The 498754-nt window shown below is 40.2% G+C and overlaps 4 protein-coding genes and 6 long non-coding RNA genes across 38 annotated transcripts; 7 read left to right on the top strand and 3 right to left on the bottom strand.

Annotated features, from left to right (window-relative positions):
- Positions 1 to 22538: 22538 nt before the first annotated feature.
- On the bottom strand, positions 22539 to 36180 carry LOC137481970 (protein unc-13 homolog A-like). The gene is made up of 7 exons (XM_068204007.1): positions 35757 to 36180; positions 34457 to 34486; positions 31061 to 31160; positions 28278 to 28395; positions 27151 to 27297; positions 26443 to 26566; positions 22539 to 22602 (listed from the first exon to the last, which is right to left on the bottom strand). Exons 1-5 carry the CDS (start codon positions 35776 to 35778, stop codon positions 27256 to 27258), a joined length of 312 nt encoding a protein of 103 aa, XP_068060108.1. The 5' UTR covers positions 35779 to 36180; the 3' UTR covers positions 22539 to 22602; positions 26443 to 26566; positions 27151 to 27255.
- Positions 36181 to 43860: 7680 nt separating this feature from the next.
- Positions 43861 to 44976, bottom strand: LOC137481972 (uncharacterized). Of its 2 annotated transcripts, none has more exons than XR_011003813.1 (3): positions 44860 to 44976; positions 44492 to 44613; positions 43861 to 44077 (listed from the first exon to the last, which is right to left on the bottom strand). It is a non-coding gene; the product is annotated as an uncharacterized lncRNA (long non-coding RNA). The 2 variants fall into 2 exon arrangements; XR_011003812.1 differs by having other exon boundaries at positions 43861 to 44072.
- Positions 44977 to 45433: 457 nt separating this feature from the next.
- Positions 45434 to 147893, top strand: WDR72 (WD repeat domain 72). 12 transcript variants are annotated; one of them, XR_011003807.1, is made up of 22 exons: positions 45436 to 45604; positions 53701 to 53862; positions 54906 to 55012; positions 57954 to 58032; positions 60777 to 60951; positions 61433 to 61509; positions 63207 to 63326; positions 64412 to 64557; positions 64920 to 65016; positions 67399 to 67540; positions 67824 to 68069; positions 68588 to 68808; positions 70096 to 70291; positions 80981 to 81183; positions 97062 to 97879; positions 100650 to 100741; positions 102161 to 102243; positions 106107 to 106265; positions 106827 to 106938; positions 139316 to 139414; positions 145211 to 145332; positions 147338 to 147893. XR_011003807.1 is itself a non-coding variant. In XM_068203992.1 (21 exons), the coding sequence occupies exons 2-21, from the start codon at positions 53710 to 53712 to the stop codon at positions 145264 to 145266; spliced, it is 3381 nt and encodes a 1126-aa protein (XP_068060093.1). In that variant the 5' UTR covers positions 45437 to 45604; positions 53701 to 53709; the 3' UTR covers positions 145267 to 145384. The 12 variants fall into 12 exon arrangements, 9 of the variants coding, with proteins under 9 accessions (XP_068060098.1, XP_068060094.1, XP_068060096.1 ...); XR_011003808.1 differs by lacking the exon at positions 147338 to 147893 and having other exon boundaries at positions 139320 to 139414; positions 145211 to 145243; XM_068203992.1 differs by lacking the exon at positions 147338 to 147893 and having other exon boundaries at positions 45437 to 45604; positions 145211 to 145384.
- On the top strand, positions 74164 to 76893 carry LOC137481967 (uncharacterized). Its single transcript, XR_011003810.1, has 2 exons — positions 74164 to 74285; positions 75239 to 76893. It is a non-coding gene; the product is annotated as an uncharacterized lncRNA (long non-coding RNA).
- A 1431-nt stretch (positions 147894 to 149324) lies between the features above and the next one.
- Positions 149325 to 393250, top strand: LOC137481965 (uncharacterized). Of its 4 annotated transcripts, none has more exons than XR_011003805.1 (6): positions 149325 to 149660; positions 150345 to 150423; positions 153813 to 153926; positions 176474 to 176634; positions 382693 to 382823; positions 393187 to 393250. It is a non-coding gene; the product is annotated as an uncharacterized lncRNA (long non-coding RNA). The 4 variants fall into 4 exon arrangements; XR_011003804.1 differs by lacking the exon at positions 393187 to 393250 and adding an exon at positions 386493 to 386557; XR_011003803.1 differs by lacking the exon at positions 393187 to 393250 and adding an exon at positions 383332 to 384286.
- Positions 349287 to 352900, bottom strand: LOC137481577 (uncharacterized). Its single transcript, XR_011003558.1, has 3 exons — positions 352751 to 352900; positions 350287 to 350420; positions 349287 to 349942 (listed from the first exon to the last, which is right to left on the bottom strand). It is a non-coding gene; the product is annotated as an uncharacterized lncRNA (long non-coding RNA).
- Positions 393251 to 404584: 11334 nt separating the features above from the next.
- Positions 404585 to 425148, top strand: ONECUT1 (one cut homeobox 1). 3 transcript variants are annotated; one of them, XM_068203991.1, is made up of 2 exons: positions 404585 to 406092; positions 408431 to 408691. In XM_068203991.1, the coding sequence occupies exons 1-2, from the start codon at positions 405012 to 405014 to the stop codon at positions 408508 to 408510; spliced, it is 1161 nt and encodes a 386-aa protein (XP_068060092.1). In that variant the 5' UTR covers positions 404585 to 405011; the 3' UTR covers positions 408511 to 408691. The 3 variants fall into 3 exon arrangements, with proteins under 3 accessions (XP_068060092.1, XP_068060091.1, XP_068060090.1); XM_068203990.1 differs by lacking the exon at positions 408431 to 408691 and adding an exon at positions 407409 to 407584; XM_068203989.1 differs by lacking the exon at positions 408431 to 408691 and adding an exon at positions 420673 to 425148 and having other exon boundaries at positions 404592 to 406092.
- Positions 425149 to 436231: 11083 nt separating this feature from the next.
- Positions 436232 to 438614, top strand: LOC137481576 (uncharacterized). Of its 2 annotated transcripts, none has more exons than XR_011003556.1 (4): positions 436232 to 436352; positions 437261 to 437363; positions 438006 to 438135; positions 438479 to 438614. It is a non-coding gene; the product is annotated as an uncharacterized lncRNA (long non-coding RNA). The 2 variants fall into 2 exon arrangements; XR_011003557.1 differs by having other exon boundaries at positions 437261 to 437503.
- A 5027-nt stretch (positions 438615 to 443641) lies between these two features.
- Positions 443642 to 445242, top strand: LOC137481963 (uncharacterized). Its single transcript, XR_011003802.1, has 2 exons — positions 443642 to 443906; positions 444169 to 445242. It is a non-coding gene; the product is annotated as an uncharacterized lncRNA (long non-coding RNA).
- A 2881-nt stretch (positions 445243 to 448123) lies between these two features.
- Positions 448124 to 495934, top strand: ATOSA (atos homolog A). 11 transcript variants are annotated; one of them, XM_068203972.1, is made up of 12 exons: positions 448124 to 448138; positions 479036 to 479220; positions 480063 to 480265; positions 480619 to 480744; positions 481017 to 482865; positions 483517 to 483633; positions 484569 to 484642; positions 485431 to 485539; positions 486225 to 486383; positions 488227 to 488295; positions 489104 to 489303; positions 494697 to 495934. In XM_068203972.1, exons 3-12 carry the CDS (start codon positions 480096 to 480098, stop codon positions 494848 to 494850), a joined length of 3027 nt encoding a protein of 1008 aa, XP_068060073.1. In that variant the 5' UTR covers positions 448124 to 448138; positions 479036 to 479220; positions 480063 to 480095; the 3' UTR covers positions 494851 to 495934. The 11 variants fall into 11 exon arrangements, 9 of the variants coding, with proteins under 9 accessions (XP_068060073.1, XP_068060067.1, XP_068060069.1 ...); XM_068203966.1 differs by lacking the exon at positions 448124 to 448138 and adding an exon at positions 449186 to 449347; XM_068203968.1 differs by lacking the exon at positions 448124 to 448138 and adding an exon at positions 453813 to 453827.
- Positions 495935 to 498754: the final 2820 nt, after the last annotated feature.

The following is a 498754-nucleotide window of genomic DNA, read 5'->3' as shown; positions in this document are numbered from 1 at the left end:
TTCAAATGTTAACAGGTTTAGTAGTGTAAGGCCATATGCAGCCTTACACATATTGAAAATATATTTAAAACTGACACATGAAGGACTACCAAAATGCATCCACAATAAGCCTGTATAAAACCATTTTACAAAGCCACAGCCAGAGTGTAAATATTTCACAAAACATGTGTACAAGCATAAACCCACAGGTATGTGATTATCCTCTTTAATCTTGGGAGACGGTATGACTGGAATGCCATAGTGAATGTTAAGGTACGTATATTTTCTGTATAAAAATTAAACCCTCAAACTTTGGATAGTCTGTAAGAACTGACATTTGTAACAGAGAATCTTGTAATTCAGTTACTTTCTTCATATGTTGATTAAAAGGAAGCACTTAGGAGTGTTTAACAATTTCTAGTAATAGTTAAAACTTACTGGTTGTAGCTTTCACTTTCTGCAATCCTTGTATGATTAGTACTATCATCCTGGGACTCTGTTTTATATACAATTTATAAATGGAAAAGTTCTAGAATCAGATCTCTTATGTACAGTTGTAAATTAATATTTTGGATTTTTGCATATCATTATAGAGATAATTATGGACCATTATATTTATTATGTCTTGCTGACATAAATGCAACCTATAAACAGACCATTAATTAGATTTATAGTTAAGAACCAGATGAATGAATGCTTGGTTATTCAAATCTTATTGTAGTTATTAGCCTGCAGCCATTACTCAGTATTCTGTCTAAACTAAATCAAACTTATTCTTTAAAACTGCCATATTGCATGCCAACAAAAGATACAATAAAACTTTCTTGTAAGTGCACAATAGGAAATATTACACTGATATCAATACTCAGTGCTATAGTCCTAACTACACAAGATGCAATAATAAATCCTCTCAAAATCAACAGGTCTGCTTATGTATGGATGAAAAAAGGAAAACCCAAGCAGCCTAGACAAGCATGCCCACCTGTAGTAGTCACAGACTTAGAAATAAGTATCAGTTTCAGCAAGATGAAACAAATGGGTTTAAGACTACAGACAGTAAAACTAGTAAAAATTGGAACTGTTTTGGAAAAATACAAGGTTTTGTAATTTAATAAAAAAAAGTGTTTACCAATAACATTAACTCAGAATGCCTGGATTAATGTTGCCATCTTCAAGGAAGCTCCAGAGTGTTGACTGTTTATGCTCATCTATTTTGTTACAATATGCTGAATATTTCAGCTGAAAGCTGAATTTATTAAACTTATTTGATAATCCATCATAAGTAGGACATTTTACTCTACCTGATGCATTATTCAATTTATATTTCAGAACGAAATAAAAAAGCCAACATGAATCCAAAGACCTTCAGAACCCATCATGGCTTGTCTTCCCTGAAGTCAAAATTCTGTGTAGAACTTCTCCAAACCAGAAATATGGTGACTTTGTAGTGATACTGACCAATCAAGAATGAAGTTTCATGTATAAATATGTACTAATTACTTACAAGTGAAGTTACCCAAATTCACAACAAAGTTATGTTGTACCTCTGTCCACACACTTGTCACATAGATAAGAGGTTGGTCACCTTCTAGAGTAAGTCTATGAGCAGATGTTTTAATTCTGTAGAGTAGATTAAGTTCTCACAGTTTTGGAAGCCCAGATAGCTGTAAATCAGTGACTGGAATGAAACTCCTGTGCATATTGAGAAAACATCCACACCAGTTTTTGAAAAACTAACACAAAGGAGCAATTTGCGTGTGTGGGCCCTAGACATTGTAGTGGTTACTTGGCAGTAACCTGACATGTTGATGAAGCTGGCCTTGAAGAACTCTCAGGATTCACACTGATCTACTCTAACAGAACGTTAGAAGTAACGTCCCAAACAGAACGTTAAAGAAGTAACTTACACACACAGAAGGAAGAGAAGACATACATGTAAGTACATGTACATATGCAATATGCATAGAGTTGTTGCACAATTCCAGGCAAACCCTGTAGCCAAACCCTGTAGCTTCATGAAAACAACAATGAAAACTCACCCAAAGAAAACACTACCACCACCAACCCCAAACCCTAATGAACTATAAACCTGCATGAAGGAAGCAGCTATTCTTTGTGCCTATTTCCAGGATTATTGATCATGACTTTCTGAGATGATCCTTTGAATTCTTAGAAATAGAAGTCTGGAATAAATTCAGTAATTTCCATGATTTCTTCTGTGCAATAAATCCAGCATTAAATAACAACTATTTTAGATATTATTTGACTATTTCTACTGTGTAATACTTATATTGAATGGTGACAGTTGGGAACTGATAGAACGACTTTGAAGTAGTTTGTATTTCATGACGGATTTCAGCCTGAAAGTTGGAAAAGCCGTCACATAACTAAGCTATCTTTCTCCTGCACATCACCTCCCCAGTTTGCTTAAGGGATGGTTATTTCTCCCCATTTATCAAGGAAAGGCAATAACCGTCAATTCCGGAATCCAATCCGTCAATTAGAAGGCCATCTCACGGGACAGCTCGGGAATCACGCCGTTCTGGCCAGAGGAGGCGGAGCGGCCGCAGGGCCGCGCCCCGGGCCCGCCGAGCCCCGCGCCGCGCCCGGGGCTGGCCGCTCCCCGCGCGCCCCCTGCCGGCCCCAGACCCGCCCGAGCGGCGCCGCTCCCGCTTCGCTCGGGCGCCGCGCACAGGGGTTGACAGGCGCTCTTCTCCATAAAGGGTGCCGTTTTCTCTGCACTGATTATTTTTCTTTACTGTCAAGACCAAGGTTTCCTTCTAAAAAGGAGGGTTTGCAATAAGAAGGGGAAAGAGAAAATAACTGCTCTTTTATTTCATGACACACCTGTGAGCTGGTATAAGTTTTACTTCAGATGACTGTGAAAAATGCTTTGGAGATTCTGAAGATGGCTAAAGCTACTTCTTATTCCGCATTAAAACTTTTGTGGACTTTTTTTTTTTTTTTTGCTAAGTTTATAAAATTATGCAATTTGAATTCTATTAATTGAAATAAAATCACATTGAAGATTTTTTTTTTCTCTTAAAATATCAATTAACAGGGAACAGGCAACCAATGTAAAAACACAATTGCTTCTTGACAGCTGCAATTTAATCAAAATTTGGCCCTGATTTCAGACAGGATCATAAGATGGGATCATAGTGAAAACCAAATACAGGGGCAAAAGCCCAATAATAACAGAAGAATAAATCAAGAAACACCTTTTTTTTTTTTTTTTTTTAAATCCAGGAGGGAAAAACAAGCTTTCTGCCCATTCAGATTTATCAAGCACTTAAAGAAATGTATGGTATTTAAAGAGGTAACTTAAGAACAATGTATATGTTACTTCTAAAATTTAATTCCCCATTGTGTTCTTTCCTTATGACTATTTTGTTCATTGTTATTCTCTAGGAATGTGTTCATTCTAGAAACTGTTTTAGTTTTTTTGTCTAGGAAAGTAGAATCCTTGCTAAAACTTTTTTAAAATGAAGAATCTGACTCAGTTGCCACTTTTCATGTGGAGAACTGGTTTTAGGCTGCCTTTATCTCAAGCCTCAAGTTTTCTCACTCCTACCCTCTGATTCTCTGCCCCATCCCATTGGTGGAGAACAATGAGCAACTCTGTGGGATTTAGTTGCTGGCTGGGGTTAAAGCCCAATAATAGGGTAAAGCTTACTGAAACAGAAGTGACAGAGTAGAAGAGTTACAGAATCTCCATTCAATACAATGCTCAGTCATATACTTAAAATCAAGGATATATTTAACAGTGCTACTACAGGTGCTAAGTAAGAGACATCTCATGATTTGTCAAGAGTGGCAGCAGCATAGGAAGATTTAGAAAAATACATCACCAAACTTGGAAAAAAAAATATTTGGTAGTGAATTAAAACATTCAACTCTGCAAATCTGAAAACAGGTAAAAAGAGGTAGATCACAAGAAAGATGCATAGTGATGAAGTAGGAACTCTAAGGCAGATGCTGCAAGGGTTCAAGAAAATGAGTGATTGCTATAATTGTGAAGTTACATCTTCTATAATGTATCTGGAAGCAAGGCAATTTACTCTCCTGGATCTTTTTTCCCCTAGGCCTTCTCCCTCCAGGTACTGCTTGGAATCCATCAATATAATTCATTACCTTTGCAGTGTACGACCTGTCATTCTTTGTGCTAGGATTCGGAGTTCATCAGTGCTCCATTCTTGGCTGCTCTCAGCTCTCTCTCCTATCCTAGATCTCCCACTGAAATGACTGCTGGTTATCACAGTATTTTTCTCTCCTCACCCTAGGGCTTGATTCCCTTTCTTGCACTGTGAGAGGTTCTCTGCCAATCCTCATAACTAACAATCCCAATTCTCTCTAATGGAATGCATTCTTGCCTTCACAATCCTATTTATCTTCGCTACATTCCAAAAGGAAGCATTTGCCTCCACAGAATGGCACCCACGAAGAACAGCCCAGCTGATTCATACTAACTGGCTTATTTTTCCTGGTTTATGTGAAACATCCATTGTCACTTGTAAACTTTCTCTGATGAGAGCTCTGTTGAGTTTCAATCTTTTGAAGAATTTTTTAAAGCATTCCCTCAAATGCTCACAAAACACTCTATAATTCAGTTACAAATGTGCACCAGGAGCTGTATAATTCTATAACACATTGAATTAGCCACAGGTTACCAATGAAACCAGTAATAAATAATTTAACATCAGTCTAAAATCAACGTGCAAAATGCTAAAACATGGTTACTTGAAACAGCAGGAAGAGAAAAAATGTTACCATGGTGCCCTTTTGAACTGTGAAGCAAAGGAGAGAACTGAAATTTAATTGTGGAAGAGAGCACATTACATCCCTGTTTGTTGATTTTTAATAATAGTGGTCAAAAGTAAAAGCTTAGATTTCTTATCCTCTATTGTGAATCATTATATCTCACTTTTTGAAGAGAAAAGCAGTGATAATTCTTTTTCTGAGCTTGCCTAACAGAATCCTCAAACAATGATACAGCAGCTCACAAAGGTTTCTCCCAGGGTCCATAACACTTAATACTTTCAATTAATTGAAGAAGGCACTTTTCAACTTTCACATTGGTTTAAGGCAGGAAGGGCAGGGAGTAAAGCGTAGAATATCTAAACTCACAATACCATAGGAAGATCTAAGTTAAAATAAGTCTTCAAGTAAATTAACTAACTCCGGTCAGATAAAAAGACATCTGTTTTATTTTCTTCACAACTGTATCAAATTTTAAACATTTTCTCCCTGAGAAACTTTCAGAGGATGCCATTCCAGATGGAAAAGGAAAAAATATATCTAAAATGATAGGAAATAGAAGAAACAAAACCAATTTATTCAGAATTTATGTGCAACACAATCTTGAACTTCTGCCTTTATTCTTTTGTCAAAGTAAACTTGCTAAACACCACTTTTTGAAAGCCTTAAAGGCAACTATGAAGTGATCTTGGGACTGTTGATCCAATTACCCCGCACTGACCTTTCTACCTTCTTCATGTAAACTCAGAGTTCAGACACAAGATAGACAAAATTCTTTGTATTCTAGAAGTAGGACTGCTTGATATAACCAATTAGTGATTTTCTTCAGATACTATAAATATTAAAAATGTGATTTATAAAGCAAAAACATCCCAGAAAATCCTTTAACTTATCAGGTATATTTTGAGCTCCCTTATGCAAGAATTAACATTCAAATCATTGTCAAAATATCTGCAGCTTGGCAAATTTGCACTAATGATGAACTCATTTAATTGAAAAGTGCACTTCATTTCTGTTTTCCAATTGTCAGTTTATCACTTTTTGTTTAAATATTTATTCTTTGAAATATAGTCACAAAACTAAAAAAAAGCAGCTTCTTTGCTGACAGTCATTTCACCCAATCAAAATGCTGACTGCCACTTGAACGTAATAATTACTTTTTAAAATTTTTTGAATCAGGATACAAAATATCTATTAGTAATACTTAATGAAAAGGAAAGACTGGTTTGTTGCCATTTCAAGACATGTTTGCATTACTTGGAATACAAGGTTAAAATTTTTTTCAACTGAAAGATTACTTTTCATAAGAGAAAAAAATTTCTTTGGGCCTATTGATATCTTTTAAAGAGAAGTTTGGCATTAACCTCATAGCCCTGTGGCTTCTAAACAAAGAATGATTTCTGCTTTCCCAGACTCAAATTCCCACTGCTGTCATTGTGTAATATCTGCTTTAGTATTAGTCTATCAAGTTCTGTTTCTGAATAAGACAGTAAATCAATAGAGCTGACAAAATGAAGCTGCTGATAACTTCTCTATTAGTGAGCTTTCTCATACTGAACATCACCACTGCATCCATCATGTAATTCACCACAAATCACAAAGAACAGCATTACAACAATCCACAGTGAATATTTAATTCTACCTAATATTTGTTACATTTTGGAAGACACCAATATATTTAATTTATTGAATAATTAGTGATATATGGATGACTTGTGCTCATTGTGCAAAGTCAGGAATAATGTTTGTCAGGAAGATTTACCAAGGCAGATCTGTGCCACTCTCACTGCTGATCTCCAGATTATAAAACCAGTCAATATAGTGCCACTACATCACTGTTTTTTTTGTCTCCAACACTCACTATTGTCAATAAATACAGTTGTGGAATAATACAAAGGGTAACTTACATGAGTGTCCTGCTTAACATTAGCCTTAGGAAAGAATTACTATGCTTTGTATTTTATAAAAAGCATATCAATCTCAGAGAGGTGACATTTATTTATTCAAATCTATTTTGTCAGCGAAACAGTCTCTACTTCACTAAGGGTTAGTGGCTAAAGATAAAATCAAAGTGACACATACAGCTGGGGTAGGAGGGGAGAGGGGAAAACCCATTTGATTGTACTCATGGCTGACACTGAGTTACAAAAAAAAACCTCTCCAAGTGCATATTTTTGTAATTATTGTCAGTACTTCATAGCACTGATTTCAAAGCTGTTACAAAAAGAAGGCAAATTTAAAAAGCCTCACTATTCCTGGAATACAGTGAACATGAAGCTGAAACCAGACATTGGGACTGGATTATTTTAAATGAATTGTGGTTTAGATTTTTGTAATCAATTAGCAGAAGCACAGTTATAGGACCCTATCTAGTTTTGCATTCTTTTAAAAAGCTATTAATTGCTGATATCAAGTTTTACCTCAAATTCTTAATTTCTTCCCCTTCTCAAAGAGGGAAAGGATTTCCCTAAAGCTTTTATTTTAGCACTGTTAGATATTATATATTGCAGGAAGGTTTAACTATTACTATTTCAAATATGCACCAAGGCAATTTATTATCTAAAAAGAAAAATACTCCAAAACAGTTTGGCACTTTTCCTATCTAGTCAATGTTTGAGTAAATATTCATCAGCTACAATGCCTCTGGTAAACCACTGTGCTGTCATCTCATATTTGATCAGAATAGCCTAATTCAATTTCATATTTCCATAGATTATCATTAAAAGCATACACTCCAAATATTATTACTGGAACCTAAGCCACAAGTATATTTCCTATTACAGTAAGAATTCATGTTTATTTCACCTGTGAGGAAATACCTGAAGGCCATCAACCTGAGCAAATTACACTCCCTCTCCCCTGTTCCAAGCTAACCCACTTCCCTAAACCTCCAAGAATAATTAAAAAAAAAACCCCAAAAATGTTACTCCTCTGTACTTAAAAGCTCCTAGGGATTGGTTCCTTATCCAAGCCTGCTTTGATGCCTAAAAATCTCCCTCATGGTTACTATAGGTTGTTATTTATTTTTCCTGCTCCTTTCGGTTAGAGACAGTTCCCTCCATCTGGTTGTAGTATCTTACAGCAGTTACCTACATATAGAGATTGCTTTTTGTGGAAAACTACTTCAGTTATCTGTTTGCATGGCTCTATTATGAGGCTCTGTGAGTATTGTACCATCTTCAAAATATGTCAGGATTGTTTAGTTTTCTGATCTTATTGTGCTGCATAGGGTTTCTTTTGACTGATGGCCTTTTATAGCCCCAATAATACTTGCAAGTGTAAAGTTTATTTTGATTAGGCATTGGCAGAGATTCATCCTTCATGCCTCTCAGAGTTTCTGGGCACTTAATGTCACATCAATTGTGCTAAACCAATGCTGAGACAATATCAATGTACTGTTTCTGAAAACCAGTTTATCTTCAGAGAGAAAAGACAAAGCAAGAAGTCCAAGGCAACCCACAAGGTTGAAGTGTAAAGGACTAAAGACATAACTATATTTCAGGGACAATAGCTTTATCAGAAATAAAACCTTATCCAGATTAATCTGTAATGAAATAAAACTAAATAAATACTCAGGAATTAAATTAGCCTTTTAAATATTTATAGAAATTTTCCTCTTCAAAGAGTTTCACATGAGGTACATGTTTACATCTCCCATACACCTGATCCTCAAATTCTTAAAAGTCTCACAATAACTTTGCCAACATCTTTCAGCCCCATACTGCTGCTAGATTAGCTGCTGAGCAATCTGCTCTTATTTCAGTGCACCAAGATATTTTGACTACTTTGCTACAAAAAACAACTTAATAGCACAGTGACAGCTCCAGATTCTATCTCATGCATATTAACTTACTTATTTCACCGTCTTCTAATTCCTGACCTCAAAATTACTGAAGAACAGCAGTGGAAAGAAACACAATTCTAATATTGCTTTATTCAAATACTTTTTAACATCTGAACAAAATTCAGCTGGTTCATCAAGTCAAAGTTGCTGACTATGGCATTAGTTATTTGGTTTTAAACTCAGAAATAAGTTTACACCACTGTCTAGGCAATTAAGCACACAGTGAAGGAAAACTCTTCACAAAAGAATTTATCTTAAGGCTATTGCAACCTCTGTCTGCAAGAAAACTGGACTATTTGACTTATCTGACCCTTATGTTTGATTAGAGACCAGGATTCTTCCTGCCTGTCTCCTTCAGTGAGCAACCATTGGGCAGCAAAATGGAAAAGATCATAAATTACCATAAATTCAAGAGAATTCAGCAAAAAAGAAATAGGACTTGGTCCCCAAAGAGCAGGAAAAAAAAACAGCTCAAAATGAACTGATGAAGGTGTATTTTATATGGGGTTTGATTCATATTTACACTAAACAAGTTTGGCTGTGCCATAAAAGCACAGAAGTGATATTTTACAGCATCACCTGAGAATAAGCAGTGTTTCCCAAAGGCCGACACACAAATGAAACAGGAAGTCAGTGGCTCCTCAGTTTCTCATAGGTTGCTGTACACACCAAAGACAATTGCTGTGTTTCTCAGAAGTTATCAACAACAGTTTTACACTACAGTCAACGCAGGAAGACTGGGCAAAAACTAACAACATGGGAATTCCCAATGACTGATGTGAGGTAGTGGTTTGCAGTTTAACAGTAACAGTGAGAAAAAAAAAATACTTGGTCTTTTTATATGGTCAATAATGATACCAAGTGATCATATTAATTTCCCTTAATTATCACACCTAATAAAAAAATCCAAGTTGAGGCAATGGTATAATTGTAAATTATGATACCACTGTTGAGAAAGGGGTATCATAATTTACAAGATTTTTTCTAGAAAAAAATTTTCTTCAAAAATTGTTATTAAATATCAATGAAGTACTTATTTTCCTCAGCATCAAAAATTATTTAGACAGAGATGACTGATGTTATGATATCTGGATTAATATGCAACACCTGTAAGATGGCCAAACTGCAATCACTCCTCTGAAACTAAAAAAAGTCTCAATCTCATCCTTTTTCTGTTTCAGAATAAAAAAACCCCGAGGTGAGCGAGCTGCGCAGATTAAGAACCAAGGGAAGGAATTGTCTCAACTACCAGAAATTTGGTAGTCACATCCTCAGGTCCCGCTTACATGAATTGAAATTCTCCTTGACACAGAGCATTTTTTTAATTACAGTGATTCATTCGTAGTTTTAAGAATGTTCTTACCTTCTGGATAGCCCTGGCCCATCTTGCTTTTGCAAAATTTCCTCCATTACCTTGGTCTGTATTTCTCCTAAAGAAAAGGAGTGAAAAAGAAGTACTCAGAACAGAAATGTATGAAAATAAATAATTAAAAGAAATCTGATTAATCTAAGGAAGAGTGGATCAAATCCAGATCCATCACAAACTCACAATATCACCTTTGGATTACAGGGGGTTCTGTTAAAGCTAAGAGTTTACTGTTTGAAAAGACACGATCCCTGTTCCTTGTATTATCAAGAACAATCTAAAGAACATTAGCAAAGGAATACATTTCCCAGTTATAGTGGCTCATAAATCAGGATTACAAGGTCTTTAACATCAAATGGCAGGAGGAGAAGGCAGAAAACAACAACAAAATCCAAACCACCAAGACAGGGAAACAAAAGGAAACCTATGAGTTTCCTCAGTAAAGGCATATCCTTGTGAGACAGAGACACTGTCACTAAGTCTTTGCCTACTGCACTAAAGAAGTTATTGAGAAGCCACATAACATAAAACCAATACTCCCTATACCCCAAAAAGTACCACAAAATAAAAACTAACATTTACTCCAACCAATCTTTGAAATACAATCTGTTGCATATTTGGTTGCCCTCACACAGAAGTTGCACAGGCCAATTATAATTAGGGCTCATTATTCAGATATTTCACCACACCCATGAAGAATGTTGGTTTAAATTGAAAAATACTAATTCCATTAATAGCTGTTAAGCACAGGTTAAAATAATTCAGGTAGACTCCACTACTCCTGCAAGATTCTAAGTCATTCAAAAGCCACTACCTTGTACAATTCCAGTTAAGTTGCAAAATAAAAATCATAGAGTCAAATTCTACACATGAAATTTGCAAAGGAAGGCTGTTTACTAAGTGAAGTTTTTGCAGCATATTTATATTATACTTCAGTGCCATCCCTTAGTCTACACAGTACTGTTTAATTATCTTGGACTTTTGGAACAGTGCTCTTTTATTTGAGGAGAAAAATGTTCCCTCTGATACGCACAGCTGAGTGCACATGATGCAAACTAAGTATGAAGAGGCTTGTCTTCCCCTGCCCTCATCTCTGAGGCTGCATGCTTGCAGGTCCAGCCTTTTTCCTCTTCACAACTAGTACTTTGTTTTTAGGTAAATCAACCAAGTGGTATTAGTAACTGGTCCACCCCATCCTGCAGTTGTTAATTAGACTGGAAATACTGGGTAATAATTAATCCTAGGGATTACCAGGGTAATTAATCTCAAAGTCAGATGGAGACTGGGTTGTCAGTGTTGATTCAGAGGGAACAGAGAGAAACAGCTTTCTCTGCCTTGACTAAAAGTAGGGAAAAGAGTATTCTTAAGTTTTGAGGCATAATGTACAGAGGGGGACAAAAACTGGTTTAACTGGTTCACAGTACTTTTAGGAAGTCACCAATCTGTGATCAGACTGCTGAGCAGAGCAGTCAGATCAGGCAGCTGAATACACTTATGACACTCAGAAACTCAGCACAGACAGACACAGCAAGGAGCAGTTTCTACCTGTCCACTTCCTGCTGACACAGTGATGGGTCCAGTCTGGACAAGTGGTTGTTAATTCTCTATTCAGATCTAGTGAAACTAATCAGTTACCTGGCAGAAAATGCTTTATCAATACTGAACAGAGCTTCTGATGACACGTGCTTTATAGAATTCTGGGCAACAAAGCCCACCAGATACTGCTGGGAATGACCTGTCCTTCTAACTGAACTGTCACAAGGAACATATGTGCCAGGCATATGCATTACTATAATTTTTTGAAACAACATAAACAACAGCAGATTAGGGAACTTCACACAAGAGTTAAAACAGAAAACAAGGGAATCGTATCTGATAACTAGAAGAGCATAAAATTCTCAATGACTGTACAAGAAAAAATTTAAAAACAAATGAGAAATGCCTTAAGAGAGCCTGAAAATCATATTGATTCACCACCCCTACAACATAATGCCCAGCTGTAGTCTCTGATGCTGTGCAGGCCACAAGAAACAAGATGAGGAGAACTATAAGAGACACCTTAGGAGCAGTATAGCAATATTCAGATCTGCTCAGCTCAGCAAGCAGGACAAAGTTTTGATGCATCATGCATCAAACTCAGCAGGCTTTCACATCTCTTAGCCAGAATGATCAAAATAAGCAATCTTGTTGCAGTGATTTACCAACCAATGGCATGTATGTGCAAAGGAATGCACAGGCTAGACAAACACAAGAGCTCTTCAGTCTGGTTTATAAAGCTAAAGATTTTTAAAAGAAAACAAAAGTTACACTGACACTTTTATTTAATAGTTGCTTTCCCTCTTAATTTGGCTGGCCAAATACATTAAAATTGCTCTAACACTGCAGTGATGATTTGCATTTTCATGGCACCTCTTTAAAATTAATCTCACTACAGACTTCATTATAAGGCAGTTAATTTTAGAGCAGTTGCAGTGTGGCCACATACAGACAAAAAATAACATCTTCTGAATGCTTATTTGTTTGTAATAGGCAATCCTGAACATCTGCATTCATTTCTAGGTATTCATCACTAAAGTAAATTTCATCAGCTTTGAATATAACTGGAAACAAACTGGAAGAAAAACTGAAATAATTACACTCTATTATGACTTTTTTTATTTGGCAATTTCCACTCCCCACTGGCAGCAGTCAGGCTGAAATTAACATCATGTGCTTAAATCAATCTCCAATGGACATATCAGGCAGATTTATACTTGGATAGTACACTACCACAAAAATATTGGGGGTTTTTTTCCTCCTTTAAATGTGCTTTTCAGAATATTCCAGTAATGCTCATTCTTGTACAAATATGTGATAAGGCTGATGACAGTTTTGAGTTTTATTCTGCATTCTTTTATAGCTCAGGAGGGAGATAGAAAAGAATAAAGAAAGACGAATATCAGTTTCTCTGTGTATCACTTTTAGTGCTGTAACTTTTGTAACAGGCACAATTTAGCATTCATTGGAAGTAAGTCTGCAACATATCCCAAACTTTTTTGTGAGGATTTACCTACTTGTTACTCATTTCGACTGCAGCAGCACAAGTTCTTTGGGAATATCTGCTGGTGCAGTTGCTACCATGGTCATGCACATCAGGCCAAAGCCACATTAGCAATACTCCATACACCTGGGCTACAAAAGCCTGTCCTTGTTCCAGCACTGGTCATTAGCTGAAGCTGATTGCACTGAAATAGTCTCCAGCTGAAAACAAGGTGCTTTACAACACTAGCTTTCAAGTCAATTCATGCACTTGGTAGAAGGACACACTATTCTTATTGGTAAATATGTCTGCGATATGGAACTATAGAAATGGTATCCCATCAAGGATTATTAGACTATAAAACTTGAATTCAACTTAAAATTTTTCATAGGACTTAATTATACAGTATAGAAAAAAGAATAATTATAACATTAAAAATCTGTGCAATAAGTAGCAGTTCAGTAAAACACCAAGAACTGTAGGCAGTACTCGTCCATTTTCACTATAACCATATTTAAAGGAAATTAATGATGTGGTAAAATTGCAAAGGAAAATTAAGTGATCTAGGCATTCCACAGTTAACTATGCCACAGTAAGAATTACTTTTTTTAAACCTTCAATAGATTATTACAATTTAGTATCATCCAACTGCCTCATACAGCTCTTTTTGTGTGTTAGTGGCAAAAGGAAGCACAGTTTCCTCCAAGATACTTTTTCTGGTAGCACTAAATCTATGCCCCTATACAGGGTTCCTTTTACAGATGTTCAAGTTGCTCTTGAAAATTTATTTTTTAAACTAACAGCAGAGAATAAAACTTACTATAGATCAGCAACCAATCACTCATCCCTACAGTAAAATTTTAGTTTTAAATCTGAGTACATGTTTCTTTTCCTTTTGTTTTATTATTGTCTAAAATAGTAAGTTTCCATAGCTATATTATTACCTTCAATCATACATTTATATTACTGCCTTCACTTCAAATAGTTTACAGTTCTGAGTTCTTGGTGGTTTTTTAAGTTCCTAGTTTCTTTGAGACAAGGTACTACATTTTATCAATCCGTATTTTGTTAACATTACTACAGTAATGAAATAACTTTTTCTGATTTCTTAGAGATAACCTTGTTTAGGTGCCTAAAACACACAATACAGCAATAACATCTGTTTTCTAGCCATTCACATTCAAAAATTTAGTAATGCATGAACAGAAACTAAAATATGCTTACACATCTCCTTTAGTTCGATTTTTCCTCCAGCACTCTTTTACAGCTTACTTACCTAATCATTAAGAACTTATGTCTTTTCTAGGAGCTACAACTTCTAACTCACCTATAGAGGAAACTAATAAAGCCCAAAGGTATGCATTAATCCTCATAACGGGACCATCATTTTTTTCCCATTTCAAAATTTTTCCTCCAGTTCGTCACAATATTTTCATAGGCATTATTCACATTGATATTGATCCTCATGTCTTCCTCAAGAAGATGATCTGTCCCTGGCTGCTTTTAGAAATACCCGAGTCAAGTCTGCACAGCTGCTGAAGATAAGCCATCAATTAATGCAGCTTAACCACCACTCCCCTTCCTGGGCACAATTAACAATTTGGTGCAAGCAAAGTACCTTCCTCTCCCTTGTGTCTTTTGACTCCTTAGATGAGTCTGAAGTCTGATCATAGTGTGACTTATTGAAGGGATGTTGCTGTCTCTGCTAAAACTGATTCAGAAAGTCCCAGGTTTCTTTAACAATTAATTTGCAGCAATATTATTTTAGTGTTCTGACTTGCAGTATCACCCCAAAAAAAGTATTTTCCTTCACAGATAGAGAAATAGCAAACTCTTCTGTGTAGCTGAAAATGAGTACTGGGAAAAGGAACTAATAACTACTTAAACTTCTCTATGTTAGGCCATTTCAAATGTTTTGACTTAAAATTGTAGAGGTGTTTTGGATTTAACACTAGGATTTTCTTGTTATCTGATTAGCTATTATTCTCAAACATTAATATATCCCTTTCTTGAAAGGTTTGGTCTGTAAGATAGAGTGATATCCTGTTTTTAGTATGATTGGAGGAATTTATTCAATTCTATTAAACCTTCTTCTAAAAAAACACCACAGCTACAGGCCTGATGCTAAAAGGTGTGCAAATAGACATGTACAGTAATCCATACCTAAACTTTTAAAATTGCAATTCTTACCACTCAGAGCTATGAACTGGATTGTAAACTGTCATTCAGATCTATCAAAACTATAGCTTGTGATACTGATCTTGTACACTTCATACAGTGCCAGTAGATAACAGCTCCTATTTCCCCCTACATTGCCATAGACCAGCAGCTTTGAAGAAAGATTCTATTTTTTAAGGCCTGCCAAGACAGTAAATCAACATTTTACAAAGTAACTTCCAGATTTTTCTGATGGATATAAAGGTATTACGAGGCCATGCTGCTACCTGAGAAACCCCCACAAGATACATTATCTCCTCAGTGCTGCAGTAGCTACATTAGTGATTTCCAAACTGCAAGATGCTTATCTGAACAAAAGGAACATGCAATTAGGACAGAAGCTGATTGACAAGACCAAAGGCTATGGCAGGAGACAGGGGACACAGGGAAACACATGTTGGTGTGAATAAGATATTATCAAGACATTGTTCTGCTGTCCACTGAAGTTGCAGCTTTTAATCAATCTTGAATCTGTCAAAGTGTCATCTTGGATTGTTCCCAGAAAGCAAACAATGTCTATCTGACACTTAGGGAAACTTTATTAATTTCTCCAGATTTTGCCTGGATTTGGCTATGCAGCAATTTGTTAGTCTCCAATTTCTCACTTATTTCAATGCTGTATCATTAATTTTTTTTTCTTCTAATACACCCCAATAAAAAAATAAAAATGTCTGTATTTTTTCCCCATATATATATACTGGAAAGGCATATTTCTGCAGTCAACTAAACTCAATTTTCTCCTACAGAATGTCTCTATTAATAACCAATGCATAATATTTGCATTTTATTAAAAAGCCATTAAAATCAGTATTCTAAGAGTATTTGATTGAATATGCATGCAATAAACAAACAAAATAAATTGCTATGAAAGTATAGTAAAGTAATTCCAGTGACATTTACCCTACTTCTGAATATAATGGTATGTTTCAGGGTAGCAGTGCATAGATGACATACGACAAAGCAGTAGGAGCCCAATCAAACTTTTCATAAACATTTGCTGCTTTTCCCATGGCAACTCTCTTTTCTCCCGCTGTGTAGCTCTTTTATGTAGAGTTCTTATGCTCCCACCTGAAATGGCTGTTGTTTTTAGAGTTCAAGTCATACAGAGAAAGAGAATTTCTCTGCAGAAGAACTGATGCCTGACAACTATTTTAGCTTTTCTGTAAATGAAAAAGTTTTCTAGTAGTTTCAAGGGAATACTTGCACAGAGATTGAATCTTTTCAATCTTTTACACACAGCTATAAGCATTAATTAGATAAACTAGTTCCCAGAAGCCAACAAGGCTACCTTAAAAATTTACTATTATGTAAGGTCTAAGTAAAATGTGTTAACCTTTATAGCAAGTAAACCTTTGGGGAACCCAAGATAAAATAACTGCATAACAGTAATAGACTTAATAGTTACATGATATCAGAAACCTCTAAGAAGGCATAGAACTTTAATTAATCTAGGTAAATGAAGACTTCAAAAGCCTTTCCTGTTTCTTTCAAGCCTAAAGAATTTATCATGAATAATGTTACATTACACAGAATCTCAGGGAGAGTCATAATGATTTCTCATTTATTAGGAGAAGTTGTCACCATAGCAAACAATATAACACTATGAATAATAATAAGGGAGTCAATTAAAGCTCAGTTTCAGTTCATATCAGGATGCAAAACAATCATCAGAACACTCTCAATAACCACAAACAAAACAGACACTTGTGAAAAGAGTAAAGGTAAAGAAACTCATAACATATGATTACTAGGAGAAGCGAAACAGTATGGACTGGTGGGGATAGATACTGGAAGAAACCAAGAGTAATCTCTGCTATGTGACAAAGATATTTGCATTTTATTTTAATGTGTAATCTATTTCATAATTGGGTTTTGTAGGTTATTTCATATATACAGCAGGACATAAAATTTGGCTGCATCGTTTGTTCTAGACCTAGATACTATTCCTCCTTTACTGCAAGTTTTCCCAAGATTGTCTCACTCCTAGATTGGAATAGTGGCTCAAGCACAGCTCTGCCTATGTACCCACTGAGCAGGACCCCCAGTCCAGGAATCATTGCAGGCCTGAGTCTGACCCTGCTGTGCTGTTATGGCCCTGCGTGGTGCTCACTGCTGTGCCCTGCCCTGGCCCCGAGCCCAGGAGCTGCCAGTTTGGCCTCGGACCTGTTCCACCAGCACAGGCTCCTGCATTGTTGTTTGACGCTTGCTGCCATTCCCAGGCTCGCCTGGGGTGCTGGGATGGGGACTGGCTGCCCTGGCCCTGCCCTGCTGTGTTATCCTGCCTCGCTGCCCCTCTCTTGGGAGCAGCAGCTCATCCTCACTTGCCTACAGCCTTAATCCTGCACATTTCTACAAACCCAGCTAGGTATGAAGATTCTGGCTCTCAGATGTGCCACAAAGACTGGATTCATAGCTGCATACTTCACAGTCACTAAAAAATTTTAAATAGATTCTACTGAGAACTTCAGGATGTCAATTAAAGCATTTAACTTCAAAACCAGTCAAACAAAAATAACTTACCAAAAATCTATTTGGGATAACTTTAGGAAAGAAAACGTACATCAACGTGTCACATCAGCTCACCATCACTTGTTCTAAACTGCAAATTGCCTCGTAAAATAAATCTGTTTGGTTCCATATTACACTTTTTAACAATTCCATCTGTAATTAATTGGTTTTTTTTCTGACAATCTTCAATTCCCTAAATTTTTCTTAGTTATCTCAGTGTCCTTTTCCTCAATCTCTTTCAAGTAAAATATTTTCTCTCTATATTGTTAACTGCTAACTTATTTTATTTTCCATTTTATTACTTAAAAAATTAAAATATACTAATTAAATGGGTAACAACTGTAAAGTTGTCATAGTTATAAAGTAGAGACATAAAAAGCCCATAAAAATTGCTTCAACTTTAAATTCACTGTATGTATGAGACTTAGCATTCTCCATATTTGATTTTAATTTTGTCTTTTCTCTGCTGTACAGAGCTACTGTAACAGTCTTGAAAATTATTTAGAAATATTTTTTTAAAGTAGTCTTTTAAAATAGTACTTTTAATGTAAGAGTAATCAAGAGCAAGAGTTTTAGGCCAGAGAAGATCTGAATGAAACATTTGAGAAAGGCAAGAGGGTGGAACTGAAATAGGAAAGGGCAGTAGAGCAGGAAGGATCATCAATGAGCCCGTGAGTTTGAGTGACAGGTGAGAATTAAGCCTGGGGTACAGTGGAATGAACTCTCAGCACTGTGCTGGTACACAAAGGGTTTAATTTTACATAAAGATTCTTACTGAAAAGATCTGCCTTCCTGTAATTATATAAATTAATAAAAACATTTATTTACAGTTTTAAATGACTGATTTTACAAGAATAAACATCACCTCAAGCTGAATCCACCCTGCTTTCTGTAACTCAAGCAGAACAAAGTTGTCCAAGAAGCCAAAGAGCTTAGAGGAGCTCTTTAATATGTGAAAATAGCTCAGACTCAGGGAAGCCTCTTGGTTCATGGGTTTGATGTAAACAGGCCTTTGACCTTGCCTTTAGAACACACAAGTGTTACATGACTTAAACCACCTTCAGTTTACAGAACAGCCTATGAATAACAATTAAATGCAAAACCATCAATCACTTATTATGTCAACTTCTTTTTATGTTTTGAAAATAATCTGCCAGTTCTGAAAGCTGTGAACCAGAGGATGTTCATAGCCAAAAGCCTGCCAGGTGATAGACATATTTTGTTAAATGCCTCTTTCTTTTCTTCTTTTGGACCTTATTTCTTTTTGGCAGTGAGTAAGAAGCAATAACATGTTATAGAAAATCAGTTGTGCTTACCTATTCTGTAATTTAAATTTAAGGAATCTCTCAATGAATGATTGCAACAGAAAACAAATGTATATATTTAAATACTATCTATTTAAACAGATGGCTATGCATGGAAATATGGCTTTAGTTTAAGGAGTTTATAACCTGCAGCCAAGAGGTGGAAATTTTCATGGTTTAGAAATAATTTTATGCTTGTCTATAATTTTCTCTGTTATCTAGGCATGAATAATGAAACAGGTTACTGGAAAAATGGCTGTAAACTGATCACCTCAAATTAATTTAGACCTCAGCAGTTGTCGGCTTCTCTCTGTACAGAAAACCAGGAAAGATTAATTACATTTTTAAGATTTTAAGATTAATTACATTTTTAAGAGGCCTTTTAATGCTCATGATGTTTCAAGCATTAAGAAACTTCTAATGCTATCACACTGAAGCTTTCTTTTCAGTTTTCACCCCTTTGAAAATAAATATGCATTTTACTGTCACAAATCACTGTTTTAGTTAATATTAGTTTAATGATTACATAAAAATCAACTTTGCTAGTGGCTGCAGGTCATGAAGTCCAATTTTAGTAATATATGTCCTTTTAACACAGTAGTTCCAGTACCCAAACCATTAGAAAGGAGGAAGCACTATTAAAGCCAAACACTTTAGAACAAGACACTCAACCCCAAATTTGTCAATACAATCTATGTAGGTCTAGCATAGTTTTGTGGGCAGCATATCCCTTCCTGTGGAGGCATACATGACATCTATTCACATGGCCTAGGTAGGTAGGAAGAAATAAACATATATGGTTTATTATACATCTAAATAATAGATTTTAGTTGCTTTTTTTTTAATGTGACCAAACCTTTTTTCTCTTTGTTCAATGACTGTTTTACAGTTCTACAGTGAAAACAAGTATCACAGGACAAATCAATATTCTTTTAAAAAGAAAAATCCTTGTCCCTATTGCTGTACTTCCTTAGGTTTTGGGGTTAGTGGGTTGCTTTTAAAAGAAATATTTGCTCCACTTTACTTGTTTTGGAAATACCCCTGGTCAATTTTATGCCATTCACTCTAGTTTATGCTTAACAGGTATATCTGTACATGTGTGGCTATTCTGGATGTACAGCAACATTATTTCCATCTCAGTGGTACCACAGAGATTTATTCCTGCAAGTAGTAGCATTCAGCACTGGATACTAATAATGCACAAAAAGTGAAGCAACTGATTTATCCTATGGCTACTATGGAGAGGTGCAATGAAGTATACAATAAATACTTGATTGCTGATTTTTAAAAATAATTCATGGCAATTCACTCATTAAATACATTATAGAAAAAGATGATTTATGGGTTTGGGGTTTTTTTACTAGTATTTTCCCCTTCTCTGTCTTTTTGTTTTTTAAGCCTCTAGGAAAAAGAATATTGCTCCAATAAGAGATTACTTAATAATTTACCACATCCTTCAAATTTTCATTTAGTGAGCTTTTGCTTTATGGGAAAATGTTCCTCAGTTACACTTAATTAGTCATCAGTCTACACCTGAAGTCAGCAGCCATAAACACCACTTATGCAAATAACCAAAGAACTGATGAATAAATATCAGTCTAAAAAAACACTTAAGGAAGAAATTTGAAACATATTAATACTTAAATATTTGCAGGACAGTTAATTTTGGTATTTAATACAGCTATTCAAAACAAATAGTCTCATTCACATCCCGGATTTTTAGTACAAATGCAGTTATTTGGAATATGCCTATACAATATATAATGAATCTATATAAATATAGCTATTTATCTATAAATATAAATTTACCTATAAATATAGGTAAATATCTATATTTATACCTAAATAAATATAGGTATAAATACCTATATAAATAACATAATTTTTCATCTAAAAATAATAGTTCAGTGTTGACCCTCAATTTAGTACTATAAAAGCTCATTGAATTTCAATAAAATTATTTAGTACAAGGGGGTAAAGGAAAGAATTACATAGTCAGCTTGGGTTAACTTCTTTTGGTTTAGCTTAACCTGCTCAGAGGCCCAGATCTCTGTTGAAAATGACACGTCAGCACAGATGATATGCTAATGACTGGACATGTGTTTAGAACAACATAGAGAAACAGCTCTTGAGTGCTGCCACTACTGACAGCTCTCACCCTGAGGAAGCACTCGTACTTCTCTGTAAATACCCTGCAAGGACTGACTAGGAAATGTAAACGGTGGGGCTGACAGGCACCCAAGCACTGCTGTGGCACCCTGTCCATGTGCAGTCCCTAACTGCATCCCTGTGCTTGAGCTTTTGTAGACTCTTATTTCCTAATTTTGTGTAGAAGTTACATGCACCAGGACCCTGTTTTTTTTAAAGTACATGAAAAGGTGGTTTCAGGGCATCAAGATATTATTGCTTCACAGAATACATAACTTAATAACTTATTAGTTTTTATTGTATTTTCTCTCATGTTTGAGCTAATTTTCTAGTAGCACTGCTGTTAGACATGATTTAAACAGGAGCAAAACGCCTGACACACCAAATATTCTTGCTGCCTTTCCCAAGAGCCTTTTCTACCCCTCATCAAGGCAGAACACCTTTTGAAATGTCCACTGCTCACAGTGTCTTTCCTGCACTGCTATGGATAAAAGACACCATGAATGAAATGTAATACAGTCTGTGACAGCTGCTATGAAAGCCAAAATGAACAGTAGAGGGAACTTTTTTTTCCCTCACAAGTTTGCCTTTCAAAACAAGTGAAGTGATTAGTCTAACACAGAGAAAGCTCTCCCTGCTCAGAGACCACTGCTGAGTGTTCTTAGCGGCTGACTGGGCTCCCTCCTGAGCATTCAACTCCGCTCAGCAGAGGGCGATGGCAGAGAAATAATACAGTCCTCGCCACCTTAGTCCTTGCCCCTTCCACCATTATGCATCATCATTTTCCACATTCAGAGAAGCAGAAAGACAGCAATTATCTTCCCCGCTTTTTTTTCCACTGCACCCTTGTTTGATCAGAAGAAATTGACAGAAAATATTAACTTTCTTCTAGAAAACTTCCAGAAATGCAGGCAGCCTGCCTAGGTAAATACATTAGCTTTAAAAATGGAATCAAATATCTTTCCTGCTTCCCAGATGAAATAGAAAAGTTGCAATACCCAAATGATGTCAGGAGTTGCTTCCCTTCCTTTCTTAAAATTTCAGGAAGTCAATATGGAATAGCTGAACCCTATCTAGACAACAGGACAGATGCACACGTATTTGCCATAAAAGAACATAGAAAAACTAATAAACATTTGAAAAATTTTACCTAAAAATACCTAAATTTTTCTCAAATACCTAAAATTTTCTTTACAAGTTTAGTAGATGTTCATATTTCTGCTTAAAATAATTTTGTATGTATCATACTGACCTTCAGATATTTAAAAAAAAATAAAATCAACAAATGATATCACACATTTCTGATGTGACAAGGTGAAATACCTGAGTTTTCTTTCTTGTATGCTGAGCCCGCTTTCCACGGATGTCTGACTGTCATTTGTATCTTGATGTGAATGTCTTGTATGTTGGAGAGGTGTCTCTCTGTGCCAACCTCTGCAATCTAAATCTCTGTGGGTATCTGTAGAGAAGGAAAAAGCTGCTAGAAATCTTTCAGCCCATTTTACTTCTATTTTTACTTTTTTACATAAAATTAATTATCTTAATTCATTACATCTATAGTAACAGGGAATTATCAAATCAATTGCAACCATTATAATGATTAAATCACTTATTACAAGAACAGCAGAAAGAGTTCCAAGATGATCTTCTGATTGGTACTCTAAAAGCTTTGAGAGACCTAGACCAGTTACTTTCTTGTTACACAAAGTTAATTTTACAGTTTAAAAATTATCTACTGCTAGATTAGGAACAAAATTGATATCTTTAAATTTTCCAGTTCAACTTGCCATGTATTTCTTATGGATCCATGCACAGCATACTGAGATCTGATTTTTTTTGTTTGATTGGATTTTGGTTCTGTGGGGTTTTTGTGCTTTTGCCTTATGTAGGGAATCAGGCTCTACTTTAATTCTACATGCTATTGCCCTAGAACTGAGGAGGTTTTTTTTTTTTTCTCCAAGCTCTAGGCTCTTGGGAGAAATGTGACAAGTCTGCAACTGGAGGTACAAACTGATTCCCTGCAGAACATTTTGCTCTATAAATCATCCTACTAGCTTTAGTGAGAGGAAAGGGTTAATGACCCTGAATGAAGAAGTTGTCTTCCATGATTACAATAAGAATTTGTTTGCCCACCTCTTCTTTCCATTTTTAAAGTTCTGCTTACAGATTGGGAATGGTGCTTTGATTTACTTTCCATCACAGTGTTTACCAACACTAGGTAAGCTGCCAGAAATTTATGTAATATCTTTTGCGCAAAGTGAACACAACACTGTTGTGAAACATGCAAAAGATAAAGAGAACACTTTGGAAAACAAAATCTTTCAGTTTTCCTACTGCATATGTTAATGCAAACACTTATATTGTAAGTATATGTGAATTATTATACTAACTAAAGTGGTCTGTACTTAGAATCCTATACAACAATGCACGAGATTCCACACTCAGTCTATTATGATTTTTCAGGACTTTGGTTTTTGCTGATCAAAGCTGTCTCAGAACAATTAATTTTCTCATTTGCTAATCCCTTGGCATATCAGTGCATTAGCATGGTGACTAATGCAGAAACAGGGATTAAATCTCATCATTGCTACTTTGTTCTTGTTACTTCATTTGCTAATTAATGTATGTGAAGTTTGTGATAATGAGTTGAATTAAAACCAAGCCTAAGACATGAGTTCTGCATGGTATTTTCCAAAATTATTAATAAAGTAAAAGTTCTGTTGACTTTTAATAGGCTACTTGGCAAAATGACATCTTAGCTCCCAAGACACACAAATGATTTTCTAAATTACAGCTATTACCAATTACTTCAGTAAAATTATCTTTAGTTTCTTTAGCTTATACTCTTTATGTAATGTATAATAATGTTAAGAAGCAAGCTACCTATCTCTAATGCTGAACTCGAGGAAAAAAGATATGTCCATTAAATTTTCTTCTGTTATACCTTACAAGAAATGTCACAGCATATGTCACAGTTGAGACAGGCACAATACACAAAATATCATCTTACACTTTCAGCAGGCTTCAAGCATTCCCCCATACACCGTAACACCACACCACATCAGAAGGCTTCAGGCCTCTGCCCATACAGAGCAACATCACTTCAGAAGGCTGCAAGCATCTGCCCTTGTTTGTTCTCCAGCCCAGCCTTTCATACCCCTCATGCTGATGCACGGCACCTGTGTGCCCTCTGTTCCCTTTGGTGGTTGGTCAGTGCCCCTGGGCACTCCATGGCTCATTGCTGTCAATGCTGCTCACCTGCTTCTCACAGCTGTGCCCACTGGGGATGAGGCTCGGCCAGCCCCACTCCCAATTACCACAAACTGTGTGCCTACAAAGAAAGACCTAAAAAATTTGAAGGAAAATTATCTTATTTCATAAATCCCTGATTGCCCTTTAAAAAACTTGACTTTTAGATACATGAAAAATGTTTGTAATTCAACTGTAGTGTTTATCTAAATTCAGTATTTTTATTACAGTGACTTTGCTTGCAGAGCTTTAAATATAGTAGGTATTCATTTTACTTAGTAGCCTTTTAATGGAGGTCGGTCTAGCTAGCAATGGTGAAATGTCAACTTTATTGCTACCACAACAGAATGATACTTCTAGAAAAGGCACTGAACTGTTGATGAGAATACATTTCCATGTTACTTCATGCAGGATTTCGAGTCCAAATGAAGTCACACTATTAATGGGACATGGGAGGATCTTCTATTCCTGCCCATTATCTGACATTCTCAAATGAATGTCTTTCAGGAACTGTCAAAAGTAACTGCAGTCTTCTACCTTTCCAGTGTAATTTGTCATAATAAAGAGGCTGTACTGATTCCAATAGTCAAGGACAGATTCTCAGGTGCTCATAGCTGAGCTGAGTCATTCAACAGGATAAGCAATGAAAATGTACTCGTCAACCCCCAGTAGATGATAATCCTGGCTTTCTCAATAACCAAGACATAATGCTTTTGAATTCTTGCCTCTATGAAGAAAACTACAGCGTAAGAGTGACCTCTACAGGATCTTCACAGCACTCCGTGACTACAGTCCCAGGGCCTGCCTTGGGAACTTTTTCAAATATATTTGTTTGAAATCAGAATACAAGCTTCAACATACAAACCAACACTCTCTCCAGGCTGCAGCCTGAAATAACCAAAAATCTGCATTTACATCTTGTAAACACACAATTAGAGTTCCTATTCCAAATTTACACTAGGTTTCTAGATATGAGAATGATGTAAGGATATAAAACATTCTGCTAGTTCAACATATGAAAAAACCAAAGAAAACAAAAACCTGAATGCAACAAAGGCAGAGGTTATATTTTGAAATTCTTTTGGCCAAGTAGTAAAGAATAAGTAAATTTTGTTAAAAAAAAAGGAAAAAGAAAGGGGAAAAAAAAGGTGTTCTATGCTGTAGCTTATAAGAAACTAAAATATTCCACAGTCACTCTGTGAAAAGATATGTATTCCACCTGATGTATTAACAGGAATGTAGTCATGCAGACTACACCCAAAAACAATTTACCAAGGTTAATCAAAGACAATGCATTTAAAAAATAAATTAGACAATCAAAGATCACATTATTGGTATAACTTCTAGTCCTCCTTTTAATATAGTTTCTTATTCACATGAAGTGAACTTTATTCTTGCATAAATTTTAGGATTAATCTTTTCAGATGCAGTTCATTAGACTATTTAAAGAGTAAAATGTTAAGCTAAATTATGTTTGTGACCTTATTTGGAGATAGACCATGTAATATAGATGGACTGATAATCTTAGTAAAGTCAATTTCATTATATTATAAGTAATGTGTGGTGATGTATTACTTGAAGTTCAGTTTCCATTTCTACCTTCATATACACTACATTCATATATATAGAAATATAAATATTTTCCATCTTCATAGGCACTAAAAATAAAGGCAGACAACCTCTGCTGGGAAGGTAAAAAATGCTGTGAAGGCCTGGATTTTATTAAAACTTACACTGTGCATTGGTCAAAGCTGATGTGCTGCAGAGCTGTAACACACAGGCTCTAGTAACTGACCCTGAAGGAGGTACTTCCTTCTTTAGCTCTGCAATCCACATGTGGGTCACCATTAGCTATGAAACTGCTCATCCAGCTCCTTCTGGGATGTGGTTCTTACTTACCAGTAACAATTACCAATACTGATTGTGAAAATGCTCCAGTGATGAATAGGCATTTAGGATTCTATGGAAAAAATGCTATTTGTTGGCATATTTCAGGAACTTAAGAGAGAAATAGAATGGCTGGAATGCTGGACCTTAATCTGTAACTCACCAAATGGTAATGCAAAGTAGATGTCTAGTAAGATCTCATGAGAAGTTGGTGTTTTTGTGCCTTGAATCTCACTCCCATTTTTTATTACTTCAGAATGCAATCTCCACCAGGAACCTGGGCCTTCCTAGGAAAAACAGGGTATGGAAATTACCTGGGCAGCATTTATAGCATTGTCTACTTTTTACTGAATGAAGTTTCCCCTAAGTCAGTAGGAGCTCCTTTATAACACTATTTTAGAATTTTCCAGCTTTTGTTGATGTACTAGTTAGGAATTCAAGTTTTCTCAGTCATCAGATTCAAAATACAACATTTTCACAACAATATAGACAAATAGACATTAAGGTTGTCAAATGATTAAGACACAACAAATATGAATACTGAAAATTACTCTTATCAACTGAGATTTTCTAGTTCCCCTTTGAACTGGTGCCAAACAAGTACACTCCAGCAAGACTGAAACAATCCATATAAGCTAATAACCAAGCCAAAAAAGAGCTTCTAAAGCAGCACTCCCTTGTAGGTTATTTCTGAGTTATAAAGCCCAGAACAGAACTGCAGGGTTAAGACCTGGAGGACAAATAACTAGGAATGTTCCACAGGGGACTAATTATAAATGAAGGTTTAAAGGATATGAAGAAATTAAGAAACAATCTCTTATCTTGCATCTTTGTTTGTTTAAAGTTTCAGTATTTAAAAGTAAGCCACAACCTCTGTGTCAGCAAGTTGTAACTCAGCAACAGCTTGGGCAGCAGAGCAGAACAACTCGCCCTGGGGCTTGAAATGGCACTTGGAAGCTGTGATACAGAGCCTCTTCTAATTTGAGCAGGAATTACTTTCTTCCTCTGCTTCCATTTTCTGAGAAGAATCATTTAAATGGCAGTTCAGTGTACATATTAATATTTATTAGTTCCTGTAAAGAAATGGCTATAGAGTCTGATTAGAAATACTGCATGAAGTTATCCTCTGATTTTCTTACCTTTACCCTATATTCAATTGCCTTTTTTATGTTTTATAAATATTAAAGAAGGCAAAAAAATTTTATCTGAAAGGATTAAATTAATCTTCTATAATTCACAGTTACTTATTTAAAAGTGGCTTCCAGGGACTATGCATATGAAAGCATATTTATGATTGGGAGAATTGTGGATTAATAGAATAAGATACCTCTTACCTTTTCCAAATTTATAAAATTTTGCAGCAATTGCAGTTTGCTTCAGTATTTCCACACTCCCAGAAACCTTTTTTTTATTTTATAAAACAAAAACTCCCTACTGAAAGCAAGTATAGTCATTCTGGTGGCCAAGTGACTATGGTGGATACGTAACTCCTGTATTGACCCAACTTCCCACTCATCCTTTCCTATGTCCTATTAATTTCTTCTGTAGCACCACAGGGCTCATTTCAGTTTTCCTCTTTGAGACAGTGGTCAATTCCCATGAGAAAGAGAACAGTATTTTGCTCATTTTTATAGAGATTTACCCCAGGTCACAAAATGAAGAGCCAGACCATGGAACTTGATGTAAAATTCTTTCACTCTAATAATATAAATCAAACATTCCTGCCTCTCTAATTGTTCCTAAGTTCTGCTGAACTCTAACTCACCTTCTGTGTTATACCTGGCCCAGGATCTGAGCCATTTCTCCAGGGTATACGGCTGATGCGTATCAGTTGTCACTTTTTGAGAGTGACACGTACATTACGCCTTAATATTACAACTGAAGCAAAGGAATTAGAAGTACAAATTGATCACAAATGTTGTTATCTGGGGAGTCCAAGAATGGGAAATTTATTGGATTTTACTCAGTGCTTTATATTTACATAGAAAGTCAACTTACATCTGTTGCGTATTCCACAGTGGCAAGGGGAATCCATAAAACTCCTAAAATGCTATCCCAGAGCAAGCCTTTCTTCCACAGCTCTATAATGAAGCCCTTTCCATCAGCATGGATTTCACTGTAAAGAATACAGAGATCATTATAATGAAAATGTAATCTCAACTGCTCAGTAATCTATCATAGCAATTTATTATTATCTTCTTACAGCAGATACAGAAGCGGGGGGATTTTCAGTAAAATACAAACTAGCAGGATGAACACAGATGTCAGACTGAACAAGCCAAATCTCAAGTCTTATTGTTCAGGACTGCCCTTATGAAATGATGAGAAGAGTTCTGCTGGGACAACGGGAAAACATCTCTCAACTTCAAAAGCTGCAGATCCAGACTCTATTTTAGTTGTAATTACAGGATACATGCATTTTATTACTAGCTGGTTTTGACCAAAAAAATACCATACCACAACCATATTTTTCAAGAATTCAAAATCAAATTTTTACCAGGCCATATCACTCCCTCATGACATTGAATTATTATTAAGAGAGAGGTCATTTCCTCAGGGAATGTTCCCCATTACAGATCAGTTCTGTAAATATGAACAATATAATAAAGTAGGTATTGGTGTCTCTGCTGGACTCATTTTATGTAATCTCTGTTAATTTTAAGTAGTAAAACTCATCTTCAGCTTATTTGTGTGGGGTACCACAGAGCATTTCGGTGTACTTAAAGACATCAGGAAAAGAACACATGAGATCAGAGAATGGCAGGTTTCACCTCTGAGACAGCTTCTTAAATCATCACTTTGCCCTCAAAAACCATCCTGCATCAATGTCTAATTTTCTGCTGTACTTGCTTTATGCAATTGAATAGATTTATTGAATTTTTGTTTTATTCAGCTTTTCTCTTTATAAATATGCTACCAAAGACAAATTGCAAATTTTTGTCTTCTGGTATTTTTGGACCACAACCTTTAAACTGACAACTGAACACCGAAACTGCAAATTGAAAGGTTAGACAATATGCAACTTTAAAATACAAGCTGGCAATATATGCAAGTAATGGAACACAGTTTTTACTGGCAGGCATGGAGTGAGAGTCCTTAGGATAATGAACTATAATATACTTATCAAAATCTAGATAAATATATTTGTAAATGCTTGTTTATAATCCCTTTTCAAAGTCTGCTCTGTTGTATAGATGAGTAGGCAGCAGATGGAGTTACAGCAACCTTGTAATGCAATTGCTACAGAAGTGGTTTAGTATTTGGTGATTGGTACACTGCAAATGAAGAAAATAATCCTAATAAACTGGTAATTTTTAATGATGGCATGGAACACTCAATTACATATAATACTAACAAAAGTATTTAAACAAGAGAAAACCAAATGTTTTCAATAATAGTATAACACATTCCTCAGGAAAATTTAGAGGTAAGGTTACGCACACTCACTTTAAAGTATTTTTTAATTGTTTCCTGCCCAAAAGGTAACACACAGGGCTAGTGGTGAAGTTTAATTGTTCTATTTCCTGAGAGATTTTTACACTGTCATCCAATCCATGCCCAATGGCTTACAGAACTATTATATCTAAATCAGTAAAGTTCTGAAATAATCATCATAGCAGAGTATTATCATAGAGCAATGATTCCTCTACACTGAAACATGAATATCTCTTCTACAAGAGAAAGTTGCAGTATAAGAATGGTGTTTAAAAAGGTCAGCTATTGATAACAACTTTTCTTAACATTTTTAAAGCCAGATATGATCCTCCTCTGTGGATAATTGAGGCTGTGGCTCTGAACAGTCTGCTGGAGAAGCATGCTAACCAGAGTGCTGGGGTTATTCCAATCAAAATTTCAGTTTCAGCATACAATCAAAATATATTTATGCATTTTGGTAATCAGAAAGTATGGAAAAATGATGCAAAACAACTTGTTCTTTCAACAAAATATTAAAATACTTGGACTAGAAAAAACAAAACTTGTAAAAAGGACATTCTTCATAAAAATAACTAAAGCAAAAGAAATGTTTAATTCTGTGACCACATTTCAACCATCTGTAGACCTCAAGAATAAAATTTATGCTTCCAAACAAGGGTGTGATCACAGAGAAAGACTTGTGCAGGGAAAAAGGAAGGATCAAAAATGTTGGAGATGGATGTACTAACTCAGAATCGAATGGGATTATATTTATTTGGTTTAACTGCTTTGGAAGTTGAAAATTGGTTTCCGCAGAATGTCAGTCAGTGTAAAAGTGTTTGGAGTCCCCTGACCAGTGAGGTGTATACAAGGCTCTACAGAAAAGAGAACAATAACAACTGAGTAAAAAAGATGGAGAGTGAAGTGGGAAAAGATCTGTAGACAGAAGTGAGAATCAGTATAAATCAACAGTAAATTAAGTACCTATACTGGCAGTTAAGTAGATAAATTAACATATAAAATAAGAATAATTCATAATGAAATGGAGCAAACAAAAATAAATTTGCTCAAGGATTGGTTTGAGTTCTTTATTGTCTCATTCCTTGTATTCCTAAAACATTATATGAAATTAAATTTGGAGAGAAATTCTTCCCCTTGTTGACTGCTGGTCTTCTCTGCCATGTGGCTTGCAAAATTAACTTTAGTTGTGCTCCCCAGAATTAGTCTGGCATCTTTTCTTTGAGCTGGATACTTTTTCCTTGCCTTTGTGCTCTGTACATGACCTCACATGCACTAAATTGTTTTGCACTATACAAATACAGCAAAGATACAACAAAATCAATTGATAAGAATTCCCTTTTACTTACAACATGAAGTCTTGTTCCCAGCAAGGCTCCCTTCCTCTTCTATCTACTGTAGTGCTTTTTAAATTTTGGACTTTTAAAACAACATATGTTTTGGATGTGTCTGAAAAACAAATAACCAGCACACTAAATCCCACTTTAGTTCCTTCCAGAAGATGAAAACACAAGCATATGGCAGCAAGGGTTTAAGTCATACATCATACACACCTCCACTGGTGTGGGTCAAATACGTGGATGTGAACAAGGAAATTCTGATTAGTTTTATTAGGACTATTACAGGAAAATCTCTGCCCATGACAGGTGGGTGAGAACATAATCCCAAATGTGAGTATTTTAAAGATCAGCTTCCACACACAGCTTTTTACTGTTTCTCAGTCTCTCTGGCAGCTCTCACAAGAAACAAGTACACACTCCTTTTCTGCAAATTAGGATTTTTTTTTGCCTTTTAATTGATATGATAATACTGGGGACAGGCTAATGGGCTTTTATGTCCAATTAAGGCAAGGCCATAGACTTGCAACATGTAATTCAGTCTTTGTGCATTAATTGAGTTCTGTGTATAGATGCAGCAGCAAACTGGGTTTCAGATGCAGTCCCAAATGAACTCATAGATTTTTATAAAAGCCTCTGCAAAGTGTGAGAATTCATAAAATCAGACCTAACAAGCAAGAAAAATATTTTTTTTTTTAATTTCAAAGTGCTTGAAAATATCACTGACAAAAAAAGCAAAAGAACTGAGAGAAAGCTTTATCCTGTAGGGCCTCAGACAGGAATCTAAGGCTGCAAAGGCACATTCTATCATCTCAATGAACATGGCTTTTTAGTTTGCATGCATGTAACACATCCTTCACTATCCTCCAGCATCCTAGGCAAGGATTAACATTGACACATGACTAAAAAAGACTTCTTTTTTTAAAACAAGCACTGCCAAAATACATATACACAAGACATAGCCAAGAACAGAATTTCTGAACTGTCTGTATTACCAGAGGTCAATCAAACACTCGGAGCTGGAGGGAAGCTGTCAATGTCTACAACAGATTACTGAATAGGTCATATCAAATTACACTGCACTTAACAAAAGGTGTGAAGGAGAAGCATTGGCTGTGTACATCCTGGATATAGATCTTTATTAGGACCAATTATAATATTTGACCAAAGAACTAAAGATATCATGTAACGGAAATTTTTTTTTAATACAAAAAGTAAACAGTGTCCAATGTTATCTATTTATTTTCTATAACTCAGTGGACCAGTCTTCTCAAACATGACTTTGTTTTTATACTGAAAAAACGTGACAAAGTCAATATGAATTTAGGAGTCTGGTGACTTATGTGTGAGAAGTGGCATCAACAAGGCACGGCTTACACACTACCATTCTGTGTAATTGAGGCAAACAAAAAATTTGCAAAATCTTTTGTAGCTGCAAAACTTTTTTATAACTGGGAGAACTTGCAACTCAAAGTTTGAGAAATTTTCAAAAGAAATTTTCTAAATTGCTTGGCTGAAAATAGCAACCTACAATGTTTAACTTCAGCCATTTAGAGTACCCATGTAAATTAAAACTCCAGTACCCACTTCCCTCATATCTAAAAGGCTTCTCCTTTAAATGAAGCCATAAATTACAAGGTAGAAGCTTAAACCCACAATTTTTTCTGTTTCATTGTTGCATTATTTCATATTCAACTCTAATTTATTTCCCATTTGAAAGTTTCACATTACTATGTGCCACGCCAGATGATCAAACCTAATCACCTGGTATCCTTTTGCAACACCTTTTCTAGCATGAAATATAAAAATTATCTTGGACTGCCTGCATTATAGTGTTGCCTGAAACCCTGTCATCTCCTTTTTAAAACAGCTATTTCTCCAATAGTTCCTTGGCCTCTTTGGCTCTTTTCTGGATCTAAATCTTACCCTTCGGTGCTTTTTGACTAATTCACCCTCTTTAAATGTCATGAGTTACGTCAAATAAGAAAATGTAGATACTCTACCTATTAAATAACTGAGTATGTAACCTCCTTGAAGAATAACACTGTCAATGGTGAATATTATTACAATAGCCTGGCGTGGAAAGGAGCTGTCAATTTTGCTAAATGATAAGAAGTTTTTTTTCCACAAACCCATTATTGCAGCTTCCAACCCTTTACCTGTCAAAAGCTAGAGGAACATAATGCAATTTTTGTGAAAAGAAATAGGGCAGGATATCCACTTGCTCATATTTTCAGCTTTCAACCCAGAACAGGAGAGAGCAGCTTACTCAAAGGGATAAATAAACTACAGGAGAATCACAGAATTTTGAGAAATGTGTCATTTCAAGACTGCTCTCATTCACCACCTACAAAATTGTGCTGCCCAAGGAAACATGACCAATTATCAGAGGATATACCACTCAATCTTCATTGCCAGTACTTATAGCATTAACAAGACTTCAACAACATTTAAAGGAAAATTAGAGTTACTTATATTTTATCAAATTTTTTTGATAATTGTGTTCTGGAAATCATTACCTCTTGAGTAGCAACAAAATGTAACATTATAGCATTTTTCTGATTGCATAAGTATCTCAATGAAAGAGAAAAGACTTTTCAGTCTACACTTGGCATACATATTTCATAGCCTGTTGTTAGAAGAACTAGCAGTTCTACCTCTATCCATTCAGGTAACTTTTCTTTAATCCAGATAACTTTAAACAATTTTAATTCACTTACATCTATTAGCCAGACATCTAATGGCAATTTTTGCTGCACTGATTAAGTTGTATATCAGCTTTTCCTGAGAAACAGTAATTACAAGCTTCTTGAAGGCCTTAGATTCACAGTCTACTTGTGTGTGAGAAACCTCTCGCGGTGTTTGGACTTTCTTTTCCACTATGGCTAAGTCTTGGCCCTGAAGACAGACTTGTGTAGACCTGGACAGCTTGGTTTTGCTCGTATTTATTGCCTAGGGTATACACATGGTTGCTATAACTATCCATCAGTGTCTCCTGTCTGTATTTCCTCACTCGGAAAATTCCGACACCATCTCCTTCCCAGCCTGGCCAAGCTAAAGTACTTTACCCTCCTTATTTTAAAAAAGTTTCTGTATGCCAGTGACACATTTAGGTCATCAAATTATGTAAAAATTTGCTGTAGTGGAAATATATTTTAAATATCACTAGCTTGCAAGACAATAACGCTTCATAATTTAAAATTACAAATTGTCTCAGCTCAAAACTTTGGTTGATAATTTGATCTTTAAAATATATGCATAATTCTTTATGTATTTATTTTTGTACTGTACTGTTGATCCAACATGTCACAGTAGTCCCAAATTTAAATAATTCTTCAGTGTGATACAGAACCCAATGCCTAAGAAAGAAAAATGTAAAGCAGAAATTGAAGGTGGAACCAGACTTACCAGTTGTTTTATCCAACCTTCCTTTTTTCACTGCATTAAAAAAATCAAAAAAAACATATTATTAGTTTCAGGTAATACCTTAACACTGTTTTCCAACAAGTTTTATGAAAAATAAAATCTAAGGGATTTTTGTGGTATAAAAAACCAAAAAATGAAAACAATCTTAAAAAAGTATCACTGTAGGAAGATAATATGACTGTTTGGAATTCTTTGGGAAAGAAGACATGTGAAAACTCTTTGTACTTTACAGAAACTTCATAAACACAGAGGGTAGAATGAAGGTCGGGTGTCCAGGAAGAGTATTATACTTATTATTCATCACCTCATAATGCCAGTTCTTAATTCTTCCCTATAATAGTCCCGGAAGACTGTATATAATCTAAAATAATGTCTATCATTTTACAATGAAACCTTTGTTACAGTGTATTTCTTCTGCCCATTAGAAAGGACATACTTGAGTAAACTCCTTACCAAATAAAAACATTTCAAATTCTGATTTTGCTCAACAACTTAAAGTTCCACATTATGGTATCTCTTCCATTAATGAAAAATGCTCTGAAACAAGCAGGATTATGATTCAGGTAGTCATAGGTATGAAAATTTAACCTGGACATAATTTTGTATCAAGTGTCTGACTAATAAAGTTCAGTAAATTTAGTCTTTTAAACAATATTAAATATTCTTTCAATTTCCCTGCCATGTCAATACATGTACCACAGTTCAGTTTAATCTGAATGAAACATCACTGTAGTCTACAATATTTAAACCTGCTCTATGAATATATTCATGTATACATCATATACTTTATTGCTATACTTAGGACCTAGTAATTGCCAATAAAACAAAATTATGAGTCCACAAGTTTACAATGTAAATGATCCCAAGAGATTGCCATTGTTTTCCAATATCCTTTACATTTGCTTAATCACCTGTACTTCCCTATTACTTATTCTTGCTTTCATCTCTCCCTAAATATCCCCCAAGAACTCTATGGAACTGCGCCATATTTGGCACGATATCTGTCAGCCTGAAGAATTCCATCACGTCTCACGCCCAGGAAACTTTCAACACAAATGCTGAGGGGCCTAAGAGTTGCTGAGCTGCCGAGGCCAAACACTGCAACAATTCAACTGCTCTATGAGAGAGCACAATTTACATATTTCCCTTGGAGGAAGTACTGCAAGAAATAATCTTATCAATGTAAATGAGCAACACACATCTCCACTCTCTGAAGTTACTTCTTATGGCTACGTACTAAATACTTGTCACATGGATGAAGGAGCTTGATAAAAATACGTACCTTTTACAGAGAGAAGTTCCATTCCAGCAGAAAAAAATATTTTAAAGACCACACATGGAAATTCAGGGCTTTTTATAATACAAAATCAAAATAAATAGTTTGGCTTGAATTAAATTACTCTTCTGCTGCTGCTCCCTCACTGCATGTGTGTTTCACTTTTGCAGCATGCTCCTCCCATGGCTCACATGGAGGGAAGCCAACCAACTGATGGAGCAGAGATGACTAATTGCTTCTCCCTCTTTGCACACAGACATGGAAGAGGAAGGGAGAAATATTACAACTGTTTCCTTACCCTCATTTCCTCAGCTTCTATCTGCTGCATGCAGCTGTCTCTAGTCTAAACACATTTCCTAATGCCATCTTTTCCAGAAGTAACAAACTCAGTGCAACTACTTTATTAAGAATATACTCTTGGAGCTCTTAAACTTTGATTTTGATACTTGCAAAGCAACCAATTTGGAATACAGAAAGTTTAAGGCTTTTTTCTTTTATTGTAGAGCCACAGAGAACACTTTTTATGCTATAGCTAAGGCTAAGTAATTTTATAAAATAGTATAAATAAATATTGCACAAAGAATTGAATTTTATTATACTTGATGAATTTCTCATTCTGTTGCAGCACTTCATAAGATAATGAACAGTCTCATGAAATGCTAAAACATTTTACAACAATATTTAAATTATTAAACTCAACAAAACTGAAAATATTACAAAACCCACGGTGTTTATGTTTACTTGTTCACATTACATTGCCTTTTTTTTCTTTTTGGTTTCTAAATGTGGTTAACAGTATATGTATTTCCACAGACACAGAATATTTTACTTTGTAAATTTTTGAGTCTCCATCATTTTAAAGTTACAGGCTGAAGTCTTGAAATCAAGCAGGGGAGTGTCCTTGGATCAGAGGGGAGTTCAGGAGTGACTGTCTGCAGCTCAAAGAAACCGGGTCTGGAAGATGGCCCACCTCAAAATACAAGTGAGAGCTAGATTGTTTATCCAGGCTGTGAGAAAGCTTGGGGAGATGGGGTGTGTTTAATCAATGTTTATAAAAACCTGATGGGAGGTGTAAACAAGACTGATTCTTCTGATTATTATCCAATAACAGGTGAACAGGCCAGGGGCACAAACTGAAATGCACAGAAACAGAAAACTATTTTTTTTACTGTGTGAGTAGTTTAACACTAAAATAGGTTGTCCAGAAAGGCTGTGGAGGTTTTTGCCCTTGGAAATATCCAAGACATGACTGAACCCAATCCTGAGCAACCTGCTCTTGCTGACCCTGTTTTAAGCAGGGATGTTGGACTAGATGATATTGAGAGTTTCCCTGCTTGTGATTCTGTGATAGTCCACAAGGTCAAATTGTTAAGAGTGACACTGAAATAAATTCAGGAGATCATGAAAGCCTACAGTCTCTATACATAATGTGTGTAGTTTTTTCCCCTCCATAGAAGTGTCATAAGAAGTACTTACGTTGTTTCAGGGTCATGGTAATATGCCATAATGTGAAGTTGTTAACCTATTACATTTTGGTCTTGTTTTAGATTAATATATTTGCATATCTCTCTTCTGAGTTCTGTTCTGAACAAGTCTCCCACAGCAGAGTGATAATCTTAGAGACAGGTTTCCACCTTATGCAAACAATGGAGCTCTAGTGAATTTAACAAAGCTAGTCTGGTACACACAGGATAAGGCACTGATGCCAAGGCTACATTTGGATCACATGAAAAACAATATTTACTTGGGACAAAAACTTAATCACTGCTTAGTAAGGTTAGGTAAGTAGAGTTCACAGTAAGCCTTAGCACAAATCAAACTTACACAGCTGCATCTCTGTAACCATCTGGAACTGCACAAACTCGGTTCTTCTTCATTTCTTCCATGCCCATTCTCAGTTATCAGGGTCCATCATATGGAATGCAGATTTCTTCCTTGAATCCTTGGATTGCAGCTGCAGGTGTGGCCATTATTGTTCATTTACTTTACTATGATGATGCCATGATTGTTTTTTACATAAGCAATTCAGAAAATGTTATGATTTTACGGTAAGAAATAAGAAGAGAATACCTGAACATAGGCAGAAGGTCACTGTGGACTGGGAACAGGGCATATACAAGTGCTCTTTCGTCTGGAAAAAGCATTTATTATATTTAACAAAAGAATAGTGAGAAGCACTGTGCTGGAACAAGCTGTCAAGATGGTGTTTGGCTAAAGGGCATAAGAGTAGAAGCTGCTGGACAAAATCCATGCTTCAGTACCTTGAGTACTTACGCTATCACTCTGCCATGCTGTCCCCAAGGCTTTCCCCTTTCAATATTACAGTTATTATTTAATGCCTGTGTTATATATTTAATATAACACTGCAGTCCTATATGTAGACTTCAGTTAAAAGGTCCCAACATCACAGACCTATATGAAGAATCAAGAAAGTAGAAAAAAAAAGCAAAATTAATTGTTTACATTGCATTTTTTAACTAAATTATTTCAAAACTGCTTATAGTTAAGGTTCACTATTCCACAGAACAGAGTAATTAGGTATAATGCCAATATTAAGGATGTCTGTTATTAGGATGTTTCACTCTGATGATTCACCTATTTGGCATTAAAACTACATATTGTTCTTTTCAGGAAGTTTCTCCTCTACAGGATACTTGTAATGCAATAACTAAGTCATGAACTCATAGATTCTAATATGCTATTTCGCAAAAGGAGAACAGAGCACATTTGAATACTGATTGCAAAAAATGTGGAAGACAACCTCCCAACTTTCACAGGAAAATGAAAACATAGCTTATTGTTGTTTAAAGATATTTCAGTTATAGAAGAGAATATTTTAAAAAACACTGGTGAGAAAAAAAATCCAAATTTCAATTGTTACTATAAATACAGAGTGTAGGAACAGTCCCCTTGCATCCCCTACATTTTTGCCTGAGACCATCATGAAGCTCCCTTTTCTTGGCTAATTTTATGCTGACCCATGTTGGATTTTAAAGAACTTATGGCCTTGGAACACCAAAATTTTCTTTTTTCTGAAATTCTTCCCTTGAGGAAAAAGCAAATTTGCTCCTTTGCAAATTAATTCAGAGTATGAATTTTTCAGCTGACCTAAATCCATCAGAACCTCCTTAACACTTGCCCATGAAGAAATATGCCAGTCAGCTGAGAAGAGTGGGTCATGAAGTGGTTTTTCGCATTCTCCTTGAAGCCAGTTACTGGCTTAAAATAAGAACTAGTGGATTTTTGTCTAGTATGAGGAAAAAAATGACACACTCTTCTGATCAAATTCAAAGATAAATACATATATTATCATTATGTGATCCTTATGACACAGAAACTTGAAACCCATGAACAGGAATTCAACCAGCAAAGCAAGAAAAAAAAATCACTTTTCCCAGGCAGTTCATTTCTACCTTTCAGAAATATAGATTCTGCATTCCCAGGTGTATACTATAATTTTCAGTAGACTTCATAAGTGATAAAAGATAGAAATAATGAACTCTGTAACAAAATATGCTATCAAATGATACATCATCAAAGTGACAGGATAAGCAGAAAATCAATCAGTTGATTTCTGACCCTGAAATACCATGAGTAATATTGAAGACAGGAACTACAAATTAGATCAGTTTTATCCTTGCCTCCAAAAGATAGGCATGACTGTGTATTCTGGGCTTCACAAGAATCACCTTGATAAATGAGTTCAAAGCACTCCATTGACCCTTTTCCAAGAGGAAACATATGAAGGGCCCTCCTTCAAAATGTTATGTGTTATTAAACATCAAGAATATAAATTTTATTGAAGTATCTGTTATTAATCTCCAAAACTATAGTGAAATCAAGCCACAGCAATAAAAAATCCTAAAGTTTTAAAACAAACAAAAATACAAGAACTTGTCGTAGATTCATATTTCACCTGTCATATTTGTGATAGTCACAGGAGATAATAGGCTGCTAGACTAAAAATAGACTTCTCTCACAGCCTTGTAACTATATTGCAGAAAAGTGGTATTCAAACTAAAAATAAGTGTCTCAAATGTAGAATTTTGCATAATTGAATACTTAGATGCATTGAGAAGACCTTATGATTTTTATTTTGGTCCTAAACTTTAGAAATAAATAGATTATTAATTTAGTAAACTTATGGGTTTTGTGTACAAATTTTGCATGTCACTTCACATGTCTCTTTCCTTGACTTCTATTTCAAAAAGACTCAGAAAACTACCACTTATTTGTCTTTTGCAAAAAGTGCTGGAATTAGTATCTGTACGGTGGTTTTGGATCTCCTAATCAAGAATGCATTGAAAAGAAAGATAAACATTTTTAATATTTTGCATAAATAGAAACTGAATATGTACCAACCTGTAATTGTACCACTACAGTAACCAGGCAGAGGATCACCTACTCATACAGTATAGGATCATAGTCCTTAGATTTGGGGACAGCTCTGCCCCCACTGCGACCTCTGACTCTTCAATGATGCAGCCATTGGGACCACTGACCTCACATGGCCAGAAAGCATTGACTCTTTTGTGCAGCAAGACAGCTCAGAAAAAGTGACCTTAAATAATGCAAGGAAATATAAATCTTGCAAAAATAGGTGTTTTATTTTTTATAATCTACTTTATGTTAACCAAGATTTTCTGAAGTTTTTATTTTGTCGTTAGCATTGTTATTCATTGGTATGATGCATGAAAAATCGCTTGCTGTCGCACAAAAATTAAACTGTACTCGTATTAATAAAAAAAGAATAAGTTTCAAAAGAATCTTAGCTTATCAGAGGCCAAATCAAACATTTGTGCTCAGTAACTGATTGTCAGTTTGTTCCCTATTAAAGGAAATGTTTTCCAAACTCTTTCATTGCTGCTCTGTGTGCCTTTCCATAGCCTCACCTACCTTGTTGACTGCTTTTATTTTACATTTAGGGACACCTAGTGGCTTGTGTCTCATTTGTTCTGGAAAGCAGCAATGATTTTGCATTTCCAAATCAACTTTGTGGGTTTCCAAATCTTATTTATCCATTAAACCATATCATAGTAAACAGTTAACTTCACAAGAAATTAAAAAAACACAGAACTGTATTTCATATTACACATGAAAAGTTTGACACAACAACAAAAAAAAATATCCCTTTTTGCATTCTTTTTGAAATTCATACCCAGGGAGTAAACAAGTCTATTTTGTTTTAATACCATAGAAAATGTACCTTAAATATTTTTCTCCAGAAACTTCTATTTTATTCATCTTGTGTACTAGATTTATTACTTTGGCCTCGTGTCTTGTTCTAAACATCTTAAATAGATGCCATTTTTCATTGTTCCATGCATATTTGTACACACACATTCCTTTGAACTTTTGATTTAATGGAGTGCTTGAACCTAACCAGCTCTCTTGGTGTCAGTAGTATTGCTCTGTATGTGAAAAAAGGTGGCAGAACAAAGCCCCTACCGAAAAATAAGGTAAGGCTCAGTAATTCCTTCCTCTCCAATCTTAAATGAAAAAAAGTCCCTAAGCAAACCAACTGTTTGACTACGCAGATAATTAGCAAAATTTTTTCTAACCCACTTAACCCATATAATCTTAAGAGTCTACTATAGTTACGTATGCTGCAAATTTAACAAACCTTTTCTTAATGCTTTCAAAAATGCTCAATTCCTGGGACACTCATTGACTGCTTTTAATCTACATCAGCTCTGTACCCATATTTTTTAAGATTGTAATCCTCTCTGCAGCTTAAATTAAAATGTGTGTATTAAAAAGAAGTCATGAAACCATAGCAAAAAAAAAAAAAAAAAAAAAAAAAAAAAAAAAAAAAAAAAAAAAAAAAAAGAGGCTTCTTTATTTCTGTACCTGTTAAATAGATACCCAGGAAGTGTTTAAATTAATATTTTAAAGTATCCATAATAGCTCAGCATTTTCAGCCCTTTCTTTAAAAAAATTACTTTATACCCTAAAGCCACATTAAATACATACCTACAAGAAATCCATATATTTCCCATCCATTTCTGTAGAAAAACAATAGATAATCTCTTTCTCTTGGATTCTTATGTCCCACAAAAGTATTAAGCAAGGAACACTTAGAACCAAATATATGTGGTCTTACAGGATCAAGAATACTGGAAAAGGTATGTTCATCATCCTTAAAATGAGAAATTTCAAAAATTCCCTTCTATTTTTCCCCCTTTCCCCACTTTTCCTCAGAAAAGCACAAATAATGAATAACAAATCCATTTCATATATACAATAATGCAAGTCAAAAGTGTGAAGGCAGGAAGTGTAGTAAGGAAAAAGCGCTCAAAAATATTTACGAGAAGAACAAAACAAAGAGGTTACTTCTGTGAGCTCCAAATGCCGTTAAACTGCAATTTTACCATAGCAAGTCACGTTCTGCAGGCCGAGCAAAAAGAACTAATTAGGGCTTTTTCCTTCCTCCCTGTTTGCACTTTGCTCCCTCTCGTGGATAAAACTGAGTATGACAGACCTTGGTGATTACAATAAATCAACAAACCCGTATTTATTACTCTCGTTTTAAAATTAATAACGTTGTGAAGCCACCCCTTTGACGGATCTAGTGTCTACAGTTTTATAATTTTCAGAGAAAAGCTCAAACAAAAACTATAGTTTATAAATACAATAAGAAAATTATTAAGATGTTGAATTCTGTATTACCTAACACGGCCTGGCATTATTTCCACAATGTAACAAGTACAGGCTTATCTCACTCTTTTATCTGACAGCAATTTGTGAAATTACATTTATTCTCATAAAGGTTTGCTGATTTAATCAACAGCATTCTCCAGAAGTCTAGCCAATGGTGAACACACCCATAGTTTATCTTTGCAAAACAATACCTCCATTGACATGAAATGTGACATTTCTTCATCAATATTTCATCGGATTATAGATAAGATAATACAATAAATTCTTACTACCTGACAACTATCCCATAATGCAATCTAAGCTAATGCTTTTTCATATTTCAGTATGTGATATTTGTCAACAATGTTGTTAAGCACTAATTGCTCTTATTCGTCTCAGAAACATGCCATGATTGCTAATTAATGCCAGATAAATATTTCAGTTTATTGAAATTGCTTTGCCACCCATTCAGATAAAGAGAAAAATCTTTAAAAGAAGATGAAGAGAAGAAAATTAGAGAAATTAATTACTGGGTGATAATGACAATAAAAACAGAGACTGAAATTAATATATTGTCTGAATTATTAATAAAATAGTGAGTAAACATTATTTTTGTGAGAAGTATGAATGTACAGGTACCTATACAATCCCAGATCATAAGAAACAGGCCCAGTTTTTCATATTTGTATCAGATTTTTTTCAAAGTTTTGAAGTTCTTTTCATTAATAGCTGCCAAAGCTTTCCACAATGGAGGTAGATACAATGTTTTATTAAATTAGAGATGGGAAAAGTAAACCACTGATGGGCAAATGCGTAAATACTGCATAGTGTTTCCCAAGTATAAGAACACTCAAGTCTCCAGTGCAACATTGCATTTCTGAATCAAGCAGTAGTTCATCAAACCAAAATAAAACTTCTTTAACAAAAGAATCTGAAAAATACTTTTCCAAACCAAAACTTAATTTTACTCATTCTGTTACAAAGAATTATGTTTGGATAAAATGAGACGAAGTGGTGTGCAGACCAAAAATTAAGAAAGTAACTAGAATTCTTTCCTATGAGGGTGGTGAAACACTGGAAGAGGATGCCCAGAGGAGCTGTGGATGCCCCATCCCTGAAAGGATTCAAGGCTCAGTTGAAAGGGGCTCTGAGCAACCTGGTCTAGTGGAAGTCATCCTTGCCCATGACAGGACATGGAACTAGATGGTCTTTAGGGTTCCTTCCAACCCCAACCATTCTAGGATTGTACGAAATATATGTCTATGATATTAATGCGTACTACTCTTATGGAGTGAGCTGTTTTCCCAAGACAACAATTACCATGCTGAAAGACAAGATAGAAATCACATTTTTTTGACCCTGTCTGAGCATAAGATGCAATTAAGGTCTTTGATGTGACCTTCCCTTTGTGTCAAATTGTGCTAAAACCTATGTGACAATTTGTGTTATGGAAACCTCCATGTATCGATGATTAAGGAGAACCTGTCAAAATAATTTATTTAGGTTCACAGGCAGAATTCATTATTCACATGAACTGTCAAAAAGCACAAGCAATACCTAGTTTATCCATTAGGTTACTTGGTCTCATACAATTACTTACCTTTCTTGATAGCATTTTTTGACTATAAAAACTGTAGCTGAGGTTCCAGTTACCACTATTGACTTTAAAGGGCGAGTGTTCACCTTTTCTGAGAAAAATACTATTGAGGTTCCTAAAGTAAGTTGACTTGTATCATCTCATTTTGCTTTCAATATGATTGTTACTAAAATTTCCATAAGCAAGCCCAAAAAAAGAGGTACCTTTGTAAGTTTTCAACTGGCATACTATATTTCAGTGTTCAACACTTGGCCTGATGTACTTTAATGAAATATCACCTTTTACATTAAAGCTCTGTTTTCATGACTTATAACTTGTCTACATAAAATTATTCATATGGCAAAGTGATTTAAGAAGTCTCATCATCAAAGTTTTTTATTTTATTGTATTAAAAATATTTTGAAATCTAAACTCTAGAAGTGCTAGGAAAAGAGATTGCAAGAACTATGTTTCAACAAATTAAAAACTTTACCTGCTTTTGTCTTTATTTATTGCATTCACTTACCTATAAAACATAACCTATTGATGCAGACTGTAATCACAGTAGCATATTTGAGAACATAACTATTTAAGTCAAGGCAGTTATCTTGGGGAAATAATCTTGGTGTAAATCTGAATTCAATAATACTAAAATAAAAAAAAAATATTGCACACTTCAGCTACTACATTTATTATATTAAAAAAGAAAAACCATAGGCAATAAAAATAAAATCTTTTGACATCCTTCCAATTCCCTGTGGATTTTAGGCAAACAAATGTAGGAAGACATGATTTTAGAGAATAGAGTTTTTTTTATATAATGAGTCTCATGATGTTGCTTGCAGCCCTAGATGAGGCTGTGAATAAATAGTTCTGTGGTTAAGATGAACTCACCTGTGCACCGCACATCCCGCCCAGCTCTGCTCCTCACAAGAATCTCCTGCAGACCTGAGCTTCTCCAGGACTGACCTTTGAACAAAAAAGAAAAAGACTGAACACGTATCACGTTTCTCGTTCTTACAGTACTCGTTCGGTGCAGTTTATGAATTGTTTTCAAACAGAACCTCACAAGACGCATCCTGGCCTTTGCACGGCCCTCACAGCACCAGGTGCGCACGCAGGGCGCTGGGCGACGGCCCTCGAGCTCCCGCAGCTGCCGCTGGTCCCACACCTGCGGGAAATCACACCCCACCCGCCTCCTGCCAGCGGAAATGTTCTTTTCACCGTACTTAAGGCAGGGCGGGCAGAGGGGGAGTTTCCTGTGCCCCATCGCCCCGCGAGGCAGCTTTGATGGGTGGGATGGGTGCCCCTGCCCGTCCCGCGGCAGGCGGGGTGCTGCCCCGTCAGGGGAGTGCGGCGGTAGTGGCTGCAGCCCAGCTTTTCCCTACGTACTTGTTCTCCGGCCCGTGTTTCGCCCCGAGCAGCCGGGACAGGGAGCAGCCGCGGGAGGTCGCCGGGCTGAGGGCGGCGGTGCCGCTGGGGAGCACCAGCCAGCTCCGGCCCGCGCCGGCCGTGCCGGGTGTAGCCGCGCCCGAGCGGGATAAAACCGCTCCCGAGCGGGATAAAACCTGTTCCGGCTGTTTCCTCATCCCTTCAGCACCCTCGCTGCCCCGTGCGCGGTGCCTGGGAGCCGCCGGAGGTAAGGGCAGCTCCCGGCAGCTGCCCCTCATCCCCCTCCTCTTCCCCGCCGGGGCAGCAGCCCCTCATCCCCCTCCTCTTCCCCGCCGGGGCAGCAGCCCCTCATCCCCCTCCTCTTCCCCGCCGGGGCTGCAGCCCCTCATCCCCCTCCTCTTCCCCGCCGGGGCTGCAGCCCCTCATCCCCCTCCTCTTCCCCGCCGGGGCTGCAGCCCCTCATCCCCCTCCTCTTCCCCGCCGGGGCTGCAGCCCCTCATCCCCCTCCTCTTCCCCGCCGGGGCTGCAGCCCCTCATCCCCCTCCTCTTCCCCGCCGGGGCTGCAGCCCCTCATCCCCCTCCTCTTCCCCGCCGGGGCTGCAGCCCCTCATCCCCCTCCTCTTCCCCGCCGGGGCTGCAGCCCCTCATCCCCCTCCTCTTCCCCGCCGGGGCAGCAGCCCCTCATCCCCCCGGGGATGCCCTGTGCAGTGGTAAGGCTTCGCTTCCTCAGGTCGTGTTTGGAAATAGCGGGCTCCCCCGGGTTGTTTTAGTGGGTGGGAAGCCTTTTTAGCCGGTGCGGTGTTCGTTCTTTCTTACTTGGGTAAATTTCATTGGTTTCTGGGAGGTTTTGTTGGTCTTCTGCACGTGTAGCACCGGCTTTGTAAATTTCAGGTCTGGTAAGTGATGTTAGATGTCTGTTTTCAGGGGAGTTTAGTGAATTGCCTAGATTCCCTCAGTTGTCTCGGCATATATCTGTTCACTGGATTTATTGCAGAAAACTAGAACTGTGAGAACATATGGAGTGCAAAACATTTGCTCCTTGAAGTGTGAAAATGCTTTTATGCTATTTTGGTGATTCATTATTGAGTATTCCTTACTGGCGATATGCAAAGCATTAGCGTGCAAATTTTTTTTTCACAGCTGTTCCATTTCCTTTTGCAAATAGTTCTGGTAGAAGGGTCAGATTTTTTTGAGACTTGCTCAATTAAAAATTAGGAAGAGTAATATTCTTAATATATCATGACATTTTAAAATGTCAGTGATGTCCCTGGTACAGAACTATGGTCTTTTTGGGATTACTCATTGCAAAAATGGCTTTTGTGGTGAGGTAGGTCTGCTCAAAAGGTTTGTGTCAGTAGGATTGATTACGTGACAATAGGAAGTTTTTGTTGTTTAAAGACTTTTCAGTGCTAGAGTTTGAAGTTCACTTAAAAAAAACTGCAATCCATGCATTGCAATGCATTGAGTAAGTTTTGGACTTCAATCCTGCTTCATAATAACCAGTGTCTTTTTACTGAAGTAGGTGAGACTGTGTCTATAACAGGTCATTTGGAGTTGTTTACACTAAACAGCTGCATGACCTGTAGCAAAGAACACTGTAGAGAGATCTGTTTGTTAATTGAGAGCATCCAAAGAGTAAAACTGACAAAAAAGTACCATGTCAGAGTTTAGAAATCATCACTATGATGCAATTGCTTACACCTCATCCTTACTGATTAATGATTTTTACATGACAGTTGAAAAAGGGCTGGTGAAGTGTTCTGGTTGTTTTATTTTAGCCATCTGATTCCAATTTTGTTTGTTATTTAAACATCCCAGAGTACAGTGTAGCTGAACTAAAAACATCACCTTTCTATGATCAACAGGGATTTTTCTCTTAAATTAATTCAAGGTCACTTAAGGAAGATGGAATTATTAACTTAAAACTTTGATTCATATTCCCTTCCAGTCAGATTGAGATAATTGTAAATTGTGGTTTTAGCTTTCATGTCTTGAATTTACCAGATTGTATGTTTTTTGTGTTAAAACAGTGTAAATAAAGATGAATTTTGTCATTATGGCTAGTTCTGTAATGACCTAGCCATAATTTGTGATCTTTCATAAAAATGCAGGTCAATCAAAGCTTTTGTCCTTTACAAGTGAATTTGCTAATATCTGTGGGATGTTTTGACACAGACTCAAAGTTTATCCCTCTCTACACTTCTGAAGTTTTGGAGGCCATAAACTTGGAGATGACATTAACTTACTAGGTCCTTTGATTCACATGGGATTATGTTGACTCTTTAAAGGGCATAAATGCTTTTCTGCTCATTAAACAATTTATAAGTAAGGAAATGTAAGGAGCTGTTCCTTTATCAGCATAAGGATGGAGAACTTTCTTGCAGGGAAAACTGTTATTTTTAATAAACCCAGGCATGACTGAAAATGTATAAAACTGAGGGTAAAAATCTTTGAATAAGATGCAATTTCATAGAAATCAAAGCTTACATTCTGCAGAGACTGATGGCCTCTCCTGTCACATGTGCTTTCCTGTAAGAATTGATGTCTGATTGTCCTAAAACCTGATGGAAAGTCTGCTGCTGCAAAGCATTTCACCGTTTGGATGTAATTCCACTGGAGATGACTTGTGGTGATACTTTTTCTATGCTTGATGCTTTAGGGGTGACAAATAACTCGCATGCGTGTGGTTCTGCATAGTGCCTAAGCACGGTTTCATTTCCTGGAAATATCCATTCTTGTAGTTGATAGGACATTCAGGCACCATATTTCAGATGGTAAAAGTAAATGTATTTTTTTTCTTTAAGAGATGTTTTTTACAGCTCTACACACATATTTGTATAATATATTTTTTATTAAACTTAGTTTAGATCCTTGATATATCGGATTTAAAACCAAGTTTGCTAGCTCACATGCATTAATTTTTGTCTAATGTGTTTAAACAGCTATTATGTTGTTGAAGCCTTTAATGACCATTGAAGAAAATGGAAATTTAGTTTTGGACACACTTTTAATTTATCTACTTAGCAAAAAAGTATGCTGTGATATTTTTCTGGGGAGCTTAATATAATGTAACTGTTTATGAGGTAAAAAAGAACTTCAAGGAAGTGAAGTTGCTTTTGATGTATCTTATGACAGTGTGAAAAGCACAAATGTTGAGTTGCTGTGTTTTCAACTGCCCCATTTTCCAGCTTAGGTGCAACATAAACTATCTTAATTAATATTGTGTCACCAAAAGGTTTTGAGATGGCCAATTGAATTCTGCCAAGATAGAGTCTTTTGATGAAAACATATCTTTATTGATTGTAGAAGAAGAAAATCATTCTTAAAATGAAATCCAGAGAAAAAAAGTCATATCCCTCAGAGAAAATTTCTGACTGGCAGGTTGAGATTAACATCATAAAATTGAATTTGTGCTGCAAACCTTTGATGTAATCAGCAGCTGGGAGATGGTGTTGCCCTTACTGTGCTCCTTCTGATTGTGGTGAATTATTGTGTGGAATGAAATAAGTGTTTCTTGTGTCACTCGTTCAAGAAATACAAACAAGGTATTACCAGGTGCTTCTTGCTAGTTAAAATGGGTTGTATCGATTGCTGGTCCCAGTGCCCTGCTCCCTTGGACTGCAGGAGCAGGACATCCCCATCCCCAGGGAGCTGTGGGTGTCACTCAGCAGTGATTCCAGCCCTTTAGGGTGTAGTCCAACAGGTCTCGAGGCAAGTCCCATCACATCCTAAAATGGATTACCAGAGATGGTATGCAAAATCCTTAAGCAGAGTGCAACATTTGCATCATAAAACAGAGAAAGTTGTGAAAGCAGCATAGAATAGACCAGTAGACTGCAAAGCTACTTTTAAGGAAAATGATTAGCTTTTTACTAAGAGTAAAACCAATATTAATAAAACTTTCTTCTGTACAAACAAAGAATGTGTCCGATGAAATGAAAGAACAGATAAGAACAGGAGAATGAGCTACATTAAAAGCAGAAAAACCATAGGAACTGCTTATTAAAAAAATTTAGGCTCTACCTAAATTTTACTTCCTTAAGGTTGCTTTTACTACAAAGATGACTATAATGGGGTGTGCATGGGGGAAGCTTATTGAATCCAATACAAACAGCTAAATTCTGCTAAGATCTTAGTATTTTCAGGACTATAAGCAAATTTCTGCACAGTTTTGTTTTGTGCCTGCTTTGATTGCCAGACATTTAACTGGGCTTTTAAGAAAGTGACCTCCTATTTACAGCTTGGAAGGTGTAGGAAACATGAAATAAGTATGGCTATAAATTCAAAAATGTTGTTTTGACAGGTTAACTGTTACCTGTAAAGTGATACTGTGTTGTAAGAAGTCTTTCTCCTTTTATAAATAAATTATAAATTTGTATTTAGTAGGTTTTTTATGGATTATAGTGATGAGAAAGAAGTTTGTCACAACCAGCATTTTATAAGGTGAACTGTTTGAGATTAGGTCCCTAGGGGAGTTTAGCTTGTTATTTTAAGGACCTTGGTGTGTATATATATATTTATCAGAAGTGTTATTTCTGAATTCATTGAAAGATCAGAGTATTTTTCTTTATCAAGAAGTGTCATTCTTACAACTGTAGCTGATAGTTTAACATCTTGAGGATGTGTCATTCAGCAAAGCTTCCTTTAGCCTCCTGAGCAAGTACTGGAAATGCAAGGAACTAATATGGAGTATGTGCTGCAGTCCTCAGTGGGGCAAAGCAGAACCCAGATTTCTCACTTCAGACCACTGAGTGCGTGGGTGTGCATGCTCCTGAGACCTCAGCCACTCTGTGCTTCTAACCTTTTATGTTCCCAGGCCACTGGCTTTGAGGATATAATTTTTATTTTGAGAAAATGCAGCTCAGGGAAGGAATGTGTGCCTGAGGTTAAGCAGTAATTATGTAGCAGTAATTGGAAGGTCTGAGATGAGCCCAATAGAGGAGCTAACAATTGTTTTATTTTGTTTTAAGGTCAGTAGAGGAGTCAAAGCCAAGATACACTTAGTATATATGGGGAAAGTATATGTTAAATTATGATGCCACTGATTCTTTGTGATATAATCTGACCTTTTTCATTCTCATCAGTTCATGACCAGTCCTGGTCAAAAAAGCTGAGTGATGAGGAAAAGACCTTGCATAAATATGTGCTTAGTAAGGCATTCAAGGTCAGACCTTCAGCTTTCTGGCCTCTTAAAGCTTTTGATTAGACTTTTAAATATCTCATGGCTCCTGTAGAATAAGAGATTATGTACTCAGCTTTCTAAATTAAGTTTTAATACTACACAAATGGTCCAAAGCTACCAAAGTAGTACAACCAAAGTCCTTGAAGCTGTGAGAATTTGGATGATTTTTCAAGTTAACAATGGTTTGTAGTGTGGTTTCAGTGTGAAAGGAAATAGAGACAGAATGGTAGCAATGGAACAAGTTAGTGGTGAGATGGGCTGGTATGGTTTTAACTAAAACCAGAGCTTTTCAGTAATGAGAGAGCATTCTTTGGCAGTATGCTTATAAGGGCAGCACAAATAAGCTTATTAGGCTGTTAGCAGGGAGAAATGGGCAGTAGGACTGAGAATAGTGATTTCTAGTTGAATTATGGGTTAATACTGCAAATCAGACATGCTTGAGTGGGTAGAGCTGGAGGAATTTGACACGTGCTGATAAGCTACATGCAGCTCTGATATGCCTTGGGCAATATTTGACTTTGTGAAAACAGCTTTTACCTTTTTAAAAGGAGCAGTCTGATAAATATCTGTTGATTTTTATTTCAAAAAAGTTTGCTTTAGGTGCCATCAGTGTCACTAAAAAATTTGGTAAAGCTAAGTATTGTCAAAATTTGTCCATGTGGATATGCTGTATTTTTAGTGAAGTCATGCTACAGTAAGAAGCAAAGGTTGAATTCAAATTGCTTGTGCATCAAAATATCTTAATCCAAAAAACCAAGAAGCAAGTGGAGAAAAAAGTTAAGGACTGTATTAATACAAAAATTCATATACCTTCCACTTGCCTTCTCTTGGTCAGTTGTGATGTAAAGGAAAGCATACAAAATATTCCTGCAACATTTCAGTCTAAATTAATCCTCTTACAGTGTTTTTTTAAGACCAGTAGTTTTTTATTCATGTTACTCAAGAGTAACTAAACAGTCTGCAGATAAATCATCTCCACATTAGCAAATTCTATCAGCTGGTTTTCTTTTTAAAATCTGTTGATTTGAGTTCTCTCAAATCACTTGCTCAGCAGTAGGCCTTTGGCTAAGAATATCGAGCCTGATTCTATGCTCCCCATATAAGAAAATATAATTTATTACTTAATATTCGGTGCAGTACAAACCTGAACTCTGCTTCCTTGTGTTGTTTTACACTAATTGAACACTCCCATGGTACAAGTATAAAAGACTATGTGATATGCAAGCAAATGCCTTTTAAAGATGTAAGATTTGGCTTATCAAACTCTTTTGGCAGCCATCCCTTTATAAGCCCTATGAAAATGGCAACCTTTTTAAGCTTACCTGATAACTAAAAATGTGTCATTAAAGATTGTCCAGAACAGCTTTTATTTCAGGGCATAAACTGCAAGATAAAAGTATTTTAGTGTTCACCAGTAACTTCATATGACTGGCAATTTTAAAAAAATGTTTTAGAAAAGTCAGATTCTAGTGCTGGGAACAATAAAGTGTTGCAGTATTTTTATATATCCACAAGGAGGTTTTATATGAAACTAAGTGGGATTTAGCCTAATGAACTCATGACCTCAATTTTTTCTTAGATTCTTCTTCCTCTGCCCTCGGCATTCTGTCAAGGTTGTATGGCAGGACCTCAATAGTCTGCCATACCAGTCTTTTCAGCCTTTTATTCTCAGCAGCTGAGACCTTTGTCTCATTTTCTTGTCAGGGAGCAAGACCATTCCTTTAGTTTTGTGTCACTTTAGGCGTTTAGTAGTAGCCATGAAGATACCGCTTGTCCGTGTCCCTGCTTTCAACTGCTGTTGTGCTGGGTTACAGGTTCCTTAAGCATAGCTTACAAGGCTGCTTCTGTGCTCCATTTCTGTCCTGTGGTCTTTTCTGAATGATCACAGGAACTGCTCTTCATGTCATCTCTCATCATTCCTGTGTTACTTCCTTTGACTCACTGTTACTGGCTGTCATGCATACTGTTTTGCCCACTTCCTGTCTCTCCTCACAAAAGTTCAGCTTAACTGTCACCTTTTCTGAGTTCTCCCAGTTGCACTACTGTATCATCTTGCTTCATTTTTCCTAAGGATGTGCAAAGGACCCTGGTGTCTCTTCTTTGTCCAGGACAAATTGAAGCACACCTTCTCTGAAAGGTGAATTTTGTTTAGTGGCTGCAAAGTGGTTGCTCTGAAATATGTCTTCATTCATATTATTGCTGCCTGGATTAAAAGAAAGGTGACATAGGTGACATATGTACTTTTGTAAAAAAATTAAAATATTTGTTTATTTAAGTGGCCCTAGATAATGGTGAATCTGAAACAGCACAAAATCTGTTCCTTCATGGTCACTGACACTTGAGAATAACATGCTGACATGTACAAACAATTTTGACATTGTTCAATCTGTCAGCTGCTGTCAATCTGTCTATTGCCCAGCTGGTGGGAGTCAAAACTGCTCTCACCCAGATGGACAACCCCATTAAATCAATGTTTTTCAGTAGGGACAAATCTATTAGATAATACATTTTTTTGGGCAAGGGACTCATGTCTTGAGCAACAAAGTCTATTCATTCTGTTTTTCAGTTTGCACCTCTGCTGCCACCTTACTTCTTGTTCTTGTCTCTAGGACATTCTACAGAATGGTAGAGTATATAGTTAGGTGTATAGCTCTGCCATCTTGGGCCTCATTTTTCTCTTCCTCCCTGACCCACCACTAGTTCTCTCCTTTTGGCCAGATTATCTTTCCCTTGTCTTACCCTCCTAGAAATCACAGAGTCTTTATTGACACCCTGCTCCTGTGCCACCTCTGCTTCAGCAGCTGGCTACTGCTGCTGCCAATGAGCAGCGCTGCTGGTTGGAGGGAGCAGGGGAAGTGTTGTGTATTCCACCAGCCACATTTGGGGAGAGCAACATGAGCCCATCAGAGCTAAGCCAGGCTGTGTGGGGCAGCACACAACTCATGTTGCTGATGTTTCAGTATTCTGATAGTACTGGTCTCTGAAATTGTTAGTGTGATGTTGGCAACAGCAAGAAAATGTTTCAAGATGCTTATCAGCATCTTACAGCAATATTTTACAACTTCCCTTTCCAGATGTTGATCACATTCCCCCTTTTTTTAGATTTTTTTTCTTATGTTTAATCCTAATTAGGATGATGATGACGACGTGTTTGTTTTCAGGTGTTGACCATGAAGCCATCAGTACCAGCTGTGGCTGTGTGGGGGAGAAGAGCTCCCTCTCACAGCATCACTGCTGTGATGATCACAGATGACCAGCAGACCATCGTTACAGGGAGCCAAGAAGGACAAATATGTCTCTGGGATCTTTCATCAGACTTACAGGTTTGCACTGTGCAACAGTTTGCCAAATAGGCTGGAGTTTTATCTTTTATTATTGGCAATAGGATTATCCAGACCTGTGCTTATTTAGATTAATTTTTAAAGATAGTGTGATATTTGTTATAGGAAACTCATGAAGCAAAGTGAAATGCCTATATAAGCAACCTGTTATTTGCAGACTTTGGAGAATTTTTCACAGATTAGCATGCTCAGTGGATTATAATTTGAGACTGTACTCTGAGCAATGATAGCAAGTAAGTATATACAATTATCATGATTCATATCTTGTGAATGTTTTTCTTTTGTAAATCAATTGCTAAGCATGACCTGTCATTTAGAGAAAAAATATTTATAAAACTAAATCTGTCTACCAAGATGGAAGCAGCAAGATTAAACTTTAATTTTTGATGTAACCAAGATGCAATTTACTGCTTAATTTAATATTTATTTTCATCAGAATGGAGCAGAATAAAACAGTTCCTGGGGTTTTTTTTTTATTCTGTTTCTAGAACTGTATTGATTTTGTTTTTATTTAGTTGCCCCATTTGGATTCTACAGTCTGAAAGTTTGCACTTTTATGAGGCTACCTTTTCCAATTAAAACCTTTGCATGCAATGATGATAATCATGTTATTTAAACATGTGGTATGAAACCATGTGCTTGAGAGCTTTAATTTATCTGTTTTTACTTCACTGTGCCACTTTTGGTGCATGCTGTAGGGTGAAGGCCAGAGATGTCCTGCAGGTTGCCCATTTTTATAACATTTGATGTTCCATACATTCTTCAGAAGATGAATGCAGTGAATACAAAAACTTAGCTTTATGCAAACTGCATAAAAATTCTTCCATGTCACTCTGCATTCCAGAAACATGACGGAAGAACATAAGAATATGAAGCAGGTTGACAATTATATATTGTAATATATAATTGCAAGTAATTATAAAAACACAAGTAATTATAAAAAAACAAGTAATATTCTCTTGGTGTATGATATCCTTAGTTTATACAGAAATTGTTTAAGATAAATCTTTATATTATTGTCCTAGATTTCATCTAAAGAAATTCTCTTTGGCCATACTGCTTCTGTAACTTGTTTGGCAAAAGCAAGAGAGTTTGAGAAACAGCCATATGTAGTAAGTGCTTCTGAAAATGGGTAGGTAACTGAATATTCAATTATTCCTTTCTTAAATCATGAAATGTGTGTGAAGTGTAGGTCAGATTTTGCATTTGCAGAAATGTTTCAATCCACTTCCATGATAATAAAATTATAGCAGCTACTTAGGATAGTGTCTACATTGTTAATATACAATGGTCCAACTAAGAGCTTCTCCAATGGACAACAGAAAGCCTTGGCAGATTCACATATCCACTTAGTGGACAGAAATAAGGAATTATTCAAAGGGATTGGCTAGACCCTATTCAAAGGGAAATTAATGGGTTATTGGGGGGCATCAGCAATTCAGCAGCATTTGAATATCATGGTGTTTTTCTGCTTCTTCCTGAGCTCAGTCTTGAGAACTGAACCAGTAAAAGAGGCTAATGTACTCTACTTTGGTTTATGGTTCCTCAGTCAGTATGTATGGAAACAGAATGGCCATGCATTAAAGGCATATGTGTTCCTTTTCTGTATTTAAATCTGATGTGCTCTTTTGGAGAATACCCTTTCAGAGGGCCCTGATCTTGCAGCTTTTCTGCTATGTGTTTATGACCTAACCTGTCACTTGAGTCAAACTACTTCCTGTGTTTCTGCTAGGTTACACTTAAGAATATTTGATAACCTTTTCAGCTGGGGTCTGAAGACCTGCTAGGATTTCATCTGTTGAAAACAGGGCTAGCTGCTTACTTCCTTAAGGTCTTTCTTAAACAATTTTGTCTCGCTGCTTAATTATATTCTTTTTTTTGTGGGGGGAGGCTTTATCTTTTCTAATTAACAGGGCAGCACTGTTAAAATGGCTTTCCATGAAGAGTAACTGTCAATTGTCCTTCTAGCTGTTCCTTCCAGCACCTTAAGGCTACTGGTTTCTCACTGAGTAGCTTATTTATCCTTTCCAGCTGCAAGGATCCCTGGCTGAGTCTCTCATTCAATCATGAATATACTACAAAGGGGTAACCTGCAAAAAAACTATTTCAGGCTTGTTAATTAGACAGTCTCACTGAACAGGTAGTGGTAAACATTACTGTTGATGTGCAGAGAGGGTGAGAAATCTACACAACCAGTTTTGTATTGCCCTTCTAAGTTCTATCCAAGGGCTCTGAGATGAAGCTGCTTTTCATCCCAGTTCTGATGTTCTGTTAGTGCAATACTGCTTTCAGATCATACTGGGAGCAAAGATGCGGTATTTCTAAAAAAACTGGGGTGGGAAGTGCTAAGAAACAAATGAGGATATTGCTGTAGATATACCACATAGGGATGTTCATATCCTAGGTTATAGCTCTGAAGGGATCATTAGACTTGTTTGGAATGTGTAGGACTGAATTGTCTTCTGGCCCCTTTTAATGCTCACTTTTACCAAATTACTGCTGACTTCCCATCTGTATTACATAAGTGCAAAACAACCATCACTGACCCCTGTAAGGTTGCAACATGAAGTTGAAGTAATTACAAATAGGAATCCTTGTCTTTGGGAGATGGAGAGTTTGCCAAAATGCATTTTCTGGCTTGTGAATAATTTACTTCTGTCATTTTCAAGCTTCTATCTCCTTGTAGGTGAGGATGGAAGAAATCTCATGGAAGATGATTCTATGATAATCTTCCCTGTTCCGCTCCAGATTATTTTCAGAGTTTCTATAACTGACTAATCCCAGAAGAATGAGCGCTGAACATTATTTTTTGTACTTCTAATATGAAAGTCGATAAATGAATCTCTAATGATTCACGAGTTCTCAGTGATGTCCTATGAGTGACAAACCTTTCCTACAGCACATGTTCTATGGAATGTGTGATATTGCTCACTTCTTATTAGTACGCACTGTAAATTGATTACATTATCCAGAAGCTGAAGTTATATTCTCACATTCTGGTCTCATTTGTGCATGTTTGTAGGTATGTATGTGTCACAGTAATGTAGCTAAAGCAGTAAAGTTCTGATATAAACAAGGAGAAAAGCACTGCTCTGAAATATTTAACAGTGTAAAGCTTTCACTTAAGTTCTGACTTTAGATCTACCAACTTTAATTCTGCTATTGCTCAGCTGAAAAATATTAAGAAATGCTTTGAGTTTAGCATCAAATGGGAAAGTAGGTAAGTTAAAATGTAAACCATTAAGTAGTATTTCTTATATAATAAAATAATCTACCCAGTGTATTCTTTAAGTCTTGATACAGAAAATTTCTTACAATGTAATGTCAGAAATAATGAAATGAATGTTTCAGTTCTGGAAGTAATGCTTGTTTTTTTAACGAAATCTAAAAGCATCAAAGTTTAACATTCAGTTGCTGAGCTATGATAAAGTATACAGCCTTACAACATGTAATTTGATTGTCTCTTGTAATCCAGTCCCACTGCATGTTGAATAATGTATAGCTAAGGAAGGTGTGCCAAAGTCTCTCTCAAACAACCTTAAATGTGTCCAAGTGTAGCTGTAATGTTGCACAGGTACTCAGGTGGTTGAGTGTATTGAGAGCAGATTTTGGGAACAGCCTCATGATGGCACTGTTTCTTCTTAAGAAACGTTGTTCCTCTCAACTGAAGTCTGATGTGGGAGAAGATGCATGATGCTTTTTGAAACGTGTGGTTTAAGTTCAGTGAAATGAATCATTTTCAGGAGGATGTAGTTCCAGTGACAGATAGTTACAGTGACATGTTGACGAGCTGTAATGGCAGTATACCTACGATTTGTTGTAGACCAGAGTTGGTCTTAAAGTCAGGTTGGTTGCAAGACAGCAGGGTGTAATTACCAAAACAAAAAGAAACAAATACTGTATGTCATCCCCTGCTAATGACTACATTTTCTTACCCAGCAATCTGTAACAAAAAGCTTTATAAATGACCAGACTGCACTTAAATGCAGCACTAAAGAAAACTTGGTGGCACAAAATTATTCCAGCCAATTGAGTGGAAATGACAGAGAATAATATGAAGTTATCTTTGGCAGGGAGATGTGTGTTTGGAATGTCACTAGTGGACAGTGCATTGAGAACGCAAAGCTTCCTTATAGGCATACAGCAATCCATGTAAGTATAGCAGCTTTTCATGGGGTCTCTGTTCATTACAAGAGTTTTGCTTTATTAACATGATATTTTTCTGAAACAGTTTTAAATGTATGGCTTGTAACATAGGAGAAAAGACCCTATCACAATAGAAGTAGTTTTTATATCTTTCTCAGTTTCTTTTGTTCTAATAAAATAATTGAGACTTTTATGTTCCTCTGCATTCCTTAATCAAATCAGACTGATTATTTTTAAGCTGCAAATATTTGAAATGCAGTATTGATTAACTTATTGTTTGTGGATCAGGTAGCCAAGTGAAATGGTCTTAATCTTTGCTCATGTCTTGTTAAAATTGCATGGAAGCTTCAAGTTTGATGTTGACTTTTTCATGACATTTTAAAAGTACAAGTAATCTGGCCAAACTTTGCGAGACAATCTGCTGAAAGACTTATTTTTAAGCTTTTGAATGGTTTTGGTGCTGAACTCATGACCTCTAAAGGAGTTCACCTGATTTTCAAAAATACCCTTTCATTCATTGCAGAACTGTAGGACAAATTGTCAGACTTTCAATATTGCTTCAGATATTTTCATGTGTCTGGTTGAAACTGTATCCAGGTAAAAGAAGTATCTAGATTTTGGAGTGTGGGAGAGTTTGAAATACACATGTGGGTGAGATTGAGGGGCCCAACATCTATGAGTTTGATTCTGGGACGTGGCTTTTTTCTGGATTTCTTAGTAGAGGAGAAGCTCAGGGCTCCTGTGTTAGTTAAAATGCTCGTTTTCTTCAGTGAGCAAGTCTAAGGTGGAACTAAGGCTCCAAATGATGGGTATCTGAGCCTTCATGTAACTCCAAAGCACATCCAATTTGGAAACCAAAATTTTTAAAGCTTCCAGAAGAAAATGTTTTTCCTGACACTGCTTTGACTGATATGAGGAGTTCAAATACAGTTGTTAATTATACAGGGAAGAGGAAAAACCTTGGATCTATTGCCAACAAAAATGATGGAAGATTAACTTCTTAATTTTTTTACACATATATATGTGTATAAGGACATAAAATAAGAATTATTCTGCACTTTTATTGTGCATATGCTTAAAGCATATAGATTCCTTAAATGGATGTATGTGCACAAACAAAACAATACTTAAGTGATAATTTAAGGAGCAATATGGCCTGCTAGGTTCTAGTGCTTAATTAGATTTTAATAGATGAAATTATAGACAAGTTCTGCAGGGAAGTAGGTAAATCTGGCCTAGTTGATTAGCTGACAATCTGTACATTTTTTGTGGAAATCAGAGAGAATATTCATTCTTACCTTTCAAATAGGTGTAGCAAATACTTGGAGAAAATGGGTAGTTCCTCTCTATTAAAGTGAGCTAAACCTAATTGTGGCTAATAATAATATTTGTTTAATAACTTGGGCAAGACAGTTAAAGGAAAATGGGAATATCTAACAGGAAAGCTTTCTTAGGGAAAAGTAGGTGTTGCTGGGAGGGGAAAGTATTCTTAAAATGCAGCCTTCAGATACTATAATAAATTGTGGTTTTCTGTGTGTGTGTTTTGTTGTAGATTTTTTTCTTGTTGTTCCATGGGGAATAGTTGCTTGTGCTGTAGTTAATGTTTGGTTTTAATTGAACTACTAACCTATCTGCTCTAGTAGGTTCCTTTTGTTCAGTGTAGGTGATTTAGCGGTGAATGGCAGATGTCAAGTAGTGCAAACTGAATATTTGCCATTTGAAATGAAATTTAACACCAGGGTCAACACTTAAACATTTGTGGATCTTAACCAGTGTGGAATTTTCTCAGAGGAATTACTGACTAAAAAAATCCTGTATTTCAAGCCTAATTTAATCATAACAGTAATTGTAAATTCTAAGCATTTCTGCCTTATATTTTATTCATTATATCTGTAGTACTATTTATCCTATTTCCAGTTATTTTTACTACACACTTCAGTTAGTTTACTGAAAAAATGAGAATTATTATATAACCAAAACTGTACAGGGAATTTCTAAATGAGGCAGTATTTTTGGGTTGTCTGATACTTTTGTCCGCCTAGATGATTGTTCCCTTTAAGGTTAGTGTTAATGTAAATCTGTTTTGAGGTGGCTGCTTATGCATTTATAGAAATTGTTTACAATTACAGCTAGAGTTGCAATGCAGTGGTCCTTGCACAAATAAAGCACCTAGCAAAAAAATCCTCATAGTCACTCTGCACTCTGTCTCTGTTGCTTTGCTTTGTGTCTGTTGATTTTTTTTCCCTTTGATTGCTGAGAAAGAATCTTCTGAACACTGGGGTGTTTTATGTCAGAATGAAGAATATCCTATGGAGTATAAATTCTTCCTGGAGAGTAATCGGTAATTAATTACAAAAAATTTAATTATGAATATTCTGCATCTTTACCTGATTCTTCCTTTTCATACAACTGTTGATGACAGGAGCTTTATGAAATATTTGTAGAGGGGCCCCTCAGAGAAACAAGTCTCAAACTCCTTAGCAATTTATAGGCAAAATTAACACCTGACTGTCTTCCAAAAATAACAAAAATCCTAATATTTAGGAACGGCAGGTGCTGCTTTCAGTCTGAAGCACCTTTTACTAAGCTGTGTGCCTTGCTACTGTCACTAGCAGTATTGGGTATGTTTTCATATATGCCTTAGATTTTTTTAGTGATGCTACAAATGTTGATTATGACATGTTCAGTGTGAAAAATCTTCATGCCATTTGTGTATCTTTGTGCTGACTCTCTGCTTTCCACTTGGACAGTATTACCATTGCTCATTCCGAATGACAGGTGAAGGCTGGCTTCTTTGTTGTGGAGAATATCAAGATGTTCTAATTATTGATGCTAAAACTTTGTGTGTTCTTCACACTTTATCATCATCTCAGTCTTCTGATTGGATAAATTGTATGTGTATTGTACACTCTGCAAGAATTCAAGGTATATGTTTAACATGTATTTATGTTGGTAAATTAAATTGTAATACAATATTTCTGTATAGATGTTATGTTCCTGCTTGATTTGATATTAATTTGTTTCACAGAGCTGTTATGTAGAAGATGTTAAGGTTTCATTGATAGCACAAGAGGTATTTTTAAGGCTCCTGTTTTATTTAATATGTTTTTAGAGAAAAAAACCTCGTTCTATACTGGCTGTAAGCTCAGTTCTTGGATTTAAGTATAAATAAGTTTTGTAATATTGGGTAAATTAAAGGCACAATACCACAGTTCTGTGCCTTCGGTTAATACATTATTCACTGCTTGTTTACATGTTTTGTACTTGTGTATATAATTTAATTTTTTGTGTAAAACTGATATTTCACATAAGCAGTATCCTGAAGAATCCTTGTTGTAGTGCTGAATAGCAAGGGGCTGTTTATACTTGGCTTCAAGTTGACTATCTCACTGTTAACTTTTCACAGAAGACTCTTTAGTTGCAGTGTCTGTAGCTGGAGTTCTCAAAGTATGGGACCTGTCTTCATCTCTGAATAGCATTCAGGTCAGTGTTAACATGAATGTTCTCAAGTAAAGGCTACATTGAAGCAGAATATGAATGAATTTACATCTTCTGGATGTGTATTAAATAGATTTTATTTCTTTTGTAATAAATTTCTGAAAACACACCTTCATTTAAAAATTTATTTAAAATTGGGCCATTGGACAGCTCTTGCCTCGGCAGCTGTACTATCTTTTGGCCAGGCTTCTTGTCTTTTCATATTCTAGGACGCTTAAGTTGCAATGCTTTCCTGCTATCCTGACAATGTCTTTGAGCCCCTTCACTCTGTCCTTTAAACTCAAAGCTCTTCAATATTGGCCTTTGTACTCCCTCTTCACCCTTGTTACTCTCTTCAAAATGGTCCTTTAGGTTTTGTTTTCCTCGGTCTGCTTTTCACAATGCTATCTTCACTTGGAAAAGACTCTTGCTGTGTCAAGTGTCCTATTTTTCTATCTTCAAACTCGCTCTTTTTTAGGTTAATATTCTCAGCATCTGTCACCTTCCATGAACAGGTGTTAGATTTGTGATGCAATTTTTGTGTTTTAGTTATACTCTAAAAGCTAGATTCACAAAGGGACTTCAGCAGTGAGACAGAAATGGCAAAATATCAACAGACTTCTCTGAACATTGGTAACTCATCACTGCCTGCTGGACAGGCCAGGGTGTGGGCAACACTACATGTTCATGGGTAGAGTCAGGCCCCTGAGGAGAGTCTGTCACGTTTGATACCATCCTGGTGTTTTTGGTTTATCTGTGGTGTTTTGGAGTGGGTGCATCTTTTCAACATTTCTAGAGCAAACCCTACTGCTGTGTTGTAAAAATTCTGAGGATTCTAACAACTGATTACAGATGTCAGAGGAACATATGGTGTGGTGCAGTCTTTTTACTGCCTGAGGGCACCTTTTGTGGAGGGACTGCTGCAGAGTTGGTAACAATCCAGCTAAATTCTAAAGAGCAGTATTTTAATAAATATTGTTGGATTTACTTGGAATTAACTGAAGATGCAAGATGTTGTAGAAAATGGCTTTCAGTTTTATAGCCATTCTCTTCTCTGAGAGGTTTAGAGACTGTTGGTATCTTAAGAAACAGAAAACATCCATTTTAAGTGTTTTAATCAATAATTGATAAATATAATTCCAATAGAATAATTTTGAGTGTGATGACTTTAATATGTCTGATATTCCCACAAAAAGTGTAAAAATACATATATTGTTTTTAACAGTACATTTAGCAACACAAAGCTAAGAAAATGAATTACTTTTGCACTACCTTTAAAGGTGTTAAGAGCAAACAAGACATATGGCAACACCAGCATCTCACTGTCTTGGTTGCAACAAGAATGAGTGGGAAAGTAAAATATTCATCAGCTTTTCTGAATCTGATCATCTGTTTTTATAGGTGTTGTAGCTATTTTTTCACTGAAGAATACCTAGCAGATAGTCCCTGCCTTTGGTCCTTCTCCACGTTCATTATCATTTCTTTAAGTGAGATCACAGTCTGAACCACACTGAATGTTTGCATTCTTCTGTTTACATGTTTGTTGTGAACCTGTTGTCTTTCTATTGGTAATTACGAATTATATGTTGCTTTAAATTTTGAAAGTCTCCTATCAGAAAGTTTTTAGTGGGTTGCTTCTATCCTAAAAGCTCAGATATCTGAAACAAATTTTATAGCTTTTTTTTCCCCTCTGTGCTGTAAAGGAGAAACAAAGTGTGTGCGAGAAGGAATCAAAATCTCTGGACTGCATAAACTGTCAAGCAGTAAGATTTTGTACCTACACGGAAAGGCTCCTTCTTGTTGTATCCTCCATGTGCTGGCAGGTACATTATTGAGAATCGCACTTGCTTTTTAATGTTGTTTGTTTTGAAAAGTTAATATGATTTTTGCATGCAGATACTTGTTTTTCTCCTTAGGTTAAAGAAAGCATTCACAAATGGTCAGATACAATTATGCCTGCAACACTTCTTGGCTTATCTTAACTGTATGAAAGAGATGAAGCTTTTATTTTTTAATGAATGTATTTCTGCTTTTAAAGTTTAACTCCAAATTGGCTGGATAGAAGGGGGATTTAAGTATTAGACAGTTTTAGAGCACTGAGTGCATTATAGTCCCCTCCACAGTGCATTTGAAAGGGAGACAAAGAATAAAAATCCCTGCTTAAGTATGACAGAAGTACTCACAGTTGGCAAGTCCTCAGTAGTCAGGGACCTTTGTTTGTTGATAGCAGCAGCAAAACTAAAGACTCCAGGGTATATTGCTTTTTCTTGAAGCTATAATAAAGTAACTAAAATTTAAAGAAAAATTTATAACAGTTTTAGAGAAAACAATGTATTTAAACAGAAATTTATTGTTAAAAAATTTGTATTTTTCTTTTCCAGTGCTACAGAATTTCTCTTACACTGATCACTCAGGATTATTTTAACATGTATATGTGATTCAAACATCTCTGTGGGGACAGGAATGGGTCAAAAAAATTTCCCATATACCTGGATCAACTGCAAATAATATAGTTGTAGGCTATCTTTGAGATGTCTCTTGGGCAACCTAAATTCTATATGAAAGCATTTATAGAGGAAGTTCATGTGTAGAATGGATTTTCCACTTTTCCTGGAAAAAATATCTGTAACATGCATTGTTTTCTATTAATTTCTATAATGTAAGACCCTAGTGCTACCTTTTGGGTGTTTGGTGTTTTTTTTAACTGTCAGTTTCTTTAATTTTGAACTACATGGTTTGACTATTACTTTTCAGTAGTTTGTTACTGTCAAAACATGTTAGACTTTAAAAATAGTTATTCAACTCTGAAGAGTGGAACTCATGTTCTACTTCCTGATTCACTGCCCAAACCCAGTTTAGGTTTATGAATTTGCCAATACTTTGTTTATATTTTTTTTCCTGAACTTAGGTCTATGATTATTGTGATTTCTCCTTGCTTTGTACTGAGTTCTGTAAGAGTGGTCAGTTCTTTGCTGGTGGGGAAGTGCTGGCAGCTTACAGACTTATCATCTGGACAGAAGATGGCCACAGTTACATCTACCAGCTGCTAAACAGGTGGGCTCAGATGGGAAATTCACACAAAAAGTTCAGGTACTAGATGAACTTTGGGAGGGTTACTATGGAAAATCTCTGCATGTTGCAAATGATCAAAAACCAGAACAAAACCACTTTGGCACTCAAAGATTTACCCTGAGTTTGACAGCCCTCAGTCTTTGTTTGACACAGCAGGGGATGTAGGAATAAGATTAGCCATGTAGAACTTGGGCAGCTGGTGTAGTGATTTCAAAAAGTCTCCTGTAATTACTTATTTGGTTACCTTTAATTGAACTTGTGAATCTTGGATGTTACTGTTCTGCTTTCTAAAAAAATGACTTTCTAAAGCTTGTAAGTTTAAAATTTCTTGTTTAATTATACAGTGGCCTTTCTAAAAGCATGTACCCTGCTGATGGGAAGGCGCTGAAGGAAACAGTTTATCCTCATTTACTCAGCTTTACCGATATGAAGGAAAATAAGGTAAATTCATAAGGGTTTGAAAGTTTATTATCTGTTTGCAATAACCTGAATAATCCCAAAAGAACTTATGAATTCATCAACAGATTTAATTGTTCTATCAAAACAAGAAATAATATTTATTTCTTAATTTTAAAATTGTTAATTACAAACTTGAAGAGGCTCATTATGTATTTTGTCTGATTTTTGGCTATATTTAGGTTTTTTCCACAGTGGAAAAATGCCTTTATCTTCAATTCCAGATAGACTGGTTCTTGTTTCTTTTCTCTAATTTTGGCAAAAACAAAAACAAATTAACAAAGATGTGGTCTAAAATATTTTTAGAAGCTTCTACTTTCAAATCTATAAAAATTAATAAAAATAAAATAAGTAATAAAATCTCCCAACAAATACAACCATGCCATAAAACCAAAATCAAAAAAGGCAACCCATGAGCAAAATGTAAGCAAGTTACTTCATTCTTGTTTTATGAATGTATGCATGTTTCAGTGTAAGTATATAAATAGGTTGTGTATCCACCTGAAATTGAAGGGGTCTGAATCAGTGGCATTTTATCCAGAATACTGCTGGCTTGAGCCTTCAGAGACATAATCACATGCAGAACTTTCTTGCACTGTGAGCAGATTGATATACCCAGAATGCATAAAATGAGACACATATGACTATCTTCAGAACCGTGGTCTTGGCTTGAAGAAGCCTCTAATGGTAAGAAAAGATGAAGCTTAAAAAGTAGCTGATCTCTATATTTTTGTTTGAGAATTTATATTTAGCAAAGCATGTCACACGAATTTCAAATTTGAAGTTACTGTGTAGATGGGAATCTCAAATGGACACAGCTGTGTTGGAAACCTACATCGTCACTCACTTTTGTTGTGCTTTATGTGATCACAAGTAAATAAATAAGGAAACCCAGATGATTTGAAAAGAAAATTCTTTAGGAAGCTAGGGAATGGGGGACAGGAAAGATATGTGGCAGGCCTTCTTACCTGGGCAAAAAATGAACCGCAGCAAATAGAACAGATTTTTCTGTGTAGCTTTGGTTCTGTTGTTGTTTTGGTTTTTTTTGTTTTTTTTTTTTTGTTTTTTTTTTTGCTAATGCTGATTGCTAATGCTGTTAGTGTAGTTGTAATTGTTGGAAGATGTGGATTTAATTTCTGCTTGAAATTGCTTTAGTTGGAGTGTTTGTGTGACAGCTCAAGCAGTTTGTTAAGCGGTTTCTGAAGATAGGTAACAGAAACTTTTTTATTTGTGGCTAACTAGAAACATTGCTAAATATATACCTGTGTGAGGTTTTCTAGCATTCTTTCTGTTGACAAATACAGGCTTTTAAAAGCATGTTTGTTGCATAATCCTGTGAAGCATGACATTTAATTTTCAGTTGAAGGGAAATAGCATAAGCCATTCAGCTTTTCCCCAAATGCTGTGATCTAAAAATCAGATAGGATAACTGCTGAAGGATGCCAAAAGGTCAGGAAAGGTGAGGGAAAAGAAATAGCCAAAGCACATGGCTTAGCAAATAATAGGGTTATGGTGCTGGTACAGAGTTCACATATGCTTCCCTCCAAATACATGCTTTTTTAAAAATAATGATTTGCTCTTTTTTAATATTTCTGCTTTAATGCTTGCCTTACTGGCTGAATAGTTTTTATAGCCAATGTGTCAGATAACCAAATCCTGTGTGATGATCTGTTTTGAACTCCATTTTGGGACTATAAACTGAACCATTTTACAGGGCAGTTAATTATTTTGGAACTTATTTAAAACATTGATGTTAGAGAATAGGTATATTCAACATATGAGGTAATTGTAGAGAGTGATAAGCTTTTTCCTGAGCCTCCTTTTTTCCAGAGTAAACAACCCCAGCTCCCCCAGCTGCTCCCCATCAGAACTGTGCTCTACACCCTTCAGCATCTTCATTGCTCTTTGGAAATGCTCCACCACCTCATGACTGAATGATGGTGTTATAGGCTATTACCTGTATAAAAGCATAATTCTTTCCTTTCATTATTTGTAGTCATGCAGGCTGTGATGACTGAAGCTTTACTGAGTTTTTTTTTTGATGCAAAGATTATCAGTATTTCACTGCATTGTTTTTTCAGCCTGACCTTGGTCCTTATGCTGGTCAAACTATAAACCAGGGAGACCTCCCAGTCTACTTTTCCATTTAGGATGTAGGTTTAGCCAAAGCAGAGGTGATCCTTGAGATATTTGTATCAGGGAGAGTAGACTTGGTCTGAGCAGGATTTAGAGGTGATAAGGAATCAACTGTGGTTTGTTCTGTATTTTTACAGCTTTTGATGAAAAACAAACTCCTCCACATTTAGAATTATTACATTATTTTATCCATTTTCTTTCCAAATATCGACTTACTGTTGTTTTTGACAGAGTCTTCCTTTTGTCATGGGCTTCATGAATGAAAGAAAGGAGCCTTTCTACAAGGTTCTTTTTTCTGGTGAAGCTTCAGGACGGATCACTTTGTGGCATGTTCCTGATGTGCCTGTGTCAACATTTGATGGTTCTCCAAAAGGTTTGGCACTTTACTACCATCTTTTTCATTGTGTCTTGGAATCAATTTTCATGAAAATCAAAATTCTCATAAAAAACATTAAGAAAGTGATGCTCATTTTTTCATTGTGTGGTGATTGCTTGTAGTTAGAAGGAGTAGCAACTGCTGACTTTTCAATCCTAGACTGCTGAAAGGATAAGTAAAGGGAAGTGATCAAGAGATGAAAAGGTATATTTTGTTTAGTTTGAATTTTTGTATTTTGTTTTGCATCAACAAAAAAATCCTCTCTTGCCCTACCCTCTAGAGATCCCAATTACAACCATGTGGACTCTTCAGGATAATTTTGATAAACATCATTCCATGTCAGAGGGAATTATTGATCAACTTTGTGAATCTGAAGATGGATTTGGAAGTGCAGTTGTCAGTTCCTCTGTGTACATACCTGGTCTTGATAAGCTTGTATGTGGATGTGAAAGTGGGAAAATTTTTGTAACATTAGGTTTAGAAACTGCAAGAGCAAGACTTTTAGAAAACATATCTTTTCTTAAAGGTAAGTTTTAACAATTTGTTCAGATTCATCTCAGTCAAGCACAGAAGACTTCATATTTCTGGCATCACTCCCAGTGATCCTTGTAAAAATTCTCTGTTAAGTTAGGGCTACCAGTCAGGAATGGAATGAGGAAAATGGAAGATTATGATGATCTTTCTCCTTCCATAGCTGATCTCTTGGCTTAGTACAACCAAGGTGCTTTCCAGTAGTAGGAATCTGGGAATGGCTGTGGGATTGGATGTCCCCTAGAAGTGAGAAATGTGGCATGTCACTATATTGGCAGTTTTCTATTTCATTTTCTCTCTAAAAGATCATTCCACTGAAGGGAACATAAAGGGTTCATCTCACTAGTGAAGCTCAGAGTGTGCAGACTTTTGTTCTTGCTTTTAGGAGCAGGTCCAAAATTCTTTGACATCATGTAGAGGCCGGTTATATTTATCCTGACTTTCAGGAAATGTGCTGTAAAATATGGAACTCCTATTCTTAAAGAGCAAAAATAATGTGTCATCTTGTTTCAGATAAGCTACCTTATAAGGTTCTGAATGGGCACAGTAGCAGAGTCACTTGCTTACTTTATCCACATGACAAATCAGTAAGATTTGATCCAAGCTGGCTGTTATCAGGGGGCCAGGATTCTGTTGTGATCTGCTGGGATATATTTACTGGAGGCATCCTACAGCAGTTTAATCTGCAGTCTGGTGCAGTGACAGAGCTTTTGAGATCCCCAGAACACTGCAGGGTAAGTAAAAACACAATAAATGATGTCTCAAAAAAAACCTCTGTATACCTATCTCTGTGTGTGTTTATATTTGTATGCAAAAGAAAATAAAGCACTGTCTGGCAATACTTTAGCCCACACCTCTTTACGCTTAATTTACCTTCTCTTAATTGTTGTCTTTGAAAATTGCTTTCAATTGCAGGCAGTTGAGTTTTTGAGTTTGTGACATATCAAATGGAAGTTCTTAACATTCTATTCACCATTTTTATTATCATGACTATTGACTTATAAGTCAATCTGATTAACTCAGCCTCCTGAAATTTAAAAAACTTACTCACTGAGGCTAGGAGCTTGAACATAGTATTTTAATCTTCTCTGTGGGTCCAAAATATATATATATATACACTTCATTTTGGTTCCTGACACATCTTTGGTCCTTTGTGTGTATGTTTTTACATTTTATGGTATTTAGAATACTTTAAAGTCGTGTTCTAATTGAATTTTGAAGTTAAATTTAGGTGAAAATTTACTGTACTGAATGTTCTATGTAACTTTAGAACATTGTATTCTGTGGGGCTGGGATTTCCATTTTTCCATTAAAAAGCCTACAAAGACAGATTTGATACTTATGAATGACTCACAGTTCACGTACATGCCAAAATAAAGTGGTCAAAAAATTATTTGCAATAAAAAAGTTTTTAATATGTGTAAGGCTCCTTTTCATCTTTATTCTGAAAACTGAGTAGGATTTACTGCCTGCCTGGCTTGTGTTTCAGTCTTGTTTAAAGAGCTGAATTGTTCTGTGGGGGAATTCCTCTGTGTGCCACCAAAATTACTTGCAGGTAGGGAAGGTTTAGCAGTATCAGATCCATACAATATGACATGAAATTAACTTAGTTTTTTGTTAGAAATACCTTACCATTTGTTTTTTAGACCTGATATAATTTTATATCACATGAACACTAGTTTGTAATTTTTAAGGTAATTTTTTAATACTTTCTCTTCTAGAACAACTGCTACTGTTTGGTTATATAATCACTGCTTTGATATGCTAAATACTTTGGCTAAATGGAATTTAAATTATTATAGTTAAAATACTGAAAAAATAAAGATGAAGGTATGTTTTCCTGTCAGGAAATGAGTTGTATAGCCAACCTGCTGAAAAGAAGTTGACTGACATAAAACATAATTTTCTAAAATTAGTATTTTCTGGGAAGGAAATCACTAGAATACTCTTACTAGGCCAGGTAAAATGATGTGGTTATGAATGTGGTTACAGTGTTGAAACTGGAGTTCTCTGTTTTGCAGTTAAAAGACCAGAGTATAGTGTGCTGTGTGTGCAGTGACCATTCAGTAGCAATTCTTCACCTCCAGAAGAGACAATGTCTCTTACATGCCAGAAAGCATCTGTTTCCTGTGAAGAAGATAAGGTTTGACCCTCTTGAGAATGTGCTAATTGTTGGATGTGAAGACAATTCAGTTTATATTTGGGAAATTGAAACAGGTAATAACACAAGGGGGTCATCCTATTTGATTCAATGTTTTCCTCACTTTCCTGAAGGTTTGTCTGCTGCATTGGTGTTATTTATAGAAAGCCAAAATATTAGTAGAAATAGTAACACATTGATTATATGAATGGGAGTGTTTCAATGTTTATACAAGCAAGAAAAAAAGAAAACTTTCTTACCATTCAAGGCATGCCACTAGTAAAATAGAATGGCATAAGTCCCAGCCTGATAATCAGAAGTTTAGCTGACATGGCAGTGAATTGAGTAGAATACTCCTGGGACCTATAAATAAAAATCAAACTTATTGAAAAGACTGATGTTTTCAGTCTAAACTGTCACAGGTTGGACCACAAAGTTATGCTTTCTTTCAAAAAATCATGATCTGAGATCTTTTGATGCAATTGATAATCAGTTAATAGTGGAAGATAATTGCAAAGCTCATAACTGTGTAGTCAGCAAAACTAAAGGTGAGTGTTTTCAGGTTAAACTGTAGATTCCCAGGTGATTTGATAATGCAATGTTGATTCATGTGGGTAATGTACTTCTTTGAGCTTGGACAGACAGGACTATTAGTGGTTATAATGGTATTAGACACTACAAGTGTCCAGCCAATTCAGAGCTGTGTGTCCTGAGAAGAGGGAGGTGCATTGAGTGCAGAGCCACTGAAATGCACAGCATGTTAAAACTGTATCAAAACCCAATTTTACGAACTGAGCCCTGAGATCACAATTGGTTGTACAGGTTATTACAACACACTGTCTACACTGTTTGCTTTATACAGAACGGGAAAAACCAAAGTATATTTGAACCGTCCCTCCTTTGCTCATAAAACCATTGCCTCTTTCAAGATTAAAGAGGAAATCAAATTGATACCACTGCTCATGCCTATTACATATTCAGACAGGGTACAGAAAGCTAAAAGTGTGTCTCTTGTTATGAGTATCACAGAAGAATGAGTGCCACAGTCACCACCTCACACAGGAAAAGATGCTGTTATTTGCTCTACAGTAGCAATTAACAAATCTTTTTTCTTGTGGCTCCTGCTATGCATTGCTGACTAAAAGATGCCATCTAGGGTCAATACCTGAGAAAGCCTAGTAGGATATACTGTAGTTGCTTTAATGTTGAATTACATCTGTATTGCAGCAGAACACAAGAGGTCATGGCGTTGATCCTTGAAATTGGCCTGACCTAGATCAAGAGCTATGTAGATAGTTCAGTGACACTCATGCAGACAAAGCATTGTTCAGATGTGTGACAGAGATGCCACAGCATCACTGAGGCACCTCTGCAGGAGCACAGCACCTTTTATTAGGATTTCATCTATTGGCAAATAAATGGGCAACAAAACATAGTCCCACTTGCCTATACAGTTACCTCTGAACATGTTGCCTAACTCGGTTAAATAGGATTAAATCTAAGTGGTAGCCTTGTGCTTGAGTTCCATTATGGGAAAGGACATAAGATAGCTTTTATTGCTTCTACAGTCAAAAAGTGTTTATATTTCTTCTGGCTTTGCAGTTAGCTTCATGACTTAGGCTTTGCCTCTAAGTCAAAGTCAGTGGACTATTGTGTCAGACTCATTTATCACTGTTTGCAGTTTAAAAAACAAATCTGAACAGTGTTCATGTGCAAAAGGTAATGGATAGCTGGGAAAACAGTCTGTTTACAATTCCAGGCTGTGGATTAAGAATATTTTATGAATATTTCAGTATTTACACTGTTGTAGAGTCAGCAATAATTCTGTATCTTATTGTTGTATTTGTATCTGTATTGTTGAGTTTGACAGGTGACATAGAAAAGTTTAGAGAGTTAGTACCACTTTGACTCTAGAATGGTTCTTCCATCAGGTAATTAATAGGGTGACCCCTAGAGCAGATGGAAGATTTCATTGTGCAAAATGGTTCATTGTCCAGTTTCCTGTGACAGAGGTTGACACACTTGTACAGAAAGCATTCCCAAGGACCTAAAAATGTTTGTCTCAACAGGCTTTCATAATTATCACTTTATGAGGCAGAAGAAACTTTGTGTCCTAGGTTAAACTCCAAACCAGTGCTACTTCGTATACAACTTGTTGTACTCTCTTCTCATGAGATTTGCAAAGATGACCTTATTTTACATGATCACTGGGAAGATTTCTGAGTACAGTTGTCTACATATGTCCTAAATAAATAGGATTTCAGCGTAGCTTATGCTGAAGTGTTAAATACTAGGAGTGTAATTGACTTTGTCTAATACAGATCTATATATCTTCCCTACTGATTACAAGACAAATCTAAAAAAGGTGGGGGATAAAAAGGAAAAAGATAACTGTCTGTTGCTCTTACAGGTCTAGAATTAGATATCTTTATTTATAGCCTTTATTCCCTTGATTTACAGAGTAAAGTGAAATTATTCTAAGTTTAAATGTTGATATTGCACCTGCATGTGGGTAGTGATATCGAAAGCAATACAGAGGCCGTGAAATATCTGTGTAGTTTAATGTATTTTACCTACATTTTAATATATGGATACAGGAACTTTCCATTACAGTGGAATATCTTTCCATGACAATGAATATTGATCTAATCATACATTTGGAATATTAATATAGTATGTGTACAGGATATTCTCCAAACTTGTGTGCTAGAAGACAAATATGAAAATCAATAACAAATTTTATTCTAATTAAAGTGCAGAATATTTCTTCCAATAGCCACCACTCAAAAACCCCTTCAATAAGGAAATTAGCTGTTATCTGTATTACTTTTACATTTTCCTAACCAGTTGCTATCTTTGCTTTTTTAGAAAAGTAAATACCATTACAATAAGATACAGTAATAAAAGAATAAAAGGATTTTTGCTTGCTGTGTAAAGTATATGGCAACATGTCTACCAAGCTGCCTTTAGATCCAATGTGTGTAAAGAGTGAGGAATGAATGGGTGGGCTTTAAATAGCAATCCTCCTTGCTCAGAGTTAATAATCTTCATTTATCAGTGATAAATTGTTTTTCAATTTGTATGAGTTTAAAGTGAATTTATTCCTCGAAGTTCATAATACTTGCAGAATGAATCATTTACTAATTTCCTGTTACTTTATTTTGCCTTGCAAGCCTTGCTCTGTTTTGTTAAGGATATGTTTAGTTTGGATTTAAAGATAGAATAGCATCACTTAAAACTTGAATTTATTGTTCAGTTCTCATCCTACATATTTAGCTTTACACTGGCTATGTTGTGGTTTTTTCATACTCCCTCAGGGAGTGCAAATTTTCAGAGCTATCTTACAAGCTACTAGCTCCAACATGAAAAAAATTGAAACATGCCTAAAAATATTTTTGAGGTCAGATCTCCTGAAGAGTCAAAACTAACTCTGCTTACAATCTTTATTAGGAAAGGTAAAAAAATCATCAATAAATGATAGACAATAACAAAATATATAGTATTTTGTTTTGTCCACACTATTCGTGTATCGCTTTCCCTGTTTGTCCTGTACCTGAATCCTTTTCCGAATAGAATACTTTTCCTTGTATTTTGACATGTTTATCATCACAGTATCTGAGTGCTTAGTAACAATAGTTCTGCCATTTTCTTTATAAGTGCAGAAGTGTTAGTTGTCTTGACTTCTAACGTCTGCATCTAAAACCAGAAATCCTAAGAATGACAGTTTTTTACAGAATTATTCTGAGAACACTCTAGCTGGTATGTAATTTTAATCCCCCCCATTTTTTGATGCATTGAGTATACCAGAGAGTGTACACAGAAGTGCCTGCTACCTCAATTCAGAAGTTTTCTTTGCTATTTCTACCTGTTTTTGCAAATGTAGCATCAAGATGATACTGATGTATTTATCTCAGGGTTTTTGGTAGAGGTGTAAGGAGACTGACTGTTTCATGTGGAATGGTCTGTATGGACCTCTCCTGCTTAAGCAAGCAGGAAAAGCAACAGTGCTTTAAGCAATGCTAGCACAGTGGTGAGAGCAAGGCATCAGCTTGGAGGTTCAGTTCGCAGAAGGTGAATGTTCAGCTTTGAGTCCATCCTTTAAGGCATGAAATTTTTCTGAAACACTTGTGTTTCATGACTTTAACAAGAAGGATTAATGGCTTGAGACACTTCTGCTGAGAAAGGAAAAAAAAATCATACCACCTTAAGATAACTGTCAAGCATAGAAAATTTTACCTCAAGCGTTTAAAAGCTACACAGGTATCAATAAAATAAACCAGCCTTTTAATGAGTTTGTCAGCCCTGATAAAATATCTAGTGTCTAACATTAGTCAAATCCATCTGTATGATCATAAAAATCTTTATGAAAAATAGAAAAGAAAACACTCTGCAAGTAATTCTTGTTGTGTTAATGCCACATCGATTAATTTAAATGTTGCATAAAACCTCTTCTGTTTCAGAAGTGCATCTGCCATAGAGAAAATGAAATTATGGATCAAGCCTTTGATCATATTGATGGTCAAACATGCTGGAAGGTTTTCATACACTGTTTAAAGATAATTTTATGTAGTTATATATGCTCCAGTATTTTTTTAATTGATGCCAACAGTGGGACTGCTAAACTCATAGTAAACAGCAAGTATCACATGAGTTGAACAATGTGAGAGGGTTGGCTTTGGGTTGTTTGGTTGGCCTTTTTTTTTTCTAAGTAGACCTTTATTTAGTACATCTGACAACTTTTCTCATCCCATATAGACATTAGAGATTGAACTGTTTAGAAAGTTAAGGCTTAGATTTCATCAGGTGGGTGTGAGAAAATAAGCTGTAAAGTTTCATTAAAACTTAGAATTCTATCAAAGTAAACTTGGTCATTACTTTACTAAGATTTATACCTAGATAATTGCAGAACCAAGAATAATTACATTTTTGTGACTTTTTGTCCTTGTAAAATTTAGTGATTTACAGTTTCTTTTGATATCTTTTTCATTTTCCCTCTCTCTCTATTGTTCTCTTTTTCTCTTCAGGTCATTGGTCAGAATTAGATCTGAGTGGGTGATTGTGGCCTAACTGATAAATCCTGTAGTTGTGTTTCATCTGCTAGAGGCCATCATGTAGGGTCAAAGTCATACCAGTCACTGCCTTCTTGTTTCTTTTTTAATGAATTTTGCTTAGCCTAAAGATCTGCAAATCTCAAAATAAGATTTTAAAAATTAATATATATGCCTTGTGGAACTTAGCATTTGGGTTTGGGGCTTTTTTTTGTGTTTTAATTTTTCAGTCTTAAGGTAAAACTTAACTAATGCTTTGCCTTTTTTATTGTATCTTATATTTTAAATGTGTAAGCCTGGGGTCAGTCTGTAGCTTGTACTTGAATATTTCATAGCTCCGTAAATTTGAGTCATTGTTCAGTAAATACTTACTGATGTAGAATAATAAAGGGTAGTGGGGCTTGGGAAAGTCTTTCTCAAGGTAAAAAAAAAAAGGCAGTGTCATCTTCTCCCCAGTTTGCAGAAGCTGAGGATACCTGACTCTTGTCTGTATACAAGAGTGTATATTTGTATTTATATGCATGTATATGCATATGTACATTTATGTACTTTATGTATACTTGGTGGAACAGGTATGGAATTTAGATGTATGTATCTGTTCCCTCCAGCTGACAATTGAACTTCATTCTTACTATTGATAAATAGGATTTTATATATATGTATATATATATATAAATAAGAAGTGTAACTGAAAACTGCTATGATCCAGTGCAGTCAGAAGAGTGCATGCCAGGGTGGGGTTTCATTCCAGACACAAAGGGATGGATTCTCATTCCATCTTCGTTTGTGATAAAGGAGTAGATGGAAACTACTTGCATATTTTCCAAGTTCAGAGCTGCCAAGTTCATATCTTCCATTCAACCCAGTTTAGTACATTTATTGTGTCTTAACAATTCATTCAAAGGCTTATTGTCCTTAACTGTTTGGAATAGTTTAGATGGAGTCAGGGAGAGAACAGGGGAGTATCCTTTCTTTTGGGGTCTTGTGCCTGCATCAGAAATCCTGAGGTAAGGACTGGCTGTGTTGGGGAATTGCTCTTTTTACCCACATATATAAACTACCACTATAAATTTTATTTCAGTGGTTTTCTTTGTGTTGATGTTCGTTGCTTTTTTTCAGCTGAAGGATATTGACAGTAGTTTGCTAATGCTCTTCTGAAAGTGTGTATTCTGAAGAATGTCAATAACACACAGAGTTGGACATGACAGAAATCTTCCAAATGCAAAAATGAGTAAGGAGGGTCTGCAAAGACACATCACAGGGCATCTCCATTTTTAATCTCATACTTAAAGTAAAATACCTTTTTTAATATTATTAGATTATTTTAATAGGCTGGACTTTGTGTAATCTATCCCATTTCTATTTGCTAGATGGCATTTACTTTTATCTTGATATTGTTTGGAATATATATTCTTAATGCAGTGTTTGTTCCATGTGTTTTGGGTCAATTGATATTGGAATGGTAGTACTAGCAACAAGGAGAAATTTTTCAAGCAAAGTGCTTGCCAGCTGTCTTGGAGCAAGACTGTAGAATTGTAAAATTCAAGCATTTTTGTAGCAAGGAGCATAAAATTTCTGTATGCCTTACTCTACCATCATAGAAGACAGTGTGTTGGGAGGGGTTTTTTCAGGGGAAATAGGTATTTATAGAAGAGAAGATCTTAACAGAAAATAAACCAACTAATATTACAGATGGTACTTGTTCTGAATGCTGAGTTTTCTGTTTTGACTACTAGTAAAGAAAATGATTTGTTCTCAACCATGTGCTGTTTTTAAATAAAATCAATTCTTAAATAATTTCTCATTCACAGAGAACTGTTATGCTGTAAGAGTCATCTGAGTTACTAGGTCACAGCAGCAGTGCAATATTGAGGATTTTCAATACTTTAGCTGTGACAACAAACACAGAGAGCACTGGAGCCTGATGATATGACAGGTCATGTGATGGCAGTGAATGCCTCGTCTTGAGGCAGGACGATATGCATGACCTCTCCAGTAAAAATGCATCCTTCTGTATGCTGAACCCAGAGAACTCTGGACAGCACTAGCACCAAGAGACACAATTTGTAGTACTTGGTCCACAGGAAGAATAAGATGTTGTAGCAGTCTCTAGCCAGTCACATCTGGTGGTCCAGAGCTGCCCAGGAGAGTGAAATACTCCACTCTTGTCTGTTCCTGAGACTTGGTTGCCATGGTCACAGCTTTAGAGAGATAAAGACTTTCTTTTCCTGTATTTTGTATGTATAGTAGGGAGTCATAGCAGTGGTGTTGCTGCTGTGTGGACACCCCTATCTCTTCCTGTTCATCCATTGTTATTTTATGCCCTTCAATCAAAATCCTTTAGGCTTATTTGTATTTAAATGATTCTTAATAATTTAAATCTTATTTAAATGATTGAATCTTATTTCTGTCCTCTTTCCTGTACTCTAATCTACAAGCTTTGTCTTTGCTTACTCTTTATTTTTATTTTGCTTTAAGCATATTCCTAACAAATAACAGTTTCTCAACAATAACCAGCCCGCCCCAGTATTATTTTGCCTGTTTGCAGTAGTCAGAAAGTATTTGTCATATATACAGGTTTCTAAATTCTTTCCCTTCATCTTTCCTGTTTGTTTCTCAGATGTATTCAGGCATCACAGAATATAGGTCTCTTCCTTTATTTTGTCTCTGCCAACTATATGCTCTGTAAATGAGTATTTTGGGCTATTCAGAAGAGTAAAGTTAAGCATATAATATAAATACTATGTAACACTTTCAGGATCATGCATTTTCCTATGCACTTTGTGCCATTTTATTGCAGTACCAGCTGTACACACAAATGTGTACATACAGATGTTCATAATAGGGAGCAGGATAGGGTAGTATATGCAAGAAAGGTTTTTTTTTTTTTAGAAACTAGGCATTTTCTGGAAGGTGCTACTTTAAAGGGATTTGAGATAGCTGTTATGAGAGATATATAAATAATTTAAATATGCAACAGGAGTTTTTCAAATTGATTTTAGGGTGTCATAGTGTTCTGTTAGTAAGAAAATAAGCTGGCTGTCTAGGGCATTTGCTATTCAATGTTCCTCTCTATAAACGTGCTTTACAAATAAAAATTAAAAAAACAAACCAATTTTAAGCTCTCTGTGAGAAGCCAATCCCTGTTTCTTGCTTAGTGTAAATCCAGAATGGCTTTTTTCAGTTGATAAGATGTTAATTTTCTCTTTTCCAAACTATTCAACAATAGTATTCTTGCAATGGCATTGTTCTGATGCACTTAAAGAAGTTTGTTAGCAACAGAAATGTTCAGTAACCCAACAACCTGTTGGTGGCTTCTCACTTTGCATCTGGTAAGTCTGTAATATATAGAACCATATCTGTCATCTGTTTAAAATAAGATGTGTGTTAAATATATAAAACATGAATTTGCTTTAATGTACATTGAGAATACCTGTATATTTTATTCAGGCCATTGCCTCCCAAGGTTAAATTCTGCTGTCAGATTTTCTGTACCTTTTACAACTTCTGGTATGTTTCTTTTCCTGTCAACTAAAATTTTTTTCTTCAACCAGAAGCTGAAAAATTGGCAATGAAGCTGTTGCCATAGAAAAGCTCTGATATATGGAAAATAACCCAAGTCTGTCTGTAGTGTGATAGCCTTAACTAAATTATATTCTATTAGATATCCATTAGATTATCCCACAGAATGGTCTGACTCTGAGGGATGACTGTTGCTGAAGCACTCATAAGCATCTGGTGCTACCAAGTCATGTTTGGAAGTTCTGTCTAATACTAAAGACTATGTATAGTCAGGTTGTCGAAATTTCGTACCCTGCCCCCAAAAGTCTTGGGTTTATTAAAAACTTACTGTAATTTCTCTTAAAAGGAACAGGATACCTGGTAATTTCACAGGGATATTATGATAGTCTTGGGGATTCCAGCAGTGAATTGTATTGAAAAAAGTGTTACAGAAAACAAGGTTTGATATATGTATGTATGTACATGTGTACAAATATTCACTGTAGTGGACTTGCCACAGAAGGTGATAGACCCCTCCACTTAAAAGTAGGAAGAACATGATTTATTTGAGTTTTGTTCATACTGGGCTCTGAATAATCCACATAGTTCTGTGGCGTTTTTATAGCTGGAAAGGCTACTTTACATATATAAAGAAGCCAAAATAATATTAGCTGAGTGACTGTATTATTTCCAAACTTCTTCACTTTGTAAATGCTTTAGTACTTGTAAGAATGCTTGCTCATGTCCGCTGTGAACTATACAATCATCCCTTGTAGGCATCTATAGACACGGTCTTTGTGTTCCTGAAATGTGTCAGTGCTTGGGAGCTTTGTAGACAGTCTAACTTTGAAGACCTTCTGGGCAACTTAACTTCCCTTTCAGTAACTGTTCTGTTCTGTAATGGTCCCTGGCACTGGCTGCAAGTCCTGGGGAAGAATTAAGAAAATGGCATGTTAAAAACAATTGGGGCTGATTCTTATTTCTTTCAGTGTAATATTGCACTAATCTGTGGTGTTCAACTTATTTTTATAGGGGACAAAGAAACAGGTACCCTATTTTCTTCTGTTCTGAATTCAAAGACTTTATCATATGAGTAGTAGAGGTGTTACGGCAGTGAAAAGAAATGGATGAGTTTCAGAGAAATAATTTCAGATAAAGAGATTTTATACACACATATACACACAAACACTTATTGTATGAGATCCCTCAATCCCAGTCCAATATTTTTAGCAGGTGTTACTGATAGAACTTCAATGTTACACATTTTTTTCTTGTTGCAGTGAAAGGGAAAATTCATGTTGTATTACTTGAGGGTAGAAAGAATTCAAACTTAAGGGAAGAACATTTCATTTTATAGCTGATATTTAATACTTGAAAAACCCTTCAGATGTATTTTATCTCTGATATTTATAGGAAACATGCTATTTCAGCAATATCTTCTAATTCCTATAGGATATGTGTAGTATATAATAGCAGCTGATTTCAAATACATTTAAGCTCAGTTTTGGTATTTTGAATGTTAGTTATAATTAAGATAGTATTACTAAAATTATTCCTAAATAAAATTTTTACTAAAGTAATTTAATAACTGGGTATAATATCTAGAGGATGTAGATTCCAGAGAGTCACACAAGTGATGAAGTAGTATCTGAAACATCACATTCATATCCCAGATAACTAAGTTACATGTATATTAATGTTTAAACCTTCTTTATGTCTGACAATTTTTAGGAATGGAATGAAAAAAAATTGAGGTTTCTCTTGCTATTTGTAATTCAGAACACTAGAGGACAGCACTAAAATATTACATAAATGTGTTGTTGTTTACACTTTTAATGATATAGGTGCTCTGGGTGGGGTTTGTAAAGAGGAGACAAATTACTGTTTTGAAGTTAGGGGAGGTGATATTTTTGTGAATATCTTTGGCTCCCTTTGAAAACGGCATCTCACTCCACTTGTATAAAATATCTGGAGCTGCTTGTGGTCTGATACAAAGTTATTTGCTTTGCTGTATTGGTTTCTTTAGAAATTAAGCTTTATTTTTTAATAGTAATAGTGTGGAATATATTTCTAAATTTAAAAAGAGTAGTTATTTGCCTCATCTGTAAATATTTTGTGATTTATTTGCTCACATGTCGTGTACTATATTAATACTATGATAGAGATGTGATAGTATAGCTCACTGGAAAAGTTACAACTTCTGTTGTGTTTCTCTAGGCACACTGGAACGACATGAAACTGGTGACACAGCAAGAGCAATTCTTACTTCCATTGAAGATTCAGAATACTTAGTGGCAGATGCTCTACTTCCTGTGTCTCAGGAGTCAAAACGGAGCAAGAATTCTGGATACAAACACTCCAGCTCATACAAGCATGGCATGGGCCCTTATCCCACTCCTACAGAGAAATCTTCAGATAAGGTAAAAGTGAAGAGAGAGCATTTTTCCCGAGCAATTAGTGGTGATTCCAATTATTTACCATATCACCCACTGATGACTAAGTGGGATGGTGGCGTCATTTTAAGTTTATAAAGGCTTCTTCTGAATAGCTCAGTTTTTATGCCTTCAACCCAATTTCATAGACAAATAAGGAAAATTGGCAGAGGGACTTATGCAAGGTCATTAGTAGCTAATCTCAAAAGGATTTTGTCAGACCTTGTTACCTGTAGTTAGATGCTATTTCCTCATGCCTCTAGCTTGTGACTGCACCTGTCAATAGTACCCTGACAACAGCTGAATACGCCTTAGACCCATTCAAATGTGTATGTCTTGAGAACAAGCACACAGTCATCCCATGCTCTTGGTCTTTCTCTTACTGCTCTTCTAAGAAGACCACTGATCCCTCTTGTCATTCAGAGATAATTTTTATGGGATGTGTGTTTTCTCTCAGCATCATCACAGAATAGACAGCAAGTGCCTTATGTTTTTATTAGTGTGATTAAATTTGGCACCTTATTGGATAAAAAGATGGTAATACCCTTGTGAGGTACTGGGCTGCAAATAGGTATGATCATCTTCAGCAAAGATTTGGCCAGGGAGAGAGTTGTATTTGGCTTTATCTAGAAATACTTTCCTACCAAAATCATTAAACCAGCTAATTGAGACTGATGGAAAAGATGTGCTCTTTTTGTTTTGAATAAGTAATAGAAGCAAATAATATGCTTAAAGTAGTGTGAATGTCATGTTAAAACTGAGAAAATGAGTACTGAGACATCATGAGAAGTAAGATTAAAAATGTAATATTCACTCTATTTTCTTGTGACCTAGATAAATCTGTACTTCTAACAGTTATTTGTAGATATTTAAAAATAATATAGTAAGTATTTGCTAATTCTAAAACTGGTTATTATAACTATGTCTAATTTAATACAATCTCAATTTCAAAGAGATGGATATTGTCTTTTTCACATAGGGAAAAAAAATGGTACAAACCTATTTTCTTAAACCCTAGTACAGCACCAGGAGGTAATATATTCACTGAACTCTTGATTAGAATGTATCTTAAGAATAGGGCTCTTATGCTGTTTGTTCTTGCTTACCACTTTTTAATTAATGGATTTTGGGAATTCTGTTCTCTGCAATAAACAGAAGTCATGTCTGCTATTCCTCAACCCTCAATGTACATAGAAGGTATTTTACCACAAGTATTGAGAGTAAAAAATGCTTTCCCTCGATCACACATGGAAACAGCTTTCAGAATGGTTTCTGGCCTTTATTGTGGCTTTATTAATTATAGGAAATGAAGTAGCAGGTATTTCAAAACTGGTAAAGTACAGCTTGATCCAAGTCCTCACTCTGGAATTTTATGTTCTTTTCTTCCTTGTATCTTCAAATTTACATATAACATAGAGTTTCTAATGATTGTAGTTTAACTCTTAATATTTTTCTTTGACCTTTTACTAACCTTAGTCTGATTTCTAAAGTTCTTTTTGATCCCATTTTCTGAAAAGTCTTATTAGCGTGTAATCCTGCTGAGCATGTTGTGGGGCAGATGGTACGCTAGTTGGCCATTGACACAGAATCTGATCTCCCTGTTAGTTTGTTAAAAGGAATAGTTTCTTCTTGCCTTCTTAAATAGGAACAAAAGAAAAAAGTTTTGGTAGTTTTTTGGTAAGTAGTTTTAGGTATGACTATTAAAATAAAAATTGCATGGATTTAACAAGGTGGGAGGAAAGAAAATTTGCTGATTATGGAATAAGGGAAAAGAGTAAACTTTAAAGCATGGAGTTTAACATACTTTAGCAATTATCATCTTAAATTGGGAGAAATATCACAACAGGAAACTGTGGAAATGTAGCAATTTGTAGTGCTTTTTTGATTTGATATACATCTTATCTGCTCTGATTTATCAAAATATTATTCTATGTTCATGTTTAAATATTTCTTATTAATTGTCTTGTCCAAATGCTAACTTAGTAAGAATACTATTGATGTCTCTTAGACTTCTTCTGTCAAAATCTCTTTTTTTAGTTTAATGTTCTTTTTTGTCACTGCAGACCTGTTAGGTTTGTCTAAATTCATAATAAATTAAGTTCTGTACTCGGGAAAGCATTTTTCTTTCATCAAACATGTGTCATCCAGTACATTCAGAGCTTCTTCCCACTTGCATCTGCATTGGAGAGGGTTCTGTAGACTGGTGTGGGAGATGTTGGAGCCTAAATATATTTAGTGCAGCTGAATCTGGGAAAAACATAACAATGGAAGTTCCCTTAATGCTATTGCAGAAGCCCAGTGCTGGCTACACAAAAGGAGTGTGGAACTCTGCGGCTTTTTTTGCACTGTTGTTCAATTGCTAAATTGAAGACTTGTTATGAAGTCTCCTGTTTTTCTTAAGTTTTGTGCAGAAAATAATTTATAAGGTTTTTCAAAAAGTGCTCTATTGACTCTTTCGCATCATTCTATTTTAGCATCTTGATATATGCTAGAAATTCAGATCCCATGTAATTAGTGAGAGGACTGTGCTTATCAGACTTCAACATTCCATGCCCTATTAATTAAAGCATATAATTACTACACACGTAAAAATATCACAAAACTTTCAGATTATCAGTGGATTTTAATATAGAATGAGTGTTTCATTATCAATTTCCTTCTTTGGCGAACTGCGTATTAGAAATTTAACAACATACTAAATTGTTAATAACATTTCTATCAAAAAACCCCATCATCAGTTTTAGCATTTATTAAGGAAGTCAATTTCAGAAGATGTATGACAGGAAAAATGAATGGGTAGCTATTCTGTCCTGTTGGTATTGTAATTGAGAGTGATCCTTTTGTACAATGAGTTATCCACATGAAGATTGCAAGTAAAATTCAGCTTTTTTTTCTTGCCATTATTACATTGTTTTACCATTCATATCATATTTAAGATGAAAGAATGTTTTCAAACTAATGGTCTCTTTTTCCTCCATCCTAAAAAAAGATAAATATCCTCACATAATAGTCCAGCTCCAAAGGCTTTCTTTCAGAGTTTTTGCCATCATGTAAATCATGGATACAAAAGCAGAATGTTTTGATTTCATGGTGTTTTGACCATTTTAATTCTTTTATTGTGCTGCACGTGCCAGTGGGAGTACCAATAACAGATGACTGTGACAAATGCAGTTAACACAAGATCCATATTAATGTTGTCAAATCCCCTTGATATATTTAAACAGATTTTAATTATTTTTAATGTCAAAAGACCCAAAATATATAGCTTAATAGTTCTTCAAGAAAGCTTTACTTAATGTGTGAATGTAAAACCTCTCATAAAAATGAAACTTTTATATTGGCCTTAGTCATTGACATAGGGTATTCATCAAGTCAGCAATTTGTGTGGCAAAGTGCCATTTGAATAGTGTATTGTTAGAATACTTATGGTCCACTTGACAAGGGCTCTTGCTGTAAATAGTGCAATTTGACTCCAGCTGTTAAAGAGTGGCTTTGACAGCAGCCAAATAGAATGGAGATGCTTTACTGCACCGCAGAAAAATCAATATTGGGTTCTTGTTCGTAGTAACCTGTTTTCTCTTTTTTTGCAGATTTATACAAGACTATCTAGAGTTCATTTGTGAAAGTTTAAATATTATTTTGAAAATGAAGCTGTTTTAGTTCCAGATTAATGTTGGTGGTGAATGATGCTTTTGTTTAGTTAAAAAAGTAAAAGACAGTGCTTTGTGGATATACATAAACAATGTGATTATGCAGCATTATTGCAACTCTATTTATAGGGGTGGATGTTAGGATGTGGGTACATAAGTTGTGTAACTAATGACAAAAAATGTTCTTTCCTTCCTCTGTGTTTTTTTTCTTTTTGTAGTGCTACTGTAGTATCCCTGTCAATTTTCTAGGTATAGGGTTTTTTTAAAGCAGGTTTCTTTGTTGTTCTCTCTGTAACAACCCCCACAGATGTTGACAATCTGTAGTGCCATTGTAGATTTTCCTGAAGCATGGTCTTGCTAGTGCTGAACAGTTTTCCAGCAGTATTCAGTGACACAAGGTTGCTATGATACCCGGCCAGTAGCAATAGGTATTGAATCACTGCTCTTAATTACAATAGAATACACACTAGACTGTGCTCATGGTGTTCATATGGAACTAGCTCTCATTATAGGTCTAAGTCATACTTCTGTTTGAAAATTGGAGCTCTGTGAAAAACTGATTTAAAAAAAAAAAATTGAAATGCTCCAGTGCATCATATGAAGATTTCATCAGTGCACATAAAAAGCTGGACGTGTCTGGGAATTGTTTTCCTGATGTTCCAGAAACCCTTCACGTTGGAAAGTTTCCTACCTTTTCAGCTTCAATATTTTGGATATAATTCTGTGTTTATCATGCACTAGCGTTTCTAGTGATTTCAGTAATCAGAATGGTCTGGGTAAGAATACTGGAGGGAAAAGAAGATTATAAAATCTGTGCAATGGTTGCTGAAGCTTGAACTCCTAAATTATACTACTGAAAATCTAGATCAGAAAAGAGATATTTTTACTGTGTATATAAAACAAGGCAAAGATGGGGAGAGAAACATTAATTTATATTTGGACTTGTTTGTGTATTTTTTGATGTATTAATGCAGCAATTTCTTAATACATGTTGTAATAGGAGTCCTTTAGAACTTGATATTCACTTACATAATAGTATACATATTCTGCTCTAAACAAAAATATGTAAAGGCAAGAATGTCCAGAAGTTATAAATAATAAAAGAAATATCTACTTTGTTGCTACACAGAATAAGAGGTAAATGAAGACTGTAGGATAATAGCAGCTATTTGTTTTAGTATAGCAAGGGAAGCAATTTGAAAATAAAATAGTTATTGGAAGTCTGGAAAATCACTGCTAGTTCAATCTTACTGATGGAAAAATTGATAGAAAAATGGAAATAAGATACAAGCACAAATACAAAATTATATTTAGCAAATAGGAAATCAGGAGTGGTACCATAAACAATGGTGTCACAGACATGGATCCTTTAATTTCTTTCCTTTTATAATATTTAGAACATTATTATGGGGAATTACAGATCTTAGTGATTTATGTGAAGTGGATTGCTAAGGACAAAGCAAAATAGAAAGTAGTAGAGTATTTCTCCTTAAAGTTGTCAACATCACATTGCTGCTGCAAGGTTTTGGGTTTTTTTCTGGAACTAGTGTTCAGTAGCTATATTTAGTAGTTTATTAAGTAAGCATAATAGGAAAATGAGTGAAGAAAAAAGGACTCAGTATATACAGGGTTTTTTTCTCTATAATTCAGTTGCAAAACATTTTAGTACTACATTTCCTGTGAAATTTTACAATTAAGTATTTTATCAAGGTACCAAGGTAGCAACATAACTACAGTGAAGTAATAACTTGGGAGTTATGAGATTAAACTGGGAGCAGTTAAAAAGAACCATGATGCTGAGGGATATTGATAGCTTTGACCACATGCCATCTTTCATGGAAGTTATGCAGTTTTTGAATTGGTACACCAAGAATCTGATGATTTGTGCTTTCTCCATTGATTGCCTCAAAGCAAAATGAAACCAAAAAGTTGCCATTGTGATATTGTAGCACATTTTCATCTTACACATGTGGATAGCAATTAACACAGGGTGTCAGAAATCTAATAATAAGTCTTAACTACTTATTTCAGTGCTTCTGACACTGATTCTTTTCTACTCTCTGACTATACTAAAGGTGACCGACTTAAAACTTCTTTCCCTTCCTAGACAGCTAATTGGACTGTGTGATAAAGTTAAAGAGGCTGCTATAGTATTCTACTAGAAATAAATCTAAGGTCAATATCAACAGTCCTTATGAAGTATTTAATGTTGAAGGATGATTTATTGAAGCTAACCTAGCTATTGTTGTCTTTGTCTTTTCCCTTACCTCTGCCATGCTGCAACTCCCTTCTGTCTCTTGGAATCTTTAGCAAAGTTTGCATTTTGGTTAGGGATTTAGAATTAAAAACATAGTTTATCTCTTATGGAAGTGGTGTTCATTATAAATTTGCCACTTAGGACTGTTTCTTTTAGGTCTGGTTGTGGAGCTGGGCACAGTTTGAGTTTCCTATTTTGGATTTTACCTTTACTACTTATGTAGTCTAGCAGACTTGTTCTGTAGATCATCCTAATTGATTTTTCCTTCCAAGTGCTCTGCCTAATTCTAATATAAATCATGTGATCTTTGTTTTAACTTTTATGTTTTCATGTTGTTCAATGGTATTCTTTAAATTCTTCACTATTCATTATAGTAATATGTTGGAATCTTTACAGTTCTGATAATCACCTTTTCTATTCTAAACATTAATTCCCTGGCCTCATAGTTTAATTAGTATTATTTTAGTGAAGAAAAATATTAACAAGAATTCAGAGTGAATTCAGTGTGAGACTTTTTCCTAGGTTTCCACCTCACATATCTATTTAAAAAAAAGGAGCGACTTTTTCAGAAACACATCATCATCTTACATTCAACTTAGAAACAGGAATTGCAGCAAACAAACCTTACCCTGCAAAAGAAAGACTTATCTGCTAGCTTCTTTCTGATAGCTAATTGAAACTCTTGAATCAGTTATATAACAGAAATAAAATCCTTGGCTAACCTATGGTTTGATTTCAAACAAACAAAGCAGCAGTAGTGGTTCCATGTTCATTCTCCTGATTTTTTTTTTTTTTTTTTTTTTTTGTATTTTAATACTCAAACTTTAATTTGTTCCAGTAGTCAGGTTTGGTTCTTGCAGTACTTATGGGAATAGATGAATCATGCAAGCAGACACCTGAGAATGTTTCTTTCTAAAACCTGTGCTTTTGGAAGCCTCTGCAGTGAGACTGAACAGCTTGCAAGGAAAGAACAGTATGAAATCTATGGGTACAGAAACTTAGCTGCCATCCTGATACATCTCAGAATGCTATAGGATCTGAAGAAATTCCAGCTTGCCTATTTATAAAATCTCAAGAATGGTGCTTTCTACAGTACACAGGACTTTTTGGTTTTTGATTCTTTTTCTTTAGTAGAAAGTCACTTGCTTATGAATTGATCTAGAACTGTTATGTAGGTAAATTTTCTGGTTGGGACTCTTCTAATTCAAGATGGGAAATGCACTCAGAACAGCCCAGGGAAAATACGTTGTTTCAGTTGGAGTCAGCACTCAGACATAACTTAATTTTTATATACATCAATCCTTCTTAGGACAAAGCAATATTCTCAAGCTCCTGCAAAGGTCCTGTTGGCAGTATCTCTATGTTCAGCATTATATCTCACACATATTAGGATGTTCATTCATCCAGTAAATTTTTCAATATGATAATTCCTAAATCATGAGCCAGCAGTCTGTGGCTTTGGATTGCTGTAGCATTTTTTGTCCAGTTGATGATCCAGAAAACTTTGGAGGTGTTCCATCTTTTTTTCCAAAATGCTGAGTGAGGATGGAAATTTTTCACTACCACACAGCACTGAGCTGTAAATATTTCTAAAGATATGGTTAGGAAATTTACTTTTGCATTCAAAATAACTAATATATTAAGATGTAGGCAGAGTATTTCAATATTGAGTGTATAAATACTACTTAATTTTAAACACCATCTTATTCCTTCTTTCTATCTAAACTTTTCATGGCCGAGACTGTCCATGTCATAAATGGATGTTAGAGATGAGTGGATTTACAGTTCACTTTTATATGCTTTCTATGATAAAAGTATTAGACAAGATTTTGTCAGAAGTGTTGTGTTTAGAATTCTCATAGCATGCCCAGACAGCTAAAGATATGAATTCTAGAGCAAAGCAAAAGTTGTCTATAAATTCATACATTTCTTCAAATATTCTTCTGAAAAATAAAGAATAGACTTGTTTCCTAGTGTTGAAAATTTGTGAAGGATATTCAGGTTATTAATTTTACTTGCCTGTTATTCTTTGATATCTTTTAAGGATTTATCTCCAGAATCACTTTTATATGTACACTTTAATTAAATACAATAGAAAACTCTAGGATGAGTGTTACAGAGAGAGAGTGTTAATTTGAAAACAAAATGTGCAAAACATTAAATTTTCATACCAGACCTCCACATTGAGCAATTGAATAGATGTGTTAGCAATTCTTCCTGAACAATTGAAATTTTTGTGCCCAGTAGATCCATCTGGACTACAATCTGCCTGACAGTGGCCTTCCATACATGATAAAAAGAGGTTGTATTCAGTTGCTTAGACTATTCATCACACAGCTTGAGTCTGAAGACTCCTTGACTTAATTACTTACATTGTGCCACAGATGCATCAGCAGTGATGCTACAGTTACTGTTCAAAGTGCTGTGAGGGTAGTAAAGCCTTCCACTGGGACTTAACAAAAGAAAAAAGAAAGATTACAGTGTTGGGAGGAAAGAGGGTGACTCTGCTTATGTTGCAATTAAGTTGATAGATAAATACTGGCGCAAGCTCAAAAAATACTGTAGCCTTTTCTTCATGGGAGGTGGATTCATAGGAGGATCTGGGCATCCTCAGTGATACAACCAGAGTTGTAATAAATACCATAATAAAAGTAAAGCAAGGAAAGTTCAAAACAGGTTGTTTATACTAGTTCATATGGGAAAATTCATCATGAATTGACACATTTGCTCGAGACTGCATTGTCCAAATGATGCAGCCTCAGGTCAAGCATAAATTGCATGTGAAAGCAAACTGGGGCACTACTACTGACTCCAGGCTTTTTACAGATATTCCTTTATATGTGAGTACTGAGCTATAAAAAGGGTAAATGAATAAGAAAAAAGTTCTGAATGCTGCCATCAAAGGATCCTATGACTAGGTCAGGTGTCTGAAGGTAAGCAATATGAATGACCTTGGGGTAGTGACGGTGTAACTGTGTGATGCTCACCCTGTGCAAGAGGCCAGTATTGCTTTCTGACAGGTAGGCTGGCCTCTTTGTACACTTTGGGAGACCACTGATAGTCGTAGTGACAGAAAGTCTTCACATGCTCCCTAAATTCACATGCTCCTTCTTGGGAGGTGGGCAGGCTTAGACAGGGGTGTGGTATGTGGACGGCTGATAGGAGCTAATACTGGATTAGGAAGTGCATACGGTTTTTATGTGGAGATGAAAGTGTAGCCAATAATTTGCATGCTTTCTTCCTTAGCAGGTTATTTTAGAGATGGTGTATGGTGTATGTTTAATTGTTATTTCAATTATATACCTGCTGCTTGTAACTATTTTTGAATAAATGCATTTTTGCACATATCCTAGATTGCTTGGCCTTTCAGCAGGGCAAGAAAATAAGAAAGCTGAGTATTTGCAATAGGTTATGAACTCAAGAAAGCAGGTTTGCTGATGGGATTTACCTGAAATGAGACATCATTCCATGCTTAGATTATTTTTAAGTTACAAATAGGTAAATAGGATTGAAAGACCGTATTTCTATCTAACTTTTAACAGTTCTTCAAGCATGACCTTGAGAATTTGAAGTTTCTTTTAGGGAAGACTTGGACCCCCATTTCAGATTTCTCTATCTTACATGTTTAAAGCCCTTGCTTTTTAAATTATTGCATCAAAATTCTAGTCATAAAATAGATGAGTGATGTGCACTCTTACTACTCTTCCACTGAATGATGTTTGATCATGTGCTGTATGCTGTGCTGTCCTGGGAAAAGGTTATACTAGGTTATCTTCTTGCTTGTCTTTTAGTGATCAAGGAAATTAGGCTTCCTGAATTTGGAAGTGACTTAATGCTAAGAAGACTTGTAAGTTACATCAAGCTTTTGATTTTATATGTAGAAGACACATCCAAAAGATACAATTTCCCAGTAGATAAAGAGGTGTTCCGATCATGGCGTAGGTTTAAGATGTGCTGTTTGAAATCTGAGGTTTTTGTGGAACTTGCTAACTATATTTTATGCTCATAAACCACTTTGAAGCCCCAAACACAATTTCATTTATCTTTATATTCTAAGCTTTATAGAGTCTGCAAAAGTGTCCATCTGTTCAGTCGAGATTGCTTCAAATAGTGAGTGGTCAGAGAGACGTAGCTGATAAAGGTCAAAGGAGCCTCTTGACCCCGTGGTTCTTGCCAAAGCAATTGGAGCGTAGGACTGATATACAGTTAGATACAGCTTGCTAACGTGAGCTCCACTTTAATTGGTAATGATAGCAAGAATACACAGTAAAGTCATTGCTGAAAGAAAACAAAAAGTATCCAATATAGTAATTTATTACCAGTCAGTGGGTTTCACGCACTGGGTTGTTTTACCCCTGCAGTGGTCAGAGAAAGCAAAAAGGTACTCTAACACTTAACTGAAAATGGATGCCCTGCTGCTATCAGAGATGCATGGTGGTCAAACGATTGCCTGTGCCATTAGCTTGGTAATGTTTTCTCTATTGTAAACTCAGCTCCCCATGTTCTTCCTGTGCATCAGCTGCAGATTGAAGGCTTTCTCGTTTGTCTTCTATTTGTGCTGCCAATCATCAAGCTGCTGTTCACCAAGCACATTTCAAGGAGGCAATTTTTTTTACTCCTATCGACTACCATCTCTAGCAACTGAGGGCTCAGAGGATTTAGAAATAAATTTAATGCTTTAATTTACACTGTGCCAGCCATTTTGTTTGTTGTTTATGAATTTGTTTTCTGTGAAAATTCAAGAGACAGTTACAAGTTTCCTCTTTTGCAAAACTATGCATGAGATAGATTTATGTTTTGGGGACACATTTGCAGGTACTTTCTCTTACGCCACTATTTCATTTAAAAGGTTGAAGTGAAAAATATTTTTGCAAGAAAATATGATTTTTAACCTATTCAGTAGTTAAAAACAGATTAAAAATGCAAACCCAAATCCAGCAAAAGATAACACAGATATTCCTTCCCACCATCAAGAATAAAAAATTATAGAATAAAATAGAGCTGTCATTGGCAGTATAATGTATAAGACCCTTAGGTGTGGTAACCATGCTTCAGTTAACAGTTCTTCAGTGTCTACAAAGTGCCAATGTAACAGGAGAGTAGGAGTGCCTAAATAGCTTTTACAAGCAGATGTGTGATGTACTTATTTATTTGTGGGTCCAGAGCCAGATCAGTGATGAGATGTGATTCTGAGAAGCTATGACTTCTGAACTTCTGTTGCAATGCAGTGACTAGCCTGATCAAGACACAGAAAATTCTCACCCATCAATAAATTCTGCTTGGCAAATTCTACTACCCTCCTCTTTAATTTCTGTAACAGGTTCTCCACAATTTAGTTTTTTAAAAGCAAAATATTTACTGTTAATGATTGTTACAGAGTTAATGAAGACTGATTCAGACATTATATATATATGTCTTTACAGTTTCTATTTTCTTTTTTATGTAATAAAGACTACAGTAAAGACAGATGACAAAGCCAATTGTAAATTTCATTGAAATAAGCATATTGATATTATCAAACATCATTGTGATATTTCAAAAATTATGTCAAAAAACTTCCTAAAGACTATAAGATATGGTGGTTTTGATGATTCTATATTGGGTTTTGTTTAAAAACTCTTGTTTGAAAATATCTTGTACAATTGGATATTCACAGAATATCTTTACTGAGCAAACAGTAGGGTGCTGGTATTTTAATGGTTAAGTTTGCATTAATTTATTAATAGTAAGATTATTTAATAATTAAACAATTACTGTCTAAAATTCCATCAGATAAGACTTACTCTTTTATCATGCCCTTCAGTGGGCTGTTGTATCTGTATTAAAAGCCAATGGCCTAATTGCTGTCAAAATAGAAAAAAAAATGTAACTTTAAAAAAACTCTCAAGCGAATCAGAAATAGAAAATCCCTGACCTCAAGAAAAATGAAATAGCAGTGCACCTTCTATGAATGAAACAACCTTCCAGTCTCTTTGACATTATTTCATGTAAGCTCCACACATCTCTACAGTCTCCCCCTGCCTAATCTGCCTAAAAAATCCCATTAAAGTTGTTCAATTTCTAATATTTTCTCAAGCCTTTGCAGGTGGCAAGCAATGGATAAAGGAGGGGATTGAACTTGTTCAGTGTTACTAAATCAAAATATGTTCTTTCAAAGGGGAAAGCTCAAAGGAGCAGAATTAAGCTCCTTAAATATTACATAACTAAAAAAAACTTATTTAAAATTATCATATAAGCTATCAACAGGATAGCTCCCACTTAGGCTTTGTACATCATCATTTGTTCTGCAGGCAGTGGGAGCTTTGGGACAATTTTCTGCCACGTCTGTCCTGTTATGTTTGGGATAAAGTGAGAGTACAGTGAATAAAGAAGGCCATAAGTCTGGAAGAAAAGTCACATTTATACTTCAGAACTTGCTTGGAGTTGATACTTCTTGTGCTGTGAGAACTGAGCAACTTCTATTCAGTGGTATCAAAGCAGCCTTTAAGTATATTTTGAATGCTGGTGCTGATATTTTGCCTTTTAAAATTTCTACCTTGTGATTTTTTTGCCGCTTTATTTCCTTTATGTAAAATGAATGTCAAGATCATTCTTGTCAAATCTGTTTTTAGTACAAAACCCACAATAGAATACTTCTGGTAAAAAGAAAGCAGATACATGGAGAAAGTGCATACATATGAGGAGCTGAAAAAGTATGGGAATCCCTGTCAGCTACTGGAAGTGTATATTTTAAGTGGAATACCATTCCCAGAACAAGCTGGATCCCAGTGGAAAAAGGCCTTTAGAGATGAGAAGGCAGCTAGGTAAAGTAACACTTGAATTGTTCTTCCCATGAAATTTTTATGTGATATATCTGTCTTAAATCTGTTAAAGATAATGGCATGTATTGGATGCTGTTGGGGGCCACAGTAAGCACAGCCCCCTGCTGCCCCCTTCCCAGAGTCACAGGAAAATTTTTCCTTGGGTGCTAAGAATAAGTAAAGGGGAAAAGATGTAGAGGAACAGGGTTGTAACTTGTGGAGCAGTGATGAATTGCTTGCCAGAAAACTGGAACAGGCTTCTGAGAGATGTATGCAATGCCCCAAGCCAGTGAGTGTTTAAGGGGCATTTGGAGAGTCTAGTTGGACTAAATGATCCTGTAGGTCCCTTCCAACTGAAATAGTTTATTCTAGCTCTTGTCTGATCCTAGCTCAAACATCTTTAGTGGCAAGATGGAGAGATGTTAGGGGATACTGGCCAAGCATGGAAAATAGCTTGACATTTCAAAGCCTCCCTGAATCTTGCCCTTTCCTCAGTATAGAAAACATTCTCTGCTGTGGGTCAGTGATGCACAAGAGGTTCACAAGTCTCAGGATATAATTTTAGTCTGTTGTCAGACTTTAAAACTAGAAATGTTTAAGCTAGAAAAGGAAAGTTACAATATCTAATATAAATATCTGTTAATCCGTTTTTCAGTATTCAACAAATGCAGTTTCCAGCTCTCTTATTTGTAGTTAATTTTATGGGTGTTTTTCCATTCTCTGTAATCTTCTATTGCAGAGAATAGCTTGCCCATGTGTCCTAAATAGCTTTTTGTGTCTAAAGCTTTGGATGCCCACCTTCTTTCACTGGAATGAAATGCCTGTGGCAGAGAGCTAAGATAACTTGGCAGACAGTTTTAGGATCAATGTCAATAAGCTTTCATATTGCCAATAAAACATGAATGTTTATTGTGACTTCATATGTAGTAGCATCACCAGATGTCTCAATGGATTGACATTGTCACTGTGTTTTCCTTTGTTTGGATGGTGATTTCACTAAAGGTTTCTAAATGTTAACCAAGCAAATATAAGTCTACAGAAAGAGAAAATGATAGGCTAAATAATAATAGCTTCAATTAATATCAAAGCTAGCCTGTGAATTCCAGTATTTGCATTCCATGGGGTTCTCCCTATCTATTAGAAAACAGCATAATTAAAGATTATTTTAATCCTTGTACTTAACTACAATGTGTTAATTTTTTTTAAAGGAAAGAGATAAAAAAACCTGAACAAGCAGTTATAATCTCTTACTTATAACTCCCTATGGAGATCTTTAAATGAGATTATTAGAGTACATTCTCATCTGGTTGGGAGCATCATTCCCTAAATAACAAAAAGCCAAATTATATTACTGCCCAAAACAAAATAGTCACGTGTCATAGCATTTATGCAGACAATTTTTTCCTTGTGTTATTTGTACTAAAATATTAACAGTTTAAAGATAACTAATCCTATAAAATTGTAGTTGGTAATGTAAAAGGAGTTAGGTAAGGTGGTCATGAGAAAGATGAGGTAAACCATGTTGCATTCCAGCAAGAGCTGGTTGCTGCTCTGTTTACTAACACTTGATGGTTAATTTTGAGATTTAACTATCTTCAACAGAAAGTTCTTTGCATTAGTGGAATGCTTCAAATTGTCAAAAGAAAAGTAAAACTAAGACTGATCTGGTAAAAGAAAATTAAAACTAAGAGTGATCTGGAAAATTCTTTATGATTTGTGATATGGAAGCTGGCATGATGGTATGCAAAAGTATTAATGAGATGAAAAGTTTCTTGATGTGTCTTTCTGCTTGTGAAGGTGAAATAGGCTGAGCATGGTGCTGAGAGCATAAGCTTGTACAGGATAATGAAAACATACCAGTTGTAAATGCTGAAAGAAAAGGGCAGAAGTGTCAACAAGGAGTTTATATTCCCTCACTTCTGTTGTTTCCCTGAAGGTAAAACATACTTCTTTGGTAGATGCAGCAGGATTATGATTATATAAGATGATGTGTCATGTGTGAACTCATCAGATCATTTTCAAAGTGCCTGGAGGCATCCCTTCCACTGGACTTTGTCACAGCATAGTGTCCACCGTATGCCAAGGGCAATGGTGAAGAAAAGATGCAAAGTTATCTTCTTAATGACAATTTATCATTTAAATAATGAATCTGCAAGGCTAAAACGGAGGTGTTTTTTTTTTTTTTTGTGGGGATGATTTTGAACATTTCCTTATGTTAATCATCATTAAGTTACTTCTACATTTCAACATGTGATTCTGAAGTTGACAGCAGCTGTAGCTCTTCTCAAATCTTCTGGTTTCAAAAACTATGTTCTTTGGTCATTTATTAACAACAGTAATTAACCATGTGTATTTATTATGTTAGTATGTAGAATTGAAATTGTGCTTTATAAATTGCTATTACTGTGAATGGGCTTTAAAGCTGGGGGGAAAGTATGGAGAATTCTAGAAAAGATGCAGGTAGGAAATAAGGTGGCACAAGATAAAGTCAGATGGTAACAAACATTGTAGCAACCTTTTTATCTTAATTATTTTCCACTAAGGTAATTAATAATTGTGTGTGTGGGGATTTATTTACCTAGGTTCCTTATTGTTCTTGCTTTGTGGCTTATCTCAGAAGGAGGTAACTTTTAGACAGCTTTGCATGTTTTGAAATAGCAAAAGGCATAGTCTTTATACCATACAAATCCCCTATATGTATTTTTTAATATGTATATATGTATATCTCATATAGCAAATTGCAAAAAGGCATATAGACACTCAGGGTTTGCAAGAATCTTGCATCACTGTAGCATTTGTTTCTCTGGCTTTATTTTGAATAAACAAACGTTTTATGCTTTAAAATTTTCCAAAAATCCTTTTAACTTGAAATGAGACTTAGCAGAAGAAATACCATCCTAGAGTTTTTGCAAAGATACGTGCGATCTACAGTATGGCTGTGTAATTGAAAAAGCTTGTTGTATACTATTTACACATAAATGTCTCAAGCCATTTGGAAGCAAATATTTTTTACTTCATCAAAACTGAATAAATATAATTTAATTGAACTTAAAGGAGTTAATAGATTTTCTCTATTCCATAGGCAATTCTATGTTGCTATCTTGAAAATTACAAAGAACTGTTGAATTTTTGTTTGGACATTTAATATTTTTCTTTCAGTTGTCTAATACCAGCTGCATCCAACAGCCCTTTACTATTATACCAGCTAAGACAAAATGGAACAACGCAAACTTTCATATTCTCTTATTTGACCTGGAAAAACTTGAGGAACTTCTATCATCTCAACTCAATGGATTAAAGTCATCAAAATCATTCCACAACCAATGCACTCTAGAAAGAGCTAAAAGTACTACTGAGAAAAGGGCACTGACATTAAAAAGAAATAAAACTGCTGCCTTTGTACCTCAAGTAGATGGGCAGGCAGAGACTGTTTGTTCAGACCAAGTTCATAGGGATAATAATGCAGCTAGGCCTATGGAAGATGGTGGTGGCATAAAAAGATGGAAAAAAATGAAGAGTTCAAGAAAGATCAGAATGCAGCCATCAGGAAACATTGATGTGAACATCGCAACCGATACAGCTAAACTGCTTCTGTCATGTCTCCTACCATGGGGTGTAGATGGAGAAATAGACAATCTCTGTGCAAGACACCTGGACATCCTGAGGCTTCAGTGTCCTGTTTCTTTTGGACTTGTGTCAGATGAAAGCCACCTCTCACTGATGTTGCCAGGATGGAAATGCACTGATGGTGGCATGCTAGAAGAACATGGAGTTTTCAATTTGTTTTCAAAAAGAGTCCTTGATTTATCAAACAAATACCTTGCTGCAACTGAAGGACAAATTGGAAAGAAGGATGGACCTGAGAATAATGATTATGGAACAAGAGACTTGGAAACAGTATTTTTCTTATTTAGTAGAATAGCTTTAATCAACAGGATAATTAACACACCTACAGCAGTTACAGATGAAATCGAGAGGTAAGAACTTCTTCATTATGAGTGGACTGTATTTGCTAATGTCACATTCCTCCTAGTCACAGTAATGCACTTGATTATAGTTTTCTGTCCCAAAGGCACATAAAAATGAAGCATACCTTAAAATAAAACACCAAGCCAATAACTTGATTTCAAAGAACAAGTCACAGCACAGTAATCTCTAAACATAAATTATTGAATAAGTATTATTCCTGCCCCAAACCTTACCTCTGAAAAGCTTATTAGGTAACACACAGCCAGTCACATTCTTTTTGGGAAGAGGATCTTCAACAAGCACATCTGCAGATTTTCAGCTTCTGCATTCCTTCTGCAGGACTTCAAGATTAGCTCAGTTGGTTAGAGTGCCAATATCAGTGACATTATGGGTTCAATCCCTGTATGGTCCATTCACTTAAGAGGTGGGCTTCTGGGTCCCTTCCAGCTAAGAATATTCTGAAGTCTTCTCTTCCTTTGTAGTTGTTGAAAAATGAAAAAAAAAAACTTTCCTTAAATATGTGCTGCTTTAATGAAATTTATGTTCTTTCTCTAGAGCTTTTTGACAGATGTTCTTTGAAGAAAAGGAGATCAGGATATAATTGCCTTTACATTTTTCTGTTTATCAGATAAGAATTGATGCAGGATTTTTTTCAAAAAAGCAAGAACTTGAATTACCCGGATTCACACCCAGTTTTTCCAGAGATCACTCTTTTCCTGAGGTCTCTTTAGGCACATAGTGAGATGTGCATTAAGCACTTTTGTGCTGTTTAAACTTCCACGCCCTATAAGCAATATACTTCCTTTGCCATGGAACCCTTGACTTCACAGATAAATAAAACATAAGGGAGAATAGTCTGCCCTAGTTATCCTATCTGAAGTACAATACACCCAGTAATGATGGCAGCTCCTGGGAATGAATGCCTCATCAGCCCTTATGTTGTGAGAACCATCCCAAATAGCATTTATGTTACTCAAAGCAAACTTATTGACTAAATGCTTTTTCAGCATTAAAGGAAAAATAACATGCTCAACATTATTTGATCAAGCCAAATAGAGCATGCTAATCAGGCAATGGATATTGTCCATGAATTTTTTGTTGTTTGACAAACATGGTGTTGGTCTGTACTTAGCATTTTAGGGACAATTAACTTCAGTGTTGGTGATGCTATGGCCTCAAGGCAAGAATGGGGGACAGAAAATATTGATCTTGCAATCAAAATATCTGTACCTCCCACAAAGCTCTAGGCACTCAGCCGCTCTCAAGACATATGCACCATCCCACAGGACAAATGCACATTTCTTATTTACTTTTGCTGCTAATCATGTTGCCTGTTGGTCCATATTCAGTACAAACTCTTACGTTAATACTTGTTTCAGGATTCCAGCTTGAACATGAATTCTCTTCCATGCAAAAACTACTTTATGCTTGCCTTGTGCATCACACTTTTGGAGAGACATTGTGTAATTGAAATGAATCAGCATACCAAAATTCAACATTTTTCCCAGACAAGGACATCCTGACTTTGGGAAATGTAGTCTGTAAAATTATAAGTATTAAAGTTGCTACAAGGAAAAAAAAAACTTTTTTTTTTTTTTTTTTCCCCAGAACAATGCTATATACTTTTAAGTTTTCTCTAGGATACGTAAAGATATAAACCCTACCATCTTTAACAAATGTTATTTTGGTGAGTTTTCCTTCAAAAAGTACAGTGTGCAGCCAAACCTCTTTGGGCAGTTGCTTTATCCAAAACTGCAGTATGCTCAAGGGGAAAGAAACCTACATACTGAATTCTAATTCACCACAGTATTTGCAGAAGTAGTTAGTAGGACAGCTCTCACAGCTTGCACGGGCTTTGCTGTTGTTTTTTGCAACTTGACACAGCCTGTGAAAATAAAGGAACCTGCAGCAAAATGTGTCAGATTATAAAAGTGGGACAGAGACAGGAAGAAGCTGGGAAGAAAAGATCTTCAACAAATTTGTTTTCTCCTGCTTTTTAACATTTGTGTCTTGAACTTATAGCTCTTAAGCTGCAAGCTTTGAGTTGTTTGGTATTGTAAAGTCTTTTGAAATGTTGCAACTCACTGTTCATTGCAGTGAATTTGAAAGGCAAATATATTATTTTTAAAATGACACATAAATGTAGTTTTTGCAGGTCACTATAGTGACTTATTTAAAAGAAATAGATCTAAATTGTGCAAGGGTTTTGAGCGGGTTTTTTTTTTTGCTTTCTTTCTTCACCATCCAGATCCTTTGTTTTCAAGGGTTAGGTTGCTGAGTTAGTGACTCAGAAAGAGCAATATGTACGCACTAGTCTCCTAAATTGTAGCCATCCACTGAAATCCTGTGTATTGTAATGATACTCTAAATTATTTACCACCGAGGAAAAAAAGGAAAACCTATAAAAAAAGCCTTTTTGTTTCCCTTGAACTTTTGTCCTGTGCATTAGGAAAAAACCCAGACAAATTCTTTCGTGAAAATGGTATTTTAATTCAGTTCTTTATATATGGATTTGTTTCTTTATTGCAAAATAAAGCTTCACATTTGGCTCAAAGTTTATTAGGCTTAAGTTCCTGCATTTGGATGGGACATTTCAGAGTTGTATATTTGTGAATGTTTCAATACCTAGTTGTAGACAAAAGAATGTGAGTGACTTCTGAGGAGAAACTTAATTGGGGTTGATAGTAATTTTTATCAGAATACCTACTGTAAAAAAACCCCAATTTTAATACATAAAATTTCTCGTATGTTTTGTTTAATAGTTTCATATTCTTTAAGTCCGCAGAAACCAGAATCTGTACATGACAAATGGCGAAAAGTAGAAGCCATAACACTTTCATACCCCAATTTTTATGCAGAATTACCAAGCAGTAAGTATGTGAATTGGCAGTATTAACTTTTGAGTGTTCTGATTTTGCATGCTTTTTGTTGCTATAATAGAGAATTTAATTTCAGTAATGATAAAAAATGTTGCTCTTTATGCTGTCCCATCTGCGAACAGAGAAACTGAATTAGTCTTTCTTTTGTGACTATCATGAGAAATGTGGAATCAGTGATATCTTTCCTGTTATGACAAGACGTTTAGTTGAGTTTCTAAAGACACTTCCCAGCAATCAGAAAAACAGCAATGTAATAAGACAAACACTGCCCTCATCCCCTTCCCCCATCTCCCTCATCACCATTACGTGCCCACCCAATAATATATACGGCCCTCCAAGCAAACTGTTGCCTTAGTAATGCAAGCACCATCCTGACTGTTCAATAATGCCTTTAGACTTCTGGCTCAGGGCAGAATAAAGTAATCTGTTCCTGTTAATGTCCCACAGGCCATTGTTCGTCAATCTTGGCTTTGCAAGCCAGCCTTGGTTTGCTTGCAGTATGTAACTAACCAAAGAACATTTAAATAAAAACCTAAACAGAATATGGACCTTTGTCAGTATGTGTTACCTGAAAAATATAGTGTTCCTCTTACAGAATAAGCCATGCCTAGACTGAAAACACAAATTCTTTTACATCAAATCTTGATGCTGTGCTGTGTAGGTAAACCTCAATATCCCCATCAAAAATTAGTTACCTCTCCTTCTCTGAGTCTAATATACACCACAACTGTAGAACTTGCAATGACAGCAGAAATGTCCATTGGAAAAAAGAGATGGAACATAAAATCAAGTGACAATAGAAAAAAGGTAGGGGAAATACATGGAAATGGTGACTAAAATGTTCCTGAACATAAAAATAGATTTACTGAGTGACCTAAAAATTCTAAGGTAATCTAACTCATATGCCATATCTCCTAGTTCATACAGTTGTTCAGATTTACAAATTAAAATCTAATCTGAGACTTGCAGATCTCAGAGATTCTAGGAACAGCCTGTTCTTTAGCATCAAGGACAGACTGGACAGCAGGACAGGGAATGCATAGTTATGTAGTCCAAAACAGAAAGAATTCTTAACACATTTAGAAAATTGTGATGAAAGTACTCTATGGAATACCAGTTCTCTGTTTAAAATAACCAACCTAACAAAAAAAAAAAAACAAAAAAAAAAAAAAAAAAAAAAAAAAACAAAAAACCCAACACTAATTTAATTTAGGATAAGAATAAATGTTAAAGCAATAGATTGTCTGAACACCTTGTGCTTATTGTATTGGATGAGAGCATGTTCTAAGAAATTACATTTTTTTCAGATCTTTTCAGGTGCATTGCTGAAAACTTAAATGTTAAAATATTTTTCTGTTTCTGTGCTTCTCTCTATATTGTCAGTTCATAAGCTATCTATGTGTTTTTCAGGTAAGAGTAGGTATCATTCCCCAGACTTTGGGAGCATTTCATTGCTGAAACTCATTTGTTGTTGGAACGAGCAATCTGTAAAGGTAGGAAATAGCCTGTGTCAGTTGTAGCAATGTGATCCTTAAATGCCATTTGCTGTAATTTAGTATTTGGAATCAGTAATGTGACCTAATAGTTATAATTTATGGGGAAACTATTACATAAGTCATGCCATTCAGGTCTGTGGAAAGCAGATTAGTATTACAGTATGAAGTATGCCTTAAAGTAAATGTTTAGATGTGACAAAATAACTCTCCTACTAATCTTTCATCTAAGTGCTCTTGTTCATAGCTTTTATTTAAGAAATTAGTTTTTTTTTTTCTCTAACAACCACTTGTAACTTGCATCAAAAAAGCCATTTTTGGCTCCATGAAAACAAAAGGCAAAAATAAGGGCAGTGTCCTATATTAATGTATTATTATAGAAGAAACTGAAAATGCCTTAGTGAAGGGCAAAAATCCTGAGTCTTTAATTATTAAAACAGTCTTTAAGAATAATTTGCAAGCCATATAATTATGGGTTCTTCAGGTCGGATGATGCTCATTCCTGTTATTAGTGAAGAATCTGAAGTCTTGAGAGATAAATAACTTTTTGAGAGTTACAGGCAGCAGTGCAACAATCTAAGCAGTGGAATCTGGAGACCATTTTTCATTTTGGAAATATGCATTTAAATAAAGTTGTGTTGTTGTTTGAGTGAGTTAATATTCAGGGATACAAAACTCAAGATGTTATACTCTGACCACAATGGATTTTATTCCAGAAAGGGAAATACCTGTTACAAATCTAGTTTATTATATCACTTTTGAAATTGAATGCAACTTTCTGCTACTTCAAATGCAAAGAATATTTTCCAGAGCTGAGTTTTGCAGGGGTGCTCCAGTAATAGTCCCCTGTTCTGTTAGACAGAAATAGTTTCTGCAAATATTCACATTCAATTGATTCCAGCTTTTCATCTTGAGCTTATCAGTTGTTTATTATATTCCTACTGTCTGCACATCTTCCATACTATTTCTGAATTATTTTTCTCTCCCATTTCTCTTACAGTGAGATTTTTTTTCTTTTCTTTTCAAACCTCAATAACTGCTATTGTCATGTGAATGCATAAAATCTCTTGCTGACCTGGTCAGCCACTGAAACTCTTCAGAGAATAGTTAATATATTTATGAAGTTGTGTTTGTAGCATAATTGATTATGTGAGATCTAGGTATTTATATTTTTGATTGTATTTAGCAACTGATTAGTGTATACAATGATCCTGGTCTCACCTAGCAGAGGAGGCTAGTGTGCTGAAAGATAAGGTATGGAATAAGCTGCCTCATACTTTTTTACCTAAAAAGACTTTAAATGTAAGACACTGAAATTGTCAACTACTGCAAATATCATGCTCTCAATGCTTCTCAAATTTTAACATTATTCAGGTACAGCATTGTAGCCGCACTAAGTTTTGATAACCCACTTAGTAGCCCAGATTTTGGGTTGCTTGCCCACCAAGTGCCATAAAACTTCTAAGATTCAAAAATCATATGTTGGCAGTAGGTATGATATTTAGTTACCAGTAGTTTATATGAAATTATAGTTTCTTGTTGACAATAAGATGGATTTGTTAAAACTTTATTTATGCATTCACAGTTTAATGCCCAATTTATTAATCCTGAGCAGCCTGATTAAGTACTCATGTACATTTACCAAAAACATCACTATTTAGGCTATTTTAAAAAACTTTTTCTATTGTGATCTTCTGTGATGGATACTGACTCTCAGACATGACCCAAAGGAATTACCAATTATTGGTTCCTCATCTCCTTACAGCACTGTAACAGATTCTGTGCAAACAAAGAAACTGAAAAAAACCTGCTGCAAATTTTTTATCAAGGGTCTACTGACTTGTTGAAGTTGAAGGCTGTAGGGAGGTCATTTTCTAAATTAAATTTTAGAAATGTGTATGTTTTTTAAATATTTTTTAGTATTTTCTTTTTCCCAGATGATTTGAAAGGAAAGGTCATCTTCTGTTTTGCTGTTCTGTCAGATAAAATATAGCCATTCCTTGCCACGTTCCCATCCCACCCAGAAATGACTTGTGTGTTCATGTTTCCAGATAGGTACATGAAGGAAAAAGATATAGTTTAGTGGAAGTATCTAGACAACTGTCCTGACAATTACTGTGCAGAATTAGAGCGAAGCAGACTGGATCATTCAAGTTGATGTTTTGATGAGTATTTTTCCCCCATGATGTGTCTGTGTTATGGAGGCACCTGGGAGGCAGTTTCTGCAAGGCTCAGACCTGTAGAGGTTATGGCCCGAGCAATAACCAGGAGTGATATCTATTGACTTCTCTCCTTAAACCCACTCATCAGAAAGAGAATAGTAATCTTTGGAAGTAATTGATAAAGTGTAGAATGGAAAGCCAGGATAACTTAGTATGGATGTAACAGTACAATTTATCTCAACTTCTGTTCACTTGTCTTTTTGAATTATTCTGTATTATTGCTACTTCAGAGTCAAACAATTAACTTTCACTTTTAATATCAGTATTTATAGGTCAGCATATGCTATTTATACTTCTTCAGTCAAAGAAGAAGCATAATTTGTCACATTTAAGAATCCAAACTGAAAAACACATTGTATTTTCAACAGCAATTACAATTACAGGGAAAAAAAATTAAAGCATATGTAGCCAATAAGGTAGCTAATTTATATCTAGGAGGACACTAAAGATAAAGTGGAAATGCTCAGAGAAAATGAAAGGTGCTTATGTAGATTTGTTATGTTAGAAACAGGAAAAACTACTGGAGATCATTAAACTTGGTGATAAGGCTAGATGAGGTATATAAATTTTGGAGTAAGATTCCATGGGAATACAAAACTAAACATGAAACCACACCAAGCACTGTGGAATTACAGATACAGACACAGTCAAGTAACATGCAGAGATATCTACAGGTGCCTCTACAATAACATCATGTTGTGCCATTTGTTGCAGTTTTTTGCTTTAAGATGTTAGAGGAAGTTATTACAAATGCTGCCTGGCATGCACAGCAGTGATACAAGTAAAGATCATCTGATCCAGATTAGTGACAGGTTCTTAGCAGATCTCTTTTGTGTACCTCTGTAAGAATTGTTTTGTCAAAAATTTCCCCAGGACAATGAAAATGTGTCCGTGTTTCTTTCTCTTTCTTAATTATTATAGATATATTGTAAGAGTGCTGCAAAGTCAGGATCTCTAATCCCCAAAGCTCAGGGCTGTATAGACATGAGGAACTGGGAACTGCCTTTGGCTTCCCCTGTAAAATAAAGTTCTATTATAACAAGATGAAGGTTTGTGCTATGTTGAATCACATAGGGCTGGGTTCACTTGCAGTGAACTTTTACACTGTGGACCTGACTATAGTATATTTGTCTACAATAAAGGATTTTGTCACAAAGGACACCCACAGACTTTGTTCCACTTAATGATTTGAATTTACAAGGGCATTTAGAGATATTTTTGAGTTACTTGATTAGTGAGTTGAAACGATCTCTCTTCCAGGCAGTTTGAAGGATACTGTATATCAACTTTTAGCCATATGAAACTTAAATAATTTTAATAGCTTTTTTATAATATAAATAGTGTATAAGCTTAAAATGTTTATAATAGTATATATTAAACTTCAAGTTTTTGTATTCCACTTAAATTCATATTTAAGTTGAAGTTGAAACCTTAGACTCACCCTGTTTTTCAGGAAATTTCTTGTACTTAAGAATGAATACCTTCCCAAATGGGAAAAATTGTATTCCTTTTCTGAAGGAAATACCAAATGCAGAGAAGGTACACCATGCTGAAATTCAGACTAATTAGAAGGGTTTAGGGTCTTTTGTCTAAGGTCTTCATGTGCTTTATAAATGTCTTTGCATCTTTAAATGCCCTTAGTTTTTATGGCACCCTTTTGCTAAAGAGAAGGAAAGTATTAACTCTGTCAGTCAGTCTCCACACTGCATTGTCTTAATGCCCACATCAGGTGCATCAGCTACTGCAAGTGCCATTTACAGCATGTTCACAACTCCAGCACGTTTCTTTTCCGTAAGAGGGGTCTGTGTTAGACAAAAAATTTGGGGGTATTAGGTTTGAGCTAGAGGAATAGATCATTACCACTAAAAAAAAAAACAATCTTTAATTTTATCAAAGAGATTAGATGCCAGACACTCTAAAATAGTCAAAACCAAGTCACCCCAAGACAACAAGGTCATTATTCAGTCTATCAAGCACTTTTGCACACATCAGAAAAAAAGAATGATGATACTTATTAGCTGTTATCACCTTGTGTTTTACTATTTTGTTAGTAATTGTTTATCCTTGAAATCAAGGAGGCAGTAGGTGACTGTTTCTAGATTTGACATTAAAGAAAATGAATGCTTATTGGGAAGAAGTCCTGACTGACAACTTACACTATTTTATTGCTATCTAGTTAACCTTTTTTTCCTCAGTGTGTTTGTAGAGACACATGATTATCACTGCCTGAAAGACTTATTTTTCTAATGACATTCACCAGGACAGTCTCCAGATTTTGTGCAAGTTGGTTAAAATTGTCAAATACTTTGATAAATAATTGAGATACTGAAACCATCCAATAATAATTTGCATTTATGACAGATTGTTGAGGCAATGCAAGCAGTGCTGCTGGCAGAAGTTCAAAGGACTATTAATCCCTTGAGAAAGACAGCAATTTGCAGAGAGCCATTGGCCATAGTAGAGAATGGAAATGGTAAGTTTTGGACACTCCTAAAGACTGAGGAGAGGGATTTGCAATACATTAAAAATAATAGAGTGGTTTGGGTTGGAAAGGACCTTAGAAAACATCCAATTCCAACTGCCTGCCTTGGGCATGGACACCTTCCACTTGACCAGGATGCTTAAGGCTTTGTCCAGCCTGGCCTTGAACACTCCCAAGGATGGGCCATCCACAGCTTCAGGCAGCCTGCTCCAGTGCCTCACCACCTTTACAATAAAGAATTTCTTCCTTATGTTTAACCTAAATCTATCTTTTCACTTTAAATACATTACCCCTTGTTCTATCACTACACAACCTTGTAAAATGGCCCTCTCAGAAAATTTTCTTTTCCTTGTAAGTGGAAAATTTGTTGGTATATTATTTTAAAAGAACTTCCTCTAGAAATCAGAACAAGCTGGGAGTATGAGTTCACAATACTTTACTTGTGTGTGAGACAAGCCAAATGGCTTATTTCTAACTTTATCAGGCTAGGAGTTTTCTCATATGATTGTCAAGGAGTTAAGGGACTTTCACACTCTCTCGTCACCTCTGAATACTAAAGAAGAAAAGGTAAAGTTTCTTTAATTGTATAATAGGTCTGGTATTTGCAAATAAAATTCAAAATGTATTTGAAATAGAATCAATAAATCATATTGGAAAGAAGTTTTACAAATTTATCTTTCCAGTGACATCAGACCTTACACAGCACTAAAAATTAATTGCTTAAATTTTATAACTTCATAATGTAATAGAGAATATTTTATTTTTCTTTTAGAAATAACCTCCATGCAAGGAGATATCTAATTGTAAAATGCATTTGATCATTTAATTTTACAAGAAGCTTACTCTTTGCAACTTTACAATGGTGCTAATGTTTATGGTGAAAAAAGATTGAACCTGAATTTATGTTATGTAGTTATACTCTTTTTTTTTTTTTTTTAGCCCATTAGCTGAGTCTTAAAATTAAGTGACCTAAATTTTAGATCCAATCTTATTAGTGAGCCTTCACTTGGGAAACTAATTTATTATCTCATTGAGTGTGTGTGTCTGTCATGAAAATTTGTTACCAATATCCTTGTTCCAGCATACTAAAAATGATCAGTGATACTTGCTTCAGGCCACTATACAAAGAGGTGTCTGTGTAATTTTGAAATGCAAAACTCTTTCAGTGATTGTCATATATGAGTTTATACTTTGCTTTCATTGAATATTGTTTCTAATCATTTTGTTTATGTGGTATGGCTCAAGCTGCATTGTAACTAAAGCAGCCCCAGCTATAAAGTTCATGTATGGACTTAATTTCCAATTTCCTGAATTTTCAGGGTGTATTTCAATGAAGTATTTTGACAGAGATTTACAGCTAAGAAAGCTGCAAATGCAACTAACTGAAAGTTGTAAATGCAGGTGTCTCCAAACTCCAAAAGTGTTTAGATCTTTGGGTTTATTTCAAAACTTTCTGTAGTAGATGAAAAGAACAATTCTGTTACATAAAAAGTGCTGGTATGATTCTAGTAGTCAATTGTTGTTTAATTCTAAATAAGTCTCAAACAAGTTATAAATTCAGGGGAGTTACTTCCACTCTCTGAAAGGGGGATTTTTTGAATGTCTAGTAACAGATAGTTTTTACTGTTATTTTGTTCTTAACTTAATTATTTGATGATTATTCAAAAAACAAATAGAAAATTGCTAGGAGAAAAATATGCATAAGAATTTGTACTGGCTATGACTTTTTCTTACTGCATGATCTGAACTACATAAATACATGCTGTAAAGAAAAGTGGATGTTTTTACATGTTTAGAATTTAATGTAGTCTGAAAGAGGCAGAAAACCTAAAGAATGATTGGAAAAGAGATTTTTGCATTGTATTTAATATTATATTAGATTTCTTTTTGTTCTCATTTCCACTTATGTTTGTTGCATTATTTATCACAGTATGTAAATAGCAGAATTATTCTTGTTTTGGCTTGTAGGGTTTTGTCACATGTATTGTAGAACATGATGGAGTTCATAGGGAATTGAACAAAATTTTTTTTGATTTATAATATATGAAAGAGTATAACTATTTGTGTCTTGTAATGACATGGAGAAATTATTAAAAACCCATGCAGGAGTAAGTCCATGACCAGTGTAATTGTTAAGACAAGTAATTATGTCTCTGTATTTATGGGCTGTACACTAGTTGGCATCTTGTGCAATATTAAGGTAAAGGTTAAATACTGTTTTGGGTCTTTAAATTATAGTTCAAGACTGACTTTGTGCCCTCTGATCCAAAGTAAAAGAATCTGAATCTTGGCTGCCAGCATCATTGCATTGTATTGCATTTTTCTTTACTTGGAATTAATAGGTTTGCTCTAGAGATGTTTAATCTTATTTAACTTAACAAATTTCCACTGAAGTGAATAGGAATTGTTTTTTTTTTTCAAAATACAAACTTTCAGAATTTGCCATTCAATTTTAAACTTTGAAGTTCATAGTATATTATATAATTGGGACTTTTTTTTTTAAGAAAGATATTTATTTCTTTGAAGCTTTTGCATCTTTACTTCATGGTTAAGGGTGATCAAATGTAGACAACAGCTTCACTTGATGAAAAATTTAAAATGTCATATTTTTCTGGGGTTCCATAAAGACAGAATTGCTTATTTGAATAAAAAAAAACTCAAACAAACAAAACCCACTACAAAACCAAAAGAAAAAACCCAAGTCACAAAACTCATATTTTTCCAGAAACCAAGATAAGGAATTTTAAAAACCCAAACTTGTGCATGTAAAGCATGCCAGAGAAAGGGTTAAATCTGTTCTGTCCTAGTACATTCTTCCATTGTTGCTAAAAGGAATTATAAATGCAAACAGCTGCAATTTCTTTGTTAATGTTAGAGATAATAATTTTGGACCGGTTCCAGACATATTGATAGCAATCTTACTATTGATTTCTGTAAGATTTTCTTCAGTTCTTCAAAGAAGCTTAGGTTTTCCCTAATTTTTTTTACATTCATCATAATTCTGAAAGTGTATATTGGACTTTATCCCTTCTTGCCTTTTTCTACACAGCAGTAATTTCAGGTTAATAGTACCATTTAGCAGGTTGTCAGTGTGGTGTTGTTTTCCACTCTCATGTGAGTCAGAGGCAGTGATTTTCAGGTCTTGAAAATTTATTTATCCACTTTTATATCCACATGGCATAAAGCTAAGAGGAACTATGCTGGCATTCATTTTTCATTTGTAGTGTTTGATCTTAGGACATACATACGTAATCCATACCAAGTCACATGCAGAACTTCTTTGATCAGAGGAAGTGTGGGGATAATACCGCTGTTGTCATTCCCTAGCTCACTGATTGGACACAAAGAAATTGGATATTCCCTCCTGGAGTAGATCTGAACCTGTATCTTTCTCAGTGGTAGCTCATTTCTTATTCTCAGGGCATTCAGCAGTGAGCCATCTACAGAAATTTTTTTCCCTTTTTTTTGTGGAAATATCCAAATACTTGCACGGTTAAGAGCTAGAAATGAGATTTTTCTCACCTCCAGGTGCATTTTATGTGTAGGACTGCAATCTCACAATAGCTGCTGCACTGGAGCAGTTTCCCATGTGCCATCCTTTGATGCCTGTTTCTTCTAATGCATAGGGAGCCAAAAATTTCTTATCTGGAACAGCATTACAACATTCTAGTTCTTCTGGAGTTGTGTGCCTCAGTTTTTTGTGAAATTTGAGGAACTGGATTTATTTACCATTTAAGAAAATTGTGGGGATAAATGTCTTTAAGAACTTAATACTAGATAATAAATTAAGGAAATAATGCATGTGATATTCCAGGAATGCCAAAAACTGGAAAAGTGGAAGGACAGCAAAGTACAGACTTTATTCCTAAATGCAGCATAACATTTTAACTGCCTGCTGTATTTGTGAAAAAAATGAAATGTGAAAAGTCACAACACTAAGACTAGTTTGCAATAAATTGTCTTGCACTTAAAAATTCCTAGTTTAAGCAACTGTTAATGATTCAAGCTTTTAAGTATATTTGAAAGCTGTTAGCTATAACCTCATCTTTTGTATGTGGTTTTGGAGCCCTTTAAACTATTCAATTAAATGAATTGGTTCATGCAGGAAAAAAGCTTCTGCTGATAAATACTGGAGTGAAATTAATGGTGGCAATTGAATTCCATAGGCCAGTGTAAAGAATTGTGAAAGACTTACCTAGAATCTAACAATATGTTTTGTTAAGATGAGGAATCCGTTCAGTAATGGTAAATCAATGCAAGGCAGGATATAGCAGCTCCTGCTCACTAGAGAGGAATAGTGACCTGCAGCAGGGCTTTAAACACTTCATTGTCAGGGTTTCAGAAATCTGTCCAGTTGCAGATGACTTTTTAATGTCAACTCTTAGAAAATAATTGTGCCTGTCTTTCTATATAGAAAATGAACTCCTTGCCTGCTTGCTGTCTGAAGGTTTTGTCAAGGAAGTGCAGGTTTTGTCAAGGAAGTGCAGCCAAAGAGAAGGGTTATTCTGTCTCTGATATATTCTTTCACATTGCCATCTTGTTATGACCTACTGCCTTTTTATATTAGTCCAGATATGCATTCTGACTGTGCATTTGAACAATCAAAGACCCAAAAAATAATCCTGACTTGGAGCATTAGCCCATGTGGATCACTGAACTGGTATTTTGTGCTCTTGGGCAAATTCCTATACATAACAATTCATTAAATTATTAGATATCAGGCTATTTTAAAAAATGATATGGCAGGTCAGTTTTGCATGTGTGCATTAGCAATAAGCAGTGTAAGAATTGTATAATCAACATTTCATTGCTATTAATGTGAATTAGATTCATCTGTAATCTCATTTTAGACTGAGAAACAGCAAACCAATTAATCTAACATTTATTTGAAGAATGTACTTTGGGCATAACCTGGTGACAGCAGTAGCTTTCCTCTGTATGGAATATGCATTAAAAGTGAGTGTATTGTATCCTAGTTTCATATTACAAATATTTCCAGTAAAAGAATACAAATCAATGCTATATTTTAGCATCTAACTTGCAGTTTAACTATACCACTGTATCATGTCCTATATATCCAATTAAAACTGTAGTTTGATCCAGTAGTCTTTAATATTAGTGGTCAAGTACTGAAGGAAGTAAGCTTAAAGACTCATTCTAGAACTACAGCTTATTTCATTCCATGCATCATATATTTTACCAGAGGACTCCTTAATGTAGCAGAAATCGGATTTGGTGTGTATTTTTACACAAAATCAAATTCAAAAGGCGCCATCTCAGACTCCTACAAAACATTAGGATAGATAGGATTCATTGGTCAAGGAGGAGAATATATATGATATGAGGATCACATATATTCTAAATTCAAATGCACAATGAATTTTAGTCAGTTTTGGTTTCTATGTGCTTTTTCAGTGTTTACTGAATGCAAGGAATCTCTAATGCTCTATTTAAATCTTTAAAGGTAAATATTTTGAGAGGGGAGGAGCTGTTAATACAGACTTATAAAAGTATAATTGGTTCATTTCTAGTCTCTTCTATTTAGAAGTTCATTTGGTGAGGCAAAGTGCAATGCTAATCTTAGAAATATTTCACAGTTCTGACTTGGGGCTTCAAAGTGATGAGTGAAAGAATTGCAAATACTCCCTGTTACTTGCTTAGTCTCCTCTAAGACTGTCTTCTACTGGTTGTTTTTGGTTTGTTTTTGTTCTTTTGTTGGGTTTTGGGTTTGTTTAGTTTGGGGTTTTTTTGAGGAGCTGCTCCTTCTCACATCTTGTTTCCTTAGTCTGAATATCTCCTTGCCTATATTGTTCTTCATTCAACACAGCATTCAGACTTTCTAATAGTATATAATCTGTAATCCTTGTAGTTTAGTTGGAGCCTTGGATTTCTGTGACTAATTTAGTACACAGAGCCATCGGTCAGATAAACCCTTACAACTGGAAGATGTGTGAACATACCATAAGAAATAAGCATATAAGTTTCTAAGTACTGTTTTAATTTCTTGTGTGTCATACTCTCCTTTTTAATCAATTTGTGTCTGTATAATATAGTGTTAATTTTATTCATAAAGGTATAAAGAACAAAAACTGAAGTTTTTCACCGTGGTTAGGTTATATTTTGAAGTTTGTCCTACTATTTTAACTTGCTAATAATCAATCTCTAACTGCTCAGACTCTGTCCTCTTTATTGTCTACACTGTTTAAGAACACAAAGGCCTTAGTGATGTTTCCCTATTTCTCTGTCCTTTTTTGCTCACCCGGCTTCTGTAAAATCTTGTGAATAAAATAGCAAAAATAGATTACTTAAATTCCATCACTTCCTCTAGAATTTTTTGTGCAAATAGTTCTTGCAAAGCTGGAGGTTTTCTAGATGGGTCTATTATGAGAAGCAGGCTGAGGTGGGGGAAAAAAGTACTACTGTGTATAGTCCACAATTAACACTGAAACTTAGCTCTGTGCTAACAGCCATAAATAACAACACAGTATCAGAATACCTTGTTCATATTTATAAGACACCATCTAGAGTTTTTCTGTGCTGTATTGATGTTTTGTAATCTCCTGATACTATTTTTATTAATTTCTTTGCTGTTTGTATGATACTGTGGGTACACAAAGGGCAGGAAAAACTTAAGTAGATTCTACCCTAGAAAGATTGTAGAGCTGGATGCCTTTCTGAGAAAGGAGTGATTCAGAACAGCATGGATAAAGGGATGATCCCCAGGCAGAAGTTCTCTTCTCCACATTATGTGATTATATTGCTGCCATGCTTGAGAAAGGCTTGCAAGAGTTTGGCAGTATTTTCTTCAGGCTCTGCTGTCTGAATTTTCCTTATCACGGGGAATAAAATTTTTCTGAGACATTTTGACTGCAGTTACCTATGGCTTCTACTGGGCAGTAGTGAAGGCAGAACAATCTGCAGTGTGCAGTTAACAATTTTTGTCATGCTTTAGTTAGTTTTCTGTCATGTAGTTGGAATACAATTTATTGAAGGAATTCTTTTTAACGATATATGAAGCAAGGTACCTTTGAATTTTGCATCTTACATTTTTTAAACTTTTAGGAGATACAGATTTAGTTCCCAAACGTGGTCTATAACTACATATATTTGAAATGTTTCTGTCCTTTAATTCCAGAATAACAGTCTTGCCTACTTTATTTGGAAGGAAATGATAAAATTAATAATGCAAATATTGAACCAACAGAATTACTAATATTATCTGTCATTGAGACAAGTTAAGTGTTTTAATAGTTTTGTTTGTTTAAAAAAAAAACTTGCAGAAAGAAAAATTACTTCAAGCTACTCCTAATAGTTTTCAGTAAGATGGAAATTTTTCATTATGTGTTTTGTTAAAAACATGCTGAAAGGTAAAACTACTTTATTTATACAAGTCATTATTAGTATGGAAGTAGAGATTCCCAGCTAACACACAGCAGATTAACACAACTCAACAGTGCTTGTCTCTAGCAATGAGATCAAGGTATCTGTCTCAGCAAACAAAAAATAGAAATAGCTCAAAAGAAGCCTTTCTTGCCTACCAAGCTTATCAAGACAATATTGAACCAGTTGGAGGTACATATGTATCCATCACCACTAGAATGTACCTCAACAGAACTTTTAAATTTCAGGATGGACCATTGTGTTCATCCTTGGGTGCACTTCTGCACCTGTACACATTTTTAGAAGGCTTAATGCATCTATTTGTGTTTCATGTCTCATGGGTACAGAATCTGTTTCTCTTTGTAATATAAAAGTAAACTAAGTGTTGTTTCAAAGCAAATGAGCATCATTAATAGGAATAGTATTTCATATTTGCATGGTGCACAGAACCAATCAGCACACAATGACTTCCAGATTCTGAAACTTAAGATGTTCAGTATTGTCTCATGGCTGGTTCATATTTAATGTTTCACTGTATACTTTATTTTAAGGACCTAAGTTATGTCCACCAAGTATCCTATCTTACTTCAGCATCATGTTTTAGTTCTTTAATTGTATTGCTGGTAATGAAGTAAGAATTAAATACAGAAACTCTTCTGGTGTATCTGAGGAAATTTTTTGTCAAATTCCAAGTGTTTCAGCAGAAGAATTTTTTCTCCCTACTCTTGGAAAAATCCAACTTATATCACACTTAAGATATGTATCACTAATTCCCTAAAGACCAGGTGCCAGTATTGTTCTCATATGATGGATGTTAGTCACATCACCTGCTGCACTACTAGGAGATGCTCAGATAGCCTAGTGAAGAGGGTGAAGTAGGAACCTGAATCCAGGAAGTATTTCCTGTAGAATAATTAGTAGCTTGTCTGTGTATTATTTCCTCTCTACCACTCATTTACCTGAATAGGTTTTGGATTTCTTTTTTCCTTTCCTTTCCTTTTCTCTTCAGAACTGTAAAAAGAGAGAAGCAAAACCTATCTGACATAATTAAAGCATGCAAGCTCAATTTAATGTACTAATAATATGCTAATGCTAAAATTATTCTGTTTCTTTTGGACATGAAGTGCTGTCAGGGTTTTGCATCTCACCAAACTGTCAAGTTTAATGCTGGCAATGAACATAAGTCTTTATCTTGACTGAAAAGACAATCTTTTTTAAATATAAGTTAAGCAGACATTGGTCCTAGCTTGTTTTCAGTGAAAAGTAGCATTTTGATATTTTAGACAAATTGTTCTAATAGATGTGTCTTGTCGGAACCCAGTGAGTTTCGACAGTGTCTGAGATATTTTTAGCAGATTAAGGCCATTCTCAATGCACAGGAAAGAATTTATTATTTAATTAGTGTGTCCCCTTGAAAGGTTCAATAGGCACCCCTTTCACTAGTGACCATTGTTATCTGTGTCAAGGTGTGATATATAGTGTATTATATGAATTACACTTCTGTCAGCAGATTATATTGGGGAATAGTGAAAAAAGAGTCCATGACTTTAAACCTGTGCTTTTATGTAATGAAATTTAATGGTTTAGTTCTATGGTTAGGAATGTTTTAAAATAGGACTTGCATGTGGTTAAGGACTTGCACTGGTGACAAGCACATTAGAAATAAAATAAAAGCATCAGCAGAAGGTCTGAGCTAAGGTCTGTGCCAGGCACAGCAGGCACATCTGCCTCACATGTTCCAAGATAAGCAAAGCAAATCTCCAAAAAAAAGACTGGCAGATAGGGCAGAGAAGACCATTGTTTCCAGTCTTCCCATGATAATTGCATATAGCAGACATATTTGCAAAACAATCTCTTTAAGTTCCATATCTTATAAGGGAGTGATTTAGCCTGGAGTAAGCTGATTTTTGAATGGTCTTGGATGGTCAGCACAAATGTATGCTGGTTCTTAGTTATGTTCTAATACAGCTCATAGCTATTGTAAAATAATGTGCTTTTTCACTCTTTGTGCTTCCTAAAATGTGCTTTCCACTATCTCTGTTTTGCTACCTAAAGAGAATTTAAGGGATAAAGCTACTCTGGAATAATAACTACCCCTTTCCTTGATGCCCCCTGCCCTGAGTTACACCAGAGTTGATATTGCAGTTGAAGCCCTTAGCTCTGTGATGTGGGTTATTTTTCCTAAATTGATGAATGAATAACGTGACAAGCATAATCTAATTTACAGAGAAACAAAATTGATAATTTTGGGATCAGTGGTCAGATGTGTATGGTTTTTTTTAATCTTAAAAATAGATACATAATACTGCAGTATATTTACATGCCCATTACATAGTAATACAGCAATACAAAATGAAGAATTTTCAGTCTTTTTCTTGCTGCCTTTGTGTAATACTTAAAATTATTTATCAAATTTTAGAATGGAATGTGAGGGGGAACTGTCCTCCATATAGAAGACATTGTTGTAGAACTCACTGCTTTTAGGAGTCAAGCAGTAAAAACCTTGCAACAAAACAAAAACCTTTAAGAGCCTTGTTTATTGAATTCTGTTGGCTAAAACTGCCAAAAATAAATTAATAGCTGTTACCACTGCAGTGCTTTTTTTGTTCACAAGAAAAATACCTTGACATATTTTTTCATTCTGTGATTGGTGCACATTTCAAGGGTATAAATTAATCTTCAAAGGATCCTAGGGAATATCTTTCCTGGACACTTCACTTATACATCAAGTTGGCCATGTTAGCAATCTAATCACAATCCTGTAATTCAGTGGACAACAATTCCTTATTGTGAACAGCATAGCAGCTTTTACTATCATTTAGGTCAGCCTAAGATTGCTGATGCACCATATGTTTCAGGCCATGGATGATGGATGGTATCCTCTGGTGCCCATCCCTAAGTGATTGGAAAGATTGAAGACACACAGTTCACTTAAGCTTGCTTACTATTACATCAAGTAATCAGTGTGATAGGCAAACCTGTGCTCTCTGTGTCACACTGCCCAACTTTCTGCAGGGACATTGTGTCAAAAAAACAATCTAAGAACATTTCCACATGACAGGCCAGTTACTAGAACAACCATTTAACAACTGGATTCATCTAAAAAGCTTAATAACATGGAAAAGTCAATACATGTTTTTAAAACACCTTTATTTATATGAGTCAGACATGGTGTTTTGTTTTTAAAGGGTTTTTTATTTCAAGATTGAACTTATGCAACCAAGGAATAATAAAGTAATCATTTTCATAGTTCAGCCTCTAGTATGTCAAAACATAGTGTTCCTAATGTTAATCAGAGGGAAAGACTACTTTGAGATAATATTAAATGCTTTAGAAGTTGTTTACTGTTTTGTGGTTAGAAAAACATAAGATGAGTTTAAAGTTTAAGACTGAAATATTTTTTTATTTCCCAGTGCCTGTCTCTACTGACAGCACTCAGTGTTGTTTTTATTTTCTTTAACTCTGTTGGACCAGTATCAAACTCAGGAAATTGAGAGCATCCTCCTTTTTAGGAAGTTTTAGGTGGTACTGTGCTGAGGAATCTTTTATATGATACAGAAGGGAAAGCCTAGATAATACTCTAAATCTCATTTTGCATAAAAATCCTGCAAGACTTGCAGCATTTGTTTCAGCAGTCAGAATAGATCCAACAAAATAATATCAAGTGAGGTGTTTAAAATGTTACAATTTGAAACGACTACTGGTGTATGATATTGTAAAAATGGTAGAATAACTGAGTTGAAAGCTGAGTACATAGGTCATAGTATCTGTATGCCACTTCAACCATGAAAGAGGAGCTAGGCAGTTCTGTGAATTCAACAGTCAGAATTTCAGTGCAGGCTTCCTCTTGTCAGTCCTTTGATAGATGACACACTGAATTCCATAACCAGACAATTTAGGCAGCAGCCTCTAAAGTAAATATTAAACTAAGGTAATGGAAAGAAAAAGCTATTCTGAGGGAAAGAGTTTGGGGAGTAGTGATTAACACTGACTTTAAAACCAAGGCTGTCAAAGATGTGGAGAGTAGATGTGTTGGTATTAGCAAGACTCATCACTGCAGAACAGAAAATGTTGGAAAACTGAATAATTCTTGTAGACAGTGTCTGAATATATGAACCTGTCCTTGTTAGAACTGAGGTTTTTGCGGCCAATGGCACTTTGGTTGCTTACTGAGACACTTGCTGGGGAGAGATGGTTACTGCTTTACTGTAACTTGTTCTGCTCCGAGGATGCTCACAGTGGAGCACTAGAGCTGAGAGAGTAAGCTGGAATGATGTGTACAAATGAATGCGAGGATAAATTAAAGCATTTCAAATATAAATTGCATTAGACTGGAATAGTTTATTTGGAAGGAGCCTACAAAAATTGTTTAGTCCAGGACATTACTTTGGCCTTGTCAATGAGGAAAGAGACCTATAATTAAGAAGAAAGGGCTTTAAATATCTGAAAACTTACTTTTCTTCAAAGGACAGTTGAAGAGAATGAATGAGAGTAACTTCTGGAAAGGTGTTTTAGCAACCCCACTAGCCAATTAAGCTAATAGGAACTTTAACTAAAATATAGCCCAGAGTCAAACCCACGTACTCTAAAAATTCTTTGTGGAATTTTTTGCTTTTCTAAAATCAGAAGTGTCAGTCAATGCAGGAAGTGTAGAAGTGGGTCATAGTATTTGAATCCAAGCTGGACTTCCAAACGAAACAGGCAGTAGAGCTTCAGCCAGTGTGGCTGTAAGTACTTTATATTGGTCAGGTAGTGTAGTATCTTTTCCTAAAAAAAATGTTAGTTAAATATCACAAACATGGAGATAAATATTGAATTTCTGCTTGAAGTAAATGCGCTATAGTCATCTTCAGGCTCTGCAAAGATGTATTCTGTGATATCTGTAGCATCACATCAGTGAAGAATGGAACCACCCTCAAGTCATTAGGAAGATAGTATTTACATTTTGGAAAAAGTAAATTATTTCCTTTCTGAGGGAGGCAGCACAATTAGATTTTGGCTCTTACACATAGCAGGGATTTTGCTGTATCTTTTAAATGAGGCACTTCTCCCTGAACAATCAGTCCTATCACTGCAATAAGAACCCTGTGATAAAACTGATTATATTTTTTCAATCACCACAGTTAAACAGAAAAGAAGTTAAGCTTCTAACTACTGCAATCTGCTGCCCTTTTAAAATCGTATAAAGATGGCAGACACATGTTAAACACAGTGGGTTGTTGGTAAAGTTAACCGTGTGCATCCAAAAGTGGCAGAATATGGACTAAGGTGCAACCTCAATCTGCGCTGTAATAAAGTAGCTGTTCATCTGTGGTCAGAGATCGTCATGAAAGACCTTGAGTTCCTTCACTTTATTTTGCAGAAAGGCCATCAGACAGCTTTGCATCATCTAACTCTATCAATCAAGGACCTCAACCACTGCTTTCTGCTGAAAGCTTTCCTGTTTGGCTCTGTTTTTCACAGACAGCTCAATAACTTGTCTGTGGAGCTGTGATAAATGTGCCATGTGCTTCTAAACTGTCTCCTTAACACTGAACTGAATTTCAACTTGTAGTGCTTGTAACTAATTGTTTTCATCAGAAACATTTTTTTTTTTACCCATTATTATTCCAGATGCTCTGATTATCTTTTTTTTTTTTTCCTATTGTTCTATGGCAGTGGTAACATTTGAAAGCTTCCCTGCATACAGTGGACTCCTAGAAAACTAGATTTTACTCATTGAATAAGCTGCCAAGTATAAAGGATAAAATTAAAGGGAATCTGTATGAACAAGAAGTATAAATCTCTAATACTTTTTTAGACAAGTATGTATGAAGACCAGTGTTTCCTTGCCTCTGATTTGTGAGCGAGTCCTAAGTGAAATTCAAAAATTTGAATTTAAGTGCAGTTTAAGGATTGAGAAAATATGATGATTTATGACAAAACACTTGTAAAATCTGTCATAGTAATTAAGGTCCTAAACAAGAATACAAGTAAAAGCTTTATGTTTTGGGTTGTTAGACATCTTGGAACTTATATGCAGAGAAGCTGTTTCTTTGAAATTAAAAAAAAACCAAACAAACAAACAATTGCAGTATGTTTATTACTGTGATAAATATGCAAGTTCTACTCTGAAAATTCACAGCTGATTAGTTCATTCAAGTTGCAAAACTGTAGTACACATTCAGAATCAGAATAAAACAATATTTTCAGGGAAAAATGTAATTACTTAAAAGCAAATGAAAGCCACAGATAGCAGAAACTGTTCTGGAATAAATGAACGTGGCTGTTCTGAAGCATAATTTTGCTAGAAAGCTGGCAACTAGGGCTTTGATTTTTAGTCTGTATTGGGATAAAATGTACCACGATGAAGATCTAATTTCTAGTTTTCTTTGTAGTGATTTTAGGAGAAGGACAGGAAAGAGCATAAGACACGTTAATTGCTTTTGGGAATACGCTATTCCAGGTTAAGAAGAATAAATATTGTACACTCTGAAAAGCATGTTGATTTTTAGTGAACAGTACTAATTTACACATTCTTCATTTAGAGTACAGAGGTAAAATGGATCCTTTGGTGGATGTAGTCACAGCATAAATGTGCAGAATAAAAAATGAAATGGGATGGTGGTGTTGTATTGTATGAAAAGCAGGACAAGCAGTGAAAAGAGCAGCCCATCACGCATTAGCTGTCACCACAATGGTGCAGGGGCAGAGGGTACATCAAAACACAGCTAGGTTTATTTAACAATTTTAGTATGTATTACCTATCTAGGACGATTTTCTGTAAGAGAATTGTTTCCTGTTATTACAGTACCAGTTGGGTACAGTAATTTTTCTGATTCTCCTTTCCATACATATATCCTTGCAAGCCAATAGCGAGATCCACTCTGTCATTTGCATTTGTTTTCTCCTGCTGAGCAAAGCTAAATGGAATTTCTGCTCATAGGTGATCCCACTGGGTGGATCTCTTGAGTCCTCCTCTCTCTCTTCAATTACATGTTGAGGTGTTCATTAAGAGATGTATCTCTAAACCCTGAATCTAATTTCAGATTGCACTGTTCTCCTTCACACTATTTCACCAGTAAACAATTAACATAAGTCCGGCTGATTTATGTAATGAAAGATTTACTCTGCTAGGCAGAAGGTTCTGCTGGTGCACAGCTTTGTAGTGTCTTGCTGGGGGAAAATCTTTATGAAGCTACTGTGAACGGCTCTTCCAAAATTTTTGTACTCTCATAGCTATGAAATGGAGAAGGCATTTTAAGGCAGATTGAATGTAATGTTTTTAAGGAAATCTAGCAGACTTACAGCAATACATATAATTGTCTAGTGGCAAGACAGAAATCAAAGCAGCAAGACTGAGTACATTTTACTGATGCACTGGATGCAGTGAGAAAATCTTTCTTGGTAGTGGAAGCTACTGCTGTTTTAAATACATGAGGTAAAGCTACAGGCAGATTTTTGAACAACTTTTATAATTTAATCTATTTGTAATCAAATTCTGTTTCAATTGCATGCAGGCTGAGAGTGCAGGAGCTGGTTACTGTTACTGGTTCCCTTAATGAATGCACTGAGATTTAGAAGCTAGGTTCACTAACAATGAGTTTAATTGGTATCTACACACAGAACTGAAGTCCCAGAATTGTATTCTGGGCACACACTTGACTCAGTGAAAAATTGGGATAGATTATGTAGAGACCGTGTGTAATTCCCCTTGCAAAGTCCTCAAAGCACAGAGGAAAGGCGAGTGGCCAAGACGATCCCTTGCGCGAGCTACCTAAGATACTGGCAGCTACAAGGTCTTTAGAAGCAGTGATAAATCTGAGGGTAGTCATCTGACTTGCCTTAATCAGCACTGATTAAAAAGATCTAAATAGCTCCTGGCAGCCCCTGGATCAGAAGGATACAGATGCTCTCTCCCTGGTGGTATGCCAGTTACCACTGGGTAGGTAAATTCCATCTATAAATGTCAGGGGTAACATTTCAGTCAAAAGATGTACAGTGGCACTCAGATGTGCTGATGTACTGTGGAGATATAAGAAGAATGTAAATAACACTACAAATATTACAAATTTATTATGTACATTGATTGGGAGGCCTTTTGGAGAGGTCATGTTCTTTTTTACTGACTGAAAAGCTATGGCTTAAACAGAGGACACCTTAGAGATAGGCAAAAAAAATTAGCAATATAAATGTAATTTTAAAAGCTGGTTAACTGAAAGAGGAGATAAATGGGAAATAATATTGTAGAAGTATACATATTGTTTGAGAAAATTAAATCAACTAATCATTCTTTATCCTTTTTCACAATTCAAGACCATGCAGGAATGCAATTAAATTGAAAGGCTGAAACTTTGGAAAGTTTAAAAGAAAATATTTCTTCATGTAACCTAGTGTCTCAGATTCCCCTTCAATTAAATGGGACAGTATTTTTTCCTCCATCTCCAGCTAGTATTTTAATTTTTCTAAATTCTTAAACACCAGTTGTTGTGTAAGTTAAAATTAGTTATGCAAAGGAACACAGAATTGAATAGAGCAGAATAATTTTTCTGTAGCATTTTTAATGTAGTCTCTGGACTTCAGTAAGTGGGTAAAAGACATCTTCCATAGACTTAATAATAGTGACTTTAAAAAGACAGAAAAGCTAATTTTTGTGGTTGCCGTAGTTAATTGTATTCACAGTGAATTATTTGCAGATGAAGGCAATGTAATCAATTATCTATCCTTACAAATCAAATATCAAAAATGATATTTAGAAATTTGGCCTTATGCTGCTAATTTATGCAGAACATAAATATATAGTTATATTCCTAAAAATTCAAGCAAGCAGCTGTAATACAGCTGAGGAATGAGATGATAGTTCGTGGATCTCAGACCCAGCACCCAGGGTGAAGTTGAAACTCAGGGTTTCTGAGGTCTGGAATGGAGTAAGACATTTGCAGAGCGAAATATAAGGCCAGGGAGAGAATGAATTTTAGCACACTTCCCTCTCTTCTTCATGAACCATGTATGATGTAACACTTCTGTGTGGAAGTGTTCATGAAGCAATGAGAAGAAAATAGTTCTTGGTCTTGCATACCTTAAGCTTGTCTTTTACTCACTAGGAAGAAATATGTTGGTTTGAATTTAAATAAAATAAATTCAAACTTGTCTTAAAAGTAATTTCTGTTGACTTTTATTGAATGAGGTGCCAAGAAAATGCACTATGGAAGTCTGTCTTTTCAAAGTACATCCACTGAATGGGAACCATATAGGCGTGAAAAGACCTTAGAAGAAATGTTAGTCAGGTATTATATTTTCTGGCTAATGGCCACCTAGGAGAAGCAGTAAAATAATCATTGTAGTGAAGATTACATAATATGTCATATTGCACCTCACTGTAAATATCCTTTTAATTTTTTATGGCAAAGATTATTTGTAAGTTTATTTTATATACTGCATAGCACTAAAATGTCACTGGATCTAAAACCTTTATCCGGGAAGCTCATTAGTTGAGCTGTCTGCGTTTGTATATCTGCCATCAGCATCTGGTGAGAGGGCTGCTGCTGACCCTGCCAGACTTGGGTCATGAGGTCAGCAGGTCTCATTTATTATTCAAAATTGCTTTCTGACCTTTTATCAGCTAGGTCAAAGAATGCTGCATTCTCCTTGGCTGAATTTTATAGTGAAATCTGTATCACGCACAGATAATAAAATTACCAATACACGTTAATCTCATCCTTTCTCTCCAAAAATGTACTCACTTTGAGGTTGATGAAGTTGGAAGAGTTGCCTGTCTGTTTCAAGATCATGGAGGCATCTTGTCATCCTTGTGAAATAACACACGTAGCTTCACATCTAGCTCATGATTTGCTTGTGCATCTGCTTTCCCCTGGCGTGGTACAGAGGCAGCTGAAGGCAGAGCTCCATAGTTAACAGATGACATCTCATTTTTATCATTCCCATATTTTTGCACAGTTACCTATTAACTGTTTCTATTTCTGATGTATTTTCACTGGTAACTGTATCTTCTACCATCATTTGCACACCTGTGTCAGTTGAACATAGGAAAGCTTAGAAGCATGGTAAAGCAAGAAAAGTCAATAAATATGAAGACTTTTTCTTGGAGATTTTAACAGAATCTGGAAAGAATGAGTCTAAAATATTTTTTGATTCAAGATGTGATCTAGATCTAGGAACTCACTGGCCAGCATGATTTTAGTCCAAAAAGAATCCAGAAGCACCCTAGCAAAATTAAAAAGAACTGATGGCCAGAAATTTAAATTCTGTGATGATTAAAATAGGAAGCATAAGTGACATTGTAGTAATAAACATATTTGGGGAATTTTAGAACACTAAACTTCGGAGAGAAAATTAGCCATGAGATCTTAACAAGCCATACTACAGTATGGAAAATTGGAAACCATAAATGGCAGATTGATTCTTAAAGGGAGCTGTGCAGTTCAGCATCATCCCTCTGAAATGATTTCATCCTTTTTAAAAGAAGGAGCCAAAGGTCACATTGGTCTTGCCCTTGAAGCAGACAATATGAGATGTCAGCTTGTGCTTTCTGACACTGCATATGATGAATAACCTTGACGTAGTAATAAACAAATAACCTATATTAACGCTTAGAAGCACAGTGAAGTATTAATGCAATATATACTTCAGCAGTGTATTGCAAATATACAGCTTTCATAGAAATGGATTTCCTCTAGTAATACTATCATAAATTTATGGTTTCTTAAATGCTGCTGTAAGATAAATTCTTTAAGTAATAGTATTTGTACCTATCTTAAATATGACCAATCATATGAATAATGATTGAAGAAAATTGCTATGAAAGAGCAGTGATAAAATTATATTAAAAAAACCTGAATATCTGTATTCATGTAGATACTCGAATTGTTGTTAATACTGTATTTCTAGTGTTTCAATCACTTTTGTAAATGCAGCTCTGTCACTAATTATTCTTCAGTAAGGTTATCAGTTCTTCTCTTTTGGTATTTCTAGTAGGAGAGAAAAAAATGTATACTAGTAAGATGTCAAGGTGTGCCCAACATTTGCTTGGAATTAAGTGTTTTCTTCTATCTGTGGTAAGCTGAAAGTCTGCTTGTTGTGGGGAGAGTTGTAACAGGGTGCAGTAGTCATTTTAACAAACTCCTTAGCTTTAAGAACAGTCTTGTACTCATTACAGTCTTGATGGTACATTTAGGGTTTTTGTGGTTGGGTTGTTTTAAACTGAAAGTTAAAGCCATTTGGTATTAATGAAATGCAGGGTTTAGCCCTGTGACTGTTTGAAGTGAAGCATTTCTCTTGTTCATAAATAATGTCTGTATCTTGCAGGTATTCTGTAATTTTATATATAATATTTGTTTGCTTCTACTTACACACTGTGCTCCCAATTTTTTGAGGTGTGTGGAGAGTTCTCAGTGTTCCCTCCGAATCTTCTAGAAACCTGGCCATGTGCTGCCATATGCGAGTTAACCCCGGGTCCTACTCTGGCCTTTATTATCATGCAAAACAACAACAAAAAAAAATCATGGTGCAATAAATATTCACAGTAGTTTGTTTGACAAACACTGTCTTAACATTTGTGAAACGCTCAAGCACATATCTTAGTGTTCTTTAGAAAGTGAAAAAAGGCATTTTCATACTTTCATTCCTCATTCTTCCTTATGCATATTATGAACGCAATATGTCCATGAAAGATAATTTACAGGAGATTTGTGTACATAAGGAACCAATTTTAGATTTCATAGTGTCATATAAACACTTCAAAGGTTCTAAAATTTAGGTTCAAGAAATGTGGAGAATGCCATCCAATTGCTGGATGAAAGAAAGTAATACTCTAATTAAAAGGCAAGAGCAACTCAACAGTAATACTTACAGACGTATAATGAGCAGAAAAATACATAGAAAATAGTACTTAACAGATTAATGAAAAAATAAATTTCATCTTCCTCTTTTAACAAACACTTAACTGGGCAGAGATTGGCCTGTCTTTACAAGTACCAACCAAATGAACAAAGAGAAAGGAGAACCCCTCTACTGTCTTTACACTGAGTGGTAAGTGAAACTCCCTAAAAATCAAAAGTAAAAAAAAAGAATATGTATCCAAAAGAGAGTGCAGTCTCAAAGAAGCCAATAAAATAATCTGCTTTTTAGAAGGTGACATTGTTAGAATAAAAAATAAGACAAGAAGGAAAATGAGCCCTACCTATTCATATACACTCTGTAGCTGTCTCCATGAGCTGAAACAAATCAAGTAATTTGCCCTTCTAAACCACATTTTCACTTTCCTTTAGCTCTGAATGAGTAATTCCCTGGGAATGGAACCTGAAGTGGCAGCTGTGTATGCAACTATAAAAGTGTCAGGTAGATAGCAGTAATGTTTTTTATAACAATACAGTATGGTAAATACTGCTGATCCAAATTTTTTAGTACTGAATTTAATATTTCCCATTGTAAGAATTATTTAAATCTGTTTTTAGCTTTTAATATTTTCTGGGGAAAATAGTGTCTCTTAAGTAAGTTAGTACTTCTAGGTACTAATGCCTTACACAGCTGTAGATCTGTTTGCATCCTCTTAAGTCCAACAGGCCATATGCACTGTAGGTATTTTTTCAAAGACTGACACAAGAGTTCTTGCAATTCTTTAGCAATGTAAAAATGTGGTGCTCTCTTGCCAGAGGTAGGCTATTCTTCTCTGGAAAAACCTTTGGGTTATGGGAGCAGTTTATGGCTAGAGGTTCACCTGCGTTTGTCATTTGTGATAAAAGATGTTTAAAGATGGGGTGCCTGTGAGCTTCAGTGGGCTCTGCATTTAATTAACAATTAAAAGCAGTTACACTGTGGTGATACAGCTGTGCAGTCTCAAATCACTGGAATAAGAAGTCTGAAGTTCTGTTTTGAAGCTCAGAATTTACTTTGGTTATTTTGGAAAAGATTAAGCAGATTCCTGAGTGTCAGTTATAAGTAAACTTGTCTTCTGTTCTTCTGATCGTACTTATGGAAAGTCATCTTACTTTTACAGTATCTGTTCTAATCCTTTTCACATATCAATTAGAATTTCTACACTGCTTGTTTCAACTCGGTCACCTTGGCCAAACTCAGATTGTGCTAAATCAAGAGCAGATCTAGCTTTTTAAAAAAGTGTACCTAGTCAACACAGAGGTGAAGAAGAGAGTGAGCATTCTGTGATTTATTTTACAAGACTGCAGTGCTTTCTGTTAATTATGCTACAGCCATTGCACAGTGCTTTTGAAACTGCAGTCAAGGTCCTGCTGCACATTTGTACCTTTTTTGTGCAGGAGCCCTTTTGGCATTTCCACTTCACTCATCTTACAAGCTGGAGTGCAACCTTTAGTGATCTCTTGAACTGGCAGTTTTGTATCCTGAAACACTAAATTTGTTTTTATCCTTCCATATGAAAAAGGATATATATGACTGTCCCTAGATTCACCTCTGAATGTGCAGACAAGTTGGTAGTTGAAAGGAAATAGGAACAAAAACAAATCAACCAGTAAAAAAAATACCAGCAATACAATTTGAAGTATCTGCAGCAGACTGGTAGGACACTTCCATATAGATTTTCTTGTGGAGGACTGGATAATTTCCCAATAGTCAGTGTATACCTACCTTTTCTATGTGTGAATTGGAATATAGATGTGCACAAATAAACAACACCCTAGTAGACTTAAGTTCCAGAACACCTAAATAAAGATATTCCAGATACTTTTGACAAGGTATAATAGAAAAAGCAATAGAAATATTTGTTTTCAGAACTAACAAGAAACTAATGATCAGACATTCATGAAAAAACAAATTCTAATTAGTGATTTGGCTACTATGGTAATATAAATACAGCCAGTGAATGTAATGTTTCACCAACCCTCATAATTTTATGGTAAATCTTATGGTATTTTGTGTGTTTCTTTCTCAAAAGTCCCACTTCATATGGCAAAGTGATAGTATGCAATTATTGCTATATCCAGTCATTCTTCCTGAGGAATAAAGGCTCAACACCCAAAAAGGATAACACTTAAAAAACAAGTGAAAAAAAATCCTAAAGAACACTTTTTTTCTTTTTTCTTTTTTTTTTTTTTTTTACCTCATACCTCTGGTGGCTTGAGTCCTATGCTGAAAGTGAGCAATACCGAATCTGATTACAGACTTTTCAGTTTGGCAGTATTGAGCAGCATCTTTCTGTTACATTTGACCAACCTTATTTAAGCAAAGTGCAGTGAATTTTACATTTTAAAATATCCTACCACTTCTCCATCTAGATAATTTCTGCCTCACATATACATGACACTTGAATGCACCAAAGAGCTCATGGAAAAGCTCACACTTGTGTTACTCCTTGGCTCTTTATCCCACCATAACTCCAATAAGAATGTGATCTGGCAAGGAAGATCAGCTGCCCTTTTTGGACCCATGCTTTTTAGTTCTTCGCACATGTGGTCTCACACAGCCTCTGGAGCACAGAGACAGTTGTCAGTCACCTCCTTAGATGTCCAACTTCTTGGAAATGCCTGTGGTATCTGTCTTGCCTCTTTATTACCTGTCTCAAAGGGGAGGCTCCAGGCTCTTTTGTTCGCTTACAGATAGGTCTTGCTGATGGCCTGAGGAATAGGGCTGAGTGTAAGTGAAGGTGCAGTATTTGGCAGCAGTCATCTTTTACCCATTAAGTATCTCACATATTCTTGCTTATCTATTCATTTGAGGGAGTGCCATGTTCGTTTTCTGAAGATACATCCAGTGGTGTTTAAAGTGGACAGCCTGTTTCACAAACCTGTGTCTGCTTTGTGGTAACTGCAGCAGATGATCCACGTTCATTACCAATAAAATTATGTATCATCCGACAGTTCAACAAGTGCCTTTCTGATATTTACACATAGCAACAGATATTGCTCATTAATTCAGAGAATAGCAAAGACCAAATTTTGTTCTAAGTTGCAACAGGAGAATAACAGCCTTGAAATTCATCTAAACTCATGCTTCTGTAACAGAGCCCAGAATTATTGCTCATATATACAAAACTGATTTCCAGCTACAAAATAACAAAAGAGACAGCAACCTCTAGTAACTGATGTTTGTGAAAAATTACAAAATTATGGTGTGAGATGTTAGTTTGCTGCCCTAAACACTAATTCACTACAAATCTTAGCCATGTAACTGGAAATCATTAATTAAATCCTGTGCAGCCAAGAATCATGCATAATGTAACACAACTACTGCAAACAGTCCGCTCCTGATAATTTAAATTTCCTTCTTGCTCTTACCGACATGAGGAGCTTGTATTTGAAGTAGTCCCTGATGAGATTTTGCCTTTTCATCCTTGGAGAATGTCCTTGTACATATTTATAGGACAAAGTAGAAGGATTACCTATGTGTGTTTTTTGCTTCTAGGGTATTAAATGTGTTAATGTAAAAAATACATACCTTGGTACAGTATGATCACCTCAAAAATATTTTGACTCTATGGAAAATAAAGGGTCTAATGCTCTAAGCCTTTAAGTAATCGCAGTCTGATTGGGTCATGTTCATAAGATAGCTACTATTAAATTGAATATGCAATTCCCTGTGAAAAATACAATTTCCATATCTTCCATTATTTTTTATGGAGAGGATTTTAGTAAGCAGCCCACTCCAAAGGGCAGTGTTATTGCTAATCCATTGTCACCTTAGGGGTGACAATAGATAGGCTACTCCAGCAACACTGCTAATGTTCAAAAAGGCAATTTGTTTAAAAGATGGGCACAGAAGGAGAAGGAAGTGGAGTTCACAAATTAAAAACTGCACAGCAGTTTCACTGCAAACCATCTACTAGTCATACGGTGCTATCCAATTAATCCATTACTCTTAGAAGAGGAATCCCTGTATATCCAGGTACAATCCTTGCCAAATATCTGGACACAATCATAGGCTTTTAGGATTACAAGTAACATAATAAAGGATAATGATCAAAAATTAAGCTCACCAATACAGAATGCTTGGGTTAACTGGACTTGCCATGTGCACTGTAAGGCAGCAGTCTGTTAGGTTTAAAGTGAGATTAAGGAGTTGTGTAACCTGCAATTATGCTGGTTTTCATTTAAAAAATAAGATTATTTGGCTCAGTAGGGCCCTTCCTTATATTTACCTCTGTTTAATTGGATTTGGAACTGCTTAAACATCTTTGAGTTGGAGCTTATAAGAAGATGATCCCAGCTGTTTTTCAAAGCTTAAGACAGCAGGCAGACAACATGATCATGTCAAGACTCATACTAAAGCCTTAATCCTACTTTTTCATCAACTAGCGCTACAGCTGAGTCTTTAACCTTCTAAGTACTAAATGTGCTTTGGATCTCTCACAATATATTTGCTGTCAAATGTTATTCTCTGATAATATTAATTTTTGCTTCCTTTCTAAAAGTACTTTTTAGCATAGGCTCTATCTATCTGAGTTTGGAGAGCTGGAGTGCAAGACTGTATTTTTAGTCCTTTTATTTTTAGTTCTTTTAAAAATACTGCTTGCAAACTTGCATGTATTGAAGTCTATTGTTCTCCATGGGGGCAAGGCAATGCATTGACATGTCACTCACATTGCTGTAATGAATAATCAACTATATTGGTAACTATTTTTCAATGTACATAAATTGTGAATATATTTTGTTTTCAATAAGGAAGAAATGAGAACAACTTTAGTTTCGTTCAGGTCTTTTTCCTAGGAACTGTCATGATGACCAAAAGAAAATTTTCCAAATTTACAGCCTCAAAACATGAATTATTTTGTAACAGTACATTATTTACTTTAATAATCCTAGGATTGGAAAGAGATTAAATCTTCTAATGAGTTATTCCTGCATCTGTAAATAGTAGCCATGCAATCTGTCTCCTTTTTCTTCTTTTTCTTTTTCTTCTTTTTCTTTTTCTTTTTCTTTTTCTTTTTCTTTTTCTTTTTCTTTTTCTTTTTCTTTTTCTTTTTCTTTTTCTTTTTCTTTTTCTTTTTCTTTTTTTTTTTCTTTTTCTTTTTCTTTCTTTCCTTTTTCTTTTCCTTTCCTTTTTCTCCTCCTCTGTCGGGCAGTGCTCCGATTTGTCCTAGTGACACAGGGCTGCCAGCAGGAAAGCAAGCGTAGTTAATGCTCAGCTGCTCAAACCAGTCAAGCAAGCTAGCAAGTCCCAGCTGTGCTACTTGATGTTTTTTGATTGCACCTAGTCCTCAATCTGTGAACTGTTTTCTGGACTTAGATTCATCAAGCTCTGCCGCTTTAAAAACTCATGCAGGCAGGCATCCTAGGATATGCCATTATAAGCTGCTGCCAGGGGATCTTCTAGGAGATAAATGGAATCTGTGTGAAGTAAATTAGTGTGAACCAGTCAATCTGTGTGTCAGCCTTGAGCCACATCCATGGGTAACTAGCTTGCTGACTGAAAAGTCCACTGTCTTTTGCCAATCAGGGGTCTCAGCCACCAGGAAGCAGTCCTATACAACATTAGTTTCTTGGAATAATGCCTGTTTGACCAGCTAGTGAAACTCTACAGTGTACAGTTCTGTACTGCTTGAGTTTACTTATTGCTTACAATTGAACTGAAAATCTTTTAAAGTCAGATAACATTTTAACAGTAGGGAGCATCACAGAAATGTCTTGGAAATAAGTACTTCCACTTTCTTACAGCAGCCATTCAGCAGAGTCATGCTGTGCTGCAGTTGGCTTTACCTCCCTATCAGTAATACATCTCCAAGGCCATAATGCAAAAGAATAACAATAATCTGGCCAGAAGAGGTTAATAAAGAGGGTTTTTTTTCCATGGATTAAGCTATTTGGGCAGCTTTGATCGAGAGATGGGCAAACTATAAAAGCTGCAGCACTCATATTATGCACAGGGATGAGTCAGTATCACGTGTCGTGCTGCACACTTTTGTTTAGTTTTTGTTTTAAAAGCAAATTGATGCAATCTGCAGCAAAAATTTCTCTGTAGAAAGGGACTGAGCTAGAATCCTCTACAAGCTTCCTGGTTAATGATTTTATATTTGAATACCAAATCAATCTACTATCATGAAAATAATAATGTCAATGCTGTCAATTATGCAATTTTAAAAATAGGAAGTGTTTCTTTGTTGGTTTTTTAGGTGCTACTGACACAGTGCTAGGATTTACATCTGCACTGTGTGCTCTGCAGCACCACTGGTCTAATGTACAGAAACCAGGGGAATTTTGCTGTATTTCTTTAGAAAAAGGTTCTTCATCCTTGGTGGTTGGTGGCCAGGCACTCGAACAGACTCCCAAGGGAAGTGGGCACAGCGCCAAACAGCTCAAGAAGAGTTTGAATAATGCTCTCGGGCACGGGGTGGGATTCTTGGGCATGGTGCTGTGCAGGGCTAAGAATTGTACTTGATGACCCTTGTGGGTGTCTTCCATCTCAGCATATTCTGTGATATTTTTAGAAATTTGGATAGGTGAGTAAATGCTATATACTTTAATTTAAAAAGAGACTGATTATCTAGTAACTAGCAGTTTTTGGCTTTCTTTACTAATTCTGTAACCATTTTTTCTTCCCTATTGTCTCCCAATTACTGGTTGGAAAAAAAAAAAGAGGGATAAACAATGCTAATCAAATTATTCAGTCTTACATCATGTTTGTTTACAAGAAACACTTATGGAAATTGGAAAAGAGAAATTTAGGCATTCTATCCAGAGAGGACATTGAGAAGAAGAAACAGTATATAATAGAAGAATTAATGAAAGGCTGTTTGGGGTTGCATTTTCCTTCTTAAAATCCTCCTAAGTTTTACAGAAGCTTGTGTTTCAGAGCTGTGCAGTAGATGCTGTGTGGAATTTTATGGGAAAGTATTTTATTTCTTGCAGCACAACCCACAGAGACAAATTTAACTAGTTAGGTGTTTTATAATATATACTACACAGAATACATGGACAGAATCTGCTATAAATCACAACTAAGATCAAGACAACTGCTTTAAAATTGAGTGAATGTTTCATTGCACTAATGAAACAAAAATGGGATGTCCTTTGAGAGCATAATTTGTTACATGCCATTATATTTTAGTTGAGAGAAGTAGGAAGTCCCTCTGGGTGAATAAAACTTCAAGGTATATTGGGAAAAGAATCACTGAAAATTTCAATTTTTCTGTTTGGAGGAATGCTTCCCTCACAGACATAGGGAGAGAGGAAAATGGACTTTTGAGGGTCTTTTTGATCTATTAAAACCTCTCTCACATACAGAAGGAAAAATGTTCTTTAGTTGCAATTCACTTGACGAGCGACATGAGCTCTGTTTGCAGGTGCCTTTGAAGTGCAAGAGCCAGCTCAGGCTTCCCAGGCATGTGGATTGGTTGTTCTGCAAACTGAGCTCTGCCATCAGGTCCTGCTTCTGCATTCATTGTAATGGATTCAAGGTACAGGACCTTCCAGTTTGGCTGGTTCCATACTGGCTTATTTCAATTTCCATGTACTGCAGCAGCATTCACTTCAGAATAATGTGTTTCTCTAGGTTAATATCTTCTTTTTTTTTTTTTAATTAAAATCTAATGAAAACTGGGCAAGTGTGATATTTAATCATCAGAAGATAACAACCAGCCATTCTTAATTAAATGACAACTACACACATCTGTGCAGATTTTTTCAAATTACACTAAAATTTATGAAATTACTGGCATCTGATGTCTTCTGTCAGTGAAATGAATATTTGGTTTGTAGAACCTGAGAAATGGCCTAGAAAGAAAATATGGTTCAATTCAATAAGGATGAGGACAGGGATTTAGATTGAGGTAGGATTAATCTTCTGCAAAGAGACAGGCTGGCGAAGAAAAAGCAAGACAACAATTTCTCAGGAAGGAATCTGGATCACAAGCTGTGCATGAGTCAACAGCATTCCTGATGTGGCAATGAAGGCAAGCACCGTACCAGGGAGTGTCACCTGGAAAACCTGTGAGTGGTCCTTGAGCTGTGTTCAGCACTGGTGCCACCAGGGGCACAGCCCCACCCAGGCAGACTCCTGCCTGCTGGGACCCTGCTGGGCGGGAGAGTCACCTGCCCCAGGGCCGGGGTGCCAGCTCCATCTGCGCCTGTCACCTCAGTGTCTGCCTCTCCTGTGTCTCTGGGACTGCTGAGTTTCTGCTGATATTTCTCTTGGCAGCTCATGAATATGTTCTGCTTTTCTTGTGATATTTGTGAAATAATCTTACCCTTTTAGTTTGGCTGGAAATACATGGAGAAAGCAAAGATTAGGAACCGTCAGTCTGGAAAAGAGAGAAAACAAAGGATTTCAGTCACAGGGGTTATGGAGAGAGTGTGCTGGGCTTATACCTGTGCCTTTTCTCAAACAAGAAGTTGCACATTAAACCAACAGGGAATAGGCAGACAGACAAAATGAGGTGCCTTCCTGTGTGAGAAAACTATGGAGTTTGCCATGTCAAAGTGAGTTTTAGGGTGTAGGATGTAAAGGATGCAAAAATTCCACATTTAAGGAAAAACTGAAGAAATTTGTGAAACAGAAATCTACTGAGTTATTACAGGAGGGGAAAAAATTCTTTATAATTCCTTGAGTTTCAGATTGGACTTTAGGAGAAATTTCTAATAAAATATTATTTTATGGTTGTTGGACTCTTAAACTGATAATTTTTAGTCTCAGCAAATATAGCTGTTCTTAAACTTTTCATTATATTTTTATGGTATCTATGAAATGTGCTTTTAAAATAGTACTCAAAGCATTTATTGGTCCATCAAGCTTCCTAGGTATAATACAGTAAATGCCTTTAGAAGCCAAACAGCTCAGAAGTGACATTGCAGCACAATTGTTTTATCCATTTACAAAAATAAAAAAATACCACCATTTTGTTTCCCTTTAGAGCTTTTTTTTTTAATGCAGTTTTATTTAGATTCAGGTTGCTTTGTATTCCATATTGAACCTTAAATACATTTATCACCTGTATCCTCTCTTGCCTAACATCTTTGAATGAAAAATAATTTTTGTTGTCCTATCCAGTCATTTTGAATGACAAATAAGTTCTTGTTTTCTCTGCAGACTGTCTTTAAGTCACTAATCCACCTTACCAATAACACAGGCGTCTTATCAGAAAATACTAAATGTTTTATTTGCCTGAGTTATGCAAACTTCTTTCTCCGGTGTGTCTGCCTTCTAAAAATTGGTATGCAGAGCATGTTTTTTAAACTTTAGTGCAGGATATTTACAGAGTGGAACAAGGCTTTTCAGAGTTTCAACCAAACTGTAGAAATAAATGACCATGGTGAGTTGTTGCTGTATTTCGTGATTAGGCTATGTTCACAAAGAAACAGCTTCAACAGTTGGTTCAAAGATTGTTCTTTAAAGACTGATCACCAGTGACTTTTTGGAAATTATTTGCTTTTATTGTGTGGAATTGTTTTAAATATTTTGAAACTAGATACATAAATGTTTAATTAAATGCTATGATCTGATGACATTACTTTACTATTCTAAATCCCATATCTATTTTAATGAATTTTCTGTTTCAATAATGTAAGAAAATTGGTATCAAGTTCAGTAAACAAATCCTAAGAGCTCAATAAGAAGCATCAGAAAAAAATACTACAATTCTCAAGATTGATCCTGTGCAATGAAGATTTATATCATCTTTATATGCTAAGTTCAAGGTCATTTGCTTCAATGAAATATGTGCTTTTACCTTATTTCCATGCTAACAATGGTAATCACTGCTGTCCATGTAACAATGGAAATGACACTGCACTGAACAGAACGAAAATGTTATTGGAGTTATAATATCAGAAATGGTTTTTAACTTGCTTAGGACTCATAGATTTGGGGCTCATTTATACTCTATTTATGTCACTTTGACTACAGAGATTACCTTTCAAAGGGAAGCAAAAGTAATTTTAAGGTCCATTTAAACCCAAAGTAGGACAGAATGTCTTCTGAATAAAGATGACATTGTTTATGTTTAAATAACTTAAATTCCATCAGCATCCTCAGTATAAGCAATTCAGAACACTTTCTCCTATTGATATTTGTACATAAAATCCTATTCCCTTAAGAGAACATGCAGTAAAGTAGGTTTTAGTGCTGAGATTTTTTTATATTGTTCCTTGATTATATAATGCCATTTTTACTTTCATTCTTTATTTGGGCCAGACTGTACTTTCCTTATTTTTAACTTTTCAATTCCCTTTGTTCTTCTATGATATTTTTAAGAAACCCTTTTTTTCCAATTGAGCACATAACGTGATGTTTCAGAAAAGAAAGATCTGAAGGTCCCTGCCTTGGTCCCTTTTCTTGCTCACTGCATGCACTTATTATGTAACTTCATAAACCAGGGTCTTGGGAAGTTTATTTGCCTGGTTTTGCCTAGGGAGGTGTGTGTACTTCTGAGCAGGTGACAGGGCTGAGGGAGACTTCCCTTACTTGCACCAGGGACCCGATCCCAGCCTGCCCCAGCCTGTCTCCTGGTTTTCTGAAACAAGCACTTCCCTCCTTTCACTCACACTTTGCTGAAGTTCCTTCTTTGACAGTTGTCCAGAGTTCTGTCTCTCTGTCCCATGAAAACCCTTTCCACCCCTACTTTCCATTCTCTTTAACCTGTTCCTAATGACTAGCTATTACTGCAAGTGTTTCATGCTTCTTGGCATTTTTCAGCTCTATCAGCTCTGCCTGTCATTCATTTTCTTCTCATTTTTGTTTTTCTTGGCTTTTAATGACTCCATCCTCTCCCAGATTTCCCCAGATCTCTGCAGTATCTACTCAGATCCATCAACTGGAAATCCTCCTGCTTTGTCCAAGCATCTTGGTGTCTTGTCTTGGTTTCCTTCTTGGTCAATTCACACCTTCTTTGTGAGGTACCTCGTCTTTGTATGGACCTGCTTCTAGTTGGGTTTTATTTGTTATGCTCTGAGTTATCTGTCAGCTGAATCTGGTATCTTCACTAAGAACACTGTTCAGTACTGTGTTGTAAAATCCAGCTGGTCAGTTGAAATTATCTGACTTGTGCTGACATGGCCTGGGAAGGAGCAGAGCATTTGAGCAGGTTTGTTTTAGTCCCATGCAAGGCAGTTGCAGCACAGACTTCCAGTAAGGGAGGTCTCTGCCAGCTCCTACCTGGGACTGATTCTGATGCTGTGGAACTGTCTTCCCTCTTTGGTTCACTGTGAGAGTTCTTGACTGGGTAAAAATACACAATTCATTTTGAAAGGCTGATTCTGAATTTTTGGTGACTACTATTAGACCAAAAAAGACAGGTCTTGTGAGTTTTTGCTTTCTCTCCAAAGGCATAACTGTACTTTTTGTTTTCTCTGTTTCATCACAGGGTACTCTGTTGGAAATTTTCCTATTGTTCTACTTCAGAGTAGCTCTGACTTTTAAATTCATGCAGCTGTAATGACTCAATCTGTCACTCAGCACAGTGCAGCTGACTCCACTGTATGAAGAACTGTTTTAGAAAAAAGTGTTCTAAAAATTTGGGATAAAATTATTTTGTTTTTAAATATAATATGAATACTTGTATATTCCAATTTTTCTTTCTAAGGGGAAATCTTCACTTAGTGTATTTCAAAATTATTTAAATGTTGTAAAAAGAGAAAAGCACAGATATCTTTAAAGGCATTTCTTCCTTTACGTATGATAGGTTTTTTATGTGTGAAAAAGAACATTTGTTATTTGTTACTGCAATTGTTCTTCAGTGTCAACTCACCCCATGCAGATTATCATGTCAACACTTCCTGCTTTACCTGGGCAGGGTTTTATGTACTGATTTGTTGCTGTCCAAGGCAAACCTTTTAAGCAAAATTTACTGGTTTTTTGTTTTTTCAGGTGAAATGCATGGTGTCACTATCATAGATTTTATTATTTATTATGTTTAATTATTATGTTATCAAGGTTCTAATTCCACAATGGTATTGAAGCCTCAAACACACTCTGTGTAGTTGCAAGAATCAAGAATGATGGAACCTTTTGGTGACCTGGGATCAATAGCTGCAAACTCATGGAAAGCAAAGAGCACTGAAGTGGAATATGTGTCGTTTGAGTTCCTCATGTCTGCATACTGCCCTGAGGCCTTGTTGATTCACTCATAATCTTGGAAAATTTAAATTGGTGTTTAAATTACATAATCCTTCAGCAAATATTCATTTGGTCTAAAAAAATCCATAAAAATTTATAAGGGAAGGAATTTCTCTTTTGAAATAGGATCAGCTAAGAGTTTTAACAGGACAGAAAAATCAAGATTTAGTCTTTACTGTGTTATTATTCTATAATATAGTACTTATAATTGTACTTCATCTTCAAGCTGTATTTGTGGCTCCATGTAGAGATATGAAGCAGAAGAGAGGGAAATGGACTTTGACAAGGGAAACACCTCTCTTCTCTTCAGGAAAAGTTACGTGGGATTTGTTCAAAAGCCAAGTGAATTAAAAAATCATATGTAGACAGGTAATTGTTTCCCTGGAAATATTTGTATGGTCTGAAATGGAAATGTTTTTAGCAGTTAAGTTAAAACATGTAACCAAATTTGGTAATCTTTAAACTGCAACTCAGTCTGGTTTTACTGCAATTTGGAATTATCAGTAATTTTCTTACACATTCCAGCTTGTTCTATGCAACATATTTTCATCTTAAAATATACACCATTTCTCTCCCTGCAGAAATACTATAGTAATTACAAAACCATCTAATTGATCTTTTATGTTGTTTACTGGCTTCTTTGGTGAAACAGACAAGCATTTTTTTATGATTTCTTAATTATTTTATTATTTTAGAATTCTGTAAGAAAAAACTGGTTTTCTACTTCAGAGGGACCTCATTTAAGCTGATGCCTCAAACTGCACCCTGCATACATTCTTGTCTATAGATTTTTCAGCTATCCTGTGGTTGCTTATAAGTAGTTTGTGTTTCTGGGTTTTTTTTCAGTCTATTATTTGTGTTTACAAATTATGTCTTCAGCATTGAAGGCTCTGCAGAAAACCAGGAAGATTTGACCATGTTGATTTCTGCATACATTACATTTCTCCCTCCCTGTGTTTTATTCTTATTGCTCCAGTCAGTGTGCTGAAGCATGACAAGAGCTCCAGCTCAGAAAACTTCCAAGATGTGGAGGATACGTCTGACAGATGTGTGTTGGAAGAGTCTGAGAGTCCAGGTGAGAGTCATTTAAAGACAACCACAAGTATCAAGTGATAAATCTGACACAGCTTTTGGGTCTGTAAAAAAAGCAGATTGTAATGCTGTTTCCTTTTAGCAGCTGCAATGTCAAATTAATGGTCACCTCCAGGGGTCACAGTGTGGAGCTGTTATCCTTTCCTCTTTCATCAGGAGTTCAGGTCTGAGAAAGGATAAAGGCTTTATGACCAAAAAGAAAGCTGACACTACTAGTTCATTATAATTACTTTTGGACTACACTGCTTGCTTAATATATGTACGATGTCTGACCCTTTGAAGGTAGCGTGAGATTATGAAAAATTAGAAGTACTGTATATACTGCAGCTGAATGCAGCAGTGGACACTCAAACACCGTATCTCTGGAGGAAAGCAAATTGGTGGCATTAAATAGCTTGATTCTTTCCTTTAAATCAGCTCACAATCATTTTTTCATTTTAATGACTCTTAACATTGATTCAGCTAAATACAGGAACATCCATAAAGTGCATCCTTTTTGGTAACCGAAAGATTTATCTTCATGTAGTTTCATTATCTTTCTCGTTATGGAACATCTACGAAATTTATTAAATGAATCCCAAAAGGAAACAATTAAATATAAATTGTATAGAGTCACAGCTGATTAAAAACATTCTGTGTGACTAAATACCAAGATCTTTTAAGCAAACAGTGAGCTTGACCTATATACACCACACACATAACCTGCACACAGTCCTCATTAGGGAAAGAGTTAAACATCTTTCTTCACTTGGTATTTTCCTTCCTTTTTTATCTGGTTTCTCTGTACCCTCCTGCATCTTTGTGTGCTGATCCGTGTATCATATTTTTGATTCATCGTCTCTGCGGCCTGTCAGCTTAGTTAAGAGATTTCCAAATCTTGCAGCCTGTGCTGACAGGGGGCAGCTGCCAACAGTCCCCTGATCCTTCCCCAAGGAACACTGCTGAGATTTAATTTTCAGTCAAAGGGTGCAGTCTGAAATCCATGTCAGGTCCCCTAAGTCATCTCAGAACCCGGATAGGACCCATGTCTGGGGGATTATATTTCAGCACACTCCACTCTTCCAAGATTCCTTGGGAGTTCAACTACTGTCACATACCTGATTTGAACTACATTCCCTTTTCATCTTTTCCAGTGAAATGAACACCAGTATATGTTACAATAATTGAAACCAATGAATTGTAAATCTCTATTCATTTTAAAGCCACACAAACTTGGACTCAATGTTGTCCAGCAGAAACCAGCATAAGATTTAGAAAGAAATAGGTAATCTACTCAGAAAGGAGCCAGGTTTGACAATCTGTGATGTTTAATATCTCCTTGAGAAACCATCTGTAGTCACTTCAACAACAATTATGGGCCGAAATATGGATTATCAGAGATTTGATCAATTTTGAAGTGTGGAAGGATTAAAGCAAGGTGGCACCACAGTGTTCAGGGGAGAATTAATATACCTTGAAGATAACATAATTTTAACCTTAAATTAATTCTCTCTGGCAAAGTATGCCTGTTTGGATGGGAACTTACATATCCAATTCCTCACTCTGCATATCTATATGAAGTAACGGAAGGAATAAAAGCCTTTCAGGAGGTGAATATTGACTGGCAAAAATACATGTTGATAAAGCATCCAAACTTAAAAACTGAGTTCCAATCGGTCCATCTGACATCATTAAACTAGTAATAAACAATGAATTACTCTGGCTTTTGTTTCTGTCCATTCCTGCATTTTAAGACATCTTGTCTTATAGGTCTGAAAACCTCAGGAGATTTCACTACTGGTCTCACTGCTTTCCACTGAGAATTTGTGGCTTGGTTGTCATGGAGACATCGTATTTCTCCAAGAATTGCTCATATTGATCCGTGGACAGGCGTAAATGGCCAGGCGAATGTGAGGAGTAAAGGGGGTTGGGCAGTACTATAAAATGACCAGAGGTTATGGGTCGGAAATAAGCTCATAGCAAACACTTAGGTAAAGAGAAAGAAACAGTTTCATTTTCTTTCAGGATTTCGTTTTTGCACTTTATGCCATTGTCTTCTTTCACTATAGACTGAAAGAAACTTGTTAGTCACTTGTCATGTCAGATCTTTGGTGCTTGTCCTGACACAGCTGTCAGCCTTCCAGCTCTGTGCAGTTCAGGGACACACAACAAAGAGCTAGGAACATGAATTATTTATTGCTCCTTGTGTGGATGAAATTCTGTGATAAGAAATTAAGACACTTCTGACAGAAGTGCTTGTTTGAAAGGAAAGATTTGGTAACACAATACATTTACTTAAAGCTTACCATTTACTTTTAGTAGCAAACATTGAAACAATTATATGACATTCAGTTGGCTATTATTATCTCAGGTGCTTTAACTTTGAATCATGGAACCTGAGAATGCTTGGGAAGTCAGCATTTCATTTGGTGAAACCTGTAACTTAACAATCTCTCTCACACATATCCAAAGTCTGGGCAAACTTACCAACAATTTATAAGTTTTTATTAATAAATCTATAGAGAGTCTCTTGTGCTTCACTTACAAGATGCTGTCATAGGTACAAAAGTGGTGTTAAGAAATATATTTATTTTATTATCTCTTCTGATGAGGAAAAGAGGAAAATATGACAATATACCTGGAAGGAATTCCAACTATTACTAGAAAAGGTTTTTTATTATGACTTCTACCAGATTCAGGAAGGCTGTAGAGCAGCCATTAATACATCTGTCTGTACATTGTGTTCCTTGGTGGTGAAAGGTTCAGTCTCTTTCCTTGACCTTAGAATGAGCTTTATTTCCAAAGTGGTCTTTGTTTTCAAAAATCACATGAAGATGAAGCTTACTCTGTTTGTTTTACTTTCACATTTTCTTTGTCTGCACATGTTCTCACTGCTCTGCGCGTTGGCCTCCAGCAATTGTAGGAGGCAGATACTCAGCTGAATAGCAGGAATCCATTTGACTACCCAAGACACCAATCCAAGATTTACCTCTGATTTCTTGTGTTTAATGTGTGATCTGAACTACTCTTGGATAGGTAATGAAACCCCTCAACCTGCACTTTTCTCTTGGATAATTCACAGTAAACACTTTTCACAAGTGATGGACACAGGTAAATATCAGACTGCAGTTTCTTGTCTAAGTGAAATAGATTTTAGTTTCTCTCTTCATGTGGCTACAGGCTGCCATTATCTGTGATAGTGGTTCCTGTCTATTTTAGGCCCCACACTGAGGAGATTCTGGGCTTCTCTCCCAGATGCCTAATAGTAGGTTTATCACTGCCATTTTTCCCCACATGCTGAGGACTACTCCTGTTTGACATGCAAAGCCTTGGCTTTTCAAATTTGTCTCTGCTCTGGCCTTTAACATAATAATCAGATAAGAATTGCAACAGTTTTCTGGAGAACTTGACTTTTAGTCATATCAATCTCCCCTAAATAATTCACTATCCCTTAAAGGGCTTCTTTCTTTAAATAAATATTCCCAGCAGTATTCCATTTTACGAGACAAATTTTCCACATTTAAGGAAACTGAAAAAGAAGCTGAAAGTGAGTGTCCATGGATGTGTTAGATTTCTAGGTCTGAGCTATTCACCTGAATTTTCTTGTACAAACAGTGGTGGAAAATTTACACTCCAGATGCAGATCCTCTTGTCCAAAGGGAGTTGCTTGAAATGGTTCCTGAGGGGATCGAAAATGCTCTGAATTTTGTTGGTCAAAATTTATGAGGATTTTAGCGGGACTAAACACGGCTTGAGGTGTCTTAGCTTTCATATGTGGGGCAGTCCCACTAAGGACAGTTCTGCAAGTGCAGGTCCTGTGGGAAAAAGGAATAGCTTTGAGCTGAAGTCACAAGAAACCATGTAGACACGGATGCCTCTTCCCTCTTATTTTCCCCAAAAGACACATTGCAGTAGAGTAGGAAATAGACTATTACTTCACTTGGTAATAGAGGGAAAATGAGCCTCACTAATGGAAGATTTAATTGGAAGCTGTAGATGGAAAATATAGTGTTTTCCACCTTTTGGGTAGAAACCATGTAAATAGTAAAACCCATATATGCTTATGGCCTTTAGTATCAGACAGTCTCTGCCTGGTCCCTTCTGCAGCTCCTGATCTCTCCCATTCCTTCATTCCAAAACCATTGCACATATTAAATTTTCTTACTCTTCAATTTTTCACTTTTCAGGACAGAATGTAATTCTGGGTGCATAACAGATAATAGGGAAAATCCAAGCAGTTTTCACAATCTTGCTTAATTACTTGTCCTATTTAGAGACCTTGGCACAGAAATGGAAAAGGTCTCTTGAGTGTCCCTGAAATAGTGTGTGAAAGGCAGAACTGCAGAAAATAGGAATAAAAATATATGAAGAACAGCAGATTCTTATTAGCCACACTGTGCTTAAAAATACAGCACTAAAAGTGTGACTATCTTGTTATTAGGCAATTTATAATTACTGCATCTAATATTCACTTACCAGGTCCAAGTTCAATCCACTGAAGAATGTTTTTAAAAACAACATTGTGTCACCTCTGTGGCTGTTAATCAGAACACAGGCAGAATGTGAAAGTAAATAGTCAGTAAATTTCCAGGTACAAAGCACCCTAGAAAGTCATGCTGTTCTGTGTTTGCATGCTTATGAAAAGCAGGAGGCAGGAAATGAGGATTGACCTGGGAATGGGGCGCTGGAGGCTGCTCTGGTGAGGATGCATGAAGCAGGAAGAAGCAATGTAGGGGCAGCCTGCTGGACCCAGGCACTGATGGCCCAGGGACTGTATATAAAATGTCAGTGCCCAGGAATTAGTCCAGAAAGTTCTGGAATTTCCAGCATAGGCATGAATGAATTTAGCATCATTTCACTGCAGTAGTTGTAGTGTCATATCCTATCAGTGTTCTGGGTTACTAGAATCATGACTCATATGTTTTGGTTCGATTTGTGATTTTTTTGTTTGCTTTTGGTTTTGTTTTTTTTAATAGCAAATGTTTAATTTGCTAGACTCAGAAGACTGCATAATAGTCATCAAGAAAATGCATATGTCTCTGTGTCTATGATACAGATAGACAGAAAGGTCACAGATAATATGATAAATTTACAAGATATTCATTAGATGGGAATAAAATAATGTGTGCTGCTTCTGCAGTGTTCATACAGTCATGAAAGGTGTGGTGGTACCTGTTTGAGCAGTGTTTCTAATGCAAGTAATATTTAAAATTCAGATTGTAAATATTACCATACCTCACATTAAAAGAAATTATGAAGATAAAAATTGGTGATTGAAAGCTTTTAAATCTTGACAAGATTAAAATATAATATAACATTACTTCTTTTTACAGCTATTGTAGAATTATTTCTGCTAAGAGAAAAATATATATAATTTGACAATTATTTTTGCAGAGGAAACATAAAACCCTATTAATTTAAAATAGAATTTATCTTTCTGCTGATCCACTGGAGCACTTTCCTTTAAAACAAAAGAAAGGAAGAAGCATAAGTCTGTGCAGGAAAAGAGTTTTGAGGAACGCCAGGCATTGTCTTGAGCTGTTTCAGGTTCCATATTGCTTCCTGTGGTATATCAGATATAATGTGAACAGTCTTCTGGAGGTAGATTTCTGCACCTTTTAATGCTAATATGAGGGGGCTGAAACTTTTTATTCCATTACAAAAATTATAGAGTTTGCTACTCTATAAAAAGACTGTAAAATAACAAGTATTTTAGTAACAAAGTCTCAGCTATTACCTCATATTGTAAAATCATTAAGCCTCAAATTGTAAATCATTAAGTCATGCATTTCTTTTCCAGATGACATGAAGCAACATCCCTGGATATCTAAGGTGTGCTCCTGTAAGGTGTGTTAGAAAAAAACCACTGAGACAAAAGAATTGGAAGATGTAGAAGGACAGACAAGAAATAGGACATATGTGGTGTGGTGAACATGAAATACCTTTTTGTATTTATTATGGAAATTTTAACAATTCATTTTCAGAAGAAATATCTTCCATGAGATCAGCTTCTTTTGGCTGATTTATTGGCTTCAATTCACACTTCCATCACTGATAGATTTTCATATATTCAACTAAATTCGAGTCATTTTGATATAGAAAATATCAACACTTCATTTTTAGATATCATTCGCTTGTTTATGTAGTGATTTTTACAACTTTGATTGCCATTAAACAATTATATAAATTTAGTATTGTTTTATATACATCAAATTTGAATTTTTCTCTCTTTTTCCTTATGACTTTTCTTATTAATAGAATTTTAACACTGAGCAAAACCAAATGCATTTCAAATAATTAAAAGATTTGTTTTCACTGAAAAGAGAAATTCCCAGTTTGAATTAAACATGGAATATTTAGAAATGACTAAAAAGAAAGAGTATTCTGTGCACTGAAGAGAATGGGAAATTGATAACAAATCTGGTCATATCTAGGATGTAAATTTTCCTTTTCTCTAAATACTGCCATTAACAACATCTATAAAAATGTAGTACCAGTATGGAACTGGAGAAGCCAATTGGAGTCATCTTGTGAAATTATATACTTCACTGCATATCAATCTGTGCTCACTGGGAAAAGGAACTATACATTTTTTACATTTTTTTTCCTAAAAAAGTACATTGTTATATTTGTAGAATAAATACAGCTGATTAAACCCATTGATCACCTGATATTCTGTGGGACTTAAGCTGGTTTGACAAATAATGTCTGCTCAGAGCAGTAAGCTCATTTTCTTTGTTGCCAAGAGTTGGAGTGCTACTGAAGGCAAAGGGTCTTGAGGATGTGCCTTATGGATCTGTACCTCATGGTGAAAAGCCTGGTCTGATTTATCCCTTCTAATTGTCACGTTAGCCATAAGATCCCTTAACTAGGAGAGTGGCAATTTCTTCAGCGTGAAAAGATTCCCTGGCAATTAATCTCTTTTTAACTTGTGGGGAATTGCCGTGGCTGCAGGAGTGATAAAACCTGGTTTCTGTTGCCACAGTATAGTTTGAATGAAGCAGACATGAAAGCTTCTTCCTTCTGGTTTTTATATCCCGTAAGTTCATGTCCCTCAGTGCAGTGTATGGTATTCTGACACACTGGGTGGTGAAAGGGCATTGTGAGAAGAAGTATCCAGTTTTTATTTAACTAAAGAATATATAATTCAAATTGGTTGCAATCCAGAGAAGATAAACATAGTTAATGTTATTTTTTGTGATTGTGAATACCATGCAGAAAAATGGCATATTTGGGCAGGAATTTCAATGGTTTTAATACATTTGGTATTTTTCAGAAACAATTTTCCTTGTTCATAGAAGGCGTTTTCCTCTTTAAAATGTATCTTTTGTTCATATGTGGTTGTATTTGAATTATGACTGAATATTGAGTGCTATGGCTTCATTCTTGCATTTCTTGCGCTGGATGTGTGGAATAATATTATTAATTTATACTTGCACGACACAACTGAGAGCAGAACATGTCTTTAGCTAACATATATCCTTCTCTTAACTTTTGTGGCTAAATGAGAGTTGCAAACATCAAGGAGGTAAAAATAAAATTGTAAATATAACTACAGGAACTTAGTAGCTCTACAGGAACCTTGCAGACAGTAGAAGAAATTGCAAACAAAGGTTGCCCCCTCTCCCTCCTTTGCTTCTCTTCCATATGAACAACCACAGCCAGTTGTTGCAGCAGTCTCTTCCATGGACATTAAAAAGTCCGTTCACAACAAGCATCACTGCTTTACATCAGCATCTGCTCACTTGGGCCAGGATAACAAATCTTTTGAAAACACTTTCATCTAGATATTTTAAAAATGGATGTGTTCAAAGAGGTCTCATAGCTCAAGGAATTGGCATTGCCCATAACACCCAGTACTACTGTAGTAGCAATTACATTTGTGCAACATGATATTTGATTGCTGGTCTTTAATTCTGCAAAGCAGTGCACATCAGCAGCCTGCTGATAGAGCCAGCCCTCTGGAATGGTTTGTGCAGTGATGATCGGTGTTAGGCACATGCTTGTGCGTGCTTTCTGCTAATTATCATTACAGGATCAGTAAGGTAAGGCAGGAACTTTTTTATTAGGTACATTTATTTCCCAGTAAAGCAGATATATTCCCCTTGTGTTCTGGATGTCTTTCAAACAACCAACTTTATAATATGTTCTCACAGTGAACTCACTCATAAAAATCTTCTGCAACAAAGTGGCAATTTCAGAGCTGAATACACAAATACAGATGAACTTCCTGCAATAGTTTCTTAAAAGTCAAACTGAAGGAGCATTTTATATGAGTGTGGTCTGATGTACCACTGCATTCATGCTTATGGAGATAGAGTTTACAACAAAGTCCCAAGGCAATTACGAATATATTTTTCTGTTGTGTTACTCTGAAGGAATCCTGTCAAAAGGAATAGTATGATAATATTTTTGAATAGTTGTTTAAATTTTAAATATGGAGTGGAAAATTCACAAATACCTAAACTGCTTAAGGAATGTGGTGTTTTGGTTTGGCTTGGATTTTTTCCATAGAGAAGTCACAGGGTCCAATGACCTGTATGGCTCAAGGTGTGGTTTCACAGTCAGGGGGATTTGTCCCCACTCCAGCCTCAGGCTTCTGTGTCTCCCCACTTCTGTTTGCACTAATGCTTGTGTGCCCAGGGTGTGCCAAGGCAAGCACTGGCCTCAGTGCAAAGACCAGAGTAGAAACAAGGAATCCAGAGTGGAAATGTGGGAGAGGTCACACAAAAATAAGCATGAAATTGAAGTTTAGAGTGCCATGTGCAGGGGTCTTACTTAAACATACACTTTTGTCTTTCAAATCCTATAAGCATTTTTTACATTACATGCATAGTTCATTATATTATTTTTAAAAATTAAAGGACACTTACTGCTTTTCGTATAAGACAAAATCAAAACTCTTCAGCATCTCTTTTATTTGAAGGATTTTGAGTTCTCCAAATAGTTCATACTTAGTCTGACTGGTCATATTGAATTTTCACTGACTTAGATTCCTGTCTGGAAACCTCCCTAAAGTTTGAACTGTTCATTTGTGTCTCCAAATCCAAACATTCTATTTTGAAATCTCTTGTGCCATTTACATATTTTGAATTTGATCATTGTAATAAACTGCTTCCATTTTGGGGCTGTATTTTGTGGACTAATGCCCTTCCCTAATCCAACGAAAGATGTTCTCAAAGCACATTGACATGGGACTCTATGAGATTCAGTGTTTGCAATACAGAGATACTTTAAGTAAACCACTATGCAAAGGGACTACAAGCTGCATACAGCAGCAGATTAGCACGGGAAATGATTTTGCAAGTCTGACTGAGCTGAAGTGTTGAAGATTCAGAAAAAAAGGAGACAGTTCAGTGAATAGCATTGCCTTTGCCCAGGATTTTACTCCTTTTGAAAGAACAAGTTTTCTGAAGGCAGACAGGACAGTGAGGTCCAGCACAAATCCCAGAGTCATTGCCCCAGTGCTGAATAGCATTGCACCCACATCCATGATGGGGGATCTGTGAAGACAAAGTCCTGCTCCTTGTAATGGAGATTTCTGCTGGATTTTGCAGGCCATACTTGGATGCAGAGGCTGAAAAGGATGCAGAGGAATTTCAAGGACCAGTCTTCCCCTTTTTTACTCTTTGAATATGTAGTCTGATCTGCTAGAAAAGGATCTTAGCATTACTGTTAGCATTTGGGTTGGGGTATCATTTGAATTCATAGATCCCCAAAATGAAAATTCATCAATTTTACTATTGGAGAAGTAGTTCTGAACTTGGATGCAACACAAAATTCACACAGTAACACGAGATTGTCTTCTTGGGGCCCATGGGAAGTTTGTTTTTTGAATGACACCTGCTGGAAAGTCTAAAGTGTGTCTGAGAGCTGTGCTGTGGGACAGAGGCACAGCAAGAGCACCTTCTTCTGATGGATGTGGCTGTGATGGGTGAGTACAAACAGAGCTGCCAAGGTGAAGCAGTGTGAGTTGCTAAACAATGTCAAAGATTATGAAACAGCAGACATTTGCAAAGTTTTTTAGAGCAAACTGTGCATTTGACAAGATTTCTTAGCAGTACAAATTCAATTACGTTTATCTTTTTCTTTCATGTTTTTCAAGAAGGTTTAACTTCAGAATACAGAGTTGTGCTGCCTGAATTTACATTGTGCCATGCAAATACAGCAATAAAACCTGGTTTTCTTCCTCTGCAATATTCTCAGTAAGACAGTTGTGAAAAATAGCCTTACTGGAGTAACCAGTATACGTTGTTTCATTAAGTATATTAGTCCCTCCAATTTTACATCAACTGGCAGATTTTCTTTCTTTTTTTGGGGATGGAATTTGAAAACATAATTTTCCTTATTTATTCTTAAATTTTATCTAAATAATGTATGATCTTTTTGATAATAAGGATGTAGGGAAATCATACCCTAAATCATCATGAATTTTCCACACAGAAATTCAGGAGAGTAAAAGATTCTGTTTAGCTTCAGAAATGTATTTTCTATCATCACACTGATCTGCAGACTTACAGCTCTGACCAGTAAATGTAACATACAGATTTTTGTTTGTTTTGGTTTATAGTCTTCCTGCCATGTAGATGGCAGCAGTACTCAAGCCTTGAAATTCAGTCCAGCTTTTTCTTGAGTTTGTTAGAAAAAAACACGTTTAAGAATATTATTGCTGAGACTAAACTAAAAGCCTGATTATTTTAAGGATTGATATTAGTTTAGTAACGTGTCTCTAAAGAAGCTTTTAACTTTGTAATATGAGTGCTTAAAAGACAGTAAGTCATATCTGTCTGTATTAACATAATTGCCACTGTTATTTTTTTCTATTTTTTTTCTTGACGTTTTTCCCTGTGTATTAAATTTCTAGAATTCTTGCTGCACTAGGCTGTGAGACACACAGGATGTTTTTGAAAGTTGAAAATTTTATTTCCTTGCAGAATGACCAGCAGCCCTGGCAGGAAAGCTGTTGACTGCGGACATCCTTGTCAAAGATACAAAGAGGAAGGACAGATAAAGGTAGTGGGATACACAGTGTAGGATTTTGTGCTATGGGTTCCACTAATTGCAGTGCTTTATAGAAAATATCGTGAATTATCTGGAAAAAAAACATTTTCAAGGTCCAATTATCTTTATCTTTGCATAGTGTAGAACTGTCTGCACTGACATTTACTTTGTTTAAGAAGTAGAGATATTTTGAAAGAGAAACAACAAAACTGAGACTCAAAATCAAAGCTGTCTAGTCTTAGTCTCTGCAGCATCAGCTGAAACCTCAGGGAGACTTTGTGAGATCATCTCCAGGCCCTCAGAGATAAAAGCAGGTGTTATACGTGTAACTGTGCACAGAGGGAAAACTAGCACAAGAAAGCATAATGATGTTAGTGCCTTGAACTAGAAAATACTGTTTAAATGCTGGGGGCAAACAGTAGTGTTATAGTGAGCTGTCATACAAAGTAGATCAGCACTAGCTCCCTCAATGCTTCTAAACCAGTAGCAGCTGAAGAGGGAGATGAAATATCCAATGGAGAGCATATTTCATTCCATAGGATCCTGTCTGAGGGTGCATTGGATGGAGGTTTAAGCCACACTGACTTTGAGATCAGCTGAAGTAACTGAGAAAATGGGCAGACTGGAGTGGCACTGAGCCACCCTCATCCAGCTGCCACAGCTGCAGATCTGGGCAGGTCTGTTCTAACCCTCTTCAGAAGCTGGGAGACAAATGGGAACGGATATCCCTCTATGCCCTTGCTGTGTGGTGTGAAATAGAAACCTTGGCACAGGGGATCATCCAGCTGTTTGTCAGGCAGTCTGCAGAGGCCAGGATTCCACATGGGAGGATCTGTCACAGCTTCAAACTGCATTCAGTGGATGGGCTCTGACCAAACAACCCTCTAATGTCTAATGGGGCTGTGACCAAAAACATGGTACAGATGTTGTGATACATGTCTTGGAGTGACAGCACTCCTTAACTACTGCTTCAGGCAAAGGATTTACAAAGGGAAAGCAGAAATTCTTGGCTGATAAAATGTGTGACAAGAGTAAAAGTAGATGAGTGATGAGAAAAGAGCATCAACTGGACACGTGTTGCATCAAAGCACTGGAGTAGGCAGCTTTTGTCTCTCCTACACTTGAGAACAATGCCTCGGACATTGGTAATGGGAAAAGCACTTCTCTTCTTAAATGTCTTCCAGACTAATGCATACTGAGAGCAAATATTTTTTTGCTGCTTTTAGGATATAGTTTGAAGATTTGATGGGTTTTGCTTCTCACTTCATAGCATCCATTAAATCAATCTTAGATTTCATTTCATTGAGCAGATATTTGTCAAAAAAGCTGCTTCAAGTCTCCCAAATCCACTTTTTTCTCCTATATTTACAAAATTATGCTACTGCTTAAGTAGTAAAAAATATCTTTTCACCTTCCCTCTACCTCATTGGTAATATACTCATTGTAGTTATGGGAGAGTTCTATGCATTGCAACCAAGCATACATTTTAGAATTCATATTAGTGCTGATTATTCATAACTTATAATGAAAATATATTTTAAAAGCTCCTAGGAACTTAAAATAACTGTCACCATGTTAGTGTTATCTCTGTGTAGTACATTGGAGCAGTTTTGTAAGGATATATAAAAGATGGTCCTGGCATTTTGTAAGTTAATACAACAGCAAAATTCCGTAATAAAAATGTTGGCAGATTTTCGTTATCTCTGTCCAAACTTACTAGGCTTAAGCAGCAAAATCACCTGAGTAATACAATATAGAAACTCTTATTGCTACCAAACGGGCTTTTCTTAGAGATATTTTTGCAGAATCACTTTTGAGTATAACTGCTCCTTAGGAACTTGAGATTTGCAGCAATAACATTTCAAGCTTTTTAAATAAGGTGATGAACAATTTTAATGAAATGGATACTGAGAAAATATCAGAGAAAACATCACAAGCAAAGACTCATTTCAGGCACACTTTCTTATATTTGTTGCTTTGGTTATATGAAGTGACAGCCCAATGAATCACTGGGTGGTCTTTTGGTCTGACAATTTGGGTATTGTCCAAGCAATTAACAGGCAGGCAGCCAGTTGCAGCAGCCAGTGATTAAATTACAGAGGTTCTTTGGTGGTTTCCATAAAGAAATTTCTGGGAAGAGTTAGATGGATCTACCACCTAGCATATGATGAGCATGTGACCTACTCTGTGTACATGTTTATTTGACTAAATACTTAAGAATATTACTTCACTTGAAAAGAGTCAATATTTGAAAGACACTCCATGCTTTTGGTTTCTTTTGTACTAACCCTGTGTGTGAGGAGAATTTATGATACTGTTGGAGTAAACTTTAAGCTTTGTGTGGGTTTTTGATATCAGATTTTAGAAATGTCTTTCCTCATATCTTTAATCACATCTGACTAACTGCATAAGTGCTTCACAGGTTTCATTCTAGACTTTTCATTTAAAAATGCCTTCTCTTATGTAAGTCCTTTAAGCACATATAATTGGTGTTAAATTTTTGCTTAGCCTATGGAACATGTAGCATCCTGTGTTATCCCTCTTAATCTATAGATGCTAATCTCTGTTCCTGCTATTTTGCTGTTTTTCCTTTGTGTGTGGGAAAAATCTATCACACGTTTTCCAGAATTTTGAGATTTTCTTTCTCCCATGATAGTCAGTGGTTAAACTTCCACAGGGAGAGACCAAGGTAAAAGCAGCAAAAAGGAAAAATAAGAGGAAATATACTCTATTATCTAGAGTAAATATACCAGCATGGTCAAATGATTACACTGGCCTCCAAGCTGCACTCTGATCTTTTATGATAATTCTGAAACGTGCTCTGAAGGTGTGTGTAAATGTCAATACTCTAGGAAGACTGGAAATTTCTGGGAATTTACATAGGATACATAGAGCCATGGCTACAATCCTACAGGTATTGGGTACAGTACCCATGCTGATGGGGGCACTGAGCTCTCATGTTGCATTTTTGATAGGGGTATGGGACTGTAAAAGGAATCTCAGCAACGTTAAGTTTTCTTTAGCATTTAGTCTTTCTCCAGGGGTAATTTTTCTGGATTAGCTGAGAAAGTGCCCTTGCTGCTAGCAGGAGGGAGACGAGGTAGATCTGTATATTTTAATGCTTTTACAGCTTCTGTACTAAAAGACATTGGGAATAGCAGGGAAGCTTGCATGCCTTCCTCAGAGATAGACTCAGCTCCCTTCCACATAAAGGTTTTGCCAAGGTTTTAATAAAAGAAATTCCCACTGTAGATTACTCCTGTGCTTAACCAGTAGTCAGTCCTGGACCACATCCTCCAGCAGCTTTTATTCAGCCAAAGCTGCTTCCAAAAGGGCTCAGGGGCATCACTCGGTCAGCAGCAATCAGTGGGTTAATACAGGCTCACTTCTGCCTCCCTCAGATGTTCAGGAGAAGATAATGAGGCAGGGATAGAGCCGGCAGGTTAATGAGATACCCCAACTGGAAGACAGAAATCTGAGAGGAGAGACTGGGAAGCAGAAGAGGAAGAGAAAATGTGAGTTTCTTTATATTCAGGTGTTACTCACTTGAGAGAATTGCTGGGGCAGGATTGTTTTCCAGTACTATAAAGACCATTTGATCTGTTAGTGCACTGCTGAAATTACCCATCTACCTGGCAAAAGCCATCTGCCTTTTACACTACTGTTAAAATCAATACTGAACTACATTTGAAACTCTGTTATGCTAAAAAAGCAGTGCCCCCCAGCCCCAACCCTAAACAAAACACTAAAATCCAAAGGTTCTCATATTAGGATAAACACTGGAATCCTTCTAACAAATTCTGGTCAGTGCTTGGGTAAGCATTGTTAGAAACATCTGTCATGCATTTAAATATATTCTATTAATAAAATGAATGAGTAGAACTTAGACAAGTATAGAGAGGTAATACAGTAAAACAAATGGCCCTACTACACGCAGCTGTTGTACTGTGCTCTTTTGAATATCGTCATGAAAGCAGCTTACCTTTCAGCTGAGTCTTTTCAATAATCCTGGGCTGTAAATGATGCAGCCATGTAAATAACTCTGATAGTTGCACTTTGACCATATAATGTGAAAAATAGCTTGTTCTCTATAATCACATTGTCAAAAAATTCCTCCTTCCTATCAGTATGCGACCTCCTGCTATAGACAAGCAGAATACAGAACAATCTGCACAGTCTGCAGCGTTCAAGATACTATTCTTGCTGTTATTATCAGCAATGACGATTATCTCTAAATGCTCAACAGTAAATCCAGAGGAATAAATGGGAACATTTTTTCTAAGTGATGTATAACAATACCTGACATTTATATAGCACCTTTCATCTGTAAGAATCCCAAAGTGCTTTACCAAGTCTGCTGGGATCACTTCACCCACCACTGAAATGTAGCTATCTCTACAGTGAAATTCAACTTCTATTCCACACCACTGCCATTGCACAATGGTGTTTTGGAAAAAAGTGACAACTAAGTGAAATGCATTGAACTGTTCTTGTGAAAACTATCATAAAGTCCTCTGTGGCAGTCCATGGCTAAAACTTTGCAGTGGTATCCAAAGTAAAACACAGCAGATACTTCATCCTCCTCTGCCCTCAGACACTTCCTTCCCAGCAAGAGCACTTCTACTTTCTTTCTGTTCTCAGACCTGTCAGTTGAAATGCTACCAATGAATGAAAATCTACTAATGAAATCACACTAGTAAACCTGGGCATCTGGAGTTATCCTTAGAAAGTAAATAATAATGAAAATAAAATGCTTAAAATTTTATAGGATGAAAATGGGTGTAACAAATCTATAACTCTGCTTCTCTGACAGCCTTGTTCTATTGAGCCCAACAAGGGCTCAATGTGAAATTAAGTACTAGTCAATTTTTCCTTATGAGGTATTTATGTTCTTTTCCATGGTTTTAGTACTACAGCTATGTATTTATATGAGCAGGTATGACTCACTATAAGTTGACTATAGAAACAGATGTTATATCTGTACTGGTAAATTAAAGTGAGGTAACATTCTGAGGTATGGGAAATTACATAAATTGTTAAAATGATGGAACAATCTCCATGTTCTTGACCTATAACAACTAATACACTCCTGATGACCATGTCTGATAGGAAATGTCTGAACATGCCCATGCTTTTCTGGGGGCTAAAATAATTTTTCACTCAAACTTACTTTCAGTTCTATTGCCAATTGGCTTTATTGCTAGAAAACTAACTGAAGAACATTGCTATTACAGATATATATATACAAAGGGTGTGCACAGGATGATGGAATATATGTCAAGCATAATATTTGTGCATTCCTGAATGTGATAAAAGTGGATTGAACCCTCTTCAAGAGAAATGCATGTTATGCAATATGAGTAATCTTGAAAGTGCTCTACCGATATTAATCAAATCATGGAGCTGAAAATACATGTTCTTGCTAGAGTTTCGTATTACATTTTCATGTCACAGAAGGATGGGAGCAAGCCCAGCCAGGAGATCTGAGCCCTGCTAAATTTTGGAGAGCTTAGCTCTTGCTGTTGATATAGATTTGATCTCTCCAATTCGGGTTTATGTCTGTAATGTGTCACTTTAAAAAAATCAAGGTCCCATTTGGGTTGACTCCACTGTAGTGTTACTACTTTATCTTATATTTCATCTCCGCTGTGGTCTTGGCTCTTTGGCAAAATGTGAGTTCCTTTTCTTTAAAGCCAGGGGAAGCATGGGACATATGTCACCAGTGAACTACAAAGTGTGTGGGGAAATTAGCTAAGTAGACAGAACCACTTTACTGCTGAGAATAGAGTGGTCTCTGTTCTTTCTCAGCTACAGACAAGAAAGAGAATCACGACTGTTTCTGAAGTCACTGACATTTTGAAACTAAGCTGTTGTATTTCTTAAATAGAACAAATGCAGGTAAATGGATTCATATACCTGGTCATTATATTAAGAGATTAAATGTAGTTTTCCTTCTCTAAAGAAGTTTCATTGTACTTTTGAAATAAACTGTAGAGCGAACCCTAAAGAAACAGCAATAACTATGAATCCACTATGAGATATTCTGAGTGGCATCTTAAGAATGCAGGGTGTGAATAGACTATCAGAGTTTATCCTCCCCATAAATCCAGAAAATCCTGTGGCCAGAGAGACAAAATTATACATGCTTATGATGAATGTCTAGTTTATGAAATTTATATGTGAAGGTGTAAAATATCTCCTATTAGAGATGCTAAATTAAAATGTTTACTAAGTTTTTGAAATGCATTAAAATTCAAATTTGCAGATTTACATTAAGAACATTACATTTATTTGCTGTGGCCCCACTAAAACAGATTCCAAAGTATTTTGAGTCAAGCCTTGTGTACATGTACAGCATGTGTATGTGTAGGCATTTATTTGTATCCACTACTGTATATTCCATATTTAGTCCTATTTTAATAATGAATGTGAAGATTGCAATTATATTAGGAAATGTCAGCTCTAGGACTGCAGAAAGAATGGTTGTGGCAATGTGGCTCTTCCCTCTGCATGTATGTATTGCACACCAGTCTTTATGTGTATTAGCCCATGTGCAACCATAATCAATACTATTGCCTCATCAAACTCTTCTATGCTTTTATATACACACATATGTTTAGAGGTATTTTTAGAGGTGTTTTAAAAATAAATGTGTCTCATTTTGGCCCTGACAATCAGATCACAACAATACAATTGATAGACTTAGCTTCACATTTGAAATGTTAACCTATTATGAGGCAGGTCTTAGCAAACATGCCAAAAAAACAAAATATAGAAGAACCTTACCACTTATTTTCCCTGTCTTCAAAGACTTCATCTTTCAGGCTGAAATTTACAATGCTGCCTTTTTTATTTCCTTATTATTTGACTACTTCATCTTCAGTAAAAGCCATATCCTCCTTAAATTTCCCAAGTTTTTTGCCTTTAGATGACAGACAGTTGCTAATCACATGTATAATACCCTGAGCAAATTTCAGGCCATAGGGGGATAAGATAGCTTCCTGCATATTTTACCGTCTTCCGTCCTTATTTTTCCAGTTTCTGTGACAGTCTGCTTGCATTTATGAATGAATGCTATGATGTGCATTGGCTGTGTTAAGAAGAGAGATCATGTGAATGTTAAGCCTTTAAACATAAATGGTGCATTTTAACTGAGGCTTTCAAATTCACATATACAAAGACAACGTTTACTGTTCTCTCTGCCTGCTTTGAAGCTCTCAGCAAAGAATCTGCTGAGCACACAGAGTCAAATATTATTTATACCAATCCTGGGCAGGTATTTTGCATTTGCCTGGCAGACAGGATAAGGCAGCATCTCTCTGAATGCTGTGCTGGGCTCTGCTGGCGACATCTCTGCTACCCCTGTGCTGCTACCCCTGAGCACAGGGGTATCAGAGCCTTTAGCTATTATAGCAGTGACAAGGGAGCTCCAGGGAGATTATTTTGAGAAGAATCTTCTACTACTTAATCTGGATTCCAAGTTTCCAAGTTTTGGCATATGGATTTTAATCTCTGAGTTGCCTTAACAGAAAGCAAATTCCATAACTTCCTCTGCAAGGTCTGTTTGACTTTGCTGGAGGAAGAAAGCTTGTTCAAAGCCAGCCCAGCAATCATCATTCATCACCCTGTCAGCCATAGCAGATACCAAGGTACCTTCAACAAACCTTCTGCAGTGTAACCCCTAGGTTGGTTATTTTTGTTTCCCACAAAGTTCCAGTAGTCAGAGGACATTTTTGAACTTTATGGGATTTATATTAACTCATAGCAATCTTTGCAAGTTGCCAGAAGGTGTAAAGAAACAAATGATTAACTAGATTCTTCTTAGTAATTTAGAAATATTGATGAGTGCTGGTTCAGGTTGTTGCTACCAGCAGTGCATTGCCTGCAATGCTTGACTCCTGATAAGAAGGAAGTCTTCTAAACTCAACACAATCTTAGTTTTCCTTTTTTCATATTTTAATGTGCAAAATACTTTTGGTGTTGTATCTCTGATAAAATTCATTTTCAGCAGCTGCTGAAATATTTAAATCCTGCCAAAGACAGTCATCAACTGTGAAGTCCTGTGTCTAAAGCAAATGCAGTAGTGTCCTCAAAACTTGTTGTAAACAAAACAATAATTCTCTCTAATAATGAAAAAGTATTTTACTTCATATCTGAGACCATATGAATTAGCTTAAGGACCAGTTAATAGGTTGTCATAACAGCTATGTAAGTTACCTTAAACCAGAGTTAGTCTTATTTTATGGTATGAGGAGAAGTTGAAAAACATTCAGACTTTGTTCAAACACTGTCTTGTGTACAATTCAGGAAAAAGTGCCTATCTGATAACAACAGTACCACGTGCAGCTTTCCCAGAGAAGGCTGTTTACTTAAGGCCTGAAGCAGGGGTCAGTTTTGAAGAAAACTAGACAAGGACGATTTCTTACTTTCCTTAATTAGCAGACAAAGCACAATAATAATAATGATGGGTGGTTGCATTCCAAGCATTTCACTCACCTGAAACACCACAGAGCAATTTATATGTATTTGGTTTTTGCTCTCACCGTAGTATTACACAGCTAGCTGAAATTTCAAAAGAAACCCAAGAAATAAAGCATTCAGGTCTCAGAAAGAGCTATTGAACTGCCTGAACTCTGCTCATTCATCCACAGCAATGCTGGTTTTTTTCTGAGGCACTGTGCTTAGGAATGGGAGGACCACACTCCTGACACTTCCTTGCATTATTCCTCTCTCTCAAATATTGTCACATGCATGGGGCACTTTTTGGAACTATAAATGAGATTCCTTTCTTCTTCTTACCTAGAAAGGCTCTGCAAATCCTTTAGAGCAATTTTGCTCTTTAATCCATCCCACTCCTCCTCTTTTCCCAAGATCTATATCCTCGTATTCCTCTGCCTTTTGCAGCTTTCATTTAGCTCTCTGGATGTCTGAGGAATATGTGAGGTTCTTTCCCCTCTGCTGACTGGGAGATACCAACACAGAACTGACTGCTCCACTGAAGCCTCACCACTGGCTAGAGAGTGATTTTCCTCTGATACCTGCCCCTAATCAGTACATGGTATTAGTAACTAACACTTTGTCCTTAGCCGTTCACTCTCTCTGTGCCCTGTTAGTTCTGAACCACAAATACAACAGGTCAGTGTTTCCTGGTTGGCCTTTTCATGGATAATCAAAATAGCTAACAAATAAAAGGGACCTTTGCTTAGCTCTTGAAAATTTTTTCATATGTGTTTTGGGTTGACGCAAAGTCTTTTTCCCTTGCTTGTAGATCTCTCTAATCAGGATCACATACTCATCCAAATCACTGAAGTACCATCATTGCAAGATCTGGCATTACTGCATTTTTCTGCCATATGTTCAAAAGAAGACAGTTCTGCATCATAAGTTTAGACCTTTATCCTGTAGCTGGACAAGCAGCCCTGGAGGGTATTTGTCTGCTTTTGGGAAGGAACAAAGATTATTTGATGTCCCTAACTCATCTCTTGTCCCATTAAGGCAGAAAGGTGCAGGATTTTAATGTACTCTGCTTTTCAGTATGTGTTTTTTTTTTCCTGCATAAGATGCTAAAATCTTTCCATGGATATTAAACATTTTTATATAGCAAGCTCATGTGTCCATCTGACTCACCCTCTGGTTTTGAGCTGTGGGTCAGTTTTTCCATGCTGCCTTTTGAAAGATGGAGGTATCAGTTGAGCAAACCAGAGCAGGCAGTTTCCTGTAATCATCTATGCCATCATCTGTGCTGGATCATGGCAGCAGCTGATCAATAGAGGAGTATTTAAATATGTTAGAGCCTGAATCTGATATTCTACATGTTTAACTGCATAAACAGATCAATGGGCTGGGATTGATCTCCATTGATATTTGGCAGTTTTCAAATACAATTAAACCACATTTGGAGTATTGAAAGCACTTGAAATAAACAACTGGGCACTATTTATAATTTAAAGAGCTACTCAAAAAATTTAATAGATCAAGTGGTTGTTTCAACAATGCCAGTGTCAAGGGAAAACTTGAAATCCATATGCTGTATATAAATAGCAAACTGAAATTGATGGCAAACTGAAGTTCGATGTGTTCTTTAGCACATATTACTATACACAAATATTTCTGTATTTATGAGGTAAGGATATGCAATTAAATTGTCATTAACAGATATAGATGAATGATTATGCCTGAGCAGAATCTGGGACTGGAATTATTGGACATGCTGCTGATAAAATGGCAACCTTACCTTTCTCACATCCCTAAAACAGTGGAATTCAAGAGTTACCCAGCCAGTTTTTGCTGATCCCTGTTGGCCATATTGTCCCTGTGTCTGACAGGGTTCCAGCAATTCCCTGGATTGCCTGTATGCTGACACCTGGCATCTCCATTGCTCCTTTTGAGAGCCTGGCACCATCATCTGTTTAGACTACCATCAAAACCTGTTTTCTCAGTCTGGGAATGTCCTTGGGTTACCTTTGAGGGTAATGTCATTGTCACCACAAGGACACATCAGATAGCTAAAGGCTGCTCAGAGTGTTTGACTCATTGACATGCACAATACTGGTGGTCATAGAAAGAACCAGTGTCCACAAGTTTCAAGACTGGCCAGTTCAAGGGAACCACACCAAAGCTGACCAGAAAAACAGTCATTTGGGAAATGAGATTTATTTGCCATTCTGGTTTCCCTCTGGCCAGTTTTACACAGCAATACAGGTGCAGTTGTAATGTAACCTATTGAGAGAGCTGAGGTCCTAGTCCAGAATATACAAGGTAGTTAGTAGGGTTACTTTCTAGAAAATTCTTTGCAAAGAGAGGCTTATGGTTCAAATCAATTTGAAATACATAAAGGAAACATGGATCTTTAAGACTACCTTCAGCTATAAACTCAGAGCACTGCTGTAAACCCCAGGTTCTGTAAAGACATAGACTTGATTCATTACAAGGACACTGAATGTCAGCTCAGCAGTACATTTACCAGACACCTCCAGTGTGGTCATGGGGAAATGTAATTTTGCACTTTTACTGACAACATTCTGAAACACAGCTAAACAGTATCAATGTGATTTTCTTTCACAGGCATTTTAAAAACAATCCCCTATGTTTTTACTAAGGTCCGTATCCTGAAAAGTTAGGAAAGTGATTTCCATGTGTATCCTTTGCTTGATCCAGTGCCAGTGTGAAAAATCAAGGCTTTACTGGTGATATGGATTGTGAAGAGGAAAATATAGCAAGTTCCTTTTGCACAGGAAGGAACAGCACGTTTAACAGTTTAATAGCACAAAGAGAGTCGGGCTTCCCAGTGTAGGTGTGTCAGAGTTGGGACACTGCAAACCTTGACTCTTCAAACTTTCCCAAACCCCTTCCAGCTTCAGGAAGGCTCTGAATGTGCATAGGAGTGTGCACCCTTCTCCTGAAAGTATGCACATATCATTCCCAAGGGACCTGCTTTTTCTGTTTATGGTATCAGCAATGCTTTCACCTGAGTGGCTCCTGCAGGGTGAGATTCAGAGCTTGTATTCAGTATTCAACTCTGCATTGTTCCAATAGCCATGGTACATTCTGGTTCCAGTCTGTGCTGCACAGAGCAGCACAGTGAAAACTGTACAGCAGAAATACTTTGGCTTTTTACCTGAAGAGACATGGTGATGACTTATAGTACACCCTGAACAATTTTTCTTCTCTGTGCTTTATCTGGACCAATAAATGCTTATGCTTCTGGATGCAGGAAGAGCTGTTTGTTCTCCTCAGCTGACAACCCATTAAAAAGAAAATAAAGTAAACATATCAGAATTAGTCCCCTAAAGCTTCCATCAAGCCTTCTGCCATGAGCACTTTGCTGCTGTTTTTGTTTTTTTCCATTGCCAGCTTTTGGCACTCAGGGGCAATCTATCTTTGGGATAGAGAATAGACTCACTCTCCTTCCCCAGGATGTATGATCCAAGAGCTAAAAATAGAGGCTATCCAGAACGATATCAGAGGGCTGCATAACAAATAAGTAGCCAAAATTGTTGAAAAAATATTTTTTGGGTGTCAAGCAGTACAATTCCCTTAAGAAAAATTACAAAACCTTACAGGAAGCAGTTATGAGCTAACTAATTAAAAGTTATTTTCTTACCTCTTGCAGTAGTGGTCAGTTTAAATACTGAACCTGTGGCAATTTCTCAGAGGAAATACCTGAATTTTGATGATATTTCCTAAAAACAGGATTCAAGTTTTATTGTTCACCATCAGAAGGTAGAGAAGAAACAATCATCACCAGAACAAAAGAAAAAAAAATCCACAAGGTGCCATTTCACCTAAATTTTTCCATAAGGACTGTCAAGCACTGGGCTTTAGGACGTACTGGAAATGCAAACTCTTAACAGCTTTCAGGCCAGCCCTTGTTTTCAGCTGATCATTACCAGTTCTGACCTTTTAAATCTTCTGCTGCTAAGGGAGAATCTGGTCTTTACAGAAAAGCTGTTCTGTATTCCATTCATAGACAATGGAGAACTTAACTATATTTACTGGTATTTAACATATGGAGCATATTTCCCTGGAAGGTAGATGAAATCTCCTGCATTTAAGATCAAATCAATTTGAATTTAAGGTCACATTTGCAGAAGTCAATGTTCTGTAAAATCAAAGAAGAGCTTAATTCAACTATTTTTTCTTTGTCAATCAGCTGCATAGTTTTACACAGTGGAGTTGTGCAAGCCTTTCTCCTGAAAAAATCCTTGCACACACAAAGATTCAGACACAAAGCTTCAGCAGGACTTGGATCTTCCTCACCTGAGTGGAGCTGTGGGTGTTCAGGTCCAAGACAAGCTTCCTGTTTGTAATTCTTACTCCCACAAATAGTGTTGGTCATATTGCTAAGACTCCTCAGGCAAGTATGTCACCTTCTTAAAGGAAGGCTCTCAGGACCAAACCTCTTTTCTTCTGATGAGATGTATCCAATCTGGCACATCTAATTCATGTGATTCCAGGACTAAATGGAGAAAATAGGCTGATGTGATTTCAAGGTGAAAGTGTGTGTATCTTCATTCATAAGCAAGTGCTGCTACTTCAAAGGGGAAGAGATTTGCAGGAATCAATGATCTGCAATATCTTTTTGCTTAAAGTGTAATTGCCATCCAAGAGCAATGAGGGATTTTGCTGCTGCAGAGGTCTGGGAAACACAAGCCCAAAATACGACTTTCTGGTTGGGAGATTTCTAATATTGGAACATTGTCTTTGAATGCTACTAACCCACAGCCTTTTCCCCTGGAAATTTAAACAGCAGAGGAGAGAATAGGAGCTGTCGTTGATTTCTCCTGCTTTCCCTAAGAATATCTGATACAGCAGGTCTGAAAATGGCATTTATGTTCTTAATAAAAAGATTTTTGTCTTTATTTTTAAATGAAAATATTGATTACTTAGCCTTGATGAAATAATGAATATAGTCAAAGGGCAGTAGGAAAAAAAAAAAAAAGAAAAAGCAGTATTAATTGCTCCCTTGTGGCAGAAAAGAAGATTTTATTTAATTTTTTAACATAATGGATACAACAGCTGAAAAAGTGTGTAGAAAAGTGGGGGATATTCAGAAATGCTTATTTAATGGATTCTTAATTTACATTATTCACAGTCCACATGGGATGGTCAATTGAAATACATCTAGCAGTATTCTCTTCTGATGAAAATTTGCCAGCTATTTAGCCAATGCTTTTGAATGATAAAATAGAAGAGGAAAAACTACTATTATCACAAATTTCAGGAAAAGTTAACAGAAGTATCTTTCTGGTTGCTGTTATTTAGACTTGGGTAAACACATAGCAAACTATAAATGTCTCTTTATATTTCATTTTACTTTGTTGTTGAGGCTTTTTACTAGTTAAAATAACTTTTTATATAAGGGAAACCCCTGTTTGAATACATTTTGGTAAGATGTCTTGATAAACATTTTTGAAAAATATCTTGCTATCTTCAAATAATATTTGAATGAAATAATGAGAAATTTTGAAAGGAAAGGGGGAGGGATTTTTTTCCTGTATGATATGCCATGTATTTGTAAACATTTCCAAGCCAAGCCTTCTTCATTGCTTGGTGTGCCACATCTTTCACAAAAGGATTCCACTTCTATTCACAGTAGCCATTCTTAAGGTAGCATTCATATGAAATCTTCTCTCAATTGCTGAGTTGACAATCCACTCCTCCCTTATCTGTGGTGGCTGGGATTTGTGTCTCTGCTCCCATGCAGACTCTCAGGACAAATTCACCTCTGATGTAAATGTGCTCAGTTCCATTGAAGTCAGATGAGTTGCTTTCTCTTGCACCAAGGCTTAATTTGATCCTCGATGTTCAGGTCACTAAGCTATCCCCTCTGGCCTAGCAATTCTCCCATTGAAAAATTACTTTCTGACTGTAAATGCCAATAGTCTTTTTACTCTGGAAGCTGAAGAAGTAGTAAGTGCATGTAAGGGTTTCATGAAGTGCTTCAACAGCCCATTGCATCCTGGATGTGTCTCTTACCTTTCAAATGAAGAAAAGGAAGTCTGGGTGAATGAAAGATTGCTGTATTTTTGTGACTGCTGGATCAAAACCAAAATAGTTTGGACCTTTAGAGATGAGTAAGATCTTTGTAACTCGGTTCCCTACAGGACTCAAACTCAGTTCCCTACAGGACTCATTCAGCTCTGAATCAACAGAACTTGAAGCCCTCTGACATACAGATTGACCTGAGGGGGAAGAGAGAAAGAAGGATGTAATTGTGCCAATTAATCTGGAAAGGCATCTGAGAGAATAATGTCTTTAAAGAAAGCCTGGTAATGATCTTGGTTAGATTAGAGTAAATCTAGAGCAATGTCACTAAAATCAAAATATCATCCTGTACTCGTTGGTTATAACCTGGATCAGAATTTGGCCTGGAATTGATTGCTCATCCTGGACTAGCACCTCTCAAAGAAAAATATAGATGGTTGTAATTAATACCAAATATTAAATAAAATAGCAAATATTTTCAATTCCATAGTTAGAAGACCCAATAAATATACAATGCTGTTCTACTATTTTTGCATTTTGCTATAAAACCCACAATGTATTTTGAGCAGGGATTTTGTGTCGTGCCTGTCAGGAACGGAACCAGAACTGGTAATATCTACAGGTCTGAGTAATAGGTTTATTCTAAGACCTGTTATATTCCACAGAGGAATCAGGACATCAGGGAGCCCTGGTAGCATCTTGAAAGGAGACAACGAGCCATCTATAATTTTGATGTATTTTACATTAAAATAGTAGCAAATCTGGGAAATAAGAAAAATGTAGAGCAGAAGTATGTTCTCCTTCCCGAGAAGTCAAGACATTTGTAGGTCCTAAGGAGCTCTACAGCTAGAAGTAGTAGGAGTTGTCCTATGCTGCTCCCTTTGTCCATGTCCCCTGTCCTACGGAGGCAGAAGCAGAGCCAACCTGTTTGCTGGCTCCTGCCATTGTAGGGGCTGGCAGCCAAGGAGAGAAGTGAAGAATCCAGGCTTTGTGTGTACCTACACACTGAGGAACACCAGCAGGTGCCTCTTTTATTCCCACTTCCTGATGCAGGATTTACTGGGCATACTGGAAGACACACTGACAAAAAAGCCACTGTTAACACATTATTTAAATAATCCCTGATTAACTAGTGAAATTATAATTTTAGGAAGTATCGAGTGAATTGGAAAGTGTGGAGTTCTGCTGAAACATGATATTGATTTGATGCTTTTTAATTTGTTAGAGATTGTAACTAGCAATTCCATTCACCTATTTACTCATCCCAAATTATTTATTATTGACTAGAAATAGGTCTGGATGAAAGTTGTTAATACAGAAGAGCCAGGATCTGCCCAGACCTGAACAGGGGAATGAATGGTTGGAGGTGAACCTAAAACAGATCTGACTTGTAGTCAAGGCTGTTTAGTTCCATGTTTTCAAGCCTCTCCATTCCCTAATTTGCATGTTGCTGTCTCTTGGAATAGCCTCCACATGTATAATTGTTAATGTAAAATGTAAATCAGCACACAATGTCTTAGCCTGAGCCCCAAGACACTTCCAGCACTCTAGCAGCAATGATAGCCATTGATGGAAATGTTAGAAAAAGAAGGCAGAGCAACTAGCTTTTTTTTTTTTTCTTTCACTTCTTTTGAAATGATAGTAAGCTTTTCAATCAGAGATTATGCTCTGCTGTAGTGAAAAGGTTTGTGAGTCCTAGCTTTTTGTCTGTCTTTGGCTTGATCACTTGCATGGATTCAATTGCTTCATTGGCAAGGGTTTTAACACAAAATGCTGTAATCACAATTTTCCCTTCTCAGCATTGAGGATTAGTCCTAACTGTCCAAATCAAAGCCTGCTGGAATGGTACAAATCTTTGTAGACTCAGTGGCTGCTGCCATTGTTTCTCTGATTCTGCTAGACACAATGAGACATTAGGTCTGGATTTTAATCCACCTCTTTTCTTAGGAAGATGCAGTTGGGAGACTTAAGATCTGGTCCTGTAACTTCTGTTTCACATGAGCAATCTCACTGCAGATTAAAGACTAATCATAGAAGGATTTGGAGGATTGGGCCCTTTGATTTCTCTTCATGTTAAGGCTCCTTTATCTGGATCATCCCGTTGATTATCCTTCTCCATCTTTTGCATATGGCTTTAGAAGTAATTAGAAGGAAATAAGATTTTCTGACTTTAACTTAATCAGTAATATGTGTACTTTGAAAAGTTACATTTTTACATGACAGAGAATGCATCATCCAAAAGCAAATATCTCCAAGGTATTTCGACTCGCTTCTAACTGACAGCTGGACATTAACACAACTGTGTGGCTGCTCTTTGTTCTGACTCACAAGCACTGTGAATGTTTGATAAATGTTACCTTTTTAATTCTTGATAACATTATGAAAATGTTAAGAAATGTTACAGCAGATAACCTTCCTAGACCAAACTGCAGCATTAACCATGTGAAGTTAATAACTGACTACAGGACATTGACTTAATTTACCTTTAAAAAAAGTTTTGCTCACACTGCTCAAACTTTCCCTTCATTTTTATCTCCCTTTCTCCAAGGCCACAGATAAGATTTTTCTCTTACTTGCTTGCAGGTCAGTTTTCCACGACACTCAGGTCTGCCTACAACCAAAACCAAATATTTATGGGTATGTGGGTATGAAACACCAAAATGATAAATGTATGATAATACACCAGAATGAAAGATTTCAAGACAATAATGTTTGCTGTCTGAGCTGGACATTTACTTAGTCTGTGTAGACAGGAGCAGGTACTTTGATATAAATCAGATGAAGTGTTTTTGAATGAATAAGTCTATACTGTGAAGTATGACTTCAGGGATCAGGACATACAGGCACACAGGTGTCATTTTGCAATGAAAGCTGCTAATGCTTTCTGTGCATGTCTAAAAACACTTTGTTTCAAGGTTGTGCTTCTGAGGATATAGCTCTGCAGGTTTCTTTTAAAGAATGAAGTGCTAAATAATGGATTAAAGGCTAAAAAAGGATTTGAAAGGTCTTCACTGTATTTTTAGCACATTTCAGTTATACTTTTTACTCCTTAGACACACTCTTCCAGATTGTATTTAAATTTGAAGCATGTCATGACATTGCACATTCTTAGAATGATCAGATAGACTTGGAAAATTTAATGTTTAACCTTCATCAATTATTACACACGCTAGTCACCTAAGTAAGCAGATGCTTTATTTTAAGTATTTAGGGCTCACACTAGTTTTATTCTTAAACATTTTGCCAAATCAAGGACGTAGTGCACGTTCATGCAATTCACAATAAGTCCTTCAGAAAATATAAATATATGCTTTGTTTTATGCAGTTTAGTGAAGAATATAATTACCAGAGTGTTTAAATTAGATGTTTTTGCTGCCTGAAAACCCAAGTAGAAAGTCCCTTCCTCACTTTTATCATTAATAAGAACACAAATTAGGTCCTTTCTCTGACTACCTCTCACAAGAATTCTCATGGGAATCTGGCAGCCAAAGCACCAGTTTCACTTGTGTTGAGGGGAAACAGATGCTTCTCTTAAAGAAACTATTGGCAAAGGTATGTCAGGAAAAGCTACACTTTAAAGTGACTACAATCTGGTGCTGTCATTTCTTTTTCATATCCTGATATATAATCATCCCAGTTTACACCACCCTACATAATCATACTACTTCGGACATATTTGGAGGGGGTAGTTTGAGGGCGTGAGTCAAGGACAACCAAGGAAAATGACTCCTTATTATTCCCCTGTGCACTCTACCAAACAGCACTTAATTGGTGCTAAACACCAAGAGGCCAGTTTGCTGATGCCTTTCTTCAAGGACCCCAACTCATTTGATGATCTGATGTCACTAATTTTGCTCTTGGATCACACATAAATTCCTAGGAATGCATAACCTACTCCATTTTCAAAGGTAAAAACCAGTTACATCCAGCTGCAGATGTTAAAGCAACTGGTTAATAGGAATGATCTTTCAGGATTTAGCAGTAGGAACAGTAGCAAAGTCCAGAATCATCAACAAAAACTATGTGAGATGGATTAGCCCTAATTTTCTTCTTTGTTCCCTTTCTGTCTTAAGACAAGCCTTATTACACTAATTTTTCAGATTGTTCTGTAAGCCCACTGCCATTCTTGAAGCATGATGTGAATGGCATCATCTCTCTTTAAATTTTGTGAAGTTCAAGGTACAACAGAAGTGGAAGAGCAGAGATGATTATTATTTTATGCCCTAGAAATTATTTACTCTCAATTACCACCAGGGTTTGAAGGATTCTGTCACATTTACATATCTTCAATTAATTAAAATTAGTGTTGGTATGTATTGCTATTTCCAGTGTTGCAGTCCTTAACCTTTGCAGCTGTAGTTTCTTGATTTTTACTTGACAACATTGAAGATTCAACCTGATACATGAAACTACATGTTTTTTTTACAGAATTCTGTTTTACCTTGTATATACTATTATGGCATCACTGAAGCTGTGCTTAACTGTGGTGACCTGTTATATCTGTTGAAGTGAACATCAAAAGACCATTTAATCACTTGTAATGTTTTTTTCCTTGCCTGGGCCAGTGTTTTGTAAGGGTAGAGTTCTGCTAATGCACACTTCTGCCGGGAAGCTTCCCAAGGTGGGGCACAAGAGATGCTAAGTGGCAGAAGGAGGATGAGCAGAAGCCATTAACATTTCCCCAGCAAGGTCAAATTTGATGTTTCCTTTGTTTGTAATATCCAAATTAAGAAGATGCTTCTCTGCTCTGAGTGTTGCCTCTACATAAACATACTCCTGGGTAATCTCAGGCTGGTCACTTCTCCTCACCATTAGCCACCCATTAACAAGCTGATTGAAAAGGGGCCAGCACAGCTTACACAAAGCGCTGACTATTTTCCAGGAAGACCAAATTTCTCATCAGATTCATCAACACTTCCGACTATCAATAAACAAAAAAAAAAAAAAACGTTCTCGTTCTGAAAGGCTATGATCACAAGAAAACCTTTGCGTTCTTTCTTATATTTTTTTTTTTTATTGAAAACATGTTGGGGGAAAAAAAGGTGTTATCTTGCTCTTTTTTTTTTTCCCTGAAGCCAGTATTACCAGCCATTTTACTTGTACTTTACTATTATTATCTAGGTGATGGCTGTGACATGTTGATCATATATGGCAGTGAGAAAATTGATTTCCCTCAACAGAAATGCTTCCAATTTTCCCTGAGCCATAATTTTATGTCCACAACAAAATAAAAGGGTCATTTTCCTTAAGATGAGGGAATTGAAATCTTTGATAAAAGCCATAGTAAATGTTGTACTTTTGATTGCGGAAACTGCAGTTTTCACAAACATCTCCCTGTCTGCTTTGTGTGTGTGTGTGTTTCTGGGTGAGAAAAGGAGAGAGAAAGGAGGCAAAAAGCAGCTTTTGGAAAGACTGAAGTTGCTTTAAGTTCTGCAAATCTACAGATTCTTCCTGGACACAACTGTTTGTTTTCTCAGTGAAAATTTAGGGCTCTCTCTTTAGGTTTCAGTCAGGCTTCTCCTTTTCAAACATTACTCTAGGTAAAGACTGTTTCTGTGTATGACTGCGTAATTTTCTTGCGTGAGTTTGAAAAATCAGGGAAAAAATTTGGGAATTATTTATATAACTAAAATTACAAAAATGGGCATTTCCTAAGAGAGTATATTCACAGTAGACCCCCAAAAAAGTAAATAAGCTTTTTTTTTCCTCCCTTAAAGAAGGATTTTTTCTATTGTTTGGTGGGTTTTTTTTTGAGGTTTTGGGGTTTATTTTATTTCTTTATTTTTGTTTTTTTGGGATTTTGTTTGGGGTTTTGGTATTTTTGTTTGTTTGTTGTTATTTTTTTTAAAGAGGATCACTTTAACCCTTAAAAAGTCCTGTAGTTGTGTTTATTAAATTACCACTTCAGGGAAAATACAGAAACTATTGGCTAATGAGAAAATCTACTTAAAACTTACTCTTCCTTTTGAAAATTATTTAAATATATGACAGACATTTTATATTTTTTTTTGTTTTGACTCTCTACAATATCAAGTATGGAAGGTCTGGGAAGTTGACTTGGCAATCCACAAGCAGAGTTTTTCATTTAAATTGCTTTTGTTCAATAGTCAGAAAGAAATCTATGCTGAATCCTTGAATATTCAGGAAATTTGAAAACTGACCTTTTGGTACTTCTCTGCATTGATCTTTTATGTCCATAGTCCCATGTGTGAGTGTAATGCATGTGATAATGTCTCGCTAGAAGTTTTTGCCTCTATCAAACTACACTCTTTGATATCTCACTTCTACAAGATGAAAGACTCCCATAATTGGCCTCATCTCAGTTTGGTCTGTGGAGTGGCCAGGGAATTGTGCCCAATCAAAGTTGTGTTTCCAGAATTTACAGTGAAGGAGACAAGGAGCTAGAGACAAAGCATGAACACTCTTTTCCCTAGGAGTCTGATCTAAGTCTGATACCTGAAGACAGACATAAAGAATAGCTGTTATTTTGACAGAAATACAGAGTCAGGTAAATAAGAAGTTTTCTCTTACTTTCATAGAAGTGAGACAGAGTTTATTCCGTTTCATGGCTTGATGGTTTATCCTTGGCTGCATTTCCTCATACATGGCTTTTTTTCCTGACTTTTCTTTGCCTATAAATAGGGAAATGTTGCAGGAACTCAGCACTTAAGGAATACGGGAGTGCAAAGTTTAAGATGCTGAGATGATGTGAACAGCAAAAGAGAGTAGTGATTTAGAAGTGCCTTGCATGTTATGTATATATTGTTCACAACCAGCAGAAGATGTGTATTTGACAGAAGAGTTAATCTTGTGATCTCTTTGCTTATTTCATCTGTACTCAAGAGAGGAGAGAGATGGAGGTCGGTTCAGATGCATGGGTTCTGACTGTTTCACCAGGGACATAAACAGAAGGCAGAAAGTCATGAAACAAGGATAATGTTGAAAAAAAATCACAAGAGCTTCTTCTGAGACAGTAATTTTCCCAAAGCCAAGAAAAGTATTTCTTCCCTTTTTACTTGGAAGGTATTTTTTATTAATACCATAATCATAAAACCATCATTCTAATATTTACTTTTAACCTCAGTGGATTAGATTGCAGCGAAAAGGCAGCCATGCCTTTTGCACAGCTGATGTTTGAAGGGCTTAGTTATAATAGGAATTTTGCATTTTTTCTCTGGATGGTACATGAGGGAATAGATTGGGCAAATTTTCTGAGGTTGCTGCTGACTTTTTTTAATTGAGGTACAGCACAGAAGTTCCCCTGTGCGTGATATTCACAGGCAGAACTAACGTCAAGGGAAGTACATCTTGAGAACAAAAGGACTTCTGCACTTTGCTTAGAAGTGTTGGAAAAAAGTCACCCACAAAAGTGGAAAGAATATCCACAATAAAAAGCAAGATCTACTTTCTAGTGGAGTGAGTGAGAGGTAGACAGATTTATTATGACATTATGTCTCATCAGATAGAACCAGCTCTGTAGCATAAAAAGAACTTGAGAGACAGAAACAGATGCTAGAATGAGGCTTTTCTTTTTCTTCCTGGAATAGACACACTTTTGTGTTCTTGACATTAATATTAATTCAGAAAATAGTATAAGAATTAAAAAGTTTGGCTCTGAGGTGACATTGATACCAGGAGTGACTTTATTGGTGCCTTTTGCTGTACACTCTCAGCGAAAGAAGGAACTTAAATACACTGAAATTCCTGGACAGCCAATACCTGGTTTGGTCTTGGAGACTGACAGCCATGTTTTACATGCACTGTGTTTTGCAAACCTTTGTTAAGTGTTTGGAATTGTGAATTGGGGTTTATGGAACACTGGGGACAATCATCCTCTACAGCTGAGAGTGGATGATGGGAAATGGGATAGCAAAGAGGAGCTGTGTCTGCTGGGATGCTGAAATTACAAGAAAAAAAAAAAGTACATGGGAGCTAGACGTGCTTGGAAACCTTAGGGGTGTGTGGTTATGCATCATACACACTCCCTGTGCTCCTATTCCCAGAACTTCTCTAGGGAGGCTCCTCAGCATCTTATATTGCTGTATAAATGCAAAACCATTTTGGGGCAGCAGTATGTAGCATTGTGCAGTTGTTCTCAGGACTGAGTAGGGCAAGTTCTACCAGGAGTTGCATCTGAGCAATTCTGTTCACTTCAGAGAGCTCACCAGTAACTGAAAGGAACCTGGACCATCTCGGGCATGCAAATCAATAAGCATGTTTGTGATCCAGTTGGTGTCTGGCTCGTTATCAGAGCATTTCCACATGAAACAATTTCTTAGAGATTTTTCAAAAAGACAGGAAATGCAGTTGTTAAAGTGCAACTCTTCAGGATTCCTTGGAGCACTAGAGCCTACTCAGTTTCACCCAGCAGGCAGGTTTTAAAGAAAAAAAGCAGATGAAAATGTACCTTATTAAACAATAACACTACTATTGCGTATTCCTAATTCTCAAATTTATCACCTTAAATCACCTAGATTCCAAGTTTGTTGGACCAAATTCCAACAGCTCTTACAGGAGGAAAATTTCAAGTAGCAAATGTTTTTCAAAAGGCATTGTTTCCTTGAATAAAACTGAGATATAAATAACTGGTATTCATAGTCAAAGTGGGACAAAATGCATTGAAAAAAAAAAAAGTCTGAATTGAAAGGGTAAGAAACTGACATTCTGGAAAAATAAAAACCATTTTGATACATCCTCATGCAAAAAATACTTGTGAAAGTGCTGCTTTACAATACCTGAGTGCACATTCTATACTATGTCTGTAAAGGAAGGTAAAAATATTTGCCATTGCCATCCTTAACATTTGTCTGTTATTTTCCTTAGGGAATCTGCATTCTCTAATCATTGATCGTTTCTATGAGACTAGAGTTATTTGTCCTTTCTTTTCCTTTCCTTTATATTTCCCTGAATCTCTACATATTTACAATTTGTTAGATCCTACTTTTTTCTCTCTGATACTTTTTCCATCATCAAAAATGCTACTTCTTAAGGATCAAATCCACACCTGATAATTTATCACCTGATGGTGATAATTTGAGAATCCCACAAGGAGACACGGATGATGCTGCCTCACTAACATCTGCAGATATTTTCATGTTTTCAAGAATGGTAAAAAATTAAGTCCTCAAAATCAAACACAGAATATGCAATACTCTAAGACCCACCCAACAGGGTTGCTTATGAAGATTTGAGACTTACTAAAATATAGATCATCCAAGTCAGAATCAAGGAACAAAACTGTTCCTATTTTATGCTCAGTTGTTCTAGATGTATTTCCTAGTGGGCAGTTTGCCAGTATGGGATAATATTACCAAAACATATTTCTCATAGCAGCCAAGTGAATCAGGGAAAAAAGATACATTGGCAAATGAGAAACAAATCATGAGGCAGACAAGAGCTGCCCTGAACAATGGTGGGAAGGTAAGAATCAAGAACACCTCAGAAAACATTTGAAGAACTGGAACAAAGTTTATTCCAGATCTCTTCCACAGGCGTCCTTTGCTGCAGCAGGGTGCTTCACCTGTGACACAGGTCCAGTGCAGAGCTTGCATTGCATATCCGTATAAAATCCATGTAAATGAGTTCTTATCATATCTGTGAGGTTACTAAGCCCTGTCTGCTGATGGAGCAGTGTAACTGGGACACAGTGGAGGAGAAACTTGAACTCCATGGCACTAACAATGTTATAGCTGTCTTTGTACCCTACAAGAATATTGCACATTCTATACTCTTTCTTATCTGTTTTAAATAGTGCAGAATTTGGTACCTTTTATAAGAATAAGGCTTTATTTCTTTCATGATTTTTAATAGATTTCTCCGTGTTTCGCCTCAGTCACCTCATCCAGATATATCTCATAATCCTGTAACATGAGATCTGGTGAAATATTACTGCATACTTATACTATATACTGCAGATAGAGATGGATCAACAGGGGCAAGTAAAATGCTAAATTATTGCTTAAGGAGCACAGACTGGTGGTCCCACCATCAGGGATGTAGGTACAAAGTCCCATTCAAGAGACAATTCTGATTACTTACTCCTCAACATAGTATAAGAGAAAATCCTAAATTCATAGTTGGAGGTTGGAACCAAAGAGACAATTCTAAAGCTCAAGCAGAGTCCTCTACCTTTCCTTTTTAATGGGTAACAGGCCTCACTGACTATTATTAGAAGTGATTTGGCACTTCAACATGGAATAGGCAGGGAATGTGATTTTTCAAAACCATTACACATCTAATTTACATTGACTGAAAATCCCATGAGACACCTAAATACCTCTGGACAACCTTCCTGTGCCAATTCATAAAGCTCACTTATCTTCCTCTTTCTCACATGAGCAAACTCCTGATTTTTACTATGTGAATCATTATGAATTCCTGTTCCCTTGATTAGGATGCCAAGTTTACATGTAAACAATTTTCAGCAATGATAGGAAACCTTTGTAAGCAATGCTTTCTTCTTTATTTTTGGTATTTTTTGGAATATTGGTTGCAGTCACCCTGCTGCTGAGCATGTGGATCAGATTCAGACCAGGGCAGTGTGATGCCACAAGCTGAATTTCTTGACTGACCTTCAGCCTTCCCCCTCTGTAGAGATATACAGCTTTCTGCTATAAGTGAAATTCAGCAACAGGGGCCAACTGAAATGTAATTCTTTTCACTCTTTTGCAGAAGCAACAAAAAGGTTTCTTCTGTAGATGAGAAATTCTTTTGCTCATCTCTACTGGAGGCTGAATTGTTTATTGTATTGGCTGCCCATCATTGTGGGCTGGGTTTTAACAGATATGACAATTTATCTGTATCAATAATTGGGGGGGGGGGGGTGCTGTTGTGATACATTAAATGCCTTTGCAATCTTTTTTTTTTCTTTCTATCTTTCTTTCTCTCTCTCTCTTTTTTTCTTAAGCACTAAATCTCAGCATGACTATATCCTGCAGTGGAAAATTACTACCATTCAGAAATGTGCCTTGCTGCATTACAGTTGTATATTTGAAGACTCAAAGCTCTATCTGCAGCACAAAGGCAGGCTCAACAAATGACTTAGCATCTTTGGTCCTTTATCACAATTCTTTATGCCATCATTTTCTACTTGGTACGAGTCAGGTATATTTGTGAAATTAGTATTTTTTGCTCTTTATTTTATATAACAATTATGCATCTGAATTGAAATGTCACATTATCATTAATACCCATCTGAAATTGTTTCTAGTAGGATCAGAATCACTCCGTGAATTAATGAATAAATGCATGGTTTTACAGTACCAGATGACAAAATTTGCAATGACCTATCTCTTTATCAAAATGATTGTGTGGGAAGTTATTTAAAAGGAGACATTATTTTAGACCAAATTCAGAGAGACACACTCCTTGTCAGCTCTAAGACACAAGGCAAGAGGATCCTGCTACACCTATGCTTTTGGGGGGTTGATTTTTAAGAATTTCTCTTTCAATATGCACTTGGATCCACATTAGAGCAGTCAGAGGCTTTTAAGGGGAGAAAATCTCAGGACAGTGTACAGAATCAGAGCCAGGGTCGTGACCTTGACTATTGATCCAGCCTCTCTTATTTCCACAGCTTGCTGAGGCTTGTTCTTCCAACCTGCTGGTGTACATTAGAGCAGAAATCCATAACATGGCCATGTTCATCCAAGCACAGGAAGAAACTAAATTAAATGTTAAAAAACAATCTGAGGCTGGAGTTGGAGACAATTCATCATGATCCTAGACGTCAGGCAGGTAGGATGACCAAGAGTTCCTCAGCCAATAGACCCCAAACAGAATATGGAGGGTCCTCACTGCCTCATTTGTCAGGTACAGAGCAGATAGTCGGAAAAACACTGAGGGAAAAAAAGTATACCGAAGGTCAGCGTTTTAATTCCCAACCACACACAAATATTCATCTTTTGGAATGCAACCTGTAATTGAGGTTTAGGGGAGAAAGGGAGGGCAATAAAAAAATATCTGACATTAATAAATTAGCAGTCAAAACTAGAGGAAAATAAAATTTAGCATGGAAGTAGTATAGTAACAATTGAGGTCCAGCTGAGTTCTTACAACTCTGGAACAAGGTTTAGGACAAGACTTTGCCTACAAACTTGAGTAACATTAAAATCAGCAGTCTGTCTCTTTCACTTTCAAAGGTTATGTCTGTGGACTGCTAACCTTCCTTCTTGATGAAAAGGATGTATAGATGTATGATCTGTGGGGCATAGAATGAAGAATAAAAGTGAGATTGTGTAGGCTGTTTTAACTGTTCAGAAACTTCTCTTGGCTTCTTCTCAAACTGTTACTTGTACTGGACACGGAACACATCCCTTATGTACGCACCCAAAACACATAACCCAAAGAATCCATCTCAGGTGGCAGTATTTTTTCTGGGAACTACAGAACATACACATCTTGAAAATACTGTGCAAATACTGTGGTGATTGAAAATATTCACAAACCTCAATATAGTCTTTATGGGTGCTGTTCAAAATAAGCTGGCTGCTGAGAACGAAGAACTTTCCAGTTTTGTGAACATGAATTAAATTTCCTATTGTGGTTGAATTGTGTTCTCTCTCGAAGCATGGATAAGCAGGTGTCTGAGCTGAAAATAGTCTTCTGCCCTTTAATTTTATTCCTAAGTTACGTTACACTATTTGTGCGTTATCAGCATTTGCTGTTAAACCTCATCATGCTGAATGCCAATCTGATGAAACATAATAAGACATAACACAGTTTGACAGCTAATATTTAAAGAAGAAATCTTATCTCTCACTATCTAAATAGCAAAGGGCTCCTATTCAGACACTTAGAGATTTTTAGTGGATATCTTGAGAGAACAGTTAACCTGAGCTTTCTCAGAATGGTTCCCCAATACAGACAGCAGCTTTGTACGTGTGTAAGCTTAAAACACAATGCACTCTCACAGATTGGTAAATTCACACGGATCAATTCCTGAACTTCCTTTTTAATCTGTAGTGCTCTAAGCAAGACTATGTAGGAAATAGGGGTGAACTGATGGAATTTTGTTCCCTAGATCTCTCTTACCAAATACCCTGCAATATCCAAATGAGATGGTGTACTTTAACAAGCCAATGAAAAATGAGGTAATTTTCAGTTAAAAAATGTGGGAAAGATGTGACATATCAGGTATAGGAGTTTGATGAACATAAAGTCCTGCATGCTGTACATCACAAATTGCTCTAGTTTTTTGTCTGTCTCTTTTCAGTTAATTTTCCTGCATTATTATTACTTTCCATTCACACAGGAATAAGAGAATACTTGAAGGTCTACATATTGGTAGAAGATCTGTACTCTACTCTTAATGATTTATACTTTGCCATCTTTTTCAAGTGTCTGGATTCTTACTTTCATCCATCATTGTCCTGATTTTTACCACCAAAAACTAAGTTAGAGTTAATACTGTTAACTTACAGTAATTTCAAAATAAAGGAAAAATATGGATACTTATGAATAAATATTGGGCCAAAAATACAATATGCTGATACATATACCTGATATAAAAGCATCTCAGCTTTAATTCTTTGGAAAATTGGACTTGAATATATCTGAGTTGCATGCTAACTTTCTAAATTGTAAAACCTTTGAAATTATTCAGGTTGAAAGGAATTTCACTAATAGTGAAAAGATCCGTTTGCTTCCCAAGACTTTTTTTTCTTTTCTGAAAATTTAGGATCAACTTTATACCTGGCAAAATCAAGCTGATTTTGTTGTGTATACATCTACTGCCAGTGAATTGCAGAAATTCCCGTGATCCAGATGGCCAGGCCTCTGTGATAATCTCTGTCCAGATGATTTGTGTGCATCCAGAACCCCACTCGGAGAGAGATGAGGTCAGCACACACCTGATAATTCCTCCTGCCCTCACCTGTGCACACACCTGTCCTTGCCAGCTCCCACACAAGTACCAGCACCCAATAAACTTGAATCCTCTGAAAGAGCTGAAACAAAATGCAAAGCCTTTCTCAATTTGTCCAAGGAGGAACTGTTCTCATGGCAGTTCTGTAGCATTCTAATGAAGGGGCACTTCCCAATTGTGCTGATAATGCTCCATGGCTGTTCCCTGGAAACCTTACTCATGACAATATTTAATTTTCTTGTTTCCCAATAATCAAATAACAGAAAACCACACCATTAGGGTATGGAATATTCTTCCAGGGAAATTCAGGCAAATTTTTGTCAAATTCAGCAACACTGAAATAGTAATTTCCCATAGCACATTAGCAGCTTGAGTCTACATACGTGTTTGTGTTGTGTTAATGATTTAGTGTGTTTGAATGAGCAGAAGGGGATGAAATGAAGGACAAATGTGTCAGAAGTTATGGCTCTAAGAATCCACTTAATAGCATGACTTAATAAACTATTTTTTAAAAAAATCAGGAACACATGCTTCTGAGAAATTTAATGTTATATGACAGCCTTAGGCAGTCTAGGGCAGAAAAAAACACCAAAGGCACATAGGCAGCCATTTTGCACTGATTTTGCAGTCACTGTTAAATCTCATAAGTCTACATTTTTGTGCCTTAATCTAGTGTTTACTACACTTTAATTGAAAGGATTTTGCAAAGTTATCCACACAGTTTTAGGGTACCTTCATCTATGTGTGATTTCTTTAGATTGAATGTGATCCTACATATTGTTTCACCCTGAAATAAGAAAATAATACATGAATGAAACAGACATTGTTTAGCTAAATGTAAGCTGAACTAGACTGTATCTTTTACTGTATCACATAAAGACTCTTGAACAATGTTATTTGACCACATAGATTACTGAAATGCCATGAAAAAAAAATTCATTTTTCATTTGAAATTGGTATTCTTAACTTTTATACCCAGTTAACATCTTAAAAAATAAATTTTAAAACAGTTTTGTGGCACAGCAGTTAGAATGAGAATCTCTGAGGATATGTAATTTTAATTGTTTGCTTAACTTAGCTGTGAAATTTAACCCACCTTTTTATTGCACTTGAGGCCACACTTCCTCTTCAAAACACATCAGTGCAAGTCCCCACTACTTAGGTAATAGGCAAGAGTGTGGCTGATAATTTGCTTCACTGGAGTCATTGTATTTTATTTCTTGCATGAAGGAAAGTGGCATCAGTATTTAGATGTGCAGCAATAGAAACAGAGCAGGATTTAAAAGTAAGAACTTGATTCATTGTGGTGTCTTTATGGACTGTAATCCAGTAGAACTCAATAGTGTTCTGCAGTGAAAAAAGTCCCATGAAAAGTAAAGTTTGAATCTTTTTTAGTAGTACTGCACAGTTACGATTGGCTTTTTTTTAGGACGTCACAGAGGACTTAAAGGACCATGACAGATAAATGCAGTCTTTAAAGCTACTCATGCATTCTTAATGGGCAGCCTGTTAATTTGAGGTCTAGGTCAAGAATTTGAATGCCATTTACTAAACACCTCTTTGTCAACAAAAGCTAGTTTTCCCTTAGGGTAAATTGTAACTCATTAATTGTAATTAAATTAAACATATGCGACAACTAGAAAACCCAGGGTGCATTCTGTGAGGAACATCATCCTAGCAGTCCATGGCTGAGTGCTGGGATGTTCAGTTCTGCAATGGGGAGATAGTCAGATAAATAACACATTTAATAAAGAAGTAAATATCTTGCCCAGTTAATTTTTTTCCATTAAATAGTAAATATAAAAAAAAAAATCTTAACATTAAATATAATTTGGGGTTTTTTGCAAGTTTAAGCCAATAAACATGATAGTCGAGATATTTTGCATCCTATATGTCAACCATAAGAAAATGTAATTTTAAAACTGTATTTATGTTTATAGCAGCAATTAAACTGTGTTAACAGCAGAGACCTTTGTGTTTGGAAGCTCTGTATAATTCATCCTCAGATTCTAAGTTAAATCAGTTTGGTTGTCAAAGATGAGTCCCTAATGGGCAATGGTTCACATCGCAAAGCCATCAGGTAATTGCTACTATTTGGCATATTTGGCAGTTCCTATTAGGCAAGGCCCAGGCCTGAGCTACTACTCTGATCATTATATCACTGCAGATTGGAGACAACAAAGCAGCGATTGGGATGAAAAAGTTATACTGGTTTGAACATGGCATTTTTCGGTCAAAATGAGGAAGCAGATTTTATTCAAGATATTTAGAGGCTTTTGACATTTTTCTGCATGGTGAAGATTACTATTTTGGTCTAAACTGAAGCAATTGGCTTTAAGGGGTTTTAGAATTTTCATTTTTACAAAACCAATTTTTTTTCCAATTCATTTGCCATAATTATTATAAATTCTTTAAATGCTTCACATATAGTTGGAAGAAATAATATTTTTGTTAGAATGTTTAGTTTGCTTTCATGTGAAAAAATATAGTTGGCTGACAAACAATGTGCTGAAGTCTGATTCACAAGGAGAGAAAGAGCTCTGGTGCATGCAGATGCTGACACTGTATTTGTGATCTGAACAGTTAGTGGCTAACTTGAAGACTGAAGATATTCAGAAACAGTAGATAACTGACCTTGTGTTTTTCTTGAGCTGAGATATGTGCTTATAAAAATTCAGTTAGCATGCTCTCTGCAGTTTCCTAGCTGCAACTCTGTTGGGAGCATGTCTCTATTTAAAACACATGTGTTGTTTAGCATCGCTATTTGTATCAAAATCCCCACTGTGAATAGTCAAGTGACAAATATTAAAGTGGGGAACCATGTATAAACAGGAGTACTAGGCCCCTTTGAATGTGTTTGGAAAATGTTAAATGGAGTGTAGGTGGAAGATATACCTCATGGAGGGGAAGGTATACCTCATCCCTTTCCTATGTTTTTTACACTGGAGTTACACATGTTATTATTAAACACCTTGCACGTGTTACTGCAGAGGTATGATCTCTGCATAAAAACTAATCCATAAACTCCTGCATCTAAGGCTTCTTTCACATTACTGACTATACAATCCAAGGATCTGTCTCACCTTTGTCATAGATCTAGTCGTGAGGAGAAGAGCATCTCAGCAGCAGCAAATATCCCATGGTCAGGGGTTCTGACTCAGAGAGGTAGTTTCACCAAGAGATGGCCAGCACTGTGAAAAGTTTGAATCTCTCCCTGCTGTACACAATGCAAGCTACTGTGCAACTGATATGATTACATGAGAATTGCAAACTCCCAAAGAAGGCTGCAAAGCAGAGGGAGACAGGAAGATAAGGTACCTGATACAAGAAGTATCAGGTTTGCTTCCTTTGCTGGCACTAGAAACACAATCTTGAGAAGAAGCCATTTCCTGAGAGCTAAGCAAGCCTTGATGTGAACGCTTGCTCTGTCACAACTTACTCCTGAGGACTGGGAGTTAATAAACCTATAGAGCATGGGGAGTTCCTTTTTCCTACTTCAAGTTACAATGTAGTAATTCTTAGATAATACAGGAGTAATGAAGGGTAGGAATTATTGCTTTAGTTGACAAAGCTTTGTCCAGCTTTCATTCAGCTCCTTTAATAGAGTTTGGCATGAATCCTTGCTTCTTCATATCTTCTCTTTTCTGTTTACTTCCTTTGGAGAGCTTGTCCTATCAAAAACTTTCTGAGAAATCACTGTTTAAGCTAAGAAAGCCTCTGTTTCACAAATAGCTGGATGGAAGCTGGGTGGGATTATATGCACACTGGTCTCAAACAGAACCTGTGAAGTTCTTTGCTGTGCCCTTGCTGTGATAAGCTCTTCTTTCCCTTTCTCTGTTAGTGACCATTGTGCCTGTCTGTCTCTCGCCTGTCTGACGCAGTGTATTTTGAGACTGAGTGATGATCAGGAGGTGGCATGCCTGTTTTGCTTTCCAAGGTGTTGTAGACTCCTCATCACTCAATGTGAGGAGTACACTCCTGCTTGCTTTGTTCCCTGGGGGATTTTTCCTGTCTGGTTTACTGCATATGAAAAGAAATTGCTTTCGGATTCCTGACATTCATAAATCCAGTCACCTCCTGTCCTGCTACCAATCCTGAGAGAGAATTACCTCTCCCTCCACTTGGCTTGTTGAATTTTCTATCTAAATCCATAACTGGGAAACTGTGACTGGGAATTTGTTAGGTGCAACATGTAGTTTGCCACGACACTTGGCTTTGTCTGGAAGTCAGATATGTGTAAAAGATGCTCCTCATATCTCAGCAGGTACCACTCCTCTGTAGACTGGCTGAACTTAGCAGGTTATGGCATTTTCTGACTGTGGATGGACACAGTCTTGAAACTGCCCAGCCATTTTCCCAAACCTCAAGGTTTACACTCATGTTTGCACTGTGGCTATGGTCCTTGACCACAGCTGCTTATCTACCCAGGTGGCCACTTGATCACATTGACCTTTGTTACTGAACATGACCTTTACTCATTCAGGATGACACATGACAAAATTTAGATTTTGAATCCCAATGGCTCTATTTCTATTGAAGTTGCAAGGAAAGAAAAAAATACCTGACTTGTTTTAGCCTATCTGGTCATCTCAAAAACGCCCCTTTTTTTTACTTCTACAAATACTAGGCATCCCATAGCAAGTGTCATATCATTTGTAATTATACCATGATGACAGTGATCACAGCTTTATCACTGTGGTCACAAGAAAATAATGGACGTTCAGTAAGAGCAAGCAAAATACCCCTTGCTGGCATCCTTGAGGGGCTGCTTGTGACCAGAATCTAAAGTCAGGAAGGACTGCTGTGAAGGAGTAGTCACAGCCTCCTCCCATCATTCCAGGTTCATCAAAACCTCCCTCCCCACCCAGGATAAGTGTGGGCATTGGACAGCAGTTTTACTGCTTCTGGTTTCATTAAATACTCTATAAAATCTTCCACAGATGTGAAAAACAGGAAATCACGGCTAAAGCTAGTAAAAGAAAATAGTTCACACTGAGAGAAAGCACTTATGTAAGTAATACATCTTACTCATGGGTTGGTCTTAGCTTGCTTGAGGGTGTTGAATTTCTGGCTATTTGGTTGTATGATTGCCATTGTTAAGACTGATCAACTGTTTGTGATTTGATGAATTGAGTGCTCTACTTCTCCATAAAATGAGGTTTTATGCAGATACATCAGTGCAAAAATGATGTATCATGATATATGAGATCAGACTGACAACACTTTTCAATTGGGAAAAAATTTGCTAGGTCACTTCTGTGTCTATAATAACTCTGAGAAGCTATTTTTTACTAATGGTATTAATATTTCCCTTCCTGTGTCAGGAATTGATGACATTTTTCTGTGGAAATATGTGTGTATATCTCTATTAGACTACTTGTCATCTCAAGAATCTTCATGTTTCTTGACAATTTCAGACAATACTAATACTCTCTTCTACTTGCTTAGAGCTTGTGTGTCACCGCAGGCCCCCAGCCAGGTAATAATTAGCATTGACTCCATGATTCTCAGAAGACTGATCAATCACTTTATTATACTATACTTATAAAGAAACTCATCCCCTTACAGACAGTGACAATACAGGTGGCTCCAATTGATCCTTCAATCTAAACACCATCACCTTCGGCCAATTAAGAAATCACCCTTTGGTAAACAAATCTCCATAACAAATCTCCATAACACGTTCCACATGTTCGCAACAACAGGTGCAGCAAGTGAAGATAATTGTCTCTCATTCTTTTATTTGATCTTCTCACAGCCTTCCCCAGGATAGTGCCTGGGATTGTTGTGTGTTGCTCTTTGTGGCCAGAGAGCTGCTGCCACACTTGTGCTCTGGAGGAATGGTTTGTGCATGCAGCCACATCACACAGCAGGGCTGCTGCAGCTGTGTGGGGCTGGCCTTGGTGGGTCCCAGAGTGAGGGGTGGCTGCTGTGCCCTGGCATGAAGAAGACAAAGGTTTTGCTAAGGAGAGCTGCATAAGCCCAGCTTTTCCTGGCTGTTTCTGCCAGGCCATGGGGCTGCACCACAGCTGAGGCTCTTCATCTGACTCCGAGGCCATCATGACTGAAGTGAGCAGCAGCCTCTTGTCTCCTCCATTCTCCCAGCAGAGTTCTCTCTGTGCAGCTTATGAGCTTAGTGACCATAATGACTCTGGGACAGAAAAAGAAATACTTCAAGGAGCTGTACTGACAAAGGAGGCTGGATAAAAGGCATCATATGCCTTTCCATGACAGACTGCATAAGGACACTTGAAAGCCGGAGTGGTGTGCAGTGCCCGCTGGGCTGTCTGAGGAGAGTGGCTGAGACACAGGTAAGAGATCTGTTGGGTGCTGTGGGTGCTCACCCCTGATTGGGTTCATATAATTGAATCCTCCTGGACTGGAGTGTGCAGCTCCATGATGAAAAAGAGTGAGACAATTGATGACAGAAAATATTTAAGAATCCAGAGAATGTAGTGGAAATATAGGAAATGGGACTGTGTTGCCACAACCCTGGCTGCAGTACCCTTCTCCTGCTTTGGTTTCTTCATTTTATATTCTTGGATGTTTCTTATGAAAAGTAAAGGCTCAGGAATTCAGAAGCAAAGGAGTGTAATTAAAGCAAGGCATTTCACCTGTTGCTAGAGTTCTTGTTTGCTGTAAAGTCAGGAGACAAATACTAAAAAACCTGATCTTCTTAGGGGTTGATGCTATAGCACAGATTAAGGGATAAGATATTAAACAGCAGAGTTATTAACTGTTTTGCATCTGGTTTTACAAATGAAGATGGTGGAGATTTACTTAGACTGCATCAGATGTTTAAAGCTAACAGATGAAGAATTAGGAAGTGTGCAGATTAACACGAGTGATGATTAAGAAAAGCTTACAGGCTCTGAATCCTATTAATGTTTTTGACAAATGACAAGGGATACAAGAAGTATATGCAAAAATGTGGTTTGAAGGGGTGAGGAAGACCCTGGAAACAGGCGGAACTCTGCCTCTGGAAACAGAGAAAGGCTTGGTTTGATTTTTGGCTCTGAACATCATTGCAAGGATAAAGTTAACATTGACAAACTCCCAGCTCTTTAGATACCTCTAATTTACCCTCTTTCTGTGACCTATTAGCTCTGAATTTGTTTGGCACATGTCTAGCACTGGCTGGTATTGAGAAGCACTCTGTGGCCTGCAGGTTTGACTAAGACTGCACAAGTCAGACTTGAAAGGCAAACCTGAGTCATCTGGTTTATACATAACAAATAGACCTTGTCTAGGCATTCTGTTACTACTTCAGCTGCAAGAAAAAGGGCTTTTGTTGTGGACATATGGGGTCTTGAGGAAATAGTTACCATCAGTGTAAAATATAAAACTATGGCAGAAGTTTTACAGAATTAGCAGAAATGCGAGGATTTAGATGTTTGAAACTCCTCATTTTACCTCTTGAGCTAAAAGCATCTTGGTACCTGAGAAGTCTTACAATTAATATTTGGTAAAAGCCACCTTGTCATTTTTCTGGGACCTGCTCTATCACTTCTGGGAGAAAAACAAAAGGAGAAGGCTGACCCATACAGATGGCCTCAAGGATGGGGGAGATGCTAAGAGGACTGTGTTTGAAACCAAACAGAAAATAGAAAGGCTGAAAGAAAAAGGTTTTTGGAAGTTTTGTGGGAGGAAGAAGGGTAAGCCCATGTGCTTGGAGATAAAAAGGCTGAAATAAAGGAGAGAAACAGTAAGTATGTGGCAAGAGGAATTTTATCTACTCCTCATCAAGCCTAGAGTTAAAAGACTGTAAAGGTAAGAGAAGCAGCTGCAAGCAGGGAGCTGGCAAATACTGTGAAGGAAGTGGGAAGGAGTTGGTGCCAGTATAGTGCTGGCTGGCACTGTTTGGGAAATCTTGCTGAGAAGAGGGAAAGGGGAAAGCCCCATGGCAGGGCTGGAGATGCAGTAAATTCTGGGCTATTGAATGCTATTTTGGTGAAAGAATGAATACCACCAAGGCAAGGTGAAATGCTGAGGGAAGAGGAGAGGTTATCACCACCCTCCCCTATCCTTATGAGAAGGCCAATGGTTTGCCAAAAAGGCAAACCTGGTTTTCATGATGATTTCTTTCTTTACTTCATTTCAAGTTTGGATAGTCTGCCTTACTTTGGAAGGGACTAGGGATTGCATTGGCTTCTTTCTGTTCTTTTCTTAGTCATAAGTGTGTTTATTCTGACTTCTTTTTGTTTGCTTAGTGCCCCCAATATCCTTGAAGAGTCTTTTTCTATCTGTGAAAATGTGTGAGCCATCAAAGGTGTTGTCCTCTTGTGGTTTTCATGTGGAAACTTCTGCTTACTCTTCTTTTTGTACTCAAAATACTACTACAGGGCTACAGAATACTGTAAAAATATGTTATACAACCTTATGCACCCTTTGATTACAACAAATAAAAGTTGAAATCTGAAGTGATTGTTACTACCGAATTCTCAAAACTTTTTGAGGCAATGTTAAGTACTGTTGTTATCGATGTATTTTAACAGTTAGAGCTGGAGAAATAAAGGGCTCTTTTCCTTCTGGTATAACCTAACTTGAGAGGGCCACAGCAAAGTCTGCCCAGGGAATCCTGGCTCACAGTTCTGACTAGAGGGGTTTTTCTCCTAAGACACCATTGGAATGGTTGCTTCACTTTTTAAGATGGTCAGATATGTGTCAGAGGTGAAACGATGCTTTTCTGAAACTGTATTTTTGGTAAATCTTTCCTCTTTCTAATGAAACTGTATTTTAGGTTCTATTAATCCAGCCTCTCTAGATGCTGCCTCTTCTCATGTCTTTGTGATGCATTAACTGGGAAGCAGAATTACTGTAACTGAGGTTCTTACACAGTCTTATGCTTCATACTCTGAAAAATGACTCTGATGGTTTTGTTTATTTACAGAGATAACTTCAAGAGAAATTTTTGCTGAAATGACTGATTTCTTTGTGGATACAAAGAGTTGGACTCTTTTTAAATCTGATCCAAAAGCTAATACTCTGCATTTTTTTTTTCTTAGATATAGGTGACACTTTTTCTTACTACTACACTTAAGTTACTAGATCTGATGGAATGTTTTAAAGTTACCATTTTATCAGAAAATGTGGTTTACCAGAAAACTACACAACAGTGAAGTGTTATCACCCTAGGCCACATGTGTATTTGCAGACCATATGTGTATCCAGTGATTGAGCACATGTTCTCGGTATTGCCTTTCACACTTTGATAACCTTGATATTCAAATTTTTGACCATGTTAATGGCTTTTCTTCCCAAATAAGCAATGATTTGCCAAATATGCAGACTGTGAGAGGACTGGGGGAAATGGACTTGTGTTCCCTGGATGCTGGTTTAGCTGTATAAATACGAGAAGTTTTCCCCATCTGCAAGGAGCACCACTTAGTGATCCCTCCTGTTCTGTGGCTAGAACAGGGCAAAGGGTGGCTTCCAGGCTGAGCAGCAGGAGGTGGATGAGGTATCCCAGAGGGTAGCAGGGTTTACATTTTAACAGAAGGTTGGCACAGAATCTCTCTGCCTCCTATTCAGAGTTATAGCACAGAGATCCTGGCGGTTCTCAGAACATGGAGATGATCTGTGACAGTGAACCTGAGGTTGTTCCTGTGGCAGAGTGCTACCTCATGGCAGTGAACTGCTAACTTAGACCACACTGTCTTAAGGTCTATAAATTATTATTTTTCTGGCCTTTGAGATTGAAGGGGAGTTCAGCTTCTGGGCCAAACTTTCAAAGTACAGCATTTAGGGGGAGATGTACAGGGGATGGTAAAAACTTTTCAAGAGAAAGTTTCAAACAAAATTTTCTACATAAAAACTGCTTTGAAGAGTGCAAAGGAAGCTTAAAGAGAAATTGTAAATGAATTTGACTATGTCATGGCTCAGGCTTGTTCCTAAAACTATTGCAGAAGGTGGAATATGGTAAAAAGCTGAGGCAAAAATTCTGAAAGCTCTTCTAAAAAAGGCAATTAAAACTTAAAAGCAATGTACAGTATAAATAATTTTAAGTTCACTACAATAAAACAGTAGAGATACAGCCTAACAACAAGTTTTGAATGTATTAGAACAGATAACACATACAGGCGTGTCCCTGTTTTAGTTTTAAGTCGTGTTCCCTCTGTGGTGTGGCGGTGATCGCAGCGTCACCAAAGACTAGTGACCAGTAATGAATGTGTCGTACTCAAGATCCCTCCAGGGTTCTGATTCAATCTTTTGAGTTATAGGATCAGGACAAAATGAACTATTTTTCAGGCTTGTAAATATGTGACAAATGACAGTGCAGGAACTATTGATTCCAATCACACTGATACAATGTTTCATAGTCAGGACAGACCCGCTTTACAAATTACTTGCAAGTTGAAGAGCAAAGCCATACATAACATGCTTCAAACCGTATCAATCTTCTAGGGTGCTTCTGTCACTAGTTGCCTTCAGATTTGAATAAAGTGCCTAAAATTGAAATGTATGTTTTAAATATTTTTCTGGATTAAGTCAGTGCTTGGACTTGAAGCAGAGTCAGAGAGTGAGACTTGGGCCCCTGACGCAGGATTGGGGCTCATGCACAGCAGCAAGCACATGCTGTCATTTATCTAATGCTGACAATGTTTAAATAGCCTGTAAATGTGAATAATGGGCTCTCCTCTCTGTAGAGATTGTTGCTGCAATTACTGCAGTAAAAGAAACATCTGAAGATGAGTCTAGGACATGTCAGCTGACTCTGAGGAGCAAGTTAAATTTTTGGGGAATTTCTTTAAACAGTGGGCACGATTAGAAAATGTGATTGAGTTTTCTTTCTGTTTCTAAAGCTAAGATTATAATGGGATGCAATTGTGGTAAAACACTTGATTATGAATATTTAAAATTGTAGGCTGATAGATTATTGTTACCAGCTAGGTAGAGTCAATAATGAACAAAGAAAAACTCATGTTGCATGCACATGTTGAATCCACAATGTTCTCCTGGGAGATGCTCAGAGGAGCCAAATGCATGCAGCAAGTTAGTAGTGTTAGTTCATGTTTTAATAAAAGCTGCCTGGATGCAGTGGTAATGAAGGAAATATATAACCTGTACCAAATGGAAAAAAACACCTCTTGTCCTGTGCCTGTTGTATAAAAATAGGTTTCTTGGTGGCCATTATTTGTTACAGCTAGGGACCTACACTCTTGATAATGCTTGAAATCTCCCTCTGCTGTTCAGCAAAGTCAAATGAAAGCTGAAAATAGAATACTTATTTTAAGTGGGGATAAAATTACTGGAAGTTTATGAAAGTTACAAAATTTGATTAACTGGTAATAAATGGCTTACAATATTTTAGTGGGACATGAATAAGTACCTTCACTTGAGGACAGCCCTTAATCAATAGTAGTCATCTTCATAGGTACAGCGGGAAAGAAAAGAAATATCCATGTTTCTAATGAATTATCATTGTGCACTCTTGGTTACAGAAAGGGATACATTAATTTGAGGTATGTAACCATTATTTTTGTTTCCTGGCTCACCACTGCTATCCAGAATTCAGTCCTAGCTCACCATACTTATCACATACCTTAAAGGAGCCTTGTGTGATGATTTATTATAGGCCTTTTCCCCTGCTGCTTCAAGGAATAAACCATCTGTGTACCATAAAGGTATTATAAAAAGCTTTACAGTGTTGTCTGTGAGGCAGATCTGGGCAGTCAGTACAAAGAGAAGCTCTTGTTTTAGAAGGTACTTCTATCACTATGAGCTCTCTGGACCAGCTGGGAGTCAGTTCCATCCTTTGCTTCATTTGCTTTCTCCTCCTTATTTCTAATCTATTTTTCTTCTCTATTAAAGTGTGATAAACCAAAAAGCAAGAGAGATTAGGGAAATGGTAATGCTACAACCAACCTCTCATTAGAAAGTCAAGCTTATGGCAGGGCTGTAATTAATTAGTGTTTTGTCTGACCACATAACTATATCAAACCTTATTATTGGCTCAGTCCACTCAAGCCAGGTCAAGCTTCCACTACTGACCTCACTAAGTGAAATCTTGGTCAGGAAGCTATTTTAACTGCAGCATGCTTCTAAATCTAGGCTGTAGTTGTCTGCGTTTGGCTGTGCAGGCTGCAGTTATATCCCAGTCAATGCACAAAAAATTCAGTTTTGCCAAGTCAAGCCAGGCTTGCAATTTCCCAAGTGAATTTTTCCTAAAGCTGGAATCCATTTTTTTGCTGCTTCACTTGGTTGATCAATGGGTCTCATTCAATGATAATATTGACTCAAACTATCTCAGAATGTCAGATGAACTTCATATCTCTCTGGCGTACAGAAGGCAGTGGTAATCATCTGCACTTCATAGGCCAACAGCACAAAATTAATAGAGATTTTATTTACTCCTTTCCCAAATCTACAGGAGGATGCTGCTTCAGTGCTTTGTCAAGGGTTTGAGGAAATACTTAATTGCAACTCCTTCTAGCTTCTGTTACTCCTGGAACCCTGTGCTTGCTGTTCCCTAAGTGCCTAGGATCACAATGTCTGTCTCAGTATTGAAAAATAAGTCAGTTTAGTGTTGTGTACAACAATTGGTTTTTAATCTATTGCAGTGTGAGATTTTGTGTTGGCATCCACAATTTGAACAGGGACATTCACTTATGTCTTTTTATTTCAAGCAGCAAGTGAAAATGCAGTAGGATGTTCCAAATCCTCTTCACAGAGCACCAGTGTGGTTTAGAGCAAACCTTAGAAAAACTCAAGTTCAAATGTCAAATATTGTTATCCTGGTCAACTCATATTAAAATTCTGCATTGTTATGGTAATCTTTATTTGATGGTAGCTAGTAAAAAAATTAAAGTATGAGAATAACTTTTTACTCCTCTTTCCTATGAGTTGTCCCTGGAAGTTTGACATTTGAGTTTCTTTGCCTTTGAATGATACAGTACACAGGGTCATTTGTACTGATGCAAAGGCATAAAAATCCAGAAAATTCCTTATTTCTCCCTTAGTATCCCCAGTAGTGTTGCTGCTGCTGAAAAAAACAGCTGCTGTGGCAGGTCCATAAGAAAAGGGATAGACTTGGCTCCAGTTTCTCATGCTGCATTGGTCATTTTAGCTGATGCTCTGACAGAGTTCACACTATTTGTAAACCTGAAGAAAAAAATGTTTCCAGTATTTCTGTGGGAAACCTGTGGGAAAGGGAAATAGACCAGCATTGTGACCTTCAGCTTAATGTTCTCAGCAATACATACTGACTCCAGCAGAGAACTTTCAGGAAAAAAAACATTTCTACCTCTTTCTACTCATAGTCTACAGAGATGTCTTTGCTGGAAATATTGCTATCAAAAAGCTCTGTATGAGTAAATGTGCAATGCCTCCTTGGGTAAAACACTTTCTGAAATGGTCATCCAGTGTGTATGACTGAGAATGGAATTCCCAATGAATATAAACTTATTTCAAATTTTTAAGCAAGCTTTATTGATCTTAGAATCATAGAATGGTTCAGGTTGGAAAGGGTCTCTGGAGATGCTCTTGTCCAATCACCCTGCTCAAGCAAGGCCAACTAGAGCCAGCTTCCCAGGACAGTGTCCAGGTGGCTTTGAAATATCTCCATGAATGGAGATCCCATAACCCCCTGAGCAATCTGTGCAGCGTTTGGTCACCCTCACAGTAAAAAAGTATTTTCTGACGTTCATACAGAACCTCCTTTGTTTCTGTTTTTGTCCATTGTCTCATCTCTTGTCACTGGGCACCACTGGAAAGAACCTGGCTCAGTCCTGCTTGCACAGTCCCTTCTGGTATTTATATCTTTTGATAAGATCCCCCCAGCCCTCCTCTTCTCTAGCTTAAACAGCCCCAGATCTCTCAGCCTTTCCTTAGAAAAGAGGTCCTGACCTCTCTATCCTTCAATCACCTTCATGGCCCTTTGTTGGACTATCTCCAATGTATCCATGTCTCTTTGCAGTGTAAGATCTGTGTCTACACCCCAAGTCTGGGCTTCCAGCCTGCCACCTCCTTTCCTTGTAGCAACCAATAAAACTGTAGGAAAATGGGTGCATGTGTCTCCTACAACATCCTATTCCCAGCTGTCATGCTCTGTGCCATGTGGACAGTTACTTGCTACACTTAAGTTTACAGATTAAAGTTTCTTTATTAGCTTTTCTTTAAACTCATAGCATTAAAATGAGAATCCATCTTATTCTGTCCTTTAGAATGTGTGACTACAGGCTTGATGCAGCCATATTAGGGAAGGGAAGATTAGGAGTGCTCCGCAGTGGCACCCAGAGTCCCCAGTGCTCCTTGAGCCCAGACTGCTGGTGAGAAGGGATTACATCCTGGCAGGGCTTTTTCACAGTCCTGGAAGGGATATCTGCTGTCTCTGAGCTGACACAAATGCAAGGCTGCTCCATCTGCATGAAAACCTTGGGAGTAGCAGATGGCTGACTGCTGTTATTAAACTCTGCATCTTTCCCTGAAGAATTAAGGTTGTCCAAGTATAATAACCTTTCCTTTTTATCTCAGAATTCTTCTTAAACAACATTTAAGAGGGTGAAAGCTGCTGATAAGACATTATCCCTTCATCTTGGCTACTTATTTAGATAATTTGTGAAGTTTATATGACGTAGACAAAGAAAATTTATAATACTTACTCAACATCAAAATTTGAGGAGAAGCAAGGAAAAAAATCTGTTCCATTTAAATGGAGATCAAGTGAACTGCATGAATAAAGCTCTTGTGTGTAGTCTTTCTACAATTATTAAGAAGGGAGCATGTAATACTTATTACCACTTTGGTGCTGCCAGGATTTTACAACATCACTAAATGATCCTCCCATAACCTCTGGCTCCTTAGCATTTTCCCCACTCAGAAGGAATGTTCTTTATTATCCATGAAAACATAAAAAATTATTTCATTTAAAATTAAATATGTACATCCTCAGGTGTTCTGCTATATTTCATTAATACTGAGTAATGTCACCCTTCTAATTGATAAAATTAATCTCTAATGGAGCAATATTTTTGAAAGATGTAATAAGGTGGCCTTTGAAGTGTCCACTACTTGTAAATTCATTAGATATTGCTTTAATTTTAAAGGCATGAAGTCCAGTAATGCTCTTTTGCTAATTCAGTGGTTACTTTTCTACTGAAAAAAAATTAATCTAACATTCTCAAAATTCACATCTGCTTTTCAATTTAGTATTCCACAGTTTTGTGTATATTGCTGTTTTATTCAGTGCCTAATACCAGCTCATGTGCATGATTTTGCACAAATAGACAATGTGCCGTTCCTAATAGTCCAGTTTTTAAACCATATCAAGCCACTTCTCCCAGCGTGAAACAAATTAACTATTGGGGATCTAAACCAGAAATCATTGATAGATCATAGTCAGGTCTTCAGGGTTAGCTTGAATCATAGTGCTGGGGGTGAAAGGTCAGAACTTCAAATACTTCCCAATTCGTTATTTCCTTTCTTAATAACATTCGCTTAGGTACAGCTGTTACTAGTTCCAGGTCCAAATGTGTGGCCTTGTTTGCTAAAGATAAGATTCCATTCAGGAATACATAGGTGCAGTGTCTCAACTTTGGGGCTGAAGCACTCAAATGATCAAACCCATTGCCCGGTCGCTTGTACTTGCCATTCACACACAGCCCCCGGTGCACCATCACATGCATCAAATCCTGAGTGGCAGGGTAGAATAGGAAAAACTCCCTTCACCCTTTGGTAATGAGCTATTTTATGTCTATTGAAAAAAATAGCTGAAAATTTAAAGAGTTAAAATGGCTGAAGGGAATTTTCTCATCCCATTCATGGGGACTTCCATGAACATCTCTCTGTACAAGAATAGGACTCATGTCTGCCTTTGAAGGCATGTCCAGGAATAGAAAGGATATAAACCAAGTCCAATTATCCCTTCCTGGCAGAATGGGTCCCCACAGGGCCAATCCAGTTGGTGTATTTGGACCAGTTCCCTGGTTCATCTGGCGGTTTATGCAGTTGCAGAGCCCAGCAGCCTGGTGGGTGTGCTGTGGGCTGCCTTGCCTGTTCTCACAGAGATGATATCTTAGAGATCTGCTCTTGTGAGCACCATGTCTTGAGGTATGGACCCTGTGTGTGGCTTTTTGCCTCAGCACAGCTTGCACAGTTTGCCAGAAGCAGTGTTTTGAAACACTTTTATCTTGGAGACAAGTGTCATTTTTAAGGTATTCTCTCAAGAAAAGGTAGGTGCTAACAGTTGCCTTCAGGAATCAAGGCTGGTTTAGTCTCTTAGAGTAGTACTGCATCATTTGCCTTTGTCAATGTTAGAACCTTAATTTAAGCAATAGTTTACAAATGGCTGGAATTAAATGTCAAGTGAAACTACAAAATCTCGGTAAATGCATTAACTTTAAACAGAAACTCTCCTTTCCTATTCCAGGTAAACAATTAGTGGCTGGCCTTCTCTGATTTTGTTTTTCTCTCAAGTGTTTTTATTTCCCCCTAATATGTGTTGTTTTTTTTTTTTTTTTAATTTTTCCTCTTCTGACTCATAGGAAATGTATAATGGTGGATTTTTTGGTGTTTTTTTTGGTTTGTTTTGGTTGGGTTTTTTTTTTAAGCTGTGGTACTTTTGGGTTTTATTTCATCTTGCTCATTTCACTCTCAGTCCACCAGTCCCCAGTGTAGAAAGTCACTTCCCTGTGGTTCAGTGCCCCCCTGAGTGCAAGTGTATTGCTTCCTCATTATGAAACTTTTAGGGTTAGCTCTACTTAGGTAACAGATGAAAGCACACCTGGGTCCTGGCTGCAGCTTCCACCTGGAATTTCACTGATGCCAACAAACGTTACTTTCCCCAGAGATATAACACTTTCTTTACTTTCCCAAAAAGGACTTGCAGTTCTGTCATTGAGTTTGTCTACTAAAAAAATGTAGTTTGCTGTTAATCTTGGCCACCTCTTGCTGCTTCTGTTTAAAGTCCAGATGTTTTTAGTTCCTAAGAACTGTGTTAATAATCAGCTTAATGAACTGTATGTATTCATTCTTCAGCACACGGAAAGAACAAAATATGTACCCAAGTGAAAACAAGTACTAGCATCCATTACAAATGAATTCTTGGAGACAAGTTGTAATTTTTTTTCCTTTTTACTGAAGTCTTCATCCACGAAGTGTTTTCTTTTTCTTTATTTGTCAGATACACTTTTATGTGATCAGCTGAATGGATAATTCCATGCCTGTTTCTATCTCTGATTTTTGTTTTGCCTAGCATGGCACCCAGACTACTGTTGCTTTACAGTTCAACATTAATTCCAGGGAGCAGATAACATTGTTTACTTGTCACGGCACTACAATACTTCCATTGTTTCTTCTCTTGTTTAATATATGACTCTAGAGAGACAGTGAATATAATTTGCTTCTAGCTTTTCTAAGCAGAAACATATGAAGTGTCATTGGTCAGTGGTAGTAATAGAAATGTTCACAGCTTCATAACTAAAATTGTGTAATTTGAAAGAGAACAGAAGGCTATTGAAACATATGGTAGGTCATTGTGATAGACCTTACAAGCATCCAAAGTGATTTCAGGGCCAAAACTTAATTGATAAAGTCAGTTTCTCTCTAGAATAAGTTCATTTCTGTCATTGTCAGGAGGTAATCTGTGTGCATCTGAATTCTTATTAGTGCTTCCAGGTTTAAAACTTTGGATGCACATTGTGCTCTCAAGCTGAAACTTGGGATGCGACATTGCATTGCACGCAAGCAGAGCTGAGGTCAACAGAGAAACAGCAAAGCCCACGTGCACATGACCAATGTAAACTGAAACACAAACATGCTTGATTTGTGTATAAACTGTTCACACTTTTTCGCTGTGAGGAAAAATCCTGATCATAGCATTCAAGAAAATGTGAATATAAGTACAGCCAACATATTCAAGATTTATCCTCCAACATTCATTGGTTTTTAGTCTCTTCAATTCTGACTTCTGCAGTCTGCAGTATTCTGTTTGATTCAACTTCAGAGGAAGAATTGGGTAGAACAATATTAGGAATGAAGTCTAATTTGCATAAAGTAGAAATTAGGAAATTAATTTGCTTAAATTGTTTAAAATTGAGGCTAAACAAATGTGTAGGTTGAAACTGCTGTCACCACAAATTCTCCTTCTGCATAACAGCAAAAGGTCTGAGATACTGCAGAATATCTGGTTTGAAAATTCAGTCTTGAAAACAAATTAGTGGAGAAGTTAAAGTTACATAATATTTCCATAAATTCTGATTTGTCTGTAAATACGCACTAGTGCAAAGACTCTAAAGGAGTATTTCCATTCATTCATTTATAATGGGATTATTCTAGTATATACTATAGAAGGGATTTTCCATACATCAGCTGCTATTGTATGACCATACATAATTGGGTCTAAATGCTTACATCAGCTACCTCTTATGTGAAATTAATTTTTGGAACATATGCTGTTGTATTTATACCATTGTTGTTTCATGCTAGATTAATTCTTCAAGGGTTATAATCACATGACACTTATCATTTTAATTATGCCTCTTTAGTTGCAACATATGACAGCTTTTGACTTCTCACCCTCTCCTTCTACATGTGTGACAGATAAAATTATTAATAAATGCCTGTTTATTATGTAGTTATGCTGTACATGTCCACAGGGTGTAGGTTGGCCTCATGTATTTTACCCAGAGTACAGTGTCAGCAGAGCCTTTGTTGTTTGCTAATGAGCTAAATCCTGCTAACACCACACACACTCTAAACTGCCAAAAGCCCTTTACACATTCAAACATATACAAAGACTCAGCTGGGTGCTTTGTATAAAAGATTAACTCTTTATTCCAATTAAAGATGAGCTGGTCTGACTTGGTCCAAACAATTATGAACTGGAAGTAATGAGCAAAATGACGAGCAAGGTGGATAGCAACCTTCAACCTTCAGATAGTAAACAGATCTTTTTGCAGATTTTTGAACTTGGTGGGGACAAAAGTTGTGTTCTTGAGAACACTTCCTCACGTTGACCTCAGATGTTGTTTGTCAGGCATCCCAATTTTGGCAAGTCTCATTTCTAGCAAGGAGGTAGATTTGGCTGGTGGAAAGGGAAATGCTCTGGCATGATTTAGTGCACTTAAACTTTAATAATCTCTCTATACCATAACTTCCTACTGTGACCTGAGTTGCACATTACATGACTACATCTTCAATTAAGGAAAACTTCTGTTAGTAATTTCAAAGCATTTTGGCTTTAAAGAAAAGTTTGAAACTGTTGCATTTGGAACTTTCTGGACAAATTTTCTTGTGCTATTTTGTCTTTTTCTTTAGTTTTCTGTGTCTCATTACTCTGAAATACCCAAAACTAGTGAAGTGGGTATTTCATGGAACTGTTGTCAACTAAGACTGGCCAAGTCACAGACAAGGGACTGCAGTTTGTGCAGTGAGAATGACTAGCACAGTGCTGCTCAATATGTGGAAAAAATAAAAGGCCTTTTCAACAAGAGTATCTGATTGGTGACTGGTGATAGCTTTTCACACAGAAATATAATTTACATATTTTTAAGTGCCTATAGATAAGTAGTGCTGCTTTCAAACATTGATTGATTCCTGCCTGGTCCCACAGGATGTTTATAAACTCCTGTGCCTGAACTTCATTTCATGCAACACACAGTTGTATGCCAGGGCCTCCAGGACCAAATTTGTAGTCTGAAATGAACATATTTTTTTCTGATCTATTTAGACACCTGTGTAGGCAGAGATTCACCCTGGCCCTGCTTGCTCTCAGGTTGTCTGAGCCATCAGTCATTAATGCCTGTGTCTACCTGCCTTCCAGCTGAGCACTCTGAGTGTGGGGTGGCACAGGCTTGGGTTGGGGGTGCAATGGCATTCCCTAATGACCTTCTGTTAGCAGAATAATTTCATCAAGTTTTAATAGCACAAAGTAAGAAAACTATATGGTAATTATTTCTCAACTCGTTTAAAATAAATACCTAAATTAACAGAAGGTGTTTTAAAAGATACTTGGGCAAGATACTGTTTCTTGTTAAAGCAAATTAAATATTATTTCTGTCATATGTGTGTATTAATACAGCTCTTCACAGAGAGTGAACAAATTATTCTCATGTGCATTACATAGTCTTTTAAAAAGCATAGGTATTGACAGAAAATTCTGCGCAGTATTATGTGATATGTCAACCTTATGAAAAAAGTTTCCTTGTGACTTAAACACTACTGTCAGGGAGGCATCATTGCCTCGAAATATGGAGCAAGGTCTGTTTGTTATTTTTGAAAACCTGAGCTAATTACTGTTCTAGTTAAATGTGACTTAGTAAGATGAAGGAAAGCAAAAGTTGTGCTAGTGTTACATCCTTCCAATGAGTGGAGTTACCTGATTGGAAAGGAAGGAGCTCATGTACACTACTAGTATTTGAATCTGATACTACAGTTTTCCTTAGATGCCATAATAAGGGCAAAAGGTCTTCGACTTAAACCAATTCTGTAAAGTTATTTAAATGCCAAGAATGCTGATGAGATGACAGTGGGCATTTCAAAACTTTAACTAATAAGAATTACATGTCTAAGCTCTTTTAAAATCCCAGTGGACACAATTTACTGTGTTAAATGTCTGAATACCTTTGGAAAAAAAAATCTGTCCCTTTGTAGGTTAAAATCAGTGGAAAATTCCTGAGAAATCAGAGATGTCTTAATACTATCATGACTGGATTTCAATCCTCACTTTTAATGAGTCTAAGAATATTTTTAAATTTTTTTGTGACATTGTTACTGTAACACTTTTTTGTCATATTTTATGATCACACAAGCCAGTATATTCCAGTGTCACTTTGAAGGCTGGCACAGAATAACCTTCCCAATGCATTAGTTAAAGCATGTCACTGGCAGCTGGGGGAGGGCTGGGTTTCTTGTTCTTGCTCTGCTTTTTTCACATGTTCTGTTTTTTCACCTCCATAACCTTGTCTGATGGGCATCCCTCACATTTACAATGCCTGATGTGCTTCCTGACATCTGTTCAATTTGATTTTCTATAATTTCCATTGATGCCCCTGTTTTCCTGCCATTAAACTAGTATATTGCCCAGCTGTATTCTGGGTCAAGAATGGGCAATCTTTTAAATCTAGTATAAGGTGAAATATTACTGTGGGATGGGAGGGGGAGGAGGGGGAAGACAAGGATTATAAAACTGACTGAAGGGCTCTCTGTCCTGGAAAAGGAAAGCATGTGTTTTAGCTGGGAGAATGGGAGAGAGGGAAGGTGCATGTATATTTAAGGGAAGAGTATAATATATTTCCTGGCACTGGGAGGCTGTGCCTCACCAGCAGCTGGAATTCCGGGGCTGCAGTTGAGATGAATGCAAGCAGACAATATCAAACTTCCTACCCCACAGTGACTAGCCATTGACCTTAACCCTCAAGGAAAGGGGCACTCTCACTAGGGGAATTGCATGCTTACTCAGCCTTAAGCCACATCTGAGCCAAAGCTACCAATTTTGCCAAATTATGTGTGATGCTTTTGAAATGTGGACTATTGTCCACCAGGGACTAAGCTGGAATGACCGAATTCATTTCACTAAGGTTTTCAATGGCAATAACATTATTTTAAAAAATACCAACTATAAAACATTTATCATTCTGATTTTATTCATCTTTGTCATTTACTTATGTTTCATGGTAGTTTGTAAAAGGCAGTGAAGTTAATGTCCCATTACTTCAAACCCCCAAGGTTAGATTTTCAGGCTTAAATTGAATTTAAAAACCACATGTATAGTTAATTCATACATTAACAAAATTTCTGTCTATCACAGGAGCTTTGAGTTTTTGCAGAGTTCTTCACATTTTACTGAAGTCATTAATAGCTGAAATGCCTCAGAGCAATAGACAAAGAAATGCTTCCTTAGGTGAATCTGTGGCATTCTTCACTGCTCAGGATTGCAAAAAATCTTAAGAGCTCAGGTACCTTTCAGTCATGGTGCCAGAACTGTCAGAGCATCCCTTAATGGTGCTGCTAGGAAGTGTGATAACACAACATTTAGTTAGTAGGGTGATTTTTTTATTAAGAAAACAAAGCTACAGGCCTTCGAACTAAGCAACTTGAAGGTCCTCGCTAAATCAAGTGGTAACTTTTTGAAATAGTTACTTGGTCAGGAAATCTATCATTTTCCCCTCCACTGAGAACTTTTTTGAACTGTTCTGTCACATTTTCCTGCAGACAATAGAATTGGTCACAGGAGTTATTAGTCTTGGAGGTATAATGATAATGTGTGTTGCATTAGTGTTTAAAAAAACCCAGACTTTTGTTTTTAAAGCAATGAGGTTGTAGGAAAATCCTGCTGCTTATTTAGTTTTGAAAGGAAGTAGAAAATGCACTGACAACAAAAGCTGTGCTGCAAACTGTGTCCAGCAAAGGTGGAGAACGACTGTACTGAGTATTATCTGGCAGGGCTCAGCTATGAGTCCCCACACGTTTGGCTGCTTGCAGAGCCATTCCTTTGGAAATGCCCATAAAGCTGTCTCTCATCTTGACGAGCTGCAGAATTAGAGACAGCCTTTAACTCTGTCTTGCTTCAGCACTCTCTAAACCTGTTTGAGGCCATACAAGCTCTGAGAAATCAATTATTTGATAGCCTATTCCTCTGTGGTCAATTGCTTGCAGCTCAAAACTAACTTTTGGCAGAGCTGAGGATGAACAGACGTAAAGGCAGCCAGCCCAAACATTCCTTTTGAACAAAAAATGAAATATGAGAACTACCCTGAAGTAACCAAGGGACCCAGGATGATCTGTGTTTAAAATAAACAAAAAAACTTGGTCTTCTCCAAACAATTTGCTTTTCCTCTCCTACAAAAGGCCACACTTTTGTCATACACTGTTCTTTCTGGAGACTTCTCTTTTTTCAGAAGCAAAAAGCTAATAATGACCTGATTGACCCCCAGGCACTTGCAGGTCTGTTTGCACAATTAATGGAAATATTTGCACCTTCATGGATCTATTGCCTGTATTTATATTTCCAGAAAATTTTACCCGAATGAACTCATTTCCATAGTATCTTGCCTGTTTCCTCCTACCAGCTATGCTAATTTCTTGCATGTGTTTCTATTGTGTTTTTTAGAATCTAATTTCTCAGGAGAAAGGTGTATATAACTCCTTATGCTATTCAACTTCTGGTAGTGAGAACACTTCCCAGGAGAAACAGTGCCCAGGCCACTACCCCTGTAAAAGCTACAAAAACCCCCAGTTGTGGCAGGAACTTTCTGAGAACTGATGGCTTATCTCCCTCTGTATATCAGGGTCTGTGGACCATCTCTTCTCATACAAGGAGAAAAAGTGTAGAATTTGTGTGTTTCAGGTCAATGGAAATGAAATATTCTGATTTGTATGTATAATTATTTTAGGTTTTGGAAGAGAAGTGGAAATAAATTACCTATCAAACATTTTCACCTCAGTTCATCTCAAAGCCACGTTCCTCTGTAGCTTAGTAAGGGTTAGAAGAAAATTAATTTGGCCTCTTGCTGGTAATCACATTCTCCTCTACATTATTTAGTATTGTGGTAGGACTGAAATCTGTCCTTCCCCAGTTTGAAACCACCTTGACAATAAACATGAAGCTGGCCTTTGAATCAACTGTGCCATAGGAAAGCAAGTGTGATGTGGTGTCAGGCTGCTCTTCAGATGCCTCTTTGCTAGCAAGGACCATGTGCTGAGCTGGCATTGCTCATCCTGGGAGCATCAAGAACATCAGTAACCAACAAATGACCTTCTGTGAAAAGTCCCTGAGTTTTGCTGTGTGTGCTTTTACTCTGTGCACTGGGCAGTGATGGTGTGTTAGACTTTGGATGTGTTGAGGGAGTTGTGGGAAACTCTGGGTAATGGAACACAACTGACTGTCAGAAAACACATTTTTGGGAAACCTTGGAGGGCAATCTTCCCATGGCATTGAGTGCTACAAGCCATACAGTTCAGATGGTAATATTTTTTCTTATTACCATTATAATAAGGGTGTTTGTAATAAAATTCTTATCTATAGCTTAAAAAATAAGCTACAGGGTTGCAGTAGAAGAAGTAGGGGAATGATATGAAAAAAGTGTAATTTCATACCCATCATTTTTCATCATTGAGTTAGGCTGGCTGAAAAGCTTCTATCTATCCCCATCAGAATCTCATTACAGGTCAACTTGCAAAGTAAAGTAATACTCAGTTAAAGTAGAAGTGACAGAATTTCTCAGCTGGCAAATGGCCCGATTCCACAATTATTCACCTTAGATGGTAGTTGTGAATAATATCCAAGATCCTGTTAGTGCTTTACCAGTAAAACCTGTTAATTTACACAGCTATGCTGATGAAATGGTTCTTTTCAATTTGGAACCAAAGAACATGCAGTTTTCTTGTGTATTTGATTTAGATTACCTGAGAAATGGTGAAATGTAAAAATGGCCAAACCAGGATGGCCTTGAGATGATTCTGAGCCAGTTATCTGGCCTCTGAGTGGAACCTGAAGTAGATACCTAAGAAAAAGAACCAGAACAGGGCAAGCATGTAGTGATACTTCACTAAACGGATCTATTCTGCTATGGTTTGTAGCTTAGAAAGGCTTCAGTGGTATCTTTTCTATTCAGTAGCTCTCAATGCATTTTTCTTCCATGAATTTGCCTTGTTGCACTTTGACCCTGTGTGTAGCTAATAATCATAATTTCTTAGTCTGTGTTCAGTCCAGATGAAATCTGCATTAAAATCTTTACAATGAGTCTGCCTAAATATATGGTTTTTGGAGTTTTGGTTTAGTTTTTTGGTGGTTTTTTTTTTTTTAACAACTGAACTGTACACTCCTAGAAATATTTTGGGAGAAGATCCAGGAAGATTGGAACTCTGATGCATCTGAATTGTTCTCCAGCACTGGGGAGACTGCTATGCCTGCATAATTACTGAGCAATTTTTAAATGGGTAGATAAACCTTACATTTTTGTATGCAATTGAATCCTAAGCATAGTAAGTAAAGCATAGTAAGCAAGGGGTGAGTGGGCAACATAATTAGAAGACATGGTACTTTTTGAATCTGTGCTCTCTATTTTGAGGAGAGTTTGGTATAATATTTCCAAAACTAGAGAAAGTCATCTTAAATTAATTGTTTCTAAAGAAAAACATGCTTCCAAGGAAAATAGAGAAAAGAGGGAAAGGATTTTAAGCATCTAAGGTCATATTTCAAAAATTTTGACTAATTCTATTTTTTATTGAGTCCTTTTTTACAGGTTAAATTTTGTATGTGTGTGCTCATTGTACACACAATGATTTTGATAGATGCCTGCAGAAATTCCTGCCTTTGTAGAACCTTGCTGATTCCTCCAGGTCCAGTTCCTTGTCTGATGCTTCCCAAGAGCACTCCTGTTGGTGTACAAAGCTGGTTGCTTCCTCAGAGCTCTCCAGCTTCCCGACAGGATTACAGCCACTTGTCTTTAGGGTTCTGTCTGACTGAAGACTTTCAAGTTCTACACTCTGCAAAAGTTCACTTTTGTTGTCAAGAATTACTGTTTGCTTTACTTGGCCTAACATTTCAGGCACAGATTGGTTTTCTTCACTACTCTAATTTTGGCTGTAGATGAATTGCCTCTTCCTGGAAAGAAATAAAGATGAAACAATAATAATCTTTCTGTCACAAAAGAATATAGTTTTGGGGACTATTCTTGCAGACACAACAGGCTATTTTTTAAAAGAAAACAGACTGTCAGACCAGTGTATTAGCTTCACTTGAATCTTTACCATTCCACAACATTTCTAGAAAAGGCAGAAATGCTAAATTTACTGATGTTTCTTAGTGTTTCTTTGTTCTTAATGTCTGGTGCTATTCCTTCAACCATTTGAGAATATTTGTTGTAAATATTTTTCATTTGATTTCCTAACAGTAAATTATAAAAAATGTGAGATTCCTTGGCATTGTCACCGTTTTAAAATAAACATACTCTTCTAGCTTTTCTTGAGAAACATGCCTTGTTACTAACAGATCTGGGTCACTTCTCCAAAAACCTTTCTATCCCTAGAAAGCCAGCATAATGGGGAATGCTGCCTTTCTCAGTGTTTGTTGTTTGAGCTCATGGTCTTCCATCTTCCATCATGAGTAGGAAGGGGGTTGGCAGGGGATATCTTCTGCATAGTTCAAAACAATAAGCAAGGAGTATTTCCTTCTTTAATGATCACATTACTGTAAGGCATATATTTTAACTGTCTTCGTTTTCCAGAGTATTGCTCTTTCATTGGCTTCTCCTTGACAGTGACAAACTCCTCTCAGTCAGGAAATGCAGTGGTTACACAGCCCCTTTTACAATATGGTAGTTTTGAGCAGTGACACCCCATTGGAAAAGGAGGGTTTGTAGTGAGACAGTGGTGGCAATGTTGAGAAAACAGGGAGGTGCCTGAGCACAAAAAGAAGAAATTTGGAGCACTCAATTAAGAGATCTTGTGGTGCTGCTACTGTTTAAGGCAAGCAAAATTTTAGAGAGGTGCATGGAAAGACCTTTTACCTTGTGTGTCACTGATTCCAGTGACCTCCCTGCTCCTCAGTGGATGCTGTGTATCCACATCACACCTCCCAGAAGGAAGAATTTCACAAGGAGCATAACCCTACTCACACTACAGCTCCTTACCAAGTTTCTCAGGCAAAATTCTTCCTGATCACCTTTTGCAATGCATTCAAATATTGGTCTGAGGAAAAGCTGAACATATAAGTTCATCTCCATTCCTTCCTTGCATGTGTTTTTTGGGGACATTGAATTTCAGGTATCTAAGTGTGTTTGTTGTTGACCTCAATTTCAAATAAGGAAATCTCTGCTGATACTATCCAGTCTGAGCTATTGGCTGTAAAAATGATGCAATTTTCATTTTGTTGACCTTATTTATCATAATAAGAGCAAATGCAGTAATTTTTTCCTCCATTCCAACTTCATAAACCCACACAACTCCTCTTTCAGCTCCATTTGAAATCAATGTGAAGAAATTGATTTCAAAGCCCAGTGAATTTAGTAGGAGTTACTCCATTGACTTTTAATGTGCTCTCAGGTGTGCTCTATAATAGTGGCATGACCATACCTGAAATAGAAAAAAACCTTATTTTAAAAATATGCAATATGATGATAAAATTCTGATTCGAATGAGCTCTATCCTGCAAGGAGGACTCTTGGGGTAGTGTTTGCCACTATTTTCAGAGTACATGGCCCCCACTGAGGAAACAGTCTTATTCAATCAATCCAGTGAGTGCAGAATCTGAATCCCCAAAGGCTGGGATAGGCCAACTATAAATATAAAAGCTAAAGAAAGTATTCCTGAACTTCAAAAGGGAAGACAGTAGTATGGATTCTTTCAACTCTTTTTAACTTGCTTTAAGTTAAATTATGCCTGTTGCTCCAGTACCTTTGAAGTGCCTGGGGATGCCTGTATGTGTAAGCAAGTATTGAAATTTTAAAAAAACAGAAAAACAAGATTGGTCTGGTATTAGTTGTCAAAGTGGGATATGCTAAATTCCATTGGTATTTGAGCCAAAAAAAAAATTCACTCTAAGCTATTTGGAGTCACCTTTTCAAATTAAAAGTTAAATTTGAAGGCAATTTTTTTGTGCTTACATATGTAAGGTCTTGAGCCATTTGCAGAGACAGCATTATAGCACAGTTTTAGGGAACTAGAACCTTTACAACAGCTTCACAAAGACCCAGATGCTTGTGTTATTCCCTGTACTCATTGTTTAGTGTCAATCCCTTTTGATTTTTTTTTTCTTTCCTGCACCAGGCCAGGGTGTACATAACTGCATCTGCAGATTCATTCCAAAGCAGCTATTAAATTAGTGAAGTAGGCAGTTGTTCCTTCAAAACTAAAAAGATGCTCCCTAGTGAACAGGGCAAATGTCACCTGTACTGGATCGGGCTATAGGTTATTGTTCCTTCTGCAATTAAATACAGACAGCCTTCAAATTCAACCTTATAATGGCTGATGTGGAAATGGTTGTGAACATGAAGTGCTCAAACAAGTGCACAGATAAATATCAGTGCCTGTTACTGGGTTCAGGTTGGAAGATTTTATTGGTTTTCTTTATCTCTGGCCTCCAGGTCTCTTAAAAACAGAAACTTTACTCCAAGAAAACTTCTATATTACCTTCAAAATATGTTATTTTCAAAATACAGCAACTAGTTCTTCAGATAAATAAATATTTTGTGTTAACTGGAGAAGCAGTGAAAAAAAACCAATAAGGTTTTCTATAAGTAAAAATGGTAGGTTAATTCTTGTGAATACAATCAACTTCAGTTTCCTTGTGAGTCATAGAATTAGAATATGCCTTGATGCACATAATGTGCTCTCTCTTCTCCAAATCCTGCAGGAGAGAATGAACTTTACAATATCTCCTGTACTGTTCTTTAGCATATGTAATCAAATTTTACTCTCTTTTACATCTAATGGCTAATAATATAAAATATTACAAACATATAACACACTGGAGTAGAAAAAAATTACTAAAACAGACCAGAATAAACAGAAAGCACTTTGGTAAAAAAAAATTGTATCTCCAGGTGGTATATTTGCATGATGAAAAGTTGACCACTTTTGTTGTATTCCTGTCATTGCTTCTGTAAGTTTTCCACGAGCAGAGTTGATAAATAAGAGCAGTGTGAGGGAATATAAAAATATTCCTGTTAAATTTCAATTTCTAGAACCTCTTAGCCAGTGGCACTTGCAAAAGAAAGCCTGAAAGTGTTATTACCACCTGCTTCAGAAAAATGAAGTTTCCACTTATTTTATTGAAGTAGTTTAACTTCCAGGAAGTTTCTCAATTTTCTGTGAACTGAAATATGTCCAGGTTGATGGTGCCTCTACACCTTTTATTCTTTCTTTAGCCACAAGTGTGAAAAGACAGGACATTAGGAAGGAGAAATATCCTGTTTTAAACAAGTTCTAGCTTGATTTTTATTGTATGAAGAGGTCCAGCTGATTTGTCATTAATCTCTTAAAGAATAAATGTAAAAATCAAAAGTCTCTGGAATGTATAATATTTTCCACAAACAGCCCCATACAGTCCAAGGTCAGTATTGTTGAGAGCTCAGCACAAACACAAATTCAAGCACTTCTATTGTAGGGCTTCTAGCAGAGCAGGATATAAACTTGCAATGTCTGAATTCATGTTGAAATTAGTTATATTGCTCACATTCAAATGAAGATACCTTTATGTAAAGAAAGGGTTTGTTTTTATTGGCTAACTATCGGAAAACTCAATAAATTCAAATTAAGTAGGATTAAGGAGTAAAGTTTAGTATGAGAACACAAAAATCCTCAGGGTTTAACCTTGGAGTGATTCTGTGTTTCCACCTGCTGGAAGCTGATTTTCCAGTTGGCATATACCCTCTCTGGGTAAGGACAGGTTAATGCCCAGCTGCAAACCTGCTGAAGGGAAAATAAGTTTATTCTTGTAAACACAGCAGTTTCCATAAACCACATGGGTCAGTGAATGTTTATATAATACATGTGGGGAAGCTGCAAAATGCAGCCCTGAGGCAGCAATGCTTTAGTTACTTCACTAATGCAGCCTGTTAAAAAGAAATAAAAATTAACTTGCCAGTGATTGCTACTCAACTTTTTATAGTTGCTGCAGATGCTGTGATATTTTATTTTTGCAATTAATAAGCTTGAATCAATTTTTTAAGCATCTTACTCTTATGATTTACAGGGGATATTGAGCCATCAAAGCTATCAAAAGCATTAATCTTTAATACGAGGGCAATTCAGTTATCTTGCCAGAAAGTTTTAATTAGAAGGAAATTCTTCATCTCTGTGATGCTTAGCTGTATTAATCTTTCTGCATCAGTGTATCAAGTTTTGGCTGCAGAAACAATGTTTTAACTTAATTAATTCTTTATGAAAAAAAGTTGCTCTTGAAAATTGGGCTTAGATCTTGCTTGCTAGACAGCTACTCAGAGTTTCTCCTGCCCTTAAGCAGAAAGTGACTTTCATGAATTGTACCAATTTGAAAAGTTGAATGAGGTTTTCTGAAAGCTTGTGCTGATAACCTTGGAACTTACAAGTGGATCTTCCTGTGCTGGCAGGACAGGGGAGAGATCCTAACACTTCCAGGTGGGCTCCTTAATCAGCCTTCTCACAGCAACAGGACTCTGATCATTACTGAGATCGGGAACTGGGACCTGCAGGCACCTGATGAATGTAGGAGACTCTCCAGAAGTCATTACAACTGTAATAGAAATGGTAGTGCAATTATATTTTTTTTTTTGGTCAAATGATACATTATGAAAATGAGAATTTTTCTCTTTGATTCCAGGAAAACATTTCAGATATTATTGTCAATATATTATTGCTAAACCTTGATTAAGATCATTTTTAGAACACAAAAACATATTTCAAAGTTTCTAATTTGTCTTAAATTACATTATACAGAAGCTGCTATTCCTCTTTAGTAAACCAGTTGCATAAAACATAAGACAACACTTACATTAAATAAAGAAAAAAAAAGAAACTAATTCCAGGCATTTAAAGACATTCACAAGGGAAAAAGATCCCCAATCTAAAAATGGTCTAATTTTCACTATATGTTTATCGGCTTCCCTCAGTAGTAGTTATTAATTTTAATTGCTGATCTTACAGTAAATTGTTAGTATATTCCTATCTAATGTTTAATAACAAATGTGTATTTCTTTCTAAATGTTTATATACATTTCTTTCAAGTGGCAAATTTAAATTTGCATTTTGCCTCTTTCTGATCACATTCCAACAGTTAGAACATAGAAATAATACAAAAGTTCACTGCAATAATTTTTTGGCAAACACCTTTTTAAGTGTTTGATAAGGAATCAGGAGGATTTTTTTGGTGAGAAATTTTTAATTCTTTTCTTGAAGAACCACTGTTCTGAGAAAGATATATCCCATGATGTTTCTCTTTCAGAATTGCCATATGCTATATTATTCTTGCTTCATTATCTATTATAAATATGCTTCTGGCATCTGCTTTATTTTTTCCCCAAAGTATTAAATTGTACCTTTCCCAGATGATCAGAATTATGCATCATGTTTCTGTCTCATTCCTTTCCAAGCCCTTCCTAACTTGACTCGCCAGGATAGGAAAATGGAGGCACATGTATTTTTCTCATTTATGTAGTTGTTTGGAGAAGCTGAAAATTTTAGGAGTTAAGTTTCTGCTCTTCTCTTTGACTTAGATTTCTTGGCTCTAGTCTCTTCATGCAGGATGTGCTTATGCAAGCAAACACATCTGTTGTGGAACATCAGGACAGTCCTGCACCAGCAGAAATGGTTTCACTGTGTCAAATGTAGTTGATATTGCCAACAGAACAGCCCAATGTAAGCTTTCAAGGACGTGGCTTTACAACTGTCATTCCTACACCCAAGTATATTCTCTTAAGTATAATTGGGTTTTTATGTATTATGTTTACAATATCTTTTGCTTGTTCTTGAGAGGGAATCTTTCCTTCAGACATGAATGTGTCATGAACCTTTCTGAGCACTGAGTTACAGCTGAATAAAAGTTTGATAGGCACATAATCTTCCAGGAACCATTATGCATTAGAGGAATTATGAAGAGCTATTAAAATTCAACTTGTAACTAACTTTTTCTATGTTTTTTTAAGGATCTGTTCAGAACCCTTTCTATTTCAGTTAATGAATGTTTGCTGTTTAGCTAGCTATTGCATTTCAGATATTACTGTCCATCTGAGCACTAAAAATGTCACTGAAAAGTGGCACTGGGTCAAGACTGATTTATCTGTATTGTCCTATATTTTGTCATTACTTGACATCAAGATTTTTGAAAGCAACCATATTTGGGTTTTGTCCTTGAAGGGTTAGTACTTGTTCTGGGCAATCCCATTTCAGCACCGGTTTCCAAGCCCAGTATGTTTTCAGAGCTGTGTGTCAATAGTATGTCATTTAAAAGCTTGCTCAAGTTTCTGACTATGTGCTGTGTCTTCAAGAAAAGACCGGCCACATTTCTAGGAAATGTACACTATTTTTGAAGGCTGCATCTTGCAAATATAGTCCTGTGTACTCTGGCTAGAGAATGGCAAGACCTAACCAGGTTTCTAAATAAGGAGCTGTATACACCACTGCTGATTTGCCATCACTGTAGCAATACATGGGATTTGTACATTTTCTGGCTCATACTGCAAAGTTCAGTGACTCAAGAAATCTCAACTCTTTTCCCTTCTAGAGACAGTCCCCAGGTCAGTGCTGAAGCCTGTGGAAATAGCTCTTCAGTAAAGCAGCTGCTGTACATTGCCAGTGCTCTCTGTAATGTATTTGCCTGGTGGATCAATGGCTTAGGTTTTCAGTGTCATAAATCTGGAAGTTCAACAGCTTTCAAAAGCAATGCATGCACTTACAAAAGTAACCTAATGGTTGAGTAGAGATTTCAGTAATGGGATCAACAGTGCTCATGGAAAGCAAAACAACAGAGAAGGTATTTTTAAGCTGAAAAAATCCTAGCAAAATAGAACATTAATCAGATATAGCAGAGTCATATAATTAGATTACTTGGTTTTAAAATGCAGCCATGAATAACCCAATACTAAACATTTAAACTTCATAAATGACTGTGCTAATAGGTACTTGCCAAAATACATGGCAATGATTTTGCATGTGTCAAATACCAATAACTCTGAAGACATTTGTGTACTATCTGAATAGAAATTTAGCTCTTATATTTGTATTTCCTTTGTGCGAATACTTTGGTTATGGGCCCAGATGCTGCTCAGAGCACATGAGGATTTTAGACACCTAATATTGTATTTAGAGAGATTCCAAACATCTATAGCATTAGAAATATCAAAACATTACCCCCAGAAGTTTAAATTACAATCAATTTGTAAAAATCTTTTATACATTCACAGGAATTTAATGCTTCCATCAGTTTTGGTGATGTACACCAAATGTTCATACTCTGTATTCATCTTTATGAAGGTAAAATAGCGATAAAAGTGTATAAATTTTCTTGTGTATTCTCTTCAAAATAGGACTATGATGCAGGCTGATAGGCTCTTGTATATGTCTGAAAACAGAATCCTTCTATAGATTTAATGTACTATATCAAAAAATCTTCAAACTGCAATATGTATAGGGTCCACCTTCCTTATAAGGCACTAACTTACATTATTCTCTTTGAAAATGTTCTGGCTCACAAATACTGTGCATGAAGGCCTATTACATTCTCCTTTATTACAGCAACATCTCCTTGTGACATTCAAAATGCTTGTCTTTCAAGGATGCTGTTATAATAAGGTCCAGAGTGCTTGTAATAAATTCATAGAGATCAATGGGTAGTTCATGAAATAGCTCCACAGTCACTTCTGTGTGAAGCAGCAGTGCAGCAATATAAAAACTATGAAAAAGCAGTCACATACAAATTTAAATGCCTTGCTGCTTTTCACATGCAATTATATGAGGTTATGCTTTTCTTTTAATCTACATTATATTTCTGTCTCAAAAAGGAGTCTTCAACAAATTGCAGAAAATTTGGAGATCTTGAATTCCAGCTTTGTCTTTCTCTGGGTTTTCAAGGATTCCCATGTTTTGATGAAAATATGCCTAAAAGAATAATCATAGGAATAGAAAGAACTTAGTTAATACAATAATAGGCTTGTAACAACTGCTGTAGCTGTTGACTCTTGTTGCTACCAATAAAAATTGTGACTCTTATGCTAGGCAATTGCTTTTTCAGTGTTTCTTTATATTTAGCTTAAATGTATTCAGAACCTGGAAATGATTGAGCAAATAAAATCCAAATGCTATTTTGAAACAGCACATTTTTATAAACTTTTATTTATCTTTTTATCCTTATTTTACCTCTTTTTATAATAAGTATTTTTACATTTTAGAAAGAATTTGCATTTGTACTATTGCAATGTGCTTGTTGTTAATTATTTAAAGTGTTTTTCTTATAAAATACCCTCTAAAATAATTTTATTGATGCTACATGATTTGTAAATAATGCATTTTGACATAGATATACTCTATAAATGTGGCAGCTATGGTTGCAGATAATGTCATGCTGGTGCCCCTTGCTTAAGTTTTAAGATGATTCTAAATCCATGAACTTTGAACTATGTTTATTCTTTAGAAAGCAACTTTTAAATTTAATGCGTGTAGACTAACTGTTCCAAAAGTCAATTGCAAAAAAAAAGTTATAATTAGAAACAACTATAATTATAGTTAAAACTTTTTATGAAATAACCTTCTTTATACTTGTTACAGAAGGCTGGTATCAAAATTGGGTATTTTCATGAAATAGCACTGGAAAAGAAATACATCAGAAATTGTTTTTCTCACTCCTAGTCAAACCCATCACCGTTGCTCTTTCAAACAGCTAAGCTGCTCTTGATTCCAAAGATGGAATATCACTCTGCTTTACAATTGCTTTAAGCCTGTTTTGCTCTTTAGAAATACAGGAGAAAGAAGAATGAGGCTGTGTAAGATTTTTGTCTATCAGTCTGCATAATCAATAGTTAGCACAAAAGGACTAATTGCTCTTAACATTTAAACAGAAGTGCTTATTAGCACAAAAGCTGTGTATCCTCTTATTGTAGCTGGTAACTCTACTATCCTGATACTTATCTACAGTCACAATCAGATAAAAACTGTTGATTCCAGCAAGGATCTGGCAATAACTGAGGACTGTAGGAAGGTGGGAGGAACAGTGTTAGAAGTATAATCCAGTCTGTCAAGAAGTTTCTCTTTACTGTTTTTGAAGGATTGGCCTGATGCCTTTCAATCTTACCTATATTTTCAATATTGTAGTCAAGACAAGATAGGAGAGAGAGAATATATATATTCTCCTTGAAATTCATTTAAATAACACAGTGTTTTTAATGTTTTAAAGTATTCTGCTTCTTAACATTTTGTAGTCATGTCTATTCAGCATTTCCTTCCTTATCTGGAATCTGGAAATGTAGCAGAATTATAGTGAAAAGCTATTGCCATTTAGAGATGCTTTATTTTAAAACAGTGAAAAGGAATAGGCATAAACAAAATGTAAAGTGCCTTCCACTGGCTGGCTACATCAGATAATGCTCCAGACAATTGATTTTGTTGCATGCACTTATGTATGAAGAAATGCATTGGCCTGATTCAGCACATGTGTATTGTCAGGTTATGGAAAAGCCTGGGTTTGCTTCCCAAAAGTGGGGGTGCACATAAAACCAGATTGGTGAGGGCACACACGAAAAACCAGATTGACTAACATGTTTACAATTTAGTCAAGACTTCTCAGTTCTTCCCACTATCATTTGTATCTTACAAAATTACTGTACCAGATTCTCTTTGGAGTTATCACAATTTTACATTACCTTTGTAGAAAGATTCCAAAATTTTTTATTAACAATGCAGTAACTTAAGTGCCTTCCACACCCTCTGTTTTCATGTTGCTCCACAAAAAAACAATGAAGTCTAATTAAATAAATGAGAAGATTCTTGTTAATGTCTCTGATGTTTTGCTCACAGCCCATGCTCCCTGCAGCCTGTGGCAGGGAAACCACGTACAGCTTCCTGAAAGTAGGACACTGCAGTAGAATGTGTCATCCTCCTGTCTTAAAAAAATAATTAAAGTATTGAGGTGGCTTGCTGGAGCAAGGATGCAAAATGGAGGTATTCTCTTTCCTATAGAAGGAAAGAATTTTTTGTGCCCAAAAACCTTATTAAGCACTGGCTCTTTGTCTCCCTGCTGAGCCATTCCTCAGCTTTCACCTGTTTTCATTTCCAGCTGTTTGCTGCAGCTGGTGCAGCCATGGCAAGGAGGAGCAAAGGGACAAAAGCAAGAGGCTAAGGGGTGGGAAAATTAGCAGGATTGCTCCAGAATGTTGAATTGCAGAAAAACTTTGCTTTCAGATTTCATTTACCTACCACTATATGTCTAAAACTGTATTTTGATATCTGTGTGGACATTATCTGGTAACTCCATGGTTTCATGAAATCCATGAGAATTGTAGTACAGCATGTACAAAAATAATGTTGTAGGTTGGATGCCTAGATAAATTTCAGTCCGAAATTTATTGACCTTGATCAAGTTCTCTTTGAAAGGTATCTGAGCTGCTATTGTGGAGTAAATAGGACTGTGCCACAATAGGACTGGTTCTTTATTGAGCTATTACAACATAAATATTTGCTTTCACTGACAAACTGTATTTGCTTTCACTGACAGATGGTTTAAATTCAGAGCCAGAATTTTCTGTTGGAAGATGGTATAGTTACATTTATTTCAGATGAGAAGCAATTGGTCCTTATACTTAGGGGATCTTTTGGGGATTTAGGTTCAAAATTTCTTTAAAAATCAGGGTTTTTTTTTTAAACTTCTTTAAAAATAACTGACTTCACCATGTTTTCTTTACAATACTATAGCCCTGTGCAGCCATACTTTTTTTTCCTCTGCTCTTTCATATTCTCATTTGTTGAGCATTTTGCTGGTGTTTCCAACTACTTCCTTGGTACTTCAGTAGCTTAGGATTATTTCTTTTTGGCATCAATTTTTTATTTGTAAATAATTGTAATTTTATTTGTAAAAAATGTGCAAATTTCAATTTTTTTTTAAACTGCTGCTTGTTTTTCCTTCTGATTTTCTTGTAAAATAATGGCTTGGGTTGCTTTAGGACTTGGAAGGAATGCTTGATATTTTTCTGTACTCCAGTTGGTGCATAATACACCTGGTATCTAATTCTGCTGTCTAACCTGTACTTCATGTGAGAATGCTGCTACCAGGGCCTCTAATTCTAGTTGGGAAGTTTCTGCTCTTTCTTCTTGCCATATTATTTGAAAAAGCATATAAATTATTACACAAATATTTAAAAGATACTTTTTAAAAGCCTTTAAGTCACATGGTTAGGAATGTTCTCCTAAGCAGCTATTGCTAACCCAACTCTCAAATTCCTCCAGACTGTATTAAATAATTATGCAAAAACTCAGAAGCCTTGCTATAGAACTCTGTGTAATACGGAATAAACATAGCCTGGCTAGTTCAGGATATGAAATGGAGAAAAATCTGTTTCTTAAAAAAGAATAAACTTTTCCAGCAGTGCCCCTGAAAAAGTAGTCTTTTTCTCCCCTCCTTCCATCTTACATTTATTCCTAAAGACTCTCCCCATCAGAGTATGACAAAGTCATTCTTTTATCTTGATTTTTGTGAAAAACTGCTTTTCCCTTATGGCTTCTTTTGGCCTAGAGCTTGTGAACCTTCAGTCTTTGTCAGTGTGGAGTGAAGGAATATGAAATGTTCTGCAAATTGCCCCAGTGTATTAGCACTAGGGCCATGCAAACCTTTCCAAGTGTGATTTGAAAGGGTTACTTTCAAACCATGACTTCTGTGGGAGATCCAGTTCACATGGGTTCACAGGCCAACCAGTTAAAGGAAAGGTTTCAGGCTGAGCCACCCCCTCCCTTCTCCCTGCATGTTTTCCCATGGGTTGGAGCTCATTACAAACCCACAGGCAAGGTACAGGGTCAATCACATCATGTTAATTCATACAGGTTGACTGGTTCACTGGGACTGGAAGCTGAAGAAGTGAGAAGTTTATCACAGCAACATAACTCTGATCTTAGAAAAACAAACATCTCTAAACTAGGTCTCTTCTTATCATATGAATCAGAACCTTAAATAAAAACAAGATAATTTTAAATAATTGAGGGAATCATACAGGGAATCAATCTTCCCCTGCTAGGAATACTCAGAGGTTGGCTATACTTCTAACACAAAAAGATCTCTGATCTCAAGGAACTATTCCTTTCTGAAACTTGGATATAATTACATGGACTGAAATATAAAATAATAATGAGTCAGTTCTATATACCTGGGAGAATTACAGTGTGAGGCACACAGGGGGAGGAAACATTTTAATGACTATTCTGGCTGGAGAAGTGAACTCAACAGAAATGTTTTATCTTCTGGGGTTGGGGGGTAAAGGATAAAAATTCCCTCAGCCGAGCAAAAATGACACAAAGCAGCATTGATCCCATGTGTTAAGTTATGGGGAATGTAAGACGCATGAAATGCTTTTTCTCCATGAGCTGTCTTATGGAATGTATTTGAAATATACTAATAACATAATGAGTGTTACTGTGCTTGGTCTGAAAACAGTTAATGGTATTCCAAACAGTTTTTTGCTTTGTTTCTCTTTACTTATTAGTATTGCATTATTATCAGAATGTATTTAAAGGCTTTTAATTCTAGACTTAAAACCAAAAGCAAAATTTGAATTGTTACCCCTTTGTGGATGTCCATGAAGATTTGTACGCATGCTTTTTTCTTAGTGTTTGATGGGGGCAATCTAGTCAAGTGAAAACACAGAGTTCAGTTTTATTTGAATGTGTGCTTTGCACACCTGAGTTGTCTTTGGCAACTCTGGGGATATTCAGAAATGGGTGTGTAGTGTCTGTGTACATACTGTACCTATATAGCCTTTGCTCTGCATTGGGAGGTACTGCAGTACAGTAGATTTGAACCTCAAAAGGCTGACTAGTTTCTAAATAATCCCTAAGGAAACAGTTTGGTCTAGGCCATTATCTTGATAGTTCATAATTAGGTTCAATAATAAAGCTTGTTTTGCTGACCTAGGTCAGATCATGGCGTCCAGCGCATCTGTGCGCAGTGACCTTGCTCTGAGAGTGTATTGTTAGAAAATCCATTATTATCATCACATACACTTCGGAGAAGTGCCTGTTTTGTGAATTGATGGTGTGATGTTGCCACTTTAGATAAAAGAATCCATGAATTATTGACTTAATGAGTTAATGTTGCTTGATTTCACAACAAGGTCTTTTTAGTCTGGGTGCTATTTACTGAACACATAATCACAACATATGAAGGAAGGCACGGATAACAGTACAGTGCATTTAAAACCCTCTTCACTTCTAATAATGCCAAGTGTTAGCTAAAAATTTTTGTTTCCTTTAGTAAACCATGAAAACTTAGGTAATTACAAGAAAATCCTGTTTAAACGATTAGCAAATAAAATGTTTATTTGTCACTAATTTCTTATCCCTTCCTTCTGTTTGGCTAAAGGTCTGTCCACAAGTACCTACATTTTTTTTTGGAATGTAAAAATATCTTTGTCCTATGACTAAACCTAATGCTGCTACCATGTGGAAGCCCAGGAAAGGTTATTAAAAGTGAATCAATGTCATCCAGAGTTCATTGTTTTAGCTTTTTTCTTTTAAAGCAGAGTTCTCTGGTAAATTTATGATATTCAGAAATCTTGAGAATATAAAGTTTTTATTACAGAATATAACTTGTTTGAGGAGAGAGGGCAAACATACAGAGAATGTCCCAGAGCAGATATTTTAATGGTATAGGCATCAGGTTTCAAATATCTATGCTCCTTTGATCCCAAGGTGTGAATCCCAGCTCTGTTAACTGCTCACTCCTACATGATAAATAAAATAAGGTCTGTTTGCAGTATCTTGTGGAAATGTATGTCCTATGAAAATATAACTCTTACTAAAATAAAACAGAGACCAAGGACTGTAGAATTTAGGTTTACATGTAGGTCTTCTGAAGGGGACTATATTAACCAAGACCTTCACATTCTTCTGAGATTTACATTCGTTTTAAAATCTGTGCAAAACCAAAGAACTGCATAGAATTGTCCCAGTGGGTATTGACCTGTAAAGTAACTCTCACACTAAGGTTCTGTAGAAATAGGTAAAATATGCTGGCCATGTATGATCTGAAATACTGTCATCAGAAAACTTGATTCTGGCACTTAATCTTCTTTTTTGTTCCAGTCTTTAAATAAAGAGTGTTAATTGCACCATCCCTTGTACTGTTGCCCCATGGTCTCAGGATCTGCCAGAAGGTCTGCATGTGTAGGTCTGCTTCTCCCCCAGTCTCACAACTGGCTGGACCTTGCTAACTCACCAGCTGGAGATGAGGGAGAGGACAGACAAAGCTTTCCTTAGGAGTGTGTGTGACAGCTTTGGGGTGCTTAAAGGCAGTTTGATGTTTTCCAGTGTCTTATATCCCTCCACCACAGTCCATTACACAGAGGTGGAAGGGAGACAGTGGTTTAATTGGTGTTTTGGTTGAGTGTTATCTGTGCAGTGGAGGGATGTGCTGCTTAGCCCAAGTTCCAGTATAAGATGCCTGCCATCCACTGAGGCAGAGCACAGACCTTGATTTCAGTAGTTCTCTGTATATGCACTGAGTTAATAGAAATGTTGCCAGTGGGTCCTGGTATTTTGTTTATGCCACAGAAGAAAAAAAAATTAAAACCAAGCATGTGACAGACTTCAGATGTACCTGAAGTTGATTTGATGTGAATAAACTCAGACTGGTAAAGCATAGGTTCACATGGCAGTAGTTGTATTTTGCAATTTTTAAGGCTCATGTGTGTGTATGCCCTTCTCTTCACATCCTTTGTACTGACCTTCTTCAGTGTTGTGAACTTAATCTTACAGGTCTTTCAAGACAGAGAACCTGAATAATTAACTTTAGAGCATTTAAACATGAGCTGAGAGCCTTTCTGTACCTCACAGCACTGCAAATTGAAAAACTGACATCTTATGATCAACCATGGCTAAAATAAAAACTTTTACATCTGGTCAAGCCTATACTGAACAATTAGGGGAGTGAATTTGTGCCTCTTCCCCGTTTATATAAAGTACTCAGCTCTAACCTTCAAGTGTTCTGAGATATTGGACTTTAAACTTGTCAGTGCTCCAAGAATACCCTGAACCTCAGACCAATACATTTTGGGGGCAAATTCCTCATTTGTAGGAAGGAAGAAAACATTTTTTTAGCAGGTTATTATCTGAAAAAAATGATGGTTGTCTGCAAGCAACTGATAGGTTTGGAAGGTTAGTGGTAGTCCTGGCAGAGATGGATTAGTGGGCAGAGTGCAGGTGAGGCGATCAGAGGTGCTGGAGAAATGCAATTTATCACTTGGTTTGGGAGTTGAGTACATGTATGTCACTGCTGCATATGTGCTGTGTGTGAATATTACATGTGAGGGGTAATACTGGTGTTAGCCTTGCTTTAGACAGGAGCAGTGCCTTTACTACTGAGATGATATGAATTAGCAGAGGAATTGTAATATTAACTGGAAATCCTTTCTGGAAACTCTTTGACCAAGCAGATCCCTATGCTTTGTTAAAAATGCATGGTTTTATTTGCCACTTTGTGTATTTGTAAAGCAGAATCTTTATACTGAGATTTGGGTTTCATTCTGAATTTGGGTTATATATTCCAAATTGAATTATTTCATTAGCCACACTTCCAATCAAGCCCTTGCTCACTTTCCTGCTCTAGTCCTGTAACTCTCTGTACTTCCCTTTAGCTCCTACATTAGTCAGATTAATTTGGGCTATGCTGTCTTCTAGAAACTTCAAGTTCTTATATAGGTTACGTTGAGGTGATTTCCTCTTTCTGAAAGAAAGATAATCTTAATTTTAGATGCCTTTACTGAGGCTATTAGCACTGCAAGTAAGCATGGCAGAGTTTGGCTCATTGGATTTACTACAAATAAGGATTTTTTTTTCCCCTACCAGTAATTGATATCTTCACAGCTAGGATACATCCCAGGTATCAAGGAAGGTGCTAAGAGCATCAGATGATCTTTCTGCTCTTGTCTAATAAAATAACAGTACTTGTTGAGAAATCTTCTGCAAGGCTGACTGTACTGTTTCTTTGCTGTTTTCTGTAGTAAGTGGTCTGCTTTTATAATTGTGGGGAAAAATAGTAGAATACTGGCACCAGAAGAAATCTTGCTGGTGAGAGCAGAGAGACAGTGTTAATGAGAGCACATCTGCTTTTCAGAAGCATCAATAAATTATTCAAAATACTAAAATGCTTCCTGTTCATTCCTACCTATAGCAAAACAGTGCAGTGTTTTGTTGCATCTCTCCACTGGTATAATTTTGACATCTACTCATATTCTCTGGTGGAAATGGGGATCTAATGTAATTTGTGGACACATTAAACTTATATGGCAGTGAGAGCAATAACATGTTTAGGAAAAAACCAACAAACATGTTGTTTAGATATAATTATGTGTAAGTTACAGTCTCCAGTTTGATTTTCTAACTGAATTAATTTCTTACCTTGTATAACATGCAGGTTAGTTTTATTTCTCAGCCAGATACCTGCTTTTCAGCCTGCTGGAACTCACCTTGTTAGAATCTTGCAGAGTTTTCTATGTTTCTCTTCAGGCAAAGACACCTGTCACTCATGCTCAGAAAGGCTTTTGAACAGCATTGACAGCAGGCATGTGTTTGCAGGGCATGCTTTATTGGGCGTATCTCACAACACCGTGGAACTCTTACAGGGGGCAAATGTGTAGGTAGCTGAGAGAGGCGATTGCAGCTTTGTGAGGGAATTTGTACAGGTGATCCATTACACCAATGGATCACACATTATGAACAATATAATAGAAATCACAGCAAAATCTGAGAAAGTAATTTTAGGGAATTAAACTGTCTAAACTGTTTAACATACATCTTAAGCAGGATCTGTCATTTGAGATAAGAAAATACCAAGAGCAATGCTCACTTCTGTTCCCAAGTGTAAATCAGAAGCAACTTTGCTTGTTATTTAAACCAGCACAAGCAGGGGCAGACTGTCTCCTGACTCCTGTAACAGTGCCAATGGCTCCTGACACGGCAGTACCAGGACCCCAGTGTGATCACTGCTTCAATTACATTTTGCTCAAGCATGGTCCCTGCCCACCTCTGCCAAGCAAAATAACTTCAATTACTGCAGTCCTCATCCTTTCATGAATCTCTTCACAAGAAATTTGACCACTAGTTCAGTCTTGACCACCAGTGAAACACTGAATTGACTCACCATGGTCAGACTTGACTACAGAATCTTTTTGCAGATGAAGATGTCAAAAGGCAATCTGCAGTGAGAATGACAGCATGATTAACCAGACTGAGGCCTAAGTCAGTAGTAGCATGGACCATTGGGAAATTAAGGCACCAGTTTTCACCGTCAAGATTGGCTGTGATAGGGCAGTATATCCTAGCAACAGCATAAACCTTAACCTGACCATCACAACAAAAACTAATTTAGTTGTGTTATCTGTTTCTATATCTTTTAATCAAAAAAGTCTTTAAACAGAAAGTAAACACATGTCACTTTTCCTGGAAGTGCTTTCTTGTCTAATTGGGAAATACCTAATTTTGTGAATTAGAGGTTACAGAAGCTTTAACACATTTCCTTTACCTTGTGTTCTTGAAAAGGTATTGTGGGAAAGACTTAGAATGCTTCTTTGCAGCTGCAACAGGTTAAGAAAGATTTTAATGTTTTAATGTAACAGTTTGATTCATGCTTAGGATAAAATCTGTATCTTTAAATCCATGTTGCAAAGCTTCATGTTATGGGTTGGACCCATCATGAAAACACTTTTTAGAAAACTTGCTAGGAGATAGTAGGGTCAACTTTCATTAGAAAAACTGTAGTATTAAACACTTTATTTTTATGAAGGGCCTATATATGAAGAGAAGTATAGCTTTATAATCCTTTTATTTAAATGATAATGTAGCTGTCTGCAAAGAGACTATTTTATTTTGCTTCTTACTTAGTGAAGGATTTCACATTCAAACAGTAATTAATAGATTACGTTGCATATTTTTATAAAGTGTACTGTCATGGTCTCAGCAGTACAGATTTTGTGAGCTTTGAGTGACACTGGTAAATCTTTGGGCAAGGCTAATATAAGTTGGGGTGGACAATCACAATACCAAACTTGAGTGGACATGTATTTCCTTCAATGACTGTTATGCAAAATATCTCTATTGTCTCACACTGTTTTTCTCACTTGTGTGTACATATGAAAAGGCACATCTGTGTGTGTGTGTGTATTTATGTAGGTATAATTTGTAAGAACAGGTGAGAAGCGTGTTTCTGTGTCCTGCCAGTTCTAGAGCTGGCTCTGCAATGACAGTGTGACTGTCCAGGACTAGAGCAGCAGACCTGAGACTCATTCATTTCCTTTTGGGGGAGATTCCATCCCACAATTTCAAAAGTGGACAAGCTTTCAGCTAGACAGAGAGTTCTCTGTGGTTACTATCTTTAAGCAATTTTGAAAACCTTGAGAAGGTGGTAATTTTTTTAGTCTAATTTTCACAGAGATATGACTGGGAAATAATTGATCTTGATAATTATGAGAATTGGACAGTCCATAGACTTGATATTAAAAGGCTGTGCATGTTTTACACTGGTATGTGTATGGTAACCTCAATAATACAAAGTTGTTTGAACATGGTTACCAAAATGCAAATTCTATCCCATGCTTCAGCATCTCGGTAGAATAAGCTGTTTCCCAAGCAGTCAAGGACCTGCAGTATCTCTAATTGTATTGGGATTTCTGGGCATGTATCACTCCTGAAATTCATGTCAGTTATATCAGAAACCCAAATTAGGTTCAGAATTTAATGTGTATTCATTAAGATTTCCAAATTTTGGAACAGACACCAGGAATATAGTATTTTTAACACACAATCCAAACATACTAGCTTTGAATAGTAGTAGTTGTTGCAAGACCCATACTCATAAAAAGTAAACCAGATACTCCCTTTCAGTCTACCAGTTCTGGGAGATCAGGGCCACCATTTTGTAAAGTTTGCAAGAAAACAGAGTAGAGCCAGAGAAATACTCCACTGATGTCCTGCTGTACTGGTTCATTTACATGTGGAACATGTATTCCTGTTAGCTTCCAGGAAAAGTTTGAAAATCTAGATGTGAAAGTTTGTCATGCTGTGAGCCAACTGTCCCATATTGATGCAAAAGGGAGAGAGAAAAAGCCAAGAAAATGCTTTAATTGATTCATCAATGCACCAAAGTGTGAACAGGCGTGATGAAGTGTAAAGAGGGATGTGACACCAGTGTGGCAGAGCTGTCACAGTGGAAAGGATTTCCTGTAAAAGTGATGGCACTTAAATGTTATCTAGGCCTTCTGTCTAAGCTTTCATATTCCCTGGAAACTTATGTCTTAGGAGAAGTGTCTGACCAACTTGTGAGCAGCCAGGCATCATGGCAGCCAGCCATGTCAACAGGTAACACACGGGCTGTGAAGAACCCCTACCTTTTTCAAGTTTGGGAGTTGTGGGGAGTAGGTAATCTCTGACAGAACTAAACAGTTAACCCATCCACAGAGAGAGAATCTTGGGAGAGAGGTGATGATCATTAGCAGTGCTTCTATGTGGTTTATTTTGCCCTAACCATCAATTTAGGCAAAGTTTAAATTAGGATTAATATCCTTGTTATTGAAATGATGCCCTCTGCAAGGTATAATGCAGTAGCTCCTAGGCATTGGGTATTAGATTGTATTACAGAATGGTAGAGGAAGACTCTGCAGGAGAGGCTATTGATAATGAAATATAATTATAGCAGATGGATTTGAGCCAGAGTGTTGTACTGAAGGGTTGTTGCAAAGTTCTCTAAGGGATTTTTACTAAAGAGATTGTAGTGTGCATCTCATCCAAAGAATAGGAAATCAAAGAGGGTAGAAGCCCTTAGAGTCACTCTGAGGTTTTGGCTCTGGATTCATTTGATTAACTGGGTATGAATGTTACTGATTTAATATTGATGCTTCTTACAACACCTAAAATCACTGCTGTGGATATATTCAGTATGTTAAGTTTGCTTGTAAGGGATTAGACATGGGAATTACTTTGAAAGGGATTTTGCCAATTTTGGAGAAATGTATTTGGGAAGGAATCCCTACCATTATGGCTTAGACCATTTGCTTTTGCATTTAGAGATGCATCAGCTCCTTTCTAGCTCTGGGAAACCAGAGATTCAAATACAGAAACAGAACAGAAAACTTTGGCAGAAGTACAAATGCAAGCAAATGTGTGCTGTTACTACTATAGTTACTCTGCCACTTTGAAAATCGCTAGTCAGGTTCCATTTGGAGTATCTGCAATTCTGCAATGTATTATAGGAAGGACATTGCTGACTGAGCTTGTAAAAGTGCAGTGGAAGGCAAACAAATGCATGATTTAAGGTTTTGGAAGTATGACTTATAAAGAAGGATTGAACTGACCTGTATTCTGTAAGTTAGAGGAAAAAGATTTGGAGGAGCGAGGAATCCTGGAATGGGCAAAACAAAAAAAAAAAAAAAAAAAAAAAAAAAAAAAAAAAAAACAATACTGAAGCCATCTGGAGATAGATATATGCTCTAGTGCCACGCAGATCATATAGCATCACCAAATCAATGGTGTGTCTGAGGCTAATTTAGACCACTATTAACTGTCTTTTTATAAGATGGATGACTGCTGATCCAAGACCCTGAGCTTGGTGCTGTGTCCAGCCAGGGAGCAGACAGGAGGCTGAGGGGCTCAGGTGCCTTGGGCTAGAACATCAGACAGCAACTCAGCATAGGCCTAAACTCATTTTGTCAAGGGCCTGGCTGGCATCATACAAAATAGGGCTTTTAAACTGATTTTTAGGTGAAAATCCCTCTGTAGCTTTCCAGAGGTTTCTGGAAAGATCAACCAAACTAAGAATGACGATACAGGAGAGGATGCAATTTTTCCTTTTAAAAAAAGAAAGTGGTGAGGTGAGATGAAGAGAGGCAGGAACTTACCTCTGACAGTGAGAGTCAGTAGATGTAGGGAAAACAGGGTGTGCTTTGTAAGTAAGAAAGATAAAAAGTGGGTTTTTTACTTTTATTAATCAGAGAAGATGGAGCCAAAGCAAAAGTGTTAAAGAAGGTCAGAGAATGTAGGAAATTATCTTGAAGTTGGGTTCCAAATATGTACATTTAAAACGTATGGCCTTTAGTGCTGCTGAGAAACATGTGAGCATAATGCTGGCTGAGAATCTAAGAGTTCAAAGCAGTTCATTTGGTTCCTGCTTGTATTCCAGCTAAAAGAAAAGGAAAGAAGGGCAGAGTCTGATGGGTTTATATGTTCAGCTCCCTAATCTCTTGTGCAGTAGGAAAGACTGGTGCAGCAGGGGAGGATAGGAGTGTGTGCTAGCTAGCAACACACTTTATATCTTGAATATATCTTTATATATGTGTGTGTGATGTTGTCATTGCTCTTCTCAGTGAGATTACACAGTGTATTTATTGTCTTGCACTGTGCACTATCTGTAGTGAGATTTTGAAACAATCACATTTGTGCCTCTTTTCTCCTATTTTCACAAATCTACAACAGGATAGATGTCCACTCATTCAAAGCCTATTTAGCATTTCCATGAACACATCACTTCTGATTTTTCTGAATTTTTAAGATCTGAATCTTTATGTATGTGGAAACAAATGCTCTTCTCCTGTAAAACAATTAGGATATGGGTCCTTAAGGATGAGTTTATGAGACGCCTAAAAATACTTTTGCTGGTAAAAATGGATTTCCAATCAGTATGATATCAGACGAAATTGAGTCACTTAGAGATAATTTGTACAAAGACCAAAAAATTACCATTGATTTTTAAGTTCCAAATTGTACCCTTTTTTCAACTACAAATATAGTGAAGGCAGTGATAGGGACATAACCCAGAGCTGAGGTTTCTCTGTCAGTGGTAAGAAAACAGCTTGGGTTTCCCTGCTGTACAAGGAACTGCTGGGTGGAGATGAATTTCTCAGGCAGTCATATGCTATCTCTGTCGGAAATGAGAGATGCTGCTAGGAAAAATTTCAAAGACAGGTAGTGGGAATGAAAAAGGGGAAAAGATCAGACAAAAGGTCTTTAATTAGAATTTAAGGATTGCTGCCAAAAATCCCTGCTTTAAAGGCAAAAACAGTGTTTTTATGCCATAGAAGAAACTGGACTTCAGGACTTTATAAGGAAACTTACATTCATCTAAGGAAAAAAATCAGTATAGACAATTTGAATATCTAGATTTTTCTTGATTTGATACTCATCTATCTATGGAATAAAACTGTCCAGTTCCAATAATATTTAAATGTCCTGCAAGCATGAATATCCAGCTCTGAAAAGTATTGATATGCTATTTTTCCTTACTGACTGTCTGGAAAGGTGGATAGGAAAATGAAATGGTGTATCCATGGCCACACAAAAAAATTGTGACAAATTGTACAGCTTACTCAGACTAATACCTTGTCTCCCTTCAGCAGCATTCTATGAAAAATGCTGATGTATCATTTTGGGCTAGGGATTTTGTTACTGGTAAAGCACAGGTACAGGTTTAATGCTGGCAACATCAAAGCCCTGTATTCTGTGTTTTCTGTCACATGTTCTTACCCATCTATCAAACCGAACGGGTGAGGAGCCCCAAAAGGTTTATAGGCAAGAAACTTAACATACATCACCAAGCTTGGAAGACATTAAAAGAATTCATGCCATTGGAAACTTAAAAATGTTTCAGTAGCTGAGTTATGCAGAATTAGTAACAAGGAGCAAGAGCACAGCTGAAAAGTCTGTGTTGCTAACAAAGTACAACATCCCTTCACCTCTTGCCAACTGACCTATATTAGAGGTGTGTTATGTCTTCTATGGCCAACTGATATTCCTTACATTGCATTAGTAAAGGAGATGGCTTGGGTTAATAAAATGTCTAAATCTCTTGAATCTCAAAAACTGCCCCCAGTCACTCACTTCTGCCTGGCAGAGCTCCACAAGCTGCAGGTGCATTGTGGACTGCTTGCTGCAGTGGCATTGTGGGGCTTCTACCTCTCCACTCCCACCCACAGAGGAGACTTTCTCCCACAAGAGGAAAATCCCCCATTGTCCTGGAGAATCCCTGCCCACAGAGCCTTGCCAAAGCAGGTCTGAGCTGACTTAGGAAGAAGAGAAAGCTTCCAAGAAGGAGGTGTGGTGAATCTGAGTTTGGAGGATCTATGGCTGCAGACACTCCATGCAAATGAAGTGGGGCAGGTCCTCTCATGGTGCCTTCGGCCAAGGACAAGTCAGGCTCAGCTGCTCTAGAGCAAAGGATTGGCAAATATGATGTGCTGCTCAGCTCCCTACTGGGCTCTCTGTCAGTGCTGGGTTTCTTCTATGGTTTTGGATTCTTTAATTTATACTAAGGATTTTATCCTTGACCAAGCCTGTTTTCTGCAGGACACAATTCCTATAAGAACACTTATCCTATTTTTTTTTCTTTTGCGTTACGTATTTACATAAAGAGAAAGCATCTACAACTTTCTAAATATCTTCAGCAATGTCTCTACTTTGTGGTCATGAAGAACTTGTATCTGTGAACTGGAAAAAGGGACATTTTTTTCCTCAGCAGGTCAATAAAATGATGGATTTGAGTAGAACTGCAGTAGAAGGCACACACTTCATTTGTTGTAGAAATAGCTAAAAAGTTTATACTGAAGTGGATAATATTGGGCTGTCTTGCAATCTACTAAAATAAACTAGAGAACACTGCCAGGACTATGCATATTCACTCACATCAGCTTTCATATCTCTGTATAATACACATTAGGGTGAGCAGCAGATTTGGATACAGTCTCCACTGGGTAAAAAGTGAACGTAGCTAGGTTTTTGCAAAAGTAATCCATGTTGGGTTTATATTTCGATGTATCAAAATCTGATTTTCTTCTCTCTGTGATCAATCTTGCTTGAATTCAGAAGAGATATTCCTGTTTTGTACTTGTGGAAAGATGAGAATCCCACTCCTGAGGCTGATTTTTTTCCCTGTTACCCACATGCTGAACAATATTGTTGTTCCTGCCAGGTGCTGAACCCCTCTAGGGATGTCTTGGCTCTCACCGCAGGACCTCGTCCACCACAAATTCTGCATTTCAGCCCCGTTGAATCCTGCAGTCCTATGAAAATGCTTAAGTGTTTGAAGATTAGCAGGCAGTACTTTAAGTCAGCAATTTGAATTCTACTTGGTTCTAAAGTAAAGAAATAATGTTGCTGACTTTTCCCTACACTGTTTTGAAGCTCCTAAATATCTGCACATAACAGATTCTATTACGACATTACATCAACAGCAGATAGCTAACTTAATATTTTAAGGACTTTTATATGTACTTTTGTCAGACACAATCATTGCTGAGCAGTGATGTGCTCCACTTTCCAGGTCAGGTTTACAAAAGAATGTAGGTGTTTTAAGTTTTTGTCAGGGAAAATTCATGGTAGATTGGCATAAATGTCTAAGCACACACCTATCTGCCCTCGTAGGTACTTGCATACCTTTGACTAGTGTGGCTAGTCTACAAATATGTAAACTGAGATATGCTAAAAAATCATATTTGAAACATGTCAGTATCAATCCTCAATTGAGTACACTGGATATAATTTTTTAAATAATTTTAGCATAAACTTTACATGTATTTCATGAAATATTTCTATTTGAAATGTGTACAATTAAAAACTAAAGCCCTAAGCACTAAAACCCTAAAATTCCTTGTGCTGACCCAATGGAAAAGTCTGAAAAATATTCAATAGGTCTTAGAACTCTTTCATTTCTTTCCCTTAGAGGACTGCTTTGGCCATTAGGCAGAGCTGCTGATTAAAGCAAGTAGAGTATTGCAGAATTTCTGAAGTAGCAAAAAGTAGCCTCAGAGGCTCTGGGGGTTAGTGGAGAGGGTTTCACCTTGGGTGAAAACATTACTCCAATTCAAATGGAATTTCAGCTACAACATGCCCAGGTGCTCAGGGCAGAGCTGCATGCCTGGAGCACAGGGCAGAAGGTGGCAGGGCTGCAGCATCACTGCCTGGGCCCCAGGATCCAGTGTAAATACATGACAAAATCCCTTTCCCAAAGAGTCTCTGGAGGCTCCACAGCAAGGTTCATGTACTGTGACTTCAAGCTGAAAAAAAGGCTCTCAGGTGCTGCAGATATCTTGGCTGACATTTGCTCCACTTAATAGGCTGACAAATGCTCCAGCTCTGGGTAATGATCAGGACTGGAAGAGGGTCCTGGGACAGCTGCTGCAATGTGGGGTGGGGATGGGCTCATTCAGTGCCACTCCTCCACGAAAGACACTCGAATCCATTTTGAATTTGCAGATTGTTTTTCCTGCAACACTGGCAACAGCAGCTCTGCCCCTCAAAGGGCAAAGCAGATGAAAAGAGCTGTTTCTGTGCATAGCTATAGGAGCTCCAGGGACAGCAGAACTTCTGCTGGGTTGGAGCTTTTTTCCTGTTTTGTCTGTTCTGAATTCTGCTGCTCTTGATAACTTCTGTCTGCAGCATCTTGTGAAGACTCATTGCTTCTGAAGTTTGTGCATCTTGTGTTGGGCAGTGTCTTTAATTTGGAGATGCTTCATCTCCACTGTATTGTAAAACTTCCCCTTTTTAAGGTGTTAAGGTAATCTAGAATAAAACATATGATGTTGGCCAGGTTCCCTGGTAGAATAAGCAGGTAGTGTTTCCCTGACTCTAATGGCTTCTGACAGTTGTGAATTTGATCCCATACCTTCCCTGCATAATAAGATTTAAAATAATGTGAGTTTAAGGTAGGGCAGGAAGCCCTGGATGAAATATCTTATTGCATTGATTTGTCTCTTATTTTCTGTCCTATGAGAATGCCCAAGTTGCAAATAAAGGGTCAAGAAGGACATTTAGCGATATATGGTTTATACAGTATTAAAAGACCATCTCATAGTTAATCATATGATTAATTTCTACAAGAAGGCTCCACTAAGTCTGCAATAAAAAGAAGTAATGAGGTTTTATAATAAAATTGAAAAGCTTCTGTGATGCACATTGAAGTCTTTTATATAGAAAGGTAAGAAAAACTAGTTGTCTTCCTTTCAGTCCATAGATTGCTGCAATAGCTTTCTCTGTGAGAGTCTTGGGCTCTGGAATGACTTCTACTCCTGGCTTGAAATGGTCAAGTTATAGGGTATGTTTTAGGGCCCTTTTCCTTTCGGAAGATGTATTTAAAGAGTGAGGGAAGTTTCATAAACTGCCTGACATACTGTCATTATGTTACTGGAATTTTATAGTAAGAGTTGTTGATCTACAGGAGGTTTGAGGCTGAGATGTATAGGATGGCACTGTAATGTGTAAGAACTGCCTGTTCCTTCAGAGACTGTGGAGGCACACATTCACATTTCAAATAGCAAGCAATAAATCTTCCTGCAGTGCTGCACCAGCCATTGTTGTAGTGACTTGGTACTTACGCTCTGTATTATGAGCATTTTCAGCAAGCATATTAAATTCCACTGAAAATCTCAAGATGTGTATAAGGACATCAGCTTTCCCAAGGACTAGAAAGATCAAGGATTTGTGAAAAATGCCTAGCTGAAGGAGGGAATCCAGAATAATGCAGCTGAATACTAATCCACTGGCAAACCCTGCTGTAAACTGGCTTCAGTTGGGTCCCATTCCAAACTGAAGGGAGTTTGTTTGTAGGGATCCTGGGAGAAAAAGCCTTAGCTGGTGGATTCCAGTTCTCTGTTCACCAAAGAAGGTGGTACTTTTTGAAAATGTCAGAGAGGCCTCTGTTTGGGATCCAGCAATGTGCTGTAGCAGCTATCGGAGCTCACAGAAAGCAATTTTTCTGCCAAGTCACATTTACAGCCCCAGTGCTGAGGCCAGCAGTAGATTTGACAATGCAGTAGTGGTCCAGGTGAGCCTGAGGTTTGAGCCTGTTAAGGGGATTTCTGTAGGACAGTACATTTCCATACAGTGTATGGATACATACATTTCCCGTGTATGGATATGTATTTTACTAAATTTACTATGTCAGTCTAGTCACCAGTGATTAGTCAGTATATAATGTTTTCAGGAAAGTAGTTAGTATGACATTTATTCTTAATGTTCCTTGCTTAAACTTTATTCTGAAAAGTACTTCAATTTACCTCGTTGTAGTTAAACAGAAGTATACCAAAGGGCCTTTGGCCATTATTTGCACAGAGGCCACTACTTAAAGCATTTTTTCCAAATTAACAAAGTCTCCCAGGCTCCAGAAGACGAGGAATTCCATTAACTGTGTGATGCCCTGCTTGGCTGTAAATATGATTGTGAAAAACCTGCAGAGACTTCCAGTCTTGTCCTCAGGGAAGGCCAAAAAAAATAGTCGTAAGACCAAACTGACATCCTACACATTCTGAATCTGAAATTCTTTTAGTTGAGAGGTCAGAAATTCTCCAAGTCCTTTATGAGAGTCAAATATTACTCAAAAATTTTCACTATTTGGAATATTGTCTGATTTTTTTTCCTCAACATAACTTAAAAACACAGCCCCTTAAGATGAGGCTGTTGGAGGGTTCTGACTCTTTATAAACAGAATATGCTGTTAAAATAAAAAGAAGTTTCTCACCTTTTATAATGTCTGCATAATTTTCCAATTTCATTCATGTAATCTTTCTTTTGTGTAAACCTGCAAATTTTAAGCATGTAATAGGAATAACTATTTCAAAATATTTTCGTTTTCCTTATTAAAAACAATAGCAAAGGACCCCCAGACAACTAACAACAGTTATTTCAACCTATCTCTATGTGCAAGAAGTATTTTGGATTTAATTAATGTGAAGGCTTTCTAGCAAAACTCCTGCATGGCTCCAGTTCTAAATCCACAGACCCTCCTTAAGTCTACAGAGTGTCTTTTGAGGTCAGTACCTCAATTGGAATTGAAATATGCCTTTTTTTTTTTTTTTTTTTTTTTTTTTTTTTTTTTTTTTGTAGCTCAGGAGTAGTAGGAGCATCTTGGGTTTTGCAAGTAGAAAGGTCTACAGGGAATTTTGTGATAACTCTTCTTCAAAAAGGCCTCCAGATTCTGACTGATTCATGTAGAAAATGTCTTCAGGCAGATTAAGTTCTCTGAGAACCTCTACAAACTTCAATACAAAGTTTCTCCCTTTAGTTCACCCTAAAACCCTTTTTCCTTTTAAGAAGTAGAAAAAATAAATACAGGCAAGATTAAGAAATGGCAGATCTACAAAGCTGGGCAAGCTGGAATGAAAGCATTGCAAATATGCAGCCGTGATATGAGCAGTTTGAGAAGACCAGCCATAGAGTTGCATGCAATTTCAAAGATTTACAATGAAAGCAAGCTAAGTAATTTTTTAGAAGCAACCAAAGAATGTCAGTGTCTGCAGGTCTCACAAAACACTTAAGGCTGAATATCAGGCAGAAACTGATCTCTGGATTTGTAGTTTTGTTTGCTATTATGGTTTTTACAGCATGCTGAGATAAATTGATGTTTCTGCTAAAGGGATTACATACCTTGGAAATCTCCCAGACTGCCGAATCTGCCTTTAAGAAAGCATTTCTTATGAGATCTTCCCTAATGCACTAAATATCCTTTTAGATTGAGGGCAAACTGGAAATACTTTATGATCCCTCTTCTGCATTGCTTAGTAAGAGTAGAACAAATCCCCGAGTCCTTATAAAATCATTACTGAAATTATTAGGCATTTTGTCTGATTAGGGATTGACTTTAAACTGAGCAGAGGCTTCATGGCTTTTCCCCATGGGACTTCCAAGGCTGATCAAAGTTAGATTACTAATGCTCTGTGACTTATTCCCTTATGACTAAAATTTAAAGGGCACAAAAATAGGTTGAAACAGGAGACAGTCATCAATTCTAAATATCGGAAAACCTGTTAATCTAAGAGGCACAAGTGAAACACATGCATATGTATTTTATTTTTCATATAATTCATACATGAGTGTGAACACATTTTCATTCTCATCTTTCATGTGTCACCTTGAACACATAAGCATGTAGAATTATGGGAAGCAGACTTAGTATTTATGTTACCCCCAGTACTGATGTTGAAACTGAAATACATAACAAAACAATCACTGCCACAAAAGCTTCAGGCTACAGTGTCACACATACCAATTCTAACTATGGGAAAACTGTTCATATGGGTCAAAATTATGGAGATTTTCCTCTTTATATATATGAATTCTTTAAAGTGTGGTTCAAAGGATGCAGGCAGTGAGTAGGGTAATAGCTTCTGTGGGTGGAATTCCCTGTCAAAGGGAAAATTCCACTTTGTCATAGGAACAAAACTTTATTATTTGTCATCACATCTGCCCTGATGATATCAACATTGGCTGCTTTCCCCAAACTACATGAAGATGTAAGCAGTTGGCAGACCTGATGACAATATGTAAATTACTCAGAGCGAACCTAATCTTGTATAATAAATGCCAATTTGACTCTAAATTTCTTAACAATATTTTAATGTGGTAATTGAGGTCAAGGGAGACTCCAGTTAAATGCTAAGCTATCTATAACTGTCAGTGTTAAATAGTACTTAGGTATCCTTGCTGAAAATCAGATACCAGGTTAACATATATCATTGGTCTTTGCAGCCAGAAATCAAATAAAGTTTATTAGTCTTGGCAGCATGTAAGTATATTAGTTTAGAAATGTGCAACTGCAATTATCCAGAGTTTTTTGGACTTGTTTTGTATCACAACAGACCTGTAATTGCACTTTTTCATGTTCTGTATATAATTTTGATTAGAAATCAAGTAATAAATATATGCCTAAAGGGCTCTGGAAATTAACTGGCATGTTTCTTTTCTATCAGCTGATTGACGAGGTTCAGTTTTAACCATTCTATTCATGGTTTCACTTTTCATTGCTTCTTTAAAAAGATTTCCAGCATCATGATAGACATGCAATTGATGAGCTTCTGTAGTAACTATACTGAACTGAAATGATTTTGTCTATTAAAATATTCTGATTTCCCCTGAAGGTGTTGGTATTCATTAAAAAATGTGTAGGTAATTGTGAGCCTATATGTGTTGATCCTCTTGTTACAGCTTGGGTGGGACTGCAGCAGGTATGGGGGGGTTTGTGCAATAATCTCTCTCATGTCCCCTCCATTTAGCATGGAAATGAAGGGTCTTCTCTTTCCCTTATACCCAGGCACAAATAAATTCACAATAGATGACATGAACAGACTCTTGTAGGCTCAAGGAAATCCAAAATTTTTTTTTTTAAATGTGGAAAAGATGGGGTTTTTTTGTCGGGTGTTTTGATTTCTTTTCTTTTAGTGTATGTTTCACCTGAGTGTTATTTCAGCCAAAGCAGAACTGTGCAATTTCCTTATCTTAGTTTTGTCACTTGTTAGATGTTCAGCATGAGAACTTTTTCCCTGCTGGAAATCAGCCTCCTCCAGGGTCATCAACCCCCTTTCTGCAAGGGAAATTATTGATTGAGGGGAGTGGTCTGTCTCTCCTTACACTGCACACAGAGGCACACAGCAGCTCTGGGACCACCAGTGGGGTCTCATGTGCAGTGTGTGTGGAAGAGATTCTGTGAAAAACACGAGTCCCTCACTTTCTCTGGTCCCAGATAAGGAGAATGGGGGGTCCCCACGCAGCCCTTGGCACTGACAGGTACTTTCTGTGCACTGTGGGAATTTCTGCACTCCACCCTCAATGGTGAGGAGAGGCAGAGCACTCAGATTTTGCATGCAGAGATACTGCTCTTTAAAACAGGTCCTCAGACACTTCACAGATGCTGGGAGCTACTGTGAAGTGGGCACAAGGCCGTGGTGGATGAGAGAGAGAGGAGTTTGGAGTACTACAGATTAGAAAGCAGTTTAGTAATGGAAATAACTTTAAAATAATTCTTGTGGAAAATGTGGAGGTCCTGGCTCGTTTGGTTCCAACAATGCTTGCTCTGGACAGACAACAGCTGCTCCTGTAGCACTCCTTACCACCGTGGCTCTGTTCTTAGTGGAGCACTGTGTGTGTTAATGGCCTAATAATAGTGATTTCCAGTAGGTTTAGATGAATTACTGTTTAAGTCAGGATTTCAAACTTTAATAAACAATTCGTATTCCGTTTTGATCTCAGGAAGGATAGACAATATCTTATTTTATCTGATCCTTTAAATATAAAACATTGTCTTCCATTCTGAACACTCAGGACTCTAGAGGCATTACTGCCTGTAATTACCCTGACATCTATCTCAGCTAATCTGGTTGGTTTGGGTATTGTTTAGCACCTTGTAAACTTTGCAGATCTTATGGGTCTGCACTGGCTGAATCACAAGGTAAGTAATAGCTTCAATAAAATCTGCTTTGGTGGAAGCACTTCATGATCGAATTTAGAGAACAAGTAAAAAAGTTCCGTGTATAATCCCTCCCTCCTTATTAGTGCTCATAAAGAATAACACCACTATAAAGTACATTTACCCAGTGAATAAAGGAACATCATGATAAACCAGTTAACAAAAAGCTGATGTTAAATTTAAGCAGATTCAATTATTTCTACTTGCTCTGATTTCAGGCTCCTGTTTCAGGCAGTGGGGATGTTTGTCTGGGGGAAGAAGGGAATGGCTGGACAAGGACTTTAGGATTTAGCCCCAGGCTTCAAAGTGGATTTAATAAAAACAAGTAATAACCTGCAATACACTGTAAACCCTGCAAGGTATAAGAAAGGAGAAGGTTGGCTGAAAATGACCATGCTTTTCAATAGCAGTGAAGTGTGGACTATTCACAGTTAACATAGCAAATCCTGAAAGTGTGATTCAAATCCCTTTGAAGTCAGTGCTTGTTACCGACTCTGAATCAGGTGAGTGGTCTGTGCATTCACTGACCAGCGTAACATTTCTAGAATCAGTCATTCTCAATTAGAGTGGTTATCATTTCACTGATGCCCAAACACATTAAAAATTGCATCAGAGTTGCTGTTAATTCTCATCTGCCTATCTGCAAATTACACTCCAGGTATTACTGTGGCACCTGAACAAAAGATTGTGGTATAATCTGGAGAAGTAGCACTATCAAAATCCCCACCAGAACTGAATGCAGTGTCTTGATTATCACACCTTCACGTGTCATTTAAGAATAATGTCCTTGTCTGTATTGGGAGCCAGGGCTGACATACAAAAACATTATTAGTAGCTCGGCTAGAGCAGCTGGAGCAGTGCAATGGCACTGAATGCAGAAGAAGCTGTTCAGCCACAGAGCATCTTTTGTCTAGCAGTATTTCCTGCTCATCCTCAAGGGAATCCAACTAAATCCTGGACATTCAAACCCAGAAAATTGCTCTGGCCTTGGCTGGACTAATAGAAGTCAAAACTTCAATCAGGCACTTATTAGTTACTTTGCACACGCGATATAAGGTGCCTTTGTTGGTGGCAAACAAGTGCAATTGCAACTTGGAATTGACAATGAATTTTTTTGCTATTTTTGACTGCTCAATATAAGGTTAGGATTGGGTCATGTACCAGGGCTTTTACCAAATTAATGCTATCGGGGGAATTACGCTTAAATGGAATTCTTTCTATCTAAACAATTTAATCTAGTTTTTCTCTGTGGTTTTTCTTTGTCAGTTGGTATGAGTTCATAAAATAATTCAGACAAGTCAACAAATGAAACAATACATAGAAAGTCATGTTTTGAAAGAGAAAAAATGGTGTAGGCATCAGATGTTGTGTTGCTGCTTAAACCTGAAAGTTCTAAGCAGCTTCTGTTTTTTTTTTCTTTGCAAATCTTAGGATTTTCCAACTTGCTTTTGATAGGACATACTAGTTTAGGTTAAATCTAGAATATCTCCCTGGATTTTAGAAAGGTAATTTGTAGTATTACAACAAGTCCTATGCAGCATTGTCAAATGTTTACCATGAGTAATTCTGTACTCATAATGAGAAATTATTCATACACATGCAGTTAAATGCCACTGCAAAGATGTAGCTGCATAAAGACTATTTATTTCTAAATGAAATCTGCAGAAATCAACCAAAGATGCACCTTGTGCATTTGCCTTTCAGGGTGACGCTTGATCACATGAAATGACAAAGCTATTCTTGCCCCACAGGTTATTCCAGGTGTAGAACATTGCCAGAAATAGAAAAGAAAAATAGCATATAAGCAATATGAGGATTTAGTGAGGTTCCACAACAATATCTGACTTCAGATTCACAGATAAGAAGAATAAAAAACAAGTGTAAGCACAAATTTTCTAACTTCATAGTTGATGGACTGATGAATACAGAGTTTATATTTGACTGATGACTCCAAATCTCACTGAAATCTCGCTGAAAATAACTGAGGACTGACACCTCTTTTGACCTGCCTGAGTCAGAAAGAAAATCTTTTGAAATCACCTTATCAAACACCTCATGCTGACCACAGGAATCATGGACAAGACTAGCAAAAGGAACCTCTTGGAGTTGTTTAGGTCTTCAAACCTTGTTTATCTCAGGTGGAAGTTAAAACTGACATTCTTGTTTCCTTAGCTACATTTCTGCCATTTGAGCTGAAATAGTCAGGACCCTGTGATACTCAAACAAATAGAAGTTTTGCTCATAATTACATATTTTACAATTTATTAGACTTCAGGTTTGCTTTGTATTATCCCCTTCTTTTTTTGACAACACTTACATTGACTGTATCAACGATAACTTTAAGCAGTTTAAGTGAAAAATATTTATAATAGAAATGGAGAACAATTTTCATTTAAGAACATGGTTCTATCAGCAACAGGAAGGGAAGCAATGTTATGGAGTCAAATCATATCCTCCAAGAATGTAAATTAAAATTGAAGGATAAAAAGAAATCTGGGTGATAATTTTTTTATACAGCTATATCAAAGCTAGCTTCCAAAGGAAACAGTAGCTAATAAAAACTAAATGCTCTACCAACAAAAGCCTGTGTGACCTAAATGGCAACATACAGGTTTTCTATAAACAGTGCTGTTTCTTCTTTATTACATTAACAACATTTTGCACATGTTTAATCAATGGAATTTTAATCAGTTAATTTTGATTGTATTTGTGTGCTTATTTTGATAAATTATTTTAATATACTCTAATTTTAACTATGTAAGTATAGGCTGGTATTCAATGAAGTTTAATTTGAAAGGAGTGCTTTCACCACTGACAAGAATTTAATTAACTTTTTATATTCTTCATGGCTAAGAAGCAATCCTTTGTTGTCCTACCACCTGAATGAATTGTGTATGATAGTGGAACGTAGCTAGGGCTTTTTGTCTCAAAATATCTGCCAATTTAAAGCCCATCAAGAAGTTCAAGTACATCTCTGTAATAGTTGTTGACTGATAGCACTTCACAGATTGCTAAAATTTCTGTGAATAATTTAATGTAAATAATGTTCCTCTTTAGAATATTATACCACATGATTTTGTTAGATCTTGCTTAACCTTCTTTGAAATAGAAGGAGATAATTTTTACTAACATTTATGTCAACATCCTTTCCCAGATGGTATGAAATAATTTTAGAATATTACCTTTCGATCCAGCACTGCTGTACTAGTGTGAAAATTTGCACCATAAGAAGTGAAGAAATGCTAGGAAATACAGGGAAGGAGCTGAAATCAGTTGTAGGCAATTTCTCTTTAGCTATATTTTCACAGTGCATTCATTAAACCAAGATGATTCAGGTGTTCCTCGGCCCTTTTTGAAACACTGAGCTTCCCCCTTGGTGCCACACCCAGCAGAGGCAGCGCAGCCTGGCCGTGTGCTCTCCTCCCTGCCCATGGCACTGACTGTCCCACCCCAGCAGTGTCCACTCTCAGCAGCACAGGGGTCACTGGGAGCTTCCTCCACATCCTCAATGCTCCTGCCTCATGGGTCACAAAACAGACACCGTCTGCTGGGGGCCCACTCTGGGTCTTCACTGCAGTTCCAGGTTTGAAATCCCATTCTTCCCACATGCCCACATGTGGTTCTTGATTGCCACCTGGGGATTCTCCAGGAAAGAAAAGGAAAGGCTGACTTCTCAGACCCCCTCACGTCTTGGCATGATTCCCTGCAGTCCAGTCTCTAGGTCTATTTCAGTCAAGCCTTAACCTTTCTGCTGCTCCCTCTCTTATCCAGACCAACCGTTGAAGGATCTTCAGTAGTTCTTGTCACTTGTGAAAATGAGTTTCATCTAAGTTGTCCTCATCTTGGGTATTTATAGGATCCTCAGGTAACTTCCCTTTTTTTTTTTTTTGTATTTCAAAGTCTGTCAAAGTAGGATGCATTGGTTGACTGATTTCTGTTCTCTGCAAGAGCACATATCCTAAAGTATTTCAAAGAGGGAATGCCTTAGACCAAAACCTACCATGAAAGAATGTTCAGAGCTGACTTTACAGCTGGCATTTAACAACACAGAGGGTCATATGGTTATACAGTGACAAACAATTGTGTTTTATCTTAGTTCTGTGGTACAGGAGTAGGCAAGAAATATGAGAAGACACTATAGTCCCTAATTTTGGTGTTTTGATAGATTTCTTTAGGCATTATTCCTTTCAAGGATTTGTGAATTTTTCTGCATTGCTGCTGTCTTTTGCTCAAGCAGTGGAGAAAGTTTATAATCCTTTGAAGTTTTTGACAAAAATCACTATGGAAGGGAACTCTAATGCATGTTTATACCTCCACACTAGTGCAGGTGAGATAGAGACACATTTTCAGACCAGGGTGAAGATTATGTCTATTATTGCCTATCAATTGTGGCAATAATATTGCAGGACCTATAAAATCAGAATGATTTTGCATGGACATCCCATGATCTTGTTAAAATTTCTAGTGCCACTACTTCATTTCCTTTACATAACTCCCTTTTGTGTGTATTCCACAAAATAAGTGTGTTTTGAAGTAAATGTGTTAGTAATGACTATTTGTGGAGATTTATTGAGTTCTAAAAAGTAAAAGGGCTTGAATTGTTGATTTGAAAGATCAGAAACAGGTATTACCTTGCAATTATCAGAACTAGCAAACTATAAAAGAATCCTCTTTTTCACTAGTAAGAACCTTTGGAAAATTTATAATTAACAGACACACGTTGAGCAGTCATATTTTAAATGGCCTGAAAATTTGTCAGCTTGTTTTCATGCATGTCAGAAGGAAAATAATTATCAGATAGCTATTCAGCCTCAAATGCTTGCCTTGATATCTAGTGCTATACAATGTGACCTACAGATGTTATGTTCAAGTTTGTAATATTTAATTCTTCACTAAAAGTTGATAAAATTCAAGTTTAATCCAATATTGAATTTTTATGTCTACTTTGAGATGCCTGAAAGTTTGTTTCAGGATTTCTGCTGACAGACCTTTTAACTACAGCAGTGCACTTAATTCACTATCATCAGAATACAATTATTCGACTGACATTATAAAACAACTATGTTACTGCCTACTAATATGAAAGAGAAAAGGAAATAAAAATTGCCTACCTTAAATAATAGGAAAACAGTGATTTATCATCATCATTTACATCCTTCTTGTAAACAGGGTTATTGTTCTTTTTATAACATGACATCGAGCCAAAAGTATGTGATTGATTTTATAAATCAGTCACTACCCTTTTCATACCATATTTTTTTTTCTTTTAATGCACTCTGCATTAATATCCTGCCTCTGGGTTGTTTCATTTCATTTCTTCCTTACCAGTAGAAAGTAAGCAGCTCTGTATGTTTGAAGGCAGTAAGCACTTCTCTGGGAAAAAAAAAAAAGACCCTGGAAAATAAAAGAGAAAAAAGCCACAAGAGAAGGTAGAATTTGGGGGTCTTCCAGTGGGAATTCAACGATAAGCATGATAAGCTTGTTTTGTGTTTGGAACTGAAGAGTTAGATTTTCTGTTAGGCTTTTAGAAATTGCTCCTGCAATAATAGCTTTACTCCGTTAAACCTCTCACATAATATGCAACACCTTTCTGACTCTTTATAAGGATTTCCAATATCTAGCAATGGTAGATAACACTCAAGACTGCATCCTGACCTTCAGCTCTATGACTGACTAGGCCATTTTTTCACTGTCCTTGTGTCCTTGTGAAGCACTAAGCTTCTTCTCAGCCTTTGTTTTTATTCTGATTGCTAACCAGGAAATAACTCAGCTACCTTTTCACTTGGTCATAGAATCAGGGAATTTGACCAAGGCAGAAAGCCAGAAATCCAACAAGAGGGGATTTGAACTACTACTACTACTTTGAAATAAAGTTCAAATTGCTTTATCTGTGTTAAACTATTTACTGACCCCCATGTGCTGGAGCTCTTCATAATTCATTTGACAAATTAATAAAAAATTATCATAAATACTTAAAAGTGCAGACTTTGTTTTTTGTCACTGGCTCCATCTTACTCAAAATAAAATGTTGTTTCTACTTTACATCAATGTACCCTTCATCTTGTAAGAATTAAAGTACTGGAAGCTTTGCATACGTTTTAATATTTGATAGATGAAGAATATGCTGATGGAAGTCTCAACTCATTTTCTAGTAGAACCTGTAAATATCTTGCAATCTCCTGTCATTTATGGAGACCACCTCTCTTGATCTGCCTTGTGCTGTTGATATGGATTGCACTGTTGAAGTTGCTTCTAAAGTTTCTCTGGAAAGACCTCTTTGCCTTACAGTTGTTGGTTTGCTATGATAACTTATAACTCTCTCTCTCAGCATTGGTGTCCAGGTCCTAAATACACTCTACTTGTCTTCCTAATTCTGGAGAAGACAAGTTGTTGGCTAAGATTTATTGAATTTCTTTTTTCGTGATGAATTCTCTCCATTTAACATTCAATATCTTTTATAAGTGCATATATTTTAGAAGATGTCTTGTTTCCTGCCTAATGTTTCAGTAGATCTCCACTTCTCCCCAGCTATATGTTAACATTTGTGGGGTCAATAATATAGATTGGTCTTGGCACTTGGCCCTTTCAGATGTCCTCACACTGGTCTGTCACATCAGGAAACCTTGGCTTGGTTTGTTGTTGACACTGCAAGAAACATCTGAAATGCTGCATAAAATCAGCTTGCAGCTATTTTACTGTAAGCATTATATGCATAAAGGTTCTCTTATACCATTTTAGTAAAACTATGGTATATTAATTATGTATGTATTTATGTATTTTTTTAAATTTCCATTCCTTGTGTCAAGAAATTAGTCTTGTTATCTGCTAAGTAATCTTCATTTCGCATTTCTAACAGCTGGTTAAAAGATGGTGCCTCTTACTTATTTATTGTACCCTTTTCATTCTTCTGTCTTCAGTTTCTGAGCTTCACCCTACAAGCCTACCAATCTCTACTCCACATGATGATTATAAAAAGGCTTTTGTTGCTTCTTGTGCTACCTTGTGCTGCTTCATGCTTCTGTTAAACATCTGGATCATGTGAAAATTACTCTTTTAAGACCGGTGCTTTTTTTCACATTGTGCCTTCTCCTACACCTGAATTTCATACCTTGAAGTATGTACCTTGTAGAATATTAGTTTTGCTTTTAAGATTCAAAACTCACCTGGAAACTATTTCAGTGCCAATTTACCTGTATATGTACTCATTTCTTTTTTCCTAGACTATATGGCAGAGAGTGCACATGCCTGCTCTTGCCATGTAGATACCCAGGATGTTTTCCCCAGGAAATTATAAGCCTCTTTCTCTATTAGTCCAGCTGCTTCTTTGCCAGGGCAGTTGAGCAGCATCTGCTGTACGTATGTACATGCAGTGAGGCTAAGATGCCTGCAGCATCCTGGCTGAGCCAGGAACATTATTGCCATATGGAAAAACCCTCAGACCTTTATCATTTACAGTGTGCAAATGCCTCTCACTTCTCTTGTGGCACATTGCTCTCATCAAGGAAAACTGGCCTGTTCCTCCTTTTTGCTTGTGTCAGTCTTTTCCATGGTTGTATTTAACATCTGCTGGCAAATGCTTTTGCATAGTGAAAGGCAGGACATGGCACAGTCACATTAGAGTAGCAGGCAATTTTTAAAGGTTTTATGTTTGGCATGGAGAAAAGGCCAAGAGCTTACTACCAACCACGTGATCAGAGTAGTTAAATGGACAGGCACATATTTAAAGCTGAGGCAGTAGATGTGGGGCTGTTTGTTCAGTGCTATCCCATCACAGAATTACACAGCTCGCTGTGGTTGCAGTCTGATAATTATTATTGATTCGCTCTCAGGCTGTCAATCTGGGGACAGCACTAAAGCAGTCCATGATGGACAGAAAGAGGATTGGACAGCCACCATCCAACGAGGAAACTTCATCTTGAAAATGAACTTAGATGAGATGGTGCTAGTGGATAAGGGTAATTGATGATTGTTTCAGAGTGGAAGAAGGGATAAAGTAGAGATACAAAATTCTTCTTTGGCATTCATCCTTAGAGTCCTGGAACACTCCAGGGACTGTCTGCAAACTCTGTAAATTTAAAGTTTCAATTTTTAATAGTTAGGCAAATACATTGCTCTTACTATAAGTAGTGATTAGCTTAGAGTCATCAGGATCCGTGAGAAAGAACAGTATCAGAGGGAAATAACTTTCCTCAACCCAGATGTGTTATCTTGATCTACTTTTGAGTTCCTAAACAATAGCAAATCTTAGCACATTTGGGCTGGCTAAACATTTAATAATTGTTCACTGTTGTGTTTAAATCTTTCCTTCATGTTACCTTTCAACCTAGCAGCTGCTGCATGCATGTAAGTATTTTCCCTGTTATTTTTTTTTAATTTGACTTTTGGAATACTAAGTATCAACCACAACAGAAAGAGGTCATGTACTAAGGAAAAATAATTTAGATTTTCATGTAAGCCCCATAGGGACCTATCTTAAACGCCTAAGGTATGGCACCAGTCTTGCAAGATTTGTATAGAGGAAGAGATGTGCTCCTGCAGAGAACAAGTCTGAGCAAATATCTAATTTATGTGGCCTGGGTCAGTTCTGTGCAAGGGTTCTCTCCTGTCTTTTCCCTTTGATGCTGTCCTTACAAAGGCTGAGGCCAAGAGAGATCTTTCCCCTCTGCATCCAGGGAGAGTCACATAATGCTTGATCTGACACATACCTTGGCTGCTGTTAGATCTTCCACACCTTCCCTAGAGTCCCCAAAGCATCCACATCTCAGCCTTCAGCAGTGGAGAAGGGCCTGAGCAGCTCTCTACCTTCTAGTTGAAGGCAGAGCTAGATGGAGCTTTAGCAAGAAGAGTTTCAGACTGGAGACAGTGGGACACCACTGGGATGTGCAGCAGAACGTGCACTCCATGATCAGAGAGGCTGTCCAATTTTTGATGCTCTGTTTACAAAGTTTCTTAGGATGGATCAGGTGGAACCTACCAGGTACCAGCCTCTCCCAGGCTGTCTAGCTGTGTTAGTGTCTACATCTGCTTGGATTTAAATGGCCATGATGCCCTGCATCTAAAAAGTTCCTCTCTTACTCAGATTTGCTGACTTTCATGGTCATGGCAAGGTCTGTCTAATCTTGCATCCTTTCCCAGAAATTGTGAATTGAATAAAGCTGTGTAAGCTGAAGAATTGTTTCTCTGATAAGATTGTGGTTTTTCACTGTGGATATGAACTTGCATCTTTATTATACATATTAGCTAGATTTCTTGGCTATCTCTACTTGCAGCAACAATAGCTGCTGGGGCTGGACCAAGCTCTGTAAATGCCAGAAGAAAGCAATCAGTTGTCCACAGGCTATTTGTGTGCTGCTCAAAAATAACTTGAATATCACTGTAGGTACCTTGACTTTGATATCTTGTCCTGTATCTGGGATGCCTTTGACACAGGTTATTGTTTTTCAGTCCCCTGTCTCAGGCAAGCTGCAAACCAAGGAACTGAGCTATCCTCCAAGGATATCAAAAGGGAGATTTGTAGCTCAGAGAAACACAATGGCTCCCATCTTTTACCCACTTGGTAGCAGAAAGAATCTGTGGCCTCACTTCTAGGAAATAACAGCCCATCCCATGAGCTTGTCAGTCTGGCTCTGCCCAAGTCCCTCAAATCCCTCCCAAATGAGAGAACTAAGGGTCTCTGGGGCCACATGAGGGTCTCATGTTGTGAGGAGCAGGTGCAGGAGGCCAGAGCAATGCATTTATAGTGCAGGTTGTTCTTTGACTTTAGGGGCCATTTTTTTTAGCTTCCAAGATGTAATTTGAGAACCTTAGCAGGAGCTAATTCCATGTTCTGGTAAATTCCTCCTGAGGCAAAATTGAGGCGTAAGGCTGAAGACATGGCAGTAATGGTGATGGCTGTACCCCAAGTGTTGTGCCAGAGTAGAGGAATCATTGACTACTTTGGGCAAATGATGGGAGATGGCTGTGCTCTGACAGGGAAGCAGGTGCCCCTCTCATGACTGCTGGAAATAGAAAGTGGTGGTTACTCACGGAAATTATTAATACAGGAAAGAGACTGATCCATCAGTTCCTTTGAAGAACACTAATGATTAATGGGTATTAGCACCAGAATTTTCTCCTAGCACAAAGAGTGCCTGCATGCTCTTAGCTATAAGGGGCACAGTGTCACAAACTGGTGTGTGGGGTGGATTTTCTGGAAGCCAGAGGTCTGCAATTGCTGGGAAGAAAGCTGCAGCTCACAATATTGAATTTCTTGAGATCCCTAAGACTTGCAGGTATAATAATTGATCACAGAGCATTGTAGGTTGGTCTGAGATGTGCAGAGATGAGGCAGAAAAATGTGCCATTCCTCAGCTGCCTCGTTCTGCTTCTGTCTCCATCATACTTTCTGTGTCACATCTGCTGCCCTGGGTTCTTCAGGCATCTCACACACCTCTGACCACTGAGTGGCAGCTATTGCCAGGTGATGACCATCACTAGAGGCTCACTTTAATGTCTGTGTGCATGTGCATTTTGTCAGTACTGCAGTGTTTCAGATGAGTCCTTTGAGTCACACCGTTATTTTTTCTCTTACAGTACCAATTTCATAGTCTGGGCAGACATTAGGAACCAGGAATTTTTCAACAATCAGGAAGGTTTTTGCCTAAGACTCAGAAGCCTAAAATTAATGTTCTGCACTGGATGGTTTAGTAAGTTTCAACAGGTCTCTAAGCAGCATTGCTGTTCTCCTCGTAATAGAGTAATGATCCAAAATAAGACTATCGTGCTTAAAGCTACTGTGATATTTATTCTCTACATTTCACACTGTGAGTTGGATCTCCCCCAGAAGTAGCATCTCTGGATTCCTGACCTGACTCGGGGTGGGGGTGGGCAGTAGCCTTGTGAGAGGAGAGCACGATAATCCTGTAAATGGTTGGGCCACACTTGTACATCATTTGAATGAGACTCTGTCAGTCAGCAGGTAAGCAGTTCTGTAATAGTAAAGAAACTGGTTTGCAGGAGCTGCCCTGCAGTCCCACCACTCGGAGCAGGTGTTACGATAAGATAATGGTCGCTTGTAGTAACCCTTGTGAATCACAATCCTTGAGGAAAAAGTAGGGACAAGCCCTTCAAATTGGGTTTCAAAAGCATATAAAGAGTTGACCTTACAGAGGTAGTTCAAGGAATAACCTAATCTTTCTGTCCCATATCCCCCGATGTACAAAAGCTTGCCTGAAATTGAAAGTGTGTGTGGGGGAAGCTTGTAAAGGCAATGTTGATACCAAATAAAAAGACCAGTGTCCTCACAAAATCATTTACAGCCTCTCTCTGCAATCTGCAGAGGATTACAGGTTTGCAGCATGTTTATGTCTGCCTGAGACCAAGGAGGTTTTGCTGCAAAATGGTTATCAGGGTAGAATCAAAGCATAAACAACAGCACCGAAGTAGAAAGCCTAACAATTCGAATGAATTGAGTGGAAGAAATGATGTGTCTTAAAGACAATGTTGTGAAGAAAATTTATTTTCTGCCGTGGGTTTTTCCTATTATTAAGCTATAGCAAACCCCTGTGCACTCACAGACTTGCCTTCTGCAAAACTAACATAATTTTAACAATTAAAGATTGAAGTGTGGACTTCTGAGATGATCCCTTATGACCTACACTTTATTAGATTTATGTTACCTTTTGATATGTTCTATTTGCTGGAAGCCCCAGCATCCTATCATTATGATTCAAACGTGCTTTGCTCTCTGCTCACAAATAATTGATGCTCCCTTTGCACAAAGCATAGTTTTCAGCTGATAAGCAGCAGGATAATTGGCACATTCACAGGATATTAGGCAGAAAAAAAGCATCACACTTAGAAGACAGGAAGCAAACAGGAGAAGGTAACTAAATAATTGTGGTAGTGTACTCAGGGCTAAAGGCTTCTTCACAAGTTCTGTATGTTTGCATTATCTGTAGTAAATAGTACGATTTGTATTTATCGGCAGAGGGGTGGGGGTGAGCCTTTGTGACATGAATACTTGTAAAGGAGGTGCATCGCTTGCAGTATATAGACAGAATATGGTTTAATCCCTTAAAGCCACTGTGCAGTTTGAATTGCATCTACATGATTCACCTCTGTGGTCCCCTGCTAGTGGGTGTGACATAAATTAACAGCACTGTCATAGCAGGTAGGTGGCTGTGAATAACACTGAATGCAATGGATTCCTGTGCAGATGCATGTTACACATCATGCCTACAGACTTGCAGCCTTACAACAAATTACATGTATTTGAGGCAGCCAAGAGATGCTTTCAAGTCTAAAATCTTAGGCTACTCCAGGCAGATAAAAGCTTTTTGCCTGCAGTCACTGCACTGTCACTGTGTCTGTTGAAATATTTTAGTTTGTTTGACTTTGTCAGGCTATTCTGGTATGGCTTTTGTGATGTCCAGCAGCTAATAGCTACACATTTATTTAGAAATTATATTTTCAGGTTTAGCCATGTACCTGTTAATACTAAAACCATCAAACAAATGTGTAATATCAAATGTGCAATCTCATCAAATTCTCATCAAAGCTTTTTTTAAGCTTTGGATGGTATTTTTAATAAGTGTGGTATTTCTCACCAGTAATTTCTTTTTCTTTATTTTCTTTGTATATATTATGGACTTCATAGTAAATGTATTGATGCATCTTTAATCTTGTGAGTCACTTGTACACTACATGAGTGCACTGGAAATGTGTATAAATAGAAAGGTTAAAAATCACCGTAACTCTATGCGATACACTATTTACAGAAAAAAACATTTCTTTTTACTAAGATTCACTTTTATTAGCTGCTACTCAAAACTTCTTTATGTGCTGTGTAAGTGTATGAGAGGAGGAGAATGTTATACTTACAAAATAATTTGGTGATGAACTAGATTCTATTTTCTGGACATAGGCTCCTTAATGTTTAGTAGTCATTAAAATATCTTTTTGAATGTGTACAGAGCACCAATATATATATGCACGAGGTTTAATTATTACTACCAGGTTACAAAGGCTGTGGCAATGTATTTTATTAGATAAGAATAAAGAGTGTCAGTGGAAATAAGACCTATCACATTATACAACAGCTTGTACCCAAGACAAACACTTGTGTCTGTCCTGATGATGGTGTTGCTGTATTTGTTTTCCAATTACATCTTGAGTGAACTCGATAGAGCACAAGGCATGATGGGAGAAATCGCCTTTCCCTGCAATTACTCTTTGTGATCTGACCAGAAATAGGAGAAGAAACGTTGTGACTTCCCCTCCTTAGCTGATTTCTGAGCACATTCCTTAGTCCTTGCTCTGAAAGATGAACCTGCAGCCAAAGGAGCCACCTAGCAGAGCTCTCGGGTCCAGCCCTATTTCTCACTTGTGCGCACAACAATTACACCACAGAGGAGGATTGATTTCTCCAACCAATTATGCTTAAACATGCTAAGCTTGTTATTGAGCCCCGTTGTAGTTATGTAGAACACTGTGCTTATGTGTACAGCGCTCCCACCAATGCTAATTATGAAATGAGTTCTTGCTGTCTTCACAATGCACAGATGGTGACAGTCTAGGTCCGAGTAACACACGTAGGGAGGCAGTGTCATAACTCTTCATAAAGCATATATTTAGCTAATTATGGCTGTGCATCACTCACTGGAGTACCTGTCAGTCAGAATTATTGTTTAAAAGCTCACAAATTTGTTACTGTAACAGGTTTCCTTTTTAATATCTCCAGAAATAACAATCTGTTTGAACAAACATTCATTTTTTCTCTTTTGGGCAGAAATAGAAATACTAGTTTGTTGGAGAATATCCTCAGCTGCTTCTTTAGTACTATGGCAATTAAGGTTTGTCTCAGAATTGTGGACTATCTAGTGTAATTACAAAACCTTCTAATCCATTTTTTTAAGTTTTATTTAATTATTTTCTTGTGCTCAGCATTGTTGGCCTGTTACAACGCATATACATGGACCTTTGTGTATGTGTTTCTCATATGTGCAGAAGGACCTTTAGCTCACAGCAGTTTGCATTATTCAGAGGTACTACACTGCATTGGTGTCACCCTTGTGGTACTCAGCAACCCAGCTGCTGAACAACAGGATTTCTGCAGCTCTGATTTCGCAGGCTCCACCAGTGCCAGCCCATGGAAAGTGTCACTGCTGTAGCTCCTCAGGCCTCCACATGGGCACCTGGAGCTGAGCTGCTGCTGAAACTGTACCCATGGTTCACTGTGCTCTGCTCCTCCAGAGCCTGCTGGTAACCCCACAGATTTGACTCTACATCAAGAGACTGTTCTAATGAAGGAAATATTGCTTTTCCTCACGCAGGATGTTAACCCTGTATTGCTCAAACAAATAAAGCCATAAATTCAGCTGCAATTTGAGTTACAACAAGAAGCTTACCCTAGTCTAAGGAACAAAAGTCCTGTTGCTATGCAATCCCAGCCCCTCCCTTGGACAGCTGTTGCACCCTCGTGATGCCCAGCCTTGCAGCTCTCCCCACTGCTGGGGGCACAGCAGGGGCAGCTTGCTGAGGGGTATCAAGGGCTACCCTCAGCTCTGAAGGGTCCCTGTGCTTTCTCATTCCATTCCTGCCGTGCTAGGTGTTTTAGGTAATCTTTTGCACTATTCCTCTGTTGCTAGCAGGAATCTGAGTCAAGGTATACATTGTGGCTCTACTTCACAATCAGCCTTCTAATCCAGCAAGTGACAGTGTACTTAATATGGTAACAGACATTCATTTTTAAGTCACTCTTTTATCCTCCCCTACATCCTGAGTGTGATTTGGGATGATACTTTCAAAGACAGGATGAAAACTTGGAATTCTTGATATAATGTGCAATATTGGAACAAGGGAAGGCAAAGCCTGCCTGTTTAGATCACTGAATAGGATACTTAACAGTTATTCTAAAATCATTGTTAGACTCAGTTAGTACATTAAGTGGTTTGAGATTTTTAGGTGAGTAGTATGTTTTTATTAGTATATTTACCTCCTATTACCATTCGTACAGGGAGGAGGGCTGGTCTGGTGGCTAAAGCAGAACCTGTAGAATCAGATGTGGCTCCATGTCACAACTGTGCCAAAATGTTGATTTCTGTTGGTTTGCTTTATTTTGGGTTAGGGTTTTTTGTGACAAATCATTTAATCTTGATGTTTCAGTTCTCCAGCTATAAAATGAGAATAATAATGGCCTTGTTCCCAGCTTTTGCTTTTCTTATTATTGATGACTACATTCTCTTTGGGGGTTAGACTTTCCCTTGCTTAAAGGCTTAACACAAAGAGATCCTAATCTCAGCTACTTTAATACAAATAACAGCTACCAAAAAATAGTGCTATTACTACCTGGGCATCAGCATGAGTTGTGACATCAGTATCATGCTGACAAGCTCCTTACCTCTCAGGATTTGCTTTGCCCATCTCTGCTCCTAATCCTAATGCATTCAGTCCCAGTGGTGTGGAAAAACATCTTCATGGTTAATACTCCTCCCTCATGAAAGGAGCCTTACTCTGGTTTTCTGCCTATCTCTGCTTGCCAGGAGGAGCTGCTGGCACTGTATTCTGCATACACCACTGATTATTTGCTACACTCCAAGGAACCTTTAGTTACTCCTGGCATTTATTTATCCAATGTGTGTCCACTTTTAGAAGTTTGGTTTTTTGTGGGAGAAGTGCAACCACCTCTTCTCACTTCTAAGCATTTTCTACAGCACCTTTCATTAAAGTGGCACAATACTCCAGCCCCTCCTCCTCCCCTTTCCCTAATCATCTTCACTAGATTTATTCAGACCTTTCCTCTAACAGCAGCATGAAAATAGGAAAAATACCAGCACTGAGCTCATCTGTTTTATTCAGGGCAGAGTTTCCTGAAGCTCTCAGTTGAGAAGATTTCAAGATCCTTCCCAGAGGTTCTTGAGGCCTGCAATCAGCCCCACAAATGCTACTGCCATCTCCAGGTGACTGGGCACCAGAGTGGAGCCAGGTTTCTGAATAGTTCCCATGGCTGCAATCCTGCTCTTTTTTCTGGACTAGTGACCTGCAGGATTTCAGAATGATCTGTCTGGTCTGCAGCATCCTCTGTTTATCCTGCCCTAACACAATAACACAGACTATATAATGATGCCTAGGAACAGGACAGTTCTCTGCTATAATCCTTGTTAGCAAGCAAATGAAATGAGCATTTATGAAGTGGATTTGGCTAGTAAGGCTAATACACTAAATGGCAGTGAAGTCCCCCTACCAGAACATGTATTATAGCCTTAAGAGTTCTAAAATGTTAGAAATGAAAGCTACCATTAAAGAAAATTTAAGGCCAGGTTAAATGCTTTTATGATGGTTAGAAGTATCATAAATTTAAGTGTTTCATAGTGTTTATTACAGTTTCAGCCAAAGGAAATAATAAATGCAATGACTGGCTGATTAAAAAAATACCCTATTATTGGGTAAATTATTAGTGGGCAGTGACCCTAATTAACAGGACAATAAACCTGAAGATGTGCTTATGATGCAGCTGTTGAGACACCAAAAGGTCCAGGTAGAGTATTCCCTGAAAATGAGGATCCCAAGGTTTCCAGAAGAAACAAACCAAACAAAAAATGGTTGATGAGGGTCCCTGGGTTACTGGAACTGACACTGCATTGTAGGTTATAGACCATAATTGTCTTGTAAATTTACAGCTTGAGTAATAAGAAGAGGCTACAACACAGTTCTTGTGTAATGCACAGAGCAAATGTGGAGGCCCAGATAGCAAAGTTCATATCCAAGCTCTTCTGGAAATAAGACTGACTTCTATTTTCTTCATTGCACTTTGCAATTCAACAAATTAGTAAACATGAACTCTTAATAGTTGACTTGATCAAATGTGCAATACAAAGCATTTTTTGAAGGGAAGGGAAAGAAACACTGTAATAACAAAATTCAGTGGGTCTGAACTTCTTTGCAATCGGTCTCCTCTTTTGGGGATGTCTACCTTGCAATTTCCCATTTTCCTGTGATTTATTTGCCAAGGTCTTTCTTTTTAGTTCCTAATCTCTGGGTGACCACTGCATGTTTTGTACAGTGCCTAGAACAACTGGACCCTATCCCAACTAATGCCTTTAATAGGGTTTTTTTTCAGCAACTCATCCTGAAAAATCCAGAGAAATCTCAAGTTGCCCTGTTTCTTTATTAAACTATAAAGATCTTTTCTGGGAATTCTAGAAGAGTCCAGAAGCATTCTCTGTATTTGTGGATGCATTTTATCTTTTGAAATAATGACAAACTTTAAAATTAATTATTTGTGTGGGTTTATAGATTCAAGTTAGGGATGATTAATTTAATCATGCTTAGATGTCCAGCTATCTGATTTGCATGTTTCATCTGGTCATCAGATGTCTAAGGGCTATAAAGTGCTCCTGTACTTACTCTGGGTGCAAAACTGATGGATAAAATTAAGGTCATTTTCCAGCATCAGGCCTAATTATGTGCAGGGTGGCCTTGAGGCAGCAAAATTAATCTTGTACATTTAGTGAGGCAAAATGAGGAGCTCCAAACCAGAGGGCCATCTTACTGCTAAAGTTATTCATTTCACCACAAAATAAAGTACAAATAGGAAATTCCCTGGTTCATTCTTTCTTCTCAGCTGCTCAGGGGAAAAATAGTTATTAGACAAGTCTGCTGTTTGGATTGTTGTATGTTTTGTATTTCTTTTGCCTTTTTCTTTCTTGGAATTATTCTTGTTCGAAAATGATAGGGAAAAATAAAGAATTTTTAAATTGAGTTTTGCCTCTAGGTAGGGATGGAGTCATCCCTGTTGTCGATGGGGACTGAATCAAATTCCATTGAAGATTTTGGATATTTCCTAAGTGCTTGTGAGTGGTTTTGAAATAAGCTGTCAATGGCCTAAAATGAAAGCACAGAATTTCTTAGCAAAAAGTTACATTTGGGGATAGAAATTTACAATTTTACTGTAGTTCACTAATTTAGTGATAAATTGAGAGGGTTGTAAGGCAAACTCTTTGGAATAATGGTGATGCCTTATCTGTAAGTAGTTCCACAGCATTTTTCCTCAGAAACATAACTTATCAAAAGAAGTCAAAGGCAAACCAATGTTTTTATTGCAGCCATTCCTTGGCAAAAATCCCTGCTTCCCATAACACCACCTGACATTGCTTGCCCTGTGAAATTTTTACTGCTACTGTGATCATTCAAAGAAATTGGCATAAAATATACATGGAAAATGTCCAGCAGTAACCCTTAGTATTTGGGGCTGTGATCAAACATGAAACTGTGTGAAACACATTTTGGGGGTTTGTATAAGGTGTACCTGCTGCACCCCCTGTAACAACACTGGCATGACTAGAGTCTTGTGCTGTATTTTCTACCCCTGGTAACTGAGGCACCACTTCCTGCTGAAATTTAGAGGCAGCAGAGCATCATCATCCTCATCATCTGTGTGCATATGTGTATGTAAGTATAATAATGTTTGCAAAGCTTTCATGCACTTCCTCCCTCTGCTACCTCCTTCCCCAGTGATTCAGTCACTTCATATTGTAATACTTTGTTGACTATTGATTTTTGGTTAAGGTTGGAGCCCAGTACAACTGTATGAGCATTCGTTGGCTTTAATTTGATGTTATGCTGCTGCCTTCCATTCCATATTGACAGGCATCCTCTTATTTTCAGATTGGTGTCCATTCACTGATGAACGTGCACTAGGGGGATCATGACCTTTTCTCTTATCTGGACAGCTCTTGGCTTCATGAACATTTTTTGCTGCAGGGTGTTATTAACAACAGGGTGATAGAACAAAGAAATGAAGCAATGGGAAGCACATCAATGTATGAAATTTGCTTTATTAGGATTCCCCCGAGGCCAGAGAAGTCCCTAATTACAGAGGTGTTACATCCCTTCTTGGGATAACAAACTATATTTTTAGCAGTAATGAGAGCATGATTTTGAAATCACTGTGTGGTCATCCTCCCACTGTACAGATGCTAGTTAATGCACATTTTCCCAGATACTGACTTTGAGAAACATACAACAAAAGGAAAGCTAAAATCTGTGAAATTACCTTCCTCCAACTGAACAAAGCATCATGCATTTCAATGTATGTCTTTTGAATGTTGAGCTTTCCTGACATTCTATTGCACTATTCAGGAATGCAGCGTAATTTGTAAAATGACCCAGTTTGTTAATATGCTTATGCAGCGTCAAGGTCACAATGCATTGGTGATGTGAGTGAGTCTCTTGTAGCATCAGGATGCTCTGTTTTTTTCATCACAGAAATCTCATCTGAGCATGCTTGGGAGGTGAGCTGGCTGATACTGAATTTCCAGGAATAGGTCTTGGTTGATAATTCACAGATTCTTTGTTCCATCTTGATATGATTCCAGACTATTCTATTTTAATCTTTTGGTCTTTCTGCTCCCAGGCTTCTGACACAGACAAAAGATAAAATGAAAAGCAATCAAAATATGTTTATTCTGCATACACATGTTTATTATAACCCATACAGCTTGTAAAAATAGTGTGAGCTCTGCAGAGCTCACCTTGGCCTGCACAAGGGGGGCATGCTCCCAGAAGCACCACTGCCAAAGGTGGAACCTGCTGATTACCCAGGAAGTGGCCCCTATGCTACTGCCACAGCTTCTGACCTCTCATGTCAAGTGTATCTGGCAGCTTGGCCCATATCAAGACTTTTAGTTTACAGAGCTTTAAAAAAAAATAGGTAATTAAAAAAAAAATAAGTAAAACCTCACCCACAATACAGGAGCCAACATTATCAACTGAACAATGGGAGTCCTCTCAAAGATTTCTGTGTGCACTCTTCCCGCTCAGTCCTGCTCTGTCCCTTCCTTCCCAGGTGGTGTTGGGCAGCACTGGGTGTGACAGAGGCCTGTCCCTGGCCATAGCCCTGGCTTGGCTGTCACCAGGCTGTCACCTGGCTTGGCTGTCACCACTTCCATCCAGCTTCATGTGGATGTCTGCCATGCGGATGTCAGCCTCTTTTGGGCTGGTCCAGCCCTTACTCTTCCAGCATCAGCCAATTTTGGCAATTGGTGGAAGAGTTTCTCACTGTGGAGCAGATTCCAGCTCTAGAAGGGCACATTAGGTAGTAAAATGGCAACTCTGGTTTCATCTGATTTTGCAGATATTTCTTTGTTTGTAATTGAAAAATCAGAAAATCTTCTAACAAAGACCTTTTAAAGTTCTTTATTACATCAAGATTTATTGAAATATTCTGCTTTTTTGCCACACTATTTGCTGTTAATTAAAAAAATTGTGGGAAATAAAACCAAAAACTACTAGTCTTTAATTGATTAGATATTTTATAAGTGTTTCTAACTGCATTGTAAATTGAGACACACACTGTGTGTCCTTCAGCTCATAAATACTTTTCCTCAGTAATGAAGACTGTAAAGGATGGAAGTGCTCCCATGTGTTTAAAACTCTGATGGCAATCCTGGACACTGTTTTGTAAAAATATATCTGGGCAGAGGAGGGAGAAAATAATTTATGGAGCTCAATAAATAGGACCCTCTGTTGGGTGAGGGGACAGGAATTCATCTGCCTGGTTTAATGTATGATTATTTATATGAGAGAAAAAGGTTTTGAAAGGTGTGATCAGAGAAACCTCACCTGAAAAGGTCCTGTGTGAGCAGGACGGGTCACTCTCCTGGGAATTGAGGAGGACAAGTCCTTGTCCTTGCCCTGGAGCAGCCCCAGGGACTGGTCCCTGGGCTCCAGCCCTGCTGTGCTGCCTTCACCCAGCTCCCCAGTGAGCTGCCTCTGTGCTGCCATCACACTGTCCTTGCTGCTTAGGACAGACTTCTTTTTTTCCAAAGTACTTTTCATTTAAAATGTCAGGAAATGAAAGAAAACTTTGATCAGCCTGACATTTTTTTAAGTATGAGGAAAAAAAATACAGTGTAAATAGAATTGTGGTTCTAATTTGTTGGGTGATTCAAACTTCATGTCTGAGAGGGATCCACACATGCAAGCAGTGCTCTGTGCCCATTATGCTTTTTGAGGATTCTGCTGCTTTTTTTATATGTGCTGTATACTTCACCACTCAGGATTGCATTGCAGGCATTTCCCTCTCTCTGACAATAATTCAGTCAGCCAAATACATATCAAAGAAAACACTTAAGTGGCTCATTTCATTTTAAAAGAAAAATTATACAAAAAAACATATTTGGCTTCAGCCCTCTTCTGCCCCAGAAGCTCCTTTCAGTCCCTTTTCCCTCTCCCCAGATAGTTGTTTATTCAATATTAAGCTTTCCCTTCCCAGAAGACCAAAGCATCCACATTCACACTTGGGCAGCAGCATTGTGATTCAGTAATGAGGATGAAATACTTTTGGGATCCAGTGCTCATTGAAAGGCTGAAGCTAAACCAATCTACTTGGTAAGAAGATGACTTTGTTCAGCCGAGAAATATCTCTTTACTGGGCTTCTAAAGCCCACTCTAACTACTACAGAGAATGCTAATTAAAAGATGAGGGTGTAATTGCACCAGACAAGTAATTTTTATTGAGTAATTTTTCAGTGTTAGGTGGGCAGAAACAGCAGAGTCTCCTATTAGCGTTAAGGAGAGATGCACAGCTGAATCCCAGAACCTGATAATGAAAGTTTTCCTCTTTATTTTATCAGTTAAGGCACATGAAATGCCTCTGCAGCTAAAATACAATTAAATCCTTTCCTGTTTTTAGATGACTGATAGACTTACGGAGCATTTTACTCTCAAATATATATCATTACACTCAGTGTACCTGTGAACACAGCATTCACTGGTATAATTCAAAGTACAGAAAAAAAAACTCACACATACTTATGTGCAGAAAATGTGCCTTAGGTGGCTGATCTTTCAGATAAAAGAAGTGGTTCTAGCACTAAAAAGGAAGGAGGAAGAGAATGTACAGCATCTTCTGTTGTATGCCTGAATTGTGTCATGAAAGGAAAATGGTGAAAGCAAGGGAAAGATAGCACTCCACGGTCAATTGTTTTTTCTGTTTTGGGGGATAATCTGATTTAAAAGAAAAATTTGAAGATCCTTGTGTTTAAAACCATTTGATAGTGAGATTATATAGGAGCCAGGGGTATGCTCGAATCTGTAATCTACTCTAATGTAATGTAGTACAGCTTATTAAAACAACAATGTCTAAGATTGCAGGCTCAAAATTTTATCTTAAAATGCCATGGGACATTTACTTCATCTCCTTATAACCCCACAAACATGGGAAGTTTCCTCTTTTAGTATAACAGTTAATTCAAACATCAGGGCTATATTTCATTTTTGGGCCCAGGTCTGTGTGTGATGAAACAAAAGCCCTCATAAACACTGGAGAGAATTGCCATGTCCTGTTCAGGCAGTGGGCACTCAGTGAAGGCAAAGAGCTGGAAGGAAGATGTTGTCCTTTTCTGGGTGCTGGCAATGTGTCCACAGTGGAGCCGGTGCATGAGGAGTTGGGATTGCTTTCCCAAGGAGCCCGTAATTTAAATTATGCAGAGGATACCAGGCAGGATATTTCTTGCAATGTGTCAGCAGGGGCTCTGGAGCACAGAAATGCTGCAGGACATGGCAGCACCCCACCTGGATGGCTGGATGTGCCTGCTGGGGTCACACACCACCTTTGTTAGCACACGCCTTTAGGAGAAAGGTGCATTGTCTCCTCACGCAGTATCGCTGTGTGCTGCTGAAGGAGGAGCACAAACACGTTCATGCCTTAGACACTATGCAAGTTTTGTCAGCAGGGAGGATGAAACTGCCAGAATGAGAATTTGGCCAGGTAACTAGAGATACTGTTCCTCTTCTGTCAAAAACAGTCACGGGAACTGCAGTGAATACAGCTGGCAGAGGGGCTAAAAATAGCACTGAGCCCACTAACATTATATCGAAATATTGGTTCAGCAGTGATTAACTCTCTGCTTCTCACCACCCAGTATTGAGCTGTTGCAGCTCCACTGTCTTCCTCAGCCTCACAGCAATATAGAATGTAGCTTGTTAAAACGAAAAACTCTGCTTTGGTTAGCTAAAAATAATTTGTTTTCTATGCAAGATAACACACAAAAATGAGCCGCTGTGGAATTTCAGCTGTGGCAAGGGAAGATTTCCCTTCACCCTCCTGCCAGTGTGATGCTGGGAATCCTTCCTGTGGCTCCTGAACATTTGCAGCAGCTGGCGTGGTCTGAGCTGAGAGAGCTCAGTGTCTGGCAAGGTTTGACTTGTCTTGAAGGGCCAGGGATGAAGGGGAAACAGGCTTCTGTAGCAACTGGCCCATCATGTCATAAGCAGCCTTAAAGCTGCTATTCCACTCAAAGTGGACAAGAGGGGTCTCTTCTGTATTAACCTGTGTGAGATTATGGAAAGCTACTTTACCTTGATATGGAGCAAAGTGCTCCAAAAGAGATGCTGTGTGTTGTTTTCAAACTATGGCCTAATGAATTGCTGGTGCAATCAGTTTAGGTATAACGAATATAAAAGAAATTCAGTTAATCAAATTCTTAGTATTAACAAGAAGAATCTATATAATAAGAATTATCTTATTGATAATAAGAATCTATATAGTCTTAAAAAAAGTCAAAACAAATGTGCCAGATACATAAGAACCATATCTGGGTCTCAGGGCTAGCTTTCACTTCTTTTTTTTCATCCTGTATTGACATATTACATTGAAATGCCTGAGTTGCTGGGAACCTGTGGATGATTCACTGCACCCAAGTTAAAACTGGATCTTAAAGAGCATTATTATTCTTGGAGCTGCTGAGGATTCCCAGTACTAGAGCTCTTGCAACAGTTTGTGGTGAACAGCAGCAATCCCAAAAGCATCTGTTCACTATAGAGCAAAGATGTTCAATGCTTTAGAGGAGGAGGGGGTTGATACTTACTCTGTGCATGTTGTTTTCAGCTTGGACCTGTAAAGGTTTTGTACAAAAAGTCTGAATACAGTTGGCATTCATTTGAGCATTCATTGCAAAAGGAAAACTTTCCAAAGGACTGAGAAGAGGTGAGAGTGAATCTAAGATTAGTGCATATGACCAGAGGCTGAGGACATTATGATGCAGGGAGAGAAAAAATTAGAGCTAACTCAGTCATAACCAGGCCAAAAGCTTCCTGCTGAAGCCTGAGATAAAAGTGTTTGTATAAATTGGCAGCGGTACTGTACCATCATGAGGGTGGCCAAAAAATGTTTGCTGTGATGCAGATTTCTAGAAGGGCCTGAAAAAAGGCACAGTTATTTTTCTTTGGCCTGTGAATTGAATCCTTCAGTTTGCTAGCCACCTCCTACAGGATTATAAATCCTTCCAGATTCTGTTGGCATCAGAGAAACTCAAGGACAGTCAACACTCTCAGGATATATTTTTTCAAAGCACTCAGCATTGAATTAAATGGTTGCCAGGCTGGCTAATATTGGGTGTCTTGAAAAATCTATCTGCAGCTGCAAGTTATAAATATCAGCTATTTTGTAATAATTTTTGAAAACCGTTCTTACAGAGCAAAGGCTCCAGGGCCCAGCAGGTCTCAGCCAGGGAGAGAGGTAGGAGCCTGTCCCACACATTCTGCCAGCTTTTCATTTTCCATCTACATGTGTGCACTTGGCAACATGAGGCTGCTGTGGCCAAAGCAGCACAGACAGCACCCTTTGATATCATCACTGAAACACCATTTTAGAGCTTATTGTCAAAATCAGATGCTATGTTTTAATGACAAGCTCTGTAACTTGTCATTAACTTGTCCTGGCTAAGGAGAAAGCTTGAATGGGCTTGGGGATGCTAATTTATGTAAAATATACCATTCTCCAATAAAACTCAAGTATTCATTCAAAATATCTCATCTGTTTTCCCAGCATTGAATTAATCATATCTGTCACTCTACATCAGCTACCTTTTGATAGACTTAATTTTGCTTTCTTGCTGGTTCTTTGTGCAAGTTGTGGCAGTGTTGGTCCTGGTCTGTGTGCAGAGATATATTCATACAAACAGCAATATCTGCAACTCCGTAGCTGAACACACATTGGCAGAGGAAGCCATAGAAAGGTGTGGGAATAGACTGATGATTGTGCTGAAAAGGACTTTTTTGTGACTGTGAGGTGCTTGCAGTTTGTTCCTCTATAGAAACCATTGCAAAAAGGCTCCTTTTGAACTAAGTGATTAAATAGCAGTTTTGAGGTCTGACATTCATGTCATAGCTGTAACATTTTGTTGAACTTGACTGAAACTGTTGAAATTTTTTACTGCACTGTGTTTTACAGAAAAAACATGTAACAAAACATGCAGCTTAGGGCTTCCCCTGCATTTGTCTTGCACCAGTAAAGCCTCACCAAAGTCAGCCCACACAGCTGTAGAACAAAATTAGGTACAAGCAGATGAGGGTTAAAAGCAAAATACTGGTAATATCTCAGGTAATTTACACGTTAAAGAGCACTGTGTAATGAATTACGATGTCATGTCAGCAGCCACGCTTCAACCCCAAATCTGCCAATCATTATAAAGCTGAGTTTGTTGGGCCTTAGATACAGGGACCTCACCAACTGCCCCAGGCAACATCCATACTTATTAGACAACATGGACCCCAGGGAGCTTTTCAGAGCGTGGCCCTCACCACCTGGCTAAAGCAGAGAGTAATGAAAGGCAGCAGTACAACAAAGCACTCAGCAGCTCCAGCCCTGGCTGCCCAGCGCCCGCCCAGCGCCTGCTGGGGCAGCGGCCTCAGTCCCAGGGGACTCACAGACACGTTCCATTTGGGTTTCACATCCTCTGTGCTCAGCACTTTTGTCAGGAGATATTCCAAAATCTTTGCAGCGCCCATGTTTCATGTTTCACCAAGCAACGAGCCTGCAGGGCGGTGCGGTTAGCAGGGAGGGATGGAGGGATGGGTGGATGGATGGATGGATGGAGGGATGGAGGGACAGATGGAGGGAGGGATGGATGGACGGATGGAGGATGGATGGAGGATGGATGGACGGATGGGTGGATGGATGGAGAGATGGAGGGAGGGACGGATGGGTGGATGGATGGACAGACGGATGGGTGGATGGACAGACGGATGGATGGGTGGGTGGATGGAGGGATGGAGTTGCCCGTGGCTGGCGTTGCTCGGGAGCTGCTGAGGTTCAGGCAGGGGCAGCTGCAGCTCGGGTATCGATCCCGGGCCCTGCTGTGCTGGGAGCAGGGACTAGAGGGAGCCCTCGGCGCGGGCTGCGCGCCGGGAGCGGCAGCAGCAGCAGGAGGAGAGCGTCCGGCAGGACACAGCGCAGTGGCAGAACTGAGATCTTCCTGAGCCTTTGCTCAGTTAGTAGTGAGCAGTGTCAAGAAGAAATGCCTGCGTGATGCAGGTTTTGCTGGTAATTTTATACTCTGCTCAGGAAAATGATAGAGAATAAATCAGAAAAGCGATTTTGAAAGGTGAAAGAAATATCTAAAATTGTTATCCATGTCACAGGCAACAGGATGCTTTATTTCTATGCATTTATTCACTGCTGTGTGGGGTAGAGTAATATTTACAGATTTTTTTTCCCCTAGTTAAAGCAGTTGATCAGTACAGTCTACCTTTTTTTCCCCCCTCTTCTGCAACCTGCTTTGTAATACAATGACTAGCTTTAAATCCTTCAGAGCAGAGGACTTAAACATAAAGCCTAGCACGAAGTCATACTTCAGCAATTCAGACTGGGAAATGAAGTAAATTTTGCCTTCCATTCAGAGTGGGCTGGGGCAGGGAGATACCATGCTGAGCACAGGGGCTGTCAGTTCTGCTTCCCTTAACTGATCACCTTAGATCTTTCCTCTCTTTTGAAATACTGTGGGAAGCACTTGCTCCATCGCTGTATGGTTTTTACACATAGGTATTGAAAAATCCTAATCCAGTGAATTGTTTATCTGTTGGCAAATTCCCGCTGTATTCCTGGCGCTTCTGGATTTAATATTGGAGAGAGTGCAACAATAATAATGATTACAGTTTTTTCCCAATTTAGCCATATCTATATACATTTTTAAGTGCATATCAACAAGGGTAATGGTACCCAGAGATAGTTAACACTTCCTATTGGCTTTTTAAACCATCCCATTGCTGTTTATCTGCCTTTCAGAGGCAGAAAGAGCATGAACAGGATGGGGTGTGTGAGAACAATTCTATAAAAGATTATCTTGCACACAAAGCGAATGGCCCTGCCTCCATTGTGAAGGCAGAGATTCCCCCGAGATTAGGAGAGGAGGAATTGCTTGTGGTCAGAAGAGGCAGGAGAACAATAGAGCCCAAAATGGGCAGCAGCAGCAGCAGTCACTGAGGTGGATGGGAAGAGTGGCCAAATGGCCATTGCAGGCTACGTGGTATTGTCACTGACACCAGAAATGGCTTAAAGGTCTCAAATTAGCAATTGTTATGATTAGCAGGTGGTTTGAGAGATAGGAGGTCTAGGGAAGTTACTGGTGCTTTAGACATCACATGCTATCTGCTCCGAAACACTCTTCATTTGCTCATTAGCAGAGAATTATGAAATTACTTAAAGGAAAAAAATTCTAATGAAAAATAGAGTGTTACAGAAATCAATTCCTTAAAGGGGTCATGACTTTTTATCTGCAGGTATTACAATTCCTGCAGATTTTATTTCTGTGAAGGAATTTCATTGAGAAATTTGGCAGGGAAACAAACATTATACAACAGTATTTCATCTAACTAGGAAAAAATGATAGGATTATTCTAATACATGCAATGCTTTCATGAATAACTCATGTATTTAGATTGTGAATCTGCTAAGAGAGGTGCAAAGACACATGGCTCAAAACCAAATTTATAAGGATCAAAGCTCAGAAGCATTTTAGTCCAGAGACAGGTACACTTTAATATACAGCACTAAATAAAATCATATAAAGAAAACATGCATCCTCTTCTACTTCTTGACTTTGAAGATAAACTCAAGGATGTCAGGGCTTTATTATCACTGGCTCTCTTAAAAGCTAGGACTGGATTCTCCAATTTCATGGATGTGCAGATACCAATACTCTCCTGAGGACTGCTGTGTTCCAGACCCAAAATCTGGAGCACAGCAAGTCCAAAAACACTCTTGAAATAATATCCCTTTACACATAAACAGCCTGCTCTTCTCTTTTTTGAGACTTATCCTCCCTACTCCTATTTTCACACTAGAGAGCAATGACTTGTTCCCAGACTCAATGAGCACTCACTGAGTGATCTAGAGAATTCTGTCCTGTGCATGCTAAGGGAGCTCATCCTGCCGAAACATCTCTAGCTAGGATTTTTTAACAGTATTTTATGTTTAATTGGGATTTTGTCGTTCCTGCAGTGTGGCAGAAAATACTAAGATGTCAGCATTAGTAATGGACAATATCACTACTCTTTATTCATGAGCTGCAGGGCACTGGGCAACTATGAGACCCTTTTCACATTTGCCAGAACCAGCTTTAAAAGTACACTCTGAAAGCGAAAACTTCAGTCTCCTGTCCATAATTCCAAGCAACCTGATAGTAACTGGTCTGTCATTAGCTCAAGATGAAAAATCAGACTGACATATCCAGTACTGGTGATTATTTTGGAAAATATAAGCTCTTCGGTCAAGAAAGTCACAGCACTCACTCTGCTCCCACATCCTCCTGGATACAACCAACAGGAGTGTGAGAGCTGCTCTGTCCAGCCCAAGGTGATGTCCCTTAAATTTTAGAATTAGGCATCTAAAATTTTGTGGGATATCTCTCCAAATTGAGGAATCTCATGAGAGAGATAAGGAGAGTTTGGCAAAGGAAGGTTTGCTTGCAGGCTCATTGAATAAGCAAAAATAAACATTCTGTCTGGGCTTGCTGAATGAGCAGTTCAGCTGTCCATGCCACAGGAAGTAAATGGCAGGGGTTAAAAATGGAGAAAAAACAGTGTGAAGGACGATGAAGAAATGGGAGCTTTTACAGGCTTTGTTCTCATAATTATTGATTTGCCAACATAAATAGTGAAAAAGTAGTTGTGTATGTATTCTAGAGTTATGTATAGATATTTTAATTGTGAAGATTTTTTTTAAATCTTAAAATTAAATATTACAGTATTTGCAGTAATTCTGCTGTTAAAGATACTGCTTTTCCTAAAGATGTCTTTTGGTGAAGCCCCCCTTGGCAAACCCTTTGTTTCACCTCTGGTGAAGCCAGAGGTGTTATTTCTCACAAACGAGGTAATTTCCGACTCCAAATGATATGTTCATAATCATATATATTCTAAATAAAATCTTGTCAAAACCCTTGTCATTTCCCCATCTTTCTGTCATAAAATTTGTGCTTACAGCTTGAAACAGAAAATTATGCTGCAGGTACATGTCTGAGTATTTTTTCCTTTGCTGAGAAATTGGGTGTGAAGGTATCTAAACTTGTAAATTAAGGGCAAGAACCCAAAACCTAAGGCAAGTATTGTGGCAAAAGCCACTCTCCCTTTTTAAATAATTTGCTATAAAACAAAATTATAATCAAGTACTACTGATAAAATCTTTCATGTCAAATTATTTTTAGCCCTGCTGTTTGTTTCTGAAAAAAAATGTTCTTTGTTTTGGTTTTTTTTTTGTGTGTGGGTGGTTTTTTTTTTGTTTTGGTTTGGTTTGGTTTTTTTACTATACTTGGAGAAAAAAAGCATAGTAATGGTTGTAGTATATCTACATGGAATTATTTTTCCTAATATTTTTTCTGCTAAAACCAGGAAGCTTTATTCCAGGTTTCCAGTGCATGTTCCTGTTTTCCCACCCAGGTGGCCCCAGGTGCAGAGCTGAGAACTTGGGCTACTTCCTGATCCTCCACTTTTCCTTGCTGTGCTTTATTTGCTTTTTTTATCGATGTACATACTGAGCACAGGCAAACCTGCAGTAATTTTATCAAGCTGTTGCAATTAAAACATCATTTTTGTGTCATAACAGAAACAGGTGATAATAAGCAATGATGGGGGAGGCTTCCTTATTGCTATTGCTTTTTGTCTAGGACAGATGAAGTGCAAAAAAGTCTCAGCTTGATTTTAAAAGACAGATATCCTGGTGGTCAACTGTAATAAAACATGGGAATTCCCCCCTGCCCTGCACTTGTAGAAGTTCCTAAACCTTGTAAAAGCCAAGCTGTGCAGACACTCATCTCTTCTCCTGTGGTGAAAGAGAGCAAACCTCACCTGAGAGGTGATACCAAGGGCACCAAGCTGCAAAGTGAATGAAAATGAAGCCTCAGTGTCATGGAAATGGGGGCTTCAAACTCTTTTCTCTTGGTTCAGTCAGGTACTTCTGTTCTCCTATTGCACCCTGTTTTATTCTGAGGTTTGGCCGGCTAGGAATCTGTGGATTAAGCATCTGTCTTGTTGCAGAAAATATTAATCAAGCCTGGGAAGTAGTCTACCCTAGAATACAAACCTGGGGTCAAATTATTTGGAAAATGCAAATTTTATGATCTACCTTGATGATTATATTGCACCCTTCTGTGGGAAAGAATAACAAGGACTTCCCTATAAAACCAGAAGAAATATATTTTAACTCCTAATTAAAAAAAAAAAAAAAGAAAGAAACAAGGTTTAAATCTCCTGTTTAAAATTTATTTACAGACACTAGAAATTTCAGCCCCAAAGGATGACCTTTTGAGAAAGCTGCGGAAAAAGTTGAAAGGGAAACTGCTTTGCAGAGCTCTGCTGCTGCAGCTGCTGTTATGGGCATCCAGCGAAGTGTGTAGAATGAAATAGCACAAATAATCCTCATTAAAAATTTATCATGGATGCAGGGTTTGAAACTTTTCTATCCTGAGTGGATTTTATTTGCTTGGTCCACATTAAATAACTCAGGCCTCATCAAATGACAATAAAAATGGAAGTAAGAAAAATTACAGGTTTTCATTAGTCTGTAGATGGTTGGAATGATTTGTCTGGCTTTGTCACTATTCTCCACTGTTTCTTGTCATATTTAATTCAATTTCTATCAAAAGAAGCATACAAAAAAGAAGAATTATTAGAAAACTCAACTTGCTAAAGCTAATTTGCTGCCATCTATGGATTTTCAAGTAGAATTCAAAATGAGTGTTGCAAAGAATTAAAACAAATATTTTCCTTGTGAGAAATCTGGATGAGGACAAGATGCTTGAAAATGATACTTTTAAATGAGGCATCAGCCTTTTCTCCCCAAGACCTCCAGACATTTTGAGTACCACTTCTCCTAATACTGTCATTGGCTAGAAATTAGACTGCTGTGTGCTTTTTATGACAGATCCTTCTTTGTTCAGGATGCTGTGACAATGAAGAGAAGCTGTAAATTTTGTTTAGATATACCTGGAAGTTGCCCCTTTTGAGGGAGGTAGAAGCAAAATAAAAATGAAAACTCGTAGAGGGACTCCCAGTCCTCTAAGCTGGGGAGAAACTGGGCAAAAGGATTGTGCCTGAGCTTTTCTGTACTGAGAAGTTAAAATATATTCAGGATTCAAAAACAAATTAAGCACATTCCATATGTGAACAAGGCTCTATTGACTCCAGCAGCTTCTGTCAAAACATAAGCAAAGTAAAAGTTTACTGATAAGGGAAGAGAGAGGGTGTAGGAATATATCTGGAGTGCTGCACAGGAAATAGGAAACTCTGTGGGTGCTCCGCTCAAAGGGGAATGGAGGGAGCAGGAAGAGAAAGTGCAAAAAGAACTTCATATTTCAATGGCAGAGAGAGGATTTAGAATACTGCTGAGGTTAAAAGAGCTGGACAATTGGAGATTTTCATTAATGGAAGGGATACGGAAGGTGAAATGGAGCTATAACCTTCAGTCTGAATGTTAAGATGTAAAAATTAATCCAAAAGGATCAAAGTCCATAATACTGGAGTTCATTCAATACCCAAAGAACAGTGGGTCTGATCTGATCTAAGATCTGTTAGTCTTCTTGTACATGTGCAGAACTGCACTGACTGAATGCAGCAGATTTGGTTCAAATCACTGCTGCTGAGAGAAGAACACCACTAATACCTGTGGAGGAAATTATTCAGTGTTCAGCATTTTCAGAGCTCCAGCATTGGGAAGACTGAACACCAACTGATCAGACACTTTGCAGGTCCCATTTTCAGCCATTTCACTCTTTGTAGGGAGGTATGACCTTGCTTTAAAAAGTGTGAGGTAGTACACAAATGGTCAAAACAGGAGGAAAAACACCAAAACACACAAGAGTAAGCAAAACCTGAAATGTATTCAAGACATCCGGTTCCAGTTCATATTTATGGAGTACACATGTGCTATAAGTGCACATACATAAGAGATGTATTTATCTACACATGTGGCTAGTGGGGTTTTAGTTTGAAAAAAATATGTACTTTCCCTCTCTTTTTTAACCTTATCTGTGCATTCTTGGGTCATGTAGCCTTTGTGCTGACTCTGGACAAAAATCCTCCTTTGATGGAGGATACATGCTGAAAGGTAGAATTCTGAATTATGTTCTCTAAATTATCCCGTGCTCAGAGAGCAAGTATTGATTTTAAAAATGACTGAGCCAGACCTCGCATTGCAGCCCCCCCAAAGCACAACAAACAGCAGTCATGTGTTCAGCTACCAAGAGGCCACTATGCTGGCATTGTTTCAAAAAATCAGAAAGTCATCAATCAACCAAATAGTAATCGGAATAAGTACACGGTATCTAAAGACACATTTTATTCAGTTACATGCTCCAATTCTGTTAGCAACGAGGAGAATTAGAACAATATTGGACCTATTAACAAGTCTACCTTGGGAACTGTGAGCTGTTAAGTTATTTATTTTGCTGCCTTCTATAAAAGAATGAGGAGAATTTCATCTGCATAGTTAAGCATCCAGTAACTTCCCACAATAAATAACCCAGCATCTCTCCGTGCTGGAATGTTTTCCATGGAGCCTGATTGAGAACACAGAATGTTACTGTAATTGGTTTCTGTACCTTTCAAATGGTTTCGACACAATTGTGTTTCAGAGGAAGATTTTTATTTTTTTCTTCAGGCGCTGTTAGTCACAGGTGCTGCAATGAAACTTCACAAGCAATAAAATTATTAGGATCAGTGTATGCAAAACATCATCAAGTTCTATTTTAATGACACGATTTAATGACCAATGCAAAAAGCATGGTTTAGAATTTCAGTCTTGCACAATTCAATTGAATCAATAAACTACAGAGTTTCTATGAGGATGCACTTCACAATAATACAAAATATGCCATTTCTAAAGAAATACACGGCTGAAAAATGCACCGTTCAAGTGAATGCTCCAGCTTTGTATATTTATGGATGTCTTTTGGAAGATACAAGGGAGGAACAGACAGATTACACAAAATGCTTTGTAAATTAAGGTAATAGCTCATGCAAATAAGATTGTTGAATTTTTCTGTATTGCTATATAGCACTTCTCATAAATCTCTGGTTTTTAGGTTTAGAGCTCTCAAGTTCTGATTGCTATTAAATACAGCATGGAGTTTTCACATAGAAGGAATTAATTTAGAACTATTTTACTTCAGAAAATCTGGAGTTTCCTAATGAAAGAAGCATGTCTCCTAAGACCGAGGCTGAATTTTACATTTGAATTTTGCATATATTTTAAGTATCTGGAGGAGAAAAAGTTTTGCACTGTTCTTACTGTTTTGCTCTATTCTTACTAACCATAAATACAAATGAGTTAATGTTTTCTTTCCTTGGAGCACCCCCCTGTCTGGGTTGTATGATTATGTGTGAAAGCTGCAGATTTTTATTTACATTCATTTGTATAGGTTTGCTGTGAGTCAAATTTAGTTTGAGTTTGTATCACACAGCCACTCCCTGCTCTTTGTTTCCATAGCTTTCAGGAGATGGCAAGGTTGAAGGAGTGGAGCTTTAATTACCTTCTCACCACAGAAAAGGGTGGCTTTTCCAAATCTGAGTTTACAGCACAGAGCTGGAAGAATTGGAATTAATCTGTGTGATACTGGACAATATACTCACCTACTTGAGGGATATATTAACCTGCTGTCAAGCCCCCTCCCTCTCTAAAGCACTTATTTCTGTCCTTTCTCCCTGGGAAAAACAGCTTCTGGGCAGCAGTGCATTATTCAAGCCAGGTGAATAAGCTGAACATAGGTGATGCTGATAGGAAACATTTGAATAATTTCTTTTCCATGCAGGGGTCTGAAAAATATGCAAAGGGAACTGATTTGTTCAGTAGGCCTATGTATCTAGGAAAAAACATCCAGAAGGGAAATTGGTACTGGTCCTTCCTCACTGTTTCCAATGAAAATGTGGGTTTGAGACTCTGAAGGTGAAGCGTAGGTAAGATGTTCAGGTCTGCTCAGGAAGCTTTTAATAAATCCTTCTCCAGACATTTAAGTACAGTGGAAAACCCAAGGCCTGTGTGATTGAGTTCAGTCCCTTTGTAAGCAGGACCTGTTCTTTTTAAGAACCATAGTGTTCTTCAGAGTTCTAGTTCAACTAAATGTGCCTCAATAATAAAACTAAATGAGATTTGCTTTAATAGTTTTGTAAAGGTATAAATCATTTTATGTCTTTAGCTCTTTAGGTCTCCTTTCAGGGTGTTTTCCTGCTCTGATGTGGGTGTCTGTCTCTACATGCATTTTTCTGGCTTCACTGAGATATTGCCCTGAGACTTGCCCTGTTGAAAAAAATTCTACAGTACCTGAAGGGCACGTGAAGCATGGAAATCAGAGCTTTTCAGTTGACTCTCATTAATAGTGTCTAACTTAAGCTCATTTGGGCCACGTCATAGTTATCCAGACATTTTACTCTAGATTTGCTGTTTGATCATATGAATAATGATTAACTGGAGGGACAGCTGTTTTGGTGTGTGGTTTTTGGCAGCAGGAGCTACCACAGGGCAGAACATGTTGCTCAGCTTACAGATATGGGAGCTAGAAATCATTACAGGCAATGTCAGCTGCAACACTGATCTCATATCAGTTCTAGGGAAAAAAATCATTATTTTGCAAATATAAATACAGAATTTTAAAGATTTTGCTTTGCATGAAAGTAGATTTTTACAGTATGTTGCTTTTTCCTGTTTCCCCCTTCCACAGTCTGAAGAACCACCCACCAGAAAAAAATAGTTCCTACATATAGTGATTAACCTGTATGGAAAAAGGAAGTTAGGAAAGCCTTAGAAAAATCCAAATACCAGTGCAGAAGTGGTTAATCCTGTGTTCTGGGGGTTGTCTGAAAAATGCAAGTTAAACATGCTTTTTAAAGGACACCTGGCTGATAGTCAGGGTTTTATTTTCCTCTCCAGTTCACAGCAGACTTTTTTTCTCTTCCTATGGTGTAAAGCTGACAAGTTTTTCTCTGAAGGAGTAGTTTTGTAAGAGCTTTGCGTTTTTCATGCACGGATGTTTGTAATTTGGGAGTTAGGAGGGCATGAGCAGCAGAAGGAAAAGATACAGGTGGTGTAATTCTTACCTGTTTTGAAGTCCCATATGCTACCTAAAAATAACTCTTTGTGGAAAATACCTGCATGGATGCAATGTTGGATAAAGTAGGTATTTTGAGTAGAACTCATAAGGCTTCATGGAGTAAATTTAGGCCAATTGATGAGGGCAAAAGTTATTCCCTGACCACTTATCATGACCTGCAACAGCCTCATTTGCCTGGGTCTGTTAGTGAGGATCAAGTAGCCACTAAACCCTCCCCGATTTGTCTGTTGGCTTAGCCAGATTTGTCAGGAGTGCAGGAGGAGGTAGGACCTGGCCATGCTCCCACACTGAGCCATCGTTTCCTGTGGGTGGCTCTGAATGGATTCATGGGCCAGAGGAAAGACCAAAACCTCTCAGTGCCATGTGTGTATGGTTTCTGTAAGGTATCTGATTTTTATGATGAAATTGGGACCTGAAAGGTAAAGAAAGGAGAGAAAGGAATGCAGAGAAAGAAGTCTGGATTATTTTCCCATTCTGCCAATATTTTACTTCAGCCTAAAAATCATAAAAGGACTGCCTCTTCATCTGCAAAATAAAAGCAGAGGAGTTGCCTGCGATATTTCAAATGTATAGATGTAAAACCCTATGTCTCAAACTGTTCTTGTGTATTGCAAGGGGTCTTTCAGCTTCTACAATGTATGAGCAACAAAATGCCTTTTTCAGAAAGAAATGGCAATTTGCCCAATCATTTGATCTTTTTTTCAGAAAGAAACCCTCGACATTAAATTATCCTCGCTCTGTTAGCCAATTCAATTGTTTGTTTGGTTATTGCTGAGGGCTTGTATGAATTAGAAAATGTAAATGAAGCAGTGAGAAACATGTGGCTGTATCCAGCTGTGGCAACCCTCTTTTGGGAGTCAAAGTTTGGTTCATGTTCACATTCCTGGTGGACTAGAATGTTAAGTGAAATTCATATACTTCAAAAAAGGTTCCTCATTTGCAATTTATGAGATGGGAGTACAGCAAAGACATAAAAGCAGCAAATGGTCAGAAGTTAAAAGTGAGGGGTAGCCAGACTTCAGAAAAATTATTTAACTGGTGATGTCATTCTATTAATAAAATAATTTACCTTAAGAAATCTATAGTTAGACCATCTCCCTTCTGATGAAAATCTCTATTCTTAGGCAATAATTTGCTCTGCAAATTGTTTTCAGTGTAGTTTTCCCTCTACTTTAGCAAGGTGCAGGAGCCATGGGTTTGTGGAGTGGCTGAGGATGAGCCAAGGGATTCCTTCCAGGGCAACTGAAGAGTGACTCCAGGCAAGGCAGGATCTGTCCTCAGTAATCCCGGACCACTGGATTGACTCCTGGTTTTGCTTTCACCCCCTTGACTTAGAACCCAAAACCAGGGGAGTGAAAGGGTGGCCAACAGACATGATACGTCCCAGATTTCCATTCCAGTAAAATTTGACAAAATTCAAAGCTTTTTGTTCTATTTTGTTCTAAAGTTTGTGTGATAGGAGTGCATGTTGACTTTGTTTCTCTTGCTGTTCAGCATTGACTTAGGCTGTTAGGATCCTTGGTTCAACATACAGCCTCTGCTTGTAATATAATTTGAAGTTGTTATTGTGGTTGATGAGTTCAAATTCATATTGACTTCATATTTCAGTTGTTTGGGGTTTTGTGTGAATATTGACCAATATTTTATAGTGCAACAAAGGAAAACCCCATCTGAGGAGGTAACAGCACACACCTACCATGGTCTCTTGCACCCTTCCATGTAGGGGTCCAGAGGCTGGGTGAGGTCTGTTTTGCTCCCTCTGGGAAGTGTCTGAGGGCAGCTGGATATGTCACAAACTCTCTGAGACAGGACAGTCACTTTGACCTGAGTTTTAATGAGTTTTAAAGTTTTAAAAACTCAGCAGCTGAGTTTTAAGGTGCTGACTCTGAGGTGACACAGCCCTGGTCCTAACTGGTATCACCATTCCTGGAAGTTTGCAGCTGCAGACTTCCAGCCTGCCCGATGCTCCACTAGTCTCTCATGGAAAATATCCCATGAATGATCTATGATTTTTGCCTTCTAATCTTGTTTTCCTGCTTCTCAGTGTACCTGCTAAGCATTCTCAGAATATGCCCAGAGGAAGAATATTTTTTCTCATTTTAAGATTCTATTAGAGAAAGAATAGGTTTGGCTCAACTACCATATCTACAGATGTGTTTTCACCAGAATATGAAGGAAAAAATATTATATTAACAGGTTTTACCTATTCACTAGGCTGTTTATTCAGTAGTCACTCAAGAATTCTAGCACATGTTTTGCTGGTCTTTTTCAAACTTTTCTGTCCCCAAGATTAGTATTGATACCAGTGCTACTGGGTGGGCTTTATTTCTTCTAAATAAAAGCCATGTACAGAAAGGGTCATCCAAGCCTCCTAGTGGCATTCCCAGTCAGTGGAGGGACTGCAGCAGGACTCCAGGAGCTGTCTGCACCCAGCTCACCTGTTTCTGCATGTTTATATGAAAACTGCTATGTCACCAGAGGACACCAGGAAAAACGACGTGCCACAGCTTTGGTCACGATGAAGAGACTAATTAATTTCTTCTGACTCCAATCATTTACAGTCCTCAAAAGGTGCCAGTGGGTTGAAGGGTGAACGTGCCACCTCTCCAATGACACTGGACAAACCACCAGTACATCAAATTTCTCTGCCTCTATGAAAGAATGCAAAACAATAGCTTGTTTACAGAAAGTTGCGTGAGAAAGTTCTCTACAAGGATGTAAACTCAGAAGGCTTTAGAAGATCCTAAGAAATCAGGGTGACATTGCTATATGCTGATTTCTTCAACTCAACAGTAACTCCCTCTACACAATAAGATGCCCTAGATTTCTCATGGTTTTCATATGTGTTTCTAGGGACTCTGCCCTTAAACTTCATGGCAGGCACTTGAGAGGTTGTGTCCTTTTCATGACTCACTTCAGGGAGTTTCAGATGTCTTCAGTTTGCTCAGGCAAGATTCCTACCTCTGCCTCTCCAAGCAGAAGAGAATTGTCATTAGCCTTTTATACCAGCCTTAATTGCCAATTAGCAGTGGGTGAACAGCCTCATAGCGCTGTGCTGCTCCAGGCCTACCATGCTTTGCAAAGGAGTTCTGGTCAGGGAAATCTCTGCACAAGGAGGGATAAAGGCTGTTGAAGGACTTCTCCATTTCTGCCAAAGTTTCCAGTGGCTCCTTCTAGTTTTGAGAGCTCATGCATTTAACTGGAATATTCCTATTTTAAAAAGTCATGTTTCCATCCAAAATTAGGGCAGAAAACATTTTAAAGAATTGTCTTTCAAAAAATAAGACAAATGTATTTTTAAAATTGTATCAACACAAGAAAACATATTATTCCAATTCATTTTTGAAGAATAAGAAATTACCTATGGAAAATGAAGTAAAAAGGAGCAGCTTCTCTGTTCTATTTAATCCCATTTCTCCATATTTTAAGCAGAGCAGGTCACAAGCACAGTCCAGTGGGGGAAGTTCAGTATATTAAATGCACCAGCAGTTTTCTCTTGCAAATTGATTATTTAAATTGAGCTACTCCCAAGTAATGGATAATACCCGTGCTTACAAGTATGAGTTTGTGTGGAGATTTGCATTCTAATCCATTCTTCTTTCTATGCTCTCAGAGACATCCAACTTAATTTCTTTGTGCTTATCTCAGCACTTACATCTTAAAATTAAAACTTATTAGGTGTTCATAAATTATTGTAAGGATTTTTTTTTACTGCTTTGTTCTTTTCTGCATATGGACACATACATTTAACTGGATGCAGAGCTTCTTATTTTGCAGATGAAACTATTGCAGAAATTTGGAAAGGTTAAACAAAAAAAATTGCTTTGACGTTTTCACTCAGCTGTGATTTCTGTAATGTGGGACTGAAAAGTAGAGATTAGTGATGATTCCTCCTCCAGTACCAGCCCCAAATTGGGAAATTACTTTTTAAGAGGAGATAAAGGAAACACTGGGATTGGGAATTCATTCAAAGATTTTTGGAAGGATACCCAGGTTCTAGTGGTTTTGGTTGTTCTGATTTTTGGAGAATTCACAAGCCAAATTAAGTTGTTCTCATATTTTCTGCAGTTTCCACCACTGTCAACAGCATGATCACAAAGGGAAAGTAATTTTCTCATTTTAATTAACCACAGACTATCCTGATAGCTGTACATGCAAACCTGCCTGTTGCTGTTTCACTGAGGGGTTTGAATGTGAGTCTCCTTCACTATGAAGAGTAGAACAATCCTGTTTGAAGCAGAGCTCCCATGCTCTTCAGGGTCAGCCCACAGAGGTTCCTCTGCAGATCTAACTAAATTTCACTGGCAGATCTTGTCTCAGTTATGCTTTGCTCTATCAAGCATGCTTGACAACTTGGCCATATCTCATAAGCCTTTGCTTTTGGAGCTAGACTTGCCAATGCAGCTTTAAACTAAATGGGGATGTAAATCAAAATGTCCTCATCTACATTTCTTCCCTAAGCATCTGATCGCAATCATGCTGCATGCTACTTGTACAGGGATGTTTAAAACTGCCTATAAAACAACAGCTAATTGCTGATCTGCTTAATTAAAGAAAGCCTTTTGTTGCCACATATACAAAGATAAATGAAATAATCACCTTTGGACTAATGAGAGATAATTAGATTATGCAGTCTGATAAATAAAGACAAAAATCCTGCAGATTGCCACTGTATTCTGGACAGCTGAGATCACCATAGGTTTTAGAGGTGCACTTTCCTCTCCTTTCCTCACCATTCTTTTTGAATTTTTTGCATCCCAGAATTAACAGTGTGATCAGATCTTCCAGGCATTAATAAATGTTGTTATGTACTCTAATTTAGGATTTTTTGTTTAACAGCAGTTTGATTTGCATGGACACAACTTAATTTATTTAGAATTTAAGGTCCCATTAAAAAAAATTACTAGATCTGACTGTTCACTGATGACCTTCCAGCCTGAACGGACACTTGATAATGACAGCCGTCTTCAGGGAGGAAGCTAAAATGAAATGCCTTTGTTTGTTCTTTTTGTTACTCTATATAGATTGATAAAGAAAGGGTCAGTTTTGTCCAGAAGGCCTAAAATGTGTGTGCTCAGTGGGTGCTAACCCCAAAGTCTAGTAACTAACTAGTGGAAATTGCTTATTTTAGGGGATTCAATTTCTTCTAAAGTGGTGCCCAAAGCTTTGGGGGAGGACCTGAGCAGCTTTCTTTATTCTTCCTTTAATTTGTGATCTCTGAAGAAGTAACTGTAGCTACCAAAATATGCTTTTACAGGCACACACCTAAAGCATGCAAATCATAGGATCAGACTAGAGCTTGTAGAAAACTGACTCATCACACCTAGGCAGAATGGATATAATTCAGAACAACTGTTCTACTCTTCAAGTCTCCTTCTGTTATACTGCACTACTTGGCAATGTTGGCAGATCACAAGATTTATTTTTTTTTAATTGGCCAAAAAAAAGAAAAAAGCCTTTAATTATCATTTTCCATATCAGTTTTGTAGCAGCTCTACTTTTTACACAACATGTGTGTTAACCTCAGCAAAACCTTTGCTAGTGTGGTGATATCAATAGATGACAAATTTACCAAGCAAGCAAAAATGAGATGTTTTTCCTGAGTATGGTTTCTGTGGCAAGAGCCTGTTTACAGCTGGATTGTTTGGTTTCCTCCTGGAGCTGGGGTTTGGTGTCAAGAGCCAACAAACAGGAAAAGCAGTGTTTTTTTCCTAAGTGAGAGGGATAGGAATTTCTTGTGACACCACGTGATTGTCAGCAAAAAAGATCAGTCATTTATCAGCATTTTTATCTTATTTACAAGGTCAGAATAAAATATCATTCTGACAAGATGTCTTCCTACACGTACGGCTAAAGGCCACCTTAAAGAAAGTGTTAAATCTGTAATCAGTCTTATGCTGCTACTGTGATACACAAATTGTAGTCTAGTGATTTGAGTAATTTTCACCATATTTTCTACATAGATTAATCATATATAAGATTAAACAGCTGCTGCTTTCTCCTCTGCCAGCACTCACCATCTTGGTGCCACAGCCAGGTACTCGCATGTCCCCAGCATGTACTGGCATGCTGCAGCTGCTCCAATATCTAGAATTAAGGTCACCTTCACAGGGAAATACTGTCACACTGGCACCTATTTTCAACCTATTTTTCAAGCCTCTTAAACCTAGATTAGACCAGTTAATTATTTTAATGTCTTCACATTCAGAGTTAAGATGTTGCATAGTATTAATGCCCATTTAATTAAAGACATGCAGCCAAATCTTCCATTTAAGCTTCATAAGTTTTGCCTATTAACAACACTGTATTTTGTCTATCCTCACATGGATCACGACACGGCCACAAAGAAAAAAGGTGGAGAAGTGCATTTAATTAAATAGCAGGCGTAGGTCAAGTGTCTGCCTCATCTGTCATTGTACAGCAAAGATGACTGCAGGAAAATCCCAGGAAAATCAGCTACTCAGTGAAACCAGGTCTGCTGGAGAGCCCTGTGGCTGCTCTCCCTTGGAGGAGCCATCCACAGAGCCTCCTGCCCTGCCTTGGACCTTCATCCACGTTATGCCTTGTTTCCTTTCTCAGTAAAGAGGAAGCAAGCAAGAGGACCACCTGAAAGGGTGGATGCTCCTCACCATGAGCAAAAGAAGGTGAACTGGACCATTTGTTACTGGGCAACAGGTTTTTTTCATGGATTTTCAGAAAGATCTATATACAACACATCCTCTCTCATTAAAGGCAGCACGAACACTTAGCAAAGGTCAATTCCTACCTGGGGTAGAGCTGTGGGGAGACAAGAGGTTAAGGCTGGTAAAATTCCCATGATATCTTTTATGGAGGTGAAGAGATAGTATATGAGAAGAAGAAATCAGTAGAAATATCATGTCCAGCTGCTTAAGAGGAATGAGCTTTTAACTCTTCGAACTTCTGCAGTAAATATTTGTCAGCTGATATCTGGACTGCTCATCACTATCTACTCAAAAACAATCCTCTAGCAGTTGGTTTCTGAGAAGCCTTTTTCCTATTCCCTTTATCTCCTGAAAAGCTGCTGTGCTGCTGCAGGAAGCCAGGCAGCACTCATCCATATTATCTGGAGGGCTCAGTCCTGAATCAGGACTCTTCACTGACAGGTGCTGCCCAAACCCAGAGCAAAGAAATGATCACTGCATCAATAGTTTGTGATCAAATTATTCTCACACAAATTCTTCTTTGTCTGTGGATTATGTCAATCAATGGCAAATAGTTTCTTTGTACGATTCCTGACACATTTAAAATGCTGCTGGATATGAAGAGTGAGGTGGGAGAAGTGAGGGTGTGACACCATCTCACATCTGCTTTTAGGCAGATCAGCCTGAGGTGGGTAAGGAGGGCGCTGGGTCTCTGCAAGAGGCAGTGGTTTCAAATGTTCCCACCCCCAATTTGTCTTTTCCAACACACCAGTGAAGCCAGTTGTGTTGCAAAGCTGATTTCTCCCATCTGAGCCCACCCATCCTTGTAGGATGAGAAGGTGCACTGGTGAGAGGTGGGAATTTTACCTTCCTTCATGCTTCTAACTTTAGCGTAACCGAATTTCAAGGAGCCAACAGCTACATCTAATCAGTAAAAGAATTGACCCTTGCCCTCTTCCCCCAGCAACACCAAACAGTGTTGACACAACAGGGATGCAAAGCAGGGGAAGAACCCCAGAGCAGGCATCAGATGCAGATATGCAGAATTAGACTAGCTGCTGGTGTAAAGACAAAGAATATTTATCAAGAGTTAAAGTGAACTTGTAAATGTAGCTGTATTTGAGATTTTAAAAACTAAGATGAATATGCTTTTCATTATCCTAAAAGCACATTACTTAGTGTTTACAGTGGTGATTTGTAATTAAGTAATTTAGATTTTTCCACAAATTCTCACGTAGGAGTAGGTGCCACATTACCTGCTCACCAAAGCTTTCCTAGAAGCAGTTGAATCCTGACAGAAAGCAAAATCCATTTGAGTTAACATGGAAATCTCAGGGGAACTTTAAAATTATTCTTGAATAATTCTAAAATCTAATTGTATTTATACTCCTAACTGCTATAAGCCCTTTTTCAAATTCATTGGCAAACAAGTGAAACACGTCTGAGTTGTATGATTTATCACATGAGATTTCTTCAAGGACAGCACAGCTGAAATGAACTGCATGTTCTCAAAAGCTAACAGGCAGATCCTGCCCCTTTTGGACATGCTGCAGTTTTTGTTAGTGACTTTTAGGGGGAAGAGTTCTATTTGTTAAAAAAAAAAAGTGCACTTCTCTAAAGAACATTTAATGTCATGACTTATAACATTTGCTGCTGGGGACATTTTGCAAGATGATGGGGAAGCAGCATATACATTATTAGACTCACAATTTTAATGTTAATAGCTCTTTGCATTCTCATGACACTTTTCAGCCTAGAAACTGAGTGCACTGCTGTGCATAGAAATGTATGTGCCAGTGAAGGAGTGTTTGTTTGTTGCTCTGAGGCCAGCTGCTGCTCAGCAAGGTGAAGGCACAGCTCACACCCCTTGCAAGGGGATGATTACAGTGAGACAGAATCCTGCTATGCTGTCTTGTCATAGGAGGCTAAAATGCTATCAGCTCTTAGTGTCTCCTCAGTGGTGGGGCTGTCAGCAATCCTCCAGTTCTTGGTAGCTCTCAATTTTCAGGTATCTAACAATGGCCCTTCACTCTTAGTAGCCAGGGAATATTCTCTGGAGACAGAAAATCCTGTCACATCCTATAATTAAACACTGCTCCTTTCTGTTTTGGTCCCAAAGCATTGCACTCAGGATCTGTTTTCTAAAACACATAGTTACAGGATTTTGCTCTTATTTGGGTGTGTACAGCTGTGGACAGGAATGCAGACACTAGGAAGATTTGTATCTGATCTGTGGAATCAATTGCATGTGTACAGAGTCTCAGAAACAACCTGGTCTTTCACAGACTCAGCAGCACACATCCAGCCATTCTGGATCATGAGAACTACATTTAACACAGTATTTATGGCACTGACTGCTCTCTGTTTATCAGTAAACACTCAGTAAAATAATTTCTGGCACAATTTTAATACACATTGTAGTAAGCAATGTATATTTTCTTTTATATTATTCTACTTTTCCGTCTTGCAGCATTGAGTTGTGCAGCTTTAGCTTATCAAGGACTGATACCACCAAAACCCACCAACTGCAACAGAATTAGTCACAATATTAAGCATAAATACCTGCAGACATTTTTATGGTCAGACCCTTTAGATTGAAAAGGAATAAATTGAAGTTCCCATTTTATTTGGTTGAAGGTGGGCATTGAGTCACTGTTTGGATGGAGATGCTTTTCATTTTGCAGCATAATGCCTCCTGGTAATAGACAGAAAACTTGGTAAGTGACACCAAGCAGCTAAGCAACAGTACTGCAAAGGCCTGTAAAGTTGTCAGGGCATGGGGAAGACTTTCAGTCGGTATGCAAGGAGTGTTTTGAAATAAGGAATATGTATTTTGACTGTAGGAAGTCTCAGAACATGTCTTTTTCAAAGCCCACATAGTGACTCAAAAAAAGAAGAGAAATCTATTTGTTTATTTCATAAGCAAATAACGGAGATGCTGATGTAGTGTCCCAAAACAATTTCTGGATATTTACTGGTCTTTATTTGCTGTGTTTCCTCTAAACCAAGGTCCACATTAGAAATGTAAATATGACAGATTTCAATATATCTTTATGATAGTATTGTCTTTTCAGCACATATTTTAGTTACTTCTTGTCTATTTTGAATCCTATAATGGTCATAAAAATAACGTGCTTTCTGTGCCCAACAACAAATGTACCAGTACAGAAAGGCAGCCCATGGGGCCTCCTGGAATCAAGGAGCAGGATTTTTTGTTGTGTTATTTACTGGTTTATTCTTCTGTAGAAACAAAGCACTATTTGATCCCCCCTTTATTTCCACTACATCTCATTTGCTCTGTAGTTTACCCCCATTCATGTGTTCAGCAGAGGTATTTACAGCACTAACAAAAGCATTTTTCTGTGGAGGGTCAAAAATCATTTCTCTTAATACATTTGTGGATCTGTTTTTAAACATCATCCATTCATTGTAGAAGTTATATTACAGTGAAAACTCAAAAATAGGTTTTTTACTGTCAGAAAAATTAATAATAATAATTAATTAATAATTCAAGCCTGTGTTGGAAAACAGTCTTTTTCTTATAGCACTAATGATACAAGTGACCCACAAATTATTGTCTTCATACATTATTTTAGCCATCTACCTGCAGAGGGGAAAGCTGCTGTGTTCCCACAGCTTAGCATGTGGGAATGTAGCAATCTTCCAATATGTTATGTCTGCAGATAGAAGAGACACAGACTCATCCCTGGCCAGGAAGCTGCTGGCTCCTTCCTCATTATGGCAGATTGATCAGTTTATACTGATTACAGGAAATGGCTGCTAACTGGGTGAATAAATAACACATCTGTGACCAGGGCTTATCTTTATATTTATTGTTCCTTTCTCCAAAAATGATCATGTAGAAAATCAGAGGAGGGACAACGACAATGTTCCATTCAATCACAGAAAGATTTTTTCCATTTCCAGTAATGGTAGATGTTCCTTTCCCAGTTTACACAGACTAAAAAAACAAGCATCCTTGCCTGTCCTTTCAAAGTTTCTCTCCAGACATGCTATCTCCCAGCTAATATTCACATCTATTAGCACAGAGCCCTTGAGTAACTATTATGTCATTTTGATGAGTCGTAGGTGTGTACTAAAACCACAGAAAAGTTGCACATTACCTGGGCTGCAGACTGACAGAATGTACCCTGCATGTGCCTGGGACACTGACAGTGCTTTCTGAGAGGGTGTTTTGATTTGGGGAACACTTCCCACACCCTGCTCTGTGGCACTATTTTACACTCGCTCCCCAAGAGGTGGGGAAAGGCTGATAAGAAATGGAAGGGCAAGTTCACACACTGCAATTTTAGGTCTTGAAAGCAATCTGTTACACTGACCACAGTATCTCTGCTCATATGGGAAAGAAAGTTTAGTGTCTGTACTAAACAAGAGTATTTTATTCTTTTTATTCTCTTCTCACTTGTAAAAATAAATTATGTAACTACTTACATTTGAGCCACTCTTTCTTTCCATATTTTAGCATTATTGTGCTCCTTATTTCCATTTCCAGTCTCATTCATCAGAAAATGAATATGGGTTTGCATCATATTAGAAACATTAGCTTTATCAAGAGCCTGATTAAAGTCCAAATTAAAAAGAAATTTGATTTTAGTATCACCGTGTGTGTAGAGTAAATATGTTGTCTGCAGTAAAGTTTTCACCTCCATTTGCTTTTGATGCTTATAATAACTTAATAAGTTTTTTATTCAGTTTGTAAAGTGCCCCTTTTTAGCCTCTAGCTGCTGGGTGACACCATTTGTGATTTCCAACGAAATTAAATTAAGTGAAAATTCGATCAACACGAAGATTGTTGCTTCCACAACTTCACTGAGAGGCATGGGCTCTCGCAGAAGTGACACATCTTCCCCACAGGAAGCACAACCACTGCATGAGGCAGTTTAACTCAAAGGAGAAGATCTCCCAGAGAATGGAGTAGCTAACATTCTGTTTCCAGTCTATCATGCCTGGTTTAATTAATGATTAATTATCATTAATGACCCTAGCTCGGCCCTTCTTGGCAGCAGGCATTCGGGATGACCTCTCTGTCATTCCTGAGGAAGAAGCCTGTCTCCAGGTACATCTTTATATGTCCCCATGCTCCGAGAGCCCCGGGGTCCCTACCTGGGCAGCCCCTGCTCGCAGCAGGGCCTTTCCAGCTGAGGGGGAGGAGAGGCCACAAGCACTTTGCTCAGACACTGGAGCATGGACAGCACCACACCTTTGCTAGTCGTAATATGCCTCAAGTGAGTGGTAGAATCTGAGCTCTAAGAACAAGGAAATCAGGGAATTAAAAAAAAAATCTTTTTGTGCCTGCTGTTCTCTCCTTTTTCTTTCTGCTGAGATGCACTCCATTTTTTTGCCTTTGCCATAGCCATATTATAATCTTCTTTCTAAGCAGTTCATAACAGGAAGCACAATCACAGAGTTCAACAAAACACCAGTAAAAACATCCCTAGGGAAGCAGTCAAGTGGTCAAAGCTTGGCAACGTGGCTTTGCTATTGTATCTGCACTCACATCTTGCTCACCTCCCCAAACACTTTTGTGAACATATCGAAATAAAAGGTAAAAACTACTTCCCCTTTCACTGTAGTCCTCTTTGAGTCAGAAAGTTGAGTATTTTTCACCACATAATTTTTACAGGATTTTCCAATAGGACTTTACACAATCCATGGCCTAGATGTCTCATAGTGTATTTACCAAAGGAGACAAGTAGTGATTTCCACCACAGTGGTGAGCTAATTTAATAATGGACACAAATGATAACTTACAGTACCAGGACTTCAGAGTACTTGACAATAATCCCTGCACTTCCCAGCAAACACTTTGAGAAAATGGGGATCAATGTCTAATAGTATTGGTTATTATCAGTATCCTCCTGACACATCAAGGATTTTTCATCTTCTACAATAGAGAAATGAGGTCACTTTGAGCATATATTGGCAGAGAAACTTTACAAGAAGTCTTGGAGACTTAGATTGGGGTTTTTAAACCAGAATAGGTTTCTATCTTTTAACTGTTAAGTTTTCAGAATCCCTTCCAAAAAACATGTGGTCCTTAGCTCAGGGAATGGCGACTACAGAAAAAGAGCTTAACTGATGGCACTGTAATGCATTTTTCATTTTATATTAGTGTTGAGCTACAAATCTATCTTCCAGGTGGACCATGTGGCCTCTTGTACATCACCTTGAACGTGACAGTACAGTGTGTAAACCATTTGGTGAAGGTTACTGTTAATAACAAAGGTGAAAGCAAAGAAAAGGATATCAATCCAAATTGTTTGAGTGTTGTTCTGTCGTTCTACCCCTGATCACACAGCATAGGTTGGGGGTTTACAGTAACCCAGTATATTTGGAAAAAGAGGCGTGTATTGTGTAAGCAAAGCAATAGGTGTCACCAGGTGTCACTATTACACGGGGTTTTTTCTTTACATGTGAGCAAATGGCCAGTTTGGAGAAGATATATCATATTATCAGTTCATGCCTAAGTATTTGGTATAGAACCTTCAGTGTAGGTAGAAAAGGCTCTGCAAATGCAGAACTTGCTGTCTTCTCTGGGCTGATGTCTTTCACATCATTTATCACTGGGGACAAGGAGAACCATGGGGCTGAGGTTCCTGCTAGGGAGAATTTCCCCAAGTACTGTTGTAGAATCTCTCTTCTGGAATATGAATATGTACAAATAAACAAAAATGCTCTGTAATATCCCCTGTAAATACATCACTGCATCTTCTTTACTGACAAATTGCTTGTAGAAGCCTGATCATCTACTGCTAGCAGAAGATAGATGTAGTACTAAATTAAGGTGCACCACTCATGTGTTTGCTCTACAGTGTTGGGGTAATATACATCAAACAGTGAAAACAAGTGTAAATATTTGGAGAAGAAATGGTAGAGCATAAGGACAGTGATGGCTGGGGACTTACTTTTACTATAAAACTGCAGATATCTACTTACCTGACGAAAGAATGTTGTGCTGTGTTTGAAGCCATGGTGGCTCTTTCTCAGAGGATACCAGGAGACTTCCCACAGAATCTTACAGAAATCCTAATTGATGTGTGGGTAGTGCACTGAACAACTCTCAGACTAGACCCAGACTGTAGCTTCATGGTAAATCCCACTCATACTGCCAAGCAGCTTGCAAAGAACCCACTTCTATCTTGTCCTGGGTGGGAAAGACACAACTCAGAAGAGGGATTTCCACTGAAGGAAGAAATATTGCCCAGCCATTGCATGGGACAGTCAGTAGCCTAGGCTGGTGTTTGCTACCATGGACACAGCTGGCATAGCTGCAAGTGTTTGATCTGAAGTGAGGTTATTTATTTTGGAGGAAGCTTTACATTCAGCCTGCCTGGTGGCCAGGGGGTGGTAAGGAACTGTGTCTCTCCAGACCCCAAAAACTGAGCTGTCTGGGGAGGTCTGCAGAGAAAGCACTGAAATGCTCCAGGGTGCAAGTACTGGCCATTTCAGTTTTAGTAATCTGCCTCAGAATGCCATTTTCAGCAAAAGGAATTTCTGACATATAAAACTTTCCTGCTTTCAACATCTGCCTTTATCCAAAGCTCACTGGAGGCAATAGGAATCTTTAAGCTGGCTGAATAGACTTTGCATCATTCCTGTTTTGAAGATTTTGCTTCCTACCTAATAGGAATAGTATGTCTTGTGATGTGCTGCATTGCAGCTTGGTCCCTGGAAGAAGCAGTGTTGGAATTGATGAATCATTCTCGTCCTTGAGATATTGCCATATAGGACTATAACTGTCATAAATAGTATTGCAGTGACTGAACTTAAAAGTCACGATCTGTGGAAGAATCTAATCCCTTTTGAACATTCACAGCTGCCTCTTTACCACTAACTTCACCTGATTCACTTCAAGGGAGAAGCCTCTTTGAAGATATTTTCTTTCCTTTGCCTAAGAAACACTATCCATTTCTCTGCACACTCTGACATTGCTTCTTCCCCTGAAAGCTGGTGCCCTTGGACATTTGAACCTCATTAAATTTAGAAAGCCCAGTAACTTGGGTTTGTTCCCATAGTGATGTTGCAAATCTCATATTTGCATGGGATTCTTTTTAAACATTCATTATCTCTTGTGGCTGCCAACACTAAGTATAATATCACATCCTCTTGTAGTTAGAAAATATGGATTCTGTAAGACACGGAGATTTATAGCAAAGTAAGGAAAAAGAGACAGTGCAGCAAAGAAGAAAATACTCAGTACATTTACTAGCGGGAAAGCTGCAGAAGGTAAAAACAACAAAAATTGTTTGAGACAAAAAACCTGACAGACATGATAGGTATTAGTGCAAATTTAGGACAAATTTTAGATTTGTGGGAAAATGTTCACAATCCTCTCGCCTGTCTCAGGATAAATATGAAACGGGGGATTTGCTATGCCAGAGTAAAAGACCTTTAATGAGTACCAATTCCTTCTTGTGGTTCAGCAAGCACTGTCCTGGTCACGACTGCCACAGCCTGCAGGTGCTGACTGCCACATCTCCATCTTAAATACTTGCTCCTGGGCACTCAGAGGAGGGCCAGTTTTATTAAGCCAGTTTGAGACCATCAAAAAAGATGATACTCCTGATAGCTCAGGACTATAATAAGGTAGTGCATTACACATTGTGTAATAAATATAGCTGGAAGCATTACAAAATGGCTGGAGAAATCTCCAGCATTAATATTTGATTCAAGATCTTTTAGTTGTCTGTGGCATATTTTGATTGAGGAGGCTTGTGAGTATATTTATTTATTTTTAGATTTATGTAAATGTGCACAGTCAACATCTCTTGAGGCACCAGCATGGCATCCAGTAATATATGCTGCGTAGTGTAAGCCCATTTCCGTCAGAGAAAAGGAGCACTGCTGCTCGTCCCAAAACCCAAATACCGCTAAATTCCCTGAGGCGGCCCCTGACAAAGCAGGTATCAGCTCACAGCGCTTGCAGCGGGCAGCAGCAGAGCCAGCGCAGTGTGTGGAAGGAATCTGTGTTTCAGGGTCACAGGCTGCGGTGTGACACGGCTCTGCCAGGTCCGGTGACCCGGCGGGTGTTTGCGCAGCGCCCCGGCCAGCTCGGCAGCGAGAGGCAGCCCCAGCTCCGGGCTGGCCTCCAGAAGCCACCTCGGGGGAAGGCAGGAGGGAAGCGGCCCAGGGGTGCCGCAGAGCCCGGGCCACTCTCCCCAGCTGCAGGCAGCCTCTGGGCGAGCCCGGCAGGGCCACCCTCCCTGCCAGCCCCAGCGGGAGCAGCTCGGAGCTCCAGCTGGGCTTGCTCAGGCAGGGGGGCTCAAGCCTGCAGCCCCTGCTCCCTGCCTGGACTGCACAGATCTGCTGATGCTTGTTGTTCCTGTTCAGTTCTAGCTCTGATGTCCTATCTTGCCAAGGAAATGATGCACGGTTATTTTCTAAAAATCTATCCTGCCAAGCCCAAGTAATGCAGTTTTCTAAACAGGTTCTTCTAATGGGACAGTTGTTGTAACGAGGAGTCTTTTGAGAATTCAGGAAGCCAGAGTATGACGAGTATGGCTGCTACCCCAAAGCAGAGCACCTGCGGAAAGGCTGCCCAGGTCTGTGTTGAGGGATGGTGTCTGGGCACTGTTTGTCACCCACGGGGGAGCCTGCACCCTGCCTGCTCTGCACCCTGCCTGCCCTGCACCCTGCCTGCCCAGTACCCTGCCTGCCCTGCACCCTGCCTGCTCTGTACCCTGCCTGCTCTGCACCCTGCCTGCCCTGCACCCTGCCTGCTCTGCACCCTGCACCCTGCCTGCTCTGCACCCTGCCTGCCCTGTACCCTGCCTGCCCTGCACCCTGCCTGCTCTGTACCCTGCCTGCCCTGCACCCTGCCTGCTCTGTACCCTGCCTGCTCTGTACCCTGTACCCTGCCTGCCCTGCACCCTGCCTGCTCTGCACCCTGCCTGCCCTGCACCCTGCCTGCTCTTCACCCTGCCTGCCCTGCACCCTGCCTGCTCTGTACCCTGCCTGCCCTGCACCCTGCCTGCTCTGTACCCTGCCTGCTCTGTACCCTGTACCCTGCCTGCCCTGCACCCTGCCTGCTCTTCACCCTGCCTGCCCTGCACCCTGCCTGCTCTGTACCCTGCCTGCCCTGCACCCTGCCTGCTCTGTACCCTGCCTGCTCTGTACCCTGTACCCTGCCTGCCCTGCACCCTGCCTGCTCTGCACCCTGCCTGCCCTGCACCCTGCCTGCTCTTCACCCTGCCTGCCCTGCACCCTGCCTGCTCTGTACCCTGTACCCTGCCTGCTCTGCACCCTGCCTGCTCTGTACCCTGCCTTCCCTGCACCCTGCCTGCCCTGTACCCTGCCTGCTCTATACCCTGCCTGATCTGCACCCTGCCTGCCCTGCACCCTGCCTGCTCTGTACCCTGCCTGATCTGCACCCTGCCTGCCCTGCACCCTGCCTGATCTGTACCCTGTACCCTGCCTGCCCTGCACCCTGCCTGCCCTGCACCCTGCCTGCTCTGCACCCTGCCTGCCCTGCACCCTGTCTGCTCTATACCCTGCCTGCTCTGCACCCTGCCTGCCCTGCACCCTGCCTGCCCTGCACCCTGCCTGCCCTGCACCCTGCCTGCTCTGCACCCTGCCTGCCCTGCACCCTGTCTGCTCTATACCCTGCCTGCCCTGCACCCTGCCTGCTCTGCACCCTGCCTGCTCTGCACCCTGCCTGCTCTGTACCCTGCCTGCTCTGCACCCTGCCTGCCCTGTACCCTGTCTGCTCTATACCCTGCCTGCCCTGCACCCTGCCTGCTCTGCACCCTGCCTGCTCTGTACCCTCCCTGTTGGCCTCCCGCCGCAGGAAGGCTGCAGCAGCTGGCAGCCCAAGGGTGTCCAGGGCTTGTTGTCCAGGAGAGAACATCCAGCACATCTCAGGGGGTTCCAGTGGGCAGATCCAGCCTGGTCCTGGGGACTCGTTCAGGGCTGAAGCACCGCTCAGGAGTGGTTTGATTTAACCGCTTTGCTCTTCCCCTAGTCTGAGCAGGTCAGACTGCCTGATGAGAGCTGGGTTTGCAATTTTTGAACAAGGTACTTTTTCCAGGTAGAAGTATGGTAGTTGTCAAAGTTTAAATTTTTGAATGTCATCTAGTAGTTTTTTTTTTTTTTTAATAGAACAATTTCTGATGAACATTTGTGATTTTTCTATTGCTTTGAAAGCGTAAAGAAACATCTGTCCTTCTGCAAAATCTTTTGATTCTTTGTTTCCTTAGAAAAGTGGAGTGACAGGTTTATTTAAAAAAAAAAAAAGAGGTTAAAGATGAAAGAAGTTAGAACCCCAACTTTTATGTCTTTTCCAACAGCAATATTTCAATGCTCTTAAAATTATTTTACACTTAAAACATCCCATTTAGTTAAACAAAATGCCATTTAAACAGGTTTTTTAATGCCTTAATTTTTCTTTTAAATAAGGTTAATTAGCAAAAAAACCTTTATTATATGAAAAAAATTAAGATAAATTAGAAGGTGGCCTCCACACTCACACACTTTTACATATTTCCCAGAATTGTCTTCCCTATTTCACAGCATGAGTTGAGAGAAGATGAGTGCTAAAACTTTGTCTGACCATATTTGCCCTCTTAAATTTTCCTGAATTGAAACACAATCATTTTCTCACTTTTATCTTCATTTCATGTAAAGAAATGTAGGGTCAAAGAAGAGGTTTCTCACTCCATCTCATTCATGTCTTGGAAAGAAAAGTAAGGTGGAAAGATTCAACTGAAAATCTGATTTTGCAGAAATATTTCTGTCCCACCAGGACAGTAGCACTCCTCACTCATCCTTGAGATGTCCTCATTGCCCACCCCCATGGAGATTCCACCAAAGAAAAGTGTCTCTATCTCTCCCTCCCTCTCTCCTTTCTCCTGGCTTCTCTAAATAAGAAATAAACACAGTTTTAGACCTGTCACTGTTTTCCAGTGGTTGGTAACCTCCAGCTTTCTGAGGATTGCTTTTGTCTAATTGTTCTGGTGAGTAATTCAGCTGCAGCCCGTGAGACGACAGCGGTTCCTCGTGCCTGACGGGCTGCTTTGTGCTCATGTCACAACTTCTTTGGAAAATTGTTAGCTCGCACTCTGGTAATTCAATTTTGATGAATACCCTGTAACTTAATTTACTCTGTGGCAAAACACAATTGTATAAACAAATTGGTTCTGTCCACACCCATGGTACCTTCACAGGGTATCATTTTCATATTAACCTCTTCGAGCTATGAGAGATTATATTGTAGACCCTGAAGCAGGAGCGTGTCTGTAAGCACAGAGCAGATGGTTTTAGTTTCACATTGCAGCTTTTACAGAGGTCATTTACTGAATGTGAGAATAACAGACCAAAATAAAAGGAATTGCCATAATGTATCAAAAAAAGGTGAGTTGTGACAGCAGCTGGGAGACCCTGGCAGGAACCAGGACACTGTTGCATGGCATCTGCATGTAGTCAAACACAGCAACAGTCTATGTTCCAAGGAATTCAAATACTATGGAAATAAGTTTTAGTTCAGTAATTATGTTAAAAATTGTGAAATATTTACCACCATTAGCATAGGAGATGTTGCAAAGTTGTTAAACAAAATGAAAAGCTCCTTTCTGTGCTAGCAGGAGCAGCCTCCAGCCTGTTGTGCAGCACAGGCTGTGTCTGCACCATGAGATCAGGGCCCCAGAACACCTTCCAGTGAGGAAAATAGCTGGCCTAAACCTGGAATGTGAAATATGTTTAATTGCCTTAAAACCTGGATAACTTCCTTAATTAAATTTGATGCAAGCCTACCTGTAGTCATTGACTTAGGGGTTGCATTGTTGAGAGGAACATAATTTAAGTTTTTGGATAACACAATATTGAAGGCAAAATCAATAAAATATTTGCTGTATTATGTTTGCTTTAAATTATGGAAGTGTTGTATGTAAATATTATCAAAATTGTAATATTTGAGCCTAATAAAAAAGGAAAGGCAACACCAGGGATGTTAACAACAGCAGGGCAGTTCTAGTCTCTACTTCCTTTACAGACATCCTGACAATTTGACTTCCATTTACCTGGCAAAAAGGGTGATGGAAGGTGTTTTAAAAGAGATTGAAGAAACTGACACCCTTTGTACTGCAACAAAAATGCAGTGTGAAGCTGGCCAGACTCACTTTTTAAAAAATGCTGATAACCCTATTGATCAGAGTGGGGTTATATCAGGGGTCAGATCAGCCCATGCTATTTCCAGAACTGCCTTATCACCACAGTTCCCATCCCATGTTCTCCAAATGTTCAGTTTGAACCCACAGATGTTTCCAGGCACTCTCAAGGCAAATAGGTGGCACCAGCTCCTTGCAGATTTTCCTTTAAGGGCTCAAGATGGTGTAAAGAATGTATTTAGCATATGCTTCCCATGTGTCCCCTCCCTGATGCACAGAGGGGTCCAGTAAGTCTGCAGGTACTCCCCCATAGCCCAGGTGCTGGCACTGAGGGCTGGGTGCTGTTTTAAAACCTCACTAGAGTTAATGCTGTATCTTCTGCCCCTTAGATGTGTCTCAATGTCCAGTTCTTCCTTCTCACCAAATCTCTGTGCTCGCTGAGCTGCATCGTGTTTGGTCCCCTCGTGACGCGAGGTGAGTGGGGGTGCCAGGCACATGGTGGCAGGAGGGGCTGTGTTCCCAGCACAGCTCCTGCTCAGCAAGCTCCAGGGCCAGCCCTCTGGGGAGTGCAGTCAGGCTCCTTGAAGTCCTAAGTGCAGGTTTCAGCAAGTAGAAAAGACTAATGTAGGTGCAAATAAATATTTGAGAAATTGACTTTTAGAACTCCGTTGTGATCTTGTCTTGGCCCCATCACAAAGGCTGTTTATTGTTTGCTGTCTCTGCCTATGGATCTCCTTTTGTAATCTCTGGAGCTGTTATTAAAGGAGAAAGCTGGAAACTTGAAAACTGCTGGGCCCAACTGTTTAATGGGTATGGATTTATCTAAGGATGCTTTGCCCAGCAGCAAGGAGCTGTAAGAAGAGCATGTCACTAGTTCTTCTCAATGCAATGACCTGATGTTTTCTCTGCTCTCTGTTTGTAGCAAGCTTTGTTTTTTAACAAGGAGCTTTGGTCAATGCTATCTTGGAAAAAATTCAGGTTTCCCTAACAATTCTGTTAATATTTTTGGCTAATGGAGAACATGATCATACAGACAATAGTGATTTGCTCTAAATTTCAATTCACAGGTAGCTTCAAAACTTCTGTCTCAAAGCAGTTTTGCAGGTCTAAGAGAGATTTTTAGCCACAGACTACACTGGCCTTCTAGAACTAGAATTGTTCAATGGTGTCATGGGTGATAAAGTCTTACTTTGCCCACCAAACACTCTGTATGAATCTCTGATTTACCAGCACGTGCCTGAATGCTGTCCTGAGCAGCACTGGATGCAAACATGTTCTCAAATGCCTTGCTGGCTTGGGCCTTGCTGTAAGAACTTAAGCATATGCCTAAAAATTTGCAGTATTGGAACGATAATAATGTTTCCATTTTACAAAGATCAGAACAAAATGGAATCAAAATGTTCCCCCTTGATGTCGAGCAGATATCTTTAAACCATCATTTTGGAATTTTTTTTTAATTGTTTTTTCGGTTTTGGGATTTACTCAACCCTTCTTTGATCAGCTGTGAAATGTTATTACTACCAAAGGTGGTCTCTGCATTAAGATGCAAGCTGCTTGAACAGTAGATTAACCATGGTGATTAATGATGATAATGGATGAATGCTTTTGTCACTAACAAAACTGCATGACCACATATAAGCCTTAAAAACAGAATTAAAAATATAGCATTATTTAATCTGTTTCAAGAAGATTGTAAATGCCTTGAGATATTGATCCAGTCTGTGAGACTGCCTATAAGGATACTCTCTGCCTGCTGTAGTGGGCTTAGATACAATCTAATAAGAGCTCATTGAATAATAAACAATGGTAGGCACCCAATCCTAAAAATTTAGATTGACGGAATTCCCTCCCCAGTGAAGAGAAAAAAGCTGCCCATAAACCCATTACTGTCCACTCACCCATAAGCCAATAGAAGATCTTGGATTATTGGGACTCTTAGCTTTAAGAGAAATTGCTTTCCTAAATTTGACCTCCCACACTAAATATAAAATATGGAGCATCTGTAATGAAGGGATTGCAGCCCAAATAGCTATCATCTCTCAGTGGCAAAGGTTAGAAGGTTGATGCACATTGGTTCCATGGGGATGGGGATGTTGGTGACCTTTTGGCATGAAAATGGTCACTTGGAGCTGTAATGTGAGAGAAAGGGGTCGGGTATTAGCCACTAAAGACTCTCTGATGCTGTGTCCTTGTTAAGCTTTTACAGAAAAAAGCCATGGAGGCATTATGGGAAACAGCATCAAGTCCCATCTACCAGATCTGAATATGATACAGAGGAAAAGTGAAACTGGATATATGCCCCATTTAGGTAACATTTCTTCACTTCTTAAAAGGACAAATGCCTTCTGAGCTTATATAGAGCATTCATTTCAAAGAATCAGCAGGTAAAGACAATACTCTTTTGGCCACTCTTTGACTCAACTTTCTATTGGCTCATGATGGGCCAAGTGTGTAAGTCCCAAGATGCATTCCCTTTCCATGTTTGCTTAAGGAATCAAATATTGCAGAAAGCAAAACAAAAATCCAGTATGCGGTTCAATGAAATTGCTGCTGTCCATAGCCTGTGTTTTAGTGTAATTCCTGTAAATGATTGTGAGGGGCTATAGAGGGAAACACAGTGAACACAATGTTCCTTTTTGATCAGCAGCTTTTAACAAAGGAAGGATGTTGAACATCTGAAAGTAAGGAGTGCGGAGTTCACTGCAGGTCACCATTAAGGACAAGAACAAGGTAATGTAAGAGGCTGTGTGATTCCAGGTTGACAGGAGGATCTTAAAAGATCAAAAGTGTTTTATATATATATGTTTTAGAGGACCAGAAGTGCTTTCAGTCAACAGATGAAAATGCTAATGTTTAGAAATGATGAAAGCAAGACAAATGTGGTGGTGAATTCCAACTGAGTCATCAAAACAACAAGTATTCTTAGTCTGTGGTTTTTAAAAGATTATTGCAAATTGTCCATCAGTGCAGGTGTGGTAAAAATGGCTATTCTGCTGCTATATGAACAGCTCACTGCGTTTGTTATTTTGGGATGGCAGAGTTGACAGTGAGTTGTGACTTGCAGTATTTCTCCTTTTAGAGCTAGATGTATTTGAATAAGTCTGTTAATTATTTAAGCTTTACATTGTGCTCTCTTCCTGTCAGCAGCAGTAATAGAAATGTTTTTACTGTATAATTAAGGAGCTGGAGAGAAAAGAAAGAAACATTTAATAGCTGTTTCTGATAGAACCTTCATCAGTTTAGTGTGAAAAAGAAAAATGATGGAGTAATATTGCCACCAGCAATCCCTCAGTCAGGTGACTTTTTTGCTGGATCAATTCTGGTTGCTAAGCAACAAGCAAAAAGGCACAGTTATGTTTTGGTAAATCTTTTATTTTTGAATATTCTGTGCTGGAGTTTAAGATACTGTATCTCTTACTAATGCTCTTGGTTCAAGACTCAGGGTGTCTTCTGAGCCATAAAAGCCCATCTTTTCTTATTTTAAAGGGATGATGTTATTTAGTTTTCAGAAAAAGTTTTGTGGCTAATACACACTTGAAAATGCAAAACTGAGCCAGTGATTAGAGAATTTGTTAAAGAAAACCACAGAAAAATCATTACAACAACTTTGACATTTTTGGTTAATGATATCTACATTAATGAGTTAATTGCCAATGCATCACATTTTATGCTACTATCAAATATTAATGTTATCAATGTTATAATAATAGCATCTATTGATATAATTGAAGCTTGCTTTCCAATAGGTGTCATCATGAATAATACCATTGCAGTATTAAAATCAATAATAAGAATATTAGGAGGGCATTATAAAATGTCAATACAATGAAAACCACTTAAATGAATGCTTGATATAAAACAAACTGACTAAATATACTAAGCTATAATTTAAAAGAATAAATTCACAACCCTGTGTATAACAGTTTGGACATTGCAACTGTACCATTCTTAAAAGCAGCAGATTGAAACTAATAATCAAAAAAGTTATGAAAAAAAATCATTGTGCATTCAGTGAGAAAATATTCAAAGAGAGTATGTCTAAGGAAAGTATAAATATTGCAAGTGGTTTGATGTTACATTTAAGATAAAGCCTTAGTGTTGCAAGTGTCCAAAATCTGCTAGCAAATATCAGTGCCTGTCCTCCTTTGAGTTCTAGCCAGACACTGCTGATGCCTGGCAGGATACGTGCCCTGTGTATAAAGAAATCAACTGCCCAAACCTGGAAGAGGACTGGAAAGACAAAGTTCCAATTTTCCAACATGAAACATCTTGTCAGTCTGTGGCCATTGCTTTTCCATTTCAATGGTGGCAAATTGGCACAAAGCTGAGGGTCTGAGGGTAATTCTCTGTGCCTTTCAGCACCTGACAATGAGGCAAAAAAAGAGGTCACAAGTAGGCTTTGAAAATGTAGCACCTGAATATAGCCAGTTCTGTTTGTGTGGAATAGCAAGCAGAACAAATATTTTTGGGGAAAAAAGGCACAGTTAAAGTACTTAATTTCCATACAGTGGACTGAGTGAAACGCCCTCAGTCTGGATTGGTTTTGGCATTTATCCTGGCACCCACAGGAGCGAGGTGGGTGCTGGCAGCTGCCTGGTGTGGGAGCATTTGTCCCTGTGCTGGAGCTTTTCTGTCGTGGCCATGCCCTGGAGCAGGGAGGAAGACTGGCTCTCTTCCAGCTGTGTAGCTGGGCTGGGAAAAATATCCTTCAGGATGGCCCATCCTGAGCAACACTGATCCTCAAAGACCTGCCTTGCCCCTGGGAAGAAATAATTTAATGTAGAAAAGCAATTTTGCGTTTCTTTCTGTCCCAGATGTGGTGCTGGCTGGGTGGAAAGGCAGCAGGGTGTGCAGCCAGGCCAAGCTCCCTCTCCTCACAGCTTGAGCTAAGCAGAGCCAAAGTGGGTCTTGCAGGGCACTATAGCAAAATGTATAATTCAGCTGAGGAGGATAAAGGTACTCCAGAGAAACTTTCAAGTTATCAGCTCTAGATGACTTTCCATTTTTGACTGCCCATGGTAGTGATCTCCATTCCTCACCACACAGGGTTTGCTGCTGGAGATGCAATGCATTTGAAAGTTTGCCTGAGAACTCCATAAATCAGAATTGTAAATCTGATGGCTTTTCATTACCAGAGTTGTCTTCAGCTATATCTGCCAAAAAAGTTTTAAGACAGATCAGACTTATTTGCCCAAAAACATTTGACATTTACTTCATTACTCGGTGGACTGCATTCCCTTTAAATAAATTTTCCAGTGATCTGGACTTTCACCATGAAAATCTGTACAGTGAACTCCTAGTTTATTATGCCTACTTGAAAAGGGTAATTTAATAAGGCATCACTACAAATACTTAATTGTGCAATGGCTATTGACAATGCCTTTAAACAGTTGCATATTTGCCAGATTTAGCTAATGGAAGTAGAATTGCCACTTAATGTCTCAGTTTGCACTTGCTGAAAATAAATTGTATCTGACATTCCTTTGGCTTTTAAAGGACATATTTGGATATTTACAGTCAGATTGATCTTTTGTTGCATTTATACTTCTTGTGTGAAAAAGTATGAAGTAATTTAGATGGAGATACTTATTTACACATACAGTATTTGTAATAGCTTCATTCAAGTCTGATGTTTCACAGACTTGAGATATTGATATCAGGGAGAGTTGATGGAAAACTGACTTGACAAAATCTATTTTTCAAAAATGTGTGGATTTGTAAAAGATGAAATTTGCTGCAACAGGCTACCTCTAATGACATTTACTTTTAAAAGAAGTTTTGACAAATAAATCACAAATAATTCATAGAGAATTTTGCATCATTTCCTACAAAATTTATTATGTTTCCTTTTTAAATTTAATTTATAACAAAATTAAGTCAAAGAAAAATTCTAAAAGCAAAACGGTGGCATTTTGAACATATGAAAACAAAGTATTCTGCTGGTGTAAGGTGAACTTTTCCTTAGGGTTTTGTTCAAAAAAACTTTTGCAGTATTTCATTCTGATTTAGGTTGCAAATGAGGTCTCCAATACTGAAAATGGGAAAAAAAATTCATATTGAGTTCTAATGCAGATACATTTAGCTCATTTTGTATTCTCTGTTAGAAATATAATTACTTATCTCTGTACTTCCCCTTTCTTCATACCTAATTTAAGAAACAAAATATTTTTTTTAATGAAGCAACTTATCATCACATTAAGAGGCTCAGGAGCAATTGAATTACAAGTATTGCAATACTGCAATTTATTTCAATTGTAATGAATGTACTGTCAAGTGTGAATCTACTTTATTTTGATAAAATAATTTTTTTGCATTTGTTTTCTGTAAATGTTAAGGTTTGTCTGTAGATTGATAGGTAAAGAAGTTCCTACTTCAAATTTCTGAATTGTTTACAAATAGCAAGAAGACACACAAACACCTGAGGGGTGGCTACTGACTTGTGAATGACTTGAAATCAGCCCTTGAATTCTACATTTTCCAGAATCCAGGGCAATTCAGCCCAGCTTTGTTGTCTAGACCAATTCATTTTTTAATTCAGTGATAAATTTTGATACCTGTTACAAGTCTACTCTGTGTAAAGCCTCATGCAGTTGTTATTTAGGCATTGAAGGGTGAGGGGATTTTTTTGCCTGTACTTTTGGTGGGTTAGTTTTGCTCATGTGTATGCTCTGATAGAAATAACCATTGGAATAGAGAAATAGTGGCAGGAAGATTAATACCTGGATTCTCATCTTTCAAGGCTTCTTTTGTGGCATAAGAACTGCCTTTCCATTTCATAAGAGGATTACCTTTTGTACCTCCTCTTGCTTGGGCAGCAACATTTCAGCTGTGAGTTCAGCTCACCACTATTTTGATTGTAAAAGGGGGTGAATAATTGCTGTAGTTTCCCTCCCTTAGCACTGTTTTTCCTAACTTATTTTATTTCTGTCCTCTCCAGAATACCTGCATGTCAGTTGACTTCTCCCTGAGAAGAACTTTGTATTTCTGGGCATTTCTGTGGGCCCATCCTGCAGTGTACTGTCTCTTTCTGCACACTTCAAAATGACCATAGAGAGAAAATTCATTGCCTTTTGTGATTGGTCTGTGCTGGACCATTCCTTTACTCCATATGTTCTTGACATGCAGACACTACATGCTGATAAGAAGAATAATAATATTATATCAAATATTTCCCCTGGAGAAGATCACTGCCTACAATGTTATAGTGAGTTATTCACTAATGTATGGAGAGGGGCAGAACAGAAAATGACAGTACCAAGTTATGAAAATAGGATAAAGGACATAGCAATAGAGAAACTAGATCATGACCCTGGAGTCCAGCAGGATTTCTCTCTCTGTCCTCAGAGGTATAAGGACAGCTCAGCCTCAATGATGCAATGACACAAACAGCCACCTAAGCTACAGGGTCTCATATTTGCAGTTTGCTCTCAGCTGATTTAGATTTGCCAAAGTTCATTATTTCAACATTAAGCAGCACTGGAAAATTCCACTCACTTCTGGAGAGAATTGCAGCTAAAAATAGTGAAAAGAAGCCACTGTCTATGGATTGTCTATAAAAAAGCACACAGAGGATCTCCTGTGTAGAAACAGGTATTTGTGTGTGTGCACATTCATTTCTTGGTAGTTTGTCAGCAGTGAAGCAGATACTTCATACTTTTAGACATATCCCTTTTTCTGTTGCATAGCTGTTGCCAGATCATTGGGAAAGTTCTTCTATTGAGATATGGGGCACACAAGCTCTGTGAGGGAAAACTATTTCATGCTTCCATAGAGAACAAATCTGTAGCCAAACTTTCATTCAAAAGCCTCTAAATGTCCACAGGGAAGATAACAATTTTCTCTTCTTGCCACTGTTTTGTTAAAAAAAAAAAAAAAAAAAACCACAAACTAATAATAGAGGAAAAAAACTTACAACAAGGAGTAATAAAAAGGTAATCCATAGTCTGGGGCCTTGTGTAAATGCAGTAAACATGAAGAATTTATTAAGTTTTTCTTATTCCAGGTGGAGATTGTTAAAGGCAGGCTTACTTCTCCTGAACTGTTCAAAATTAACTTTTTTGGAGTACAAAGTTTCCCTAAACATCTTAAAATCAGCCTCAAGCTGGATGGTCTGAAAAAGTGGTAGCTGAAGCAATACAAGCACAGTGGAAACAAGGAGAAAGTCAGTTTGGGGGGGGCTCTATCCCTGGCAGGCACCAGGAAGGGCAGGCTGGTGCCCCCTCAGAGGAACTGACCCCTGCAAAGACAGGAAGCCACATTAGGGAAAATCAAAGCAGTATCTCCAAAACAGTCCTCAGAAAGAAAAGAAAATGTAGAGAGGCTCCAGCCCGGGGCACAAAGGAACTGAACAGCAGCTCCCTGGGCTTGGTTCAGTTCAGATATTTTCTTCCCCTTCCCTGCCACTACTTTGCCACTGCCTGAGTCCTGAGTCAGGTCAGGTTCCCTCCACTCCATGTGCTGTCCCCACCTCCCCTACACCTCTCAGCACCCTCCCACTTTCTCCAAAACAGGGACAGACCTCCTTTGATGGATGCTGGGACTTGTCAGGGTTCTGCATCCATCTCATCCCTGCTGCCTGTGCTTTCTGTTAAGATTTCTGGCTTCTTGGGACACATATTGTAGTTTGTTCTTACAGGCTGTAAAAACAGGGTCTAATTTTAGGGTTTCCACCTAATGGCTATCATTATGCACTACCATTCCATGGTAAGTCAAATTCCTCATAATTAATTAAAAATACTCAGGTAGGAAGGTCAAGGCAAAAATTCTTCTTGTTGATTTGAAGCACTTTTTCCATTTGCTTATTAATATTCTAACTGATGTTGAATTGTTGTGGCCAAGACCTCTTTCTATCTGGCATTTTAGATCCCAGTGATTTTATAAGGAGAGGACCAGATTCTGACAATTTTAAGAATTTGTTCAGTCTCAGCTAATCAAACTCAAAGTCTCCTATGGAAGACCCCTAGCCTGCCCATGAAAATGCATCCTTCTCTCTTCCCATCATGTTCAGTGAAACTTGTTATTCTGATTCTTGTTACTAATGAAATTTCTGTTATGTTGTCCATTATAGTTGAGATAAACCTTATGTTTTGTTGAGGAAACCACAAGAAAAACATTTGAAAGCTCATATCTTTCTAAGCAGTCAAAAACCTGGAAAAATTTGGTTGTTTGTTTCACAAAATAGTGTGAGTCTATTTATAACTGAGATATAAATAATCTTAATTTCCACATTATATCATTTTTTTTTTACTTGATGAGATTTCCAGATGTAAGAACCCTTCAACTACAGTTCAGTGGCAAGAACCAGTATTTTTTTCTTCAGACAAAGTTAAGATCCTTCTCAAAGCTCATAATGTTTTTAAGGCAAACTGTTAAGGTGTATCAGGTGTGCTATGAAAAGCTACACAGAATATCAATATGTAACACCAGGGTGAATCCTCCTTCTTTTGAAATCCTCCACAAAGTCTCATAGCTGCATACTCTGCTCAACTCATTGTTAAGAGTTTAAACCACAGGAAGGCTTGCCAACATCAAATGAGACTGTTTCAGAGATGAACAAAGGAAAATGGCTGCTTTGGATTGCACACACCTGATTTTGCAGCAAAACACCTGGGCCTACTCCCTGTATATTACCTATTTAATTAATTTATTATTGATAGTATTATGTGTGCTAAGAGATCTTGCTGACTTCACAGGTTACCCTGGTAACAAAAATGAGTGTGCACATTTTTCTGCATCTGACGAAGCTGAGTTTGTTGCTCAGCCTCAGCACACACCTCTCCTGTTCCTACCTGTAGCACAGACAATGGTTATGTGTCTGAATGAGGTAAAGGTGGTCAACATCAAACCTGAAAGATTATGTCCCTATGTGCCACCCTTGCACGGTGACTGGAAAATTTGTAAATAATCAGTTCTGAAATTAGCAGAAGAAAACCAGACAGAAACTGCACGGTGCCTCTGGGGTCTGCAGAGCCTGGCTGCTGGGCAGGGTGGCACGGCACGCACAGCCTGCCTGCTCTGAGGTCCACCCCTGGCATACTGCAGCCAGCTCCTCCCCTGCCCAGCTCTGCTGCTCGCCCCTGTGGTGAACTTGTCTGCAGGCACTCAAGCACAGTTCAGTAAAATCAATGGAAGCATTTCCATGAGGCTCCGTGGGTTTCGGGTTGCGTTCGCTCTGTGCACCATAAATGACAGCTGTAAGAGCGGGACGCGGACCTGTCAGTGCGTGTTGCACCCTGGCACCAGGATGTGGCAGAAAGTGGTCAGTATCGTGGAATTGTACAAGAATGTTGTTCTGCACATAAAATAGAGTCCTAAGTTCACCCTACACGTGGTGTGCTGCAGAGCAGACAATGATCACTTAGTGGATTTCCCTATTCTTCACACAAATTTAGTGGCAGAATTCAGTTCCTGGTTACAGTCAGATTGTTGAAAAGGGAATTGCTACCCAAAGCCAAATTCTGACCTCACTTGGCGGATTGTAAGTGCAGAGTGAACTCTCTGGTGAAGTCATCTGTGTTTGAAACAGCATAAATGAGGGAGAATTTGGAACTATATTATAAAAATTCAACACTTGGGGTGCTTTGTGAGATAATGCATCAGGCCATTAAAACATGAGTGGATACGTTTGTATGTTATCCTAAGAAAAGTCTACTTTTGATCTATTTTAAGATTATTTGTGGTGTTATGTCTTCATTGTAGATTCTAAAGTTGATGATAATAGCATTAACACTGCAGCCCCTTCTGATGTGGTGTCAGTTACGCTCTTCACTTTCATGGAGCAACACTTTGAAATTTCAAAATACTTGAAGATACTGTAACAGCCAGGGCTGCCAATATAGCATGGAACTGCTACTTCACAATTCAAGTAGTCAGCTATTGACTCGTGGCAATCTATATCTGCATTAAAATGGTGAGTTTTGGATTAATGTGGAGCTGAAAGCCCAACTGAGGCTCTTTGCTGCCAGCCTGTCTCTGTAATTGCAGCATGGATTTCACCAACCACAAAGGGCAAAATGAATGTGATCATCCCCAGCAGTCGATAGCACATTGATTTTTTTCACTCTACGATTCGCACAAATATTGAAGCTCATTTTTTAAGCAAGGAGGATTATTAATCTACATTTCTTTAAAAATAAGTCCATTTTGAAGCACGGTACCTTGCAGGGCTTATTTAATGTGCAATATGCAAATCAGATAAGCAAAACATTATTTTATTTCTTTTTAACCAAAAAGCGGCATTCCCAGCAGGCTGTGAAACCTCATCCTCACCATTGTGCTGTCATGTGTCGTAGTGTTTGGTTAAGAGATTAAAGAAGGAAATGTTGGCGGGGCTCGTTCTGGTCAATGGTCGGCATTTTCTTAGTTTGGTTTCATTTTCACTAACCCTGAGGTTGTAAACAGACTGTGTACAACATCACCTGTGGTTCCTAAGATGAAACAATGATTCAAGGCCATTTCTTCCCTAAATGGATGCAGTTAGTCTGTGGTATAACAAATATACTTTAAGTCAGAGGAAAAAAAAATGTTCCTGACAAGTAGCAGTAATGTTTCTGAGAACTGCAACATTTCTTTTCATCACTGGCATCACCTGTTTCTGGAATTATGTCTTCAACTGTGTGACTGTGAAAAAGCTTCAGTATTGAGGACTAGATTTACTTCTCCACTCTCTGTGTGTACACAAATGGACAGTGGTTGTTAAAATGTTTCAGCTGTGAAATGGGCTGCTGTCCTGCATGAACAACATATTCAGTCAGTCCTAGATAAGCTGTAATCATGTGCATGAATGTAACATGAGCCATATACTGGCTCTAAGTTGACTTGTTTGACTGTAGACTTTCTTGGTTCTGATTTTTCCTAATTCTGCAGGTCAGAATGCAGTAGATTTCTCCAAGTCTGCATTTCCACATCCCCTGAGTCAGTTGCTGGGCCAACTATGTGCTGGATTTGGTCTATTTGTTGAAACTTTTCTCAAGGGAAGGGGAACCCATGATAAGAAACATTCCAGGAGTGGCTTTAATGAAAAAGTAGCAAACGAGCCCAAATTGGATTACCTTTATAAATGTCTAAGGTCAATCAGGGTTCTCCTGTTCCTTCCTTCATCCCAAGGCAATATTAATGAATGCAAAACTCCTCTTTGCCAAGGGGCAGTCTTGAATATCAAGTCTTCTTTTGGATGGATTTAATTCAAGCCCCTGGTAAACCTTGAAACAAAAGTAGGGTGGTAAAATACAACATTAAAAAAAAAAAAAAAAAAAAAAAAGAGAGAGAGAGAGAGAGATACTATTTACCATTTGCTTTGGTATTTTCAGAAGCACTGAATCACAGACTCCCAGAAACAAATACTTATTCAAGGCAATATTTCTTATTTCCCACCATGTTCCCAGTTAAGTTGATGAAGAACCTTTCATGAGTCAGAAATGCTCTTTTAGGTAAATGTGACTGAATGAGATGCATTTGAAGCTGAGCAGGCTCCTGAATGTCATAAACTCTGCTTCTGGTTGTAACTGTTTGTCCCAGTAAATCCTCAAAGTAGAGCAGTTGCTGTGTGTCATTAGCTGTGTGTTTGCTTTCCTCAGGGTGTTTAGCTACTTTCACTGCAGCTTTTATTGCACTTAGCACTACAATAACATCTCAAAATGCCCTACCTTCAATTCCAGAGAGCGGTCAAATGAACAAACATTAGTCACACAAAAAGATTATTCCCTGAAATAAAATACCTTTTGTACTATGATCTGAAGAAGATCAAAATTCAATTTCCTTTCCTTCCCTAAATGTAAGAATAGCCTCAAATATGAAACATTTAAGGCATGCGCTGTGCTTGCTGCTTTTAGTGTGCAGAATAACGGGACTGCAGTTCTCAGCTCAAAGCCTGGTAACAAACCCTGCTGCTGCAAGGGCAGTTCCAGACTGAGTAGGTGGTGACTGGTTGAGTTGTTCTGAGAATCTTCTCTTCTTTCTTTCATGACAGTCACCTGCCACAGAGGATGAATTGTGATGAAAGATAGCGAGTCATGCAGAGCCTTCTGGGCATGATAAATAATGTAGTATAGCAGGTGTATATAAAACAATCTCTTAACTGATTATATTCTGAGGTGACTGCTTGATTATACTGTGAAATCCCTTGGCTGGACTTTTTCCACTATTCTGGACATTTGGAAATAGAAGGGAATTTTCCAGAGGTACTCAAGCAGAGGTATTGTGGCCTTCCCCAAAGGCTCTCTTCTATCTACTATTTATGCCCTTTTATCTCCAGCTGTTTTTTTTCTAACTTCCTGCTGTCCTGTACACATCCTCCTGCTTCCACTCTAAGTGGGGATTTCAGGTGATATAAAATCACTTCAGAGGACTGACACTGACTGACCAGCAGAAAAAATGGCCTAAGGGCATAATTTTGGAAGGTGTGGGATTAAAATAATGTATCTGCAACATAGCAAAAGAGCTCACATCTGGGTTTTTGTCTATTCATAAAATGAATAGCAGAGTTTCTCAACATGCAGGAGCCCTTGTGGGGCCAGAGTCCTTCTGAAGAGTGGGGTCAGCTTTTGCAGTGTCTGTGTATGATACTCATGACAAGACTGAGAATAACTTCATGTGTTTCCAGAACCGTTTCTGCTGCATGGCTATGTACCTCCTGATCAGTGACCTTCGCTTTTGCCCTTTTATCAGTTCTTGGTGATGGACAGACTTATCACAGGGAAAGAAATGATATCTTTAAGGGGAAAGGTTATTCTTATTTCCAACAGATTTTACCTAGAAGATCGTGGACATAATACACATTTAAAATAGTAAACTCTCACAAAGGAGGATCATGCTCCACTGGGTAGTAAACAGCACTCGCCTTTGTTTTCAGGAATGTTTTGGTCCCTTGACTAATTAACTAGTAGTTGTAAAATAGACATAAATTCATTATATTAAAACGTACTTTCCAAGTATATTTTGAACTGAAATAACTTTATCTGTTAGTTTTTCTATTGTTTGCTTTCCTATTGTTTCAGGGCATTTGCAGTCATGGTCATGCTGAGTTTGTTTATGCCTTCTGGTTTTGTTTCCATCTGAGTCTCTGCATACTTGAATGTAATAGTAAAGCTTTTAAGAAAGACAGGATGGTCTTGGGGTTAGAGCACAGTAATAGGATTCTGGAGACCTCAGGTCTCAGTGTGATGCTGCCACAGCCTTCCTTTGTGATCTTAGGCAGATTACTTAGTCTTTGACTGATTCTCCTCCTCTGTAAAAGGCACATTAGGATATTAAGCTCTTGGAGAGTCATGTATTAAAAATATATATTAAAAAAGTACAAAAGAAATGGATTTTGCAAGGGCAAAAAATCAACACCCCACTGTCCTGAAGCCATGAGGAGAAGGATGTTGAATTCTTTTCCAGAGCAGTGCTGTATCATAAGCTCTCAATTAAAACTGTAATGGGAGCAAAGAATACCTACATTTTGCAGTGCTGGATAGCCAATGACCTATGCAGAAAAAAACAGCCCAAGAACAGTTCTGGAAGTGTGCTCTGTGTGATTTAGCTCATTTGCTCTTAGACACATCTGCTCTGTTTTAACTAAGCACTGAGAAGGCTGTCATCAGTTAGAATACTCAGATTATCAGTGTACAGCTTAATATAAGTTTATGTATAATATAAGTTTCATATGAACAAGGTCCAAACATTTTTGTATACAGAGCATCACAGAAAGTACCTCCCCATTCCTTTGCAAGGGAATAAATATGTTTTCTTCATGGTTAGAGAATCTTCTTTACTTAGTTATTGATTAGCTGAGTCAAGCAAACTTGTTAACCTTACCTAATGCATTTTCACCCTTCATTTGCTGCAGCCATAGTTTAAAATTTGTACTTAAATGAAAGGACTCTTCCTTTTTCCACCAGTGACTCCATAGTGTGCAGCTGTGGGTGGCATTGACCCCTGTTCCCCAGCTCTCTTTAAAACCACCTTAGATATTTCTGTGGAGGCAGGAGTGTCAGAAGAAGAGTACGGATTCTCCCTTGGTCCCTTTTATAAAAGAGCAGAGAAGGCAGGACTCATTATTTTGGCACTGTCTATAGCCAGAGTGATGGTACCAGCTTTTACCATTGCTGAATGCTCCTGTGTACACCTCCATGGGGCCAAGATTTACCCCCAGCCCACAGAGAGAGATGTAAGGCCTGACCTCAACCCAGTGCAGAACTGGCATCTGATTGATGCTGTCCTTTGACAGGCCCAGGAAGGAGCAGGGGAGTGCACACCCTTGGTGATTGAGGAGGCTGTGTGGGGAGGCAGAGGGAGCTGCACTGCTGACTTGCTACTCCACACAAAGGACTGCCTAAGTTGGGTAAGGTTTGAGAGGAATGTAAAAGGCATCCAGATATCAACATAAAAGGTGTCATTCCTAAAGTGTGCAGGAATAAAAGACAAATGGTAATAGGTCATTCTGGAATCAGAATCATAATGACAGAAAGAGAGCTGGGAATGAAAGAAAGGGCAGATAAATGTCAACAGTTAGGGAGCAGAGATCATGAACTCTCTCAGATGGAAGAAAGTGCTCAGAATATTCAGCAAAAGCAAGTTCGATTGTAAAGTAAACTTCATCCCTTCGGTCTGACTGCTGAATAGCAATGTTTTCCAAGGTATTGTGACAGATAGATGAAGAAAAGGGAAAATCCATCAGAGATGAGAGATCCAGCCAACCCATGGAATAAATGATAGTGATTCACAGACACAGGTACTCCTCTAAGATGCTGATGGCAGATTATGTTTTGTCTCTTGAAAGGGAGGTGATGATCCTTCTCACACCAAAGTACACACTAGCAGAAAGGGGAAGATTGTAAAGAGGGAAAAGTAAACAGGTATGGAAAAAGAAATGTAAAGCACATGGATGGAAAGAAGGGCCTGTCCTTCCCTTATGGTGAAACAACCTCCCTGCTTTGGGAGTTTATGGAGCTGAACAAATGTCAATGGCCTGAGAATCCCACCTAGGAACACGTGTCTTGGGTAATATTGATACAAGACATTTGCCCACAGCAAGCTGGTACTCATCCACTGTTAACATCTTGTGTTTTTTTCTTAAGTATCACTGAAGATGACCAAGAGGTTTCAGCACTGACATCAGGATGTGCCAACCTAGATCAGCAAAGTGTAGAAGTCAACTGCTTCCATGGCAGGTTGATGGCTTATAAATAGTCTGAATGCAGTTCCTCATGCACATAAATCATGGTATTTTTGCATTGGTTGATGAAGGTGGTGGCATTAGACTACTGGAGGGTGCTGATGTACCAAGGGAGCCAAGCTGGTGTCCTCAGCAGGAGTTTTGCACCTTCTGAAAACTGAAGCATTATGTGAACAGCCCACACTGACATATAATCTTTTTTTTTTTTCTGTGAATAAAGAAGACTGTTCCAGAGATTCTTAATAGAATACATTTGAAGTACATTAATTTTAAAAAAATATTAAAATCCATAATGTTCATAGCAAATGTGCAGTATCTAACAGATAACAAATCACATTACCTCAGCTCTGAGGCTGTCCATCAGACGCATTTGATATGTAAGTGGTTGGTTTGAATTGGCTGGAGAAATTAGAGGGCACACACTTCATAGCACACAATGGGGTAGCTGTATTTGCTCTGTTTCTGTTTGTCAGCTATTACTGTACAGTCCTGTTTTGACAACTGTGCCAGTAATTTTAAGTCTACAAGTTGATCTTTTTGACTAAACATTGAGTATTCATTGTTTTCTAACTTATTAACAGTGTCTATTTGATCAGCTCTGACATAGAATATCCTTGTTGATCTCTGATCAAATATCTGAAAATATTCACCATAAGGGTGAGGTGGGGTGGGGTGGGAGAGTGAGTGATGTTCAAGATGGTTATACAAATACTCAAAACAGGTGTATCCATGTGATTATCAAAAATTATTTTCCTTAACACAAAAAGAAAATATTCCATAAGCAATTCAGATGACCACACAAGATAAAATGCATGATCCAGAAAAATTAACTTCTTTCTTAATTTGAACAACTGTTGTCAAATTAATCTTTTTTTGTAGCAATTGCTCAGCTCCATCCAGAGCTTTGCAAATCACTATAATAAAAACATAGCTACTGCCCCAGCTGGAGAGATGATCAAATGCTTCTTACCTTTCTGACAAACTATTTGTCACTATTTTTCCTCTCCCACAATGACATTGCCTTGTCATGGGTGTAATTTTTTAGCATTTCAAAAGCCTGTTGTTGATCTTCATACAGAGATTATAGATCTTTGCTGTACTTCTCCTTCATTATTTGTAATTTACATCTTTCCCTACAGTCTGTAATAATACTGTAATACTGTAATAGTCCCTCTCTCAGTTTTTGTCCTGCTGTTACTTTATACTGATCCTCTGGGACTTGTTGGCGAAATTAGTATTATTTGATTCAGATTTTTAATTACTGTAAAAGCTGTGTGGAGTGGATGAGTCTCTACTAAATGTAAAGTTAGGCACACAGCTGAGCAGAACTCTGTGGCTGTGTGACATCTTAGAGGAGTTATTCTGTGGCTGTGGCCAGGACAGAGAACAGTCTCACTCTGCACCCCTCTGTCCTGGGGAGGCCCCAAGGTGGAGGTCAGGCTGGGGCCAGCTCTGCCAGGATGAGCAGGAGGTGCTGCAGGGAGCAGGCACGTGTGGAGGAGCACAGCCTTCACCAGCTGCTCTGCAGCTCCTGCCACAGGCTTAGGCTGAGCTGACCTGCAGCTCCAAAATCTGCATTTCAGTGTGTGTCTTTTCAAATAGGTCATTTTCAATGCAGACTAACTTTGGAATACTTTTGAATTGGTTTTGCATCTTTTTAATCTTATATTGTTAATCCTTAGGTAATAAATAGAATTGCTGTGGTTGGATGCTTTTCTCTGCTGCTGTACAGTATTTCTGAAGCTTCATTCTGCTCAGAGAGGGCTTCAGGGTTAATTTATATCCCTTTAGCTAACTGGTGCAATTTTAGTGTTTGTTCTCTTTTATGTCAGACTAAGACTGATTATGCAAATTTAGTTCATGCTTGTAAATTCATCAACACAAATTAAACCAATGTATGAATACTCTCATGGAAAAGTTGCTCCAAATTAATCAAATCAGTATCAAACAACACTTTCCGTGCATTTGTGTATAGGCCAGGTCTTAAAGGCTTTAGGTCACCTAACAAAAAGTGAACAAGTCACCTGCTAAAGCTTTACATTCTTTGGGAGAAGCTCCCTCTTTTGCAAAGTGAATTTTACAGTACCAAGCACAGCAGGAGACTCTTCACACACTACCTCACTGCAAATCCTATATAGCAATGTAAACATTCATTTTATAAGAATGCACATAGAAGCTGTGCTAATTATTATGGCAGCTACATAGCATCCTAATTAGGTTTCTTGGTTTAGAGGGGCTTGTCTTTGCTGTAAAAAAAATCAGATTCAGACAGTGGAACTGATTTCTAAAATCATCTACAAATAAATTCATCCCTAGGCTAAAAGCCAAACTAAGCCTCCAGATGCATGTGAATGCAGCTCCCATTTTTTTAAGAAGAAATGTCTGTGTTCATTGAAGAATAGAACTTTTCTGTTCCAGAAGCCTGGCAGAAGTTTTAAGGGCAATGAGGAAAATAATATTTATAAAAGCAGGCATCATTGCAAAGAAGAATGCTCACACTGCTGTGATTTCAAAAGTTATATACTTATCAGCAGGTGAAGCACAGAGTGCTTAACTTCTCACCATCAAAGAAGAGTTCTAGCAGAATTTCACAGTGAATTAGGGAGAGAGATAAAGCAGCTTAGGGGGTCACACTGTTTTCCTTGTTCTAATGAACTTCTTTGTTGATGATGAGAAGTTACTCCTTCCATGTTCCTTCCTGTTGTCATGGATCCAGCGGTGCTGCCACAAGGTTTCATCCAAACAGAATAATTGGTACAATTCTTTTTTGGTATTTTATTGTTTTATTATTTAATGCATCCTTCTTTCTCCTCTGTCCCTTCCCTTTCATTGAAGATGAAGAACTGGAGGACTTCAGCCCTAAGGGGGTTAGAAATAAGAAAGTACACAAAAAGATTCCCCATATGAATTCATTTTAAGAATCTCGCATTTTTTCATTATTTTTTGGACATTCGTTCCTTCTCAGTGTTAACAGCACTGAAAGTGAGAAGGTATTTGCAACCTCCACCCTCTCTGTTGGTGGAAGGAGACAACTTTTACTTGAATTAAAGCAAGTTGCATACAGTATTCATTGTCCCATAAGTAGCACTTCTACATAATACTTGACCCTGGCTGCAAAACTAAATCCACACTGTTGTAGTAGTAGTGGTAGTAGTAGTAGTAGTAGTAGTAGTAACCTTGTGAACATAAATCAAAATTATTTTTAGTGTACTGTGTTTATTGGTTTTGTCTTTTTTTAAAAAGACATAATGGTTCTTCCAAAATTAACTGCAGCTGAAAAATAAACCAAGAAAGGCTTAAGCAAACAACCATTCCTGACGTGGGGAGTGCCCTACAGTGAGGGCAGAACTCATTGCAAATTATGCTTTGATATATTGCTAGATATGGCAAGATGCCCTATATTAATTCCATTTTAATTAATGCAGTTATATTGTGTGACATCTACTGAAATATATATAATCACTTCATAATAAGTTGCCAGTGATTTATGTTACCATTTAGCTCTTCAAAATGTCTATTTGGTTGCCAAACTCCCAGGCTGGATGTGTGAAATTCACCATTGCAAGATATTTGCTCTGTTTTCTTCCTTCCCTTGTGAATGTTTCCCTCCTCTACCAGGAATTCAGTTTTATTAAATCAGCTGTGAGATTCCTGTGCTTATAATGCAACTACTTATTCAACAACGTTCCTATTTTGTCTTGATGAGAAAGAAGTGTTATATTCCTGGCCAGCAGGATTTGAACCCAAGTGCTGCAGGTCATCATTACACTAGCTGGTGGGAAAAAAAAATTTAAAAGATGAGTTGGCTTTATATATTGCTCCAACTAAGTGTCTGTGCTGAGATTTCTGGGAGGGATTTAGGGAAAGGATGTCATAGAACAGGGTATAAGAAGTGGGAAAAAGCCCCTCTTGGCTTCATCCAACATTAGAAAGTGCCCCTGAAGCTTCTGAAGCATCAAGACAAAGAGATAGAAGCCATCAAACCCATCTGGTATTTCTAAGAAGCATGCACTGGAGGAAAGAGCCATGAAATGCAACAGGATAGTGAAATAACTCAGACTTCCTCTGTTCAAGTTATTTCTGGGACTTTCTGGCATTTCTGGGGTAGGATTCCTGGGACAGGCACCTTTGTTGGCATGGTAATTTAGCAGACATATCCTAAGTTTCAAGAGGGAAAAAATTGTCCATGAAGTCAAAGATAACATCAGGGTTTTGCTATCTAGTAGCAAACTAGTAGAGGAATTTCCTAGGCAGGTACTAGTTTCACAGCTATGAGAATATAAAATGAGCCAGTTTTCTGTGAATAACCCTGGTTTTTCATATCTTTTGTGATGAAACTTCCATCCCACGATACTGAATTGTTTCTCCATTGTTTTCTCACACTGTCTGTATGACAGTTCAATGCTGTTGTTTCAACTGATGGAAGATGTTTCAACTGGGACTTGGATTTGAAGGAAAATTGTGGTTTTCCAAGTATTTTCTTGGAGGCAAGCATTTCAGGTTTTCCTTCAGGATGTCTGGTTGAACATCTGGGGCGGTCATTTCTTTTAAACATCATTTCAGCTCAAAACTTCCCTTTATAAACAGGCTTGTCTGGGAATTGGTAATGGAATCTTCTATCTACACAGATGATAGTGCTTAAATGTTATTAACATTTAACAGTTTCTTGCATGGTGTGACATGGTTGCTCTGAGCACAAGTCTCTTCCCAGCAATATGTGCTTGTGGGCAAGTTCATCATCATTCTGTTTCTGGGATTTTTGAGAGAGTCTAACATCCTGCAGCTCCAAGAGCATTGGGGCTGGAAAAAGAATGCCAAAACAATCCAGACAAGACCCCAGTATTGCTGTTCCTACAGCTTTCTGTTCTGCACCAGCCATGGTATTGGATTGGGGTTTGGGGTAGGACCAGGTTTAGGGTGAAGGTTAGGATTAGTGTTGGGGTTGAGAGAGTCAAATATTGTTTTTACCCAGGCTTCTCCCTGTAGACTTTTCTTCTGATAGGCTCATGGTAGATGAAGTATGTATGATCTACATCAGGGAGTGATGTAGTGAAATGGGAAGCATTTTGGCTTAGTACTCTCTGTTGATTGAGGTGAACCAATACATATTAAGTGGAAAATAGGAAATTTGCTTCTGAAATGCACTGTGCTCCCAACAAAAACCTTAGCATAAATGCAAACAGAGTGAACTGAAGAAACAGAAGAGTATCTCTGGTTTTGCATCAGTAGATTAAATTAGTACTTACATTATTTTCTTTTGAGCCTCTTTTGCTGCCTGTTAGTGCCCCTCTTAGTTTAGCTTCCCTGCTGCAACTCTAGTCATTATTGTTTTTCCACTGGTCTGATTCCACAGCTGTGAACCTTTAGAAAACACTGGAAAACAATATGCCACAGCTGGTTAAAATGACAGGTGCTATTTCTTCATTTTCCATTTTGTCATTGCTATTTTCTTTCAGGGAAAAAAAAATCCAAACCTACTTTGCTACAATGTGTGCAGTATATTTAAAAGAAAAATTTTAATTTTTCACTTATTACTTTAGGACAGTTAGTGGAAAAGTGCCTTCCTTGTATCTATCTAGTGAATGTGTCATTGTCAGCTTTGATTGCAGAGATATTGGGCCTCTGACCTTCAATGACATTGCTAGCAAATTTTGACTGACAGCACACAACACTGCAAACCCCTGCTGTACATGCCCATTCTCCTAGGAAAAATCTTTTCTTTTTAATAGTGTTCTTATGCTACTGACTGTAGACTATCTTAGATGCTAAAATACAAGGTAAACCCAGCAATATCTAATTACACTTACCAAACATGACCTGGAAAGACATTTGCAGTTCCTGTGTAACCAGTTACACCTTCTGTGGTATATTTTAGTGAGTGCATAAAAAGCCATCCTTGGTCTAAAATTTAAGACTATGCATCAATAATTTCTGAGTGTGAGTGCTGATACCATGTAGTGTGACCACTGCTCAAATTTACACACTCATGCTTTACTGTGTGGAAAGAACATTTTCTTTCACAAAACCATTGTGTATGAGTGTGTTGAATATGGCTGAGGCATTCACAGGCCCTGAGGGCTGTCTGTAAGTTAGAATGCACTTGGTGTAGGTAGCTCTGCAAGCAGCTTCAAGCAGTCAAAAACCCAACAGATTTCCCCTTCCAATCATAGAATCATTTAGGTTGGGAAAGACCTGTCAGATCATCAAGTCCAATCGAATGTCTCCAGAGGAGCAGTGTTTCATTTACTAACATCTCACTACAGCAGCCATGCCTGGGAAGGCAAAGCTTTCCAAAAGCTACTCCTTGTGCATGGTTTTTGCAGGCTGCACCCTGACCAGTAGGTTGGGAAGCACAGCAGCAGCGTGTGCTCCCAGGGCCATAAGGCTCCGCGGCTGTGGTTTCCATTTAGGGCCCTTTATCCAGCAGCTCTCTCAGCTACTCACAGGTTTTACCACACATGCTTTGCTCACAGGCTCCCGTGCCTGCTCCAGCCTGGGGCTGAGCCCCTGACAACACACCATCCTTGCACTTCTCACACCCTGAGCAGTACAAACGCTGCCCAAATGGCAAACCAGACCGCCGGGTAACCGCCTGCAGGGGCACAGCGCTGGCCTCTGTCCTGCCTTGTGTCCCAGGCTGTCCCTGGCTGCCAGCGGGACACTGACCAGGGCAAAAGTCAGTGGCACTGGGCCCGGGTGAGCTCAGGCCTGTGGAGGCAGCGCACGTGCTCTTGCACCAGCTCAGTGGGAAGAGGAGAATTAGAGCCCCGAAGAGCCCCCCAGTGCAAGTTACATCCTACCACAGCCACCGTGAGGGCCCCCGGGCCTCGTGCAGATGCAGCCTGCAGCCCCTCCCGGCCGCCCCTCTTCCAGCCAAAGCATTTCATTAGGGGAGCCCAATATGGCTCTTGTTTTCCAGGTCTCCCTCAATCTCTGTCTCCTTGCCTTAAAAATATTCAAAACATTTTAACTGTGTATTCAGTTTTATTTCTATTGACTCTATATGAATAACATCTCTCGCCCCTTGACACCCTTGATCAGATTTTTATTAAAACTTCCAGGCTGTGGCTCTTTAATATAATTTTTAATGCATTTTAAATTCTTTCTGGAATTTTGTATGGTGTCCCAAATGCTTGAAGAGAGTAAGGAGATTTATAAATAAAATTATTTTTAGTACACTATAAAAGAAACTGTAACACTAATGCTTCAATGATAAGACAAAGCATGTGTGGAATACCTTTTCCTACACGCCATGTGCCACAAAAAATTCTGCTTATATGCAGTGTTACAAATGAGTCAGACTAACCCAGAATACTATTCCCAGTATCAATCAATAGACTATGAACACATTAGTATATTAGCAGTTTATGACAGTATTTAGGATCATATAGTACAATAATGGAATTCGCTATCTTCTGAGGTACCAGCAGTCGTATTGTCTGGCCTGGTGTGAGTCTCCACGTCCAGCTCCTGTGGTTTCCTAGGCAAAGCAAACAGCTTTTGCAGGAACTGATTGTTTTTGCAGTGGCAGTAGTCTGTGCAAAGGTCTCTGATACAGTATGTTTGAACAATCATTGCTGTATCTTATCTATTCTAGGTAACAAAGAGATTCAAATTTAGGGGCACGACTACTAAACAGAATAGTGTCTGTTGAATTTTTAAAAGCAATTTTCAGAGACAGAAAATACCCAGTAACTCATTCCTTTAGTCTTGACAGTACTTCCTTTGACAGCATATGTTCCAGTCCTGCAAAGACTTAATAAGGCTCTTACTGAAATTGCTTCTGTGGTGAGCAACGGAAGAAAGGAAAATGTAAAATTTGTTAATGGGTATGTTTCTGTCATGGAAAGGGGCTTTATTATATGTCACCTGGGGATCCCTGTTTGGCGATCTAATGAAGACTTACTGAAAATGGAGATAGATATGCAATATTGATACAATTCTTATACTCATAGAAAAAAATGCCTTTCCCAGCTGTTCCCTTTGCATGCAAGACAAAAACAAAACAAAACAAAACAAAACAGCAACACGACCCACCAGAAAACAACCAGAGTGAAAGTAAGCACATAGAAATTCATGGTAGCAAGTAGCAGAGAAGGCAGTCCAGTCATCTGTGGTTCCAACTGTCATGTGATGTGTCATGCAGAGGAGTCCACAGGAATGAGACAGGACAATATTCAAGCATCCCTCTGTTCTTGGAAGTCCAAGGGGAGACAGAGAGTAGGAAAAGGCAGTCTGCATATTTGTTTGGAATGTGGAGCAAAGTCAAATTCAAGAACACAGCACTGCTGGCAAAAGTAAAACCTAAAATAAAACTGACGCCACAGATTTGGAGCATTTGCTGCCAGAGCTAGAAACCATCCCGAATGCAGGAAGCTGGTTTGTGATGGGAAATGCATTTTGTCTGAGAGAGCCCTTCAGGATGTATCCAGCCACAAAGAAGATGGAGAACTGACATTGCTCACTGCATGAGCATTTTCTTGTCATCCACAAGGTCACAGTACTCTTTATTCAAATCCTTCCTGGAAAGCTTCTTTTGCTTCACTGCCTCTGAGAAGGTAATAGCTGGGAAGAGGAAAATACTCTCACTCACGCTCTGCCCCCACAATGGGCTGTGGCAAAATAAACTTTCACATTAATTAGCCCTGTACCTGCACATGCTTACTGCCTACAGCAAAGGGAAGCTACCCTTTTTCTTCCCTCCTCTGGCAAACATGCTAAAAGCACCTGGCAAACTGAAAGAGGGAGGCTGCTACAGAAGAAATAGCAAAACAAAGACCATTTGGCCCTTAAAGGATTTGGCCCAGAAGTCCTAAGACTTCTGACCTGTTACAGAGACTCACTTCAAATGGAGAATGAAACCCTTCAATTAACTCAGTATCTACAGAAACATTGTCCACAGCTGCTGAGCAATGATATCCACAGGTTGTTGCAGGAGCAGTGGGGATGGTCAGGGAAAGGGCGCTCAGAGCTGTAGAAAGTGCTTCAGGTAGTTGTGGTCAAGTCAATCCTGGACCAAAGGACTGCTGGACAAAGGATTGTTTCTGCTGTTAAAAACAAGTTTGGAAGGGACAACAAACCCAGTGACCTCCAAGGACAGATTGGTATTGCAGTAACTTAGAATTTCTTTAGTGTTACCTTATGAATACTTTACATGACTAATGAATTTGAATTTTTTCCAAGAAATCTAGAAATCATCAAAATTATATTTGAATCTATGCACCTATTTGTAGCACTCATTGACCAGATAGGCCTGCTAAATGTCCTCACTTAGTGTTTGCAGTTGCAGCATGCCAGACTTGCCTGAAAACTGTATTTTAATAGTTTTAGTCAGACATACTTTCTACAAGTACAGGAAAAGCTTTTCTTCAGAAAAGAATGATTGCCCCACATTTTCCCTTCCCACCTCCATTTTCTCTTTGGCTCTGCTCACAAGGGTTCCCCAGGATCTGGAAGAGCAGAACTCACTGTGACTTATAGATCCTGGGTAGGTACAAGGACATCTTCCAAAAATCATTTTCTAGAACAAGAGCTTTTCCCTTTATGTATTTATATGCAAACTACCTATGTAAAAGGTATTATATAGAAAGCTTTAAGCTAGCAAGTTTTCTCAAAAAAAGGCTTAACCTATTCAATGCATCTACAGGAAGAATAGAAAAAAATATAAATATTTTTCACTATGTGGTACAATTTCTTTCTCTCAATAAAATCATAATTTCACAATAGTTTATTTTAAATTTGTTCAGAAATAAGTTTGCAGCAATTCAACCAGGACTCTTGAGCATTTAGACAAATATTTGTTCACAACAACCAATGTTTTTTTAGTATGAAAATGATTTTCAATATCGACACCAGATATATCCAAGTATATTCTATAACAGCACCATGATATGCACCATTTTTTCTACTCTTTTTCTCCTTTTGTTTATTACTCAGTATGTATCAGTCTTGTGCACCCTGAATGATTGAAATACACAGCATACATGTCAGACTTTTTTCAAAGCTCATAAATGATCAATATATCTTTTAGAGGGAATCTGATTTCTGATACATTTATGTTAATAAGAATGGAAACATAGGCCACTGGAAATTGAGAGATAAATCAATAGAGAGGTTGGACCTTCAAGAAGTTCAGTGTACAATAAAATAGACAGCAAAATACGCTTGCTGCTTGTCTGCAGAGCTTGGAGTGACTACAGCTGACCAACAAGGTAAATCAAATCTGCTGCCAATACATTCTTCTGCTGTCCAGATAAAACAGCGGACTAAGCCGGTGAACTTTCACCCTTCACCCGAGCTCTCTAAGCCAAAGTACAGATTAAAAAAAATCAATAACCCCAATCGATGGGAAAATATTTTTAGTCTCTAACTGAACGATATGTTTTGACAAGGCCAAAGAGGCGCACGAAAGAATGGGAAAAGATAAAAGACAGAAAATTAGGATTTTGTTTTATTGGTTGAGGTAGGATCACTATTCATTCCCCCTTCCTACAAATCCCATTGACACTGGCTAAAATTATCTCACAGGAAGGAAATAAAATGAAAGGTTATGAATTCATTAAATTGTCTGATTTACTATGTATCCTTGTAACATGCTGGGTTTTGTTGCCATTATCAGACACTTAACATTGAGAAGACACTTTGCAATGTGTTAACATGGAAATGGACACTATAAGCACTTTGCAAAGGAAAAAAACAACAAATATTAATAACTTGCGTCTTTCCCTCATGCTGATTTCCAGCTCTGACTTCAGTGTACTCAGATAAACCACAGAATACCAGAAACCCCAAAACAAAGCACAAAGTGGTACACCACTTGCAGAGCACTGAGGAGTTCCGACTCACCAACAAAAGGCACGAGGGTCTTAAGGAGTGACAGAAGAGGGTTTTGCTCAGCAGCTCAGCAGCTGTAAATGCAGGGCACTAAATGCCACCTCAGAGTCCCGCCTGGGCAGCAAGGCACTGCTGTGCCACAGGCTGGCACAGAGTGGGGAACTGGGGCTTTTCTCCTTGTTCCTCCTCCCTGCTCCCCTCCCATAGACCCCAGGCTGCAGCCCCTCGCTGCCTCACCCCAGTCCTGCTGCTGGCAATGCTGGGGGCCTGGGGGAACCAGGGCTTGTGGGGCACTGCCAGGTGACTGCTGTGGTTCCACACGTGATGAGTGAGGAGAATCTCCAATCACTTGCAGTTAACAAGGTTTATGCAGCACTTGGACGTTTTTTCCCAAAAGGATGTCAGCAAGCTCCTTTACTCATTAACCTGTTATCTAAGTGGTCTCTGTTGTTCTGTTTACAAAACATGTGAGGGGTGATTAGAGGCAAGCGAAAGGTGACGTTGAAGGGTACACTCCTCTTCAGAGAACAGCATCAGATCTGTTTATGAATGCTGATTTTTATGATGTTTTGTCGGTTGGAGTGATTATTGTTGCCCCCGCAGAGCCTGCAGTTTGCTGTCAATCCCAGGTCACCAGGAACCTCCAGGCTGCAAGAGCACAATGGCAAATGGCAGACAGGTGTGTGGGTGGAAACAAGGGAACAACGACCCAGTCCACTGTGCAGAAATGGGACCAGGGTTGGGTCTGGTCAGCACTGACACAGGCACACTCTCTGACACTTGTTTTTCTGAAGCAGTTTCTCATCTCGCAGTATGATGGCCTTAGGGCATTTTGGAATGTGGCAGTGGGGGGCAGGCTCAGGAATACATAGAAATAATTTTATTCTAAATACATAGGAATGAAATTATTGCCTTCTAATTCCCTTGTGCTCATCCATGAGCACTCATCCACTTTTTGCTTTGAATTTACTTTAGGGAAGAATTTTTTGTTTCATAGTTCCAGATGAATGAGCACTTGTCTAGGCCCCTTATTCCTAGTGATTGCCTCCTTTTAATCCAGAATACAATTGCATGAAAATCAAAAGCCAGAATTCTGAAATAATTCTCCCTAACTTATGTGGTAATTATTTTCACATTCAGCAGGTGTTTCATCTTGGTTTTCTCTCACTGACATTTCAGAATGAACTATGCTGGAGCTTTCATGGAGTGGTGGTTGCAATACAGGCTCCCATGATTAAAATGCTGTAGGTAGCTCTTATCATCCTTGAAAGCTTTCAACATATGCAGTGAAGTATGATGACTGCTAGAATTAATTAGAGAAAACAGATGTCAAGCATTTGCCAAGAGTTATTTAAAGAAAATCCATTGCGTACAGGTAGTTGATGGTAGGGTTTGAAATGTTACTAGCAGCTGAGAAGTGGCTAAACATTTTTCTGCTTCATAGCAAGTATACCTAAAATACATTGAAAAGAACACTTTGGTCACTCATAAAAGTTAAATCAGAATAACACAATGGTGGCCATATTTTTCTTCTTATTAATGTTTCTGTGAGACCTTTAAAGATGATGGGCTTGCCTGGATTGTGAGCAGGAAAAGAATTTGACCCCTGGGACAGCTCTTGATACATTCATGGACAAGGTGAGACCTGGGATACGGAGCCCATTTCTCCGGCACAGCCATTGGGAAATAAATCTTTCAGAATTGACAGGAAGAATTAGGAGGGTGACTTGGCCCTGGCTCACACACCAGCTCCAACAAGGAAGTATCTTGCTTCTGTTCCTATGCAGATTATAGCTGTGTTTCCATCAGCAGCATCCACCAGCTCTCTGACAGAATGAGTCTGAATGCTCTTCTCTCTGCAGCAGCCAATACACCCCGTGGCCTGTTCAATCCTTTCTGTTTAAATGACTTATGTCCTGGCCTTCATAATTCTGTCAAAGAAAATATACAGCCTTCATCTTTGTTATCTTTCATTGTGCCTAAAGAGGTCAGAAGTTCAGGGCAGTTTGTGTAGATAGCCTGGCTGAATGTAAATATGGCCATCAGTTTTGGTGCAAAAAACCTGCAAGACAAAATTGACAATCTTCTTCCCACAAGTTTTGTGTGTGCAAGCATGAAACACCTTCCACTGGCATTTGTACTGTCGTGCAGCATAAATGGAAAGCACAAATACATGAGAATGCAGCTGAAGCCCAGTCACAGCAACAGTGGATGAATGTTTGCAGGAAATTCAATGCTCCTCTCATCCATCACTATTCACATTCCTTTCCTTGCCTGCAGGTAGAGGCACAGAGACTTATTGGATGGGATTCATCTTACCTAACCTTAGACATATATAGGGTGGATATCTCTATCTCAGCTTGATGTCTAGACTCTTGTGAATGTCAATAGAGAGAAGCAGGCAGTTCTAAGCCCAATTCATCTGACCTGTTTTAGACACCTTCTTCAGGAAGAGATGAAGCTTCCCCTAAAACTGCCCATTTCTCTCTAGTGTCTTAAGGACAATTTAGGCCATTCAGTCAGGTACAGATCCATTCATTGCAGTATTTACATGTGGTGAATCCCACCCCTCTAGCACATTTGATAATATTTTTTCCCCAGCTGGATTAGCTTAATAAGACCTATTTGGCCCCAGATTACCCTATATTCTTCTGGGCTTTTCACTCTCCCAAAAAGTTAAGTGGGTTTTATTAAAAGGTTATTTCTTTGGTCTAAACCTGTTATCCTGACACAGATAGAGGCAATTTTTCAGGTCAGGGTTTCCAAAACAACCTGCCTGGCAACCCTGGGACATGGGAGCACTGCCTCTGCTCATTCCTGGAGGTTCCATGTCTCCCTTTCTCTCATGCTTTCCATGCTCTCACCTGCTGCCTTTCCAAGCCAGCCCCAGCTCACCCCTCTGCCTGTCCCTCTTCTGCTGAGGGTTATGGTACTTGAGCCCACACACCTCTGCTCAGGCTTTGGGTAATGGCTTTAGCTGTTCCTGCTATTGCTGTATGAGAACCACTTAATTGCATCTTCTATTCAGCCTGGATAAAGGGTGAGTAGGACATCTATTTGCTTTGACCAGGCTTGTGATTGATGCAACTGTTAATACTTTCCAGCGTAACGCAATCTTCCCTCACCTCCCAAGGATGCTCTGTTGGTAACATGTCCCTGTGTAACTTTTTCAAGGACAGACAGAAAGTGATAGAAAAGGCAGGAGATGGCAGTGGAAATGCTGGTAAGCCTCTGCCCCATTGCTGCAGGGTTACCTCCTTCCAGCAGTTGTCCCACCCTTTCCTTTGCTGCTGCCCTTGGCGTCAGCAGAAAAGGTGCTGTCTCCTTGCTCAGCAATCATTTCTAAAGGGCCACTGGCAAGTTCCCTGTGCAGATCTGCCTGCAGTGTCCTGAGGTCATCTTCCCCCCGGGGAGAAAGCCAGGAGAGACACTTGCTGTCATTAGGAGTATCCTGAGCTTTCATTTTTTCAGGTAAAGCTGAGCAAAGTTGTCTTCTCAATAGGGCTGTACTGAGCAGTCACACATCCCTTCTCTGGATGCGGTGAAGTTGTCAGGGACATCAGCTCCCTCTGCCATACCCACAAAATGCATTGCTGATTCTCACTCCAGTCAGGCACAAGGCCCAAAGTGGGCAGGGAGAACAGCCCCTTCTCAGACCTACAGATATGCCACATCTTTGAAGATAACAATTACACCCAGAGAAAAAAACTGCAGAGCACAACATAAAAACTACTACACACAGAGCTTCTCAGTAAAACAATTTGTATGATATTCGTGGTGCCACACAACAGAACTTAAGTCATCCTTTGGGTTAGTGCAAATCCCAGAAAAAAAAGGCAGCAGCATGTAAGGAGCCAGTAAGGGAAGAAATGGAGAGAGAAAAAGAGTGTGACTGTAGCCATCAGGAGAATAAGCACAGAGCTGTCAGGGAGGCTCCTGGGGTCAAACCATTTTACTCCCTGTTGTGCACAAATCCACCCCATGGCCCCCCAACAGAGCAAACTCTTTTCTTTTTTTAGCAATCTCAGCAGAATTGGCTGCATTTGAGATTTTCAGCTGAAGACCACTGTAGCTACAGCAGTTCACTCAAGCTGCAGGTTTGTTCCCCTAATACCACATATAAATACAATACAAATACCTAAATACAAATACAAATACCTAAAACCACAAATAAGTGTGGTTCATGAAGAGCAGTCATGCCACAACGACCTGCAAATGTAGAGGTTCTGCAATAAAGTAGACTGAGCAGGGCAGTGATAACATGGGTAGGAGACATTCTACACTATCAGAATGCTCCTGAGGCAAGACATAGCCAGAGCACTGCAGACAGTGGTTGTAAGATGGCCAAGACACCTTGTTCAAAACATCAGGGGAGGGGAAAAACTCCTAAAATTTGCACACAGGAATTCAGTGGCCTTACCTTCAGCATGGAAAAAACCTCCTTACCTCAGCACAGTCAACAAGCACTCCTAACAATAAGACACATCTCAAATACCCCAAAGTGTCAATCGGCATTCAAGAATCAGCAACAGGTGCTCAGTAGGATTGGATGGTTATGTACCAGCACAGTCGGTGCTGTGTAGGATAGGGCAGAAAAAAGCATGTTCCTTAATGCATGTGCAATATTATTCTCTTGTTAGTGTTTGATTTCTCACAAACCTCAGTGCTGGTGAGGGTGTACGACTCTGGCATTGCTTTGAGCTGCACTACCCTGCAGTTGCTCTCTGAGCACTGTGCTTTTTCCTCACAAACATGCTGGGCTGTGTGTCAGCTTTTGTTATGGGGCTGTTGCTGCTCTAACAGAACAACAGGAGACCAGGATCAGGCCATGGAGTCTGGTCTGTGACTTATGATCAGAGGCAGGAGGAGTATCTGTCCTTACCTCCCTTCTTCACAGTCCTCAGTACCTCTGTCTTCTGCCACTTTCTTCCCACTACCTATTGCCAGTGCTCTTGGATCCCTCTTGAGCATTACTATCCACTATGAGATGAGATTGGGAAACACTGAAAAAATTCTTAGTACAAAATATTTATTTTTAGTAGGAAATAGCTTTAGGAATAGACTAAATATTTTGGAAGTTTAAAAAAAAAAAAGATTAAAAGAACTATAGACCTAAGTGGAGTCCTTGCAGGAAAATAGAAAATACAATAGCAGTGGCAGACCCAAGGGAAATGAAGTTTTGAAACTTAGAGAATAATTGTAGAACTATCAATCCTGGGATATAAAAAGATAATTTAGATATTGCAGAGCCCCACAGTGGCTTTCTGCTATTTCTGTCATAATTTTCTGCCATGTTATTTTCTGTCAAGCCTTACGATATTTCTATAACAACTAACCCATTTGTTTCCCCAAAACTTATCTTTGAAAATTATACACAAGGTCAGAGTTACACAACTGAACTCCATTTATTACCAGAAACAAGAAAATCTGTCTGGGCCACATCACCAATTGTAGCTGCCCACCTAATGGGATGAAACAGGTTACAGGGAGTGTAACTGAGCGGTAAAGAGAGGCAGTGCAGGTGACAGAGCAAGAGTGATAGGAGAAAGAGCAGCAAAACTAAAAGGAAGAGAAAATATATCAGTGGCAACAAAACCAAATCAAGGTAATGCCTTCTCACAGCAAGTTGGGTAGAGAGACTCATCAAATTAGCTGAAGTCATTTGACAAAAGATGTATGTAGCAGATCACTCTATTCATAAAAGGATCTCACTGTCATACTTGGCAACTGGAGTTTATCCCAATACACAAGTATTTTCAAAGTGACAATGGCAAAATTCTGCCTATCCAGTAAATATTTTTGATTCCTAAAATGTGCTGGTACTGCAGTGTCAAATTTCTATTTTTAGTGCTTTCTTACAATTTTTGTGCTGCATCTTCCAGCCTGGAGTGAAGAAGCATGGCCACAGCAAATGGTAACACTTGCTTGTTGCAAAATGGAGCTTAGCTCTGAAACCTCGGGCAGTCCCAATGAAGCAGACACGAATCATAGTGTTGAAATACCTGGATTTTCTGCAGGACATAAATTCTGCCTTTTGCTGAACTCTGATGCACTTCCCATGGGGAGCATTGGCTCGTACTGTTGGCTGGATCTCACACATAGAAAACCTAAAAAATGTTGATGTCTTGTGAAAGCACCAATGGTGAAAACATGGTGAAGGACATGCTTCAGGGCTCATTTAAGTGATGCGATGCCCTATGAATCTCATCTCAGTAGAGGACCTGTCTTCAGAAGGGGTGTAATCAATAATCATGTGCCAATTGTTTTTATTCAATATGTCAACTTGCACTCCTCTCTGAAGTGCCTGGGCCAGTGCAGAGGGCTGGTGCTGTCTTTGCTGCACCTCTCCCATTTGTGATGCTCATTTGGGGTTTGCTGTTTGGCAGCTCAGAGAACCACAGCTCCACCTCTTCCTTCCAGAGGAGGAGGGCAACTGGAAGGAAGGAGACAGTGGGAAATCCCACACATGGGAGGCAGGGGTCTGTGACACACTGAAGCAGGATGCAGTGTGCTGCTTGACAGGGACCAACAAGTCATGCCCTATTGCCCAAGGGAAAAGGACAGGCTGTTGGGCTGGGGTCTCCTGGAGCTGCTGGTTAAGTCAGTTCAGTGCTCTGAAACTCTGGACCTGTTACTGACAGTGCAGGGCTGGTACTTTTGTTTGGCATCTGGCAAGTACACAGTGAGAGGAGGAGGTCCAGGCATCTTAGAATATATCCAGAAATAAGAACTCTGCTGTTGGGAGATTTTCTCACCTTCCACTGAAGTATGTTAATAAAGACCTGATACAAGGTACACTGAAGTCCAGGACAGACATTAAGCTGCATTAAGTGTGTTTTGGCTTGAGTTTTAACATCCTGCTCACTATTTCATGTTTTCTTTCCATATTAAACAAACACCAACATCAGCCTATATTGCCTGGAACAGCCTGCTGCCCCTGCTGTCCACCCAAGCTCCCATCTCAGGGCTGCTCCCTGCCTGCTGCAGGTGCAGCCCATTTCTCCAAGCCCTCTGAAAGATTCACCCTGTCTCCATGCACAGTTTGAAACATCAGCAGACCAACCAATAAACTAGCAAGGCTTAAAAATAGCTTTCTGCAAATTTAAGAGGTCAGAGGGCCTTTTTTTTAGTTTAAAAAGAGAGAAATCAAGTCAAATAAGCCTGAGAGATTTACCTTACATTTAGACCTGGACTATAGTTAGTGCTGTTTTTCCTCTCCATTCTCCTGCACACATATGGTGGCGATGGGAGGGAGGGAGAAGGGGAAGGGGGTGGGGAAATAAGAGCTGTAAGAAGTGTAATTGATGGCAAAAGAGGACCAAATGTGTGCACCAGATCCAGACACTCTCCAAAATGTAATCCTTGTTTGTCTATATGATGGGAATAATGGCCTTCCTCACAGCAGTACTGGGAAGGTCAATAAATAGTTAATGCTGGTCTAGGGAAATGCCTGCCTGCAGTGTAAATCAGAAGTAACCCATTGAAATGCATGTAGGGACATATGGATAGACCCAATGTAAAAACGGGCAGATGCAGTTTCTTAAAAGAACAGTTCTAGTTATCCTGTAAACATTTTCTCTTGTGTGGGGGTGGACTTGAGACAAGATTCTGTGCTGCTGTAAATCTGCATCATTTCATTGACACCACTGGAAATGTATCAGTTTAAACAAGAGCAGGCTCCAGCCACTGATGCCTGCTGGCCACATAGCCTGGCACACCACACCTGTAGCTTTCCCCTTCCACACTTGCCTGATTTAGCCTTGAAAAATCTCCACTTTAGAGTCCCCAGCTCATCAGTACTGTATTTCCAATAAATCACAATAGGCAACACAAATGTGGGGGTTAATTTTCAAATGTTCACATATTTTTTAACTCACATGCTCACAAGGTCCCTTACTAGTATTGCATAGCTATCCTGGAGAAAATACCATCTCCCTCCCCCCAAAGCCAGCTTCTTCAAAGGAAAGCACATGCAGCTTCAGTGCACACAGCTCTCACCATCTCAGAAGGATGTCCATGATGCTTTATACCAGCTCATAATATTAGAGAATAATATAATAATTTCTGTGATGCAATAAATTCTAGTTAAGAAAACAAATGCTAATGGATGGTAACTAAACTGGAGCAGCTGTGAAGGGTGCTCTGTGGAGACAAGGTGTGGAGGAAGAATTCCACTTAAGGCCTCAGCAGTGCTGAGTTCACCCATTCTCTGGATACCCAGAGAGGCAGGTTAGAGCCCACAAAAGGCATTTTTCCCACAAAGCAGGCCAGTCTCTAAGGAGATAAAGGAGTAAAAATTCCTGTGAATCCAAGCTAGGGACTGTTGTAAAAGGAGGATAAGGAGAGTATAAACAAATTGGAGTTTCTTAGCCCAAGCAAAGCCAGTGAGTGTTCAGTCCCTGTGCCTGGGTCAGCCCCCACAGCCTGGAAAAATGATTAACCCCCACAGATCTTCTGAGGGCAGAGAGGAGTGGTTTCCAATTGGCTTCTCCTCCTCCCCTTTTGTCTGAGTGGGAATTTGCCTGTATGTATTCCCTCAGGGAGTGGCAAATGGGAGGTTTGCACACATGAGTGCAAAGATATGGATTTAAGATGTTGTGATCTCCTAAAAGGAGAGCAAGGCTACATGTTTTGCTCACCAGGTCTGTAGGTTGCTGTTAGATTTTGTCTCTCCTGCTCAGGTGTACGCACTCTGAGGGGAGGATGAGAAGCAGGTATCAAATAACTTAAAGGTGTTTTCCACAGAAGCTGCCTGCAGTCAAACCTCTTGTCAGCATGAAAAAGTGAGATTGTATTTATGGACATCAGTCCCATACCTGCTAATGTCCTTTTTTCCCTGCCAGCCATTGTGTTTGCTCTATTACTGAGTGTCACTGCTGCTCTGGCAACCTCAGGTGAGAGAAGGATGAGGAGGATGAAGAGCAGTGAGAAGGTGAACCCAACCTCACCTAAAGTATGGGCCAAGAGGCTCAACCAGCGCATCACTGCCCAGTGGAGCTGGCCATGCAGCCAGGGTGGGGCATCCCAAGGGACATCACTCCCCAGCTGAGGAAAAGTGAGGCCACCAGAAGCAACAGTATGCCACCATCATGACTGAAGCAGAACTTCAAGGCACCACCTTGAAGACTGGGGAGGAAGAGCAGCCCCTGGCTCACTCAGTGCTTGCCTCCCTGTGGAGAAGGACAGGCCAGATTGCTCTTTGTGACGTGGACATCTGCCCGCTGGGAGCTGTCTTGTGGCAGGTACTAATTTCATGCAAGGCTCTGATCTGCCATCAGCCAGGAATAACTTTCAATCACTGGGCTGCATTTGGACTGGCAGGTAGGAGGTGGAAAGCACGCTACACCCCTTCCCTGATTCAGATCTTTGGAGCCATCCTGGCCCCCGTGGGCTTTGAAGTTCATAAAGCATGTGTCTATTAAAACACACAGAGGTTTGCACTCAGGCAGATGCACGTGCAGTTGGGAAGTGTGCCCTCTCCTTGACTGACTCAGAAAAGAAGGAATTTCTCTGACCCGGTAGAAATCAAGGATTTGCAATTACAAGTGGTGTTTACATGCACATCAAACACCTCTTAATGATAGGGAAAAGATCTGAAGGGAAGCAACAGAGGTTTTCAGCTGAGATGAACTGGTCGAATAGGCAGGAATCTGCCAGCTATCCTGCCGGAAAAGGAGACAGGAGGCAGAAAGTGGGAGCAGAGGCGTGTGTGCTGGGTAGGGAGAGGAAGAAAAGCCTGGCACATTCACCAGTAGCAAATTGGGCTCCCGCATGGTCTAATTCCTGCTTCACCACAGACTGCTAGCACAGCTTGGATAAAAAGGGAAAAAGAGAGGAAAAAAATCTATTCAGGAGGCTGCAAGAGCACATAGAGTCTGTTCTGAGCTCCTTCCACAGGCAGACAGAAATCAATAAATCAATAGGAAATGTTCGCTGGCTGTAAAATGGGTAGAGAAGCCAGTGTCAAGCTGCTCTAAGATGGATGGACAGTAGGTTTGCAGTTTGCAGAAGGGCTAGAGGTGACTATCACCTTGAGATGGGATCAGCGGCCAGCAGTCCAGCAAGGCTTTGAACCTTGAGTTTATGATTAAGGGCTGGGGCACAGATTGAAATACTCCTGAGTCCCCTGCACAACCCTCCCTGGGCTTGGCTGGCTCTCCTCCTCGGCAGCTCCGGGGCGCTGGCAGCCGGGGCCGAGCAGCTGCTGGCGCTGGCCCTGCTGTGCCACTTCATTGAAGTCAGGCTACAGAAGACTGAATAAAAATTGACTAGATGCCTGGTGGTAGTGAGGATTGATTGAAGACGGGCAGGGGTTTTCTACCCCACAGTTGGATTTTTTCCCTTTCTATGAAGGATTTGACATAATGTGGGCAGAGATACTTATTCAGAGCATCACACCTTCATTCTCTCCTTAATGAGACAAGAACAGGGACACGAAGCAGTGCCAAAGATGCTTAGGGAAAGCTGGCATGAGCTGCATCCTTCTTTTCTTTCACAGGCAAAGTATTTGCATGGGGTGGAACAGATGGACTTGCAGAAGCCTCGCTGTGTGTTTCTGTGTGCCCGTTCAGGTTCAGAGCGTGGCTGCTCTTCAGTTGGTACTTTTCAAATGCAGAGATGATCTTCACTGTGCTATGGCTCCTGCAGAGCCAGACAAGCAATCTAGCTTCAGGCTTCTTCCCTTCCACAGCATCCCCTCCAGGACTTAGATTTCTTTCAGTCTCCATGAACTGCTGCTTACTCCATTCTTTGAAGATAGATGGACCTTTTTAACCTCTTGTAACTGAGACTCTGGCTCTCATAACCTTCAGAAGCAATAGATTTGGGGCCAGTTTCTTCCTCTCACCAAAAAAGACTCTGGAACACCATCATTGCTACCCATGTGTTATCATTACCACTTCTTACACACTGCTTTGCTCAAAGGGGCTGTACACTGACTTTAACAGAATCAAAATTTCTAATCTAGTGAAATAGGATCTGGTGTATTCTCTAAATGCTCCCCTGAAGTCACATTTTTTTGTAATGCCAGTCAAGTAATCAAGAATTCCATTTCCTGGACTGTTTTTGGAATCTTTGTTTCATTCAGACTTACTAAGGCCTACAGTGAAATTCATTTTGGCAAATGTGAGCAGGTCTCTGCAGGCCTGAAACTGGGCACTCAGAGTGTGAGAGAGTCTAGGGAATGACTTTGGATGGGGTAGTCAGAGATACTGTTTGGGGAGTTGGGCTTGTTTCACACACCGAAAACTGACTGTGAACAGATTTTGTCTTCTTGCCTACTCATGGAAAAACAAGAAGTCCTGGTAGATAACTTGGTTAAGTTTTCATCACAGAACCTTGCTTTTGAGGAAAGACTTGGGAGTATCCCAACCCAGGCAAAAGAAAGGGAAAAGACTGTGAAAAGCCAGGTGCTCTGGCTCTACCCTCTGCTACAGGTTACATTTACAGGGAGGTTAGCTGGCTCCAAAAATGCTCTGATTTATTCCAGGAATGTCTGTGGGAAGCTGCATGGATACCTCACCTAGCAGAACTTGGCATTGGGGGTCTAAAAGTCAGACTAGCTATGGTTATTTGAGAGCCATCAGAGTAAACCTCCCCTCACCTCGTTAGTATAAATAATGGTGAAAAGGAGCTAAAATAAAAGACAATGAAGTGCTTACAGTGGTGAAAGGGAAGAAGGTTTGCTCTCCTTTAATTTCATGTTAGTTTTCAGATTTAGGCTATGTGATTTGCTGTGGAATACCCACTTGCTATAGAACATTAGAAACTACCTTAAATCAAGGGGGAAAATCTGCTTAATCTGTTGGTTGGCCCAGTGCTGCTGTTGCAACAGAGCAGGTTGCACAGGTGAACCTCTGAAGAAATTATTTGCAATATTTGGAACATAATTGAACCCCATTGAAGTTAACAAGAAGTTTGGCCATGAATGGACTTTCACTTGGTACCTTCAGAATAAAATTCCATTATTTTTCTTTTTTACTACTCATGTATTAGTGTCCAGAAGAGATGCATTTTATTGAGAATATATTTTATACTTCTGGGCTAGGTACATCAGTGCTGAGAAAAGCCAAAATTTTCCACATGAGCACTCCCCCTTTGGTACTGCCAGTGCAATCCACATGGACATTTCAGTTCTGATCCCTTCCATCTGGAGCAACAGCAGAGATGCATCAGGAATTTATGATACCTTAGTCAAGCACTGAACTTCAGAGTCCTTCACTTTGCATAAGCTCATTCTGTACTCCGCCACTAACACTTGGAGAAACATTTATTGAAAAACAGATAAGATTTCATTTAAAAACTTGTATTTGGTGAAGTGGACCGTGACAAATTTTGTGCATATTGGTCAGCCCTGATATCAGTATGGGGCTCTTTTCAAACATATGCATTCCTACCCAGACTTTCTGAAAAAAAATTCAGCTGCAGCTGGTTATGAGAACCAACATACAGAAATGCAGACCTCTGCAATTAAATGTATTAGCAAAAATATCAATCACTGGGGAAAAGGGCTCTACTAGGTAGGGAAAATGGCAGGCACCTGAAAGTTCAGGTGCAGCTGTTAGGAGATACACACACCTGCACAGGCAGCACAAAATAAGCAGAGGCTTAAACAGGGTCTTTCAGGTTGCATGGGTTTAGCCTAGTTCTGATGGGATGGTAGGAGCTGCTTCTAAGGTAAGGAGACTTTGGTCTCAAGTACTGCATGACTGTTTTGTAGATTTATTTTAGTTCATCTGTGGTAGAGTGAAGGATTTCTAATGAAAAATTCATTAAATTGGTTGCTTTTTTTCTGTTTTCAAATCACTTGGAAATAGATGTTGACTTTGATTGATTTGTTTGTGGCTTGAAGTGGTGCTACGCTCTCTGTGCAAACATGGATTATCCTGTGGCAAGTTTTAGTTTTGCTGTGTGTCTTCACTGCATCTGCTCTCCTTGTTTTTAATTATGAGTGGTGAATTTGGAGTGCCAACCCTAGAACATGTTTTCTGGGTGACTTATAAGAATTTCAGTTCCCTAGGTGTTTCTTGAAAACAAAATGTTTAATTTATATTAAACAAAAGAAATTCATTTAAATTACTATTATTAGTTGTGGAGCCTTGTTTTTCTTTGCTGTACTAACTCAGACATGCGAGTTCCTCAGATTTAGCAAAAATAATTGTAGATTTAGATACTAACTAGAAAGGAAGCTTGTTAAATAGAGTACTACTGGGAGCAAATAGTTGTGTTTTTCTTCTTTTAATAGAATGAAGGCTATGTGGATTACTTTAAATTTCTCTTTACATTCTGAAGCTTTTGTTTAAAATGCTGTTAATATAGTCAGTAAAATTCAGTTTCTGTTGAACACTTCCATTCTGTTTTCAAAAATAGCATTATTTTCAACACTAGAAATTACAAATAGAACATTTGAATTCCTAGTTTTATTTTATTATATAAATAATTCTTAGGAAAGTAAGTAATTTCCTTACAAAAGTAATGAAAGAGGTTTTGTGTCACTTAGTACAAAGAGGAAACAATACAGCAGGAGCAAATATTTCCTATATCGAGTAACAACAAGTGCACAAACAGAAATCAGGTGTATAATAAGAAAACGTGTGTAATTCGCTCATCCCCCTTAAACTTTTTTTCCTTACCTGCTGCAGTTCCCTACTGGCTTCATACAAACAACAAATCATCCTATTTCTCTTACCAGGCAGCTCTTCCTTTATTGTTGTTTTTCATGTTTTTATCTTTCCTGTTATTTCACTCGTGTGGTGCCTGCAAGTCCAGCAAAGGATTTGTTGTGCTAGGATCCCATACAATGTTTCTCCCTGTGTAACACAAGGAAAAACAAAGTGCTTCCTTAATTGTGCAGTGGTGGGGGCATCCCCAGCACTTTCAGAGTCAAGATTCCTTCAGGCTGAGACAATGCTTTCCTTTTGAGATTGCTCAGCTTCATAAAGGGCGTTGATAATTCCCTCTCCAGCCTCTCCTGTGAGATGGATCTGTTTGGTACCTGAGCCCTGCAAGCAGCAGGCCCAGGGCTGGCTCTGTGCTCGGCACGGGGTGCTCTTGCTCCCCACAGCCCACGCTGGGGACAGGGGGGCAGGGGACAGTGCCACCCCTGTGTCAGAGCCAGCCCATGGCTCACAGGTGTTTGGCCAACAATGGCTCTGGTGTTCGCGCCATGCCGTGCGTGTCTGTACGCAAAAGCAGGAAACTGGCTGAACACTGATGTAATCATAAAAAACGTGATCTTATCAGGGAATATCTTGCTGATAAGGACCTACTTTTGATGTACAAATGGTTGGGCATTGCTGGTGACACAAAAGCCAGAAATACAGCAGCCGCCCCGCACAATGGGGGTGCCGTGCCTGTGCCTAATAACATTTAATGCTTAGACAAGCAGACAGTGCAAAGCCTCTCCCCTCCACGTTTCCCTCCAGCTCCCCTCCCCCAGAGCCCTCCTGCCACTTGCTGACGCCATTTGCCTGGGACTGGAGGTGTCTGTGAGCTCTGAAAATTGGATCACAGGGATAGCTTTTTGCCGGCCCCGGTCACGCTGACGGCAAGACTCGATCGATCAATACTCTGTGTGACACTTTCAGAATTCATTGGAAATGATGTCCTTTTCAAATGACACCCACATTTTATCGAGGGCAGCTCCAACAGCAAAGCACCAAGTGTGTTTTTGCAAGATATGTTTTGTTAGTAGTAAACTTTGCTTTATTTGTAAGGTTCTCTGTATTTGGGATTTCTTCATCCCTCCCTTCAACCTCCCTTTTGAAGAGGGCAGAGATTTAATCTTTAAAGGTAGCTTTGTAGCCTGACATTTCGAGTGTGAGCTGTTCCTAAGCCTGATGTTTATTATGACATATGGCCTCTTCATGTAAAAAACAGTAAGCTTTGGGGGAGAATTTAAAAAGTAGCCTGAAGCTCATAGCACACAGCTAAAAACTGATTCACAATTTTATCCAAAACATTATGACCTCTGGGTAAAACCATTGCTCCTCTATGGATTCCCATGAAACTACTTGGAACTGCTATCTTGGAGCCAATTCCTGTGGGTGGGACTACACAGGCCATTCAAAGCAACCCTTCGGAGCCATTAATTGCTCATGTTGACAGGCAGCAAGGAAGAATGGTGCTTGCAGCTGGAGGCTTCAGGGATAATACACAGAGAGGAGAAATGGGGGAATCGTTGGGAATCTCTTTTGAAGGACTGTCAAAAATAAGTAACCTTTCCATTGAATGTCAATATTGAAAAAAGATCTTTAGTCCTTATATTTTGTGACTCCAAAGTAAATAGCTCTGGTTGCTCAAGAGGTTGAAAAGCTGTGTACCAGGCAGCCTTTGGGGACTGCATAGCAGGGACTCAGAGGATCCAGCCTGGGGTTTAATTTTGCCCTTATCAAAACTAAAGCTAGATGTATCATTTGGACTTAGACTTAAGCCAACCCAAAATGAACAAAAGGTTTAGCCTCGATCAACTTTGTGAGGAAAAAAGGAAAAAGCAATTTCCCAAAATAAATCCTGTGTAATTTGGGATTTACAACATTCATCAAGGTGCACAGTGTCTTTGAAGTGGTGAGTCTGTGACCAGATTACCACATGGGTGTCCTAAAAAGAAGTAGGAAAATTAACAAGCCATCATTTTTTGACTCAAGACATCTGCAGAGTGCAAGTGGGGGAGCTCATGGCAGAAAAGCAGTTAAGATGGGAAGAGGCTTTGCAAATACATATTTGTGTTTTCACTCTGTGTGCACATCAGGCAGGAGAATTCGCTCTGCACCTCATTGCTGTGGCACTCTAATATGTGGGTTTTGTCTAACTGGGGTAAAATCTTTCCTGGGCTGTAACTAGGGCACCACTGCCAGTCCTGCACTGACTCTCTGATACAGTGAATTTTATGAAAGTGAAAATAAACGTTGCAAGGTCCAAAAGTTTGTGATAGGGGGAAAGAGAATATCAGAGGTGGACTATGGACTTATTAATCTGTTCAGTTGCCAGGAAACATCAAAACTGTCATAAATTATTAAATAGCAGTTTATAGGGAAGTTTTCAGTTGCTAATCCTGCCTTTATAATAGCACCTAATAGTTTCATTTACTTAGTAAGGAATGTGGCCTGGCAAATTGGGTAACTGCTATTCTGATTTATAACATGGGGCTTGAATGGGACAAACTAAATACAGAGATTAGAGTGACTACTGCCTGATTTTAGGAGTTAATTCCTATAGGTCTCCATGCAGAAGTAACACAGCTCATTGGGAAATGTACCATCTGAGCTCTGAATGAGGGACAGCACACTGAGCTAAAATGTTTGGGCTTTTAGTGCAAGGTATGGAGGCCAATGCTTCTAGTTCTGGTCACTGCCAAGTAAATGGAAGTTTGTCCAGGTGAGGATTTACTTACTCTGGACAAGCACCTTCAGACTAAACACTGGTATCAAACATTGCATTTGGGGAGTGTTAATAGCTTATTTTTCAATGCAGTTACAAAAGATGTGTTTAGTCCCCATCCTTTAGTTTAATTTAATCTCTTCATTAACTTTACTTTTAGCCTCAGAAATCTGATTCAGCTCTTGCTGTTAGAGACAGCCATCACTTCCTAACATCAGGATAACATCAGGAATATCATTCTTAACCTGTGTCCAATGAAGCAACAGAAAGGAATATATTAGTTTAGTCAGATTTTCTAAAACAGATGTAAGAATGCCACATGTCATTGCCAAACTGGCTAAGAAAATAATGAATTTGGTGCAAGGCTGAAGTACACTGGTACACACCACAAAAATGCTATTGGGGTCTCTGCTTCTGACCACACTGGGAGAAATGGGTTCAAGCAAATGCCATGGCTCAGCAGCTCCTACTGACTACAGCTTCTATTAAAAACAAGAACAGTTTTACTATTAGCTAAAACAGATTCAAGGGAAGGTTTAGCATAACAAAAGTAGTTCTGCAAATATTTGCTTTATCATAACAGCTTTGTGGATTTTATATACTTTTAAATATTTGGGCACTTTTTTGCTGTCAATGAAAAATGCCTTAAATCTCTTGATTTTTGTCCCCTGTATAACTGACCAAAATGTTGTCAGCAGAGTGAAGCTTTTAGCCTTAAAGTCCAAGGAATCTTTTAGTCTTGCTGAGGTTTAATGAGTTGGGATTCTAAGCTGATTCAGCTCTTAAACAGTCTGATCATTAGTGCTGTATCATCTGTCACCTTTGGGTGATAATTAGAAAAAGAAAGTCAATAACAATAGTACATAACACTACTTTACCAAGATTTAAACAAGTTGTAATATTGTTGAACATCTATTGATGAGTCCAAATGTGCCACAGGCTATTGAGCACAAAGAGTGCTTTGATGTGATGTTTTCCATTATTAATTTGATGTGGTGGAGTTTGTAGAAGTGAGAACATTTGTTTTCATTTTATTACATGTGGGAAGAGATGAGATACTTTACATATTCATTTTATTTCCTTCTATTGTTTATGCCACTAATGCTTTTGAGGACCAAGCACAGAAGAAAAATAATGAAAACATCTCAGTTAATCACATTAGACTGTTTGTTTACCATATTTGTTTTGATTTTGAATTGTATTGATTTATTTGACCTCCAAAATATACATCCTATAGGAGTGTTAGCAGCTCCTAGATGACAGGGGAAAATCTGAGCAGAGCTGGTTTTTGCCCAGAATAGAAGCAGCTCTCAGGAGCTCACCACAGTGCTGCAAAGACGGGTCAGGAGTCATCACTGCATTACTTTCGCAGCCCGGATATGGGGCCTGATGTGCACGAGATACCCCAGTAATGCAGTGGTCACTTACTGCTATTATTGACCACTTCCTCATCTGCCTGGTGGTTCTTCCTTTGGGTGATTAAAGTTGTTTGTAAAGAGCACAATTATGCAAATCTCTGAAGAGTGAGCCTTTTGGAGTCTCTTATTGCTTTGTTTTGTCTAATTAATCCCCTAATTTTCCCCTCCCTCTAGTCTGTCCTTTTTATGCTTTCTGAAACCACAATATGTTAACACTTCAGTCATAGGTCTGCAAAATGCAGTTTTGTTTAGCTGATGTGCTTCAGTGATTAAATCTGGAAAGTTGTTAAGCCAAAAATAGAGCAATGTACATAAAATATCCAAGCATAAGAGAAAAATACCTTTGTGGATTGACTAGGCCCTTTTAAAGAAACACAACAAGCTGTTTTCACCTCATGTCTGGTGGTATCTGTTTGTAGCACATTTAAAAGTCTGAATCTCTTGAAACTAACAGTTATGTTTTTCCTTAGCAGTTAAATGAAGATATTTCATTTCTCCTCTCTCATTTTTAGAAATAATAATATCAGTTGTGCTTTGGACCCTGGAAAGCACCACATCAAGCTGAATCACACAAATGTTTTGTGTGAGTGTGGGGTGCTTCTTAGGGGCAAATGGCATTTAAGAGCCACAGATAGCACTGGCATAAATTCTAAGCTCCAAGGGTTTAATTATGAAATCCAGTTGTATTTTGGGCAATAACCACCATCTGTTTTCCAAGGCTGCTCAGTCCAACTGCAGCTAAGCAATGAAACAGGGACACACAATGGCTCAGGTTAACATTAACAGAAAATTAAAACCAGGAATTTTTCACATCAATTGTTGGGGCACTGCCATTCTCAGTACGAGATAGAAATGCTTTACACAGATCAATTACTTGCCCATAAAATGTAAAGGGAAGCCAAAATACAAATGTAATCCAAGTTCAGCCTGGCTTTTAAATTCTCCAAATATTTGGGATGCATAAAGTAGGGGTTCTCCTTCAGCTTCATCATTTCCTTAAAACAAAGCAATGTCTTTCATAGGCACTGGAGAGATGTGAAAGATGGAGATAAAAGCTGCTTGGTTCTTTCTAGTAGTCAAATGTCCAGATTTAGTGAATGAAGATCAATGAAAAGCAGGAACTTGCATCAGTAAACTATAAACCATAGAGTTTCGAGCTTTGGTTATCTACAAATCTCAGTGACACACAGCCTGCTCACATATGCCTCCACACACAGAAGCAGGGCAGCACAATTTCTTGCCAGCACTCAGCTCTAGCAAGTGCCATTTATTACACAGCACACTGAGACATTTCCCAGACAAGGTATCCACGGCTAAACGTGGCTGCAAAGTCCACTCCTCACACCAGGGGCATGAAAGATGATTGCATTCTTCTCCTGATAAGTAAACTCTACATAATCCTCAAGGATGATAAACTTTGTCTAAAGTCCACAATCTGGGTCAGATTATCGGTTACCTCTACAGCAGTTACACCAATAATGAATTTGGACCTCAGACTTGAAAACTCACAATATTCTTTGATGTGTATAACTTCATTTTGACATACACATAAAAAATCCAATTAAGTCTGTGAAAATGCACAGAAAACCCTTCATAAAGCTGAAGCATCTCCATTTCCATGCAAGCCAGACTTAGTCACTCAAAATAAATGAAAATATATTTTTATTATATATATAATTATATATATAACATATATATATATATATATATATATATATATATATATATATATAAAAATAATTAATATTACTGTAGGAAGTTCTGACCTGCAAAGGTGCTCAGCATTAGATTATATAGATCATAACCTTCCTCATTATTGTAAAATAAATAAAGTTTTTACTTTTCACAGCTCAAATTTGTATACTCAATCAGACACACCAAAATAATGACCCTTCTATCATTCTGAGCCCTGAACAATAATTCAGGATTATCTTTTGTACCAGCTGAACACTTTCCTACTGGAAAGCTTTGCCAAGAGCCAGGCTCAGTCAGTTGCAGGGTGAGGAGCTGCCCTGGGCACGAGGTGGAAGTGGGAGGGTGGCAGGGCTGCATGTGCTGCATGTGCTATGCTGACCTCCTTCCTCCCCGTGGCTGACAGAGAACCCAGTTCACCCGCAGCTGCTTTACAGCTCTGCCTTTCACAGCCCTTTCTGCAGTGGCTGAAGCTCAGCCTGAATTTGAACCTGCTGTACCTGAAACAGGCAAAGTATTTCTTACTGGGCTGGATATGGGCCAGAACCCTTGGAAACCTGTTGCCGTCTCTGTAATCAGCTCAGCAAGTTCATTCCCTTTGCATCAATCTCCCCCCTTGCTAGGGCAGCACTGGGATGTGGTTCCAGGTAACAGTGCTGGGCAGGATAAACAGACACAGGCTCTCTCAGACCTGCTGGTAGTGCCTTCCTCTGGGTACTTGGTTTGTGAACTTCCTAGTTCACAGGCACTGCACCAGTGCCAGTGTAGTAATAAAAGCTTTCCAGATATGTGAGAGTTTGCCTTAAGTAAATGTCTTACACATGTATTTACCATCAGTAAGGTGTTTTGTCTGTGAGTTTTGCCCCTTGCCACTTTTCCCCTTTGAGAGCCCACCAAAGGTGCTTCTTGGGACTTGTTCTGTCTCCCCAGCTCACCACCCAGATGTTCCCAAAGGAAGGGGTGGCACTGTGCCTTGGGATGCACTGCTGGCAGGCAGAACAGCTGCTGCTGCTGCTCCCCAAGCCTCTCTGGGGGAGTCAGTGCCCTACAGGTGCACAGGGCTCCTCCACAGCAGCAGGCTCCAGTGGGATCCTTGTCTGAATCATTCATTAGGTCACTGATGAGTTAATGCTTGTACAGTGCTTTCTATTTCCAATGTTGTGTAAGAAGTAGGGGTTATTACCATTAGTAAATAAACATTTATTTATTGATGTTTGTACTCAAGCTATTCAAGTCACCTTCGTGTTTTTTTCTTCTGCCCACTCCCTTCCTTACTGGTCCGTGGGGGAGGGTTGATCACATGTGAATTAAATGTAATTAGGCTGAAAAGTTGATGATGAAATTGAAATTCCATCTACATCTTCCTACTCATTTTATTTCACTCAGGAAGTGCTTGAGCTGTTATTGTCCTCTGGGGCTAGCACAAGTGTGGGTCACAAACTAACTTTAAAAACTATAGTTTTTCTGCATTGCATTAGAAATTATTTGTCAGTTGTCTATTGATGGACTGAAACAGCCTAAAAGTGACTCTCATCAAGTCTGTCTTTTTGTCCAGAATAGTATGCAATAAATAGCAACTCATTATTGGAGTGTTTTATGGTTTTGCACTGATCTGTGTACTGCAGGAGGAACTTCTTCCTTTGCCTCACTCCAGGTATCTTTTCTGCTAGAGATTTTTCTTTTGAAACTGTGGTTTTTCAGGTAACATTCAGAAACCATTTCTTTTGTTGTTGTTTTTGTAGTTTTCCTTGTAGTTCATTGATTTGTTCAAACCAAAAACTCAAAGCCAATCTCTGAGGCTGTCAGCCTATTTAGCTGTAGAGGAAAGTCCACCAACTTCTGTAAATAGAGATGATAGCGAGTGGCCCAGCGGGCTGCTGCAGCTCAGGGCCTGCCTGGCAAAGAGCTGTGCTCAGCCCCAGCTCCAGATAGCCAGGGGGGCTATTCATGGGACCACAATAGCTCAGGGGACCCCTTCCCCTTCAGCCTCCTGTGGCTGAGCAGCCCATCTGCAAGCTGTAGTGCAATAGTCCTCACACCTCCTCTTTTATTGTTTCATATTAAAATTGCTATTCCCAGCAACACTTTGTAAGGCAATAAGCACACTGCAAGCTGTGAAGTTTTAGGGTTTTTTTTAAGTTGATTCGTCTTAAAAATCTCACCCGTTTTTCAAAAAAGGTAACCAACATTTGTACTTTGAAATTTTTGTTAAAGGAAGTATGGTTAGAAATGACAAAACAAAGTTTAACCAAGGGGTCATAACAAGGGGTCATTCTGTCACTCCTGGACAAAGGGGAGGGCCCTGCACTGTGGGTGCTCATCATAGCAACAGCTTTTGGTTTATGATTAAAGCTGAGGAAAGCAGAGAGTGGCAGGTCCTGGGTTTTGGGTTCATTTTCACTGGCTGGCCTTTACAAGACTTTGGTCACGGAAATGAAACCTTAGCACAATGTGCCTGCCTGCATCAGCATTATTCTTTTCCCACTTCTACCACTTTAGAGCCTTTCTTCTTGCCATTAGCAAACCCTCAAGCCCCAACAACTGCCAAAACCCTCCAGGCAGATAAAGGGAAGTGGATCCATTTTCTCTAAACTGGCTCCATGATATTTTATGAAGAGCCTCTTAACAGATCCAACACTTCAGCTCAAGAATACTTTTTGAAGGCCAGCAGAGCCTGTGAGTGGGACAGGGATTGAAGTAATCCCTTCCCCTGCCCCATTTAGAACCTCTCCTGGAAGGATTTTTATCTGCTCCCATCCTCTGCTCTTAGCCCCTTACTCTCCATATACGTCCTGAGCAGCTTTGCTGTTACAAAAGGTCTGCAACAGTATCACAGAGCTTCATGCTTTTGTTTTAGGAAAACAGTGGATTATAATATATCCTCTATAAGGTAGGAATGGCATGTGACGTAAGAGAAACTTTTATACTTTGTTTCAAGCCTTTACATTAATAACTGTGGTGTCTGTGACCTCCAAATAGTGGTATTTTTGTTGTTCCTCTGTACTGGTGATTCACAGAGCAGAGAATGAAGACATTGGTGATCAGTTAGACATCAGCTGCAGCTATTAAAATGCAAGGAAGACCATCAGTTAGTTTATAAAGCCATAGATGATGATGCTGTCTAATCCCCATCTCCAGACAGGTTCCAGTGATAACGAAGTGCATGGGCTTTTTACACATTATAAATAATGTACAGCTCTGGCCTTTGGACATAACTGGCTTTTTCTTAGAATGCCTTTTTCCTGGACTGCCTCTTCTTCTGCCTGTGCAGGTAAAGGCAAAAGGGGGAATTTCTGGAGATCTCAATATAGTTCTCATACTGTATTTTTTTCTGCTTTATCAAACAGTATTTTAAAAACCCCTTGATATGTATTTTCTAATACTCTATATGAAAACTTTGTCAGCAGCTTCACACTTTTCTTGGCAGTGTATATAATCTTGGAAAAGTTTTGGTTTATTCCAGTTGCAGTATGTACATTCCCCCTTAGAGTCACTCTGTGCCAAAGGAGGTGTGAAAGAAAGGTACTTTAGTGAGCACAGATGGCATCAGGCAAGGAAACTCTGTTTAAAAAGGGCAAAAGTGAATCTGGGCAGTTGTAAGGTAGGCCACTCAATTTACCTCACATAGAAACAACCAATATGTGCAGAGACTGAGTCTAAACAACCAGAACCAAGTAGACAAAAGCCAGAAGTCTGGGAAGCCTTCAGCCACCCTGCGGGCTGCACGCTGCCTAGGACTGACTTTGTGTTAGTTCTGTTCTAAGAAAGATTGAAGAAACTCAAATATGCCATGCAAAAAGAAAAAAAAAAAAAAAAGCAAGGATTTGTTATGGAGGGAAATTTCAGATGAAATATGGGTGCTTTGGTGTCACTCTAGTGACTGATACCTCTGATTCCCATTATTACAGGCAGGGCCAAGGCTGGTGTGCCATCTTCCAAATTTCCTTCCAAAACAAGAGCTCAGGAAGACCCTGGCTGAGATCATCATTTCATTCACCTGTTTGCTGTTGCTTTCCACTTGCACACACGCAGGGACTAGCTGGGATCTGTGCCCTGCACACTGCAGACACAGCACCTGAGTATCGCTGTCTCCAAAGCTTCTCGGCACAGCTCTCACATTTGAGCTCATCTAACAGGGCAGTGTGAAAGAGAGCACCATTTATCCATGTCCTCCTCCTCCACTGCTTATTTGGTCATTTTTACGTGGAAAGGGTGTTTACTCCACACAGTTTTATGCAGCAGGTTGAATACAAATAATTTGCCTTCATTACGTCTATGTGGGGAGAAAGGAAATCCTTAGTGTCAGAAAAGGCTATGCATCTATTTGTCGTGGAAGAAAATCATCATATTTCACACCCTTTAGGGCACATCATCCAATGTCTTTGGGCTGATCTTAATGTACTGTTCAGGTATCTCAGCTTACCCAAGAAACCTATGCAAAAAATTCAGGAGGCCACATCATGGTGGTCCATGCTAAGAATGTCAAATATTAAGACAACTTCATATTTAATGTAGACCAATACTGACATATTTCCAGCCTTAACAGAATATTTTTGGCTTCAAGGCATCAGTTAAAATGGAAGTTATCAATATTCCTACTGCAAGATAAAACAGGTGGGTTTTTTTCCTTTGCATCTCTTAAAGAAGTTAAAACCTGTGCAGACCCAGTTTCAGTAATCTTTGAAATCACATCTGAGACAGTTGAGGAGTAAAGCTCAATGAAAATTCACACAGCAAATTAAAAGTGTGTATTACAGGCTTAAGAGAAAGTGGGGGTGTCCACAGCAAAGTGGGGAAGTGCTGAGGTATCTGGAGGTTCATTCTCACCTGTCAGTGGCTGGTAAATCAAAATAAGGTCAGAGGCAAAAAAGGCACAGCAGTGCCAGTGGAAGCTGAACCTGGGACCATTGAAAGGTGAATGTAATCCATTAACTGACTTGGATATCAGAAAGTCCAGACTCAGAAAAACTCTCTAGTTTCTCTTATTTTCCTGCTGTGAACTTTTTGAATGGATTTGGGTTTTAAGGTATATCAATAAGTGGTGTTTTACAGAACAAGCACAGGGAGCTTTTTTAACTTGGGCCATTTCAGCTTTCTTAGAAGGAAATTAAAGTCATCTTTCCTGGGTATGGGTAACCTCAAAGGAGCAAGAGCCATTCCTGTGATGTTTCACTTGTGTTGCACAATGTTGAGGCGTGGGGCTGTCTGGGAGAGAGGTCCCCAGCCCCAAGGAGCAGGAGCAGCTGCTGGGCCGTCTGCTGCCCTGGGGTCACTGAGACACCTCTCCAGAGAAGATCTGGCACCTGCAGCCTTCTGAAAACTGAGCTTGGCCAAAGCCATTTCCCAGCCATCCCTCTGCCCGTCCAGCTCTGCATCCTTTGGAACATTGCTTCATGAAACTTCAGCTTTCCTTAGGCAAGCACAACAAACCCCACGCCAATCTCACAGGTGTTGGATTCAGTGCTTGGTTTTGAGAGACAAGTGGGAGAGAAGGAATAGGAGGAAAATGCTGACCCCCTCTCAAATCTGGATTTGCTATCTTATAACAACTTTAAATGTCTTCATTTAAAGCTAAATGGTTGTACATTTTATGGATATACATTTGTGCTCTATTGCTGTCCATGTAAGTTCTGTGTCAATACATTCCATCTTGTCCACATGTGCATTCTGCAAACTATATGCTGCTGGAAGGTGTGGTTTTGATTGGACTTCTGTTCATCCTATTTTTTATTTTTTATAACAGACTGTTACCAGGAATATTCTGAATTCCACGTGGATACTAATGAGCGTGTTTGCTTGAGGTCAAATATTTCCTAGGAGCATTACACTAAACAGAATATTACAAAATGTCCAAAAAACTGCTTTCAGGACCATTCAGACACTCTTTCACTGCATCAGAAAAAACCCCAAGAGCCAAACGACAGGCACTCTGAGGACAAAAGCAAGCAGAGAGACAAGCTGGGGTGGGCAAGAGCTGCCTCCTTCCTCCTCCTGCTCTTTTCCCAGTGACTTGTGATGTGTGATATTGTATTTGTGTGTGAGTACGTCAGCTGCACAAATATACTGGTTGGTTGGCAGGGCAAGGAGTCAAGGCTTCAGTTACCTGTTGCCCCAAATTTCCCTGCCCTTGTGGTAGGTAAGCCCCCATGGCATCCCTGGAGAAAGGCTCTTGCTTCCTTGCATGATGACTGTCCTTTTGGGCACAGCTCCAACCTCTACCTCTGAATAATCATCTTGTTTCTACAGTGCAATGTGGAATAGGGAAAAAGGAGGTGGCCAGAACTCAAATGAAGGAATAAAGAAGAGCAGATGAATAAATTTTGGGATGTTCTTTTGATGCTCTTGCCCTCTATTTCCCTACTCTTCTTCTAAGCTCACTGCAGTTATTTCAGTGTGAGTGCTGCTAGCCACATGGATAAGATTCAGCTTGCAAAAACGTATGCTTGCAGCAAGGAAGACTTACCCTTTAACCTTTAGCAGCCATTTCCTCTGAAAAGCACAAGTTTCATTTTCACTTACAGTGAAAAACGTGTGGAGGGGGAAGGGGAAGAGAACCTCATCTCTGTAAAATAGCCGAATGGTCCTGTTTTCATCCTCTGCTCCAAACTTCACATAGCTCTTTTTGCATTATGCAGTGTGCCCTCAGGAAAGAGATCTGGCAGGAAAAGCAAATGCAAACTCTCTCGTTAGTCTTGAAAGGCCTGGTCGTGAGCATGTGGGGTCAATCCCCTTCAGCGGGTTCATTTTTCTTCATTGCAGTTTCATGAATTTGGCCATAAGCAAAAAGTAGGTTTTAGTTAAAAAAAAAAAAAAAAAAAAAATTTAAAAGCCTATATAGTAATCATTAAACAAAACTGAAAATTGCATGCCGTATTGGAAAAGTCAGGAAGGTAGAAGAAATTCCACATCCCTGCAATGTATCCAAATGTATTACAAACAATGCACTCTAGCAGCAGCCAATGAGGCTGTACTTTCAGCTGGGGCAAACCCATGTTAACTCATGCTAATAGTCCTAAAAATGGGATGAAGAAGAAAGGAATTTTTTTTTTTTTGGTTACTTGAAACTCTTGTGCTCAAATGCTTTTCTGCTTAGAACATACAGGGGTTTTTTCAGGTGTGACATGACTTGAAAGATAGCATACCAGAATGATAAGCTTTATTGCAAGTCAGTGATTTTTTTAAATTCAGCTCATTTTTCTAATCATCAAATATGGTTACCAAGAGAGAAAAGTTAATTTCATCTTCAAGGAACACCAAAGCTCCCATCCCTGTTGTTTCCTGAGCTCCTGCCCTTCTCCTTGGAGGTTGCCCAGGCCAAGCATTGTGTAGGACAATGGTGCAGCATGATGAATTTCCATATAGCCCTGGTCTGTGCTGCAGGGTTGCTGCAGTGGAGGGTGCCCCAGCAGCCCTTCTCAAGAGGCACCTTAGCCCCGGGCACAGCACACCTGAGCCACTGCCTGCCTTCCCTGCACTGCCTCCTTCTCCACAATGGCATTTCTAAAGCTTTCATACATTTTAAATAAGCACTGTTAGGTGTCCACCTTCCTGTAAAAGCTTTTGAAATTTTTTTTGAATGAAAAGTCCATGATCTTATGAAAAGTTCTACTTTCAAACTTTTTGTTCAAACAAGTATCCTCACATTTTCTCATCACCTCAAAAAGATCATCTGAAGGAAGCCCTTGTTCCTCCAACTGTAAGGACTCCACTTGGTCACCAGCCCTCTGTCACATGCACATTTTAGCAACAGCAGCTCTTGGGACGTTTCTCAGCACACCCTGAGCCCTGCTAAGCTCTGCTGTCTTTGCAGACTTGAGCAGAGAGGGGAGAGCATCCCCTCCCAGGCAGCAAAGGGTGCTGAACACGATGCCGGTGCCTTTCACAAGATGTCATTGTGTACCAATATGCATATAAACCACAAAATAACTGGTGAAATTGTAAGATATCATAGTAAGCAAGATTAAGAGATTTGACTGAAAAAATAAAAAGCTTGGTGATGAAATACAATAAATATAATTATGTGAGAAATTCCCTTAATGTATTGTGAACTGATAGAGAAGTATTAATTGCAATATTTTTAAGGAAAATGCAATGGATTAATTCTCTTATGGAAGTCAGCATAAATGACTCAGTAGAATGGGGAAAAGGTGTAAAGGAGAGAGTTGAGTGTGTGAGAACAGAGAGTGCATAATGTATTAGCATCAGCAACACCGCCTGATGGGTGAAGGCTTTTATACTACCTCCCTATTGATAGGTATTTCAACCAGCAGTAAAAAACTGCTCTTGACACTCATCTGTAGGGAAAAATATCCACATAGTCTTTGCTGTAGGACCAATTAGCCTGTGAAAGCAGCTGGGGGGGAAGGGGGAGGTGCGGGATATAAATGCGGGATGCATCCACACTTGATTACTCTAATGAAATGTCCATTGATTCCTATAGATTAATGTGAGAAGAACGGCAGCTGCGGAGTGGCTAACGCCTCCAGGTCAGCAGCTCTGTGTGTGCGTGTGGACGTGTGTCACGGAGGGGGTAGCACAGAGCCAGCCCAAGGTAGACAAGAGAGGGTTCGTGCGGCTGCAAAGGGAGAGGTGCCCGCGACAGCCGGCGACGGAGGGAGATCCGCGGGAGGCCGCAGCGAGGGGCTGCGGGGACAGCGCTGTCCCTCCCTGCCCCTCGCCGCCACTGCCCCTCGCTCCCATTTGACTTTGCTGTAAGGCAGGCTGAGCTCACAGGTCATCTGTTTTTGTTAGATTAATTTGATTCAGCATGTAGGAATAGAGGGCTGAGCGGGCTAATGGCTCTCTGCAGGTGACATTGGGAATGGTCAACGCTCGCATCCTCCTCCCCCATGGCTGTGGCTGCGCACAGAAGCCACCGACCAGGGGCTCCCTCTGTGTCAGGGATGCCGGTCCTGCACGGCAGCACCTCACTCCAGCGAGCTCCTCACGTCTCAAACACTAATCCCTTATCTCTTGCGCCGTGTCATGTAGAAGGACTTAATTACAATAACGGGCGAGGGATTTGCCGAGCGGCTGCAGTGCTTGGCACAGGGCTGGTTTTATTGCACGGGGAACGGAGTTACGGGGACCCTGCCGTAAGTCACAAGAGATACAACATATCCTCTCGTGCACTAATTCTGATCTTTTGGTGTTGAAGGTGATGTGCTGTGCCAGGGAAGCCTAGAGGAGCCACTGGAACCTTAAATTGTACTAGGAGAAGAGGTTGATGTGGAAATATGAAAGGGTGAAATATTTAGGCTGGGACTCTAGAAATTATATTTCAGATTAAACATAAGTATATCTGGGCCAGATTTGCACCGGGATAGTATCCCACAGTTGTACCTGTGCTGGTCACAATAAAGGGAAATCTATCTCTGTTACTTATTCCTGAGGATGAGGAATCTTGTAGCTGTATTGCATTGTGAGAAGAGCTTGACTTCACTTGAGAGCACAAAATAACCAGACACATTGTGGCTGTTGTTTCAATGCACACTTCACCACATCATTGTAGTTCTTGGGAACAAGTACTACAACACTTGCCAAAAATTTTAGAAACTGTTTCTTCGCAATGCATACAAATGTGGTCAGGCAATTGCAAGACCCAGGTGGCCTGCAAAGATCAGGGTCCCCCAGGAAGTGCAGGATCTGAGGCTGGGTATTAATATTCCTGCTGTATTGTGCTAACTCGGGGGGAAAGATGAATCCTAACTATAAAAAAGGGCTTTGAGCAACCTGCTACTGGTTTGGCAGCCATTATAGCAAATGCCCAAAACTGATGCTAAGAGATAATCTGGTAAATGTGCACACATGCTAACGTGGGCAGAAAGAGGTCCAAGTGTGAGATCATGCAGAGGTTTCTCCAAAGCAAGCTCTCTGCCCTGCTAGCACCAGGGCTTCAGCCCACACTGGGTGATACTTGGCACCTCCAGTTTTCATGCCATTGAGTGACAAAAATTTGCATCACCAACTGAAGAGCATAATTTATCCCTGAAAACACAAATACTGCACCCTGCACACCATGTGTTTGTTTGTATGTGTTTCCCCGAGACTGCTCCATAGCCACTTACCCTTAACAGACCCTGCTCCTTCTTGGTGGATGCACAAACCCCAGCGGAGCAGGTGGCTGGGACTGAGGCTGTGCCCCACCTGTGGCCACAGTGTCCCCAGCTGTCCCATCTGGTAAAGGGGGGGCAGGAGGGTGTTGGCCTCACTGTGCAGTGATGACCTTCACTACTGCAGCCAGACCTACCTAAACATGCCTCCACCTCCTTTGATGACTATAAAACACATGCTTTTAGTCATAATATTAATTTCTGTCTGTTCAAAAATATGTTTGTCAATGATTCCTCTTTTTAGTTCAGGATTTCCCCTTCTCATTAACCAGTATTTTAATGTTCTGCCCTCCTGCAGAAACACCTTTCTTCTCTCAGATGAAGAATGGTACCTGAGTAAAAATTTTCGTTGTGCTGCTTTTCCCCTTTTTCAGAGTGGCAGGATGTGCAGTGTGCTGTCAGCATAGGTGCAGTTTGAGGAATTAAAATGCAGTGCCTGGATGTGTTTGGCCACTGTGGCTCAGGGGGTGTGTGTTTGTGCAGGCAGCCGTGGAGGCAGCGGGCTCTGGCAGCAGGGCTGTCCCTTTAAGCCTCGTGGTGTATTTTTAGAAAGCATAAATAGGCTGCATTCTCCCACTTGCTCACTATCCAAGACATAAAAAGGAAGGGCTTTCTGCTTTCTTCAAGTCTCCTTCCCCTGCTGGCACCATATACGTCTGTCTTTTAAGCAGAACAGGTCCACAGCCCTTTTTTTTTATTGAGAAGCTGCAGAACTCTAACCGGTGGTTCAATAAATTGTATTACATCCCCTTCGTACTGAATGCCCTACAAGCTTTGGCTTTCCATGTGTAATTGCAAGCTGTTATTAGCCCAGAGCTTTGTCCGTTACTGTGCCACACTATTGCTGAGCGGTCAATTTTTTTCCCCTGCCATTTCCTTTGCTCACACCATGCTGACCACGTTGGCCAGGGGCTGCCCGAGGTTTATAGTGCAGCATTGATTTTTCTTTTCTCTCAATACTGACAGAATCATAGATCCAAGGCAAATAAAGAAATGCATTCTGTGGTGATGAAATGTCTTTCGTTCAGCCTGGATTGAATCAAAGGCCATCACAGAAATGTTCTGCTCTAAAATGCTAGTGAAGCTTAAGGCATTGTTGGAAAATGAATTTTCCATTTTCTTAGCTGTAATTTGGATTCTCAAATCACTGTGCTAAAAATAATCAGATAAAACTGAATATAGACTACAAGCCTATGTAAAATGCTATTTGTTAAGTTTTTGCAAGCTGCTGCAGCTGATATGAAAGGAATCTGGCAATAGATCAGAAAAGTAATTGCTTAGGTGGATTTCTAGTAAGTATGTTGCATTACTCTGAATACCAAGGTATAAGATGACTTCTCTGTAATTCATAAACACCATGGTAAATACCCAAACCATAAAAATACTTTTTGCATATCTACTGGAGGGAGAGGTTTCTACTGAAAAAAAAAAAAAAAACCACCTTATGTCATCTCCCTAATGAGTATTATTGCTTTTTTGGAAGGGGTGTTGAAGGGTTTCTTTTAGATGGACCAATGTCATTGTTCCCATTATACAGGAGGAGATCTAGAAGTAAAAAGAGTCTGTGGGGATGTAGTAAAGTCACACAGTGAATCTCTGGCAGGGCCTGAAAGAGAACTTGGATCCTCAAAAGCTTAGCACCATTTTCAATGCAAAATAAAAATAGCCATGATTTTCATGACATCTGTGGGAATGGGTCAGTCCAGATGACAGTCACTAGCACAGGCTGTTAGAAACCCAAGGTGTCCCCAGTCTGTGTGCCTGGCTGCACTGGCATGGGACGTCAGCATTCCATAAAAAGGGAGCACCTTGACTCATTTTCAGGCAAGTGTCATTGTGTCATTTCCTATAATAGAATCAATTAAGGAACCCAGACCTGTCATCTTGGAAAAGAGAAGACAGAACCACATGGTAAAGGTTTCTCCATATTCTGGGATTTTCCTTCTCTTTTTTTTTTTTTTTTTTTTTTTTCCCTATGTTATCAAGGCTCATGACTTAACATTACAAATTGAACCCAATTCACCATCAGGGTCATCAATACTTTCATCCTTGAAAAAACAATGACTTTTGCCTTTCTTCAGCTTTACATGATAAGTTCATAAGTTGTGCAGAAAAACTGTGCAGAGGATTCTTGTGTTAACAGGAGTTTCCTCTGCAGCCTGCAAAGATAAAGCCTCAACTTCTGCAGGGTCCCAGTGTGAACATCATCATACCTGGCACCCCAAAATGTTCTCTGACTCCACACTTCAGGGAAGTCTCACATGTTACTGAGGAGTTAGCACAAAAACAAACAAACAAGAAAAAAGAGAGAAGGAGAGAAGGAAAATGTACCCAGAGGATAGAAAGAGTGGAGGAGAGGAGCATTTACATATGAAAATAACAGATAGATTCAGCAAAGTTAAAACTACAAATTCGAAAAATAAATACATTTGAATGTTGCCCTTGGGCAAAATTTCATTAATTCTCTAGCTTTGGACATTCCTTTTTTTCCTGGCTTAATGGCTGCACATTTGATATCAATGTGCACTGGTTTACAGCTCTTTCTTCAAAATCGTATTCCTGGCAATGTGCAATAGGTCTTTACACTCCTTGACAAATCAGATTATTTTTCTTCACTAATGATCCAGAAAAATTCTAAAAAACAAAATAAAACCTTTTTGGGTCCAATTCAGTATCTTATTCAACCTGAAATTCTTCTGAACTTTTTTTTTTTCATCAAAAGGCCATGAAGAATTCCTTTGCCTATCCCAAATTGTGCTGTAATTTTCCCTACAAAATTTCTCAAAAGGTTACAGTGTGGCTGAATCTGTATTAATCACTGTAAAAGACTGTGCAGTGCTATGTGGCTTTCATTTGTTAATTTTTAAGAATGCTCCACAGTGGAAACAGAATCAAGGATAGCTCCATCCCATTTGTCCTCCCAAGGTGATTCGCACCTAAGGTTCAGAAACCCTTGAGAAACACTTTACTTTCTCTACCTCCTATTTTGTCCAACTCCAGCCTTATGTTGTTCAGTAAAACTATAGCAAAGAAAGTTCTGATCTGAAATCAGCTGCAAACCAGCTCCAGTCCTGGGAGGTGTTGATCTGTCTAATGCTCCTCTGTATGAGACCTGCAATGATTTTCAGATCTTGCACCCCCGTAGCAGGTATCATTATACAGTTGCCATAAATGTTCCTTTTTAAGTAAACCTTTTCCAGAAAATTAATTTAAATCTTTCACTTGCTGGCTTATGCAGATGGATAGACCTCAACAGTAACCAAAATGAGGGACTGCTACTTGGGTGCAATAAGACCTTCAAATTCACTTGCCAGGATTTTTGACAGCAGATTTGCAATTAAAATTTAAAATTCAGATTCAGGGTTTCTCTTTTGGACAATATCTTTGTTAGAAGCTGGACAAGATAAGGAGTGGAGGTTACCAAGTGTTGGTAAGCAGTCCAACACTTAAAAAGGTACACCTTGTAAGTCACACTTACAAAGGTACTGGGGGTACAGCTGTACCAGGTAAAAACAAAACTAAGATGTGTGTAAAACTGTAAACAGAGCTGCTGTTCTGTGTCTATCTATGGATTATGGATTTGTGACATCACTTATGGCTAAAATCCAGCCATTGCTCTGTACAGGCTGCAATCAGGAATCTCCATTCTAAATTTGAGGAAAGGGAAAGTGAGGAGAATCTACAAACAGGATTAGTGTCAGGGAATGCAAGCGTGATGAATACTTTCACATATTACCAAATTGTATATAATAGCCTAAGTAGGTAGAAATCATTGTCAGGGGAAAAAGCTGTTAATTGGATCATATACGAAATGTGTTTTTTAAATATCTCAGCTGGTGCACAAGTGCTTGTTGACTGCTGCATGATCTGTGTTTTTATCAAATGCCCATACGAGCAAGCAGCCATGATAATTAACTTTTAAGGGGGATGGAAAAGATCAGCTATGCTTGAGTTCCAAATGGATGTCTCTTCTCTTATCCACTGGGTTCACAGCTTTAAGTGTAACAAGCAAAAATGGTTGAACGAGCAAAGAGCAAAGGAAACTAGAGTAGCATCAAAATGCAAAACAGCTCCACCACCACCTGCCATTCAGTGGGAAAGCACCATTCTCTTCTCCTTCCTCTGTCAGCCAGGAGCAGCTTCTGGTTTAAAATGACAAAAAACACAAAAAAAAAGTTAAGATTTGTGTGGCTGTAAGAAATGTTAGTAATAATGATTTCAGCTCTCCTGTGACAATATTGCAGATCTGGCAGGAGCTGTCAGCTTTGGCTGATCTGAGGGCCAAGTGTGGGGCTAAGTTTGCAGCTGGTTCGGCAGGAGGCATCTCAGCTGCAGTGAAGGGCCAGGGCAACACTGCAAGCCAGGGCAGGCCCAGTTTGACTGTACAGCTCACACCCTTCATCAAAGGTGTGTAACTTGAGTTTCCCCTGTTCTCTGAAATCTGCTAATGGGAATGCAGTCAGCCCCCCAGCTGCTTGCAGAAAATCTTTACATATATGACAAAATAGAAAGGTGTTTGTTTAGTGAACCACTTTCTGGTTTTATTGCATCTATAAAGCCCAGCTCCCTTTTGAGGCACTCATCTTCCTCAACCTCTGTGAATGTCACCTTTCAGCAAAAGATCAACAGGGGTTCCCTGGCACATTCACTTTTTTTTTGGCAGTCCTCACCCTACAAACACTGCAACTGTCTGGGGACCTGATCCTTTTCTGTGTACCTGTCCCTACAAAGCTACTCAGTGTCTTGAGGCCTTCCAGGTTTGAAGCTTCCCTCAGCACCTTGTCCAGCCCAGTGGGTGCACACTTCTAAACAGCTGCCAATCCACACGCATTTGCATAAAACATACAGAAAACTAGCAAACTTATGATGTTCATTGGGATGTTCTGTCTAAATTGAGACTTTTAAGCACTAATAATAATTAACTACTTTCTTAGCAACGAAAAAGTCTTAAATGCCTATTTACTTAACAGTCCCCTAGGGTGTCTTTGTTCTGAATGGGCTAAAAAATCTTAGCTGCAAAATAAGCAGGCGATTCCAATCAATAGAGCCAGAGGACTATATTGATTACCAGAACTCCATTCTTTAGTCATTAACCCTGTGAATTCTTTACAAAAGCTGTACAGGACAATTCCTAACCACTATACCATTTGAGGAGTCATTCAGATATTTGAATGTCATTAAACTTTCATAGCTTGTTTACAGCCCTTTCAGCCTCGCCTGAAGGATTGTGCTCTGAGACTTTCTGCCCCACTCTGCCCAGCTGAACTGACAAACAGCATTAATCAAGCCCAGAAATTTCCTCTGCAGATATGATTTTCTTGTTGGCTGTTGCTAATGTTGCTACAGAGCAGGGAAATGGGTCACGGAAGGAGAGAAATAATATTCTTAATTTTTCATCATTTCAGCTTCAAGCCAGAAAACTCTGACTGATGATAAACACACCTTTCATCCTTGTATGGAAAACTGCTCGTGCACCCTGTAGGTCCCTTTCTTCATAGTGGATGCCACAGGGCTCCTTATGTGGACAGGAGGAGAATGACACAAAGTGCCCACTGGAGAGGGAAGGCAGCTGTGAGGTGGGAGGAGGAAGAGAAGGAAGTGATGCTGGAGAGCTCCTCAGATCTCTCCACCTCCTTCCCCTCGCTGGGTCCTGTGGGACCTGCCCCCACGACACCTCCCTCTCAGCAGCCCCGTATTGAAGAGAAGATTCTCGCATTTCAGATTGAGAAAGTTCATGACACACAGTAATGGCTCTAAATGGTAAATTCAATCACACAGTCAACAATTGAATAGAAGCGCCACAAATGAGCCAAATGCCAGCGATTTAAGGGGATGCTGAAGGAACTCCCAGCAGTCACAAGGCCACTGCAAAGACAGGAACCCTTCCTCTTCAAAGTTCAGGTGGCTTTAATGTTATAGGACATGCAACATTCTCTAATGCAATCTTTCTTTGCTATGGAAGCTGTGAACTGCTCAGCATCTTTGTAAATACACAAAATGGAAGTGGTAATTTCTGAAAGTTTTCTCAATGGTTGATATAAATTTCAGCCATAGCTTGTCCTTGGGCTGCTTGTTCCAACTATTCTTTTATTGGTTATGGCTTTGGCCCAATGCCCGCTGGGTATGGGGATTTGGCTTAGGCTGTGTTTGTGCTGGTTACACAACACAAGCATCATTTTGTTCCTTGCCTTCCACTGTACAATACAGTTTTTAGCCACAGCAAGTAGATGAACACCAAGGAATCAATTGAGCTGAAGCTGAGGATCCCATTTAGAAATTAAGGAATAGCTTGAGAAACACACAAGAATCTACCTAAATATTTGCAAAAAGTGAATGTCTTTTCAGACTCATAACTGAGAAATATTCCTATATTTAGACGCAGAATTGTCCTTCATCTTTTTTGCAATTAGTGCTTGATCCAGTCTAGCTTCAACGTTCTGCCATTATCCTTATCTATTTGAAAACTTCCCAAGAGAGCTATAATGAGCTGGGGCCATTTTCATGACTATTGATTTCATGGTTAAAATTATAGTATTTGATTGTTATTTGACCAAACTGAGATTATTGTATGTTTTGAAAACAAGAGCAGTAGCAGCAGGAGTCATGTCCATAGAAAAGTACAAAGTCAGGAGCTGCCAAACAGCCCCACTTTCCCCGTGGTGCCACAGGGCTCTGTGGGAACTCCTCTGTGCTGCTGCTCTCCAGGGCACACAGAGCTTCAGTGACCTTCCCAATGTCACCCCATGCATCGCGGCAAAACTTGGGACTGATGTCAAGTGTCCTCCGTCCCAGCAGGTGCCCTCACCCCTGGCACATTTCCTACTTGGGAAATGCCCTGAAACGCTGTGCCTGTAGGCAGTGGGTGTGTTTTGTGGTGAAGACTCTTTTAGGACCGAAAGGCCTGAATTTCATTATAACTCCTAGTAAATAAATAGGTACTGGACAACCATTTATGAAGTTTATTTTTCATGGTCACAGTACAAGTGTTGGTAAACCAAGGACTTTCTGCACGCTCTGTTTCCTGCATTTCAACAGACTAAACCAATCACAATTAGCAATGGATTTCAGATAAATCCAGAAATGTTTTAAGCAAGTTCCTAAATGTGATAAGAACTCCAAATACCTTTTTGAATAGGGTGTTTCAAAGGATTATTAGGACTAAATGGTCTTCGTGCATCGTATGGACAGAACCACCTTTTCTTTCTACTTTGTTTAATTTTTTTAGTCTGACACCTCTTTGTATTTTATTAGACTTAGAGCATAACTGACCATATTTTGTTTTCTGAAGAACGGGAGAATTGTTGATTTTCAGGTTGTAGTGACATTTTGAGCTGTGTGAAATCTAATAAGGCTACAAGTATTTCCTGACAAAACTATGGGCACCATCAGGGCCTGGCAGAGTAGTGAAGCAGCAGGCCCCACTCCAGCAGGCAGGAGTTCATCTTCTGACTTCATCTTCAGAGCAGGAGCATTCTGACATCCCATTTTCTTCTAGCGGAGTCACAGGTCAAAGGGCAGTGAGACGCCTTCCCCAGCTGCCAGTGATGTGCCTCCTTGAAATAAATCAGAAACACCTGCCCCCAGAGAAGCAGGTGGGGACTTTGTGTCCATGTGGGCAAGATGGCTTGGCTGTGCCCTTGCCGGACTCCTGTGAAGTTGTTCAGTGTGAGTGGTTCCCATGCTCAGGGCTCTCCTGAGCATCACTGTGCCCAGCCTGACCTCCCATGCCATGGCCCCCAGCCAGAGCTGAGCTTCCAGACATGTGAGACTGCCTTGAGAAATGCATACAGCTAAAACTGCTCGCCAGTAAATACACCCTTGCTGCATTTAGAGCCTCCTCCAACTCAGAATAATGCCTGAGGGAGGAGCACAGTATCCTGGGGGACACAGGGGAGAGCAGATGGAGGTGATGGAGCCCTGCTGCACCCAACCAAGGAAGAAGGGAGCACTCCTCACCCACTCCAAGTACATCTTCTACATTTAATAGATGGGAGTTGGCTGCTTTCCTGTCCTCTGCTGCCCTTTTACTTAGAAGTCTGACTCCTGGAAATTAGTTTTGAAGTGAGGCTGCAAGCAGACCCTGGCTGCACATGCCAGTGCTGTGTCCATGGGGAGCTGAGGAGGGGACCAAGCTTTAGACATACAGAGCCTGCAGGTGATCTTGTTGCAGCTTGCAGACAGGAATGCCCACAGTGGTTTAGTTAGAATGGGAGGAGGAGTGAATCTAAACACCTTGATGTATGTGCTCAGAGCTCTGTAAGATGCTCAGCAAATTGCAGGGTTCTCTCTGTATCCACCACCCACAAAATATCTGGGTTGTCAACTCAAGAAAATATTCCCCTTCAAAAGTGCTGAGCCCTGCTGCTTTCACCACTGAAAAATCTAGGCCATTTAGTAACAGGTCTGTGCTCTCCCATTCCCAGAGAGATCTGGTGCTGCCATCCTGTTGTCCCTGTGAGCCAGAGACACTTCAGTGAAAGAAATAGGTGCTTAAAGCCTTGTTCTGATTACATCTCCTCCACATAAAGCACAGTAACTTAACTCGAGCCAACAGTCACCCTGGTGTAAAACAGGATCGTGGCAGATCAGAAGCTGGGTTGTAATCCTCTCATTGCCCCAAAATAAATTTCCTTCTTGGCAGCAGGGCTTAACGACAAATGTTCAATCCTGACTTGTGCACGGCTCAGGAGCAGAGGACAGGCAGCCCTGCGAGGGCTGCTCCAGTTCCACTGCTGCACCCAGAGCGGGCTGGGCTGCCGTCAGGGGCTCGTGGGGAGCAGCCCTGCAGCAGAACTGCTGCCAGTGGTGACATTTCAGAAGGTCTCACCTTGGAGAGGCTTCATAAATGTCATCCTGGATGCTCCCTGCTGAAGCTGCTGGTGGTGGCTGCACTGAAGGGAGTAGGAGCCAAGTGATGCCCCGGAAGGGATGGCTCCACGTCGGGTTTCTCCATCACTGTCACACATATCTCTGATAATATTTACTTACTGTTTGAAGGGAAAATGGCTTTCTAAAGCCATTATTTCTTTCTCCCGCCTGCTGTCATAAAGGTCTTTATGATGGAATGATAGAGGATTCATCCACAAAAAATGGACAGAGCAGGAAAAGATACCAAAATATAAGGGCATCTCTAGGCAGGGCACTGTAATATCACTGTGTCTATCAATGGTGGTGCATGCTCTTTGCATATGCAAAGACAAAAAATAATAACTAAAAATAAATGGGTAAGATGAGCACTGATAATTGATGGACTTGAAAACTAGATTTGATTAAAGTATTTGTTTTTATAAGAGACATTCCATCTCAGCTTATCTTTTCCTGTATTCCTTTCTGCCCAGTTTGGACTGCAGCCTCAGCACAGTGCAGTCTGTTTATCATTAGTAAGATGCAGGGTATATTAGAGCAGCAGTAACAGTAAGTCATTTAGAGTGTACGTCACAGGTTACAAAGCAAATAGCGAGGCTGTTTTATTATGCTGAAGCTGTAAAGCTTACAGTAATACAAAGTCTTGCTGGCAGTCACCTTGCTTTATTCTTCTTTTAACAACTTACTAACAGTGTGTAAATATAAAAGAAAACTTTGATTTTTCCATCCGGATACACTGAAAACTCTTTCAATAAAAATGCTAGGGTGCATTTAACACTGTGACCAGAAATATTGAAATTTGACAGTTAGGAGGTTAAAGGTTTCAAATTTATACACAGAGGTGTTTTGCTCCTGTCATGGTCATAGCAGCTTGCTCAGGGTAACCCCTTTTGCTTACTGAACCTTTGAAAAGCAGAGAACATTAAGCAATACATCTTGGCAGATGCCCTGGGATTTCACACCACCAGCAGAACTCCATGTGCACACAAAAAGTGAACCTCTTAGGTGAAAACTGGTCAAGCCTTTCTCTGCTTCTGCCCTGTGTGCTGGCAAGCAGCTCTCTTGTGCTGCTGCTGCCGCCACCCTTTCCATGACAATCAAGGCAATTTCTGTAATTTTCAGGTATCAGGTGCTACTGCTTTTAATTTCCACAAAAATCACTCAAAACAGTGGCATCAAGAAAACATGTACAGAAGCTATTACTGAGAGGTAATGGCATCAAATAAATAGGTGTTTTTCATTCCTGCCATAAAATACCTGCATAAAAGATAAAACTAGACAAAATGGACTTTGCAACCCAAATGTCAAGAATTTAGATATCCTCTAGTCTTCATTTTAGGAATTTCAGCCTGTGGTATATGTGTCTTTGCCTCTCTACTGCCATCTGAGAGAATAAGTGCAGCTGAGAATAGGCAAGGTACCACAGTGCTTCCAACTTTTTTAAATTCTGTTTATCAAGCTCTACCAAAAAAAAAAAAAAAAAAAAAAAAAAAAGCAGCTCTATGTTGATTTACTGAGAAACTATCCCTGCATAGACCTGCTGGAAACATTACAGCCTTGACACACCAGCAAGTAAAATGATCAACTTTTCTTTTTCTACTTATTGTAGTATGTAAGAGAACCACTATGGGCATTTCTTTTCATAGTCACCATAAAACTGTCCTCATAAATATTACTAAAAAAAACCATTACAGTGAGCACACATTTTTACTGACGTTACTGCAGGCATCTCTGCAATATGAATGCAGCCCCCTTACAGTGGGGCACAGCCCTGTCCCACCAGCAGCAGGCTGGGACCCAGAGGGGATGCTGCAAGGCAGGCTGCTCTGCTTGTTAAATGTGCCCCCCGCTGTCTCCAGGAGCTTGAGAAATTTAGGGTTGGGTCTAAACTCAGGTTATAGCCCCTATTCACTTCAAGCTGAGGATTTGCAGCCTCTGCCTTTGTTGCTGGCAGTGGCAGCACCAGGCACGGGCAAAGCCCATCTGTTTGCTCAGGGCCTGGCCTGGGGCAGCCATGGTGGGACGGGGGAGCTGCAGGAGATCCTGCTATGCCTTGCTGCTCTTACAGTGAGGGAACAGCAGGCAGGAGTGCAGAAGCCACTTGCACACAGGATTATAGCAGTCCAGTGAGTCTGTGAGAGTCACTGCTTTGTTCTCTGGTCCTGGAAAAGAGCACATGGCTGTGCTGAGGCTGTACAGCACTCTCCCCTTGCAGGGTCTGACAAGGCCAGGTGTATCTGAGGAGAGGGACTCTGTATCTTCCTGCACAGGTGTTTATTGTGTTTCAGGAGTGGAGGCAGAAGATGGTGTGGGGGAAGCATGCAGAAGGGATCGTGATTTACCTGTAAGTGGTTTGGGCATCAGAGTGTGCTGAGAAGTGGAGGTCACCACATCTCCTGCAATTCTTCAGGATGTTCAGCTCTGCCATGCCTCAGAAAAGATGAGACTGGAGATTTGACTTTACACATTCTTTCAGGTGTAAACACCCAGCCAGGGTCAGGAGGCTGAGAGCTGAACTTTCAGTGCATTAGGAGAAATGTGTCTGTGCATGGCAGAACTGTATCTCCTGCAGGGCTCCAGCTTTTTGGCTGTTGGTATAGTTGTGGAATTAAAGCATGTGTGCCAGTGGCTGAGGTGTTTTCCTTGAATAACATCCTGCTCATCCCAGCTCTCTCTCTGGCACACTGTTCAGGGTACCATGCGCCACTAAGATCCAGCTTAAAGCTGATGGTTAGAGCTAGGGGGTAGAGGGGCGCTTTAGGCAGTGAAGAGAGGCTGGATTAGAAAACAGCTAAAACAGAATTGTCAGTTAATGCCCTTGAAAACATTGGACTCCCCTTTAGGAGCTGCACTGGTCCCCAAGGCTTTCTGTGTGCCAACTAACTAGAAAGAGCCTTTTGTGAGCTCCTTGTATTGGGTGAATCTCCTCTGTGTTGTTTTCAAGACATAGATCATCCAGGCCTTCAGAAATTCAAATTAAATACCGTGGGGTAAATATACTCTCTATTCCTTATCTGTATCTCTAGTTTTGCTGCAGTTGGTTGATTGGTTTATTTTCCCCAAGTGTTTCTTTATTGGTCTGTTTCCCTCTCTGGAGCTGGGGCTGGTCTGCAGGAGCCAGCAGCCTTCCGGGGTCCAGGCTCACCTCCGGTACAATCATGCAAAAGAAGCAATTTTTCATTATTGATAAAATGTAATGTCATAATGTCATGGCCTTTCAGGTCATCATCTTTGTAAGTCAGCCATGACATTATCACAATTTATAATGATAACAAATGACCATAATGTTTGCATGTAATTTTCATTGGCTATTGCAGAATTCTAAAGTCACTCCTTTGAAGGAAGGATTTCATTAACAAGCTTCTGTGATTACTGCTTCTACTGGGGGCTTTTTGCTAACATGAAGTCTATTCTGTCTGATATGGGAGATTTATGTACTTAGTAGAAATTTAAGATTTGGTGACTCATGGTTAGTTAAGTACTGATGCAAACTGAGAGAATATTCCTGCCTTTTTATGGTATCAAGAGCATTATATTATGCCTAAATACTATAATTTATACGGGTTATGTAAATACAAACTCTGTGAATATTGCTGGCTGCAAGGTCTGACTTGAGTGTCAGACTCATTCTTGACTGTAGTGTTGGCTTTACTTATTTAATATTTCATGATAAACTTAAAAGATTTACAGCTTCAGGAGCCAGTGAGAATCATAGGGCATTTATTTTCATGTGATATTTAGAGGCTGGAGCTCCAGTCCCCAAACACTTTAAACATATTCCTAGCTTTAACATCTGGACTGAGAACATCACTGGGGTGGGTTCCCTTTGCTCTGCAGGATCAGAACCTCAGAGTAAGTGCACAGAGTTCAATAGAGATGAATCTGGAGCACTTGTAGGGAGCACTCTCTCAATCTAATCCATAAATAAATACTCGTCTACTCCTGAAGTCCTCTGAAGCTAATGCATGAAAAACAATGAAATGCCTGGGCACTCCAGGCCTCTTGAAAAAACAGGGCCAGGCTTTTGTATCTGTGTGTGTGCACATGCGTGTGTATGAAATAAATTCAAACAAACAAAAATAAATATTTCTGAAGGAGCAGCTGTGAGTTATAGTCTAACAGACTTCATGACAGGCCACCAGGCAAAAGGACTCAGAGCTGCACAATTGGTCCCCAAGGGACACAGTGCCTCAGAGAGGACAAAGCAAGAGCTGGGGACTCGGCTGTGCTTTGTTTTGGCCCACGAGGCTTATCAGACTCATGTTGTGATTCATTTTTCATTTGCAGCAAGAAGCTTGCAGGAAAAATTTACCTTTTTCTTTCTTTCCTCTTCCTTGAGGCTGCTACTTTTTTTCCACTGGAAATTACAAAAGTACTACTCTTATGAAAAATATTAGACTAAGTTTCATCTTTTGTCAGTGTGACACCGAGGCCACCCGGTTATTATGGCATTGTCCACTAGGTCATGCACACATGTAACAGAAGGCTTTCTTTAGAGTGAACTGTATATAAAATGCCTTGCAGTCTGGAGAATCACACTTTATGTGGGGTATTCCCCAATTATATTCATGGCCATTCCTTTTGTAGGGCTTGTACATCACTGATACGAGGATCTCCTTGTTACTGTCTTTGAAATCCCCACCATGAAGACTAGTTTCATCAATTTTCCAGGCCTAGTGGCCTACAAATGACCCAATAAGGTCATTCAGCTCAGTCTCCATATTGTAAATGCCCTCAGACCAGGGGCAGTTATTTTCTTTGCTTACAAGTGTGGCTTCACCCTCAGCAGCCAAGGGGGCTGCACTCCACTGCAGTACACAGGCACACTTGCATCAGGATAAATTCTTTTAAGTCACTTTAGCAGAAAACTGATTGAGCTATCAAAGTTAGTATGCACTGTGAGCAATGAGCATTAACCAGTCTTGGGTGATACCAAAAGAAAACAGTGTCTGTGTTTAGTTGTCCTTCTTGAAATGCCTTTTTATTCCACATCCCCATTGCTCACTTGGTTTGCTCAGTCCAACTCAGGTTTTACTTTCTTTTTTGGATGCGTTGACAGCACAGGGGCTTGGTTGTATCAGGGAACATTTTGCAAACTCTTGGAGAGATGGTTCAGGTTAATTTTAGCACAGCTCCAGCTTTTCTCCTATGGTTAGTGTCCCCAAAGAAATAAGACTCGGGGACTTGAGTGGACTTATCTTATTTTCTGTTTTGCTATCCCAAAAGACTTTTCCCTGAATTTTAAAGCTGATGGCTCCATCACACTGCTTAATTATATTTTTTTTGATGACACACATAATGAGATGCCTGTGAGATTATGATACCATTGCAACAGTCCATGGGATTTTCATTCCACTATCACTTCATGGCTCTTCAGGGCCCCACCTTCAGTTCAGCACTGGCCACTCACTGCTCTGCTCAGAAGAGTTGTCCTGCTTGACTTTATCTGGCATGGGCTCAGAGCGGAATCAGAGACTGCTCTTCCAGAGAGAGAGAAGGATCTAAATACTGCAGAAAGGCACAAGGACTCCATTGCTTTCTCTGACCAAGCCTCCTTAAACACCGCAAAGGTTTGCCAGGTGCTGTCACCCCTTGGGTTCATCTTGGTGTTGTTTTAGTGAGCCCATCCTTGCTCCCTCCCACCGGATGCTCCTGATGCCTGAGCTCAGTAACCAGCTGTGCTCCAGCTGTGAGCACGGGTCTGCTCTGCTGCAGATGGCCAGAGTGCTCCCTGCCACCTGAGAAACAGCCACAGAGAGCAGCCAAAGCCTGGTTTTTGCTTGGCATAACCCGGTTTTGCTGAGCGGCTTCTCTTCACAGAAAGCAGTGGCACATGCCAGGCTCAGGGGTGGAGGATGTTACGAGGTTCAGGAAGCAGCAAGACAGGAGTTTCAGGGGAGGGGAGGTGGAGGTCAGCAGTGCTGCCAGAGCAAAACCAGAACCACCTGATCCTTCCAAAGCACACCGTTTTGTTTTTCTGAAGGCTAAATGAGAAGTAGTGTAACGTGCAGAATTAACAGAGATTGCTGTTTTGTCAGTAAAAGTAGGTTTGCTGCCAGAACAGCAGCTTTGATGCCGGGGAATGTCTGTTTGTACTGTCAGGCCTCTGCTCAGCACGAGCATGTGCTGTGCTAAAGCAAACGAAAGGGGAATTATACAATATTGAATGTGGACCTATCTCTAAATGCATTGAAAATGTAGGTTATTGTCTTCTGGCATTTCCTAAAAAGCCTCTTGAGCTCCTGTTGGCAACCACTGATATTGAGGGTACTTTTAGCTGTTTAAGTCTTCCTGTTCTAACAGGGGTCAAAGGGCTGTAAAGATCTTCTCAAAAGGATATAGAAGGAATCATTAAAAGGGAGGAGGAAGAAAGTGACAGAAGGTCAGCCTTTTTTTTTTAATGGGTGCATCCCCGAGGGGGTCAGACACAGTTGTGCATTATACTCCAGCTCCAGTACCTGACTTTTAGAAACCTACAGCAAATCTTATTAGCACTTCCATAAGCATAAAATACAGGACAGAGCCCAGTGTTCCAGGCAGAAGTAAAAGAGAAAAAACCATGAAATAAATCAATTTAGTCTTTCAAATTAATTTAAATCAACATAGTACAAGGATATGACCAAGATGAGGACAAATACTCAAATATGTGCAAGGCATTTTATGGTCCCTGGTAAGCGTGTGCATGTATCTCTGTGTGTTTAATTCCCTTGTTGATCTTTTTTTCCTTAGAGACAAATTTACCGTATGCTCATTGCATGGCATGTCATGTAGCTTTTTGTAAGGACTGGTGTAGGGCAAAAAATTTACCTTTTTATGTGACACGGCCAAACAGAATTGTGAAGGTTTTCAGTGATTTCTAGACAGCAAGCAATAAACTGCGTTTGCACCCACACACTTACTGCCTAACACCCCATCTGGTAACATTTCCACGTCTCCAGGAAAGAAATCAATAGCAATAATCTGTGAGGGCCTCATAGGGTGTATATTTTTTTATCGCACTGCTATTTGGAATTTTTTTCCTATCTGCTTACAGCACTAGATTGTTCTTTTTTTGTTAGCTAACGTTGAAATCCTGGAACCATTATTATATTTTATAAAAAGCAGGAACTAACACTGGGGTCAGAATAATATATTCTAAACACTCATATTCAGTAATATCGCAGTGTTCAGACAGCAAAGTCCTACTCAGTGAAGGCACTGAAAAATCTCCTATAGTAAGAACCTGTACATCTAAAATGATATGCTAGCACACTTCAAAGACTAGCATCCTAAAAATTCATGATTACTTAAAGATAGTTTATATTAAAAGAGAGTATAGCTCCAGCTTTCATCTTGCTCCAATGGAGAGAAGAAATTGTCCTTATATGCTGAAATTTAGAACTGTGTCACTGTTGGTTTTCTGTGTAAGGAGGAAATATGATGCTTTGTTACTGGTCTTATTTATTGCAGACCTTGTCTGGAATCTAGTATTGAAGCTGTGCTTGATGAGTTGCTGCCTTGAACTTTTCCACTGATCAATGCTGGTGCTATGGCTGCATGAAAGAATAGCTTTCCTGAGGAGAAGCTATCACATGGGAAACACACTACACAGTAAGCTAAGAAATCTGCTATAATCTTGTATGCTTAGGCTTAGAAACGTGTTTCCCAAAAGAAATGGTGATAGTGAATGACCATTTTAAAACAGATGTTACGTGAGCAAGAGGTCAGGTGAAGAACAGGGAGGTATTAGTAAAAAAAAAAAAGAGGTAGAGAAAGAAAGAAAGGAAGATTGGGGAAAGGGAAGAAAGAAAGAAGCAGAAACCCTCCTTTCACTGACATGATAAGGCACAACTGGACAAAATGCACAGCTGAAGACAACATTACAGAGCCAGGACACAAGAATCATATTTCTTCTTCTCCCTGCAGTGACAAATAAAAGGTTGTTTTGATTTTTGCTGTACAAATGATAGGCTTTACTTTGAAACTGTAGCTGCTGAGCTGTTCTCCACAAAAGTATTTTTTTGCTTTTCGTCTTAATGGTGGCAATACTACAGCAAAAAAAAAAGGAAGCAGTTCTGCAATCAGCATATATTTTATTTACCCATGGATTGTCCTATGCATCTTGCAGTGGGGGTGGGATTGACACTCTGAACAGGAGGAATGTCCTTTGGAAGTGGGATTTCAGCAGCATTTAGCATGGGCAAATCCCTGTCTGTACCAGGCCTTTACTTTGTGCCAAGGCTGCCACTTGTGACTCTTGGTTTTTTATCACATTGGACATACACTGTGATGGACCCACTGTGAGGTCTTTTTTTTTTTTAAGTCACCAAATTACCATCTCATTTGGTTACCAGGAGAGCACATAGGAGGTCTCTCAGTGTAGTTGGTTTTATTCATGAGCCCCTCTAAATAAGCCAGTGGTTAAAACAAGGAGTCAGCCTTCCTGAAGCAGTGCTGCAATTGAGATCCCACAAAGACCAAATGCAGAGACACACAGGGTGCCTTTACTTGTAAGCAAAGATTTTTTTAATTTTTTTTTTTTTTAACTTAGCACCAAACCTAAAATCTCTGGATGAAATAGCCTTGTTACTGCTATAAGTGACTGCTCTTACCTCATTTTTGCCCCTAAAATTCACCACTTGTCTGTCTTCTCTTACACTCTGAAATGTGGAAAAGCCAGATCTCAAAGCTGAACAGATAATAATGTGTAAATAAGTATCTAGCAGATCAAATCACTGGTGGAAAGGATAAATGTGGCTGAGAGTCCTGCCCATGGATAGTGTGAAAAAAAGAGTTACTGGATTTCTTTACTCTAAGTAGGTTCATAAGGATGGACAGCTAATCTTTGATTTCTATCTGGTTTTAGAATCTTTTACTTGATGTCTCTGCTCTTTGGGAAGTAGGAATGAGAAAAAACAGCACTCTTCTTATTTGCATTGTTGCAGTAAAAATAAATTCCTGGTGAGGTGGGTATTCAGGTGCTGTGGGAAGGAGGGCTATGTAAATACCTCAGTCAGTGGTTTTTTACGTGGGGTCCATGGGCCATGATTGAGAGTACTGTAAAAGATAAGCAAGGATAGCAAATCTCTTGTCAGTTGGCTTAAATTTTCACTATAAGGGTCCCTACCTCCAGCAGATTTTAGATACATAAACATTGAAGAGATTGAAAATCGCTGATATAAAGAGGCTGTCAGACCATTGCAGGCACTGAGAGCAATATATTCAGCCAGTATTATCTCAATCTGAACATTTGAGTCATTTCTTCTAATACTATTGAATTTAATTTCTTATTCTAAATTAAAACAGGAGTAAAAACTTAGTGTTTTTAATAAAGTTGTATTTGAGCTAAGGCTTTGATGATAAAAAAGCCATTCACTTATGTACATCTGCCAGAGCATTCATAGGAAGCACTGGGCTTAAATGAGTTGTGACCTTATGAGACAGTCTACTGTTTGGAGACTATATAGGTGACTGCTGGGTTTTGAGTCTTGACCTTTCTGTTTATATTCATCATGAATGTGCAGATACTTTTATTCTTTCTGGGAAAAGGCTGTCAATCTTCACACTCATTTTAATGCCTGTGCAATGCAGAACAGTGGTGGATCTTAGCAATAACAATCACCAACTGACTAAAATTAACTAATTCAGACTGCTATGCTAAATTGAGTATGAGTGGGTTTGTTTCAGGCTCGGCATGGAAGCACAGGTGCAGTCGATAAATAGGGACACATACGGTGCCTAAACACGCTCATGCTCGTTGTGACCTCCCAGCAAAAAAGCTCTGACAAATCACTTGTGACTTTCCAGAGCTTGTCGAGCTGCTGTTCAGTTGATCCGTATTTCTCTAGACTGGAAGTGACAGGAAGAGGCACTGATACTTGTGAGCCTGAAAAGGACTTCAATTCCTCTCCCAAAATCGGGGTGCCTTCCAAGGACTGGCCATGTAAACAGCTCCTGACCCTCTGCTGAGGCCAAGGCTTGTCAGTCTCTACCCTTCATCACATCTCCTTCCTTACTTCTGCCAGAAAAGTTCACTGCTGCTCAGGGACCACCTCAGGAGATCTTGCACCGTACCCCTCTTTAGCTGGGGAGTTGCTTCTTTCCCCCTCTGCCCCCATCAGGGTGGCTCAGGTGGTCTCCTGGAAGTGCAGCCTGGGGCAGATCAGCATCCTGACATCATTTCTGCCCTCAAAGCTGCTGAGTAGCCTGCTGCTAGGAGGTCCCAGCTCAAATCACCCAAATAGCAATACAGAATATAGCCTAAAATTATGAGGAGACTGTTCCAAGTGTGGGAGGCTTAAGTATCCACCAGGCTCTGGAGCAGCCACCTTCTACCTTGCTCAGACACAGGCATAGAAAGAATATTCTTATGTAAACTCCAAAAATTATGTTCTTTAATGATTTTAACCCACTTTAGTGCTGAAGAGAAAAGGAAGCTTCTATTAGAGCTTTGGCACACTGAGCAGAAGAGCTTCGTGAGGCCAGACATCTGATTCTGGGTGGCAGAGCTATCCTGAGCCCTTATTTCCCTATGGCCATGCTTTTTACACTGGCACCACCTGCCCTTCCCCAAAATCTTTCCTGTTTTTGCCACTACTCCTGAATTCTCACACTATTTCTCATCCTGAGTCTTTTTCTCCCAAATTAAATTTTCATATATAACTTCTTTATCATGGTTCTTCAGAGAAGCTTCAGCTGGACAAGCAATTACCTGAAGAAAAATAAGAGGGGAAAAAAAAGGGGGTTTCCTTGTCTGTCAATTTGCCAGGAGCCAGGTCAGTCCTAGCAAGGATACACAAAGGTATTTTTCAAGCAAATATTACAGAGCTCTTGCAGTAAAGGCATATTGGTTTAAAAGGGCTCCAACCCTACTAATATCTGAGCTTCTTTCACTCAGAATTGTTCAAATCAATGCAAGTTATATTGCTCCTTTCTCCCATGCTAGCCCAAGTAAGCTTTTATTGCCTTCTGTACCCTGCCACTCTCTGTGGTCCCAGCCAGTGCCAGCCACTCTCTGCTGGCCCTGCACAGAGCATTGTGCACCAACAGCTGCTTTCGCAGGGTGCGAAAACACCACGGTGAGGCAGCTTCAGAACGACTTCCCTTGCTTGTTTCTGCCAATACCTCTGCCCTTGTTTGCTTTACCAATGGAAAAGGGCAAATTAAATTATAGTAAAATGTCTTCCTAAATATGCTTTCTCACTCCTCCTTCATGTATACAAGCACTGCAGATATAGCAAGAGATTATGTATCCCAAAGGAATTTGGTGCAATATTTTGTAATTCTGATTGAAATGTGTTCTGTCTGGTCCCCATAGTTTAATTTAGAACAATTAAGGTTCAGAGTACATGAGCTTGCAAAGCACATTACAAACAATGGCTGCAGAATAAACTGCAAATCAATCCACACTAAATCACCCTGAAAATCCCTGCGAACACAACAAAGAGGTCTAGATTCACGGTCCTTTAATACAATCTCCTCTGTCTTTGTGGCCATAAGTAGTCCAGCTTCTTCCTTTATGGAAAATTGTCATCATATTGTTTCAGGTTAGGAGATTTTTTTGTTTGTTACTGAAAATAAAACAAGAAGGAGCCATCCCATACGTGATTATGCAAGCATGTCAAATCAAACCGCAAGAGAGACGCTGCCGCTGTGCTCCAGTCTCTGCTTTACCTTGCAATGCTTATTTCTAATGATTGCCTTGCTGCTTTTATACAGGATATAGATGAGCAGCGGGTACTAATATAATTAAACCTGATAAGAGGGTGTCCTGAATATCATGCACGTGCATGTACAGCCTGTGTAATAGGGCTAGTACATGTCACACATCAACTTTCTATGATTTTTACATTACCATTATTACACTGGCTGACACCCGTGTTCTTTTTATATGACAGTAGCTTTTCATTAATACTGTACCTAAAACATTATTTTAAGTGAGGTGAAGTCAGGTTTAAAAGAAAAGATCCTCTGATTTTTGCAAAACTAAGATTTTATTTCCTGTGTGTGCACTCTGAAACCTTGGAAGCAGCAGAAAATACATGATGTTTTTAGCAGAAAGTCTCACAGAGCATATTCCCATATTCAGATGAACAGGCACAAATGTGTAGATTGTGTTAGGAGAAAACAGTGTTTTGTTTTGATTTTGAGTGTGAAAAGAGTGGGTGTCTCAATCCAGCCAGGGTTCTGCAGAGTCTGCTTTTCAAACCCCGGACAATAACCCATTCCTCACAATCAAAGTTCAGTGAAGGGAAATGGCTTCCAGGAGAGCACAGGAGCCCGGCCAGCCCCAGAGCAATGGCACTACGTCACAGAAGGCAAAGCAGGAGCTAGCAGAATAATTGTCTCTGGAAATGACCACAGGGGAGGGCCTGATCCAAAACCCTCACCAGTCAATAAGAGGCTTCCACTGATGTGGGCTCACATCATCAGTTGTTATATTGGAAAGATTTTTTTCCGGGACAGTAGTTCTGATTTGAGTGTTCTTTGCACAGAGCAGCAAACAGAGATACCCAGCCACCAGATGAGGCAGGGGCTGATTAAGGTAGGTGACGAGGCTGGCACAGGGCTGGTACATTCATCAGCACTTCTGCAGGGTTCACAGCACCTCTGCAAAACCCCACAGGTCTCTCTGTACTTACCTTATTCAACGCTACTGATACATGAAGGAGGGAGTAAGACAAAACGCTGCTGCTGCTTTTCCACGTCACCATTTTGCTGAACCCTGCAGCATTTTGTGCAGTGCACTGTCTGTCCCTCCAGCACGGGCACTGTCCCCTCAGCGTGGGCAGGGACACACAGCCTCGTGTGCTGTCCTTGCAGAGCAGCACAAGGGCCCGTCACACTGAGGTCACCAACCCCACAGAGCAGATGCAGGGTTATGGATGTTTGTGCTCCATGCAGTGGTGTCATGCCAGGCCTGCTGGGTATCTCTGGTGACACCTCCCACCCTGCAGCACCCTGAGCAGAGTGCAGCCCTGAGCCCCAAATGCCCTCGGCACATGTCAGTCACATCCCCATTGTGTTCAGCACATTACAGGTTTTACAGTTTCCAGTGAGGGTGATGTGCAGCCTGGCTGAGGCCAATCAATATGCTCCAGGACCATTATCCTATAAAATTCCCACTTATTTAAAAAGGGGGTGGGGGACACAGACCTTCAGTTCTGATCCAGCTCTGTAAAGTCAATGGCCAAACTTGCATTGATTTTCAGAGGCAAAGAGTTGGCATGTGCTTCATAATATTCACAAGCCAAGAATAATAGCAACAAGCAGATATGGATGCAGCATCTTTAATCCATGTGCTATGGTCTGCGTGCTACTTCTGCCATAAAAAATAAACAATCCAACGTTTGGGAGAAAATAAGGGTACATAAGCAATTATTCATTTCAAAATCCTTCAAAGCAAATGCAGTGATTATAAAGGCAAAGCAAAAAACATGGGAGGTGTTTTATTTGCATGTTGTCACACTGGTTTTTGAACCACTTTTTCCTTTCTCCTAGCTAGCGTTCTGCTCAGCCTCGCTGTTGTGCTCATTAGTCTGGTAAAGCTGCACTGCAGGATTCAACTTGTTGTTTCAAATAAAAGAATGTAATTAATCTTGTATTCCATCATTTATTTTATTTTGGGAAACAAAGATGTTTAATCTGAGTACAACAGTGTTTGTTCCCTAACCTAGGAGCCCTGGATTTTAAGCAGAGCCAACAGATAATTTTCAGAGGGGAATTAGCACAGCACTTCTGTCTGCAGTGGTGTCTGTGTCATGCCCCTAATCCTGCTCTGCTACTGTGCAGAAACAACAGGGAGTGCCAAACTTGTAAAGACCTTTAGGAATTAGGTAACTTCCTCCACGGTATGAAGTTCTTCTGTCAAAGGTTCCCAGCATCTGTGGGGTTAGTGCTGATTTGTGAGGACTGCATTAACTGATTCTCACTGTCACAGTGCCACTGGTGAAAAGGCAGATGATAAAAGACTTTGCTGAAGAAAATGTGCTGCCATTTTCATTTCAAACAACACACTGCTGTAGTTATTTTAGTTTCATGTTCACTGAGACAGTATGGGTGGAAAGAAAGCATAAGCATTTTGTTTTGTAGCTATAAAGGGAATGGTTGGTAACTCCTGGCAAGCCTGTCCTTGGATGCTGGATCATGGGGACAGCTTGAGGGGGAGTGTCCTTTCAGGGGTTTCCTGCATCTGTGTTGGGCATTTCCTTGGAGCTGCTCACATGCAGTGGTTATAGGTACAAACTCCAGACAGGGGGAAAAATATATCTATCTCTCTGGAAAAGTTTCTAAAATCTCTAAAAGCCTTCCTGCCTGGCCATGCCATGTACACACCCCCAAGCCTGGGTTCACATTCTGCTCTCCTCATATCTCTGAGTCTATGCTTTGACTCTGTTTAGTAACACTTTGCTATTTCTCCTGTAAATGCAGCAGCTTTTAAACTACAGCTTCATGGTGCTTCAGTATGTAGGAACTATTTCTATCTTTACAGCTAGTGACCCGGGAGGTTTATATATATGTGAGGACACTAACCTTCGGTCTAAGTGTTTCATCCTTGTTCTCAGCTCAAAGAGGGAATTTTATTTTCCTCTAAACATCTGTGAAATACTTCTTGGCCATTTTAGAGACCTCCACGTATGGGACTTGAAAAGACAGTTCCTTCTCTGTCAGTAGTATTTCGGATGCTTTTATACAGAAGGTAACAGGAGATGACTATTTGCTTGTGTCTTTTTTAATTACATCAGTCCTTGAATGAAGTGCTCGGCCAGCGGGGCCCATCCTGCCTGCTAGGTGAGTGCCTTACTCTCTCAGTGAAATGATCGGGCTCGTGGCTGCTCTCGCTGCCTCCAGGGACCTTTCCAAATTGCATTTCTCAACAGGAGGGGTGAAGAGCAATTTCCCTCCTGGCCCCTTCACAAGCTTTTCCTGTAGAAGAGTACAGCTCAGTAGCCACAACTCCCTGTGCACAAACCTCTCAGGCAGAAGAGGAGAAACTCAGGTCTCCCTCTGCCTTAACCACAGAGCTTCACTGGGATAAAGAAAAAAAAAAAAAACAAGGGAATGGCAGCACCTCTCCCCCAGCACTGTGAAAAGAGAGACCAGACAGCACAGGCAAGGCTCAAGGATATGAACAAAAGCAGAGCAGATGGAAGATCATGCCCTTCTTGGACCTCAGGCAGTGCCTATCTACTGAGCCTGGTCATGCTGGAGAATCTCCTGGCAGCATGGACCCATGTCCACTTGAACCCTTAACTTTGAAAATTAAGCTTAAGCAACTCAGAAATTAAAATACAACCAGGTAGTATTTCTAAAATCAGGAACCTGAATTTCACCTAAGCTTCTTTTTGGATCAAACCTTTGACAGTTTCTACAAAATATTATAAAACTTTATTCTTTATGGTTTGACAGAGTTTCCACATGACTTGAGAGCGGTGTTGTGTAGGAATGGACATAAGTACGTGTTTAAAACTTAGGCAAATGCACAGATGCTTTTTTGAACCTGGGGACCCAAGAGTATGTCATAAAACTTCTCCTAGCTTGACCTATGCCAGCAGGAACAGAAGGAGGGTCATCTCTTATGCTGTATTCCATTTATTCATTTTGAGTGTTGTTTTCCTTCTCCTTTGAGGTTGCATTGTAACCAATCAAGTAGAAAATTTCCAAGCCATTAGTGATTCCCAAACAGGAAAGCCATGTCTCCCCATTGCCAAAGAGCAGGAGGACAGGGCACAGTGGCAGCACGTCAGGGTCCCAGCCAGTTTCCAGGAGGAGCCCTGGCCACCACCATGCCCTCACCAAGAGTGACAGGTATTCATTCAGCCTGCAGGGTTCCTCCCATGCCACATCCAAGGGTGGCAAGGCTGGTGGCTGTCTGGGCTAAGGCTGGGTAGAATACTAATTTCATAAGGGTCTTATTGGAAACAAGACTTCAGATTGAATTATGGTGTAATTATGAACTGGTTTTGTGTGTGCTACAGGACTGGGCAACTTGCCACTGGGCACAATCCACTGTGCATCAAGCAACCGCAGGAGAAGCTGACAGTGCTGCCAGCCCTCCCCTCTCCCTCAATTAAACACTCCTGACTGCCAGTTACACGAATTAAACTGGTTTAGCCTCATTTACAATATCATAAGTGAGGAGCGACAGGCTGAAACCATCAAACACCCTCAGCTTTCAGCAGCCTTATTCCTGCAATGACCATATGCTTGTGCACAGTTGTCTTTCTCAGCTGATCTGATACAGAATTAATTGACACTCAGATTTTAGCTTTAACATACCAGCTGTTAGCTGTAGATCAACAACCAGGGCTGCTTTTTAATCAGAAAATGTACTAGCTACCTTAAGGGTCTAATTTTTTTGACAGCTATGAGTGATTTCTTATGCTTACATGATCCAGGCATAATTTTAGATGAAGCTGAAATACTGCTAAATGTACTGCTTGTAAAACCAAACACATCCCACTCTTTTTCTCCTCAGCTGGATGATGTTAGGCAGTGGGCAGAGAGACAGGCATGGGGCTGGTAGATAAACGGTGCGTGGCTGTGGCCGTGGGGCGAGGCACAGACCGGTCCTGGCTCCTGCCAGCACCACCCTGAGCCTGATGCTTCTGTGGATATCTGCAAAACCTCCTTGGACAACTTCTCAGCTGCTATAATAGAGCATGAGTGATTTACCCCAGCTGGAAGAATGGGTTTGAATTTGGCAGATACAGTTAACAACGAATGAGTGCTCTTAAAAAGCAATTGTATCACAGGATAAACTAAGCTGTGAGAGCATAAATTGGACAGCAAATGTGGTTCTCACAGTACTTGGACATCTCACATGGCCAGCCAGATTCTAAATTTGGGCACCTAAGTCTCAACATATTTAAAAATATGATTTTTTTCTGTTCTTTTGTTTTTGCTGATCTTTCATTCTGCTTAGAATGATATTTTTCCTTGAGTTCTAATAAAATGAGTTAAATAATTAATGCCACAATCCAATAACTGATTATAGAATTTTTTCAAAATTGCATGTAGCACTGTTCACATACTAAATCTTTTTGATTAATGATTTTTAAAGACGGCCTGTTACATCCATAATATAAAAAAAGTAGAGAGATGTAAGCTACTGAAGTGTAAGCCTAAATACCTTTTATGAACAGTAATTCATTTTATAAGCTTGATTCTTAATGTGTATATAGGAAATACGAACATGGAAGAAATATTCTAAAGAAACTGCAGATAGAAGCCTCCTCTTCCATACCCCCCTGAAATCTAGTTTATGTCCATAGGTGAATTGCTGCTGTGAAGCCACTGCAATTTGACTTTGTACAAAAAGGGTCATTGAACAGAAGGTCAGGCAGCTGGCCATTTCCATTTCAAAGATGCTATCAAAAGGGCAAGAGGCAGTTCATCCAGCAGCCCTTTAGCAAACAAGATTTTCTCCTTTCTCATTTATGATATTTTTTTATGCTAAAATAGTTTATAGGATACTGAGAAAAGGGCCTTGATTCATTTTCTTTGGAAAGAAAGTGGACTAAGTGGAGCTTGGAAGGGACTTTGGTGCAAGAATGCATAGGAGCTTTTGAGTAATGAGGAGCCATTTGGTGTCCACTTATCAGGAGCCTGGCAGTAAGGCAATAAATCATTACGGAGGACTCTCAGCTTCAGCTGAAGACAATTGGAAAAGGTAGCTCTTTTATTACAAATTATGGCTTATCACCTCCTTAATGGCAGGCCTCAGCTTTATGAATACTTGAGCTTATTAATCAAGATAAACCAAACAAGTTCAGAGAAGTTTTGGGTCCCGCGTGCCATCACGGGGGGAAGTCCTGCAAGGTTTGCAGTGCTGCCTGACAGCCAGAGGCACAATCCATCCCTCCTGCCACTTGCTGACAGCACAAATGATGCTGGTTCTTCTGGGATTAGGGAATTGCCTCTCACCAATGAGCAGCTAAAATTCACCCATTACGGGGATTAAAACCAGGCTGTTCCTCCCCCAGTGCTCAGTGTGCACTGCAGAGTGGGACAGAGCAGGAGCTTCCACCCTGCCCAGGCAGCAGCCCTGGTGAGAGTGGCCCTGCTCGGTGAGGGGGCTGGCAGCTTCATTGTCACTTAAAGGAAAAGTATCTTGCTCTCAGGGAAAGAATTCTTAAAACTATTTAGGTCCCATATTTTACTCTACTCACCATTTTGCTGTCATGTCAGAGAGCTTTTGCACTGCAGCTTCACGGGCTGTGTTTCACAAATACCAGGGGCAGAGGGCTCTCCCATCAGCATACTTTGGGACTGAATTACCAGGCTGCTTGTGGGCAGGAGGTGTGGGTGCCCAACTCCACCACCCAGCCCTTGGGAGGGGCAAAACAGCAATGTGGAAATTTCTGAAAAGCAAATTAACCAACCTTTCTCTACAAATCAGTGTGAAAATTTTGGGCTTCATTAATTCTTTTTTTATTGATGGATAGAACAAAGGATGATTTATGGAGCAAATTCTGCAAGTGGGTCCCCACTGCAAACAGAATCCTGACCTATGCTTGGGTTTGTACATGCAAAACAACTGATAAGAGCCCAAAACTCTAGTGAATCTTTGGTCATTCTCCCAGCCCTTGCCATGTCAGAGATAAGTGACTGAGCTCACAGCTTCCTAACCACCACAAATATTTTCAGAAACATGTCAGTGTAAGTTCAAAATATGTCATTGTAAAATGTTTATACAACATTGAGCTGAAAATCTATCGATATATCTGTGCTATACCAATACATCCTGATAATAAGAATGCTTCATCACAGCAGGTCAATATTTATTGGAATAAATCAACCCCTTGCCAATGTGGAAATGAAGGTGTCTGTTACCTGAAATTGGAAGAGTTGTATATTCAATTATAAAAACCAACAAATGAAGGCTTTAGCTATAATACAACATCACTCCATTGACTTGATGGAGCTGCATCAGTTTACATCAGATAAGTCTGGTCTTCAAAGCCTTACTGGAATATCTGGAAAGGACTTGGATGATCTTTACACAATGTAGTTTTACAGGGCAGTGCAGCAGATATGCAGTGGACAGAGCAGTCCCCTGGCACCTGACGGAGTGGGTGACACCGAGCATCAGCCCAGGGAGCAGCACTCCCCACAGGTGAGCACCTGCCCCCCTCAGCCCCCTGCAGCCACGTCCACTGACACCCAGGTGTGCAGGAACATCAGTGGTCCTGGCTGGCGAGACCCCTGAGAGGTGTAGAGGAAGCTCTGAGGCCCCACAGGCAGGGGCTGCATGAGCAGGAGGATCCTGGTCCTCTGGAAACACCTCTCCCAGCTGCTTGGAGAGCACTGCCACCAGCACATCCCACTGCTGCCAGAGTCCAGCTGAGAGCTGCCTCCCTCGGTGCAGAGTGAGTAAGATCAGGGATGTGGTAATGGAGGGCTTGGGAGGATTGTGCAGGGAGAAATGAGTAAATATTTTCTGTCATCCCTCCGTATCTTTATCCCTATTAACAATATTGATTGTGGAAAGTAAAGGTGAAGTATATGGTTTTAAATACAGATGTTGCAAGTCATAATTCAAATAAGGACATTTCAAACATGTCTGAAGCATGGCAGTAGCAATCAGCAGTGCAGGGCCACTTGAAAATATGGTCACTAACAGTCCTCTGAAAAGCATGAGGCAAATTGCCAGCTAAATAAGAACTAGAGGAGCACCACAGCCCGCTGTGTTTTCCAGATTGGTCAGATATGGGTTAGATCATTGCATCCTTTGGAGAAGGAAAAGCATTTCCCAGTGGCAGATTTCTCCCATGCCCCTGCTCCACAAGCTCAGCTGCTCTGCCAGTGCCTCCCAGGGCTGCTGGGAGGCAGCACTGCCTGCCCCCGAGGTGCCCTGCCCTGTGCTCTAATGACACTGCTCTGCTCCTGGGCAGCGGCAGCAGCTGATGCTGCTATTGTTTCTTTGACAATAATACAGATTTTAGACTTACTAGTCACGGAGACATTTTTCTTCCTCTCTTCTTAGTGCAGCATAAGCTACTTCGACACCCCAGGGACGGGCTCAGGCAGAGCTCTGCAGTGGGTTTGGTGCTGCAGCAGTGAACCTGTGACCCCTAGCACTGCTGTGGGCATGCAAGTGAATTCAGAGGGACCAAAGGTAACTCTGGGGCTCTGCATCTTCCGCTCAGCAGCTCTGCCTCAGCATCACAGCTACACCTTGTGCCTTGAGGCTTAGCTCAGTTTCCACTTGCCAGAAGGGGAATGAATTAAAATGTTAAGATCTGCAAATGTAACTAGAACTCAAGGTGCAGCTTCCCCCACCAGACTGAAGAGTGGGCTCCTCTGGGATTTCTCACAGCAATTATAAAATGAACTATGCAAAAAAAAAAAAAAAAAACAACCTGTGAAGCAACCCATCAGCTCTCAGTTGGCTTTGAAAATGCTAGAAATTGTCCTCAGGTGTTTCAGTGGGGCCTCCAGTTAGATCTCATTACCATAAGGGACATATGTTTGGCTTTTAGGTAAACCACTGGCTCTATCAGATTTTAAGGTACTGGGAACATCAGACTGTCACCTTTAAGCATAGTAATGTTTTCTTTTTAAATTCAAACATTGTTTTTGTAACTGTCAAAGTCAATGAGAGTTTTGTCAATGAGACCACGCTTATGTAAAAATACTACAGAAGAGGCAATCATTTCGAGGTTTTGTATTTTAAAAGTGTAAAACAAAGAGACCTTCCTTTCTACAAAGCAATAACATGTCAGAGAACTGCAGACTTATAACCCAAGGATCTATACCAAAAACCTGTAAAGGGAAAAGCTAACAAGAGGTTGTAAGAAAAGGTCGATGAAGCTGTACAAAAGGGTAAATATTCTGATGGTTTCCTCTCAAATACATTGATATTAGGTTCAGAAAGAATTCTCCAGGTATGTCTGGTGCTCAGTTTCCCAAGTAAATACTGCTTACTTCTGCTTTTAATCCAGTATAAGGCCATTGGTAAAGGTCTGTGGAGTTTGGGAAAATTCATCTGAAATTTTCAATTTTTTCAGTGTGAATTCATGCAGGTTGCAGAGGTGTAACAACTGCTATTTCATTATATAAAATGCTAACATTAAACTTGACAGCAATTCCAGGACATAAAACTTCAGCAGAGCCGTGGAAGTGGTAGAGCAGCTATCTTCAACCTTTGGACCATCATAAATGGGGAAAGAGATGTTTGTCTGGAATGGAGAAAGTATGATTCTTTTGGAGGCTGTTGCTGCTGTCACTAGGGCAGCAGCCTCCTGTCAGCTGTGCTCCTCCAGCACCGGCTTGTGGGGCTCACACATCCCACAGCGAGGTACATGGAGTGATGTGGGTGCAGGGGAACATCTGAGGCAGAAACACCTAAAGATGCCTGCACCAAACCTTACTGAGGGAGACAGCTGAGCAGAGCACCCCAATTAGACATTTTGGGTGTATAAGCTATACTGAGTTAACAGCAAGACATACCAAAAAGGGCTGAGGAATGATTTGGGCTATCTGAACAGCAGTATTAAGGCAAAGGGCTGTGTAAGTACCACCTCTGAGTCATGCTTCAAAGAGGTTTTTAAGAGCCTTGATGAGCTGGGCACAAAAATATTAAGGAAACATAAAGGACCAGAGACTTCTGATTTAGCTTAGGGTTGAAGGAGGTCCAAGTTTGAGGGTATAAATAACAAAGGGAGGTCTAAATCTGTAATATCCTCTGCAATCTTCTTTTTTATCTCATAGCTGAAGAAGGTACTGATAATGTTTTACTTGTGCTGAACCAAACCTCATCATATCTATCCCGGTCCTCTCCTCTTTTGCTCTCCAAGAGCAAATTTTCCTGTCTGACTGCTGAGCGTCTGAGCAGTTTTTCCCACTAACTCTGTGCTCAGGAGTGATGAAGCTGTCATTCACAGCGTCAGAGCATCCCCCTGGTAGGAATACCTTTTTCTTGGGTGCTGCATGGCTGTCCCCTCAGTACGCTCACTGCCATCTCCTCTTGCTGTCAGGGTGGTGCTGCCATCACTCATCTATGAGTATGCTGTGATTTAGGGGGTTCCCAAAGCCCCATAGATGGAGCCAGACAACTAATACAGAATAAAATAACTTCAACAGTTTTGCTGCTTTTGCAAGGACAGAGTGAGGTGAAACATGGCTCACTTGATGGAAGTAAGGCCAAGGCAGACAAAACAAAGCTGCAGCCTAAAAAATCCACAGAGTTTAGTACAGGTGACATTGGGCAAGTGTTTCCAGCTCCAGGCAGACACCCCGGCGTGCAGCCCGTGACTGTGAGAGGTGCATATCGGCCGGGAGGGCCCTGCAGAGCAGCCAGCCACCTCCGGGCCTTGGGCAGCTCCTCAGTCCCAGCTGAGCCTGCAGCCGTGTTCCCTGCCCACGCCTGGCACTGCCCTGAACCCGGCTCTGTGCCCTGCTTGGGCCCAGGGCACACAGACCCACAGCAGCAGCTCCAGGGCAAAGAGCTGCTTTGCAGGTCCCAGGGGCCACGATGTCCCAGTGCCAGCGGGGCCCTCAGGCAGTGCCACTGCTGCCCTGGGGCTGGTGGCACTCCCTGGGGCTGGTGGAACCATCCTGGGGCTGGTGGCACTCCCTGGGGCTGGTGGAACCATCTTGGGGCTGGTGGAACCATCCTGGGGCTGGTGGCACTCCCTGGGTGCTGGTGGCACTCCCTGGGGCTGGTGGCACTCCCTGGGGCTGGTGGCACTCCCTGGGACTGGTGGAGCCATCCTGGGGCTGGTGGAACCATCCTGGGGCTGGTGGCACTCCCTGGGTGCTGGTGGCACTCCCTGGGGCTGGTGGCACTCCCTGGGGCTGGTGGAACCATCCTGGGGCTGGTGGCACTCCCTGGGTGCTGGTGGCACTATCTGGGGCTGGTGGCACTCCCTGGGGCTGGTGGCACTATCTGGGGCTGGTGGCACTCCCTGGGTGCTGGTGGCACTCCCTGGGTGCTGGTGGCACTCCCTGGGGTTGGTGGCACTCCCTGGGGTTGGTGGCACTCCCTGGGTGCTGGTGGCACTCGCTGGGGCTGGTGGCACTATCTGGGGCTGGTGGCACTCCCTGGGTGCTGGTGGCACTCGCTGGGGCTGGTGGCACTATCTGGGGCTGGTGGCACTCCCTGGGTGCTGGTGGCTCTCCCTGGGGCTGGTGGCACTCCCTGCTGTGCCTCCCAGCACTGCTCCCAGCTCCCTGCTAGCGGGATGTGCTGATGGTTCCTGCTCTTCATCCTGCAAAGCAAAGACAATTCTCCTTTCCCTCAGAGTGTTTGGCCTGCCCAGAGCCCCGAGGGAATGAAGTGAAGGATGTTGGGTGGGCAGGGCAGGAGGATGGTTTTGTCACCTGAAGGGAAAAAGGGAAGGGAACTAGTTAAAGTGGATTTACGGCTGAATTTTGCCACCTGACCTGCTTCAGAGGAGCCATAACTTGGTACCTTGTATTCCTGTAAATTCTGCGAGTTTTGAAACTGGTGAATTTGAAACTTCCCTAATAATACAGAAAATATTTCCCACGGTGCTAATGACAGCTGTAATATCACAGTTAAAATAAATAATTGGCACTTTTAGAAGCAGTATTTTATTTCAACTGTGTTCTTGCTATTCAGATATTTCTATGTCTGTTCTATGGAATAGACATATTTTCTTTTGACATCTTTACAAGTTGGGTTCAAAATGTATCATTACAAAATATGGTCAGTTGCATTAAAATTATAATTTAAAAATTACTTTTTACCCTGACATGAAAAATTTAAAGCTGATACCATGGAACAAAGTACTTTAACCTACTGGGTAAAAGGAAAGCAATGTTTTATTTTAAAAGTGAATTATTTTTCAAGAGTTTATTTTATAATGGTATAATGACATTTGTGGACCCTTAACCAGAAATATTAGTCCTCACAGTTAATTAGCTCTTGGAGGGAATTTTGCACACCCACGTTATGAATTGTAATTGCTTGTTTCTGGGTTCACAACGAGGACATCAGAGAGCAAGCAGCGCCCCCAAAACCTGTGTGAAGGCCCCGACTGCCTTAGCAGCAGCCCTGGGGGTGGTGGGAGCCCTCCCCCCTCTGCTGCTCCCCGAGGCCACCGAGCCACTGGCAGCTGGGGCAGTCCCTCTCCTCACACAGGATCCTCCTCTGGTTTCAGGGGTAACCTTCTCCACAGCAGTACAGTCAGGACTACACCAAATGCGCTAAGTCAGGCTTTTTCCATGATCACCAGGTGGTGAAAAAAATAAGAAAAGAGATTCTGCTTTAAAGAGGTTGCACAAAAAGGTTAATTGTGAAGGGACTCTGTGTGGGAAACAAACATGAGCTTGAGGAGTCTTTCTCCTAGAAAGCCATGAGGTTATAGAAATCGGGAGAGGATTGGGATGGATGCAACTTCAAAACCATGACCAGGAAACCCACGTGAGGCAACTGGTCTCAAAGAGGAGAGAAAGCCACAGCCCAGGAATGCAGGAAGCCAGAAGAGGGTGCTACGATATCTAATTATCCAGAGAACTTATTTAAATTAGTTTAAATATTTCTCTGATGGGGCTGTGAAACCCTCCACCTGCCATGCACACAACTCACTGGCTCCTGACGGGGCACCACTGAAAATCCAGTGACCTCTGGGGTGGGTGTGGGACATGGTGCTGGGCTGCTGCAGCTTGTGTTGGAGCCTGCACGCAGGGGGAAGGAGATGCAGGATAAAGTTGCCACACTGAGAGCTGAAGTCTGAGTGGGGAACACATCTCTGGGCCTCATCACTTCCCTGGTCCCCACTGCCTGCTCCACTCGAGCTGTAGCCTTTACTGCACTGATGCTTTCAGCGTTGGAGGTGAGGTGTGAGGGGAGGCAAGGGGCTGTTGCTCGGTTGCTGTGGTTTTGCTTGTCATGCAGTGTTATCTCCAGGTAGTTATTGCTCTTACAAGCAGTGCAGTTGCAGGAATGCTGTGGTGCACTGGCCATAGTCCAGGTAATGTCAGAGATGGCTGCTTTGCCTCTCATGACCCATTTTAACTCATCTGATTTAAACCTTTACCTGGCCAAGAGCGCCGTAAAATGTACTCATAAAACTTGTATTGTTCATTGCTTTAGAAAGTGCCAAATACAGGAGATGGGACAAGCCCCTTTGCAGACAGAGAATTATATTTCCCTGCTGCCAACCAGGAAGGTGCAAGAAAGGACAAAGAGCCCTGGTCCCAGTGATGACATGACACAAAAGCTAAAGTCAGGTGCATTTATAAATAGTTTCTGTAGGTGCAGGTTTAAGGTTTCTCTTCTCTAGGACACTGCAGAGAGAGTTGTTGTCCACTGAGTGCCTTGCACTGGGTATCTGGGCTCTACAGCCTATTAACAGGAAATCTGGCAACTGAAATAAGCATTGAATCAGTCCAATTGCCACTGCTGTTAGTAAGTATCCGTAAGCTGCTGAGAGCACAGCCAGTGTTTCAAAAACGTGAGGAGAAGCAATGATGTCCTGTCCTCAGGAGCTTTGCCACAGAGATAAAACAAGTCAGGCACAAGATGTAGCCTAATATTGTTTGCATGCCAGAAGCCTCTGTGCAGTAATTACAGGGATGTCTCGATGTCATAACTATTAAGAGCTGTCAGCGTTTCCATTACAATCCCCCTGTGCGTGGAGCCAGCCCCAGATGCCCCGAGGCGTGTGCAGGTTGAGGCTGTGTCTCTCAGCCGCCTCAGTTTGGCCACTCTGGGTCCCTCCTGGCCACCCACGTGTTCCTGAGGCACCCAGGATAGGAGCCACTCGACACCAAGGAGAGAAAGAAAGGATGTTCCAAATTCTGTTTAGTGCTGCGCTCAGTTCTTGCAGACCTTGGAACAAATCCTGACAAGGAGACATTTCCAGAGGACAAGAGTATGATGTTCAAGGTGTCAAAGTAAATAAATCCCAGGTGATCCCTGAGAACTCAAGCTGCTTCCATCACCCAAGCCAAGTGGCACTTCACAGCAGTTTCCAAATGGAGCAAGTCACAAAGCATCAATAGAAGTTGATGGGAAATATTTTTAAAGCTTATACTTTTTCCCCTAATTTTTTACAAATCTATGGAATTTATAATTTTTAAGAGCAAATGTAATCTTCTATCACCATTTTTGGAAATAATTCTAGTGGTGCAAAGTGTTACTGGCACATGGGACACTGTGCAATGTTTTTATGCCAACAAGTACAAGATTTGGAGACACAGGGTGAAAATAGAGTGGTTTTTTCTTGTAGGACATCATATTTCTGTTCCCATTCTGTTATAGCTCACACTTGAATAAGTGTGATTTAATGCATACTACCTTATAAAGGTAGTCTTTTAGGCCATATGTTAAAATGGACTTACAAAAAAAAAAGAATCTGATTTGTTGTTCTTGGTCTGTTTGTTCCTCCTGTGAGCCTAAATACAGCTTTCTCTGCATGGTAATTTACACTGATAGCAAATCCAGTCAGTAGAAAAAATACTTGGGCAATATGTGGCAAATAAGATGCTATTGAAGCTAGAAAAAAAGTTAAATATCATGGAGACATAAACAGAAACTACAAACCCCTTTTTTCCTTTCTGATCCATAGGGGAGACACAAGCCTGACACAAACCTGGGGAGTCTCTTCAGCACTGCTCAGAGCATCATATCAAGTCCAGCATTCACATGCAACCCAGCAGATTTTGTTGTCATCTGAGGGGACCTGCTTTCATTACCTTGGTAAGTCCAAAATTAACAGGAAAATTAGGAGCTCTTAACCAAAAGATATCAATCTGAAACTACAAAAACACTAACTGGTTTAGAGAAAACCAAATGTTAGGAATCCCTTTTGGATTGCCCAGGGAGAAGCGTGTGGGGGCTTGTTTGTCTTTGAAATGCCATGTTGTTTTACAGGGAGATTATTTATTTGTCACCAGTCAACAGCTGCCTGAGCGGTGTGGCTTGCATTTGTGAGCAGTTTGCTGCATCAGGATCTGAGCCCTGGCACTTGCTGGAGCCATTCCTGATCCAAGGCTGTGAAGTGGGGGCACAGCCACCCTGCATGGTTCCCAGGCTGAAACACTGGCCCTGGCTCTGAGAGCTGTTGCATGGTGCAAGCAGATGTGAAGGCTATCAGCACTTCTCTGGTGCCTGCTCTCTGCAGGCACCACGCAGGGAATTGAGAGGCAAAGACATCCTGCAAGTGTCCATTTCAGCTCAGCCTAATTGGCTGTGGCCTTTCAATCAGGCACTTCATGAAGACACTTAGGAGTGTGCCTGCTGCTCTTCTGCATGGGCAAACTGGAGATGATTTGAGGCACAAGTTAAGGAGGGATGGGCCACCCCACTGCCATCATCAGCCCTCATCAATCACCATGTTCAGCGTGGACACAGAAAGGCTGAAGTGCAGCTAACAAGACTGAGTCTGGAGCTGGGGCTGAGGGTATCACAAGTGTTAAAACACTCTATTTACTATATGTGAAGGTAAAGCAATCTATATCCCAAAGGCTGGAGTCATTTGAGGCTCACAGTTTGCTGACAAATGTGGATGGACAGATATGTAAAGATGATGCGTCATGAGCTCTGCTGATGAGTTTACAGCAGAAGCCTCTGAATTCACATCAAATGTGTCAAAGGGTGACAGAACTACATCACACAAACCCTGGCAGTTTAATTTGGTGTCAGCTATTAGTGTTGACTTTCAGCACTATTGCTGCTCGGTGTTTCTGCCAGCAAGGTGACACAGCCTCCAGATTGCTAAATTTCTTTGTTGTAAGAAATAGGGTTTGCTCACTGCACAGTAGTCTCCTAATAGAGGAAATCCAGAAGGTCAGAAAACTATTTTTCCAGGCTGCAGCACTCCATTTTGTGACCTAGACTTTTCATTACATTATTTTTGGTTAAGTATTCGATTGTGTCACTACACAAGGAAAATATCTGTGTCTTGGGGTTTTTAATTTTTCTCAGTTGTTTGGAAAGGTTTTATTCATGTTATGGGCTCTGCTCAGGGATGCTGGAATTTACCAGATGTACTGAAGGACTGTGGAAGTGTGGAAGGCTTTTAGTTTTCCAATCAAAAGCTTTTTCAAGGCAAAATATTGGTTTAATGTGTTTTGTTTATCAAACACTTCCTCAGAAGATGGTTTGTGAGTATGTCAGTAGACCCAAAATTAAATTTCCCTTTTTCTATTTCTTCTTAGCAATTGTTGCTAATCTTGCAAAGAATTGGACCAAAAAAATAAATAAATAAAGTGGAGTAAAAGGGAGACAAGTGGGAAAACAAAAGCTATACTACTTGAGAACAGGAAAGAATTTATGGGAAATATACCCAAACCCAAAACATTTCAAAATGTGTCATGTAGAACAGTTTCCTTTATCAACAGAATAGGATGGGCAAAAAGCACAGTTGTGTCTTCTAGAAAGACTTTAAATGGTACCCAATTGTATTTCTATAGAAGAGTCCAGTGTGAGCACAGGCACACCCAGACACTGCTTCAGGAGCGCCTGCTGGGCTCCCGGCAGGGATGGGCTTTGGTGCTCCCAAAGATGGAGATGAGAAAATACAGCTCCCATTGCAGGGAGAGTGTTTAATACACACTCTCTATCATTCACCAGCACAAGTTTAAGCAGCACATAAGCCACTTTGACACAGCAATATATCATTCAAAAACAAAACCTGTGCACTCTGCACCAGGCATGGGTGGATAGATAGCTCATGAGAGGGGGAGAGAGTCTTTCATCAGCTGCCTTTCACCGGGTGATGACAATAATCATTTCAACACAGAGTACACAACCTAGAGTGATGAAGGCAGCAGAACACATCTGGCCTGATCTCTTTAATACCGAATATTTTAAAAACCTGAGAACATTTGTCGGCGTGGTTCAACACAATGCCTGAGCCATAGGAGAAGGAGTTACATTTATTAAAAGAAGAGCCAAGAAAAAAGAAAGACAAACTGTTTGTGACAGAAAAGCACAGTACGTGCTGCATCTAGTTCTGACCATGCTAGTAACTTCACACTGGGGATGTTATAAGGTCAGAGAAATTTTACAGCTTTGAGCATCTGATCCAAAACTGACCAAAGTCAATTCATTGCAGTCCCATGTATGTCAGTAAGCTTTGGCTTGGGACTCTGTACTTACATCGACTGTGTGCTGTTTTATACAGCAATATTTAGTCCTGAGATTGTGCTTGTCCTCAGGGTACAGCAAAATGCTGGATAAAAGTGACCAGCATCACTCCCATGGATACCCAGGTGGGAAATGGATGCAGAGCAGTGAACTTGATTAACCAAGGCCACCCAACAGATCCAGGGCCAAGCCACTTCTGGAAACAGGAAAAATGCATTTAAGTATTTTTGGGTTGTTTCCAGCTCCAAAACAAGCTGCCAGATCTGGGGAGGCTTTACCAAGTGTTGTGTTTTTTGCGGGCAGCTCACAAGTCCCATACATGTGCAATCCCACGTGAGAACTTCACATGGATGCCTCCCAGACACAGGACTGAGGGATATTTTTGGTCTAGAGCTCAAGGACTCTTTCCTACTTGTCCACTCCCATTCATACAGCACACATGATGTGTGCTAGCCTGTAAAGGACTAGGAGTATGTGAGAAAAGGCTGTGTGATGGGACACAGGGGTATGTGCTTCCTCTGCCAGACAGGGACACTGATATTCAGGGGAAAAGAGCCTATCAGGGACAGGAGATCATTTCTGAGCCTCTGAAAGAGCCTGAGTGGGTGCCCACACACAGCTACTTTGATGTATTTTTTCTTTCATGTGAGGTACAAACAACATCCAAAAAAACCTGTTTGCATTCAGGCCAAAGATAATGGGTATAATTCAGATTCTTGAGGGTCTTCCAGCAAGTAGGAGAACCTCAAGAAATCTAGGGATAAAGCCCTAAAATAGAGCAAAATTATGTCTTTGAGTTTTTTCAAGATTTTTTACAGTATCATCTATAAACAAACCAGCTCTCTGCTCAGCAGCAGGAGTTTTTAATTTTCTGTATTTTAATTTTCTGTAAAGTCACAGAGACTTTATTAAAAACCCTGTCCAGAGTTAAAGATTGATGAAAAAATGGATTAAAAACTAATTAAAATGAATTTGTATATTAACATGTTGGTGAGGGAGAAAAAAAGAGATGGAGAATGGCATAATAAACAAGACAATATGAAGAAACAGAGCTAATTGCCAGCCTGGGAGAGCCATGCAGCACATTCCTAGTAAGCTGTCTGTCTTAAACCCTCTGGATCAAAAAGTGATTAATCCTACAGACAAATGTAGCCTTGATGGTAGAGATACTCAAAATCCCCTAAACAGAGTTATGCAGTGTTATACTTACCATTCTGAAGGCCTCAATTAAAGGGTCTTTAACTTCAGCCTTCCCCATTATGTTCCCTGATGTACCAGGAAGCCTCCTCCTCGTGGCTACCTACTCTGAGCCTCAAAAAAATGCCCGATGCCAAGGTTTTCTGCAAAATAGCTTTTTTAAAAACTAAAAGCTGTTCAAAAAATGCAGATAGCTTTTTGGCTGTCCCTGCTGGGTTATTTTATTCAGCACATCTCCAGTCTGTTTTATGACGCATTGTGTTAAGTGAGTCCTTTTAGGCTCATCACTGGTGCAATGCACTAAAAGGGTTTAGAAAACACTTCACACTAAAAGTATGGGTGCTAGAAAGTGCTCTTGGCACTATTTGGCAAAGGGAAAGGAAGCCTTTATCAGAGCCAGGCAGCAGTTAAACAGTTTGTTGCCTTGCCAAATGCCAGTCTCCTGGCTCCAGCCCTGCCATTCAGCGCCTGGGCGAGATGCAGCCGGGCTGTGGGCGAGGGGAGGGCGACCTGCAGGCACTGATGCCTCTCCCCACTGCAGTCCTGCGGGGGCAGCTGCCAAGAAAGGTGTTTGTTGGGAGCTCCAGGTGCTCTTGGATGCCTCTCAGTTACTCTCAGTGTTAAAGAAATGCCCAAAACAAACTTGCTAATACAGTGAGTGAAAACAGAAATTTGAAGGAAGCGTAAGCGAGCACCTTTTTTGATTGAAAAATTAGGATGTGAATTACGTGGCTGTGCTGGGGCCTCTCAGAAATATAAGGCTCAAATGTCCAAGTTCAGGGGACCTGAGTAAACAGGCACAAAAATGGGGAGACTCAACCCCGTGTATTGGATGCCAATGTGAGAGGTAATCAGTGTGAAACAAATGTATCATCCAAATGTTTTGCTCCATTTGCCAACTGAAACCAGAATTCTGAATTTTACAGATAAGATCCCTGCTCTGTACAATGCAAGACCTGGACTTCCCTGCAGCACTGTGCTATTTCATGTCCCAAACACTGCTCATCTACTGAACCAGCCGGAAAAGACAGTAGTTCCCAGGGGAGGAGGGCAGGGAGTGAATACCTTCCTGACCCCTACAGTTGCTCATTTTATGCCGTGAAACATGAAATTTGATTACTCTTATCATTAGCTTAGCTCACATAGCTACAAATGTTATTAGTAGCCATAAAATTATTGAGGCCCTTTTAAAATCCATTTTTAAAGAGTGTGTGACATGTATTAGCAGATCTGAAACCCTGATTTCAAATACCCTCACTGGAACATCAGAAACAAAATGTCGAGCTAAGCAACAGTGACAGGGCTTGAGATGTGCTAATGAAGAGTGGTGCCATTGCCTAAGAGAAACATTACACATTATTAACACATTAGCCCACTAAGGCACTGTGCCAGCTGTAATAAGCAACCAATTTGGCATGCTAACTTAGATACACAAGACCATTCAGAAAATCTTCATCCTTTCTTTCCTCCTCAGTGACAAACACGTGGGGCAACCTGTTCCCATCTCACTAATGCCCTGAAAATCTCTGCTTAGCTGGGCCCTAATTCCTGTGCACGTTTGGTCACTACACTATTAATACTTTGACACTGATCTTTCTGATGCAAGGTCCAGTTCACAAATTGGCTACATATATTATCTGTGCATGGGAGTGTGGGAGGGATAAATCATATTCATTATTCACATTCATGAAATTCCAAACACTCGGGAAGTACTGATGGTGTCCTTGGGGAGCAAGAAACAGCTTGTCAGAGATATCCAAGTAAAAGGGGTGCAAAATCAATTATGAAAGGAGGTGTTTCCTGCTCTAACAAGCTAATTACTGTACATCAAGTCACAAAAGGAAAACTGATGCTTTTTATTTTTTTAATGGAGGTGCTGTCAGATTAAATCAACTTGGAAGGACGACCGGGTTTAATGTATTCCCTCAGCTGATGCTCTCTTTAACACATTTACATATGCAAACATGTTAATACTCTGGCAGAATCCATGAAATAGGGCTGACAGGGCAGAACCTAACAAAACAGTTACATGACCCTGCTCCTGCAGCTTATTTACGTCATTTACATACGCTGGTAACTCAGCTCACGCTGAGAGTGATTGGCTTGGGAGTCAGCACTGTGAAAGCAGGAGCATCTCAACAGGGAAATGACACATCCCTGCTGCTGGAAAGATCCATTTTAGGAGACAAACCAAACGTATAAATTGCTAATGAACTATCCCTTCCTGTCCAGCACAGCTAGCAGAACTGCAGATGGCTGATTCCTCCTGGGATAATAGGTGAAGCTGGGGTATTCGTTAGATGGCTTCCAGGTTATCTGCCAGGAGCAAACAGCCATGCCACGCTTCCCTCTCCACAGCAGGAATCAGAGCAAGGGATGTTTACTGCCCACCTCTCCCAGCCCCTTGGGCAGCCGCACCCATCAGGACACACTGGCTCTTCTCAGGGCTCCTGCCCCAGTGCTTGTCCAGGAGAATGCAATGTTTCTCTGCATCCCCATTTTTCCATCTGTCTCTGCCTTTTCTTACAGACCCACAAGCCTGAAAAGCTTGCAGTCAGCAAAAGCTCCCTGTGCACACAAACCTTCATGCTGGGCAGTGATGCTCACCTGTGTTAGGGGTCGAGGCACTAATGTTTCCATTCACTGCTCTCCAAAAGATTAATTGTTTTCATGCAACCATCTGCACTGGAGGCCAGGGGTTACACCCTGCCCACAACGATGCCGTGTACCAGCAAATACCCAGAGAGCAGTGCACAGATGAAGGCTTGCACTGCTCAGCATCCAGCTGCTTCCCCAGCTCTCTGCAGCACCAGGCCTGGCTGGCAGGGAGGGTTTGCACTGCCTGCAGAGCCCAAGAGCCCCTGCCCCAGGCACCAGCCAGCTCCCTGCTCTACCAGCAAGCACTGCCCTCAGCACAGTGCCAGGGCTGGATCAAGAAGAGGTCATGTCACCACAGCCACCTCCAGGACAGAGAACCAAACCCAGCCTCGGGTCTCAGTGTCTCATCAGAGTGGGCTTGGCAGAAAGCAGCTTCAGTGCTTTAGCCACCGCAGAGCTGGCAGCCAGGCCCTGGCAGATGAACAGCTTCCAAGGGAAGGGCTCAGGCTGTGCTCTGTCCAGCTGCAGCTCTGCTGGCCGGCCTTTGCAGGCTCCAGCAGGATGGCTGCACCCAGCTGTGTCAATCTGCTCCCACCTCCGAGCTGAGTGCAGCTGAAAGACGGATGACCTGTTATATATTTTCTTACATTTAACTATTCCCACATGATCGGAGTTTTCCTGGGGTATAGATAATAGGTGCACTCTTGAAGTCTTTATCAGGGCCAGGTTGTCCCTGGTCCCTCATTCACCAGGTGTACGGGGGAAGATTAGAAGGAGCAATCAGATTTCCATTTGCGCAAAGCAAAGGCAGAAGAAATTTCTACGCTTAGACGTGGTACGAGCTGTTTTCCATTGTAGTCATCAGGTAAAGCCTTCTTTTAAAAGAACAGGAGCATCTGCCACTGCACACCATGCACCTGCAGAGGCAGCCAGGAGAGAATGTTGTCTTTTTCAGGAGCTGTTTCAGCTTGGACACTATCACATTGCTCCTTCAAAGGAGGAATTTAATCAAACTCTTTACTCAAGCAAAATTGCCAGCATAGCTCCACCTAAATGCAAAGGGAGAAAGGATTCAAAACCTGGTCCAAGATGGACAAAACACCTGTTTATCTGTCTGTTGTCTTCTCTCCTACTGAGTAAGCATAGGCAATGCTAGGGAAACTATGTCATTCATAAAATGGATTGATATCCTTGAAGCTGTTCAACCCCTTCTTGAGGAAAATGCACAACCTGTGTCTTACGCTCAGATGGATTCACTCACTTGTGGAATTTATCCCTTGATACCATTTTCTGACACAGGCTTTCCTTCACACACACATCTGCAGACAGCAATTTCCTATTACAGATGCTGCCCATCACCTCCATGTTCCTTTCTTCCACCCACAAGGAATTCAGATGTAGGCAGTTCAGAGTAAACAGGGACAGCCAAGGGAAGTCTGGCCCCAAGCTGCCTGTGATTTAGCACAGACCCAGAAGCACCTCATGGCGAGGGCAGAGTCCAGCCCGCAGTCCTGGCCAGCACGCTGTGCCTGAGGCCAAAGGCAGGCTGTACAACAGAGCCCTTTTCTCCAGACTCCATTTTCCTGGTGCTCCCAGGCAGTGCTCTGCACAATACAGGAATGGTGATGCTGCTCATGATGAGGGGTGTTCCCCATAGGGACATGGGGTGGCTGAAACCTCAAAGAGTTCACCCCAGAGCAGCATGCATCCTTGCAGGCAGATGGGAGCTGATGCTCTCAGATGCACTATGCGAGGGCAAGGGGGAAGTGGAGAATAAAGAAATGTGAGCTGCAGGGTGTGTCAAACCCTGCCTTGCCACACAAGGTCCCCTTGCTCTTTTGTGGCCGGAGTAGATGACTTGGGCCTCTGGGAGCTCTCTAAAGAGCCTGCATTGGCCTCACTTGCTAAGATGCACTCTCCAGTGAAGTCTGTCCCCTTGATAAAGGAGAAAATGAAGAAGATAGAGACATCTGCTGGGAAGCTGTCAGGTTTATTAGATTCATGCGGGTTTGGGGAAGGAGCACCTAGAGGATCTCAAGGAATCTGAGCTCAAAGAAATAAAGGCAACTTCAAAAGGCACGACCATACCAGCAGAATCACTTAACAACAGTAATTTTTTGCTGGAAATACAATTGAAAACACCTGAGAATCAAATCGGGATTCAGCCTATCCCCCTGCCTGGAATTGCAGCTGCTATTGATTCTGGGCACTAGATCTTAGGAAAGCTCCTCTGTAAACTCCTGACACTGGCCATTACAAGCGATCCCAGATGTGAAAGGATTTATGGGATCCCCACACCTTAAAATATGCACAGATTAAAGACTGTACTAGTTCTAAAGCTAGAGGGAGATAGCACCCACTCCCCCTCCTCTGCTCAGTGCTGGGTGTCACAGAGGTGCCGCTGGCTGGCGGGGCCAGAGGGGGCTCAGTCTGGGGACCATGGAGCCATGGCAGCTCATGGAGATGGAAAAACACATCTACAAACACTCCATAATAATCCATGTGAGATGATTTACTGTCTTTATCAGGAAATCTGGTACAAATCACAAGTCAGTGATTTGCTGTTAATGATCCTTACCTGGGAGAGCCCTTTGTCATGACTTGAACTACCTTGCCAGGGCACAGAGGAGGGACGGGCACACCTTTGTCACTGGCTGGAGGAGAGCAGCTTCTGGCAGGTGCTGTAACCCACTCGAGTTCCTACATGCTCCACACCAGCATTGCAATTTCTCCTTTTAATTTCATCTCACAACTCTCATCCAGGGATCCCAAGGCAGAAATGGGGAGGCTGAAGGATGGAAACAGTACTTGTAGACTTTGCAAAGAATAAAGCAATCTGGTCCACCTTCCACCCCTTCCAGTGCCCCTAATACCAGGGAAAAAAATTATATTGACTCAAGTCAGGAGGAGATCAGCCCCTTTGTGCGGCCAAAATGGATGAGGCTGTTCACAGTGGTAAATACCAGGTCAGCTGCATTCAGAGAAGGCAGTTTTTCTTCTGTGGTAAAAGACAGGAGTGTCTCCTCACTGTGTATTCCTGTCAGTATCACTGCAAACAGCAGCATCACCAGAAGGCAGGTTGGTGCTGTATAATTTTCTTGTTATTTGTCTTTAACAAAACAGTAGTCTTTAAAGTAAAAAAAATTAAAATCTCCCTGACTGGAAAGCTAAGTGTGTGGCGGTTGGTGGGGTTTGATTTTAGGCAGTGCATAGAGCAAAGCAAGCTGCCAGCATGTGTTCACACACATCTCTGAATCGTCTGTGAGGTCTCAAAACTAATGATCAATATGTTGTCTGTTGTGGTAAACAGACATTTTTAAAAGATTCTTGCTTCATAGTCCACAGAAGAATTTGATTTCCATGCCTATTAAATAATGATAGATTTTATGACAGCAAATGTAAGATCTGTCATGTGACTGGGATCAACTTTTGCTGATAATCCAATATCTGACCCTACAGCAAACTAGTGTTTCACATCTCCAGTGCAGCACCCACCCTGCTTTTACACCCTCATGGGCTGCACTGTCCTTTCTCCCAGGACCTCACCAGTCTGCTGCCAGCTTGTCCTAGGCAAGGGAGAACAAGAGAGCACAAAAATACACCAACATTCCCTGCATTTCTAAATAGCTGAGGGATGAGGGTGTGAGGAAACCACACAGATTTGCAGGATCATTGCAGGCGAGGTATCATCTCGTGTTCTTTTGTGTATTTTAATGTAGGGGTTGATGTCATGTTCCAGTGCGTGCTCAAGTAATAACACCCATGGCTGTTTTCATGCTTTCTTGACATAACCAGCACAGTATGAACCTTTGTCTTATGCCATGCTCTGTGCTTGGTCAGGGGCTGGCAGGAGGGATGTGAGCTCAGGTGCAGGTACGTCGTGTCTGCCCCAGGGAGGTACCAAAGCATCAGGGCACGCTTCTTTAGACAAGAACTTCACTTTTTGCCAACCGGCGAAAGACTGAGTCAACATAAATAACAGATATCCTGAGCTTCTCACTAACAAATTAACAGAGCTCAGGAACAGAAAAGCAACTTCCCAAGACCTACCGCATCATGTGAGTGAGCTGCTGCCACACAAATGCTTTAAAAATGCCAGACCAAGCCCCAGATGAGCTGTTTGGAGCCCCACAAACCCCTGCTCTACTCTGGGTGACATTTTCTTTTGCTTCTACAGCCTCTAATGTGAATAACTTGCAAGACTGTTACAGACAAGAGTTTCAAAGAGCTGCTCAAGCCCTTCAGAAAAATGAAGCTCTGTGATCATTAACAAATGCTTGTTATGTGTTACCATGTTAAAAGAGAAAATTACTACCCTTCGGCAGCAAACAGTAAGTATATCAAACATGAAAATCTACCAAACATACCAAATGCTGATGTCATGAGGGGTATACAATCTGTCCTTGAAACGAAGGACATAGAGGGGTTCACTTGCTAGGTATAATCCCACTGAAATTATAAATATTGTGGGTTTTCATGAGACAGAGGGATTTGTTTTCATTGAAAGAGAATGAAAACTCATTCTTCATTGTCTTGATTCAAAGTCAGGAATCTCTTTATCCCTGAATACATGAGAAATCTGCTGCAGACAGAGCAGCCCAGTGTCAGGTGATGTGGCCAGAGACCTCTGATTTGGGGCACCGTGTCAGAATCCTCCTAGGCAGAAGTCACAGCTCAATCTCTGCCTCAGCCGATCTTCTTAACACACCCAAAACAAGGAGGAAGGCTACAGGGAGACGCTGCAAAATGAGTCAAACGTGACAAGACCCCCTTTTGTACCGTCAGGGCTCCCCTGAGGGAGGAAGGGGCAGGGAATGAGATGCTCAGATTGCCCCAGCCACTTCTGGGGCAAACATATACTTTAGATTAAGTGGCATGTAAAGAAGAGAGGAGCCCTCTCTGGCTGGCTGCTAGGGTTGATAGTTAAATATTTATAATGTCCAAATTAGCATAGTGGAAACTCAATTCATCAATTTGTTCTGGTCTGTTTGTAAGAAGGAGAGGGGGTGTCAGGCGCCCTGCAGAAGGTGCAGCCGTGCGTGGGTGGGCAGGGCGCGTGTGCCGCCTCCAGCGCGGCTCCGCAGCCTGGCTCCCCGCTGCCACTGACTTGTTGCCCTGCCTTACCCTTTTCTCGGGGTCAGGGAAGTGGCCGGCTGTGGGCAGGGCTGCAAGGATCCCTCCTTTCCCCCAAACCCGCCTGTCCGGGGGCAGCCCCAGACTACCGGGAAGCTGTGGGGAGCAGCCTGGTCAGGCAGCATCAGCCTGGGGCTACCCGGGTGGGGGCTGGAGGAGGGAGGGGGCTGCCCTGGAAGGGTTAAGGCTTTTCAGGCCAAAATCCCCCAACAGAAGGCAGGGTCAGCCTCGGAGATGAAATCTAAGTGCTAATGACTGATGCCCTTCACCCCTCCGCTGCCTCCAAAGGCGAGTGCCCTGGATGAGCCGGGGCCGAAGAGCATTTAACATTTGAACTTCTTCTCGTCTGCGAGGCAGCAGGCCGTTGTGCGCGGGGTCGCTGACCCCCAGCCCCACTCCCCCCAGCCCCTCAGCTGCCTCCCAGCCCTAATTGAATGACAGATGGTCAGCGGCAAGGAGAGGGCAGGAGCGCCGGGGGCATGGGGCCCTGCTCCTGCCCACGCACCCCCCTCGCCGGCCGCCCTGGAGGCTGCCTGGCACCCGACCCCGCAGCCACACACCTGGGGGACACGGGGCAGTGCCCAGGCCTGGGCTTGGGTGCTGCGCTGGGGACTTCTCGGGGCCAGGGGCAGCTCACGCCAGCCTGATTCCAGCTAGCACCTCACCAGGCCTTCTCATCCCCCTGCCACACAACAAAATATCGCTAAATCCGTGGAGACTTGACCAGCACAGAGTGCCCGAGCCCTCCCGCTGCTTCTGGCAGTGCCAGAACAGAGGAGGGAGCTGGGCTGGGCTACCGAGGCTCCGTGGGGACATGGGGCAGCCACAGGAAGCCTGGCCAGGGCAGGCACAGCTGTGGACGGCCCCTTCCCCTGCCTGCGCCCCCGGGGGCTGCCCTCGCTCCCCTCCGTGCCTCCAGCCGGGGGTTCTGGACATGTCCTGCCCTGGGAGGAGGACGCCACAGGTGACAGGAAGGGCCGTACTGCAGCCGCCAAGGGCTCTGTGGAAATGGTGCTTGGCGGGGCCAGCGTGCCCCTGCCTCCTGCCCGCAGCCCTGCCAGCTGCCTTGCAGGCAGGGCTGGGGAGCCCAGGCTGAGCGCTCGGGGAGCAGAGGCTGTGCAAGCGCAGCCCCCGCGCCCCCGGCTGCAGCCCGCTGTCCCTTTAACGGAGAGCCGTGATTCCCACAATTACTGGGATTACAAGGAAAGGGTTATCGATTTGCAGCCTGCACTGTGTGATCAGCGCCCGGGCGCCTCCCCCCCCCCCCCCCCCCCAGCCCACCTCTCCTACTGTAAGCACGAAACCATTTATAAATGTTTTATTTCACTGATCGCCTCACCCTTGCTGCATAATAATAACCCCAGCAGCACGGCGATATATTCTCTCCACTCCCCCTCTCTCTGTGCCCGCAGCCTGCAAAAGGCACCAACGTGATATGCAGCAGCCCCTGATTTGTGTGTATGTTTTAATTACCGCCGGAGAAACCTGTACACAAGCATAAAAAAGGGTGAGGGAAAGGGAGAGCAGGCCCAGACGGCGGAGGCAATGGCAGCCTAATGCACCGCTGGCTGACAGCGACTTCCGCTCAGGCACCTTCTCCAGATCGAACCCTTCGATTGTAACTGAAACAATTTGCATACTGATTCCTCTCATAGCCTCCCGATCCATAACCAGCCAGGCAGCTATTCAAATGCAAGTAGCATCCCTAAATGCAAGGCTAGACTGACCAAAATGCGCTGTCCTACAAGCAGGAGGAGAAGAAAAACCCCTTGATTATTATTTCTATTTTTATTCCTTTTAACCTTTAAAAGGTTTAGCTGGAAGCTGTTGGTTTATGGCTGGGATGTAAGGGAAAGAATTGATCCTGAACTGGACTTAAAGATGGAGCAAAATGGGGCGCTGAAGAGATTTTTCGTTGTGGTTTTTTTCTTTTTTCTTTTCCTATTTTTATTTTTACCTGAGCCACAAACTGAGGCTCTTTGGAGGGAAAGAGGGTCTATCCTCTCTCCCATCCCTTTTCTCCACCAAAACCATCTCAGCTCCTGCAGACCCAGGGAATACACAAATTGCTGCCTGTGCCTCTGCCTCTGGTGCCTGTTGGGCTGATGAAGATCGTGTAATTCTGACTGTAAATTCTTGCGTTTAAGTTGGTGCAATAAAAGAAAGATCTCTCCTACACCTTGTGAGGGTTTGGTGCTTTATTTTTTTAACGGGACTGGCGTGGCAACTGCGGCGGTTGCCTTTTTTCCTTTTTTTCCCCTTCTTTTTCTTCCTCTCGTTCTCATTTGAAATTATGCAGATAGATTTTTTTTTTTTTTTTTTTTTGAGTTTTTTCCTCCTAGGGACAAATCTAGGAGGCGAGCCCGCAGCGGATGGCCGTCCCGGCGGCGTGCGGCGGACGGCGGGGTAAGCGTGCCCAGCGGGGCACGGCGCGGGCGGAGGGCCGGCGGGCGGGGCGGGGCGGGGCGCGCCGGGGCGGCCGCGGCCGCGCAGCGACAGCGGCGCGGAGCGGGGGCCGAGCGGCGCCCGCGGCCTCCTCCGCGCCCGCGGAGCGGGGTGCGCGCAGGCGAGGGAGGGAGCCTCGTCCGGCGCCTCCGCGCCTGCAGAGCGGCCGTGGGTGCTGCGCGGGGGCCGCGCGTAGCGACCGGGCGGCCCCGCGCCCGCTCCGCCGCCGCGCAGCTCAGCGCAGGCTGCGGCCGCTGCCCGCCGGCGCGTCCGAAAGCGGGAGCGCTCCCGGAGTACTGGCAGCCTCCATGTTTGGGGCTGTTCCTTGCTAAATTCACCGTGAATGTCCCCGAAATCGATCACGATAATTTTCTGCTAATAAGGGCCCCGCTTTTATTTCAGCTGGGCTAAGCAGCGCTACGACGGCCATTGCGGGTCGGGGGATCGATTGCGAGCAGGTTCCTCCGCAGGTTCGTGCGCTGCAGAGCCCAGTCGCACGGATTCCCGAGCGTGTGCCTGCCGGGTCGCTGTACGCGGGAATAAACGATAGAGATGCGTAGATATTTTATTATTTAGCGGCAGCCGAGGGAAAGTTTTTAGAATACCGTGGAGCTGGCTGGCTCCTCGTCCCTCTAAAATTCCCATTTCCCTCGGGGTACGACCTTTTATTTGACCTTTAGACAGCCCGAAAGATAGCTGAGTTTTTCTTTCTAAATAGAAATAAACCGACGTGGTGGGATGACTTCGCCAAGGGGAGCCGGGCCCGGCCCCGGGCCGGCCGGGGCTCGCCCTGCCCTCGCGGGGGTGCACGAACAGGGAGAGCTTTCGGGCGGGGGCCGGGGCTGAGCCCAGGGTGACACGCGTTCATTCTGATTTCATTTGAAGACATTTGATGGTTGTAGATCTTTCTCTGGTTTGTTGCATCACCACAGCTCACTCCTTAAAACAGTAATTCAAGATGTAAGTAAAAGTGTTTTCATTTTTATTGATCCTGCTAACATCTTTCATTACCCAACAAGTAACCACAACAAATGATTGCTCATTTGATACGCAGAATTTTATCGATGCTCTCCCAGGCCGGGGCGCGGATCCTAAATCCCGGCGGCGTTAGGCGCGGTGCTGCGCGGCCGCGTAGCGGCCAGGACGGGAGGGCGGGCGCTGCCCGAGCCCCCGGCCCCGGCCCGGCCGCCGCTGCTGCCCGGGCCCTGCCCGGCCCCGCGCCCGCCGGCGGAGCCCGGAGCGCTCCCCGCGCACTGGCCCTGCCGAGGAGAGGGCAGTAAGCCTCCGGGGGAAGGCAGCGTACCCCCAGCTTGCGCCGGGCCCTGCGGAGCGCCCGGGGTGCGGGGGCTGCCCGCGGCTCGGGGGCTGCCCGCCGCGTTCGTTCCCTCGCAGCGAAACACAACAAGTAGCGGGAGGAGAAGCGGCCGCGCCGCCGGCCCCGCACCGCCTCGGCCGCCACACGCCCGGCAGCGCCGGCACCCAGGCGGCCCTTCGCTCTCCTCTTCTCTCTCCCATTTTTCAGAAATACACTAATTAAATATTTTTAAAGAGGAATTTTGTTTAAAAAATATAAATAGAAATCACCAAATCTTCGGGGCTAATAGAGAACACCGAACGATTTAAAACCGCAGATCCTGTTTTATTTACATGACCCCTTTCAGCTAACGGTGTGAAAGGTTTTTCAGCCACCAAACAAATGCTACTATTTTAACTCTCTTTGAGAATATTATTTTTGCTCTTAATAGTAGAATAGAAGGCAGGTTTGTGAGGGAGAGGCTCGAAGATTTGGTTTCGATGCAAGAGACCTACAGTGAAATTAAACTAGGTGGATTCTTTATTAAATGATTTTCGGTCTTCTGTGGTTTTATGAAAATAAAAGGGAGCACTTTGTCATTTTTAACAATGTAAGTAGCCAATAAATCTAATTTTCACATTGATTTCTGTAGGAATTAAGTGATATCTACACTATCTGCTGTGAATTGTTTTTGGAAACAAGTGCGGCTTTCTCTTGGCGGAAGCTTTTTTTGGAAATAATAATTAAAAATGAATTTGTAAGAGAATTTCTTAAACCATTACATTTTTAAAGTAGAGGGGAAATTATGTATGAGACTGATCATGTATATCTGAGATGGCATCTAGACAAAGAGCTTAATAAAATGTGCCAAGACAGGCAAAGGAAGAGCATTGCATGGAAAAATGTCTAATACAAATAATTACAGAGGCGAAGATTTTACAGAACCCTCGGTCTGGCGTCTGCGGAAGGGGAGAAAAGGATTAAAAAAAAAGAAAAAGAGTGAGGGACTATATTCGTTCATACATGTAACTAATAAAGATCTCAGCTGAGGAACCCAGGGCGCTGCAAGCAGCGCTGCCAGATTAAAACGTGTCCCTGACTTAATTGCGAACTCGGCGCCACGTGCTGCCTGCGCGGCCAGGTGCCCTTCCCGGGGCCCTGGCAGAGCATCACCTCTGGGCACCCGCCGGGGATTTAATAGCGCCTTTCCCTAAATGATGACCCAGAAGAATAGTGTTCACCAAAGCGCTATTGATCCCCATTGTGTTCCCGTCCGTGGGTTTGGACAGCCCGAGCTGCTGTCACCTCAAGGATTACTTCTGTTTCGGGGTACCAAGGAGCGCCCGTGGGCGTGAAGGGCGGTGGAGAGGGCGGGAGCCCCCGCGGCCCTCTCGGGTCAGCCTGGTGAGGGGAGGGGGCACCAGGGCAGCAGCGGCCCAGCGTGGGATGGGCCGCCGACCCCGACGGCGGGTCCTGCCCGCAAACACCCGCACCGCGGGCGGGAAGGCTCGGGCCGGCCCCGCGTGTCCGGGGAGCGTCGTGGGCGGTGGCTCCTAGGGAGGAGGAGCGCGGCTCCTTCCCTTTCTCCTCCCTCCCGTTACCCCCAACTCTGCCCGGCCGAGGAGCGGGGCCAGCCGTGTCGGGGGAGGTTCCGCAGGCCATCGGCCGGGCACAGCTGGCGGCGGTGTGCGCGTCCTTCGCGGCCCGGGAGTGTTTTCCTGCGGGTTTCCAAGGGCATCCTCGCAGGATCTAAAGCCCAGGGTTGCAGCCCGCCGCGCCGCCACCGCGTGTATCGTGCGTGGATTGTGCATGGACCGCACATCCCCCTGGTGCCGGGGGACCGCCCCGGCGAGGGACAGCACCCGGCCGGTCCCAGCCTGCCTCCGAGAAGGCGGCAGTGTAGAGTTCAAACGCATCAAACTATCAGAAGTCATTTATCCGGTTTCATAAATAATGTTCTTATTATCTCCAGTCCCCTTAATTCATGCTCCTGTCCGCTTGATTGCGGGGTTTCAGCAGATAAAAAGTTTATAAGTTGGTCGGGTTCTTGTTTTCCTTTTTCCATCATTAACATCATTAATATAAGCTATCAATAACCCTGTCGTTTGGAGCATAGCTTCACAGTATTGATTTGCGCAGCTATTCATCTCTGCCATAGAAGACACGGAATAATTTTCGCATTACAGCAGCTTGGATTTGCTTTTAATTCATATTTAAAGCTGCAACTGGCTCTGTGGAGCTCTCTGCGAAAGACTAGAGGCGCCTAATTAATAATAAGTTAGAAACGAAGGAAGGCACCAGCGGATAAATAATTAATACAGACATCTCTGTCTCTTTGAGTATTGCTACTTTAAAAATTTAGACTTACCAGGGCCATACTGTAAGTCTGCAAGTTATATTGAGGAGATGATTTAAGAAAGCTATTTTTTTTTCCTGAAATACAATGCTAAATTATTTACGGTGTTTTGCAATCTTCCATAAGTTCCTTCATTAACAAGCGCTGCGGTTTGCTCCGGGGGGTGCGGGAGAGCACGGCTGCAGAGGGATCGCGGCGGCTCGGCCGGGCAGCGCCCTGCCGCCCTCGGGGCTCTCTCGGTGCCTTCTCCCAGCTCCGCGTCCTTCAGCCGGCCAGACCCCACCATGGGGGCTCCAGAGGGAAGAAGGGAAGAGCCCAGCGCCCTTAGGCAGGTGGCAGGGGCCGGCTTGGAGCGAGCTCAGTCACCGCGCTGCCGACCCTGGGTTCCACGAGCCTCCCCTCGGGCAGAAGTCCGGGCCCGGGGGAGAGGGCTGCGGGAGGGGGAAAGGCAGGACCCCCCCGGGCGGGCACCCGCAGCGAGCCCCCGCCGCGCCGCAGCTTCCCCTGAAAGCCAGGCCCTCCCCCACCTGCCCCGGCCGGCGCAGCCCTCTGTTCTCTGTCTGCCCCCGACAGATGTATATGTTTTTGTCGCCAAGCAAGTTTCCAAGAAGCTCGACAGGGGAAAGTCTGGAAAAGTTAATCCCTCCCGGCAGCTGTTGGCTTTGGGAGCCTTCGAGCGTCACCTTTGACACGCTGCCCGTGCGAGGGGACCCGGTGCCGCAAGCTGTCAGCGCACAGGAGGCGCGGGAGGGCGCGGGCGGCGGCAGCCCCCTCACACGCCACTAAAAGAAAATCCAAGTGGAAAAGTAGAATACAAATAAAAATAAATTAAAAGAACGGGGAGGGGGGAAGAAAAGAAAGGGGGAAAAAAAGAAAATAAAAAGGAAAGAAAACCAACTCTGTCCGGTCGGTTGCAGCGCACTGTGATCGCTGCCCCGGGCCGGGCCGGCACGTCGGGCGGGCCCCGGTGCCCGCGCGGTGTTTGCTGGCGTCAGGCGGGAGATTACGGCCGTTTCATGGTGTCATTAGCTCGGATTTAAAAAGCACACACACGCCACGCAATTCAAACAAGCAAAGTTGCGTTTTAAGTCCGCTCCGAGTATCTGCTGATCAAATAAAGACTTAAGGGCGGTAACGATTATTCTGTTAAATATATGGTACTTGACTGCACAAGCAGTAATTGATTAGCGCACCGAAATGAGCTCTCTCCGGCGCTCGCCCTTCGCCAGTGGGGCGGGAAGCTCCGCAGGGGAACCGTGCCGAGGTCCGGACGAGGGGAGCCCGGGCACCCCCGACGACAGAGAAGGGAGGCTGCCGGGAGGTGTGCCGACTTCGTCTGCCCGGTCCCGGGCTTCTGCGAGCCCATCCAGGGGTCCCGGGGTACTCTGCAGCTGAGACGGGACCGGGGTCGTCGGGCCCGAGGTCCTGCTCTGTCCTCCGCGCCAGCGGCTTTTGCGCACCAGAGCCGCTTCGTCGTTGGGTCACTCCCAGAGTAACGGAAAAAATATTTTTAAAATAAAAGATGCATGTAGCTGGGGGGGCTGGGTGCGTTCATACGGCCACTCTTTTCTAAGGTTAGAGATTGAACCTCGACAGAGGCCAGCGTGTCACAGGACTCTCCAAATTGTTTGCGTTCGGATTTATACTCATTTCTTGAAGAAAAATTTGATGTTGCAATTTCCTACAAACTCGAGGAAGTAACATATTCGCTATGACGTTTGGTTTGATAACTAATCGCTAAAAACACTGAGATTAAATATTTTTAATTAAACTGTAAATTGTGTACAGATATTGATAATGAAGAAGCTGACAATGTTTCGATTAGATCTGTGACATCACCTTGCGCTGGCTTGGGAAACAATCACAGCTGTTCACTTCGGTCTCAAAACATTCTCAATTATTTTATTTTTTTATTGTATTTTATTGTATTTTAATTTTTTATTATATTGTATTTTATTTTATTTCATCCTAAACATTTTCTGAGGTCATTGACTAGGTTTCAGGTTTATTTTTTCTTCTTTGGCAGATATACATTTCCTTATCTATTCCTCGCTATCAGAAATGGAGATATTGTCACCGTTAACGTTACAAAAATTTAGAGAGCTGTGGAAGCATTTAGGACTGGGGGTGGCTGGGGTGGTAGGAACAGTGCGGGATCTGTACGTGGGATTATTTTTTAGCACAAAATAAAATACGGGGAACTCCTTGCGCCCAGGGAAAATGAACGGCAGTGAGCAATTGATTTCTTTCGGAGACGGGGTTCAATAGCTCAGAATTCTTAAAAGTGTGTGTGTGTGAGTGTGATGATTTTGGGAAATACATAAAACCGCTGTGGAAATTCTGAATTTATAGAGGCGAAAAAGTATACTCGCTTCCAGGGCCATACACGCAACACACACACACAGACGATGGCTGAGATTCCAAAAGTTTCCTGCGAGCCTCCCAGCGCCGGGTGATTTTTGAGCTCCCCGAGGGCAGGCACACGCAGGCTGTGCACACGCAGCCACGCACGGGGCCGGTCCCGGGCAGCAGTCCCCACGCCGGGCTCCCAGGGCACGGTCCCCCGTGAGCACCCCAGGAGCGCGGCGGTGCCTGGGCAAGAGGCACCGGGGGCTCCCGCTCACCTCCGAGTCTCGTTGCGGGGCGGGGCTGCGGGAGGACGGGCCGGACGCTTCGGTGTGAGGCACGGTCCGCACGCTAACACCCCGCGGGGGCCACACCTGGTTCCGCGGGGGCCACACCTGGTCCCGCGGGCGTTGTGGACGGGCAGCAGGGAAGGAGCGGGCCGGGCCTGGCTCCGGCGATGGGGCTCCTCGCCGAAGCCCCGCCGCTGCCCCGGCCGCTGGTGTGGTACTTTGAGCTCAAAGCGCGGGGCGAGGGGTCTCGCTGCCTCGGTGAACCGGAGAACAGTGAGACCCCACGGGGCCCCGAGCCGTGCCCTTCCCCTCGCCCCGAGGGGAATCTTCGCAGGCCCTGTCCGTAAAGTTAGGTCAATAACTGCGAGAAAAGTAACCCCAGGGCTGATTTCAACTCGCTCCCAGGGGGACTCTGCCCCAGGACCGGCTCCTGTCTCTGTGCCTGCAGCCTGCGGTCCCCGCGGACCCGCTGTCCCGCTGGCAGCGATTCCTGCCTCCTACCAGGCAAGGGGCCTTGGAGCTCTCAGCGGAACGCAGGGAAGGTGACAACGCCCCCGTCACAGACCTCTGCACGGGTCCCGCAGGACGAAGCGGCTCGCCCTCGCTCTGCGTGCCGCCGGTGCGGGCTTTGCCAGGACAGGTGCTCAAGTCCTATCGCCCCTTCCATGGAAAAGACACCGGAGTCCCGGCCTGAGCCCCAGCGCGGCGGAGATCCGCTCGCTGTCCCCGGGCCTGGCCGGGGCGATGGGGACAGGCGGCTCCGCAGGGTGTCGAGGGCAACCGCGGTCCCCGACAGCAGTGCGGGGGGAAGCGGCGGCGGCCTTTGTGCGCCACCGGCCCGGTGCCGCCCGGCTGCGGCCCCGCGGCTCCGCTCGGCCCGTCCCTCCCGCCGCTCGGCGCCGCGCACACGCTGCACTCTGCCCGGCGTGGTTCGTTATTGTTAATGGGCGAACAATAGGCACATCTGCCCTTTCTTCCAGCATAAAGGCACCTTAGCTAACGAGGGGGGCCGGCGGGTGAGCTCGCTTGTTCTTTCTCCTCCGCCTCCTTTTCTTTCTTTTTGAAGAAAAAAATAAAAGAAAACCAGCGGCATGTCCGGCTGCTGGGCGCCTCGGGACATATGCTCGCCTTGCACTGCCGGGCACGCCCGGGGTCCCCGGCGGGAGCTGCAGGGGGGCGTTCCTCCCCATCGGCACCGCCCGGCTGGAGCCGCGGGACCCCTGGGACGGGTGCTGGTGGTGGAGGGGGTGCGAGAGCTGGGCCGCGGGGCTGACCCCGGGACGCAGCGCCGTGGGGCTCCCGCCGCCCATCCCCAGCCCGGGCAACGGGAAGTCTCCCCGTAGGGCACCTGAGAGGAGCGATACCGGGACACGCGGCTGCGGGACAGCGTGGGTAGATACGGCGGGGGACACGGGGGGCACGGCCCGCGGGCGCCGCGGGGCAGGGCGGTCCGGTGTCACCTCCGGAAGCTCCCGGTGAGGAGGCTCCGCGCTCACGGAAAACGCGGAGTCACCGAAGGGGCGGGGCGGGTGTCCCTGCTCGGCAGCGGGGGCGGGGCGGCCCTTTGTGCCCGGGGCGGGGGCCGCGGGCGCGGGGCAGCGGCACCGCCGGCTCTGGGCCCCGCCGCGCGGGGCTCGCCCGCTTAATAGCGGCGTGACGTCACGGGGCGGGGCGGCGGCGGGAGGGGGCGCCGCGCGCATGCGCGGTGCGGGCGGCGGCGGCGCTGCAGCACGGAGCGGTGTCGGAGCGCGGGGCGCAGAGAGAGCCATGGCTGGGGATGGCGAGGGACGCGGCCACACACCCGCCGCGGCCGCGGCTGCGGGGCCCGGCCTGAGGGAGCGGCGGCCCTAGGACCGGCCCGGCGGCGCCAGCCAGCAGCGGGAAAAAACAAATAAATACATTGCCACAAAATAAAAATTAAAAGGGGGAAAAAAAAAAAAAAAAAAAAAAAACACCAACCAACGGAAAACCGGGAAAGCCAGCAGCCCGGCAACAGCAGCAGCAGCACCGCCGCCACCAGCCCGCAGCGCTCGCCCGCCGCCGCCGGCCCGCGGGAGCAACCGGCCGCCGCCAAGAGCTCCGGGACGCCCCGCCGCCCACCAGATAGATGTGCGGTCCCGCCGCCCGCACGGCCGACGATGAACGCGCAGCTGGCGATGGAGAACATCGGCGATCTGCACGGGGTGAGCCATGAGCCGGTGCCCGCCGCCGCCGACCTGATGAGCGGCAGCCCCCACCACCGGAGCGCGGTGGCCCACCGCGGCAGCCACCTGCCGGCCCACCCGCGCTCCATGGGCATGGCGTCCATCCTCGACGGCGGCGACTACCACCACCACCACCGGCCGCCCGAGCACGCGCTGACCGGCCCCCTGCACCCCACCATGACCATGGCCTGCGAGACACCCCCCGGCATGAGCATGAGCAGCACCTACACCACGTTAACCCCTCTGCAGCCTCTACCTCCCATCTCGACGGTCTCGGACAAGTTTCCTCACCACCATCACCATCATCACCACCATCACCATCCCCACCAGCGGATACCGGGCAACGTGAGCGGCAGCTTCACGCTCATGCGGGACGAGAGGGGTCTGGCGTCTATGAACAATCTCTACACCCCCTACCACAAGGATGTTACCGGCATGGGGCAGAGCCTCTCTCCGTTGTCTGGATCGGGCCTGGGGAGCATCCACAACTCCCAGCAAGGGCTGCCCCACTACGCTCATCCCAGTGCCACCATGCCCGCCGAGAAAATGCTCACCCCAAACGGATTTGAAGCCCACCACCCTGCCATGTTAGCCAGGCATGGCGACCAACACCTCACCCCCACCTCCGCTGGCATGGTGCCTATCAACGGGATCCCACACCACCCCCATGCCCACTTGAATGCCCAGAGCCACGGGCAGATCCTGGGCTCTGCCAGGGAGCAAAACCCTTCTGTAACTGGTTCGCAGGTCAACAGTGGAAGTAATTCAGGGCAAATGGAAGAAATCAATACCAAAGAAGTAGCTCAGAGGATCACCACCGAGCTCAAGCGGTACAGCATCCCCCAGGCTATCTTCGCCCAGAGGGTGCTGTGCCGCTCTCAAGGGACGCTCTCAGACCTGCTGAGGAACCCCAAGCCCTGGAGCAAGCTCAAATCCGGCCGGGAGACCTTCCGCAGAATGTGGAAGTGGCTCCAGGAGCCGGAGTTTCAGCGGATGTCTGCTCTGCGGCTTGCAGGTGAGCCCGCTGCGGGGTGTTCGGGACACGGCAGAGGCAGAGCAGGGCCTCGGGCCTGGGCAGGCCGCCCCAGTCCCTGCCGGTCCCTGAAGAGCAGCACCGGTCCCCGCTCCGCCACTCCATTTCTCTCCTTTCCCCTCTCCTTCTCCCGGCTCGGCGCACCGGCACCGTCCGGTTCCTCTGCGCCGCACTCAGACAAAGCCGAGCCGGGGCTCGGGCTGCGCAGTGCGGCGCCCCGGCTCTCCCCGTTCCCCGGTCGGGCGCACCCGCCAGGCTCGCCTGCCGCCGGCAGAAAGACGCCCAGCGCGCCCGGTAATGGGACGCCGCCGAAAGCCGCACCGGCCGGCGGCAACGCTGCCCGGAGCGCGGAGGGCGAGGCGGAAATGCTTGAATTGGCGGGGTACGGGGGAGCCCCGGTAATGCGCCGCCGAGAGGAGTCGGTGCGTCTGCTTTGTGTGGGGGGCGGTGGGCTCGGGTCGCGGCGGGGCTCGGGGCCATCGTCTCGCTCGGGCTGGGTGAGCTGGGACAGGCGTTTGGCGCGAATGAGCCGAGCCCGGCGGGTGAGCGGTGCCTGAGAAATGCTGGTGGCTAAAATAGTTGGATTTTTTTTTTCTAACTGGTTGTAGTTATCATTAGGCCGCGCACTTTGAGTTTCGCGTGGATGTCTCTGCGTGAGACAAACCGCCCGTGTTGCGGCTTCGCTGCTCCTCAGCCTCCCCCCGCTGTCGGCGCTTGCTGCCCGGTGTGCTCCCGAGCGGGTCCCGTATTGTCTGCTCAGAGATGGCCGTCCCGGCCCGTACCTGTGCTCTGCCGCCTCCCCAGCCCTCCCGTCTGCGCTCCGGGTGCAGAGCCCGGGTTTAATATACCGTGAGTGAGGGTTTGTTAATTAAGTGATAGGTCTCCATTAATTTGTCCCTGGAGAACGCAAGACAGTCAATCCGAGTTGGAGCCAGGGTCACTGATCCATTTCACAGACAAAAATAAGGGAAGGGCCAAATCTTTATCCTTTCAAAAGCACAACTGGTCTTGCGCTTTCGACTACCGAGACGGTGAGAACGGTGAGACCGTTTCCCAAGTGTGCAGAGACGCAGCTGGGCCACCACCGTGCTCCGTGCCTATTTTCAGTCAACCACCTTGTTCCAGAAGCCTAAAGCAGAGCTAGGAAGGGTCCGGGGCAGGGCCTCTCTCCCCGCTGTAGCTGGCCCTTAGGTGCCCGCCGGTGGGAGGACGTTGCTTTCTTTGGCTTTCACTCCTGCGGAGTCAGTTTCAAAGGTCTGAGCTCTCAGAAACTGCCCTTTCCGCCTTCCCTTTCTCAGCAGCCACCCCACCACCGAAAAACCCTCGTCTTGCTGGTGCTACCCAGAAGAGGAGGATGGAATTTGTGTTTCCAATATCCCCGTAACGATTGCTAAGGCGAACTTTCTTCGATTTGGAGCGTATTTTTACGACAATTTGGTCGACCTGAATCTCCGCTCATTTGCATAGATCGATACTGGAAACAACCTCTCGTTTCGGAGCTTGCTGGCATCCCTTCCCTGGCGCTGCCGGCCGGGAAGCTCTGCCAGCCCTGGCTGCTGCAGGGCCGGGAGGGAGGGAAGCGGCCGTGCTCTGCCCAGCTGCCGGGTCCGGAGGGTCCCATTGTTCGCTTCTGCCCCCAGACCGCCCCTTCTTCCAGCCACCTCAGCGCTGCCCTCTCATAAACGGATCCCGATAATCCCGTTAGAGAGACAAAGCCTCATTATTCCGCCTTCCCTTTCCGATGAAACCCAAAAGCTGGCACCTTACAGAAACAGCTTCCCCGGGGCGCAGAGGGGTTGGCAGCACGGGGGGGGTCGGGATGTACCGCCTGCACCCGGGAGTCCGCGCGTCCCTCGCGGCCGGGCCGGGCCGGGCCGGGCCCTGCAGAGCTCTCCCCGCGTACCGGGGGCTGCGGGCCTCGCCGGGCGCTGCCCACCTGGGCGCCGGCAGCACGTGGGCATTTGCATAGAGCTGCGTCCCTGTCAGTGGGGCGGTCCCGGGGCCCCCGCCCCGCCCCGCGCAGCCTGCGCGCCCTCCCGCACCCCTCTGCGCCGCGCTGCCGGCGACCGCCTGTAAATGCATAAAGTATCGATTTTATTTTGTGAAGGTTTTAAATGTGTGATGATCTTACTAAGTGGTAAAAATCTGCCCCGACTGATATTGATGTATGAACATCAATTCAAAATAGCATAAATTACTGCAGCCGACGCAAATTAAATTTCACGTCCAAATTATAACTCACTCCCGGGCGTTTAGAGAATTATCAGGTAGATAAATACCCAGAGCCGCCTTCATTTCTTCCCCTTCTGATTTCCTGCAGACAACAACCGGGAGGCAGTGGGGGGGATGGAGCCTGCTTATTTTTTAGGCCTCGCGGTCTCGCCTTGCACTTTATCTTGAGTATTTGCCCCTTCCAGCCGTCCCTGGAGGATTCCTACCTCCCAGATTACAGAAGCTCCGACAAATAGAAGAAAAATTGGTAGTTACATGGAAGCAGGATTGAGGTCTTGACACTTCCTGGGCTGTCTCTTGAAATGTAAGCAGAACTGCTAATTGCAAAGCTGACCTCTTCCAGCCTCCATCTTATTCATCCCATCTCCCTTCTCTTCTCTGTTCTTTTTTCCTTTGTCTGTCCACTCTCCTTCTCCTCTCTATCACTGAATATTTATCTATTTGACTGTCTCTCTGTTAGTCTTCCCTCCCTCTCCCTCGCCTTCACTGACATTTGGAAGGGCTGTGAAGGGACGCCGAAAAAATAAATACAACTAAAAGAAAAGGTACATCCCTTCTACAGCCTGCTGGGATTTAAGGCTGAATTCATTTCAGTTTGTCGGATTTTTTTTTTTTGTGTGTGTGCGTGTGTGAGAGAGAGAGAGAGGAAACAGGAGAAGATAAAGGAAGGAAAAAACCCGACTTTGTCTTGTTCAGGAAAAAATAATCTGCTTCGAGACATTCATTGTTGGAACTGCGACTGCCCACCGGCCTCGCACGGGCCCGCCGATCGGGAGGAAGGGTAGCGGTCAGGGAAAACGCGGCTAAGACACACTTTGCGAACGCGCCAGAGGAGCGTGAGGGAGCCCAAGGTTCCTTAGAATCTACTGCCGGAGGGGGTCCGAGCTCGTCCCGAAGGGCCCCTCCGTGGGGGCTCCCCGAGCGGGTGTCAGCGGGGAAAGGCGCCGTGGGGAACCCGCGCTCGCCCGCGGCTCTCGGAGCGGGCAGGCCTGTCCCTCCAAAGCTGCTCCATGTTTGCCTGCGACCTGGCTGGTGTTTTCATAGCTGCACCTTTTTTCCTCCCCTCCTCTAATCCTTTCTCCCTCCTAATGTGAATCCCGACTAAGCTGAAGCCTTGGGAAGCCGGCGAAAAATTCTCGCCAAATTAACTGTAAAGAAATCGATGGAGTAATCAGAGCGTTTTCCACATTAAATATGAAATCTAATGACGCCGTTTGCACCTCTCGCCCGCCGCCGTCCCCGAGCGCGCCGGGAAGGTCTGGGCCGCCCCGGCCCCGGTGGCCTCATTAGGGGCTGTTTAATATTTACCCTGCGGGCACTTTGCATAAAGGCGTTTGCATCAGGGGGGCGGGGGGCATCGACAGGGGCCTTCACCGGCAACATTCCGAGCGTGGACCGGGCCCTGGGGAGAGGGCCTTCGCCTCTCGACCCTGCGGGCCACTCGGACGGGGAAGACCCGGGCCTGGCTCAGCGCACCTTGGGCCGTGACAGCGGCCGCTCCGCTGCTGCCGGTGCGGTGCTTGGGCCGAGGCAAGGGGCCCTGTCCCGGAGGGATCGGAGGGTGGGAGAGCACCCGGAGCAGTCGTGCCCGGTGCGCAGCCGGGGCAGCGCTGGGGCGCACTTGTTTGCCGGCCGTGTCCTTCGGCGGGATTGATTTACAGCCGCGTTTGCCTTTCGTTAATGTTTGCCCGGCGGGAGGAGGAGCGGGGCCGGGCGAGCCGCGTTCCTCCGCACTGGGCCGGGCCCGCCCCGCGCCCGTCCTGGCAGAGCCCCCGCCCCCGCAGCACGGCTCGGCCCCCGCTAGTTTGCTCGTGCGTGCGTTCGCTCGGCTGTTTGTTTGTTTTAGTTACCCGCCGCGTGGCGGGGCGGCACCCGGGGGCCGTGCCCCGGTCCCACCCTCGCTGCCGTTTGAATCAAACAGCCTCGAAACAGGGCGGCTCCCGCCCGTGGGTGCCGCCGGGGCCGCCCCGGGTCACACAGCCGGGCTGTGGGCGCGATGCCCGCCCCGACCGGCCGGGGCCATCGTGCCGTCCGCAGCCCTCGCCCGTCGCCCCTCGGTTCCCGGGGGTTCTGCGCCATCTACTGACCGCCGGCGGGCGGGAGCGGCCCCGCCGCCCCGGGCACCCCGCCCGCACCGGGCAGCGGCGGCGGCTCCCCGGGCCGGGAGGCGGCGGCTCCGGGGAGCGCTGTGAGCGGGGCGCCCCGCGCCGCCGCCCGGGCTGGCTCCGTCCTCTCGTTCCCCGCGAGCTCGGAACGAGTGAGGCTCTGCTCGACTTCAGCACCACGAACAGCGGCCGCCGGCGGGGCCCGACCCCAGCTCCGCCTCCGCCCGAGCGGCCCCGCTCCCGGCCGAGCCCCGCGGCGCGCCGGGGCCGGACCAGCCCCCCCTCCCGGTTCATGGACGAGGCCGCTCGTAGCCCGGGCGCAGGTGCTTGTTGAGCTTCCCCACGGCTGCCCACCCCGATGGGGAGCAGCATCGCATCGATTATACGTAGCTGCAGCCGGCAATTAGTGCCGCGGTGCTGCGGCGAGCGCCGGGCTGAGCGCACTGGCTGCCCGCGGCGGGAGCGGCTCGGCTCCCGGCAGGGCAAAGCCCTGAGAGCACCTGTTTTGGGCATGAGTACCTTCGAACGAGTGCGTGGCCAGAGGAGAAGCGAGCTTCCCCCTGCACGGTAACTCAGCCAGCCAGAGGTGTCGGGATCCCCCAGGAGGAGAGGAGAGCTGCGGGGCACCAGGATTGTGCCCGCTGCAGGTGCCACTGGTAGGGAACCCGGGCTCCTGCCGGAGCTACAGCTGGGTTCCAGCGTGTGCAATCTGCCTTTTACACGGCTAGGAAGGAACGTGATAATCAGATTCAGACAAAATAATGTGGAAATCCATAGGCCAGGTATTCTTTGGGGCCTGGCTTTGCCTGTACCACCGCTCCTGCTTTGCCTCGGGCAGCCTTCACCTGTCTGTGTAGCCGAAGGGTCCGCCTAAACTCCACACAAGGGACAAAGTTAGTTTCCAGGCAGTTCTAAGGTGACTGAAGCGTAGGAGCTGTTGCTGGAGTGCTGGTGAATTTCACCTGAAGACTACAGGCATCGAAGGGAGTTTTTCCTGAGGACCGACCGGGACCCAGCATGGCCGCGTGTCGGGTGCTTCCATGATCAAATCGATAAATGTAGATTCGTGTTTCAGACATAAATCTACCTGTCTTAATCATACACGGACAGAGAAGTGACCGATACTGACAGACTCTCTTTGGAAACGCAGCTGACTTGAGCCGTTTTGCTTAAGAAGAAGTCAATTTTATGATGCTGAAAGATTAATTTATAGGAACAATTTATTAACTGTGCAGTAGTTTTCATCCCCCCCCCCACCCCGTCCCCCCATTTTAGGGCGATAGGAAGTCTCAGTGGTGATATTTTCCGTACAGCCCAAAAGGCAATTAAAGCTCGATGGATGGCTGCAGTTCCGCAGGGGTGCGGGCAGCACCGCGGGCTGCCGCGGGGCGCAGAGCGCGGCGCCAGCGTGTGCGGGCGCTGGCTGGTGGAGCTAGAAATGCTGCTGCTTCCGATAGAGGAAAACGAATCGGATGGCACGGGGGGCTCTTCCTTAACGCTTGGGTGCAGAAGTCACTGAAGTGAGACCAGGCTCGGTTTTTGGATGTCTTTAGGGTGCAGAATTCTGCACTCGTTGTCACATGCATTAGAAACCCGTCGATAAGAACTGAGCCACAGGCGGGAGAGTTGCCCGCAGCCCCTTTTCCCCCATTTCTCCCCGCACAGGCAGGGAGCTAAACGGCTTCCTTGATGTTCCCCCAGCCGGAGGAACTTTTTTATGTCATCATTGACTCATTTCTCCTTTATTTGAAACATATCTCGTTATTTTGAATATATTGGAATTGACGGAGAACTTAAAAATTGGAGCCGGGGAAGGGCCAGCCGGCGGGCCGGTCCTTAGGAACCGAACCAGAGAAATGACCCGGGTTTTTCAGTGAACTGGCGATACTCGATGTTGCAGTGAAGGTTTTGTGACGGACTGCGTCGTTTACCCCGCTCAGAAGCTCAATTTTCGGCTGCTATAGCAAAGCCTCTGACTGGGGATACGGGAGGGGGCGGAATGACCCAACCTGAGCCGGAGTCAGCACCCGAACGCCTCGGAGGCCCGCGGGGGGATTCGCTCCCACAGCCCAGAGCCGGCGTCAGCGGGCCAGGGCCATCGGAACCGGCGTGGCTCCGCACCCGGGCCTGTCCCGCGGACCCGCGCGGGCGGGACACGGGCGGGGCGGGGCCACCGGGGCGGGCCGGGGGCGGGAGACGCGGAGGGTGTGAAGCGGCACGGCCAGGTGCGCAGCGGGCGGTGCTGCCCGGCCCGCGTGGGCCGGGTCGCGGAGGCGGAGCGCAGCGCATAAGCGGAGCAGAGCACACAGCACGGGCGGGTGGCGTTTTCCAGCTTGAGCTATGCGCAGTGCACTGGCTGGCACTCCCCAGCGGGGTGCCCTGGTTTGGCGCGGTACGGAGCGGCAGCGCGGGTGAGGAGCCCATGGCGCGGCACCGAGCGCACGGCGTGGTGCGCCTTAGGGAACCCGCTGTGCGGTGGGATGTGGTGTGGAGCCCCGCGGTGCGGAGGGGTGCGGTGCGGTGCGGCCTCTGCGGTGCGGTGCGGTGCGGTGTGTTGGGATGCGGTGCGGTGTGTTGGGATGCGGTGTGTTGGGATGCGGTGTGTTGGGATGCGGTGCGGTGTGTTGGGATGCGGTGTGTTGGGATGCGGTGTGTTGGGATGCGGTGTGTTGGGATGCGGTGCGGTGCGGTGGGATGCGGTGTGTTGGGATATGGTGCGGTGGGATGCGGTTTTTTGGGATGCAGTGTGTTGGGATGCGGTGCGGCCCCCGCGGTGCGGTGTGCTGGGATGCGGTGTGCTGGGATGCGGTGTGCTGGGATGCGGTGTGTTGGGATGCGGTTTTTTGGGATGCGGTGTGTTGGGGTGGTGGGATGCGGTTTTTTGGGATGCAGTGTGTTGGGATGCGGTTTTTTGGGATGCGGTTTTTTGGGATGCGGTGTGCTGGGATGCGGTGTGTTGGGATGCGGTGTGGTGTGTTGGGATGCGGTGTGGTGTGTTGGGATGCGGTGTGTTGGGATGCGATGTGTTGGGACGCGGTGCGGTGTGTTGGGATGCGGTGCGGTGTGTTGGGATGCGGTGCGGTGTGTTGGGATGCGGTGTTTTGGGATGCCGTTTTTTGGGATGCAGTGTGTTGGGATGCGGTGGGATGCGGTGTGTTGGGGTGCGGTGTGTTGGGGTGCGGTGGGATGTGGTTTTTTGGGATGTGGTTTTTTGGGATGTGGTTTTTTGGGATGCGGTTTTTTGGGATGCCGTTTTTTGGGATGCCGTGTGTTGGGATGCGGTGGGATGCGGTGTGCTGGGATGCGGTGTGTTGGGGTGCGGTGGGATGCGGTTTTTTGGGGTGTGGTGTGTTGGGATGCGGTGGGATGCGGTGTGTTGGGGTGCGGTTTTTTGGGGTGCGGTGTGTTGGGGTGCGGTGGGATGCGGTTTTTTGGGGTGCGGTGTGTTGGGGTGCGGTGTGTTGGGGTGCGGTGGGATGCGGTTTTTTGGGGTGCGGTGTGTTGGGGTGCGGTGGGATGCGGTTTTTTGGGGTGCGGTGTGTTGGGGTGCGGTGTGTTGGGGTGCGGTGGGATGCGGTTTTTTGGGGTGCGGTGTGTTGGGGTGCGGTGCGGAGCCCCGCGCGCGCTGCGCGCCCCTCCCGCGGCCCTCGGCGGGGAGCGGGCGCCACCCCGCGGCCGGGGGCCGCCCGTGCCGCTGCGGCGTGGGGCGGGGGCCGGACCTGGCTGACGCGATTAAAATATTGATGTAGTTGCAAAAATCGTTCATTAAGGCAATTTAATCTTTGCTATTAAATGTCCTTTCAATTCATTTGGGGTAATTAAGATGCAGTTTAAGTGATTAAATTCTAATTACTTATACTAGGCAAAGAAATATTTGTCACAGTAATATGGTTAACTAAAGACCTAGCTAAAGAATTTTAACATTTAGTTTAAATGATATCGCAGGGAAATCAGGTGCTTTCTCCTGATTGATCCACTTAGCAGCACATTCTGTAACGGTGATGTCAGTTCGCTGAAGTGGTTACAGATCCATCAACACTAAGTTTGTGTAAACCCCTGAATCCCAAACTGCTGAGTCAGCACTCCTCAGTCAGATTCTCTTCATTATTCCAGGGCTAGCAAATTAAGGTCACTCATTTTAATACAGTGCCCAGGAGTGAGGTGTTTACCATTCTGGCTCAGCTGGGATCTGTATGTTGGTGGAGTGATGTCATCCTGTGAGCTTCCCATACACAAATGTATTTTCATCTCTTTTTATGTTATGAAACAACAAAAGAGTATTCCCTAGATTTGTTGGCAGAGAAATGAGACACAGCTCAAAAAATCTCTGGGTGTATGGAAACACCTACACCCTGAATAAGCATAAATACAAATCATTAGAGAAACAAGTGCCAAATGCTGAATAATGCCAGGACTAAAAAGAAATAATTTAGTGTGGGCTCAGACATTTCAGAATAGACAATACTCTTTTCAGTTGAAAGGAGAAAGCTTTGGGAAGCAACCTGTGTCACCCAGGTAGGCTTTCATCGCTAAAAAGCTGTGAAGGGCCTTATCCCACAGTGGGCTGAAGCTGGAGGGAATGCTCTTTCAAGCATCAGTGCTGTCTGCTACCTGCTGCAGCGGGAGCTCATGGCCACGAGCTGCCTCCATGTTTGAGGCTGTCTCACACAGCGCCTTTCCAGAAGGATTCCATTTCCCAAGCACCTTTGAAGAACCTGGGCCAGTGCAGGGGACCACTAAACGGTGATGTATCAGAGTGAATGTCAGCCAGCGGTTGTGGTTATGATTCAGGTCAAACAGATTTGCTCGGGTTTAGTTCATGTGGTGACATCTAACCCTCAGGTAGCCTGTGTCTCATATGCCCTTTTCTTTTGTTTTCATATTCCCCCAAATATGAAGTTTTTGATAAATGGGAAAGATCCATTGTTTGTTTGTGTCTTTGCATGCCCCAGAGGTGTTATTCCCATGATAAGGATGTAACTTATCACACTTTATAATGTGTTATTGCCACCATGGATTTACCATAAGCTTTTGGCTACCTGTTTCCACTGGGCTGTTGTAGCCAGTGTGATTAGAACTATCTATGATGGCCAAAGTCCTCCAGCAATTTCAGCCTCCTGTGGAAGCAGAAATACTGCTGCTTTCTCCACCAGAAGGTAGAGCCTCCCACAGAAGAATATCCTTCAGGATATTCTCCAGTTAATATCAGTTAAGTTTTCACTCTCCACACATGTTATTGGATATTGTGTGATGTTTAAAAACTAGAAGCAGATTATATGGAAAGGGATTCCTAGGTGGATGCAGTTCAGACTGTAGCTGAACTTTCTAGACCTGACACAACAGAGATTAGAAAATACATGTAAAGAGAGACTTCTAAAAGGGCTTTTTATGTCTTTAAGACAGTCTTGTACACATGAGGTTGAGATAACTAAAAGACTTTTGTAAGAGGAGGGGTAAAAGACATAATCTCATACAAGGCACTTGGTGGCCATCAAGTACTAATGGCTTGTGGTCAGCAGTGACCCAGGCCAGAGCTGGAAATGTGACCCATCACCTCAGGGTGAAAGGTCTCATGTCCTGTCATTGGTGACCCGCACACAGTCTCCTCTCCATGTCCACAGGCTCTGAATTCAGCATGGCTGGGGAGACATTGTGTGTGTGTCTCTCTTGCTGGTCTGGACTCATTTTAGGTCAAACAGATGAGAAAAGAGCTCCCTGTAAGCAGAGGTGCCCTGTGTGCGTTGGCTTTGTCCTCCAGAGGGTGAGGAGACCCGTGGCCAGGCACTGGTGGGCTGTACCCTTCCCTTCCAGGAGCAGCTATGTGCCATGCTGCTGGTGCTCCCCTCTCCTGTGTCCCTGCTGCCCTTCCAGCCACTGTGTCCAGGCAAAACCTGCTTGTGGCCATTGTGTGCCCCTGTGCTGGGGCTGTGGGAACTGCTGTAGGCAGCTGGTGAGCAGTGCGACCCCCAGAGTGCAGGGCTGCTGCCTCAGCCTGGCTGTGCTTGTGAGGGCACAGCTCTCCCAGTGCCCGGCCTGAGAGCCCAATCCACCGTCTGCCTCGGGGTCTGCACTCCTCCATCCCCTGCCAGAGAGCTTGCTCTGTGGTGGCACCACAGTGGGCCACCAGCTGAGCAATGCCTCTCTCAGGGAGAGTTGCCCTCTGACACCAAAAGTTGCCCCAGGGCTTGGGGCAGGGTTTGTCCAAGTAAAATTTTCCATCGTTGTCCCCTCTGCTTCAGTGACAGTCTTCCAGAAAAACAACCAGCAGAACTTGTGGTGATATTTTATTATGTTCACAAACCAAACCAGAAACCACTGGAAACTAGGTTTATTGAGAGCATCACCAATTTTATTCTTTACTCCTGTTTTTTAGAAAGGAAAATTGGAATTTGCCAGAAACAGCTAGGCACATGTGTACACACCAAATTCTCCTGGAAATTGATGTACAGTAATCAGGGGTTTTCATTTGATTCTAGAAAGAAACCCACCCTCTAGGTATGAAACACTAGATCAAGCATCAGGATTAACACCTGACCTTACTATAATCTTGTATTTTACACTGACTGAATAATGCTGTTCATATCACAGATAGGCAAAACATCTCGTTCACTGTCTCGACCTAAAGATGCAATTAGTGCATTTTCACAGGGGACAGGGTCCTGTTCACAGCCCTGGCAGAGCAGAACTAATCCCACTGTGCTGCACCCAGCTGGGGGCTGCAGAACAATGTCAGCAGACAGTGGAGCTGCAGAGGTGGGAGCTCACTTCTGTACCATGCCCAGGCAGCTGGGCCTCACTGGGATGTACAGACCTTACAAGGTCTGGCAAGTTTACTTGACCAAATCCCTTGGGTGACTTAGAAGGAACAAAGGGAGACAAAAATAGATTGATGGGTTGTGTCAGGAGAATTGCAAGTGTCAAAAGTATCTGTTGCTCAGGGCAGAGGAAGATGGAAGTGAGTGGGAGAGGCCAGAGTTCAGGACTGGATTTATAAGGCTCCTTCTGGCACTGATAATATGACATTGTCATATCTGCACGTGTGTTGCCAGAGCCAGGGTGACTCTTCCTTTATCCTCTGCTTTTCTTTTTTCTTAACAAGGTTTTCTTAAAGGTTTTTTCAAAAGGCATCACATGGGGCATCACTCAGCTGGGGCACCCTGGAGACGAAGAACAGGGCTGCCTGCAGCAGGGACTGAGGGCAGGGTGCCAGCAGGTGTGTCCTGGGAGAGGGGCACACCTCTAGGGAGCACAGCACCCTGCCAAGCACCTAAATTCAGTGTCTGTGGTGTGGGAGAGGGTCCACTCACAGTGCTCAAGGGCAGGGGCACAAGAAGGACATCTGTGCAAATTACTGTTATTATCTTCTGCTATGTAAGATAAAAGAGAGATGGAGTGTGTGATAAATCGTTGTGAAGACAGGCTCTGGTGTTTTTCCAAAAAAACCATTTCAGCTGATGTCTCTGGGGCCTGACCTCAGTGGACATTAGGGGAGGACCTGGCGCTAGGGCAGGACCTGGCCAGAGCAGGCACAGCCACTCAGCCTGGGCATGACCCGGCTCAGGCTGCTGTCAGAGAGCCTGGCAGCCCCACCTTGCCAGCCCTTGCCGTGTGAGCTGGCCAATCTCTGTGCCTGCTCTGGATCTGCTCTCATGTTGGAGCAGATTTATCCCGTGGTGTACATTTGTTCTCTGGCAAGCTGGAAGCTGCAATTTATTATTAAAATTGATTGGCGCCAGTGCAGGGGAAACGATCGCAAGGAAACCCTATTACAGTTTTTCATTATCACTATTATTTATTTTTAAGTGCTATTAATATTCCTGAGCCTGGACAAGGCAGAAGATGAGAGGTGGTATCCACCAGTGCTGCTCACAATCTGAGGCCTGGCAGTGCAAGGGCTCTTGGAACAATTGAGCGTGTTGGGAAATTTTTACCCTCAATCTGCCTCTGGCAAATGCTAATGGAAGTAGAGCTGAAAATATTTGCAAAAAAGTAAAATAGGTTTATTTGTATCATAGAGTGGTTGGTTTTTTTTTTTTTTCCCTCCCTAGTAATGAGCTCTTTTTTCTTACCTCTGTGATGTCACTAGCATTAATTAAGAGGGGTTTGATACAATTGAAATCGAGTACCAAGGTATGTTGTAACTCTTGGGACACTGTCTATGGAAATAATTGTTCAGGAATACTACATTTCAGGAAATGAGCACAAGTTCAGGAAGACAGTGTGTTATGCAAGCTAGTTTCCCAGTAGATGGTTGTTTTTTTGTTACTCCCTACTATTTCAGAGAGCTCATGTAGTAGCTTGTGACCGCAGCCTGAGAGGCTCACATCACTAATTGAGCTGGCTTTGTACCTACTGCTGTGGCTGACATTTGTGATGTGATGATTCACACTGAAGCATTGCACAGCACTGACTTGGATCACGCTATCTGTGCCATTAGGATTTTGTGACAAATTATGATCTGGACGGAGTAACTAGGCAGAAGGTGGAATTTGTGTAGTCTTTGAAAAAGGAAGGTGTAAAGCAGCATGAGCAGAAAGGAAGCACAGCAAATGTTGTCTGCACCTGGTTTGTCATCTTTCCTGCTTGAGCCTGTTAGCAGGGGCAGTCAGAGCTGGAAAGCTGAGCTCCTGCAGCTGCTTTCCCAGGAATTTCTGATTATCAAATGGTCAGACATATATAAAAGACTTAGATGCTGTTGGTATCCTCATTCTTACTATTTGTCAGTAAATAACAGACTATTCTTGCAAAAGCATTTTTAACCCTTGATTTGCCCATGTTAGCCTCCAGTGGGGATATGCAGATTATTTCAGCAGGAACCAATCCCCACAGTGAATTCAGCAGTTTGGCTTCAGTAGGGGCTCGTGTGCATCAGGAAACCTGGTTTTTAGCCCAGAAGCTCCACAGGGTTTTAGAGGTCAGGATGTAACTTCAAAGTGTTCTTCAAAGGTTTTTAGATAAAAATACCTGTAGGAGACATGAGCTTGGCAGCCCAAGCCATTTGATTGATGTGTCATTTGTTATGAAAGAGTATGTGGCTGGAATATAGATTGTTAGGGACTTTTTCAAAAGCCTCTCCTCAGAGGGGATTGAGCCACCAGCGTCTTGGTCCCTGCCTGGGCCAGCAGAAGGAGCCTTCACAGCTCCTGGCTCCTGATCTGTGCAGTTCCTATTTCTCAAGTACAAAAGGTGGATGACTATTTGCATACCTCCCACGAGCAATGAAGCCCTCATGCCAGGGCTGGCTCTTGGTAGTAATAGAAGTTGTAGAAGGGACCTTTGCAAAGTAATTTGTTGTTTTCATTCCAATAATCATGGTGTAAGTAGAGATACTGCACAAAATTCTTCATGTAGTCAGTACTGATCCCTACATAAGCCAGGACTAGACAAACACAGAGAAAGAACATTCATTTTACCTTCAGAAACACCTCTCAATCAGAATTAAAGGACATTGTTAGAGAATGAAGGGAAACAGACAACTTCAGACAATTTTGAAAGTGAGACAGAGTAATCTGCCCTCCCAAGGAAGCTTTTATCCTAGCAAAGTTCTAAGATGAGCTGGCAGACAGTCGAAGGCTGACAGAGGGGTCTGGGAGTCTCCCTCACATCCCATCAGATCCTGCCTGGAAGGTGATCTGGGAGACAGATTTCAAATTACAAGCATCCTTTAATAATGTAGAGCAAAATAACATTCTCAAAGGGAAAGAAGGGATTATAGATGAAATAAGGAGCAATTCTATAAAGAAGATTTACTATACCATTGTTTTTCATGACAAAACATGTTTTATTTTGTTCAGAATACATCTGGCCTGTAAGACTGGAGTAGTATCCTGCTTTCTCACAGTTCATTATTTCTCAGTCAACAAAAAGCTACAGAAATTAATTGAAAGCAACTAATAATGGTAAAAAATATTACCAAGGTTAACGTTATAGCTCCATGAAATTCCACTTTACCTCCTAGAAATATTAAATAGTTAAATTCTCAGCACTAATGGGTAGTATAAAAATGTAAGTTCTTAGTAAAAACATTTGCTGAGTTTTAACAGACAACAACACAGGTATTTTCTTTTATTTCTTATACTTGTAATGAGTTAGAGATTTAAATGTCCCACATCCTCTCCAAATTCAGAAGCTGACGTGAACAGTCCTTTTTCCCTAATTAGCCCCGTACTGTGTTCCCACATACTCCTCTGCCATCCCTCTCTAACTGTCCTCCCCTTTCTTGCAGCGTGCAAGAGGAAAGAACAGGAACACGGGAAGGATAGAGGGAATACACCCAAAAAGCCTCGGTTGGTCTTCACTGATGTCCAGCGTCGGACTCTACATGCAATATTCAAGGAAAATAAGCGTCCGTCCAAAGAGTTACAAATCACCATTTCCCAGCAGCTCGGGTTGGAGCTGAGCACCGTCAGCAACTTTTTCATGAATGCACGGAGGAGGAGTCTGGATAAGTGGCAAGACGAGGGCAGCTCCAATTCAGGCAACTCATCTTCTTCATCAAGCACTTGTACCAAAGCATGAAGGAATAACCACGAACTAAAACCTCGGTGGAAAAGCTTTAAAAATAAATAAATAAATAAATAAAGACAGACCAGGACCTCAAAATAGCAGGTTTATACTTAAAACTATTTGAAAAAAATATTTATAAGTCCAAAGAAACCAAAGACTTATTTCACCTGCATTATGACTTTGTTCTAAGACACACACTTTAGTAGGATGACGACTTGCAAAAAACAGAGAGGAAGAAGAAAGTGAAATGGAGGGAACGGAACGGAAAGCAAAGAGAAGAGGAACAGACCACTGGTCTTACACCTTAGCCCATTATCATCTTCACCGTACTTGGCTGTTTAGTGGTTTGGAGCATAGTGGTTTCCTGTCATTGAACAGACATCTCTTTGGATACAGCTCTTCACGTCCGCAGCAGTTGCCATGGAGGTGCTCGGTGTATCCGTACTGCGTACACGCCAGTGGGTAGGGACTTAGGGCTGGTCTCCAGAGAGGGCTGTGCCAGGGCATGGCCAACAAAGCGTGGAGTCGTCTGAATTCCTTGGAACGGTAGTGTGATTTTTGCTGTTTCAGTTTGAACTTGGCAGGTGCAATGCCTCGAAACAAGTTCAAACTAGGCAAAGAAATTTTGAATGGTACCTAAACCAGTGCATTCTCTTTGTTTGTTAAGGAATGTTCAGATTTAAAAAAGGAAAACTATTCCATCCATAAAAAAATCGACTAGCTACCAAAGAACACATTTAATAATTGTATTGCAGGTATTTTATTGCAATGATTTTAATATTCCAAAGCTATTTTTACACAAATACTATGTAGAGTTATAGGTATAAACTAATCTAACTGTATAACACATAAAACTTGTAATCAAGACTGTTATTTGCAATTAGTAAAACCACATTATCGTTTCTTTCTGTGATTGGCAAGAAAGAATGTCACCCGAGGAGATCACAGCCCCTGGCAGAGCACGGGAACCGAGAACGGGGTGCTGCTTCCATTGAACTCGGTGAGCGCTTTCCTCACTGACTTCAACGGGAGCACAAGAAGGAGCCACGTGTTAGAGCCGTGTGTGACACCGTGTGTGACACCGTGTGTGACACCGTGTGTGACACCGTGAGTGACACCGTGTGTGACACCGTGTGTGACACTGTCCCCAGGCGCTGTCCCGGGCGCTGTGCTCCAGAGCGGCTCAGCTCTGCCATCTAGCCTGCGAACAGGAGACCTGAGGCACTCAGGATGCAAAAATCAAACGAATTGGGGGATGCAAAACCACAGGGCTCAGCGTCTGATCAATACTCATTGACATTAGTGAGCTTTTTTTTACCTATCGACTTTACCAGGCACAGGAATAGTAACAGCTTTGGCGGCCCGTGGTCTTTTCCTACTGGAAACTGTGGTACAACATCAGTTCGTGCGGGAGGAGCTCCAAGAGGAGCTCCAGTAGAGCTTTTGGAAGGAGGAATTGTGATCTCTCTGAAGTCAAGAGCAAAATTCCCATGACACCGAGATACAGCCCGATGTTTTGTGGCTTTGTATCTCTGTGTAGCAGGCTGAGCTTTTGTCCCATGCATTCTTTCTTGCTCATCTATCAGTCAGGATAATGCATGAAATAGTTTGAAGTTTGTAGCTGAAAAGCTTTAAACGCTCTGTTGCTAACAGACCCATAGGAGAGAAATCATCCCGTTCCTACTCTGATAAAATTAAGACAAAAGTGTGAAATATCTGCATATTAAATTTTAATGTAAGGGGAAAATAGACTTTAAAAACATACATGTGCCTGTTAGATTTCTAACTGGTATTTCAAATTACTGTCGTAGTTATGCTAGGTATAATAAATTCCAAAATAACCAAATATGCAGGTATAGGCCCAGTGCAAGGACTAGAAATAGGTAATCTTACTTCCAACCTTTTTGTTTTTAAGGAAAAGAAAAAAAAAAAAACAAAGGAAAATTCAAGGTAAACTAGAATGCAAACACTATAAACAGTAGCAGATACTGGTTTGGGGGATGAAGCCCACTGAAAATGCCAGTGACACCAAAGTAGAGCAACTTTTGTAGCACCAGTTGTTTCCCAAGAGGACAGGGTCTAGTCAAGGTTCAGGGTATTCAGTTTGTTTCCACCCAGTGTTTAGAATACAGATGAAACAGCTCTTTATTAAAATAAAGTGAAATAAACCCAATATTTTTGGCACTGAATATTTCTCTGTATTTCAGTATGTTAAACCCACTTTAAGGCTGACAAGGCAATTATCTATGAAAATGGCATCTAATCTGGACATTTTTTGAGTCTCTAGCTTACCTTAAATTTTAGCAAGCTTTCTTTTGAAGTGTTCCATCCCCATGGAGACATAATTGACATGGAAACATTGATAAGCTCACATATAAAGTACCTTATGAATGCAGTCTCATTAGTGTAAGGTTAATAAAGGACAGTGATAACTAATGGTTTAGTTTTTTCCAGCAAAACACTGCTTTGTAATGTACCTATAGTTTAGAGAATAAAGCCTTATTTATTTAAAACTTGAGAATTTAAAAATGCAGGGAAATTCAACGTACATTGCCGCATTTTTAGTATTTCCATTGTATTGTCTTTATAGACTACTTGCTGAAACCAAAGAGAACTTTCATACCAGCATTAAATTTGCACCCAATATGCAATTTCAGGATCTCTGATACACACACATGCAAGCCCCTAAACAGGACTGTGTATATGTACATGCACACACATTTTGATGGGTTGTGTGTATGTATACATATGCACACACACGTCCACACACACTAAAACTGATGCACAAGTTGTAGATTTTAAGTGTTTTGGGTTTTTTACATGTCTGTTTAAGTAGATATAAACCTTTTGGTTTTCTCTAAGCCATTAGGAACAAACCACTCTTCCCATGAGCAATATGCACCTCATACTCTGAATAGGCAAAGAACACAATTTCCTTTAATTTCCTTCAAAACATGAAGCAAATAACTCTGGAACTGCTCAGTCTACTGGAAAGCTGTGTCACCTCTGAGCAGACTGCCCGGCCACACCGACTGAAGCATGGACAGGTTACCTGGTGCTCCCTTGCTGGTGCCATTACTCAACAGGGCATCCTTGAAGGGGAGTTTCTTCTGATGCTGCATTTAACATTACCCAGGAAACCTGTCTCTGCCTGTTAGTCTTTCAGTTCATTTCATTCCTGACAAAATGGAAATTAGTTTCAAATTCGACAAGAGGATCTAAAACTCTGCCAGGAAGGATTAGGAGAGGGAGCAGAACCCAAAACAGTTTGGGAGCATCAGGAGATGGGGCTTCAGTCAAAGGTGACTCCAAGGGCAAGAGGGCATTAGGAACATGCATTCAGCTAACAGGCTGCATCCAAACATGACCGCAGTGACCCACGGGGGGAGGCTGGCCAAGAGGTGAACTGTCCTCATCCATCCCCATTGTAAATGGCATCATTAGATTTCTAGGAAAAAAACAAAACAAACAAACAAAAAAAACCAGTCCTCCTCCAGCCTGCCCCACAGCGCTCCTTTAGCCCTGCATGGCTTTCCAGGGCCACAGCCTCCTCTCCTTACTCAGGTAAAGCAAACCCCACCAGAGCCAGCCAGCAACGGGGCTTTTGCTTGAGAAGTTGCTCCTGCACACCCCACGCCAGGAGCGAATTCCCAAGCAGCCGAGTGGCCGGGGTGGCCTGGCATGAGAGCAGCCCCAGGGCTGCCCGTGGGCACCGCGCTTCTCCTGGGGTTTCAGGATAAGGCCGGTGGTGGTGGGCACTGCCCCAGGGGCTGCTGCTGCCCGGAGGGCTCGGAAACACTGCTGAGCTTATACCAAAGAGTCTTAGGACACCTCTCCTCACCTGAGTTGTAAACAGGACATTTTTACCCCAAAAAACGTTCCTTCTTTCTACTACTCTTCCTCCTATCCTCCTCCTCTTCCTCCTCCTTTGTACATAGGGATGAAAACTATGCATTTAGCAAACAAAGAGAAAGCACTTACCCTTTTCTATCTCACTGCGTTTGGGTGCATTCAAAGGCCCAGGGGCTAATTTTGAGACTTTGCTTAGCCTCCTGGTTTATTATTGTGGTGTGGTTAGCTTTACAATACATTTGGTAACTATTTGCTAAAGACAAAGAAGCAAAAGGTAAGGAATAGCTACTTCCACGTGTTAAAAAAAAAAAAGAAAAAAAAAAAAGAAAAAAAAGTGTGTAAAGATCTACTATTTATAGTGTGAACCAAAGACGCTACCTCACTCGATTTCCATTGGTGATTTTAATCACATTGATGATACCAAAGAATACCAAAGATTTTTCATGCACGGCCTTGGTCTGGAAAGGGAACTCATCCTCCTTCTTACCTCCATCCCCCGACCCCCTTCCTCACCTTCACTCAGTGTGTAACCTTGTCTTCATTCTTAGTGGTAATGCTAATAACCTTATGAATACTTCTCTTGCTACAACTGCTACTACTGACGATGATAAGGATAATAATAATAATAATAATAATAATAAAAGCTCTTGGCAAACATGTTGCAAACTTTGTAAACTCATAGGACGAGTGCCTTGCTTGAACCAAAGTGTTAAACCGCTGTTGACCTCTTTATCTCTCACCTTATACTCTTTGAATACCTCAGCCTGTTAGAAAGGCCACTAATGAAAAAAAGGAATAATTCTTCACCGTGGTGCTTTTTGCCGTGCAACCATGCAATGAAACTTTCTTTGATACCAAAGGAAAATGTTTTTTTCCACTTTCTTGCTGACAAACCAAAGGTTCCCTCTTCTTTCCCTTAAAGCAGCTTGAGTCCCTCAGCCCAGACAGGCCGTGCATCGCTTTTACCAATTCCTCCAAATACCTCATAGTAATAAATCTTTAGGGTTATGTTGTATAGAGAGTCTATGTGATAAGGCAGAACTTACTAGTTTGATAATTGTTAAGGTTACTTAAAAAAAAGCTTTATAATTCTTATTTATTTTGTAGGGGTTGTTTTGTTTGTATATTCCTTTTATATTGTTTGGTTTGGGTTTGGGTTTCTTCTTTATTTCCTTTTTTTTTGGCAGAACTTCTCTGTTATACTCAAGGAAGATCTTATTCCTGGGAATGTTTCAAAGTGGGTAAAGATCGCTGTTTGCAATGAATGCAAGAAAGGGAAACATGGCTTCAATTACTTTTGTTTCAACTAGGATGCTTTGTGTTTGCTAGTCGATGTTCTTTTCACAGGGTAAAAAAAGATATTCTCTGCTGTGATAAATGGTTCCTATTTTTTCTCTATAATGTGCTGTGACTTTTAATTTAATTACATTTTGTATACGCTTATTTAATCACTGCTTTAATTTATGACTATGTAGTTTAAAAAAAAATTGTATATAGTAGATTCAAAAATGGCCAAAGCTTTATGTTACAATCTTTTCATTCTTGATGCTGAGATGAACTGAAGGAGAGTGCTTCTCTTGACTGCAGGGTGTATCTTCAGCCTTGTCTTGGCATGCACTTCCACCCGTGTTACAAACACTGCCAGGTTACCCCCCAGGCCTCCCTTCCCCCCAACTTGTACATGCCAAAATGAGTGTTTCAAGGTAGTACTTTTGTCACTTAGAAAGCAGAAAGGCATTATTAGTGTGTTTTTTCTTTAATTTATTTGTCTTTTTCTAGAAAGATTGCTTTGTGGGTGAGACCCACACATCCAAAGAATTTAAAAGTCGTTTAATGTTTAAAAGCACTGGCATTTGTGAGAGATTTTGCTGAGTTTTTATTTTCCTTCGCCATTCGCACGGGTAGCGCAAGCGAGAAGCAGGCGCGGGCCTCGGGAGAAAAGCTGACTTGAATCTGGAAACCTTGCTCACGGAAAGGCCTTTGCGGCGGGCGCTGGGACAGCGTGGCCTCCGGGGGCTCGGGGTCACCTGCGGGCCACCCCGGGCCACCCGCTCCCCAGGCAGGGCTGCAGGCAGGGATGGGATGGGATGGGATGGGATGGGATGGGATGGGATGGGATGGGATGGGATGGGGTCCTTGGGGTGCAGCTGGGTCCCCAGGGAAGCTGCAGCTTCTGCCAGGCTGCGGAGGAGTGCACAGGGACCTGTGCCCAGTCCTGCGAGGGGCACGGAACTGCCCTGGCATCCCCGCAGCTCCAGGGAGGACAAGGCAGCTCGGAGTTGAAAAGCAAAAAATAAAGAAAGAGTAATGACAATGATACTTCTGCAAAGCTGATGATGGCATCATGGCACAGAGAATAGGATGCCACTCACTTGTGTTTTATTTTGCATAAAGACTAGATTCTGGTTCAACTAAATGTTGTGTGCTGACACGGTTTGCGATGGCTGTAAATATTTCCTTTCCCGTGCAGTAACTGAGCCCCAGGTGTACCTCGTTTTCCTTTGAGGGGATAGTGAAGAGGTTGAGGGAGGGAAGGACAAGGGCAGGGTCTGAGCTTTTGGTGGAAGTTACGCTTTCTAGGTACATTTTTATATTTCAAGTATTGAAATGGGGCAATAAAGACGCTCTGAAATGAAGGATCATTAAATGATCTGTTAGCGGGCATTGGCTCAGTGTCTGCTTTTAATACAGGAGTCAGTGCTGTGCAATGAGTTCTGCTTGACGTGGAGGGGGAGGCGAAGTATTAGTCTGTGAATCAGCATGAGCCATCGAGCACTGGACAAACTGTGCTCAGGGAGCCACGGTTTCCTGTCCTGTTCCGCTAGTTGGATTTTTCACGGAATGTTCTGCATTTACTGCACTTACTGCATCCTCACCGTGGGGCCGCGTTAGTTTTGCAGCCTGAGCCGAGCAGCGGGGAATGCACGGCACAGCCCTGTCTGTGACTCGCCCGGGGAGCTGTGAGCAGCCCTGCCCGCAGTGCGGGACCCCGGCCCGCCCTGCCCCGGCCCCCGCCGCAGAGAGGGCGCCAGAGACAATCACAGGTCCCAGCTCCGCAGGGGTAGGAAATCTTCCCAGAGCAAGCGGGAATTCTTCCAGAGCAACGGAACAAAACCAAAAAAAAAAAAAAAAAAAGGAAAAAAAAGGAAAAAAATATTAAAAAATTAAAAAAAAGGCAAAATAACGAATACGAAGCGAAGATTTTGCTAAAGCCCTTTGCTGCCATCTTTAGTTCGCCCATTAGGAAGCAGCAGTAGTTTATGCGTTGCATCTGCATTTCAGACTAAGTGATTATTGTACCTAATTACGGTTGATTGCTGATATTTCCTCACTCTCTCTCTTAGTCAAGCGCTTCTTCTGTATTTTTGTGTGTAGCGATGACAAGTGCAGTGCACTAGGCATTGCCCTGGGTTGGGTATGAGTATCTCCTGTACTGCGTTAAGATTTCCTTAAGTTACTTTTTTTAAGCTTTGCTACTGTTCTCACTTTATGCCGTGCAATATCATCTGCTGTGTTTGCTAAGCAAAAAAAAAAAAAAAAAAAAAAAAAAAGAAAAAAAGAAACAAAAAAAGAGAAAAATAAAAAAAAAAGAAAAAAGCAAGTGATGATGTCATCATGCTTTTCAGTGTTACAATGTTTCAGCGTTACAATGTTTCAGCGTTTATGTAGTCACAAAAATGTAGTAAATAAAAGGTTGGATTTTCCAGCACTTTAAATTTAGACATTTCTTGCCTTCTTTTGTTTCTCTGTGTGCAGCCAGGAGGCACTGGGCTGAGCCAAGGGGAGCAGGTGAGCCCCATGGGCAGCCCCAGGTCTCCCCTGGGAGGGGCAGCTTCGCTGGGGTCCTGGGAGGGACATCCACGGGGTGGGGGGAGAGGGAAGGACACATGAGAGGGCACCTAAGGCTTCCCGGCACTGTGTCTTCTTCCCTCTATCCACACAGCTGTGCAGCCCCCACCCCCAGCAGGCACTCCCCATCCCATCCCATCTCATCCCATCCCATCCCATCCCATCCCATCCCATCCCATCCCATCCCATCCCATCATGGTGGACTCTGGAAAGAGGAGTGCCAAGTGTCTGAGAGATGAGAGCAGTTCATACCAGATGCATTTCTCTAATTGAGGGAAAAAACATTAAGAAAATAAGTGAAGCAAATAATCTTGGTTTCCTTTATATCATCTAAGGGTATGGATGTCACCAAACTAATTCACAGAGGTGTTTCCTTTTGTGTGATGGAGTCCACCCCAGGCCTGCAGGATCAATATTTAATTGTTTAAAGGGATATTGTATTCCTTTCCTGTCACTGTTGTTAATGCCTTCGCTCTCTGTAATCCCACGGGGTCTTTTCCTGGGGATCTGATCAGAAAGATTACCCATCACTCGGGAGTGGTGGGAGGAGAGTCCCAGCCATAAGAGATTCAGGAATGCATCGAACCATTTTCTCTCTATCTCCTAATGAAGTGATGAAGCGTGTGCCACAAAATTTAACAGGGTTCTGTGGCAAATCAGGTTGCACTGCTGAGAGGAGGATTAAACCTTCATCGTTGTCCCATAAATCATGGCATCAGCTACATTTATTCTGATGGATGGTCTGGACTCTGCTGACAATATTTTATCTCTGGAAGCGCCTGCAGCCTGTGACCTGATGTGCAATTTCTTTTTACTGCTAAGCTGAGAGGCACCGAGCGCATCCCTTCGGAGGCCTCCCCCCTGGGCTTGGTATCCCGAGACCATGTCAGAAACCAAAGCATCACCAGGAACCCCTGTCCGGGGAAAGCACAAAGGCAAAGGGGATATAGGAGGCCAGAAATGTCGTCCATGCCAGCAGGAGTGCCTCTGGGATTTGTTCATCTGCAGATCATACCAGCCAGGCCTGGGATAACTCAGCGCTGACTCGGTCACTGTCTCCATGGGACGGTGCTGGCCAGGGCCACAGCGCAAGGTGAGGGCTCCAGCTGTGTTCACCCTCACCTGGCAGAGAAGGGGATGCAGAAAATGCTTTTTCTGAAAAAATAAAATCCAGAGAGGCCACAAGGGTTGAAGCACATCAGGCAGACGTGGGGACTGTTTCCCAGGTTCTCATCCCACGGGCCTGTGGACAACAATGGGTGGCATGTGGGCAGTGCCTGTCACAGCCACAGCAGGTCCCCTTGCTGTGACCCCTAGCCACACCTCCTGTCCTTTGTTTCCTTCTCACATGAGTCACTTTGGTCACTAATCTCTGCACAGGAGCGTGTCCCTGGGGTGCACCCATCCCATACAATGGCTCACTGCCCCATATCTTGGGCATCCCGGCCACTCAGCCCACACTGTAGGGACAGGCCAGTCACAGGCAGTGGCAGCTGGGGTGCCCAGGAGCCTGCACAGCTTCCCAGTTACTTCATCAACTTAGAACTTTATTTTGGAGCTGTATTTAACTCTGGTGTGTGCACCATTTATGCCAGCATGCTCAGGGGTTTGAGCTGGGCTTTTCACAGAAGTCCACAACCCAAACACCAAAATGAGCTTCACGAATTTTATTTTCTGAGCACTGGCAGAATGCAAGGGGAGCAGAGCAGTGCAAACCATCTCTCCAGAACAGGGAGAGGGGTTGCTCTTGCCTCAGTTGCACCTAGAGCCTTCCAGAGATGAAGACAGCAGCAGCAGCTGGACGCTGCCTTCACCCACCCTGGGTGGCAGCAGGGGCAGCAGAGGTGATGCAGCAGCTGCAGCCTGTTTGCCTGTGCTAACCCAGGGCAAGAAAGGCTGCCTGAGCTGCACCCTGCTGCCCAGCCAGGGGAGCTGTGCCTGGTAAGGAGGAGAGAGCTAGTATATTTGGGGGGGCCTATTGGCTTTTGTGTTTATGTGTGGGGGGAGGAAGCTGTGGGTCATGGCTCAGGTGCCCTGTGTGTGATGAGGCAGTGCTGCTGTCAATGTTATAAATTACCAATAAATGCTAAAAGCCTCCAGCAGGGCTGTAGAGGGGAGGTGGGTAATGAGGCAGGGGACAGAGCTGGAGGGGTGTGCTGCTGCTGGGGCCTGCAGCTGGGCCTGTCTCTGGGGCAGGGACAGGGAGGCCCCAGCAGGGATGGAGAGGTGGCTGTGCTGGTGCTGCCTGAAGACTGGGACAGGACCTGGACAAGTCCTGAGCAATTTTCTTCCTTTTAGGGCACTGCTGGAGGAGAGGAGGCTGCACAGTACCTAGCCCCTGTGCCAGGGCAGGGGGCCATTATTCTCCCTGGTGACAACCCCTGTTTGGATGGAGATGGCAGTATCACACCCATGCCTCTAGGAGCCAGCACTGTTATTTATGTACAGGAAAAAGCCCTTTGTAAAAATATGGTCTATTCATCAAGCAAAACAATTTCCTGCCCAAGGGAGGTGCCCAGAATTTGAGTCTCAGTTATGCTTTCAGTACTAATTATCACTTAAAGATCACTGGGAGGGAAAATTAATCCCTGTTATTGGCTCATTAGGAAGAAGTACTGCATGCAAAGTATAAGCACCTAGTGGAGATGAATCCACAGTGGCTGCTAATACATAAACCACACACTACTCAGAATATCAGTTGAAAGTGGTTGGCAGCAGAGAGAGTACCAAGGAATGCCAACACCAGGTGCTCACTCAGCCTGTGTGCTCTGCCCTGGGCACCCAGCTGTCCCCCGTATCACAGAAACGAAGCCTTGGCCTGGCTGAGGGTGGCCATGCTTTTGTTTTGGTAGCCCCATGAAGAAAGGACAATCCCAGCTTTACAAATGTCTCCCTCGGGTGACACTGCTCAGCCAAGGTCTGTCTCCACAGGTGGGAGGGGCTGCTTGGAGGAGGTGCTGCGGTGTATGGGACAGGGTTAACAATCCCCTCCCCTGGTAAGGGTGAGAAGGATTTTCACTGTTGGGAACAGGCTATTGGCTGGAGGCCAGGCTACGCCACTTTGTGAAGCTGGTCAAAGGTTTTATGCCTCTGGTGTCACCTGTGGCTTGGGCTTTTGATACGCTGTTTGCTGTCCCAAAGAACAGGTACCTGGGCTTTGGTCCTGCTGGATAAGCACAGTGGTTTGAATAGGATGCTCAGCATGTGCCTGGCACAAAGCCCTGGGTTTCAGCATAGTGTGATTCCTGCCTGCTCTGCTTGGATGAAAGGTAGCAAAGCATCTTACTTGAGCTTTGCTTGGTGGAGGATGCTTCCAAAATCTGTCAGTGGTGCGAGAGCCCTGAGAGGCAAAAGGAAGACTCATGGCCATGGCAGGAGGTTGTGGGAGACCCCTGTTCTGCAGCAGTGAGGCTCCTGCAAGGGGCTGGCAGCAGGCAGGGAGCAGTGGCCTCCTCCCTGGCAGTGTGTGCTGTCTGGGGTGACTTAGCTACAGAAGTGACTGTGTTCATCACAAACATCCCTGGTGATGCAGGGACCCGGCAAGTGAATTACTCAAATTACTTGAATCTCCCCAGTGGTGCACGGAGATTCAATCTCAGCCTGGCATTAAATCAAGTCAGTGACATAGATCAAAGGATACTGCTTTAATCACCTCGTTAGGCCACAGACATCATTAGTTACTCATTATGATGTGTTGATGCTGGCATTCTCTGTAACACAGTTATGTACGCTTGCTATCAGACATTTTTCTCATCAAACGGGATGTCAATACTTTAACATCTTAATGAGTTACAGTCAATATCCATTGCAATAAAGCTTGTGTTTTCTCATGATTTCATCTACCCTTAGGGTTTTGATTAAAATGGCTGCTTTTCCCAGGTAATTGATTGAGGAATTAGGGAAATTCCATGTAGGAATAAGCACATGCTGCTATGCAGGCTCTGAAAACCTTCAGTTGTCTGCAAGTGCTTCAGCCACTACAAGGGAGGTTGCAATTTTAATATGGATTTTGGATACTGTTGCTTAATTCTTCTTTCCCAATCACTTGTAAAACAGATTTAGTATCAAATAAAGTAATTAAAATATCTAAGAGTGTATTGGAAAAATGTTCCAAGCAAATAATTGGTTTGCAAAGGTCTAAGAATGAGAATAAGACCTGCTGTCAGGTGAGCAGCAGTTTGGATGAACTTGCACAGTTAGGAAGGTTTTCTGATTTACTGCATTGGCAAGATATTAAATCATTTGCAAGAACACAGAAGCAGGCAGAACAGATTGAAGGGTTATTTCAGGCTCAGGTTGAGCAGATATAATTTTGCAGAAGTCTCCAGTTGTTCAAATTAGGGGTGAGGCATCATCTATTTCAGCAAAGCAGATTTTTTGCCGAGTGAACTGTTAAAGTTTGCCAATGCAGTGGGAGAGTGAAGTCCTGAAGCTTCCCCAGCCCACAGACCACCTTCTAAATTCATCTGAGAAAAATGTTCATGCACCACCAACAAAAAGAAATGAAATATGAAAAGGAAGATGATGCAGCAGCACCCAGCCCGCAGACCTGCCCCATGGCTGTCTCCCACCCAGATGGAGCAGACAGACAGCACACAGGGCTGTGCTGCTGAGGTTGGTTCTCCCTGCTCTCCCCTGGGCTGGGACAGAGCTCTGCCCACAGGGAGCCCTCCTGCTCACTGCAGCCCTTCCCCTTGCACCCGTCTGGACAAATCGTGGCTCCAGTTAGGTATACCACTAAAATACAAATAACTTCAGTAATTCCCCTTTAAACAAACCTCCATGAAATTTGACACTTCTAATGACAGATATTGTATTGGCTGTAGTTGGGGACTGTAAAGCCACATTCAAAATGTCTTTTATTTTTAAAATGTCTTTTAGACAGGAAAAGAGCAGAGGTTTCCTGGATCTAATTTAAACCCTGAATTGGACATTTTTTTACTTTTTATGGTAGTGAAAGACTATGTGGTTGCTGGATTTGTAGGAATAAGAGAAAATTTGTCATATTCTTAGCAGTCACTGAAAATAGAAAGCCAGCCGTTGTGATTTGCTTTGGAAAACACCAGCCACTCCCAGTGCTGAGCTCACAGCCTGGGAAGGGCAAGCTCCCAGCACAGCCTGGCCATGCTGGGGGTGCACAGACACCCCGGGGTGCTGTGGCTGCTCTGCTGGGCTTCAGGGGCTGGGGAGCAGCCCTGGGCACCTGTCCAGCACACACCTGAGCTGTGGGGCCCAGGCACTCTTGGGAAGGGGTGGATAGAGAAAGTAAAAGCATAAAGAGTTCTGTAGAAATGATAATGCATGAGGGAATGCACGGGGGCTAGTGCTGCTATGGAAAGCCAGCACCCCAAACCCTTGGCTCATTTTCTGGTCATCACAACCTGGGGGGTTCCTCGGGACCTCTGCTGAGGGCCAAGGTTACATTCTGTCCCCTTGTCCTTGGAGGATTACATGCAGTGTGGAGTTACCAGCAGGAGTGACTTCTACAGTTACCCAGCTTGTCTGGATCACTGGAATCCCAAAGTTAGTAAACAAGAAATCTGCTCAGAAAATACTCTGAATGCAAGCCCCAAGGAAAAACGTGGCTGAAAGTATTCCTTTATACAAGAAGGAAAAGCCATTGTCTTTCCTTTCTGTGCAGCCCTTGCCACTGTGCTTTTCAAAGGTGCAAGGAAATTTTGCATATTCATTTTGAACAGGGACATGCAGATGAAGAGGTGCAGGTAAGGATGAAGGCAAAAGCAGCAAAGGCGGCAGGTGAAAGCACAAATATCCAGAGTGCTGATGAGAAATTAGACACTCTGGGGCCTGATTCCTGGAGTTAGGCAGAAGGAATTTGGTCTCTGGGCCCAAGGAGCTCCCATGGCTCTGCTGGGCTATGGATCAGGCCCTTGGCACATGGGCAAGGAGATGCAAGTGCTGGGCTCCCACCTGCCCCTTGCAGCCAGGCTGCAGATGCTGCCAAAGCCATTGCTCAGTGAGGGCAATAACGGTGCTGGGAGTCAGGACCCTGCTTGGAAGGTGGCTCCAGTTCTGTTTCCTACCTTTGCTTCCCAGCTTAATGCTCACCCTTTCCAGGGGCCAGGAGCTGTGGAAGGGATGGCTGTGCTGGGCCAGGAGGGCAGCCAGGGCAGCCATCCCTGTGGGCATGGCTCCCACAGGAGGTGATTCACAAGTGGGAGATGCGAGGGAGGGGCTGTAACGCCAGGTATCAGCTCTGCCAGCAAGCTCAGGAAAAGGGCTGGATGTACATCAGACATTTTAGCAGGCTTCTACTACAGAGTACAGCTGGTATGGGCTGAACTGCTCTGATTCAGATGTGGAACCTTTTGCAATGAGTTTACATCCCTAATAGAGACCAAATATTCTATTCAGAGGGGTTTTAAAGGCTGTAAAATACAAGCCTGGCTGAAGAGCAATCCCATGGGATGTTGGGCTGACACCAGCCCCTGATCTGTTCCCAAACCTGTCCTTCTCCATTGAAATCCTTTTTTGGTTGCTCAAAGGAGCAACTTGCCTTCAAATTTATGTGACTGCCTGCTTCTAGTTTTATCAGAAGTCTCACAAAATCTATCCTTTCATTAAAGCCTCACTGGCTGGAGGGAGAACTGTAACTTTCACTTGGGATGTTGCTTTGAACAGTGAAAGTCGGGAAAATCAGGGTGGTAATCCTTAAAAACTTCAGAACCAGAAGGCACATAAGACATGCCAGATTCTATCATCTGCAATTCTTTTTGATTGTAAATCAGTGCAGTGATATTTGAGAGTTTATTGAGTGACATTAATAACATGTCAAACCCCAAATGTTAACATTTGGGTTTAATAATAGTTTTCTCAGGTTGATGGAGGTTTCCATGAACTTCTGAAGGGAGAAAATCAGTGGCCAGAGCAAGGCTGACTGTGACCCATTAGTCTTTCAACAAATTTTAGTGGGCTTTGCATCAGCTGTGTGTTAGCAGCTTTTTCAATGTCACTCACTTCTGAAGGAGGCCTACCTAGAGTAATTAGCTCATTCACCTCTAACAGAAATTATATGTTCCTTATCTCTTTAATTAGAGTGCATATAATGTTAGTAATGATGTATTATCTATGTATTAATTTTAAAGGATTGTTTTGATGTCAGGCTTGCTTATATAGGGGCAGTGGTATGAGGATATGCATTAAAACCAGATTTTAAATCCCTGAAGAATTATATAGCCCAGCATTTCCAAAGCACTTGACCTTAAAAGCACTTTAGATTGCTCCTTCCTTATGTTTCATTAATTTTTTTACATTGTGCCTCACTTGGCAAACACCAAATTGCAGGAAGTCATGTGCAATAAGGGACAGAAACAAGTTCACTTTATTTGGCTCTTAGCGTGGTCATTGGCATGATGAGGAAGAGAGTGACAGCATCTGAGATGAAAACACAGCTGCAAACTCTGCAGCTCCACAACCCCACCAGGCTCCTGCAGTTACTCATTAGACCCTTTAGGGAAGGGAGAACAGATAGAGCATTACGTGGATTTAGCTTTGCTGCCAGTTCTTAAGGATTTCAGCCCAGAAGCTCTGTGGTGCTAGGTACAGAGGGCATATGTTGCTCCCCAGGGAGATGCCACAGGCCCTCCAGCTGAGTTCCAGCCCTAAGGTGAAACAAAGTCTTGTTTGTGCCTTCAACAGCTGAACTGGAGATGGAAAGGCACATCTGTCTGATCAGAGGTAAGGCAGACCTGGGAAAAGCAGGACTGAAGAGACACCAGAGTGTAGGTTTGGGACACAACAGTCTCCTAGGATGTCATGTCCCAGGACTCATCCAGGCTCAGGCAGCAACACACTGTGTAGGTGGGACTCAAAAGATGGGATCTTAATTTTAGGAAAACCAGCAGATTAAAATAAAGTTCTTGTTACAGAATGAGTGATGGGGAACCCAGGGTGTTTTCTCAGCTGCAGTCTGAATTAGCAGTGTGGTTGTAGCATTTTTCTTAGGCACTATTCCAGCACAACACTTAAGTATGTTCTTAATTAAATCATGTGAGTAGTTTAAGGGGCTGGAAAGCATGAAGCTAAATCCTTTGCTGGGGACTTAATATTAATGCCTCAGTTTCCCTTCTCCACCATAGAAAAGAAATATTTACTTCCCATACAGAATGCTGACAAGCTTAATTCAATCTTCCTTGTAAAGTGCCTTGAGGGCTTTAGGGAGAAGGTGCAATAAAAATCAGAATATTATTCTACACTCCCTAGCAAGACAGCACTTAGCTTTATATATTATCCTGCTGGTGATGCATCTCCCTCTGGCTGACAGCAGGATCAATTAATGTATACAAACCAAAAGAGGCTGTTTAGGAGACTTGTGGTCCATGTAATCTGCTAATACCTGATGACAAATCCAAACTTGAAAAGATGGAAAAGTCAGAGGTTTTAAGGCATTTTAGTAGACAGTGGAAGACTCTGAAGACTGTGTGTGTCTTCAGAGCAGCAACAGGAAAGAGGCTGTTCCTCCAGCATTCTTTACTCCTCATTGTTTTTTATGGCCTTTGCTCTTCCCTTTTCAGTTTTTCTGATGTTTGATAAATTAGCAAACGGTACTCTTACACTGCTCTCTTATTTCAGATTTTCTTCATTAGATTGAGAAGAATCTGGACCTGACCTCAGAGGCAGCTGGAGTTAAGTGAAGACAAGGGAACTGCTGCCAAGGAAAGGACATCAAGTGAAGGCAGCATAGGAGAGGTTAGGGCAGGGTGGAGCTTTTTAAAAACCCTCTAATTGTGCTTCTGCATTTAAACAGGTTGAAAGTGCTGTTCAGGACAGATATTGCAAGCAACACACATTTTCCTTAAGGTTCACTGATTTCAGTACAGCTAGTACAGGTATTTTGGATATTTTTAACCTCTGTCTTTTCATGCACTGAAATACAAGTATACTGTAATGTCTGCAAAAACAGACACTCAAAGTGAGTGCAAAAGTGCTACTTCAAACCATCTCCCAGATAAAAGGCAAACGATTGAATATATGAAGCTCTTCACAGGTAGTTGCTGTGAATCCTCATTTCCTGCCTTTAGTTCTGCACATTGTATTCTGGCAAAACTTAATGTTTTTTTCCTATTTTTGTCTTTTTTCAATGAAAGTACTTAAATTACCACATAGTAAACATCAAGAATCATAGCTACTCCTTTGGAATTTTTATGTTTGCTGTGTATTTAATTAATAAAATTGTTACAATGAAAATGAGTTTTAACAAATCTCTAAAGTACGTGAAAAAGTAAAAATAGCAATTCATGAATGAGTGATTGGTTTGTTTGTTTAATTTTTTTAAATATGACCGTTGGCAACTCCTTTCTCTGTTTATGTGTTTGTGCCCTGCCTTTCCAGGATACAGCCTCTTAATGGAAATAATATTTCCTCTTCTATGTCTGCTGCACTTGGCACACAATGGAGTCTCATTACTCAACAGAGCCTGTACGTGCCATGAAAAATAAATAATTAAACTCCAGCTATTTCAGTAGGTAAATACTGCCTTCCTCACCCCTGTGCATAAAGCAGCCAGTGTCCCACACCTGGCAGTGATCTCCTCTATGAGTTCAGCCTCCTTGAAGTCCTCTGGCATGAAACCTGGAGGTGCTGACGCAGTGTGTGTCACCGCAGGGCTGTCCTGGGGCAAAGGAGAGGGGGTCAGCTGGGACAGCAGTGCCCACCACCCGCTCTGCCTGCTGGGTTGGAGACAAAGGTGGAGGAATTTTAGAACCAAGCTATCTTTCTATGTGTATACATCTTCCAGCACCCTTTAGAGCTGTAGCTTCTACATGTGCTAAACAGATATTCAGTCATGTTTTCCTCTATTTCAGCAAAGATTGGCTTTATGATAGCTGGCATGGTGCATGGCCTGGGAGTTCCACACAAACACTTGAGAAGGATGAAGTGCTGTTTAGATTCCACCAGCAGAGAGAAGAAATGCACACCTGCCTCCCTGAGAGTCTCCAGCTGCACAGTTCTGAGGGCAGTGCTGCACTGGCAATTCCTAGCAACTGTGGGTGAGAGCAGAATTTGGGGGGCCAGTGGGGCCCACCACTGTCTGATCAGAGCTGATCAGTTTTACTCTTGTGTCTAGATTCAGCAGCTTCTTCTCATCTGTAATTTACCGTGTTTTCCCCTGAAAAGATATCTTCCCTCACCCTGAGGAAGTGTGAGGAAATCTCTGGGTTTTCTCTTCAACATATGCTGTAGCTTCTAACCCGAGTATTTTGGTGTTTGAGTAATGATGCAAAAAAGGACAACCCCTCAAATTGGACGTAATTTCTAAATGCCTCCATCAGAAGTTTTGAACGAAAGCTGATGGAGGGACAGGGTATGTCAGTCAGATCATGTGGCTCTGACCTGTGTAGGAAGTGCAGGCCTAATCCCTGCTAATGCCCTACGAGCATTGTCGAGGCAGCGTTGTACAGGCACCTGGAGCTGCTGCCAGGTCAAGCCTTTGGGTGCCCCCGTGCAGCTGCAGGAGTGTGTTATCAGCAGGGCGAGTCCCACAGTGCCGCCCGAGCTGCGGGGCGGTCGGTGCGTGCGTGGCACGGTGGGGGCAGTGCTGGTGGCACTCCTCAGGTGCCCTGGCAGCACTCTCTGCGCTTACCTCTGCCACGCATGGCTGAGCGTGCTTTGGCAAGGACAGCGGCCACCTGGTCCTTGCAATGAGGACCTGGCTTCCAGATTTTTAAACAGAAGCGAGGTGAATCCAGAAGGCTGATAGCAAAACAGTGATGAAGATTCATTGCTGTAGTGACCAGAGACACAGAGGATGCAAAGAAAAGCAACTTCACGTGATTTATGTCAGGAAGGTACGTGCTGTAAGTTAGAACAGTCCTAAAGATGCTGTGATGTGCCAAGCACATTTCTCTCTCTCTCAGGATTTTTATAAAGGTGCACAGAGAGAAGTGAAAGAGAAAACAATTTCTATTTCTGCTCCTTGTTTTTCTCTTGTGGAATGTGTTTGGAGATTGTTTACCTAGAGCAAATGCCTGGTTGGATCACGGTGGATTGTTTGGGCCTGATGGCCAATCAGATCCACCTGTGTCTGGACTCTGGAGAACAGGGTCACGAGTTGTGAGGGAGTGAGATATGATAGTTAGAGAGAGTAGCATGTAGTTTTTAGTATCCTCTTTTATATAGTATATTAATGTATCATAGCATAATTATAATAAAGAAATCATTCAGCCTTCTGAAATAAGTCAGACATCATCATTCTTCCCATTGGGTTCGCCGACATCTACAACACTGTGATCTATAGCAACCTCCTAAGGCAAGCCAGAATCCCCTTTTCATAAGCAATATATCTGTTTATGTAAAGAGGGGAAAATATTACAAGTCTTATGATGTTCTTTCCTGCCAAGGAAAAACCTGAAGCATTAAATGTGCAGAGTGACTTGGTGAATCAAAGCTGAGCAATGGCTTTAAATGTGCCACGTGTTCCTTGCTGGAGCTCTGTTGCTGACAGCTGATGGCAGTTTACTACCGGACTGTGGAAAAATTAGTCTCAATGACAGCAAAGGAAGAGGAGTAAAACCCTCCCCTTCCTTAAAACTGGATTGAGGAAACGGACCCTTAGCATGGTGGGTTGTGACTAGGGCCCTGCTTTTGAAACGTGATCCATGTGTGCAAATCCCACACAGACCAGATGCCAAAACTGCAGTGATTCTTTGACATTTCAGTCGAGAAAGAGAACAAATGTGCTCTGTACTCATCTTTTCTTTTTTGAAACAAAACCAATTAAATTGACTTTGAAACAAGAGCTTTGTTTACTATCTCTCTGGCGTCATCTTTATGTTGATGTAATTCTATAGACTGGTGACATCACTGCTGATTTGCACTGGTGTAAGAACAATCAGGCTCTGTTTTCCAGGCAGTGAAGCTGCTTATGTTTTGTGTAAAGAAAGAAACTCAGTCAAACAACTTTAAGGGGAAATACATTAGCCAAGAAATTGAGAAGGAGCCAAAAGCAATATGAGCACAGATACAGCTACAGTATTCCAACTGCATTGCTAGTTTAAAAAAAATACCCAGCCTAATTAAGGAAGTATTGACTTCACTATAAATGTGTATGCTGATCTCTCTTGGTTTTGAGTTCTAATTGACATCCAAAGGTGAGCAATTTAATAAGTTTCTGCAATTTTATTTATTTTAGTATATGTACTCTACTGGCTTTGTTTGAGATCATTGAACGAATGTAAGCTTCCCTTCCCCTTCAAGTAATGTTATGCAACATGAAAACACATCAACTGTAAGAATTAAAATTATAATTGACCTGGTGTGAAAGGAGGAGAGAAAGTTCTACCCAGCATAGCCTGAGTTGAAGTTCTGTGCTTCTGTGTTCTTTGTGTATGACCAAGGATTTCACTGTTGATGACATCTGGCAGGCACTGAGATTTATATACATTTATTTATTTATTTATTTTCACCCAGTGAAGCACAATCAGGACTTTCAGTATTCAGCTTTAATGTTCATATTTTTGCTATAGTTGCTATTATGCTCTCACTTTGAGGATGTCAAACTCCTGAAAAGAGCAATTGTTTTGTTTCAGGTACAGTAAAGTTTACAAACACTCACTTATGCTTGGGGTGAGAGACAGAAGCGTTGTGTGTACTGAGGAAGTCTGGTATATGAAGAAAGTGGAGCTGGGTGCAGGACTGATATAACTGACCTTGCCAACAAGTGAGGTGAGCCACAGTATTCTTCACTGTACTTCTTCTCTATACTATACTATAGGGCAGTGACTCACAAGTGGAGTTTTAGGGAATATTTTAATGTTAAAAAAATTAGAAAAATAAACCCACAAAAATTTGAAGCCACTTGAACCTGAATCTGGGTATATTTCACATTTCTGAATTGAAAAAAACCCAGTCCTGATGACTATGTGCAGCACATTCTGTTCAGTGCCATTTCCATTCAGTCTTTACTATTAACAGATAGTATAGGCCACTAAATGGCCATGAATATATTAGATGGGCTATGGCTAATAACGATGTGATTAAAATTTTTAGAATGAGGCCGTGGCAGTTTTCCATAACTCTGACATTTACCTAACAAGCCCCAACTCAGTGACTGCTTTAGTAAATGATACATGACTTTTCTTGTAAACCTGGCATGGGGTTACATTAAATTTTACCTTGTATTTAACAACGTGCTACTTTCCTGCCCTACTCTCATAAGTCTAATAGGAGTTGTGGCCTTAATTTAGCTTGGGTGGAACTGTAGGTTGGACTTGTTGTTCCAGCAAGGTAATTGCTTCTCTACATAAATGAATTATCCTTTTCACAGCGCCCATGGAAAGTTGTGTGTAATTTCAACACAGCAGTGTAGCCATGGCAATCCCTTAACATGCTGTGCATGTGCTCACGGTGTCGGTTTTGTCCCCAGTGCCACACTTTGCTGCAGGGTGAGATGTATGACAAGCTGGCCCTTTGGAGGGATGCTGGCTCTGCCTCACTGCTGGCCTCCCCTACAAAATGGGTACTAATGTGACAGAGGATGAGCCCTGCCTGAAAATGGCAAGTCCAAGGCCTTCCTGACAGGCTGACCAGGATGGCATCTCTGCAGGGAGCTGTGGAAACTCAGTAAGCAACACTTTGGTACAAGCTCTGGTAGCAGAGGAGGCACATGAGGGCAAAGGCTGCGTCCTGCTGTAAACGAGGGAGCTGCCGAAGAGGCAGGAGCTGGCTGGGATGTGCCACCAAACTGGTGCAATGCAAAGCCATGACCCAGCTGCTGCAGCAGGAGAGGGAAAGTAAACAGGGCTGGCAGAGGCACCAGAAGCTGAACTTTGTGAACTCCTACCAGATGGAGTTACACCAGCAATTAATTTGGTGCAATTACTTCCACACAACTGCGTTGGAAAATATTGCAAGATAGATCAACTCATTAATAACAGGAAAACAACATTGCAAAACTCCAATCACCTCCTTCCAAGTGTTATGCACTCACTTTCCACTGAAATTAATGAAAATAATGCAAATGGGGTGCCTGGATTCCTGGATCACTGCACTGAGTAATTGGGGTACAGCTCCTGGATGTACCTGCTCAGAAGTAAACACAGTGATGAGGGGAGAGAGATGACCTAGACTGAAAACAGTTCTTGTGCTTCCATTTTCCCCAAACCTACTGCTGGCAATGTCTTGCTGTTTCTCTTGGCAAAAATACATCTCCAGCTTCTGGTCCAGGCCTGCTGTTGCTACAAAAACTTCAACTTTAATACGGAAATCTATATGTTTTCTGATTAATATTTCCATCAGCCTTAGTTCTGGGTAAACATTGTGCAACATTAGCATTCATCAGTGGACTTGCACAATCCCCTTGAAAAAACATTGAAAGAATATTTCAAAAACCTGCTTTCAGTCTAGAATTAATATTACAGCCACAGAAAAGATCTTCTATGTAAAAGAGAATAATTTTCCCCTCTTTCAGAGATTGATGAACGATTCACAAGTCAATCATTTACTTTTCAATGCATTATTGCCTGATTAGTCAAGTGCTGATGCAATTAAACTTAATGATCTTACTGAGTAGGTGTCTGCTTAGATTGACATTTTAAAAGAACATTAGTATTTTTGTAAAACAGAACCTTTCTTTGTTTTTACCATCCTATTTCTATATTTCCATTGCTACCAGTCACCACTTAGATGAGACTGCACTGTTCTCATTTGGAGCTGGTATCTAATTACACATCACAGATCAGCTGCTAAAGAAGCATGCAAACCTTATGAAGTATCAGTTCAGGAGTTGCTCCAAATAGAGAAGAGATTATGCAAGTTACTTTTCCCAAGGTGAATGACAGACATGCAGGAAGGGCTCAGTTTCTGTTGGCAGGAAGGCCTGACTGACTGCTAGACCTCAGCCTCTGGAAGACTGGCAGAAGAGAAGATTCCATCCTGAGGGTGCTAAGCTCCTGCTGCTGCTGCCAGGAGAGTAGAGAAGGCACAGGGCATCCCACGTGACATGGGAAGCTTGAGGACACGGACCAATGAAAGGAATCTTCTGTATGTAAACAAAGTTTAGTAGCAAAGTGTTCAAGTCCAGGAAATCATTTCTGGTGAGGAGAATAAGCTTTCCTTCTGAGAGGAGTGCAATTACTTCTCTATTGTTCTCCTAGTTCCTCCTCAATTTAGTCTTGGCTGTGTCTCCAGTGAGAAAGTACTACTTGGAACATAAAGGAATTTGAGAGAACACACAGGAAAACAAAAAACCCAAGATGTCGTTTTACATTTGATTTCAAAAAGTGAATTTAGCAGGTGAGAACATGTTAATAGCTATATGCTTTTGCTTTGAAAGGGACAATTAGTAGTGAAATTAAGCAATGGAGGACTTTGGTAGGAACTGCATGGAAAGAAAAATCCCTGCAAGTTAGAAAACAACAGGGTCTAACAGTAGACCACCGTCTGGTTTACGCTTTCTATGTTTGTTCACTCTCTTCAAAATATTTAACACTATGACCACAATTTGTGTATTTCTAGGAAAGAAAACTAAAATATTGCTGTTCCTACTCAGTCACAGATCCTGATTTTCCAGACATGGCACAGGCTTCCTATAGAAGTACCTCCAGTGTCTTAAATGGTGCATTTGCACCAGGGAGAGCTGATGCAACAGGAAGACCATCAAGTCCATGGGCCAACAGTTTCAGAAATAAGTATCTAAAATTAGGTGCCTAATTCCATAATTAGGAACTTGAGTAGAGGTGGACTGGTTTTCAAAAACACTGCAGGAGTGACAAATTCTGCTGAAGTCGATTTGAGCTGGAGGGGAGTTTTCCATTAATACTCAGGCTGTTTTATTTAAATGCCTGGTATTGTTACAGGTATATTGGACATCCTGGGTTGAAGGTTTGAACTTTCCCTCCCAAAACATAACTGTATCAGCCTGTACCCAGTGCACAGAGCACTCATCATGTGGTCCTCTAGAGTATGAGTATATTCCATCCTCACAGACATTATTGTGTGTGTCTGGGGACTCAAAACAAAAAGTTTAGAAAAATACACTTTCCTCTCTTTGATCCTGAGGCAAGCCACAAATGTAACAGAGGCCTAAGGGCTGTTCCAAAGGATGCTGGGGAGTAGCTTTGTGGAGGAACTTCTGCAGGGGTTGGGGGATGAATACAGAACAAATCTTCCTCTGCAGCACCCACCAACAAGGTCCTTTTGCCTCCCAGACCTGTATGGAATAAAGCAAGGTGAGGAGCTCTGGAAGCACTGCCTAATGACACTCATGGATCTTGGCATGACATAATGAGCCAGGTTACCTGAAAGCTGTATGGATGGGAAATGCAGTTTGGCTGTTTCTAATGTATTTTTAAATCTTATTGGGTTGATGCTATTCAAAAACTTAAATCAAGTTGTTACATCAAGATCATTTGGGCTAAAATATTTACTCCAAAGTGCTGGAGGCTGAAGCCAACAGCATAACACAAAGGTAGGCAGACACAGAGAGGACAATTGTCTCAGTCTGTCCTTGCTATTGGGCTTATAGGCATCTTGAGAAAGAATAATAACAAACTCTTTTCCATTTAACTAGATCCTCATATCTGTATAAGATAAGGGTTTATAATTCAGTTTCAGTAACAGTTTGTAGGAATCTATTAGTTGTTGTGAATTCATAAATTCCTCTGACTACATAACTCATTTATTTGCAAAGTGGTTACTACTGGTGACAATTAAATGATAGTTGATTCTTCACAGGGTTTTTTTAGCACATTTCAAATTTGTTCCATTGCATTCTGTACCTTCCAGTCTATTCCTGATTGCCTTCATCCTTTTGCAACAATATTCTCCCAACTGCAGTAGCATTATACCACATAGGTGGCAGCCATGTCAAAAGCAGTTGTGCCACATCATTTAACAGGCAGTAATTGTGTCCAGGAATCACAGGACTCTTGATCTGCTGCATCAGGCATTACTTCTTTGACAGCTAAAGCTGAAAAGACACTTGGGATGGAACCTAAAATACCCCCTGTTTCAGGTTGCAGGGACTGTGCCAACAGTCTATGGTTCTGAAGAAAACACAGCCATATGTTTATCTTGATTTTTTGGTTTCTTTTTAAACTTAAGTTCTATATGAACAAGACTTACGAGACATCACTGTGTCATGTTGTCATGCTGACCCAAGTGAGGACATTTTAAAATCCAATGGCCCATTTGAGACAAATTTCACATGTGGTTACTGTCTACAAGAGAAATAAAGGTCTGGCACATTTCAGGAAAAGGAGATAGGGTGGCCCTGTTAAGGTTTCCACCAGGAAAGGGGCTGCCACCAAAATCATGCACTGTTTGTGCCAGAGCTACTTTGTCCACATCGAGGCTACAGCCTAACTTCTCACCTGTGTAGACAGTGAGGTTAAGCTACCATGAGACAGAAAGGGATAAGAAACCTGGTTTTGTCCCTGCTTGTGCTCACAAAAGTATGTGTTGGTCTAGACTTGGCAGTGGGAGGGCAATTAAAGTTCTGTTTGTGTTTCTAAGCTAATCCTGCTTTTGTGTGATGTGTAATGCAACCACGTGCTTTTCGGATATTTAAGTTGATGTTAAGCTTCTGAGGTCAGAGATTCATTTCAGTACTGTCATTGCTCTCATTAGATTTCCAAGTGTGTGTAAGCAAATTCCCCTAGTGGAAGCCCCTTATCCCATATTTTCTCTGTGTATTCATGCAGTATTTATTAATTTTTTTTTGTGACTGGGAGGAAAATTACGAGTTCAAGGACATTTTTAGCTGTTTTACCCAAACTAAGTCCATAAATTTGTTTGGGATCTTTATTTTGCTTTTATTATTATATGTGGAATATGGTATAATTAGATCTCTGGAATAATGTTAAGTTTTGTGTTCTTCTTTTTTTCAGATCAATTATGTGTCTGTGTGGTCAAAAGGGAAAAGTCCTTCTTCATCTGAAGTGAAGCAGGACCTGAAGGATGTATCTCAGACATACCCAAGGCTCTCAGGGTCCAGGAATGCACTGACTCAGGAGTGGAAGCTGAACCTGAAGTCTCCGACATGGTCACATAGAGTAGGTCTGCACACCAGATGTGGCTATCTCTCGTCATATGCCTAAAACTTTTTTAATGATAAGTGGTTTTCAGGTTGGCATTTAATTTCCCATTGGCTTGAACTCCTAAGAACTAAAAGGTAATGGGAAGCTAGCTGGCTCACTAATTAAAATGGAAAAAGTATTTTGAGATAGCATTTTCCTGGAAGTGGGGTCCATTTGTGTCTGATGAGCTGTTTTATAGAGAGTGCCAAAGTGAGATTAAAACTTTAAAAACTATTAAAAAATAGTATGTGAAGCTTAATGGCTAAATAGCTATGATTGTAATTAAATAGTAGAAAGGCAGATTTGGTTTTGGCTGTAAAACCAATATTAGAACAAGGTACAAACTAATTTGCAGTGTCCTACAGCAACAATTAATGTCCCAAAGGATGTGACTTCTCATTAGGATGACTAGGAGGATCTGACAGGTAGCTGAATCATGCCCACTGTAGTCACGCTGAACTTCATCTACATGCACCCACAGTATTTATTGCTCAGTTGAATTCTTCCTTTTATAATTCTGGATTGCCACATGTGCAATTACATTGCATCCGGCAGGGAGCTTTGAGATCTGTAATTAGCAAACACGGCTACAGCAGTCACACAGCAACAGAAGTGACACTCATGTACTCACGAGTGTAAAATCAAAGCACTGCACCTCCCACTTGCCCATGACTGAATTTAGAGGTGTTTACTGCACAGTTTATTTTGTGAAGCACCCTCCCAGTGTAATGATACACAACTGATAAATGAGAGCGAGAAATAGGTGCAGTGCATACAAGCCAAACAGCACAGAACTGAGTTATTCTGGAACTTTACACTCTTTGCAATACCTCCAGCGGATGCTCAGCTAGCTGTGAGAAAAGAGTGGCTGTGCAGAGCCCAGATGTACACACATCTGCAGGGATCCTGGCACGGGCGGGGGAGGGGGTCCGCACCTGGCAGCCCCGGTCCTGACCTGCTTTACTAGGCAGGCCTGACGTGAGGGATGGCGCCGGACCGTCCCTTTCAGTGAAACCTGAATTTCTGCTGGATTAAGGCGGTTGTGTAACCGCAGCCCAGCTGACTCCATTGTTCCTCCGCACAATGTAGTTATCAGCGTGAAGTGAGCGCCGAGCACGGCGCCGCCGGGCAGGGCGGGCGCGGGCAGCGCTGCCCCGGGGCAGGGACGCAGCGAGCGCCGCTCCCCGCCCCGCAGCCCGGGCTGAGCGGGCGGGGGCTCAGCATCCCGCCCGGCGGGCACCTGGCGCCTGGAATCGCCGCTCTGCGGCCGCTCATACACACGTGCATTTAAGCCCCGGCGGCCATGGGCTCGGGCTCCTGTGGGCACACGCAGGGCCAGCGTGGGAGGACACGTGTGCGGGAGGCAGAGGCAAGGAAGGCCGGGCAGCGGCTGACGGCACTGCGGGAAAGGCGCGGGTGAGGGGCCGCGCCAGCCCCCGTCGGAGCCGGGTGAGTGAGAGAGGGGCCGCTCCCCTCCCCGGGGCGGGAGCCCGACTGCCAAAGCACTCGGCGGGGAGGTGAGGGGCGAAGGGACGATGCCATTTGCGCAAACCCATAAACCCAGCGGCGCCGTCTGCAGTGTAGGGGACGGGTGTCCCCAGGCAGCGGGGACCGCGCTCCCGGGCGGTACCGGACCGTGCGGAGCCGTGCCGCGGCCGCGCTCTGTTGCTGTGACAACCGAGCTGCTCGACGGCGGGCGGGCGGGCAGCGGCGCGGGGCATTGGCCGCCGTGCGGCACGTGGGGCGGCTGTGGGCCGGGCAGGCCCGCCCGGGGGCGGGATGAGCGCGGCGCGGGCGCAGCGGGGCCCGCGGTCCTGGCGGGCGGTGGTCGGGTTCCCCCCTCCCCTGTCGGCGGCCGAGCGTGGCGGGTACCCCCGGCCGAGCTGCGCTGCCCCGGCTCGCTCTGTCCTGCTCTGCCCTGCCCGCCGCCGGGCTGTGATGTGTGTGCCCCGTTCGGCGGGAGGCGGGGAGTGCCCGGCGGAGAGGAGGGGAGTTAGTCAGCGGCGAGGAGGAGGAGGCAGGGCCGGAGGCAGAGCCATGGAGAGCAGCGCTGGGCGGGCGGGGCGGCCTGTGTGACCGGGGCGCATCGCGGGGGCACGGCCCGACAGCCCGGGCGGCAGCGGCGGGGCCGGGGATGAAGGTGCGGCGCAGCCCCACGCCGCCAGCCGCCGGCCCGTGACGGGGCGGGGGCCGCGGCCCCGACGGGGCGGGCGGGGGGCCGCTCGCTGCCTTCCTCGGGGCAGGCGGGCGGGCGGGCAGAAGGGAGGGGACTCCGGCAGGGGCTGCCGTCGCCCGGGGCCGCGGTGACTCAGAGCCGGCGCGGCCGGGGGTGAGCCGAGGTCTGTTGTTGTGGGATTTTTTTCCCCGGCAGGTTATAAATAGCCCCGCGCGGCGCCGTGTCACGGAAGGACACCCTGGCCGGGCGCGGGCAGAGGCCGCCGGCGCGCAGCCTCCCCCGGCCGGCCGCCGCCAGCCCGCCCGCCCGCGGGCCCAGCTGCCGTAGCGGCGGGGCCGCCTCCCGCCGGCTGTGCCCGCTCCCGGGGCGCGAGTGACACCGCTGGCCGGGCAGCCACGGCCCGGCTCCGCGGGGACAGCGGCACGGCACCTCGGCCCTGTCAGACCTCGCTGAGGCAGCAGGAAAGATGAAGCCGGAACGAGGTAAACGGCTTATCAGTACATTTCTTTTTGTTTGTTTTGTCTGTAGGATTAGAGGTAGCCCGGTGGTTGGTTTCGATGTTATCGCTCTATTTCCTTATCCCCTCCCCTGTCATTTTGGGGGGTGGGAAAGAATCCAGGTACTCGGGCTCAGCTCGGGAAATGCCAGTGGGAGTGGGATGCGGAAGGTGCCCCGCGAAGGGGGTAACAGCCCCATGTCCTGCCTGCCCTTCGGCTTTCCATTGTCTTGGCTGGGTGGAAGGAGACAAACGCCGTAGCGAAGTGCTTTTGCTGTGGGAATGCTGCAGTTCGTGTGTCAGACACAGCCGGCTCGGTAGCACAGTCCTGCAGTGCTGAGGCGAGAGTTGCTCAAAGGCAAATCGGGCATCGACAGACAAAGCCGGCAGATGTACAGAAATATCCAAATACAGCTGAAAAACACACTGAAAATAACCATAACTCACATCTGTGTTGTTTTATAAACTGACAGTGCTTTTTCTTTCCGGTTATAACTGAGATGTTTCATAACAAGCATGGCGAAATATGATTTTTTCACGATTATTTGGTTATATCTTATCGGATTACTGACATCTGGTTTTACAGAAAAATCAAGTCGGCCGTCTACGTATATGTTTATAACACTTGAGCTCTTTTGCCGTATAGCAACAGCTGCTGATGCCCCTAGAGTTGGAAATATGTCATGACTTCTATTTTGATCCACAGGAGCAGTGATTATTGATTCCTGTTAAACCAAGATATGTTTTTAAGAAAATCTTATGAGTGCTCATCGTAGTATTCCGAATGTTAATTAAAAACAATAATCCATGTTTCCTAAAGTTTTGCTGATTCTATTGATTATCTGGTTCCTTTTAGTTTAAAAACCTGTTCTAATTCTGTCATAATCACTTTGGTGTTTTGAGACACACTTATATAGCTCAGATATTCGTGTATTAAATGCTGACACTTACACGACATACACATCTTAATTAGGTTTGTTAATGACATGTTTGCTAATAGCGACACTGCATGCATGACCACTCTTAGATGGATTTCTTGTTTGTATGTGCTGCAAGGATTATATGGTGCGATGATAGCACAGATAGTACAGAAGCAATCACAAATTAATGGGGTTTAAGTACCATGATTTTGAAATGGGCCTTTCTCATTGCTTTCCTCATTTCTTAACTGCTTAAACCTTCACACCATCCACTGCAGCAAGGCTGGTTGTTTTTAGGATCTTTAGATTTTAATACCAGACACTGAAGTTTGAAAACTATTTACTGTCAGGGTGAAATTATATTTCACAATAGCCAGGTAAAACCCAGGTCAATATTTACAGCTTTAATATGTTCTGGTCTAGCAGTTCAACATCTACCTGACCTTTGTATATTCCTTTCTTTAATTTTTAGGCAGAAGGAGTTAGAACACTGCAAACATTTTCAGTTGCTGTAGGATAAGTTATCAGATGCCTTTTTTTAACAAATCTGGTGTAGAGGGAACCAAATTTGTACAGAAAGCAAGTTATGAGGTTGCTGGGGTATTTTTTGTGGGTTTTTCATCCTTTTTTTTCCCACAAGCTGCGAGATAATAAATTGAGATTCATAAACACTGTAAAGTGTTTACCACAAACTGGGCAAAATCCTTCAGAAGTTATGTCTTGAAATTCTTCTAAGATAATTAACAAAAGTCTTGAAATAAATCATGGGCCTTACCAAATGTGGGAGGGTATCTCCAGCCATTTTAGTGGATCCCTCCAGCTTAACTGTGTGCTAATACAGTAGAGCAATACCATGCACAAAGGGGGTTGTGAAAGTGCTGCCTAAATGCCATGTGCAACCCACAGAGACTCTTAGGAGGCACGAATCATGCAAATGTTTACATGTGCTGCTTTCTGCATAGCAGCTGTACCACAGGGCACAAGCAGTCAAGTGTGCAGTCACCTGCTTCCAATTGTCGCAGATTAATAGCAAAGGGCAGAGGAGAAGCAGACCACTCAGCTTGCCACAGGTTTCACTGCTCTACAGAGCCTCAAAGTCCTGAGAAAGACTGTAAGTTCACACCACAAGTAAAGCATAAAGAAGCAGACTTTAAACAGGCTTGCAATGTGTTGGCTTTTTTGTTGTTGTTGTTCTTACAAACAATTCTATCAGAATCAATTTGGAGCAGAGGGATGCAGTTCTTGTTAGAATTTAACTCAGCACTGCACTGAAGATTGTAATGCCCAGGCACATTGGGAGAGGTGTGGTTTAGCCTTTGCTGAACTACCAGTAAGGTTCTTGTTATCCCCAGCGAAGATGGATGATGCAGGAGAAGAAAGAAGAGTTCTAAATGTACAACTATTTTTATCAGTGGGAAAGGTTACAGAATGTTTAAATTTAAGGAGGTGAGAGGGATGGCAGAAATGAAGAAAACATGGGAATTCGGCCCCAAGGTGCTTACCTACCTCTATAGGAGGGAAAGTTAGAAAATTTGCAGATGTATATATGTAATGTGTGAGAGCGGTATGGAGGGGATGGAATATGGAGCTCTGCATAGCAAACCTGCAGAGCAGCTTTGTGGGTGAGGGAGAGCAGGGAAGAGAGCTTCGAAAGTGCAGGTAAAAATGTGGACTTTTTCTTTTGCCATGCAAAAGCACAGGGCATTCCCAGGATGTATCTCATGAACATCACTCAGGACATGGCCATCAGGTGGGGTTTGAGTGTGGGAGGACAGTGGCTGCTCTGAGCACGTTCCCAGAACTATCCGTACTGGGTCTAGGGAACGCAGTAACTCAAGTACTGATGGCTGCTGCTCAGCTTCACCTTCCCTGTGCTGCCATTCTTAAAGTGAACTGTTGATTCATCTTAAAATACAGTGGTCATGGTTCTTCAGCTGAGGGTCCACTGGTGCCAGGGAGAGGAATGATTTATCTCCCTTTCTTACATACAATGTTTTTGGAGTGATGTTTGACTTTGGGGTTAGTTTTGGTTGTTTTTTGGTTTTTTTTCTTTCTGCAGTAACAACATATCAGGTTACCTGGCTTTGATCCATGATATCATCACGATTTGGTTTCTGCAGTACAGCTGCCTAGTCAGCTGCTTCATGCTGCATGTTTGGACTGCTGTTTCCTTTCTCAAGTACAGAGCTTTGCTCTTGCTTCTATTGAACTTCGTTCTAATGACTTCTGGTCGCTTCGGCAGTTTATTGAGTTTGGAAGACAGAATAGGGCTTCGTAGCAGAGTGCTTGCAAAGTTTTCCAGCTCAGCTTTGTTCATAAACTGTATAAACACACTGTTTCACCATCAGCATTAATGAAAACATTGCATAATGTCAGGGTGATAGCTTGCTGCCAAACTCAGAAGGCTTGTTATGTACTCTTAGAGTACACTCGGTGCACAACTGGAAAACATCTTGTGGTTTAGATGAATCTACAGTATACTCATGTTTTACTGTGGAAATGTTACAAGACATCAAAAGTTTTGCTATAGTCTAAATAGCTGGGAGTTATTGCTCCTTCCTCCTCCCTCCCCCTCATTGCATGAATGATCAGTTAAAGGAGGAGGACAGGCTTGTTTGTCTCTAAATGAATGCTGGCTGGTTTTTATCACCTTATTCTAGTATTTTCTTACTTTCTTATTGCCTTGCTTTGTTTATACCTCTATGTGTGTTCTGTGTAGAGACTATTTTGTTTTCTCTTACAAATTAAACAAAAAGCAGTTCTTTCTTACTTTCTGAAGCATTAATTCCCTCCTTGAGATTATCCTAATTTACAGAAATGACTTTCTGTCTACAAGAGAGGAACAAGCAGACTGAAGACTGCTTTTTCTCTTCTTCCTTCTTTGCAAGTCAAACTTGGATATGTGCCTCAGGGTCTGTTTGTAGTAACTGGGTTAAGGAACTTCTGCCACATTACTTGGTGGGTTGGTGTAGAAAGAGGTAACTCTTGGTTCAGCAAAAGTCTGTTTACTGCCTCCTGTGGGAAACATAGCTGACGTATTTTGGGATGTATCTGTGGGGAAAGCTGGAGGAGAGATTAATGAACAGTTGATGGGATTTACATTCTTAGGAGGAAGGATGAGGAGGCATGGGACTTGGGGGAAGTGAGCTGAACCAGTGTGCTCAGTTGTGGAGTTGGTTGTTAATTTAAGAGATGTGGGTAAGGCCCTTGTTTTTATAAGCATAAAATATGCCCTATATTAACTGGGGGAAGATGTTGTGGAAAACTTTAGCAAAGATGATGTGCTACAGAGTATGCAGATTAGGAAGTGAAAATATATATTGAAAAAGGATGAGTGCTGTTTTAGTGTCCTATATTGAACCATGATACAGACACTTTAATTTTGTAGTATCTTCTCAGTGAAATGTCACAAAGCACTTAAACTTTTCCACGGCAGAATGATGTAGCCAGTCAACAAAGTAATAAACTGGAAATGAGCTGCTTCCTGCTCGGTGGAGCTGTCACTCCAAAGGCGTTCGGGCAATGCTTGGGGCTGGGTTGCCACAGGTAAGTGCAGGTTGGGTGCTGATGAGCTGGGGTGACGCTGTGCCTGCCCCGGGAAGCCCCCGGGCGAGCAGGCTCTGCCACAGGCACGTGCGGGAGCTGCGTGTGCCCGGGGAGCCTGCTCCTCCTGCCTGCACGGCTGTCACACAAAACCTGCTCCTTCTCGGAAAGAAAGAACACCTAAAACTCTTCCAGGTAAAAAACCCCACCAAGCCAAGCAAACTGACAGGTGCTGCACTCGGATTCTGTTCATGGGGCATGAAGCCATCCAGCTCTAATCTTTGGGGAGAGCAGATTTGTCCTGATAACAGATAATATATAGATACAGGATATGAGTGAACAGGAACAGAAGCCTTTTCTCTTTAATTGAGGGTGGAGTCTAGATGCTTTCAATAGAGTTCTGTCCTTGCACCTGAAAAATGGCAATATACGCTTTTTAATTAAATTTAAATTTAATATTAAATTTAAATTGTACCTCAAACATTTAGCTTGGAAGAATTCTTAGCTTTTAGGTGCTTAACTTTTTAAAAATGTTAAGCACCAAAAAATTTAAAGTATATTTATTTGTAGAATGGAAAAATCTCAGGTTTTAATTTGAAATGCCAGCTTAGTTTTCTTACCTATTCTGCAATTTGTACCTAGCTACTGACAGCAGGACAAGTCTTCCTGTTGTAAAAGTATTTCTTGGGTTGAAAGGGTGCTTTTATCATTGTTCAGCAGTGAGAGTTTTTTTTTTTTGGCATACCTGTTTCTCAGAGAGAACCATTCTGGAAACAACTTTGCCATTTTTTTGTAGTTTGCTTGGTGTTGTCCGTATTAGCTGCCTTTAGCTGTTGCTAAAAGAGATTGCTGCTGGAGTGGCATTTAGGTGGATATTTTGGGGCTTGTGGATATGCCAAGCCCATAGGCTTGGAATATATAAATTGACCCTTCTGACCATATTCTTTACTTGCTGCAGTGACAAATTTTGGCATGTCAGATCAGATCCCTGGGGTGAAACATATTAGGTTGGACTTTGTTGTTAAGGGCACTGTTGACATTATTACTGGATCTGAGGTCTGCCAGCTTCTAAATGTTTTTAAAAATAAGCTAACATTTATAAATACAGATTCTCATGAGAGACAAGAGTTTGCTGCCAAATGAAATTCTACTTATTAAAATTAGAAGTCTTCTGTGAAAATAGTCACTGATGAGAACACACCAGCTATATGACATTTGTTAAGAGAACTTGCTCTGACTGCTTCACTGTTTATAAAATGTTTCTTTGGTATTTTGACAGATTTCTACTAATAGCATCCATTTAGTGGTGAAGAAATAGCCATAACCTTTTATCTTTTCAGCAATGAGTTTAAGGTAACTGTCCAGCTAGTCTTTTGGTCCATAAGGTCTTGCAGTTTAAATATAGTGGTAGTTATTGTCTCCATTCCAATGTAATACTTGATAAACAATGTTTTTTAGATTTTTGAAAGTGTTTGACATCATTGTCTTTCAAGGAGGTGGTAAATTGTTTGGTCTTTGCAGGTCATTTAAATTTAATGTTTAGACAGAAGCCAGTTTTTAAGTTAAAATTGTTTTAGAAGTGCATGTACAGTTGCATGGTTACCTTTGTACTACTCAGTACTAAAACTCCATGTGTAAGTAGGCAATTAAGGATGAATGCAAATACAGAAGAGTGCCTCTTGGACCTGGGTAGGTAGCTGGACTTTGGAAGACTTCACTTGCATTACCTATTCCTTTTTCTGCTGGTCTTGTGCAGGGTGGCATGACTATAGCTACAAGCACATGGCTGAAGCCACGTGAGTTATTCTTACTCTGCAATCAGAACTGTACTGAGATTGGAAGAGATTTTTTTTTTTTTTAACAAAGGCTACTTGTAAACAGTATAATTGAGTTGTAAGTCATGAAAATTCTCCATCTTTTCGTAACAATTCAGAGTTAATCTGACCTAGTCAAAACCAACTCATTTGTACTAATACATTTCCTTCTATGTTAAATGGGCCTGATTAGTTCTTTGGCTAGTGATTTTTCATGCTAGCTTTGGGACCAAAGCTGGTTCAAGTTGCTGTCTGTGATGGTTACAACATCACATTGACTCAATGCAAAGATGTAATAGGCTAGTGTGAGGATGTTCTTGGGGATAATTTGGAGAGGGAGCTGTGTGTGAGGCAGCTGAACACACAGGGAGGGAAGCACTCTGCATACATGAAATACCAATGACATTTCATGTCTGTGCTGTTTGTAACAGTCCTTATAATGAATAAAGGCAAACAAAATAGCCTCACTGAGAAACCTTCTGAACAACTTCATTTCTTCAGGAGCAGTAAGGGGAGCTCTTCCCCCCCATACACATTTATTTCGGTTTGACCACTTTTCTTTACGTGGGCAGGCATGCAGTCTCTCTGTGCAGGTATGTAGTACCAGTAACCATGGGCAGCTAAGCTTCCCTCTTAGCAATGATCAATGCATTTCCCAAAGCCGTTGGCTTTTTCTAAGGAAAGAAACAAGCTGGATTTTCTTCTGAGGCATAAAAAAGGGAGAATATATCTGAAATAAGGACTCTGGTTGCACGTGAGCAATGTCATCTGTTTTACATTATACAAGTTAGTGATCTTTTTTCCATCAAGATCCCTGGGAACCATGTTGTTAAGTAAGCCCATTTTGGATAGTGAACTACTTTAGGGAGTCTATGAGCAGGTGACTGCTTGTGCTAATTTAACCTCTTAATGGTGCTTGCTGTGTATGCAGGGATTCCTTTTGCCCACTAATGAGCCTTCAGGATTTCTAGGACATATTTCACACTTCTCTGTGCTGTAACAAATCAAACTTCTTTCTCAGGATGCTGTGCAAGTATCAACTTGTTCTGTATAATGGGGGCAGGAAGGGCAAAAAGAGACACAGAACTACAGTAGAATTGAAGATGGCAAGTATTATCCCATATCCTCAGTACAATCAGCACCACAATGGGAGGTGGTAGAGTGGCAGCTGGTTTCTTCTGAGGGACAAGGGAAGGAGAGGCGCAGGAAGAGCTGCTGTAGTCAGCCTGCTTTTTTTTTCACAGTAATGGGAAGCCCTTCTCCCCTGCCAGGTATTGTTCTCCTTGATTCCCCGCCAGGGCACCAGCCCAGCAACGCAAGTGAAACAAACCATGGCTCAAACTCACACTTCCAGGCAGGTCAGCAAGTTTGGTGGAAGGCTTTGTTTGCAGACTTGGGGGGGCAGAGAGGGTGTGTAAGAGCAGTATCTGAGTAAATGTCTGTGATGGCTACTTGCCATAACTTTTGTGTTAACAGAGAGTGAAGTTTTGATATGTTGAGCTTATGCTTTTTTTAATGTGCAGTTTTCTGTAAAGCCACAAGTACTGGTGCATTTCCTTTGCATGTTAGATCTGAATCTTTTAAATTCTTGAATCTTCAAGACTTCTATTTACTTGTTCTTTATTTCTAAAATTTTCATTAAGTAGGTGAATTTGAGGGTAGGGAAGAAGAGAATAGTTGCACCAAGAAGGGAAGAACCTCAGTAAATATTACAGTGATGTGGAATAAAAGAGGAGGAGTTTCCTATCAATAGGAACTGTACAAGGATAAAATTGTGAAGGTCAGCATGGACTGGGGACGCAGTTAAGTCAAAGGGATTTGATACCAACACTCATGCTGCTCAAAGGCAAACCCATTTGTCTCTGCTGTACGTCTTTAAAATTGAGTTTCAAGTGTATTTTCTATGCAAGTTTTCTCACTTCAGTTGCCTTTTAGTGAAAAGTATGACATTGCTTTGTTTTAATTTGAGGGGGAAAGAGCTTCTTCCTTTTGAAGTACATGCTATTGGAGTCGCCAGAGGAATTTTGTTTATTGTGGGGAAACCATGAGAAACAAAGTATCTGGAGAGCTGGAATTGGAGGATAGGCCTGGGTAATGGTTGCTACCATAGCTGTACTAGCAGTAGTACTAATGGTGTAACTGCCTACACCATGCTAATGCAGGCAAGGTGTGGAGCACCCCTCTGAGGAGTCTGCTGGTAAAAACTGGAGGAGTAAAACCAGATAGCTAGTTCATGCAGGGGAAACAGGAGGAATAGTTGATAATACTGGCAATGTCTGAAGGCAAAGTTCAGTGTAAAACTGCTAGAATGCACACCTGGCTCATCTTGCACCAAGCAGTTAGGCCAGTCATGACTGGCTGTTATTGTGCTGCCTCTGGATGTTTCCTACGAGAGCCTTGCTGAATTAACAACTTTCTATGAGAAAGTATTTTGGATCCTCTAGAGATGAAAGTTATGGTGCTTGATGTGCATTGTATGTTCTTTCATCCCATCCTCATGTTGAGAAGATGTAGTGGCCTTTTATAAATGTTTTAGGACACTTTTTGTAAGCTGGCAAAATGAATTCTTGTGTAAGTTTGTAGTACGAAATTGAACAGCTTTATGTTACACACTGATTTTTATTTTATTTGGTTTTAATTTTTGTTTGTTTGATTTAAAAATATAGTGGGACTGTAAGCATCTGATGCTTTCAGCTTCTCTAGGTGTACTGTAGACTGTATGTAGCCTTTCACACTCAAGAAATTTGGGTTTGAACATCAGTAAAAGGAAAACTGTACATGGACTGTGAGTGGTATATCTAACAGTCTCTTTAACATGCACTGTAAGCATCAAGAACCGACCTCCACTTTGTTCTGAGGAATTGAGCATTTGTACTGGGAAAAGGGGAATAAGGCTGTCTACATGAGAGCACTTGGTGGTTTTATGTTCTGCAAATTAGTAACTCAATCCAAAATGTTTGTTTCAAGGAAGGGATGTGTTAGTAGAAGTGTATTTTTATTTTTAGCTTGTCTCCATGACTAGGCTGTGTAAACATAAGGTGCTATGGAGTCACTTAGGCTTTGCTCCTTAGGGGTCACATGCACACCTTGCTTTTCCTGCACAAGGCAGGCCTGGAACCTGAATAAGAGTGTTTTTCTGAACTGCCTCATTACCAGACATCCTGTGCTTTGGCATGGCCCTTCAAAGGTTGAAGTTGAGTGTTTTTTATAATGTAGGGATGATGCCAATTTTGTCTATTGGCAAGTGCCTCTGAATTGATGTGTAATTCACTTGATACTGAGATGAACCATACTTGGCTCTCATTTTCTGCTTTATGGAACGTGTAGGGCTGCTTACTCCCAAAGTGTTGGGATAAAATCCATAGTTATGAAGACCTCACCTTTTTTATTTTTAGAGGTATTATTTTATTTGTGGCAGAAGGTGAGTTAAAATACAGTCTTGTTACCTTGATTATTGCCTGTCATTTTGCACAGTGTTAGAGCATAATAATAGTATTTGAATTGCAGGTACTTTATGATGGTGAAGTATGCAGCCTAGGATAAAGTCCTATCTATACCTCTGTGTGCTACCATATTCTCATGTAAAGTATCTTGTGCCTCTGGAATTTGTGGGAGCATGAGGTCCAATAAATGAGTAATGTCCTTCAAGGTAGGTTTTGTTTTAGTAGAATTTCTAATACTGCAGTTTATAAATTTAGCATGTTATTAGGCCGGATGCATTCACTTCTGGGGTGTTTGTCCACAAACAGGCACAGAGCTCAGCTCTGCGTACCTACAGCTGGTTTAGGACTGTAAGCTTAAAAGCTGGAGTGTCAACAAGCTGTCCTACCTTTACTGTATTTGAAGAGTATCTGGTGTGAAAAGGATCTTTGTGGTTGCACTGCAGTAGTGCAGTGTGGGGAGACTGTTCAGGAACCGTGTGGTGGGTAGGTATGCCCATCATCTAGAGACAGCTGCTCATCACTAAAACATTGTTAGTTGGCCTGTAAAAACAGCTGGTGGCTCTGAATGCTGTCTCTGCTGGCCCCCGTGGGAGTTGACTCCGTTGTTGTTGTTCCTGCCTCTTGTTAGCAAAACTTTCTAAACATACTATGTTTACTAATGTGATAAATATTCCTCTTACCCCTCCCATTCCTCCTGTAGATACTGAATAACTGTTTTATAGAAAATCATCCGAGTACTTTTCTCAAATGCTAGGTAGTTGCTTAGGAAAACCTGAAATTGCTTTCTCGGACAGCTGTGTGAACCACAGTGTTTTTGTAGAAGTAAATGTTCCATGAAGGAAGAATACTTGGAAAGCAAACAGTTAAAATATACAGGAAGCTTGGATGTCAGTGACTAATGAAACGGTATGTTTTGCATCTAACTCTCTGTAAGGCACTATCTGTATGTGAGATCTTTAAATGGGCCAACTACTAAAAGGTATCTGACCTTCCTCGGATAAAATGTCTACTTAAAAATCTTCTATAGACTGTGTTTTCTTGCAACCACAGCTAAATTACACTGGTATGTAAAATGTGAGTTGGGGAAAAGTAATTTTGTGAAGTGGCATGTTTTCCATGCTCTTGAATGGGTTAGTGAGTGGTACTGGATTTTGAATGTGGTTCTGAAGTGTAGTTTGATCTGGACTTTTCATAGCTTCATGGTATCTAATTACAGAACAAGGGTTTTAGTCGTGTTTTGTGATGTGGTTAGGCTGAGAGTGAGATAGGTTTTTTGCACTGATTATGTTAATATGGTTACTGTCATCTGACTTTAGTACTGGTAAATACGTCAGAACTGGATGAAATTGTTTAACGTAGCCAGTACGTTGTTTAGACTATACCTAAAATAGTACATGCTGTTTTGAGACTACTCTCTTGAAACAACCTCATAAATTAGTCCTCAGAAGTGCCCATTAGAAATACTGAAGTAAGAGCTACAGAAGTGCAAGGAGAACTGGTGCGGGATCCTCCTCCCCGCTGTGTGCTCCAGGAGGGTCAGAGGAGTGAGGCAGCCGAGCCACTCCCGAGTGGGCTGAGCAGTGGAAAAAGAGCAGCGGGAAGTTGGCTGGTGCTGGCAGGCAGGAGGACGGGCTGGCGGCTTTTTCCGCTCCAGATGTAAATATTCATCACCTCACGGACTGCAGCTCGGGCTGACGCTCCAGAGCGGTGCTGTGCGGGAACATTCCGTGTGCGGTGCCAGCGCGCAGACACACGGCAGCTGCCCTCACTGGAGCGTTTCGCTGGCGCGGGGAGCGCAGTGCCGGCGTGCCCGGAGCAGGCAGCGGCTCTCGCCGCCGTCCGGGCCCTGCCGGCCCTTGGCATCCCGTCCGAGGGGGCTCGGCACCGCCGCCTTCCCACGCGTGCCGGCCGTTCCGCCACAGCCCGGGCCCGGTAACGCCGGTTCCGCCGGTTCCGCTCCCACAGCGTCGCCCCGGTGCCGGTGGTTTGTGCGGCCGCGGGTCCGCCCCGCTCACCTGGCCCGGGCGGGCGGGCGCGGGGGCCGGGCCGAGGGGGCCGGCCTCGCCCGGCGGGGCCAATCGGCGCCCGGCCCTGTTGCTATGCGCGCCCCTACTCTGCCTCCTTTGTGGAGGATGCCGTGGGCACCCACCCACCCGCGCCGGCGCTGCGGGGCTCGCTGCGGGAGCGCCGGGCCGCGCGGAGAAGGTGTGTACGGCAGCGAGCCCCGCGGCTCGGGCCGGCCCGGCCCGGCCCGGCTCGGCCCGGGGGCGCCGGGGAGGGGGCCGGGCGGAGCGGCGGGGGGAGGCTGAAGGCCGGTGGCACCGGCCCGGACAGGCTTCCCGGGCGTGAAACAAGTTCAAGCTGTGTAACTCAGAGTAGTCGGCTGTTGTTGGCGGTGTTTGTCTGAGAAAGGCGATTTGAAACCCACCTATACTGAAGTGTACCGAAGTTTGCCTCTCCGGTTGAGTCTGTAAACAGTTCCTTTAGAAACCCAAACCAGACATTCTTCCTTTCCTTCCGTGTACTGAGCCTATGAAAGCCTTAATTTCTGTGAGTTGGGTGTTGGCTTTTAGTTTTCTTTTTTTAACGTTTCCTTAAAGGAAAGTAGTGGACAGCCTAAAAATTAACTCGGTTAATTCATTAGGTTGTTGGGGCAAGAGTATTAAATGTCCTGGAACAGGAGGGGAGGATTTTTAAGCCTTAAAAGTGAGACGTATAGTTAAGTGTCAGATGTGCTAACAGTTGTAGTTAGTGTAGCCATATGTAACTGTTTGACTCTTCATTGTTACGAGAAAAAAACCAACCTCTTCCCCCTCCCAAAAACACCCTGAAGCTTAACTGAGTTTCTTCTGTGCCTTGTTATGTAGGTCAAGTTTCTCTCTTCTCTTCTTTTTTTTCCCTCCAGCAGGAGGAAACTATTACAGTATTTTGATTTCTGCTAGAAACAATGCATGAAACATTATTAGCCCTTTGCCACTACTTGTTTGTCTTGGGGCAAATGAAGCTGATGCAAATATGTCAGCTTTGGGGGCAATAAAAATATGTATTTTTAATTAGCATCTTACTGGTTGCTCAACTATATGGTATAAAAAGCTAATTAATATACTGAATTCAGTGCAGAATTGAGGATTATCTATTGCTTTTTCTGCAAACTTGTTATCTAAAAATGTGAATGTTGCTCTGATCAAGTATTTGCATATATATTTATACATATGTATATTCATCCTGTGTCTAGAGCTTGTTGATATTCCTCTGAAAAGTGCAAGAGTTCTAATTTAAGTGAGCTTGCTGACATTGGATGACCCTCTCCTGGCACAAGAGGAGGAATGATTCCACTAGTGTACTCTTGTGTTTTGTGTGGGAATATTGGCTTTGAATCACTGAAGCATTGCTTTGGAAAGTAGTAAGGAATTTCTGAGAGGACAAAGTGAAATTTCATAATTGTGTAGATTAAATTTTAAATATGTGAGTCTGCCATTTTGCTATGTGGAAAATTACCATATATTAGGGAAGAGGGAGGCAAACTAGATTCTTGGCAGAAATTCTGTTAAGCCTTTCAGTTTTGACCCTATGTAATGTTTTATTATTTGGAGTACCAGACGACTATTACAGCTTAATAACATGACTTACAGTGTGGAAACTTGTAAATAGCTGAATTGTGCTGTGTGACACAGTTCAATTCTAAAACTATCAAAAATGTTCTTTTATTTTATGCATTCAAAATGCCATAGTTAGGCTCTGGTGTCCATTTTAAAGTGCAGTCTTTTACACAGCTTGAGAGTTGTAATGTCCTCATTTATCCTCCCAAATAAAATTTAAAAACAATTTTATGGGCCTGGTCACTCTCCCAGAATTTTTTTCAGATGGGAAGCATATATTGTCTCTTTTGTAACTTTTTTACTTTTGCAGGTTACTGTTTAACCACTTAAGGGCAGGCACTGTAGGTGAAGGTTAATAGCATTGGAAAAATGACGCGAGGAGCTTCATCTGCTCCACCATCATCAATTTCATCTCCTTGCATTTCTCAGGAAGAAGTACAGTCTCTGCCTTTGGTCTGCTAGCCTTATGCCTCTCCCTCCACCCCACCCTCTCCATAATTTGGACTGCAAATACTGAAACCTACTGAAGCTGGAGGTAGCCTTACTAGCTAGGAGGAGGATTTTGGGTGGTCAAACATGTTCTGACAAAGTTCCACAAGATAAATTACCCACCACTTAGATGACAATGAAGGTTTGTAACATCAAAGTTTTGGGAGATCAAGTAGCACAAAGAGAAGACAAGTACAAAAAGAAGCTGCAGTAGAAGAGGTCAGATGTTATGAAAATAGTTTGCTCTGGGCTTTTTGTTTTGTCTTTTTCTGTATTTCAGATAAAATAATGGAATTCTTAATCTGCATTCCTCACCTGAGGACACTTCCTAACAAGTCCTGTGCTTTTTTTTCTGTGTGCGTTTTTAATTACCCTGATAGTGCTGTTCTAGCAGCAGTGCTGCAGGAGTTTTCAGCTTGTAGGTGTGATTTCCAACTGACATGATGTTGTAATAAAGTTATAGGAATATCACCTCCTACTTAACTTGCATGATATAATGTTTAATGTCTTGTCCATTAAAATAAAATTATTGAATTCTTGAGTGTTTCTATCTCTTCTCCCTGTTAATGCTCTTTAAAAGCTTTATTATTATCAGTGCATTTGCACTCTTAGGTTTGTTTCTCATTTTCGTGTTTTTCCGTTATTTTTGGGAAAAAATGCTGCTCAGTGGTGTTAGTAGGTGCCTTGCACGTAGGCAGAAAATGTGCTTAATAGTTCTTCCCCATGACTGTATTTATCTTGAGCTTAGTCGTGCCATCAGTGTTCACATTCTTGTTGGAGTTGAACCAAGCCTCTCGAGTTGATACGGTCTGATAGTCAGAAAGCTGCCCTGGATGTATTTCTCCAAGCCTTCACATGTGAAGTCAAATATCTGTAATGGAGAATTTTCCTGAACATGCTACAAGGAAAACCTTTCCTGGCACTTCTAGACTGTTCAGTTGCATCATTCTCTTTTGAACCAGAAGTAATGACACTGGGTTCTTGCTCTGGGTCTCTACACCCTAGCATTATATCAGATCTGTCCTTTGCATGTGTGGTTGTATCTACCAAATCTCTCATCTTTTTAGTCTGAGAAGGCATCTCAGCCTGTGCTGTCTCTGAGCCATGTTCTGCTACACTGAAATTGTTTGTGCATATAACAGGCTGCTTGTCATCATGAAAGACAGACCAGCCTGGAAAATACTGTCTTGTTACTGGGATGTGTGACTTAGTCTCCTGATGCCCTGCAACTCTCCATATTCCACATAAGTATTTTCAAAATTTTCTTCCACTTTATAATTTTGGAAGATTTGAGTTTTGCTGGCTGTACCTGTGAACAGAGTGCTCTTAGCATATATTAGGGTGTTAAATGACCGAAACAAGGACTTCCTGCTTCCTGCTGAAGGCCTCTTCCTTGCCCCTAATAGTACTGATTTTTTTTTTTTTTTAATTTTTTGGTGAAGTAGTTTTAGGAACAGTATAAGAAACAGATGCATTGTTCCCTTTTGTCACTGTACAGCCCCCCACTTTCTTCTTGAGGGTGTGATGAGTGAGGAGCAACAAGACTGGCCTGCTTTGCTAGGGTGAAACTCAGGGTATTTTTCTTTAGGTTATGCAGATTTAAATGAAGATAGGGTAAAATGCTTTTAATTCCAAAATTCTAAGTTTGGAAATGGATAACTAGGTTTTGTTTTCTTCATGTATGTAGCAAGTAGGCAAATATAATTCATATTCTCTCAGAGGATAAAAGGCAGTATTTACTTCATAGCAACACATAGTTGAATCAATGCTATTCATCCTCTGCAATAAAATTACAAAACATTTCTTTTGCAATATCAAGAAGGTGGGATAAAGTAGATTGAGGGATGCTGTGGAACTTGGGGAAGATAATGTATAGTGGAGTGTACTTAAATGGGAGGGATATAGCCTGTCTTGGAGTTCAGCCATATCATCTACTGTCTGATGAAATTCTTTTCAAATTCCTGTCTAACAATAAAGCTGCTTCTTCTAGAGGTTGGTGTCTGCATAAGTGTTTGCTTTTTCCTTGGTGAGAAAAGAGAATATTGGCCAACTTGAAGTAATGGTGGTCATCCTACCTAAAGGATAACTGAGTCCTCAGATGAATTTCCACATTAATTAGGAGATTTTCAAAAGGGCTGAAGGTGGGGAGACTTAAATAGCAAGCACCAGTGCTAACAAGCAAGACTGTTGTTAAATAGTTAATAACAGATGGCTGAACTTCTGATGCAAATGATGAGACAGAACAAGACAAGTTCTCTGCATCCTGACCCAGCAACTCCTCACTACTGCCATGACAACTAACACGTTTTACTATCCAGTTTTAGCAAAGTTTATGAAACTCAAGATAACTTGTTGGTTTTATGACTTCAAAACAAATTTTTAAAGGCAAAGCAAACCGGCTAGAGAAGGAGAAAAGGTAAACGAAGAAAAAGTGAATATGAATTCCTAGAGGCCTTGCATATTGAAGTTCCTCCAACGTCTTTCCAAAAGATGTCTGAAGTACTGTATACTTTGAAATGCCTGGCAGTTAAAACATTAGTTTAAATGCAGAAGTTTATAATTTGAGCAAGTCTCTCTGAATCTTTTCCATTTAACTTAACATGAAAATTGCCTCATGCAACTTGAATGGCATCACAAAGGGGAAAGGGAGCAGGAGGGAGGAAGCTCTCTGCATTTGACCTGGGCATGGTGCAGGTGAGGAGGAGCCTGTGGTGGGGTGGATGTGACTTCTCCTCTGACTTGCACTGGCCTTGGGCTTGTGAGCAGGATGCTGGAAGCACCCCAAGTGCTCTCTTATTTTTATAGCAAGGTTACTCTACGGGTCTGTGCCTACTGTAGTTAAATTCAAACCAGAAGTGTCAGTATCTCTTTTTAGGGTAAGACATCTGAAGGATTGTTGTTATAGACTAAACTTCATGGCACTGAAAATACTGGAGGGTGAGTTTTGATTTGGGAAGTCGTGAACAAGAGCTGTGTATATAACTGAGTCCAGGTCACTTCTCATACAGCATAAAAAACCTGTTGTAAGTCTGTTTTATCAGTGTTGTTAAGAACATGGAGATTCCTCAGCTTTTTTCTGTGTTTGTGAGGTACATCTGTGCTTGTGGGTCTTGACTACAGCAGTGGCTTCTTGACAAAGTGAAGGAAGTACTTCATGTAGTTGTGTACCAAGTCTCTATGTTCTCAGGCTGTGTTTCCCACTGTTTTGTGTTGCTGTGTCGGATGGATCAAGGACTCCTTCATCCTCCAGGTGTGTAACTCAGTCATAAGAGAGCTTAAAGAGAAGGGAGCAAATTCATGGAGTTATTTCCTGAAGATTATTATTTGTTATCTGTCATACAAATTAGGAGTCACACTCGGGTATCCTGCTTTGCTGTGTGTTATACAAGCATGGAACAAAAGACTGTCCTCACCTCAGACCTCATGGAAGTGTCAAACGCTAAATCAATGGCTTCCAACAGAGGGCTGTGTGGAGACAAAGGGATAATACTGATGGAGACAGATAAACTGTGCTCCCACAGGCTAACAAGCTTTTATCACCGTAATGGAGAAGCTGCAAAGCAGAGTCATTTTAATCAAGAGCGTAGGACAAGACAGGGGGAGTAAGGACTGGTGATTAAAGTAATCACAGGCCAGTTTACTGCAGTAGTGAGTGGGTGACAACAGGAACGCTGGTAAGCCATGGAGGATCTTGAAAGCAGAAGGAAAAAAAAGGGCAATTTTCTTGTTTTGAAAGATGATGTTTTAAGAGACAAAAAAGAACAGGAAAATATGGTTTCCTATTAGGCACCGGCCAGAGGTACCTTACAAGGCTGGATGGTGGTGAGGCATAACCTTGTCTGTGCCTTTTTCACACAAATTCCATGAGAAATCCCGTGGGCAGTGCTGCCTCTTCCCTGGGCAGGCAGATAAGGCGGTGCCGTCTGCTCGCTGAGGCCCGGGTGGCATTCACGTGGGCTGTGCCCAGCCCAGAGGTCCCCATGGCAGGGCATGCTTCCAGCTTGGACTGGGAGGAATTTATCTCTTAGGAAAATCTTTGGATTTCAGACAAGCATTTTTCCATACTCAAGAGGAAAACTAACTTTTGCTAAGAGCAATTCTCTGAATGCTGTTTCCTAGGGCTTCAGCCCAGCAAGGAGGGTGTAGTGAACCCAGTTTGCATGTTTTTCTGGGGATAAAGAGGGCAGGTTGCTTGTTATCTGGATTCCCATGCCAGATTCTGATCCTTTCAGAACTTTCTTCAGACACTAATTCAGATGGTAAGAATAAAATGTTCTGTGCTAAAAATCTCTCAGATGTGTTTTTTATTAGTTCTTGAAGATAAGTGATTGCAAAAACCAGCTGTTTACAGTAATAGCCAATGTAATCAGATATTTCTTAATGGAAACTTTAAGTCTTTTTGACTACTCTTCTGTGCTTGCTGTTTTGTTATCTCTTAGAAAAAATCCTCTTCCTCCAACAAATTATGCATTGTTGTCCCTTGATAATAAGAAAATTTATTTTCTTTATTGATTTCTAGTAGAAAATCTCTGTATAATGGTTTTGCTAATGGGAGGGTTGACAAAATAAGTTATGGGTATCAGGCACTTGGTTTCTGGAATGTTTCTGAAGGGCTTTTGGTTTTTTTCACCTGATGTTTAACTTGAGCATTCACAATAATTTATTAGATCTATTAAACCTGACAAGTGGGCAAATCCTTAATGTTATCTGAACTGTGTTAGTAGCTGAAGTGAAGCTTTTGGCATATCTGAGCTAAATTCATCTTGGAGCAATTTTCCCTGACAGAAAGTAATTTTGGTATTTTCTGATTGAAAAGTTGCAATGGATATTTACTTTGGGCATTAATACTTTTTCTGCTGGTCCAAAACTCAGTTTTCTGGGCTTTTTCCCCTGCTGTTTACTTTTAATTAAACATATAGTTGTGAATTATCAAGGAGGAACTAAAGTAAGGTTTTATTTGTTCATCTGTCTTTGCTCATGTCAATTTGTTTTACCCAGATACAAAAGAGGCTGGGGAGGGCCTTGAGCTTTGACTGGATAAAAGGTGTTATTCTTCATGTGCTGCTCGTGTTCACTATTTTTAGTGTAGCGTTTTGTTTTTCCTAATAATTTATTGCTCTGTCCCTTGACTCACGGGTCACCTGATTTCAGAGCACGTGAGCAGGGCTGGATCCTTTACTCTTGTAAAAACTGATAGTTTATCTCGAGGAGCAGGATGCTGCTGCTGCTGGTGCGATTGGGTTGGAAGTGGCCGTGGAGGGGTGAGCCCTGTCCCTTCGGTTCTCTGGAAAGAATGTTCCAAGAATACGCAGTACAGGGTGTTACAAAGCACATGTGCAGCCAATGAACTCAGAGCCCAGGCTGGGTGGGTGACTCGAGGTCAGCGGCGTGCAGGGGACTTTGCCTGCTGTCCTCACCGTGCCTGCCTCACCCCGTGCCAGCAGCAGCCGGGAGCTCGCTTTCCCCTTCGAGGGAGAATTGTTTTTCAGCAGACACATGATGAATACACACTATTATCCTTGCTCCTGTGGTGTTCATTTTGGCACTTCGTACGAGTGTCTTGCATCTCGGATTGTCAGAAGCTTGTTTTGTTCTGTGAGGTGCCAGTGGCTGGATGTTTCTGGTGCCTTCAAAGCTGCAGTGCAAGCCTGAAAGGATGGCTGAATGAAGGGGAGAGGGAAAGCAGACACTTAAATTTTGTAAGCACTCAAGTATGCTGTTTGAAATTTTACTGTTCAAGTGGGCCCAGTTTTTAAAAAGGTACTTTCCAAGGTCTGGTGCTCTGGAGTTTCATTAGTCTGATTGTTTGGGGATTTTTTTAAATCTTAAGGTCAGTCTGATCTGTAACAAGATAAATGTACTCAACTAAATCCTGTCAATTCTTCAAATTGGGTGAAAGCAAGAGAAAGAAAAGCTGCATACATCAAGCTATTCAGTACTTGCACAGATGAAATACATCTAGACATGTAAAATGACTATTTTGATGATTTGGATTGAATTACAACTTCATTACTGCCCAAGCAGTTGCAGATTTTTAATTGCTGGCCCATGAGGCCTTTTCAGCCTAGTGGAAAACTGCAGACTGTCATATTCTCTAGAATTTAAAAATAATGGCAATTAACCTTCATTTATCTGGATCAGGGCCATTGGTTGACCTAGGTAATAGTACTGGCATTCATTCATAACTTTATGGTTTTTACAGGTTCCTCTAAGACAACAGGATATTTGAAATTGTGTGATATCCATCCTTGAGGGAGAGGGGTTGCTTTTTTCATGGGTGCAGGGTTTATTGCTGCACTGGTGAGTTGCTGATAGCACCTGTTTTACACTCTTAACCAATTTGTAATGTAAGTAACAAAACCAAAATTTTTAAAATGTGCTACATGTAAATGATCAAAATTATTGGCCCCGAAGAAATTACATACTTTGTAGAGTTGTTTGTCAGGTTTTATTTTTTTAGTGGTCTTTTAATAGAGTAAACTCACCAAAAGTTGGACTAGGTGGTTTTTTTTTTCAAAAACATAGAGACTTCTGCCCACCCCTGTCCCACAGTCTTCTCTGGTTTGTTTTTGTTTGGAGTTTTTATAACCACAGTAAAGCTGAGAAATTGCAATATCTATTAAAAATAGATACTGATAGATATCTTTTGAGGAGATTTTCAGCATACAAGAGCTTTGTCAGTAGCATGGTTTTCAAAAACCATCAGTCAGGCCTGTTGGCACCCGAGCTCAGTGTGCAGATGAGTGTGTGAGTATTGGTTGTTGAAAGTTTTCTGAGTGTGTGGAAGGCTGAGTGTTTAGGGGCTTATGAAACCTCACTTGCCTAGACAACAATATTGTGTTGAAGGCTGAATGCTCAGTGAAAGGTTCCCATAAAGTGTGATCCCGTAAGTCAACATGGTACTTTCACCAGGGGCTTTCCCTGGCTCCAGCAGCTGTGGCATGCCTGCTGATTCCACCCAGAAGTGAGTCAGTGCTCTCACACAGCACTTTTCAATCTCTGGTTTATTTTCCAACAAGTCCAACTATGGTCTGAAGCAAAGGGCACATGATGTTACAGTTCTTTTCCTTGCAGTGGTTTTAGGGAAGAAGAACTTGTGCCTGGTGGTTGTAAATCAGAGTGGAACCTGTGCACACACGGAGTAGAGATGGCCTTTCCCAGCAAGATTTTTGTGTTCCCATTGCAGTTTTGTCAGGCACTAAAAGACTCTTCCAAATAATTTGCTAAAAATCCTTTTGAAAGCTGAAAGCTGCTTTATATTTCGCCTCTGAAAAATAAGTGTTATTTTATCTATATTAATAGAAATATAAGCACAAGAACACTTGAAAGTATATTGCCAAAGTTTCTAAGTACAATATATATTTAAGGTGATGAGATAAAGCATGAAATACCCCAAACAGAAACATTTTTGGTGTTAATGGGGAAATTTTAGAAACCAGTATATTTGGCAAGGATAACACTTCATCCCTATAAATGCTGAGCCCAAAGATACTTGTGTCTGTTGTGAAGATACATTACAGAGGAATAAACCGAGTGACACTTCAGCAAAAATCTGGTCAGCAAAAGGTGCAAACATCTGTTCTTTTAGGTGGAGGGTTTTGCTCTCTGGCAGCTCTCATAGGCACTGAAATACCTACTGCAGGACTTTTTTAAAGGTCTGTGTTGTTTTCCAGTAACATCTGGAAGTGATTTATTATCACAAATTACTGCTTTCCATCTCTAAACCAATCTCTGTATAAAACAGTACAGAAGTCTGCAAGTAGTTGAATCTTTGTCAGGCTGGATTTTTAAACAAATTAAAACTGAAACTTACGTATGTCGTCCTGTATTGTATTGTGTTTAGGGCCTGAAATAAAATTTCTGGCACACACTTTTATTTATGTACTATAAAAATGTTGGCACAGCTGTCAATGCAGAGCTGCCATCAACCTGTTTAATGGGAGGGATGTCTTGGCCTGGGAGTTTGACTTCCCAATACTCAATTGCAACTGTCACATGGATGATATGCCTTCAGGAAGAGGTGAGGATTAGCTAAATAGATGTGCTTTTTCATTGTTAACACACACTGGGTTTCATTTGAAAAGAAAGCAGCAGCTGTGGAGTCACTGCAGAAGGATATTTACAGCTAAGGTGAAATAGAGTAAGCTGATGAAAGCCTTCAGCCTGTGAGTCTTCAGCCATGTGGCTGCTGCTAAGCTCCTTCCTGAGTTAATGAGCCGCCATAATGAAGATGGTCATCATTCCTATCTCCAAAGTTCCCTTAGCTGGAAAAACCTTGATGAAAGTCATCAATACCAGTGAGGAAAGCGTGGAAAAAATTATATCCATAGTAATTTTGTATTAGAAAATTGGTGTTTTAGTGTAAAAAATGCTCAGTTATTTGCCAAGGAAACACCTCAGGAAGAAATTCTTGCATGCTCTGAAAGCTTAAGTGTGCTCTGCTTTCTGTTCCAGGGTGACACATGGCTCCTTCAGCTGCCCAAACTGACCATATGGATGGGTTTTGCATTGTGGTGCCAGTGCCTGTGAAGTTAGCCTAGGTCTGACCTCCACATTGCCCTTGTTACCCCCTGGGACCAGGGTGGAGTTTAAAACAGAAATTTATTTCCAATATAATTCTGCAAAGTTTCTATCAGCATATTTGCCAGGGTAGTAATCACTGCATTGGTGGTGAGTGAAGGCCAGATAGAAGCCTTCCATTCCCTTCCAGTTTCAGCCAAGTGTCTATTCTATACTCAGCACCACACACTAATTCTAAAAGAGCTGTTTTTTCCTAATTATTTTCTTTTAGAAATGAATAGAAATACCTGACAGAAATCCTTTTGCTTTGTTGGGATTTAAATTTTTGTTTTGTTCAGATAGGTGCATTGTGTCATGCAGTTTGTTCTAACACTAGCTAGCTTAGGCAGAGCATCAGCTAAACAAGGAGAAAATGTAAAAAGCTAGAGATGAATTAATGGAAATTACTTGGTCTGCTCCTTTTAGGCATTTTTGTTTCATTATAATATAACTTCGTTTTTTTTATGTAGGCACATTTAATGTAATCACAATGTAGGAAATAGTAATATAAAGGAAAACAGAAATTGATGTGCTCTTAAGGGCATTAAGTGAGCCAAGTCCTCTTTGCTTTCAGGACCTGTCCAGCTGTAGTGTGTTGGTACAAAGTGGCACCTTTAGTTTAGGGGTCAGCAAAAAAAAAAAAGTTCTCTTCCCACAATTGGCTTATTTTTAAACTGCTAACCATTGCATCACTTACAGCTTTACACTGACATTTTAGCACTTACTTAACTATGTCAGGATAGAGTGGGATAGTTGTATTTTACAATATACATGCTCTCTTGCAACTTTTGGTGAATTGACATTTGAAATAGGCCTCAAAGTTCATGTTTTCAGGTATTGCTTTCCTTCTACTAAATACAGATGTTGAAATTGTAATGAATGACCTACTTTACAATTTGTGATTTCATTGTGGAGCAAGAAACGATTCAGTTTATACCATTTTTTCTTAGTCCTTTTCATTGTCCACTTAAGGGAATAGAAACCCAGTTTCCCTGATCAAAATGCAAATATTGGATTTAGAACCTGGTTTAATGCCAACAAATCAAAAGAAGCACATTAAACTGTTGTTGCTTAGATAAAAATAGAAGCTACAGTTGGACGGAGAGAAGTGACTCAGTAAGCAGCATGGTGATGGCAAAATAGGATGTCAGCCAAAACGCAGGAAGCAAGATGGGAACACCCAGATCAGTTTAACAGCCTGCATTTTACACTCCCAGAGAGCAGGAGTTTCTGAGATGACTGCAAGAAACTTAAGCTTTAAATGGATTTTATGTCTGTACTTATTAAGCTGTTTGAACCTGAAAAAGTTTTAGTAAAATGTGAATTGTACTTTTTTTTTCTGCCCCAGCCCAGTTTTAAAACCAGTCTCTCTATTTACAGTAAAGCTGCCTGAGATTAGCCCTGGGTGCTGTGAGAGGCATCCAGCAGGAACATGCAGGAGATGAGCAGTGATACACACGTACCCAGGGAATTAATGCAGCACTGCACTCTGCACTGCAGCCCATGGCACTGATTGATTTTTAGTGCTCTGCAACTCTGGAATAACTTCATCAGCTCCAGGTAGCTCTGTCTTGAGTTTTAAAAATGCCCCTTACTTAGAAGATAGTGTAGTTTGGTTCGTTTTTCTGGTTATAAACTGGCATAACAACACAGAAGCAGATGAATTTCTTCCTGTTTTATGTGAAACGAAGTAGGACCAGAGGTTTTTTTGTAGCTGATACTGTTATTTTATTTGAATAGCAGGTAAGCATCAGTTCTAAATTAAATTCCTATGCTGCCATTTTCTGGCTACAGCTGAACTGCTTTGGTAGTGGTTCAGTTTGGCACCGTGGAAAAAGTGAGCAGACAGTAACAATAAGATGAATTATGGTGCTGCTCTCATGTTTTCACAATGACTGTCCCTGAGCTCAAAGATCTCGAGCCATAAGAATGTAAGACAGTTGGCAGTGTGTGTCAATCTGTATAGGATTATTCCTAGATTAAGGTATTCACTGCATTTGCTTGAGTTTAAGTAACTAATAGCTTGTTTCTTGAAAAAAGTAAGCCATCTCATAACTTTAACTCTTGATAACTGAAATTATACCTAAACTCTTAATATTGCAAAGCTTTTGAAGCGTGTGACTTCAGATATAATTATGGGTTTGTAATATGCAGACGCAACATGACTGCTCATTTAGAGAATCTTGAATTTGGGGGATTCAAGGGCAACTTTCTTTTGAAGTGAAGCACAACGTGGCATTAGTTAACCAAAGCATCCGTAGGTGTTTCTAATTCCAGAAGAGAAGCTGTTAGTCAAAGGTTTACATTGTGTTTCATTTCCTTTACAGTAGTTTCTTGAATCCCCGCCTTACTCTTAAAATGTGGAAGTACCTTTAACCTGTTTCTTGGAATAGCAAGATGTTAAAACTTATTCAGAGTTGATTGATGTGCAGGAAGAGCTTTTGCTGATTTTTTTTCAATGCAGGACACTGCTCTGGCTGGGAGGTGATGGGTTCTGAGTTCTGACAGTGCAGCCACTTCTCCTCCAGTGTACCTGACTCTCCTGCCATGGGACCCTTGGACTGAAGTGTCTCCTTTCAGTTGTACTGAAAGCACAACAAAGAAATCCAAGTACTTAAGCCATGCTTTTAGTCTCTGACAAAGGAAGGAGAGAGCAGATGTGGGCAGCCATGCCATGGTGCCCACTGGGCAGTCTGGGCAGGGCAGGAGCAGGGCTTGCATCAGCTGGGAATCCCAACAGGCTACACCATGCACTCCATATTTTGTTAAGTATTTTGCTTACTGGGTTTCAACTTTCTAAGTAAAATAGGAATTGTGATTACTTTTAATCAGTGGCCTTCAAAATCCATTATGGGTGCCTAAAGATTTTCCAGGAAAGGTCTGGGCTGTTATAGGGCACATTCAAATGCAGTTATTAGTTGATTCATGGACTCTCAAAGGAAGTAGCCCTCAATCAGTAAAGGTCAGGATTAAAGGATACTTTCAGTTGAACTGAATTGTCTTTCTTTGAAGAAAGTCTCTTTGCAAGAATGAGCTCTTTTTCTGAGAAGAGGACGAGTTTGGTAGACAGTTGTGGTGAGCAGTGCAGTATGAGAGGTTCTAGACAATAAAATAAGCATGGACTAAGAGAGATTGTGGTTGTATCACAGCCTGGTCATGATGGGAGGGTAGCACAGGGCAGGAGAGGCTCTGCTGGGGCCTTTTATTGCCTTGCTGTGCCCAGGCAGGACAAGGTAGCAGCTCCCAGACACATCTTCTGGTGGCACCTGGAACACAATGGGTTATGTAATACCAAATGTATTTGTTTCCTGGCCTAAGCCTAGAAAACAGATTAAATGCTCTTCTAAGACACGTATTTCAGGAAAACATCTTCTGTAATTATTACAGAAAAAGCTGTGATAGGAAAGGGAAGGGTGTTGGTCTGCACAAGCTTGACCTAGTTGGGAAAGGAGTCAGCTAAGCATAACTCAATTAACTGAACTTTTCAGGGAGTCCTTGGGTTGCAGTTAAGTGGATTTGTGAATCCCTACTACCACGTAACTAACCTTAATTGGCGTTTCAGGATGTGAGCCAATTTCAGGTTTTTTTTTGGCGGGGGGGAGATTGTGGGTTCTTATTCTGTATTCCAGTGTTCATGCACCTGTGTGTAGTGGAGGTAGGAGGACAAGGATTTGAAGACTCTTTGACATTTCTGGTTAAATGTTTTTTCTGTTTTTTTGAGAAGGTGTAGAAAATCAGTCTTTGTTGAGGTTGGTATGTGCAGGAGGCAAAGGAAAACAAAGTTCCAGTATTGTATATTCAGTTCTCCAGTATTGTGTGCTTTGCTCTATGCACAGTAGCTTCAGTCTAAATTTAAATTTCTCTTTCTTGCTTCTAAAGTAGTCTGACACCTGCTGCTATCTCTTGTGCCCACCTGGTCAATAACCTTTAGTTATAATGTATTGGTTAAAGGGCTGTAGTGCCTTATTACTTTATTTTTTATTTACTTGTGTCAGCTAACTGGATTTTTTGCTATTTTAAGGAGAATAAACCCCAGACAATGCAGAGATGGATATTTTATACTGTATACTTGGCATGTTGCAGTGCTAGAAATGAAGCAGAACAATAACCATAGTTGTATAGTCAGGTTATAGGATTGAGGTTATTCTGTACACAATATATGATGTGTCCTAGGGCTGATTCATACACAAAACCAAACAGTTACAGCACACACAGAGTAAGACTTTTTTTAACTAAACACTGAGTTCGCTGTTTCTATAAATGTCATTCCACCCTTGTCCTCAATTGCATCATCTTGCATCATCTGTGTCTGTTGTATAGGAACAATTACCAGGCTTCTCAATGGTTATAGGGATTTTTCTTTATGAAAACTCTTAGAAGTTTCATAAAGATATAATGATATAAAGATATAATAAGTTTCATAATGATATATAAATCTAGTGGAGCTAAAAAACGATATTATGCCACATGAACTTTGTAGGGAAAAATACATTTCTTGATATCTCTTACTGTTTGTGCTTTAATTTTTTTTTAAGGTCCAGATCAAATAACTGGTTGATTATATTGCTGACATAATTTTAAAGTACTGGCCCTGTCTTTACAGCACTGCAGCATTTCCTAGTTCAACACAGGCTTTTTAGTGATGCTGTTTTTATTTTGAAACAACATGGTGTTTTTGTAACTGCAGCCAATACAACTATATAAATATGTCTCTTTAGCTAGTTGGGCTTTCTCTTCCATTCTTAAGGCAAGAAACTGGTTGCTTCTGAAATAATAGGTCTGATTATAGGAATAGGAACACATGCAGTATTTGTAAATTGAACTTGGAAGTGAACTTTATCTGTTTACATAAATCAATATTGTGTATGTAATCTGATTCTTGAGTGATTATTATTTCAGAATATGTACCTGGCTTTATTCACTAGATCTTGCTTATTTACTATTCACTGGATCTTTCATCTGAACATCTTAAACTGCCTATGCCTTGTAGTGACCTGTGGCAAGTCTGTGAAGGCACTGAGCACTTTAGGTATGCAACATAAGCTTTGGTATCAGAGGCAAGGGGTGGGGGTTTTGCCTAAATCTAACTGCTCAGCAGAAGCACTCAGGCCATAGGACTTGTCCATTAATTTGTGTCAAGTCCAAAAGATTCTGATAACTTATGGGTTATCTTCTTAAAAAGAGAGCTAAATAATAGAAAGTCTACTGCTTCATCTGGTAAGCTGCTAATGGCATTGAAGGGCATGTCTGTTTTACTGGTACTTGCCACTTAAAATTCTCTAGTGTAAATTTTCAGGTATCACATTTTACTGTGCACATGCTGATCTTGATCACACTCTCTTTACAGTTTTGCTTAAAAATCATACATGTTTTATGTATTTTAACTAAAAACAATTCTTCTTTCATATTTTTGTGGGGGTGTATTAGTTTTGTTTAGTCTGCTAAGCATGAGACAATTCTTGTTTAAATTAATTTCACTCCTGTTGAACACTTTCTAGATTTTTGAACTTCTATGTCCGAGTAGGCAAAATACTCCAGTAGTAATTCTTCCTGCTGTGACTTTCTTGAAATTGGCCTTTGGACATACAAAAGATGAACTTAGCAGCAAGATAATGCTGCAATTATTTTTTTTTTTTTGCCTGTTGTATATCCAAATCCTTTTCAGAGTCTTCCCAAATTCCATTTTCCTATTCCCAAGTATGACTTGCCTATTGTTTACTAGATTTCCAGCTGAAAAAAAAGTGCAGGTGCCTAATTTTGTAGGTGACTCATATCACTACCTAAGAGGCTTGTCTTCTCTGTTACTTACCATTCCTTTAATCTTTCATGAACCCTTTATTAGACAGTTTTGCCATCCACCAGGTGAATGACCATTTTAACTTATGCCAGATTAATTAATGTATTGTTCACATGCCATATGGGGTCCTCCAGGATAATTCATCTGTGCTCTGGCTCTTCTTCAGCAGTGGGTTGACTTCTCTTACTTACCTTGTGTAGATCCCTTCAAATAGTCTGTAAGCCCTGGGGTCCGTGGTGTACAAGCCTGGGCTAGGCAAATATGTACATGCAAAAGCTAGTTTTACACACTTCATGATTTGCATATGCAGATAATTGCACGTTTAATTGGAGCTTTTGTCTCATGCATCCATTCTTGTATGCATCTCTCAAGTCTGCTTGCAGTATTTGCCAAATGCTCTGCCATTAGGGGACCAAGACAAAAAAGACTTCTGAAAGGTATTTTATGCATGATAATAGAAATGCGAATAGAAATTAACTCTCTCTGTGGCAGTTTTGGTGGATGACATAGGACATTTAAGCTAAAATTGTGAAGATGTCAGGTGCTTTTGTTCCCCTAAAGCATCAAAATAAAGGTAAAGAACTGCTGGCAGCCCTGCCTCCACTCGCTTTTCTTTGCTGCTCTTAAAATAGACTTTGAAGTGAATGTATTTTAGCTTTCATGGAAAAGAGAGTTTTCTGTAACCTCTTCAGTAATTAAATAATTTTGAAACTTGAAGTGTTTTGAAGCAGTGAGGGGAACGACATGATCTGGTTGTACTTAAATCTGTTTGAATGATGGGTGACATCCTCGTGATGAGGGAGGAGGAGGAGAAGGGTGCTCTATAAAACACCATAAAATGGTGCCTCTTAACTCTGTGGGAACTGAGTGTGCCAGGGCTCTTCATGAAGAGCAATGCCAGCTGCTGCTTTGTCTGCAGAGACTTGTTGAGTTTTCCTTCTTTGCACAAGTTTAGACTGACCATGGTACAAAACAATGAATAGTCTGTATGTTTCTTTGGAACATTTCCTATGTGTTAGTGGTAACTAAAAATGGACCTCTGAAGTAAGCCTTGCTCTCAGCAGGAGGGACTTGCAATAAAAATCTTAAAGAACATTGTGTCCCACTTTTTCCATAATAGAAGTAAATATTTCTTTTTCTTCTTCAAATTTTAATCTAATTTATTATATATTGTGGATTCTTATTCCATCTGTCAGATGATAATAACAATGCCAAGTCATACTGTCATTAGACTTCTCCCACAAGAGCCCAGGAAATCTTTTGTCTTCTAGAAAAGCTGTAGAAGAACAAAGTTCTTTGTTTGTAGTGACAACATTATGAGATGAGGAAAGATGTTTTGTTGTGCTGGACTGGGGAGTGGTGGGTTTTATGGGGAGTGCAGCCAGTCTGACACAAAGATCCATTTCACAAAGCCCACTCTCATTTCAAGTGTAATTGAAACAAACTGCAGGGTCAGGCAACAGTTGTTATACAGCAAATGTCATTAATTTTTGTCTTTTTGAAATGACAGATACTTTGGATGAATACTTTGAGTATGAAGCTGAGGAGTTCCTGGTCTCCTTGACCCTGCTGATCACTGAGGGCCGGACTCCAGAGTACTCAATCAAGGGCAGGACAGAGGGCTTTCACTGCCCACCAGCACAGTCAAGTCAGCCACCAACAACTAAGCATGAATGCAGCGACAAACTGGCTCAGGTATGGTGGTGGTACCCATTTCATCTCACAAATCCTTGCTACATGGCTAAAGTCAGCCAAGAAACCCACAGTGGATTCACAGTTAAGCATGAGTAACAATGGCTTTCTGTCAGTCCTTCATTTAAATGAGTATGTAATTCAGTATCCTGCTAATAATAGATCTGTCCTTAAAATGAGAGATCATTAAGCCTTTTATCCTTGAACATGAAGTTCTGCACACTACCTGAATGCAGTGCCTGTTTGAATCTTTATTATGCAAATGACAAGCACTATACTTAGTATTCTTGGTCTGGGGTTTCATTTGAGAAAATGTAGGCTGACTTGCCTAACTTTTTGCTTTTCCAGGTGTTCTGGAAAAGTTAGTGATCTAAAAAACACATCAAATCTATCCAGTCTGTTTGGGAGTAAGGTTGGAGCATCCCATCTCTCAAGTAAAAGTTCTTAAGTACTGTGGGAATTTAAGTTATATTCATGCAGAAGTTAGCCTGCTCCAAGACACAGTTTATAAAGATTTATAAAGAAAGATGCTGCTTGAGTCTGTCTACCCAAGAGGGTGCCTTGTGGAGAGATAACTACAAGGTAGCAAAGTGCAGTGGTTGGGGAAATGCATTTTTACAAGCTTCTTAAATTTCCTAAAGAAAGTTTCTCAAATGGCAACTGTAAAAGAGGTGTTAATTATTTTTTTCATTTAATATCTCTGGAATCTTATTTCTGATATGGTGAAACCAAACAGAATTTGACCCTTACCCTTCTCTAGTACTTTGGAATGTGCTTTTAAATTGGATTTAAATCTAGCTAGTATTTTTATGGCTTGTGTATGTTAACATTTTTCTTTTCCTCAGTGTCGTCAGGCCAGGCGAACCAGATCTGAGGTTATGCTTCTGTGGAAGAACAATATTCCAATCATGGTAGAAGTGATGCTACTTCCAGACTGTTGCTATAGTGATGAAGGGCCCACCACAGAGGGGAATGATTTAAATGATCCTGCAATCAAACAAGATGCATTGCTGTTAGAAAGGTGGATTTTGGAGCCAGTTCCTCGACAGTAAGTTAGATATGAGGATTAGTTGATAATTGCGAGAATCTTGTCATATTAAAGTCCTTAAAGTAATCAGTTAGTGTTTTTGAACTGGCTCTTTGCAAATTTGTGCAGTGCAGAGTATGAAATGATCCTGGCTGCAAATGGTAGCCTGTAACATTTTTTATGTAAAATTTTATTAATTTTCATGTGTATAAAAAAATATCAGTCTCTGGAATCTTCAAAATGTTTGAGGAGTTTTTGCTTTGCTTGATTAAGCTATATTTTATTTTCTGACTGAAGATCTGACAATGTTCTAGTTCTAACAGGTCTCTGAATATTCTTACCAACACTCATGTGTTTGCCTTTACATGCCTTAGGAGTGGAGATCGATTTATTGAAGAGAAGACCCTTTTATTGGCTGTTCGCTCCTTCGTTTTCTTCTCTCAGCTGAGCGCGTGGCTGAGTGTTTCACATGGTGCTGTTCCCCGAAACATCCTGTACAGGTATGCCTGCAATGGAAAAAAACTCATTTGCTGTTTGCAGATTGCTGCAGCTTGTCTTTACAGCATTCTTCTCTCCAGGTTTCCTACTTGCTCTCAGAAGGTGCCATATTGTTGGCCCGGTACTTCGGCAGTTCTGTAGGATTCGTGTACTATGCAAAGTACAGCAGTTGCTGATGTTTCTAGTGCTTTTTTTTTAGATATTTGTTACAAAGTAGATAATTTAAAACTTTTCATTTAGCCATTTTTGTAAATGCCCTTCGGTATTGTTGCAGGGTGAGCGCTGCAGATGTGGACTTGCAATGGACGTTCTCCCAGACACCCACTGAGCACGTCTTTCCTGTTCCTAATGTTTCTCACAATGTGGCCTTGAGGGTCAGCGTCCAGTCCCTGCCCAGGCAATCCAACTACCCAGTTTTGACCTGTAGTATTCACACCAACCTTAGCTTTTATGAAAAGCAAATGCAAGAGCGTAAGTTCCATCAGCGCAGTGATCCCAGTGCTGCTCAGCAATGCAGTACTTCCAGTCCACTGCATTTTTGTGGGAAACAGACATGGACAATGACACCTGAAAGCCTACTTAATGGAAAAAAGATGCCTGAATTTACCACATCTTTTAGAAATTTAAAACTTTTTCCATCTACTGGACTTGGATCTGACTTTGGGGCATCGCAGTCCAAAATTCAGTACTATAATGCCACAGCAGACAATAAGACACAATCTCATGAAACACCAGTCAGAACTTTTAAATCCTATTCTCTGGTTGATTCCCGTGTTTCAAATAGTCATTGCTCTCATCAGCCCACAGGAGAAACCAATCCTTTGATAGGCTCTTTACTTCAAGAGCGACAAGAAGTCATTGCAAGGATTGCTCAGCACTTGATTCACTGTGATCCAGCTACTTCACCAGTTGTTGCTGGGCGTCCGTTCACCACACATGAAAACATCTCGGCCACACCAAAAGCTTTTCGGAGCACTTTCGAAGAGGAAAACTTGCCAAGGAAAAGCAAGGAAAGCTCCCCTGTTCCTGCTGCCAACTTAGACAATGCAATACAGGAAGATGGTGATGAAGGCAAAGCTAGAGCAGTGCCAGAAGTGCCACTGCTGGATGCCCGTGCTCCAGGGAACCACTGTGGCCGTCAGTTGGCAGGAGAGGGTAACCCCCTGATTGATTCCCTGCTCCAGGAGCGGCAGGAGGTGATAGCAAGGATTGCCCAGCACTTGATTCATTGTGATCCAGCTACTTCCCATGTTGCTGGACGTCCATTCAAAGTGCATGAGGCTAGTCCAGTCACGTCAAAAATTTTCCGAAGTACGTATGAAGATGAAAATTTGCTGAAGAAAGGCAAGGAACCATCTTCTGTTTCTTTTGCTAAATCAAAATTTTCTTTGGTAGAAGACAGCAGTAAATCAGGGACAAAGACACCTGATACTCCTACCAGTCCTTCTAGGTTTGATGGCGAATTTAAGACTTCTCTAAAAGTCCAAGCAAGAAGAAAATTGGTTTTAGCAAAACCCAGTGAAGCTGTCCAAAATTCATTTCATCAGACTTCAAATAAAACTTCTCATGCATTTAGTAGCATTCACACATCATCATCATCATGGATTAAAGAAAACAAATCTGAAGTTCCAGATAAATTGGAAATACATTCTGGTTATGCACAGAAAGACCAGATAACCAATAGAATTAAACAGGGTTCAAATTCCAGCAGCATTGATGAACAGATTTGCACAAATAAACTTAAAGAAAGAACAGTTGTTAGTGAGAACAATGGCACAGAGAGTTTTAATAATTTACAGATAGAAAAATGCAGAATACTTGAAGGTACAAAAAAAGCAACTGTGATGCTGATATCTGACTCTTTGCACAAAAATGAGCTCAAGTGTTTAGATAGAGACTCCAAAAAACCAATTATTTATGAGCAAAATACGCAACTTGTTAGTATTGAAAATTATTTAAATAAAGACCATGACAGTTTCAAAACCAAAACCAAACAAGATAAAACAAAAACTGCACATGATGAGAATGAAGACCCAACAGGCCTTGATTTTCAAAGCACTTCTCAGAAGAAACCTGCAGAAGACAATGTAAAGTGTGAGCGGCAGAAGAACCCAGATGCACAGGTAAGTACATTTGGGAGCAGACAGTAATTCCTCTAGCTGCCCTTTGTCAGATAGCTTGTACCCTCTATCTGCCAAGGGCCAGCATGAAGAGGAGTTTCAGCCTGGTTTTGCAGGTAGCGACATATTACCATTGTAGTCTTGGCCTGAAGGAAGTCAGGGAGAATTTCTTCATGGAAAGGGTTAAGCATGGGAATGGACGGCCCAGGTGGTGGAGTCACCATCCCTGGAGCTGTTCAAGAAACAATTTAGTGCCATGGTCTAGCTGACAAGGTGACCTGTCAAATGATTCTGTGTGATGGGGTAACTTGGCCAGTGGGGCCTCTCCCCTAAACTTCATCAGTTTAACATGGAGAAGAATGCTGTCCTATTCCCCTCATGGTGACAGAGTTCTGAATGACTGTTCCCATGGCCGGTGAGGCATCCTGGTTTGTAGAAATACACCCATCTGAGTAGGGAATGTGATCTGTTAGGGGCAGTCTGTGTAACCATAGATTGAGTCAAGAGGAATTTCTACCAAATGTTTCACCCCATGCTAGTGTGATGTAGATCCACCTGGGTCAGGAGTCTTCTCCCTTACAGCAAGTGAGTGTTACCATGACAGGTCACTGAAATATCCCATTGATAACCTCAGGAAATTTGTTTTGCTGGCAGAAAGCACCGCCTCTAAAACACACAAATACGTGGCGGAAACACAATTTTCGATCCCTGGATGGAACTTCAACCAAGGCTTTTCATCCCAGAACTGGACTGCCTCTGCTTTCTAGCCCTGTAAGTTATTCTTGAAATTCTCTTAGCTGAGAAAGGGACTGTTTGTTCCTCTAATGTCTGCATGGTATAAAATCTGACAAAATACCTAGGTGAAGTGTATGTATTTACTTTGTGTCACAGTGAATACTTTTGTGAGTGGAAATTAATGCTTAAATGAGAATTAACATGTAAATTAGGCTGAATAATAATTTTGGAAAAGAAAATATTAAAGACATAGTTGTTGAAATCATATCAAGATTAACAAAAGGTGGCATTAAATTGAAAAATAGATGGCAACAATGCCTTTGGTGCTATTTTGGAGCACAAAAGAAAGCATTTTGAAGATCAGTGTTTTAAGTGTAAGCTAACATTTTGTCATTTAGGTTTTGTGTTCATTTTTACCACCTGATTGCCCATTATTCCAAAGCCTTTGTTTCTGTGAACAGTTTGTATTGTATGTTCTTCAGTAACCCGCAGTGTCATGGAATGACTTAGTGAACAAAGGCAGGCACTGGGGAATGTCAAGTTCTTGGTAGGTTGTTTGGAGTTCTATATAACAGGCAGTTCCTATTAAAACTACTGAAGTAGTGATGTCCTGTAATCAACACGTGGTATGTTTTATTCTTCCTTGCCTGTAAAGGCTGTCATATTTTCAGGAAAATGGGATGGAAATTGTTACAACCTGTTTGTTAGTAATATTCTGTCCTGTTTCGAAGAGACATCAGCTTCCTGAATGTCTTCATTGAAATACTTCCTGTTAATCAGAATTTACAGTGTCATCATTAATAATCTTAGAACTTTCTTCACTAAGTTTAAAATGTATAGGAATTATATTATCTGCTCCATTTTTGTAATTTTGTAGTGTCATAAAAATTCTTGGCAAAATGTGCTTACTTGGCAAAATTGTCTGTGGTAGCAGTTCAGTTTTCAAATTAACATCTTCTTTTCTTGTTGAGGTTCCTCAAAGGAAAACACAGTCTGGGTGCTTTGATCTGGATTCATCATTGTTGAAATGTCTGTCTCCAAGAAGGTATGTTTTATTTACCAGAAACATTGAGATTTTTGAGGGAGGCATAATGTATATATATATATTTATACGCAAAATCTAAGCATGTTAGCAAAGACAAAAAATGCTTTCAAAAGAATCCTTATTTTGATACAAGGCTCAGCAGCTGCGTTACACCCTGGGAGTTTCCAGGTTAGCACAGCTCTGGGACATAACCATGGAATGGGAGCTGCTGGCAGAATGAATTCTGTCCCATGCAGGGGTAGATATGCTGTCAGATACACTTGAGTTTTCAGACAGAAAAGCTAGTAATTGTTGATTCTCCTTCAAACCAATGTTATTTTTGTGTTGTATTTTGTTCTTAGTGCTGAACATGTTAAGTATTTATCTTCACTTGTTCAGAGAACCAGACTATTAAAAAGAGCTAATCATGACCTTTCATACATTAATACATGTAACATAAACAGCTTTTGGTATGGTAGTTTGATGTTGGAAATATAAGATATATTTCAGAATATGAGACAAAAGTACTCACATACAAGAGAAAATAATCTATTTTGATTCCTGCTAATGGAGCTATAGAACAAATTTTTATTGTCTTTATCCCTTGTAAAGTAAAGCTGGTAAAAATATCTTTTCAGTTAACTAGAAAACGTTCTGCTAAAGTATTAATAGGCAATGTTCAACTGTTACTTCTTTAGGACAACATTTTGTAGTATAGTAAGTAAATTATTCTTTCTAGAGCTGTTTATACCCAGAAGACAAAAGCAAATGTGTTTATCCTTTGTATTTATTCTGTCTTTTTTTAATAGCCCACAACAATGTATAAACAAAGACGGTGATCCAGACAGCCATGGGAAACCATTTCTAAGTTCTAGTGCTCCCCCAGTAACAAGTCTGAGCCTTCTGGGAAACTTTGAGGTATTGCATATTCTCTAGAATTCTTGTGGTATTTTTACTCTTCTGTACTTCTTTTAAAAGTATATTACTGTGAACAATTCCAGCATTATTAGAATATAAAAGTTCCTAACTGAATTGAATAAAATTTGTTTACATTTCCAGCTGTAAAGGCACTTATTTCATGCCCCAGACATCTTCTGTCTCAGAGAATCAAATGCAATGAGTTGCTTAAGCTTTTGTTTCCCACTATGGTCAAGTTAGAAGATGTTCTGTTGCCATAAATGAGATTTAATAACCTGTAATTGTTAATGTTTAAAATGTACTTACCTAGAAAAAAGGATTTACATTTTCACTCTTAAAGTCTACTTAGTATGTCACAAAAGCTGGATTAAATCCGTGTGTTAAAGAGAATGTGTTTAAAGTGCAGGCTCCAGCTCTTCACTTCAAATAGCATATCCAATAACAGCAACTATTATCCAGTGCATGCACGGGTTATATTGTACTGTCTTGTGAAATACAGAGTTGAATTTGTTGGGGAAGGTTACAGAATCTGTTAATTATTTTTTTCAGATTGTATATGTTGAAAATCAAGCATAGATCCTGCTGCAGTAAAGTTCTCTGTGGGCTTTTGCACTTGTTTCCTGATTAGTTATGCTGTTTTAATTGAGGTGTTCCCAAGCTAAGCTGTGTGTGCTTTGTTTTTCAGGAATCTGTCCTGAATTTCCGCTTGGACCCGCTCGGTGTCGTGGAGGGTTTCACAGCAGAGGTGGGAGCAAGTGGAGTCTTTTGTCCCACACACATGACTCTGCCAGTTGAAGTGTCATTCTACAGCGTTTCAGATGACAATGCACCCTCTCCTTACATGGTAAATGTGTGGTTGGATTTATTTTAAATAAGTTCTGATATGTGGAGGTGAAGAGCAAGAGCTTGGTGAGTAGAGGGTTCAGAAAGTAAAGATTTGCAGGGATCTGGCTTATTTTCAGCTGTCTATGACAGAGTTCTCCTGTCCCTCTTCCTTTCCCTAACTACTGCTTTTCCTTCTACTTCTCTGCCCCACCATTCAGCTGTTCTCGTCTTGAGATATTGAATGTATTTGTCTACCCCCACACTGCAGTGATCAGCCCCCAACATCTCCTTTTATCCATCTAACTTAAAATAGCAGTGAGGCAATAGCTGGACTTAACGGGATACATTTTGTTGTCCCAACAAGCAGCTGCTCTGGGCAACTAACCACTCTGCAGAGTGGCTTAGGTGCAGGCCAAGGGGCTTTTGGAGACCTTAGACTTGGAAGCTACTCAGCCCTTTCTTTTAAAGCAGATATTGCCAGGGCTGTGGTGACAGTCAGCACCCTCACAGGCTGCATGGTTTGCTGATGTTTGCAGCCATAAGTGTTTGTGTTCTCAGTCTCTGGGTTCTAATTCTGTTCCACATTTCCACAGTGGCAGCATGGGTTTTGCATGTCTAAAAGTGCTCCTCTGTAAAAAGAAAATGGTGTCTTGTATGCTGGCATTGAATCAGAGGCTGGATTTGCACTGAATGTCTGTTAAAGAACCTTAATTTTACGTAGGTGACAGATCCAATTTTTAGAGATTTTCATATGTGTATGTCTGTCTAATATACAATAAAGGGTTTGTTTAAACGTGGAAGTCAAGCAGTGAACATCTGAGTATCCCAATATTTAGATTTAGATTTTAAATTCATAGCAGTTACCATTTCTGACCTTCTGTTTTGGAAAGAATTCAGAAAATTAAATTGCTTAGACTTTAAGTAATGGCATTGAGTTTAAACTTGTATATGTCTTAACCACTGCAAAAAGTATCTATTCTTTTGCTTTCATTTTTCTAGATTATTTCATCTGATTTTCTAGGAGGTGAATGGATTCTCATGTTCCTTAAATGGTTAAAAGTAGCATTGCTTATTTTCCTAGCTGGGTTTCATTGTTTCAGGCTTTTCCACATGCTATTTCCAAATATGCTATTATGGCCGAGTCTCCCAGGATTAATACGGCATTTGTGTAGTGCCTCCATCATCAGAAACATTGTTTCTGTTTGTATAGCTAGTTTCTCTGCTTCGGGGTCTTTTTCTGGCCGTTTGTTTGGTTTGGGTTTTTGAAGTCCAGTGCAGGGGTGCAGCACTGGTGCCCTGCAGGGTGACCAGACGTGTGGCAGTGCCCCCAGCGTGGCCTCGGCAGCGGCACAGTGCCTGTGGGGCACTCGGGGCTGCTCTGTGGATCACAGCTGGTACAAAAGCAGATGTCATCCGTCCTAAGGTTTGGATTAGAATGGAAGATTAAGTGCATCTGCTGCCTTTGAAAAGCAAAAATGAGTTCTGTGAGATTTGGAGTATTATTGGTGCAATTGTAGATGATATAGAAATGGAAAGGAGGGGACAAATGTTTCGTTTTAACCTCCCAGCTGCTTTGAAAAGAAAGCTCTGTTTTGTCCGAGCTCCCTGATGTGGAGAAGATATGGAAACTTGAATCTTGTTTCAAGAGGAGAATGTACCTCTTATTGCACAGCTTTTAATGATCTCCCAAAGTATCTTTAAGGCCCCTACTGTTGATATTTTAACTGTGTTGTAAATGCGTTGCCTTCTCTATTTTTGGTTTTTATAAATTACTGATTATGTTTCAAATGAATGCAATTACATGTCTCGAACATTTTGATTTGTTTATCTCTGTGACCTAAATATGAGTTTTGTTTTTGTAGGGTGTAATTACTTTAGAGTCCCTTGGTAAAAGGGGTTATCGGGTACCGCCTTCAGGAACAATACAAGTGGTACGTACTCAGCAGATAAGGGTGCCTTGACACCACTAATATTAAGAACATCATGCAGAGATGAGTTTATTGGAGATGAGCATGAAGCTAGCAGTAGAAATCTGTGTGTGGGACAAAAAAGATTCCCAATCATTGAACACTTCTGTGCTCTGAGGAGACTTGCAATCAGTTCCAGGAGATTCGGAATGCCTGGGGACACTGTGGCTTTGAAAAAGTGATGGGGAAGTAATTAGGCCACAGTCCAAATCCTGAAATTCTTCTAAAGCTATTAACATTGAATAACTGTATCTACTTTTTGTAATATTTTAACACTAGCTTTACTTTTTTAATAAAATCACAAAGTAAATCACAGTCATTGCTTAGAATCAGTGAACTGACTCTTTCTTTTAAGAACCCAGTCCAAGATAACACATTCATAATTTCAGGTTTAAAAGCGGAGCCCAGCACTGTGCTTCCTGCGAGTGTATTGTGTCTGGAAACAGTGTAGACAAAAAGCTGACTGGAAAAATAAACAAAAACGGGGATGCTGATTAGCAAAGTAAGAGTAGTCATATGCTAGTCTTTCATTCAGATTAGATTGTGTTTAGCATTATAATTATAATATAATTAAAATGGGAATTGCTGGTAGCTGAAGTGTTGAAAACCAGAAAGGCTTCACAATGTCTTTACATAAACGTTTCTGTATGGCACAGAAATAAAGTGCATAGATAACTATTTTGACAGATCGAGTTTGGGTTAGATATGTTGGTTTTTTAAAAAAAAATTTTCATCTCTGAAGAGTATTTTATTGAACTGTTTGTCTTTTCAGACCTTATTTAACCCTAACAAAACTGTGGTGAAGATGTTTGTGGTGATCTATGACTTGAGAGAAATGCCAGCTAATCATCAAACATTCCTACGGCAAAGAACTTTTTCTGTTCCTGTGAGACGAGAAATCAAGCGAACTGTCAATAAAGAAAACAGTCCCCAGACTGAAGAAAGGCTACTACGCTACCTCATACATCTGAGGTAAGCTTCTTGAAGTTAAAACACCAAAATAAAACCAAAAAAAACCCAACAAACCCAAGCCAAAACCATAAAATAGTATCTGCCAAAATTTAACTCACAATTTTTTTCCCAGCCAGCCTTTCTGTATACAGAAATAAGAAATAATCAAAAGAAAAAAGTAGAAAAAAAGAATGCTAACTTGGTCTTTAAGCTAGACAGTAGAGGAAGAAGAGGTAATAAATAATTTGGGTTCTCCTTGGGAGAAACAAAGTTAAAATATAACATAAAGCTCTCTCTTGGCTTTAAAGTATTTTGTATAGCATTACAAAGCTCAAACCTTTTCTTACCGAGAGAGAAATTGTTCTGTCTGAATTAATGCACTTTTTTTGAGGTTACAGGAAATAGTGAAAGTGGATGTTACGTGGGCAAAAGCCAAAACTAAGGATCACTGAAGGGAAGGTGTGCTTCACACGTGCCGGGTGGGCTTCACATGTGCCTCTTCACCAGAATAGCTTGTGGCATGAAAAATGGTCTGAGCTGCTCCTAAAAATACAGTGTTTAGTGGCAAAAATGTGAATACCTGTTTCATGATGCAATACTGGTGATGATGCCTTTCACTTTATAAAATATTCACTCAGTCTTCCTTAAATGATTTACAAAGCACTGCCTGGAACTAGACACTGTGCTGCTGCTTTTGGGGTGTTCTGGAAACTGCAGTTGGAAATAAAGGGGAATGGTAGATTTACTCTGTCCTCCTGCAGTTTGCAGACTTTTTGTGTGTGTTTTTATAATAAGAAATGTCTGTACACAGAGACCCAGTGCTTTCACTGCAGCACTTGGAAACCCACCAGCAGCTGACATTCTGAAGTGAGCAAGCAGAACAAAATCAAATATCTTACACTTCTCTATTGTTTTACAATTATTTCCGGTGTATATTATTTTTCCTATTTAGTGGCATTGATTTCTATCCAACAGACTTTTGAAATGCAACCTTGTCTAGAACAGTGATTCTGAGCCAGACTCTCCCATTAAATGGAAGTTGACAGTCATAAAAAGTGTGTTGGTTTAGTGGAGTGTGAAAATAGTGTCATGAGAAGGCTGTTGAACATTTCATTCTGAAATGCAGCCTGGATTGAAATTCAGCCTTTCAGGCCACACTAACTTGCAAGGTCTAACCTAGCCACCTTCTAAAGTTTTCCTTTTGGGGCAAATTCTGGAAAAGTGTGTAGCCCCAACAGAAGGCTCTGTTCAGGTGTAATGTTGATTTGACTGTGCAGAGGAACTGGGGACAGGCCTTGGCTGCAGTGGTGGGTAAAATCTGTGGCCAGCTGGGTCTGGCATACCTGCATGAAGAGTAGTGGTCTTGTGTCCCCTTTCAGTTTCTACTTTAATGTTGTTTGTAAATTTCTTGCTGACAGAATCAAGAATTACTTTTTATTTGAAGGCAAACCTGCTTTCCGCTCTCATCTGTTACAGCTAGAAGTCTTTTGTAAGAGCTTCCTATTTCTGATACCTGCTGAGAGACAGAAATGTTGCAGTTCTGATGCTTCTGATTTTGAAATATCTGTACAATTCAGCTCAGCTTTCAGACCTCTGGTAGGGATCAGTTCATGGGTTTATGATTTGTAATTGGAAATGCATCCATTTCTGAGGGGAGAACCACAATCATAATGATGATGCTGAGCTGATTACTTTGGAAAGTGAATAACTACAGAGTATGCCACAAGTTTTTTCTTCAGTGATAAGCCCAAGCTTTGGATCCTTTCTCATAATGTAAGAATGGCAGAACTCCTTGAAATATTAAAGTAGTTTATGTTGATCTGTCTTGTGGTTTATTATACTGAGCACTTATGATTTTACAAAAGACTCAGTTGTCCATTTAGTAGCCTTCTTTACTAATGATGGATTTTAATTAGGAGGGCTTAAAACATCTTAGTAGTATATTAATTCATATAAGTTGGTTTTAAAGCTTCATTTTTAAAAATGGCAAAGTTTCCTCAAGCCTGCTTTACTGAAAAGTTAGTCAAACCTAAAAAGTTTTAACTATTCAGATTTCTTTTAGTTTGTTGCTCAAGTTGACTTAGAACAGCCTTTCAGTTTTAGTTGCAGTAGTCATTGAGCACAAGCATCTTAGGCTTATGTATTGAAATTTTGTTTAAAAAAACAAATGAAGTCACCACCAGTGAGTTGCATTGTGGTCACATCTGCTTGCGAGGCCTTAATCACAGTTGTCAGCACTCACATTATGAAAGCTCCTTTTCAAGTGGTAATTCAGCAAAAAACGCTTGCATAGGTCTGGAGCTTAACATTGGCGGCCAGATTTTCTACAACAGTCTTTAAAGTGTCAGATTTATTGTGTGTGCAGCTTCTGCCTGCAGTTCTGCATGGCTGAGGTTGTGTTCAATATGCCATCAGATGTACTTGTACCCACAGCTACAGGATTGAGACACCAAATGTAGCTTGCACACACAGCAGAGCTTTATTCATTACTAAAAACTCCCAGGAGTTGCACCTGCAGCTTAAGTTGTCTTTTGAAGATGCTTCAGGGATAAATTTTTTGTTGCATGTGAAGCAATGACTTTTTGTCTTGTAATTAAATCTACTTGAGCGTAAGAGCTGTGAGCTCAGCTCTGCTTGTGCCTCATTTCTGCCTGGCGTAGTAGGGATGATGACCATCTGTGGGTTTCTAGGTCACGTTCTGGCACCCTTGTAAAAAGTAATTAAACAGCTAACCTGCCCACAGCTCAGCATCTTTCAAGATTTTAAAGCTTGGTCAACAGGCTTAGTTACTGACACAATGCCAGGAATTGCACGGAGCAAAGTTGACGTTGCTTAACAGCTAAACAGGGCTTGTTACTGAGAGCTCAGTGGAGGGTAAGCCTGAAACTGGCTCTTAAAAGTAGTGATTCCTCAAGGTGTTGAGAAAGTTTTTTTTAAATACTGTCCTAATGTGAAATTCACCTTTAATGGTGGAAGCTGAAGATACCTGCTATTACTGATTTACTAGCTGCTTTTGATCTTTCTGAGCTCTCAGCATTTTTTCTTATCTAGAAATTTTTATCCTTGTCCTAATGCTTTTAACTTACAGATTTTATAGATTGTGTTGTATAGTCTTTTTCACTTACAAAACACATCTTGCTCCATATGTTTTCATGATTACCCTGCTTTTCAGGATTATTCTGTTTCCGTGAATTACTCTGTGAATTTTGATGGCCTATAAAATACATATAGGGACTTTGTGCTTGTTATTTGTCCTTTCTTCAGTAAAGTTCCTCTGCCAGACTTTCTAGCACCTGATATTTGTGTGTTTAATCATTCCTGTATTTGTTACTGTTCCTAGGACACCATCTGTCAGAGACCTTGGTTGTGTTGGGTTTTTATAATTTCTTTACACAAAACTACTGGAGCTGCCATAGCTCCCGAGGCAGTCCCATGCTGGCCACTCCATCACCACCCTGCAAAGATGTATGGAATGCTTGTCTCGATTATTCCAATGTATTTGCAATGTATTTGTATAAAAAGCAACATTTCTAAATCCCAATTACCAGGGTAGACCTGTCTAAAAGAAAAAAAAAAATAGGTAAGGTATGCAGAGATGAGAAGAATCCCTTGAACTTTGCTGCTGTTTCACACTTATCCTTCTTCAATCTTTCTGAAATGTCATGCTCAGAAAAGTCATGTTGCAGAGAACCACTATTTACTGAGCAAAGGGAGTCTTGCAGGATTATCACTCATAGAAAAGAGCAAGCTTGAGAAGTTTAAAAATAGACCATGCTAATAATTCTTTTGAAAGATCCATGTGTAAAATGAGAGTTGAGATCTATTTTATGATGGTGCTTTGATAACTAGATCATACTTTTGCTGCAATAGACCTTTCACTAATTTTTTTCCTTTTAAAATGTGTTATGAGCTGGACTCTGAATTAACTGTTTGTGGTGACTGCTTTGTTCCTTGTGTCTTTCACTCTTCCTTGTGTTCTCTTCCACAGTCTTCTCTTAAGATAGTGTCTTCTCCCTTTTGCCTATCAGGTAAAGGGCTTTCACACTGACAGCACCGAGCAAATAAATAGTGATGGATGAGATCTCTGTGGGAGCCAGTAGGAGCATTCTGCTGGACCCTCCTGCATTTAATGTCCTTGACAGCTGTATCTAGGAAAACAGAGTTTTCCTTTGTCTGGCTATGGGGATGACTACAGGCTATTCTGCACCTGAACAGAACAGTGCCACAGAATCAATTTCTGCAACCTGCCTTCCCCAGACGATGAAGCCTTGATGGATCTTCTGTACTTGTCTTTCTCCTACTGCTCAGAATTTCAGTCCAATTATGAATAGGTTTATTCTAGAGATACTGCTTTTGCTTCAATGGGGTCAATACGTAAAAGCCCATTAAAAATCTGTGCAAGTTGTAATACATGATAACACAGCATGCACTGCTCTCTCAGCATTTGCTATGGTATCATCTTGTTGTGACAACAGCAATGGCTTTTCTGTTTCTGTTGCAGCAGCAATTGAATTGCATTTCTCTGTCACCGTGGCATAGTGGTACTGACATTAAGTTCAGTTGCTGTAAGAAATGCTCCTTAGGCTCTTCTGCCTTTCTTGGAGGAGAGAAGGAAATCAGAGAGCTCTGCCACATGAAAACTATAGAATACTGTTCTCTGAAATGCAGATCTTGTCTCCCTATCTACAATTGTTAATACCCAGGGAACGTGGAACTAGCACATTCCTGCAGGTTTGGAGGACCTGAATTAGGGTTTTTAGCTGCAGCATAAAAGATGAATGGGCCAAGGAATTGACCACTGTTTGCTTGGTGATTGGGCCAGTCAACTGCAGTCTCTTTGAAATGCTCCCTAGTCTGTGCAAAAAAATTTCTGTCTGCCTGCAGAGATCCCAGTACCTACTGCTTCTCAAGACAAGCTCTTACCTTTGGAGTGTGGTATAAAGCAGTAGTAAACTTCCTGGTGTTCCATTCATTAAGAGAGCAATGAGATCTGTCTATATGATTGCTGGAACTGAAATGCATATTTGATTTGTATATAGTTGAAATTTCCTTTTTGTGTGTACTTCGCCCTTTGGACATTTTCAGGAGTGCTCACTGAAGAGCATTTTTTGCCATTCCTGATTTCTGAGGTCTTTAATCTTTAATGTACATAATGGCAGTGTGAACTTCAAATATTCCATGCCACTTTGAAAGCTGTGCACTGCACTGGTGATTAGGAACAGAACCTTTAAATGTCAAAAGAAACAAAGAAGAATGAAAGTGTTAGGATATTCTTTCTCTTTTCATTTTAACTGACTAATTTGGTTTGCTCAAATGTGTCTTGGCCTTAAATGTTTTAAGAGTGCATTTTATTTAATAATTTTTAAAGATTATTCTTTTGGTTTAGGTAATACAGATATTTGTATCTTTTTCAGGTTCCAGAGTTCTAAATCTGGAAAGATCTACCTCCACAGAGATGTAAGGCTCCTATTCTCTCGGAAATCCATGGAAGTTGATAGCGGCGCTGCATATGAACTCAAATCTTACACTGAATCTCCAACAAATCCTCAGTTCTCACCAAGATGCTAGCAAACAGTGGCAAACTCAAGTATTCATTTTACTGTTGAGTACTCCTTGCAAGCAAAGATTGGTAGAGACAGCAGTATAAAGTCTGTAAAGGAATAAAAATAGCGCTCAAGAGAAAGAAGGCTCTATGTGATCCTGGACCAGTTTTTAAAGGTTTCTGGAATGAGCTTTGTGTATTCCAAGTAGACTGGAAACATACTTAAATCTAATCTTTTTGTACTGTTTAAAACCACTTCATTGGATGTGTTGCAATAGCAAATTCCCAACTTAGTTTAGTGTTTACACTTTTTATTTTATTTTTCAGTTATTTAATATTTAATGTTTCATTTAATACTCAAGTGATGTTTGTCTTTAGTGTTTTAATGTAGCATAAATCCTATGTAAAATCATACTATGTATTTTTGGCATTAATATTGAAATCTGAAATATATACAGATGTCTTTAATCTGTGTGCTGTTTTAAGTGATATTCATTTAAGTTATTGAAAATGGGGACAACAGGTGAATTTCCATAACATTTCATACTATGCAAGCATTTAGCTGTTTTTTCTCTTTAATGGTACCATTTTCCATTTTTTCGCACATCCAGATTTAATAACACTTGCAACCACACTGCAGATTGTTTATTTACTTACTCATACATTCAGATCATTAATTCAATTCACATTTTGCTCCCTCAATTTCTTTTCTTTCCTTAAGGGCCATTTTAATTTTGGTTTCTGTTATTAGTTTCCCTCACATAAAATTTGCACCCTCCCCCATTTTATTTCTCAAATTGTGTTAAAGGATGTACTGTGCAAACAAATGAGTATTTATATCTCAAATATATGCAAAAGCTATGAAACTTGTACTTTTTGTTTTATTTTTAGATGAGAGGATCTTCATGTAATCCTAAATATTTTTCATAGGTCAATTCCATGTAGGCCACTAGGTGGCCATAGGAAGTTTTACTAGCAATGCTACACTGGGCATATGACTATTTTCCAATATGTGTGTGTATTCCTAAAACAAAACAGTCAGATGAACAGTTTATGCTACATGTTAAACTGTGTAACTGAGAGAAATAAAGTTAGAAACATTTGATTATATTTGAGCTATATATTTAATTATGGAAATGAAGCTTTATGACATTTGATCTGAGTTTCTCAACTGTCTTACCTTAATTTGTGTTTTTCTTTACTTTGCTGTAGGTTTTTAGAGTGACAGTAATATGCAAGGTGCCCTTTACCATGTTTATCTGATGAAGACTGGAGAAAGGATGAATGTGCATCTTGTATATTCAGCACTGCCCTTAGATGAGAGAAGTCAGTGTATCATGAAATCTCCAGGAAGTCTGCCAGGGAACGTAAGGGAGACTGGACTTTCCAGATGATACTCATCAACTATCTTGTACATGCAAATGACTGCTGCTCCAGAAGGGCAAAGCTCAGATATTACTGAGTCCTTTCCCCATGTAGCAGTGTTTTCCACTCTGCTACACCAGGTTTTCAAAGGCTTACCTAGCATTTGTTTTAGAGAGAATTGGGGAAAACTGTACAGGAAGAGATTGTTTTCAGTTTCTAGTAATTTGTGTGCCCTTTAAAACTGAGAAACAACTTCTTTTGGTAGCAGAAGAGTCAAACACAGCTGCAGCTGTACTGTGTACAGAACTAAGGTCTGGACTAGGGTATCAAGAGGGTGTCCTACTTTCTGTGTAGCTGCTATTGAGTCATAAGCAAACAGCATGTATCCTCAAACTACTTATTTGTGTTATGGTGCACAGCTTGCTTGCATGCTCAATGAAGAAAACAACATGAGGAAAGGACACATTTTTAATGAAAAGTCACCATTAGTAGTAGATTAACCTTTCATTTTGCACTGACATTATGCAGTGTTTGTATCTTGATAACTTTATTTAAATAGACTTCTTCAAGTAATCTACTTTCTTTAATTTGCTTTGAATAGCAAAGAAGTGTGGATGTTGAATATGTGGTTACTACAAGTCATGTCTAGGAAATAAATTTGTATTCACTTTAATAGTCAAACTACACTTAGTCCCTATATGGATTTGGAATGAAAGTGACCTTGGATTATCTGTGTACAACTTTGAATTTACTGAGTCATTCTCCATTTACAGCTTGATCTGAGTAAACACTTTCCATTAGGGACACACCTGGAAAAACGCTGGATGCTCATAAAATATGAACTAAATTCCACATGACCTTCTAAGCTTAAGTTAAGACTAGACTAATTTTTGAGAGACCATTGGTTTCTCCTCTTTATTCCTCAACAGACTCAGCCGTATACAATTATTTTAAAATAATGTTGGAGTGGTTTATAAGGGCCTCCAGTGATGGCTGCTACAACCAGTCTCTTCCAGTGACAAATTATATTTGTGACAAAGTATAACATTCAGTTATACTGAATATATACATTTAGTTATAGTCATATAAGGATTTATAACATCCAACTAAATGCTGCTGAAGTTGAGTTAAATAATACTTAGCCTTTTCACTACAAGCAGCAATTTAGTTCTTGTATCTCCCTTCTCTGTTTTTTTGGGTTTTTTTTTTGACAACTAAGACAACCCCAGACTGTTCAGTCAGCCTTTATTTTGTGCACCTCTTGTCATTCTGGCTCTTTGCTTTCTTCTCTTGGATTGAATCAGTCTTGAAGTGTGAGAGACTGGACACAGCATCCCAGTCAGGGCCTCTCTGTGCCAGTCAGACTGGAAGAATTGGTTGATAAATCATATGGATTAAAGTCCTCTTCATGCATCCTGTTGGAATACACTGGTTTTCAGTATCAGGAGATGTCAACTCGCATTCATATTGTTACCCAGTATAAGAGACATCCTACCTGCTTGTTCCCAAAATAGTAGCTCTCCTTATTGAACTTTATTCTCTCACTACCCAAGATTTTATGTGCTGAACACAGCACTGCTGTTTGAAGAATTGATAGCTGTGTCCAACAAACTTGCATCCACCACATTAAAGTTTCATCTAATTAAGTTTCCCTAATTTGCATGGGAAAGTGTCTGAAGCCTTATTAATGCCAGAAGGCATCTGGAACTTCAGCCACCTTCACCCACTTCTCCACATGGTCTATTTCCTTTTTCTTAAAGGAAAGATGGTTGTGTGAAACCCTTTTTCTTAACTGTGAATTCCTGCCTAGCTACTCAGTTTCTTTTCAGTGCTTATTTTAGATGATTTTTCAAGTCGTTATTGACAGACTAATTATATAGCTTGTATTCTGTCCTCCCCATACTCTTAATTCAAATTCAGGAAAAGTGACTCCTGGAAACCCATTCATTTTTTACAGGTTCCTATATGAATCACCAGTAATTAACTGGAGATTGCTTCTGTCATTCTCTAATCTCTTAAGGAAATTCTTTCATCCAAGTTGAAAATATTTACCAAAACTAATTAAAGTAACCTGCAAAACAGTCTTTCCTTATTCCAGTTAGAGGCTATACTTCGTTTGTTGCACTATTTACCTTGATCATGCTGGATTGAACAAAAAGAAACATTAATGCTTTGGTCTTTAAAATTTTTGTTCAGTAATATTTCAGTACCCCCTTGTCTTCATCATCTGCTTTAGGTACACTTCCTTAAAAACTGACCTAGTTTCTGTAGGCTGCTTTTGTGTATTTGAGGCCATTGAAGAACCTGGGCTTTTCCTGAGATTCTGAATTTATTTCCCATCTTTGCTCTGCATTATGTTCCCTTAAAGAAATAACTGCATTAAGGAACTGCTGAATCCCTGAAACTGTTTTCCCTCACATTAATTTCCTAAGAGATTTGAAAGAAATTCCTGGAGTTTGCATTCTTGTCTGCTGTCACTGCTTTGTTCTTCCTTTTAAAATCTCTGAACTTCATCCTTTTTTTGATCATTTTTCTATGTTGCTCTGTTTTTCACACTTTCAGACC

The sequence above is a fragment of the Anomalospiza imberbis genome, chromosome 13, assembly GCF_031753505.1.
Source record: "Anomalospiza imberbis isolate Cuckoo-Finch-1a 21T00152 chromosome 13, ASM3175350v1, whole genome shotgun sequence".
Classification (NCBI taxonomy): Eukaryota; Metazoa; Chordata; class Aves; order Passeriformes; family Viduidae; genus Anomalospiza; species Anomalospiza imberbis.
Note: the sequence above shows the minus strand (reverse complement) of the source record. Positions and strands in the feature narration are given on the sequence as shown.

Bases quoted from the DNA above. Each gene is read 5' to 3' on its own strand.
- LOC137481970 (XM_068204007.1), bottom strand. From the start codon at position 35,778: ATGGAACTTCTCTCTGTAAAAG. The intron at 34,487-35,756 runs GTACGTATTTTT...TTTTTAATGCAG, and splicing joins GGAACTTCTCTCTGTAAAAG to TGAAAAAAGGAAGGTTGGAT. The intron at 27,298-28,277 runs GTAAGTTGACTT...GATTCTTCTCAG, and splicing joins CTGTGGAATACGCAACAGAT to AAAATGGAAGCAGAGGAAGA.
- WDR72 (XM_068203992.1), top strand. From the start codon at position 53,710: ATGAAGCCATCAGTACCAGCTGTGGCTGTGTGGGGGAGAAGAGCTCCC. The intron at 53,863-54,905 runs GTTTGCACTGTG...TTATTGTCCTAG, and splicing joins ATCTTTCATCAGACTTACAG to ATTTCATCTAAAGAAATTCT. The intron at 64,558-64,919 runs GTGGGCTCAGAT...TTAATTATACAG, and splicing joins ATCTACCAGCTGCTAAACAG to TGGCCTTTCTAAAAGCATGT.
- ONECUT1 (XM_068203989.1), top strand. From the start codon at position 405,012: ATGAACGCGCAGCTGGCGATGGAGAACATCGGCGATCTGCACGGGGTG. The intron at 406,093-420,672 runs GTGAGCCCGCTG...CCTTTCTTGCAG, and splicing joins GTCTGCTCTGCGGCTTGCAG to CGTGCAAGAGGAAAGAACAG.
- ATOSA (XM_068203964.1), top strand. From the start codon at position 467,275: ATGCTGTTTCCTAGGGCTTCAGCCCAGCAAGGAGGGTGTAGTGAACCC. The intron at 480,266-480,618 runs GTAAGTTAGATA...TACATGCCTTAG, and splicing joins TTGGAGCCAGTTCCTCGACA to GAGTGGAGATCGATTTATTG. The intron at 484,643-485,430 runs GTATGTTTTATT...TTTTTTTAATAG, and splicing joins AAATGTCTGTCTCCAAGAAG to CCCACAACAATGTATAAACA.